The sequence below is a fragment of the Sminthopsis crassicaudata genome, chromosome 1 (assembly GCF_048593235.1).
Source record: "Sminthopsis crassicaudata isolate SCR6 chromosome 1, ASM4859323v1, whole genome shotgun sequence".
Lineage (NCBI taxonomy): Eukaryota > Metazoa > Chordata > Mammalia > Dasyuromorphia > Dasyuridae > Sminthopsis > Sminthopsis crassicaudata.
The window spans coordinates 487,567,166-488,054,752 of NC_133617.1; the positions used below are offsets into that span (position 1 = coordinate 487,567,166).

The 487,587-nt window shown below is 35.3% G+C and overlaps 3 protein-coding genes across 14 annotated transcripts; 2 read left to right on the plus strand and 1 right to left on the minus strand.

Moving 5' to 3' along the window:
* The first annotated feature begins 6,365 nt into the window (after nt 1-6,365).
* Nucleotides 6,366-20,576, plus strand: TMEM11 (transmembrane protein 11). 10 transcript variants are annotated; one of them, XM_074281284.1, is made up of 3 exons: nt 6,641-6,656; nt 9,344-9,504; nt 19,655-20,576. In XM_074281284.1, exons 2-3 carry the CDS (start codon nt 9,443-9,445, stop codon nt 20,169-20,171), a joined length of 579 nt encoding a protein of 192 aa, XP_074137385.1. In that variant the 5' UTR covers nt 6,641-6,656; nt 9,344-9,442; the 3' UTR covers nt 20,172-20,576. The 10 variants fall into 10 exon arrangements, with proteins under 10 accessions (XP_074137386.1, XP_074137385.1, XP_074137377.1 ...); XM_074281277.1 differs by lacking the exon at nt 6,641-6,656 and adding an exon at nt 6,860-6,969; XM_074281281.1 differs by lacking the exon at nt 6,641-6,656 and adding an exon at nt 7,375-7,393.
* Nucleotides 20,577-26,044: 5,468 nt separating this feature from the next.
* Nucleotides 26,045-103,293, minus strand: DHRS7B (dehydrogenase/reductase 7B). Its single transcript, XM_074281274.1, has 7 exons — nt 101,740-103,293; nt 64,486-64,664; nt 59,202-59,311; nt 47,542-47,752; nt 41,110-41,202; nt 39,260-39,412; nt 26,045-27,597 (listed from the first exon to the last, which is right to left on the minus strand). Exons 1-7 carry the CDS (start codon nt 101,757-101,759, stop codon nt 27,392-27,394), a joined length of 972 nt encoding a protein of 323 aa, XP_074137375.1. The 5' UTR covers nt 101,760-103,293; the 3' UTR covers nt 26,045-27,391.
* Nucleotides 103,294-239,946: 136,653 nt separating this feature from the next.
* On the plus strand, nt 239,947-486,189 carry USP22 (ubiquitin specific peptidase 22). Of its 3 annotated transcripts, XM_074281287.1 has the most exons (14): nt 239,947-240,152; nt 322,338-322,470; nt 378,755-378,868; nt 379,448-379,492; nt 384,564-384,665; nt 425,393-425,562; nt 448,342-448,489; nt 463,321-463,426; nt 471,858-472,016; nt 477,037-477,163; nt 478,091-478,182; nt 479,486-479,548; nt 480,580-480,729; nt 485,740-486,189. In XM_074281287.1, the coding sequence occupies exons 1-14, from the start codon at nt 240,033-240,035 to the stop codon at nt 485,780-485,782; spliced, it is 1,572 nt and encodes a 523-aa protein (XP_074137388.1). In that variant the 5' UTR covers nt 239,947-240,032; the 3' UTR covers nt 485,783-486,189. The 3 variants fall into 3 exon arrangements, with proteins under 3 accessions (XP_074137388.1, XP_074137389.1, XP_074137390.1); XM_074281288.1 differs by lacking the exon at nt 379,448-379,492 and having other exon boundaries at nt 239,948-240,152; XM_074281289.1 differs by lacking the exons at nt 239,947-240,152; nt 322,338-322,470 and adding an exon at nt 335,235-335,321.
* Nucleotides 486,190-487,587: the final 1,398 nt, after the last annotated feature.

The following is a 487,587-nucleotide window of genomic DNA, read 5'->3' on the forward strand; positions in this document are numbered from 1 at the left end:
ACCAGGTGAGTCAAAAGCATTGATGAAAAAGGTATATAGATAGAAATGGCAAGACTTGGAAATTAATTGGACATATGGGATAAGTAAGAAATCAAGGTTAACTCTTAAGATTGCAAATCTGGGAGATTAGAAGGATGATGATGCCCTTCCCAGACACAGAGAAATTGGGAGGGAAAAAATTCAGCAGGGGAGGAAAGATGAGTTCTATTTTGGATATGTTAACTTTATGAGAAAAATAGAAATGAAAAGATAGAGTTGGGAATCATCTGCATAAAAACGATAATTACTGATTTTTCTTTCACAGAATGACAAATATGAAAATGTGTTTGGAAGAATTGCACATGTTTAACCTATATTGGGTTGCTTGCCATCTTGGGGAAGGGACAATGGGAAGAAGGGAGAAAATTTGAAATGCAAGGTTTTGCAAAGGTGATGTTAAAAACTATTTTTTCATGCATTTGGAAAAATAAAATAAAATAAAAAATAATAAAGATGATATACCCATGGGAATCAATGGATTCATTAAGACAGTCTAGATATAAAAGGGGCTAGAAGAGAATCATGGGTACACATACTGTTTATTGTTGACCACATTAGGGGATTTTGTGGCAAAGGTAGTGGAGTGATTTGTCATTTAACTACTCCCATCACCTATTGTTAGGGATGAAGATACAACAAAGAAAATTCAAAGGTGTCAGAAAATGTAGGAGTCCAGCCATTCTGGAGAGCAATTTGGAACAATGCCCAAAAAGTTATCAAACTGTGCATACCCTTTGATCCAGCAGTGCTGCTATTGGGCTTATATCCCAAAGAAATACTAAAGATGGGAAAGGGACCTGTGTGTGCCAAAATGTTTGTGGCAGCCCTTTTCATAGTGGCTAGAAACTGGAAGATGAATGGATGTCCATCAATTGGAGAATGGTTGTATAAATTATGGTATATGAATGTTATGGAATATTATTGCTCTATAAGAAATGACCAGCAGGAGGAATACAGACAGGCTTGGAGAGACTTACATCAACTGATGCTGAGTGAAATGAATAGAACCAGGAGATCACTTCAACAACAATACTTTGTATGAAGATGTATTCTGATGGAAGTGGATATCTTCAACATAAAGAAGATCCCCTTAAAGTTCTATTATTCTGATAATCTGTCTATCAGCAATTATAAAGTCTTCTGTGCCTTAGGAAAGTCCTACAAACATTATTGACTGTCAGATAATCATGATCAGTGATTAAAAAGCTCCTGAAACAATAATGAATAGACCATCTCTCAAGCCTACCTGTAAGCCATAGAATTAGCAAATAAGTAGCATGAAGCTCTGGTCTCCAAATTTGATCTATAAATGTATCTTCCTGTTCTTTGCTAAATCCTTTTGGAACTTAGCCCACTTCAATTAGTGTTACAATTACAACAATTACAGTTACAACAACAAGAAACAAAACTTTTTTCATTCACTTGGAGATGGGTTCAAGCCTGCAGATTCTTTTGAGATACTGTGAAAGACTGGTCTGTGATCCCAACCTCTTGGGGTCTCCTTTTTGAACCTCAAAGTTTGGTGGTCCATATGGGAAGAGTCTGGCCTCCCCTGGCTTCATCCTCTCCTTATCAAGGTAAATCCCTTATTTTTTTTTTCTCAATCCTCTAGCTGGGGCACCCCAAGCAATTGGGAGAAGGCTTGTTTGGGTCTTTTTGAGTTCTTGAGCAGCAAATTTTCATTGAATGGGGATGCCCAGACTTGGAAATTCTTGCAATTTTCAGCAAGGTTCCTAGGGAACCTTTGCCATTTTTCCACTTTCTCTGGGAAGCCAGAGAACTTATTTAGAGGTTAGGGACTCTCATGAACTAAAATTAAGTCAATTTTAAAATATGTTATATCTCAACTTTTAAGAATTGTTTTGTTTTCTCTCTAGGGAAACATATTTAAGAGATTAGAAATCCTCCCTGAGAACTTCTAAAACTACAACAGTTTGGACACAGAACACACTGAACAATCAAAAGAAGGTAGAAAGTTTATTTTGCCTTGCTAATCCCATTTTATAATATTTTGTAAATATAATTTTAGGGAATTGGGTATTTTCACCTTTGCTAGAAATTACAGTTAGAACTATTTGACTATTAGAAAAATTCTAAAATTTTTAACTAGATTATTTGGAGTTATTGTCATCACATTAAACCTAAAATTAGTAATTACTGTATGTGAAATAAGAGAGACAAGGCAAAAGCTTTATCAGTTCACCTTTAAGTATGAAATGTGCAGCACCTTTTCCCCTCTTCACAGAGTTGGGGAAGGTATCAAATAAGATAGCCCATGAAAACACTAAGAATATTTATGAGCAACAGCAAGTTCAGCCTTTTCCCGAGGGTCTCTGTCAACTTTTCTTAATTTGTAAGCTTGCCAGTTTTCTTGAAACCATCAGGGTAAGCAAGGTCATTAGCCCTGAGAATTTTGACTGTTTAGGAAGTATAGTTTCTAAATTAAGTTTGCTTTAGGATTGATCCATAGCACCAGGATGAGTTTAAACATATAAATCATGTTAAACAAAATCTCCTATGTATGTGAATCCTGGTAAACTTTTTTACCCCTGGTAAACTTCTTATTTTATAATGTCCTATTAAAATGTCTTATTTTATTTATTATTTTTATAATGTATTTAGTCCTAGGCTATGATCAGTAGAATTAGCTGTTATAGTATAAAATATCCTAGATACAATAGATGTGTGCAGAACCCAACAGTTCTCTTGTTGCACAGGGAGAATTGGACTCAGAAGGCAAAAATAACCTGGGAAGAAAAACAAAATGCTCTCAGTTTACACTCATTTCCCAGTGTTCCTTTTCTGGATGTAGCTGCTTCTGTCCATCATTGATCAATGGAAACTGAATAAGATCTCTTTGTTGAAGATATCCACTTCCATCAGAATACATCCTCATACAGTATCATTGTTGAAGTGTATAATGATCTCCTGGTTCTGCTCATTTCACTCAGCAACAGTTCATGTAAGTCTCTCCAAGCCTTTCTGTATTCATCCTGATGGTCATTTCTTACAGAGCAATAATATTCCATAACATTCATATACCATAATTTACCCAACCATTCTCCAATTGATGGACATCCATTCATGTTCCAGCTTCTAGCCACTATGAAAAGGGCTGCTACAAACATTTTGGCACATACAGGTCCCTTTCCCTTCTTTAGTATTTCCTTGGGATATAAGCCCAGTATCTACTTTAGATCTTAAAGATGCTTTCTTTTGCATACTATTGCATAAAGACAATTGCTTTTTGCCTTTGAAGGAGCAAATCCAAGGGAATGTAGCCCCCACCAATTAACATGGACAGGGATGTTTACAACATGGAGGTAGCTTCCATGACAGCCCCCACATATTTGAATGAGCCCTGGCTATCCAGGATGTAGATGGTATCTTGATCTACAACCCAATCCAAGAGACTTCTCTGACTGCAGCCTTAAAAACCCTTAATTTTCTGATCTCCTGAGGTGGTTTCTTTGTCTAAAGGCCCACATTGCCTATCAATCTTTTAAGTATTTAACCATGAATTAATTCCCACCTCCTATTCACTCAAAGAGGAAGCAATCTGACCATTCCCAGCACCTTCCTCAAAGAAACAGCTGTATACTTTCCTGAGCATAGCTGGACTTTATACCTAATTTTGGTTATTGCCAAACCCCTCTTTGGTTCTATTCAAGGCCCTGACACAATTCCCCTGGAATGGATCCTTGATCAGGCCAAAGTTTTTAAGATCCTGAAAGCTAAATTAATCTCTTCTGCAGCCTTACCCCTACCTAAAGCCTTTTACACTATACATTGATGGAAGGCAGAGTCAGGTCATAGGGGTCTTGACTCAGTCCCTGGGACCCCTTGCTTACTTCACAAAGAAACTTGGTGTCTTTAGGGTGACCCTCTTGCCTTGGAACAGTGGGTTGCCATGGCTCTTCTACTGAGGAAGTCTCTAAGCTCATCCTAAGTCAACCCTTGCAGGTTCAAACTCCCCACTTGATTCAGAGTATTTTTGCCTTCACAGTTTTAGAATTGAGGAAAGGAACAAGAATGAACATCTATACTGACTCTAAATATGCCTTTCATGTTTTGCATGCTCATGGGGCTAAATGATAAGGAGAATTTTGACAGCAAAATAAATAAATTTCCTCAAGTATGCAGGGGAAATTCTACAATTATTGCAAGTTAGCCACAGATTTTAGTTTCTGTTAAGTTTTGTAAAAAACACTAGAAGGGGGATTCACTTAAGGCCAAGTGTTAAGGACCATGCCTAAATGTGAAGGGACAGGTCAATTCTCCAAAAGCTGTGAATCATAACACCCCTGAAGGAATTGCAAATCAGTTTTACTGACACAGATGTTGCTTGTGAATTAGGAATGAAATAAATCAGAGGCAAGAGGGAAGAGCAGAGAGGTCGGAGAATGCAAGTGTCTCTCAGTCACCTAGTATCCTTATCATCCTCTCCCATGAGGGGATTTGTTCTTCTGATCAGAAGTAGATCCCCAGCAGCCACTAGCAGGGGACTTGGGTAACAAAAAGGGAAAAAACTTTGCAGATTCAGCTGCCCTTGCTGCTGCCTTTTTGCCCTTGAACACGGCACCTTTGATTCCTCAGTTCCCTGACTCCTATGTTCTCTTACACAGCTTTCAGAACAAGTCCTTGCTAAAGAAAGGGGTACGCGAATTTCAAATACCTTCATAGCGATTTCTAATCCCAGAGGCCAGCCAGTGGAAACTTCTCTCTGGCCTAACCAAACTACTCACACGCTCTCCAATCCCTTGTGAAACCTATTTTCACTGGTCACAAGCAAGGGGAAACAGGTCTGTCAGGACTGCCCAGTTTGTGCCCACGTAAATCCGGAAAGAGCTGTTAAACTCCCCACCCTGAAGCCCATCCAGAGGAGGGGTACATACCAAGGGGAGGACTGGCAGATACACAATTTATCTTTCTCCTCATTCTTTACTAAATCCTTTTGGAACTTAGCCTTCTTCAATTGGTGTTACAATAACCTTTGCCCTTGACTGGAAGATGGGTTCAAGCCTGCAAATCCCTTTGAGATACCCTGCAACCCTCTTTTGGTCTCCTTTCTGGACCTCAACATTACTTTTTTGGCACGGTATATGAAGGTAGGGGGAGGTCCAAATTATGTACTTTCAGACAATCAGTTTAAAAGGCCTTGTGGGGTCTCCCTCAGGGTTTTAGTATTGAGAAAGGTCCTTGAACTAATTTATTACTTAGTGCTAGCCCACCTAATGCAGCTGTGTGCTTGTGTGACTCCTGGGCCAGCCGTTTAACTCCATTTTGTGTTTGCCTGCTTCTTTGGTAAAATGAGTTAGAGAAGGAGCCGGCTTTATTCCTTACATCAGGGTTTTGATTTATTTCAGGACTTGACACCACATACACTTCCTTCGGTCCAGTGACACCGGCCTCCTTATTCTCTTAGAAACAGAACACCGCTGGATATGGGTCTGGCTTTTTTCACTCAGCCTTTCCCAACCCTTAATTCTAGTCATCCCACTACCTTGTCTTTATTATTTCCCATGTTTGGATGAAAGGAGATGGATAAGTGTGTGGAGGGAAGATAAGTGTCTGGATGAATGAGTGACGGGAAGGGAAGATGAATGGACGGACAGTCGGTGAAGGAACAGTGTCACACTCGGCTGACTGGGACCTCGTCCCGACTACCAGACCTGACACTGACCAGACATCACCCTCGGCCTCTAGGGATGTGTGATCCTCATGCCAAACAATTCACCAAGTGCAAAGTAGAGGGGTCCCTGCAGCCGGGCCATGCCCTCTGCCTTAACCCCCTGCAGAAATCATGTTCCCTCCTAGTTCCCCATCGCTTGCGGTCTGGCGCCTCGAACTGCGACTCCCTTGCCCTCAGTACAGAACTCCTTTTTCCAGCCTGGCTCTTTTTTCTGAGTTCAGGCTGACAGGAGAGGTAGGAGAATGGGTGAATGAGTGCGGGGAGGGGAGATGGGAGGCTGAATGGGTGAATAAATGCCCAAGTGGAGTGAAGGGGAGACGGGCGAATAAATGAATGAGTGAATGGAGGGAAAGGAAAATGGGTGAATGAATGGGTGAGGGGAGGGAGGGGAGATGGGCGGCTGAATGGAGAGGTGGAGGAGGAGACAGCGTAAGGATGAACGGGCAGAGGGAGGGAAGGAAGGAGGGGCGGCCGGCTGCATGCAGCTTCCCTCCTCTCAATGACCTTAGCACGTAAAGACGCCCGTGAAGGACAGAGCCTTTCTCGGGCACAGCCTGTGTGACACGCCTCAGGAGGAGCGGGCGACTGGGAAGTCAAGCCTTTAATGAAGCCGCCGTCTGGAGGGAAGAAGCAGGAAGGGGCGGGGCGCTCGTTGGCCGGGTCCTTCGCTATTAGCGGCTGCTAGGCCTAGTCCGGAGAAGGCGCCTTGGCTGCAGCGTGGAAGCGAGAGAGGCGGGAGACCGAGGGGGGCGGGGAAGGAGGAACGCCTCCCCTACAGCATTCTGGGACTTATAGGCTCTTCCCGCGTGTCCCTTCAGATTCTCTTTCTCGGGACCAGTGGCGAGCTAGCGTTTGCTGAACCTTTACATATGAACTCTTCGGGAGTCTCGCATCGAGCAGGGATGAGTTTAACAAAAAGCACTAGGTGTGAAAGACGCTTTTACTCCTCTTGTGTCCCTCCTCTCTCAGGGTGGAGACTACATTTCCCACTCATTTTGCGAGCAAGCCTCTTGGAGAGGTGACGCGGTGCACTGTGGGTGTTGTAGTTCTCGCTTGATCCAGGCTTCCGCACCCCGGGCTATCCTGATGCCGAGGGCCGGACTACATTTCCCTTCAGTCCTCCCGATTCCCCTCGGCCGCCTTGGCGGAGACATTTGCGAACGGAGTGTCTCCAAGATGGCTGCTTGGGGAAGGAGGCGCCTTGGCCCGGGCAGCAGCGGCGGCAGTGCCCGAGAGAGGTGAGCCTAAGGGAGCCGCCGCTCCCACCGGGCCAGTGGCGGAGGGCGCGGGAAGCCGAAGGAAACCGAGCGGTGTTGCTGCGGCCGCGGCGCCGGCCTCTTCTCCCGCCCTTCCCTCAGTTCTTTGGGCTCCTCCTTTCCCCCCGCCCGCTCGGTCCCTTAGCCTGCCTTCTGAGGGGCGCCTGGAATTCGGGCTCGAGGAGAGAAGCCGGAGGAGAGCCAAGCTGCGAAGGCCGGCCTCGGGCACTTCCCGTGGAGTCCCGTGTGCGGCGCCTCGCAGGGTGGGGTGGGCGGCGCTGGAGGCGAGTGTGGCCCAAGTCCGGGCCGTGTATTGTCCGGACAGTACGGAGAGGATCCGGAGGCAGAGCGGGCTCCAGAATCCCATCTGGGCCCTAGGGTTTGAGCTAAGCACCCGCGTGTGGCGGTACGCTGCCCCCCCCTTCGCCCATCCCCCTCATGGTTGCGGAGGGGGCCCTCGGCGGGGGGCGTGCGTGTGTGAGTGCATTCGCGGGTGTATGAGTGCGCATGTGGGTCTGTTCGTCTGGGGGTGGGGAGGCCGGAGGAAAGGAGCCAGTGACAGAAGCAGGTCAGTCGCGGGAAGGTCAGTGCGAGTGTGCACGTTTACCGGGCCAGACCTTAACCCTTTCCAGATGTGGATCCCGCTTGAACAGAGGTGCCGCCACCCTCACCCACCCCCACTTCCCCAAGCAGGGCTGAGGTTTTTTAGAACCGGGCTAGGTCGCCCTTCCGAGTGACCTTTTCCTACCCTCCCGGACTGGAGTGGGCTGCAGAAAAGCGTTTCCTTTTATCTGCAGCCAAGTTGTCATACAAGGTCAGGGAAACTGAGTTTTGCGTCCAGAAATCTCTGTAGGAGCTGATCCGGAAGAACCTTTCCTATTGATGCTTGCTTTGTGGAACAGTTTTGGCTTTGGGAAAACTGAACTTTTTAGTCGTGTGTGTGTGTTTTTAAACAAAAGAAATGTGTCTCGTGCTTACTCCTAATTGGGGATAATGTAGTTGATATGGAAAGGGAAGATTTGCTTGAGTTGCTTTAAATTAATCAGCGAAGAAAACAAGCTGGAGAAGGAGGTACATTCTATTCTAAAGTCTCTTAAGGGGGTACGCTCTATTCTTAAGTCTGGTAATTTTTACTCATCACTGGAATGGCATGGGGAGGGGGCAGTGTTATGTTGCTGTTCTGATATTATTTATTAGTACTTATAAGAGAGCTGAAGTCAAAGAGCTTTTTTGATAGTTTGTATTAGAAATATTCAGATCCCCTGTGCTTTAGAAAACTGAAAAGAATCAATGAAAAAGAATAACACCCTCAGTAAATATATACAAATAATAGAAAATACTGTGTGAAGTTCCGTGTTCCATCTTCCTATGGCATTGTCAGGATTTTAAACTCTTGACTGATTTTTGTAGTTTTGCCAAAATGCAGTAGAGAATGATTTGTGCCTGTGAATAAATCAAGAATCTAGGGGGAAAAAATCCATTCAAAACCAATGACTTAATTGTAACAGTTGTAACAGAATAACGTATGGCTCCTAGAAGCAGGGTATTTTGATTTTCTGGTTTCATTTAGTGCTTTTTTCCTCCAAAATAATTTGTTTTGGCTGACATCACCTATTTAAAGTTTTCTTTGTAAACTTTTAATTAGGTTTTGTTTGGGTAGTAGCTCACCAGATCTCAGCTTCCCTAAAGATCTACCTCCCACTCAGAAGCAGGAGTGGAAACATAACACTGCCATCTAGATCTAGCTTCTCAGCTGCTTTCTGTGGCACACCTACAGATCTTGCTTGGCTGGTGGGAAGACTATTCTGGCACAGCAAGGTAGATTAATTGATCTCACACCACCATAAATTATAATGGCTGCATGTTATTGGGTCTTATGACTGAAGTAGACTATTTATGACTCTTAAATGACTTTGTTCCATGTCCGGTTTGCACTGATTAAAATTATAGCTCTAAATTCCTTGTTCACTTTTAAGACCACTTGTTGCATTTACCTTTCTGGCTTCTGGTTTGTGGTGGAATTCCTAAGAAACATTGTCTAGCGTGTGAGGCATAGAGACTGGGAAAACCTAATGTGATAATTAGTAGTTACAACTACTGAAGTTTTTCTTAGAATGGAAAGGCTGACTTTCCATATATGGTATCATTGTTAGAGGTTCTGTACATGCATCATGGTACACCTGAGAGAAGCTATTCAGGCCACATTTACAATGTCTGTAGATTCTGGATTTACTCTGATTAGAGAGTAATTGAGGGGTGGAAATAGTGAAATGACAGGTTTTATTTGCATGTTGCTTTGTTCTTCACTCTAGTTGGATTCTTAATAATTCCTTCTTACATATTCCATTAAATCTAGGGATTCAACCATGTTTATAATGAAGAACAGCAGACTCTGAGCTGTAACCTGAATTCTTGTCTAAAATTCAGCACACTGGCTGCAAGAGCACCAAACAGAATGCCACTTGTTCCGTCGGAGTCTTTGAAACAAACTTGCACACCTAGGACAGAACAGTGCAGGTATCTGTGTGTTCTGCAATACATGGGCCAACTTGGAACAGATCACAGCTCTACTTTCCCTATGTTTGCTGCTTAGACTTACGCAGGGGCCTTAAGAGTTTACTTCCATCAGTGATGGTTTGAATGTGAGTATAGTTATTTGTTTGGGGTTCCTTTTTTATAGTTGACTAAAAATGGATTTTCTTTGCCCTGTTTTTTTTGTTGTTTTTTTTTTTTGTTTGTTTGTTTTTTGTTTTTTGCTGCTATTGCAGCTGTTACTTATAATGAGCCTTCAAAAGCCTACAATGTTACAGCTTTTGTAGGTAGGTAAATGGTGCTCTAGGGTGTTTTCATTTTTTGTTTTTCCAGGGTTAAAGTCATTTCCTTACTAAGCTTGAGGTCTCTTTTAAAAAATAAACCTCCCAATATATTCTCCACTGCTTTAGGAGTCCATGTTATAGAAATAATATCCTTTAGGAGGCAAGGATTTTGTTGGAATTATTCTACTTTAAAGTCTTTCCGCAGATCACATTATTTAGCAGGGACTTCTTCCTTGTTGGAACTTGCAGACTGATTCAGAGCTCTTTGATTTGATTTGGATTTGAATGGTGAAATGGTAGTTTTAGGTTACTGTTCAAGTTGAATCTATTGGCCATTAAATTCAGGGATTATTATTTTTTTTTTTTTCCCTGAGGCTGGGGTTAAGTGACTTGCTCAGGGTTACACAGTTAGGAAGTATTAAGTGTCTGAGACCAGATTTGAACTTGAGTATTCTTGAATTCAGAGCTGGTGCTCTATCCACTGCTCCACTTAGCTGCCCCTAAATTCAGGGACTCTTAAAAACAAAAAAACTACATTGGGCCTGTCCTAGGAAAGTTGGCTCATGTTCTTTTGTTGGTGTATTTCTGTCTTGATAGTTATCTTTCACTTTAGAATTGTAGATTTTAAAGTTGGAAGGCACCTTTGAGATCTCTAGCTTGGCATCTCTTGAACTGTTATAACTGGCTTTGTGGTAGAACTTTTTCCATGATTGATTTGGAAAAGACATCAAGTATATTTTTTGCTCATGACTATGGAGGATTAAGTCCCAAGCCTTTAGATGTTTGAAAAGTTCCGTATTGTGTTCTACTTAGCAAGCCAAAGGATAGATTCATACTTTACTGAAATAGGAACTCTGTTATTCCTGGGGTTAGATATGTCATTTAGCTTGGGTTCGTTTTAGTTTGAGGTTAGAAGTTGAGGTGTCTCACCAATTTATGAGATGAAAAATTTATCTTAATATATTCTGAAAAACTGCTGCCTAATGTAAAACATACCTTTGTGAGTGCATTAACCATCCAGTATCTAACCCAAAAAAATCAAAGCTTTTTTATGTATAATCAGACATTTCTGAAATGGGAATGGTCAGCCAATTGCAGGTTTGGGGGTTCAGGAAGCTGGAAATTAAAGAAGTGAAGAATTTGGATATTAAAGGTCAAGCTTGACTTTGTTCTTCAATCAACAAACTAAAATAATTAAAACAAAAAGAAGAATGAGTAAAGGAAAAAGATGGGTAGAACCTCGCCCTTCAGGAGGTATTCTGGTGATTTTAAATAAATTCCCAATTGCCTTGTTGTGTGTCTCCTTCCCAGTTTCACTCATGGTCTATGGTGACATCGCCTTTAAAGTTATGGACAAAAGACATGGTCCCTAGTTCTTGGGAACTAATAGTCTCTTTTCCAGACCTACCAGAGAGCTGGAATAATACTAGCGTGCAGCACTTTTGACATTCCCTCCTCCCAATCCCCTTCATTTCCCAACTTCTGCTCATGTTTCAGTAGCATGTAAGTTGCCATGCATGTTTTGGTCACAGTAGTTGCCAGTGGAAAGAACAGGAAGATATTTTTCTGTACTCTTGTTCCTTTAAAGAGTGGAAGATTGAGATGTTTGGAGTAATGTAACAGTTGCTAGGAATGTTTGAATTGTTAATATTTTGGGCTTTATACCACATGACTTCCTGCCTTGCTGGGTTTTAATCTTGCAGTACATAAAATATGAATAGTTTGATCATTGGTTTGTTCAGTGCCCCTTAAGGACCAGATTTCTGTGTGAGTTAGTTTCAGTAATGTTCTATTTACTTGAGTGTTTTGGGTCTGTGGGAAGCTTAGAAAAATGGAAAAAAAAATACAGATTTTTACCCTGAAGCTAACAGTTAAGAGAATAGATAAATTGGACAACAAAGTCATGTATCATATACAGACACTTGTATGTAAAGAAACTATCTCTATCCACAGATATCGCTTTCTTACTTTTATCTAAAGTACATACATTGTAGGAGATTATCTGGGGGAAATTTTCATGTCTTTTTTCATTATTTATTTTATTACTATAATTTTTTTTACATAATATATGCACGGGTAATTTTTCAACACCCTTGCAAAACTTTCTATTGCAAATTTTCTCCTTCCCCCCACCCCTTCCTCTAGATGGCAGGTATTCCAATATATGTTAAAATATATGTTAAGTCCAATATATGTATACATATCCATACAGTTATCTTGCTGCACAAGAAAAATTGGATCTAGAAAGAAAAAAAAGACCTGAAAAGAAAAGCAAAAAATGCAAACAAACAGTAGAAAGAGTGAAAATGCTATGTTGTGTTCCACACTCTGTTCCCACAGTCTTCTCTCTGGGTGTAGATGGCTCTCTTCATTACTGAACAACTGGAACTAGTCTAAATCAATTCATTGTTGAAGAGAGCCACGTCCATCAGAATTGATTATCGGATAGTTTTGTTGCTGTGTACAAAATGATCTGGTTCTGCTAGTTTCACTTAGCGTCAATTCATGTAAGTCTCTCCAGGAGAAGTTTTTATTTCCAAGTTGGCATTGCCCTCAGACCAATTTTGCCATTATTTGAATTGGATTATATTTATTGTTCGGGAAGTGCAAACAATTCAGAATTAATTAGATCTTATTAAGAACTCTACAAAGAGTGTGAAAGTTGTATGTATTTGTGCATGTAAATTACCCCCATCCCTATTTCTACCATGAAAGGAAAAAAATTAAGAATTAACAAATACTGTGACAATAGTAGAAATGAATTGAACTGGTGTTCTACTTATGTTTTGGCCATAAAAACCATATCAAAGAAATAAATTTTTAAAAAAAGTCATTGAAGTGAAACAGAGAGGCTTCCAGGTGTGGGAAGGTCTACTAAAGATAAAAACCTTTAGGTACCCAAAATTCTGATTTTGGTTTAATTTAATTTTGGTTTGATTTTGATTTAAGTCAGGTAGTGAAGGCAGGGAGTTCTTAAAGATATTTGTGTTTCTAAAGCTTTTCTAAAGCTGTACATGTAGTAAATGTTTGTTGTAAAGCACTGAAAATCATGGGGTGATCCTTAATACACATTTTTTTATCTGTAGTGAAAATCATTTGAGAATATCTTTTTTTTTTTTTTGGTCAGAAGTCTAGATTTAAACTTTTTATTTGCCACTTTCCAGGAACAAGATATAGTTATTGCATGTTCCATGTTTTATTGCAAACTAGCTATTGGTTTAGGAGAAAGTTGGCTGGTGGCACGTGGAAAGTGTAAAGCAATATTTTAACTGCATCTTGATTTTGTCTGGCGATTTATTTAGACTATATGAGTTTTAAAAGAGTACTGTATATAGTTTTGGATGATGGCTAGAAATTAGAAATAGCTTCCTCAGTGGAGCAAGGGAGCTATTTCATTTCTTAGCTAAAGCAAGATGAAAAATCAGTATCAGCAGTTCAAAGCTGAATTTACAAACCATATGATCTTAGCTGCCTATGCAATCCTAATCAACCTTGTTAGTGGCAGAGAATTTTAAAAATGTGGGTTTAATGGGTGGTTACATGCTCTGTCTACTCTGATCTAAATAAATTCTGACAGATTATTTGGCTTTAATATGTTGACTTATCTTTACTTTATTGTCCCCTATAGAATTCTGGAAACCCAATTGATTCACCAAACAATGCCTACTATCAGGAAGGAGACTGGCACAAATACAAAAATCCAGCAGTCTGCTTCAAGGACTCCTGGGATGGGTGGAGAAGGGCAGGGAATAAAGCCTAATAGATCCTAGGAAGTAGATACAAAGTAGATATAAAGAAATGCAAAATGTCAAGAGACAGAAATTACTTAACAGCTAGTGGGGATCAGGAAAAGCTTCCAATAGCATGAGAGTGCGACTTGTAAGAACTCCAGGTGGCCTTTCAAGAAAGGCAAGAGATACGAAGCCCTTGTATCTTGTGGTCCAGTAAGCTACAGAATGAGTCACAGAACTTATGGGTATCTGGAAGGCTTTGCAAGCTGGTAATAAATTGTATTCCTCTTGTCTGCTCAAGGAGGAGGGGAGTAGTATATTCTGTAGGAGAAGCAGCATTAAAAAATCTGCTTACTAGTCAGGTCTAGGTGAATTCTCAACAGGTAGTTTTAGACAGCTCTTTTCAGGTGTGGTACTTCTATTGCCTTTCATGCCTCAAGCTCTGCTACTTGGGTCAAGTCCTCCTGGAGTATCATTCGTTATTTACATGTTTAGTCTCTGAGTTGCTGGAATCTGTTGTTAGGCTTTCTCTGCTAAGCTGAACCTTCCTTGATTTTAGAGGTTTTTTCCTTTTCAGGTAGAAACTGTCAAGTAGATGAATTCAAAGCAAGACAAATAGGAACTAGAGGAAGGAACTTGAGAGCATGGCATATTAGAATTGGTCGAAGAATTTAATGATGAATTTAATGAAGATTAATATCTTCAAAAAATCAGGGGGAAGGGAAGAGGGACTGAACTGTCTTTAAGTATTTGAAAGGCAGTTAGGTCAAAGAAAGATTAGACTTGATCTCTGGCAATAGCAGAAGTAGAAACAATGGGTAGAAATTTAAGAGGTAAATTTAGAACTGTTTGAAGAGGAGGAAAATGTCCTTAGATAGTAATAATCCAAAAATGGAATAGGCTGTCCTCAGGAGGTAATGATTTGCATTCTTTGTTGAGATGATTGTAGAGGATATCATTGTTCTGGTGTGGGCTGCATTTCAGTGGGTTTTGTGTCTTTCACCTTTGAGATTCTGTGACCTTTTTAAGTATAAATCAGATTAATTTTTAAAACTTCATTATTGACATTTACACATTTTATAAATCCTGTGTCTTGGTTCTATGCAAACAATGATCTATTATCTTCAGCAATGGATCCCATAGTGCTTTTGAGGGACTAAGAAAGAAAGCATGATGGCAGGATACAACTTCGATTCTATTTGCCTTGAAATGCTTTGAAACATTTATTTTTATATGTGTACATATATTGTCTTTTGTTCTCAAAAAAGACCATGACATGCAAGTGAATTGGATTTAAGTGGGGGAGGGCTAGGCAAGGTCACCTGCCTCACTTCTCCAGAGTCATCTGGGTCAGGATGACTGGGGATGGCCCAGGATTCTATGGGAGACCTGGGCCTTTTTAAACTATGTTCTTCAGTGAGTCTCAGTTTGACGGAGGCATTGCCCATTCAGTGTTCAAGTCTAGGTAGCAATACATATATACACACACACACACACACACACACACACACATATATACATATATGTGTGTGTGTGTGTGTGTGTGTGTGTTAAATAGAGTTTACTTTCTAGTAACTTTTATTTGTAATTAAAATACCAAGGATTACACAAATCTTATTTTCATGTATAGAATGTAGCTTTCCTATAGGGTGGTCTAGGACAGGTTAGTAATTATTATTAACCTAATAAAAAGAGGTATGCCTAATTACAAAGCTGTCATAAATTACTTGATAGTTGAGGGAAGCACAGATTATCCTGGGATGGAAAACTTTCCAGAGTCAGAGCAACTGATGCTTATAAAAAACATTAGCTTATTTGCTTCTTCCTGGGGAAATAATTCTGTCAATATCTTTTATATTACTTTTCTATATTAACTAAGACAGGAAAATAGTTGTTGCACATGAAGCATAGAGGTAGACTACTCACCAGGAATAGAAAAGAATGGCAGGGAATTTAGGGGAAAATGGGACTGGCCAGAGATGTTTAGTTTGCAAGAGAAATACATGATTTCAGGTACATGGTTTTGATTTGTAGTTTTAAAAAAAGTAAACAGTGTTTCTTATTCTATTCAGACTGACTGCTCTTGCTTTTGAAGAGCCATATCTTAAGGTAGAAGTTAATCTGTCATCCATGACCTTGTTTTGTTTTTTATTTTTAAAATTTTGGTGACTAAATAGAATTTAGTTTCTTCTGTAATCCAGTTTAAGAAATTTTATGCATTTTAGAATATTACCCTGAGGCCTTTAGGCTTCACTAGACTGCCAGAGTCTGTGTCACTGTCTCAGGGGAAGAAATATTTTTTTCATTTGGAGAAGTTGAGATATTGGTCAAAAAGTCTTAATAAACCTGTATTTGAGACATTTGTTTATTTTGACCGTACAGAGAGTTCTTGAAGAGGTTTTTTGGGGGATAGTGATTCTTGATTCTCAACCTTTAAATCATTGAGTGCTAGGATTTTGAATATTGTCTTGATTAATATTCTGGGTCACAGAACTAAATTTGAAGCAACTTCTCTTTTTGTTTTTCTTTACAAAGTACTTTTTATTTACTTTCTTAGCTCTCTTCTCGCTCCTCACTATGAATCATGGACCTTTTTCTTTTTTTAGCTGTTGAGTTTGGAAATCCAGAGGAAAATGTCCAGGTTTTGAGATTTCTTAATTTTCATACACTTCTCTTCTATTCAAGACTTCTATCTGCTTCTTAGAACTATTGATTTTAGCACTATGGACAAGCTGTTTTGGCAACACATAAATTGAAGCATTTTTACAGTCCTATCATATTTACGTATCCCAACTGCCTTCAGGGAACTAATTTGTCCTCAAAGCACAGCAGTTATTCTACCACCTGCTTAATTCCCATGATTGCCATCTTTAGAGTATACAAAATTGAATTATAGCACATAATTTAATTAGACTGGACTAGCCTATTTTAGCCAAAATTAATTATCAGTTTCATTCCCTGGGATAAAAGGGTTATTTCTAGGCTCTCACACTCAACCCAAACCCACTGCTTCTTATTGTAATAGGCCAGCTTTGTACCTTTTATTCTCCTACCCTGTCTAATGGAGTTTACATCCTGTGACAGCTTTGTCTGCTAGGACACTTTTAGGAGCAGTTATCAGTCCATTAATAACTACTTTTCATTCTGATGTTAGCATGTGGGAAAAGTTAATCAGTTATTTACCCTTATTAACTTGTATGTATCCTAAAACTAACTTTACCTTAGGCCAATTTCTGCCTTTAAAAAAGTTGATTTAACTGAGAGTAACATTTGAGATCTATTTCAGTAAATCACAAGTACCTGCCCTCTCTTTTTTGTACTTTGACATTCCTAGTTTACAAATCCTGTAGTATTAGACTATAATTGCTTTCTTATTGGTGATGGAGGGGAAAAGAATTGAACTGGCTTGGGGGAAACTAAATATCAGATCAGATTCTTTGTTATAAAGGATGGCTTTCTGGAATATATATATATATATATATATTTTTTTTTTTTTTAACTAAATAGCAAACTTAGAAAGTATGAAACATCTGTCTTCACACATATCTATTAGGAAAATGAGTAGCTTTTATTCTAGAACTTTTGGTATGGTTTAAGGATTATATTCCAGATGACCTTTTTATTGTTACTCAGGATGATACTTTTTTTTTTTTAAGCCAGTCTTTTACTTATTAGCATGTAGAAAATAGCATGAGTACATTAAAATCATGGCTGTCTATCTTTTCTTTGATGACCATTCTATAGATTGGTGTTATCAGGAAACAGTTATAAATAGTATGTCTCATTTCTGCAAGGTGTTTGACAAAGTCTAATGGTTATTCTTATGGACAAGATAGAGAAATGAGGGCAAGGCTACAATAGTAGTATAATTAAGCTCGATTATGAAATTGAGCAGCTGGGCCCAGAAACTGTTAGATTGAATGATGGGCTGGTACCAGTGTGTCTTAAATTACTTGTTCCTGTGTTGTTCTGTATCTAACATTTTTATTTTTAGGCTTATCAAAAATTGGAAAGATAATAGAGCTGAGAAGAAATAGTGACTATATTGGTTAGTAGAAACAATTTTTTAAAGTGTGAAAAAGTTGGTTAGTAGAAACTTTAAAAGTCATTTGGTCTGAAGTGATGAGTTGGAACAAATGAAATCATAGCATAAGCATGACTTACCTCCTAGAAAAGCTTAATTTAATCTTGCTCAATATTAACTCTAAACGTAGTTCCCAGAACAAAGAAGGTAATAGAAATCTCACTGTTCTATGTAGATCAGATCATGCCTTCAACACTATGTTCAGTTTTGAAATCATGTGATTTGGAGATGAAGTCTTTGAGGACAATTTAACCAGTAATAGAATTGGGTGGGGGAGGGTAACAGCATACATGATGAGTTTGGTTTAAGCCTGTCATGGAAAAGGGGAATCATTTAGTCTTTGTAGTTTGTGCCAGGACCAATGAGTGGAAATTAAAAGGAAGTTTGCTCACCAAGTAGGAGATCTAAAAATCAGAGTTGCCTAGCAGTGGAATGTCAAAGTGAGCTGCCCATCATGCAGTATTCTGTCAGTCTGGATGGGTCTGTTGTAGTGGAAACTTGAAGCCATGAAGAGAAATGAGTGATTTCAGCCTTCATTTCTGCATCCTTATAAAATGGGTTGGTAATAATAAGCATAAGCACCAATCTCAGGGTTGTTGTAGCTATCAGGTGAAATGACATTTGTAAAGTGCTTTGTAAATCTTAAAACACTTCTATAAATATCAGGATTAAATATATATATATATATCCTTAGTGAAGCTTTTCCTGATTTCACTACAAGACTTCAAAAAATAATAGGTGGTTGATTTGATATCTTTTTTCTCCATCAGATATCTTTCTTGCCCAGGGTCACACAGCTAGAAGTGTTAAGTATCAAATTTGGACTCAGGTCCTCCTGACTTCAGGGCTGGTATTCTAGCCACTGTGCCATCTAGCTGCCCCCAGATATCTTACCTTGAATTTCCCTTAGAAACTAACATGATGCTGTTTATTTGCTTGCTGTATAAAATTGAAGAGTAGAGAATTTCCTGCAGTGGACTCAAGTTTAATCAAAGGATGATCCTTTCCAGTGATGATTCTGAAATACCCTACAATAAGTGGTTGTTAGGACATAGTTATTAGGACATATTTGGGGGGGGTTCAAGTTCAATTATAGATAGTAATTGGCTAATTTCTTTTAACCCAAGTTTTGATAATACCGTCCCCTATATCTCCTCTCTCCCTTCCTCCCCCCCCCAAATCTGACTTACATAGACGTCAAAAAACCAGGACTTTCAAATTACTTGGTCTCCAGGAAGAAAATTTATAGTTCTCCAAATGAAGCAGCTTTCAAATGGAAACATAAAATGAAATTTGTGGTAATTATCACAGATATCCATAAGGTTCTGCTATTCTCACTGGTAACAAGCCTTTTTTTTAAAAGTCCTTGGAACTACTGAACAAATGTTTGGGCCTTGGTAGAAATGAGACTGTAGAGCTGTTGTTATAGGTAGCTTTTGAAGAGTTCTAGCCATTTGGTCTCCTGATTTCCTTGCTGGAGGCTGCTTTGTGCTCAATCACTAACTACTAAATTGTACTATTGTACCCTTTGTTCTTAGAGACAAAAATGACTTCCTTTGAGCACGAGAGGGCAGTTTTACATTACTTTTATCAGTGTTTATTGACTGTCTGCTGAGAACTCTGCTTTGGGGTAATGCTTTAAATAATAGTAAATTTAGTTTTGTGCACAATTTTTTAAAGTGTGAAAAAGTTCACCTTGAAGAGATACAATCTTTCTGTCCCCTTTCACAAGCATTTTAACTGAATCCCACTTTTTTTTTTTTTTTTTTTTTTTTTTAACCATAGCAGGGCAGAACTAGATTTGGTTTACAATGTCGAAGAAAGTATAACTAAAGTTTGGGGTCCATCTCTCCCCCCCTACACTGATACTAAATTGAGTTCTTTCTAGAGTATCCTTGGAAGCTTGTTGAAGGTGTTGGATCTTTTCACATTTAAACTAAACTTCATTCTCCCAACTCCTCACTGTGAATCTGGCATTGTTGAAATTAAACAAACCAGGTTCTTTGTTTAATTGTCTCATCTTTCCTCCTTAACAGGGTAACCTTGTCTGCCACAGAGTGTTACATCGTTCATGAAATCTACAATGGAGAAAATGCCCAAGACCAGTTTGAGTATGAATTGGAGCAGGCTCTGGAGGCACAGTACAAATACATAGTTATAGAGCCCACCCGGATTGGCGATGAGACTGCCCGATGGATCACAGTTGGGAACTGCCTGCACAAGACAGCCGTGCTGGCAGGCAGTGCCTGCCTCTTCACCCCGTTGGCACTTCCCTTAGATTATTCCCATTACATCTCCCTGCCTGCTGGCGTGCTGAGCATGGCCTGTTGCACCCTCTACGGAATCTCCTGGCAGTTTGACCCCTGCTGCAAGTATCAAGTGGAGTATGATGCCTATAAACTTTCCCGACTGCCTCTGCATACACTCACTTCCTCCACTCCTGTGGTGCTGGTGAGGAAGGATGACCTGCACAGAAAGAGACTGCATAATACAATAGCACTCGCTGCCCTGGTGTACTGTGTAAAGAAGATTTACGAGCTTTATGCTGTATGATTTCAGTAGAAAAGGGAGAGAGAAAGAAGAAGGGAAAAAAACAGCCACAAAAGACAACAGTGTATTAAGATTTCCACAGTAACATTTTTTTTCCTCTGAAATGCAGTGGAGACTGGGAAGGTGTTTGGTTTAATATATTATTTTTCAGAGTAAGACAAAAATCACTGCTACACCAAGGGATTTTCAGCTCATTACACTAAGATGTGGATCTGCAGTGATTCAAGACATGTTCTAAGCTGTGGAAGTCTGATTGAGCAGTGGAATGTTGATGGAAGCAAACGATATCAAAGGGGGGGTGTGAAATGCTTTTTTGGGGGAGGGGGGAACCTTTCAAGTATATTGTTTAACTGTACCATCCAGAGCCAGCCAGAAGCTATTGACCATTAAAATAATGAGCATTTCAAATGTTTTCTCTCTCCATGCTTTTATATGTACCTACTTTTAAGAATCAACTTTAGGATGGTGACTTATAGCTGAGGGTAAGAAGGTTGACCTGTGAGTGACAAGTTGTGTTTTTGTTTGCATTCATCACTCTGGAAATTGTTTATGAGAGATAGCTTCTGCACCTCAGTGAAATCATGTGAATGGAGTGAGCAGTCTCAACTCATGGTCCCTATCCATTAGATTACAATGCTTTACTTGTTCGATTTCAAGGTTCCACTTTGTTCTGTAGAGGAGTGAAGAAGGGGACACTATTCTGACATTATTCTCTGCTCTTGATATACTACTCTTATTTCCCAGGGATCCCAAGATTTCTAGGAAATGGGAAAGAAATCTTTTAAAAAAGATTAGAAATTCCTGCCATAACTAACAGCTTTTTAAAGATTTTTATCTACTCATTTCTCTTGTTTAGTTTGTTAGCTGCCAGATTCACTTGTGGTTTAGATTTTAAAATACCAAAAGTTCCTATGTCAAGAGCTCAGTGTTCAAAGCATTTATATTTCAATTACTGAGTTGGTCAGGATGGCAAAATGGTGTTGGATTTTTAGTTTTTGAGTTTTAAGTGAACTTTTGCAGATGATTGCCACTAGCCTATAGGAAAATAATCCCTCAAAAATCCTTACTTGATTCTGTAAAAGTAATTGAAATCCTGTTGTAATGGTGAATTGTAATGGTGATCTCAGGTATCTAGAAGCTTATTACCTACTTGGAAATCCTGTTTTGCTTGACTGACAAATGTTTGTGTAACATGCCCTGACTTGGAAAGGGAACCACTTGCTGGGTTTAGAAATGTTCTGCCCACAAATCAAATTTCAGGTAGCTTGAAGGAAATAGGCCTTCACTTGACCAGTGGAAGATCACTGTGAGGTGATGTTAGGGAGAAGGTCTTACCCTTGAAACAGAAGCTGTGTAAACAGGTGTACTTGTTTTTATTACCACTTTCTAAGTAGCACTTAATGAGGTATGTTTTGTTAAGAGAATAATCCAAATTCTGAAATACTATCTTATTTACGTTTTCTGTAGCCAAGCAAACTGAATTATCTCTTGGGGACCTTAAGACAGGAAGTTTTAGTCTTTGGCACCTATATACATAGTGGACTTTTATAAGGAAACTTGAAAATATCTTTTCTTGGCATCTGCTACATTAGACTACAGATTCTGCTCCCTAATATGAGGATTACCATTCTATCCCATTCTCATTGAAGTTTTTTTTTTTTTTTTTAAACTGGCAGTTCCTCATTTTTAGTGTTAATTCTTTTATTTCTATAGATGGGGCATGGAATAACAATGCCATATAAGACTAAAGTATTATCCCAATCCCACGCTAATTTTAAATGATGATGATAATGTAAATTATAAGTGTTACTTTTTGCATTGGGGGGGGATGGATCTTAGAACATATTCATGTTTGTATTTTGTTGCTTCAAAGCATTTTATATAATTTCATTTAAGCTTCAAAATGACCTTATTAAATTATGCAAATTATCCTTTTTACAGATAACTAAGGCACAAATTAAATGATTTTTGTTCAGAGTCACGTAGCAACTGAAGGTACCTACATGAGTTACTGATGTGGATTAATCTAGTTTTATTCTTTGGTGATTTGAGAAGAATTAAAAACCTTCCAGCTTTATGGATATAAATCATAGTTACCAAGAATCTGAATAGGAAGGAATTTTTAGAGTTCATCTAATCTAATATGAACCTTATTAGCCAGTAGACTTTTCTATATCTCTGAACAAGTAGAAGCTTCCAATGATGAGAAGGAAATTCATTATTTCTTGCACATGGCACTTATGTCTGTCCTAATTAAGAAAGTCCCCTTCCACATTTTCCCTTCTGGGGCATCCACCATGCATGCTTAATTCTTCTGGGGCCAAGCAAAACAAATCTAAGCCCTCTTTCACATGACAGCTCTTTAAACCCTTGAAGACAGCTATCATTGCACTATCCTTTTACTCCTCCCTCCAAGTGTTCTTTTCTTTCCAAGTTAATGTTAGTTCCTTTAGCCAAACCTGGTATGGCATGGTACCCAGTCTCTTCATCCTGGTCACCCGTCTCTGGATTTATTCCAGCTTGTAAATGTCTCTGGCAAACTTTCCAACTTTCACAGTTTGACTTCATATCTAGTCATTCATTCATTGAATAAACATTAACTGAATATGCTAAACATATTGTATAAGACGTTTACACTAGGGACAAAATTCCATTTCAAAATGTTCTGTAACATTACAGCAGGTTAAGAAAACTTGCTAGGAATCATTTATTGTACCTGATAGCTAATAAAACTTATGTATGATTTTTGGTGCTCTAGAAATCTAGTGCAACCAAATATATAGGAAGACTTCACTAATTTTGGGGTCAATGAAAGGATGACAAAGCTGCAGTAAATCTTTGAGATGTGAAGAAGAAAAGTAAATAGCAATCTAGGGCTTAGAAATAAAAACTTGGGAAATTTATTTGAACCTGATTAAATATCTATACTTTGTAAATTCTTATGCTCTTAAAAGTTTTTTTTTTTTTTTTTTTTTTTTTTTTGGGGTAGAAATTGGTAGAAGTTTTATGATTGGTAGAGTTTTATGATCCAAATGATGGTTTAATGACCAAATGAAAAAAGTCAGAACCATGTTTCTGTGCTACACAGAAGTAACCTCATATGATTGCCAACTCAAGGCATTCACTGTTGCCCTCAGAGAAATCTCCAGGCACTGTCTTTTACAGTGCTTAAACCAGTTTTACCAAGCTTACCTCTGTCTGAGGTCTTCAGAGATCTCTAGCCATCATTTCATAAGAACAATATTTTTAACATGATAGGGCACTTGAGAACAGCCATATGCAAGCTCAAGGCCTTTTAAAAATTCATGGATTCACATTCTGCCTAGCTGACCTGCTGACTCCCAATGAACACCAGGTCAAATTCCTCCCACAACTTAAATAGGGTCTATGAGGTCATATGAATAGCCAATCAGAGGAGGAGACCCATTAACTAGGCAATCTCCATGTGGCCAGAGTTCCCGCTCAAGATGTGGTTTGTGTTTATTCACAGAAACCACTTTGAAGGGGGGGGGGGGTCTCAAGCATTATTGCCTGTTTACTTCCTGTTGCACTGTACATGACCTGACCTTTCCATAACATCATCTTTTTCCATTGTTAAGTCAATGGTACTCAAGGAGTCAGGGGAAAAAAAATCAATCTTAGGAGCATATGAACTAATGAATTTTGTGGAACCTGAATGATGAGCCATAAATAATTCAGAAAATTCATTTAATGGGTAGTTGCCCATCTGAATTTACATCTTCTAAAGACAAGAGCAAAGGGCTGTATCTATCAGAAAAGTCTTGTTTTAATTATCTTCCTTTGATTTTACACCATGATAACCATAAGAGAGAACCTTTTAAATACTTATCCTAAAGCTGTTGGCCTTGAGTGGACCTGGACTCAGCTTTTCACCATTTATTTTCCAGCTTGAATAATCAACATTTAAATATTAAGTGTCTAACTTATGCTAAATGCATAAATGAGAATACTAAAAAAAAAATCTTTAGAGTAACTCAAGTCATGAGTTAGATAGCATATAAACATTAAGCAAAATATATGAAGAATAGGAAATAATTAAGAAAGGGATGGACCTGGAATTACGAGGAGTTTGGGAAGTCTTGCAGAAAATGAGATTTTGATTGATTGAGACTTAAAGGAAGTCAGCAGTCAGAGTTGAGGTGAGAGAGTGTTTTAGGTATGAGGGAGACAGTCTAAGAGAATATCCAGAGCTGAGAAATGGAGTGTTTTGTTTTTTTTTCTTTTTTCTTTTCCTAAGGCTGGGGTTAAGTGACTTGCCCAGGGTCACACAGGTAGGAAGGTATTAAGTGTCTGAGACCAGATTTGAACTCTGGTCCTCCTGAATTCAAGGCTGGTGCTTTATCCACCGCACCACCTAGCTGGCCCTGAGTGTTTTGTTTTTGAAATAGCCAGGATCAATCATCTCACACACTGGAGTAAAGTAGGAGGGGACTAGGTTATCACTAAAGGTTTTGAATGGAGATTTTAATTCTGGAGACTACAGGGAGTTGAATGAGATGGGAAGCAGCCACAATTTAAGGAAATTTAGTTGGAGGGGGGAGAGACTTGGGGCAGGCAGACCTGCCAGCGAATTATTCAAGCAATCCAGGCATGAGGTGATGAAGGCTTGCATTAGATTGGTGGCGATATTAGGAGAGATGGTGTATTTGAGATGATGCAAGGGTGAACTCAACAGACATTGGCAACAAATTAGAGATAAAAGTTGAGATGGTGAGGAGTCAAGTCGGTGAGCCTGAGGGCTTGGGTGGTTGGTGCTACCTTCTACAGAAATAGGGAAGGGAGCAGGAGGGGGGTGGGTTTTTGGGCATGATAATGACTTCAGTTTTGGACATGGTAAATTTTAGAGGGATATCCATTTTGAGATGTCTGAAAAGCAGTTGGAGATGAGAGGCTGGGACAAAAAAAGTAGACTTGAGAATCGTTAGCATAGAGGCTATAATTAAACCCATGGGAGTTAAATGTGATCATCAAGTCTAAGGGAAAAAGAGAAGAGGGACCAGGATAGAACTCTTGAGGAACACCTATGATTAGAAGACATGATCTGGAGGACAATTCAAAAAACAGGACCAAGGAATGGTCTCAGAGGTAGTAGAACCAGGAGACGGGTGTCTCAAAAAATCTAGAGGAAAAAAAGTATTGAGGAGAGATACTGCAGTTACATTGCAGTGTTATGGGTTGCAGAGAGGTCAGGAGATTGATGATTGAGAAAAGGCTATTGGATTTGTCAACTAGGATAATTAGAGTTTTGGTAAGTGATACAGTGGAAATGATGAAGGGAATATTAGAGGAGATAGGATTTGTGTAGAAAGTATGGTTAGGCTTGGTAAAGAATAAAATGAGTGCTTGCCTCTTCATGTGAGATGGGTGAAGGAAGCAAAAGTAGCAGAAGTGATGGATGAGAAAGAGGGAGGGAGCTTGGGATTTTAAATTACGACGAAAGAATTGTTACAAGGTGGACAGGTCAAGCTGCATCTAAACTTACCATAAATTAAACCAGAGTAGTGGATTGCAGTGTTATTCTGATACTTCCATCTATACTCTTAGCTTTTTCTCAAAGTTCATGGTTCCAATAAATATCTGTAGATATTTCTTTTTAGTCCTAGTCTGTTTTAAAATTCCCAAAGAACCACCTTTATCAATAAACTTACTTCACTGTTCCTTGATTAAAAAAAAAAATCATCCATATTCAAGTAGAACATGGAACTTTAAGCATTACTGAGAAAAAGCATCACCTACTACTAGTAAACATGTTCTTATTTAATAATGTATATAAACAAGTTCAAGGTACAGCTGTGCTTTTGATTTTTGATATTCTCTGAAAAAGGATACAGTAACAATATAGTCACATTCACCACTAGTGAGAAGAAAGAAAATTACAGGAAATTTTTATTTTGCTCAGAATTGGGGTCGGGAATTTAATTAGCGGTCAGCTCTCTTGGGTTACAGATTATTGTTTTGGCTTGTTTCATTTACCTGCCAGTCTCATCCCCTGCTAAGAAGAAAACTGAAAAAATTCTTCTTCATGATAAGAGCCTTTTGTGGACAGCAAATTCAAGTGCTTCCAAGTATTCTGGGGTAGGAAGAGAGCTATTTCCCATCTTATCTGCTTCCATAGCACAACCAAGGATCCCCTAGAATGTTCAGGATATCTTGGATCAGGGGAGCCAGGAAAACAAAACAACCTTGCCCCTCCATCTCAAATTCTCCTTCCCAGGAATTATAAGTAATAAGCCTTGGCCCCTCACATGGCATTTGGCTAATATTACTTCTCTGGTAATACTCAATTTATTGCTGTATCGCTATTTGACACTTTGTATTTTTTATAGTATGTTAGGTGAGGATGAAAGGCATTTATTTCTCTGCAAATCCAATTTCAATAAAATCTAGGATATGTCAAGCTCCTAAGTCCAGGATCAGTATATCATAGGGGTTAAATACAAAGATACTGCTAAAGCTTTGAATGAAAAGCAGTGTAATGTTGAGGACCTTTGCTGACCTTGATGTTAGAAGACCTAAGATCTAGTCCTGATTTTGATATATACTGACTATAACCATGGACAAGTTACTAAAACTTCTCAGTACTCAAGACAACTGTCAAAAATAAATTGCCTGATTAGTGGAAGCAATACTCTGAGATCCTCACATCCCAGAATTCACTGGTTAGGACCAAAAAACAGTTGAACAATTCTGTAGAATAGACAGAAGAAATAATTTTTCAAATGTATAGAGCCTTCTGGGGGAAAATTAAGGATGAGTTGTATGCTGAAAATTAACAGGCTAATTTTTTATAAGTCAAAGTTTGTCAAACTACTGGAACAGAAATCCTGATATTCTTTCTGACTCAAAGGATTGTACTGATTGACAGGAGAGAGCAGAATTGGCAACTTGGAAATGCCAGAAGTGGTTTCAACAGGTACGTATCTTGATCATTGGTCTCTGGCTAGTATCATTCATTTCTCTTGCAGTTTAAAGATCCATATTTCTGGAATTCATCTCTTTCCCTTATGAGCTCAGTATAATTCCTTTAGTTCCTTTCCCCTGCCACAAGAGGCTACCCATTGACCTGCAGCAAACAGCTCAACCACTTTCCCCACTGGTTAGACCCTTTAATGTTTCCATTAATGTTTCCAATTGTTGCACATACCAAACCAAGATCAGGCAGCAGTGTGCTTGGTCTTGAATGGAGCCTCTCTGAAGTATGACTAAGAGTCCTTTGCTTTTCTTTCCTTTTTGGCTCTCATTGCCATGATATAGAAGAAGAGCCGAGGAGACAGAGTTCTCAGGGAAACGGCCAAACAAGGCAACATATCTGCCACCATCACTTCTTTCTTCTTCTTCCCCACAGCTGTGAGGACCGTCTGAGCCACTTCTGCAGGACTTCGGCCACTGGCTGTGTTCTTGTCCATAACTAAAAAATAAAGTCAGAAATGCTAGTACATAAAGCTTTAAGTCAATGTGAAGAAAGAAAAATCAGCTGGTTAAATTTACCTACAAGAAGGCTATTTACTAGGTAGGTGGTGTTTGACACTGTTGTGTGGTTCTTTGGGCTGCATCCTATGATAAGAGAAACCAGCTGGTTGACATACCAATAGGAAAGAGTTTACTGATTATGCTTTTATTTATTATTATTTTATTTTTATTTGGAAAGGAAACCAATTAAAAAGCTATTGCAGTAATTCATCAGAGACATGATGAAAGCAATAAAATTTCAAAGTGCTTTGTATGTGGTTTTATGTGGTTTATGCTTTCAAAACTGGCTTCACTTACCTTTGTGACCTTGGATAAGACAAGATTCCTTCTAGAACAAATGTTATTATTTTTCCTTATTAAAAAAAAGGGGGGGGTGTTCAGATTATCCCATACTATTCAATAACTGAATAAAGTCCCTGACTTGCTGAAAATTTGTATCCTAAGCAGGTTGGCTATAATCTTTTTGATCAGTTAGTTTATTATTAATAATAAAAGTATCTAACATTTATGTAGAGCTGACTGTGTGTCAGGCACTGTTAGGATTACTAAGTGAGAACTGAGGTTGTCTGGATAGTGACAAGGTGAGAATTATTAGGTGAACAGTACAATTACCTTTGTGACATTTTACCCTTTGGTTCCAGACCAAACTCAGTTTCCAAAGATACAATTCATACCTATAATTTAATCCAAATAGCTTTAAAAAATGTTATTCTAAAGGAAGAGATGAAGGAGCAAAATGGGGAGGTGTCAACTAAACTAGGTGAAAAGGATGAATCAGATAACAATGAAGTTAAGTACAATTCTGAGCAACAGCAACAGGAGCACCTCCCATCTCCTCCCTCAATTAACCCTTCATGGGTGGAGCAAGGAGGAGGAGAGGAAGAGGCAGAAACACAAACAGAATTGCCTGTGAAGCAGCCTAAGCCTATGACAAGATTAGAGAAAGCATTGGTTAAAGCTAAGAGAGAAGGACAGGATATAAGTGATTTTATACATGCATATCCTGTGATTGAAAATATTGACTCTGTAGGTCAAAAAAGGAGAAGATATGCACCTTTAGATTTGAATAAAATTAAGGATTTGAAAAAAGGTTGTACCCTTTATGGGGCTACATCAGCTTATGTTAAAATGTTACTAGATAGTTTGTCCTATGAAGTCCTAACCCCGAATGATTGGAAATCCATAGCAAGGACATGTCTGGAACCTGGAGAAAATTTATTATGGCTTGCGGAATTTCATGAATTATGTAAAATTCAAGTCAGATGCAATTTGGAAATAGGAGTTAACACACAATTCACTTTTGAGCACTTAGCTGGTGAAGGTCAGTATGGAGAGAATTCGGAACAGATTAATTATACCATGACAATATATGAACAAATTGCTAAGGCTGCAATAAAGGCTTGGGGTGTCCTTCCTGGACAGAAAGATCGTGGAGAGGCTTTCACTAAAATACAGCAAGGTCCCAATGAACCTTTTGCAGATTTTGTGGGACGTTTGCAAACTGCTGTCAAAAGAACTATTGGAAAAAATTCAGCTACAGAAATAATGACCAGACATCTGGCTAAGGAAAATGCCAATGAGATTTGCAAAAGAATTATATGGAGATTAGACAAAGATGCTCCTTTAGAGGAGATCATAAGACGCTGTGCTACAGTGGGAACAAATGCTTTTTACACCCGGACAATGATGAATGTGGAAAGACAGGGTCCCTCCTGGCAAGGGCCAGGTGTTTTTTGATGGTTCCATTTTTGATGGAAATTCAAAGGCAGATAGCCTTCTAACCATGTTAGCCAGTAGTCCTTTATTTCAGGAAGCACAAGAATCTCATTCTAAATATCATCAGGCTGCTCGAGCTTTACGTTTACAATTTGGAATCACAAGAGAGGAAGCTAGGAGCATAGTAAAAAGCTGTACAGCTTGTCTTCCTTTCCATGCTCCTACACTCCCTCCAGGGAAGAATCCTTGTGGTTTGAGACCCAACGAAATCTGGCAAATGGATGTGACCCATTATAAATCTTTTGGTCGTCTATCTTTTATTCATGTCGTGGTAGACACCTTTTCAGGATTCACATTTGCAATGCCAGCAGCAAAAGAGACAGCCCGAGTGGTCACTGAATTCCTTATACAAGCTTTTGCAATTATGGGTGTGCCACAAGCAATAAAAACAGACAACCTCAGTTCTCACTTAGTAATCCTAACAAGGCACCGTGCTAAGTATTTTACAATTATCATTTGATTCTCAATATCTTCATAAGACAGGGCTTATTCTCATTTTACAAATAAGGAAATTGAGGCAAAGGTTAAGTGATTTGTACAGGGCTACACAGCTGGCAAATGTCTGACGTCACATAGGAATTCAGATCTGTGAGGCTCTAGCTCTAGACTCAGTACTCTTATCTACTGTCCCCCCAAATGGCTATTATTAAAGGACTACTTTGTTCTAGGTATTAGAATGGGATATATTCAGTCTCAAGAAAGATCTGTTGCTATTTAATGTTTTTCATCACTGGTATGAATGATGAAAGAAAAAGCATTATTTATTAGGGTTTGCAGCTAAAACCATATAGAAAGGTATGGCCAGCACCCTTCACGGCAAAAATAAAATTTCAAAGTGCTTTGTATGTGGTAACCGAAAGAAAAACAATTTATTCAAATTTGATAGGGAAGGCCAACTATATACAAATAACTAAAAATGACCCTTAGAAAGGTCACTGTGGAAAACAAGCTGACTACAATTGGTAATATAGAACTACCTTTGAAAATCAGTACAATATTGAGTGGGGGAAGCTCAATAAATAAGATAGACTCTCAATGAAAAATGAGTCTAACTATCACAATCTGATCTATTCACACTCAATAGTTATTACTACAGTATAAAGCTGGCAACACTTTTGTTTATACTTAAAATGGAGTATTTTGGAAATCTGAATTCATGTTAGTGATTCTTTGTAGTATGGTACAGTAGTAATAATAATCATCTTATACTCAGAACTTTACCATGATAAGTTTTTTTGTTCTCCATGTAGACAGCTGGATGTGGACAACAGAAAATTTAGAGCAAAAAAAGGGGGAAGAAAAGATAAGAGCTAGAAAATATGTTGAAGAGCTAAAGAAACTGAATTTAATCAAAGCCTAGATGAGAAAAGGTCATTTTAGTTAGTGGCCAGCTGTACTTCACCTCTAGTGAGGCTACAAAGTGCAGACAAGGTGTGCACAACAATAAGGAGACTGGTAACTCCAACTTACCACTTGGAGCCTGCTGACGTTTGTCAATCCAGCCCTAAAATTCTCCCAAACTCCAGTTACACATCAAAACTGCCTAGTGAACATCTCTCTCTCTCTATTGTCCAAATGAACCTAATATCTTACCACCTGAAAGTGTCGCTCTTTCTGCAGAGAACACTACCATCTTTCCAATATACCAGGTTTGAAACCTTGGAGTCACCCTCAGCTCTGGCTTTTTTCACACTTCACCCTTGTTGATATAGGTTCCATCACATCTCTGCTCTTCACATGGCCACCACTTCTGTTTCAAGTTTTCGTCATGTCTCTGATGAATTACTGCAATAGCTTTTTAATTGGTTTCCTTTCCAAATCATCCCCAATGGAGAAGTCAAAATAATGTTCTTAAGACATCTTACCATGTTATTCCCCTTGATCAGGAATTGTCAGTGGCTCCCTAATGTATCTGAGATAAAGTACAAGTTCCTCAGTGTGACATTTAAATCCCATCACAATATGGCCCCAGCATAGCTTTCTAGATATTCACATCACTTCCCTTTACGTACTCTATATCCCAGCCAGACCAACCTACTTGTTCCTTCAACTTGGCATTCCACTTCCCATCTCTAGAACTTTCCACAATCTGTCCCCCATATGTTGAGGGTATATCCTTCCTTAATTCCTAGAAACCCTAGTTCTCTTAAAGGCTCAGCTCATGTGCTGCCTCCTTCAGTAAGCTTTTTCTTATATACCTAGTTTTTAGTCCTCTCTTCCTCAAATTATCTGGCATTCACCTGTATATATGTGTATCTTCCGATCAATTCAGTGGCCCAAAGCTCCTCTTTAATAATATCCTTAGTTGAAATACGGGAATCCATTTCTCTTAAGATTTCTTGAACTATAAAACAATTACTCAATGGCAGATGCTTAATAAATGATTGGTGAATTAACTGATCAAGACACAATGTATATAGCAATGTTTAGCAAGTACTATATAAATGCTAGCTGTACCAATAGATCCTAGAGTTAGTTAGGAAGCAGTACTTGGAAATCTGAAAATGAAAATGGGCTAGGCAGTCATCCCTTTCACTTTCCTAAGACTTTGAGAAATCTCAGAAGCTTACAACACAGGCTCTGACCTAAGCCCTGATGGCAATAAAGGTAGAAACAAAATAGTCTTGGCCCATTGGAAGCTAATTTTCTGCCTGAGGGAAATGGGAAGTATTCTGGGAGAGCATATATAGTCTATGCAAAGTAATTTCTGGAGGTGGGGAGAGAAACTACAGGGGGAAGAGGGAGTAGGAAAGACCTCTGTTAACCTGTTTTTTGTTTTCCAGTAAATTTATATGGCCTCCGTTAATCTTTCTGTAGGCAGAAACAGAGACTTAGATGAACTCTCAAGGTCATTCCAAACTATAATTCTGTGAGTCAGTGATAATCCCAGTGTTTTATATGGAATGTCCTAACTTTGGAAAATGACTAATGGGATGGATTACCAAAGGCATTGAAATCTCCTTCTCTCTTATATGTGTAATCAACAAGCATTTATTAAGCAGCTATCGAGGTACAAAATGGGGTGGGGAGGGGAGGGAACTCCCAGTCTAGCTAGAGAGAACTGTGTGATAGGAATGGTGTTGGGATCTAGGATTGCTTCCCAGCTCTGATAATGAAGACCCTGATAATTAATGACAGTAGCCAAGTCACTTAACCTCACTAGGCCTCAGTTCCCATATCTGTAAAATAAGGAAGTTGGAAATAAAATAAAACATACAAGTTGTACTAGAGGACCTCAAAAATTACAATCCACAATCCTATGATTTTAATTAAATACTGTTGAGAGACATGGGACAAACCAAAAGACCTTCTGGATGCTCTCTCAAGCCTTATGACTTCACTTGTTCAACTAAGGGAAAGCATGGGGATCAGACACATGTTTTCTTGGTTATAGTGAATTTCAGGTAAGAAAACTCCCTCTACCAATACAAGTTAGCACTTTCTCTGCAACATAGTAGTTTTAGATAAGCTTACTATAATAGCATTCATATTTATATGGCACCTGCTTTGAAACCTTGTGATATAGGTAATTAGTATTCACATTTGAGAGAACCAAAGCTCAGAGAAGCTAATAGGGGGAAATTATTCCTTTGCAACAATCTAATTTTAATGGTGGCTAATATACTTTTGGCTAACCATTCTTTTTGTACAGTGCCTGATATTTGTGGAAATTATTAATAAATTAATAAATTCTTTCTAAACCTCTCGTCTCCAAAGCAATAACAGCAACAACAATAAATCCTTAGTCTTATGATTTGGGCCTTTTCTACTGTCTTCTGGCCAGTATATATTGGAGGCAGGTGTTCTTGCTCTTAGTGGCCATCTCTTCAGTCACTGCCATGCTGCATCTCTTCTAATTAATCAAAATATGCCTTAATGCCTATCTATGAGTCAATATCACAGACAAGTCCTGCTTCTCTAATCTTCTAGCTAGTAAATAAATGGTAATTCAATTAGTAATATTTTAAGAATTAGAGATTATAACTAAGGGCTGTCCTGTTATGAAATCATAAATTTAGAGATTGAAGGGACCTCAGAGATCATCATAGTCCAATCTCTTCTTTTCCCCAGAGTCACAAAACTAGTAAGTGTGCTGAGGCAGTATTTAAATTTAGGACCAAGAGAAGCCACAGAATAAAAACATTCTCAGGATCAATATTCTGTTGGTTTTCTAAGTGAAGCATGAACAACTGATATGAAATATAGACAGAACAACACCCAAAAGACCATGTGTAACTATTACTTGACAATTAGAACTCATTTTTTCACATCATATTTATGTTAATATAAATAAATGGTAGTATACTCATTGTTGTTAATTTGAAAATAAGCTTAGAAAGCCATCAAAATAATAGTTTTGTCAACTATCAAGCCTACTAGACCTCTGCCTCTGGAAGTCATTATTTATGCTGTAAGGGTTCTTCCAAGAAAGTTGTGGCTCTTGACTTAGGAACAAACTTACAAACTTAAATATGTATGTGTTTATAAATGTATATGTCTATATGTGTGTATATCTATATTCATATATATGAATGGATGGATCTTATCAAATATTTGAAGATGGACTTCTGTTATTGCTGAATTTATTGGAGTTTGTATATTAGGAAAAAAATCCATGCCTCACTAACTTCCCTGAATTCCAGTCTTACATTTCTAACTATTCTCATTCCCTCAATGTCTCTTGATGGACCTGAAACTCCAAATGTACAAATCTGAATTTTTCATTTTCCTTTTAAAGAAATCCTTTCTCCCATATTACCTGTTATTTTTATTGATGGAATGATCATTTTCCCAGTTACTGAAAGCTCAAAATTTCAGAAACATTTTTAATCCTTTTCTCTTCTGTAGCTATGATATGCAATTAGATCCCATATCTCTCATCTCATCCATCTTGTGCTGAGAGACATAATGGACCTGGAGTCAGGAAAACTTGAATTCAAACCCAGCTTCAAATATTTTTTAGCTGTGTGATCCTAGGTAAATCACTTAATCTTCTCCTGCCTCAATTTCCTCAACTGAAACATGGATCTATAACAAAATAGTCCATGCCTTACAGGGTTCTTCTGTGAATCCAATGAGATAGTATTGTGAAGCACTTAGCACAGTACTTGGCACATAGTAGATGCTTAACAAATGCTTTCTAATCATTACTTATAAATATCACTACTCCATTGTGGGTCCTCCCTGCTTTTCAATTATACTACATATTGTAACATTTTTCTCACTGCTGTTCCTGCTTCAAATCTCCACTTTCCAAGTCATTCTTTTTTATATTACTTCCAACATTATTTTTCTAAAACATGGGTTGGATTATGTAAACTCCTAACCTTGAGTGGTTTCTTACTGTTCATAAAAGAAAATACAAATTTTGCAACCTGGCATTTAACAAACTGGATCCAATCTATCTTCTAGTCTCATTTCATTTTACTTTTCTTAATGAGCTCTATTTTCCAGCCTCCTCCTATTACTGCTGCTATTCTCTATCTCATTTAAATTTCTCCTACCTCTGTAAATTTGCATAACTACCCACCAGATCTGACAGAGATAATCCCATATCTCTAGCCACTGAAATCTTTCTCTTCCTTCCAGGGTCAGTCCAAAAACCACCATGTCTTCTATGAAGCCTTGCCTAACTCCCCAGCTCAAAGTGATCTCTTTCTTTTCTGCCTGTTTCCCAGAGCATTTTGTCTAGAGACTTCCCCTTTGCCCTCATCAGCTTTGAGTCATATTTACTTGTGTCCATATCACATTCTTTTCCTGGGTCCTTGAGGCTAGAAACTGTGGTGTTTTTCAGCTTTACACACTCTCACTAAAACACTGAGCAGATTTATACCAACAAATACATGTTTGCTCAATTGTAGGAGAATTCAAGACAATATGTCAGGAGCTGCCAAAACTGGAAGTCAAACTAAGCAAAAGAAGTTTCTGAGATCTTGAAGACCTAGACAGACACACAAAAGAGAAGGTGGATACTACAGGCCTAGCAGATATATGTGGTTCAGAATCAGCAAAAGGCACAGCTGTACAAAATTTAAACTTTGACCCTGTGTCTACTCCCTGCTAAAGGTGAATAGGAGCTGAGGTGCTGCTCTTAACCAAAAAAGAAGAAGAAGAAGAAGGAAGGAGGAGGAGGAGGAGGAGGAGGAGGAGGAGGAGGAGGAGGAGGAGGAGGAGGGAGCCATTTGCTATGACAACATGGAAGTTCTCTTTTATTTCCCAAGCATAAAAGAAAAAACAAAGCTACCTTTAAGTGTAGCGAGCTGTCGTCTCTAGAAGCTGCCGGATCACTCTCTGGGAAGAGATCTGCTGTGTCTTCCAATCAAATCTCTCCGACAGATTCTTCTTCCTGTAACGAACCGTTGTCTCCAGGCAGTTGCTGTTAACTCTTGTCCAGAGAAGTGACTTCCCTTCCTGCAGGGAGCCCCGTCAAGCCTGATGCAATGCAGAGTCTTCTTCTATCTCTGGGAGTCCTCTCTTTTATTCTCCCAGAGAATGGGCGTGGGATAATGCAAGGGCTTCTGGGAAGAACCACCTCAGCCAATGAGCCTGCTCCTTCCATCAAGTCAACCTGAGTTCTCACCTTGTAATTGTCCAACCTGAATTCTCACCTTGTCACTATCCAGACAACCCGAGTTCTCACCTAGTAATCCCAACATCAAATTTAGAAGTTCCCTAGGGCTACCTGTGGCTGGAAAGGTTCGGCAAATATTCTTAATGTCAGGCCCCTGGGCAGGTCATGTGTAGGGAGTTGGGGAGGCCTCCTGCAGGTCTAGAGAGGGGCTTCGTTCGTAGTATATCCTAAGACACTCACAGTACAAAAGCTTTCTTTAAGAACAGAGAAGTTGAACACCTTAAATGACTTTCAAAAATTAATAGGAGATATCCAATGGATGCGTCCAGTGTTAGGCTTAACTACCAATCAACTACAACCTCTATATGACATTTTAAGGGGAGACAGTGCTTTAAATTCACCACGCCAGCTTACAAAAGAAGCACAAGAGGCTTTGAGAGAAGTTGAACTGGCTTTATCCAATGTGGTTGAAAGAGTCACTCAAAAACCCTTGGAAATATCAGTTTTTGCTACAAAAGAGGCACCCACAGCAGTCCTTCATCAAGGAGACAGAGTGATTGAGTGGGTGAACCTCCCAGCACAACCAGAACAAAGCCTTACACCTTACCCAGTGCTTGTGGCTAGGATTTTATTAAAGGCTATTAAGAGAGTAACACAATTATCTGGAATAAGTCCTGAAAAAATATACACATTCTATACTAACGCACAAATTAATGTATGCTGTGAGACCATCCCAGAATGGTAAATTTTATTGGCCACCGCTCCAAATTTTGCACATGGATCTCCATTAAAGATTACCCGGCTACTACATAATTGGTGATGGATTTTTGAAGAAAAGGTTTCTAAGGTTCCTCTTAAAGGACCAACAATCTTTACAGACGCCTCCAAAGAAAATATTTGTGCTATATACTCTCATGATTTAACCATAAAGAGAGTAATCAGGACTCCTTTTCAATCCACTCAACAGAATGAATTATTTGCTATCATGCTAGCTCTTAATTATTACCCAGGAGACGTAAATATAATTACTGATTCAGCCTATTCAGTAGGTGTAGTACAAAGAATTGCCATAGCCCAAATAAAATTTGCAGCCTCTAATATTTATCAGCTCTTTAAGGAACTTCAAGAGCAAGTGAGAAAACATCCAGGCAAGATTTATATCTTGCATGTCCACTCACATAGTGGACTTCCAGGTCCCATTTTTGATGGAAATTCAAAGGCAGATAGCCTTCTAACCATGTTAGCCAGTAGTCCTTTATTTCAGGAAGCCCAAGAATCTCATTCTAAATATCATCAGGCTGCTCGAGCTTTACGTTTTACAATTTGGAATCACAAGAGAGGAAGCTAGGAGCATAGTAAAAAGCTGTACAGCTTGTCTTCCTTTCCATGCTCCTACACTCCCTCCAGGGAAGAATCCTCGTGGTTTGAGACCCAATGAAATCTGGCAAATGGATGTGACCCATTATAAATCTTTTGGTCGTCTATCTTTTATTCATGTCGTGGTAGACACCTTTTCAGGATTCACATTTGCAATGCCAGCAGCAAAAGAGACAGCCCGAGTGGTCACTGAATTCCTTATACAAGCTTTTGCAATTATGGGTGTGCCACAAGCAATAAAAACAGACAATGGACCTGCATATACGTCCAAACATTTTACACACTTTTGTGCACAGTATAAGATTTTACATACCACGGGCATACCCTTTAATCCTCAAGGGCAGGCAATAGTAGAGAGAAGAAACAGAGATATTAAGACACTCCTCCAAAAACAAAAGAAAGGGGGAGCCACAGGTAGCCCTAGGGAACTTATAAATTTAGTTCTCTATACCATTAATTTTCTAATTTTTGACAAAGATGCACTGGCTCCGGCAGACAGGTTTTATAACCCACCAGAAGGGCAATGTCCAGTGCGAGCATCTCCACTGTCCTTAGATAATCGCCAGGTGATGTGGAGAGATCCAGAAAGTGGTGAATGGAAGGGACCAGATAGGTTAACTGCCTGGGGGAGAGGGTTTGCTTGTATTTCTTCAGCAGGAAAAGGAATCAGATGGGTGCCAACGAGTCGTATTCACCTTGTCTATCAGAGAGAGACAGAAAAAGAGAAAAACCTCAAAATAAAGGAGAAGATCTAAGAAACATCTGACACTGAAAGAGCATGGATAATAAGAAGACTGTTAAAGAACTTTAAAAACCAGCAGGAATCATTGGACTTCCTCACACAAGATGAGACTAATGGACAATGGACTTATGGACATTTATAAATTTTCAATTTATGATTATTTGATTATGTTATTTGTCATATACTTCTAGCATGTATTATGTTACTATGTTACTATGTGCTTATGTAATTTATGTAATTATGTGTAATACTTCCCATATTGATGGATTTATGTTTCAAGATCACGACTGTCCTATGTTCTAAATCAAAAGAAAGGGGGAGATGTTGGGATTACTAGGTGAGAACTTGGGTTGTCTGGATAGTGACAAGGTGAGAATTCAGGTTGGACAATTACAAGGTGAGAACTCAGGTTGACTTGATGGAAGGAGCAGGCTCATTGGCTGAGGTGGTTCTTCCCAGAAGCCCTTGCATTATCCCACGCCCATTCTCTGGGAGAATAAAAGAGAGGACTCCCAGAGATAGAAGAAGACTCTGCATTGCATCAGGCTTGACGGGGCTCCCTGCAGGAAGGGAAGTCACTTCTCTGGACAAGAGTTAACAGCAACTGCCTGGAGACAACGGTTCGTTACAGGAAGAAGAATCTGTCGGAGAGATTTGATTGGAAGACACAGCAGATCTCTTCCCAGAGAGTGATCCGGCAGCTTCTAGAGAGGACAGCTAGCTACACTTAAAGGTAGCTTTGTTTTTTCTTTTATGCTTGGTCATGACAATTTACAGATTAAGTAAACTTAATTAGTCTTAACTATTCTCTTGCCATATCTGAAGGAAGTTTAGAGACTTTTCATATCAGAGCTTAATTGTTTTCAAGGTCCTTAGGCATCAAAGGGGCCCTTATCTAGAGTTAGTATATCAGATATACTGCTTAAACCTGACTTGTCCAGAGTCACAAGCTCTTGCTGAAGAATTGGGGAAGTGATTCAAGATCTGTCAGAGTTAGTATCTAAGAATCCATCCTGGAATTTTTTTCATTTTGGCGAACTGAGAAAGAAGAATCCCATAGTCAAAGGAAGTAGCACTCTGTGATTTCACACACCTACAGCCATCCTTAACAGCACAGGAAAATTTGTTCCTCACCTCCATATTTGGATCCATCTGCAGTTAGAGCATTGAGGGAGAGATTGGTTTGGATATAGCCAGGACAGATTACAGTGACATCAATTTCATGCTGTTGCATCTCTGCCCGAAGACAGTCAAAGAATGCTTGGGTTGCATGCTTGGAGGCTGCATCTGCAAAACATGGTCACATAAGGAACACACAAAGAGAAGGAAAACATTGACTCTAAAACAGATAACGTAATTCCCCTCCCCCTCACCCCGAGGCAATTGGGGTTAAGTGATTTGCCCAGAGTCACACAGCCAGGAAGTGTTAAGTGTCTGAGGTTAGATTTGAACTCAGGTCCTCCTGACTGCAGGGTTGGTGCTCTATCCATACCACCAACTAGCTGCCCCAATAACTTTATTCTTTATGCAACTCATTTTGCAAGCTTTTTTCTCTGGTAAATTTTCATTTAGAAATGTTGCAGAAATTGCTCACCTGCTAAGAAATATGCCCATCCCAGTTTCTGGACTGAAGTGACTAGGGGGCACTGTTCCAAGGATACCGAGGAAGAATGTGGTATCCACTAAACTGAGTACAAATATCCCAAAATATAGTTTTTAAGAATATAAATAGGGGATTCTTAATTGAAATTCATAGTTCTCTAAAATATAGTATTCTGAGCCTTTAAGGAAAAAAAGTTATTTATCAGTCAGGAAAATAAGATTTAAAATGGCTACAAAACTAAGGAAAGTTCAGAGAAAGCCAAATGAAGGAAGTTAAACAGTTATTTCACTTGTTGTTCTCAGATCAGTCTTCAGAAGAAGACAACATGGTTAAACTTGGGCTGAATTTTAAAACTTATTCCCTTTCTGAGCTTGGGGCACATCTCTCTAGATCAGTTTACTTATCTATAAAATGAAGGAGCTGGGCTAGGAAACCTTTAAAATGCCCTCCAGAGCTACATCTGTACAGCTAAAAATGACATGATCTGGAATTTCCAAGGGGTATGAGCTGGATTGATGATAAGGGATTTGCTCCTATCTATAAAATTCTATAAAATTAGTCTAGTCCTAAGGGTTTTTGAGGGACTGGCTTACTTTAGAGGCTTCTTAAAGATCTGGATTATTTTTCAGCAAGCTCCTAGTGCCAAACCAAAATTAGACACCAAGGCTAACACTAAATGTAACCTGTATTCTGCCAACGGATTCCAGAACTAATTTGGGTTCCCTATCCTTGGACCTAGGATTTTTCTATAGTTCTTGGCCTGCAGAATCCTAGTAGATAGCATCCCCCCATGTCAATTCCAAACTAATCTCAAGAGATGGCAATCTATTATTCAATTCTGTATTAAATGAACATAAAACTAGGGGAATATGGTAAAAGTGAAAATTCATCAAAATTAAATGACCTACTTTTTTTTTTTTGTTTGTTTGTTTTCTGAGGCTGGGGTTAAGTGACTTGCCCAGGGTCACACAGCTAGGAAGTATTAAGTGTCTGAGACCAGATTTGAACTCCGGTCTTTCTGAATTCAAGGCTGGTACTCTATCCACTGCTCCACCTAGCTGCCCCTGACCTACATTTTAAGAGAGAACTTAGAAAGTAGCTTGGTACTTCCATGCCAATGAGGAATTATAACAGAATGGTGGATAAAAGGAGAAAGATGCTCATTTTTTATCACATTTCCAATTCAGACTTTTCTGGATATATCATGCTACTGAATTTCATATTTCTTCCATTAAATATTTATAACATTCATTTTAAATATTTCTTCAAGAATGTTCATTACTATTCTTTGCCTTTCCTTTAGTTGATAGGTTCACAGGTTGGAAGCCTGCAGGACTTTGAACAAGACTTGGATTTCAATAAAGGATTTGAAGTAACTTACATGCAGATCTGAAAGGAATACTGATTTTGCCCTGAATGCTGCTAATTACAACAATGTGACCTTGTTTTTTCGCTATCATGGAGGGTAGAATTGCTAAAAAAAAAAAAGAGAAAAAAGTTTAGGATAAGACATCATAGCAGTTAAAAAACAAAAGACTTCACAAAAATAAAGCCATTAATACTAAACAGATACAGCTCACCAGAGTATTTCTATAGTCTTAATTGGGCTCTTACTGTAGCAAGGCAATCTTTTTAGACCTCTCTAATCTATTCATGCTTTCATTCACTGAAGACCATTTGTTTCTTTTTTCCCTCCCAAGTATGCAATAACCTTTATTTCCTCCACCACAGAAAGTGTTTAAGATACAAAGGAATGCCACCCCACTTGAGACACCATGAACAAATACATAAGCATGAATCTTTCATATAAGGTACTAAAGACATTTAGGTACCTTTCTAAAGATAACCATTTGTGGTACTGCTAAACAAATACTTCACATCTATCTCAGATCAGCATCATCTGACTAACTCACAGAAATGTCATGGAAAGTTAGGCAGATCAGGATATATAGGATATATCTCATGGCACAGTTTTTTAAACCTTTCATCTGTGGTTTACTTCTTTCTGATATTACACATTATTGAGAAATTCTCTCTTTGAGAAGCCAGTGTCAGATTCTTTTTTTTTTTTAATCAATAAACAAGTATTTATTTTGTTGTTGTTCAATCATTTTCTTTTTCTTTTTTTTAAATTATAACTTTTTATTGACAGAACATATACCTGGGTAATTTTTTTACAACATTATCCCTTGCACTCACTTCTGTGCACTTCCCTCCCTCTACCCCCTCCCCTACCTAGATGGCAAGCAGCCTTATACATGTTAATTATGTTATAGTATATCCTAGATACAATATATGTGTGCAGAACCGAACAGTTCTCTTGTTGCACAGGGAGAATTGATTCAGAAGGTAAAAATAACGTGGGAAGAAAAACAAAAATGCAAACAATTTACACTCATTTCCCAGTGTTCCTTTTCTGGGTGTGGCTGATTCTGTACATCTTTGATCGATTGGAACTGAATTAGATCTTCTCTATGTCGAAGATATCCACTTCCATCAGAATACATCCTCATATAGTATCAATGTTGATGTATATAATGATCTACTGTTTCTGCTCATTTCACTCAGCATCAGTTGATGTAAGTCTCTCCAAACCTCTCTGTATTCATCCCACTGGTCATTTCTTACAGAACAATAATATTCCATAACATTCATATACCACAATTTACCCAACCATTCTCCAATTGATGGGCATCCATTCATTTTCCAGTTTCTAGCCACTACAAAAAGGGCTGCCACAAACATTTCTTACACATGTGGGTCCCTTTCCCTCTTTTAGGATCCCAGTAGGAACACTGCTGGATCAAAGGATATACACAGTTTGAAAGCCCTTTGGGCCTAGTTCCAAATCGCTCTCCAGAATGTTTGGATCAGTTCACAACTCCACCAACAATGCATCAGTGTCCCAGTTTTCCCACAGCCCCACCAACATTCATCATTATTTTTTCCTGTCATCTTAGCCAATTGGACAGGTGTGTAGTAGTATCTCAGAGTAGTCCTAATTTGCATTTCTCTGATCAGTAGTGATTTGGAACACTCTTTCATATGAGTAGAAATAGTTTCAATTTCATCATCTGAAAATTATCTGTTCATATCCTTTGACCACTTGTTAATTGGAGAATGGCTTGATTTCTTATAAATTAGAGTCAATTCTCTATATATTTTGGAAATGAGGCCTTTATCAGAACTTTTAACTGTAAAAATGTGTTTCCAGTTTGTTGCTTCCCTTCTAATTTTGTTTGTATTAGTTTTGTTTGTACAAAGGCTTTTTAATTTAATGTAATCAAATTTTTTTATTTTGTGATCAATAACAATCTCTAATTCTTCTTTGATCACAAATTCCTTCCTCCTCCACAAATCTGAGAGGTAAACTCTCTTATGTTCCTCTAATTTGTTTATGATCTCATTCTTTATGCCTAAATCATGGACCCATTTTGATCTTATCTTGGTATATGGTGTTAAATGTGAGTCCATGCCTAATTTCTGCCATACTCATTTCCAGTTTTCCCAGCAGTTTTTGTCAAATAGTGAATTTTTATCCCCAAAGTTAGGATCTCTGGGTTTGTCATACACTAGATTGGTATAGTTATTGACTATTTTGTCTTGTGAACCTAACTATTCCATTGATCAACTAATCTATTTCTTAGCCAATACCAAATGGTTTTGGTAACTGCTGCTTTATAATATAGTTTTCGATCAGGTACAGCTAGGCCACCTTCATTTGATTTTTTTTTTTTTCCATTAATTCCCTTGAAATTCTCGACCTTTTGTTCTTCCATATGAATTTTGTTGTTATTTTTTCTAGGTTATTAAAATAGTTTTTTGGGAGTCTGATTGGTATGGCACTAAATAAGTAGATTAGTTTTGGGAGTATTGTAATCTTTATTATATTCGCTCAGCTTATCTAAGAGCACTTAATATTTTTCCAATTATTTAAATCTAACTTTATTTGTGTGGAAAGTGTTTGGTAATTTTGCTCATATAATTCCTGACTTTCCTTTGGTAGGTAGATTCCCAAATATTTTATGCTATTGACAGTTATTTTGAATGAAAATTTCTCTTTGTATCTCTTGCTGTTGGATTTTGTTGGTGATGTAGTGTCAAATTCTTAAATTAAGGAACTCTAAAAACTGGAAACTCTTAAATTTATGGTTATCCATCAAGTTATTTCCACACCCTCTCCATTTTCATTCTCAGGATTACTAGTCTCTGACTAATGCTCATGTAATATGAATACTAAGGTTCTACTCTCTCAGGATTATATTTCCTCTCAGGTCTTCAGAATACACAGAAGGATTTGAGGGTGTCTTCTCCACTGATATTAGCTCAACTCCCCCACCACAGTCCCCTGATTTTAAGGGAAATGGCTTTCAATGACTAACACCCCTATTCCATTCAACCACTTAATACTGGGTAACTTCTAATAGTATATTTACTTCAAAGATACATACTCCATCCAATTCCTTATCTAGATGTGGACAGCATTTTCCATCATGGAACTGTCTTGGATCATTGTATTGGTGAGTATCCTTACCACTCTATCTTGATCAGTAGAGGGTGGTATGGGAAGAAAAATAAAGCTTGAAAGTTAGTTCAATTACTACATACAATTGGTCCTGCCAAATTCATGGTCAAAGTTGTAATCAGTGATGAATGAGCCCTTTTGCTAATATAAAGACAGCTCACTGGGCATCAGAGCAGCATTGGTTTGTAAATATGGACTAGATTCTGATTTCCAGACTGGGATGATTTGTTCACTTGTTCTTTGAAACCATCATGGTCAGAGACTCATGTGCCAAGCCCTTCTATTGTGTGAGATGGCAGTAGGAAGGCATTATATGGACTGCATACTATACTGATGTAAAACTTTCTACCTTGGTTGATGGCCATTTGTTGCAAACTCTTTTAAACCTCCTCAAGCCTCTGATAGTAATTTTTTTATTCCCCTCCCCTTCCCCCCTTAGTTGAGTATCTTGCCTCATACTTTATCAAAAGAAACTGAGGCTATTTAACATCTCTATCTGTCTCCTCATCTCATATCCCTAAAATCATCCTGCATTATCTTCTCTTTCCAATCTCTGATAGATAAAGTGTCTTTCCTACTTGCCAAGGCTAAACAAACCCTCTATACACAACATAAATTCCATCCCGAGCTCTCTAGCACATTGCCCTTTTCACTTTTGTACAACTAGTTCCTTTCTAGTTTTCCATGTTCCCCTTTCCTTTAAAAAAACAAAACAAAACAAAACCACCTTAATTTAATCTGACAATTTTTGCTACTTAAATGTAATTTTATATCTGCTCTCACCAATGCTTGGGAAAGCCATCACTTCTCTCATTCAATTCTATAATCTATAATCTAGTTTCCAACTTCATAATTTAACTAAAACTGCTCTCCAAACTTAATAGTTGACAAGTTTAATTAGCCTCGATACCCTTTCTTTATTTCTCTGTAGCCTTGGATACTGTTTATCAATTTCTTCTGGAAAATCTTTCCTCTTTAATTTGCAGTTGATTCCGAAATCCTAATCTAGACTTAATCTCTCTCCTGAGCTCCAGTCTCACATTATTAACTGCTTTGAGATCTTGAACTGGTCTAAAAATGTCCAAAAACTCATATTTCTTACCAAATTCCTCTTCCCAAATTCCCTATTACTATCAATCAGTCAACAAATATTTGTTAAAAACTTACTATGTGACAGGCACTGTATTAAGCACTGGAAATACAAAAAAAGAGGCAAAAGATAGTCCCAGCTCTCAAGGAGTCTCTTGGGAAGACACACACACACACACACACACACACACACACACACACACACAAGCTGTATATAGGCTGACAACTTTAGTATCATTCTTCACTTCTCACTCATATTCCACAAATTTAATCTGTTGCCAAGTCTTGTTTCTACCTTCACAACATCTCTTATGTCCCCTTCTTGCCATTAACACAAATGCCATCTTGGTAGATCACTGCAATAGCTTTCTGGTTTGTCTCCCCCCTTTCCAATTCATCTTCTACTCAGCTGCCAAAACAATCTTTCTATTAAGGGCATGTCTGACTATATTGATCCCATCCCCCTCAATTAACTCCAGTGGCTCCCCATTACCCCCAAGGTAATAAAGCCCTTCACAACCTTGCCTCTCCCTCTTCTTACACTTTGTTCACTGCCACATACTTTGCAATCCAGTGACACTGGCATTCCTGCTGTTTCTTGAACTGAACATTTCATTTTCCAACAGTGTTATTTCTTAGGCTGTGACCCAGGTCTGGAATCTTCTGCCTCTCAGCTTTGCTAGCTTCCTTTAAGACAACTTCCATCTTCTGCAGGTGGCTTTTCACTGATCACCCACTCCCTGCTTATTCCTTAAGGAAGTCGTAAGTTTATAGAACATATTTGTGGAAAAATACTGATAATATTTTTGAAGTTAGTACAGCTGTGTCTCCCAAATAATATGTTTTCTACCATAAGCCTGATTTTTGCCCTGATAACAAATTCCTAAAATAATATTTTGTTCTGACCTCTGATATGCAAAAAGGCCACCTCCAGGTGGCTGCCCAAATCAGAGTATAAGAACCCCCACTTTCAGAAGAGCATTTTAGAGCACACTTTCCCCTGTAATACCCTCTTCCTGCTGAATAGAGCCATGTTTCCATGTTCCTCACAAAGTACCGTCTTCATGTAAGCTATACTCTGTTAGTATATATGTGAGTTAAATGTTGGCTCTTACCTTTTCTTCTTTTCCCTTCTCCCTCTTGCCCATTGCTTGAAATAAAGCTTGCAATGAACTGATTTCTCCTGTTTTATGTGTTATTCTCAGCTTCTGAACTCTTTAGGGAGTTGTTTTCCCCAAAATATCTGGCTGACCCATGGATCTTTCCTTAGATGTAAAATGGATCACTTTTCAAGGAATTAATTTATTGACAACTTGCACTACAGGGGGAGTATGACACTGAACCAGTTATAGGAAACCGAATCAATAGAGGACTCCTTTATGCCAGAGGTCTCTCACAAATCAATTGCTGAAAATAACATGGAAAACAATGGGAATCAGTTCAATGCAAAGCTTTACAACAAGCAATGGGAAAGAGAAAGAAGGGGACAGAAGGAAAAAGAGAAAACTGCTAATAATGGTCTCAAGACCACCAAGCCTAATCTCATAACAATGGTTTTGATGTAAAGATTCTATGAGCTACAGGGTTCCACAAGAAGAGACTGTCATGGTAGTCTCAAGACCACAATAACCTCATTCTTAGCACAGTGCTTGGCAAGTTTGTACTGAAGGACTGCAAGAGCGAAGGTGACAATTATAGCTTCCTAAAGAGTGAAGATTGTCTTATTTATCAAATGTTATCTACCAATCTTTTGCTCATAAAAGGCCCAAAGAAAATAGATGTTCGATGAAGGAATGAATGACAACTTTAAATGGTAAATTCAATGCCCTTTGTCTCCTCCCCCAAAATGAAATTAATAGCAAGCACAACTCAAATGAAAAACTGTGCTTGCTAAGTTCTCTCATGAGAAGTAAGACCTGGGCAAGAAAACCCTAATTCCTGTCCCAAAGGAAATTTTGATAAAAAATTCACACTGAATAGGAAAACAGTAGCAATGGAACTAAAATCTGGGAATGTATCATGAGACGAAACTATAAACTAGATGTAGCAAAATTTGGATAAATGAAATAACCAGTAACCAAACTATTATGAAAATAAACAATGGGATGGGTAAGAAAGGAAGACAATAGAGGGTGACTGAATAAGGGGCCAAGTTAAGAAAACATTTCTCTATTTAAAAGAAACCCATTGTCATTGTACCTTTTGTTAAGGCAACAGGACCAAAGTAGTTTGTCTCCATCACTTTTTTGTCCACCTCCAGGGCAGTATCCATTATTGTACCTCGATAGCTGATCCCTGCATTATTGATTAATATGTCCACATGACCAGTGCATTGTAGGATTTCATTCGCGGCAGGGACTATAGTGTCAGAATCAGCAAGGTCAAAGACTACAATATGAGGCCTGTGTGTCTGAATTTGAAAAACAAAACAGTAACACAATTCAATTTCTGAGCAACAATCATTCAATCAACATATTCATGTTTTGCAGAGCTATGGGAAACCAGGAAGAATCAAACATTTTGACAACTCCAAATGTGGCCAATCTGATCTTTGACTGGAAAGTTACCTAGGATCCCAGAATTTTATGTCCTAGCATAAAATTACCAGGTTATCTTCATGCCTTTCAAAACATTTTCATGGAACACTTCAACCTGGTATGAGAAGCTTTCAGCTTGATTCAAATTATTGTCTTCCAAAGGCTGTAATATCAGGAATTTAACAGTGAACTCAAGATATATAATTACTAGTCTATCTTGCAAGTATACTGGCCATTCTGAAATAATCGAGATCTGTTAATCATAGTAGGAACAGTATTCAAACCCAGTTTGTCATTAAGAACTTAGTACCAAGCAGCTAGGTGGCGCAGTGGATACAGTACCAGCCCTGTTCAGGAGGACCTGAGTTCAAATTTGATCTCAGACACTTTAACACTTCCTAGCTATGTAACCCTAAGCAAGTCATTTAACCCCAACTGCCTCAGCAAAAAGAAAAAAAAATTATATATATATATATATATATATATATATATATATATATATATATATATATATATAGAGAGAGAGAGAGAGAGAGAGAGAGAGAGAGAGAGAGAGAGAGAGATACCTACAAATCTCTCCAAAGAGATTTCTTTTCATTCCTTAATCCTTTATGTTCATCATATTCTGAAACATATTAGGAGATGAAAAGCTAACTACTAATAATGTCAGCTTTTAATTAATCAGAGACTCAGGTTATGGGTTACCTAGGATCTTGGTTGTTATAACTATCCCTTTAGTATAGGTTGTCTGACTTTTGACCAGTCACCATTTCTTCCACTGAAAAATTGGCAGAAGGAAAAGAAAAAATGGAACTCATGTAACTGATTTTATTACGATAAGTAACTTATGAAAAACTGCTATAAGAAAAGCTTGAAACTTAAGGATGACAGGGATCTTTTCAAAAGATGTCTTCTGTTTCTTTGGCTATTTGAGAGCTGGATATAATATACTAGGGCTATAAGGATAGTATAACCTAGGCCAAGGTATGCTTTGCACTATATCTGTCTAAAAGGCAGAAACCAGATCTGTGTAACACCTTTTGCATAATGAGCAAACACTACACACTATAGGTGCTTAAAAGTTGTTGACAACAATGAAGATGATGATAAAAAGACCAACATTGGTTGTAACCATTGTATTTCTATATGTGGTGCATAATTCAAAAAAGTATAGAATATGAACAGGAGGGATGGGGGAAACATTATTTTGCTGAAGCATAGAATAGGTTAGGCATTAGCATGAAATTAGCCCACATCAGTAGGGTAGCAGATTATCAAGGGGTTTTATAACATCAGTCCAAGGAGTTTGCACTTTAAAGGATTGCATTGACCAATGATATGATCTGGTTTACACAGAAGAGTACTCTGGAACTAGTATAGGATAGTTTGGTAGAGAAAAGACAAGATATGAGGAAATGAAGTGGGAAGCTATTGTGATAAGTCTGTGTGTGGTAATGTGGGCCTGTAATGGGATAATGCCCACAGAAAGGTTCTGACTATTATTGAAAGATATTGTGTAAATAGAACTGACAAAACTTGGTAATTGATTAGATGTAAGAAGGGAAGGGAAGGGAAAGAGGTAATTAAAGAAAATGCTTAAGTTTCAAGCATATGTGACTACCTTCAGCAGAAACAGAAGTAAGAAATAAGAGTAGAACTGGGGAGAAAGATAAGTTCATACAATAATATTAATAACAATGTGGATTGTTTATGCAACAAGGTACGATGTGGGAGGAAGTCAAAACAAAAAAAAACTTTGCATTCATAAACTATTAAGATATTACACAAGGTGTAGGATATTGAAACAATGCATTTAACACAACATTTTTTGACTAAGCAAATTCAACAAATACATAATGAAGGTCTACTCTAAACAATGCAGTTTTAAGTATGAGGAGAGAGGCAAAGATGAATAAAAGGTTTTTGCTTTCAAGGTGGTACTCCTTCCTCTAAAACACTCCTTTCCAAGAGCTTCCCAGACTAAATACCCAAAACAGTAGAGAATGCCCAGTCATGCTTCAAACATGACTTGTCCTCTTTCCTTCAACTCCTCCTTCCCCTCCAGTTCTAGAACTATGGTTGAATCATGATCAAATCAACTCTGCCACAGTTCTTGGCTACTGTCAATCTACTGACAGATACTCCCCCATTACTCCTACATGCTTATTGTTTTCCCCATTAGAATATAAACTATTTGAGGGCCAGGACAGTCTTTGTATTCCCAGCAATCAACTACAGATTAGTACTTTGTATGTACTTAATGATTTTTCATTCATTCAAGAAGCTTACAAACTACAAAGTGCAATGATGTTTTCAAATAACTACAATACAAAATAGAATATGAAAGGTCTGTACATGGAAGGAAGGAAGGAAGAAAGGAAGGAAGGAAGGAAGGAAGGAAGGAAGGAAGGAAGGAAGGAAGGAAGGAAGGAAGGAAGGAAGGAAGGAAGGAAGGAAGGAAAGAAGGAAGGGAAGGAGGGAGGGAGGGAGGGAGGGAGGAAGGAAGGGAGGGAGGGAGGGAGGGAGGAAGGGAGGGAGGAAGGGAGAGAAGGAGCAAGAGAAAGAAGGGAGAAAGGAATGAAGGACGAGATGGAGGGAGAGAGAGAAGGAAGGAAGGAAGGAAAGAAACAAACTTTTATTAACTTTATGTCCTGTGTGCCAAGAACTGTATCAAGCATTTTACAAATATCTCATTTGATCCATTTAACAACTGTGGAAGACTGTTATTATTATCTATCCCTACGTTAATGGATGAAGAAAGAGGCAGACAAAGGTTAAGTGGCTTCCCAGGGTAACATAGCTAGTAATTAAGGCTGGATTTAAACTCAGATCTTCCTGACTTTAGGCCCAGATTTTTATCTTCTATTGCCATTCACAAGAAAATTCAAGCATAGTCTAGACACACAATCTATATTTTGGGAGAACAGGTTTCAAAGGGATCCATAAAAGGGATAAAAAAGCATCCCAGAGGTTAAAATTCCTTATGGAACTAAGGCCAGAAAAAAAGTGGAAATTTCTCAAGAATGAAATTTTGAAGAAACATCAGAAGTAATTGATAAGATAGAAAAAGAAATTTTCTTTTCTTTCTTTCTTTTTTTTTTTTTTTTTGTAAAAGCTTTTTATTTTCAAAACATATACATAGAGGCAGCTAGATGGCATAGTGTATAAAGAGCCCTGGCCCTGAAGTCAGGAACACCTGAATTCAAATCCAGCGTCAGACACATAACACTTCCAAGCTGTGTGACCCTGGGCAAGTCACTTAACCCCAATTGCTTCACAAAAAACCCATATGCATAATTTTCAACATTTACTCTTGCAAAACTTTGTGTTCCAAATTTTTTTCCTCCCTCGCTTCCCCCAGCCTCCTCCCCTAGATGATAAGCAATCCAACATATATTAAACATGTGAATTCTATATATATTTCCACAATTATCATATGCTACACAAGAAAAATCAGTTCAAAAGGAAAAAAAAATGAGAAAAAACAAAATGCAAATAACAACAAAAAAGTGAAAATACTATGTTGTGATCCATACTAAGTCCCCACAGTTCTGTATCTGGGTGCAGATTACTCTGTCCATCACAAGTCCTTTGGAACTGGCCTGAATTATCTCATTGCTGAAAAGAGCCATGTCCATCAGGATCAATCATCACATAATCTTGCTATTGCAGTGTACAATGTTCTCTTGCTTCTACTCATTTCACTTAGCATCAGTTCATGTAAGTCTCTCCAGATCTCTTTGAAATCATCCTGCTGGATGATTTCAATAATATTCTATAGCATTCATATACCATAATTTATTCAGTCATTCCCCAACTGAGAGGTAGCCACTCAGTTTCTAGTAAGGAGAGTTTTCTAATGAAACCAATGTGGAGACACAAAACTCATACCAATATAGATGAAAAAAAGAGAAAAAACATTAAGAAAAGGAATGGGGAGTTCTCAAAACAAAGAAATACAAGTTATAAATAACCATATGAAAAATTACTAAAATTAGAGAAATGAGAATTAAAACAAACCTGGGGTGCCAACTGACACTTAACAGATTAGGCAATGTGACAAAAAAAGAAAAAAAAATGATTACTGTTGGAAGATAGGCAAACTATTGGTAGAGTTAAAAATTGGTTCATTTATTCTATCTTGTCATATTGGATCTTTTCCCCTTGTTTTCCAATATTGATTCATAAATTTTTGAATTCATTTACTAAATCTAGAGACTATATATTTTTTTTTCAATTACAAATGTTTTCCCTGTTAATTTATCTACTTTTGTTCAAAGTCTTTGAATTTTCTTCTTTTTAAGATCTTTAATAATTTCAATTCCCCCCTCCCTGATTTCCTCCTGCTTTCCTCTTCACTTTCTGACTCTGTTCCCCTTGATAGTGATTTCCTTGGGGGCTGAATCTCAAAATCTCAGCCTCTCTATGTTGGGCAATTCAGTTTACCAGCTAAGACCCTCTGCCCCAAGTGAACTGACTCCAGATGGATGGTGTACACTTTCCTTTAAGCTCAGTGGAACATTGCAAACCTTCCACTTACACACAGTGTGCTGTCCTATAAACATATCCTGCTCCCTCTGTTCCTCAGTTCTCTGGCCACCATGCTCATGCTGTGGGTTGTCCATCCTGGCATTAGCAGAACCTCTGGGCTGGTGCTACACAGCTATCTGCTCCATACCAGCAGTTCAGAACTCTGCAGTGCTGATGCTATTGTTATAGCCTCCAATATATACTTTTGCTGCTCAAAGACTGCTGCCTAGCTGTTGCTGCCTGAGTAATTTTCACAGCTAAAACTGGGACTCCATGGCATTGGAAAGAGAGAGGGGGACTGGGAGAGGGGTGAAATTTGGACCCACTTGTTGGGTTTGCGGATTGGTAATAGGTGCTCAGAGAGGACAAGTACCTCTGGTATGAATCCTCCTTTGGTGTCCACCTGATTAATCCGACTCTCACCTATGACACCAAGAAACTATAAAATGCACATCTAGAAAACTGTCATGGCGTGGCAAGATAGGATAAACATCACTGAGGGATAACTGAGAAGCTCAGACCTGTCAGTGAGTGAGGGGATGTCTACCCAAAGTATATAGAACAGGCAGATTGCAACAATTTATTCCAAGTCATGTTGTCAAAGACACCAAGGTATCTGCATCCCTGATGATTACTTAATTTTTGTCCTGCCACTGGACTTTGTTGAATTAGGTAGAGAGAAAGGCTGATGGGCAATTTTGTGCAATTCTCTTAAGTCCAATTCACACACAAGACATTACCCTCTGGTGTCATTGATGTGTTTAAAAATGAAAGACAAACAACAATGCTGAAAGAGCTCAGGATCCATTAAGTCTCAGTTCATGGATTTTTTTGTTTGTTTTTTAAAATTCCTTTTGGATTCTAAGTATCCTAAAGCATGAGGATAGCTGAAGTTATTTTTTCTTTGGAACATCATTTCTGTTTTGGAGATGTTTGAGAGGTCATAGGGATCAGAGAAAATATGTAGTCCTCCATCTTGTTGCTCAAGTCATCTAGAAGCCCCTTGATCCAGCTATTCTAGACAGCAATTTGGAACTATACTCACATAAAGAATTACAAAATTGTATATATCTATTGATGCAGCATTATCACTACTATGGGTTTATATCCCAAAGAGATAAAAGAAAAAGGAAAAGAACTCATATGTAAAAATGTTTATAGTAGTTTTTTTGTTATAGCAAAAAAAATTAGAAACAAAGGGGAGATTCCCATTAATTAGGAATGACTAAACTAATTATGGTATTTGGATAAAACAGAGTTACAATTAGATCAAGATAGGTGTAAACAGTGAATCTCCTGAAGTGTTGCATCACTTGAATTTGTACTTTTTACTGCATATATCCATTGGGCAGAAACCAATGACCATGTTTTACAAAATTAATTTTGAATAGTGCAAATTCTAATACATACAACCACTTTGGGTGATTATTACTTGCACTAATCATGACCTAGCTGTTTTTTTGTGCCATAAGAAATAAGGTAAGGAATAATTTTAGGGAAACAGAGGAAAAACTTATATGAAGGGATGCATAGAGATGAATGAGAAGAATAATTTATACAACAATAGCAGCACTATAATGACAACTTCCATTGAAAAACTCCAGAAGAGCAATAATGAAGCATACCACTGACCTGACAGGTGTGAGATTTAATATGTAGAACGAAACACATGTTTTTGGAAACAGCAAAAATAAGGATTTGCAAATGTGAGCATTTGATTCTGCTTATTTGTTACAAAGATTATATTTTTCTTTTTATTTGGAAGAGGAGAGAGGACTAATGATGAGGAAGGAAAGAAAAGTGGGTTACAGAAACATTTTTTTAAAAGAAGAGAACAGTAGGGAGTACAAAACAAAATATGAATAAGCAGGTCAACTCTAAAAGTAACATGTTGAATTTATTAAATACTTTTTAAGAGAAGCAACCTATATACAATAGAGATTAATAGTTTGACATGTAATTCCTTTTTTCTACTATGAATATGAAAATGTTCATTTCTGATGTTTATTAAAAATTTAAAAAGAAATATCAATAAAACTTTAGTTATACTTTGGAAGGAAACAAAACATTAAATTGTGCCAATCTAAAAAAAATTTAAAAGACTTTTTAAAAGATGGAAGAGCAGATAATGAAGATAAATACAAAAGTATGGCAAAGTTCTGTTAATATCTCAGAATGAGAGGCTGGAAGAGAAATCTAAAGACAACAAAAATATTTTTTCTTTCTTTTAATTATATATAGGGAAAAAAAAAAAAAGGATGGATCCAGTTTAGGTGAACAATGAAAACTGATGATGAAGAAAAAAGAAAACGAATAAACTTTTTTTTCCAAGGAGAAAATTCTTAGGAGTAGGAAGGCTAAGATAAAATGGCTAATAGGGAATTGAAAACTGAGATAAGAAGAGGGAGAGTAAAAAAGCATCTATCTACTCTTAATAAATTGAAGTTATTAGTCACAGATGAGGTATCATCCTGGGAGTACTGAAAGAAATTGTAGCATTTCCTGCCAAGATGACTGCCTAAACGGAAAGCAGATTGCCTAGCTCACATAAATCTAATTCTATCAAAACCCTAAATATTCTCTAGACTGAACAACAATCAAGAAATTAAATGAGAAAGTATTAGTAACTTCTATCCTAGAACTGCACCAAAAAATGTCAACTAAATGCCCAATAGGAAAGGGAATTTTTTTTTCCCTGAGGCAATTGGGATTAAGTGACTTGCCCAAGGTCATACAGCTAGGAAGTATTAAGTGTCTGAAGTTAAATTTGAACTCGGGTCCTCCTGACTTCAGGGCTGGTGCTCTATCCACTGGGCCATCTAGTTGCCCCTGGGAATTTTTTTAAAGTTTGATTTTCCCCACTTGTACATAAAAAACATTTTTTTTGTTGTTGTTGTACATGTACATTTTTTAAAGAACATATTTCTTTATGAATCATGTTAGGAGAGAAAAATCAGAACCAAAGGGAAAAACCATGAGAGAAAAAAAAAAAAAAAACCCAGAAGAAAAAGAAAAAAAAAGTGAACATAGCATGTGTTGATTTACATTCAATCTCTGTAGTTGTCTCTCTGGGTGTGGATGGCATTTTCCATCCAAAGTTTAGGATTGTCTTGGATCACTGTACCACTGAAAAGAACCAAATCTGTCATAAATGATCATTATACAATCTTGCTATTATTGTATACAATGTTTGCCTGGTTCTGCTTATTTTGCCAAGCATTAGTTCATGTAAATCTTTCCAGGTCTTTTAAAAATCTGCTTGTTCACCATTTTTTATAGAACAAAAATAATACATTACTTTCATGTATCATAATATATTCAACCGTTCCCCAATTGATGGGCATCTACTCATTTTCCAATTCTTTGACATCACAAAAAAAGTTGCTACAAACATGCAGGTCTTTTTTCTTCTTTTATGATCTCTTTGGGATACAGACCCAATAGAGACATTGTTTGCAGAGTTTTATAGTCCTTTGGACATAGATCCAAATTATTCTTCATAATGGTTGCATCAACTGTTCACAGTTCCACCAACAATGTATTAGTGTCCCAGTTTTCCCACATCCCCTCTAACATTTATCATTATCTTTTCCTGTCACCTTAGCCAATCTGAGAGGTGTGAGGTAGTTCCTCAGAGTTGTTTTAATTTGCATTTCCCTAATCAATGTTGATTTAGAGCATTTTTTTTTCATATGTTTATAGGTGGTTTTAATTTCTTCATCTGAAAATTATCTGTTCATGTCCTTTGACCACTCATCAATGACTTGTATTCTTATAAATTTGATAAAGTTCTTTATATATTTAAGAAATAAAGGGGCAGCGAGGTGGTATAGTGGATTGAGCACCAGCCCTGAATTCAGAAGGACCTGAGTTCTAATCTGGTCTCAGACACTTAACACTTCTAACACTTCCTAGCTGTGTGACCCTGGGCAAGTCACTTAACCCCAGCCTCAGGGGGAGAAAAAAAAAAGAAAAGAAATAAAGCCTTTATCAGAAATACTGATGTAAATTTTTTTTTTCCAGCTTTCCATTTCCTTTCTAATCTTCGATGTGCTAGTTTTGTTTGTGCAAAAACTTTTTTATTTAATGTAATCAAACTTGTCTAGTTCTTCTTTGGCCATAAATTCCTCCCTTCTCCAAAGATCTGATAGATAAACTATCCCAGAAAGGGAATTTTTCAAGTAAAATGAATTCCAATGTAACTAGAGATAAAACATACATGGCCTTTAAGGCTCTGTGTCCAGCGCTACCAAGTATAGAGTGCTTTGTTGAAAAAGCCCCAAAAATGGGATCTTGGGAGTTCCTGGAGAACAGCAAGAGGCAACAACCAACACAGTGCTAACTAGTGTGGCACAGTGCTGATAGGAAAACTATCCAAGGCTTCTGAGGTCCCTAACAATGTGTCTGAGACTGACACATCAGTTTGAAAATCATTTTTAAAAAAAGGAAACTTGGACAAATTTCAAAATATCATAAATAAAAACTGTCCAGCTCTATTAAAATGAGATAGCAAAGATAAAAAGACCCCACCAATTAATTACCAAAGAAACCTTAAACTGAAAACATCTAAGAGTATCTGAGCCCAAATAAAAAGCTCTTTCAAATGCTTAAAACTTTTAGGTAACCTTTATTGCTTCTCCTAATGTAGTAGTCTAGCAATCCTATTACAAAATAGCCAGGTATGGTCTGTCCTTGAAACAGGTAATTTTTTTTTTTCCTTACTTCTTTTCTAGATGCTTATTAATCTTCAAATTATCAATAGATTCCAGAATTTTGCTAGGAATGAGTAAATCTAGTTAGCTTATAGTTTGAAATTTTTATTCTTTTTCCTTTTTTGGAGATTGAGACTTTTGTCTTCCAGTTCTGTCTGGTTTATCACAACATTTTACTGACAACAATTATTCCATAATTATATTTATCATTTAAAAAAACTTTTCATTTTCAATTTTAAATACAAAAAAGGGCATTTCATACATATAGCAGAACACAAAAATTAGGTTTGATAGATATTATGAATCTCCACTTTGAAACACTTGCTTTTAAAAATATGTATAATAAATTTTACATACTACTTTCAAAATTGTCCTGCTTATGTATACTTCCTATTTCATTCAAGGTTCTTTTTCCTCCCTGTTGGATTATACTCAGTTTTACTGAGTAAATTACTTACTATCTTTGCCATTTATTAAAATGTGATCATATTTGAGATCACATTGAGAACTTCAACTTCTTATGAACATAATAATAAACTTGTCCTGACACTACATGCATTACATAGTTATGAGAAAAGCATGATCAAGAAGAAATATTATGGCCAAAATTTAGATATAACTCTAATTAAAACTTAGGTGTTTATTGCAAGCAAAGCAAGGTTTAGATTAAAATGAAGGCTTTGAAGGGCAATAATTATTTACACATATAAGCTTTGGTTTGTATGTTTTAAAAATTTTGTTAATTTTTATTTTGTTATACTTCATAAGGGAGAAATATAATAACACGCAGTAAAAGCTTGAGGTGACAAGACAATTATTGTGAATTCTTCCCTCCTCCAACACCAATTTTCTTTTATACTTTCTTATATTTTATCTACAACCACCTTCTTTCCAGTTATAGAATGCATTCCTGGTCCTAGAATTAAGAGAACTGATTCTCAAAAGACCAAATGGTTTTTTCCTTCATTCAACAATTATTTATAAATTGCTTTTTATGTGCAAAATACTGTGATGGGCAATGATAAAGCCTCTATTTTATTAAATTTTAAAAAACAGCAAATTTTGACAAGAATCAAATTAGTTGGGGGAAGGAGGAGAATGTTAGAACTGGTAAAAAAAAAAATCTGGTAAGAAAGACTCATGAGACTGAATCTTTTCATCTTTAAAAAAAAAATGACCAGTACTATCAGGTGTTATGATTACAAGGTGCTAACTCAGGTAGTCTAAACAATTCTCTAGCTCAAAGTTCACACCTTTAATTCACACCTTTAAAAGGAGTTTTTACACATTTAGTCTTCTGAAAGGAGTTGACACCTTTAAAGGAGTTTACACCTTTGGAATACCCACAAACCCATTATCTGGGAGGATAAAAAGAGGCAACATTGAGTTTGGAGAGCAATCTGGATTAAGTCAAAGAGAAGACCTCCTGTGGATTAGCAAATTCAGCAATCCCACACTTTTGGAGGGGAAGGCTCCAGAAGCCTCCCAAGAAACCTGCTCACAGAGGAAAAGATTATACAGAAAAGAAACCTCCTCCCAGAGAAGGATTACAGTAGAGAGATCAACAGGACATTACATTTTGGCGCCCAACGTGGGGCAAAGACTTTTGCTTATCCTGACTAGGACTTATTTTGAGCCCTTCAGAGGAGCTAGCCTGGATCTTAACAATCAGGCATATCTGATGTTATTTGTTTACTTTTTTTTTGGCCTTTTAAAAATTATTTGTTGTAAGAGGAGATGGATAAGATATTTAGAAATGAAGATAAGAAAACTATACATGCATAGAGAGAGATGATACATATAAAAATATACATCTCTCTACATATAAAATTAATATATGTATATATGTGCATTGTTTTTAAATGACAAGCTGTTACTTGAAAATTGGGTGCTAAATCTATCTTCATGTAGTAAGCAATGAACAGCCATACGAGAAAACCAAAATTTCAGCAAAGTTCCCAGTAACTCCAAAGCTACATAATTTGCCATCTCTTCACTAAGAAAGCATCATGTGCTCCTCAGTAAGATTGAGAGCACAGTTCTTTAGTCTGTTTACCTCCCTTCATCATTCTGTTCTTACCTTTCGAGAGTGAGTAGCAGATAGCTCACTAACGAACTCTTCTAGCTTCTCTTTACTTCGTCCACAAAGAATTAACTTAGCGCCAGCCGCATGAAAAACTTTAGCACATTCTAAAGGAAAACACAAATTTTATAGCTGAAAAGATCTAAAATCATTCTTTACTAATGTAATTAAATGGATACTTACTGAAAATTCAGGAGATACAGATGACTGTCCAATGCATCTTTGCCAAAACTTCTCATCCCCACTATCACTGCTTCCTACCTCTGGGACTCATGTTCAAAAATCTGACTCTTATTTTCACAACAGAATCCCACAGCTTCAATTTCTAAACTTTCTAGAGTACTAAGGAAAAACCTGGGTTACATGTTAATGGCAGAGTATGGTCAGGCACTGTGAAAGTTCTCATTCTTACCAGTATGACATATCACAAATGTTAATTAGCAATGACTCTGCTAAATGTATTAAAAAGATTAGTAGTTCTTTGATATGCACAAATCTCTACAGTGATTTGTGTGATATGAAAAACGAGGCTTAAAACTATAACAGTTTTTTTAGTATCCAGGATGCAAAAGAAACCTTTATCTTCCAGGCATCCATTCCAGGCATTTTTTTAAAGGAGTTCCATGACTAGACCCTCTTTAACAATGAGATAAACCAAATCAACTCCAATAGAGCACTAATGAATTGAACCAGCTACACCCAGTGAAAGAATACTTTATCATATTTAACATGTATTGGTCAACCTGCCATCTGGTGGAAGGGGAGGGGGGAAGGAGGGGAAAAATTGGAACAAAAGGTTTGGCAATTGTCAATGCTGTAAAATTACCCATGCATATATCTTGTAAATGAAAAGCTATAATAAATTAGAAAAAAATAAAGGAGTTCCATGTTGGAAAATTAATTACTTTACTTCCAAGAAGAATGAGGAGGTAGATATTTTTATTAAAATATATTCTTTTATTCTTTTAGTCTAAATACTCTTTCCCCAGTATTGTTTCAAACTTTTTTGTACCTATCTCTTGATCTCTTGATCACAGCAGGATGAGATAGGAAATCACAAGACTATTCAGGACATAAAGGCTTTCCTCCTCAAAAAGAAAAGTTCATCATTAAACATTATCCCATTTCTATTGTTTTAAACCCTTCCATTTCTCACTAAAAGCCACTATAAATGGTCTTCATTCCTACTGTTCAATATCAGTGCCAAATTTCTCTCACCAATTTTATGCATTTATAAATATATACTATTTTTATATATAAAAAAATGCATCTTCACTGAATTATCTGGTGAAAAGATACTATATCCATTAAACAAGGACATTTTCAATTGTGCTTATACTTGTATGACTGTCTTTTAATAGAGTTAATAAATTCATTCAGTGGGCCAGGCATGTAACTGGCAATAGAACACAAATTTCTTCACGTCAGAGATTTTGTTTTATGTCTTTGTATCTCCACTACTGAACATAGTGTATGGCATATAACAGATGGCAAATAATTGCTAAATGCTTGTAGAATGAATGAGTGAGCCGGGATGAAAGCACAGAAGTTGCTTGAATACCAACTGTGGTCAAATTAAGAACAGAATCCATCATGCAGCCTTAGCAGGCAGTCTTCTAGGGTCAGTACACCATTGCAAGCTCAAGTCATCCCAGTATTTGCAATCCCTCTTAGCAATGAGCCAAGCTCCAGAAGAAACCGTTAGAAAGAGTTCTCTTAGATTCGGAAGGCAATGTTTTAAAGAGAAGGAATGTTCTCCGATGTTCTGTCATTCCTAAAGGAATGTAAAAACTTGCGATGAAGAAATATAACGAACTAAAATATGCCACCAAAGCATGGGGGAGGACACAGAACTATGAAGAATAAATCTTAGGAAGGTCAGTATATAAATAGCTTTTGAAAAATGATAGCCCTAGCTCTGAGAGAATAGCAAAGCCAAAATGGGAGGAAATGAACCCTGTACAGAGAGGAACTGAGATAGAACAACAGGCTGAAAAAGCATTCCACTTACAATCCTTAGGAAAGTTTCATAGAAGAAAAAATAAGAGAGCAAGGTGGGGAGTAGTGCGTGTCAGAGAAAAGCTGTTATCCCCAGAATTATCACTTATCTAGGCTATCATACAATTGTTTTCTGTTGCAAGTTGTCTAACATGGAGATATATATATATATACCTTGCCCGATTAATTGACAATATTATTGTTTACTCAAAGACAAACCTGACCAAAAAGATATTCATATGAAATAAATATCAAATAGTCCTAAGGAACATCATGGCTCCTAAAAGCTTGAAGACAGAAGAAAAGTTAGCAGATTCATTCAAGATTGGTAAGTTTTCTTCTCAAAAAAAGCTCCTATATGATTTGCTTGTCTTTGACTTTCCTCCATGAATGAAGACTGATTACCTTGAAAATTATACAAAGCAAAGAGACTAATGACTCTATGAGATGACAAGAAAATTATAATAAAGTCAAACATTGAAAAATATAAAAGCAACTGATCTGGATAACAGATCAAAGAGAGATAATTTAAGAATCATTATATAACTTAAAAAGCTACTGACAAAAAACAACAGCCTAGATACATCATATTTCATGAAATTATTAAAATAAAATAACAAACTTTCCTATCTCTTAGAACAAGAGGACAAAGTGAAAACTGAAAATCTAGTCACCTTCTGAAAGAAACCCCAAAATAAAAACTCTCAAGAACATAACAGACAAAACAGAGAGCTTCTAAGTAAATATATATATATATTTCAAGCCAACAGAAAAATGCAATCATTAAAGAGCCACACTCAAGATCACAGAAGATTTAGCATCTACTACTATAAAGAAGTGGAAAGCTTGTGCAATGCAATACTCCATAAGGCAAGACACAGATTTAAATCAAGAATTATTCACATAGCAAAACTGAGTTTAATCCTTTAGGAGGAGATGGACCTTTAATGAAACAGAGGATTTGTGAGTATTCCTAATGAAAGGAGCAGGGCTCCAAATTTAGGAATGAAGAGAAACATAAAAGGATAAATACAAATGAGTAATCATAATGGACTAAAACAAAGAGGAACTGTTTACATTCTAATATGGAGGGATGATACATGACCCCCAGAACCCTATTATCACTATTGTGAATCACAGATGTAGTTTAATAAGATAGAGAACCTATTCTGATATCTTAAAAAAAAAAAGGAAATAGAAGGGGAAAGGAAGAAAATGTATGGAGGAAATTCTTTCACATAATCTGAGTGAGCAAGAAGACTACAAATAAGAAGGAAAGGGTAGAAAAAATGGATGATACCTGAAACCTCACTTGAAAATCAGAACTGGTCAAAAGAAGGCACACACAAATGAGTGTAGAAATGCATTTCACTAAAGGAAAACAGGAGGCAAAAAGCAGGAAAGAGAAGGAGGATAAATTAAGGGAAGGATAAGTCCTAAAGAAAACAAACTCTAACCATGGAAGGTGGATTGGGAAGAGGAATTTAAAAGGAAAGGACAAGAGCTCTTGACAAAGGAAAGAGAAAAGGGTTACAGGAGATGAAGAAGCATATATTATCAAACTTAGCATCCTGTTGCTGTATAGACCTTTGATCTTTTAAAAGAACAGAAAACATCAATGACCAACCATAATTTCAGAAGACTCATGATGAAATGTGCTACACACCTAGATATATTCATATCTATCTATCTATCTATCTATCTATCTATCTATCTATCTATCTATCTATCTATCTATCAATATACTGAGAGTAATAGATCAGTGGATAGAGCAACAGCCCTTAAGTTGGGAGAACATGAGTTCAAATTTGGCCTCAGACACTTAACACTTCCTAGCTGTGAGACCCTAGACAAGTCACTTAACCCCAATTGCCTCAGCAAAAATAAATAGATAGATAGAGATACAGAGAAAGAGAAAGAGAGAGATACTCAAGGTCTAGATTGATGCACTTTTTTTGGCCAGTTGGGGGAATTTGTTATGCTTGCCTATGCAAATGTTACATATTTGTTGTTTTTCTTTCTTTCAAGGGTAGAAGAAGGGCAGGAGAGAGAAAAACAATTGAAAAAAATGAAATCAAGTTATAAAAAAAAAAAAGGGTCTAGGTTGAATGTAGATAAAATGAGAAGGAAAACTGGGATTAGAAAGAAAGTTAAATGGAAAAAAAATCTTCACAAGTTTTTCTAATAAAGGTCTTATATATCCAAGATATTTAAGGAACTAATTCAAGTTCATAAAAAAAAAAATAATAAGAGCCATTCTCCAAGTGATAAGTAATCAAAGAATATTAGCAGGCAGGTTTGTGGGGGTTATGGGTTTTTTGGGGGGAGAGGAGTGGGGAATGGTTTGGTAACAAATATGTACAGTCAAGAAATACAACTTGGTGAGGGTAACCCAGATTGGGATTTGATAAAATAGGAACAGTGGAACAGGGTTGAAATAGTAAACTAAAGGTTCTAGATTAAAAAAGGAAGAAAATAATGTGAGAGTAGTAGTCAGTAGTCTCACAGAGTATTAAGGGTAGAGGGATTAGAGGTAATAATGAGGATCAGAAACAACTTTAAAGGGAGTATAGCATAGAGAGAAAAAGGAATTATGGGTAGATATGACTGGATGAAGAAATTTCAAATTTATTGATTATGGAAATGGAAGAGTTATAAGTTATGTCAAAGTCAAAAGTATAATTAGCTCAAGTGGAACAGAAGAGTAGTTCATGGAAGATGTGTAAATTAAAGAACGAGAAGAATAGATTAGGGTGTTTGAGAGAACATGAACAGATATGTTGAAGTTCTCTAGGAACTGGGATAGAGAAGTTCTGAGATTATCAACTAGGTACTGAATTCCTACAGAAAGGAGAGAAAATTAGCTGAAAGCCAGTGGATTAACAGCCAGCAAGCTTTAGATTGGGTGATAAATTTAGATAGATGGAATTTCAGGGGAGAGGCTGCTGAATAAATGTAGAAGATGGAGAGTAGAAATGACAATGGGAAGAAAGGAATGGACTTTTCTTCTGGGCTATCTAAACAACTCTTCCCAGGAAATATGATTAAAACACAGTTGTACTACTACCTGTTCCATATCAAGTTTTGCCTAAGCCAAAGGAAGAGAATTATGTACCCCAAATCTCGAATGCTCTCCCTTATAAGCTTTACCTTTTAAATTGTTTAATGTCTTTCAAGGCAATACAAGCACTACCCTCCTGTACTCTTCTAGGCTTCCAGGTCATAGTATTTGGGCCTATTTTCCCTACTCTTTCAGTAGCCAACAACATACTAGAGAACGCACCTTTTCCCAGGCCAGAGGTTGCCCCTGTAATGACGACTACAGAATCCTGGATGTAGGCCTTCATTCGTACCCACTGCAGAAACTTGAAGAGACCGAAGATTCCCATGCAGCCAACAAGCAGGGGGACAATGGCCATAGAAGTGATATAATCCATCAGCTTCCCCTTTGGTACAATCCTCCTAGGAATGGCAGATGCAAAAAACAAGAATGTTTGTGGCATACTAAGAATTAACAACACCCCTCTCTTTATCAAACCTAAGTTTTGAGTCCCAGCAAATGTTGCCTCCTTCCCAAAACAGTATACTAGGTTTTTAGCTTCCAAAAAGCTCCTTTCCATTACTTTTGTGGATAATAACTTTTCTTCCCTGTGGTTTTGTTTCCTTTTATATATATAATGCTATCCCATGCAACAACTAACATTGATGTTATATTTATATTTACATTTCTACATTGTTGTATACACATTTGTGTTGCAGGAATGAACTTCATTTATATTTTCCAAAGCAATGTGAGGAACTCCAGTTATAGAAATTCTTTTCAGCAACTAGTTCTGCTAGGAAGAAACTGGGCTTCCAAGAAGTTGAGCATGGTCACATAACTCAAAGGCAGGTCTTAACTCCCAGAGTTGATTCTTTATCCATCATGCTATCCTGCCTCTCAGATTTTAATTTTAGTTTTTAGAGGCAATAAGATGATTTAGAGTAATTCTAAGAGAGGAAGTGGCTTGAAGGGCATGTTTTGGTCTGAAAGTTAGAAGACCTGAATTTTCTTCTTAGATCAATTTCTACTCATAGTGTAACAACAAACACAAATCCTTTGTATCCCAATGCCTTCTTTAACCCCAAAATTCAAGTGTGAGACCAGAAGATCTCTAACATCTCTTCTAGCTCTTAGGGTTTATACTACTATCATATTTGCCTTATAACTAAGCTTGCTGGATAAGTGATTGTCTTTATGTTATAAATAGCTAACTATATCAGGGCTCACCTGGTTTTCAATAAGAAACCTAGATTTTTGGAACTCAAATGAGATACTATTACTTATTTCAGTCCCATGGCATTTTAAGAATAGAAAATCTCAGAAATAAAATGACAACCATACAAACTATACAGGGTCTATTAAGCAGTTGAGAAGTAGAAAGAACAGGATACTTAAATCACCAGATCCAAGTTAAAATCATGGCTCTGCTATTGCTAGTCATGTGATTTCAGGCAACTCAATTAACCTATCTTGAGCTTAGATTTTCTCTAGTAAAAAGGCAAATAGTACTTATAATATCAAAGTTACAGGATATAAGAAAAGCACTTTGTAAACCTTAGTGCACTACATAAATATAAGCAATCATTACCACCATCCCACAAAGGATAAGAGACTAATTCTATACAAGTTTGGTGCATGATTCTGTCTTAATGATCACTAAAAATATTTTGTATAAATCAGAACAGTCAAAATAGTTCAAGGAGGGTTAACAACTAAAAAGAGGGATAACACAAAACTGTAGCATTTATCTAAGTTTCAGATGAGAGCACAAGTTGATGTTGTCCCAAAACTTTAGTATGCACTAAGATTTCTCTAATGGCCAAAAACCAAGGGAAGGCTAAGGCAGTAGTAGTCATCAATAAACAAGCATTTATTAAACACCTACTATATACTGAGCGCTGTGTTGCGTAAGGGGGATACAAAGTACAAAGAAACAATTCCTACTTTCAAGGATTACATTCCTAGAAAAGTGTAAGGATAACTCAATACTTTTATTTAGCCCACAGTGCTTTAATATCAATAGGATAGAACATACCTCCATGTTCTATGGTCAAGTTCTATGGACTGATCCAAAGATCAGTAATGTCATTTGTCAATTGAATCAAAGAATTCTTGAAATAAGACAACAATCTATCATCTACAATTTACCACATCCCTATGATTGAAAACGTAATATTGCCTCAATAATTCCTAAGAGAAAAGCAAGATTTTCTGCATGATCAGCATGTCAGTCAATTAACAAATAGTTTATTAAGTGCCTACTATGTATCAGGCTGTGTAAGGTGCTAAAAACACATCCTATCTTCAAAGAACTTACAGTCTAATGAGGAAGAAAAATATTCAAGGAACAATGTACATATGACATATAGGCAGTGTAAATAGGAGGTAATCTCAGACTGTGCCTTAGCAGTGTGAAGGAATGGGTCTAGGAAGTGGGATTTGAATTCAATCTTAAGGAAACCTATGGGGTGGAGGTGAAAAGAGACAACATTTCAGAAAAAAGGTCAAGAGACAGTGTTAGGCATGAAGAACCAGCAAGAAGTCTGGTGTAATTGTATCTTAAAAGTACATGGAGAAGAGAAAAGTTTAAGAATGCTGGAAAGGGAGGAAGAGACCAAGTTATAAAGGATTTAAAAAGTCAAATAGAGGATTTTATATTTGATTCTGGAGGTAACAGAGAGCCACTGGAGTTTAGTGAGTATATGTATATTTGGGGGGAAGGGAGCTGACAGGATGACATGGAGGACTGAACTTTAGGAGGATCACTTTTTGTGATTGCAATAGTCTAGTATATGGTAATAAGGACCTGCACCAGGATGGTAGCAGTATCAGAAAAGAGAAGAGATGATACAACAATGAAATAAACAGGCCTTAGCAATAGATTAGATAGTGGGGGGAAGGGAGTGCAAAGTGAGAAAAATTAAGGAATTATGAATGTCACTAAGGTTGCAAATTAGGGGAACTGGAAGAATGACGGTACCTTCAACAGTAATAAGGAAGTTCACAAGAAGGGAGAATTTTGGAGAAAAGTAATGAGTTCTGTTTTGGATACAGCAAGTTTGAGATTTATATAGAACATCCAGTTTGAGATGTTTAATAGTTGGTATTGATACTAGAGGTCAGGAGAGAAGTTAAGAGTTGGATAAATAGATCTGAGAATCACATACATAGAAATGATAAACGACTCCACAGGAGCTAATGAGATCACTAAACAATATAGTATATAAAGTGAGAAGAGGGCCTAGGACAGACCCCTTGGGTCATAGCTATGATTAATAGATGGTACTGGAGGAAGTTCCAGCAAAAGAAAGCATGGCAATTTAAAATATCAACCCTATAACATCTTGTAATGCTAATGTTTTATCCTGGTCTTTAAAATAAGAACCCAGATGATCTAGTAAATGAAAATTTTTTTTATTGTTGCTAAATTAAAATCAGAGCAAAGACAGAATCATATGCCAAAGGTCTGACACTGGGAGTACTTATATACTACCTCATTTACTTCTGAACTGTCCCTACATCCCAGTCCCATATTTTGTGCAGACTACTTCTACTTTGTTTCCTAACAACAAATAGATTTTTATCTCTGTAGTATCATTAAACTGGTTGGCTGACTTGGTCTCCTATAACCTATAGAGACTCTTTAATTCCTCAATTTTCATGTATTGTGGTTGATTATGCACAAGACATAATGAAAATAAGGCTATGTCTAGATATCAGGCCAAGTCTGCAATGCTGATAAAAAGAATCAGCACATTATTTTTAATCTATCAACTGCATTACTTCACTGATTATTTTAACTGTATGTATATATATATATATATATATATATATATATATATATATATATATATATATATAAATTTCTACCATGCCTAGTAACATATATTTAGCGATTTCACCATAATCAAAATAAATAATTTGTTAACGTTGTTCCGTTATTTCAATTGTGTCCAACTCTTCATGATTCCCATTTGGAATTTTCTTGGCAATATTTCTTGGCAAGATTTGCCATTCTTTCTCCAGCTCATTTTAGAGATGAACAAACAAAAGGCAAACAGGGTTAAGTGATCTGCCAAGGGTCACATAGCTAGTAAGTGTCTGAAGCTGGATTTAAACTCAAGATGATTTTTCCTGACTTCAGGTCCATGGCTCTACTTACTGTGTCACCTATTATCCATAGGTAATTATCTGAAAAATCATTCCCTTCCATCCTCTTTATTTCTTTTCTTTTTTTTTTTTGAATGATTTTTTAAAAATTATAGCTTTTTATTTATAATATATATGCATGGGTAATTTTACAGCATTGACAATTGCCAAACCTTTTGTTCCCATTTTTCCCCTCCTTCCCTCTACCCCCTCCCCCAGATGGCAGGTTGACCAATATATGTTAAATATGTTAAAGTATAAATTAAATACAATATATGTATACATGTCCAAACAGTTATTTTGCTGTATAAAAAAATCAGACTTTGAAATAATATACAATTGGCCTGTGAAGGAAATAAAAAATGCAGGCGGACAAAAATAGAAGGATTGGGATTTCTATGTAGTACCCTCTTTATTTCTTATAAACATCCACTTCCTGCTAAGTGAACATATTTTCCTCTCACCCTTCATCTTGCCAAACCTAGGCTTGGGTATGCAGAGAATGAAAGTGATTTCTAAAAAAAAACCAGAGTTCTTTACCCTGTGTACTGGTTTAGCTCTCCAGAGGCTAAGGCCAGATGACTATGGCCTATGGGCAGGGTATCCCCTGACCTATTTTCACAACTTCTAGAGATAATTCCTGAGTTCATCTGGCACTGATGGATCAATGGATCCATTCCTAAAAGTAGCAGGGTGGTGTGTGTGTGTGTGTGTGTGTGTGTGTGTGCACGCGTGCGCGCGCACAAGACAGAAACAGAAAAAAGTTGTCTGATTTCTGAGTTAGCTTCTTCAAGAGAGCTTCATTCAATGCCTATTAGTTTGATCATTCAAGAGAGCATAGTAAACTCTTAAATGACTATGACAGTATTCACTTTGACTTCTTTCACAAAATAACTTTGACAGATAATAGCATAGAGGTGGGAAGAGATAAAAACATAGTTCTTTTTGTGACCTACTCTTGTACTCCCTGATTGCATCAATTCCAGGCTTTTTGCTAGAGATGCAAATAGTGGCTAATAGATCTAGCAGTCCAGAGCAGCTCCAATAAGCTTGGTCTGTCCTAAGTCAACATCAGAATTACTCAAGATCCTGAATCTCACAGGCAATCCTAGAACCAAACTTAGTCTTTTTTGATTCCTATAGACAAGGAATACTTTGTTCTCTCTCCCAAGGTGTCCTATAGACCAGAGTTGTCTAGTTTTTTTTTTTTGTTTGTTTGTTTTTTTTTTTTTTTGTTTTTTTTTTTTTAAGTTTATACCTATAATCCTAGAGTTGAAGAAAGTAGAGAACATGATGTGGGGCAATTTGTCATTAATTTGATTTCTTTGTTCTCAATGCTGGCTACCTACTTCATGAGGATTGAAATTAAGAGAACACTTTAAAAATGCTCTGGAACAGAATTTGTTCTATAAACAGAAAAACTGGTAAGGAAGCCTATAAAAGACAAACTCTCAACTACTATTTCACACCTGTGAGAAAAATATTTTAAAATGAACCACCTCAGCATGTCTTCCTGCTGAAAGAAAAATCCTTTCACCTTTCATATATTAAGGATACTGAGAATTCAACTAAAGCCCAAAGAGCAAGATACAAAATGGATAAAAGAAAGAGAAACTACAAACCGTCTTATAAATTTCCGCACCCAAGGAGGAACCTTCCGGGATTCCATGAGCACCTGAAACAATACCTCAGTCCAATCTGGATCTCCTGGAACTGGAGGACATTTTACCTCAAGTAAACATGGTGCCAGGTTAACGTAATCCATTCGTCGTCCTATAGGCTATATTTCTATGGGGAGAGCAGATTCCTGCATTCAATCAAGCATGTTGTTAAGGACTCAGAATGCAAAATGAGTTTAAAATTAGTATTGGATCTATCCCAATTGCCCAAAGAACTAGTTTTGTTTGTTTGTTTGTTTGTTTTTGGGGGGGGCAGGAAGGAGAAATAAAACATACTTATCAGCCAAACAAAAGTGTACTATGTATTTGGGAGAAATAAGTTCAATCTCATATTAACTCTCCTGATGATTTGAAGCAGGGAGTCTTATAGTGATAATCACGGATGTTCCAAGGGGAGTCCTTTAGGGCTCTAAGACCTATCCTGTTTCCACTCACCCCTTACCTCCCCCTGGAAAATATAAGTAGCAGTGAGGGAATGCTATTTGATCTCTTCTATGTACTCAGCTATTAGGGGATATGAGACCAAAGCTGTAATTTCAGTGATGATGGGAATCTCCCTTTCACCCCCTAGACTGCCAAAACTTGGCCTACCAAAATAAGTCGGCACTTTCAATCTTAGAGAGTTGCTAAGACACTGATAGGACTAAGTGACCTGTGACTTGCTCAGGTTTTCACAATTACCATGTGTCATCCTAGCTCTGAAATTAGCTTTTTATCTACTATTCACTATCACTTCACATATTCCCTCCCATACTACTACTTTCTATTCTCAGTAGTGGAAATGAATTACTAAATAATTCTCTCGCTTGCTTCCTTGCTTTGGGGGAAGCACAATCCATCAAAAATAGAAGTAAAAAGAAAGGTCCTCAAATAACACAAAACAAGTGTGTCTTGACTGGCATAACCCTCAACCTAGTGGAAAAATGTACTGTGTAAAGCAGTAAAAGTAAAAAGAAAGATGTATTTTAGTTTTTATTTGGAAGAGAACAGCTATAAAGGGATTTCTTTACATAAATAATTACCCATTTTCTATAAATTTAATTTATAATTTTAAATTATAATTTTAAAAGTCCACAACTAATAACTTGTTAAGATTTCTCTTTTGGAAAGACTCAAATGAAGGGAAATGTGTTGCCCACATGACTTTCTATGTTTAAGGATCAGGAAGGAGGGAACATGTATCAGTATTTTTATGGGTCACAGTGGGAAGTGGGGTCATGAACAAAAAGAGCTGTTAGGAAAATAGGGAATGAATCATTCCTAAGCACCAAATAACAGACAACTACAACTATAAATAAATACATGGTGCATTACATATAACTCATTTGTATATGAATATAATTATTATACTATTTCATTTTAAAAAAAGGCATTAAAGCTTATTTCTGTAAGGCTGATAATTTTAAATACCAGAAAAAACTTAAAGGATATCATAGATGCATTAAGCCTGTTTGAATTTTATCAACTACAAAACAGTCAGAATCATAACTATAAAGTTTTACTGTTTAAAGTAAAGATAGAAAATCCTCTTCAGGTCAACAACTGGCACTTAACTCTTGATTCATCCTGAGAGGTCAGGAAATATTACTATGCATTTGTAATTCAACTATTCCAAATGTACAGAGTGACAATTTAAAAACAGTTCCTAGGACATCAAACAAAAAATGAGACACTGTCTTGTAGTTGAGATGACACAGCTTATCCAGGATACTGTCTATTACTCCTTTTAATCCTTTTCTTATTAGTAAGAACTTTCACAAGTAGAGATTTTTTCTTAGATTTCTTTTCTTTTTCTCAGCTTTTAAAAACCAAAAAACAGTAAAGAAAAAAAAAAAAAGACCCATTCCACAGCACAAATTTTCAATTTGTTGATGTTGGTTACTCTAGACTTGTTGATAGGACACAAATCATTAATATCCTCATCTGAGTATAAAACCATTATTTTATAAAAGAAAGTATATTAAAACCCTTTAGAAGTCATAAATGATTTCAGGACCATCAAAATATTTGGATTACACAGTAATTCACAGTATTATCTATAACAGAATCAGGTTAAAGGGCAAAGAAGAATTCCAACTGGAAGGAACACTGAAATCATGAGGCAAGGAGTGGCTTAATATCTTTAAAAGCAATAAGGATCCTTTTCCTGCAAATGCATACACACCACATTCTATTTTCACAATCAAGTACTGTACTAGTTATAATCCAGTCTATTAAGATTACAAATAGCAGATAAAAATCTATTTTCAGAAGGTAAAAGTGCTGGTTAAAAGTAAAGTTTCTCTTTTTGTGTTCTAGTATTTAGTCAGCAGCAGCATAGTGTCCTCAATTAGCTCCAGTCTTTGGATCTAAGAAAGTACAATATCCTACCTTTGATAACAGCTCCCTTGCCAGCACTGGTTCCCAATGCCAGTGTCTTTCCTGGGTCTTCTGACACAAGGGCAGACAGACAAATAGGGAAATGGCAAGGGACCAAACAAATACTCCACAGCCAACAGCCACTGTCAGGATTACTGAGAACAGTCTTCCTGAAAAGCAATATGCAAGTTTCCTTCTGTGCCCTTTAGAAGATAGTTTATTTCTTCCAATCCATCCTTAGCTTAAAAAATTACTGACATACTGGAAAAAGCAAAACTTAAAAGAAAGAATAATATTATTTCTGACTGGATGTCAAGTACCCAATATTAGAAAAAATGGACACTTCACAGAGAATGAATAACATTCTTTGGTAAAATGCCCGGGACAAGTAGAACAGCAATCATAGAATTAAAAGTGGAAGAGGCACAAAACACGAAAGAAGATCTACAATATACGCTACTATTCTGGTTGTTTAGATGATCATGACCTAAATTACTTATCAAAGAGGAAATTTTGGCTTGGCAGTTAAGTTCAGATACTGTTCTTTATACCAATTAAATTGGCATAAACTCTTACCTTAGACACTTACTAAAGATGTGACCCTGGGAAAGTCATGTGACCTCTGCTAATCTTAATTTCTTCATCTGTAAAATGGCAATGATAATAATAGCACTTACAGGGTTGTTATAAGGATTAAATGAGTTGATTTTTGTAAAGTCCTTTGAAAATCTCAAAGAGCTATAGAGCATAAATGCTAGTTATCATCATCATCATTATGAAATCCTGAATCAGAATCTGGCCCTGCATCAGAGTAATCATGAAGATGCAGATTCCTTCCCAAGAACCACAGGTCAATGAGGTCATGATGTGTGTAAAAGTCTCTAGAAGTATTTGCAGAGATTATAATTTTTTTTTTTTGGGGGGGGAGTCCCTGAAAGGAGAAGATAGACTGTGGTGTATGGTCACATCATGGGAACATAGGAGTTGACATTGGCGTCCTTATGTGCCCTATTTGCCCTGTTCTTTCAATCAGAGGATCCTACGAGCAGATAAGTGTTGGCACCTGGTAACAGGGTTTGGTGTGTAGTCAAGGATTCTATACTGAATGGCTTTGGTCTAGAAAGACTCCCCCTCAAAGACTCTGGTGCCACTGTGTTAACTGTCCCTTCTCTGGTATCTGGGAAGGATAAAGCCATTTTCTGTCCTAGTATTTTAGAAGTGTTTTAGTACTGGCTGCTGTATTTCTAATTGGCAATGTAGGCCTTTGCTTCCTTTTTTCCCCTCTCCCTTTTGAACTTCCTGTTCATCTCTTTTTTACTACTGGCTATCCCACTGTTAGACAAACTAATAATGATAATAATTAGCATTTATATAGCACTTTGAAGTTTCTAAAGTGCTCTGCAGAAATCTCATTTGATCTTCATAACAATCTTAGGAGGTAATTACTATTACTATCCCCATATTTACAGATGATGAAGTAACTTGCTCCTCATCACAGAGCTAATTCCCATCTTGAAGTCTAGTCATCCTGATTTCAAGGCCTACTCAAACTACTGTACCACCTTTTTGTTGTTATTTGGGTGGTAATAACAATAGCTAGTATGTATATAGCACTGGCATGTGCTAGACACTTTACAAATAATTCATCTGATTCTCACAATAATCCTGTGAGATAGGTGTTATTTTTATACTATATAGTTGAGGAAACTAAATCGAACAAAAGTTAAGTGATTAGCCTGTGGTAGTCACTAATGAATGCCTCAGGTCTTCCTTACTCCAGGTCTAGCTCTCTATCCACTGTTCCACCTACCTGCCCCCAAGAAGTAGAAACTAGGGAATAACAAAAACTATCTATATGATGTTGTAAACTCATGTAGCAATCACTATGGAGGAAGGTCCCTGAGAAAGCAGGTGAACAATGCAATCTCCATGGGAAATCACAAACTGAGTGATCCAGGTTTCTAAGCCAAGGTAAGGAGATAAGCAGAAAAAAATAAAAGCAAGAGAGATTCCAGAGTAAAAGCAAAATGGCACCACCACTCCCATAATCTACTATGGTTTTATGTCAAGAGACTGACATGACAGAGCAGGAGGTTCTCAATTTGGTTTCTTCTATCTCCTCCTATTATTGTATCATAAATAGGGAATTGTCCCTAATATTTGTATTCCATGTCATAGATAGTGCTTGTATTTAATTTTCCCCCCTCTTTTCTCCTATTGCTATCTCTTGTCTTGCAAAATAAAGTTTTATTTTTAAAGGTTATTTTATACTTGGGTTATACATAGGTTTTGCTGGTAATTTTGAATTTAAACTAATTCCTACAATAGGCCTTGTTTTCTTTTTTTGCCAAGCTGTCTAGAATTTTGCAATTTGTCTTTTTTTTTTTCCCCCTGAAATTTGTTGGATTTCTTGATATAAATGTAGCAGTGTTTCTTCCCAGTAGGGCAGTTTATAAAATCTGTTTGGGCTTTATTTCTTAGTTTCTTGAATTTTAATTTGTGCTTTTGCTTTTGCCTCAGAAAGGGAATTTGACCTTCCTACTCTGGAAATTATATTTCATCCTGCTCCTTTCCTCATGGTGGGTATATTACTATCATGTGGCTATTGAACATATTTTTCAGCTTTTTCAAATATATTTTTTGAAAGATAATTTTATCCCATTTCTTGGTTACATTTTAGAATTGTTTTATTAGTGCTTATTCCAGGAAAGTCTTGTTTAGTCCCTATTTTCTTTTCTTTTCTTTTTTTTTAGAAGATGTGATTCCTTCTGAAAGATAGCCTTCCAGACTAGATTGTCTTCCATATTTTATCCGCTGCTAACATCAAACACTTTGTAATTTTGAGAATATTTTGAATTCATATGGTTTGCAAAATGATTTGATATATATTAGTACAGGAAAAACATTATAGTTTTTTCATGATTCTAAGTTCATAATAACCTTTTGTTATGCAAATAATTTTGTTTGCTATAATAGTACACTTTTTTTTTTTTGGCTCTAAATAATATCATAGGTGTGTAGCTCAAGCAATCTCTTTAAAAAGATAGGTGTTGAAGCACCAAAAGTATTGTTTTATGTTGGATGTTAAAAATTATAGAGGTCTCCTAATATTAAGAATAGATCCGGATTTAAGGATAAAGAATTTTAGGAATATTACACAGGGATATCAAGTTAACATAGCATCATAATAGACTTAGCCCTAAAGGGATCTCAGAAGCCATTTAGTCCAATCACCTCATTTTATAGACACAGAAAGGTTAGGTAAATTTATCCAAAACCACACAAGTGTAAGCAGCAGAGTCAGGATTCAAATACAGATCTTCTGACTCTACATTCAGTGTTCTTTCCACTGTACTACCACATCACTAACAGAAAAACAAGGGGAGAGAAAGCAGGAAGATGGGCACAATGGTCTACTGGAAATAAAGCAATCAATGCTATTGTGAGTAAAAGGGCAAAAAAAATGGCTTTACCCTCCTTAGCCGCTATCTTTCACATTGAACAAAGATCCAAATGACATCACTAGTTGGGGTCAACGCACAGTGTGTCCAACTATGGCTGATCAGACTGATAAGAGGGTGAAAGGCTTTCTTTACCAGGTTAAGCCCAAATAGTCCATATGAATATTCAGATTGGAAATATCTCTAAATGTTCACATATTATGTTTTTTTTTGAGCCACTGTTAATTCTGCTTTGTTCATTCAGCACAGCTCCTTCTTTGATGCAGCCATCCATGCCAGGTAGGCTGTGCCAGTGATTTCTATATCTCATAAGAGGTACCAAAGTTCTTCAGAGAAACCCTAAGAATGTCCTTATATCTCTTCTTCTGACCACCATGTGAGCGTCTCTCTGGTATGAGTTCACCAGTCTTTTAGGAAAATGTTTGCTTAGTGTTGGAATAATGTGGCCAGCCCATTAGAGCTCTCTGCTGTAGAGGTTCAATGCTTAGTATGGAGAAAGAACCTCGATTTCCAATACCATATATTGCCAGGTGATCTTCAGAATATTTTTAAGTCAAATGAAAATGAATGACTGAATGAAAATTCAAATGAAAGAGGTTTAATTTTCTGGCATGGAGCTGGTAGACACTGTCCAGGTTTCACAGGCATACAACAATGAGGCCAGTATAATAGCTCCATATAATAGCTGGTAGGCAGCCTAATATCTCATTTCTCCGTTAATTTTTCTTCAGTTTCCCAAATACTGATTCAACTCTGACGATGCATCTGTCAATCTCTTCATGTATGTGTGTATCCTGGAAAGTATATTGGCCATGGCAATGGTAAGAGAATTTATCCATAGCTTTCAAAATTTTTCTATTTTGGTGTAACTAATGGTCCACATATGGATAGCATGGTGCTGGCTGGTGGAAAACCTGTTTTCTTGGTGTGAATTGTCAGGCCAAAATTAGCAAAAGAGACAGAGAAATCTATACTGTTACAACTCAGCCTCAGAGGCTGCACTGAACACACAGTCATCACACGTCAACTTTCCTTCCTTTTGATTAGTGCATAAATTGGACATATGTGAAGCACAGTTGCATGAAGTCATCAGCCTCACTCTCTCTTCTAGAGCCACCACTGTCCATACGCAGGACAAAATCAAGACAATGATGATTCAAGCAGCACCGGATCACTTTGGTGTCTTCACTGTCCAACCAAGCTCTAAGTGCTCCATAACATGGGCCTGCTTCATGGCCTTTGGAACAAATTATTCTCATCCCCCCATTGCACCAAGGAAAGTCTTTTACATGCTTGGGGTAGACCCCTTTAACTCACCACAGGATTGGAAAACCTTGCTTACCCTCAATATGGTTTAGTCTGTCTGCCAAAAGTTTACTGGGGTATGTTCACTGTGCATGCCAGAGCTGCTTGGAGTCACAAGTGAGAGTTATGTGGATCAGGTGGACACCAAAGGTAGAAAGCAGCCCTATAAAGGCTTCAGTAGCCCTCACCCCAGAGGAACTAGTCTTTCCTGAAAGGGCACCCTGTACTCTTTTCAAGTTAAATAATTTGCTATTCATGTAATATTTCATTTTGATGCTAATTTTATCCTTATTGAAGGCATCCAATAACATTATGGAAAACATGCTAACAAGCATGGGGAAAAAAAGCACACAGTTGTTTCACTACACTGATGACTGGAAAAGTGTGAAGGCATCATCATCCATTACCTAAAATCCATGCAATCGTGCCATCATGAAACTGGCATAAAATACTAATGAACTTCTTTGGGCAATCAAATTTTACTATGATCTTTCATAAGCCTTCACCACTAAAAGGATCTAATGTGTTGATTAAATCAATAAAACATCATATAGAGACTTCTGCTTTCCTCCTGGCATTTTTCTTGGGAGTTGTTGGCAGCAAATGTCATATCATCCATTGCTCAGCCCTTTCTGAAACCACATTGGCCCTTAGATACATGACTATCTTCCAGGTAAAGGATCCTCCTATTAAGAAGGATCCTGGCAAGAATCTTGCAAAAGAAAACTGGTTATTATAGAACAATATTCCTATATTCCTTTATAGAGATAGACAATGGAGACATCCTTGATCTCTAAAGTATAACCTTTTCTTGCTATACAACCAAGACGATTTCAGTCAATTTTTGTTTGAGCAGTGGATCCCTTGTCTTGTAAATCAGATACTTTGCCATACAAGAAAAGTCTACTGGCATTCAACATTTTTTTCAGTTAGAAATTTAGCTAGAGAGAAATTGACTCAACTTAAGGTACACAAGTCAATGGCTTCAGAATTAGTTAAGGACAAGTCTATGGAGAATCTCTCTCCAGGATCATGTTCTTATCACACAAGTTGATATCATACACTTGAAATGCACAAAAATTTCTGGTCCTTAGATAGCCTTCAGAGTATCATAAAAACACTTTGGATTGTTACAATAATCAGTATAAAACTGAATTCCACTTGCCTTCTTACTAAACCAGGAATCTTGCATCTCTCAAGTTTTGTTTGAACTGTATTCTCCCCTCCCCAGGCTGGGGTTAAGTGACTTGCCCAGGGTCACACAGCTAGGAAGTCTTAAGTGTCTGAGACCAGATTTGAACTGGGGTCCTCCTGAATTCAAGGCTGGTGCTCTATCCACTGCACCACCTACCTGCCCCTATCTTCATTAATTATAAAGGAAAAAGAAGTAGGTTGTCCTGTAATAACCACAGCAGTTTTCGTTTGGCAATATTCTTGCCAGGGTCTCTTCTTAATAGACAATATGATAGAAATATGCTAATGTTTGCCACAAGGCTGCATTCTTAGTTTTATTGCATTTAGGTAAGTAGAAGATGGTGTTGGTCATGAGAAACACAAGTTTTCAGTATTAAGTGACTTTTGGTGTATTATTTCTGACTCCATTTTTCTGAAGGACTCTGCCATGTCTGATTGTTGAAGCCTACTCTGGCATTAAAGTCACTCAGAACTACAAGCTTGTCCTCTTTTGGCACACTGATGATGACCACCTCTAAATCTTCACAAAATTATTCTCTGACTTCATCAGGGTTTGTTATGGTGGTAGCATAGTTACTGATGATGGTGGCATGGCACTTTCCTGTGAGTGGCAATCACAATGTCATAACACTGAATTAAGCTTGAAATCCTAGTGGGAGGGACAGTGCTTCTGAGACAATCTCACCAAACTTAAGTCTAGACAGCACACAGCAATGCTTCATCATTCCTACTCAGCAGCTCAGTCACACCATCTCCTGTAGTCACTATCAATTTGCAGTCTTCGAATGAATGGAAAAATGGGCTTCTTGGCTCCACCTCACCATTTGTCTTGAGATGAAAGACATGGCCACCATGGGACACCATGTTTTCTCCTCCAAGCATTTTTTTTTTTAATCATAATACTATGTGAATAATCCCAGATGACTTCACACACATGAAGATGTCGGGGATCAGTGAAATCTACCTCTATAGTTATGTAGGTGGCCAGATTCTAACAGACTCACACTTTCCATCTGTGTAACCTTGGGCAAGTCAATGAACCTTAGATTTCATGATCCTCATTGGTAAAATGAGGAAGTTGGACTAAATAATCTCAGGGGCCTCTTCCAGTTCCAGGTCTATAATCCTAAAACTCTTAATTTAATTATTACAGTAACTAAAATAATCACCATGATAATAAAGTATCTTGATAAATAGAAAAGCCTATATTTATTTATCATGAACTCTAGACTACAATACTCTGTAAATAAGTGAGAATCCATAAGATTATTTATCCTAAGTAATCTTTTTCAATTTAAAATTTCTTTATTATGAATTTAAATATTAAGATGATATTACAATATATAAAGAAAAAAGGTTATATATAAAATTATGAAGTTATGTTACATATGATTTTTAAAAGGGTTATTAAACTTAAAGGGAAAAATAACTGTCTGTTTGAATCTTCTTCTAACCTGTATATTTTTAATGCTTCATCAATGCTCTTTTCTTTTTTTCGGTTATCACTATCACTACCTAACAATTCTCTTCTGCCTACCATTCTACCTTTGCTCTAAATAAAAAACTCTCCTTTGTAACAAATATAGTCAAGCAAAACAAACTGACTTATTGGCAGGGTCTGAAAATGCAAACTTCATTTTGTGCACCTGGGTTCATCACTTCTGACAAGAGGTGGATAACATAATTTATTATCAATCTTCTGAAGTCATGCTTGGTCATTGTTGCATTGACCAACTGATTAAGTCTTTCAAAGCTGTTTTCCTTTTCATTGTTGTAATCATTGTATAATTTTTTTTCCCCTCCTGGTTCTACTGACTCTAGTTCATATAAATCTTAGCAAGTTTCTCTGAATTTGTCTTTTTCATCACTTCTTATGGTATAATATTTCACTTTCCAGTTGTTACAACAACAAAAATGGCTATAAATATTTTTGTATATTTGGTTTTTTTCCCACTGTCTTTGACTTGACTAACCTTTGACTTTTATTTCCCTGGGATATATGCCTACTAGGTCTGCAATTGGGTTAAAGAATATATACAATTTAAAAATGATCATACACTTTGTAATTTTAGCCTAGATTTGTATCTGGGGCAAACTTGGCAACACTTAATTAGAAGCCTCAACTTGGAGAAAGCCGAATTCTGGGGGGCATTGTCATGTCATAAAACATTTCACAAATTATGAGAGCAAATCCAGAGATATTTGAAATACTAAAAGGTAGAGAGAAGAAAATAGAAAAAATAAAGCACACAGAGTTTTGAAAGCAACACATGGAATTTATTAGCAGATGAAATATGACATTCACAGTTTCATAGAAAATCCTCATCTTGTGTTCTGCTACATATATGGAAATGTTCCTTATGCATAAATTTTAAATAAATAAAATTTAAACACTTAGAGCCATGGTTAAAATCAATTTTCTGTTTCTAATTTGTTTTTTGAACAGTAGATATGATATTCATAGACAATGTCACTTAAATCATAAGACAATTCTTTAATCACAGGGGAAAAAAGCTTGGCAAAACCTATAATCCTTTCAGTGCCCAGTTGATATGGTTTGTCTCTCACAATTCACTTTAGACTAATATCAGTAGGTAGAAACTGAACTGAACTATGTTTTTAATAGTTCCAAGGACACTGTGGTGCTTAATACTAAATAATAATAAAGATATGATGAAAAGGAAAACAATACTTTCTATCAGAAGCAACAGATGTTAATGAAGAGCTGCCCCTAAAGACAAGGAAGATCTGCCTCTGATTTTGGGCAAGTTATTGGACCTCCTTGTGATCCAGGCCAGGACTTAATTTTTCCATTCATGTTTCCTTTTCACCTGAGAAATTTTTACATGATCCTGGGTATGTAGCTGTGGGGAGGTTAAGTGGAGAAGGGCACATATACATACATACACTACACACACATATATGTATATGTGTATGTGTGTGTGTGTGTGTGTGTGTGTGTGTGTGTGTGTGTTTAGAGAGAGAGGAAGAGAGAGCGAATATATATATTTAAAAAAAAACAAACAAACAAACAAGAAAAAACACAATTCCAAAAGTTCTATGATGGTATATGCTATCCACATTCAGAGAAATGGTATGGAGCTTGAATACAGATCAAAACATAATGTTTTCACTTTTTTTCTTTTTTTCCCACTTTCTTGTGGATTTTCTCTTTTGTTTTGATTCTTTCTTTACAACATGGCTAATGTGGAATATGCTTAATATGATTGTACATATATAACCTAAGATGCTTGCCATCTTGGGAGGGGAGAAAATAGGGAATTCATAATATTATAAAAAGTTAAAAACTATCTTCACATGTAATTGGAAAAAATAAAGTATTTTAAAACATGTCTTTTACTATTATTTAGTTGATACAAGACACAGAATAACAAAGTATTCTTAGAATTTAAATCACGATAATGCCTATCTACTATTTTTCCATTTTGTGGAGAGGCCTAAGATGTGCCTTTTGTTCTCCTCATGGCTCTGTTCCTGACGTGCAGATTTCAAAATCATGTCCAACATCCATTCTTATTACAACATTGGAGATGTGTCCTGAACACAGGAATAAATAAGAGTTTTCCTTAAAGTAATCAGTAGCATCTATATAAAACCATCAGTAATATTATATGTAATGGGAATAAACCAGAAGTATTCCCAGTAAGACCAGGGGTGAAACAAGGTTGCCCACTATCATCATTACTATTAAATACTGTATTAGAAATATGAGCATTAACAATAAGAAAAAGAAATTAGAGTAGGTAATGAGGAAACAAAATTATCCCTCTTTGCAGATGATATGACAGTATAATTAAAGAATCCTATAAAAGAAACTAAAAAAACTACTAGAAATCTTTAGCAAAGTTGCAGCACACAAAATAAATACACATAACTCATCAGCATTTCTATATGTTACCAACAAAGTCTAGCAGCATGAGATACAAATTCTCTCAAAATAACTGTATATAATATAAACTATTTGGGAGTCTACCTGCCAAGACAGAGCGAGGAACTACATGAACACAATTGCAAAACACTTTCCACACAAATAAAATTAGTTTTAAACAATTAGAAGAATACCAAGGGCTTTATGGATAGGCTAAGTTAATAAAAATGACAATTCTACCTAAATTAATCTATTTATTTAGTGCTATACCAATCAAACTGCCAAGAAATTACTTTACAAAGCTAGAAGAAATATTAACAACATTCATCTGGAAGAACAAAAGGTCAAGATTTTCAAGGGAATTAATGAAACAAAATGGAAATGAAGGTATAGCCTAGCTGTACCAGACCTAAAACTATATTATAAAACAATAGTCATCAAAACCATTTGGTACTAAGTAAGAAATAGAGTAGTTGGTCAGTGGAATAGGTCAAGTTCACCCAATATAAATATAAAGACCCAATATAAACCCAAAGAATCCAGCTTCTGGGATAGAACTCATTGTTTGACAAAAATTGTTGGAAAAATTAGAAATTAGTATGGCATAACCTAGTCATTGACTAACACTTATCACACTATATCAAGATAAGGTCAAAATGCGTTCATAATTTAGATAGAGTGATACTACAAGCAAATTATAGAACAAAGGATAGTCTACCTTTCAGATTTATGGAGAAGGAATTTGTGGCCAAAGAAGAACTAAAGTATATTATGGAATGCAAAATGGATAATTTTGATTATATTAAATTAAAAAGGTTTTGTACAAATAAAACCAATGCAGACAAGATTAGAAGGGAAGCAGTAAATTGGGAAAAAAATTTATATCCAAGGGTTCTAATAAAGACTTCATTTCTAAAATTATATAGAGAACTGACTTAAGTTTATAAGAATACAGGCCATTCTCCAATTGACAAATGGTCAAAGTATATGAAGAGACAATTTTCAGATGAAGAAATTAAGACCATTTCTAGTCATATGAAAAAATGCTTTAAATAAACTATTGATCAGAGAAATGCAAATTAAGACAATTCTGTCTTAATTTTATGGAATATTGTTCTGTAAGAAATGAACAGCAGGATGATTTCAGAGATGCCTGGAGAGACTTATGCTAAGTGAAGTCAGTAGAACTAGGAGATTATACACATAAGATTATACAATGATGAATTCTGATGGACATGGCTCTCTTTTCAACAATGAGATAATTCAAACCAATTTTAATGGTCTTATGATGAAGAAAGTCATCTGCCACCAGAGAGAGGACTGTGGGGACTGAATGTGGATCACAACACAGTATGTTATTTGCTTGCATTTTGTTTTCTTTCTCATTTTTTCCCTTTTTGATCTGATTTTTCTTGTGCAGCAAGATGATTGTGGAAATATAAATAGAAGAATTGCACATGTTTAACACATATTGGATTACTTACCATCTAGGGGAAGGAGGGGAAAAGGAGGAGAAAAAAATTTTTGGAACACAAGATTTTGTAAGGGTGAATGTTAAAAACTATGCATATGTTTTGAAAATAAAGACTAGCTGGCACAGTGGATAGAGCACCAGCCCTAAAGTCAGGAGGACCTGAGTTCAAATATGACCTCAGACACTTTAACACTTCTTGGCTGTGTGACCCTGGGCAAGTCACTTAACTCCAATTGCTTTGGGGGGGGGATGCATTTGGAAGAACAAGAAGTATAGGATAATATCATTCTCATTTTACAGATGATGAAATGGAAGTATTGAGTGATTTGCCCAAAATCACACAGGGCTGGTAATCAATGGAGTCCATGTGATGACATCTAATGCAGCGATTCACTTCTGCCTTTTAAAAACATCACTATGAAACATGATAATTTTCTTTTGGAAAAAAGTTCTTGAAGCTTCTTGAAAAATTTAGAGACATGACTGATGATTACTTCATATCAGGATAAAAATCACTAAAAACAAATTTACAAATCAAAGAGTGTTCCTTCAGAGTAATGAATACAGAGGGAAGAGAAAAGAAGAAATAACTTGATAGGGCTTTTCCATTTCCAACTTCTATAATTACAACTAAAAATAACCTCAACATGTACCATATCACTTTCATTTACAATGTGTCTTGTGAAAATAGAGCTTATGGAACTTTTTGGCATTAGGTTTTAGAAGAGAGTTTCACTTTATTGCTGGGGTTTATCACTTCTATTTATAAGTCTTCAAAAACTGGTAAAAAAAAAAAAGCTTAATAAATTCAGGATCTGTATGAACAAACATATGATATTCTGCCCCTCATCTTACCTCACAGTGGACCAGACTACTCACTCTGTTTCAAATATTGCTCTTTACAAATGCATTCATTCTAGTTATTACTATTTGAGTATACAACATGGGCCATTTTGACCCACACTTATAACCAGAAAGTCAACATACACTGAAATATATGACCAGAATTATCTTCCATCTCACGAGGATTTTAATGAGTCTATCAGTGAACAAGCTGAACTTAGATTAGGGAAATCAAGATTTTAGATGTTTTCCTGAGAAAGAAAACTATAGACCAATCTCCTTAATGAATATTGATGCTAAAATCTTAAATAAGATATTAGCAAAAAGACTTCAGAAAATCATCTCCAAGATAATACACTATGATCAAGTAGGATTTATTCCAGGAATGCAGGGCTGGTTTAATATTAGGAAAACTATTAATATAATTGACCATATTAATAATCAAATTAATAAGAACCATATGATCATCTCAATAGATGCAGAAAAAGCATTTGACAAAATCCAACATCCATTCCTACTAAAAACTCTTGAGAGTATAGGAATAAATGGATTATTCCTTAGAATAATCAGGAGTATATATTTAAGACCGTCAGTAAGCATAATATGCAATAGAAATAAACTGCAACCTTTCCCAGTAAGATCAGGAGTGAAACAAGGTTGCCCACTATCACCATTACTATTCAATATAGTACTAGAAACGCTAGCCTCGGCAATAAGAGCCGAGAAAGAGATTCAAGGAATTAGAGTAGGAAATGAGGAAATTAAACTATCACTTTTTGCAGATGACATGATGGTATACTTAGAGAACCCCAAAGACTCTGCTAAAAAGCTACTAGAAATAATTCAAAATTTCAGCAAAGTGGCAGGATACAAAATAAATCCACATAAATCCTCGGCATTTTTATATATCACTAATAAAATGCAACAGCAAGAGATACAAAGAGAAATTCCATTCCAAACAAATGTTGAGAGTATAAAATATTTGGGAATCCATCTACCAAAGAAAAGTCAGGAATTATATGAGAAAAATTACAAAACACTTGCCACAAAAATAAAATCAGATTTAAATAATTGGAAAGACATTCAGTGCTCTTGGATAGGCCGAGCGAATATAATAAAGATGACAATACTCCCCAAACTAATCTATTTATTTAGTGCTATACCAATCAGACTCCCAAGAAACTATTTTAATGACCTAGAAAAAATAACAACAAAATTCATATGGAAGAATAAAAGGTCAAGAATTGCAAGGGAACTAATGAAAAAAAACTCAGAGGAAGGTGGTCTAAGTGTACCTGATCTAAAGCTATATTATATAGCAGCAGTCACCAAAACCATTTGGTATTGGCTACGAAATAGACCGGTAGATCAGTGGAACAGATTAGATACAAAGGACAAAAAAGGGTACATCTATAGCAATCTAATCTTTGACAAACCCAAAGATTCCAACATTAGGGATAAAAATTCATTATTCGGAAAAAACTGTTGGGAAAACTGGAAATTAGTATGGCAGAAATTAGATATGGATCCACACTTAACACCATATACCAAGATAAGATCAAAATGGGTCCATGATTTAGGCATAAAGAGGGAGATAATAAATAGATTAGAGGAACAGAGGATAATCTACCTCTCAGACTTGTGGAGGAGGAAGGAATTTATGACCAGAGGAGAACTAGAGATCATTATTGATCACAAAATAGAAGATTTTGATTACATCAAACTAAAAAGTTTCTGTACAAATAATACTAATGCAAACAAGATTAGAAGGGAAGTAACAAATTGGGAAAATATTTTTAAAAACAAAGGTTCTGACAAAGGTCTCATTTCCAAAATATATAGAGAACTGACCATAATTTATAAGAAACCGAACCATTCTCCAATTGATAAATGGTCAAAGGATATGAACAGACAACTCTCAGAGGAAGAAATTGAAACTATATCCACTCACATGAAAGAGTGTTCCAAATCACTACTGATCAGAGAAATGCAAATTAAGACCACTCTGAGATACCACTACACACCTGTCAGATTGGCTAAGATGACAGGAACAAATAATGACAAATGTTGGAGGGGATGTGGGGAAACTGGGACACTAATACATTGCTGGTGGAGTTGCGAAAGAATCCAGCCATTCTGGAGAGCAATCTGGAATTATGCCCAAAAAGTTATCAAACTGTGCATACCCTTTGACCCAGCAGCGCTACTACTGGGATTATATCCCAAAGAAATACTAAAGAGCGGAAAGAGACATATATGTGCCAAAATGTTTGTGGCAGCTCTTTTTGTTGTAGCTAGAAACTGGAAGATGAATGGATGTCCATCAGTTGGAGAATGGTTGGGTAAATTGTGGTATATGAAAGTTATGGAATATTATTGCTCGGTAAGAAATGACCAGCAGGAGGAATACAGAGAGGGTTGGAGAGACTTAAATCAACTGATGCTGAGTGAAATGAGAAGAACCAGAAGATCACTGTATACTTCAACAACAATACTGTATGAGGATGTATTCTGATGGAAGTGGAAATCTTCAACATAAAGAAGATCCAACTCACTTCCAGTTGATCAATGATGGACAGAGGTAGATACACCCAGAGAAGAAACACTGGGAGGGGAATGTAAATTGTTAGCACTAATATCTGTCTGCCCAGGTTGCATGTACCTTCGGATTCTAATGTTTATTGTGCAACAAGAAAATGATATTCACACACATGTATTGTACCTAGACTATATTGTAACACATGTAAAATGTATGGTATTGCCTGTCGTCGGGGGGAGGGAATAGAGGGAGGGGGGGTAATTTGGAAAAATGAATACAAGGGATAATATTATAAAATATATATATATATATATATATATATATATATAATAAAAAAAAATATATAAAAAAAAAGATTTTAGATGTTTTCTTCTCTTCCCCCTTTTCTTTAGTATGATTGCTTATTTGGGTTGATTTCTATGCCCACAGGCATATTTTTGGGCATCAGCAAAGCTGTATCCATTATATGCAACAGAAAATGCCAAGAAGACAAAGTGATTTTATTTTAAGAAGGATATTCAAGTCATCCCAGAATTTCAAGCCAAAATAGTTAATATTAATATAAAATCTCTCCCTATCAAACATTCTTCATTTAACAAAAAATTGGTCCTATCGTATTTTATCATTATATCCATCCAAATGTAACTATGCCTACTCCCCCAACTCCAGCAGAGAACATTGGATCTCACCTCAATTTAAATTTATATGGGAACAAGTTGTTCAACTTCAGAGTTAAACAATTTCTGCATGATATCTACAGAGGCAGGGTGGTATAATGGAAAGAACACTGGACTCTGGAGTTTTGAAAAAATCAGTTCTCTCATTCTATCATTAGTTAGCTGCTGGCAAATTACTTAATATTTAATCTCATAAAGTCTCATTATCCTTATTCGTAAAAATGATTGGAATCTGGTGATCAAGTACCCCCTAGCTCTAATATTCTACGATAATTATGGTTTGGAATGAGCCTTACTATACCAAGTAAAAAGTCAGTTTATTCAAAATCCTAGAAAACCCATTCTCTGAAATTCCAGACAGTAGAAAACTTGAGCATTTATTTAATTAAAAGGGAAACAGAAAAGGAAATGTAGTGGACATGGAACCAAATACGAATAGGGACCCAACATATTGGGAGAAATGGTAGTTGCCAGGAAAATATATCAAAGAATTTTAGAGGCTAGAGAAAGCTAAATCAAATATATTTTCATAAATGCTATTTATGATCATAGAGGAACTAGTCCAACTCCCTCAATTAACCAACAAAGAAACTCCTCCAGAGGTAAAACAACTTAAGCAGGTGGTTTTCAAAGATAGACAGAAGACACAGGACCAAAACCAGTGCCTCCTTCTCACATACCATTCTGTCTCCACATACTATCACTAAAAATGTTTGCTCATGGTACAAGGTTTTCTGTCTCGCATGAAACTCCAGTTCTTCCTTTTATAATATCCTAGTTATGAATTGTTGCATCTCAGTACAATCCTTTGTCATCATGAATACATTATTCCTGATGGTCAACAAGGATCAAGGCAGCAGGAAATCTACCAAGGCCTGGTGACAGGTCTGTCTTTGCACTAGTTTCAAAAAATTAGGCTTGCCATATTAGAGGCAACTTGAGTCACTGGTGCTACAAAGACCTCACTTTTTGTTATAATATGAACAGAAAGGCTTCTAGGTTACTAAGTAAGAACAATTATCACTGTGGCTATAGGAACAAAGGTCTCCTATGTAGGAGGGGGCTTGGTCTGCACCCTTATCATGTTCTAAGACACCTTATTTTCCTGACTTCCAAAGGATCCTGAGAAGGATAGTCAATTTCAGGCTGCAGCAGTAGGGCTATCGTAAGCATTGAATAACCAATCACTTAGGAGTTTTAGACCTCATGAAAAATGATCAATTAGCAAAATGATAAATAATGGAGTGACAGAGACTCTATTAATGCCTCTTTAAAGGGAAACTTCAAATTTAAAATTCTTTTTAAAAGTGATAAAGCAATCTCTGTTAAGATACCCCCAATTTTAGGTCTCCTTGAATGTCTTCTTTCCCACTATCAAAATGCTTAAGCCCTAATTCAATTCCTTCTTCTAAGAAGCATTTCTTGATTACCATGGTAAAAATGGTTTCTCATTCCTTAAAAACTATTTATATCAAGATTTATAATTAGAAAGGACCTCAGAAGTTATCTAGTCTTTTGAACTCTAGAAAGCCCTAGAAATCAACTCTCTTTTATAGATAAGGAAATTGAGGTCCAAAAGGATTAAGTGACTTGCCTAAAGTAAATCAGAGAGTAAAGGGCAGAGCCAGATTTGCAGTGGTCCTTTGGCATTAAATATATACTGTCTTTTTTTTTTTTTTTCCCCGAGGCTGAGGTTAAGTAACTTGCCCAGGATCACCCAGCTAGGAAGTGTTAAGTGTCTGAGACCACATTTGAACTCAGGTCCTCCTGAATTCAAGGCTGGTGCTCTATCCACTGCGCCACCTAGCTGCCCCCTATATACTGTCTTATACTGTAGTTATCATAAACACGTCAAGATTCTGGAGGGCCAGGATACTAATACTTCTGTGCTCTACATATACATAGTATGGAGTCGAGAAAATTTGTTTATGATGATGGAGCTAGTATCAATCTGAGAGGGATTAATTAATTTGGTGGCAATATGAATGCTAGGCTGGAGGGAAGAGATCAGAAAATAGTAACTGGAGACCTGCAACAAGGTGGTAGGAGGGGGACTAAAAAAATTTTTCCAAAGAATATTGGACAGGATTTGATTTGGTTAAAAGGAATTATGAAAGGAAGAGAAAAATCAAAGTTGAGGGATTTTGAGCCTTTATGGATAGGAAAATACTAAAAATTTGGAAGCAGGAGAGGAGTTTAATGAACAGAAGACATGCAAAATTATGTTGTAGATATGCTAAATTTTAAAGGATTTGAGATATGTAAGTGAAGATATTCTACATTTATTTGAAGTCCAAGCAAAGGGTCTATCAAGATAATAAACAAATTTTTTAAAATTGAGAATTTATATTGAAGCTGGTTTCTAAGAGAAACAATATATATAATAATGGCTTATATGTACATAGTGCTTTACAATTACACAATATTTGAATAACTTTTATGTAGTGCTTTAAGGTTTGTAAAGCATTTTACAAATATCTCATTAGATTCTCACAACTAATCTGGGAAATACAGCCTTCCATTCACTGTACCATTTATGATCATGACAACCATCCTGTTGGGGAAGTTACTGTCTACTTTTTTTATAGATGAAGAAACAAAGGCTCATATAATTTGAGTGAAATGTACAGTCACAGAGCTGATTAACATAGGTATTAACTAGAAGATGGCCAAAGTTTTTTTCATTATTAAAGCTTTTTATTTTCAAAACACATGCATAATTTTCAACATTCACCCTTGCAAAATCATGTGTTCCAAATTTTTCCCCTCCCTTCCTCCCAATCCTTCCCCTAGAAGCAAATAATCCAATATGTTTTAAACATGTGCAATTCTTTTATACATATTTCCATAATTATCATGCTGCAACAAGAAAAATCAGATCAGAAAGGGAAAAAATGAGAAACAAAACAAAATGCAAACAACAAAAAAAGTGAATATACTATGTTGTGATCCACACTCAGTTTCCACATTCCTCTTTTTGAGTGCAGATGACTCTCTTCATCACAAGATCATTGGACCTGGCCTGAATTTGAAGACAGCTACATCATCAGAATAGATTGTTGTATAATTTTTCTGTTGCCAAGTACAATGATGTCTTGTTTCTGCTCATTTCACGTAGCATCATTTCATGTAAATTTCTTCAGGTGTCTCTGAAGTCATCCTGATGATTCTTTCTTATCAATATTATTCCATAACATTTATATACCACAATTTATTCAGCCCCTCACCAACTGATGAGTATCCATTTAGTTTCCAGTTTCTTGCCACTATAAAAAGGGCTGCCACAAAATTTTTGCACATGTAAATCCCTTTCCTTCATTTATGATTTCTTTGGGATACACAGTAGAGACATTGCTGAATCAAAGGCTATACACAATTTGATTGCCAGTGGGCATAGTTCCATATTGTTCTCTAGAATGGTTGGATCAGTTCACAATTCCAACAACAATGTATCGGTGTCCCAGTTTTCCCACATCACCTCCAACATTCATCATTATCTTTTTCCTGTCATCTTAGCCAATCTGTAATGGTGCCTCAGAGTTGTCTTAATTTGTATTTCTCTGATCAATAGTTATTTAAAACACCTTTTCACATAACTAGAAATAGTCTCAATTTCTTCATCTGAAAATTATCTGTTCATATCTCCTTTGACCATTTATCAAGTGGATAATGGCTTGAATTCTTATAAAGTTGGGTCAATTCTTTATATATTTTAGAAATGAGGCCTTTATCATACCTTTAGATGTAAAAATGTTTTCCCAGTTTATTTCTTCCATTCTAATCTTGTCTGTATTAGTTTTGTTTGTACAAAAACTTTTCAACTTTATCAAAATTATCAATTTTGTATTACATAATGTACTTCAGTTCTTCTGATGGCCAAAGTTTCAAAGTTTCAACTATAACCTTTCAGTAGATGCTTCTCATATCCCCAGTTCTAACCCTGATCTCTCTCCCATGCTCTAGTCTGTACCATCATTTCCACTACTTGCAGATCACCAGATGGCAAAGTGAAAATAAAATCTAAGTTACCTCATTTAAAAAAAAAAAAAAAAAAAAAAAAAGACACCCATACACCCACAGAACCTCAAATGAAAACTTCCAGAATCATTATAGTCAAAATCCAGAGACTACAGATCAAAGAAAAAAAGAGCCAGGGATATAATCTTGCTGACTCCATGTCCGGTGTTTTAGCCAGAGAGCTACCTTAACCACCTAAGGAAAGGCATAATGGAGAAAATTAGGAAACCAAAATACTACAAAACATCCAAAAAGACAGAATTTAAATAGTAAGAAGTCAGTCAGAATCATAGATGACTTAGCAGCCACCAATACAAAGGGTGTAAACATTGGAATATATTTCAGAAAATTAAGGATATAAGCTTATAATCAAAAATAAGTTACACCCAAAACAATTGAGTATCACAAAGGGAAAAAAATGGATTTCTAATGAAATACTTTCAAGCATTCCTGATGAAAAAAACCCTATCTGTGTAGAAAATGAATGTTGAATGAGACATTTTTTTGGACATAGCCAATGTGGAAATTTTTTTTTCATGATTTGTATTCGTTTACATTTTATTCTCATTTGTGATGGTGGCATGGAATGTGATGGATTTTTCCTGATTGAAAAAAATATACATAATTTAAAATAAACTTCATTTGTCTTTAAAATATATTTGATGGGGGTTGAGGTCCTTTTAAGATTCCTTTCTAATTGCCCAACCCATGGCTGACCTTGATTCACAAATCTCGGTCAAAGGCACCCTTTGAATATCTGGGCCCAGCCCCACTATCAGCTCAGCTTCCCCCAACCCTCACCTGATCTGAGCTGACTGAAAAGCCCACCAAGAACCGCCTATCATCTTCTAGGTATAAAAGAAACAAGCCGGAGAGCTCTCTTGGCAGGAGCCCTCCCCCCCAACACATGGTATCCTTCCGACCATGTAGGGGTTCCTGCCCGCCCAGCGGCTACCTCTGGCTCTGGCGTCTTTTTAACTGAACTTTACTTCCAAATTTCTACAATAAACCTTTTATTTATCAATCAATCTATTTATAGGTTTTTGGGCCTATAAATTCATTCACAGGGGACACTGCGCCTCATGGGATTATCTTATTATCTATGCACCGAGAAATGGGGTTCCCCCTTTCCTTTCCCTCATTATATTCACCCATAACTCATACAATTATTATATAATAAAATTGTCATAATATTTAATAAGATCCTCAATATTTTTGTCTTTATAATTTGTCTCATACATAAAGCTTTAATACAGTAAAAATCATGCCATATGATCATAGATTTAGAGCTATAAAGGACCTCAGAGGCTATCTAGTACAAAGACCTCATTTTACAGATGAGGAAAAGTCCTAGTGAGCTTAAGCGACTTGGCCAAAAACCACAAAGGTAGTAAGCAACAGATGGGATTAAAACCAAATTCTCTGTGATTCAAGAGTCAACACTCTTTCCATAGCTTGCCTCTGTTTACCTGACTTCATACAGATCCTAATAGAAAAACACAGACCAATAAGTAATATTTAACAATTAAAAGCATAAACTCAGTAATATTAGAATTATGATTCAAATAACACAAGAGAAATGGTAATTTGGTCTATAAAACAAAATGCAACAAAATAGATGCCGTTCATCAGCAAAGTGTCTTTTAGGATAAACATTTTAAGCAGAAAAATGTTTGAAAAGTGGCAAAATTCATTTCAAGTCTAAATATGAAATAAAGGACACAGAGATAAGAGTTTTGAGAATCTTTTCTCCTCTCATTAGAATTTTTCTATCGTTTACAAAGTACCTTTGGCCCGATTTTAGTTGCTGCTATCGTTCAACCACACCCTCTTTCTACTGCAAAGCAGAAACAAAACTGATTTCTTAATAAGCTTCCCTGTGTTATTCATGAATTTTTAGTTTTCCTTTAAATATATGACAAGTCATATTGTTTTAACAAATTCTTGCTAGGTATTCTATTTTTCAATTCAGAGACAAAGAGTAACTGAAATACCATGACAACTTCAAACAATTTTCATTAATTTGCTTGTTGATAACCTCCAAGCTGAGAAAAGAGAAGGGAAAGAGGGGAGAAAAATGGATATATGAAACAATTTGATCATCTCATTTAAAAATATCCTTTTTCATATATATATATATATATATATATATATATATATATATAATAAAAAAAATTAAAAAAAAAAAACAGAAAAAAAAATATCCTTTTTCCAGTCAACTTTTCATAAGTGACTAAGATCTAATTCCTTTACCAATTATTTAATAACAAAATGCCTTCTCTTTAATGACCTTTTTCACTGATTGAGATGTTACTAAGGAATAAAAGGGCCATAAGTTTTTAAAAGGAGACTTAGGGGCATAAACTAAATAATTGAAAGTAACTACATCCCAAAGTAAACGTGTGTCTTACAGAATGTAAAGATACATTTCCTTTAAAACTGTATTAAGTCAGGGGCAGCTAGGTGGTGCAGTGGCTAGAGCACCAGCCCTGAAGTCACAAGGACCCAAGTTCAAATCCAATCTCAGACATTTGTAACACTTCCTAGCTGTGTAACCATGAGGACAAGTCACTCAACCCTAATTGCCTCAGCACAAAAACAAAAGCAACTATTTAAATCATTCTTCCAAAGAATAGTGAGTGTGTAATAGTGAATGTGTAAAGTATATTAGGTGTTATAATTCCTTTTTTCATACAGTATATTGAGCCAGTGATTCTCAAACTTTTTGGAGTCAGCGCATTTTACAGTTTTAAAAAATACAGAGGATCCTCCAAACAAAGTTTGTATATCTGAGTTACATCTACTTACCATATTAGAAATGAAAAGGTCTTAGTACTTTTATGAAAATAATTTTGACCTCATCGGCTGTTCTGAAAAGTCTTATAAAACCCTAGAAATTCTTGGACTATCTTTGAAAACCATACACTTGAGAAATTTCTAATGGAAGGAAAACAAGACAGAGGGAATTCTTTTTAAAAATCTATGAATCCTTAATTGTCACAAACACGAAGTCCCTAAATTATGTTTCTAAGCTTCAATTTTTAGCTAACAGTAACTGAATTTCTTAAAGTGAATTATAATTGTTAACAAGGAAATTGTTACAGATAAGTAACGTCATTTATCCCATTAATGGAAAATCTTCTAATCTATCTTCAACAGCAACATATTTATCTGCAGGCTTCAAACAGATCATCAGGATAATTAGGGTTTAGAGATATTCTAGAGCTGTTTAGTGGTGACAATAACTATTGGCTTCATAAATGGAGTGTGTTAATCTTTAATTCCCCAGGTTCTCACAATGCATCTGCTGGCTTTCTACATCAGTTGCAATGCTCCAAAGGAAAGCTCAAATTTCAAAGTTAAAGTCTTCTACTTGGTAGTAGAAACGCCCTTATAAAAACTATGTTTTTTTTTTTTAAATCTAATAGGACAAAAGTGTCAAGGAGCATTAAAATATATCGGAAATAGTTTTAACCAAATCTTCTTAAACTGTGGATTGTGACCCCATACAAGGTGGTGTGACAATGTTGGGAGAATGCCAAAAAAATTGGCAACAGTAAAAGGTTCTAAATGCAGTGACCAAAAATTAATTCAAAATCAAACTTGTAATGAATCCAAGGTTTTTTCCCCGGTAGTACTTGCTCCTATTGATGGGGGTGAACCCTGAAACTGTGTCCCCTTTAATCTGTAAAAGGAAGATTGGGGTCTCAGGCTCTCTCCTGGGAAAAGCATACCTTTCCAGACAAGCCCTTCCCAAGTTAAGTGGCTGCATTCAATTGGAGATCTTGGTCAAATCACCCTTTATTGAAACTGAGATCTTTTTGCAGATGGCCCCAATCCCCTTCAGGGATTCCCAGACTCTGGGAAAAGCCTCAGAACTCAGAAAGTGATTTTATTCAATTGGAGATCTCTGTCTGATGATCCTTTATTGATTAGGCCATACAGCTTCCAGCCCCAGGCCAACATTTGCCCATATAACCAGGGGTCTGTTAACACACCTTTGCCAAAATTCCCAATTAGGAATTTTTCCAGCTAAGAAAGCCTTTCTCAGTGAACAATAAAAATCCTTTTTTTTTTTTTTTTTGCCACTGGGGGTTTGCGAATTCTTTTGCATTGGACTTATGTCTCCCAGCAGAGGAGATCTCTCCTCCTATTCCCGCACCTCAATCCCACGACTTCACTGCAGCCTTGGTTCTGAATATACAACAGTACTGTGTATGCACAAATACTGCCAAAAATACCTCAAAGGTGGGATTGTCTAAAAATTTCTCGTGTGAAAAGGAATTGTGACTGAAAAAAGTTTAAGAAGCCCTGTTCTAGACCACTATATTATCATTTGTAAATTTTCAATTTTTGCTACTGAAGAAAATAACTGCTGCTCTGTAAACAGTCAATGACCAACAGAGTAAGAATAAGCTGAAACAATTTATACTCCCTTTACTACTTCCAGATGCCTTTTTTACACATTATAGAATGCTGAGTAGTATAAAGCCATAGTCATCTATTTGAAAATATGGCAAAAAATCATAAACACCAAGCAGTTAAATCAAAAGAATTATTCTGGAATAATCATATTCATCCTTTAGCTATTCAAATACCCATTTACTTACACATTGCTAGTTTAAAACAGTCATCCTCTGCTCAAATTGCCTTATTAGCATTTTTAAGCAACCTTTGAGATCTTAATGTTATCTTTAGATAAGTCTGGAATCTGGTCAGCCAGGTGGAATATACCTGGACACTCTCTGACCCTCCTTCTAAGCTGCCAAAGTCCTCCCTAGTTCCTCTCTTTACTACATAGATCCTACCTCCTCTCTCCTAAGACTTTAAAAGTTGTGAACCCTGAAATGCAAATTGCTCATGGATTTATGACTCTACATTGTAATTGCTTGAGCCTGTGAAGTTATTCATGGAAATAACTAGTATCCCTTCCCTTGCTAACTTTTTTACAAGGTGAAGGTGATCTTCCCTCTACTGGTTTCTTCCTACTAAATTTTGAGTTTCATTAGGAAATTTATCTTTCCCCTTGCTAATTCACATAACAGCAAAATTTTGTAATCTGTGATAGATGTCTTGTCTTGGTTACTTCACATCATGAATAGAATCTCTATTATGCAATTTTTATATAATAATATTTTTATAATTTATTGCTCCCTGATGAGGTCCTGAATGGTGTGGTGGTCAAAAAGAAACTGATAAAATTGTTCCTGGGACAAGAAGGAAGTAGGTTCTGATAAGAGAGCAGATTAGTTCTGCAGTCCCACTCTCTGTGGAGGTAATTCAGTCAGAAATCTAAGTTACCCATGTCATCGACACTGAACCTCCCTGGGTCAGTCTACCAGAACACTCTCTCTCTTGTGGGGGTGCCTTTTCCATCCTCCCTCCCCCATGCCACATAATGTCTCTCCTAACCCCACCTATTTCTTATGGTGTTCTCTCCTCTCCTGACTCCACTTCTCCTTATAACCAACTAACTCTTAGGGTGCTAAGTTCCTTTCAGGATTTAGCCTGACAGCTAAGGACAAGCTCCAACTTCATGGAGTGTTTCCTTTCTCCTGGTAAATTGTAAAGGATTGAAACTCTTAAAAGGTGTGCTTGAATCAGACAACCTAGCACTTAAGGCTAATTATCTATTGGACAAAGATTCTATTAGCATATGTTTGGGAAAATGGCCCTTCTCACAGTTTCGGTCTGGCTCCATGTTTGGTGCATACAGATAATTGTAGGTAAGGATTAAGGGGTAGGGTGAGAGAGGTGAGAGAATTTCACTTTGCAGCAGGACCAGGAGGAGAAAGATTGGTGGTGAACCTGTGGCAGTTTGTCTGGCTCCTTCACTTCTCCCCCTAAAGACCAAAGGGAACTTGTCCTTTGCATAAAATTGTTGTCTATACTCTCCCAACCCTATTTCACATTTACCATTCCTGGTGTCTATTGTACCTTTTCATTTTATCTGATAGCTGTTCTTCTAAATAAACCTACCTTTTGTCAAAGAAAATGGTCACTGTGAATTCTTCATATAACTAAACCCCAACATTTAGTGCTTCTCTAAAGCATATTATCTAGTACCACAGGACATCAGCCACATCATTGAAATCTATTTCTATTTACTACTTCTCATGCCTATTTTACCTCATCATTGCTATATATGCATACAGAGGGATGCATATCTATTTCTATGTACACATATATAATGTGTATTGCTATTTTTTTATATGACCATTAACTCTTTCTAATCATACTGTATCTTTATGCTAAACAAATAATGAGTAGAACATGAATGGCATGACTACATAAAAAAAGATTTAGAAAAACAGTATGTATGAAAGCAATTTTCAACTAGGTTGTATATATATCTATTGTGACAAAAAGGGAAAGCTGGTCTCTAAAATGTACTGATTAGATTTGCCTTGTTAAAAAGTTTTTTTTAACAGTCCTCAAAAGGCTTAGGGGATGAATATATTTTTAAATTTAGTTTTAATTGCTAAATTCCAAATGGAAGCCAAAACCCTGTTTGCTATACAGTAATGATACATGCTTGATTGCTTAACAGGATCTTAACGCAATTTCCTTGATTCACATTAGCAAGATTGTTTAGCAGAACTAGGTTATAATGCTATTTTAATTTAAAATTTTGAAACAATATATTTCATAACAATTTCTAGCATAACGAGTTTTTTTTTAAGCTTGTTTATGTAAATCTTGGAAATGTTTAATTCAAGAACCCATATTTAAAACTACTGGCTCTATGCTTAGTACTTATTATAATAATAATAATAATTTTAAAATGACCTGAACTTCAAACTCTACTGGTAAAGTAAAGTTTAAATCAATTTAGCTGCCACCAGCAGACTTGTCCCTTCACTAAGTAGTCTACTAGTCAAATTTCAGGGCTTAAGTTTAAGGGTTTAGGTAAATGGCAAGAAGAATGCTGCTAGAATCAAAAAAGAATTTATTAAAAATTTAAACTTGATAGGTAGCAAGAAATTTCTAGACTAAATTCAGTCTGACATATAATCTCAATCCTAATTTGTAAAGTTGTTATATAGTATATTCAAATTAAAAAAAAAAAAAAAACTTGCTATTGGAGTACACAGATTACCTGGCAGGTCATTTTTATCTGAAAAAATAACAATTAGTAAAAAATGTTCTCATTTTGTCATCCAGTAAAATTCAGTACGTAATCAAACAGTATAATACATGATGGCATCTTATATTTACATAGCACTTTACAGTTTAAAAAGTACCTTCGTGCACATTAACTCAGTTTTTCTTCATAGGAATCATTCGATGTAGGTAGAGTAATAGATATATTATCCCACTATTATAGATAAGCTCAAGAGAGGTTAAGCAATTTACTCAGTCACAAAACAAGTAAATGTCAGAGCTGGCCATAGTAATCTAGGTTTTCTAATATCACTTTCAACAGTTTTTCCACTATATCAAGACTATAAAGATAAGATCATGTTGCGGGCGTAGCCCCTTTAAGATTCCTTGTCTGATTTACCTTTGATACAAGATGTGGTCAAACTAGTTTGGGCTGTACCCAGCGCCCCCACCAGATCTGAGCTGGCTTGGATAAAGCCCTCCAAAAAATCTGGCCTTCAAGGAATTAACCTGAGCTCCGCCCCTATGGCTTCTTCAGGCAGATAAAAACAGCCAAGTTAGAATCATCTTTGGTCAGAGATTTGAAAGGTGCCAGCTAAGATGCTTGCATCAGAGATTCTCTGTCCTTGGTGCTTTCGGCATTTATCTTCCTCTATCTAATGCCTTCTACTAACCCCAGACCTTAACCTTGCTTCCAAACCTGGCAATAAACATCTTTTTACCCATGTAGGTTTTCGGCCTGTAAATTCATTTACAGGGGACTCTCGCTGCCACTAGACCTCATTTAACTTTGTATCCTTGCGCCGAATCCTAAAGGGTTGCAGGGGAGCTCCATGTGACTCCCTGTACCAAGTATCCTAGCCACTAGACTTCACTTAATCCTATTGAGGTATATACCTCATTATTAGGTATTTACATCATGTTACCTCCATCATTTTGAGGTTTCCTGTTGCCTCATCAATCAGGCCTTAAAAGGTTAAATTGCCAGGCACAAGTATAGTCTGAACATTATTAAATTCCTTTTTCTTTAAGGGGGAATACACACTCAAGGTAATTGGAGTTAAGTGACTTGCCAGGGTCACACAGCTATTAAATATTTTGAGCAACTTTTTTGGGTTTTAGTTTCTTCCTTTGTGAACTCACATTACTTCACCTTCTTGGATGAGGATGCGAGATTTTACATTGTTTTCTTGAAGTCAATAGAAAGTTATGCTCACCTGAGGGCATCAAATTAGCTTTAGCTTTATGGCTACTCTATCATCACTTTCCTGAAATCACTGTAGACCAATGAGTTAGAAGTATGTTCTTCTGTTCCTGCTAATGGGACTATATGACCAAGAATAATTCAGTCCATCTTAACCTTACTGTTTCCTCTTCTGTATAGCAATGGCCATTCTTTTTCCTCTAAGAGCTTTAAAGAATATTCAGATAAAGCTGATAAAATACTTGAGCTTTGAAATGGAAAATAGTCACTTCAGTTGCCTATGTAACTGGAGATGAGCAGAAGCACAAATAATGTAAAATGACCGTTTTTGTCTTTTACAAATAATCTTTTTGGACTTTTCCAGGCATTTATTCTTCTATCCCATGCTAACCCCACCTTGTAATCAGCAGAGGGTCATAGGTCAATGCCTTCTCTGACTTTAGGCCAGCCATTTAGCATTTGCCAGGTGTCTGACAATAAGAATTTAACACATGCTACTGACTATATAAATGAACAAGCGGGTCATCTAGGTGGATCCACAAAACTGACAAGCCTCTAGAGGGCTAATCGATTATATAGAATATTATTTACAAATGTTTGCAATGCACAAACTGAAAGTGGCTATAACCAATTACAAAAATGAATATAAAGTCAATATATACATTCAATATAAACGTATTACTTTTAAAACTTTGAATGTGGTCTCAGGAGATCTGGATAGTCATTCATCCAATTAAAATAAGTAAACCAAAATGCCACGAGAAGGGGAGTTATTGGCCATGCAAATGAAAACAAGATGTCGATATTCTTTACAAAGGCGCACTTCTAGTCACGAATCATGCTGCCATTGCGCTCCTTTGAGGCATTAGTGCACGAAAGGTCACAGGGATACCAATTTCTTCCTTCTTGGGTTTCACAAATGAAGAAATTAAAACCCAAAAGTATTAAGTGATTTGCCCCGGGTCATATAATTAGTGACCAAACCGAGGTAGGAAACAGTCCGATCGTCTATTCCGACACCCTAATTTTACAAAGCAGAAAGTCACTGCGGGAGAGCTTTGAAAACTAAGTCAGCCGAGGGCCCCTATTACTCCCCCCCCCTTTTACCCGGGCAGCTCGGAGTGGTAGAGCCTCCCACAAGTTCCGTGAGGGAGAAGCTTGTCTCACTCTGGGATGACTCCCGACCCCTCTCCTCCCCCTTCCCTTCTCTGCCCTCGCTCTTTGCCCGACCCACAGCAAGTGTTTAATAAAGGCTAGGAGACAGACGGGCTGCGCGCGGCCCCCACAAAGTAGCAGGACCGCACATCCAGCGGCGCACGGGACTCTGGGATGAAGAGCAGGAAAAGGCCTTAGAGACCAATTAATCCCGCCACTCCAAGGCAGAAAACTGAGGCCATTAAAAAAGTGACAGCCAGATCTTCTCCCTCTACGGATCACAGGCACTGTCTATACCGGTCTCTCTTCTATTCAACGAATTCGTTCAAAACCCCTCCCTGTCAGCCCCCCCACCAGCCCGGCGTAATAGGTTCCTCCTCCCCGGCCCTTTTCTTTCCTTCCTTCCCTCCAAAGTCGGAGCGATTCTTTCTCGTGGAACCCCCTACCTGGTTGCCAGAGAGACCATGATAAATCAACGTTCTCCGCCCCAACAGGAAGTTACGTAAGCTTTCATAACTTCCGCCTCCAAGGGGACGGAGCGTGCCGGAACTCGACCAAAGGTTATGGGAGAGTGAGGGGGGAGACCTGAGAGAACGAGGTTCGCGTGTGTACGTGCGTGATAGCGCGCGAACCAAGGAGGACGTCTTCCAGCCTCGAAACCCGACACCCAAATCCCGGAGCCAGCCTTCCCAGGTGACTTCGCGCGTCCCGGCGCCCCGCCTGTCTGTGACGTGCACGTGGTTTGAAACTAGAGACCCTTTTCTGCCCCTCTCCCTGGCCCCGCCTCCTCTTGGAAACCTTCAGGGAGAGGGTCCGCGTGGTTCGGGTTCTGCTCTAATTTGAGGTCGGTGAGGAGGCAGTGGTAAGGGTAAGGATCCCGGGAAGTGAAGGCTTTTGGTTGAGAACGGGAGCTGTAGTCTCTCGTCCCGACCCCCGCTTCCCTCCTGGGCCTTGCTCCTCGGCCTGGAGCTGGGCCGAGCCGAGGTGGGGAGAGGCCTGCAAGAAAGAGAAGAAGCTGGAGGGACGTTCGCGAACCTGGCCTCACTTTGAGACGAGTGGATGTATTTGTTAAATGTCTATTCCCTTAAAAAGAAGTGAAATGAAGTAAAATGAAAAAAAGCATAAAAATTACCTCTAGTTTCAGTGGTGACAAAGATACAAGAGTGCTAGTCCTCAAGAAACTTAAACACTATTGGTTTAAAACAGCACGTACTCAGCTATCACCTCACCTGTCAGATTGGCTAATGTGACAAAGAAAACTCTTGGATGTTGGAGGGGATACGGGAAAACTGGCACACGAATCCTCTGTTGCTAGAGTTGTGAACTGATCCAACCATTTAGCACCAAATTGTGCACATCCTTTTATCTCGCAATACTACTGTTGGGTCTACAACCCAAAGATAAATAAAAAAGGGAAAATAATATATTTGTACCATAAAAATGTGTAGCAGCTCTTTTGGGGAGGTGGCTAAGAATTGGAAATCAAAGGGATGCCCATTAACTGACTTGTGTGTCAGTTGAATTTAAATAATTCAGTTACATGAAGTCATCAGTTTCATTCTCTTTCCAGTCACCAAAGCAAAAGTGAAGACGGCTGTCAGTGGATCAGCATGATCTTGGCATCTTCAGTGTCTAAGTGCTCTGCAATGGCTGCTTCAATTGCCTTCACGGCTGTGGGAACAAATTGTTCATATCCACCCATTCCCTCTGGGAAAGTCTTCACAGGCTTGGGTAGACACTCCCTTAACAAACTGAGGAAAATAAGGTTTGTAGTTTACATCAATTTGGTTTATTAACTAACTTTGCTGAGGTGTTTTTACCACAGGGTGGAGGCTGAACATGCTACAGCTTGGTGGACACCAAAATTGAATGAGCAGGGGCAGCTAGGTGGCACAGTGGCATCAGCCTTGAATTCAGGAGGACCCGAGTTCAAATCTGGTCTCAGACACTTAAGACTTCCTAGCTGTGTGACCCTGGGCAAGTCACTTAACCCCAGCCTCAGGGGGGGGGGGGGGGGAAAGGCGAATGAGCAGCTCTGGAAAGGATTTGGCAAACGTAGAGAGGTGTTAGTCCTCTCAGAACACTCCATGTACCCTGTGAAGTTTCTGCATGGCATTGGTCTCACCAGGTTCACATTCAGATGCATAATGACTACCAGATGATCTTCCTCTTGGTTACCAACAGGCTGGAGCTTGACTGTCATTCTTCCACCCTGGAGCTTTTGTGTCCAGCAGGCTGCAAAATCTGGAATGGATTTTTAACTTATGAATTTCCCAGTTACCCAAATGCCTAAAAAGCTTTCTTGCTCTTCTGACCTTTTGAAAGGTCTGAGCCTCTAATTTCTCCTAAAATGAAAAAACATCAAGGCAAGCAGAGAGCCTAGACCTATATTCATGAGTCCACAATAGTCTCAGAAGGAGTAGAGCCCCTTCCCTGATTGAACTGTTTCTTACTGAATACTGGCTTCAAAAAACCTAACCAAAAGCAAAGATCCACCAAGAGAACAGCTCAAGTCAAGTCAATAAGTATTTATTTATTAAACACTTACTGTATGTCAGGGATTGTGCTAAATCCTGGGAGTCAAAGGAAGATAAAAATGGTAAATGGAACAGGTGATATACAAACAACCATGTACTTCATTTGGTTAAATTTAGGAAAGATTGCAAATAATCTCAGAGGGAAGATGCCACCATTAAGGGGGACCTGGAAAGGCTTCTTGTAAGGTAATATTTTAGCAGAGACTATAAGGCACTCAGGAGAAGATGTGAAGAAGAAGATTCTAGGTATATGGAACAGGCAGTGAAAATTGAGTCAAAAGATAAGAGTATCTTGTGTGTGGAAAAAAAAGCAAGGATAGTGTCATTGGATCGAAGATCCATGGGGGGGGGGGGGGGGAACTAAGAAGTAAGATGAAGAGAACAAATGGCTGAGGAGTCTCCATTTCCAAGACCACGACTGTAGTCAATCAAAGAGGCTCTGATCTACCACATAGTTATCACACTAGAATCGGTTACAGAATTTCTTTATATGCTTCATCGTCTCTCCAAGACAATTCTTTTACCTGTCATCATGCTTTCCTGGAAGTAGTCAGTAGTCAGTAAACATTTATTAAGCACCAGTATGGCAAGTTGTGCAGATAAGTGGTACAGTACACAGAGTGCCTGACTCACATCTGAGTTCAAATGTGGCCTCAGACACTTCCTAGCTGTGTCAACCTGATTAAGTCACTTAACCCTGTTTGCCTCAGTTTACTCAACTGCAATGGTGAGCATTTCTGCCAAGAAAACCCCAAATGTGTTCACGTAGAGGCAGAACTGAAACCAACTGAGCAACAATTAGAACAAAAATGTGCCAGGCATTGTGCTAAACAGTAGGGATACAGAGAAGAAAAAGAGACAGATCTTGCCCTCGAGGAGTTTATAATCTGATGAACTAGGTACCCCAGCTTTACTCAAACGTGGAGTAGCATTAGACACACTTTACTCATGTGCTCATTTCCATTACATTTTCAAAGCTAGAAGACTTAGAGGTATTTATTATCACTACCCCTATATGCCATAATGTTTTAATATTTGCAAAGTGCTAATTTACATATATTATCTCATTTGAACTTTATAATACTTCACAAATCTGTGAAGTTCACTCTTGTTCAGTCACACACCCTAGAACAGGAAACCATGGTTTCCTAGTAATGTTCAACTTGACCTTCTGTCTCAACTCTCAGTGTTCTTTCTATTATAGTACTGTCTCTGAAACATCTAGTAGTTAAAATTGGCCCAGTAATTGTATAATTGTAAATTAGAAGTAATTGCTATTGTTATTAAATTGTTATATATTTATTATATATGTTTTATATATATATATATATATATTTATATATAATTATATAATAAAATATAGAATTGTTATAAAAACTTGGTCAGTCATTTTTCAGTCACGTCCTACTCTTTGCAAACCTATTTGGGGTTTTCTTGGCTAAAATACTAGAATACTTCCTTTTCCAGCTCACTGTTCAGATAAGGAAACTGAGGCAAATAAGGTTAAGTGACAGGCCGAGAGTGTCACAGCTATTAAGTGACTGAGACCTGATTTGAACTCGGGAAGATGAGTCTTCTTGACTTCAGATCCAGCACTCTTATGTGCTTCACCACCAGCTGCCCCTAAATTCCTACATTATTCTGCCCCTAAAAAGATATCTCATAATTTATATTCATTAGTGTATTTCCTGTGCCTTGAGGTGGCCATCATTCTTTACAATTAATTACTTGTAATCACAGTTGATCATTCCATCCATCAAAGTTCTTAATTCTTTCAGAATTGTTTATTTTTCATAATATTTATGTTATAATTTAAATTGTTGTCCTGGTTCTGCTCACTTAACTCTACATACATGATTTACACAAGCTTTCCCAGGTTTACCTGAAACTGAAGGATTTATTTTCATCTTCTGGTTCCACTACTTATTCCCTGTGTGATGAATGTTAGATCACACTTAACAGTTTTGGACTTCAGTTTATTCATAAAGTAAAGGGATTTGAATAATTTGATCTTTAAAACTTCTGTACTACATCAAGGGAAAGAAAAAGATGAATTTAAGATAGGAACATTTCTTTGGGGGGAGAGGGGCGGGAATGGAATTCTGGAGAGTGGTAAAAAGTTCCATTTTCAGGAAAAGCCTGCCACAGAACCATTTGAATAGAGATGTTGAAGCCCAGAGCAGAAACTAGAAACAAAAAATTAATTCCCTCCATTGTCATAGTATTTCAGAATTCATTTAATCCAGCCTCTTTATTTTACAGCTCATAGGATCATAGGCCTGGAGCTGAAAGAAAACTCAGAGATAATCTAGTCCAGGCCCCTCATTTAACATTACCATAAGGAGGCTAATAAATTTCTTTCTAAGGTCCCCCATGAAGTAGGTAACAGAATCAGGATTTAAAACTGGTTCCTTTGTATTCAAGGTCAGATTGCTATCCTCTCCACAAAAAAAACTGCTGCTATTATACTTGAAAAATAAAGTACAAGGTACAGAGTTTTGAGGTAAAGGGAGGGGTGTGGGACTTCCCTAATAGTTTCCTGAGATATAAAAATTCCAAGAAAGACTAAGAAATTGAAAATAAATGGCTTTAAAGATCCTTGGGACCATCGAGGAAAGATTTTTTTTTTTTAAATGAAGCAACCAATTAATAGCCATTTAGGGACTCTTCAGTAAAGCAATTTTTATATGATGATAAGTTGCCCCTACTCACTCACTTAGACTATATAACAAAGGCATACACAAAATTCCTTTCGGCATGTCATAAAATGTAATAAAAATGCAGAGGCATTAAATACTATACCATGAAAATAAACAATTATGAAATAAAAGAGAAAAATAATGATAAAATATGTGCAAACATGTATAGTAAAGTTAACATAGATGTGCTGCAATATTTGTCCTTTCCCCACCCGCTGCACCCTTCTTTTATCATAGGTGGTTGCAATATTTTTTGCACTAGTTGTATACTTATAAGAATGCTTATAAAGTTTTTTTTATTGAAATGTGAAGTCATTGACAGAGAAAATGAGTTTATAGAGCCATAAAGAACCAGAAATACATACAAGAAAATTAGGTACATAGTACTTAAGGAAAAAAAAAAAACCTGTAAATTTGATACAGACATAATTTCCATTCCTTTGCATTAACTTCTATGTGATTAAAAATATTTAAAACTTAGTATTGTGAAATAAATCCTGTTTAGTCCACACTTCAAGTTATAATTTGCTTCACTGCCATGAGTTTTGTGAAGTTTTCAAGAGATGTTTACCAGCAATGCCTCCAGGGTCTGTATCCCAAAGAGATCATAAAAGAGGGAAAAGGATATTTAAACAGTAACTCTCTTTTTTTCCTCATGTATCTAATGATGACAAGCAATATTATCTTCAAGTAGTTTTTGAATTTTTAAAGATGTTGAAGTATTTAGATTCAGTTTTTCAATGCAAGAAAAAAAATCATTCAAAGGATGAAATGCTTTCCATCAGCTGTTTCATTTTGAACATTTTTGGTTCTACCTCAAGTTCCAAAGCTTTCCTTTTTTCTTTTGCAGTCAGCTCAATCAGATCCTCATTCAGAATTCTCATTCAGGTTTCTTTCTGAATTCTTTAGATAAAGTCAAATTTGCATCATGAAAATTTACATAAAGCTAGAACTTTCTGTGCCTAGTAGGTGCCAGATGCTGTCATGCAAAGATAAAAACAAGTAGTCCCTGTCCTCAGGGAATTTATGTTGTATGTTCATATAAAAGTATTTTTTAAACTACAAGATAATATTGGTGAAGGATGCACTGGCAGTTAGGAAAATCAGGAAAGCGATTATTTAGAAAGTAGTGTTTGAGCTGACTAGGAAGAAAAAGCATAGCACTTTGTCGGGGTTACATTTTGAAAGTATTGTATGAATTAACTTTCAATTAACATTATACCATGATAATAATTCAATTAGTTGAATTAATTAGATAATAAAACCAACCATTCATGTATTAATTCATTAATTTATCAAAAAACAGAATAGTAACAACTCATGAGTGCTCAAACTTTGAAAACTTACAAAGATAAAAGTTAATTTTTTCCTTCAGTGATTTTGTTGGAAGTCAAACTGTTACTAGAGTGTATGCCTAAAGACCTTTTTAATGAAAAGGGTAAAATTTACCAGAAAAGTAAGATGCAAAACCAGTTTAGAACATACTACTTCCTTTATGCCTCCAAAATAATTGCTTTATTTTGAAGTCTTACAGAATTTATGAGTTCTAAATATGTGAAAGGCATAACAGCATAATAATTTGGAGTCAAGACGGTAGCAGGGAGAAACATTGACATATCTTCTATTGCAATACTTACAGAAAAATAACAGGTGTGGCCTCAACTCCAAAAACCTGAACTTAACTCCCTCAGCATTAACGATGATGACAGTGATATCATAATTAAGTGGGAAGAGTCTAGAGTTATACAAAGAATAATGCAATTGGAGTCCAGGAATCTTAATTCTAATTCTAATTCTGCTATTTATCAGAATAGCACTGTGCTCTTGGCCAAGTCATCTCAGTTCTTCTGTAAAAGCTTGAACAAAGTGACCTTCCCTTAAAGTCCCCTTCAGCTCTTAATCTATGATCCCATGGTCCAACTCTTAAATGTCAGTGGGAGACTAAAAACCTTGATAGACTGAGTTATATATTAACTTCCTTGAATGAGGGGTCTCTGCTAAATCTCAAGGCAACTCCACACCATATATGATGTGGAAACTGAGTATAAATTTTTGGTGGATGGTGATGTCAGTGAAATTCTGTATCAACAGGCTGAGGAAGTTAAAAAACAGATTTTATTTTAATAATTGCTGCGATTTATATAAGTTGTTTTTTTATTATCTCATTGCATTGAGTGATAAAACACATATTAAGTGCTTACTGTGTTTCAGGAACTATGCTATGTGCTGGAGTTACAAATGCCACCGAGTAAGATAGTTCCTGCCCTTAAGGAGGTTACCACACATAAAAATGATCCAGGAGGCAGTGGGGAAGGGGAAGGGAGACAGGAAGAAGGCAAGTATATGTCCACTTGTTTAAGAAATAGCCAAGAAGTAACCCTAGAAGGAGACCTGGTTCTGGGCAAGGTCCTTTTCCTTATCAAAAGCTTACCTTTCAAATACCGTAGTGATCCCATAGTCAGAGTCCAAGGTTCTGGCATGAAAGGGGTGAGTCAGTGGACAGTGATATATAGACATAAGAGTTCAGAAATGGTTCGCAACAATTTTGTGAGGGAGGCCAAGCCAATGATCAGTGACTTTTTGGGTATGTGCGTGAGAATTTTCTCCAGCACAATCCCTCTATAATTTAGCTACATTTTAAGGAGGTCTTGGATGCTGAAGGAGTTAAGTGACTTGCTAAGGACCACCCTAATGAGTGTCAGAGGCAGGACCAGAACTTTGCTTTTCCTTATGCCAAATACAACATTCTCCCCACTAAGGAGGTTGCTTTTTCTGAGGTAGGAAATATGGGTATTATCACTTATAATAATAACCCCTAAATAAAATCTTACTCCAGCAAATGTGGAAGAGAAGAATATTGGTTCCTGAAGGTTATGCCAATGACTCTCAAACTGAAAAGGCTTTGAGTACACCATAAGCAGCATTCTTAAGGACTGGTCTAGCTAGATAGAGAGACTCTGTATCCTGGCTGGCTACTTAAGGAAGAATCTTTGATCTTGGCAACCCATGAAACAAGGAAAAATACCAATGATTAAACACAGATAGGTGGCGATCTACAACATTGGAGTATACATATCCAAGATACACAGGCCCATTTAAGTAATAGTAATTTACATTACAAATGAAGAAATTGATTCTGGAGAGATTAATTGACTTATTCAGGGTCATACAATTAGCAATTGTCCAGAGGAGGAATTTATATATCGGTGTTCCCAACTCCTTTTAAGGAACCCTTTTAAGGTCTCAGATTTGGCCAGAGCCTTTAAGTGATATTTCTTTATGATTCCCAGCACTTCTCTATCCCCACTGATAAGATATGGATTAATAGGGTGGATAAAGTAGCTGGCAGAATTTCAGTGAATTGTAAGGAAGCATTTGCTGCAAATGAGGGCTCAGGAATTGATGATTGTTAACTTTCCTTTACCAGGAGTCTTTGAAGATAATTTCCATTCATCTGGAATATCTTAGATATTATTTATTATTATTATTATTTATTATTTTATATTATACAATTTTAAAGTTAAAATAGTGTCTTTAAAAAAAACTCATGTATCTTGCTTTCTTGAACCTCTAACAATTTCAAATAATCTTTTGGTGTCACTTGAAATTTGGTATAAGAATCGCTGAAGTACTTGTTAGCTTTTTGAAAGAAAGGTGTGCTGGCTCTTGCTTGTTAACTTGCTAAATTCTCTGTGAACATTTATTTACCTTAGTTTTATTTTTAGATAGATTGATAAAACATTTATTAAATGCTTACTATATGTTGCATACTGTGCTAAGAACTCAAGATACAAATACAAGCAACTAAGAGGGTCCCTGCCCTCAAGGAACTTACATTCTTATAGGTGCAAAACACCAAATAAAGGGAGGCTCAGAGAGGAAACTCCTTGGAAATTTTAGTATTTCAATAAGGCTAAAGGATCATTTATCACTGAGGGAAAAAGGAAAGGTGAGTACAAATATTCTCTCTCTCTCTCTCTCTCTCTCTCTCTCTCTCTCTCTCTCTCTTTCTTTTTCTCTCCTTTTCTCTCTGTCTCTCTTTCTCTCTGTCTCTCTTTCTCTCTGTCTCTGTCCCTGAGCCTTTCTTTGAGTCAAGGGGCAAAAGCTGTATTGTGACGGGGTAAGGTGGACAAGTTCCTAATGAACTTGCCATGATGACACTTAGTAAAAGGTAAAATTCCAAAAGAACTCACAAGTACTAGAATACAAATGTTCTCAGAGGTAGAATAGAATAGTAAATTTCTTAAGCTCTCTTTAATTAAGGCTTAGGATCCATCATTACACAAGACTTCCTGCTATGGATGACTTTATGTAGAATGAGCGCCACCTACTGAAAGATCCACCCTACTGCCTAAAGCACCAACTTAGCTCCATTAGGGGTAGTTGTCAATAAAAACCCACTCCTCTCTCTGCATAGGAATATATACACGTTAGTGATGCAGAACCCTAGGGAAGATAATGAGAAAAGAGACAGTTATGAACTAGGATCATAGATTATTGCCAATGTAAGGACAAAGAGCAGATAGCCGAGGCAGGAATAAATTTTCTTGCCTTCTGTACATCATGAAAATAAACCAAGTTTCCCCTTGAGGAAGATGAATTATTGTTGTGTTCTGAAAAGTAATGAAAGCTATTGTGTGCCTGAGTTTCTACATAGGAAAGTGTAGTTTCCTTTTTCTGCATGTAATTAATGTAATTACAGATTTAATTCTACTGGAAGACTAGCTGAAATGACAATATTTAGAAATATCAAATCCATATTACTTCCTTGGAGGGAAAGAATTTTATAAAACTTCTTTTAGGATGTTATTGTTCAATTAACTATTATTGATCTGCACCATTTCTATAGTAAATAGTATATTGTCCCTAAAGCCAGGAAGACCTACTTTACTATTCTACCTCAGACTCCACTAGCAGAGTACTAAGTCACTCTGTACCATATTTTCCTCATTTGTAAAATAAAAGGTGTGGGCTTAATGTCTTCTGAGATTTGTCCCATTTCTAAAACTATGATGCAATGAATCTTCAAATCCCTAATATATTTCCATCCCTACCGTTCAACTGGAGCATATGAAAAGGGCAAGAAATGCTGAAGGGTATTACCATTATAATAATTTTGATTAGAAAAAAATAAGATTAAGTCAGTAGTGGGCTAAAATCAAAGTGCCTGAAAACTAATCTTTGAAAACAATCTGAATCACTTCTGTTATTGCCATTTAGAATTCTGATAGAGATTTGCTCTTAGTCAACTATCCTCTGGGATAATTTGTAATAAATAAAGCACTAGCATCTTGGGTATATTCTTGGGTATCACAAGAACCACAGGGAACTCTAGATCTAGAAGGAATCTCAAATGTTAGCTAGTCCAATCCCCTCATTTTGCAAAAAGGAAACTGAGGCCCAAGTAGGTTATATGGTTTACCTGAGGTCACACAGTTTATAAGTGATAAAATTAGACTCAATACAGGTCTTTTGATTCCAAGTCCCATATTCTTTATTATTATTATTATTATTAATTATAATTTGTATATTTTTTCTGAACATAGATACCAAAAAAATGAGTATTTGTATATACACAGTAAAACAGAGGAAAAGGATTGTATGTGAAATGGAAAGATTTTTGTCTGGTACTCTTTCACAAATCCTCATTGAATTAGATCAGTATTACCAGAGCTGAAGGATATTTACACTAGCTGTTTAGCCTCAGTGCCAATCTCAATGATCAGATCTAGCCTCTAGCCACCAAAAGAGACTTCTGTGAAGTAGGAAAAGATGGCATTTCCATTACTGAACCAAAAGGGTATATTCAGCATGAAAATTGGTAAAGTATACACATTTGAGATTTTAAAAAATTGTACATATACATTCATTTTTAAACATATTTTCATATGAATCAGGTTGGGAAAGAAAAATCAGAACAAAAGGGGAAAAGCTTTTCAACAAAAAAAGGTGAAAATATCATTCTTTCTGGACGAGGATGGTATTTTCCAAACAAAATTTATTAGAATTGGGGCAGTTAATGACACAGTAAATAGAACACCAGCCCTGAAGTCAGGAGTACCTAAGTTCAAATCTGACCTCAAACACTTGCTAGCTGTTTGAGCCTGGGCAAGTAATTTAACCCCAATTACCTTATAACCTACCTAACAAAACAACACAAAACAAAACAAACCTTATTAGAATTGCCTTGGACCACTAAATTGCTGAGAAGAGCTAAATCTATCAGAATTGATTATCATATTCTTACTGTTGCTGTATATAATGGTTTCCTGATTGTACTTAATTCACTCAGCATAAATTCTTGTAGCATAAAGTCTTCTCAGGCTTTTCTAAAATCAGCCAGTTTTTCATTTTTTATAGAACAGTAGTATTCCATTACATATGTATATATGTCATAATTTATTCAACCATTCCCCAATTATTGAGCATTCTCTCATTTTCCAACTCTTTGCCACCATAAAAAGAAGTGCTACAAATATTTTTGTACATGTGGGTCCTTTTCTTTTTTTATGACCTTTTTAGGATACAGACTTTTTTTTTGTACAACTACAACAACTGTTTAATCACTCTGCTTTTTAGTCTGGAATTCATAGCTCTTTAAAAACCTGCTTGAATGTGGTTCTAAACTGTGGTACTTGAAATACATTTCAGCAAGGACAAAAATAAATTCTTTGATTTGTTCTTGATATTGTTAATGTTAATTAATAATTAATGATTAATGTTATTATGACCTTTGAAAATGATGTCAATGTTTTGAATTATGGTTAATAATGAGCAACTGTAAACAATATGAAATGAAAGAATACTCCATTCTCAAGAGTTGCTAACGTTATACTTCATTCTAGCATTGTTTTTATTTTCTTACATTGTCTCCCTTTTTAAAAATGGCACTGTTGCATTAAAGGGTATGCACAAGAACCAGGAGATCATTGTACATGGCAACAACAAGATTATATGAAGATAAATTCTGCTGGACATGGCTGTTTTCAACAATGAGATGATTCAGGCCAGTTTCAGTCTTGTGATGGAGAGAGTCATCTGCCCTCAGAGAGAGGACTGGGAGGATTGAGTGTGAATCACAATATAGTATTTTCATTCTGTTGTTTGTTTTGCATTTGGTTTTCTTTCCCATTTTTTTCCTTTTTTTTGTAGAAGGTCAGGAGGTAAGACTCTATTCCAGGTTTTGAGTCTTAACAGTTAACTTGGCTCACCAAAACTCCCTTTTTGAAATAGCAGAGATGCTTGTCAATACAATAAATTAATAATCTAGTGACTGAAGCAAAATGCAAATGCTATTTTTTGGATTAAAAGTTAAACCTTTGAATTTAGGACAGGAAAGAATGTCCACAAGGAAACTTAAGGTATTTGGGAGAAAGATACATGAGATAATGGTATAATAAACTTTACTCTGATGCATGTCTCAACTATTTCCATCTCTATCTAAATAACTAAGATCCTGGACCAAGGAGTTTAATCATTTACATCATTGTAAAATTTTATTAGGCTATAGGAATTTTAAAAGAATGTACTTTGTATCAAACCTATGAGCATTTGAGGTATATATATTTGTGTCTCTGATCAATAAACTTTAAAGAACCCATAACCAGGAGTTCTCTGCCTGGCCCCGGTATGTCACATCCTTCATCACTACAGGAGCTGGACTCCAACACTTTTTGATCTGATTTTTCTTGTGTGGCATGATAATTGTGGAAATACATATAGAGGAATCCATATGTTTAACATGTATTGTATTACTTGCAATCTAGGGGAAGGGATAAGGGAAAGGAGGAAAAAATTTGGAACACAAAGTTTTGCAAGGGTAAATATTGAAAATTATTGATGCATTTGTTTTGAAAATAAACAACTTTAATAAGAAAAAAAGAAAAAAAAAATGCCCAGTTTTAAAGTCCTTTGGGGACTTTAAAGTCCCAATTGTTTTCCAGAATGGCTGGATTAATTCACAACACCAACAGTGCATTAGTGTTCCAATTTTTCCATATCCCCTCCAATATTTATCATAATCCTTTCCTGTCATCTTAGCCAATCTGATATGTGTGAGATGGTACCTCAGAGTTTTTGTTTGTTTGTTTGTTTTTTGTTTTTTTGTTTTTTTTGCTGAGGCAATTGGAGTTGCAAATAGACAACTATAGCTTACAGCTAGGAAGTGTTAAGTGTCTGAAACTCAGGTCCTCCTGAATTCAAAGCTGTTGCTCTATCCACTGCACCACCTGGCTGCCCCATGGTACCTCAGAGTTTTAATTTTAATTTTTTCATTTTCATAATCAATAGTGATTTAGAGCATCTTTTCATATGACTATAGATGGCTTTAATTTCTTCATCTGAAAATTGCCTATTCATATCCTTTGACCATTTATCATTTGGAGAATGACTTGTATTATAAATTTGACTCAGTTCTCCACATATTTTAGAAGTGAAGCCTTTATCAGAAACACTGGCTGCCAAAATTTTTCCCCAGTTTTCTGCTTCCCTTATAATCTTGGTTGCATTGGTGTTGTTTGTACAAAAACTTTTCAATTTAAGTAATCACAATTATTCATTTTGCATTTCTTAAAGTTCGCTATTTCTTATTTGGGTCATAAATTCCTCCTTTCTCCAAAGATCTGACAGATAAACTATCCCTTGCTCTCCTATTTTGCTTATAGTATCTAAATCATATACCTGTTTAGATCTTATCATGGTATAGGATGTGTGATGTTGTTCTGTGTCTAGTTTCTGCCATACTATTTTCCAGTTTTCCTGGCAATTTTTGTCAAATAGTGAATTTTTATACCAGAAGTTGTAGTCTTTGGATTTATCAAACAGATTATTCTAATCATTGACTATTCACATGTAAGTCTCTCCAAACCTCTCTGTATTCATCCTGCTGGTCATTTCTTACAGAGCAATAATATTCCATAACGTTCATATAACATAATTTGCCCAACCATTCTCCAATTGATGGACATCCATTCATTTTCCAGTTTCTAACCACTACAAAAAGGGCCGCCACAAACATTCCCACAAATAATTTTCTTTCATTCAACTAGCATTTATTAAGCCCTACCACATGCTAGACACTGATACCTATGCATATAAAACAAATAGAGAACAAAAGGACATATGTGTCATATGTAGAATATATATGTATATAGATCTATGCTACAAGATGATGATGATTGTCATTGATAACTTCCAATGAAGGAAAGCTCTTTACTAATGCATTTTGTAATCTTAGAGAGCTGCCTGGGAGACTGACATTTTCAGATACCAAGCCCAGGTTTGGGGCATCTAGATGGCCTGATAGTGTGCCAAGTACTGGGCATGGAGTCAGGTACTTATTTTCCTGAATTCAAATTTGGTCTTAGATACTTATTAACTGCATGACCGTGGCAAATCATTAATAATGTCACTTTCCTCAAGAACAATAGCAATATAGCCATTGTCCAAGCCAGGGATATCTCTTCCTGACTTGGGCTAGCTTTCTCTACTCACAACTACACTATGAAATTAAGTTCTAACTATGTGGATTGAGAATAGTAAGAAAGGCAGTTTGGCTTAATAGAGAGAGAATAAATCTTACGTTTCCAGGATTTCAAATTCCACTTCTGACTCACCCTGGCTGAGTGACCCAGGGTACTGGTGATCATTATTGGAAATGGGAGTTTTCACACTAGGAATTTTCTACCTGAGGTCAGGATCAAAAAGAAAAGAAATGTTAAAAGAAAAATCCTACTTAAAGCCTTGCCTTGTTGAATTAAAGTCAAACTCAGGAAATAAGGGGCAGTTAGGTGGGAGAGTGGACAGAGTCTAGGAAACCTAGGAAGGATAGAGTCAGGAAGACTCATCTTCTTGAGTTCAAATCTGGTCTCAAACATAATCCTGTTTGCCTCAGTTTCCTCATCTGTAAAATGTAAAAAAAATTTTTCAATGACTCATTCATTCTGGAGACAGTAATCAGATTTCTTTTGCAATGGAAGTAGGCTTTTTTTTTTTTTTTTTTTTGCTAAAATCTGGAGAAGGCAATGGTAAATCACTCCTGTATCTTTGCCAAGAAAATCCCAAAAGGGATCATGACTGAACAACAACAATGGGAAATAAACAAAAGGGGTTTATTGTCACCTCAAAATACCAGTTTAAAGTGGATAGTAGCAGAACAATTTACATATAAGGTTAAGACAATCATGATTGGTAATTTTATTTTATTTTATTTTTGCTGAGGCAATTGGGTTTAAGTGACTTTCCCAGGGTCACAAGCTAGGAAGTGTTAAGTGCCTGAGGCCAAATTTGAACTCAGGTCTTATTGACTTCAGAGCTGGTGCTCTATTCACCGAACCACCTAGCTACCCCATGATTGGTAATTTTAAGAGGAATTGAGATAAATATCATCTCAGTTCCTCCCCATTATTACTTCATTGGGGCACCTGCTCTCTTCTTCCAAATGGCTGAATATAGGATCCAAAGACTGAGCAAAATTGAAACATGGGAGTCACAGACTGTTTTGCCCAGTGGCCTATCTTTGCACAATAATAAGTGCTACAGAAAGAAGCTTAGAAAAGAAATCATTTAAGTTTGGCAGGATTCAGGAAGGAAATATTCCTGGAGAAATTTGCACAAAGGGATGATAAAGAATGTAAACTTCTTGAGGGCAGTGACTTTGAATTAATTCTCTTTGTGCTCTTAATACAATGTTGGGCACAAATGTGCTTAATAAATACTTATGGGGGGGCAACTAGGTGGCGCAGTGGATAGAGTACCAGCCCTGAATTCAGGAGGATCCGAGTTCAAATCTGGTCTCAGACACAACACTTCCTAGCTGTGTGACCCTGGACAAGTCACTTAACCCCAGCCTCAGGAGAAAAGAAAAAAATATACTTGTGGAATTTAATCTATGCTAGCTGGTTATTTTATGATGAAGGGAAAGCCTTTATGATGATCATTTTCTCACAAATGTTGAGAAAGAAAATTACCTCAGTCCAGCACAAAATTGCTGATTTTTCCTTATTGATGCAGGGAAGTGGTAAGAACAGTGATTTATTCCATTAGTGTGATGAATTCTTCCTAAGGTAACTCCATCCACCAATGCAAATCCAGAAATATCAGTCTGTTTTATCTTAAAGAGGTTTGCTTGGGGTACTGAAGGATTGAATGACTTCCCTATAATCACAAATAGAATAGTTGCAGACCAGACATCAAATATACCAAGGTCATTCACTGCATCCCAGGCCATCTTGACTTTTGTCCTGTCACTGAACTTCAATGACTCTAGAAGAGAGAAAGAGGCTGATCACTTTGTGCAACCTTGTCTTACTTAAATCCAATTCACTCACAATTCAAGACATCACCTTGTTACGTCATTGGTCCTTTTTGAAAATGAAGAAAATGATGTGCAAGAAAACTGAGGATTAAACCTAGCTGTTTCTGACTCCACATTTACTGTGTGTCACATTTACTGTGACACACCCTATCACAATGGAGCATGTCTCTTCTAAGTTTTAATGACCCACTCTTTCATTCTGGAAGCAGTAATCAGATTTCCTTTGCAAATGGAAATACCTTCCTTCCTTCCTTCCTTCCTTCTTTCCTTCCTTCCTTCCTTCCTTCCTTCCTTCTTTTCTTCCTTCCTTTCTTTCTTCCTTCCTTCCTTCCTTCCTTCCTTCCTTCCTTCCTTCCTTCCTTCCTTCCTTCCTTCCTTCCTTCCTTTCTTTCTTTCTTTCTTTCTTTCTTTCTTTCTTTCTTTCTTTCTTTCTTTCTTTCTTTCTTTCTTTCTTTCTTTCTTTCTTTCTTTCTTTCTTTCTTTCTTTCTTTCTTTCTTTTCTTTCTTTCTTTCTTTCTTTCGCTAAAGCAAAGTATTAATTTAAAAAACATGGATCTGTGTTAATTTCAAATTATGGATTTGCCATTTTGTCAGCAGAATAAGTGGTTTAGGGACAAAGCAAACGGACCAAGAAAAGGATTTGTCTTCAGTATTTAAGGCACTCAAGTGTCTATTAGTGTCTACTCCCTAGATCTCTAGTGAGCTAATTAGACCAGACTGCCTTTGATCTGAACACTGCCCAGCTTCAGTTGTCTGCCTAATTCAGAATCGAAGTAGTAATAGATCTCAGGGATCATAGACTTAGAATTGAAAGAGAACTTACAGGTAATAATAATTCAACTTTCATTTTACAGAGGAAAAGAAATGAAAAGTTAAGTGCCTTGTCCAAAGTCAAAGAGCTAATAAATGGCAAAATTAGGAACTAAACCCAGGTTTTCTGATTCCTAATTCATCACTTTTCCAATTGTACATCTCTCCCTGCATCAAAGACAGTGATCAAAGATTAGAGGGTGTATGTATGGGGAACAGGGGAACCCTAAAGATCTCTTGAGATATAAAGAATCATTTGAGAGAATTAGAAAATAATGAAATAAAGAGTTTGAAATTCAATTCGTTTATGTGAATTAAAATCAGTGCAAGTTCCATCAGACCAAAAATAAATATAGTTGGAGACCTTACCCCTTTCTATCCGTCCTCTTATATTTTTGTTCAGTCATTTATGACTCTTTATGACTGCATTTAGAATTTTCTTTTTTTTCTTTTATTATTATTATTTTTTTAATTTTATAATTATAAATTTTTTGACAGTACATATGCATGAGTAATTTTTTTATAACATTATCTCTTGTATTCATTTTTCCAAATTTTCCCCTCCCTCCCTCTAGTCCCTCCCCTAGATGACAGGCAATCCCATACATTTTACATGTGTTACAGTATAACCTAGATACAATATATGTGTGTAAATCCAATTTTCTTGTTGCACTTTAAGTATTAGATTCCGAAGGTATAAGTAACCTGGGTAGATAGACAGTAGTGCTAACAATTTACATTCACTTCCCAGTGTTCCTTCTCTGGGTATAGTTGTTTCTGTCCATCATTGATCAACTGGAAGTGAGTTGGATCTTCTTTATGTTGAAGATATCCACTTCCATCAGAATACATCTTCAGACAGCATTGTTGTTGAAGTGTATAGTGATCTTCTGATTCTGCTCATTTCACTCAGCATCAGTTCATTTAAGTCTCTCCAAACCTCTCTGTATTCGTCCTGCTGGTCATTTCTTACAGAGCAATAATATTCCATAACATTCATATATCATAATTTACCCAACCATTCTCCAATTGATGGACATCCATTCATTTTCCAGTTTCTGGCCACTACAAAAAGAGCTGCCACAAACATTTTGGCACATACAGGTCCCTTTCCCCTCTTTAGTATTTCTTTGGGATATAAGCCCAATAGCAACATGCATTTAGAATTTTCTTAGCAATTTCCTTCCTCAGTTCATTTTACAGATGGAAAAACTGAGGCCAACAGGGTAAAGTGACTTGCCCAGGGTCACATAACTAGTAAGTGTCAAAGGAAAAACTTGAATTTGGAAGATGAATCTAACTCCAGGCCTAGCTTTCTATGCACTATGGCATCACCTAGCTGCCCTTTCTTACACTTTATTCCTCCACATAATGTGGAGAATGTTCTTCCTCCTCTGCTGACTATTGACCTCTTTGGCTTTAAGTTTCAACTAAAATATTATCTAAAAGACAGGAAGCCTCCCCCAAACTCCTTCCCTTTGTTAATTATCTCCTATGCTTATAACTTGTTTTGTTAATATTTGTGTGTTGATGAGGATGGGAAGGATCTTCTGCTTCTTTTTGTATCTCCAAGTGCTTGGCAGGTGCTTAATAAATGTTTATTGATCATAATACATGTCCTAGTAATATCTGTGCTGAATCCATTGCCTCTTTACCTTTAATTATAACCTTCTCCCTCAACTCTATTTTCTTCCAAAAGCTTTCAAATTTAAGATCCCTTTAAAGTCTCTTAGAATTCCAGTCACTTTTATTCTATTCAGACTGTATTTGATAAAAACCAAGAAAACAGCAGTGATGGAGAGTCACCATAAGTGGGTCCAGCAATGTCTCATTACTTCCAAGCATCATTGAGCACTGAGATATAGCTTTTAAACCTGACTCTCTGAGGCTACAATTTTGTGCTCCACTTCCCTACCTTTTTTTCTTATCCTGTGTCTTTTACTAAGAAGCTAAGATATGACTGCACGCTGGAGGAAATCTTTGACATGCTGTCCAAAGTCCCTGCTAAGAACTATGGATTTCTGTAGAGAAAATGTCTAAAGATCTAATTCCAGTTATTGGTGTTTGAACCATGCTGATCTTGGAGCCAAACTCCAAAAAAAAGGAACCCTAAAGTAAATTATTATGAGTCAGTTATCACAGAGACTCAAGGAGATCTAAATTTCAAAAAGGCTAGCAGCGAAAAATTTTTTTTATTGATTTTTATATGTACAAAATCACCTTAAGTTTCACAATGGATAGAGCATTGGATTTGGAGTCAGGAAGACTAAAGTTCAAATCCAGCCTCAGATACTTATTAGCAACATGACTCTGCGCAAGTCACCTAATCTCTATCTCACAGTTGTGAAATGGGGGTAATAATAGCATCTATGCCTCAGGGTTCTTGTGAGGATCCAATGAAATCATAATTTTAAAGTACTTAGTACAATGTCTGAAACATGTTAGGTATTATGTAAGTGCTAATTATCATAATTATATTATATAAATAATAATAATATCTGTCCAGAAAGATAGAGACTAGTGACTTTGTACTTAAATCTGGAGGTCACATTGAAGCTGTAGAGAAGTGAGATTTTTAGAGATGTTATTCTACTCCAAATAAAATATATCATGCATAAAGATATCAAGAAAGTTGTGCTCAAATATATGAGAAAACTTACTGTCATTCTTCAGTTAAAGAGAATTGGGAAGAATAGTTACCTGTCTACCTCTTAGGACAATGGGTCTTGTTAGTACATCAAGAGTGGCACTGTGTAGCTGTTAATTAGTTTAAGATTATTCTTCTCAGTTCAAATCCTCCCTTAGACACGTAATAGTTGTGTGAACTTGGGCTAGTCACTTAACCCCTGTTTATTTCAGTTTCCTCAGCTGTAAAATGGGGTCATTAATAGTCCCCATTTCCCGGAGTTGTGATGATCAAATGAGATAATATTTATAAAGTTTCTGGCACATGATAAAATGCTTAATAAATGTTCCTTCTTTCCTATAGCAGTTTCTTGCCAAAAAAGAAAGATGATTAAGAAAATATTTTTAGAGAACATGATGTACAGGTTAGAAAAGCTACAGAAATACTTTTGAGACAAATCACTTCACCAAGCAGTAACAAAAGATGATAGTTAAGATACACCATTAGATTTTTCGAATGCAACTAAAACTCCAGATTTGGAGCCTGAGAAATGGCTAAGATCAAAAAATGGAATCAAAAGGCCTTCTTTGGATGACATCCACATAAACTTAGCAAACAGTAAGTCAACAAATGGCATAAATAGGAAGGCCAGATCATTGCCAGTGGAATTTACAGAATGGTTATCTTTCAGGAGCTCTAAGTGATCAATGTAGTTACTTTTGAGGCAGTTAGCAGGCATATCAGAGTGAAAGGCCTAGAGTCAGGAATATGAACCTTTCTGAGTACAAATCTAGCCTTAGACACTTACTGCTGTGTGACCTTGTGTGATACTGAATCCTGTTTGCCTCAGTTTCCTCATTTGTAAAAAGAGCTGGAGAAGGAAATGGCAAATCACTCTTTTGCATTTCCATTGTCTTTGCCAAGAAAACCCTAAAAGGGCTCACAAAGAGTTGGAAGTGACTGAAAAATAACTAAACAACAAAGAAACTGTGCACCTCATTACCTCAAAGTTGACATCTCTCAAAATAGTAAGACATGATTTGGTGGTTAGATTTATACATCAAAAGTTTACCCTTTTTCCTGGACAGACAGATAATAAATCACCATATTAACCAACACAAACCTGAAAATATCCTGGAACACTCAATTCAACAAATTATAGTGTATTTGGACTATTATCATAAAATAAACCACTGCCCACAATCATCCAGGTGTTATATTGATCCATAAAAACTTAAGAGCAATTTTTGTTATAGATATTACCATATAAATGTCACGATTTCCAAGCAACATGAAGTGAGAAACTTTCAAAATATAGAAACCTAGCAGAGGAGATCAAAATTATGTAGTGACAAAAAAAGATGAATATCATTCCTATTAACCTGTTTGATTCTGAATCTGTACCAGAGATGTTTCCAATTTAGCCAGGGAAGACAAGTGTATGTATATTTATATATATCACACAGACACACAAATACACACACATATGTATACAAATGCATATATATGTATATCTATATACATTTACATGTGTATGACATAGGTGCAGAATGATGGGGGGAACATCCAGGACATCTATTAGGAACTTTCAGGACAATCAAGAAAAGCTTCATGTGGAAGGGGTTACTAAACCTTATAGGAAACTAAGGATCTACTACATGTGTCCTGGCAACTTAAATTGTTATATGTTAGAATTTGGAACATCCCAGATCTTGAAACATGGAGGCCCTCTGTAAATCCTTCTCCTTGAGTGAGGGTAGCCTCCTTTGATTGGCTATATAACTGGAAAAATCACATCTTTAAAACAAATTAGACTGAGAGAGTCATTCTCTTTCATGAGTTCTCTTTCCTGCAGCATCCAAAGAGTGATGACTAAAGTTCACTCACAGGGAGAACTGTGCCATGAACTGAACTGAGACTAGAATGCCTTCCCCTACCCTTTTACCCTGGCTTCAAGAAATGTGTTGTTTGCCATCAGTTTCAGGTATTGGTGGTTAAGCGTACCAGACCTACCGTGAGTCCAAGCCATGGAAATGTCAAAGCCAGGATTCAAGGAAGAATGTCACAGCTTAACCAGTTTGGCAGGGAGGCCCTAAGAAACCAGGGTGGCTGGAATTTTAGTCTGATGAGGGTTTTGGATTTGGAAGTGGAACTCTGCTCTATAGGAAGTGAGCTAATTTATGAACCTAATCTCCCTCCCTTCCCCAAAACTGAGGTGGCTGGGGGGGGGGGGGTGTGGAGGTGGGGAATAGGGCTGATTATGCCTCCTTCATGTTGGGAAGAATTAAGTTTGTATATTTGTGATTATACTTGTTTTCTCCCTGAGGCAATTGGGATTAAGTGACTTGCCCAGGGTCACACAGCTAGGAAGTGTTAAGTATCTAAGACCAGATTTGAACTCAGGCCTCCTGACTTCAGGACTGGTTCTCCATCCACTGGGTCACCTAGCTGCTCCTTGATTATACATTTTCTTAAGAACAAATAAACAAACACATTTCCATATTAGTCATGTTGTGAAAGAAAAATCAGAACAAAAGGGAAAAATTAAGGGAAAGAAAAACAAACAAAAAAAAAAAAGTATGCTTTGATCTGCATTGACTAGATGTGGAGAACATTTTCCATCATGAATCTTTTGGAATTGTCTTGGATCATTGGATTGCTGAGAAGAGCTAACTCTATCCAACTTGATCACTAAACGGTATTGCTATTCCTGTGTATAATGTTCTCCTGATTCTGCTTACTTCACTCAGTTCATGTAAGTCTTTCCTTATTTTTCAGAATCTGCTCATCATTCTTAAACAGTACTGTATTTCATTACATTCATATACCACAACTTGTTCAGCCATTCTCCTACTGATGGGCATGTCCTCAATTTTCAGTTCTTTGCTATCGCAAAGAGAGATGCTACAAACATTTTTGTACATGTGGGTTCTTTTCCCTTTTTTATGATCTTTTTGGGACACAGATCTACTAGTGGTATTGTTGGATCAAAGGGTATGCACAGTTTATAAAACTGTTTATAAAGCCTTTTGGGCATAGTTCTAAATTGCTTTCCAGAATTATTGGATCAGTTGTGATTATATATTTTGAAGTAAATATTTCTTTGTAAAAGCTAATCCAATTGTCAGTGGCTAAATGAAACTGGGGTACAAAGGACCATTCTATCCAATTGAGAAAATATTCTCAGTGGGGGTTAGAAACATTGGCAGAAAGCTTATTCACATAACCTAAACCTGCGTAAGGGTACCAGAGAAGCCTAGGAGGATGAAATATAAAATACCTGGCCTTCAGGCAGTAGGAGCTACAATAATAGCTGTTATCATTAGATTGTAAACTGTTAAAGATCAGGGACCCAGTAATTAAGTACATTCTAAGGAATTCAGTGATTAATCTTCAGACATATACTTTTGCCTTTTGAGGAAGAAGACCAAATAGAAAACCCATATAATAGTGACAAATAGTGCAGATGTCTCAATAAACTTTTCTTTATATAAATTGTCTAATGGAGGATTTCTTAACCTGAACTTCATGAACCTCCAATTAATCCACAGTTAAATTTCATTAAGTTTATGAACTTGAATGGAAAAAAAAATCACATCTTTATTTTTACTACTTTCTAAATGAAATTTGGCATTTCCTTATATTGTGAATATAGGCCACAAATTACAGAAGTATTAGCAGCATTTATAACTTTATGAGCAACAGAAATCAAAGATGATTTCTATCATATAATTGTTACAGACATTCCAAAATATTTATATGGATCACTACTTCAAAAGCACTATGCTTATTAGAAGAGATGCTAAATATATTGTTACATCACAAATTTGTTTTATTAAACACTTGGGTGGTGCATTTCAATATAATTGGTTTCTTTTTAATCCTAAGTATTTTATTTTATGTATCTAAAAATATTATTTGCAGGAATCCAGTTTTTGCCAGATTGTTAAAGGGTTATATAACAAAAAATTGAGAACTCCTATTCTAATTTGCCTATTATATACCAGGCACTATGCTAGGAACTGGAAATTCAAAGACAAAAACATAATATCCCTGTTCTTTTATTTTTTTAATTTTAAAATAGGTATATATTTAAAATATCTGACAGTCAATGCATAAATTCTTGTTGACTGATTGATCATAGCCAAGGACAACAACAAACCAATCAAATTAAAGACCAAGAAATGCTACTATGATATGTAGGACTACCTTGAAAGCCCCAATACCATCCTTAATATTACTTTGTATAGTTTAATTTTTAAAATTAGTGAGCAGCTAAATTCTAATTTCTGTAACTAGCATATCCCTCTGCTTTTGAAATAACTTGGGAATTTGCTGGCATGTTTTTGAAATTCAATCACAAGATAGTAATTTTCCATGTTCTTTAAATTTGCAATTTTGTCTTAAATGCTTTCCTCCTCCTTTCTTGTTTCTATCAATGAAAAAGTGATGCTTGTCCCAGAAGTAGGAGAACTATTATATCCCTGTTCTTAAAGAGCTTGCATTCTATTGAATGAATCTGAAACAAGAAAATAAATTCATCTTCTTAAGAAAACAGATTTCTCCTAAATAGGAATTCCTACCTCTAATACAGGAAATTAAAACTCTATTCCTAGTTTCTTCTCTTTATCTCAGAATTATCTAGAAAAGTAGATGGTTGAAAACATTTTACTGAGTCTAAAAGGAAAAGATTCACCAAGGAATATATAACCTGTCTGTGAATTAATAATTTTAATAAGATTATTCATATTCTATGGAGTTAGCTTAGAAGTTAAGATGGAAGTTAATTTTCCAGGACCACACACAGCTAATATATGTCAGAAATATAACTTGAACCCAGGTCTTCAAACTGCCAGCGATGGATCTTAAGCTACCATTCTAGGCTACTTTTAGGATAAGATTTTTTTTTTTTGAAGGTGATTGATATAGGATGATTTTGTGAGATGTAGTATACATAATATAGTGGAGAATGGGTCAAGGCCTTCCTTAGGGTCAGAAAGACCTGGATTAAAGTACTGTCTCTAACATATTTAGCTATATTTAGCTATAGACAAGCAAGTTATAGATTAGTATGGAAGGAGATCCCTACTTGGGTGCTCAAAAATATTGAAAGATAACAAAAATTAGATATTACTTCCCAGCATGGCAAAGTATTTATAATAGGAAAGCCCACCTGAGCAATGTGCCAGGAGGAGGAGCACCATCCATTTAACTCTATTGTATATTATACATGTACATACATATGTATTCAGTACTCAATTGTGAAATACAAAAAAAATAAAAATAAAATAAAATTCTCTAAGATTCTGCCTTTAGAGGCAGTTAGGTGGCTCAATAGATAGAGCACCAGCCCCGAAGTCAGAAGGATCTGAGTTCAAATTTTCTCTCCAACATTTAACACTTTCTAGCTGTGTGACTCTGAGCAAGCCACTTAATTCCAATTGCCTCAACAAAAAAACCAAAAAACAAACAAAAAAAGATTCTGCCTTTAATAGGCAAGAAATGTGTTCCCTTTTATAGATATTTCATTCTATAATTTTATATATTTTTCATTCTATAAAATTATAAAGCGCTCCACGTGAAATATCATTGTTTGCTTTTTCATTATAATTTTTTATTTACAAGATACATGCATGGGTAATTTTTCAGCATTGACAGTTGCAAAACCTTTTGTTCCAATTTTTCCCTTCCTTTCCACCCCCCCCACCTCCAGATGGCAGGTTGACCAATACATGTTAAATATGTCAAAGTATAAGTTAAATACAATATATGCATACATGTCCATACAGTTATTTTGCTACACAAGAAAAATCGGATTTTGAAATAGTGTACAATTAGCCTGTGAAGGAAATAAAAAATTCAGGCAGATAAAAACAGAGGGATTGGGAATTCTATGTAGTAGTTCACACCCAGAATTCTTTCACTGGGTGTAGCTGGTTCTATTCATTATTGAACAAATGGAACTGGTTTGGTTCATCTCATTGTTGAAGAGAGCCATGTGCATCAGAATTGATCACCATATAGTATTGTTGTTGAAGTATATAATGATCTCCTGATCCTGCTCATTTCACTCAGCATCAGTTCATATAAGTCTCTCCAGGCCTTTCTGACATCATCCTGCTGATCATTTCTTACAGAACAATAATATTCCATAACATTTATATACCACAACTTATTCAGCCATTCTCCAATTGATGGGCATATACTAAGTTTCCAGTTTCTGGCCACTACAAAGAGGGCTGCCACAAACATTTGTGCACATATGGGTCCCTTTCTCTTCTTTAAAATCTCTTTGGGATATAAGCCCAGTCGTAACACTGTTGGATCAAAGGGTATGCACAGTTTGATAACTTTTTGAGCATAGTTCCAAATCACTCTCCAGAAGGGCTGGATGTATTCACAATTCCACCAACAATGTATCAGTGTCCCAGTTTTCCCACATCCCTTCCAACATTCAGCGTTATTTTTTCCTGTCAACCTAGCTAATCTAAGAGGTGTGTAGTGGTATCTCAGAGTTGTCTTAATTTGCATTTCTCTGATTAATAATGACTTGGAGCATCTTTTCATATGGCTAGAAATAATTTCAATTTCTTCATCAGAAAATTTTCTGTTCATATCCTTGGACCATTTATCAAATGGAGAATGACTTGATTTCTTTTCTTTTTCTTTTCTTTCTTTCTTTCTTTCTTTTTTTTTTCACAGTTTATAGCCTATGTATTTATTTATTTTATTAATTTTTTTAAATAGTTTTTATTTACCAGATATATACATGGGTAATTTTACAACATTGACAATGGTCAAACCTTTTCTTTTAATTTTTCTTCCCCCCCCATTTCAGGTTGACTAATACATGTTAAATATGTTAAAGTATAAATTAAATACATATATATACGTATCCAAACGTATATATGTATACGTATCCAAACAGTTGTTTTGATGTCCAAAAAGAATTTAACTTTGAAATAGTGTACAATTAGCCTATGAAGGAAATAAAAAATGCAGGCAGACAAAAATAGAGGGATTGGGAATTCTATGTAATGATTCATAGTCATCTCCCAGAGTTCTTTCTCTGGGTGTAGCTGATTTACTGCTCTATTGGAACTGATTTGGTTCATCTCATTGTTGAAGCAGGCCACGTCCATCAGCATTGATCATCATACAGTATTGTTGTTGAAGTATATAATGATCTCCTGGTCTTGCTCCTTTCACTCAGCATCAGTTCACATAAGTCTCTCCAGGCCTTTCTGAAATCATCCTGTTTGTCATTTTTTACAGAACAATAATATTCCATAATATTCATATACCACAATTTATTCAGCCATTCTCCAACTGATGGGCATCCACTTAGTTTCCAGTTTCTGGCTACCACAAAGAAGGCCTCCACAAACATTCTTGCACATACAGGTCCCTTTCCCTTCTTTAAGATCTATTTGGGATATAAGCCCAGTAGTAACACTTCTGGGTCAAAGGGTATGCACAGTTTGATAACTTTTTGAACATAGTTCCAAATTGCTCTCCAGAAGGGCTGGATGTATTCACAATTCCACCAACAATGTATCAGTGTCCCAATTTTCCCACATCCCCTCCAACATTAATGACTTGATTTCTTATAAATTAGAGTCAATTCTCTATATATTTTGGAAATGAGGACTTTATCAGAACCTTTGACTATAAAAATGTTTTCCCAGTTTGTTGTTTCCCTTCTAATCTTGTCTGCATTAGTTTTGTTTGTACAAAAGCTTTTCAATTTGATATAATCAAATTTTTCTATTTTGTGATCAATAATGATATCTAGTTCTTCTTTGATCATAAATTCCTTCCTCTTCCACAGGTCTGAGAGGTAAACTCTAATTTATTTATAATCTCATTCTTTATGCCTAGATCATGAACCCATTTTGACCTTATCTTGGTGTACGGTGTTAAGTGTGAATCAATGCCTAGTTTCTGCCATACTAATTTCCAATTTTCCCAGCAGTTTTTGTCAAAGAGTGAATTCTTATCCCAAAATCTAGGGTCTTTGGGTTTGTCGAACACTAGATTATTAAAGTTATTGACTATTTTGTCCTTTGAATCTAACCTATTCCACTGATCAACTGGTCTATTTCTTAGCCAATACCAAATGGTTTTGGTAACTGCTGCTTTATAATATAGTTTTAGATCTGGTATAGTTAGGCCACCTTTATTTGATTTTTTTTTTTTTTCACTAGTTCTCTTGAAAGTCTTGACTTTTTAAGTTCTTCCAGATTGAATTTTGTTGTTATTTTTTCTGGGTCATTAAAATAGTTTTCTGGGAGTCTGATTGGTATAGCATTAAATAAATAGATTAGTTTAGGTATTATTGTCATCTTTGTTATATTTGTTCACCCTATCCATGAGCATTTAATATTTTTCCAATTGTTTAGATCTGACTTTATGTGGAAAGTGTTTTGTAGTTTTGCTTATATAGTTTCTGATTTTCCCTTGGCAGATAGATTCCTAAATATTTTATACTATCAGCAGTTACTTTAAATGGAATTTCTCTTTGTAACTCTAACTGTTGGATTTTGTTAGTGATATATAAGAATGCTGATGATTTATGTGGGTTTATGCTGGAGCTACCTGAATATAAATGTATTGTCTGTATTATATTTTTGTCCACTAGATGTCAGTTTTAAACAAACATTTCAGTCACTGCAGGGATTTTCTGCAAAACATTTACTATTATTTTCTTCTTTTTTCTGTCTCCATTATTCCTTCATTTCTTCTATTTATCATGAGGGATACATAGATGCTGTTGAGTGACATGTGGCTGAAGAGAAGACCGTCCCTTTTCTTTGCCCATTAGTCAACCAGCCTATCTTTTAAGTGCTGTTTTTTAGAATCCTGTACAAATGGTGTTTGGCTGCATAGAAATGAATTCTTTCGATCCATTCTATTCCCATAAGGAAACAACTTCACAGAGTAATTTCATTCCCCTTGACCACGAATGAAGGACATTTGAGGAAGCGTTAGCTTAAATAAATAAAGAAAATAATTTAAGAAAGCTTCTCACTTAATAGTCCTTTGGATATCTCTATATTCCTTTAGCACAAAATTATAAAGGTTTCAAATACATCTTTGTATTCATAAGGTGATCACCTATCCAAGGTCAACAGCACTATACACCTCTTTCAGTAGCTCTGGGAAGCACTTGCCTCTGGGCTGAATGAATATTGATTCTCACAGGTATCTGCCCAGTAGTGGGGAATTTAAATGGTCATCACTTAAAATGCATCCAAATCTTTCAGGGGAAGATTTAGAGACTTTGTTCCAGAGAGAAAGCAGTTTCTCTTTTCACAAAGACATCATGATTCTAAAATAGTCTGGGTGAGAATCTATAAAGGCTTCCTTATACATTACCTAATACACATACCTATCAATCACAGCACAATAGCATGGATGAAAGCCTATGTAGCTAGATGCTATGTTTTGATCTGTAATGGGGAGGTACAAGTTTTCTTGTTGCCTACTTAGGAGAGTGGGAGATGTCAGAATGATGGAAGCAGAGAAGAGGTCTGAAATGTCAGCTCCTTGAGGTCAGGAACTTCATTGCCCTTTACTTAGTAGGTATTCTGAATGGTAAATAATATTAATGGTACTGTAGTAGATTTTTATCTATAGAGATAGACAAATCATTTTCTTTCTTCAGCCATAAGTAATTGCATCAATAAAAGTTCCTTATTGGAGGAAATATTTGACAAATATTTAGCTTAGAGAAGAGAACAGACATGGGATGGGAAGGGGGAAGGTTATAAATGTCACCCTTTGTATGCACAGCACTGTTTTTAACATATAGATTATGTAGAATTAAGTATGATGTAATTGCTAAGAGCTAATGAAGTAGAAGGGGTGGACTTGCATAAGCATTTTAACTGAGAATTAATGAGAGGGTTAAACTGAATGATCCCTAAGGTCTGTTCTAGAGATGGAGTTTCTGTGAGTCTAATTTAAGAGCACATGAAACAGAAGGGCCTGGTATAGTGTTCTGGTATAATGCTCCCTATTACTGGGAGATAGAAGTTGGCTGGCACTACTGTGATGAGTCACTTGAAGGGGGTGGGTAGAGTACCAGTTTGCCTAAAGAAGGTCCCATTTGGAAACAGTGCAAGTCAAAGCTCCCATGGAGAAGCATAGAGGGAATTAGTTAATGAGAGAAAGAATGAGAAACAGAGATAGAGAAACAGACAGAAAAGCAACAGAAAGACAAAGATAGAGAAACAGAGAAAGAAGAAAAAGAGACAGAAACAGATTATTTATCAGAAAGAAACAAAAAGATAGGAGAGAGAGAGAGAGACAGAAAGGAAAGAAACATAGAGAACAAGACACAGGGAGAAAGAAAGAAAATCCACACAAGGGAATTCAGAGAAGCGCAGACAAACCCATTTCAACTGGTAAATATGAAATAAGCAGATCCAGAAAAACAATATGAACAATAACTATAAGAATGTAAATGAAAAACACTGAAAGGCAAACTTTTAAGTTGATGCAAAAACATGCTTGATCCTTTGGGATGTCCTTAAATTTCAGTCCTTTTTGAATTGGTCCTAGAAAATAAATTATGAATCTTGTTTCCTGAGAGGTGAGTACAGAATATTGCCTACTTTGTCAAACACCTTTCTTGTATTGGTTGTTTTTATTTTGTTTTTATGTTATATGGTAAAATTCAGTGTGTGTGCATATATAGGTGGACAGGGGGAAATGCAGTAAGAAATGATTATGATATAAAGACAAAAGTTATCAATATAACTATTTTAAAATCCAATTTTATTTTATTTTCAAGTTTACCTTCTTTCCTTCCAACCTCTCCTAATCCCATCCATTGAAAAAGCAAGAAAACCAAAATTCATTGCAAGTATGCATTGCCAATTAAATTCAATTCCCTTATTAGCTATGTTAAAAAAAAATTGTCCCAAAATACCTTTAAAAAGAAAGAATACTGAATTTAGAATCTGTGGACCTTGTTTTAAATCTCAACTCTATTAACTATTACCTGTGTGATTCTGAGCGAATCAGTTGTTTTCTCTCAGTTCTATCTCCTCATTTATAAAATGGGAGGGGAGGTGTAGGGGAAAGGGTGAAATAGATGATTAGTAAAGTCTCCTTAATGACTCCTTCGTGGTCTATGGCTGGGTACTGGTCTTGATTATCTATAAGGGGCACTGTGCTATTGATAAAGAGGTATGATGCAACAAAGTTCAAACTAACTTGGGAAGAAGGAACCTAACCTGAAAACCGGGCCATCATTTACTAGCTATTTTTTTTAATATTTTATTTTTTCCAATTACATGAGAAAACAATTCTTAATATTTAAAAAAATTGAGTTTCAAATTCTCTCCCTCCTTCTCCCCTCTCCCCTTCCTGAGAAGGCAAGCAATTTGATGTAGGTTATACATGTTTAGTTATACAAACTATATTGCCAAATTAGTTGTTAACAAAAGAAAACAGATCAGCTCTTCTTCCTCAAATCAAGAAAAATAAAATTTTAAAAATATGCTTTGATTTGCATTCAGATTCTATTAGTTCTCTTTCTGTCATAAGTTTTGTCATAAGTTGTTCAGAATTGTATTGGATCATTGTATTGCTAAGAATAGGATTCACAGTTGATCATCATACAATATTGCTGATACAGTGTACAATGTTTTTGTGGTTCTGCTCATTTCTCTTTGTAGTTCAAATAAGTCTTTGCAGGTTTTTCTGAAATTCTTTTGCCTATCATTTTTAGTGCAATAGTATTAAACCATAATCATATATTACAACATGTTCAGTCATTCCTTAATTGAAGGGTATCCCCTCCATTTCCCCAATTTTTTTGCCACCACAAAGAGTTGCCATAAATATTTTTGCATATTTATGTCCTTTTCTTTTTTTATTTGATTTCTTTGAGTTACAGATTTCATAGTTGTTGAGCCAAAGGGTACATGCAGTTTCAGAGTTCTCTGGGCATAGTTCCAGATTGCTTTTCAGAATGGTAGAAGCAATTCACAACTTCACCAACAGCGCATTAGTATCTCTATTTTTCAACATCCTCTCCAACATTTATCATTTCCTTTTTCTGTCATATTTAACTAAGGGATTTTGAACAAATTTCTTACTCTTTCTATGCCTTAGCTTCCTTATATATAAAATTTTAAAAATTGGATAAGAAATAACTCCACTTAAATAATGAACAAAAGCATGGAGAAATGAGAGCACAATGCACACAAACTCTGGGAGCAGGTAGTAATAGAGTTTGGCTAAATAAACAAGAGTATCTGTGGGAAGAGTAATATAAGTTGGGTTTTGGGGATTTTTTTGAGGCAGTGAGGATTAAGTAACTTGTTCAGTATCACATAGCTAAGGGTCTGAGGCTGAATTTGAACTCAGGTCCTCCTGACTGGAGGGCCGGTATTCTATCTATTATGCCTAGCTGCCCAAGATAAATTTTTAAAATTTGATGGGATATTAAATTGTAGAGGGATTTATATATACAGAAGAATCCTAGTAGGCAATGGAAATTATGAAATAATAATAACTTACTGTTAGGTTCTTACTAAGTGCTAATGAGATAATGAGATATTAGGTTTTTACTAAGTGCTAAGTAGGTACTTAACAATTCTCTAGTTCCAGTCTTTACTGGGAGTTTTACTTGTGAACTCCTGGGGGAGGAGCTTGCATGCTTAGGAGGGGCAAGTTCATTGATTGAAGTAATTTTTCCCAGAAGCCCTTGCGTTATCCCACACCCATTCTCTGGGAGGATAAATTAGGGCGGCACTGGAGAGATAGAGAAGAGTCTCTCTGCTCTAGGTCAGAGTTGGAGCGGCTCTCTTGAGGAGAAAGAGTCTTGTCTGGGCCAGACCTGAGGCGGCTCTCTTGAGGAGAAAGAGTCTTGTCTGGGCCAGACCTGAGGCGGCTCTCTTGAGGAGAAAGAGTCTTGTCTGGGCCAGACCTGAGGCGGCTCTCTTGAGGAGAAAGAGTCTTGTCTGGGCCAGACCTGAGGGCGGCTCTCTGGAGGGAGAGAAAGAGTTCTCTACACGAGGTCAGAGTTGGCAGTTGACACACCAGATCTCCTCCCAGAGAGTGATGGGCAGTTCCTGGAGACAACAGCACATTATAATTTACCTTTAGATAAGTATATATAGAAGGGGATCAATTGGTTCCCCACCAACTCTGCTGATGAATTTGATGGTCTATTCTCAGTCCTCATCCTTCTTTCCTTCTCTGCTGCATTTGACAATGCTGACCACCCTCTTAGATCCTCCCACCTCTCCAGGTTTTTATGATCTTGTTCCCTTATGGTCTTCTTCCTATTTATCCAACTTCTCCTTCTCAGTCCCCTTTTTTGGCTCCTTATCCATATCACATCACTTAGCTGTGAGTATTCCTCAAAGTTCTATTTTGAATCCTTTTCTCTTCTCTCTTTATACTTTCAGTGGACTCATAAACTTCCGTGAGTTTAATTATCATCTCTTTCTATCACTCATAGGCATCATCTCTTTCTCTCCTGCACTTCTGCTGTACATCACCAATTGCCTGTTGGACATTCCAAAATGAATGTGTCAGAGATATCGCCAACTCAGCATATCCAAAACTCATTATATTTTCCTCCAAACCCAACTTCTTCCGTATTTCCCTATTCCTGCCAAAGATACCACCATTTTTCCAGCCTCCCATTTTCATAAACTTGGCTTTATCCTTGATTTCTCATTTTTCCTCATACTACATAGGCAAATTGCCAAATCTTTTCAGTTCAATTCATACAACATCTCTCATCTGGCCCTTTCTCTCTATTCATCCAAGCCCAGCATAGACTCTCATAATCTGAGACTATTGCAATGGTCTCCCAATTGGTCTATCTATTTTATTTCTTTCCACTCAAATCCATCACCCACATGACTGCTAAACTGATTGTGATGGATTTGACCTTGTCACTCCTTTTAAATAAACTCTAGTGTTCCCTCTTGATTTCAGGATAAAATATAAAGTTGTTTGGATTTTAAAGTCAGAAAGAAACAGAGAGAGTTCTGAAGATTTGAGAAAATGAAATCCTTCTCTGGGTCAAAGGTATTGATATATGAAGTATATCGTTTCTTAGTTAATTAAAAAAAGGACTGTTTTTAAGATTTTGGAGTTTATTGCTAGGAAATGTATCAAAGAAATGTTTGGGGATGGTGGAACTATTTTATATTAACTATATGGGTCATTTCATATGGTATATAAATGTACATGTTGGAGTTTCTCAACCTAAATTGGAAATGGGTTACTATTCATGAGAAGACCCTGATTTATGGCATTGGAGCCAGAGATCAGAGGCCAGATAAAGAGTCAGTAACCAAAGAAGCTAAGTACAGCAGAGAATTCAAAGAAGCCTATGAGAGAAACTTCTTATCAAAGCTCAGACATCCAAAGCCATTGTAACTGTGAGGCTGACACAAGTTGAGATTAGGTGACTAGAAGCTCTGCTGTTGATGCAGGGAGTTGATTTGAATGGAGGAAAGCTCTACTGTTTGAAAGAATTCTCTGGAGGAAAGGAAATCCCCTGCTGTGGGAGAATTGGTTGGGGGAAAGATCATCTTACTCTTTAGCACCATAGCACTCTAAAGAGGGGAACCCCTCAAAGACTTGCCTATGTTGCCTTTTACTTTCTCAATTAATCAATAAACATTTATTAAGTGCCTACTATGTACCTATGCTAACCTCAAGAGGGGAAACCCTTAAATTCTATAAAGGAGGAGATCCACAAAACTTTAGACAACCCAGGAGATTGTCTAATAGAAAACAAAAGTAGAAATAATAAAAGGAGATTGCTTTTCACCGAAAAAATGTCTACCTTAGCACCTAACCAAGAAAACTAAAATGGGAAAATCTGCAGACCCCAGTCTTAAACTAACTAGCTAACAGAATTTAACACCACAGCATCAGTAGCTCAAGAGTAATCCTACCCCCCAAATGGCTTTATCCAGCAGGATGTCTTTGAAGGAAGCCTTTGAAGAAGAACAAATGACTCATGGTACAGACCGTTCCCTAAGGAGACATAGACATCCAGGCCTGGAGTCCAGGGGTAAAAGTTGCATACACATGGCTTCCCTATTCATATGCTTCACTGCTAGTTTTCTCTCAGTATAGTCTAATTCTTCTCCTACCTATGTGAATTGGTAGGAGAGCATGATCAAGATTTGTAGGTAAACATGTTTTTATTATTTCTACTTTTGTTTTCTATTAGATAAATGTTATAGTATTATTTTTGCTTTTACTTTCTTGATTAGTTTACTTTTGTGTTTAGTATATAATTGTGTTGGAGGGAAAAGGGGGAGAGGAGGGGAAAAAAAAAGGAAGGAAAGAAAAAAAATTAAAGTCACTGATGTTATTATGACTGATCTATATAATTGGAAAGCGTAATGGGGGCTCAGGAGCCAGAATAATGAGTAAATTCATTCCACACTAGTTTTATTCATTGGACCTGGAGAATATATAGGACCTTGTAGCTATATGATTTCCTATGGGTTACCCTACCCTCTGTGAAAATCTTCTAGGCTTGCTATCTATGTTCAGATTTTGGCAATGGGTCAGACCAGAGAGAAAGAAATGGGGACTCATGTGAACATGCCTTTTATAGCTGGTAATTCCATCACCCCCTTATGACTGGTGGAATTTTTCAATCAAACTTGATAGAATTAGAAGAGTCTAGCCACTGGCTACCCAAAGGAATTCCCACTTGTAATAAATCTTTAAAAAGCAAGATATACTTTCTGGCAAGTGAGTTAAGGTATAAAAAAGCTCTAAGAAGGATAATTTCTTCGCAGTTGAGAGAAAAACTTGCTCTCTCTCTTTGAGAGAACCTTTTTCTTCCATATTCCTCCAAACAACTATGACATTTTGCAAGGAAGTTGCTTGACCAGTAAAATATATTACTTCCAACAGTGAGCAGACTTAGTGAATCAAGGTGTGTGACTGAGTTTTATTAGTTAAGAAAGAATCAGCCCTAACCATTAGGAGTTGGATTGTAGAGAGGAATAAACCAGTGATCCTTGGTGAGTGACCCTATCAGTAGAGGTAAACCCCCCCCAGTAGATTTAATAACAAAATTCTGGTAATATAGTATAGCATTTTGATAGATGCACAAAGACATGTTATATAATCCAAAGCCCAGAGGCCTTCAAGGGCCAATCTCACTCAGACCATATCTGATATTGGGTGCTGACCAAAAAGGGTAATAATTTTTATCTTCAGCTCATTATTGCCCTCACCTAGAATTCACTTGGAGAAATCTCTAAAATATAGCTTGTTTAGAGCTCATGACTATGTCCCCAGATCCTATACAAACATTAAAGGAAACAAATATATATCTTATTATTTTATCCCATAAAAAATGTTGAAGATTCAAAAGATTCTCAGGAGCTGTAATAATACAGAAATCTTACTTGTAAGTAATAGTCCAGCAATATTCAGTACAATTCTCTTCTCCTGTGGTGGGTCTTACTTTTTTTTTACAAGGTTCTCAAAGTTCCTTTGATACAGAGCCATCACATGGTTTGGATTCTTCTTGGAAGGAAATCTGAGAGTTGCCAATGTGCAATATTACATTCCAGAATATCTTACAGGGTCTTACAGTGTCTTTTTCGCCCTTAGGACCACCCTGGTATTTGTTGTTGTTTGCCCCTAGTTTTTTTTTTTAAAGCAATAGTTTTATTGTTTATTTTCTTTTTATTTCATAGTTATTTCCCCTTAACCCTGACTCCAGTTGAAGTCTTCCTTGTGAAAACAAAATGAAACATACTTGAGCCAAGTGGACCAATACAGAAACTCTATTTGATTGAATATATCACATTTCACATCTGTGGTCTGCACCTTTTTCTTTTTTTCTCGATAATATTTTATTTTTCCAAATACACCTAAAAGTAGTTTCCAATATTTCTTTTTGTAAGATGTTGTGTTTCAAATATTTCTCCCTCTCTTCTCTATTCCCTCAAGAGAGCAAGCAATCTGATATAGATTAAACATGTACAATCCTTTTAAACATATTTCCATATTTGTCATGTTGTACAAGAAAAATAAGACTGAAAGGAAAAAAACATGAGAAAGAAAAAGCAAGCAAGCAAACAAACAAACAAAAAGGTGAAAATATTGTGCTTCAATTTACAGTCTCCATCGTTCTCTCTCTGTATGTGTTTTCCATCCCAAGTCTATTAAAATTGTCTTGAACCTCTTTGTTGCTGAAAAAAGCCAAATCCATCATAGCTGATCATCACATAATCTTCTTGTTACTGTGTATAATGTTCTCTTAGTTCTGCCCATTTCATTTAGCATTAATTCATGTAAGTCTTTCTAGGCTTTTCTGAAATAATTTCTTTCTGTCTTTCTTTTTTTAAATTTTTATTAAAGCTTTTTATGTACAAAATATATGCATGGGTAATTTTCAACATTGATTCTTGCAAAGCCTTCTGTTCCAAATTATCCCCTCCTTCCCCCTTAGATGGCAGAAAGTCCAATATGTGTTTAATATGTTAAAATATAAGTTAAATCCAATATATGTATACATATTATACAGTTATCTTGCTGCATAAGAAAAATTGGATCAAGAAGAAAAAAAGCTGAGAAAGAAAACAAAATGCAAGCAAACAACAACAAAAAGAGTGAGAATGATATGTTGTGGTCCACACTTAGTTACCCACGATTCTCTCTTGCTCCTCATTTCTTATAGAACAATAATATTCTACTACATTCATATTCTATAACTTATCCAGCCATTCCCCAGATGATGAGCATCCACTCAATTTCCGGTCTACTTGTCACTACAAAACCGGCTGCTACAAACATTTTTGCACATGTAGGTCCTTTTCTCTCTTTTATGATTTCTGGGATATAGTCCCAGTAATGACATTGCAGAATCAAAGTGTATGCACAGTTTTATAACCCTTTGAGCATAGTTCCAGATTGCTCTCTAGAATGGTTGGATTATTTCACAACTCCATCAACAATGCATTAGTGTCCCAGTTTTCCCACATCCCCTCCAAAATTTATCTTTATTTTTTCCTGTCATTTTAGCCATTTGGAAAGATGTGAAATGGTACCTCAGAGTTGACTTAATTTGCATTTCTGTAATCATTAGTGATTTAGAGCATTTTTCATATGCGTATAAATTTGCCCTTCATTTTTTTTATATTTTTTTTATTCATTTTTCCAAATTATCCCCTCCCTCCCTCCACTCCCTCCCCCCGATGGCAGGTAATCCCATACATTTTACATGTGTTACAATATAACCTAGATACAATATATGTGTGTAAATACCTTTTTCTTGTTGCACATTAATTATTAGCTTCCAAAGGTATAAGTAACCTGGGTAGATAGACAGTAGTGCTAACAATTTACATTTGCTTCCCAGTATTCCTTCTCTGGGTATAGTTATTTCTGTCCATCATTGATCAACTGGAAGTGAGTTGGATCTTCTTTATGTTGAAGATTTCCACTTCCATCAGAATACATCTTCATACAGCATTGAAGTGTACAGCAATCTTCTGGTTCTGCTCATTTCACTCAGCAACAGTTGATTTAAGTCTCTCCAAGCCTCTCTGTATTCCTCCTGCTGGTCATTTCTTACAGAGCAATAATATTCCATAATCTTCATATACCACAATTTACCCAACCATTCTCCAATTGATGGACATCCATTCAACTTCCAGTTTCTAGCTACAACAAATAGAGCTGCCACAAACATTTTGGCACATGCAGGTCCCTTTCCACTCTTTAGTATTTCTTTGGGATATAATCCCAATAACAGCAATGCTGGGTCAAAGGGTATGCACAGTTTGACAACTTTTTGGGCATAGTTCCAAATTGCTCTCCAGAATGGCTGGATTCTTTTACAACTCCACCAACAATGTATTAGTGTCCCAGTTTTCCCACATCCCCTCCAACATTCATCATTATTTGTTCCTGTCATTTTAGCCAATCTGACAGGTGTGTAGTGATATCTCAGAGTTGTCTTAATTTGCATTTCTCTGATCGGTAGTGATTTGGAACACTTTTTCATATGAGTGGAAATAGTTTCAATTTCATCATCTGAGAATTGTCTGTTCATATCCCTTGACCATTTATCAATTGGAGAATGGTTTGGTTTCCTATAAATAAGGGTCAGTTCTCTATATATTTTGGAAATGAGACCTTTGTCAGAACCTTTACTTTTAAAAATATTTTCCCAATTTGTTACTTCCCTTCTAATCTTGTTTGCATTAGTATTGTTTGTACAGAAACTTTTTAGTTTGATGTAATCAAACTCTTCTATTTTGTGATCAATAATGATCTCTAGTTCTCCTCTGGTCATAAATTCCTTCCTCCTCCACAGGTCTGAGAGGTAGACTATAGTCTGTTCCTCTAATCTATTTATGATCTCATTCTTTATGCCTAAATCATGGACCCATTTTGATCTTAACTTGGTATATGGTGTTAAGTGTGGGTCCATGCCCTTCATTTTTGATGAAGACTGAGTGATGTCTTGATTTGTGTATAAATTGGATTTAAGTGAGTCAGAATTGCAGTCATCAGTTTTGCTCTCTTTTTTTGAAGTCCAGTGGCAAGAAAAAAGTCAAATTGACTGGTGATGGCCCAGGATGAAGTATATGGCGTTGGTGTCTTTGATTTTTTTTTAATTATTAAAACTTTTTTTTTCAAAACATATGTACAGATAATTTTTTACATTCACTCTTATAAAAATTTTGTGTTCCAAATTTTTCCCTCCCTTCCTCTACCTTCTCTCCTAAATAACAAGTAATCCACTATATGTTAAATATGTGTAATTTTTATACTTATTTCCACAATTGTCTTGCTGCACAAGAAAAATCAGATCAAAAAGAAAAAGAGAAATAAAACAAAAAGCAAGCAAACAACAACAGAAGGAGTAAAAATGCTACATTGTGAACCACACTCTGTTCCCATGGTCCTCTCTCTGATGTAGATGGCTTTCTTCATCACTGAACAAGTGGAACTGGTTTGAATCTTGAAAGAGAGCCACTTCCATCAGAATTGATCGTCGTATTCTTGTTGCTGTGTATGATTTCTTCGTTCTGCTCACTTCACTGAGCATCAGTTCATGTAAGTCTCTCCAAGCCTTTCTGTATTCATCCTGCTGGTCATTTCTTATAGAACAATAACATTCCATAACATTCATATACCACAACTTATCCAGTCATGGTGTCTTAGACTTTTTACCAAGTCTTTAGCATCTCCTAGTACCTGCTTCAGCCACCTTCATGGCTGTTGGAACATCCACCCATTCTGCCTCCGGGGGAGGGGAGGGGAGGGTAGAAGTCTTCACATACTTGGGGTACACACCCCCTTCAACTCACTGATGGCTTTGAGGTCCATCAATTACCATCAGCCTAGTTTAGCCTATTTTATTGGGGTGTGGCTGCTGCCTATGCTCCAATTTCTGGAAGCCACAGGTGAGGGATAAAGGCCAGGTAGACACTAAAGGTAGATGAGCAACTCTGAGAGGGGCTTGGCAAGCCCTCACATTAGAGGGCTTGTTCTCCCTGAACACCCCTTTGGGTTTAGATTCCTTTTGGAAGATAAGTATACTTTGGTGTTGCTGGACAAGAAACTTCCTTCCCGAGGGATTTGGATTACCCAAAAAATTTGTGGCAACAGCGGTGTGTAGCAAGATCTTGATCATTTGCTCCCCTGTATTATGACTGATTCTCCAGGTGTAGGAGATAAGATAAGACACAAATGATCCTTTTCTCTTTTAAAAGGCATGCTACTAAACAACATTTTTTCTTCTTCTTTAGAAGACCAGGTTGAACCATCCAACTTGGAGCTATTTACAGAGTAGCACTCCAGGCTAGTAGTTCCAGGGTTCTAGCATCATACTAAGATAACTCTTCTCACTAAGAAGCAAGAGTTTAGGAATGACACTGTTCATGAACTCTTCTTGGCTGTATGGACAGGAATATACAACTCTAATGAGGTATAAAAAGTCATGAAGGTGGGAACTCATCTGGAAAAAATTCACAGGCTCAAACTATTTCCAGGCCAGGGAGCAAAGTTTCATTGTGACGATTAGCAAGGGGGCAAAGTTCCTAATGAACTAACAACTAACAAGGGAAAGATTGGACCTTTTATGAGAAAGGACCTAGAACAAGTTTGCTAACTATGCTAATTGTATAAGTCAGTAAATAAATTGGTGGTCATGGTCATCCTATTTATACCAGAGACCCTGAGAGTTGACATCTATAAGTTAATCTCCAGATTGTATACATTTAACAATGGGTTCAATACAGGATAGCTCTGTCTGGTAAGATAATTCTGTCAGTGCAGAACTGCCTGGGTGTCATAGAATCAGAAGGTAAAATAACCATTGAAAGAATTCACCAAACACCTCCTGAAAGAGACCTCAAAAACCCTAAGGGATATTGTGGCTAAATTTCAGAACTATCGAACAAAAAAAATATATATATATTACAAGAAGCCAGAAAGAAACAATTCAGATATTGAGGAGCCACAATAAAGATTACTCAAAACCTAACAGCTTCCACTTTAAAGGAAGGAAAGGGCCCAGAATCTGTTATTCCAAAAGGTGAAAGAACTTGGAATGCAGCCAAAAATAAATTACCCTGCTAAACTGAGGATTTTCTTTCAGGGAAGAAGATGGACATTCAATGAAACAGGAGAATTCAATTTATTTCTGAAAAGACCAGAGCTAAACAAAAAAATTAACCTCCAAATATAAAACTCAAGAGAAGCATAAAAAGGTAAAAAGAAAAAGCACTCTTGAGAACTGTATTTCTGTTATGGGTATAGAAAGTGCATTATAAAGAGTAAGTGATGGGTATACAGAATGCATGTATAATCTGATTTTACTGTTGTAATATAAAAAAGAAACTGGAGGTAGAAAGGGGATTTTTCTGGAAAAAAGGGGAAAGGGAAGGTAAAATGAGGGAAATTACATCTCAGGAAGAGACAAAGAAAATCTATTATAATTGGGGGAAAGAAGGAAGGGTGACAAACATTATGTGAATTTTACTCTCATCAGATTTGGCTCAAAGAAAAAGTATTAGACATATTTTGTTTCACTTAGAAACTTCTCTCACCTTATAGAAAAGTGAGAGGGGAAAAGGTAAAAGGGAAGGAGTAGGCTAAATATAAGAGAAAACAGAAATAGTAGGGGAAAGGTATAAGAAAGGGGGAGGGTCTCTCTAAAGGGGGAAGACTGCTTGAGGCAAGTAGTGTTCATAAGTAAAATACTGGGGAGGAGGGAAAGGGGAAAAGAAAAGAGAAAAGTATAATTTGGGGTTAATAAAATGGCAGGAAATACAGAATTAGTAGTTTTAAATGTAAATGTGAATGAGGTGAACTCTCCCATAAAACCTAAGCAGGTAGCAGACTGGATTAAAAGCCAGAATCCTACAATATGTGGTTTAGAAGAAACACATTTAAAGCAGAGCAATACATCACAGAGTAAAGGTAAAAGGCTGGAGGAGAATCTGTTATACTTCAGGTGAAGTAAAAAAAGCAGGGGTAGACATCCTGATTTCAGATCAAGCAAAAGCAAAAATTGATCTAATTAAGAGAGATAAAGAAGGAAATAATATCTTGCTAAAGGGTACCATAGATAATGAAAGCAATATCAATATTAAACATATATGCACCAAGTAGTATAGCATCTAAATTCCTAAAAGAGAAATTAAGAGAGTTGCAAGAAGAAATAGACAACAAAACTATAATAGTGGGAGATCTTAACTTTGCTTTCTCAGAACTAGATAAATCAAACCACAAAATAAATAAGAAAGAAGTTAAAGAGGTAAATAGTACACTAGAAAAGTTAGGTATGATAGATCTTTGGAGAAAATTGAATGGAGACAGAAGGAATACACTTTCTTCTCAGCAGATCATGGAGGCTATATAAAAACTGACCATATATTAGGACATAAAGATCTCAAAATTAAGTGCAGAAAGGCAGAAATAGTAAATGCAATTTTTTTCAGATCACAATGCATTACAAATTACATTCAACAAAAGGTCAGGGGAAAATAGACTAAAAAGTAATTGAAAACGAAATAATCTCATCCTAAAGAATGACTTGGTAAAACAGCAAACCATAGACACAATCAATAATTTCATCCATTCTGGGATGTAGCCAAAGCAGTAATAAAGGGAAATTTTATATTTCTAGATGCTTAGTTGCCTAAAATAGGGAAAGAGAAGATCAATGAATTGGACTTGTAACTAAAAAAGCTAAAAATAGACCAAAATTTAAAACTCCAATCAAATACCAAACTTGAAATTCTAAAAATAAAAGGAGAGATTAATAAAATTGAAAGTAAAAAAAAAACAAACAAAAAGCTATTGAATTAATAAATAAAACTAAGAGTTGGATTTACGAAAAAAACCAACAAAGTACATAAACCTTTAGTAAATTTGATTAGAAAAAGGGAAGAGGAAAATAAAATTGTTAGTCTTAAAAATGAAAAGGGAGAACTTGCCAGTAATGAAGAGGAAATTAGAGCACTAATTAGGAGTTACAATGTCCAACTTTATGCCAATAAATTCGATAAATTACATGAAATGGAAGAATACCTTCAAAAATATAGCTTGCCCAGATTAACAGAGGAAGAAATAAATTGGTTAAGCAGTTCCATTTTAGAAAAAGAAATAGAACAAGCTATTAATCAACTCCCTGAGAAAAAATCCCCAGGACCAGATGGATTTATATGTGAATTCTACCAAACATTTAAAGAACAATTAACTCCAATGTTATATAAACTATTTGAAAAAATAGGGAAGGAAGGACTCTTACCAAATTCCTTTTATTACACAGACATGGTACTGATAACTAAACCAGGTAGGATGAAACAGAAAAAGAAAATTATAGACCAATTCCCTAATGAATATTGATGCAAAAATCTTAATTAAAATATTAGCAAAGAGATTACAGAAAACCATCCCCAGGATAATACACCATTTATAGGTAGGTATAGGTATAGGTAATAGGTAGGTATAGGTATAGGTAATACACCATTTAGAGGTAGGATTTATACCAAGAATGCAGGGCTGGTTCACTATTAGGAAAACTATTAGCATAATTGATTATATCATAACCAAATTAACAAAAACCATATGATTATCTCAATAGATGCAGAAAAAGGCATTTGATAAAATCCAACACCCATTCCTATTAAAAACACTAGAGAGTATAAGAATAAATGGACTTGTCCTTAAAACAGTCAGTAGCATCTATTTAAAATCATCAGCAAGCATAATATGTAATGAGGATAAACTGGAACCATTCCCAACAAAATCAGGAGTGAAATAAGGTTGCCCAAAATAAGGTTGCCCACTATCACCATTATTATTTAATATTGTATTAGAAATGCTAGCTTTGGCAATAAGAGAAGAAAAAGAGATTAAAGGAATTGGAGTAAGTAATGAGGAAACCAAATTATCACTCTTTGCAGATGATATGATGGTATACTTAGAGAATCCCAGAGAATCAATTGAAAAACTTAGAAGTAATCTACAACTTTAGCCAAAGTTGCAGATACAAAATAAATTCACATAAATCATCAGCATTTTTATATATCATTAATAAAATCCAACAGCAAGAGATACAAAGAGAAATTCCATTTAAAATAATTGTGGATTGGATAAAATATTTGGGAATCTATCTGCCAAGGGAGGGTCAGGAACTATATGAGCAAAACTATAAAACACTTTCCACACAAATAAAGTCAAATCTAAGCAATTGGAAAAATATGAAATGCTCTTGGATAGGTCAAGTGAAAATAATGAAGATGACAATACTATCTAAAATAATCCATTTATTAATGCTATACCAATCAAACTCCCAAGAAACTATTTTATTGACCTAGAAAAAAAATAACAATAAAATTCATCTGGAAGAATAAAAGGTCAAGAATTACAAGGGAATTAATGAAAAAAAAAATCAAATAAAGGTGGCCTAGCTGTACCAGATCTAAAACTATATTATAAAGCAGCAGTCATCAAACCCATTTGGTACTGGCTAAGAAATAGAGCAGGTGATTGATCAGTGAAATAGGTTAGATTCACAGAACAATATAGTCATTGACTATAACAATCTAGTATTTGACAAAAACTAGACCCCAGCTTTTGGGATAAGAATTCACTATTTGACAAAAACTGTTGGGAAAATCGGAAACTAGTATGGCAGAAACTAGACTTTGACCCACACCTAACACCGTATACCAAGATAAGGTCAAAATGGGTTCATAATCTAGACGTAAAGAATGAGATTATAAACAAATTAGAAGAACATAGGATAGTTTACCTCTCAGATCTGTGGAGGAGGAAGGAATTTGTGACTAAAAAAGAACTAGAGATAATTATTGATGACAAAATAGATAATTTTGATTATATTAAGTTAAAAAGGTTTTGTACAAACAAAACTAATGCAGACAAGAAGGAAAGCAATAAACTGGGAAAATTTTTTACATTCAAAGGTTCTGATAGAGGCCTCATTTCTAAAATATATAGAGAATCAACTCAAATTTATAATAGTCAAGCCATTCTCCAATTGATAAATGATCAAAGGATATGAACAGATAATTTTCAGATGAAGAAATTGAAACTATTTGTAGTCATATAAAAAGGTGCTCCAAATCACTATTGTTCAGAGAAATGCAAATTAAGACAACTCTTGAGATACCACTACACACCTGTCAGATTGACTAAGATGGATGACAGGAAAAGATAATGATGAATGTTGGAGGAGGGGATGTGAGAAAACTGGGACACTACATTGTTGATGTAACTGTGACTGGATCCAAGCATTCTGGAGAGCAAATTGGAACTATGCTCAAAAAGTTATCAAAATGGTTTTTAGCAGTGTTTCTACTGGGCTTATATCCCAAAGAGATCCAGGGACCCACACATGCAAAAATGTTTGTGGCAGCCCTTTTTGTAGTGGCAAGAAACTGGAAACTGAGTGGGTGCCTATCAATTGGAGAATGGCTGAATAAATTGTGGTATATGAATGTTATGGAATATTATTGTTCTGTAAGAAATGACCAGCAGGATGATTTCAGAGAATCCTGGAGAGACTTACATGAACTGATGCTAAGTTAAAATGAGAAGAACCAGGAGATCATTATATACTTCAACAACAAGACTATATGTTGATGAATTCTGATGGATGTGGCCCTCTTCAACAATGAGATGATTCAAACCAGTGCCACTTGTTCAGTGATGAAGAGAGCCATCCACACCCAGAGAGAGGACTGTGGGACCTGAGTGTGGACCATAACACAGCTTTTCTACTCTTTCTGTTATTTGCTTACATTTTGTTTTCCTTCCCAGTTTTTTTTTCTTCCTTCTTGATCTGAATTTTCTTGTGCAGCAAGATAACTATAAATATGTATACATGTATTGGATTTAACATATATTTTAACATATTTAACATGTATTGGACTACCTGCCAGCTAGGGGAGGGGGTGGGGGGAAGGAGGGAAAAATTTGGAACAAATTTTTGCAAGTGTCAATGTTGAAAAATTACTCATGCATATGTCTTGTAAATAAAATCTTTAATTAAAAAAAAAGATTGATCACTATTATTAGCAAATCAGGTACATTAAGAGAAAAGTAGAATAGAAAGTGATAGGCATCTGGGTAATATAGTAGTTAGAGCTCTGGGCCTGGAGTCAAACCCAGCATCAGACACATGCTAGCTGTGTGGCTCTGGACAAATCACTGTCTGCTTCAGTTTCTCTGAGTGTAAAATTAGGATAATGATAGCATCTATCTCCCATGGTTATTGTGAGGAGATAATAATTGAGATAATAGTTGTAAATAATTTAGCACAGTGCCTGGTACATAGAAAGCACTATAGAAATGTTTGTTATTATTAATAGTACTACTACTAGTAATAGTATAAAAGGAGGAGGAGAAGGAAGAGGGAGGGGAGGAAGAAAATGAGGGGAAGGAGGAGGAGGAGGAAGAGAAGTGTAATAATTGTAAGTGTAAGAAGTATAATAATTTGGGAACCAATCTCAAAATCTGAATTCAAGTGAGATCTGCTGACTACATGACATTAGACAAGTAATTTGTTTTCTCAGTTCTGGGCAGTACTCTAATAATATAATTTTCAGAAAAGTTGCAGAAGTGCCAACCTTCAATGGAGTTTCCTCACCTGAGAGTTTCCAATAGCAATATATAGTTTCCATCTATTGGTTAAGAAGTCACCTAATAAACTACTACAAAATAAATAATTAGGGGACTTACACATGTGATGAGACTGTTCATTAATCTTATACTTGTTCACAAATTAAAAGGCCAAAAAGAAGGCTTCCTGTATCTTGGGTCATTTCTCTATGGAGGATTTGTGGGAGAACATGGGTGAGGATTGAACAATGAGAAGAAATAGGTGGGTCAGGCAGGCATTTGGAGGGAGGATGCATTTTGATGAACTCATGGATAGATCCTTTGAAGTATAGTCATGGGGATTTCTCAGATCTACCTTTCTTAATACTGCTGGCTCCTCGGAAAGAGACATATATGTGCCAAAATGTTTGTAGCAGCTCTTTTTGTTGTAGCTAGAAACTGGAAGATGAATGGATGTCCATCAATTGGAGAATGGTTGGGTAAATTGTGGTATATGAAGGTTATGGAATATTATTGCTCTGTAAGAAATGACCAGCAGGAGGAATACAGAGAGGCCTGGAGAGACTTAGGTCAACTGATGCTGAGTGAAATGAGCAGAACCAGAAGATCACTGTATACTTCAACAACAATACTATATGAGGATGATGGAAGTGGAAATCTTCAACATAAAGAAGATCCAACTCACTTCCAGTTGATCAATGATGGACAGAAATAACTATACCCAGAGAAGGAACACTGGGAAGCGAATGTAAATTGTTAGCACTAATATATGTCTGCCCAGGTTGCATGTACCTTCGGATTCTAATGTTTATTGTGCAACAAGAAAATGATATTCACACACATGTATTGTACCTAGACTATATTGTAACACATGTAAAATGTATGGTATTGCCTGTCGTCGGGGGGAGGGAATAGAGGGAGGGGGGGCAATTTGGAAAAATGAATACAAGGGATAATATTATAAAATATATATATAATAATAAAAAAAAAAAAAAAAGAAAAAAAAATACTGCTGGCTCCTTCACTTCATCAGCCAGAAATGATTAGGTTTAAAGTTATAGAATTTTAGAGCTGAAAGAGACCCTAGAGATCATTTAATCTGACCTTATTAGATAAATGAGGAAATTTAAGACCCAGAAAGTTCAAGGGGCTTGCCTAAAGTCACAAGGTTATGTGTTTGGAGTTAAAAACCAAACCTGATTTTGGAGGACTCCCAAATTCATCATTGTTTTTCCTTTCATGTCACACTCCTTTTTTCCCTCTTCTATGGACACCTGGTATTTTAGTACCTCTTCTATGGTACTTGTCACTTTTTATTTTTATTACATTATTTATCTATTTATCTAAAGAGTCATCCTAGTGGAGTAGATGACAACTGGGTTGGATCTCACTTTCAGAGCTGTACAAGCTTTGTGACTGCAGGCAAATAAGTCATTCAACCTCCCTGAAAGACTACTCTCTAAGTGATATCATGAATTTGGGGTAGGTATAGAAAATCCTCACTTCAATAAAACTACAAGTCCTTGGTGTATTGAAGTATATGTGCATTTATCCTACCACTACTAGACTATAACTTATTGATTTTTATGTTTTCCATACCAGCTAGCATATGGCACATAGCAGGCACTCACTAAGAATTAGTTAAATAAATAGAGTTAGGCCTTTTTTTCCCCCCCCTGAGGCTGGGGTTAAGTGACTTGCCCAGGGTCACACAGCTAGACAGTGTTAAGTGTCTGAGACCACATTGGAACTCGGGTCCTCCTGAATTCAGGCTGGTGCTCCATCCACTGCGCCACCTAGCTGCCCCTGAATTAGGCTTTTAAAAATTATAATATACAAATTTCCATCTACATATGTTTACTTTCAACTTATTTTTTAGATAGGGGTCAGAGAGGCACTGGGGATGCATAAAGGCCCATATTTCACTTATATAAATCATGATATGTGTTAACAAGACAAGTGTCTGAGTTTTTTTGATGATGATAAATAATAAATGAAAATAAAGTTTTTTTTAAAAAATTTCATTTCTGTTTTATGTAGATAGCAGAGACATTGTCCTGGGAATGATAGATCAAGAGTCAAATGTTACATTTTGAACATGGTAAATTGTTTGCTCTTCAAAAAATTGAAAGACAGGAGGGGTCCACTCTGACCTCATAGAGAGATTGTTCATAGTGTCATAGATTTAGAGTAAAAAGAGCATTGGCTTTCTGGTAAATGTTTAACATTGATCTCATTTGAAAAAGAAAAAAAAGTATCCATAACATATTCATAAATTTCATTTGCATTATTAACATTTTCTCCATCAAGTCTAGACAATCAATAAATCAAGCCCTGATTGGAGCTTTTGCTGATGGAGGTATAAATATTCCCATGAAAATTTAACAATTGACTTGCTTGAACCAAGGTTCAAATGACTCCAATAAGCCTCTGAAAAAGGACTTTAAATTCAACACCTCATTGTACAGCTAGGATAATTAAGGCTAGGAAAGTTTAAGTAATTTTCTCCAGATCATACAACCAGTAATTGGCAGACCTAAGATTCAAATTCATCTCAGATACTCTAGAATTAAGTTTGAGTCTTAAGTGAAATCTCTAAGGCCATTGTGTATTTGACAAATGGGAACTGAGATTCAGGAAGACTGTAACCTCCCTATGTAAGTGAAAGTTGGGATCTGGGTCTGGTTCTTCCTCTTCCAAACACAGTATTCTCCTGACCAGCACCATGCTACCTCCGTCAACTCTGACGTCTGTTTAGATGGACAACTATGCTTAGTGGTTTTGGGTAGCATGATCTGAGATTTTTTGCAGAAAAGACAGTGTGGATCAGATGTAAGAGTATCGAGTCTGCAGATGGAGTCTAGCTTCAGAAATCACAAGCTATTTTACATCATTGGGCCTCTGTTTCCTCATTTGTAAAAGAAAAGGTGATTGGGCTAGAAAAATGAACTTTGAGATCCTTTCTAGTTTTAATCTATGATCACATGACCTGAGAACTATTATTATTTCTCTTTTTCATTTTTGTTTTTTAATGGTATTTTATTTTTCCAAATACATGCAAAGATAGTTTTCAACATTCATCTTTGCAAAATTTTGCATTCCAGATTTTTCTCCCTCTCTTCCCTTCTCCCCCTTTCCAAGACAGCAAGAAATTCGATATAGGTTAAATGCATGCAATTTTTCTAAACATATTTCCATATGCGCCATGCTGCACAAGAAAAATCAGATCAAAAGAAGGAAAAATAAAAGAAAGAAAAAAAACCAAGTAAACAAATAACAAAGATAAAAATATTATGCTTTGATCCACATGGAGTCTGCATAGTTCTCTCTCTGGATGCAGATGGCACTTTCCATCACAAGTCCATTGGAATTGCCTTTAATCACCTCACTGTTGCTAGGATATTTATAGAACCTACTACGTGCTAGTCCCTGTGCTAAGTGCTTTACAAATATCTCATTGGATTCTCACAATAACCCTCTGAGGTAGGGACTAATATGATCCCCATTTACAGTTGAGAAAATAGAGGTAGACAAAGGTTACCCAAAGTCACACAGCCAGTTAAGCATCTAAGGCTGGATTTGAATTCAGGTTTTCCTGTCTCAAAGTCAGCACTCTATCCACAGTATCACAGAATAAGAGGGTTGGAATTAGATGATCTTTAAATTCCCTTCTAGCATTCTGTGTTTGCCATTTCTCCAACTTGAAGAAAACCCTGATGGTTTCTGGAAACTGCTGTAGCTATTGCTCATTGGGACTTAAAAAGATTGAGAAAAAATTCTTTGTTCATACTCAAGTCTGTTTAGATATAGACCATTTATTTTAAACCAAGCCCTAATTTCACACTGTTTCCTGATTAGATCTCATCACCTATGCATTGCCAATATAGTCTTCCTTTTAAACTCAGGTTTCTTTTTTTCTTATTTCATGCTTCCTCTTCTAGTTCATCAACTCTTCTGTTATATAGACATTAGTGTGGTACAGGGGAAAATATACCTGCTCTAGACTCAGGTGACTAAGTTCATGCCCCACTAATAATTACTGTTCATCTTGGACAAATCACAACGTATCTGTTAAGGTTGAATGTCATAACCTTTGAGATTCCTCTTCCTCCAGCTCCTGATCTTACACAATCCACCTCTTCTTTCTGGTTCCCCATAGGCCATCCATTTCAGACTTCTCCTGCCCTTAGAACCACACTAGAGATTGTTAGGTTCTTACTAAGTGCTAATGAGATAATGAGATATTAGGTTCTTACTAAGTGCTAAGTTGATACTTAACAATTCTCTAGTTCCGGCCTTTAGGGGAGTTTTACTCCTGTGATTTCCTGGGGGAGGAGTTTGCATGCTTAGGAGGAGCAAGTTCATTGGTTGAAGTAATTTTTCCCAGAAGCCCTTGCATTATCCCACGCCCATTCTCTGGGAGGTTAAAAGAGGGCAGCACTGGAGAGATTGAGAGTCTTGTCTGGGCCAGACCTGAGGCGGCTCTTTGGAGGAAAAAGAGTCTCTATGCGCAGTCAGAGTTGGCGGCTGTTGAGACAGCAGATCTCCTCCCAGAGAGCTATCGGCAGTTTCTGGAGACAACAGCACATTACAAAAGATTTCTCATTAGATTTCAGTCTAGAATTCATCATGTTCCAGAAACTTCTTTATCTTCATCCCTTTAGCCCTGGAATTCATATCTCAGAAAAACCCTTTCCTCCTATGGACTTTCCTTTTAAATGGATGATTCCTCCCAGGACCTCTTTTTTTTTTTTTTTTTTTTTTTTAATTTTTAAAATTAATTTTATAATGATAACATTTTTTGACAGTACATATGCATAGGTAATTTTTTTACATATTATCCCTTGTACTCCCTTCTGTTCCAATTTTTCCCTTCCCTCCCTTCACCCCCTCCCCTAGATGCAGGCATTCTCATACATATTAAATATGTTATAGTATAACCTATATATATGTACAGAACCGAATTTTGTTGTTGTTGTTGTTGTTGCAAAGGAAGAATTGGATTTGGAAGGTAAAAATAATCTGGGGAGAAAAACAAAAAATGCTCACAGTTTACACTCATTTCCCAGTGTTCCTTCTCTGGGTGTAGCTGATTCTGTCCATCATTGATCAATTGGAACTGGATTAGCTCCCCTCTATGTTGAAGATATCCACTTCCATTAGAATACATCCTCGTACAGTATCATTGGTGAAGTGTATAATGATCCCCTAGTTCTGCTCGTTTCACTCAGCATCAGTTGATGTAAGTCTCTCCAAACCTCTCTGTATTCCTCCTGCTGGTCATTTCTTACAGAACAATAATATTCCATAACATTCATATACCATAATTTACCCAACCAGTCTCCAATTGATGGACATCCATTCATTTTCCAGTTTCTAGCCACTACAAAAAGGGCTGCCACAAACATTCTTACACATACAGGTCCAGGCCTCTTTTTAAAAATTTTCAATCCTATTTTATTTTTCTACATTTGTACAAAGATAGTTTTCAACATTCACCTTTGCAAAACCTAGTGTTACAAATTTTTCTCCTTCTTCCCCTCTCCCTTCTCAATTCATCAAACAATCTAATATAGGTTAAACATGTGCAGTTCTTTTAAATATATTTCCATATTTGCTAGAGCCCTTTTTAAGGAAGGTGCCTGGATCAACCATTTTTCCATTTCTTGCCAGGGTATACTTTGGACTTATCTAATATGGCCCCTTTTCTTTTTCCCTCTTTTCACTTTTCTTTTATGTGTTGTTTTTCCCATTTAGAATGTGTTTCTTGAGGGCAGGGACTGTTTTATTGCTTCTCTTTGTATTCCCAGTGCTAGTAAAGTGCCTGGAACATAGTAAATCCTTAATAAATGCTTGTTGAGTAACTGATCTATGAGAAGGAGGATTCCTGGCTATATACTCTGTTGATACTGCCCTGGCTCCAATTACAGGGTCTCCTATCTACTATGTGAATACTTCCCCCAAAGTATAAAGTCTCATACAAATATCAGAGATATGAGAGGCAATATAATGTAGTGGAAGATTCCTGGATTTGGATTTGGCCATTGTTAGCCTGTTTAACTTTGGCCATTATGCTCTTTTTACTTCATTTATCTTTGGCTTCCATATATGTAAAATGAGGCTGAACCGAATGACCTTTAGGTCCCTTCCCTTATTAAATATATGATGCCATCTTGGAACACTGAAAATGCCCAAGAAAATGGGGCTCAGAAGTAATTTTTTTTCTTTCTTTTTATTTTCAGAAGAAGTGAGTTTTATTGTCATATTATCTTTATCACCAATTTTCCTCATCTGTACAATTCAAACTGGGTGACCACTAAGGTACCCAGAAATCATTTTCAAAGAGTGGCTGTTTCTGTCTCTGTGACACAAATTTGTCACATTTTTTGGTGTTCTCTCTATCAAAGATTTTGGACATCTCATAATTGAACACAGGGGAACACAGAAAGACAGAAGGAAATCTGCCAGAGACCCCCTCATGCTGGACTTGTTGCAAGCTTTTTCTAGATGTAACTGCATTTATACTGAAAAGTCCTGTTTGACTATTTCTATTTCTTTCCAGAATAATCAGGCCAGCAGCTGAAGTATAATGAATGCTAGCCCAGAGGTTCTGGGCTTTTCTTGATTTTTATCTGTTGCCTCCAGGCAGTTTCAGAATGGGAGAAGTGCTACTGAACTCCTCTGGATTATTATTAAATTACTGTTTTCTACCTTCTTAGTTCCCAGTTCTGGCTTCCTCAGTATAATAACTTAATTAATCCTACATACTTGCATATGTTTACTATTGTCGGTATTCTACCAATAACACCAGGAATCAGTCATATCAGCTGAAAGTGACTCAGTCTCCATGATTTAGATCACAAGAGGTTAAGTCTCAAAGTAGTAGGGTCTGACAGGCCAGGTTGGTCACTGGGAAGCTAGGTAGCAGAGTAAAGGTAAAGACACATAATCCTTGTTTGAGATGACCAAGGCGCCATCGGGAAAATCTATAAGATAATTTAAGAATCTGGAGCTAAATAAAGTGTAATTACATCTGAACTCTGGGCTGGAAGGGGTCCATTGTTCTCACAGGTACTCCAAAACTCCTGGTGTATTTTAAGCAGGAATAATCTTTTCTTGTTCTTTGTCCTACCATTTGTGGGAGCCATTGTGGAATTAAAAGGTCATCATCAGTCTCTGATGAGGTATTCTCATTGTCCATTTTTGCTGGAAGGGATACTTTTGGAGGGCAATCTTAATGAAGAGTTCAGTCCTTCAACCTTTTTATTCTTGTGCTCCTATTTGGTGTCAGGTTCCAAGGTGAGAGAGACCAGGACAATTGGATAGTATACTAGGTCAAAACCATAGATTCAAATCCCAGTGGTGTCCATTATAAGCTTTCTTTTTGTCCTGTGGTTATTTTTGTCCTGGTTTTTGGCCTACCACAGCCTTCATAGTCAGAAGAAAAGCTGGTGAGAGTACGTTTGGATCACATCAAGTCCATTCTTGTTACTAGAGAACAACTTGGAATGCATGTCATGGTGGGTTGGTAGTATTTTTCTTGGTGTAACATGGGAATATCTCAAGATGTTTTGCTAAAATTTGAACTTGTAAATTCTTAACTTTCTTCAAAGATCAGTTCAGATGCCACCTCCTCTGTGAAATCTTCTCTGATTCTCCCCATCAATCAGTATTTAGTGTTCTCTCTCCCCTTACTTTTTCTTGTACTTGCTTATCAGTAATATGTATCATATCCTTCCAGTAAATCTATCTCCTTGAAGGCAAGGATTGTTTTATTTTTATCTTTGTATGCTGAAGACCTGGCAGAGTCCCTGCCACATAGTATGAATGACAAGTGTTTACTGGATTTAATGGAATTATATAATAGACATAATGTTTTGTCTTTTAGTGATCCCCAAAGACCATTTTCTTTAATACCATTATTCATTCAAGGATTTTATGTGATTGAATGTTGGAGCATCAGGATGTATCACTCAGTCAAGGCATTTTTATTATATATCTGCTATAATAGGACTATATACTATCGATAAAATGTATATATAGTATATATACTATATATATATAGTGTAGTATATATAGTCAGTTCTCATATTCATGTTTTTAACTTTCACAACTTCAAGAATTTGTGTAATTTTATTAGTAATCTCATTTTCACTTTTGTATTCCCCCGATATGTGAAGCTGACTAAAAATGAGAGGCACAATGCATTCAAGTTTGTGGAGCTGCTGGTACCCTCTAGGTGTTTCACTGATCTTGTTCACCCTACCACTGTAAAAAGCTCCCTGTGCATTTGTTGCATATTTTCATTGTTTGCTTTTATAAGTCAAGTTTTGTGTTGCAATCATACCTCCAAAGCACGAGTCCTTTGGGCTGTAAGACCGAATGTGCAAAGTAAGTGTTGTGGTGTAGTGAGAAAATAAATATGTTAGGTAAACTTTGAGTCAGAATGTCTGCAGCTTCTTCTATTGGTATAGAATTTAGTATTAACCAATCTATGAAATCTGCAAAAAGGAGGAAAGTATTTCAAGATCTCTCAAACCATCAGCTGTGATATATACACATCTATGAATATTGGAGGTTATTTCAAGACACCCTGCCTCTAATAGCCATGATTAAAGTACTAGCAATCTCACCCTGGACTTTCAGGGGGAGATCCAGATAGAAAGGTTTACAGTAGTATGGTAAATAATACAATATCCTCATACCATCTGGTGATGTGACATGGTGAAAGCTAAGATTTAGGTTAAGATTTTGTTTTAATAGTTTTATTTGATGTAAATAATTATGGTGGCAGCTAGATGGCACAATGGATGGAGTACCAGGAAGATTTGTCTTCCTGAGTTCAAATCCAGTCTCAGACAGTTGCTGTGTGATCCTAGGCAAGTCACATAACCCTATTTGCTTCAGTTTCCTCATGTATAAAATGAGTTAGAGAAGGAAATGACTAACCACTTCAGTATCTTTGCCAAATGAACCCCAAATGGGGTCATGGAGAATGACACATGACTAAAAAAATGACTCAACGACAAATTTATGGTATTTTAGATTTCATGTGTTATGAAAAGTGATTATTATTTGAAATCAGTGTTATTATTGTTGTTTTAATTGAGATGTTAGCACAGAATTACTATCTAGAAAAAATGTTTTTCATGTTACCAATTTTATTTTGTGAACTCCATTTTGTGGATTATTTCATGGTTATTGATGTAGGAAAAGTGTGTATTATCAGAATTAATGTTTTGTTATAAAGAATTGTATACAGAAAGTATATTTTCAATAATCTCTAGTAAAAGATTACATCTCTAGTGAAATATTACAGTTTTTGGTGGTAACAGAACTTAATCCTTTATTTATTTCCCATGGATTATATATATATATATATATATATATATATATATATATATATATATATATATATATATATATATATATATATATATATATTTGCATTTGGGGCCTTCATGCCAATTTCTAAGAATTAGCCCCTGTGAAAATTGAAGATTGATTATATTCGTTAGCATAGCAGATCACTAAGATATAATCTGGCAAAGACTCATATATGTGAGTCAGAAAGACCTAGATAAGTCCACCATCTAGACAAGTCCATCCAAGATATGCTGCTGTGAAATCCTGAACTGGTGCTTTCAAGCACTGAACAATGCTTTCAAGATAATTCTCTAAGACTATATACAAAAGTCTTAGAGTAAGTGGCAGAGCAAGAGTTCTGTTGTTAGAAGGAATTCCTTGGAAATTCCTAACCAATGAAATTATAGATCTTGGACAAAAAAAAAAAAAAAAAAAAAAAAAAAGCAAAATAAAACTTTACATAGGGATTGTACTGGGTAGAGATACAAGCATAAAATGAGACAATGTCCTCCTTCAGAGAGCTTTTATTCTATTGAGAAATCATGCCCATAGATAAGTAAATACAAAATAAATACATAGGATTGAGGATGTAGAGGGGGCACTAATGGCTGGGAGATCAGGAAAGATCTCTTGAAGAAGATGGTATTTGAACTTGGTCTTGAAGAAAGCTGGAAGTTCCAAGAGCTGGAAATGAGGAGCAAGAACATTTCATTATGAAATGACTGATTGCACAAAGAAACAAAGGCCAGTGAAAGAATGTCAGGTACAGGGGACAAGTGTATTAGTTTGGTTAGTATGTAGATAGAGAGTGTGAGGGAGAATAATGTTCAATCAGCTTAGAAATATAGACTGGGGCTTGTTTGCAAAGGGTATCAGAAGAATTAAAATGGCAGATAATCCAAAAGACAATGGGATGGAGACATGGGTTGGACATAAAGAGGCTCTCATATGCCAACAACATTTTGCAAGAGATAGAATGAAGGACATTATTGGATATACATATGATTGGAAAGGGAAATGGGCCCATCATATACTGAGAAAGAAAGAGCTTATGCTCACAAGAGCAAGGCTTTTAGATTCTTAGATATGGAGAATTTGTGGAAAAATGTAAATAACAATTATGTAGGATGAAAAGACAGGTTGTTACATTGATGTGCATCAATAAAGAGAGTGAATACCCCCTCATGTCTATGAAATTATTGCTCCTTCAAAGTATCAAGGGATGCATAGTTTTTCCATTTGAGATAGAAATGACCTAGACCAATAACCCTTTATCAAGTCAGTAAACTTCCATACCAAGCCTTGGACTCATTCTCAAGTGCTTACAATCCAATGCAGGCCAAGAAGATTTTACAGTTTTGTGTGATATACTGATTTATTTTCCTGAGATCCAATTCAGCCTCAGATACTTACTAGTTATAGGACCCTGAGCAAGTAAGTCACTTAACTCTGTTTGCTGCAGTTTTCTCATCTATAAAAGGAGTTAGAGAAGGAAGTGGCAAACCACTCCAATATCTTTGACAAGAAAATTCCAAATGGGGTCACAAAAAGTCAAAAGTGTTTGAAAAGTGACCAAACAACAGAACAGTGACCATTCATTTTAAATGAACCAGAATGATTATATAGTATAATGATAACCTTAATAATAAGTAGCATTTATATAGTGCTTTAAGGATTGCCAAGCCCTTTACAAATACCCTATTTGATCCTCACAATAACCTTGGGAAGTAGGTGCTATCATTACTCCCATTTTACATGTGAGGAAATTGATGCAAACAGGTAAGTAACTTGGTCGGGATCACAAAACTAGTGTCTAAAGCAAGTTTTGAATTCAGGTTTTCTAGATTCTGCCCATTGAACCATTTAGCTGCTTCTCTCATTTCAAAACTAGTCATTAAGTATAGTAAAACCTCAACTGTTTTTAACTCTTGGTAATTAAAATTTCATTTTTATTCAATCTGGGCTTAGCTGAAATTTGCTTTTGTCTTATTGATCATTTTTACGGATTTAGCCCTCAGTGTTACTAATTACAAAAGTCTCATCTATAAGTTAAAAGGATCTTTAGTAGAACTATTTTGTTAGCATTTTGTTTGAGTTATATTATGTTCCAGAAAGCAATAAAGGAAAATTCTGTTTTTCCAAACTTATATGAACTTTGATTAGTCTTTCCCCAATTTAGGTAGTTTTGTTTACATTATATTTTAGGATCTTTTGAACACATGCAGGCGAAAGTAAACCAAATAAACAACTACTATCAAAAAAAATACCTCCCCAAATTTCCATGTATGTCTATCAGTTGTCAATGAGGGCCTAAAATTATAACTTTATTAGGACTTGACTCTGCCTCTACAAGTCTGTACATACAGTCTGTCTTGCCAAAAGAGGCCTTTTTGGTTAATGAAAAAAAGAGCATGGCAGGATGGAACTTGCCATAACTGGAATATTAACCAAAATATTTTCCTTCTGATGATCTCAAAGTATTTTGACCTATGATAACACGGGGATCTTAATTTCAGCAATTAATAAATTCTAAAATCAATAGCTAGTTAAATTATTAGCATTTTTCAAGGGAAAAGGCAAAATCTTCAAAGACCTGATGTGTCTCAAGTCATGTAACAAAGTCAAGTGAAATCCTGGTAAGATCCTGGCCTACTTCCTAAATTGAATCTTTTTGGTTCTACTCCTAGTACTCTTACCACCAAGCTTTACTTTTGTTTCTAAAGGACATGAGGATACTGGAAATAAATGGGGACAAGCCAAAGAGAATGTTTTCCCAAGATATAAAGGGCATGAATGGCATATGAATGTAATAGAATATTGTTGCCCAAGTGAAAAACAATAAATTTGAGGAATTGGAGAAACATGGTGAGACATGATTTGATGTAAAGTGAAGTAAGCAGAACTAAGAAGACAATGACTATGATAATATAAACATAAACCAAAACAACTCTAATTGACCACTATTTTAATTATCATTGGTCACCGAAATGACCATCCATTCCTGATGAATGTACACTTCCCTCTTTTTGGCAGAGAAGAGGGAAATTAAGAATGCAGAACATTGCATAAGCTATCAGGCTCAGTTGGGTTTGCTTAATTGCTTTTCTTTCTTACAAGGAAGAGTTCAATATGGTGAGGGCATATTGGGAAATGATTGTGGTAAGAAAACAAAAGACATCAATAAAACTTTAAAAAAAAAAAAAGGGCAGGGAAACCTTTACAAAATGAAAATTAAATAAAATGAGAAAAATCACAGGGAATCTCCAGAGACTCATTTTCCCCCCTTTGAATTTTTCATTTAAAATTAAAAGCAAAGAGACACATTACCTCATCTAATGTCCATCCTCCATTAAGAAATAATTTTCAGAAAACAATTGCAGTCCATTGAGGAGAAAAATTAAGCCAGCATCTGTGATGTTTCTTAAGGGATCCCTTAGGCACCTCTCCCTGCTTTGCCATTCTTTTATATTGTTCCTAATAATGAATTATAATGAAAAATATTTGGCTGTTACTTCAATAAGCAATTAATCTACATCAAATATAATTTTGAAATCAGCTTTTTCTCTTTCCTAAAAAATATCAAAAGTCATCTTTTAACTCTTTTTGAAATATTACTTTTCCCTCCCTTTCCTTTTCTTTTTGGTGTATGCTAACTTTGGGCATTTAGGTGGCCCAATGGATAAAGTGTTGGGCCTAGAATCAAGAAGACTTGATTTCAGATCCAAGCTTAGATACTAGTTGTGCAATCCTGGCCCTTAGTTTCCTCATCTGCAAAATGAAGTAGAGAAAGAAATAGCAAACAATTTTAGTATCTTTGCCAATAAAATCTCAAATGAGAAGTTGGATATAACTCAACAGCAACTAACATCCTTTTAGAAGTTGGAAAGAAAAGTTCTATGGCTTCATTTTTGCAAGAAATTTCCAATATGGGAAATCTATAACTTCTCCGTTATCTATAGTTTTAGAAAGTTACCTGGGGCACTGATAGAATACAAAGTATTCTTGATTCCAAGGCCAACTTTCTACCCATTAGGCTAAGTCTCCTTTCTCTTCTAATACTCCTTGCAGAGTACCTGACCCAGGGAATGGAGAGAGTGATAAGGATTAGATCGGTGATTTCATTGGAAACTTCCATGTGAGGAAACAAAATAGGTCAGCACTTTCTCTGAGATTTATAGTCTTAAGAAAGTTGCCTAGAATAGTGAGAAGAGTAATTTGCCCAGGATCACACAGCCATAATGTGTCAGAAACAGTACTTGAATCCAATTCTTCCTGGTTCTGAGGCTGGCTCTCTATATGACTATTTCATCTTGCTTTTGCAAAGCAGGAACTTAATAAAAGGTTGTTGATTGATTTTTTTCTGATAGAACATATGCATTCTCAAGCCAAGGACAGTCTCATTTTGGTCTTTTTTATCTCGACCCCCTAGCAGATAGTAGGTACTTAATAAATGCTAATTGGTTGATAGATTTCAGCACCATATTTATTCCTTCATTTTGTACAATTTCATTCTCTCTTCTTTGCAATTTCCAGTGTAGAGCTCTGACTATTTAGGCTTCACTTAAAATCATGTAATCATAGAATTTTAATGCTGGTGGGGACCTTAGAGAGCTCTCTGCTGGCCATTTAAGATTACTATTGCCAACAGAGGAGTGGGGTATGACTAGTATTAAGAAAAGATTCTAACAACTGATGCAGAGATCACTGAGGAGATTCCCATGGTGCCTTAATTGGGTCAAACTAAAGTACAAAGATTTTAGCATAGGAAAAATGAGGCAAAATTTTTCAGCAATGGGTAGACCTAATTTGATAAAATCATTTTCCCATATGGATTAAAGTTGCAAATTTTTTTTCAGTTCTTTTGAATCCAACCAAGATTCTAACTGCCATTCCAGACAAAATGTGGTCATGAGTGCTAGTTAAAAGGCTCTATTAAAGAAAAAAAAAAAAACAATAACAACAAATGAAAGCACTTTTTAGATTTCCTCAATAACTGCATTGTACATTAAAGGTTTCTAAATTATTTATACGCTTTGACTCAGAGATCCCACTACTAAATTTGTACGTCAGGGAAGTCAGTGATCCATATGTGCAAATATCTTCATAGTTGTACTCTTTGTTATAGAAAAAAGCCAGAGTTGTAATGTCTGGAATGATCAGGGATTGATGAACAAATTATGATATTTGAATATAATGGAACATCATTGCACAATAAAGGTACTAAGGATAGGAATATTTCAGAAAAACTTGAGAAAATTTGTATAAAGAGATAAAAGTCAGTTAGTCAACTATATGCAGGGTACTGTGTTAAGAAATGTTAAAAACAGTTTCACTGGTCCTTCTCTCCTCTCAACTCCCATTTCCTAATTTCTAGTCTTATATTTAATTTATAATAGATTATCTTACATATGCATAATTATTTGTATGTTGTCTCCTGTATTAGACTATAAATTCCTTGAGAGCAAAAATCATGTTATTGTCTTTGTGATTCCAGTGTTTTGCACAATGTCACACTTGGCACATACTAAATGCTTAATAAATGTTAGTTCACTCTCTGATTGATGGACGATCTCTGCTAGCAAAGAGCTCACATTCTAATTTTTACATTAAAAATAGCTTAAGTAACATCAACATTTTGTGAAGATCAGTTTCAACTCCATATTGGAGATTGTATAAATTTGCTCTCCCTCCCCACTGTCACTCCACAGCAATATCCTTCCACCCCTTACCTAATTGTCTCCTATCTTCTGTAGCAACAAGAAATCAGATAGCTTAATCCATTCATCCTTCTTATAACTCTCTCCAAATTGTATAGGGTCTCTTGTGCTACTGAGAGCATGGGACCTGATTTGTTTTGTTTTGCAAACATATGTCCTGCAGAATAAATCTGTTGTCTGGATAAAACTCAGTTTCATTTTTTTCATTGTAACAAATGAGGGAAACAACAAGAAAATAACTAGGTACATGAAAGATAGTTATAGAGTAAATGTGAGGTAATCTTAAAGGGAAAGATGTGAAGAATGAGGGTTAGAGGGAGTGGACCAGAGACTGGAAAGTCTTACTGCAGAAGGTGGGATTTGGAGGAAGCCTGGGAAATGAAGAGGTAGAGCTTGGGAGGGAAAGAATTCCATGTCTTGAGAACAGTAATAGAAAGATAGTTAGAGGGGAGGTGGTCTCTTATGTGTTAACTGGGTTGAAAGATAGCAAACTGCTCCAGTATCTTTGTTAAGAAAACCCCAAATGGGCCAATGAAGAGTTGTACAAGACTAAAAATCACTCTTTTGGGGGGCATATTTTCAGGGTTTTTTCATGAGTTTGGGGCAGGGTTAATTAGGGAAGAGGGGAATGGTGTATTTGTTGGTATAACCCTGCTGTATCAAAACAAAATGTTTCAATTAAAAAAAAAAGATTTAATCTCATTTCAATATTAAACTATTCTCCCTACCGAAAAGTTGTAATGTTTCTTTATAGCGATTCTCAATTTTTTTAGGTGCCAGTTTAAGATTGTGTCTTATTATATGTCCCCAGGGTAATTAGAGGACAGCTATTCACCGGCCTACAAATAATAATTCTTTATTTCCCAAAGACCATTATTTATTTTTTTTTTTTAATTCATTTTTCCAAATTATCCCCTCCCTCCCTCCACTCCCTCCCCCCCCCCATGGCAGGTAATCCCATACATTTTACATGTGTTACAATATAACCTAGATACAATATATGTGTGTAAATACCATTTTCTTGTTGCACATTAAGTATTAGCTTCCGAAGGTATAAGTAACCTGGGTAGATAGACAGTAGTGCTAACAATTTACATTCGCTTCCCAGTGTTCCTTCTCTGGGTATAGTTATTTCTGTCCATCATTGATCAACTGGAAGTGAGTTGGCTCTTCTTTATGTTGAAGATTTCCACTTCCATCAGAATACATCCTCATACAGTATTGTTGTTGAAGTGTACAGTGATCTTCTGGTTCTGCTCATTTCACTCAGCAACAGTTGATGTAAGTCTCTCCAGGCCTCTCTGTATTCATCCTGTTGGTCATTTCTTACAGAGCAATAATATTCCATAACCTTCATATACCATAATTTACCCAACCATTCTCCAATTGATGGACATCCATTCATTTTTCAGTTTCTAGCCACTACAAAAAGAGCTGCCACAAACATTTTGGCACATACAGGAAAGACCATTATTTTTGACCTGCTTATTTACCTCTCTCCCAATGAACCAAAAAGTAGAACAACAAAGGCTGCAACCAGAAGAATGTCTTCTTCTTTTAAAAAAAATAATTTATTCAGAACTTAATAAACAATAAATAAAATGAGCATTTCCAAATACATAGTGAAACCGAGAACCTAATAATGTAACTATGAATCTCTATTATGCATGTTTGTTTTTCTTTAAAAATCATAATAAATTCAAGGTGTAACTTTCAAAGCACCTCTGTTTGCCTCTTATTCTTCTTCCTGTAGAGAACCGTTGTCTCCAGACAGTTGCGGTTAACTCTCGTCCAGAGAAGTGACTTCCCTTCCTGCAGTGAGCTGCATCAAGCCTGGTCTAGAGCAGAGACCCTCTATCTCTGGAGTGCTGCCCTCTTTATCCTCCCAGAGAATGGGCGTGGAATAATGCAAGGGCTTCTGGGAAGAATTACTTCAACCAATGAGCTTGCTCCTCCTAAGAACGCAAGCTCTTCCCCAGGAAAGGCCCGAACTAGAGAATTGTCAAGTACCGACTTAGCACTTAGTAAGAACCTAATATCTCATTATCTCATTAGCACTTAATAAGAACCTAACATTTCTGCACCTTTCACTTTGCATCAATTCATCTAAATTTCCCCAGATTTTCTGAAATTTTCTCTTTTGTCATTTCTTACAGCACAATAGTATTCCATTACATTCATATACCACAATTATTTAGCCATTTCCCAACTGATAAGTAGGCCCTGAATCTCTAGTTTATTATTATACAAACGAGATACTATAAATATTTTTGTAAATCTGTATTTTCTTCTTCCTTTGATCTCTTGGAGATATGCAACAAGGTTTGCATAGTTTAGTAACTTCTGGTGCTGGGTTTCTAAATTACTTTCCAAAAATGGCTGGATCACTTTACAACTCAGCCAACAGTGTGTTGGTTTTCCTGTTTTCCCAGAGCCCCTTCAAAAATTATCATTTTCCTTTTTTTTAATCAGTTTTGCCAATCTGATGGTTTGTCTTTTTTATTATTTCCCCAGTTACATGTAAAACATTTTTTTAATATTTATTTTTGAAAACTTTGAATTCCAGATTCTCTCCCTTCCTCCCTCTCCATCTGTCCCCCCCATTGAGAAGGCACATGTGAAGTTATGCAAAACATTTTCATAAAAGTCATTCTGTGAAAGAAAACATAGATTCCCCACATCCCCCCCAAAAAAAAAACCTCAATAAAAATAAAAGGTTTTTCTTTAAAGTATGCTTCAAACTGTGTTCAGACACAATCATTTTTTTCTCTGGGTATGGATAGCATTTTTCATCCTAAGTCCTTTAGAATGGTCTTGGATCCTTGTATTACTGAGAATAACAAAGTCATTCATAGCTAATCATCTTACAATATTGCTATCACTTTGTACACAGTACATGAGTACTTTGCATGAGTGCATAGGAGTTTTTCAAGATTTTTGTAAGAATATCCTGCTCATCATTTCTTATAGCACAATATTATTCATTGCAATCACATACCACAATATATTCGGCCATTTTCCAATTGATGGGCATCCCTTCAGTTTCTGATTCTTTGCCCTGATAAAAGAGCTGCTATATTTTTATACATATAGACTCTTTTCCTTTTTTTTTTAAATCTTTTTTTTTAGGATATATGCCTAGGAGTAGTATTGTTAAGGCAAAGGTTATACATAGTTTTATAGCCCTTTGGGCATAGTTCTGATGGTCTTTCAAAAGAAGCTTAGAATTGGTTTTATTTTCATTTTTCTAATTAGTGACTTGGAACATTTTTCCACATGATTTTTGACAACTTAAATTTTTTTCATTTGAAAACTGCCTGATCTACCTTCTGAATCCAATTCTTCCTGTGCAACAAAAAATTCGGTTCTACACACATATATTGTCTCTAAATTATACTGTAATATATTTAACATTTATAAGACTGCTTGCCATCTGGGGGAGGGGGTTGGGGGAGGAAGGGAAAAAATCTGAATAGAAGTAAGTGCAAGGGATAATGTTGTAAAAAATTACCCATGCATATGTACTGTCAAAAATGTTATAATTATAAAATAAAATAAAAAATTAAAAAAAAAAAAAAAAAAAAAAAAAAAAGAAAACTGCCTGATCATAATCTTTAATCATATATTTACTGAGAAATGGCTGTTGTTCTATCAAATTTGAATATATATATATATATATATATATATATATATACATATATATATATATATATATATATATATATGTTACATGTATATTATGTAAATAGTATACATATGCATTGTGTGTGTGTTGGATTGAAATCTTTATTAAAGTAACATGCTGCTTTCCACTCTTTCTGTTATTGTTTGCTTGTATTTTTATTTTCCTTCTCGGTTTTTTTTAACCTTCTTTCTAGATCCAATTTTTCTTGTGCAGCAAGATAACTGTATAAATATGTATACACATATTGTATTTAATATATACTTTAACATATTTAATATGTATTGGACTACTTATCCTCTAGGGGAAGGGGAAGGGGAAGAAGGGAAAAAATTGAAACAGAAGGTTTTTCAAGGATCAATGCTGAAAAATTATCCATGCATATGTTTTGTAAATAAAAATCTATAATAATAATAAAAATAAAGTAACATGCTGCAAATATTTTCCCCTAGTTATCTATTTTCCTTTCAATTTTAATTGAATTGGTTTTTTTGTGCAAAAACTCTTAAATATTTTATAATCAAAATTGTCCAATTCATCTTATGTGATCCTTTCTATATTCCTTGTTTGCTCATGAACTCTTCTCCTATGCCTAGGTAACAGGGATTTGGAGTATGGCCAAACAATCTAAAATAGTGACACCCATATAGGAGATGCCAGGAACCTGTGACTATGAGACCAGAGAACTGGCACGTGGTGAACATTCCACAGCATCCTATCACATGTATGGGAACAGCTTAGTCAGAACTGTTTTCATCTTTAAATTTATCTGACCGAGGTATTCTTACTCTCTCTTTCTGTAGCATCCAAGGATGAAAGACTCATTCATTCACAGCAAGTCCTCCATGGATACTGTATGATAAGAGGAAAGGGACCTTCTCCTTAGATTCTGTGGCCTTGAGAAATAGGCTTAGGGTTTTGGCTTGTTTTCTTCTGTCTTTTTCAATTCTGAGTGCAAGGAGTGGAGTCTTCAACCTGGGAGCTAGCATTAGAGGGGCCTTGGAGGCCAGGATTCCTGGCCAAATATTGTAACCAGAATAGCTGGGCAGCATTGAAAAATCAAAGTCCCAGAACAAAATGAGGAGGGGAGCTAAACTGGGACTCTAATCCCTCTCCTTTCCTCAGAGACTTTGGCCATCTCTGTAGGAAGAATTATTTCTCAGAGGAGTGTGTGTGTTTGTGTGTGTGTGTGTGTGTAAATATTTATACATTTGTCCTGGTTATATCTCTGAAGTAAATATTTCTTTGTAAAACTCAATCTGACTGTTAAGTGGTTAAATAGAACTGGGGTGCTTAGACCCATAAAAATAAAGGAATCCAATTAGTGGTGGTTTGACCCTAGAGCAGGGATGGGAGATTTCTTTCTGCTATCCCAATTCCCTGAGAATAAAAGAGAGAAGCTTGGGAGAAAAGTGAAAAGTATATATTTGGCTTTTAGGTAGTGGAAATAACCACTGTTATACAATATCAAAAGATATTTCCTTCCTTGTTCCTCTAACTTGTTATATAAAACATTTTATATCTAATATTTATCAATTTGGAGCTTATTTTGGTGTATTGTGTAAGATGATGGTCTCTACCTTTTTTTTTTTTTTAACCAGTCTGTTTTCTAATTTTTCTAGTAGATTTTGTTGAATAGTGAGTCCTTATCATAATAGCTATGATCTTTAAATTTACTGAACACTATGCTACTATGTTCACTTTTTTGTATGTAAATTATATACTTGATTGTTCTACTGAACAATCTCTGTTTCTTAACCAGAGGACATGATTACTGCTGATGAATAGCTTAGATGATTGCTATTTTCTAATATGCTTTGAGAACTGGAACAGTGTCTTTTTAATTCTTTCCTAATTTAGTGTTCTGCTTGTTCTACTCAAGTGTAAACTGAAATGTCCATTTTTGGGAATGTGTAGGTATATGTAATGAAGGGCTCTTCCTCCTACTTCAGAACGTGCACAGGTATTCTGTCTCTATGACCTGCGTTCTTACTATATAATGATGAAAAACATTTCAACTGGCCACAGAATTGGAGTGAAGCTGCAACCAAGAATGAATTTAAGTTCATTCTAGCTATAGATTTACACAAATTCCATAAAATAGTGGCCTCCATTTTTTCCTTTTGGTAAATCATGGTAATGATCCTTCTTCCTCTTTCTTTCTCCTCCCTTAGATAGCAGTAAAATTTTATAATAATAAGGCCTAAACTGGAAATAAATCAGATTGTCCCAGGCCATTCAGTCTTTCTTTGTTCCTATTGTTTACCTTTCCTGGAACCAAAGATGGCCATGGATGATCTCTTTCCAAAACTGGTGACAAGTTGCAAATTCCTGATAAGAAGAAATGCTTTATGTTGATAGTGTTGATGCTGCTTATGTTTCAGGAAGACCTTTTATTCTGGCTATCTTTTCCCTTCTAAAGAGTCTCTTTTCCACCTGCACTGATTATTTTTTGGCTTAGGGGTTGGGATGGCAAATCTTTGAATGAAGATCCTTCACAATCCTGCTGTGATAGTTGATATCTGTGTGTGTTCTGAGTATGCAAACTCAGGTTTAATCTATGGAGCTTCTCAGTAATTATATAGTCTTTAGCTTGTGTCCCCACCCAACATTTTCATTCAGAATATCAAAATTCAACTCATGGCCTCCAATAACAACAACAAAAAAGGTATCTCACTTCCATTGTTAGCACTTGGAATGCCAATAAATTGAAGAGAATATTTTTTGTTTAAACCAACTAAAAATAAATCTGTAAAAAACTTGAATCTAAACCCTTAAAAGTCACTAAAATTATTTCCCCCTCTTTATTGAACTTCTATTCTCCCCAAGGAATAATATATTCCTCCAGATTTATAGTACTGTCTTGGTTTGGCCTCTCTCTCTTTATTTCTTTTTTTCTTTTAAATTATTTTTATTTATGAAAGCAATCAGGATTAAGAGACTTGACCAGGATCACACAGTAGTAAGTATCTAAGGTCAAATTTGAATTCAGGCCTTTCTGACTCCAGGACTGGTGTTCTGTACACTGTGTGACCTAGATGTCCTGGGCTCCCTTTCAAGAAGAAACACTTAGGAGTTACTAGAGAATCAAGCAAGCCTCCTATTATCCTGGTTGTAATTTTCCTGAAAGGGGAAAGAACTTAAGTAAAGTTTAAATAGAGTTGGTCCTTTACTTACTGACTTGCGCAGTCCAGATCAGTCACAGTATCAATAATGGGCAAAGTCTAGTGTCACTACCAGTAAAGGATAGGTTGTATGTCTAAGTGTCTTTAATTCCTGGATACCAACTTTGGTGGTTTCTGGCTGGACCTGGGTCCAGACACTCCTTTCTTTGTTTCAGGAAATCCTACATTGCTCCAGCTGCTGCCCTTCTTCTGCTAGTTCACATTCTTACTCACACTAGCTTGACCCTATTCCATCCTATCAAATCTGTCAGTAACTCTAACATGGGTCACAAAGAGAAATTAGGAGCCAATAATTCAAGACACCGTGGTAATTCAGTGCTTATGTCATACTTAGGCTTTTGCATTGAAAGTATAATAGAGGACTGACTAATAGAAGCCCAGTCTTTGGAGTATGACTAATGAGCTTTGCCAGTTGGCAACCCATGTGGATGCCTGGAATGACTGCTTCTGGAAACCTAATGGAGGATGATGCTTCCTTCCACTTCAGAGCTTGCATCGGCATTCTGTCTCTGTTTCTTGTGTGTATGCTATGTAATGATGAAAAAAAGTCTTTTAACTGGCCACAGGATGGAACCAAGTGTGTAGATGAAAGACTCTAATGGAAGAACCTGAGTTCTCTTTTCCTTTGTGGCTTTTGAATGAGGAAGAATTGCTGTAAAGCCTCCAGGTATGGGGATAAGCAGCAGCATCAACTGCCTTATGTTCTCACCTAGCCTGTTAGATATATGCTTTGAGCATATGATGCCCTTTCTTTTATATTTCTTCTATTTATTCTTTCCTGATCTTAGGTATATGAGTATCTAGAGGTAGAATAGACCATGCTACAATCTTGGAAGCTTTGCAAAGTCAGAATCACTATAAGCAATCCAGCAATGGGAGTCCATCTCAAAGACTGCCCTTGCCACAGCAGCTAAGGAGGGCAAACACAGCTGCTGGGGTGACCTGAAAACTATGTGACCCAACCAGTAGTGAATCATCTGGTCAGCCAGGCAAAAAAGGGAGTGCCTATCAGCTGTGCCACATTTGGAAATGAACTTAGAAGGAGAAATCTTTCTTAAAGCCATTTACAATTTGAGCCCACTCCTCCCATGGACCTACAGGTAGAGTGGAGAATATTCTTGCTACTTTTTCTTGGAAAATCCCTTTCTTTAAATAGTATTTTATTTATATATCTATATCTATATCTATATCTATATATGTATATAGATATAGATATAGATAGATAGATAGATAGTTTTCAACATTGATTTTTATAAAACTTTGTTTTAAATTTTTCTTGTTCCCTCTTTACTTCCCTCCTCCCCAAGAAAGCAAACAATCTGATATAGATTAAGTATGTGCAAATTTTTAAAACATATTTCCATATTTGTCACATTTGTATAAGAAAAATCAAGTAAAAAATCATGAAAAAGAAAAAAAAGCAAACAAACAACAACAAACAGGTGAAAACGCTATGCTTCAATCTACATTCATTCTCCATAGTTCTCTCTCAAATGTGATGTGAATGTGGATGGCATTTTCCATCCCAAGTCTATTGGAATTACCTTGAATCACTCCATTGTTGAAAAGAGCCCAATCCATCAGAGTTGATCATCACATGACCTTGTTGTAACTGTACTATGTTCTCTTGGTTTTGCTCACTTCACTCAGCATCATTCATGTAAATCTTTTCAGGCTTTCCTGAAATCAGCCTGCTCATCATTTCTTATACAATAATAATATTGCCTTACATTTATATATCATATTATTCAGCTATTCCTCAACTGATGGGTATCCACTCAGTTTCCAGTTCCTTGCCACTACAAAAACAGCTGGGGCAAACATTTTTGTACATGCAGGTCCTTTTCCCTCTTTTATGATCTCCTTGGGATACAGACCCAGTAGAGACATTGCTGAATCCAAGGGTATGCACAGTTTTATAGCGCCTTGGACCTAGTTCCAAAATGCTCTCCAGAATGGTAGGATCAGGAAATATCCCTTACTAAAAGTTAAGTGATGTTAACTAGTTAATTATACTGATGAGATATCACTAGTTCGATAAACATTTACCAGGTGATGGATATTGTGAAAAACAAAATGGGTGGGAACTCAGAACAATAGTAGAAGAATCTCAATTCCTCAGGGTTATCCATAGAAGTCTTAGGGGAACAGCCTTCTGCTTACCTGAATTGAGAGTTTGAGTGGAAGTGGGATAAGGATCACCACTGTTGAGGCTCAACCTTATCAACTGGAACTACCCATGCTTCAAAAGCACGAACCAAATGAAACTATCGATTTTTGTTGTTGTTTAGTCATTTTAGTCATGTCTAAATCTTTGTGACCTCTTTGGGGGGGGGGGGGTTCTTGGCAAAGATACTAGGGCCATCTACAGTTGTCCTGATCTGTATCTGGCCATTGGACCCAGAAGGCTCTGGAGGGGAAAGTGAGGCAGGTGACCTTACCCAGCCCTCCCTCACTTAAATCTAGTTCACTTGCATGTCCTGGCTTCACCTCTCAGATGTTATGGTCTTCTTCAAAGGACAAATAAAAACAGCAACAACCAGCGCAGTTTACCATTTCCTTCTCTAGATCATTTTTCAGATGAGGAAATTGAAGCACACAGGGTAAAGTGACTTGCCCAGAGTCCGTATCCAAGACCAGACTTGATTTATCCCAAAACTCTATCCACTGTACCACCTCGCTGCTCTCTTTTTAGGCAAATGTAATCAAGTAAGTCTTTGAGCTGGGATTCCTCAATTACCCCCTAGACTTCTGCTCCAGAGGGATTAGCTTCTAGGAGAAAGAGCAAAAGAGCCTCATGGGACGTTCTTCACAGCAGAGCTTCACGGAGCATGGTTCCAGGGAATCTGGTGTTTCTGGGCAGATTTCCCTGTTTCCCCATTTTTGTGTTTCCTTATGAGGGGTGAATTTCTGGGAAAAACTTGTCCATTGGACTGTGCTATGTAAGTTACCCAAGTTCTTGGACACATAGAGAATAGCAAAGAACTATATTAATTATTACTGACTTATGTGATAGCTGGCTCTGTAGGGTAGAAAAAGACAAAAGATAAAAACTGCAAATCCACAATACAGGAAATAATACCTGGAAACAGTTTTGTAGGAACTATCTTGCTCCCCTCAGCCTGTAGGAGGGCAATGAGCTATCTGTCCAGCAGCTTAGAGAGATTGTTTTATTTTTTTGCCTTTTCCAATAGATTGAGAAGTTGATTCAGTGTTGCTCATTGGAGGCACTGCCCAATGACCCAGCAACATTAAGATTTGCCCACCATGTTTCATGACTTTATTTTGCCCTGTGTAGAATCTGAGAGGACTACTGGGTAACCCAGTGAATAGAGCATTGGTTTTGGAATTATGAATCAGAAAGAATTCTCTTTAAGTCCAAACCAGATTTTAGATCTAGATTAGATATATGACCCTGGGTAAGTCACTTTACCTTATTTGTCTCAGTTTCCTCATCTGGAAAATGAGTAGAAAAAGGAAATGGTAACACATTTCAGTATCTTTGCCAAGAAATGGGGTCATGAAGAGGCATATACAATTGAAACAACTTAACAAAAGAAAAAGAATTTGAACTGACCTAATCAAGAGATATAGAATGTTTCAGAAAGTATCTACTTCTTTGGGAGCAAGAGATTTGGGGGAAAAAAATTTCATTTAATCCGCTCAAAATCCTCCACAAGGTGGCCTCAAACCACCTCTTCAGCCATTTCTCTCAGGATTTTCCTTTCTGTACCCTTTATTACACTCTTATTCCTCATTTTTACTCAGTAGTTTCCTAGAGTGGAGTATTTGCAGAAATTTTGTCATTTACCCAGAATGCCCTTTCTTTCTAGATCGGTCTCTATAAATCCTATCAATTTTTCAAGGTCCAATTAAAATACCATTCCTTCCTAAAGACCTTTTCTCATTCTTTCCCTCATATAGTAATCTCTTCCTTCTCAGGGAACAGAAAATATTTTGTATCTTTCTAATTGTACTTTGATATTACATTTCTGATGATAACAATTGAGTGTTAAACTTTCTCTTTTTAGACTGTAAATACCATGAGGACAGGGACTTTGCCAAATTTTTCTGACTTTCTCTTAATGCCTAACATTAGGCAATCATTCTCAACAACAATGATTTCTTACATTTATGTATTACCGTAAGATTCCCCAAATTCATTAATAAAATTTAATGCTCATGAAAACCTTGTGAGGTTAAAAAGTAAAGGTACTATGAGTTGCCCAGAAGCACCTAGCTGTTAGATTGTAAAGTGAAATTTGAGATCCAGGCTTCCTTGTTTGAATACTATCATTTTATCCATTAAGCCAGATTGAAAACAAATAAACATTTAAGAAAATGGAACTTATAGCATTTAATCCCACTCAGGTTGATTTTGTATATGAGGGACACAGACAGCCTCCCGATTTCTCAGGAAATAGTTTTGTTTGACTTTTTCCAGTCTTGTTTAGTTAGCATCAATAATTCTTCTTTTGGTTTCAGAGAGAAATAAGATTTGGTTACTGAAAATCTATCAGGGCAATGGGAAAAAGATGGTAGAACATTGTTTGGTAAAACAGGAACTAGCCAGAAAGTGAATTTACCTTTCTGCTTTTAGTTCAAAGTACAGGAAGATATTTTGGGTAATTTCTATCTAATTAGGAAGAAGGACAACGTTGGGACTAAAAAAATTTCAACTTGTTTCACAGCACCTGGAATTAGACATTTCAGATGGATCATGGAGAAGGAATAGACCAGGAAATCTGGGAATGAAGAATTTTATTTAAGAAAGTTGCTGGAAATGGAATGAGAGCTGGGAGAGACCTTTTGGAAGGACAAACTAGAAATGAGAAATCATAGCTGAACCAGAAATTGATAAAACAGAGAATAGGAAGAAACTGCAGTGGCAGAGAGGGGGACTTCTAAAGAAAAGGGACATAAGAGGTGGAAAAGGGACAAGAGGAAGAGGAATAAATAAGATGCACTAATGACAAAAGTCCATTTACATTTTTTTTTTCTGTCCCTTGAACTTTGTCTTGGCAGGAGCACTAAGTTATATCAAGGGTGGTTGGTACCTGTGCCAAAATCCTGGGGAAGATTATACAACAATATTCTCTAGAGCAAAAGTCTTTAAGCTTTTTTCTTAAAAAAAAAAAAATCTCTTATAAGTGGGGGAGGGGAATGTGCATACACTTCCAAATATGTATCTATTTATTTATCTATAAATTACATATGTGTATTGTGAGGCAACTAGGTATATGGTAGATAGAGTCAGGGAGAACCCAGGTTTAAATCTTGATTCACACACTTATTAGCTGTGTGACTCTAGGCAAGTGACAACCTCTGTCTGCTTCAATTTTCTCATTTGTATAATGAGGATAATAGCAGTACCTACTTTTCTGGGTTTTTGTGAGGATCAAATAAAATATTTGTAAAATGCTTTGCTAGCCTTAAAGCATTGAAAAAATGCTGTTATTTATTAAGTACTATTATATTAATAATTATGTATATTATAAAACACACAAAAATGGAAACCAAAAAAGTGATGAAATAAAGATGAACTAATACATGATCCTAAGGCCCACATGGAACCATTTGAGCTTCCTGAATTGGAAAGTGACAAAGTCAGACTTGCACTTTGGGAAAATCACTTTGGCAGTTGAGTAGAGAATGGATTGGATAAGGAAAAGGCTTGAGGCAGAAAGACTATTGTACTAATAAAGGTGAGAGAGTGGAAGCAACTAGGTGGTGCATGTATAGAGTGCTGGGCCTGGACTGAGGAAGACCTGAATTAAAATCCAGCCTCAGACACTAGACATGTGATTCTGGGCAAAATCACTTAAACCTCTGTTTGCCTTGTTGTGCTGGAGAAGGAAATGGCAAACCTCAAATTGTGGTGCTAAAAATGACTTTTGAGAATCCCTTGAAGAGCAAGGAGATCAAATTAATCAATAATTAAAGGAATTGATTCAAGTTATCACTGGAAGGTCAGATACTGAGGCTGAAGTTTAAATACTTTGGCCATATGATGAGAAGACAGGACTCACTGGAAAAGATCTTAATGCTGGAAAAATTGAAGGTAAAAGGAAAAGGGGACAATGGATAAACAGTGTCATGAATGAACATGAACTTGGACAGACTTTGAGAGACAGTGGAAGATAGAGGGGCCTATTGAACTCTGGTCCATGAAGTCATTGAAGAATCAGACAAGAAAGAACAACCATAGAGTAAAAGGCAATGAAGCCTAAGATGTTAACTATATTAGTAGCAGATGTGAGAAATACAGTGCAGATAGAAAGGACTAGATATGCTGGATATGATTTTTGAAAGTCCCTTGGACAGCAAGGAGATAAAATCAATCAATAATTAAATTAATACTCACTGAATAGTCACCTGCTAATGCTGTAGTTTAAATACTTGGCCACAAGATTAGGAAATAGGATTCATTGGAAAAGACCCTTATGTTGGGAAAAAGCTAGAAAAATATAGAACAAACTCATAAATTTAGAACTTGTATAGTATATGAATGTAATAATATTATTGTTCTATAAGAAGTAATAAGCAGGCTGATTTCAGAAAAGCCTAGAAAGATTTACTTGAACTGATGCTGAGTGAAGTGATCAGAACCAAGAGAACATTGTACAGAGCAACAACAAGATTATGTGATGATCAACTGTGATAGACTTGGATCTTTTCAACAATGAGGTGATTCAAGGCAATTCCAAAGACTTGGGATGGAAAGTACCATCCACATCCAGATAGTGAGAACTATGGAAGCTGAATGTGGATCAAAGAAGAGTATTTTCACTTTTTTGTTTGCTTATTTGTTTTTTTTCTTTCTCTTTTCCCCTTTGGTCTGATTTTTCTGGAGCAGCATGACAAATATGGAAATATGTTTAAAAGAATTACATGTTTAAACTATGTCTTGTGTGGAGGGGCAGACAAAAATTTGGACAAGATTTTATAAAGGTGAATGTTGAAAACTGTCTTTGCATGTATTTTAAAAAATAAAATGTTATATTAAAATTAATAATAATAGCAAAGTTGCAGCAAAAATAAAAGTTGCATAAATTTTAAAAAGTAAATAAATAAATTCAGAACTTGATGTGATACTAGAGATCAAGTGAATCCAACTTTCTTCTCCCTATTTTGCAGATGAGGAAATAAGTATAGAGAGGATGTAATTTTTATACACTATACCACATAGACATAGAAGTATTACAGTGTATTATTCTCATTTTACAAATGAGATAGACAGAAGTTAAATGATTTGCTGAGAGTCACACAACTCAAAGTCCATCATTCTATCCACTGAGACATCTAGCTACTTCATTGATAGAGAGCATTGGTAATTATGGGAGAGTAGTTTCAATTGAGTAAGAGATCAAGAATAAAGAGGGAAGTTGAGAAACTAGGTGATTAGAAGGATATCAAGCAATGTCTTCCACAGACACAAGGAAATTTGGAAGAGAGCGAGGTGAAGGAGAAGAAATAATATAGTCACAACACATCCATGAATATTCATCTTATTTATTGTGGGGACAGAGGAGAGAGAGTCTCCTCTATTATAAGAAGTAGCTAGCCTGGTAGCAGACTCATATATCACACTCTGTGCTGATTCAACCTGCCTCAGCTTAGCTATTTGACTGCACATCTGAGCTTATACTCCAAGTGAATACCATGCCATAGCTTCTTACTTACCCACATATACATGCCATGTATTGGAAATTTAGTAATAAGGTCTTACAGACCCTTATTTACAAATCTTTGGCCTTCTGTATGTGAGGAAAGTGTTTAAACTTCAGCTTCAATATTTAATCTTCCAGTGAGTGAGTAGCCCAAATTAATTTCTTTAAGCATTGGCTAATTCGATCTCTTTTCTGTCTCAAAAGTCTTTGCCAGCACCACAATTTGAGATTTGCCATTTTCTTCTCTAATGGATTAAGGCAGTAGTTTACTGGTTCCATGTTTGTCCTTATTGAAGGCATTTGACAACATGGCTAAAAACATTATGTTAAAAAGCATGGGAGCAAGCATACAGCTTTGTTTCGCTCCATTGGTGACTGGGAAAGCTCAAGAGCATTGCCTAGAATCCAGGCAATCATGCCCATCATGAAAGTAACATACTATACTGATGAACTTCTCTGAGCAACTGAATTTTGACCTAATTTTCCATAAGCCTTCGGGTCCGACAGTTTCAAAGGCCTTGTTTGTACAAATGCTGTGTGCAGACCTCTGTTCTGCTCCTGGAGTTTTTCCTGGAGTTGTTGGGCAGTTCCTCAGCCCCCTCTAAAGCCACACTAGCTCTCAGGATGAGGACCTTTTTCCTATTAAAGAGGATTCTGGCAAGAATCTTGCCATCAGTGATTGCTTTCTATGCTTATATTAGGAAGCCCCTTGTGTGGTAGGCACTTACTTCAGCTACTGTTATGTTCATAGTAGGGAAGTAAAACTCAGGAAGGTTAAGGGATTGGATGTCTTCTTGGTTCTGAGTCCAACTTTTGTACTACTCCACTTTGCCTCTATATTCAATGAAGGAGAGGGGTAAATGCTTTCCAAAATATCTTCTAACTCTGACATTCTGTGATTCTCTCCCTAAGCACAAAATGTATCCAACACTAACATTTTAGCTCTAAGTCCAGGCAAAGGCTGCACATTTTTGTGAGTGTTACATTATTTCTTTCCTTTGCAGAGGGCCCTTGTAAAATTTTCCTTTGGTTAACAAACATTGATAAATCAGCATAATACCAACCAACCCCTTTACTCCTTTTGAGTCGTCAAACTCTCTCCGTGCTTGTATAACCCAAACAGGTCCTGGAATGTAACCACAAAGCCCTGGGTAGGCAGAGATTGGCCCCTTCTGTCTCCCTCAGAGTTGCCCTCTTTGAATTTATGCTCTCCCTGGAGCCCGAAAAGCTTGGTGCTCAGTGGGAGGCAATGAACTCACCGCATTAGCTGCTCCTTAATAGGCTCACCCTGTGGAACCCAACATCCTTCATTAATCCAGAAAATGAGGGTTGTTTTCAGAGGTTTGGAAAGCTAATTATTTCAATGATGGGAATTAAGACTCATCTGGTACCAGACACAGATTTTGTTTGGGCTCCCTGGGGAGGATGAGAACCTGGGCCTTGCCCAGGTGTGCAACACAACACCAGCCACTGTTCTTTTTACGGAGGGAAGCAGCTGTTACTCCTAGCAACCAGGGATAACCTTTCTCTGTTGCCTAATGTGTATTGTCTCCCTTCTTGACTTCCCAAGGGTAGAAATGTAATATTTGAATTCTCTATTTAGAATGGCCTTCTTGCCTTTTCCATGTTTATAGGAATGCAGCTCTAGAACTAGAAAGAAACCCAGAGCTTCTGTAGTTCCACTCCTTCCTTTTACAAAGGAGGTCCAAGACCCAGTATCATGTAGGTAATAAATGTAAGAGATAGGGCTTGAATTCAGGCCCTCTGACTCTGTAATCCTTACAATGTAACACATAATAATTTACTTTAAACATCCACAGCAATCTGTACAAGAAAACTCTCCCTTCCCCTCACTGTAGGTTTTAAAACTGATCATACAGTAAATAAATGGCAGGATACCTACCTACATGCATTTGTGTATGTATATATGACATACAGAAACAGATATAATACCTATAATGAAATGAGTAGAATTAAGAGAATGTTTACAGTAACAGCAATATTATTTTAAAATTGACTTAGAGACTCTGATGGAAAATGCCTTCTACATCCAGAGAAAAAACTATAGGATCTTAATGTAGATTGAAGCATACTGTTTTCTTGTGTTTTTTTCTTTTTGTTCTGATTCTTTTTTCACAATAGGACTAATGTCAAAATATGTTTAATACGATTGTGCATATATAACCTGTATTAGATTGCTTGCTATATTGGGGAGGGAAGAGGAAAGGGAGGGAGAAAAAATGGGAATCAAAATCTTATAAAAGCAAGTGTCAAAAATTAATAAATAAAATTTTAAAAATGAAAAGTTATTGTGAATAAGATTTTTTGGTTTTTTTTAAATAATAGCTTTTCATTTTTCAAAATGCATGCAAGGATAGTTTTCAACATTCACCTTTTGCATAATGTTGTGTTCCAAATTTTCCTCCTTCCTTTCCTCCCCTAGACAGCAAATAACACAATATAAGTTAAACATGTGCAAGTCTTCTAAATTTATTTTCACATTTATCATGCTGCACCAGAAAAATCAGATCAAAAAGGGGGGAAAAAAAGCAAGCATACAACAATAAAACAAAGGTGAAAACACTATATTGTGATACACATTCAATCCCCATAGTCCTCTCTCTGGAGGTGAATGGCTCTCTCCATCACAAGTCAATTGGGATTGGCCTGAATCACCTACCTTGCTGTTGAAGAGAACCAAGTCCATCACAGTTGATCATCACATAATCTTCCTGTTGCTGGAAAAAGCTATTTTGTATTTTGAATAGTTTGAATTTTTGAATATTATAAATTTTGAATTTTACTTTGAATATTATAAATATACAAATTAGGTATAAAGGATACGTGAAAATAGTTGCTATCTGCATCCAGAGAAAAAACTGAAAATTGAAGTATATATAGAATAATTTTACATATATACATATTTCTGTCTAATGGTAGCTATCTTGGGGGAAGAAAAAAGGGAAAAATTTTACATGATAATTTTGTGGTATGTTTGAAGGGAATAGCAAATTGTGTAGTTTCATGTGCAATCAACTTTTTAAAAATTGTACTGCCTGTTTTATCCATGGGTTAAAAATAAAATAAAATTTTAAGAATAAACATAAGGAAGTCTCATCAAGGCATTTTCTACTAATGTAGCTAAAGGAGGCATGAATCAGGATGGAAGATACTTCTGGCTAGTTTCAGTCTCTGGGTGGCTTTAGCTTCCCAAAACAAACATTTTGTGTGAGGTGAATCAGACCTTCTTTTATCAGTTTCTGATCCAGGGAATGCAGTTTATCTTTTTTCTGTGTGTCCTGAATGCTGGCTCTTGGAATGCTGTCAGCCTATTTTAAGACCCTGATAAGGTTCTCCCCATACCATTTCTCTGTTAACTACAGGCACAAACTAAAGATGTTGTCTGAGATTTCCTGGGCCATTTAAGTAGCCAAAATGAGAAGAAGTTTGAAACCTGAGCTCTGAGGAATTAAAATGACCAAGCTTGGCCTCAGAATCGCAGACAACCTTTGCAGAGGTGGGATACAGTGGATATAGCATTTTGCTTTCTTTCAGATTTGGCTCATGGATTGCTTACATTTTTCCTCCTCTTTTCGTTGTTTAGCTATTCATTAGTGTCCAACTCTTCATGACCCTCTGGACCATATTATCTTGGCAAAGATATTGGAGTATTTTGCTTTCCTTCTTAAGGAAGAGATTAAATGACTTGGCTAGGATCACCCAGTTGTTACATATCTGAAACCATCTTTTGAACTCAAGTTTTCCTAACTCTAGGTGCCATTTTCTAGTCACAGAGCCCTTCAGCTACCTCTTCTTTCTCTTTTACTTTTTTATTATAAGAGATGGATTTCTGGTGAAAGGAAGAGTAATATGTCCAGAAATAAAGATGATATAAATTTTTTTGTTTTTAATTACTAAATCACTAATCAATCAATTAATAGTTATACTTACTATATATTATAGCATACTATAAACCAGGTACAAAGTAATAGGGAAAATGATTTTGAAAGTGTACTGGCATATGAAAGGTGGCTCCTCTGCTTAGACTGAGCTGCATTCTTTCATGGGCCCCTCCTCCAGCTTCAAGAAAATTGCAGTGTTTAAGTCACTGGTCTGGATTAAACCTCAGTCATTACAGGTAGATGAGGTTTCCCTTTGTGTTGTTTCCAAGCCACGTGCAAACCCTTTCTGTGGTGGTAAACCCATCCCTGGTGGTCATCAGATGTTTCCCCTAATAGACCTCAGGGCAAACAACAATAAAAAATTAATTAAGAGAAGAGGTTGCAGCTGGGATTAGAAGTGGAGGCTCATTTAACTCAATGGCAGGTGAGAATTGTGGTGAGCAGCTGTACTAACTCAGGGCAGCCATGGTTGTTATAGATAGGGCCCTGATTCTAACTCTGGAGGAAAAAATGAAAATCCAAACCTCAGTGGGCTCCTATACACAACTTTCACAGAAGCAACATCCCCCAAAACAAAAGCAAAAACAAACCAAAAAATCCACAATTGGAAATTGCGGTGCCCAGTTGGGTAATGGATGAATAAATTAACAATAGAATGGAATATTATTATGCTGTAAGAAACAGTGACTATGAAGAAGCCTGATGCAGCACCCCTTTATCCAAGTTAGCTTGGACGCTTTCAGGACAGGACAGAATCCCCAGTGTTGCCCAGTCAGAGTACTGTAGGATCTGTAACTGAGACTGAAAATGCAATCTTTCTTCTGTCACTCTAAAAGCTAGGTTAAAGTCTTGTGAGAAGTGGGCAAATGCTCTGAGGAGGTGGAGGGGAATATGAGGATCTCCTCAATAAGACCAAACTAGGAGGAAAGGCCAATTTTGATGGGAGGCTATCTTCAGCTTCTACTGTTGCTGCTCCCTTACTAGCACCTAAATATCAAGAAAAAAATCATAACTGAACTATATGGAAGAATCAAAACAGTTATAGAAAGTCTATAGTTGTTGTTTAGAGAATGAAAATGGTGACTTTAATTTCCTGTTTCTTTTTCTTACATCACTCTGGTTCTCATTATGAGCCTATATTTCTAATTTTCATTTCTTTTAAGTTTGTTCTGCAAGGAATCCCAATAGACTTTGGACAGAAAAAAACAAGGAGATTGTAAATCAACACATGCTAATTAATGTTCACTTCTTTTTTCTGTTTTTTTCCTCTGTCCTATAGTTTTCCTTTTGTTCTGATTTTTCTCTCCCAACATGATTCATAAAGCAATGTTTTAAAAATTAATTAATTTTTAAAAAGAGTTTGTTTACATTTTATATTTTCTATGTGTTTTCAAAAGAAAATGGTTTCTTTAAGACATTGTTAATTGTTAGTGTTGCAAGGTTTTTAAACATAGATAAGGAGACCAGGTTAGAAGGAGGAAGAGAAAGTTAGGTTCTTGAGTTGAAGAAAAGGGATTTCATTGATACATATTACTGTGGCTTCCCTAAAAGAGAGAAAAAGTTCAAACCTAGTTCTGAATACAGAAGATTTCTAGTGGGAGGAAGTTTGGTAAGAGAGTACGAATCAGTCCTATCTGAGACAGTGGTCACAGGCAACTTCTTTTCTATGTTTAAATTAATCTACTCTCCCGTGAGGGACAAAGTGAGTATATACTAGGAACCAGAAAGTCAGGGACATAGGGGATAGGGGCAGGGGTGATTGGGAGAGTGGCTCCATGCACCTGAGGGTAGGAGTCAGAGACAGGGAGAGTAGCTAGTTTTTCTCAGCTGAACTTCATCCACCTTATTCACTGCTAGACAGAGAAACATGGGAAGACATGTAGGAACTAATGTAAAGAGAAGAAAACAGAACCAGGAAAATAACATGCGCAATCATTATAATAATGTATATGAAAAGAACACATGAGCATCTCATGGGGTTCTCTCCTAGGCCCTCTTCTTTTCTCTTTTTATACTATTTCAATTGGTAATTTCATCATCTCCTGTGGATTCAATTATCTCTCTACACTGATGATTCCCAAATCTTTTTATCCAGTCCTAACCTCTGCTGACCTCCAGTCTTGCATCTCTGTCTTTTGGACATTTCAAAATGAGATGTCCCATAGACATATTTTTTGGGGCTGGGGAATTTTATTTTATTTATTTTCATTTGGGATATGTAAATCAGTCTTAATTTTTCTTTTTTTTAATGCTCTAGCCTTTTCTTTTTTATATTAATAGCTTTTTATTTTTCAAAATACATGTAAAGATAGTTTTCAACATTCACCCTCACAAAAAACCTTATTCCAAATTTTTCTCTCTCCCTCCTCTTCTAGATAACAAGTAATCCAATATAGGTTAAATATGTGTAATTCTTCTAAACATATTTCCACATTTTTCATGCTATCCCATAGACATCTTAAATTCAACATGTTCAAAGCTGAATTTATTATTTTTTCTATTAAACTCTTTTCTCCTCCTAGTTTTTCTATTACTATTGAAAGTACCTATTCTCCTAGTCACTCAGACATGTAAACTAAGTGTCATCTTTTGCTCTTTACTCTCCACCCCCACTTCGTTCTGTCAACTGCCACCATATCCAGTTTGTTGTTATGATTTTACCTTCATGATATCTCTCCCATAAATCTCCCTCTCTTCTCTGTGCAAACCCTCATCACCTTATATTGGACTATTGAAATAGCCTGCCTTCCAGGAGCGTCTCCCTACTTTTGTTTATTTTCCACTCAAAGTAATCTTCCTGAAGTGCATGTTTTACCACGTCACCTTCTATTTAATAAAATCCAGTGACTCCCAATCACCTCCAGGATCAAATATTTGATTGGCATTTAAAACCCTTCATCAAAACCTGTCCCACCCTTAACAGACTTCTTCCATTTTTAAACTGTATCCATGTTCTCTGCAAACCAAGAACACTGGCCTCCTTGTTGTGTCTCTTATGAGACAATATCTCTCAGATCTCAGTATTTTCTCTGGTTGTCCCTAGTCCCATACTCAGAATGTTCTTCCTTCTCATCTTTATCTCCTGACTTTTAAGTCTCACATAAAATCCCACTGTTAACAGGAAAATTTTCCCAATACCCCTTAATTCTAGTGCCTTCCCTTTGTTGATTATTTTGCATTTAAAGTGTTTTTAGATTGTTTACATATATTTTTATGTTATCTCCCCAATTAGGTTGTGAGGTATTTGAGGAAAAAAGACTGTGTTTTGCATTTATTTGTATCACAAGATCTTAGCACATCAATTTTAGACCATGGGCATGTAATAAATGTCTATTGATTGATTGGCAAAGGCTTGTATAATTAATTGTAATAGTCAATCTTATTAGTGGAAGAAAAAAAGAAATACTTAGCAGGGAACTTCCTATACCATAAGATGGAGATCTTATGTAAGTTGTTTTTTTAAAATTGTTTTTCTTTATTTTTATAATTCTATTATTATTATTTTCTTTATTATGTTATTCTTATTATTATGTGTTGGGTGAAGTAAGGTGAGGGCCCTAAGCAGGAAGTATATACAAAAAAGACTTTGACCCAGCAATACGACTGCTAGGTCTATTTCCAAAGTATGATTAGGGAAAAAGGAAAAAAAATAATAATAGTTCTAAAATGTTTATATCAGCTCTCTCTGTGGTGGCAAATAACTGGAAATTGCAGTGATGCCCATTAATTGGGAAGTAGTTAAACAAATTGTGGTATATGATTGTGGAATACTACTGTGCTATAAGAAATAATGAGCCTGAAAATCCTAGAAAAACATGGATAGACTTGCATGAAATAATGAAGTGCAAAATGAGGAGAACTAAGAGAATATTGTATGCAGTAATAGCAATATTGTTTTAAGAATAATTTTGAGTGACTAAGACATTTTGACTATTGTAGATATTCAAAGTAACTATAAAGGACATATGAAGCAAAACACTTTATATCCAAAGAAAGAACTGATAAAATAGAAGTATTTATAGAATGATTTTATACACAAACATACATAATAGGGGAATGTGGAGAGAAGAAAAAAGTAATTTATATGATAACTTTATTATGTATTTAAAAGGAATAACAAATTATATATAACAGATTTGAAGTTTCATGTGCAATCATTTTTTAAAGTTAAACAATTGGGGCAACAAGGTGGCACAGTAGATGGAGCACCAGCCCTGAACTCAGGAGGATGTGAGTTCAAATCTGGCCTCAGACACTTAACATGTCCTAGATGTGTGACCTTGGGCAAGTCACTTAACCCCAATTGCCTCAGCAAAAAGAAAAGAAAAAGGAAGAAAAAAAGCTAAACTATGTTTATTTCACAAATTAAAATAAAATAATTAAAAAAAAAACTATGATGTAGAAACACAAGACACCAATAAAGCTTTTTTAAGAAAACCATGCTGCATCCATGGTCTGATACATAAGTATCACAGTCATCATCTCTGAATGAGTCATCTTTGGATTTTTCTAAAGATAAAGCCTTAAAGTTTAAGATGAAAATTCCCCTATAGTCAAAATTATCTTTGAAAGTCCCTTAAATTGCCTCCAAAATACAGTAAACGTCCTGAAATAGCTGATACCCTAAAGATACTAAGGTCTATTTAAAAGGAGACAGTATGTATCAGAGAGCAAATAGATCTGATATGATTGTTGTGGAAAAAAATGAATATAAATTTTATTTTCCCAATACCTAGCTAAGCTGTTACTGGGAGAGACAGGAGGGACCCTTGATTTCTGCTTAAATAGAAGAAAATCAAAGTCAATAAAGACTTGACTGATGAGAAACCTGGTGAATGGGGGAAGAGAAGAAGAAGAAATGCTCTTGAAAAGGCTTCATATGTGTGTAACAGTGATGTCAGGGAGTGATTGTGCCGCCATATAGTTGTTTCTTTGTCATGTTTCACCATAGGGCCAGAGAAGATATGAGGAAGTGACTGAGAACACAACAGAGAGGCCTTCTAGTTGACTGGGAAAGTTAAGAAGATCAACTAATACTATTCCTCTTAACAGCTCTACTAGGCTAACCAGAATGAGTGGAGTGGACCTTGAGCATGAAGAGATTCTGATATGTTCAAATAGGGGGATTATAACGGAACAAGAGGCCAGAAGAACTGAGACTAAGGGAATAGCAGATTTACCTATTTCTTAACCTATTCATTGAGGTGAATGGCTAGAAGAATTTTTGGAGGGAATGGGAGTGTAGAGTTGTGTATGTAAAGTTGAAATTGGATTAGTGAGAATGCCCACATGCAGTAATTTCTCTACATGCCCTCTTTTGGACCTATAATCTGCCAATACTCCAACTGCATTGATCAGAGACCCAAAGTCAGTCTTGAATTTTTTTATTTGTCATGGTCATAAAGCATTTTGGTTCTGCTAACATATTTTGCTAAATTTCATATGATGGTATATGAAAGTAATGGAATGTTATTGTTCTATAAAAAATGATGAAAAGGATGATTTTAGAAAGACTTGGAGAGATTTATATGAATTGATGCTGAATGAAACAGCAGAATGAGGAATACATTGTACACAATTACAGCAAGTTTGTGCTATGATCAACTATGACAGACTTGATTCTTCTCAGCAATTTGATGATCCAAGGTAATCCCAATAAACTTTCAATAGAAAAATGCCGTCCCCATGCAGAGAGTGTGCTATGGAGATTGAATGTAAATCAACACATGCTATGTTCACTTTTTTTTTTTCTTCTGTTTCTTTTTTCCTCTCCATTTTTCCTTTTGTTCTGATTTTTCTCTCCCAAAATGATTCATAAAAAATGAATATATAACCCTTACCCCCCCCCCAAAGTTGTTTTTACATGTAACTGGGGAAAATAAAAAATTTTGAATAAATAAATTTTAAAAAGAAAAAAAAAAAAAAACCAAAGATCTCAGCTTTGGGGATAAAAGCTCACTATCTGACCAAAATTGCTGGGAAAATTAGAAACTAGTATGGCAGAAACTAGGCACTGACCCATATCTAACACCATATACCAAGATAAGGTCTAAATGGGTTCATGATTTAGATATAAAGAGTGATATTATAAGCAAAATAGAAGAATAAAGAGTAGTTTATTTCTCAGATGTGTGGAGAGGGAAGAAATTTGTGGCCAAAGAAGAACTGGAGTTCTTTGTTTTGTTTTGTTTGTTTGTTTGTTTGTTTGTTTTTGCTTTGGCAATTGGAGTTAAGTGACTTGCCCAGGTCATAGAGCTAGGAAGTGTTAAGAGATTTGAACTCAGGTTCATTGTTAAACACAAAATAGATAAATTTAAAAAGTTTTTATACAAATAAAACTAATGAAGACAAGATTAGAAGAGAAGCAATAAACTAGGAAAACATTTTTGCATTCAAAAGTTCTGATAAAGGCCTCATTTTAAAAACAGAGAATTGACTCAAATTTATAGGCATTCAAGCCTTTCTCCAATTGATAGTCAAAGGATATGAATAAACAATTTTCAGATGAAGAAACTAAAACCATTTATAGTGATATGAAAAAATGCTCTAAATCACTATGGGTCGGAGAAATGCAAAATAAGACAACTCTGAAGAACCACTACATATCTCTCAGATTGATTAAGATGACAGGGAAAGATAATGACTAATGTTGGAGGGGATGTGGGAAAACTGGAACACTAATACATTGTTGGTGGAACTGTGAATGATCCAACCATTCTTGTTATGGGCCAGAACTCCATACTTGAAACACGGATTCTTACAAGGTGCTCAGTGGAATTGATGAGATAATGGTTATCTAGTTTAACATGGTGATTAATAGTTCTCTAGTTCAGTATGATTGATTTAATCTTACCACAAATAATGGTTCCCTAGTGATATAATGATTGGTTTATACTCAGTATACTGTAAATGATCTAATTATAATACAGCATGTAATCTGGGACAACCTCAGCCAGGGTCAGACTCAGAGAAGACAGAGGACTGGAGGTGAGAGTTCAAGCTCTTGGAGCCAAGGACAGGGAGTCACTCCAACCCACCGTGGTGGCTGGCTTGTCCTCCTTCATTTCCTTCACTGAGACCAAGCTAGCCCGAGCCCCAGGCAAGGAGACAATAAAGGATTTGGACTTTATCCTTGGCTATTCTTGTAGTGATTAATCTGCTGAAAGGAAGGCTGCTTTAGAGACCTCCAGAAAACCAACCAGAACACTATACATGCTGGAGAGCAATTTGGAACTATGCTCAAAAAGTTATCAAACTGTGCATACCCTTTGATCCAGCAGTGTTAGTACTGGGCTTATAACCCAAAGAGATCTTAAAGAAAGGAAAGGGACCCACATGTGCAAAAATGTTTGTGGCAGCCCTCTTTGTAGTGGCCAGAAACTGTAAATTGGGTGGATGATCATCAATTGGAGAATGGCTGAATAAATTGTGGTATATGAATGTTATAGAATATTATTGTTCTGTAAGAAATGACCAACAGGATGATTTCAGAGAGGCCTGGAGAGACTTACATGAACTGATGCTGAGGGAATGATGCAGCAGATCATTATGCATGGCAACATTATACAATGATCACTTCTGATGGACATGGCTCTCTTTGACAATGAGATGATTCAGACCATTGGTCTTGTGATGAAGAGAGTCATCTACACCCAGAGAGAACTGAGGGAACTGAGTATGGATCACAACATAGCATTTTCACTCTTTTTGTTGTTTGCTGGCATTTTGTTTCCTTTCTCATTTTTTTCCTTTTAGATTTGATTTTTCTTGTACAGCAAGATATAAATCTGTATGCATATATTTGACTTAACATATATTTTTACCATGTTTAACATATATTGGATTACTTGCTATCAAGGTGGGGTGGGGAGAAGGAGGGGAAATTGGAACACAGGGCTTTGCAAAAATTATCCATGCAGATCTTTTGAAAATTAAAAAAATTTAATAAAAAATAGTTTATATGAGTCTTCCTGCACCCTTCCCCTGCCTCACCTCTTCGAATTTTTCTAGAATTTTGTTGAAGCTTCTCCTCTGTATTTATCTTTTTTTTTACTTTAATTTTTATTTTATTTTATAATTATAACTTTTTTTTTGACAGTACATATGCATGGATAATTTTTTTACAACATTATCCCTTGCACTTACTTCTATTCAGATTTTTTTCCCTTCCTCCCCCAACCCCCTCCCCCAGATGGCAAGCAGTCTTATACATGTTAAATATATTACAGTATATTCTAGATACAATATATGTGTGTAGAACCGAATTTCTTGTTGCACAGGAAGAATTGAATTCAGAAGGTAAAAATAACAGTTTACACTCATTTCCCAGTGTTCCTTTTCTGGATGTAGCTGATTCTGTCCATCATTAATCAATTGGAATTGGATTAGCTCTTCTCTATGTTGAAGATATCCACTTCCATCAGAATACATCCTCATACAGTATCATTGTTGAAGTGTATAATGATCTTCTGGTTCTGCTCGTTTCACTTAGCATCAGTTGATGTAAGTCTCTCCAAGCCTCTCTGTATTTCTCCTGTTGGTCATTTCTTACAGAACAATAATATTCCATAACATTCATATACCATAGTTTACCCAACCATTCTCCAATTGATGGACATCCATTCATCTTCCAGCTTCTAGCCACTATGAAAAGGGCTGCCACAAACATTTTGGCACATACAGGTCCCTTTCCCTTCTTTAGTAGTTCCTTGGGGTATAAGCCCAGTAGTAGTATGGCTGGGTCAAAGGGTATGCACATTTTGATAACTTTTTGGGCATAATTCCAGATTGCTCTCCAGAATGGTTGGATTCTTTCACAATTCCACCAACAATGCATCAGTGTCCCAGTTTTCCCACAGCCCCTCCAACATTCATCGTTATTTGTTCCTGTCATCTTAGCCAATCTGACAGGTGTGTAATGATATCTAAGAGTTGTCTTAATTTGCATTTCTCTGATCAATAGTGATTTGGAACACTTTCATATGAGTGAAAATAGTTTTAATTTCATCATCTGAAAATTGTCTGTTCATATCCTTTGACCATTCATCAATTGGAGAATGGCGTGATTTCTTATAAATTAAAGTCAATTCTCTGTATATTTTGGAGATGAGGCCTTTATCAGACCCTTTAACTGTAAAAATGTTTTCCCAATTTGTTACTTCCCTTCTAATCTTGTTTGCATTAGTTTTGTTTGTGCAGAAACTTTTTAATTTGGTGTAATCAAAATGTTCTATTTTGTGATCAATAATGCTCTCTAGTTCTCCCTTGGACACAAACTCCTTCCTCCTCCACAAGTCTGAGAGGTAAACCATCCCATGTTCCTCCAATTTATTTATGATTTCATTCTTTATGCCTAAATCTTGGACCCATTTTGATCTAATCTTAGTATGTAGTGTTAAATGTGGGTCCATGCCTAGTTTCTGCCATACTAATTTCCAGTTTTCCCAGCAGTTTTTATCAAATAATGAATTCTTATCCCAAAATTTGGGATCTTTGGGTTTGTCAAACACTAGATTGCTATTTTTATTCACTATCTTGCCCTGTGAACCTAACCTATGCCACTGATCAACTAGTCTATTTCTTAGCCAATACCAAATGGTTTTGGTGACTGTTGCTTTATAATATAGCTTTAAATCAGGTACACTTAGACCACCTTCCTCTGACTTTTTTTTCATTAGTTCCCTTGCAATTCTCAACCTTTTATTCTTCCATATGAATTTTGTTGTTATTTTTTCTAGGTCATTAAAATAGTTTCTTGGGAGTCTGATTGGTATAGCACTAAATAAATAGATTAGTTTAGGGAGTATTGTCATCTTAATTATATTCTCTCGGCCTATCCAAGAGCACTGAATGTCTTTCTAATTATTTAAATCTGACTTTATTTTTGTGGCAAGTGTTTTGTAATTTTGCTCATATAATTCCTGACTCTCCTTTGGTAGATATATTCCCAAATATTTTATACTATCGACCGTAATTTTGAATGGAATTTCTCTTTGTATCTCTTGCTGTTGGATTGTGTTGGTAATGTATAAAAATGCTGAGGATTTATGTGGATTTATTTTGTATCCTGCAACTTTGCTAAAATTCAGAATTATTTCTAATAGCTTTTTAGCAGAGTCTTTGGGGTTCTCTAAGTATACCATCATGTCATCTGCAAAAAGTGATAATTTGATTTCCTCATTTCCTACTCTAATTCCTTGAATCTCTTTCTCGGCTCTTATTGCCGAGGCTAGAGTTTCTAATACTATATTGAAAAGTAATGGTGATAGTGGGCAACCTTGTTTCACTCCTGATCTTATAGGGAAAGGTTCTAGTTTATCGCCATTACATATGATGTTTACTGAAGGTTTTAAATATATGCTCCTTATTATTTTAAGGAATAGTCCATTTATTCCTATACTCTCAAGCGTTTTTAGTAGGAATGGATGTTGGATTTTATCAAATGCTTTTTCTGCATCTATTGAGATGATCATATGGTTTTTATTAATTTGATTATTAATATGGTCAATTATACTAATAGTTTTCCTAATATTAAACCAGCCCTGCATTCCTGGTATAAATCCCACTTGGTCATAGTGTATTATCCTGGGGATGATTTTCTGAAGTCTATTTGCTAATATCTTATTTAAGATTTTAGCATCAATATTCATTAAGGAAATTGGTCTATAGTTTTCTTTCTCAGTTTTCGATCTACCTGGTTTAGGTATCAGTACCATGTCTGTGTCATAAAAGGAATTTGGTAGGACTCCTTCAATCCCTATTTTTTCAAATATCTGAATTCCTTTTTTCTAGCAGCTTTCAATATCTTTTCCTTTGTCTGATGGTTCTTGAACTTGGCCACTATGTTTCTTGGCGTTTTGATTTTAGGGTCCCTTTCAGTAGGTGATAGATGAATTTTTTCAATGTCTATTTTGCCCTCTGTTTCCAGAACGTCTGGGCAGTTCTCTTTGATAATTTCCTCGAAAATGGTGTCCAAGCTCTTTTTTTCCTCACATTTTTCAGGGAGTCCGATTATTCTCAAATTGTCTCTCCTGGATCTGTTTTCCAGGTCTGTTGTCTTTCTAGTAAGGTACTTGACGTCTTTTCAATTGTTTCATTTCTCTGGTTTTGCTTTACTACCTCTTGGTTTCTCCTTGAATCATTCATTTCTACTTGTTCCAGTCTAATTTTCAATGATGTATTTTCTTCACTCACTTTTTTTATATCTCTTTGTAATTGTCCAATTGAGTTTTTATCTTCTATGGAATTTTTTTCCATTTTATCCATTTTACTTTTTAGAGAGCTGTTTTCTTTTTCCAGCTCACTAATCCTGTTTTCCTTGGAGTTGTTTACCTTTTCCAGCTCACTAATCTTGTTTCTCAATGATTTGATTTCTTTATCCACTCTGTCTTTGAATGCATGGGATGACTTCTCCAGGCTCTCTTGCCAAGCTTTCCTTTCCTTTTCCCATTTCTCTTCCAGCTCTCTTGTGAGAGCCTTTTTGATTTCCTCTAGGAGATTCTTTTGTATTGAGGAGCAGCTCATATCCCTCTTAGGGGATTCATCTGGGGACAGTCTGTTTTTAGTCTCCTCAGTGTTTGAAGTCTGCTCTCTCTCCATACAAAAGCTGTCAATGGTTAGAGCCCTTTTGAATTTTTTGTTCATTTTGTCAGAGTAGGAATCGAAGAAAACAAACTGACAAGAGAAACAATTGGTCTGTTTTGCGGGGGATGGGGCTGGATGGTATTAATGGGCTTCCTCTACAGACTGGGGGTAGGGCAGCAGAGAGCCACTAACAGAACAGCAATGACTGTACTGAGTCTGTGCTCTGAGGCTCTGAGAACGCACTGAATCAGTCCAGGTGGGGGTTGGGGGTGGCCGGGTTCTGAGAGACGCTGACTTTCCGGGGGTTTTAATCTTCACCTCCGGTGTGTACACCCTCTCCACTGATCCTAGCTTGCTGCCAAGACGGAGTATCCACACTGGGGAAAAAGTCTTTTCACAGAAATGGCAGAGATCGTACCCCTCCCCCTCTGGTCTGAGCTGTATGAGCTGCCTGTCTCGCTCTGGCTTGCCTGCCCTCAGTCAGTGCCCAGTCTGATTGATCCTCCCCCGAGCAAACACAGACCTTTTCTGGCAACTTTCAAGGATGTCTTCTCTTGGTGATTATTTGTGGATTTCTTTCTGGGTCAAGCATTAAGTCTGAGGCTTGTCATGAAGTAAGTTCTGAGAGAAAACGAGGAGCTCAAGCAGCTGTCTGCCTCCACACCGCCATCTTGGCCCTCTCCTCTGTATTTATCACACTTTTTCTATCACTGTAGCTTGGGCCTATGCTTATATACACCTTGCTGCATATATAATGAACTTCTTAAGAAGACAGTCTGTGGTGTATTGATCTTTCTATCCCGCCACTGAGAACAATGTCTTGCATGAGTGGGTGATGGATATATTTCTATTGACTTGAAATAATGAAATATCATATAAGCTTCTGTGGGGATTTTTTTAACAATATTGGGAGAAATTATAGTATGTTATAGTGAAAAGAAAACTGATTTGGGAGTTTGGGAATTTTAATCTTGACTCAGCTACTTTTATCATTCTGAAAAAGTTATTCTTTTTCTCAGTGATACAGATTCCTCATTAAAAGAGTTGGGCTAGATTGATGATTATTCACTGATTGGGTTCAGGGCTCCTCAACACTTTAAAAAATTATATTTTTATTTATTTCATTAAATATTTCCCAGTTGTGTTTTTAAAATTATAACAAAATTATAATAAAAATATAAATATATAATTTAAAATTATATTTTTAATCCTCTTTAAAATGATGGAAGACTCCAAAGAGCTTTTATTTATAAGGGTTAGTCTGTTGATACTTTTATTGTATTAGAAATTAAAGTGGATACATTTTAAAGATTCCATTGTTTGTTTGTTTATTCATTTATTTATTTTGCTGAGGCAATTAGGATTAAGTGACTTGCCTAGGGTCACACGGCTAGGAAGTGTTAAGTGTCCGAGTTCACATTTGAATTCAGATCCTCCTGACTTCAGAGCTAGTGCTCTATCCACTGCACCATCTATTTATTTATTTATTAATCCATTTTTAAAGATAATAACACATCAATATATTAGGATAGAATGATACTTTAAAACAACAGTACTGATTACATATTAAGATAAAAAACTTTAATGAAAAACAACTATATTTTCTGATGCACAAAAAATTTATTGAGAAGAGTAACATTGTTTTCTGCAAATGTCTGGCTTAATAGAAGACAAAATCTTATATCTACTTCTGCATTCAATTTGTTGTGATTTGTTGTTTTGCTTGAAGTATATGAAGAAAATCTGGCCTCTCACAGACATGTAGCTGAAAGAGGAGGAAGATTTTGATAGGTAAAATTTTTTTAATATTATTTTTTAAAAAGAGTTTTGACTTCATAGATCCTTTGAAAGGACTTTGGGGAAGCTTAGGGGTCCCTAACAACACTTTGAGAACCACTGGTTGGTAATTACTAAGATATCTCCCAGCTCTAACATTTGTGATTCTGTAAAAGAATTGACTATTTTCCCTACTAATTCAATCAATTAGTTAAGTATCTGATGGAAGACACACATATCTGTGAAAATTTTAAAAATAAATACATGTTATGGGTATTGATTTTAAAATTCATTCATCAGGCTGGATTATGATATGATGATTAAAATCTTGTTGAAGAATAAAATTTTTATAGCATTTTCATTCTATTGCATTTTGTTTTCTTTCTCAGTTTTTTTTCCTTATTGATTTGATTTTTCTTGTGCAGCAAGATAATTGTATAAATATGTATACACATATTGGATTTAACATATATTTTAATATATTTAGCATGTATTGGACTATCTGCCATCTAGGGGAAGGGATGGGGGGGAAAGAGGGGAAAATTTGGAACAGAAGGTTTTGCAAGGATCAGTGTTGAAAAATTACTCATGCATATATTTTGTAAATAAAAGGTTTAATAAAAAAGAAAAATAATTAATTAAAATTAAAAATAAAATTTTTAAAAAAGAACAATATGTTTAGTAATTTGATACCAGCATAAAATGACATTAAAGAAATGTTCCTATTTCTCTCTGTTTTTCTCTGTTTCTATTGGGAGCACCTTCATCTTTCCAGCCACTCACATCTTAGTAATTACCAAACCAGTGGTTCTAAAAGTGTTGTGTAGGGACCCCTTATACCCTTCTTTCTACTCACTTAACCAAAACCCTTATCACTTTTCCCCATTGCTTCCTAATTTTTTCTTTCCGCTCTGTCTTTTTTCTTTTTTTCCATCTATCCTCCACTCAGCTACCCTTTCACTCTTTAAGTTCCCTTAGAGCTTGAGAACTTTTCACCTTACATATTCTTCCACCATACCAGGCTCCTTCTCCCACTGATGAGTTCTTTCTAAGCCCTCCATTTAGAGGAGATGGCCCAGGCTGGCCATGCTTTATTCCACTCCCAGATGTACTACTAACTCTATAGACTTTGACACCAAATCTCCCTTCTCCCCATTCCCCATCCTAGCTTCCTTTTAGAGTCTTATTTTTTTAATTTTATTTTTTATTATAGCTTTTTATATATAAAACATATGCATGGGTAATTTTTTCAACAATGATCTTTACAAAAACTTCTGTTCCAACTTTTCCTCTCGTTCTCCCCATCCCCTTCCCTAGATAGCAGGTTGTCCCATACATGTTAAATATGCTAAAATATATGCTAAATACAATATATGTATACATATTTATACAGTTATCTTGTTGCACAGGAAAGATCAGATTTAGAAAGAAGGTAAAAATAACCTGAGGAGAAAAAAACAAAAATGCAAGCAAACAGTAACAGGAAGAGTGGAAATATTATGTTGTGGTCCATGTAGAGAATGTAAGGTCTCTGAAGGTAGGAGCCAGTAGATAATTCTTTCCCTTATTCTTTCCTTTCTTACCTTCTTCCCTCTCTCCTTTTTTTCCCCCTCCTTCTTCCTTTTCTCCTTTGCTCCCTCCTTCGTTTCTTCAATCCAAACAATGACATTATTTTCTTAACCTCAGATCTCTAGCTGCTGGTTATATTTTGTGTTTCTTTCCTTAAGTATGGGTGACTGAACAGCTATTGTGAGATGGATCTTTCTATTCTTGGTATCTATCTACCTTACAAGTTTGAGAGGACCACAGTCATGCAGAGGTCTGAATGGTGGCAAGAGATTCAGGATCTCTTCTTTATTTATTTTTTAGTTAGTTAGTTTTATAATTATAATTTTTTTTGACAGTATATATATATGAGTAATTTTTAAAATAACATTATTCCTTGTATTCATTTTTCCAAAGTTTCCCCTCCCTCTCTCTACTCCCTCCCCTAGATGACAGGCAATCCCATACATTTTACATGTGTTACAGTATAACCTAGATATAATATATGTGTGTAAATCCAATTTTCTTGTTGCACTTTAAGTATTAGATTCCGAAGGTATAAGTAACCTGGGTAGATAGACAGTAATGCTAACAAGTTACATTCATTTCCCAGTGTTCCTTCTCTGGGTGTAGTTGTTTCTGTCCATCATTGATCAACTGGAAGTGGGTTGGACAGATCTCTTCTTGGAGGAGAAAAGAACTTCTGCCAGGAGAGTAAGCCCCAATACTGGGAATATTGATCTTCAGTAGCAATGAACCACTCTAACTAAAGTGAGTTTCTACTCTGTGTACACCAAGATTAAAATGAAATATCTGTTCATAAGTCCAATAAAGTATTTTATGTTTTAAGTATCAACTTCTTGAGAGAGTATAATGGAGAAAACAAGCTTCTATGAATCCTTCGAGTGCTCCATAGGATCTGTATATATATATATATATATATATATATATATATATATATATATATATATACATATACATATATACATATATATATTTATGGGCTCCTTTGTTATCATTCTTTATCCCCATTCCTTAGTTGCTAGTGCTTTGCCTCCCATATCAGACTGTATATATAAGGGAACACATGTCTTCTTGCTGGACTATAAAAAGGAAGGAGGAAACAATTTTATTTTTTATCTTTGAATTTTCTACCTTCTATGATGTCAGTTACAAAATAGGCACTTAATAAATGCTTCTTGATTGATAGTTATTGTTAGTCACTCTGTAACAATTTAAGCATTTGTTAAGGTGCACTTTTTAGTCTTTTTGAGTTTTAAGCATTTCTCTATGGTGGAGAAAATAAATAGCAGACCTTTATTTGCTTTCTGCTGTTTTATACATTGAGTAACTTTCTTTCTTTTTTTTTTTTATGGTAACTTTATTTTTAAAAATAGCCTTTTATTTTCAAAATATGTGAAAAGATAGTTTTCAACATTCTCCTTTGAAAAACCTTGTGTTTCAAATTTTTCTCCCTCCCTTCCCCCTACTCCTCCCCATAAACAAGTAATCCTATATGTTAAATGTATAGTTCTATATATTGTTCACAATTATCATGCTCCACAAGAAAAATCACATAAAAAGGGAAAAATAATGAGAGAAAAAACAAAACGCAAGCAAACAACAACCAAAAAAAGGTGAAAAAACTATTTTGTGATCCATTCAGTCCCCGTAGTCCTCTGACTGGATTCTTTATGACACTCTTTATTGCAAGTCTATTGGAGTTGGCCTGAAATTGAGTAACTTTCTAAAAGGGCCCTGATTAATTTCCTTTGGGGGAAATTCTAGACGCAAGTCATTCATAAGCTTTCTTTTAGAGATTTTTCTTGGAGTTATATAGGCTCTGTTCGGGGAATGGGGTATAATGAGCCAGACAGTTCAAGAAAGATCAGACTTCCCTCTCTTTGAAGTTGCTTTGGAGAGTGTGCCTCCCTCTGGGTTGCTGGAATCTGATCTTGTCATTCCCTAGCTTAAGAAGTTTCCTCATTACCTTTAAGATAAAATACAAACTTCTCTTTTTGGCATTTAAAGCCCTTAACAATCTGGCTCTACCTAATTACATTTTATTTCCTCTCATGTGTTCTTTGGTGGAGTCAAACTGTTCTGTACACAATATTCCATCATTTGCCTCCTTGTTCAGAAGCTTCTCCCCCTGAGCTGCTGCCTCTTGGGACCCCAACCATCCTGGAATTAAGTGTCCCTCTTTTTGCATGTCCCAATCACTTTGTATTTAATTTTTCTATAATAGGAGGAGGGCAGCAAGATGGCATAGTGGACAGACCCAGGAGGAGCCTCTATGTCCTTCGGACACCATGGACTCAGAAAGACTCATATTCATGACTTCATATCTGGCTTTAGACACTAACTAGCTGTGTGATCCTAGGTAAGTCACTTAATCCAGTTTGCCTCAGTTTCCTCATCTGTAAAAAGATCTGGAGAAGGAAATGGCAAACGATTCCATTATCTCTGCCAAAAAAAAAAAAAAAAAACTGGAAATGGGGAAATAAAGAATAGGACATGACTAAAATTATTGAAGAACCACAATAGGAGGGGGCATTGATCAGGGCACCCCTGAATTCTTCTTAGCCCACTTGGTGACTGACTTTAAGGAGCAAATAACAGACAACATGGAGTTAAGGTCTTAAGAAAGTAAAAGAAACATTTATACCTTGTTGATCCTTCTGGAGGTATGGAAGCACTCCTCCCTCAATTTAATAAAATTAGAGGGAAACTAGCCTTTGATTGGCTGAAGGATTAGTCACATTCTTGGTGGCCCTTAAAAATCCAGCCTATTACTTGTTTGCTTGTTTTTTTTTGTTTGTTTGTTTGTTTTTTCATTTTCACTTTTGAGCTGATTTTTCTTGCTCAGCAAGATGAATATGGAAATATCTTTAGAACTGCACATATTTAACTTATATCATTGCCTGCTGTCTTGGGGAAAGGTGGGGAGAGAGGGAGAAAAATACAAAGTTTTGCAAAGGTGATTGTTAAAAACTATCTTTCATGTAGTTAGAAAAATAAAATACTATGATAAGCTGAACTGACACCCTTCCCCCCAAGTGCAGCCTATTCTGTTTATTCTTATCAACTACCTAATTACTAAAAGTAAACACACCAATTGGAACTTGTGAATTATAGTTTTTAGAAGTATAGAGTCTACAGAATACCTTGAACCTGGGATAGTCTCCCCTTGGTAGACCAAATCCACAAAGGAAAGTTTTGGGGAGGGGGGACGTAGGAAGTGGAGATAGCCCAGAAGGAGCCTCTATGTCCTTTATATATTCTGTTTGCTTATCAATGAACACGTTGTATTCCTCTTGATTGGACATCTTGAGACTAGAGTACCAAACTCCTCCCAATGCCTTCCTTTCCAGAGGACAGTAAATGGACTTTTTGGTAAGCAACTTGAGGGCAGGAATTTTCCTTTTTATTAATTGTATCCCCAATGCTTAGTCTAGTGCCTGGCCCACATTAGGCACTTAATAAATTGATTGAAGGAAAGTTTCTTGAAGGCCAGGACCATCTCATTTTGTTTGTATTCCTAGGGTTTAACATGGTAGCTTAATAAAAGCTTATTGATTGATTTGACTCTCAAGGTCATAGATTTAGAGTTAGAGGGAACCTTAAGAATCACATGGCCATTCTCTTTTTTCCCCATTTTTGCAGAGGAGGAAATGAAGACACAAAGAGCTTAAACAATGTGTCCAGGATTTAATAAGTAGTTATCAGAGCTGGGATTTGAACTTGGATTCACTGATTCCAAAGCCTTCATTCTTTCTGTGTAGTACATTATTTGGGATGAAAGAGAAATTTATCCCAAACTGAATACATTTTCCAAATTACACAGAAAAATATTAAACTAGAATGTCTATGATGCTTTTTAACTATGCCCAAACTTCAATTAGAAGTTTTATCTTACTTAATTAAAGCCTAAGTATAACATGATTTATGATGAACTTAAGCACTGAAGGAAGAGAGAATGACAGCAGAGATAACCCGGAGCATGGATAATGCAACAGTCATTGGAATCTAGCTTCAGAGGGCACCATGACTTTTTTTTTTTTTTTTTTTTTTTTGTAATTGTGCCCTCTTGATTATTAAAAAGGAATTAACATTCTTTGAACCTGCAGACTTTGGATGGTTAAGGGAGGTTTCCTGTAAATGTAAGTGGAGAAGAAAGGAGGGAAAAACAGCCTGAGGTTTTAAGATTACTTGTCAGTAATGGTGAATCCTTAAAGATTCAGAGAATGTGAGAAGTGGCAGACATTGACAATGTCCTCATTTTACTTGGTTAGATTTTAAATAACTTAAATATATATACATATATATATATATATATATATATATATATATATACATATATATTTACCAATTCCTTGTTATTTTGATATTACAGTTATTTCTGGAAATCCCCTTTCTGCTTCTCCTCACACACCCCTCCTCAATGAACTCTCTCTTGTTTTGTTATACTTTATTCCCAAATACACACTCTTTGATCTGTGAAACTAGCCTCCTGGCTGTTTCATAAACAAGATACTTCATGCCTTAGTTCCAGGTATTTTCTCTTGCTGTCCCCAGATCTGGAACATTCTCCCTTATTATTATTATTTTTTTTTTTTTTTGACTACTACATGCTTTAAGTCCTAACTAAAATTCCACCTTCTATAGGCAGAGGCAGCTAGAGTGTCACAATGAATAGAACTCCAGCTATGGAGTTCAAATTTAGCCTCAGCTGCTTACTAGTTATGTGACACTGGGCAAGTTTACTTCAGTTTCCTCATCTGTAAAATGAGATGGAGAAGGAAATGGCAAGCCATTTCAGTATTTTTGTTAAGAAAATCCCCAATGAGGTCATGAAGAGTCAGACATGACTGAACAACAAGATGAAGACTTCCTCAGCATTTCTTAATTCTAGTGTCTTTTCTCTTTTATTTCCTATTTATCTAGTATATAGTTTCCCTTATTAGATTGTAAACCCTTTGGACGGTAGGGACTGCTTTTTGCCTCTCTTTGTATCTCTAGTGCTTGGCACAGTATCTGTCACATTAAATAAGAATAAATTTGATTTATAAAATAAAATAAAAATTGTTTGCAGATGATATGATGGTATACTTAAAGAATCCTAGAGAATCAACTAAAATACTACTAGAGACAATTTACGACTTTAACCAAGTTGCAGGATACAAAATAAATCCACATAACACATCAGCATTTTTATATATTAACAAAGTTCAGCAGCAAAAGATACAAAGAGAAATTCCATTTCAAATAACTATAGATAATGTAAAAATATTTGGGAGTCTACCTGCCAAGGCAAAGTCAAGAACTATATGAACACAATTACAAAATATTTTCCACAGAAATAAAGTCAGATCTAATATCTTGGGAAAATATCAAGTGCTCATGGGTAGGCTGAGCTAATATAATAAAAATGATAATACTATCTAAATTAATCTACTTATTCAGTGTCAAACTCTCAGGAAATTACTTCATCGATCTAGAAAAAATAATAACAAAATTCATATGGAAGAACAAAAGGTCAAGAATTTCAAGGGAATTAATGAAGCAAAATACAAATCAGACCTGAAACTATATTATAAAGCAGTGATCATCAAAACCATTTAGTACTGGATAAGAAATAGAATAGTTGATCAGTGGAATAGGTTAGGTTCACAGGACAAAATAGTCAATGACTATAGTAATACAGTGTTTGACAAACCCAAAAACCTCAGCTTTTGGGATAAGAACTCACTATGTGACAAAAAACTTCTGGGAAAATTGGAAATTAGTTTGGCAGAAACTACGTATTGACCCACTCCTAACACTCTATACCAAGAGAAGGTAGAAATGGGTTTATGATTTAGACATAAAGAGTGATATTATAAGCAAATTAGAAGAACAAAGGATAGTTTACCTTTTAGATCTGTGAAGAAGAAAGGAATTTGTGGCCAAAGAAGAACTTGAGTACATTATTGAATGCAAAATAGATAATTTTGATTATATTAAGTTAAAAGATTTTTGTACAAACAAAACCAATGCAGACAAAATTATAAGGGAAGCAATAAACTGGGAAAAAATTGTTACATTCAAAGGTTCTGCTAAAGATCTAATTTCTAAAGTATATGGAGAATTGACTCAAATTTATAAGAATTCAAACCATTCTCCAATTGATAAACGGTCAAAAGATATGAACAGGCAATTTTCAGATGAAGTTAAAATAATTTATAGTCATATGAAAAGCTGCTCTAAATCATTATTAATCAGAGATATGCAAATTAAGACAACTCTAAGATACCACTACACACCTCTCAAATTGGTTAAAATGAGAGGAAAAGATAATGATGAATGTTGGAGGGGATGTGAGAAAACTGGAACACTAATGCATTGTTGGTGGAGTTGTGAATTGATTCAACCATTCTAAGGGGCAATTTGGAATTATACCCAGAGGGCTACCAAAATGTGCATACTCTTTAATCCAGCAGTGTGTCTACTGGGCTAATATCCCAAAGAGATCTTAAAGGAAGGAAAGAGCTCACATGTACAAAAATGTTTGTGGTAGCCCTCTTTGTAGTGGCAAGAAACTGGAAACTGAGTGGATGCCCATCAATTGGAGAATGTCTGAATAAATTATGGTATATGAATGTTTTGGAATATTATTGTTCTGTAAGAAATGATTAGCAGGATGATTGCAGAGAGGCCTGGAGAGACTTACTTGAACTGATGCTAGTGAAATGAGTAGAATCAAGAGAACATCGTACATGGCAACCGCAAAATTATACAATGATCAATTCTGATGGATGTGGCTCCTTTCAACAATGATGTGATTCAGGCCATTTCCAATGTCTTGGGATGAGGAAAGCCATCTGCACCCAAAGAAAGGATAGTGGGAACTGAATGTGGACCACAACATAGTATTTTCACTCTTTTTGTTGTTGTTTGCTTGCATTTTGTCTTCTTTCTCATTTTTTTCCTTTTTGATCTGATTTTTCTTGTGTAGCATGATATTGTGGAAATATGTAAAGAAGAATTGCACGTGTTTTACATATATTGGATCATTTGCTGACCTGGGTAGGGGAAAAATTAGAACAAAAGATTTTGTAGGGATGAATGTCGAAAATTATCCATGTATATGTTTTGAAAGTAAAAAGTTATAATTTTTTAAAAAAATAAGTAAATATTTTTAAAAAGGGGGGGCAAGAAAAATAAAGTAAGATAAAAAATATGCTTTAATCTGCACTTGGGGTTTATCAATTCTGTCTCTGGAAGTGAATAGTATTTTTCATCATGATTCTTTTGGAATTATCTTGGATCATTGTATTGCTAAGAGTATCTAGATGATTCACAATTGATCATCATACAGTATTGTTGTTATTGTGTACAATGGTCTCCTACTCACTTTACTTTTTATCAATTCATGTAAGAATTTCCAGGTTTTTCTGAAATCCTCTTCCCTATCATTTCTTACAGCACACTAGTATTCTATCAAATTCACATACCACAACTTGCTCAGCCATTCCCCAATTTATGGACATCATCTCAATTTCCAATTCTTTGCCACCACAAAAAAAAAGGTGCTATATATTTTTTTCAAATATATCATTTTCATTCTTCTTTGATCTCTTTGGGATACAAGCTTAATATGGTATAGCTTAGTCTAAGGAATAAATACAGTTTTATAGTCCTTTAGGTATAGCTCCAAATTATTTTCCAGAATGGTGGGTATAGTTCCATGTAGCATGATTCTTAAATAATCTGGAAATAAAGGTAAGGACACAAACCTTCAATAGGTGGTAGCCCTCAATATTACACCTTTTTCCCCCAAATTCATTTGTTTAAGCAAACATCATTTTATAAAATTTTTATTTGCAAAGGCCATTCTCAACTTAAAAATAATAAAGAATAGGGAAAGATAATCAACTATCTCCCCTAGAGGGAACATTTCATCCTTGCAGAACTCTGAGAACAAGGGAAACTCTCCATACAGGTATTAGGAGTCAATTAAACATCATACTCTTATTTTCAAGTGAGAAACTATACTTCTTTAACTTAGTATATGCATAACACCACTATTTCTTGGGTAAAGGGATGGAGGAGCTTTTTCCTTCCTATCTTTTTCTCACTAAAGAGCCTCTGTCCTGTAAGGTCAATTGGATACCTAGTTTTCTATACCAAAATGGTGCCATCTTGAATGAGGGGAAGATTACTCTTCTCTTCCCCTTCCACCAAGCAGTACCACCTCACACCTCTTAAATTGGCTAAGGTGACAAGAAAAGATAATGATAAATTTTGGAGTGGATATGGGAAAACTGGGATATTAATATGCTTTGTTGGTGGAGTTGTGAAATGATCCAACCATTCTGGAGAATAATCTGGAACTATGCTCCAAAGGCCATAAAACTGTGCATATCCTTTGATACACACAATATCTCTACTGAGTCAGTATCCAAAAGAGATCATAAAAAAGGGGAAAAGATTGATGTGCAAAAATGTTTGTAGCAGCTCTTTTTGTAGTGGCAAGGAAGTGGAAATTGAATGGATGCCCATCAGATGAGGATGGCTGAATAAGTTATGGTATGAATATAATGGAATATTATTGTTCTATAAGAAATGATAAGCAGAAAACTTTGGAAAGACTTACATGAGCTGATGCTGAATGAAGTGAGCAGAGCCAAGATTATGTGATGATCAACTGTGATGGACCTGGCTCTTTTCAATAATGAGGTGATTCAGGGAAATTTCTGTAGATTTGGATGGATCCACATCTAGAGAGAGAACTATGGAGACTGAATGTGAATCAAAGCATAGTATTTTCACCTTTTTAAATTATTGTTTGTTTTTCCCTTTTGATGTGATTTTTTTCACAATATGACAAATGTGGAAAGATGTACAAAAGAATTACATACATTTAACCTATATCAGATTGTTTGCTACCATAAGGGAAGGAGACAATTTGGAATACAAAAGTTTTACAAAAATGAATGTGGAAAACAATAAAATAAAATATGCTTTAAAAAATCCACAAGATTTCACCAGGAAGTCAGGAAACAATGACTTTAAGAAGAGATCCAAATTCATACAATCACGAGGATAAATAGTCTAATGAAAAAAGATAGATGTAAAAAAGCTCCAAGGAAGTATGGGGTCTTTCCAAAATAAAGTATTTTGGTTTTAAGATTTCTAGGCCAGTAGGCAAAACTTATCCCATACACTATATTTAGGGACTTTAGATAATCTATTTCCTGGCAGAATGGATAGAACATGGGGCTTGATAAAAGGGAGATCTGAATTCAAATCTTACCTCAAATATACCTCAAATATAATTTACTATATAATCCTCAACAATTCAATTACTTGCTCTGTCTCAGCTTTCTCATTTACAAAATGAGGATAATAATTCTACCTACATTATAGGGTTATTGCAAGGATCACATAAGTTAACATGTATAAAGCAGCTAGATAAAGGGTAATCATTATTACATCACAATAAAGCAAACATACAAGATATAATTAATCGTGGAGAAAAAAATCCATGGATGAGTACCTATAGTGTTCTCCTGAAGAATTGTTAGGCACCAGTATTCAAGGCATGAAAAATCTACTCTTATTATATTAGCTCCCATTCATATCCTGCCCAAGGCATTTCCTAGCTGTGAGATCCTGGGCAAGTAATGAAATCTCTTTCTTAGCATCTGTTTTCTAGACATTAAAAATGAAAATAATAATAATAGCATCTATCTCACAGTGTTGTTGTGAGGATCAAATGAGACAATATATGAAACACACTTTGTAAGCCTTAAGATGCTATTTTAATGATATTATTAATTATTGTTATGAATAAAGTAATATTAAGATATTAATAAATAAATATCCAACTATGCAGAAGTTATCTCCAAAAAACTGATCTGAATTATAGAGTAAATGCACTGGAAAACTTACTGTCCAATTACAATATAAAACAAAAGAAATAATGCTAATTTTTCTCTAGTGGAATCCTACAGAAGTAGGGCATCCAAAATGGATAGTTCTGCATAGAGAATCTCTCTAGTAAGTTCCTTCAATTGAGTAGAGGATCTATACAAGTTTCAGGAAAAGTTCCATTGACGGTTTTTCAATCTGGGTCCCTGGATAGGGGACAACTTCAAGGTTCTCATCTTTTATAACAGAATTATATTCCATAAAATTCATGCACACAATTTATTTAGCTAATCCCAATTCATGGTCAGTGTCATTGAATGTTAGAGCTAGAGGGAGCTTCAAACATCACATTACTCTAATCTCATTATGTTATAAATGTGGAAACTGAACCCTAGAGAGGTAAGTGATTTTTTTGCCTAACATACAACAATTAAAGGCAGAGACAGACCTACTTAGGTTTCTTGATGATCAGTCCCAATGGTCTGTCTATTGCATGGTGATCTTCCTTTCATTTAAAAGGATTAACATTTGAGGTTTATGTGAAGGGTATGCTGGAGCCAGCTCAAACCAACTCCAATAGTCTATTGTTAAATTTTCACTGATGAACTGATATTGAATGAAGCAAGCAGAACCAGGGAAACATTGTACACAGAACAAGATTGTGTGATAATCAATTATGGTAGACTTAGTTCTTCTTAGCAATTCAACAATCCAAGGCAATTCCAATAAAATTTGAATAGAAAATGCCATTTGCATTCATAGAGAGAACTATGGAGACTGAAAGTGGATCAATGAATACTATTTTTACCCCTTTTTCTGTTATTTTCTTTTCATGGTTTTTTCCTTTTGTTCTTATTTTTCTCTCTCAACATGACTCATTATGGAAATATTTTTTAAAAGAATCTACATGCATAATCTTAAAAAATAAATAAATTTTTTTAAAAAGGAAAAAATTTGCAATGTGAGCATTTATCCCTTGGAAATCAACAAATACTATAAATCAGAGCTTGATTTACTGTTTATTTGACTGTCTAGACTTAAGAAAGGGATAGAGAAAATGTTAGTAATGTATATTAAATTTAAAAGTATGCTCTGCAGAAAAGGGTTTTTCCTGGAGAGTTGGTTGTTAAACATTTACCAGAAAACTTCTGGCTGTGGTTGACTAAATGACTACTTGGTTGTTTATGACTTTAACTCTTTATGTAAATAAATGTATAAAAACTTTAATAAGAAGATGAAAAAGTCCCTGCTACTTTTATTGGAGTGATAAGTAGGAAATGGATCTTATTTCATCTTTCTATTATTTGCATCTAATATTTTGCCTTGCAAACAGTGGCATTTAGTTAGGCCAAGATTTTTTTTTTTTTTAAGAGAGGGGAGAAGTTGGTCAAGGACACTTACGTGATTTTTGGCTTCTGGAGTCACTTCCTAGAAAATGGCAAATATGGAGATTTCCTGGGATGTAGAAGTTTCTAGGTCAGGGCTTCTTAAACTTTTTCTACTCATAACCCCTTTTCACCTAATAAATCTGTACACTGTCTGAGATGTATAGGTAAATAAAATAGATATACAAATCAAACATTTACTGATAATAAATCATAATTTCACAACTTCCACATTCCACATTCAGTTATGTGATCCCATATGGGGTCACAACTCAGTTCAAGAAGTTTTGTTCTAGGAAGATTCTACAAAAGAGAGGAAAGAGCCAGGCAAGAAAGGAATTATGGAACCATAAATAGAGGTGAAAGATTCCTAAGAGGCCATGTATTCCAATTCCTGATTTTATAATCAAGGAAACAGGTCATACAGGCAGACAAATAAATGTCAGGGTTGGGATTTGAACCCAGGATGTTCCTGCCTCCAGTTCCAGCACTCTACGATCCCCCTCAAAAAAAACCAGGCCCCTTCCAAACCAGATCACCACAACTAGCTGTTCTGTAAACTCTAGTTCTGTCATGAAAAGCCTAGAGTTCAAGTTACAAGAGTGACAGTAGAAATGGAAAGGAAAACATCTTTCACTTCCATGTTTCAGCAGATGTGCTAGCATCCATTGAGAGGGCTTCCTCCTTGTGTTATGAAAAAGTACTAGAAACCACAAGTGAAAACAGGAACTATGACCTTTCTTTCTTTCTTTCTTTCTTTCTTTCTTTCTTTCTTTCTTTCTTTCTTTCTTTCTTTCTTTCTTTCTTTCTTTCTTTCTTTCTTTCTTTCTTTCTTTCTTTCTTTCTTTCTTTCTTTCTTTCTTTCTTTCTTTCTTTCTTTCTTTCTTTCTTTCTTTCTTTCTTTCTTTCTTTCTTTCTTTCTTTCTTTCTTTCTTTCTTTCTTTCTTTCTTTCTTTCTTTCTTTCTTTCCTTCCTTCTTTCTTTCTTTCCTTCCTTCTTTCTTTCTTTTTTCCTCTTTCCCTCCCCTCTTTCTTTTTTATGGTTTTAATTATTCATATTTGTTAATTTATTATTTAAAATTAAGTTGAAAGCTAGACCCAAAAGATTATAAGTTAATAATGAGTTCAGACTTTCTTGTAGCACTCTATTTGCATCTCTCCCATGTCCTTATCACTCATTTTTTTTTTTTTAAGTTATCTGGTGATGATTGTATCAGTTGTTCAATTATTTTCAGTTGTATACAACTCTTTGTTATCTATTAGGGATTTTCTTGGCAAAGATACTGGAATGGTTTGCCATTCCTTTCTCCAGCATATTTCACAGATGAGGAAACTGAGGCAAACAGAGTGAAGTGACTTGCCCAGAGTCACACAGCTAATAAGTGTCTGAGACTGAATTTGGACTCAAAAAGATGTCTTTCTGAATCTTCCTGACTTAGGTTAGGTACCCTATTCACTGTACCAACTACCTGTTTCTCTATCAGTCTACTGGACTCTTAAGTTTCTAGAAGGTAGAGATTGTGATTTATCTAGCTTTGCCCTTCCCTCATAATCCTGCCTTTGAGTCTCACTACCTCTAGCTATAAGTGAACCTTATGTCTGTTGAGTTGAACAGAAATGAAGATAACATTCAGAATCTCACAGACTATCTTCCATGACCAGAAGGAAAAAACTGAACAAGGGGGAATGGATAAAGCACCCCTTGACTATATACTTCTCCCTTTGTTTCTCCTTCCTTCTGCAAACATTGTCAGTGTAAAATATATTTAACAAAAACCATCAACCTCATTTTTGGGGTCACTGCTATTAAACCTTACCTACTTTATGCATTTTTATGGAACATAATTCTTTGGCCACTCCCCCCCCCAACATTATCCTGGCCAGTACCTACTTTGTTTCATTTTTACAAATGAAACTTCTAGATGTGTCACAAAATAATCAGCCATGAAGATAACACTTTAGAGGCAGATTTTGCCTTGCATTTAAATTTCAATCCTAATTGTAAAATGTTCTGATAGAATGTAAACTCCTTGAAGGCAGAGATTAATTTTTGTTTATTTTGTTTTGTTTTTTTATCCCCAGTGCCTTGCACAGACTAGACATTTAAAAAATTTTGTCAAATCTAATTGACTTGAATCAGCTCCTTTCTAGAATGTTTACATTTTCTCCTCTTCACTTCTTTATTTGTATGTGTGTGTATGTGAAGCAATTGAGTTAACTAATTTGCCCACACAGTGTTAAATGTCTGAGGTCCTCCTGATCTGAGCCATCAAGCTGCCCCTCACTAGTCCTGCTTTTCTAAACCTGCTTCAGCTGCTACTTCCTCTGTAAGAGTTTCTATGACCACTCACCCCAGGCCTAGCACAGTACACAGTACATAACAGGAATTGAATCAATATTTGTTGATTGATTGATAGCTAAATCCTAGAAAATTGCCTGGAGAACTTAGCAATTCAGTGATTTGCCAGCTTAAGAAGTAGAAAGCTTTTTGATTCATTTCTGCCTGCTGCCTCCTATCGATTCATAATATGTAGATTTTAAAAAACTTTTTATTTTCAAAATACATGCATAGACAGTTTTCAACATTCATCCTTGCAAAACCTAGTGTCCCAAAATATTTTCCTTCCTTCCTTCCCTCACCTCCTTCCTTAGATAGCAAGTAATCCAATGTATGTTAAACATGTGTGATTCTTCTATACATATTTCCACAATTATCATGCTGCAGAAGAAAAATAAGGTCAAAAAGGGGAAAAAATTTGAAAGAAGGCAAAAGGCAAGCAAATAACAAAAAAGGTGAAAATACTATGTTGTGATCCACACTCAGTCCCCATAGTCCTCCTGGATGCAGATGGCTCTTTCCAACACAGGTCCATTGGAACTGGCCTGAATCATAGACTTTGAGATGCTAAAAGATATGTAACTATCTTCCCAAGAGACTATAGTGTTCCCAAAAATTTTTCTTTCCCTCCATTTTGTGCTATGGAGGGTCTAATATAATAGGAGCCTAACTCATTGACAGACACTTTCTGTCTGGAGCATTCCCTTTTGGGAGACAGAAGAGTAGATGTATTCCCATTCTCACGTTAAGACTGAGCTTTTCCAGACAGCTTTGCCAAAGCTTTTGTTCTCTGTCATGTAGATGAAGGCTTTGAACATTCAAAGCCTTTTAATCTGTTGGAACACTGTTTGAATGGAAGAAAATAGGCTTAAATTTTCAATTGTGAAAAAAAGGAAAACAAAACCTTCATTTATTTATTTATTTATTTTAAATCTCAGTTGGGAGTAAAAAAAGTGAAAACTGTGAACTGAAAAACACATTGACTGGACTGAAATGAGATCTGATCATGCCAGTTTCAGATTAGATAATCAGTTGAGCTGGGAATTCTGGTCCATTTGGGGCCACAGGTCTTTCCCTTGTTTTGGAGGGATTCAGCTACTTCCCAGCTGCCTTCTTAGCTGAGTTAACCAGGTGGCTCTCTGGGGGCCAATCTCATTGCATATGTTTGCAGTGTGTTCAGCTATTATCAGCACTTACACCAGAGTAATTCAGAGGACAGAACCAATTTACATCAATTTTAGGACTTTAACATTTACTATTACTATACAGAAGAGAATAGGATTGTTGTATTTCCATATTCCCATTGTCCTTTGTTTTACCTTTTCAAAATTTAAACCATAGATTTATTAGAGCTGGGAGAAAATCTCAGAGATTGTCTAGTTCAAATCTTTCATTTTTCAAAAATGAAACAAAGGCCCAAAGAAGTTAAATGATTTTTGTGTGTGATCACATGGCTAAGTAAATGGAGGAGTTGGCCCTAAAATACAGGCCTTCTGACTTAAAATCCAATGATTTCTCCATCATCCCAGGTAGGTTGTAAAATGAGCAGACTTAAGGGTTCAAATACTGCCTTTGATGAGACTACCTCTAAGATGTTGGACAATTTCTTTCCACTTCATGCGCCTTGATTGCCTTCTCTATAAAATAAATTTTAATTAGATGCCTCCTGAGGGCCAGTTCTAGTGCTATGATTCTAGAATTTCCAGCTTCCTGGGGATCCTTAAAACAGCTCTCATTTTTATTTTAAAAAAATGTAGATTTATGGCCTAAATTTTTCCCTTCTTTGTTTCTGTTGAGTTTCAATGTTGTGGCATATCGAAAAAAACAACATTGAAGTAAAAACACCCCAGCTTCCAAGGGTAGGCAATAATAAAGCAGAACAAAGGCTAGCTAATTCCTATAACCTGAGACTATTTAGAACAATTCTTTTATTTGAGTTCAGATCATAGGATCATACCTTTCAAGCCAAAAGGGATCTTGGAGATTATTAAAATGAGTTTCTTTATTTTATAAGTCAGGAAACTGAGGCTCAGAGGTATTAAATGATTTGCCCAAAATCATAATTCCTTGATGGCCAACCATTTGTGTAGAAAATCATCAATGCTTCATCCAAAAATTATAAGGGGGCAATTTGTTCTTTACTTAGAGAAATTTTCAGTAGTCCTAGAATAGTGACTAGAGTGCTGAACTTCAAGATGGAGATGTGGGTTCAAATCCTGCCTGTGATACTTACTAGCTGTGTCACCCTGAATAAGTTATTTAACCTTTCTGGGCCTTAGACAGCAAACTCTCTAGGATTTATTTATTGGAAAGGAAATATTGAAACTATCCCATGCCATTTTAGCTTTCATACCATAACTAGATAAAAATATTTAGAACCTTTCATATTGGAACAGATGTGGACAAAACAGGTTTGAACAGGAAATCTGGCCATAACCAAGGCCATAAATGATCAAGCCAAAGATGACAGGAAAGAATAATGATGAATGTTGGAGGGGATTTGGGACAATTGGGAAACTAATACATTGTTGGTGGAGTTGTAAATTGATCCAGCTATTTTGGAGAACAATTTTGAACTATACCCAAAGGGCTATAAAACTATAAAACTATGATCCAGCAGTGTCACTTCTGGGTCTGTATCCCAAAGAGATCATAAAAAAGGGAAAAAAAGGATCAAAAATATTTGTAGCAGTCTTTTTTTTTTTTTGGTAGTGGCAAGGAACTGGAAATTAAGTGCATGTTCATCGGTTAGGAAATAGCTGAATAAATTATGGTAAATGAATGTAATGGAATGATGAGAGACTTAAATGCCTGTTCTGACTACAGTCCTTTTCTCTGAAAGTTTGCCTCCATGACATCTCACAAACTTCAACACCTGCTATAGTGCTGTTTGCACTCCCTAGCATGCAGACTCAGATACCTTAGCATGTGGGCTTAGATAATAGCCAATGCATAAACTTACTGACCATGCTGTGGGGGGAAAATAATCACACTTACATAAAACAAAAAAACAGGGAATTATTAAGGACCATGCCTGGATGAAGGAGTAGGTCAATTATCTGAGAGCCTCCATAGCTGTGAAGCAAAAACTTGAAGGAGTTGCAAAGCAGCTTTCGAAGATGTTCCTTGTGGATTGGGAATGAGAAAAATTGGAGGCAGGAGGGAAGGGGAGAGAGGAGAGAGGAGAGAGGAGAGAGGAGAGAGAACAAAACTGCCTCTCAATCTCCTTGTATCATCATCATCATCATCATCATCTGCTCACATGACAGGTCTGAGTTAGACCTCCAGCAACCACTGGCAGGTGGCTCCCATATCACAACAATGGAATACTATTGTTCTATAAGAAACGACCAGCAGGATGATTTCAGAAAAGCCTGGAAAGGCTTATATGAACTGATGCTGAGTGAAGTGAGTAGAAGCAGGAGATCATTGTACACAACAACAATCAAATTACATGATGATCAACTGTGATGGACTTGGCTTTTTTCAATAATGAGGTGATTCAAAGCAATTCCAATAGATTTGGGAAGGAAGGAGCCATCCTTAGCCAGAGACAGAACTATGGAGACTGAATGTATATCAAAGCATAGTATTTTCACGGTTGCTTTTGGTGTTGTTTGTTTAGTTTTTTTTTTCTTTTTTATGTTTTTTTTTTCCCTTTTGATTTGAATTTTTTTTTTTTTTTTGCTCAGCATAATGAATATGGAAATATGTTTAGAAGAATTACACACATTTAACCCATATCAGATTGCTTGCTGTCTTGGGATGAGTGAGGGAGAAGAAGAGAGAAAAAAACTCTGAAATACAAGGTTTTGCAAAGGTTAATGTTGGAAAAATGCATGTACTTGGGAAAAAAACACATTAAAATGGGAGTAAAAGTTGTAAAAAAAAAAAAAAACAGTAGATTTATCTACAGAAATAGGAAAGAACATTGCATTTCTAGTTGAACCCTGCCAAGAATGAATTGCCCAGAGAGGAAAAAAGAGGCCTTGGCTTTTCTGTGGCCAGGTCTCTTTCTTCTTCCTCTCTTCAATCAGAAAAGAATCAATCAATGAGTTTCAAAGGGTCTGGAAGATTTTGAATTTTCTATCTTCCAATTGGTTTCTATCTGGGTTCCCAGACCTGCTAGTAACATTGTCTGTATTTGAGGCCAAAGACAAAAGGGCAGATTCACCATGTTCAAGGGGAACTTTATGAGCAATTTACAAATGGAGAGAAAAAGGCTTTCAGCAACCAGGAGCCCCAAGTCACCTCTGTGTCACATGTTCTTTCTAAGCTGGAGCTCACTTTCTCCTGAGCTCTGTATATATCTTGGGAAAGGATATTTCACAGGCTTTGGGGAGGATGTTGTATCAACTTCTCTTACTAGTAATTACCTCTTTCTAAAAGCTACTTTAGATTGATTTACTTAATTAATTCACAACTGAAAATAGATGGAGAAGAACATTGGTGGGGGCTCAAGCTGATGACATTAGAGAATTATTCTGACCTCTGAGAGGGAGATGTAGCACAGCTCTGGGGAGAAGGAATTGGGATAAGGCTCCTCAGAATTTAAATGAGCTATACGGATAAATCATAGACAGGTTGGTGAAAGAAATTTCCACATTTGTAGTTCTCTAATTTGAGAAAATCATTGGTCCCCTGGGGATTCCAATAAAGAAATGTGTCACTTTTTGACTGAGTGCGGCATCAAGCTATTATAAAATATCATTAAAATAAGGAAGACTATCTTAACAGAGTTCCGGATTAATGTGCATAGAAAACAGAATATAGATTAGAAGGACTGATGAGATTATTAGAAATTGTCTTAGTATAAAACTCCTTTTTCACATAGGGAGAAACTGAGACTTATGTGACTCATCTCCATGCTGTCAGTTGGTAGCAGCCATGGGATGAGAAAACTTGTGTCCTGTGTCCTAATGCAGTGTTCTTTTCCATTACATAGGTTTTCAGTGACCCAATTGTCTATATTTAGTCTTGTTTAGACTCAAGCAATGTGACTTCCCATTCAGCCCAGAAAACTCCCAGCAGGGGAAGCCACCTGGGTTTCAGGAAAAGCAAGGTGGGAAAGTTTGTTTCCTTAGCATCTCCTTCTTTCAGTATCTCCTCTTTGTTCTAGGTGGGAAGCTAGGTTCACAGGTTTAGAACTAAATTTTAGAAGGCTATTGACTTTAATACTTCATTTTATAGATGAGGAAACCGAGGCCTAAGAAGTTAAGTGTCTTAAAAGTCATAAAATCATACAGGGAGTAGGTGACAGAGTCAATATTCAAACTGTCAGTGTATCTTACATGGCTAGGGTCTTCATCTTTCCAAAGATCAAGGCTCTGTTCATTGATCCATCTTAAGGCATTAGTATCTTCATGTGATTTTCATTTTGAAAAGGGGACAATATTTTTTACCCAGAGAAATGTACATAGTTAAATATTACTGTGTCAAATCTCTAAGTTATCAGTATTCACATCATTAAAAAAATAATAATAATATCACTCTTACTATTAACTCACATTTCCATGGAATTTTAACATTTATAAAGTCCTTTCCTTATAACAAATCTTCAAACTAAGTGATTCAAGTGTTATTAAAACCATATTTTATGAAAGAAACTGAGACTCAGATCTCTTTTATTCTAGCTGGTTAAGTGGGAATGGGAAGCATAATGGTATAGTACAAAATGTAGTCAGAAAGACCTGAGTTCAATTGTCTTACCTCTAAAAGATGGGGATAATAACAAGGATAGCATTTATAGTATCTCACAGGCTTGTTGTGAAGAGTAAATCAATTGATGTATGTAAAACCCTATGTAGCTGTCATTATTGGTTTTTAACTTGGTGCTTTTCTCCACCTCCCTTCCTCTCTCTCCCTTCCTCCCTGCCTTCTTCCCTTTCTTTTTCCCTTCTCCCCACCCCCACCTCTTTCTCTCTTATTTTTTTTAGTTGTGTCAAACTCTTCTTTGGAGGGGGGCGGTTTCTTGACAGAGATACAGGATCAGTTGGCCATTTCCTTCTCCAACTCATTTTACAGATGAGGAAACTGAGGCAAACAGTGAAGTGACCTACCTAGAGTCACAAAGCTAAGTGTCTGAGACTGAATTTGAATTCAGGTTTTTCTGGCTCTTGGCTTTGCATTTTATCCACTGTGCTACCTAGACTCCTTTTCCCATCATACCTTCCTCCAAAAAAATACCAAAACTTAGGTATGATACTGCCAGACAGAAAAATCATGCCTGCATATATTTAAATGTAAAATTTTGTTGTTATATCACCTTCATTTGTAGGGATGAATATATATATCCTTTCCTTCTCTCTGATCGGTAGATCCATTCCTTATACATAAACCAAATAAAGGGAATGGATAAAAACAATCCAATAAAACTAACACATCAACTGAATGAAAATAAATATGATGGTGGGGCAGCTAAATGGCAGTGAATAGAGCACCAGCCTTGAAGTCAGGAGAACCTGGGATCAAATCTGCTCTCAGACACTTAACACTTCCTAGCTGTGTGACCCTGGGCAAGTCCACTTAACCCCAGCCTCAGAAAGAAAAAAAAAGAAAAGAAAAGAAAAGAAATATGGAGGATTCTCAATTGGGTGTTGCACTGAACCCGAAAGATTTCTCTGGATAGATTTCAAGAATTCATGAACTTGAAATGGGGGGAAAAAACTGCATCCTTATTTTCACCAACCTTTAAATTAAAATTTAGCATTTCCTTTAATGCTTTAAAAAAGGCCCCATTGCCTTCACTAGATTTCCAAAAGGTTTTGTAACAGAAAGGGTTTAAAAAACCATGGGATGTACATTGTTTCAGAGTCATAGTCCGATGAAGTTGGGGACAAAAATATAGTTTCTTCTTTTAAATGTATTTTTAAAAATTTAATTCATTTTATTTTCCCCTAATTATAGATTAAAACATTAAAAAAAATTTTTTTGAGTTCCAGATTTTTAAAGTTTTAAATTTTCAGAGTAACAATTTGGGTTTCAGATTTTTAGAGTTCCAAATTCTGTCTCCCCTTCGCTGATATAGTAAGCAATCAGATATGGTTATGCATGTGCAATCATGTAAAACATTGAAATGTATTAATAAATTAGGATCACAGATTTAGAATTGGAATGGATTATAGAAGTAATCTAGGTAGACCTCTTCATTTAAAAAAATGTATTACCCTTAACAAGACAGGCACAAAATCACCTAGTTTCCATCCCCTTCTGAATTTCTTTTTATTTTCTTTTGGATATTTTAAAATGTTTTATTGATGCTTACTTTTTTACGTAACTTTATCCCTCCCTATTCATTTTTCCTTCTTTCTGTCCCTTTTCTCGTCCAGCCTTTTCTTATAACAAATACAAGAATACCCAGCATTTTGATGGTCGGAAGAGCTAGTCTCACTCTGCAGAGGAGCCGCAGACTTTGCTGCTCTCTTCTGGGGGAACGCGCTTCCCCGGACATACACACGGCCCTCCCTCTGCCCGCAGGGAGAAAAGCGGGCTTGTTTCCTAGTGGTGTGGCCCGCTCTCCAGGTGCCTGCCGTGCACTGCGCTCTTTTCCAGACGGGGATCTCAGAATGGTAGGGCTGGTTAGTCCAGCGCGGGTCCCACGCGGCGCGCATTCAGACTTCAGAGCTGTGGACCCTGTGCTCCGGTCTAGCACTCCCGGGGCCACAGTGCTGGCACAGCCCCAGAGGGGACGCAGAGACGCCGTGGCCTGGGGGAGAGAGGGCGGCCGTCTATTCCTAGCATGAGATGGTTTGGTTCCCAGAGCTTCCAGGGCTGCAGAATACATCTTCCTTCTCCAGTCCTTGCATTCTTCCATTTCGGATGCTTCTGACCTAAATGTGCTGACTTGCATTTACTTCTCCGGCCATCGCCTGGAGGGGCTGCGGGAGCTGAGGGACTTAGTCACCAGCAGCTGGAAGCGGCAGGAAACTTTGGCCCCCGTTTTCAAAGCCCCGCGGTGAGTCGGGAGGCACTAGTTTGTGGTAGAAGAAAGCTCCTCTCCTAGAGATGTGGGGGAATACAGCGAGGCAATGTTGCATGTACTCTCAGTGGAGACTTGGCGCCTTTTGGACTGGCTAACTTTATGTGTCTATGTGTATGAGAGCGACTGACCAATTAGGGCCCGGTTCTTAGAGTGTATGCAAATATCTTCCATGTCGAGGCAGGTGACCTTGCACACCCCTCCTTCACGTCTATTCGCTTGTATGCTATGGCATTCCCCCTCCCCCTTCCCCCATACCACGGTCCTCTTCCAGAACAAAGTACAAACAAGACCTGTGTGTGGACATATATAATGCAGGCGCCCTTCCCCATTCAGAACAAAGCTCTGTCTCCTGTCCCCTTAATGCATGGCGGTGAAAAGCCTTTTAATCGGCTCCTAAGTAGGAGCTGAGGCGGATGGGAAAGGTGCGGGCCCATCACGGCTTCCGAGGAGAAATAACTGCTTTAAATCACGCCCCCTTGAGTGGTGAGAGGGACAGCAGCTTTGGCTGCCTTATCTTCCGCGGTGGCTACCACATGTACAGGAGCACTTGGCTCCCATCATGTTGTATTCTTCCTTCCCGATCTTAGATGAACGAGTCTCTCGAGATGTGAGTATCTAAGCAACTGGCGAGATGGAGGGAGCCATCAGCCAATCCAACGTTCCCTGAAGTTAACCCAAACTAGTGGAGGCAGCCGTGGCTGTGCCTGGCGAGGAAAGCGGGCGGCGATCATTTGCTTGACATTTCTCAGCGAGTGTCTAGACTAGTTGAGCACAAAAGTGATGTCACCACGGACTATGCTCCGCACAAACATCAGGCAATAAGCATTTGTTGCCGTTCAGCTTTGCATCCGGATCTGACTTTCGGTGACCCCATTGGGGGTTTCTTGTCAAAGATACTGAAGAGATTCACCGCTTCCTTCTCCGACTCTTTTGCAAATGAGGAAAACAGTGTTTAAGTGACATGCTCGGGATCAGCCAGTAAATGTCCGAAGTCAGACTCGAACTCGTTACCTAGCTGCCCAGAAAAAGTAGAGAGGGCCCGATTCCAAAAGGCATCGAACGCTGGGCAGAGAATCTGATATTTGAGACCGGAACTAATAGGGAGTTAATATTGAGTGGGATGGGGTGGTGGGACCAGTCAGACTCGTTCTTTTTTTCTTGTTCTTTTTCTGAGGCTGGGTTTAAGTGACTTGCCCAGGGTCACACAGCTAGGAAGTGTTAAGTGTCTGAGACCAGATTTGAACTGGGGTCCTCCTGAATTCAAGGCTGGTGCTCTGCCCACTGCTCCACCTAGCTGCCCGCCGGACACGCTCTTTAGGAAAATAATTTGACAACTAATGAAAGATGGACTGAAATGGGGAGAGGCCTGAAGTAAGGAGACCAATCAGCAGGCTGTTGCAATAGTCCCGGTGTAAGATGATAAGAGCCCGCACCAGGGTAGGCCAGTGTCAGAACCCATGCCTTAGTAATAGGGTCCAGGTTTAAAGGAAGCCAAAATCCTCTACTTAAATTAAAGACAATGAAAATACATATCATAGATTTAGAACTAGAAGAAACTTCAAGTCCAGCCCTCTCATTTTGTAGATATGAAGATTAAGGCTTAGGCTTGCTTAGTAGCAGAGCTGAGATTTGGACCAATGTCTTCTGAGTTCAGATTACCCAACGCCAATAGCGATTCTCAGGATATAAATTGATTTTTAATAAGATATACATAAAAATATTAATCTGTTCAGCAGCTTTTACAACAGGGAGCATTCAATGATCATACATAACAAAGCATGGTTTAGTAGAAAGAATAGAATTCCAACCTGCCCCGGGTTCTAGGCTTTGTTCTAGTCTAGTTTGTGGATCTGACATTAACTAATCATGCCAGCTCTATTAAGTCAGTAAATCAGACAAGCAAAACCAAAAAAATGAAAAAAGTAGAAAAAAAAAAACCTACTTGGGAAAACAACTGATGTGGAAAATAGATTCAGGAGAGAAAATCTAAGGATTATTGAACACCCTGAAAACCATGATGAAAAAAGAGCCTAGACACTATTTTTCAGGAAATCATCAAAGAGAACTGCTCTCATGTCATAGAATCAGAAGGTAAAATACCCATTAAAAGAATTCATCAAACACCTCCCAAAATTAAAACTCCAAGGAATATCATAGCTAAATTTCAGAACTATCACACCAAGGAAAAAATATTACAAGCAGTCAGAAAATAACAATTCAAATACCTGGAGGAGCCACAATAAGGATCACCTAGGATCTAGCAGCTTTTACCGTAAAGGATTGAAGGACCTGGAATATGATATTCTGAAAAGCAAAGGAACTTGGAATGCAGCCAAGAATAAACTACCCTGTTAAACTGAGCATTTTTCTTCCAAGGAAGAAAATAGACATTCAATGAAACAAGAACATTCCATTTATTTTGTGACAAAAAGAGCAGAGATAAACAAAAAGTTTGACCTCCAAATATGGGACTCAAGAGAAGCATAGAAAGGTAAAAAGAACTCTTGAGAATTGTATTTCTGTTATGGGTATACATAGAGAGTATATTTATAATTTGATTTTACTGTTATAATATATAAAAGGAACTAGAGGTAGAAAGGAGTTGTATCAGAAAAAGGGAAAACTGGAGGTAAAATAAGGGAAATTACATCTCATGAAGAGGCAAAGGAATCCTATTACATTTGAGGAAAAGAAGGGAGGGGGATGAATACTGTGTGAATTTTACTCTCATCAAATTTGGCTCAAAGATAAAATATTAGATGCATTTGGTTTACAAAGAAGCTTATCTCACCTTATTAAAAAGTAGGAGGGGAAAGGCAAAAAGGGAAGGTATAGGCTAAATAGAAGGGAAAACAGAAATAGTAGGGGAAAAGTATAAGAAAGGGGGAGGGATTCTAAAGGGGGAGGGCTACTGGAGGCAAGTGACGCTCATAAATTAAATATTGGGGAGGAGGGAAAGAAAAAAATATAATCTGGGGATAATAAGATGGCAGGAAATACAGAATTAGTAGTTTTAACCATAAATGTGAATGGGTGAACTCTCCCATAAAATATAAATGATAGCAGACTGGATTAAAAGCCAGAATTCTACAATATGTTGTTATAAGAAACACAGTTAAAGCAGAATGATACATACAGAGTAAAGGTAAAAGTCTGGAGAAGCTTCAGGTAAAGTTTTTTTAAAAAGGCAGGGGTAGCCACCCTGATCTCAGATCAAGCAAAAGCAAAAAATTTATCTAATTCAAAGAGATAAGGAAGGAAACAATATCTTGCTAAAGGGTACCATAGATAATGAAGCAATATCAATACTAATATATATGCACCAAGTGGTATAGCATGGAAATTCCTAAAGGAGAAGTTAAGAGAGCTGCAAGAAGAAATAGACAGCAAAACTATAATAGTGGGAGATCTCAACCTTGCTCTCTCAGAACTAGATAAATCAAACCATATAATAAATAAGAAAGAAGTTAAAAAGGTAAATAGAATATTAGAAAAGTTAGGTATGATAGATCTTTGGAGAAAATTGAATGGAGACAGAAAGGAGTACACTTTCTTTTCGGCAGTTCATGGAACCTATACAAAAATTGATTATATATTAGGACATAAAAACCTCAAAATCAAATGCAGAAAGGCAGAAATAGTAAATGCATTTTTTTCAGATCATGATGCAATAAAAATTACATTCAATAAAAGGCCAGGGGAAAATAGACCAAAAAAAAATTGAAAACTAAATAATCTCATCTTAAAGAATGGATGGGTGAAACAGCAAATCTTAGACACAATTAATAATTTTATCCAAGAGAATGACAATAATGAGACAACATACCAAAATTTGTGGGATGAAGGCAAAGTGGTAATATGGGAAAATTTTATATCTCTAGATGCTTAGTTGCATAAAATAGAGAAAGAGAAGATCAATGAATTGAGCTTGCAACTAAAAAAGCTAGAAAAGAGGAGATTAGAAACCCCCTATCAAATACCAAACTTGAAATTCTAAAAATAAAAGGAGAGATTAATAAAATTGAAAGTAAAAAAAAAAACACGAATTAATAAATAAAACTAAGAGTTGGATTTATGAACAAACAACAAAATACATAAGCTTTTAGTAAATTTGATTAGAAAAAGGGAAGAGGAAAATCAAATTGTTAGTTGTAAAAATGAAAAGAGAGAACTCGCCACTATTGAAGAGGAAATTAGAGCAATAATTAGGAATTACTTTGCCCAACTTTATGTCAATAAATTTGATAACATAAGTGAATTAGGGGAATACTTACAAAAAATATAGATTGCCCAGATTAACAGAGGAGGAAGAGTCCTATTTTCAGAAAAAGAAATAGAACAAGCTATTAATCAACTCCCTAAGAAAAAAATCCCCAGGACTAGATGGATTTACATGTGAATTCTACCAAACATTAAAAGAAAAATAAATTCCAATATTATTTAAACTATTTAAAAATAGGGAATAAAGGACTCCTACCAAATTCTTTTTATGACACAGACATGGTACTGATACTTAAACCAGGTAGGACAAAAACAGAGAAAGAAAATTATAAACCAATCTCCCTGATGAATATTGACGCAAAAATCTTAAATAAAATATTATCAAAGAGATTACAGAAAACCATCCCCAGAATAATACACCACGACTAAGAAGGATTTATACCAGGAATGCAGGGCTGGTTCAATATTAGAAAGACTTTTAGCATAATTGATTATATCAATAACCAAATTAACAAAAATCATATGATTATCTCAATAGATGCAGAAAAAACATTTGATAAAATCCAACACCCATTCCTATTAAAAGCATTTGAGAGTGTATAGGAATAAATGGACTTTTCCTTAAAAAAGTCAATAGCATCTATATAAAACCATCAGCAAGCATCATATGTAATAGGGACAAACTGGAACCATTCCCAGTAAAATCGGGAGTGAAACAAGGTTGCTCACTATCACCATTACTATTTAATATTGTATTAGAAATGCTAAGCTTTGGCAATAAGAGAAGAAAAAGAGATTAAAGGAATTGGAGTAGGTAATGAGAAAATGAAATTATCACTCTTTGCAGATGATATGATGGTATACTTAGAGAATCCCAGAGAATCAACTAAAAAGCTATTAGAAATAATTCACAACTTGAGCAAAGTTGCAGGATACAAAATAAATCCACATAAATCACAAGCATTTTCATATATCACTAACAAAATCCAACAGCAAGAGATACAAAGAGAAATTCCATTTAAAATAACTGTTTATAATATGAAATATTTGGAAATTTATCTGCCAAGGGAAAGTCAGGCTTTATATGAGCAAAACTATAAAACACTTTCCATACAAATAAAGTCAGATCTAAGCAATTGGAAAAACATCAAATGACAATATTATCTAAACTAATCTATTTATTTAGCGATATGCTAACTATTTTATTAACCTAGAAAAAATAACAACAAAATTCATCTGGAAGAACAAAATGTCAAGTATTTCAAGGAAACTAATGAAAAAAAAAATCAAATGAAGATGGCCTAGCTGTACCAGAGCTAAAACTATATTATAAAGCAGCTGTTACCAAAACCATTTGGTATTGGCTAAGAAATAGTTAATCAGTGGAATAGGTTAAGTTCACAGGACAAAATAGTCAATAACTATAGCAATCTAGTATTTGACAAACCCAAAGACCCCAGCTTTTGCAATAAGAATTCACTATTTGACTTAAACTGCTAGGAAAATTGGAAACTAGTATGATAGAAATTAGGCATTGATCCACACTTACCACTGTATACCATGATAAGGTCAAAATGGCTTCATGATCTAAACATAAAAAACAATATTATAAATAAACTAGAAGAACATAGGATAATTTACCTCTCAGACCTGTGGAGGAGGAAGGAATTTGTGACCAAAAAAAGAACTAGAGCTCATTATTGATCACAAAATAGAAAATTTTGATTACATCAAATTAAAAAGTTTCTGCACAAACAAATCTAATGCAAACAAGATTAGAAGGGAAGTAACAAATTGGGAAAACATTTTTATAGTTAAAGGTTCTGATAAAGGCTTCATTTCCAAAATATACAGAGAATTGACTTTAATTTATAAGAAATCAAGCCATTCTCAAATTGATAAATGGTCAAAGGATATGAACAGACAATTTTCAGATGATGAAATTAAAACTATTTCCACTCATATGAAAGAGTGTTCCAAATCACTATTGATCAAAGAAATGGAAATTAAGACAACTCTGAGATACCACTATACACCTCGCAGATTGGCTAAGATAACAAGAAAAGATAATGACTGATGTTGGAGGGGATGTGAGAAAACAGGGACACTAATACATTGTTGGTGGAGTTGTGAATGGATCCAACCATTCTGGACAGCAATTTGGAACTATGCTCAAAAAGTTATCAAACTGTGCATACCCTTGGACCCAGCAGTGTTTCAATTGGGATTATATCCCAAAGAGATCTTAAAGGAGGGAAAGGGACCCACATGTGCAAAAATCTTTATGGCGTTCTTTTTGTAGAAACTAGAAACTGGAAATTGAATGGATGCCCATCAATTGGAGAATAGCTGAATAAATTATGGTATATGAATGTTATAGAATATTATTGTTATGTAAGAAAGATGATTTCAGAGAGGCCAGGAGAGTCTTACATGAACTGATGCTAGTGAAGTGAGTAGAACCAAGAGAACATTGTACATGGCAACAGCAAAATTATACAATGATCAATTTTGATGGACTTGGCTCTCTTCAACAATGAGATGATTGTATTTTCTGGAAAAAACAAACAAACAAACAAACAAACAATGAGATGATTCAAACCAGTTCCAATTGCCCAGTAATGAAGAGAGCCATCTATATACTCAGAGAGAGGATTATGGGAACTAAGTGTGGATCACAACAAAGCATTTTCACTCTTTCTGTTATTGTTTGCTTGCATATTTGTTTTCCTTCTCAGGTTTTTTTTTCTTTCTAGATCTGTTTTGTGTGTGTGTGTGTGTGTGTGTGTGTGTTTGCAGCAAGATAATCGTATAGATATGTATACATATATTGGATTTAACATATAATTTAACATATTTAATATGTATTAGACTACCTGCCATGTACGGGAGGAGGTGGGGGGAGTAGAGGGGAAAATTTAGAACAGAAGGTTTTCCAAGGGTCAATGTTGAAAACATTACCCATGCATATGTTTTGTAAATAAAAAGATATAATAATAAAAATATTTTTTAAAAAAGTAAAAATTGCCTGTTCATATCTTTTGACCATTTATCAATTAGGGAATGACTCATAGTCTTATAAATTTGAGTCATTTCTCTACATATTTGGGAAATGAGACCTTTCCCAGAGAAATATGTTATAAAAAATTTTTTTTTTCCATTTCTAGCTTCCCTTCTAATCTTTCCACATTGTTGTATTTATGCAATTTTTTTCTTCATTTAATGTAATCAAATCATCCATTTTGCCTCATGTAATGCTCTCTATCTTTGGCTTGGTTATAAATCTTCTATCCATAAATCTAACAAGTAAAATATTTCACATTCTCTAATTTGCTTATAATATGTATAAATTATCTACTCATTTTAAGCTTCTGTTTGTATACAGTGTAAGATGTTGTTATATACCTAGTTTCTGCCAAATTGCTTTTCAGTTTTCCAGCGATTTTTGTCAGATTATTAGTTCTTGTCCCAAAATCTTGGTTTGTCAATCACTAGATTGTTATAGTCATTGACTAATGTGTCTTGTGTACTTAATATATTTCACTGATCCACCACTCTATTTAGCCAGTAACAGATTGTTCTGATGATTACCAGTTTGTAATTCAGTTTGAGGTCTGTGGCTTCTAGGCCATCTTCCTTCACATTTTTTAAAAATTGCCTCTCTTGTTAGTCTTGATCTTATTTATTCTAGTTCTCTAATATATATATGTGATTGTATGTATATATTTTAAATGGTATTTCTATTTTTATTTCTTTATGCTAGATTTTGTTGGTGGGATGCAGAAACACTGATGATTTGTATAAGTTTATTATATGTCCTGACTGCTGAAATTGCTACTCATTTTAACTGTTTTTTTAGTTGATTATCTAGAATTCTCTAACTATATCATCATATCATCTGCAAAGTTTTGTTTCCTTATTGCCTATTCTAATTCCTTCAAATTCTTTTTCTTCTCCCATTGCTATATTTTGCATTTCTAGAATAATATTGAACAATGCTAGTGATAAGTATCTTTGCTTTACCATGTTTCCCTTGTTAATTGCTTTAGGTAGATATTATTTATTATTTTAAGAAAAGCTTCATTTATTCCTATGATTTCTAATGTTTTTAATAGGAATGGATGTTGTGTTTTGTCAAAAACTCTGCGTTTGTTGAAATAAAATATGATTTTTGTTGATTTTGTAATTGACATATTCAGTTATGCTTATGCTTTCCCTAATATTGAACCAGCATAAATTTATCTAGTCATAGTGCATGAGCTTTGTCACATATTTGTAGAACTTCCTTTCTAGTATTTTATTTTAAAATTTTGGATCCATATGTTCATATAGTATTGGTATCCATATTGGATCCATAGTTCATATAATTATTAATTGTTCTTTTAGATGTTTAGTAGAATTAACTTGTGAATCCATCAAGTCCTTGGAGTTTTTTCTTAGAGAAGTCATTCCTAGTTGTTCAATTTATTTTTCTAAGTTTATTTCCTCTTCTATTAACTTAGCCAATTTATATTTTTGTAAATATTCATCGACTTCCTCTAATTTCTTTTTTATTTGTTTTATGGTCAAATGCATATAGTTCTGAGAGAGGAAAATTGAGGTGCCCCAGTAATATAGTTTTACTGTCTATTTCCTCTTATTCATTTAACTTTTCCTTGGAGAATTTGGATCCTAGGCTATTTGGTGTACTTCTTAACAAAATGTAATTTCTCTATCTTTTTTAATTAGGTCTATTTTTGCTTTTGCTTTGTCTGAGATCAAGATTGCTTCCTTTATTTATTTATTTTTTTTCACCTCAGCTGAAGAATAATAGTTTCTGGTGTATGTTTCTCTGTTTCTTATACAAGTCAAGTTGTTGAGTTCTGGTTTTTAATCCATTCTTCTCTCTGCTTCCAGTTTATGGGTGAATATTCCATTCACATTCACAGTTATGATTTTTAATTGTGTATTTTCCTCTGTATTTTATTCCCTCCTACCCCCTGGTTTATTCTTCTCTCTTTCCATTTGTTCTATCTCCCCCCCTCAAAAGTCTGTTTTGCTTTTGACCACTGTTCCCTTAATCCACTCTCCCTTCTATCAGCCCCCTTACCTTTCTCTTATCTCTTTCCTATATTTCCCTGTAGGATAAGATAGGTTTCTATACCCAATGTTATTCCTTTTTGAGTCAATTCTCATAAAAGTAAGATTGAATCATTGTTTACCTCCACATCTTCCTCACCATAGTAAATTCTTTTCCTTTCAAATTTCTTTTAAAGAAAATAATTTCTCATTCTTCCTCTCCCTTCTACCTTTCACACTTTAATTTAAATTTTTTGGGAAATCATTCCATTATACTCATCTTACATCGATGATCTCTATGTATATTCCTTCTAATTGCCTTCATAATGATAAAATTATTAGGAGTTAGAATTATCATCTTCTTAGCTAGGATTAGAAGCATTTTAACCTTATTGATTTCCTTATCACTTCTCTTTCATGGTTACCTTTCTTTGCTTCTTTTGAGTCTTTTATTTGAGGGTCAAGTTTTCTATTTGGCTCTAGTCTTTTTATTAGGAATACTTGAAAGTCATCTATTTCATCCATTTTTTCCTCTGAAGGATTATATTCAGTTTTCTTAGATAAATTATTCTTGGTTGTAATCCTAGTTCCTTTGCTTTCTCGCATATCATATTATAAGCTCTTTAGTCTTTTAATGTGGAAGATGCTAAATCTTGTGTGATACTGACCATACTCCATACTATTTGAGTTATTTCTATTTGGCTACTTGCAATCTTTTCTCCTTGATCTAAGAGCTCTAGAATTTGACTATAACATTTTTGGGAGATATGAATTTTAGGATCTCTTTCAGGAAGTGATCTATGAATTCTTTCACTTTCTATTTTATCCTCTGGTTCTAGGATATCAGGACAGTTTTCCTTGATAATTTCTTGGTAATGTCTTGATAATATCTAGGTAATATCCTTCATAATATTTAGCCTCTTTCTTTGATCATGGCTTTCATGTAATCCACTAAGTCTTAAATTGCCTTTCCTTAATCTCCTTTCCAGATCAGTTTTTTCTGAGATATTGTTTTATATTTCTTGGTATGTCATAGATTCATTAGAATCTTACACTGACACTTACACAATTTACTCTTTAAGATATTATTTTCCTCAGGGTGAAGCTGTTCCTCTTTTCCATTTGACCAATTCTTCTAAGACATTCTTCTCTTCAGTTGATTTTTACTAAACTATTGACTCTCTTTTCATAAATTTCTGGCATTTTTTATTTTTCCCAATTTTTTCCTACCTCTATTATTTGGTTTTAAAAATATGTTTTTGAACTTTTCATGAATTCTTGTTTTTTTAATTCAATTCACATTTTTAAAATTTAGGCTTTGTTTATTTTTAAAATTAAATTAAACAATTACAAAATTGTTTGTTTGACAATATTATCTTCTTCCAAGTTTGTGTTTTGATGTTCCCTGTCACCATAGTAGTTTGTTATGGACAGGTTCTTTTGTTGTTGTATTTTGCTTATTTTTGCAGTCTTTTTGCATGACTTTCAATCTCACTTTACCATTGGACTCTGATCACAAAAAAGGGAAAAGTTCCCACATGTGCAAAAATGTTTGTAGGTGCCTTTTTTGTAGTGGCTAGGAACTGTAAACTGAATGGATACTCATCAGCTGGGGAATGGTTGAATGAGTTTGAGTTATGGTATATGAATATTCTAGAATATTATTGTTCTGTAAGAAACGACCAACAGGATGATTTCAGAGAGGCCAGGAGAGACTTACATGAACTGATGCTAAGTGAAGTTAATAGAACCAAGAAGAACATTGTAAGATTATATAATAATCAACTCTGATGGACTTGGCTCTTTTCAATAGTGCGGTGATTGGACAATTCCAACAGACTTGTGATGGGAAGAGCCATCTGCATCCAGACTGAGGAGTGTGGGGCCTGAATGTATTTCACAACATAGTATTTTCACCTTTTTTGCTGTTATTTGCTTGTTTTTCTTTCTCATTTTTTTTCCTTTTTGAGCTAATTTTTTTCTTGTTTAGCATAATAAATTTGGAAATATATATGGAAGAATTGCACATGCTTAAGATATATTAGATTACTTGCTCTCTAGGAGAGGGTGTGGAGGAAAGAGAGGGAGAAAAATTTGGAATACAAAGTTTTGCAAGGCTGGATGTTAAAAACTATCTTTGCATGTATTTTGAAAATAAAAAGCTATTGTTTTTTCAAAATTAACTGATTAAAAATATAAAGTTGGACTCTGCTTCTAATGTAGAAGGGGCATGATCCCAAGATCCAGGCTTCTTTTGTTTTTGTCTTCAGAACTAGTTGTGAGAATCTGCACTTTTAGTGTGATATTTAAAAAGTCCAAGAGATATAATTTCTGGGTAATTAATCATTTTATTAATAATATTATTACTTTATTTGCAAAAGGAATGATTATTTGACTATTTTGGTCAAATTCCTCTCTCAGACCAAAAAACAATTACTGTGGTGGGCTCATGACTTATTTGTTCTTGAAAAAGTGGGTATTCCATAGGGTGTCAATCAACTCTGAGTACCTAACAATTAATGATGGGTAGATCTATTCTAATGAAAGGGTAAGAGAGTTACATCCTGCCACTCTTGGATAAAAAGAATATCTCTACACCCAGATGACTCCCAACCTTGGGCAATCTATATAGAGGATCTACCCCTGCTCAAATTAGCTTGAGTGAAACATAATGGACAGGAATTAATTTTTAGATTAGACATGTGATCTAGTTGTATGAAGTATGAATACCCATAAAAAGAAAAGTGTTAATCCTATCTTCCATCAGCCCTGTCCTTGAGAAAGTAGCTTTCAGACAAGGAAATAGAACAAGTTAAAAATCTTGTGTCTCCCCAATTTTAATAATTGAGTATTCATATAAGAAAGAAATAATCATTTTTCTCATAAAGTGGTATAATCTAAGAAAGAGTGTGGTCATTGTTCTCCTTGTCTGTGTCTGGTTTTTACCCAGGAAAGGACTTTGCCAGCACTCTTCTTGGATCTGCTACTGTTATTAGGTCCTCTCATTCCCTCTCCTGCAGCCACAACTGCTATTCCTCCCCTTGAAATTGAGAACATCATTTCTGCTTCCTTGTGAGTGACCATAAATAAGCCACACAACAATTCCAAGAAGGTACAGATGGGGAAACTGAGGGTCAGAAAGTTTAAATGACTATGGCTAAGTGACAAGAAAGAGTAAAAGACAGGATTCAAACACAAGTCTTCCTGGTTTAAAATCCAGCATTTTATCCACTATAACATAATCTTTTCCTGAAGAGTCTACTCTAGGATTGCTTTTGAAATAGTTGTGATGTTGAAACTGCAATCAAACTTTTAGAAGTCTTTGTTATTTAGGGCATTTAAATTTAAAATATGGAAGAGCATTCACTTTGATCATTTATAGCCTTGATTAAACAGATGGCATCTGAGCATCAACACCAATTTACTTAAATGATCTTTGGAGATCATAAAATAACTGGTTTCTTGGTCAATTAATAAACTCATTTATGAGATCTTTATTTTCTGGCAGGCGTTTTTTTTTTTGATTGCCAGAAATCTGGCAAATTGAAAGAACAAATTCAGAAGAAAATAGTTTTTATAGCTTATGATAGTTCTTAGATAAATGTTATAAACAAGTGTGCTCAGGACCTGCTATTTATGAAGGTTGCTATGGACATACTGTGGATATATTATAGCTTCAGGGGCTGCTTGTTCAAGTATCAAGGATGAAATAGTAAATTCATGGGAGTTCTATTCGTAGTTTCTATGGTGATAGATAATCAAATATTAAGAACTTATGAAATGTATATTGAATGAAGATGGAAGAATGAATGAATGTTATAGTCTAAGAAAGATTCTCTGCTTTGATGACATCAGTGTATAAAAGTATTGACTGACAAGAATATTAGCTAAACATAGGTTCCTATTAGAATGTACAAAGTGTGTGAAATTCAGGTATTTTTGTAGAATTCCAACATGTATTATTATTAATAATTGGAATGAAGTTAGAAGATTCCAAATGGCTATACTTACTAACAGAGGTAAAAACAGAGCTCTGAATTTAGTTTTTCTCTTTCAGAAATCTTTCTTTTTAAAATTTAGTTCTTTTTAGATTATACATGTATATACAAAACAGAATGCTTCGATCCACATTCAGTCTCCATAGTTCTCTCTCTGGATAAAGATGGCATTTTTCATCCAAAGTTTATTGGAACTTCCTTGGATCACTGAATTGAGAAGAGCTAAATCAATCATAGTTGATTATCACATAATCTTGTTGTTGCTATGTACAGTTTTTTCCTGGTTCAGACAGAGTAAAGTCATACAGTCTGTATCTCTTCTCAGAAGTTTTCAAGTGACTAAAATAAAATGTATAAAATTACAAAGGGTACTAATTACGTATTAGAATATAGTTATTGAAACATTTAAAGTATGCATTTGTGATGTGTCACTGTATTAATGGGACTATTCTAATAGCCTGCTGTTTGATATTCCAGCCTACCTTGGGACTCTTTCTACTCCAAGTCATCCTTCACTCAGCTGTCAAATTAGTCTTCCTAAAGTCCAGGTCTGACCATGTCATGTCCCTAGCCAATAAACTACAATGGCTCCATATTACTTCCAGGATCAAAAAATATTTATATATTTGGCCTTTAAAGGTGTCCATAATGTGAGCCCTCTCTACCTTTCCAGTTTTCTTAAACTTTCAGGGACAGTATTCTGTAATATGATGACACAAACCTCCTTGCTTTTCCTCTCACAAGATATTCTATCTCCTACCTGGTGCATTTTTCCTCCTTCTACTTAGACTTATCTCCCTCTTCATCCATTCTTTTCAGCATCCTTTGCTTTCTTAAACTCTCAACTAAAGTCATATCTTCCCCGAAAAATCTTTCCCAGACTTCCTTTATATTAAGGCTTTCCCCATTTTATTCTATATATGTCTTGTCTGTTCATAATCATTTGCATGTTGTATTTACCAATAAACTACTTGAGAACAGAGTCTGTTTTTTGTTGTTCTTTGCATCCCCAAGAAAACAGTGCTTATTATGGAGTAAGAGCTTAATAAATACTATTTAGCTAACAACAGTAAATTCAAAGTAATCATGAACATAAATGATATTTTGATATATCTACAACATGTAATGTAACATGAAAATATCCATTATTTCTAATGGTGACAATGTCACAGGTATTGCTAATATATATTATGGTTTGTTACTTATATTTACAATTGAAGGAGATGATGCTAAGTTACATTTGTTGTTATGATTGAATCATTTCCAACGATTTGGTTTTAAACTCGTGTCCAACTCTTCACGTGGAGTTTTCTTAGCAGAAATACTGAATGATTTGCCATTTCATTTTCCAGCTTATTTTACAGATGAGGAAATGAAGTAAACAGGGTTAAATGACTTGCCCAGGATCACTTAGCTACTAAGTGTCTGAGGCTGGATTTGAACTCAGAAAGTTACAGTTAAAGATAAGTTAAAATAAAGTTGTAATTTTTTTTTTCCTATCCAAGTTTGAAGATCACTGAAATATATCCCAGAACCTCCTTGGGAGCCCTTGTGGGCCTCAGGTTAGGAACTTTTGTTTTAATAGGAAATGGTTAAGAAGTTGTCTTAAATTTTCTGAGCTTATATTTAGTGATGAGAAAAACATGGTGATTTTGCAATTTTAAAAAATGTCTTTCCTTCTTTATTGTTCCATTTGGTAACCTTTTATATCTTCTTTATAGGTAAAGAAGATAAAAACTTGGTCTAGTTTGCACCTGGGTACAAAGGAGCAGTTCTGATGCCTTTTCATGGCATACAGGTGACCTTGCTTTCCTACAGACTGTGCTAATAAAATGAAAGCTCTGGTGGGTCCAACCAAGCTGGTGATGAACTCCACATTTTCATGAGTTGGGGGAAGGGTATATCACCAGTCACCTTGACCTATGTTTTAGCACTACATTCTGATGACTCTGGAGGAGAAAATGAAGCTGATAACTGCACTGCTCTGCCTCAATTAAATTCAATTCTTTTGCAGATCAAGATGTCATTGGTTCCCTTCAAGAAGGAAAAATGAACTACTATCTATCATTAGTAGTAGCTGCCCCTGGGGATCCAGCCAGTAAGTTCCCAGCTGGGCAATGCTGCTATCTACCTTCTCCCCCTCTTCATCCTCTGTCTATATGAAGAGTCATCCCTTATATGTGGATGCTCTGTCCAAAGGAATATAAATTTTGATTGCGTATATTTTTCAAGGGATCTTGGGACTTGGGGACTAGATTTTTTTGTTTTGTATTTATTTATCTTTTTTTTTTTAAACTGGGATAATTAAGAGACAATTAACCCCTTTGTCCCATGTAGTTTTCCATTTATGATTTCTTGAAATATAGCTCTGAAAAATCAGGCTTTAATGAAGTCCATTATGATTTAAATGGAGCTACTTAATTATGCCTTTAAACCCACATCACTTGGACTTTCACTGATTGGACAATAATAGGTTCCAATCAAAACCTTACTTGTTCATTCCTTAGGTTTTGATGGCTTAGAGTGAGTATAGATAGCAATTGTTTTTTCTGGATACTGGAAGGGTCTTCCTTGTCTCAGACTGATTTTTTTGTGAAGGCAAACTAGGTTATCTTTTACCTCAATTCTTACCTAGCCTTTAATTACTAAATAAGCATTGCTTCAGACAAGTAGATCTGAGAAAGGCCTTGATTTTAAGAGGCCAGAGTTTGTAGCTGCATTAAGGAATATCACCAGTCATCTTGTCCTAAGTCTTGCCACTAGACTCTGATGACCCTGAAGGACAGTGAGGATGATGACTCTGTGCATGTCTGTCTCACTTAAATCCGGTTCATCCCCAAGTCAAAATATCATCCTGTAGATGTCATTGATCCTCACTGAAAATGAAGGATGAACAACAAAAATTTGAGTATTGAGTAGGTAAATTCCAAGAGGCTCATAACCATGTTGATTGCAGGTTGATTAATTTCTTAGCCCAAGCAGCTTCTGAAGACTACTTACTATATTATAGAGAAACTGTAATATGCATTGATTGGTTGAGGGAGTAACCAAATCAATGAAATTTCTTATTCTTGAAGAAATGGAGTATTAGAAATTGTTGATAGATAAAAAATCATTGGCACATTTTGTGCATCTTGACTTTCTGAATCTCTTTCTGAAGATTAATTTGGGGAAAAAAGTTTAGAAGTTTTAAAATTTTCTCCTTTTTAAAAATTATTATTATTATTTTTATTATTTGCTAAGGCAATTGGGGTTAACTAACTTGCCTAGGGTCACACAGCTCCTTCCTTTTTTTTTTTTTTTTCCTTAGAGTTAATGTGTTGTTAATTGTGCATCAATGGAAAAAAAAGAGAATAAACATCACATTTTGATGTTTATATATCTTGAAGGTTTCTTGTCTTAAAATGAATACTGGCAATACTCTGAGTTGGCTCATGTATATTAGGATGGTAGAGCTGGAAGGCACCTTTGAGGTCATCTAGTCTGTGCTGAGGTAAGTGGGCCCAGAGAGGTTCAATAATTTGCCCAAAATTGGTAGTATGAATCAGAGGTAGGATTTCAATCCTGGCTTCTTGAACCCAATTTTAGCACTTTTTCCTAATGAAGAGGTACTTTGGAAAAGAAAATTGAGATTTGTTTTGATCACTTCATTGGATAGGATCATAGGTAGTCGGTTAGAAAGGATGTTGTTACAGGTCAGCTAATCTCCTCCCTTTCACCCATTTTACAAATTAAATAACTTTCAGCAAGTCAAATGATTTATCCAAAGTCATACAGATAATGAGACAGAAATGGGATTTGAACCTATATACTCTTTTTTGAATGCTATAAATGGTTTTGGTTTTTTTTTTTTTTTTTTTTTTTTGGTTTAGATCTGTTTTTAGTTTTTTTTACTTTTATGCAAATTTTTGTGTTCTTCATTCTTTATTTTCCTTTTTAAATAGCTTTTCATTTTTCCAAATACATGTAAAAATATTTTTCAACATTCACCCTGTTTTTATTTTATTTTTATTTTTTTAAACATTTACTTTTATAAGATCTCAATTTCCCCTTTTTCTCCCTCTTCTCCTCCCAATCTGATATAGGTCATACATGTACAATTATATTAAGTATATATTCTACATTAGTCATATTGTGAAAGGAGAATCAGAAGAAAAGAGAAAAGCCATGGGAAAGAAAAAAATAACAAAAGTGAAACTAGCATGCTTTGATCTGTATTCAGATTCCATACTTCTTTCTCTGGATGTGGATAACATTTTCCATCATAAATCTTTTGGAATTGTTTTAGATCATTGTAGTGCTGAGGAGAGCTAAATCTATCAAAGTTGATAATCATACATTGTTGCTATTATAGTGTACAATGTTCTCCTGGTTCTGTTCACTTCACTCAGTATCAATTCATGTAAGTTTTTCCAGAACCTTTATACTCTTGATGCCAAACCTAAAACAATTTCTACCACACCATGTTGCCCATTCTTCTGATTTTTTTTTTTAACTAACTCAGGCATATTTACTTTCAATATCAAGTTCATAGCACCATATATACATTGCTGTAGCTTGACTTAAGCCATTCATTCATGTGTATTTCTTGACCATTCAGTTAAATTTTATGATTAAAATTTTCATTTTTTATTCAGCCAGTAAATTTGTAGAGATTGCATGTTATTTGCAAGGTGTTTATAGAAAATATAATAAAATAGTTTCTTTTTGTGAAAAGGATGGTGACCGATTTAAAGAAAAAAATGCTCTGGTGCTTTAGGTTGCCCAGTCCTTTTCATTTCTATCATCATCTTAATTTGGCATGATACTATGGAGACATAGCAGAGATTCAACACTAACCTTCCAAATCCAAGCTTACCTTACTGATACTATATTTTGCTTCTAAATTTTTCCTTGTATTTTATTATTTCAAGGTTCCTTAGGAGTTTAGAAGTCTGATAAATTATGCTAAGGGGATAATCAGGGAGGATTAGAATGTCTCTTAAGTAACTTTTCTGAAAGCTTTTTTTGGTCATGTCATGAGCCAAGGTAACATAATAGATCTCTTTGGATTTTTAACTCTAATGAATAGTCACAGAGTCACAGAATCCCTGAATCGATCTCAGAGACCATTTAGTTCAACCCTAATCTGAATAAAAGTCCTTTCTGATAATTCAATATTGTTTTCATTCACTTAAAATATATCAGTTGCATACTATGGGTAGGATATTATCAATTATTGACTGATTTTGTGGGGATTTTAGGTCATGAAAAGTTAATGTGAGAGAGCTGTTGGGGCAAGGTGTTCTTATTTGTGTCCTATAAAGCCACTGACATTTTTTTTTAACCACTCTAAGCCTCAGGTTTCACAGTTTTGAAATAGTTTTAATATTATTTAGTACTTATCTAGTAGAGTTTGTTCTAAAGAAAATTCTTTATAAACTTTTAAGCACTATATAAATTGTGAGACATTCCTACCTTGTAATCATGACAAATTATATTACACATCTTGTAACAAGAACTGACATTTTTCATAATGGAATAATGACTAACATTCACAATTTTTTAAGATTTGCAAAATGCTTTACATATATAATCTCATTTGAAATGTAGAAATAGGAAATATCATTATTTTAACTAGAGGTGACCTTTACAATTGAGGAAATGATAGACCATGTAGAGAGAAAGTGACTTGATCATGATGAGACATTTCACAAGTGCTAGAGTCAGGATTTGAATCCAGTTCTTCCTGGTTAAAAAGGCACTATGTGCTTCACTGTACCACAAATGAATCATTTAGAAATACAGTATTATGTTAGAGGATAAGACTGCTAAATTCTAAATGAATAAATTTTAACCCATTGGAAACCAAATCAGATACTTTTCATTAACAATAGATGTTTTCCACTCATTGTATATGAGGCATGTAATAATACCTTACACTTTAAATGAAACTCCCAAGTTTAATTTTATTTTTCTTCTTAGCAAAATGATTTTCATGTCAATTAACTGAGTTTAAATTTTGTAAACTCGGAGAGAACAATTGTTTGTACTAGCAGGAATTATCATGTTGAAATAATGAAGCTCAGAATTAGAGTTTTGTCTTACAGAATATTTAATCTAACTACCTCAAATTACAATTGAAGAAAACATTGACCCAAGAAAGTTGTGACTTGTCCAAGGTCATGCAGCTAATAAGTTCCAGAAGTGAAATCTGAACAAAGATCCTCAAAGAAACCCTTCGAAGTCTCCGGTTTTGACTTTGTTTTAACCCATAAATTTTTTAGGCCTGAGTCTTTTAAATAAAGAATTCAGACCATCAATTCATGCAATTTCATATCCCATGAGGTTTCTTTTAAATTAAATTTTCTATTTTATGTTGTGAAGACAGGTCCAAACTGAATACTAAATAAGTTCCAATCAATGTGCCAGCAGTCTAATCTTCAAGGCACTGAAATTAACTTTTCACTGGATGCCTGATCAAGCACTCAGCCAACGTGGTGTTACTGGCCCTAGCCAATATCTCCAAGAGATTTAGAAAACTAAAATCCCCTGGGAATGAGTGTGCACATTTCTCTAGTACAAATGCTACGACGAAGGTTGGGGACAAAATACTACGGTAACGAGAGCAAGACCACTGGAGTCAAAACAATTGAAGGGGAAGTGAGGGACACTATTGAGAGCGTGATTCTTATTTTAGGTGTAGCCTGGACTTCGGGAGGGACGGCCCAGTAAACACAGATCCACGTTCCCATGTCTGTGTTTTTAAGACAGGTCAAAGGGCTGGGGAAAAATCCAGAAAGGTAGACTATCGCTAGCACACGTACATGCATTTATTTTTGCCTGCCACATGGTGTTCATTCAGGAAATCTAAGGGACTGGGCTACTACGAGACAGTTGTGTGGTTCCAGGTAGACTGGACTCCACCAAAGAGGGTTCTACTGAGAGTAGCCGTAGTTTTCTAGCTGAGAGACGGCAGTGATTTTCGCCTGGGACAAGCAGCACCTCCTCTGGCCCGAGCTTCCCGCAGCCCGTCCCTCCCTTGCAGGAAATCACTGGGGTAACTGAGAGAAGCTGAAGGCAGAAGCGGATATGACAGCAGCGCTGCTCCTACAACCCAGCCTGCAGCGGGCGGGCTCAGCTCCCAGATGGAAAGTCACTGCCAGCCAATCCCCAGCTCGCACACGCCTCCAGCGGTGGGCGGGTGGGAGAGAAAGACTGGCGACTGCGCCCTGAGTTTGAAATGAAAAGAGGGAGGGGCCGACGCAGATGGACGGTGGTCCTCACCAATGGGTAGAGAGAGAGTTGCCCCCGGTGGGAGTGACGGGGGAAGCAGGCCCGTAGCAGCGTCACGGGGGCGGGACGCAGGGTGCTCCTTTTCCCTCCTTCTCTCCCTTCCCTCCCTCCCTCCCCCCTCGGGCGTCTGGCGAGCTAGGTTGGTCGGGCTTGAGGAGCGGGGAGAAGGAGGAGGAGAAGAAGAGAAGGGGGGTGGGGAGTGGGGGGTGGTTGGGGGGGCGGCGGCGGCAGCGATCGGGAGCGGAGAGCGCGGCGGAGCGATTTAAAGAGACAGCGCGGGCGGGGGGGAGGACAAATAAACACCGGCCGCCCCCGACCCTCCCCATCCCCCTCCCCTTCCCTCCCCTCCCCCAGCCTCCCCTCCCGCCGGCCTCAATGAATTAGAGGAAGCGGGACCCGGGTGGCAGCAGCGGCAGTAGAAGCAGCAGCAGCAGAGCAGCAGGCGCCGCCGCCTCAGCCTCAGCCAGCCTCAGCCTCGGTGACCGTCGCACCGCCCCGCGCCGGGGCAGCGAGTGAGGGAGCGAGCGGCCAGAGGAATCCCGGGGGCGTCGCCGCCGCCGCCGCCGCTTCGCCTGCTCCTCGGTTAAAGCCCCATCTTTGTCTGCCCCCCTCCTCCTCCTCCACCACCTCCTCCTCCACCTCCTCCTCCTCCGCAGCCGCGGCCGCCGCGCTTTGTTCCGAGCCGCTTTCGCCTCAGGCCGGGAGGGAGCGGGGGACCCTCCCCCGGGTCTATGTGCCCCCCGCGCCGCCCCGCGCAGCAGCAGCCTGAGCCCCGGGAGGAGGCGCCGCCGGACCAGGAGGCGGCGGCGGCGGCGTTGGAGGCAGGCTCTGGGCCGCGGAGCTGAGTCGGAGCCTGAGGAGGAGGACCCGGCTCGGAGGAGCGGCGGCGGCGGCGGCGGCGGCGTCCCACCCCCCGGCCCCGGCCCGAGCCGCCGGAGCTGTGCCCCCCCTGCTGCTGCCGCCGCCGCCGCCCCTGGCCCCGGCCCCGGCCCCGGAGCGGCCCCGGCGGCGGGTGCCTGGATGTGGAGTTTGTCATGAGTCCGGCCGGCTGCTCGCATGTGAACAGCTTTAAGGTGGAGAACTGGCGGCAGAACCTGCGGGTCATCTACCAGTGCTTCGTGTGGAGCGGGACCCCCGAGACCAGAAAGCGCAAGGTGGGACCCCCGGGCTGCAGGGGAGCTGCTTTCCCACTCCGGGGTGGGGGGCGACGGCTGCATGGACTTGCATCCCCTTCCTGGGCGGGGAAGGGGAAGAGGGTGTGGGGCGGTGGGGTGGGACGGGCTGACGGACGGACGGAGGGAGGGCGGGAGGGGAGAGGAGGAAAGCACCTCAATCTACTGCCCCCCCCATCCCAGGCTGGGATGGCTCTGAATTGGGTGGGGGGCAGAGAGATGAAATAGATGGGGAGAGGGTTGGGTGGAAAGGAGGAGGGGGGTAGTAGCTCCCCGCAATCCCACCCCCTCCACACCCCGGTCCTCCCTAGCTGCTTGGAGCTGGGAGTAGGAGGCCTGTGCGGGGGTAAAGGAGGAGTGTATGAGAGTGTGTTTCAGTGGGCGTATCTGATCTGGGGAAAGGAACCGTATTCTTATTTTGGAGGAGGGTCCCCCCACTTCTCATGATTTGTGGTTCACTTGGAAGCAGAGTAGGAGGGATCACCCCCTAGGCTGAGCTCTGGATTGCTGCTGGAAGGATTCTGGGTTTCCCAGCATAAGACAACTGCAAGAAAGCGTAGGGGGGAGGAGGAAGAGGAAGGGGGGGGTGGGGTATTTAAAAAAGAAAAAAAAAAAGAGAAAGAGGAAGGAGATTCTAGGATCCTTCTGGTTAGGGGTCTGCAATAGATCCGGCCCGGGGAGCCGGCCACCTTCCTGACTCAATAGGCAGCCCATCAAGGTCCAGTGTCATTAGTGATGGACTATGGGGAGGTCACCTGGGACAAGGAAACTGAAAGAGAGAACTGGATCTGTAATTCACTGTCAACGACTGGTGAATTATTAAGATGTAGTTACAACTGAGGTACTTAAGCAAACCGTTCCCTACTCCAGGGTTTTGGATAGGTCCAAATGCTGGGAGACCAAGTCTACCCTTCCTATCCTACTTTTCCTCCTACCCCACCCCCCACTTCAATTATAAAATCGGATGCTGAGTGTAAAGGGTGGGGTGTATGCTAGAACAGTAGCAAATCATGCCTAAATAAAAAGTGTCTTAGAAAGGGCAGGAAGACACTGTGATCAGAAATAGCTTAATATATGCTTGATAAAGAGAAATAACATTTAATATCGTCTTAGCAAGAAAGTAGTCAAGATTTTTTTAGCCAATTTATAAATTCTTATTCTCAGATTAGATTCTTGTAAACACATCCCATTTGTTAATTGGAATCTTATTAACTGTTTTGCAGCAAAATCAGAAAATGTTTGTCGTTACCTGCCTCTGAATAAACTGTTCTTTTTTTTTTTATTTTACTCTAAGTGATTTTGCAGATTTCAGTCTGACGTTGGTGACTGAGGTGAAGGATGCATCAGCAGTGCAGGTAGCAACATTGACTACTCAGGACAATAGGGATGAAATATAGTATTTTACTAATTGTGGAATTCACATCCAGTCACTTATCAGTGTGACTTTTCAAATTTATTCAAAATGGTGGCTTTTATTATGTGAAATGGAATATATTTCATTGTTGCTTAAATATATTCTGAATATAACTTTTAAGTAGGTTTTATCGTTAAGTAAATTTGTTTAAATAACCCTAAGAGCAGATGGGACATACAAAGGAAACCAGGAACTTTTTTTTACCCCAGGCCTCCAAGTGAAGTCAATACAAATATTAAATGTAAATTGACACGTTTAACTTTAAAAAAAAGATTAATAAGTTTTCAGAGGCTAAAGGTTGGGAAAATGATTTATTTTGTGTTTGTATAAAAACATTATAGGCTAAGTTACTTAAAAAACTATGAGTAGCTTGAATGGTCAGGCAATATTTGCCACCAAAATTCATTATTAAAAATAATATTCTAGGTTAGGTAAAGAGGGGAAAAGCTTTAACATTTTGTTACCAGTTCTTTGCAACAGTTATCTGCCTTGATGGGCTGGGCTTGGGAAAAGGGTGGGGGTGGGGAGCAGGAACAATAGCACACAAACCTGAATGTAAGGGAATATTGTATTGGGACAGCACTTAAATGTTTATAGTAAAACAGGAAAATAAAGATGCTTTAAAGCAGTTTTCTTTGTGGGATTGACTGAGGTAAAATAAACTTTGTGGGGTGGGCACGGTGGTGTGTGTGTAATTTCAGGAGACTGTTTAAAAATGACTCTTTAATGGATTGTATGTGTGCTTTTCTTAAAACATGTTTCACTATGTGAAATGAGGCATGATGGGGACTGGTTTTCTTTAACCAGCTGAAAACTGACTGACCCTTTTAATTTGTCTTGTCTGCAAATGTTTCTCCATGTAATTGTTTGCCTGATTAGAGGTCTAAAGACTTATTCCCTATGTTGTAGGATACCATATTTTTCCTTTCTGTTTGAATCACCAGGGATTCTCTTCTTTTTCTGATCTCTATTGTGAGTTTTTGTCAAAGTGAAAGAAATTAAGATGAAATTACTTGTTAACTTCTAAATTTCTAAAGGAACATATCAGTGTCATTGATTTTTTTAAAAAATGAGACTGTTTCAGTGTTTTTGATTCTAGTTGATCAGTTAATTGATATGTTAGGTATCTTGTGAATTTAACTTACCAATAAGGTTTTGCTTATATTTGTGAAAAGAGAGTAGGTAATAAATGTATCTTTTGGAAATATGGTGCTCAACTCTTAAGTTATTAACCGATGCTTAACGTCCTTTTGTCATTCTTATTTTGGAATTTTGGATTTTCTTATCCATTTCCCTTCACTTTTGAGTGTTGATTTCATTTATGGAATTGTATAGTAGTTCTATGAAAGACTTGATTTTTGAAAATATTTCTAGTAGCAATTGAAAAGAAGACTTTTAATGTTTTACTGGCTATGACGCCCATTGTTCCCATAAGTTTTGTATGTTTTTGAAACTAAAGATGTGAAGTTGCCCATCAAAATACATTTAACTAAAATTATAGTCTTTGTAAACAGTGAAAGAACACAGTACTTTTGTGGTTGCTGACATCTCATGCTATGGAAGCATGATTTTACTACAGAAATTGCATGAGTTCTGGTTGTTGTTTTTTTTTGGGGGGGGGAATCTTATGTAGAGGTGGATAAAGATAAATTAGTCTTTATTATTTATTTTGAGGATGTTATTGGTAGGCTATGAGAATACCATGTAGTTCCATAACTTTTTGCCATCTTGAGGAATTTCCAAATATCAAATAATTGATGTGTATATTTGGGGAGGGTTTGTGAAAAGGATAGATACTCTAATAATTTGAATAGATTTTTCAATATGATAAGCTGATCACAACAGACTTGTTCACATTTCTCACACATAGATAATCTGTTAGAGTTTTTTTAGGATTTATATTTAAAAGTAATTTGAAAGATGATTTCAATATTGGATATGTGTGTGTGTTGTTTTTTGATATTTTTAATTACTTATTCCTTGTCTCTTTGTGTTGTATCTGTGGTTTTCAAGTCGTACTCTACTTCAACCTGCTAGGATTATAGCAGTTCTGTGTAGAAGTACCAGACACAGAGTGCTTTCACAAATATTTGAATACTTTTAAATAATTACACTTTCTCAGAAGTGAACATGACTCATAAAGCATACAAATATTCTGGTTTAATTCATGGGGTAATTTAGAGAATAAGAAACTTTGCTCTGCTCTGAAGCATTTTAAAATAGCTGTATTTTTAAGCTCCAACAGTCCATTTGGTTAGAAAGTAGCTAAGAGAAGAGGATATCTTTGGAAACAATTGATTTGGGTACAAAGAGATTTAATTTAAGACCCAGGCTTTATTAACAGCTGTCTAATCTTTGTCATCTCCATTCACATGGTCATAATGTCTCTTCTCTTTAAGCAGATATAGAGGGGACACCTTGTTGGAAGAAAGTGGGATGATTCCATCTTTATTCAGACTTCTACCTCTGAGGAGAGAATGGCAGCCTTGAAAAACTGGGTGTGGAGGTTTGCATTAACAAGTAATGATAAGGTTTTGCAAATTTGTCTTGTGTGAGGCCTCACAGATCATCTGCATCCTTTTCAGGAAATTGTAAATGAAAATGTCATATATAGTCAGCAAATAGTGCTAGGTTCTAGCTAGGGTGAGGATAAATAGTTTTCTTCAGGTTTAGAACCAGCATCTAGATGGGTAAAGTTGGTTAGCTAACTCTATTTTATACTTTGATAATAGATGTGTTGCTGTGAAGGATTTTTTTTAATTTGAGGGACCCTTGTTTTAGTTTAGAAACAAGAGGATAGAACCCCCAGAATTGAAAACATTTAAAGTGACTTTTCTCTTGTCTGTTTACTTGGAGAAGATTTTTACTTTTTCATCATCATAAGCTGTAATGATTATGCTCTTATTTTAAAAAAATAATAGAAAGCTACAAACTAACCAATGAAGATTATATCTGGATATAATTAACTTATAGCTGAGATGACTGTTTACCACTAGGCTGTGCAAAAGGGTTATTCATTAATGTTAAAACTATTTAAAAAAAATTGTTTTCATATCCAAATACAGAAAACAAAACTGATCCCCCAAAAAATGAGACAAAAGAATCTCTCATTCTCCAAAGTGAGGGCAGTGCCTTCAATTTATAAGTATATAAAAATGAAAGTTTACTTTTATAAGTTGGCTTACAGATTATGAGGATTGAATGGTGACTGTTAGATAAATATACAAAATGATTATTTGCATATTTTAGTGATTTTTACCTTAGTTTTAGACCATTTAGCTTTACTGAGAGAAGTAAGGATATTGAAGTGAAAGCCTGCCTGTTGAGTTGATGTTGAGTCTCAAGTATTCCTGGCGGAGAAAATAGTTGATGCTAGATTTCATACCTGTGATTGCAATGGGAAAATAATACGAACATAGTCAAAATTGTTTCTGGAACTTGATTGATACTGTCCACTTTCAGAGAGTTGATTACTATATTTCTCTAACATACTCAGATTTTTCAGAAGATTGACTAGTTTGGAATATGTAAATCTTTTATCTAGTAGGAGCAGTAAGTCTGTAGTGATAGTGACATGCTGATGTGAATGAAATGCCCTGAGAAACTTGAACACCAGAGAATCTGGTGAATGGAATGCCATGTTGAGAATCAAAAGGTCTGAGATTGACCACCATGGGTTGAGTAGGGAAACAGAATATGGAGAACACAGCTTGTCTTTTTGTTAAGCATATCATCCAAGTAAGAATTCAGACAAACATATGTAACAGTCAAGAAGTAGGGAAGCATAAGAAAATTCTTTAGTTCTTAAGGACTGATTATCTTATTGTATCGCATTTCTTTCTTCCCCTTCCTTTTGATCATTTTGTTCAATTTCTATGCCAGGTAGTGATGGAAGACAGGCATTAAAGAAGACTTTGAAGTCAATCAATTTTATTCATAAGCTATTCTGGTAAAAAGTCTTGATGGGAGACAAGATCAAATTGTAAATTAAATTAAGGTTTCTAGGTTATCTAGTTGTTCTGTTACCATGTTAACATGAGAAGGGTGTGTGATGAGTCTAGCAACCTAGATGAGCTAGGGAATGTTTCCTTGAGTTCAGTGATTTAGTTTACCATTTGTTGCCTTGGTGTTTCCATATAGAAAATGGAATGTTACTTGCTCTCTCCTTATTTTCATCGGACTTGGTTGAGCTCTAATACCAATGAATCAAGCAGTTATTAAGTTCCTACTATGTTAAGCATTCAACATAATAGTACATACAAATTGTTCTAAGTCCTTGGAAGAAATGTATGCATATGATAGTTTATAAGTATTTTGAATCATACCTTTTTATAGCCATTTAAACATGTCCATGTTGCACATTTTGTAAATATTAAAGTTTTAATAGATAGAAGTCTATTAAATTCTGAAGACTGATGTGCTTCATACTATGTAAAAGATATATTAGCTAACGAGAAGGTAAAGTCAGTTCAAATGTTTATCAGATGCTTATTTACAGTTTTAGGCCCTACAGATGAAGCAGGCCCTGTCCTCAATTCTGGATCTTAAGTTTATAGTATGAACATCACATTCATTTGTAGTTCTATTAGCCCTTAAAATGGCTGGACTGATGTTGCTCCAGTTTTTTTGTTTGGTTGAATACCAAAGGGTGTGGCCTATTTTCTAGGGGGAGAGGACATTAGGACACAAAAGGAGAAAATGTTTTTAGACTGAAAGCAAATAAAATCATTGGATGATTATGAAATTATTTTTGATAGCTAACTAAAGTTCAGTGTACTGTGTATTACATAGTATTTATTGTTTCTTCTCATTTGACTGTCTGAATCTTTTATCACTAATTGTGTATGCGGAACCTAGTTTACTTTAGAAATATAGCTTTCAATTCTTATTATGCAAAATTTCAGAGAAAATAGTGCTAGAAATTAATTTTTAGAAGGGTAGTTTCACACCTGTTCTTTTTGTAAGTATTTGAATTTTTTTTTTTTTTTTTCCTGTAAGATTCCTAGAGCCTCACAGTGTTAGGTGTTTTATTTCATTTTTGTAAGACATGTTAGTTGATAATCTTCTATTACCCAAGTTGAATGTCATTTGAGGAGTGGCTATTGTATAATTTTTTGGTGAACTTTTATATTGATCTGTCTGCCTGTTTAAATTCAGCAAATATTAATTAAATACTATTATAAGCAAGGCTCTGTTAATTACTGGAAAATGAAAAATGGTCTCTGCCTTCAAGGATCTTATATTTTATATTCCATTAAAAAAAATCTAATGTTAAAAATGTTTTAGTTTTGTTACATAAAGTTAATTGGAGCTTCTAGGTTTTTTAGAATCTTTTAGGTAAATTAATATTCTATGAATATATAAACTTACAAGGCAATTTTGGGAGAATCATGTGGTGTAGACAAAGAATGCTAGACTTTCAATTGAAAGATCTGGTTTCAAGACTCAACTCTTTTGTTAACTAGCTGTTTAACCTCTTGGTCTCATCTGTAAAATACTTATGGAAACTGTCTTATAGAGTTGTGAAGAAAACTTATAGAACTATTGCATTCTATTCAGATTTTTGATATTACTTATGAACTGAAAAAGTTTTTGAAATTTAGTGATTTATTCTCCTTAGAATTTATTCATTTCTTTAGAAGACTGGGTCTCTGTTTACTCAAGCTAAACACAGGCCTGATCCCACTATTAAAAGCCACAGGAACTTTGACTTATCAGCACTTAAGCTGATTTGCCCCTTCAGCTACCTGTCCTGCTTTTGGGGGTTCACCATCTTAATGCTGAATTTTCTTTGGCTAACAAAATTGGCATAGCTCACTGCAGCTCAGAACTCTCATGCTCAAGAGATCTGTCAGTTTCTGCCTCCTTGGTAACTGGGATTACAGGCATATACTATCATGTCTGACTCCCTTTAGAATTTAGAAATGAATATCTACCATGAAAAAGGCTAAGTGAGTGTGTACTGAATTTAGAGCACCTCCTAGTAAAGGAAGAATCCTGTTCCTCGACACAGTTTTGTCCTGTACACAATCATTTGGTGGCATAGATTATTTTAATGGACACATCACTCTAGTCTGAGCCTCCACCATCTGTTCAACCCTCTCTAATTACAAATTCAAAGAGAACATAATTCACGATTGCATCATAAAAAAATAAGATAAGTGATTTAAATGTGTGTATATGTGTATATACTCTCTTATTTGATGCAATGTGCTCATCTGTGAGGTTTCCTTATGTTTCATTCCCAAATTGAAAATGGTAAACTGACTTCTCCTGACATAATCAATTCACTGGAAGGAATAGTTCATGTTAGAAATGTATGATTCATAGACAGTAATGCCTCAAGACATTAGGATTTATTTCAGAAAAGTTACCAAGTCAGATTTTGACATTCTGAGTCTTTCACTAATGTTGTAAGGAAGATCTAATATGGTTAGCAATAGAAGGCTGTCATTGAGTATGCAGCCCTTTTGCTTCGGTAGAATCTTGAGATTTATGGGAAACAGTGGGGGAAAGCAAGGGCATGTATTTTTAAATCAAGGGACATTGATTCTGTGACACTTTATTACAACTTTTCCTGTGATTGATGAAGATTGTCTGAATTTTAGCGCAGTTGAGATGATGGTTCACTTTGCCACTGACCTGTGTTCTGAGAGACTTATTTTATACATTTATTATATGCTTCAAATAACAGTTCATCTGTTCCCATAATTTTTAATAGTGTATTAAAAAAAATAAACTGGTTTCTGAATGTTTAGTCATCTTATCAGGGACTGATTTATCATTGAATAATTTTTTTCTGAATTGGTTTGTTGCTACCTAATTTAATGGAAAAATAAAGATAGAAATAATAATAAAAGGTTACTCGGTATGTTTTATTAATTTTTTTCCCCTTTTAATCTTTATTTGCCTTTATATTTTAAAGTAAACTTCTTTACCTATATATTTTCACCTTTTTTTAGGGATGATTGCAGGAGTAGGAAGAGAAAGATAATCTTTTCTTTTCCCTCCTTTTGACTATTAAGAATTTCTTATTCCCTATGTAACACTTAATGTAGCCTGAAATTATTGTACAATGATTTATATTTACCTTTATTGTCATATTTTTGGTGGTCACGGATATCTTTTAAAAGTTGCTCTTTTTTATGTTTCTAAACCATTTGTATATTGCTGGACATTTCACCTGTGCCTATATAGGGACTACTTGTGGATTATTTTGTGGCCCAGAATTTTCCTGTAATGCAAGTATGCCATTTTTTGGAATCTTCAAGACCTATTTATTTTTATTTTTCCCTTTTTTCTCCAAATTCTAATCATTTAACTAGTCAGCAAAAATGCAAATTGTACTTAGCAGTGGGCTCACCTTATCTCAATCGAATTTAGAAATTTGACACTGTTGGCTCTGAATTTAAGAATTTGGGGAGACCTTACTGATACATAAAAAAGATAGTAAAATGCTATAGAAAGTCACTGGAAATTCTTTGAGAGTGCCACTCTCATTATGATACTTTGATATAAGGGGGTAATAAAAAAGACCCGAGTAAGGAAATACAGTAAGGAAAAGGGACTGAGTCTTGAAGGATGAGTAACATTTGGTTAGAGGGAAGAGATAATGGGAGGAGACATTTCTGGTTGAGAGAAATAGATTGAGTAAAAGCACAAAATTGAAAATAAGTGATACATGCCAGGGATAGGCAAGACACCATTCTTACTAGAATGAAATGTGCATATTGGGAAGTAGTAAGTAGGAGGCAAGTGAAGGAATGCTTTAGAAACTAAGTAAAGGGGATTAGAGTTGTTGCAGTAGGAAAAAGATACAATAAAAATTTTCCAGTTGGAGTACTAATTTAAAAGAGGAGTTAAAGACAAATGATTCATATATTATACAAGATGGATTGGAAAATGAAGACTGAAGTTAGGGAAGCCATACTTGGAAAATGATCACAGTAATTTTTGTATGAAATGATCAGGATCTAGACTAGTCTGATTGGAGGAAGAAGTGGGAGAGAGGTAAAAAAAAATTTTTTTTAAAATTTTTGTTGTTGTTGTTGTTGTTTTGTTTTGTTTTATTTTGTGGCTATCTAGAGGTTGTTGTTTTTTTCTTAAAAGGTTTGTGTTTATGAATGAACAAGTAAGTCCTTTTGATATTATGAAATAGGTAATTGATGGTCAAAGATTGTCCTCCTTAGTTAGAGGTAGAAAAATGCATAGTTTGCTTTGATTTTAAGACACTTAACAAAGAACATGCTAAAGTCATTACTTTACCTAATACCACAGCTAGGTGGTATAATAGAGCACAAGATTAAAGTTTAAAAAAAAAAAAGAGTTCAAATTCTGTGTCATATTAGCTTCATGACCCTCTGCAATTTCTTCATCTGTATAATGAAAATTCGATGCTGATTTCTTTTTTTCCAGTTCTCTATCTCTGATCCTATGACTTTTAATCTATTTGAAATTATATAAGGAGTAGATAAGTATTTCAGGGCTGAAGTACCTCCTTTTTATAGTTTCATTTCTTTTCTACTAGTTAACTTTTTTTGTTTCCAGTTAATTTCCTTGAGACATGGAACCTCTTTTGATTTGGCCAGCTTAGATATACTTGATAGATTATTTTAAAAATTGTATAAGGAGAGTCTTAACATTAAAGAGATGGCTGTAAGAAGGCTGTCCCATTTCCAGGGAACCTTTTCCTGTTGCCAGCAGCTAGGAAAACTCTTGATAGACCAGAAATACTTGTTTTATTACAAACTCTTATTTTACTGGTACACATAAATTCATTTATCTAGAAAACTTAAAAGCTTTTGAATTTTTTTGGGGGGGGTAGGTAGAGAGAGAATTGGTATGGGATTTATGTGGAAGTATTTTTTTTTTCAAGCTCTTAGTACTGTATACCACCAAATATATTTTATGATGCTTTTGGAGATCATTAGCATTTCTTTATGCTTTAAAAACCCAAATTTCCTTGGGAGTCCTACTGTTTCTTCAATTAACAATTAACAAGTTAGAATTCTGAAGGGACAAATGGTCATATGGCATCTTTTTTTGACTCTGCATCCTTTCTAATGTTCAGTTTGCTAGTTTGTAGAACTGAACAGTGAAAGTGGGATTGCGGGTATGGAGAAGAGAGTGATGAAAAGCTTATTTTACAGGATATTTTGAAAATGGGTCTTGGATTTTGGAGGCATTCACAGCACTTAGTATGGAGAAGCACTTTTGTAAATATGAAAAGTTTCTCTCTCTAACTAAGCAGGATATGCTTTCATAAAACTAGGAGATTTCTGGCCTTTTTGGATTTAATGAGAAATATTTACAGTGAACATCTTATTTGTAGCCTTTTAATAAATAAATTATGTAAAGTTAGACCTTGTCCTAGGATAGTAGGTCTCTAACATTTTGTGACAAAGGAGCTACTTATTTTTCTGAGGCTTTGATGCTGATACTGTCAGTAAATAGCAAAATAAGTTAGTGTTGAGCTATTTTCAAAGTGTGTGGGTGGTGGGGCAACATCTTCTTCAGTTTCTGTACCTTACATGAGTTAAAATCTGTGATTTTGGTTGTCTTTGACCAAAAATCCACATGTACAGTTGATATAGATGGAAAATAAAATTACTAAGCCAAAACAATAAATATCTGGGCAGTTGATGAGTTGATCTTTCTTGTTATTAATAGCCTTTCTGTTCTTTTTTAAAAAATGTTTTATTTTTAAGTATTTTATTATAGCTTTTTATTTACAAGACATATCCATGGGTAATTTTTTAGCATTGACCCTTGCAAAACCTTCTGTTCCAACTTTTCCCCTCTTTTCCCCCACCCCCTCCCCTAGATGGCAGGTAGTACAATACATGTTAAATATGTTAAATTCAATATATGTATAAATATATTTATACAGTTATCTCCAGCCTCCCTATTCTGTATGCTCTTTCTTTTGCCCCTATCTACTTTTCAATTATTTCATCTCATAACAACAAACTTAAACGTGTTCATATACAAAAAGTTGATATGTGGGTGTGTGTGCATGCACATGTGTACATCGCACAATAGATGGGGAGGTAATGTTGGCATCTAGCCTCCAAACATAACCTGAATGTTCTTGTTCTTTCTAGAGCTTTATGTTGACAGAGTTTTTAAATAGGCCCTTTCTAAAGAGGTCTTTGGAGAAGATGTATTTTTTTCTAGGAGACAATTCTGTGGCATCTTTTAGGTGAGGTCCAAATACATGTAGTTGCATTGTGGATTATCAATTTCTAGCAGTGAGTCTTTATCCTAATAGTATTTTTTATTTTTATAAGTGATATTGATGAGAATGATAAGGTGAGGTTGGGGTGGCATAGAGAGTGAGATGGAGAAAAATTGAGTTTTCAAGTTACTGTGAGGCTAGCACTTTGATTCTTATCTGTAACTATAAAAATTGTCCTTTGTGTTTTCCCTGCTTATGGTTTTGCGCTTTCCTGTGTGAAACGGTACTCTTTTTGGGTAGCAATAAGGACCCTGCCAGCAGTTCTCTTGGACTTCTTGTCTGTCACCATAGATTTTAGCTTGTAAAAAGTGAGTTCTTGGAAGACAGAGTCTCATTTGTGCCTTGCATATCATAAATGCTTAATAAACATTTGTTGAACTTAGTGTAAGTTAGGGTTTAGAGTCTTTGAAAGAGCTCTGGCAGAAATAAGTATAGAATGGGGCAGGAAAAGGATTGCTCAGAAAACCATCCTCTCACCTTGTGTATATATAACCCAGAAGGAAGCTAGATCAAATGTGCCTGGTTCTCTCAGTGTCTCTTATTTGGATCTTAGTAGATCAAATGGTTGGAGGGGATCTTAAGAGATTACCTATTTAGGTACCTTATTTTACAAATGAAGAAACTTACACTGAAAGAATAGATGACTTGACCAGGAGCAAAATCAAAGACAGAACTAGTTTATATTTCCTGTGTATTGTCTTTTACTTCACTTCTTCTGCATAGATCACAATATGTTGCAAGTCTATTTATGTTCTCCATCTATTTCTCCATTACCCTTTAAATCACTGCAATTTTGATTCTTCAGTAATAGTGATATCCTATGATTCACAGCCATTTTTTTGGTCAGCAAGCAGTTTGAGATTATTGAAAGAACATAGCAGTTTCCTAAGAGTAGTGTGTAAGATCTTTGAACCAGGTATCCATGAACTTGTTGTGAGGTATTGATGAACTAATTCAATGGGATGATCATGTAGCTCTTTTATGTTGTTGCTACAGTGGTATCAAATTCTGATAGAAATGTGGGCTACTAAAATATACATAAAGATCCTTGCAGGCCTCATAATTGACTTAGAAAATAACTTATTAATATTATTTATGTTGCATAGTATTTTTGTTTATTTTGTTAAATATTTTCCAATTACATTTTAATCTGGTTCAGTGACACTTTAGAGTGTTGGCTAACCATACATGTATTTTACAGTCCTGGTGCAGTGGATAGATTCCTGGGCATGGGGAGAGAGCGTTGCTCAAATGCCATCTCAGACACTTAGTGTGTAATTATGGGTATGCCACTTGCCCATTTTACTGATGAGGAAAATGGTGATTATTCTTTTACTGCCTATGGAAATATACTGTAAGTGCTATATGTAAGTTATTATTTACCCATTTGGTTTTTCATGTGTAGCTTGTTAGCTCTATATCTTTTGAATTAGATGTAATCACCATCGTACCTTCCATTAAAAAAAAACATCTTGAGGACTTTATTAATGATAGGGAATTTGAATTGTTCAATGCAGCATGTTCTCAATAGTGATGGTAAAATGTTTCTTTCCTGTAAAGCTAAGCAATTTGACTGGCTCCCATATTTTTAAACTAGCTTTTAGATGGAAAAAATTTATCTAGTTGTTATCCAATCTACCATCTTCATTTTACAGTAGAGAAAGCTGAATTTGCCTGATGGGGAATATTTAAATTTACCAATTCATATAAAGGGGTTTCCACCAGGGAGTTAAGGCCTATCCATCATGGGACAGAGAAAAGAACACTGAGTTTGGAGTCAGAAGATCTGGGTTTTAATTTTAATGTTGCCACTTATTACTTCTGTGGCCTTGGACAAGTCACCTACCCTCTGGTTTTTGCTTTACTCATCTATAAATACCTTGTAACTTTAAATCTGTGATTCTATTATTATTATGGGACAACTTTATAGGAAAAGAATTATTGGATCCACATGCTTGAAAGACAACCTATTGAGAAGGTATTCAAAAGATATGTTACAAAAATTACTTAAGTGAAGATGATGATTATTGATAGGAAAATTCCTGAGTTCTAGGAATTAGATTTTTTTTCCCCTTCATATAGAAAATGCTAGTCATGTGCAAAGATAAAAAGGTAGATAGGGATTAACATAAAGACAAATAGAATATATTAATTTTATTTTAAAAGAAATGTCCTTAGGAAATGTTCATTGTTTCTATTCTCTTATTCTAATACTTACTCTCCTCATACCACCCCAATAATGCTAGTTTAAAGTTCAAATATTTGATAGCAGTAAAGTTGCAATAACTGGAATTGTGATTATTTTTTTCCAGATACTAATCTTATAATCCTAAATCTTATTCTCAACTTCTAGGAAGTCAAGAGGGCACTGTTATTATATGTATCAGTCGGGGGGGGGGGGAGGGGGGGCCGGGATTAGGTTTCTGATAGATGAAAAAGATATTATAGATTCTTAGAAATTCTATGGACTTAGAGCTTATTTAGTTCATAGTATATGTTAGAACTGGAAGATATCTTAATTTCCTCTTAAATGGAGAGGGTAACTGAGTCCCAGAAAGGCTAGGGTGTGCTGATTTTAAGATCACCATAGCAAATTAGTGATAGAAATCAGTTCATTAATGTACTAACTTTATAGACTCATAGAAAAATGTTTCAAAACAGTCTGATATTGGTAGAATTGGTAGAAATAATTTGGAATGTGACTTCTTCCGTGGTTTAATTTTTATTATTAGCTATGCTAAGACAAATTGTCATCATTTTTAGTAACCTAGTAAAGTATGACAGCCTTTGATTGATTAGTTTCTAAAGCAAGTAATGTGATTAAATTGTCACTGAGAGATTTGTTAGGAAGAAAAAGCTATAAAAGTACTATTGTTTCAGTTTTTTTAAAAAAGGTGATATGGAATAATAGAGAATACTTGTTGGATTTTTTTTTTTTTTATTAAAACATAACTTCTTTTTCCCTTAAAGCAATTAAGACATTTCTGTTATTTAAAAAAATGTCAAATTATCATGGAGATTTACTCCTTGTATTAAAATATACATCATACCTTTGGGAGCAAAATAAAACTTAGGTAGAAACAATGACTAGACACTCAGCAATTCTGATTGAAAAGGGGGAAGCAATGACATTTAAAAATTTTTTTTTTTTTTTTTAAAGAAGTGATTTTCTTAAAAAGCTGTGTAGTGCCAGTTTTCCTCCCTGTCAAAGCAGTCAGGTTCTATATTATAAATATGGAAATGGAATTATGTTCTAGAGAAATTTCTCTTATCTGTATTCTTTTAATCATAGCTTCAAAAGTTTTTTTTCCTAAGGTTTCAGGATGGCATTAGAAGAGACCTCAAAGAGAAGTCATCTTTTTTTCTTGAACTTTCATAAGTACTGACAAAGTATGATTTGTCTTTATAGCCTTAAAATATGCTGTGTAAGGTACATGGTGAATCAGAAAAGCAAATATTTATAAATTCAACAGTAGCATCTTTAAGTTTTAAAACTTAAAGAATTGTGTTCTAGTGGTACATTCAAGGATTGAGTTCCTAAACCATCAATAACTATTTCATATTATATAAGGAACACTGAATACCATACTAATGCTTATTCTGCATCTGGTTACTTTGAAGACCATCATTTTGGACTGCTTGATTTTGTGAAAATCTTTATATCTTATTTGAATATAATTTTTAAAAATGCAAAATCGATCTGGAAGACAATGAAGATTGTTCCAGTTGGGTGACAGTGACAAAGATTAATTTCTGGACTGCTTTAGATCTTGCTTTCTGCCATTCTGATTTTTAGCTACCTTTTCTTTACCTAGTTCTCCTATTGTCCTTATCTACTTAATATTTACTTCAAAAGAATCTGTGTGATACAGATTTCCTTGGGCAGCTGTGTAGTATGGGAAAAAAGTGTTGTTTCACCATCTATCTCAGTAGTCATTAAACATTTTTAAAGTGCCAGACATTGTGCTAATAAGCATTTGGTCTCACAAATCTAAAAAAAAAAAAAAAAAAAAAAAAGACAGGTCCTTCCCTCAGGGAGTTTATAATCTAATGGAAAGGACAAAACACAGAAAGAAGCAGAAAATTGGAGAATAGAGGGGAGAAGTGAAGTGCCTATGGTGAAGAAGTCAGAGAAGTCACCATGCAGTGGAGCCAGATGAGAAATGAGCTCTCTGAGATGAGTGCCCGCTTCTGAGTTCGTGGCCCCACCCTCCACTCAGAGGCAGATGGTAGAGAAGAAGTAGAGGCCTAAGGTTTATGACATCTTGCCAGGATGATGAGGTTATCCTAGTAATGAGTTTCCTGGGATATGTCAGAAAAGTCCCAAAGTTGTGTAGCCAGGTGAGGGATGAGAAGTCCTGTAGCCTTTCTGACCTTAACTAGTCTATTTCTAGTTATATTTCAAATGGTTTATAGCTGATTTAGCACAAAGATGGCTTTTATTATCTATTTTTGAATATGGAGAGACCATAATAAAGATTATTAAACACATTTATAAATATCTGGCCAAATTGAAGTTTAAAGCTTCTCAGCTGGTTTCCCTTTCTTACTACTCATCTCCTTCTCATTGCTCCTATAGCCTGTAATCTTAATATAGGCTTTTTTGAAAACTGAGGTAACCTTTAATTAATTTTATTCAGGTGTTTTTTTTTTTGTTTTTTTTTTTTTTTTGGGTGAAGGCAAAGAAAAAATAATAGGAGAATTTGGTAGGAAAACATCTTTGGAAAAGAGAAAGGAATTTCTTCTCAACTTAGAAAAATAAAAAAATCTTTAGAGTTTAAGAAAAATAAAACCAAGGAAAATCACCTAAAATTCAATAATAGGTAGAATTTGACCTTGGTACACTAAGGAATTACTGATTACTTCTGGATAGTCTTTTCTGGGATGTAGCGGGGATGAGAAATAGATCTGAAATTTAGACACACCATAGGATTTGAAAAGGCAGGGAGAACATATGAATTTCTTAAGTGAAGTGCTTTATTGTCCTTTTTAGGACTACAATCTACTGCCAATTAGAGTTACAAAAAATATGAAAAAATAACTCTGAATTTTTCTTTCTGTGTATGGTGGAGGTGGTGATGGTGTTGGCTTTTACATATCTATATCTATAAAATATGCTGATTTTTTTAGAATGACCTGATTTATGCATAATGTTCTTATCTAGTGCTAGCAAAACAATTCTGAATTATGTAAAGGCTGCTAGAAAAGACTTTTATTTCATTTTTCATTAAGATTTCTGCCTCATCTTACTTCCATCTCCCGAAGAAAAGCCACCCTAAACTTTGTTTTTTTAACCTTTGGCATCATCATTTTTGGATATTTTATATCTTCAGATCTAACAGATCATCTCCCCATTGTAAGCTTTTCTTTTCATTTCTTTTGTGAATAGTTCTTCTATGGCAAATTATTGTTGTCAGAACCTTATAGAATGTTTTACAAGCTGTGAATGATAAGCTAGAGGGCACTGAGTATAATATGACAGACTGATTTTTTAAAAATTTCTTTTTGCATTGAATTTGAAATAGCCATTAGGAAGTTTTGGATTTAGTATTTATTCTCTCAGTTTTCCTTAGGTAAGAGATGCATTTGGCTTAGAGGTTGAATTTACCATGAATCTTTTTTTTCCCCTGAGGCAATTTGGGTTAAGTGACTTGCCCAGGGTCACACACCTAGGAATTAGTAAGTGTTTGAGAGCATATTTAAACTCGGGCCCTTCTGTCTTCTGGGCTGGTGCTCTATCCACTGCACCAAGTAATTGCTCCTTCCTTGAATCTTTTAATGGTAAACTCTTATACTGGGTGTAACTGTAAAATTCGACTTTTCTGTATGTGTGTGAAATTAGACTCATTACTTTTTAGTTTGTATCTCATATGTGAGTGCTTCTAATTCTTTTGGCTATAGAATAAGAAAAACAAGGCAAAAAAGAAGCCTTGTATCCCTTCCTGCCAGGAACAGGAAAACATTAGGATGATGCAAACTACTTGAAAGCAAACTGTTCTGAATTTTGTATGATACTTGATGTCTTGGTGGGTTACTGCTTGGATAATTTTTGCAAACTTTTGCAAAACCTCCAAAAATTGTTCCAATCCCCCCCCCTTCTCTCCATCCCGTCCCCTAGATAGCAAATAATTCAATGTATATTAAACATGGTAAAAACATATGTCCAATATGCGCATACGTATTTATACAGTTGTCTTGCTGCAAAAGAAAAATCAAAAAGGGAAAAAAGAAAGAGAAAATAAAATGCAAGCAAACAGCAACAAAAAGAGTGAAAAATGCTATGTTGTGATACACACTCAGTTCCCATAGTCCTCTCTCTGAGTGTAGATGGCTCTCTTCATCACAAAGTCATTGAAACTGGTCTGAATCATCTCATTGTTGAAAAGAGTCACTCACATCCATCAGAATTGATCATTGTATAATCTTGCTTTTACCATATATAATGATCTCTTGGTTCTGCTCATTTCACTTAGCATCAGTTCATATAAGTCTTTCTAGGTCTCTTTGAAATTATCCTGCTGATCCTTTCTTATAGAACAATAATATTCCGTAACATTCATATATCATAACTTATTCAACCATTCTCCAGTTGATGGGCATCCACTAGGTTTCCAGTTCCTTGCGACTATAAAAAGGGCTGCAACAAAAATTTTTGCACATGTGGATCCCCTTTCCTTTTTTAAGATCTCTTTGGGATACAGGCCCAGAAGAGACACTGCTGTATCAAAGGATTTGCACAGTTTGATAGCTCTTTGGGCATAGTTCCAAATTGCTTTCCAGAATGGTAGGATCAGTTCACAACTCCATCAACAATGTATTATTGTCCCAGTTTTCCCACATTCCCTCCAACATTCATCATTGTCCTTTCCTCTCATCTTAGCCAATCTGAGATATGGGGTAGTAGTACCTCAGAGTTGTCTTAATTTGCATTTCTCTGATCAATAGTGATTTAGAGCACCTTTTTCATATAGTCATATGAAAATGATCTTTAATTAAATAAAATGAAATTAAAATGGTTTTAATTTCTTCATCTGAAAATTGTTTATATCCTCTGACCATTTACTAATGGGAGAGTGGCTTGAATTATTATAAATTTGAGTTCTCTATATATTTTAGAAATGAGGCCTTTATCAGAATGTAAAAGTGTTTTCCCAATTTATTGTTTCCCTTCTAGTCTTGTTATCATTAGTTTTGTTTGTACAAAAACTTTTTAACTTAATGTAATCAAAATTATCTCTTTTTTTGGTTCAACGATGATTTCCAGTACTTTGGCCACAAATTAATTCCTTCTCCACAGATTTGAGAGGTAAACTATATTTTGTAGAACTAAATTCTTAATTATACAAATTCACAGAATCACAGATTATCTGAATAGAAAGGGACCCTACAATTCCAACCCCTTCATTTTATAGTAATAATTGGTGGTGCCAGTGACTTTAAAAAATTGTGAAAAGAGAGCTTGTGGTATTGCCCAGAATGGGATGATGAATTAAATTTTGGAATGCCAGGTAGAGACTTAAAGGAACTTGTGACTTTCCCACAGCTAATTAGTGGCTTGTTTGGGATTAGCACCTGGGCCTCCCAGGTTCCTAGTTCCTTCTCCTTCCGTCCTTTCCCCTCCCCCCCAAATACAAATCTTCTCTTTTGAAATATTGAATCAACTGATGGAAACTTGTGTCTAGGATATAAGATAGGAAGTTATTTATGGTGGTACCTCAGTCACAGCAGAATTAGCAATGAGATTGAGTAGATAAATTGGTAGACTACTGACTTTGGGCACTTTACAGTATCTGAAATGTACCTGGTGATTAAATAACCATATCTTCGGTGGTTAGGCAGGAAACTAAGATCATTGCATGTGGGAAAATTAATGTGGGGAAATCCCCAGTGACTTTTGTGGTTGACATTCAAGAAGAGCTGGGGAATTGGAAGGTAGAAGTAAAGATCTCCAAGTCCCTTCTAGTTCTAAATCCTGCAGTCATATGAAAGAGTAGAATGGTATATATTTGCATGGATTGTAAACCTAATTAATTTAGGATTCATTAATTTAGAGTTTGTGATAAGTGAACAGTTTTAACTGACCTTTGTGTTAACCTAGGAAGCAGAAGTTTACTTATCAAATTGATGTAGTAAACAGATGTAAGTTTTTTTTTGAGAATAAATGCCTTTCATGAATTTTTATTGTGGTCTTTGGCTTTTGTGCTGATTCCAAATGATTAAGGGGATGGAGTGCATGAAAGTAGTTCTAAACTTGGAGTCAGAAAACCCACAGTCATGTTACAACCCTGACATTTGGTAGTTGGACAATCATTGACAAATCATATCTCTGGACTTCTCTATTTACAGAGGTTCTTAACCATTTTTTTTTTTTAAATTATGGACTCCTTTGACAGTTTGGAATCCTCAGAATAGTATTTTTTTTAATGTATAAAATATATGTAGGATTACCAAAGAAATTCTATTAAAATAAAATTATCAAAATATTGAAAATAATTGGAAAACCTAAGTCATGGACCTCTTGAAATCTGTCCACAGACCTCTTCTGTTGCCATCTATAAAATGGGGACAATGATAGTTGGTGTTTGTGAGAGAAGCATCTTCTGAAATATAAAGTATGATTCAAATATGAATTATATTTATGAAAAAGCACAGGAGAACCTGGCATATTTTTATAAGTAGGTATAAAATAGCAAAAATATTTTCAATATCATGACCAATTTTTATCACCACTCATTTTTGTCTAACACTTTAAATTCAATATGAGAATGATCAGCAAATATTTAATCTTTATCAGAGTTGGTTGAACATTAAGATGACAACTAAGATTCCAAGTTGGCTTTTGCATCCAATCAAATGCTGCTTTCCCCCCCCCCCCCCCCCGTCAGATGAAATCATAAAAGGGAAGGGAAACAACTTTTAAAAAGGGACTTTCTGTTGAGGAAAATCATACTTAGTTACAAGAAACAATTTTAAACTTAGAAATTAAGTACAGAATTCCGTGATTAGGGTCGTTTATTTATGAGTTAGTTTAGAGTCAGTCAGTAAGCATTTAACTATATGGCAGGCAATGTGCTAAGTGCTTGGAAATGCAAAGAGCCACTCTTCTCAAGGTGCTCACATTTGAATGGGCAGTCAATGTGTAAGTAGGTATATATATAGATAAATCTGTAGTAGTGGGAAAGTAATCATAGAGCATCAAGCAGCAGTAGCAATGGGAAGAATTAGGAAAAACCTCTTGTAGAAGGTAGAATTTGAGCTGAGTCTTGAAGGAAGCCAGAGAAGTTGTCAGCTGGAGGTGAGAGAGAGAGAATTCTAGCTGAGCTGGATTGGAGGTGGAGGGTTTTGTTGGATAAATGCCAAGAAGGCGGAGTGGCTGGAATGTAGAATGGATGGAAGGAGCAATGTGTAAGAAGATTGGAAGATAGGAAAGAATTAGGTTATAAAGAGCTTCCCATGTAAAACAAAGGATTTTATATTAGATCTGGGAGTTAACAGAGAGTCACCAAAGGTTATTGAGTTAAAAGAATAATATGGTTAGAACTGGGCTTTAGGGAAATCACTTTTCCAGCTGAGTGGAGAATGTATTTGAGAGGGCAAAGACTTTAAAACAGAGGTGATGAAGGATTAAATTAGGTGGTTGGTGATGAATGATTAGGGTATGCTGTGAAAATTAGGAGAGAAGAGATTTGGTATGGAGGGTGAAGGAGAATGAATAGCAAAGAATAACACAGGTTGTAGACTTGTTGGTCAAGGTAGACTTGTTGGTAGTGTGCTTGATGTAAGTAGAGAAGTTTAGAAAGTGGGGAGAGCACTCTAGGAAAGACTTCATGGAGGAGGCAGGAAAGTCTTTTGTTGGGACTTGGTTTTATACAAACAAGTTAGGACAAAGTTTAGTTTCAAAGTTTTTGAAGGATAGATTTTATGTGGTAGACAATAGGGATTAAGTTTTTTTTAGCAGTTTTTTAGCAGGAGGGAATAGCATGAAAATTCTTCAGAAGAAAAATCAAATTGACAGAATAAAAATCAAGTCAGGGAAGCCAGTTAGGAGACCCTTAACATAATTTCTATTGGAAGTGACAAAGGTTTACACTAGGATGAGGGTTGAATGATGAAAGAAATAACAAATTTGAGCTATATTGTGTAGGAAGAGTTGTAAGATTCTGGTGATTAACTAGATGAGGGGGAACAACAAAAAGATGATTCCAAAAATTCTAGCCAGAGAAGAGAAGGGATTATGAAAGAAGGCAAAATCGGGTTAGTGAAAGAGATTGACTTCAGTTTGGAATATATTGAAATGGAGATAATAGCAATATCTCTGAGTAGAGCTATCTTACAATAGGCAGTTGGAATTATGTAATTAGGTCTGCATTGGAAATCATTGGCATAACCATGATATTTGAAATATTTGAGTTGGTGACTTTTTTGGGGGGGAATAGTGTGTGTAATTTTTCATTGATCCTTGCAAAACCTTGTCTTCCAATTTCCCTCCCCCTTCCTCTCACTCCCTCTCCCCTACAAACATGGTAAAAATATGTAAATCCAATATAGTCATATGTATTTATCTTGCTGCACAAGAAAAATCAGATCAAAAAGAAAAAAAAAAAAGAGAATAAAATTCAAGCAAACAACAAAAGTAGTAGATACTATGTTGTGATTCACATTCAATTCCCATAGTTCTCTCTTTGGGTGTAGAACTGGCCTGAATCATCTCATTGAGAAAAACACATTCTGATGACTTTCTTTAAGGAATAAAAAGGAGCAGATCACTGAATACTAAACTTTGACTTTATACTCATGATACTTTAATGAGTGTCCTTAATACTTTAAGTCCTTATATCTCAAGGACACATCAATAATGCATTATTCCTATAATTGGATTTCTGGAACTTAATCTATTCTTTGAATTTAAAGTTTTTAATTTTCCAAACTAGTTCTAGTAGGTAGAACATATGGACAAATACAAAAATCTCTTAGGAAATTATCTGTATCCCCAGTACCTAGAAAAGTGTCTGGCATTTAGTAGAGTTAATAAGAGTTAGCTTAGAATATAATCAGCTAAGCTCTACCATCTTCCAATGTTCTTTGTTAATAGTATTTTTCCCCTGGACAACTTAGACTTTTAATAATGTTATTTTGAACAAAACTCTTAATTTCCCAATATGTAATCACATTGTTTTTCAAATACATGGTTTATTAAACTTAAGCAGCATTAAATACATAAAATGTCTGCTAATGGTTATGGAATATTTTACTTTTGTGATATGTCATAACCAGTGGAAAATCCCAAATGTGAAAATTGCTTCTGCCATAAGGTAGTCTCAATTTCAGTCCTGTGAATCTTTTGGTCCCATTCATCAGAGATGATTACAGGTTCAAACAGTACTAGTTCATATGACTGGTTTGTTTGACTTTTTGAAAAGTTATTTTTACTTTTGACTTGAAAATTTTAAGTGAGGCTTTTAGTATTCACAGTTTAGAAGTTTGGTTTTAAGTTTTAACATGCAAAAATATGACTTTTTAAAAGATGGTTTACATAACAGTTTAGAAAAGATATTGTAGAATTAAAAAAAAATAGGGGGGGTAGATTGAGACTTATAATAATATCAAATAAGTCTTGACAGTAAAATAAAAATACATGGTCTCATGTTTTCTCCAGTTTAAGGATATTGAGCATACTTGTTTCTGCCAAAGAAGAGAGATGGGAGAAATTTAATTGCCTAGACAGAATGTTAATTGCATTGATTCATTACACATTTCTTCTTCTTCTTCTTCTTCTTTTTTTTTTTTTTTAGCTCATATACTATTCCACATTTAGCTCTACAACTATCTTGAGAGTGGACAGCTGAAATGGAAAACTGTACCTTAAGGCAATATTATATTGTATGCTTCCAGGTTCTCCATTTGTAGGTAAAATGTACTTTTAAAAATATTTTCTAAGATATTTTCAAATAAATTTCATTTGTTGACTTTTCTTTTTCTTTCTTTTTTTCTTTTTTTTGAGACTGGCAGGTTTTTTCATGCCCTAGTGAAGTTAAGGGAAAAAAAGTCTGAAGTATAGTGCTGGAAAGACTAGTATTTGTTAATAGTTTTGTAGGATTTGTTAATAGTTTTGTTGGAGAAAGATTAAAAAGTATTTTCTTGTCTGATATATGTGGAATTTTGCTGTATCTATGTAGGGGAAAGATAGATAATTTGGAATTTGTGTTTTAGAACTCCATTTTGATGCTTTGGGATAAATAATTTTGTTTTGGAGGTTGGGGAGTTAATTAAAATCAGTTAGCACCTGGAGATTGAAGAGATCTCTTGACACATTTTCATATTCTTCTTAAAAGACTTTTCTATTCTGGTTAGTTGACAAATTAAGTAAAAAAACACTGTATATGAACAATATCTAGTTGGCTTAGTTTCAGTTCTTAACAAGTCTTTGGAAATAACATTCCTGTAGGCAGGAGGGAAGTATTTGCTTGCTATGTGTAATATAATGCTAGGTATTGTAGGAGATACAGAGAAATATAAAGTCTCTTAGGGATTGAAGATGTGTATGATGCATAATTAAAATCCTGCAGACAAGTCTCCAAATTTGATTGATGCAAATTTACTACTCCATTATTTCCTTTCAAACTTATTGTTTAATTGTTTAAAACAAAACAACCTAGAAAAAAAAAATCCCAAATCCTTACATAAAGTCTTTTGATTGCTGATTTACCATGAATTACTATTGGCTTCACACATAAGATTACATTAATTTAGTAAACACAGCAGAATTAATTTAATATGATTTGCCCGGAAAATCACAGAGATCCCTCCTTGGTTATATTTGAATTGTTTTTCAAAACTGGATTCTTAATCTGAATAACAAGAAGTGCCTCTTGATCAGAAAGCTTTCTATTCTTGAAAACAAAAATCTGGTCATTGTCATTACACAGATTATTTTTATACATATGCACATGAATACTCATTTATTTTTATAAGCATGTCTTCCCCACCATGAAAAATTAAAAAAAAAAAAAAAATCCAACCCTGATAGTAAATGTTAGGTCTAGCAAAATAAATTCCCACATTGTCTGTGTTCCAAAATGTCTCATTGTGCATTTTAAATTTATCACTTTCCTTGGCTCAACTCTCATTGATATCAACTTTGTATCAACTCTCATTGATAATTTCTAGACACAGCTACAACTGGGTTGGTACAGTGTTCAGTATGATTTATCCTATTAATTTTTCTAGTAGGAGAAAATAAAAGACTTGACAACATCAAATGGATCAATACTAGTGAGATTTACCAAAAAAAAAAAAAAAAAATTCTGATCAAATACAGTGTCCAATTCATTCACAAAATTAGCTGCCTATGAAATGCCATGTCCAGTTCAGATTTGAGGCCTTTGTTTTTAAGACCTAGACTGTGAAGAGGCAAAGAAATTGAACAACACATTGAATCTCTGTCTTCTCATTTTTCATATAGGGGGTTGGAACTGATGATTTCAAAGTCTGTTTCTTTCTCTAAAACGTATGATCCTAAATTCCTGTCTATGTTTAATCTTTTTTATACTCAGGAAGACTTTCTGAATTTGTTGAGTCTATATATCAGACAGTTTTGGAGAACAGGAGCAAAAATGTTGGTTTTGTATTTATAACACTCCTATACCTCAGGAAGAAGTGGGTTAATCAATTGATTGCCAGTATTATGATTATCATTGATTAGTCATTAATACTCATTTATACATGTACATAAATGCACATCTATACATTCATACATATGTATATGTATAATATGAGTAAATATATGTATGTGTATATATGCACACACACATAATACATATTAATTAATGCTTGTTGAATTGGATTGAAAATGCCTGTGCTTAGTTCTAATGTTAATCTTGAGGTTTATGCTTTGGAAATTTATCACAGATGAGCCAGACTAATTATAATCAATCAATCTGAGTTGGTAGGGACCTTAGAGGGCATCAATTTTGGTCCCTTCCTTAACAAGCAGTCTCTATTACAGGTCTTTCCACCTATGTTGAAAGATTGTCAGTGATGGGCAAAATTACTGAGGCAGCCTCTTCCGCTTCTGGATAACTCTCATTAGGAAAGTCCAAGTTTTACCTCTGCAACATCTAGCTATAGATCCTCGTTTTTTCCCTCTGACCAGAAAATGGCTTAATTTCTCTAGGCCTCAGTTCTCTCAATTATAAAATAAAGTTGTTGGACTTAATGATCTAATCACTTCCAGGTCTATATTTAAGGAACCTATAGTCCCATCTGTCTGTTAAAGGAAGAGTATAGGATGACAGTTTGAGGAGATCGTGGGGTCAGTTTAAGCTTTTTTAAAAGGTGGGAGGTCCTTAGAAGAAGCCAGTAGAAAGGGAAAAAGACTGGTGAAGGAGAGAAAGGCATTGATTATGGATGTAGGTGGGTAAAGGGAAGAGTACAAGGAGGGAAGGAAGAACCTTTGAATTGGGAGAGATTCAGAGCTAGAGGCAAAAGCTTGTAGAAACTTGCAGAAACAAAGGACTGGCAGCAGGAGCTCAAGCTCTTGGAACCAAGGAGAGAGATCAGACTCTAAGAAAGGAATGCAGGGCCCCAGGAATGGAGACAAGACTTTGAAAGAGACAATAAAGAACTGTAGTCCCTGGCTGCACTTGTGATTACTAAACTGAAATGAAGGCTGCCTCCAGAGACCCCAAGAAAACCTCAACAGAGAACATTACATTTTAAAGAGAACATAACACAGTGGGATGAATAAATTGATGTAATGCTAACAGATTTTAGAAAATATTTTAAAAAGCAAGTGAATAGCATGTTGAAATTTTATCCTAATATCCTGTACTCTTTCCTACTATCTTTTCCAGAAAACTGGGATTTTCATATCACATCTGTAGAGGCATCTAAGTAGATATGATTATCCATCCTCACAAGTGTGAAATCCTAATGTTGGATAATAATACAGTTAATAATGCCTTGTTTGCTATTTAAATCTGAGCTTTCATTTAGTTAATGATTTCTCAATTTTTAAAACTATTTTAAAAAGGAAAGGGAAAAAAAAAAACTCTTCTTCATTCTCTAGTCTTTAATAAAATTTTTAAGTATACAGATTTCCTGTATGCTTAAAACACCAAAACACCATTCTATTTCTTTGGTGTATTAATTATTCTTTTGTGAATTACTTTGTCTTATCCTCTTAAGTGGTCAGTCCTTAAAGGAATACCTAACTTTAATGATTGTTTTTCCTGAAAAACAGTGTAGAGTAATGCATAATTACTTCAAGCTACTTTGTCTAATTATAATCATTTGTTTTTTTAAAAATTACTTTTTGCTTTATGATGATCATCAGTAGCTTTGCAGTGAATTTGCCCATAGTTATTGAGTATCTAATGTGAAATGATACTGTATTTGGTGGGTACCAAAAGGAATAAGATCTGGTTGTTTCTTGTATTCCAGGAGTTAGTAGGCAGAATGATATAAGATAATTATGACATGGATTATATAAACAAAGTGCTACATGAGATGAGAAGGAAGTGATTCTTCATGTTGGAATATAGCACCATAGATGGAGTGCTGAACTGGGGATTAGTTCACTTATACTGGCAGTTTACTGATATGGAAAATCACTTAATCTCTCTGAGCCTCAGTTCCCCATATCTGTAAAATGAAGGTAATAATGTTTAGTAGCATAACAATTTTATTGTGAGAATCAAATGAGATCATTTATATATTGTGCTGAGCTTGTTTTTTTTTATAGACTTTTTTTTTTTTAATATTCATTTTTTTTTTTTTTTTTTTTTTTTTCTGAGGCTGGGGTTAAGTGACTTGCTAGGTCACACAGCTAGGAAGTGTTAAGTGTCTGAGACCAGATTTGAACTCTGGTTCTCCTGAATTCAAGGCTGGTGCTCTATCCACTGTGCCACCTAGCTGCCCCCCAATATTCATTATTCAATATTTGGAACATAATATATTGTGTTCCAAATTTTTTTTCTCTCCTTTCACCCCCATCCCCTCTCCTAGATGGCAAATAATTCAGTATATGTTAAACATGTACAATTCTTCTGAATATATTTTCACAATTGTCATGCTGCCCAAGAAAAATCAGATCAAAAAGGAAATAACTAAGAAAGAAAACATAATGCAAGCAAACAACAAAAAAATGAAAATATGATGTTGTGATCTACACTCACTCCCCATGGTCTTCTTCCGTGATGAAGAAAACCATCTACACCCAAAGATCATTGGAACTGGTCTGAATCATCTGGCTGCTGAAAAGAGCCATGTCCATCATAATTGATCATTGCATAATCTTCTTGTTGTGTATAGTGTTCTAGTTCTATTCAGCATTAAGTTTTTGTTTCTGGGTGCCCCCTGTTAAAATTCATATATTTAAAAAAAGTAAGTTTTTGTTAAAAGTCTCAAAATGCATCACCTTCAAGTTAGTTTGTAAGAACAATTGATTGATTTTTTTTTTACCCTTACTTGCTCTCATTAAAATATTAATCATAAATTATTTTAAATGTTTCATCTTTGCCTCATATTTTTAATGTGTTTTATGATGTATATAATATACTAGTATAGAAATACTTGTAAATACATATATTGGTCCTGACTGCCCAGAAATTTTTACTGATAGGGCCTTGTGTTGAAAAAAAAATTTGGCAACTATGGCTATAGCACCATTGAAATCATAAATTGGGATAAACATTTTTTTCTGTATTGCATTTAAGGTAGAATGTGACAATTTCTTATTAGTATTGTTTCTGGTTTTTACTTTAATTTTAGAATGATTGACTATTATTGGTGATTATCTAAGAGCCGTTGCTGCAAACAGTATTCTTCAGATGATCAGTTTTCTCTAAGAAATCAGTTTGAGCTCCTCAAATTTTGGTGGAATTTCAATGATGACTGCAATTTTAGGTTTCAACAGTTGTATATATACTTTTTAGGTTTATCGACCTAAATATGCTACTTCTTTGTTATGTCTTTGTAGAAAAATGTATTTTCTTCTTTGTTACTTTCAATCCTGCGTCATCATTATTAATTGTGTGGGGAAGGGGAAGGGGGTATAGTGTTTCTTCCCACCCCACAATGCCTGATCATATTTTTTTTTTATTCCAAGTAAGTATTGTAGTTTTGGTAATCAAGATGATAATTCATGCTGTAAAACTCTCAACATATGGTATAAACTGCCTCTCATCAGACTTGTTGGCTATATAACAGTGGAGAAAATTATTTCATGAATGTTGTTCCATAGCCAAATGTCTAAACTATAAAACTAGTGACATGAAAATTATTTTGTGTAGACAATAGGAAGAGTTTGCATCTTAGAAAGAATTGGAAACAGGCAGAAAGACTTGTCTATATTGTGAAAAAGATCATTTTTGATTCATAGTTTTAAATCAAAAAGGATTTTCTGAACTTTGATGTTCTGTTTTCCTCCCCAGTAGTACAATTATATCTCCTATTATATAAGAAAGATATATTCCAATTTGATGATGAAAATTATTATATAATTACTGCTTGATATCTAAATGAAAAAATTATAATGCTGTCTTGTTTGATCTTTGGGTAACATTCAGGAAATCTGATTTTGATTCTTTTTAATTTAACCGGTTTGTTTTTTTTTTCTAGCACCTTGATGGAGTAATAGGAGACCTTGCTCTAGACAGAAGAGTTTAACTGCTCTTTGTTTCAGTGTCCCTTTTTGTAGAATAGTATTAAGCTGTTTATGTAAACATGAGAGCAAGCCTTCAACTTTAGTGGTAATTCCTATTTATTTTTCACTTAAGGATCCTGAGAGAACAAATAAAAATGACATTGTATGTTTGAATTCCTTGGAAAGAAAGGATCCTTATATATTGTTTTTTGTTTTCTGTATTAGCATATCTATCATTGGTGATTATGAGATTGGCTTTTGACAGTGCTGGTCATATCCTAAAGGATTTATAGTTTTATTGGTAGATGCACTTCTATCAACATAGTTCATAATTCTTTTAAATGATCTTTATAAGTTTCAGTTACTGAAAAAACATCATTACCTAGAGCAGGAGTTCTCAAACTACGGCCCGCTGAGGACGTTTATGCTGCCTGCTGGTTATGGCAAATGGGCTGAGAGGCGGAGATAGAGTGTGAGCTTTTGTTTTTACTGTTGTCCAGCCCTCCAACAGTCTGAGGGACAGTGAACTGGCCCCCTATTTAAAAAGTTTGAGGACCACTGACTAGAGGCTAACTTTCTGAGAATGAGCCTTTTCAAACTCATCTAGACTCTTCTTCCAAAGACAGGTATTTATCCTATTACCAGGACTCTGCTTGAAGCATTTCTAACTTGTTAGGATCTGTCGGGTCTATCTTCACTGATAAAGCCTTTTGAAAATCAGTTTCTTCCATACCATAGTTAAGCATGGAAGTGTTAAATGGAGGTATTTATTTCTCAGTTAAATTTTGCTGGTGCATCCAAAGACAATATTAAGGCATTGGCTTTTAAAAAATAATTTTTATTGATAGCTTTTGTTTTTATGAGAGCCATCCCTTCTAACATAAAGACTATATCATCTGTCTCTTTGAGGTTTCAGGGTTTGTTTTTTATTTTATTTTTTTTTTTGGAGGGTGGTTGTTTTTAATTATATTGCTGAGTGCATTGTTTTACTGATTTTGCTTTCTTTTGCATCAGTTTGCATTTTCCTGTGCTTCTTGGTATTCATCATGTTCTTAATTTCTTACAATGTAATAATATTATATTACATTTATGTACTACAACTTGTTTAGTCATTTTTTAATTTATGGGCTGTCTACTTTGTTTCCCTTTTTTTGCTGCTATAAAAATACCATTATGAAATATGATCATTCATCTCCTTGGGGTATATGCCTAACATTGTAATCCTGAGTCAAAGGGTTAAAGTCACTTCCTTTGCTTAATTCCAGATTGCTTTTGGGAATAGTTGGATCAATTCATAGCTCCGCCAATAGTGTACCCATCTTTTGCCAATTTTGCCAGTTTGCTGGATATGTGGTAAAATCTCAGTATTGTTTTGATTTGCATTTATTAGTGATTTAGAACATTATTACATTGCTAATAATTGGTTATTCTTTTGAGTATTGCTAATATTGAGTTGGACCATATTATATAATCTGAACATATGTTTGTGTGTACATATGCATACATATAAATGTTTGACCCTATAATGTTAGTTTTAGGTTTTTACCTAGCCTGTTATGTTAAATTAAATTTCTCTGTAGAAAGGATGATTATGACTTAAGTACTAAATACTATAGACTCATTGCGCAACTGAAAATTCCAGATCTCAGAAGAGGAAATTATTCTCTTGAGCACAGATTGATGAAACTGTATATATTTTGCTTTGTTTTGATTCATTGTGGTACTAATAACTTCAGTAATTTTGGTGTGATAAGAAATAGCAATTAGAGATTATGATTTGACAGTTTCAGTAAAAAAAAAAAAAAAAATCCCTTGGTCCAATACATGATTTCTGGAATAATAGCTACTTTTATCAATCTTCTCATAAGAAAAATTTGTTAGGTCCTGAGTTCTTAAACTAACTGTGCAGTAAGAGACTATATAGCCTTGGTTAAGTTACTTAATCAAACCTAGGATTTAAAATGAGGAGGTGATAGTTCCAAGTCTATTTAGTGATCTCTTGTGCCATCTCCAGCTGCATAGGTAAGTAAATTTCTTATGGATTAGCATTTTTTGAAAATTTTGCCTCTTGTAGTTTTTTAAAATGTGTGATGATCTTAATAGTTTTTTGATTTATGACTCTGGAAATAAATCAATTTAAAAACTTGCCAATAGATTCCAAAAATCTATAAGCCTTTCATGTTTAAACAGTGTTGTGTGCCTATTCTATACTAATAATATGTTTTGTTGGTAAAAGTTTGTCCATGGACTTTACTTGTATCAGTAGTAATTTGAGTTTTCTAGGAGTAATAATTACCCAAGCAGTTTCAGTGTGATTCCAGGAAACAATGGGGAAGTTTTTTCTGAGGGCTTTAGATTAGAGGGAAATGGCACCTTTGACCATCTTTTTGAAACACCCAAGATTTTAGAGTTTTACCACTAGTGGTAGACTTAAGAGGAAAAAGCACACAAGTTTTATTGCTGTAAAATCTTCAGATACAGCATCTATAAGAAGGATAACTCTCAAAGTAAAGGGTTTGGAGACTGTATAATGCAAGAATCTATTGCAGGAAGGGGAAAAATTTTGTCTGGAGAGGAAAAATCTTAACATGTGACATAATAGCTAGCTAGAAATACTTAAGGAATTGTCATGTGGAGAGGCATTAAATGTATCTAAAGTCTGGATGCTAAAGAGGTTCAATAGGTGAAAGTTACAGGGTAGCAGCTAAGGATTCATGTAAGGAAAAACTTTAAACAATTGAATTCAAGGAATGTTCAAGTTCTTTATTTTGGCAAGAAACTACACTTTACAAAATTAAATGAGATACTTCCCTCAAGAAACTTTCTGGACTGATATCCAGGTTAGTTGCAAATTCCTTACTACAGTTGGAAAAGAAAAAAAACCATGATTGAAAACATTCACTTAAATGTTTTCGTTCTCATTCATCTGGATTGTAGTAGTTGAACTTTGACATTATAAATCCAAGTGAGTGGATAGTGAATTCCCTCTGATACATCTAGAAGGAAATGGGGCTAAATATTAAAAGTGGCAGAGGGTCCTTCCCTCCTCTCCCCCCAACCCCAGAGCTGTTCCATAATAAATAAATGATCTTTTAATTTAAACTAGATGAAAATGTCTCTAAGTATTTTATCCTGGTATTTCTTTTATAATATTGTTGTCCATTTGTTTCAATCGTGTCTAACTCTTGGTGACCCATTTGGAGTTTTTTGGTTTGTCATTTCCTCAGACTGAGACAAACATAGTTAAATGACCCCAATTTTATACAAGTAGTAAGCATCTGAGGCAGGATTTGAATTCAGGCCTTTCTAACTTCAGGTCTAGTACTGTATTTAGTATACCATCTATCTGCCCTTAGTATTATAGTATATTAATATTATAAAAATGTATTAAATGTGCTAAAATTAAGAACTAGAAATTTCAGGTACTGATTGATTCATAGTATACTTGTTAAATAAAGCAAGATCTTCTAAAAAGTTCTTTCTTGTTAGGATTACAAGATTTTCTTTTGTCATTATTCGAAAGCTGTGACAAAGTATAAGAAAACCTTATGTTATCATTACCTGTTTAAAACCTGTGCAGTCAACATACTGTGTTTATTGAGGAAAGGGTGGGGAGAACCTTTCTTAGAAATTGCTTAGTCATAAATACGGCGATGTGTAAGGTTTTTGTTTTAAAATAGATTCTGGAAAATATTTGAACCAATATAAATGTTCCTATTCACTTGAAAATTGAGAAATTACTATTTTACTTTAACAAATGTCAGCTAATAAAATGATTAGGTATTTCACACATTTGATATAATAATGAAGTAATTAGAACAGCTGTACAATCTCAGGAAAATTAAGCTATCGGCTTTAGCCTAATGTGCAATTAGGAAGTATTGTGTCATGTTGATATTCCCAGATTACTTTTTTGGTCAACTTATATCTAGGTCCTCAAAAAATTCAGGGGACCAGTTTGACAGGGCATTATAGTGACTAGTATTTCAGTATAGATTTTCACCAAAAGACAAAAGGACACTTAATATTTTGTGCTCCTGGTTGTGTCTGTGATGTCATGACCAATGTTCCTCAGCCTGAGCAGTACTGGCAACCTACTTTTGAGGACTCTTGAATTTCTTGACATTGATTATAACTCAGGCTTAATCTCAGTTCTCTGACTTTATGGGACAAGACAAAATGGGATTTAGAGAATTTGGGAAGAAGGATAATTGGCCATCAGCACATCATATTTGTAGCTTGAGGAGCCCAAGTCAGATATGCTATGCTCAGCTCTACTTTTGAGTTTTTCTGTATATCTTTTTCTTTGCTTTTTTAAAAAAAAATCTTTGATCAAATTAGCCATAACCTTTGGATTTGGTAAAAAAAAATAGGATTGTGAGAATGGATGTTATAGAGCAGATTCCTGAGTTTTTTGAATTTGGGAACTAATGCCTTGTTGTAACAGTGTGGTTTCTTTGCTCTTCCCCACCTGTCCCCTTATCTCCTTTTTTTCCCTAAACAACTAAAAATTTTATCTCAGTCTTAAATTTAGGTGCTGGATTCTAGATCTAGAGCAGATTTTTTGCACTTCAGTATAATAGTTTAATTTTGGTGTCTTAGTAACTAAGCATTTCAAGCTTATAATGAAGTAATAGAGCCACCCCCACCAATTCTCCTTGGCTCAAGAGTTTGTTTGCTTTGTGGAAAGAAGGGGGAATAGCAGTAGAGTAGTTTGTATGGATGTTCAATTGTCACCTAAGACTTTATACTTTTCTCTTCCTTTTTAATTTCCTTAAAGGAAGATGGAGCTGATTAATTGTACAGACCACGTCATCCTTGCCGTGCTATTTTTTGAGGCTTGGAAATATTTTATACTAGGACCAGGTGAAGGAGTTTGGAATTTTTAACCCTGAGACAGGAAAACTTCAAGGGAGTCATTCAAGGATATGAGAGGACTGTCCTTGGGAAGAGGTATTAAACTTATTTGGCATGGTCTCATGCCAATTTTTTGAGACCAAAAAAGAGAGAAGTGGTAGAGAAGCAGATTTTGACTTGATTAAAAAGGAAAAATAGTTAACCAAAAATGGAATGAATTGCCTTTTTCAGAAGTGAGTTCTTTTTACTGGAGTCTTCAAGCATAAATCATATGCAATGTAGGAGAAATTCCTTCTTCTGTCAGGATCTTCATGACTCCTGAGGTCCTTTCAAACTGATATAGATATAAGTTATCCTTTCCATTCCCAAATATTTCAGGACTCTAAGGAAGATAAATACTCAAGTAAGAGTTGTTCAGTTGTTTCAGATTATTCATGATCCCATTTGGGGGTTTTCTTGGCAAAGATACTAGAGTGGTTGGCTATTTCCTTCTCTAGCTCATAGTACAGATGGGGAGCTAAGGCAAAGAGAATTAAGTGACTTGCCCAATATCATATAGCTAGTAAGTGTCTGAAGTCAGTTTTGACCTTGGATGTTGTCTTCCTGAGTACAGGCCTGGCATTTTGTTCTCTGCAGCACCTAGCTGCCATTTCAGATAAGTTTATCTTAGCCTTATAAGGTAAGATAAGCTACCTATCTTCTGGTAAAAGGAAGATACTTAAAGTGAGTGTATTGTTCCAGGCATTTTGTGGAATAGGTATACTGATCTAAAATATAAGCCATGAGAACTGATAAAATGAAGTAGACAAATTACATTTATTAGAGGAAAGAAAATTGATGCTACATAGGAAATAACTGCAAAAGAGACAACAGTTTTAATAAATTCTGTTTGCACTTTTTGTTTCCTCCAGATAGTTTGCATTAGATTGTTTCAATTAATCATATCCAAGTGATAACCTAGTTAATTATATTATAATAATATATGTATTATTATATATAATTAGTATATTATTATAAACTATTAACATAATTTATTGTAGTTAGTATTATTATATGGGATACAATTGACATGACTTCATTTTCTCTTTTAAAGCTTCTTAGTTCTCATGAATATGTGTTCCACACTGAAAATTTCAATTAAGAGACGTTCTAGACATGATACATGAATAAACATTTCAGAAAGTATAATATAGTGGACAGAAGGAAGTAGTAGCTTTGATTCCTGAATCAATAGTTTTGTGGGCCTTTTTGAGCCTCCTCAGGTATCACATGTGTAAAATTGCGATAGTAATGCTTGGCTTTGTATTGCATTTTCACAGGATCATTGTGAGAGAGCCTGATTAGCTTTAAACTTAAAAAAAAAAATGGGAATATAAATAGTTGTTTATGATAATAGAAAAGGGTTTTAGTAAATTAATTTTGATATAAGATGTCCAGAATTGAAAGCTATTCTGTTTTATTTAAACACTACAATTATGGAGCATCCTCCTTTGGTATTCACTGAAATTCTTTAAGTTAAGAAGGAAATAAGTTCTTTCTTACTTTATTTTTTAATATTGTAACTACTGCCATCTAGTCAGATATTTCATTTGGTTTTCTGTACTACTTAATAGCTTGAAATATTTATTGCCTTTTTTTGAGCAACTTTTTACTTCTTTCAAATATGCTAATTAAATAATGACAATAATTCTTCTGCTTTTCTTTGCTTTCCACTTAGATTAAGTTTATGAAGTTTAAGAGAAAAAGGACTTAAACTCTTAAACTTCATAAACTTAACCTAACTCCCCATTGCATTTTAAAAAAGAAAATTTAAATTTAGGGGCGATAGAATTTTAAAATTGAATGGTTAGAAAAAAACCAAAACTTCTTTGGAGAACATGTGGTTCAACATAACATCTTTTCACAGACTAGAAAACTGCCTTAGACAATGTAAAAGACTTGACTGAGCTCATGGCTAATTAGAGTTAGAGGGAGAACTATGAACCACTTCTGTTTACTAATTATTAAGTCCTCTGTCTTCTGTAGCACTTACTTGTTTTCTAAACTTTACCTACTGACCTCTTCCCCTCAAAAATGTCACCAAGATCCCTACTTAATTTGAAAATTTATTGTGTTTTATGATCTTAAAATGTAATTGGACTTATTTTTCACTGGAGAATTTCTTAAACTATAAAATAATTGATATTGCTATTCATCTTTTTGGAGATTTTGTCTTTATGATAGCAGAAAAACCCATTTCATACAAATAAAATAAGTGGTTTGTAAAATTTGAATTACTTTGATAAAACTGAGAGCTCTTTTCACCTTTATTCACCTTCTTGACAAAACTATAAGGTTTTCAGGTTCAGATACTTGTTTCAGTGTAGTATCCCAACACAACTCTATTAGTTCTTGTCCAAATAATGTGAAATTAATTATTACATCTATCCATATGTGGCCAATGGTTTCCTTATCTTTTACATATTTAATATGAGAATTGTTTCTTTAGATCAGTTAAATGATTAATAAGCAGGTCTTTCGTATTTTTTTTTCTATTTATTACCCGCAGGACATAATTTTTTTCCCTACTTGGACTTTATTATTTTTTCAATTACATGTAAAGATCGTTTCCAACATTCATTTTTCTAAGACTTTGAGTTCCAAATTTTTCTCCCTGTCTTTCCTCCTCAAGACAGCAAGCAATCTGATATTTTCTACATATACAATAATGTTAAACGTTTAAATATTTTCACATTAGTCATCTTGTAAAAGAAGACTCAAAACAAAAGAGGAAAACCATAAAAAAGGGAAAACAAAAAGTGAAAATAGTATGCTTTGATCTTTGATTCAAACTCCATAGTTCTTTCTCTGTATATGATCATCATTTTCCATCACAAGTGCCTTGGAATTGTCTTGGATCATTTCAATGCTGAGAAGAGTTAGGTTTTTAAAAGTTGATCTTTGTACAGTGTTGTTTCTGTGTACAGTGTTCATATGTTTCTGCTTATTTCATTCAACATCAGTTCATGCAAGACTTTCCAGGTTTTTCTCAAATCAGCTTGCTCATCATTTATTGTAGAACAATAATAATCCATTACATTCACAACTTGTTCAGACATTTCCCAGTTGATGGGTATCCCCTCAATTTCCAGTTCTTTGCCATTTCAAAAAGAGCAGCTATGAATATTTTTGTCCTTTTTCCCTTTGGGATACAGACTTAGTAGTTGTATTGCTGCATCACAGGTTATGCACAGTTTTATAGCCCTTTGGGTATGGTTCCAGATTGTTCTCCCAAATGATTGGATCTGTTTATCAGTGGCCCAATTTTTCCATATTTTGAGGGCATAATTTTTTTATTATTATTAAAGCTTTTTATTTACAAAGCATATACATGGGTAATTTTTCCAGTGTTGACCCTTGCATAACCTTTTGTTCCAAATTTTTCTCTCCTTCCCCCCACCTCCTCCCCTAGCTGGCAGATAGTCTAATACATGTTACATTTGTTGAAATGCATGTTAGATCCAATGTATGTATACATATTTATACAGTTATCTTGTTGCACAAGAAAAATCAGATCAAAAAGGAAGAAAAAACTGAGGAAAAAAAAATAAAATGCAAGCAAATAACAACAGAGAGAGTGAGAAAGCTATGTTGTTCCACACTCTGTTCCCATAGTTCTCTCTATGGGTGTAGATACCTCTGTTCATCACTGAACAAGTGCAACTGGTCCAAATCATTTCAGCAGTGTTGAAGAGAGCCACATCCTTCAGAATTTAGATCGTTGCATAGTCCTGTTGTTGTCATGTTTAATGATCTCCTGGTTCTGCTCATTTCTCTTAGCATCAGTTCATATAGGTTTCTTCAGGCGTCTCTGGAATCAATAGTATTCCAAAGCATTCATATACCATAATTTATTCAGCCAGTCTCCAATTGATGGGCATCCACTCAGTTTCCAGTTTCTTGGTACTACAAAGAGGACTGCCACAAACATTTTTGCACATGTGGGTCCCTTTCCCTTCTTTAAAATCTCTTTGTGATATAAGCCAAGTAGTAACACTGCTGGATCAAAGGGAATATATACAATTTGATAACTTTTTGAACATAGTTCTAAACTCTCCAGAATGGTTGAATCCATTCACAGTTACACCAACAATGTATCAGTGTCCTAGTATTCCCACATCCTCTCCAGTATTCATTATCTTTTCTTGTCTTCTTAGACAATCTAAGAGGTGTGTAGTGGTATCTCAGAGTTGTCTTAATTTGCATTTCTTTGATCAGTAGTGATTTTGACCACCTTTTCATGTGGCTACAAATAGTTTCAATTTCTTCATCTGAAACTTGTCTATTCATATCATTTGACCATTTATCAATTGGAGAATGGCTTGAACTATTATAAATTTGAGTCAATTCTTTATATATTTTAGAAATGGGATCTTTATCTGATCCTTTGGATATAAAAATGTTTTCCCAGTTTATTGCTTCCCTTCTAATCTTGTCTACATTAGTTTTGTTTGTACAAAAACTTAATATAATCAAAATTATCTATTTTATGATCAGTAATGATCTCTTGTTCTTCTTTGATCTCAAATTTCTTCTCCACAAATCTGAGAGGTAAACTATCCTATGATATTATAAAATTAAAAGAACATTCTTTATGTCTAGATCATGAACTCATTTTGACTTTATCTTGGTATATGGTTTTAGGTGTGGGTGAAAGCCTAATTTCTGCCATACTAGTTTCCAATTTTCCCAGCAGCTTTTGTCAAACACCACATTGCTATAGTCATTGACTATTTTGTTCTGTGAACCTATAGTTTTTATCTATCAGATATATGCATGGATAATTTTACAACATTGACATTTGCCAAATCTTTTGTTCTAATTTTTCCTCTCCTTCCCTCCCCTCCCCCCAGATAGCAGGTTGACCTATACATGTTAAATATGTTAAAGTATAAATTAAATACAATATATGTATACATGTCCAAACAGTAGTTTTGCTGTACAAAAAGAATCGGACTTTGAAATAGGGTACAATTAGCCTGTGAAGGAAATAAAAAATGCAGGCAGACAAAAATAGAGGGATTGGGAATTCTATGTTGTGGTTCATAATCATCTCCCAGAGTTCTTTTGCTGGGTGTAGCTGATTCAGTTCATTACTGCTCTTTTGGAACTGATTTGGTTCATCTCATTGTTGAAAATGGCCACATCCATTAGAATTGATCATCATATAGTATTGTTGTTGAAGTACACAACGATCTCCTGGTCCTACTCATTTCATTCAGCATCAGTTTATGTAAGTCTCTCCAGGCCTTTCTGAAATCATCTTGCTGGTCATTTCTTACAGAACAATAATATTCACATACCACAATTTATTCAGCCTTTCTCCAGTTGATGGGCGCCCACTCTGTTTCCAGTTTCTGGCCACTACAAACATTCTTGCACATATAGGTCCCTTTCCCTTATTTAAGATCTCTTTGGGATATAAGCCCAGTAGTAACACTGCTGGGTCAAAAGTATGCACAGTTTGATAACTTTTTGAGCATAGTTCCAAATTGCTCTCCTATGAACGTTGTTTTAGATGGAGTTTCTCTTTGTATCTCTTGCTATTGGATTTTGTTAGTGATGTATAAGAATGCTGATGACTTATGTGGATTTATTTTGTATTCTGCAATTTTGCAAAAATTGTGGATTATTTCTAATAGCTTTTTAGTTTATTCTCTGGGGTTCTCTAAGTATACCATCATATCATCTGCAAAGAATGATAATTTGGTTTCCTCATTATCTACTCTAATTCCTTTAATCTCTTTTTATTCTCTTATTGCTAGCTTTGGCAATATTGAATATTGAATAGCAATGGTGATAGTGGGCAACCTTGTTTCACCCCTGATGTTATTGGAAACGGTCCAGTTTATTCCCATTACATAATGATCCTTGCTGCTGGTTTTAAATAGGAATGGGTGTTGGATTTTTATCAAATACTTTTTCTGCATCTATTGAGATAATCATATGGTTTTTGTTAATTTGGTTATTGATATAGGCAATTATGCTAATAGTTTTCCTAATATTGAACCACCCTTGCATTCTTGGTATAAATCCTACTTGGTCATGATGTATTATCCTGGGAATGATAATCTTATTTTTTTAAAGATTTTTGCATCAATATTCATCAGGGAGATTGGTCTATTATTTTCTTTCTCTGTATTTGTCCTACCAGGTTTAGATATCAGTACCATGTCTGTGTCATAAAAGGAATTTGGTAGGAGTCCTCATTCTCTATTTTTTTCAAATAGTTTATATAATATTTGAGTTAATTGTTATTTAAATGTTTGGTAGAATTCACATATGAATCCATTTGGTTCTGCAAATTTTTTCTTAGGGAGTTAATTAATAGCTTGTTCTATTTCTTTTTCTGAAATGGGACTATTTAAGTAATTTATTTCCTCTTCTGTTAATTTGGGCAACCTATATTTTTGTATGTATTCCTTCATTTCACTTAGGTTGTCAAATTTATTTGCATAAAGTTGGGCAAAGTAACTCCTGATAATTGCTCTAGTTTCCTCTTCATTGGTGGATAGTTCTCCCTTTTCATTTTTGAGACGTAACAATTTGGTTTTCCTCTTTACTTTTTCTAATCAACTTAACTAAAGATTTATCTTTTTGTTGGTTTTTTCATAAAACCACCTCTTAGCGGTAGCTAGGTGGTACAGTAAATAGAGCACCAGCCCTGAAGTGAGGAGGACCTGAGTTCAAATTTTGTCTCAGATACTTCCTAGCTGTGTGACCCTGGGCAAGTCACTTAATTCCAATCGCCTCAGCAAAAAAAAAAAAAAAAGAAAAATACCAATTCTTAGTTTTATTTATTAATTCAATAGTTTTTCTTACTTTCAATTTTATTGATCTCTCCCTTTATTTTTAGAATTTCAAGTTTAGTATTTGATTGGGGACTTTTAATTTGTTCTTTTTCTAGCTTTTTTTTTTTTTTGCAAGCCCAATTTATCAATCTTCTATTTCTCTATTTTATGCAAATAAGCATCTAGAGATATAAAATTTCCCCTTATTACCGCTTTGGCTACATCCCACAAATTTTGGTATGCTGTCTTGTTATTGTCATTCTCTTAGATGATATTATTGATTGTGCCTATGATTTGCTGTTTCACCCATTCATTCTTTAAGATGAGATTTTTTTAGTTTTCAATTTCTTTTTGGTCTATTTTCCTCTGGCCCTTTATTGAATGCAATTTTTATTGCATCCTGATCTGAAAAAATATATTTACTATTTTTGCCTTTCTGCAGTTTGATTTTAAGGTCTTTATGTCCTAATATATGGTCTTTTTGTATAGGTTCCATGAACTGCCTAGAAGAAAGTGTATTCTTTTCTGTCTCCATTAATTTTTTCCCAAAGATCTATCATATCTAGTTTTTCTAGTATTCTATTTCTCTCTTTAACTTTTTTCTTATTTATTTTGTAGTTTGATTTATCTAGTCCTGAGAGAGCAAGGTTGAGATCTCTCACTATTATAATTTTTCTGTCTATTTCTTCTTGCAACTCTTAATTTCTTTAGGAATTTAGATGCTACACCACTTGGTGCGTATATGTTTAATGTTCATATTGCTTCATTATCTGTGGTACCACATCAAAGAGTAGGTGTGAGTAAGTCTGGCTTAAGTTTATCTTTCACACATTTTCTCTTTACTATGTTTCTTCCGCCTTGCATTATTATTACATAGTCTCTCTTTTACCTTCTCTATTACTGTAGAGAGTTATCATTATTCCAGTCTCTCGGGCTCATATTCTTGGAGTCATCCTGGGATCTTTATTATCTCTCCCCTTTTCTACTCTGTACTTTCTACTAGTATAGACCCTTATCATTCATCCCTATGGTAATAGCTTTTTGGTAAGTCTGCCTGCCTCAAGACTCTTCCCTACTCGGATCTATCTTCCTTTCAGCCACCACAGTAATTTTCTTAAAGCACAGGAGTGTTCATGTCATCTCCCTATTCAGTAAACTCTAGTGGGCTCACCTATCTCTTTCAGGATAAATTCAAAATCTTACATGATGTTCAAAGCCCTTCATAATTTAGCCCCTCTCTATCTTTCTAAACTGCTCACATCTTATTCCCTGCCATGTCTTCTTTGATCCAGTAACATTGGCCCCTTGTGTCCATAAACTAGCCATTTTATCTCTTTCTTGGCTTTAGGCATTTTCTTAAGCTCTTCTAGATGCCTGGAATGTTCTTTCTCCTCATCTTTGCTTCCTGGTTTCTCTGGCTTCAATTGAAATCCCATTTTCTTCTCGAAGCCTTTCCCAACCTTCCTTAATTCTTGCACCTTTTCTCTGTCAGTTATTTCCTATATAATATCTTCATTAGATTGCGAGTTTCTTGAAACCAGAGGTTGTCTTTAGCCTCTTTTTGTATCCTTAGCACTTAGCACAGCCCCTGGCATGTAGTAGGCATTTAATAAATGTTATAGATTGATTTGATAGCCTGACAGTTGTGATTATTAAAGCACAGTTAGTTTCTTTGGAAAGGCTTTTTATTTATTTATTTATCTATCTATCTATCTATCTATCTATCTATCTATCTATTTATTTATTTGTTTATTTTTAATGAGATCGGAAGGGGGCTAGACACTTGGATAGTCTAAGGTTATTAGCAGTTTTCCTTTCTGGTCTTTTGGATGCCTTCTCCACTGTTTAACAATATACTTGTTATGTTCTTTAAAATAAAACCTTCATTAGATCTTATCTGTTTTCTCCGGGTATCATACTTTACATCTTTTTGGGAGGTTTTTGGTCAAGCTCTAAGTGGAAGCTGTTTACTCTTATTTTCTCCTTTTTCTTTTCCTCTTTCTCAGTTGTTAGTATTCTAACGTCCGAATCTCATAAGTTGATTCAAACTTCTTTCTCAAATTGCATTACTTTTTTAATCAACAAAACTAATCCTCCTCTCTTTACCTTTATACTGCATTTGAGATTCTCTTCTTGCAATTTTGTCTCTCATTCTTGATTCTCTTTCTGCTTGTTTGTCTCCTATTTCAAATCTCCATTGATGGATCATCATTCATATCATATTCTCCCCTAACTATTACTAAGCCTTCTTTCTACTCAGATTTAATTCTCTCTTAGCCTATAACTCCTAGATGTATATATCTAGCTATAGACCCTGTCCTGAGTTTCTATTCTGCATATCGAAGTGCTTAATAAAAATTTAGAACTAAATGTCCAATGTATTATGTAAATAATAGGGGAAATTACTGAGCATTACTGAGACTTAATATCTATCAGGAAGGACCTAAAAGAAAGTCCATCTTAGAGACAGATTAGCTGTTCTTACTTAGGCAATTATTATCATTATTTGTAATAATAGCTTTTCATTTTTCAAAATACATGTAAAGATAATTTTCAACATTCACCTCTGCAAAACATTGTATTCCAAATTTTATTCCCTCCTCACCTCTCCTGTGTCCTAGACATCAAATAATCCAATATAGGTTAAACATGTGCGGTTCTTCTAAACATTTTCCTATTTTTTTTGCTATACTAGATTGGAATGGTTTAGGAGTCTTTTCTCTTAGAAATGAAATTTACTCACCTTGTTTTTTCTTTTATGTTGCCTCCTTTTTGCTCAATCTTGATCTTATAAAAATCTCTCCTTTACCCTTAAAGATTCTATTACTTCAGTAAATGAAATCAGCTGACCAAGAGCTTCAAAATCTCTTATTTCCCAAGAAGAGATGAGAAAAGGGCAAAGATTTGTGATGTTAAGGAAAAGAATTAGTCACAGTGCTAGATAACTCCACTATTTCCAAAGCCACTTCTTGTGTTTTGTTGTAGAGAGGAAATCAAGATTGCATTGAAGATACTACAGAGGGGGCTAATTAAAGCAGTAAGGATTGGTTTAGTACCCAGGATTTCTGCCTGAATGGGATTCCTTAATGATGCCATAGCTGTGTAGGGACTACGATGTAAATTAACTTCTTAATCTTCTCTGAGGAAAGCAGAACCAAAATTTAGATGTAGCTTGCATCTTCTTCAGTTTGTTCCACTTATTAAAAGTATAATAAATAGAAGAAAGTCATTTAAACTAGAAATGTCTTAGTAACATGTTACATAACATTTTACACATCCATCCTTTTGTTTGCTCGTCTATAGTTTTTCTCTCAGATCAGTGGTTTCCACTGTTTTTTGTACTGAATTCCATTTTTTCCCCTCTTCCTTCTTCCCTTCCTCCTTTCTCCTTTCTTTCCTCCTTCCTGTCCTCCCTCCCTCTCTCCTTTTCTTTCTTTCTTGCAATTGGGGTTGTGGCTTGCCCAAGATCATACAGCTAATGTCTGGTGCTGGACCTGAATCCACTGCGCCACTCAGCTTTCCCCACACCTTCATTCTTTTCATGAAAATTAACTGTGATCACACCAGGGAATTTCATTTACTACTGATAATTTTTATTTAGATTGATTCATTAAATGCTTATAATAATTACAATGATGACCTTTTACCACTAGAAATTCCAAATTAAAGTTTATATTATATAGTTGTAATTATAAATATAAAATTTTATTCTATTATTATGAAAATTCTAAGCATAAAATTATAAGGCTCTAATTATAAAATAATTAGGTATTTTATATAAATAAATAGAGCAAATCACATAAAACTTCAAAAACTTATTCCTATTATCTCTATATCTAATAAAGTTTATTTTACAACTTTACTGATAAAATAAGATTTTTAATGAAACAAATTACAACTTGGAAGATGTTTAACATAATATAATAATCATTTAACATGATTTTGATTTTGGACTTCTATTTGGACCTAGCTTTTGCAATATCAACTCAACATTGGATTTAATCTGGTTCTTCATTAGGTTTATTTAAAAAAATATTTACTTAAAACAATAAAATGAAAATACACAAATAAGTTGTAGAAAATGGTAGAATTTTTTAAAGTCTTGCTGAGAGATGGAAGTTCCTTTGTTTTTTTTAAATCAGTATTTCTATGTCAGTTAACTTTTGTATGCAAAGCATCTCTTCAGACCTTATTTTCTTCCCTTCTCCCACTGGCCATACTCATACAGATACAAATACAAATAATCTGTTGAGTGATTTTTGAGTTTGTTGAGTCATCTAGTTTCACTTTTTTCCCATATTTCTATATTTTGGAATTTAGTGGCCTATAGGCAACCATGCCTATTAGACCTGTGTCATAGGCAAGCTAACTTAGCTGAAGCAGCAAATTACTCTGAGGGAGAGACAAGAAAAGCCATATGCCAGGCAAGTCAAACTAGTGGTACCATGTTGATGATTACCTCGCTTAAAACCTGATACCCACAAGCATAGGAGGTTTAGTAGCAGCAGAGCTCCCAAGACTACTTAGACTGTGCACTCTAGCTTGGGCTCTGTAGCCATGTCATCATAGGGATGCAGTCACTAGTAGGAAGGGCATCACCAGTAACCACTGCTGACCACCTCCAACCCCAGTCAGATGACCCCAAAGAACCTGGGGCTGGTCTGGATTCTTCAGATGCATTAGTTCCTGTTTCCTCACCAGCCACAGTTATTAAAAAGTCACCCAAATGACTATCAACTGGCTCAACATTCTACTTTATATGATTTTGTTAGTGCAGAGTAGAGGAAAGAAAGTCCATTGCCACCTGCTTTGCCTTTCTACCTGTAGACCATGGGAGTTTTCCTTTTGACAAACCACTAAAGCCTATATCTATTGCTTCTCCATTAGAAAGTAACAACAGTGTCTTGTTTTTCCATTTTTATCCAGTGTTTTATACATAGTACACACTTAATAAATGCTTTTACATTCATTCATTCATTTATAATGTGTGCTGAGATCTGCCACCCTATAACTTCTAATACCCATTGATCCCAGTGGTTATGCTCCATATGGTAGCTTTTCAAATGTTTAAAGACTGCTGTCATATCCTTTTCAACCTTTCCTTATATGATAAGGTTTCTAGACCTTTTGTCATGCTGGATACCTTCTCTGGGTGCGCTCTTTTGTCAGTGTCCCTTTTAAAATGTCTTCATCAGAACTTGAATACAATATTCCACATGTTGTTTAGCTCTCTGGAAATATTTTCATGATCTGGATACTAGCCTTATATTAATGTAACCTTGATGAGAGTTAGGGAAGGGGTTCCCCCTTTTGGGTCGGCGCAAAGATAGTCACGTGACAGTGCAAAGTCCCCTGTAAAAGGAATTTACAGGCCCAAAAACCTAGATTGATAAAAAAAAAAAAAAAAGTTTATTTTAGGGATTTGGAAGTAAAGTTAAAGGTAGAAAGATGCCAGGGCCAGAGATGGTCGCTGGGCAGGCAGGAACCCTTACATGGCCGGAAGGATATCATGTTTGGGGGGAAAGGTTCCTGCAAAGAGAGAGCTCCAGTTTGGCTCTTTTATATTTGAAGGGGTTTGTGATTGGTGTCCCAAGTTGGCTCAGATCCGGTAGGGGATGGGACAGGCTCTATGACCAGGATTTGTAAATCAAAGGTCAGCCATGGAAGGGGTTTCTTAAAGGGACCTCAACCCCCATCAACCTGTTACCTTTTTTTAAATTTACTGCATCATACCATTAGTATTTGAAAAAAAGTAAAAGGAGCTTGACAATTTTTTTTCTAAAAATCATTGGAATATTTATAATGTACATGCTTAGTTAGATTTGTCTTTAAATGCTAAGATGATATAGACATGTCACTTTGATCAGAGCAGTATGCTAGATGTCCTTCTACCCAGGAGGGGAGGCTTTCTTGTGGGCTTCATTCATTTATTATTAAGTTCTATTGTTGCCTTTTGTTTTTAAATGACATTCATTTGAATGTCTCCTTCCTCATCCTCCCAGCAAACTTTTTCAAATATCTGTTACCTTCCATATCAAATAGTCTGAGACCAAATTTGAACTCGAGTCCTCCTGAATTCAAGGCTGGTGCTCTATCCACTGCGCCACCTAACTGCCCCCATGTCAAATAGTAATACCAACAGACCCATACCATTTTCTCATACTTCTTTCTTGGTTTTAATTCTGTAAATTTGGATTTTTTTTCCCCCTAGATATAGAATAATCTTAATTTAGTCTTTTCTATATCCAAATATTTACTTTTATCACCTGGGAGCCTCAATAATAATAGCTAACATTTATATGGGAATTTAAGGTTTAAAAGGCATTGTACAAATTTATCTCATGTGATTCTCTACTCTGTGAGGTAAGTACTATAGATAATTACAACCCTGTACTATGTACATTCTGTTACAACAACCTTAGAAATGAATTTTTGGAATGTAACCTTTTAAATCTGGAGACTTATTAAACTTGGTTGATATGAAGTGGGTTTTTAAACAAGCCCTGTTTTAAATAGCTAACCTCTAATGGTTTTTGATGTTTTCTTTTTTCCTGAGCTATTTTGAGTTGAAGTATTTTCTTTAAGTGTTTAGGTAGATTGTTGAAAACTAAAGTATAAATTCTTATTTGTGATTAGGAATGCTTATCTTTTATACTAGGACTACAAATAAGACTTCGATTACTGAATTTCCTAATACATCATAACGTCATTTGGGAAGTTCTGTTCCTTATTTATATTCATTGTTCAGCTCCTAGTTATGCACTCTAGACTATTCATAGTTCATTTGAAAATCCCAGAATAGTTTTTCTTTTGCTTAGCTTTATATGTTTCTAAATTCTTGTTTTACATATTATGTTAGAATGGGTCAGAGATTGTGAGCTGATTTTAATATTAATCAAAGGAAAAGAAAGAAGGTAAATCCGCATATCTGCTACTGACCTCTCTCCAAATATCCTCCATACCATAGTATATTATAGAGCCATGATTAGAAATTATCTTGAAGTATTTTTGTGACCTTTTTTATTTGACCTTATTTAGAATATCTTTTCTCATTTAACATGGCCAATTGAGTTTGTTCACATAAATGAAGCATTTTTAAAAATCCATTTATAAATATAATTTAGGAAATTTGAAGCCTGGTTTACATAATTTTTTCACATTGGAATAGATTTTTTCCCCTGTCTTTGTGGCTAGCCAGTGATGTTTTTCCTTCGATTCTCAACATTTAGATTTCTGTTTGTGTTAGTGTATTCTTTTTTTTTTTTTTTTTTTTTTTTTTAATTTTTTGTTTGTTTGTTTTTTGAGCCAGTTGGAATTAAGTAGCTTGCCCAAGGTCAAATCTGATCTGAGATAGATTTGAACATAGGTCCTCCTAACTACATGGTTGATGCTTTATCCACTGTACTAGCTGTCTGCTCCCAGTATATTTCTTCACTTGTTCTTAAAATAGTGTAGAACATTGGGGATGCATGTTGATTTAAGATACATGCTTTCTAATTTGATTCTATTCTAATTTTACAGAATGATTCCAAATTATTTTCCTCATGTGCTTTTTATTTCAGCCTAATTGTTGTGCTTGTTACATATACAAGATTCTTTTCTCTGTGATATGTATAGAATGCTTATCCTCCTCATTTCATCTCATGGATTCCTCTTTTTGCTCTTTAAGGCTCTGTTCAAAAGCCACATTCTTTAGTAGACCATTATTGATTCAAATGGTTGTTAGTGTGATTTCCCCTACCTGCACCCAGCACTTTGTATTTATCTTATATGTAAACCATTCTGTGAATATGCTGAATTCAGTTAAATGAACTGAGTGATTTATTGTTTTGTGAGCATGCTATGTGTTACATCATTAGTTTTGTGAGGATAAGCACTGGCATACTTTTTAAAAATTTCTATTTCCTGGTTTATAGTAGGTACACAGTAATAAATATATAATAATAAATGTATGTTGATTGATTGAAGACATCCAGACTTACAAAATAAACTTTTCAAGCAGATGTAACATTTACAGTCCTAAATTTCAAATTAAATTTTACTTTTTCAATTTCAAATTCTTCCCTTCTCAGTCACTGAAAAAGCAAGAAAAATACTAAACCTATTCTTCATATGAAATCACCTGAAACAATTTTTTTTTTCAGGGCGTGGGGGGTAATGGACAGCTTTTGTAACTTTATTTTTTTTTTTAATTTATTTTTTGTTATAGCTTTTTATATACAAAACTTATGCATGGGTAATTTTTCAACATTGACCCTTGCAAAACCATCTGTTTCAACTTTTCCCCTCCTTTCCTCTACCTCTTCCCCTAGATGGCAGGTAGTCCCAAACATGTTAAAATTTAAAGTATATGTTAAATACAATATATGTATACATATTTATATAGTTATCTTAATTGCACAGGAAAGATCAGATTTAGAAAGAAGGTAAAAATAACTTGAGAAGAAAAAAAAAAACCAAAAACATAAGCAAACGTTAACAGAGAGTGGAGATGTTATGTTGTGGTCCATACTCATTTCCCAGTGATCTTTCTCTGGGTGTAGCTGGTTCTGTTCATTACAGATCAATTGGAACTGATTTGGATCCTCTCATTGTTGAAGAAAGCTATGTCCATCAGAATTGATCCTCATATAGTATTGTTGAAGTATATAACACTCTCCTGGTTCATCATTCATGTAGGTCTCTCCAAGCCTCTCTGTATTCATCCTGCTAGTCATTTCTTACAGAACAATAATATTCCATAAAGTTCATATATCACAATTTATTCAGCTATTCTCCAATTGATGGGCATCCATTCAATTTCTAGTTTCTAGCTACTACAAAGAGGGCTGCCAAATATTTTTGCACATACGTGTCCCTTTCCCTTTTTAAATATATCTTTGGGATATAAGCCCAGTAATAACACTGCTGGATCAAAGGGTATGCACAGTTTGATAATTTTTTGAGTATAGTTCCAAATTGCTCTCCAGAATGGTTGGATCGTTCACAATTCCACCAGCAATGCAACAGTGTCCCAGTTTTCCCACATCCCCTCCAACATTCTGCATTATCTTTCCCTGTCATTCTAGCCAATCTGGCAGGTGTGTAGTGGTTTCTCAGAATTGTCTTAATTTGCATTTGTCTGATCAATAGTGATTTGGAGCACCTTTTAATATGACTAGAAATAGTTTCAATTTCTTCATCTGAAAATTGTCTATTCATATCATTTGACCATTTATCAATTGGAGAATGGCTTCTTATTTCTTATAAATTAGAGTCAATTCTCTATATATTTTGGAGGTAAGGCCTTTATCAGAACCTTTAGCTGTAAAAATTTTTTCCCAGTCTGAAACAAATTTTCACATCAACCTTGAAATCATAGAATTTCAAATGGAAATCTTATACAGTCTCTTCCCTTTAAAGGGCAGAAAACTGAGGTATAGAGAGAGTTGGAGTGACCTTGATAGAGATATTGCACACAGTAAGGATAGGGACAGAACTGGATCCAGAACTGTTACTTCAAAATTGAGTGATTTTCCCCCCCCACACCCCCTTCTAACTGAAAGGTATTGAATATGCAGTACTTGGTGCCTCAGGAAATGAAAGAAACTTTTACAATTTATGCTGTAGGTACTTGTAGAATCATTTTTTAAAATAGCTTTTTATTTACAAGATATATGCGTGGGTAATTTTTAACATTGACAATTGAAAAACCTTTTGTTCCAATTTTTCCTCCTCTTCTCCCCCACCCTCTCTCCCAGATGGCAGGTTGACCAATACGTATTAAATATGTTAAAATATAGAATCATTTTGTTTTGCTGAAATGTGTGCTTTTCAGATTACAGAAATTTTGTGTTCATTGGTAAACTCTGAATAACATTTTCTTTTTTTTTTTTCCCTGAGGCTGACTTGCCCAGGGTCACACAGCTAGGAAGCTTTAAGTGTCTGAGATCAGATTTGAACTCGGGTGCTCCTGAATTCAAGGCTGGTGCTCTATCCACTGCGCCACTTAGATGCCCCCTGAATAACATTTTCATGCCTCTTTGATTCAGATATCATATTTGTAAGAATATGGTATTTGGAAAGTTTACATTGTATTGAACCTTTGAAACAATTGATTAAACAAAATTTTTTTAAAGTTTTGAATTCCAAATTCTATACTTTCCCGCCTAGATGGTAAGCAACCAGATCGAAGTTGCTTATCAGGAATTCTTTAAAACATTTCCCTTACAATTGATTTTTAAAGTAAACTTATTAGTTAATTTTTTCTATGAAATCACAGATGTTTTAGTGACAGATTTTAATGAGGTTTTAAAAATCCCTTGTGTTCCTGTTTGGCTTAAATTTGATCTGTTGTACAAAGATTTAAAATCTTTCCCTTTGCAGAGATTTGTTTAATTTGCTTAATTTGTTCCTGCTTTTTACACCTTCTTTTTGGGTTGCTAAAACTGAGCATATTTAGGTGGGAGGTGGCCATGGGGGTTGGATTTTAGGACTCTATAGCACTTAGGCTGAGCTGCTAGAATTCTTAAGCTAGGCATTAAGCACCATCAGCATCATGTGAAATCTAATTATCCTGTTCAGGCCCAAAGTGATCTGGACGCACATAGCTTAGCAGTGTGAATAATAACAGTGCTTTTAAATTCAATGCAAATAATGCTGCTTTTATTTTTACTTCTTTACTGTTCAGAGATGAAAGTGTTTTAAATTTAATTTTAAGCAAGTGGAAACAAAATCAGAAAATGTAAAATCTTGTTATTACTAAGCTGTGAGAAAACTGAAGTCCATTGTTGCTCTCTTTCCTAGGGGGTGACCCATTTCCTGGACACTAATCTGTTTTATTATCCCAGTTTTATTGAGAAGTTCTGCTAAAGTTCTTTTGTTCATTGATTGGCCAAAAAAATATCCGAGCCTGTTGCAGAAGTTGCTTGTTTTTGTTTGTACTAATTTTATATCCTCATTTTTAAATTGAGTGACACTTGGCATTAAATGGCAATCTCAGCTCAGTGACCAAGAATGAGACCAAACACTGTCATCTTCTAATTTTTGTTTTCAGTGTGGTTTTGCACAACTAGGCAGCACAGAATAAAAGAGGTGAAATGTGGATTCTGTAGTAGGCACAGTCTGCAGTAAAGAACTAAGGCTTTATTTGATTTGCTCATTTTAACTTCTATATCCTTATATATGGAAGATTATTGGAAAAGTAATTGTTCAAATTTGTTCAAAATTGTTCAAAGTTAAAATCTTGAGTTTCTTGAAGATGTGATTTTACTATTACTTTTGCTCTGAATTTGGTACATTATTTTTAATTTGTTGATTTGGGGGAGATTTTTCCTTGGCTATTATGGTTGCTTTGTTTAAATATTTCATATGAAGATATTCAATCTCAGTTACTTTTTGGGAGACAGCTAGTGGGCTCCTGGGGTCAGGAGGACCTCAATTCAAATTTGGCCTCAGATACCACTTACTACAAATGACTTAACTCCAAATGTCTCACAAAAAAATAAAAAGAATGAAAGAAAAGATTTACCTTGTTCTTTGTATCAAATAAAGAACTTGCTATTAGGATCTAAGTCACTGGCCTCAGGATATTTAGTAGTTAGATTCATATTAAGAATTTGAACTTGAATTCATAATAGTTTTCTGCATAATTATATACAGTTTGCTTTTCTTTTTAGTATACAGTGAATTCAACTTATAACTTTGTCTTGGTCCGAATATTTAGTCATATATATATGTACGAGGAGAGTAGGTCTTCTCTCATGATTGTTTGTTGCATTGATAAGAGTTCCTTAAAAGTCTTTCAAATTTTTTTTTAATATTTAAAATATTTTAATATTTCTGTTTTTGTTGTTCATTATTTCTTTGGTGGCATGGTCCATGTAAGTAGGTTCCAGATTAAAATGTCATAACATATATAAAGATGTGTTACTTTTGATTTTGCACATCTTTAGTCTGGATGACTTGACAACTTTCAGGGGAAGGAAATTAAGACATTAGTGTTTATTTTTATAGAAATTTAAGCTGTGCTTAAAACATTTTCTGGTTTCCCTATATCTTAACAAGTAGGAATTAGAGAAATTGGCAATTAAGGTCATGTAAAATATTTGCTATATATATTTATTTGGGGGGCACAAACAGTAGCTGTTCTATGAGAAGTCATTTGATGGCATAGTCAAGGTTTGAAATATACAGTTTAAAATAATCAATTTGGTAATTGTTACTCAGTAGAAGTATCGGTATCTTTTCATGGGTTAAATATGTATGAGAATATCATGTGGTTGTTGATAAAAATTTATTTATTTTTTCTTAGTTAACATAAATGATTGAATTCCATTGACTGGGCCTTTATTTCCCTCTTGACTTGGGTTTTATTTATAAGAAATCTTGCATCGCTGTGTTTATAACCAACCACAGAAGGAGTAAGTATAGTTTTACATAAATGTCAGTGGACATATTTGGGGCCTGAATGCCAGGTTGCATGTACATCTATGTGGTTTGATCATAGAGCATCCTGTGTCATAAAATTGCTACTTCAAGGGTGGCCTAAAGCCTTTTTAGCACATTTCTGTTGGCCTGAAAATGCGTATTTTAAAGCACTTAAGAGTACCTTGGAAAGGGGAGGACGGGAGCCTAAGTATTATTCTTCTGTAAGGTAGCCCCATACTCGGGTTTGTTAGGTGTTTTTTTTTTTTTTTTTTTAAATAATGAATGCCATAGGTGGAGTTTATGAAAAACCAGTAATGTCTCAGGATGGAGAGCTAGACACATCCCTGCAAGTATTCTGGGCAAGCAGGTTTTTCAACCTCATTCCCCTTTTGGAAAAATAATAAAGGGCAGCAGGCAGCCTATTTTGATGTTAATGAAAGGAAGAAATAAGTAATTGGGTATAGTGGTTCTGAATGGGTATAATCTGACTAATTGGGAATAGAAAATCAATTGGGTTTTTTGCTCAAGTCTCTGCATTTATACTGGTGTATGAAATAAAGTTTGTATTGCATATTTATTTGAAGATAGAAGTGGTTGATATGAGAAATGAGAGTATTTTATCTAAATAATATACTCCCCACTCTCTTTCAATTTTTTTTTTTTTTTTTTTTTTTTTTTTTTGTGGGCGTGGGCTGAATTACCCCTTGATTTTTAGGAGATCTCCTTTCAAATGTTAGTTTGATTCTGGGTTTAAATTACTTTTAAGTGAGACATTCTCTTTTATGGGATAGTCAACATAGTTTTTGATATTTCCATGTTTTGTCATCATTATCTCTGCTGTCATTGTCACGATGACCTAAGGATTGAGTGAATTGATTTTTCCTTGGTTGGTATGATGTAAGAATGCTAGCATAATTAAAAAACATTAATAAACCTAGTCATTTGGGAGTTTGAACTCCTTAAGAACAAGAGTCATGATAAAGGTATAAAGGATAAATGTTTTAGAGTCAGTAAACATGGGTAATTGAGTTGCAGGCATCACTATTGCAGTATTGTAATTTTTTTCAAAGGAATTTTTATCTTCTTAATTTACCTATGTTTTGGCATGGGAAATAAAATAGGGATGGGGCATTGAATTAGGAGTCAAAAGACTTGTATTCTAAACTTGATTCTTTTGCTAACCTTACTGTATATCTTTTGGTAAGTCAGTACTTCTCTCAAAGCCTCATTTTCTTCTGATGTGAAATGAGGGGGGGCTAGATCAAATAATTTTTAAGGTCCTTTTCAGTGCTGACAGTTTACTATTTAAAAATATGGTTCATTGTTTCCTTGGATGAAGTATTGTTTTAGAAAGGGAGAACTTGCTTTCCTGTCATATTCCTATATCTCAAGAAAACATGTTTTAATTCAGTATGTGGGTGTGGGTGTATGTATACATATACATACATATGTGTTTGTATGTATACATATACACATATGTATATGTATACATATATAACTTCTGAGACCTTTTACTTTTAAATCTCTATATCAGGGGTTCTCACACTACGGCTCACGGGCCAGATGTGACCCGCTGATGACTTTTATGGGGCCCGCCTGGTTATGGCAAATGGGCTGAGGGGTGGAGACAGAGTGAGTTTTTGTTTTTACTATAGTCTGGCCCTCCAACAATCTGAGGGACAGTGAACTGGCCTTCTGTTTAAAAAGTTTGAGGACCATTGCTCTATATAATTATCTCTAGGTGTCTTCCTGCAGTCCTAAATTCATACTTTCCATGGTCAACTTCAAATACTAACAGAAAATGGATAAGAAATATCTATATTTGTCTGATTGGGCCTAGGATTGGATTTACTAATGCTTTGATGTGAATATCCTTAAGTTCTCATCTATAAATTGATATTATCTGGAATATTTACATGAAAGTGTGGAAGAAGCCTGGAAAGCAAATATGTTTATGCAAAGAATCAAATTCTTTGTTGTATATAAGATATCCTTGCAATATGGAGGGACAGTGAACACTAAATTCTGCATAGTGACAGGTAAATATCTCTTCTTAGCCTTCTTTACTTCTCAAGTGATGTATCTAAAGATTAAATCAATACATTACCTAATAGGACATTAAAAACATTTTCACAATTTGCTGACACAAGAAAATGAGGATGTAAAATGATAGATTTTATGCTAGATCTTATAAAGGACACTGCTGCAATATTGGCAGTCATCTTGTTCTTACGTGAAATTGACCACTGCAGTGGTGCATTGCAGGATATAGATAAAATGAACACACATATGTGTGACAATATATGATAGTATATATGACAAAAATATAATACATATTATATATATACAAACACATATGTATATGTTTTGTATATGTGTAGTGTATACATATTTATATAGGTGTTATCTATTTTTTATAGCCTGGTTCCATAAGGAAAAAACTTGCTATAATCAACATATTTTCTGTCTCATTTTGTTTAGGATCTTAGATTTCTTTTTTTTTTTTTTTTTTCTCTTGTTATATAAATAGTTCCTTTCAAGAGGTGACTATTATATCAATCCCTATTTACAAACTACTTCAGAATGTTAGCTTATCATCCTGTATCATGTAGCTCGTTACTGTGGTTCATGAATAATAGGCATGGTAATATAGGTCCCTGGTGAGCTTGCCATCGTGTCTGCTGATGGAGTCTTAATTATGAAATGGGATATGATTCTGTTGGACTGAAACTTCTCATTATGATCATGGACTTTAGATGAAGATTAAAGATTCATTTGCATCATTGTGATGAATTTTTTTTAGAGATTTCCTTCATTGTGCTGGAAGATTTTATGTCATCTATAGTATATAATAAGTTGTGTTCTGTTGTCCAGATGGTTCTTGTAGTGCAAATGTATTTTTTAAAAGTCTTTTGTTTTAAAGTTGGGCTTCTTTTATGGGTTCCTTAGTTTTAAAAAAAATTTTTGCTGAGGCAATTGGGGTTAAGTGCCCCATGATCACAAATGTAGGAAGTATTAAGTGTCTGAGGTCAAATTTGAACTCAGATCCTCCTGATTTCAGGGCAAGTGCTTTATCCACTGCACCACCTAGCTGCCCCATAGGTTCTTTAAGCAAAGAGCTGGGGCAGCACATTTTACATATAAATTTCAGAGGCTATTTTGACTTTATTTTCAATGCCTTTAGTCATATAAGAAGTAGTAGCTGAGTTAAAGATAGATTCTTATTCTGATGAAAGTCATCATACACTTAAAATTTTTAGGGTGAGATTTATATGAACTTTAATGTTTGAATTCACTTTTTATTTTTTTTAATAACCATAATAGCCTTTTCTTTTTCTTTTTTTTTAATTTAAAAATTTTTAATAAAGCTTTTAATTTTCAAAACACATGGATAATTTTTAACATTCCCCCAATTTTTTTCCACCTTCCCTTTCTCCCACTCCCTTCCCTAGACAATAAATAATCCAATATCTGTTAAATATGTGCATTGTATTCACTTTTTAAATGCAGGTGTGAATTTGATTCTCTTGCAAGTAAGCTTGAGTGAAGTAGAGTGGGGGGGGGGAGGATTAATTTTAGTTTGGAAGGTGTAGAAGTGTCTAAGGAAGATTCTGCCTATGCAATGGACAGACTAAAGAAACAACAGAGAGCTGCAGCAGTCCAGGAGAAGACTAGGAGATTGTGGAGCCAGTGGTCCAGGGAGAGGGATTGGCCTTACTGAAGAGTTGAGTTTTATCTCTGACTCTGTGACTGGATGAAAAGAATAAGAGTGTTGAAGCTGAGAAAATTAAGGAGATTGGATGGAACAGTTGGGGATTGCAGATAAAAATTTGAGTTATTGAACTAATTCACATTGATAGATGAATAAAACTTTCTTCTTAAGACTTTTAGCATAGGATTATACTGAGGAAATGTGACTTTGAAATGAGAAAGGGTTACCTTTAATTGTCATGGTCATCTGGTCTAAATAAAGGAGATCGTCTAATGCTGAAGAAACTGAGGCAAGATAGAGATTAGAGAGTTTTAATATTTTATTTATTGGAGAGTTTGGATTAATTGGCTGAATTGGACTCATGTCTCAAAGTATCCAGCTTCAAATGTGAGATTCCAGGGATTCTTATAGGGCTGTAGTGATAAGGGAAACAAAGGCAGAAGAGGAAGAGCACTGGTGACCAGGAACTTTCAGTAACGGACCATAAGTTTGGTTCTGATAGATTGGGTATGTACAGAAGGAATATAAATTCTGATAACTTGGGAGGCTAGGAGCCAGGATGTCAGGTTCAGAGGGTCCCATCTAGGTATCTGAGATAAGCCATCTATATTTTATGGCTCTATGCCATAGCTAAGAAATGTCTGCCAGATTTGAAATCAAGAAGAGCATTTCCAACTCCAGGCCTAGCTAAGCACTGCCAACACACTTAAGTATTTTCAAGAGACAAGTGGCCAAAGGATATGAACAATGGTCCTTAGAAGAACTGGAAGTTGTTAATAGCCATATGAAGGAATGCTCTAAATTATTAAGAAAATCAAAACAATCCTGAGGTTTTTTACAACATACTCAGCACATTAGCAAAGAAGATGGGAATAGTTATTGAGGAAAGAATTGTGGGGAAAGAAGTCGCATTAATGCCATGGTTGGTAGAGCTACAAATTCTTTAAAAAACAAACAAAACACAACCTGGAAAATAGAATTAGGATTATGAAAATAAAATTACTAAAAATGTTCATACCCTTTAACCCAGAGATTCCAGTGCTAGGAATCTACCTCAAGGCTCAATGCAAAAGACCTCAAATACACCAAAATACTTATAGCAGAATGTTTTGTGTTAGTAAAAAAACTGGAAGTTAGTAAATATCCATTGATATCACTAAGTAAACTCTAGTCTTTTAGCATAATAGAATATTACTGTATTGTAAAAGATGTTCATAGTATATGTAGAATAACATGGAATGACTACAGTTTGGAAGTAATTTGAAGTAAGCAGAACTCAGAAAATAATGACCACAGTGACTCCAACAATACCAACAGAAAGATTAATGAATGACCAAGTGATTGTTAGTGAATAACAATGACCAGGCTAGAAGTAGGAGTCCATGGAGGTACAGCATTGCAAGGTTATGTACCCACTGGTTTTGCTGAACTCTCCTCTCCCCCCATTCCTTTTCTTTTTTTCCTTCTTTTTTTTTTTTTTTTTTTTTTTTTTTTAAACCAACCCTTGTTGTAAAAGGATGTCTCTAGAGAAGGAGAGGAATGATATAGCGGGAAATGTAGTTGGTAGAAAAACAATATCAGTTAAGAATTGTTAAACATAACATGAAAATAATATACACAAAGTGGTTTGTAGGTATAAAACACTATATCAACTTAAATGCTGCTGTTCTTCCTCAACAGGTGTTTGCATTTCTAACCCTTTATGTACAAGCATTTAATAATTAGGAGTTGAATTGAAAACGTGGAAAGATTATTATAGAACTATAATGATGCATTCTTGTGGTTCTGGTTACTGTATCCTAAGAATGTAGGAAAGGAAAAGTTGTCAAGACGTGTAACTAATGTGATATAAAGGGTTGTAATAGTTTCTTTGTTGAGTCTACACTTAAGCTCAATCTTTAAGCTTAGAAAGTGAGCATATTTAGCTTGAAGTGCTAGAATTAGGGGTCCCTTTTCAACCTATTTTTATTTTTGTTCTATAAAATCTTTTAGAGTAGCAAGTTTGTCAAAATTTATTTTTTTACGATATAAGGTAGCGGTAGCATTTAATTTTATTTTTCTTGCAAATTCTACCTTCAGATTTTGAGGTTAGTCTAGATAACATGAACTAGATTCATAGTGGGTCATTAAAAATAACTTTTGGGAGGTAGATGAAATGGAATGAGATACACCTTCCTCTCCTCTTCTTCCCCATCTCCCCCCATTTATGTTCCAGATGATCATTCTAAAGTTTCTCATTAAGTTTACTCAATCTAACTAGATAGTTTTAGTAGAGATCAAGGAAGAAGATTAAACAGAATTAAAGGACATCTAACAGGAAGATTTTATTTTATTTTTTCAATTAACAAGCATTTAACTCAACTCAATTTTTGAAAAGGAAAACAAAGCCCTTGTACTAAATATGAATAACGAAACATAACAAAATCCTACACCTAGCCATGGCCAAAAATTTATGCTTCATCAATCATTGATTCTCTAGAGTTGTGGTTGGTCATTCTGCATCATTTCAAACTGGTTTTCTTTGGTTTCTCTGATGCTTCCTCTTTCATCTTTACTTCTGGCACAATCATTCCATCATACGCCTTAATTCAGCAAACGCATTTTTACAATAAATATTTTTTCTTTTGTTTGGGAGTGGGGAGTGCAGAAAATCAGTCTTAGGTAGATGAGAAAGTTATATTTAGAATATTTCAGAATTCAAATTGTTTCATGAGGACTTAATTATTAATATGTACTATTCTTTTGTATTACCTATAGGACCAGTTATCTATCTTAGGAAATACTAATTTTTTTCTTTAGGTCAGATTTGCATTTGAGGTTCATATAAGGTACTAGATGGACTAAAATATTTTTTTCTAAGTTTATGTTCCTATGGTAGTCCCTTTTTTCCTTCTCTTTCTTCAAATATCCCACTCTCCAGATATTTGGTTGAAGAGATTTTTACTTTTAGGTTTTAGTCATTTAGAATTGATTTTTAATTTTTTAGGTATGTTTTTAATAATATTTCTGCAAATTCTTTTCAGATTCTATTTAATAGCTCTTTTCAGCTCCCTTAATAGCATTACATGGGCTTATTTATGAGTATGACACTGTCCATAATTGGTAATGTTCAGTTTTTCTTTTTCTGTTTGTGAAAATAGCATTAGTTTAGATGGCTGTATCTCAATTAAAAACAAATATTCCATATTAGATTAAGTATGAATATATATTCCCAGTAACAGTATTTTTAAAACTAATTGACATTTTAAAATAATATTTTTGGCTACATTTATCTAGAAGCTTCTATTATATTTAGACCAACAAGGAATAAACAGGTTTTGTATCAATTATTGGTTTCATGATTTTTTTCTTAATTATATATCATGTACAACAGAAATGACATAAAAGTATTCAAATTGTTTCCCTTTTACTCCTAAAAACTGAATGGAAGGCTTCCAGTCAACTTTTAAAATAAAGTGATTAATAAAATGGTTTCCCAATATTGTTTCCTTTTCTCTAATGACTAATACAAATTCTTATTTTTATATTCATTACTAATAAAGTTTCTCTTAGTGAAATAAAGGAAATTCAGATTATCTAGGATAAATACTTATTTTCATCTAAATTATCCAGATTATTTAGCCCCAAAAGTTCTGTATTTTAAAATTTATTATCCAGGTATTTGCCATTTTGGCAAAATAATGTAGATGTGTTCTAAAAGCTAAGAAACAGATCTTAAAAAGAAAAAAGGCAAACATGTTCTTAAAATATTTAATTAAAAATTTTAGCATAAAATCAGAATGATCTGAGAAAAAATTTATTTATCTTTTCTTCTTCCTGCCCCCTAACCTTTCGATTTCAGTTCATTTTAGAATGTTCTTAGAGATTAAGATACTTTAAGAGTTGGTATGGTATCACAAAAAGATCTTGGTCTTAACTGAAGTTTACTAGCTTTATGATCTTGGGTAAGTCACAATTGAACCTTTTTAATTTATCCATTTATAAGGTAATGATAATAATACTTATACTGCTTCATAACATTCTTGTAATGAAAGCAATTTGGAGCCATTATTATAATATATATATATATATATATATATATATATATATATATATATATATATGTGAGTTATGGTAGGAAAATGAGGATATAACAAATATTAAACACTTGTACTGTAGAAATACTTACTGTACTTCCCATTTTGGTGTATGATGTGGTTGTTTTGCCTAATTTAGTACAAGCTACCTGCCCCCTTTTCCTGTATTTGCTCTAAAGGAAAACTGTATTGCCTTGATCATTAGAGCAAGAGAAGCATGTTCTAGATTTTCTTCCTCCTCCCCTTTTCAGGAGGTCTAATTCCTTCCAAGCATTGTTTTGGTTTCCTAAATTATGAGTCATTATTCCTATGAAGAAAGTTCTTTTCCTTGGATTGGAGATTATCCGCATCAGTGGTAGTGCAGAATAAAAGAAAAGAATTTTGAAATGTTGGCTTATTGTTGGTGATTTAAATAATTGCATATTTAGCAAGAGGAGAAAATCCAGGAATTCTAGTCCTGATTTTTTGAATTCATTTTAAGTAATTTTCCATTATGCATGAAGCATGACTTTAAAGTACTATGGTGATGTGATAGTTTTCATTACTTAATGGCTTGATTAGATATCACTTGGCCTCCACAAGTATTATTGTAAATTTTGACAATTCTATAAGATGATATGAACTATTTCTGACTGAGTATTGACTGGAGGAAATTTATTGATATTTTTTCTGTTGACCTAAGGATCAAAACATTAGATTTGGGTATAAATTATGCTGTATTTGATTTTCTAGTTACCCCATCTTAATTTATTTCCCATTAAATTATGCAGTCAGCATTTAAGATGAGTGTCTTTAGACAATTTCAGGTATTTTCCTAGTCTATAAATTTTACTAGACTGTATATTGGAAAAACTACATTTTGTGGTAATTCAGGGAAGGTTCCATCACTGGAAACCTTGCTAAGCAGTTTGGATTTCATGTGATTATTTTAGGTATGAAAACCATCTGAATTCCATGCTAGATACTTGGTTTTCACTTAGAAAAGGCTTTTTATGTTGGAGGGTCATTGTATATTCTGTTGACTAAATAGTTTTTATGAGTAAGACATAAATGTGGTTTTTTAAAAGAGAGACTATTTTATATGTGGATTTGAAATCATCCTTTTTTTTTTTTTTTTTTTTTAATTCCATGATTACAGACATTGTTTAGTTTCAAATCCAGGCACTAGGCAGGAAATTATTCTTAATGTTTTTCGTAAGACCAATTTAGAATTTATTGATATGATCCTTACAGTAAATTAGGAAAAAGTTCATATATAATACCTATTAAGATATGATTCAAACTTTCTTGTTAGAGGTATTTGTCCTTTAGTAATTGTACTACTACGTGTGATTACTAATAAAAAAAAGTTGCATGCATCATCTCCTTGTAATGAAGTTAACTATCTAGTAGGAACCTAAAAACACAATTATGTTTATTTAGAATTGTGTACTTTAGAGTTCTGCCATAAGTTGTCTTTCTCCTTCCCTGTCTTCCCCCATGCTCTCTCTGATTTCAGCAGTATTCAGTAGGTTCAGGTACCTCCAAGAAGATGATTTCTAGATATGATATGAATATCTAGCTCTAATCTTTCTTCTGAGCTCTGGATATTCTGTAGTCATCTCAAACTGACATATTCAAAACACAGCTCATTATATTCTCCTCTCCTCTTAACTTGTTATTGAGGCTGTCATGATCTTCTCAGTTACCTAAACCTATAACTTGATTGTTATCCTTGATTCTTCACTCTCACCCCACCTATCTAATATGATGCCTCATTTTGTTTCTGCCTTCACAAGGTCTGTCATAATTGTTCTTTTCTATCTATCTTCGTTGCCTAACCTAGTATAAATCTTCCTCTCTTCTAATTATAATTGTCTTCTATCTTGTTTCCCTGTCCAAAGTTTCACTTTTCTCCAGTTCATTCATTCAATACACCTACTCAGCTGCCAACGTGAATGTTCTAAAACTTAGGTATGACCACATACTCCATCCCTTACAGTGACGTCCAATGTCATCTTATCTCCAGTTCTTTCTGTTTGGTATTAAAGTTTTCCACACTTTGACCCCCTATCGTTTTAATTTTTAACTATGAAGTCTATATTGGCCGACTTGTTATTTTTCATACATTTCACTCTATCTTCCACCTTGGTGCCTTTGAGAACTGTATTAAGTATAATATTTATGAATCTTTATATATTTGTGTAGTGGATAGAGCACCAGTCCTGAAGTCAGGAGGACCAGAGTTCAAATCTGGTCTCAGACACTTAATACTTACTGGCTGTGTGACCCAGGCTAAGTCACTTAACCCCAATTGCCTCAGCAAAAATGTGTGTGCGTGCACACATGTTTGCGTGCTGGCTATTCCCCAAACCTGATATGGTTTCCCTGCTCACCTCCAGGTTTTAGCTTCTCTAGTTTCCTTCAAGACTCAGCTCAAATCCCAGGATGTGCATATCTTGTCAGATTATCTTCTGTTTATATTGTAACACTCATATGTTCCTACATTTTTGCATAGAGTCTCACCCATTACATTGTGAGTTGTGTGTGAGGCAGGACTTGTTGCCTTTCTTTGCATCCCCTGTCTTTAGCACAATGCGGGGCACATAGGCAGGAAGCACTTTGTTATTCACAACCTGGTTTCTTCCTATCTTTCTGTTCTTAGTACATGTTAGCAGGTTCCCTTTATATCATGATCCAGCCATACCTTTCTTTTTTGCTGTATCTTTCACATGGTGCATTACATGCCTACACTCCTTAGATACTCTAACCCTGCTGCAGCTTAGAACTCCTGAATGCCTGAACTCCAGGGACCACCCAGGAGCTGGGAGGGATTCAGAGAGGGATCATCATGGCTGTGCTCTGCCACCACTCCCAGCTGTACTGTACCTTCTTGTACTTACTTCTTTCTGATTTTCTGTATAGATTGATTTGGGCATATGCTATCTTAACTGTTAGAATGTTAACTAGTATTTTATGCTTTTATTTTTGTATCTGCTGTGTGCAATATATTGTCTGCAAATACTTCCTGATTGATTCTAGCTAAAATTTTCTTCCCTGCAGGTTTTCTTTCATTCATTTCTTTCATTCCATTAACCTCTGAAAGGATGACACCCTTGTGCCATGTCTTTCTTGTTAAGGTATTCTGATAATTTTGGTACCAAGGATCAAGCTGCTTTCCATTGCTCTGATTTCTATTTTATTTCCATTTCTAAAATTCTACGAATATATTTATATGTAGTTAATTGTGATTTGTATGTCTGCTTTATTTGTTTTTAAAATATAAGTTCCTGGGAAGCAAGAACTGCTTTTATTATTATATAGAATAGTAGTATGTTTGAGAAGGTGCTTATTAGCTTAATAGGATTACATACAGAAAGTATGAGAAAATGTTTGCACAGAATTTACCTAGAAAATCTAGTATATAATCAGTTGATGCTATGAGATTCATTTTAACCAAAGCTATGGGGCAAATTAGCTTTTCTTTTATATAATAAGAAGTTGCAACTCCTAAATACGATATAGAAAGGAATAGAAATATTAGGAACATGTTATGGTGCTATTTTTTTTTTTTTTTTTTGCCATTGTAAATAATTGTGCACATTTTTCACAGTAGATACAGACCAATGTCCAAAGTATAGAAGAATAGTTTTTTTTAATCTATACTTTTGTTAATTGTTGGGATTACTAGGTGAGAACTGAGGTTGTCTGGATGGTGACAAGGTGAGAATTTAGGTTTTCTGGACAATTACAAGGTGAGAACTCAGGTTGACTTGATAGAGGGGGCAAGCTCATTGGCTGGGGTGGTTCTTCCCAGAAGCCCTTGCATTATCCCACGCCCATTCTCTGGGAGGATAAAAAGAGACAGCACTGGGCGCAGAGATCAGATCGGCCTGAAGAAGGATAAGAGTTGGAGGAGATTCAGAGCCAGGATTCAAGAGAAAGACTCTGAATTGCATCAGGCTTGACGGGGCTCTCTGCAGGAAGGGAAGTCACTTCTAAGGACAAGAGTTAACAGCAACTGCCTGGAGACAACGGTTCGTTACAGGAAGAAGAATCTGTCTGAGAGATTTGAGTAGACACAGCAGATCTCTTCCCAGAGAGCGATCCAGCAGCTTCTGGAGACGACAGCTCGCTACAGTTAATAAATCAAACATTTTGCATGCTAATGCCAAGTTAGGGCATATTTACATATATAGATGAAAAGAGAATTTTGTAAAAGTTGTTTTATATAATGCTGCAGTCATTTTTACCTCTTCCCCTTTGTGGAAACTTTTAGTAATGGGTGCCCTAAAAATTAGTTAGGTGGATTTAAAAAAAATTTATATCTTAAACAAATAGTGAAAATATAATATAAAATATAATATAAATTTATAATGTACAATGTAAATATAAAATTACATAAATTATAATAGTTTCCCATTCTGCTCCCTATTTAGTCATTCAACAAATCTTTATTGAATACCTTCCATGAACAGGGCACAATATTAAAAATGTGCTCAGTCATCTCAGGGAAAAAAGACCATCTTAATGCAGAGATATGTTCTATTTAGGTTCATGCCTAGGGCAAGTTTAACAAAGATTCCAAATACATCAAAAAAAAAAAGTTCATCCCTTCAGAAGAGTTGATAACATTTATAAATCTTTAAAAACTAGACCGTTTTCATAACATAAAACATGGAAAACTGTAGGATAATGGAAAGACAACTTATTTACATGATGTAGAGAAGAATTTTCACAAACTCATGATGTAAGGACTTGTAATAATTGTAAGTGGAATTTCATAGCTAGGATTTATCCCACAGAAAAATAAATAGTTTGCATTTCTTAAGTACTTTGCTTGATTCTGTTGGAGGAAAAAAAAATGAAACCTGTGTTGAGTAACAGAAAGTAACAACTTTTTCCTAGAGGGAATATACTTATTTATCTTGAGATGTAAGTATAATGAAAAGAAACCAATTTGAGAGCCCCCTCTGAAGTGAATGCAAGAAAACCGTGACTCAGAACATTTTATTTGATCCTTTTTCTTAGCATGCTAAGCACCATTTTCAATTTCCGTATTTCAGTTTTTACTATAAGCAGAATCATCAGGTCATTGACCCCAGAAATTGGACTTTGCCCCAAAGCAGATGAAATTGAACTCAACAGAACAGGCCATGCTGTAAAGGTGATTTTACCAGTAGATTTTCATTACATACTTAAACTAAAGTATTATATGATTTAACAAGGCAGATTGAAGGGGAAAAAATTTAATTATAAATTTAACTGAGCAATTTTGTCTTTTAGTTTTTGTTAAATGTAACTGGTGCCAGATGAATAATTTTGAAGGTATCTGCATCCTTCTTCTTCTTCTTCTTCTTTTTTTTTTTTTTTTCTCTTCTCACCCTTATTTCTCCAGCATTTCTTCTAGTTTCTCTCTTTACTTGTTTTGGAGAGAAATATTGCAGAGTTGTTAAAAATGGGATTATCATCATATTAAAAGACATTCTATCATAGAGATCGAGAGTAGATCTTTTTGTTTATAAAATAGGAAGAAAGGAGATAGAATTTTATCTGTGCAGTATAACAAATATTGGCACATAAACTTTTTTTTTTTAAGGTAGGGAAAAAAACTTAGCAAAAATGTTTTTTGTGTGATTTCATGGTGAATAAAGGAAAAAATACATTGATTTAGATATAATAGAATATGGTTAAGAGTGGGTTTTTTAATGATAAAAGTAAAATCAGAAAATAAAAAATTATTTCAGATGAGTATTGGAAAGAACATAGAATTCTGTTCACCATTTAAAATTTCCTTTGTCTCATAAGTTCTGAAAAATTTTTTTTGTTGTTAATTGTAAAACTAAGGTGCTCTAGTCTTTATTCCTTTAGACAATTTGAAATGCATTTCAGCAAAGTCATCTACATATAAGCTTGTTCTTGACTCCATCTCTCAAGAAGCCTGAAATATTGAGGTATTTTATTATTCAGGACCCTTCAAAAGAAGGAAGCACATCTAATTTCTTAAATTATCCCCGTCTTAGAATTTCTGGCACCAAATATGGAATTCACTGACACAGAGTTTTCCCTATGCTGAATCTCATAAAACATCTAGAAAAACACTCTTAGTTCTTTCTCTGATAACTCCCAAGCAAGCTCTTGTGCTAAAAATCAGCCTTGGAAATCAAAACATGATTTCTCTAGCACATCAGGTAAGGCACAGCAGCCCCTAATGGGAATATGTGAGATTATCTGTGCAGCCGTCTTTATAAAAGTGCTTTCAAAGGAATGGCATGTGCAGAAACATCCTGAAAAATGTAAGGCATATGTCAAGAAAAGTTAATACCTTCATGCTATACTATTTCCACCAGAGACCCTGGTAATCCCAAAAGGAGAAACCGATTTCAAATTGTTAAATTTTATAGTTAGAAGTTAGTTCATTCAAATAGAACTTTAGAACTTTTTTCTTCATGAAGTTTCAGAAATTACTTAATTGTAAATTGCATTAGAAAATTATGATATCTTCTGTTGCCCATATATATTTTCTTAAGAAATAATGGTATTAGACTATTTAACTTTTATTATTCTCTAAGAATAATGTATTTTTAGATATTTTGGTCTGATGGATGTTGACACATACCTCTTGTAGAATTTTTGTGTTTTGTTGGTTCATATTAAGAAAAATTAAATTTAAAAAATATATGTATGTGATGAATCAGAGTAGAAAGAAGTAATGGTGGACCCGTTCCTTATCCTTTTCCTCAACTTTAGGGCAAAGTAACTTTTACTAAATTAAATGCTACATGAACTGCTTCTGTGTTATATTTAACTTACTGATATCTGTGTCAAGTGAAGTAGTATAGAGAAACAGAATAACAGTGGAAAACATAAAAGCAGTGGAATACAGACCTGTCTGGAGTCTGACAAGTTTCATTTCAGAATCACTTCTGTCACTCTCTGGTTGACCTTGGGCAAGTTTCTTTGTTTCCCTGGATCTTATTTTCCTCCTCTTTTAAAAATGAGGGGATTGGATTAGATGCAGATCCCCATTGCTGGTCTTGTGGTCTATTTGGTGATTTGAACCTTTTTCTTGAAGATGTCATAATTAGTAGTTTATCTAAAAGAAATTATATATTATAAGTTATTATAGTGACTAATTGTTCAAGGCAAGTAACAAAATAAATATGATACAAGTTGCACATCTATGATATAGTGTTTTTAAACTATGAAACCTGTCCAATATATTGAGAATTTTTTTTAACCTTTAAATAAAATATTTTAGACACTTCCCCTTTTTATAATTAATATAATAGGGTGACAAGTTATCAATCTATTTCCATTAAAAATAAACAACATTGGAGGGGCAGCTAGGTGGTACAGTGGATTGAGTACTAGCCCTGAAGTCAGGAGGATTGAGTTCAAATGTGGCCTTAAAAACTTAACACTAGTTCTGTGACCCTGGGCAAGTCACTTAACCCCAATTGCCTCAGCCAAAAAAAAAAAAAAAAATACACACACACACATACACATTGGCTACTTTTCCCTTTAAATTTTCTTTTATAATTCTTAGATTATCCGAATACAATTCTTCCTTTGCAACAACAACAACAAAATTCGGTTCTGCACATATATATTGTACCTAGGATATACTATAAGATATTTAATACGTATGGGAATGCCTGCCATCTAGGGGAGGGGGTGGAGGGAAGGAGGGGAAAAATTCGGAACAGAAGGGAGTACAAAGGATAATGTTGTAAAAAAAAAAAAAAAAAAAAAAAAATTACCTATGCATGAGAAAGCCTACTGTTTATTCCCTTTTAATAATCCTCACTAGAGAAGTCCTTGAAGCGTATGAAGATCCTTTTACTAAAAATGTTATATGAAGTGGAAAGTAGGCATATATATTATACATTATTGATGTTCTTTTGGTTGGTTTTTCAGGTGATAATAAAAATATCAAGATTTTCTCTTGTGTTTGGTATCTTTTCCTACTGAAGGCAATTGAGACTTGGGAATTAGTTCCTCAGTGGTCTCAAAATTAGTGTGACCTCTTTGTACCTTTCTCCAACCATCCATCCATCCACTTTATGTTAGCTATTTTTGACACTTTTCTTATGTGCTGTTTCCACTTCCTCAAGAGGTACTTTTAACACTAATTTTTTATTCCAAATATGGTTGCTCTTCTGATTTCCCTGGTGAGAAATTTCTTAAAGTCTTAGTACTTTACCCAAATTTCGCCCATCTGTTATCAGTTTGATACACTTAAAAGCCTATCATATATAACCTAGTTAAGTATGCTTTGCTTTAGTTTACTTTCTTTCCAAGTTATCTTTAACTTGTTTTATTTATTTTTAGTCTAGTACTTCTCACTGTTTCATGAAGATATACAGCTCATAATTGTCCACCATACTAATATGAAAAATTTTGCAAATGAAGTTGCCCTTCGCTATTATCTTTCTTCTTAGCAAGTAGGTCAAATGTTTGCTGACTGACAATTTTAGGCTTTTAAAAAATCTCCTTTTTATGGAAATTGATTTACACTGGTGTTGCTATCCTTTTCTCCATTCATTTTCCATTCTTAAATTTTAATTATTTGTTTAAATGGGTCAGCTTGGAGTTGTTTTAATTGCACTCCATATATTTTTATTATTTTAACTTTGAATTTTTTATCTGTTGATTCAGATGACAGTTGATTCAGGAATGACTCCTACATCAATACTTGTTATATATGGCACCTCTGAATATTTTCTCAAAGAAAATATTCCCTCTCTTCTTCAAAAATGCCTTTGAAGCATTATTTTATTTGTGAAGCTTCTCTTTTCTGCAACTACTAGGTATTTCCTCCCAAACTACTTTACATATAACTCCTTATTAACTTAATAGTTATGTTGTATGTATGTACATATTTGTTCCTTTCTCCCATTAAAATGTAAATTTCCTTGGGGTAGGATTTATTTTATTCTTATACCCCAGGGCTTAATATAGTATATGGCATGTAGGAAGTACCTAATTTATAATTGGTGATTGATTAGTCATGTAACCTATAACTCTGTAGTCTCCCATTCCTTAGCCCTGAATCATATTTTCCAAATCTTTTTTTTTTTTTTTTTTTTTTTTTGGTCATCTTCTTACTCCTATCTTTGAATTGACATCACCATGTTTAAAAACACATGCTGATTTAATTTGGCAAATCTTGCCGAGTTCTTTGCAGAATTTCTCGTCTACTTTTCTGCAGTACGTGCTAGCTCATTAGTTGTTATTTTTAAGTTGTCTTTTACATACATTTTTTCATAAGCACTGCAATATGAAACAATCCAAGTAAGCCCCAAGAAATGATGTTACTTGTTCTTGGATGAATGATATAACTAGCTTCCTTTATTTATCTCTTTTAAAAGGTGCAATCCTGTGCAACCAAGTTGCTATAATTTAACTTCAATTTCTTATTATTTGTTGTCATGTATGTAGAATTAGAACTTTGAAAGGAACTTTAGTGACACAGTATAGTATACTGGAAAGAGTCCTGGGCTAAAAATCAGAAAAATCTGAATTTTGTTATGATTTTTACTACTAACTAGTCAAGTCACTTCGCTGTCTTGGTTTCTTCATTTCTAAGTTGGATAATAATGCCCGCTTCTGCTTACCTTATCAAATTGTTTTGAGGTACAAATGATTATCAAGACTTATGAAGAACTTTAAAATAATTAAGATGGTAATCTTATCTGGTCAAAAATTTGCCAGATTAATTTAGCCTATACATCATTTTGAGGCTTGAAATAATGATTAAAATTAAAAAATGAAAAGTGTTGATCTTACCAGCATGGCATATTCTCCAGACAAAATGAGGTCAAGAAAATTTTGTAAATAAGAGGAAATTTACTCCATTTTCATACCCTAAAAATGTTTTATATAGTAAGATTTTTTAAAAATAAATATTTATTAGATGCCATTTATGTGGAAACTATTTGCTAGATGCTGAGGATGCAAAACCAAATACAGCATAGATGCTGCTCTTAAGTTGTTTACAGTCAGATGGGGGAAATACATATAGACAAATATTGAAGGATAAATTGGAGGGAAAGTATATTTGGAAGGTGTGGAAAATTAGGAACAGAGAGGTAAGAATGAGAATTAGGGAATGGTCAATTAATCAGCTTGTTTAGAACATTAGGGTTCATGAAAAGAACTTTTTAAGAATTAAAACTGAAAAGGTAATTGAGCCAGATTGTGAAAGTGTTCATGTTCAGTATCATTTTCATTGAGGTGAATGAGGAGAGAAATGATTATAAGAATGAAAAATTAGAATAATTCTTTTGCTAACTAGATGAAGAATTGTTGGAAACATTGGTGAATACAGTCTAAAGTTCACAGGCTATTAAATAGTCAAAGGCCAAAAAGATGAAAAATGAAACCAGGATGATTGTGGTGAAAGTCAAGAAGGAGATAATGGTTGTATATAGATGATGATGCATGATGGAAGGAATGGAAGAATTTTTACAATTGATTAGAGCAGGGATGGAGGGGGAAATCAAAGAAGAATTTTAAGTAACTTTAAATAACAAAAAAGATCATAGTGCTAGCTATAGAAAAAGAAAAGTTGGCTTACATGGAATACAGTTTGGACATTGATGTGGTCCATATTTTATATTTAAGATTTCATGGGCCTAGAAATAGGAAGTGACTTGCTGAAGGTTATATAATTGTTACCTTGGCAAAATCAAGAAATACAAGCCTTTTAACCTAGAGTTCTGTGTTAGTTTGGCCTGAATGCCATACAAATACAGTGAACCATTTCATAGTGAATAGCCTGGCAAAAATGTGCACCTGGCCTTATTTAATTTCCACATCATTATTTAATAGTGGTTGACAAGAATAAAATTGCAGTACATAGCTATATACTGCAGTCTTAATCTGTCATCGGCAGGCAGTAATAGTTGAAAGGTTGTAATTGTAAGGGTTAAAAAGCCTCTAGAAGCAAGGAATGCAGTTCAAGGCATGTGGGAGGACCTGAGGGATAAGAGGTTCTGAGGCTCAGGCGAGTCCTACGTGGAGATGGGGCACAGCCCCATGAGGTGGTGTCTGATTCCAGGTACCACGCCTCCCTCCTTAGTGCTCTCAAAGCCTAGCACGCCTCTCTCCTTCTTCTTGGGCCAATCCCATTATGCCAGGTTCCTAGAGGACTTCCCCTTTCCCCCATATCATCAGTGGGGTATAAATATATGCTATATCAGAATAAAATTCTCTTTCGCTTCACCCCTACCTCTTGGTGGTCTGTCTCTGTGGGATCCGGATTGGTGCCCGAAGACAGGTGGCCTAGTCGTGCTGTCGACGGATGGGCATTAAGAGTAGCTCTAAGGGGAGCTACCAGGTTAGAGTAGTCCATAGGGGCGTAACAGATGTGCTTATTAAAAGACAAAACTAGCCCCCACACCCCCCAATGTATACTTCTCCCTTCCAAAAAAAAATTATTTTATAATTTGATTCACTGATGAATGAAAAAGAGTATTCCTTATTTCCTTTCTGTTTCTTAAAAATTAAAAAATAACAAGAGGAACAAAACTCCAGAAGTTTAAAAATGACTATAATCTTATGCCATATTTTGAGAACTAAATTGTTTTTATCTCTTTAAATAACCCTATATAAAAAAATCCTGATTTGCTAGTTTTATACATTGTCCACTTGAGGTTATTGGTGGCAACTGGGCAAGGTCAAGCAGAAAGAGTCCAGAGATTGATAATATTGCTAAAGGTAAGAGATAATAGTTTACTAATGTAGTCTTATTACTATGCTCAAGGCACAAAAGGCTTTTGTGCACAGTAACTGCAATCCTGGCATCTGAAAGCCTGAAAGACCCTGACTAAGCATGACTGTCTACAGTGACCCACTCCTCTTTCCTTCTTCCTTCCTCTCTAACCTACTTTAAGCCTTCCAGGACTACTAGATGCTCATGGGAAATAGTCTATTCCTATTGTGTTTTCTTCCATCTCAACTCCCCCATTACAGCAATCATTCAATGACCTAGTAGTTAAAGGCCAGGCCACCACCTCGTGTTCCAGATTCCTTCTTTAATTCTTCCAATTCTCAGGATTATTCTGGGCAACAACATGAATGTGATTTTCAAGGACCCCAATAAGTAGGAAATAACTGTAGTGGTAGTTCATGGTGATAGTGATTGAATGGTAAGGAAAGTATACATGAGATTGAGGAAAAAACTGTTAATCATAGATACAAGAAGAACTAATTATGAGAAGAGAAAAAGAAATCTGGTTATATAATACTCAACATAGCCATTTATGCTTAATAATCATTTAACACAGTGATGATTTCCATTTTCTTATAAGTTTTATTTAATTACATCTATAAAAATAGATATGTAAGCTTATTGGTTTCATTTGAAGTATAACCTCATATATTCTTGATCTCAAAGTAGAGTTCTCTACTTTATGTTTTAAGTTCTCTCTTATTTTAGGTCACCCTTTTGACAGTTTGGTAAAGTCTATGGACTCGAGCATAGTGTTTTAAGCTAAAATATAAATGATTACAATGGAAACCAATTCTGTTGAAATATAGTTATCCCTTTCACATCAGTTTTGCTGTATTGTGATTTGGCATAAGAACTTATGAGAATTTGGGGGGAGTTTTGCAGAAGTTGCAGATGAATTAATGAAGGCTAGCAGATGCTAGAGAAAAGTTTAGAAACTCAGAAATGCATAAAATATGTGTAGTATTATATAATATCATTATGTTTTATCTTTTAATACCATAATAATTCAGATTTTTGATCTGGTATGAAGAGAGGTTCAACACATTTTATATGTATTTTCCAGATCTCAGGGATGTACTGCTCCTTAATCCCTGTGATGTAGAAGGGATAATTGGACAATTCTCAAGATGTTTAGCCAAAAACAAAACCAAACCCAAACTATCAGACCCATTCACAGAGTCTAGATTAAGAAACCCAGCAATTTAAGTGAATAAAAACTGGTAGACAAATGTTACAATTGGTAGACGGAGATCTTGAACTTGATTGTAACACAAGCAGATTTCTAGGCTATCTAGGGAATTTTGTCAAGGGGGCTATATAAGATTACATCTTTGTGCTATACATGAATAATATTTTTCATTTCAAATTATTTTTGTCATAGGAGGAATTTTAGCCAACAGATTTAGCAATTGTGTAGTATCCTCACAACATGAATAGCAGTACTGAACTGGACAAATATGTTAAAAATCATCCTTTTGTAGATGGTGAAATGGGACAGAATGATTAAGTGATGTATCTTATGTCAGATTAGACTTTAGATCTAATTCGCTGCTTTTGATATCAAGCTTTTACTTTTGATGTTGCTTTTTTTCCTCAAAATATTTTCCCTAAAATATCAGTTATGTGGAGAGTAAGTAACTTTATACAGCACAGTTGCTTGGATCATTGGTTCTGAAACAGTAATTTTTATACTAGATTTTCCTTAATGAGCATTATGAGGAGAAGGATGTCAAAATGAGGCTTCATTTAGGACTCAATATAAATCTTTATCTGCTAAAATTGACCTAATAAGTCATTTGGTTAATGCCTTATTTATAGATACCCTAAACAAAGTCTTACTTGAATTGTTAGACTTCAGTACTATTAAAAACTTGATTTGCTTTCTATTACATGAGTTACATACTGCTTTATAATATAAAGATAAGGCATTTTATGCCTTCTATATTTTGTTTGAAAGTAGATTGCTTTAGATTAGTTATAATCTGCTACTAGTAGGAAGGCTTCATTTTGTGGCTTTTGGGCATGGATTGGGACATCTTTTGGTATGAACTATAATGGCCTTATTAAAAACTGAATTCAGTCAAATTCAATAAACATTTATTAAGCTCTTACTACTTCTGTACAAGGCATTAAACTATGTGTTTTTATAAAAAGTTTAAAGAAATTGATGATCAGTCTTGTCCATGAAAAACTTCGATTATCCAAGGGGTGAAATGGGATGTGCAACATGGAATGGCTCAGCATATGGTAGGTACACAGATAACAGGAATACAAGCTAGAGATTGATAGGGTCAGAGGCAGTGGCAGATTCAGACAAATCTTCTTAGAAAATTTGGGAGAAAAAAAGTACATTTTAGCTGGTTTGATTAATGTGAACTTTATAGAGGACACGTCTCTGGCACCTTCAATGAGCTTTGAAGGAAGGGAAGAGTTCTGAAAGATAGCTTGAGAGACAGTACATCCCAGGGATAGGAAATAGACTGTGTGTGAGTTTATAAGGTAGGAGATTCTATGTCATGGCTAAGGAACAGTTGATAGTCCAGTTTTTCTAGAACATACAGTTCATGAAGGAGTATTAATAATAACAATACTAAATGTGTGCAAGTATGTGGACAGGCACTATTTATAAGAAACACTTGACAATTTTTATCTCTTTGAATCTTCACAACAATCTTGGGAGACAGGGGCTCTTTTTCCCCATTGGAGACTGGAAGAGATGGAAATAGTAAAAATTGAAATGGATATTTAAGTTCCTGGATAATTGGTGTTAAATTGAGTATGAAAGAAGGAAGGTGGCAGGAATGGTGAGGTTAATAGTGTTTCTAGATCATGAACTTAGTGTTGCCAATGCTGAATCAAGTAATAATAGAATGTCAGTGTGGAGATGTCTGTTACACAGTTGTAGACGCAGATCTAGAATTCCAGGGAGAGATGACCACCTCTACATACCTAAACAACTTCATGCAATTTTCATAGTAAAACAGAAACATAATCTGATCTCTTGTGATGGGGGAGGGATATGGACAATACCACCATATTCTTATACCTTTTTTTTGGTTTATTTCTATGGTCTTCTACATCTTGTCTTCTGAACTTTCAGTTATAATGCTCTAAATTGTAAGAACCTAATCTATGCTAAATTTTATGGATGTATGAAAGAAAAAAGGTGCTATATTAACATTGTCCTTTTATAATTTTCCTCATAACCTTTAGTAAGAATACTGGAATTTAATTTTCTACTAGTACCTATTAATGCATTTTTTTTCTTCTTAATTTCTTCCTGTTTCATGTTTTGCTTCTTGTTTTTAAATAATGGAAGATAGTTTTTGGACATTCTTCCGTGTATATTCAAAGGAGTTTGAATATTCCTGATTCTGATGTATTTGTATTAATCTCTTTAATAATTCTTTTGCATCTTTTAAATCATCTACCCAAATGGATGTAAATTTCAAAATATAAATATACCTTATGAAAATGATCAATTCTTACCTGTGACTCAAACTGCCTTTTAGATTTCCTTTTATATTATTAGAAGTTCAAGTAACTTTATTTTGAAATAGTACACCTCCAAAGCATGTTGACATTTCATTTGATGTTGACTGATCTTTAATCTCATTGTCCTTTTGGGGCAGGGCTCGTATGATGATTTGCAACAGCTAGCAAATGCTCTCTTTTCAAATCTCCTGTGTGGAAGAAAAAGTCTTCATATAGGTACCAGAAAGCTAGTGAGGAAATCTTGGATGGTCTTGGATACTCTGGTGGTTTCAATCATAGGTAGAGTAAGATATAATATAGTTTCTCTCTTGAAATTGGGGATAAGATAGCATCGTTGTAGTTCTCACTTAAATATTATAGATTAGATTGAAATATCTTTGAACATATCTTTATGGGCCTTCTCACTTGCATCTCCCCATTCCTTTCCTTCAGAGGACTGAGTGTTCCAGATTGTTCTGGAACCAGTAGCATTTGAGTAGTTTGATACATTGGTAACTTCTGTAACTAAATTTAAGTGTTGAAAATTGCCTAGTTCATTCTTTGCTTTATATAATAGTCTTCTCATTATAATGATATGACATCATCAATATTGTCTTCCATATTGGTCTGTAACTGTCTCCAGAAATGGTATAGGAGGCTAATGAACCCCCCCCCCCCAAAAAAAAAAAAAAAAGAACCTTTTGAACTAAACCCATTAAGCCCTGCTAGAGTTGTGATCTTCTTTGTTTCATGGATCCCTTTGAGAGTAGGGTGAAAACTTAAGGACACTTCCTCAGAATGATACTTTTAAGTTTATAAAATCTATATATTAAATACACAGTAGAATTATAAAGGAAGCTAATTAGTGAAATGCAGTTGTAGATTTTTTTTTTTGCTGACACAATTGGGGTTAAGTGAGTTGCCCAGGGTCACACAGCTAGAAAGTGTTAAGTGTCTGAGGGCAGATTTGAACTGAGGTCCTCCTGACTTCAGGGCTGGTGTTGTATCCACTGTGCCACCTAGCTGGCCCAGTTGTAGAAATATTAAACAGATCCATAATGCTTGGATAGGAACCCATACACTAGTGGAAATATTGTTGAAGTAAGTTTTAGAAAGGAAGGCAAATGAAAGCTCCTGGAGTCCTAATCAAGTCGCTGTTTATAGACAGCAGGTGAAATAGCTGGAACTAGACTGACTCTCAAAAAAGACTTTTTTGATACTAGAGAAAGTGACTCATACATATATAATTCATTTCTCAAAAGGTTAAGGAGTAAACAGGAGTTATAATATATTTGTGATAAGAAGACCTATGTTCAAATCTTGAACTGCCACTTTTTCCAACTTTATGTCTTGTTCAAGTCATTGACATATTGGGATCTCCATTTCTTCTTCTTCTGTGAAAATGAGGAGTTTGAACTTAAATGATCAATTAATGTTTCTTTTTATCTCTAAAATGCTTTGACTTGGGGCTTCAGTGCTACATGTCTGGACTTTTACTTATAGACCATGTATGCTATGATTAAGTATCTGAGCAGAGAGGCCAGAGATGAAGCTTTATTTTTTTCCCCATGGAGGAAATCATAAAAGAATCTCTATATAGAATTTCAGGGGTTTTTTTTGTTTGTTTGTTTGTTTGTTTTTTTGTGTGTGTGAATTCAGGGGAAGAAGAATGACCCTAACTTAATAATTTACCACTGGGTAACTATACATATAGCATTAACTTTGAGCTTGTAATCATCGTTAAATTAGTTGTGCCAAGTAACTACATTTGCAAGAAAGATTAATGGAAATTATGAAATAATATCAAAAACACGCTAAAATCCTCCATCTTAGAAGATGAATTGATGTAGCTCTTATAGTAAACAGAGAATATGGGAAAGATTATTTATAGGTTCTCTTCATTGATGAGTCACTGAAAGGTCATCATGTTGCTTTTGGACTCTGGTGTATTCTTGAATGAAATGACTCAGCATTGGTTTATATTTTAATAGATTTATTGAGTTTAGAAACTGAATGATTCAGAGGATAGTTCACTTTACCTGCAGTTTTCAACTGGGTCTGTACTAATAGCAATCAGAAATATCTGGCATTTGATATGTTTGGTTTTAAAACATGAATTAATATTTGGATTATATCTTTATATATTTTGTAAACCTCTACTTTACTAGTAGAAAACTACTGGACCAGTGGATTAACTCAGGTAGCTAATCATAGTTTTATCTTTAGAATATGTAACTTTTGTAACTTTCCAAGGACATAATCTTTGAGAAGATTATTGGAGTCATAAAGTAATAGTTTCTGAAAGGCCCTGACTTAGTCTAAGGGATTAATTTATCTATTAGTTGGATCTCTCCTGGTATATTGTAAAAGATTCTCATGTCTCTAGAGGAATAGCAGAATGACTGTGTTGAAATATATAACAGCATATTGATCATTTAGATTTTGGATCATGCATCATGAAATTATGTGAGACATAAGAAGTCATGTCCAACTTACTTCTTTTATAGATTAAGGAAACTGAGGTTTAACTGGTTAAACAAGTTAAAGTCACAGCCAACAAGTAGAGTCCAAGTATTCTAAATGTATCACTATTCTCTTACTGTATCCATCTTTATTATTCACAAGGTTTCTTGTTATTTTTGTCATTTGGTCATTATGGGGTCTTTTGAGGATATTCAATTAGCTGTTCAGCTTCGGATCTGTGAAATCTATGAGTGATCTCAACAATATGACTACTTCCTTCAAGTGATCACTTCATCCCTTATCCTGGTTTTCCATAAATTTTCTATAGAAGATATATACCTCTTGTGCTGGAGACTTTTTCTGGTTCAGTTAATATTTTACAGAGAACCTTGGGCCATTTGGGCTTTCCTGTCTCTTATCCGTTACTTTCTTGATATGTCTGAGCTGCCTTTTTATATCACTTCTGCCCTTGAGGATTTCTTTTTATCCCATTTCTTCCATTTTCTCCCTTTTGAATACTGATATTAATAATCCCAAAGATTAGCATTGGGTAAAAAGCCTTTCTCATATCTCAGGTGCTCTGTGTGTGTGTGTGTGTGTGTGTGTACATACTATAATGACTTTGAGTAGCTGTTATTTCTATAGCAATTTAAATTTCACAGATGTTCTCATTTGACCCTCACAGGTACAAGATGTAGTTTTAAACCATATTTAACTCAATTTTGATATTCACAAATACTGTTAAATGCCTTTTGTAATTGGGAGGTTTATATTATGTTTGTTCTGAGGATTTTGTGTAATAATAACAATGAAATTTCTGAGAATAAAACTTAATTTTTTATTATGAACTTTAATAACAGCAAAGCTAAGTCATGTATAAAACCATTTAATCAGTAAATGAACTAACAAAATTCGATTGGTCTTTTCAGTTCTGATGAAGCTCTTCTATTGTTGATTGTTTTTTTTAAATTACATGAGATAGTGTTGCCTTGCACATGCAGTAACTATTTTCCCATTAAACTGAAACATAACAAGTAGGTGGCAGAACAGAAAGAGGACTAGGCCTGGAGTCAGGAAGACTTGAATTCAAATCCAGCCCCAGATACTTGTGAAGTGTGTATGTAAAAAAGGCAGACCCAGGATATTGTCAGTGAAGGTCTTTTTAGAGTCAAAGTCTCTCCTTTCATATCCTTGGTGATGACCTTTCCTCTTGGAGAAATCATTTCTGACCTATTTTCCTGCCCTTCCGCCAGTCCATCAAAACTAAATCCTGTTGCTGACAGCTTCTGGCTTGTTATATTTTATCAGGATTGAATCTTTTGACTAGCATTGACATTTTAGCATTATTTTTTTTTTTAACACAACAAAAATATGTAATTGGGATTTGTAATTAAGGTAAATTTTATATATAGAAAAAAGTGACTTCTTGAAACTTAATTAAAGGTGAAGAAATTATAAATACTTTCTATGGTCTTTATAAAATCATGTATTTTAGTCTAAGTTGTAGGTATAATATCATTATCATATAAATAGTATCCAAATAAAAATAAATTTGCTAAGGGTTGGGAAAATTTATTACACAGTTGTCCAGGTGTTTCAAATTTTGTAACAATTTAAGATAATTGGCTTGTGTTAAGGATGCTTGAAATCTATTTCCACTATGAGAAAGTTGTTTGCCCTTTAAATATTATTTATTATTTCTGTCACAGATAAATACAACTTAAGTTTTACTGTTTACAAGTATAAAATCTGCACAAAGTTGTTATAACAAGAGGAACGTGAATATATGTGTTTGTGCACAGATACACACTAAAGAGGTTGAGTGAGTGTTACAATAAGGAACAGTGAATGATTTTAAATGATACAAGGCATGGAATTTGGCAAAATAAAGGAAGGATGGTGTTTTCTGCTTAGATTATTAGCAGATGTTTTTAATATTTTAATCTTCTATGAAACCATTTCTACTTGCCAACCTGGAAAGTTTTGCTTTTGTTGTTGTTGTTGTTGTTGTTTTATTCAAGCTTATCAAAACAACTTATGAATAGAACTATGAGTCTTTAACTTGGACATTTTTTAGACATATTCAGACCTATTCATCCAGAAGCAAATATGAAAGAATTTTTGTTCAAGAATATATCTTGGAAATGAAAAAAGTTTAGTAGAGATATGTTAATGCATCTGTTAAACAAAAGATAGCATAAAACATATTCCTAGTTGTATTCCTGGTGGCTGTTGGGGAAGGATAGTGTAACTTCCAAATGAAAACCATGATGCATCCTGTAGCTCTTCTTATCAAAGTGAACCACTTAGATTGTTCTCTTCCCAATAGTCACATACAAATTGGGAAGCAGTGTTTTTGAAAGTAATTGTCTGAACAGAATGAAAACATTAACATTTGAAATGAGATACCTCATTTATCTGGGATCAAAATTTAGGGAGTAAGCTTATCATTAATACAATCGAATTTTCTGGATGATCTAACTTGAGTGTATATATGATCTCATCCATGTGTGTACTACAGTAATGCATTTTGCAACTAAAGCCAACCTCTTTAAAATGTGTCAAAAATTTGATTAAAAATCAAAACATGCATCCTGACTTTCTAAACAAAGGATATTGAACATAGTTTAGGTCATAATTATTAAAATCCATTGTTTTATTGCGCTTATGGTCTTCTGAAATTATAAGGTTGCCCCCTCATAAGATGGCTCCGTGCTCTGTTGTTTTAAGTCTTTGTGTGTAGAGGCAGAGCATGGAGCATTAGAAAGAACTTTGTGTAGGACTCAGGGCAAGCCACTTTGAATCTCAGTTTCTAATCTGTTAAATGAGAAAATAATACTTGAATTGTTTATCACACCAAATTGTGAGGAAGATATTGTATTAACCTGGAAAGCACTAAATAAATATGAAATATGTTTTAGCCTTTTATGAAAAGTTTGTTACTTTGCTCTTGGTTGTCACTTTATGTTAAATAAGATCAAAGTAAAAGACTTAGAGCTTGTCTAAAATAAATAAATGAAATTCATTGTCTGTAGTGTGATGTAAGGCAAGTATCAAGATAAACATAATAAGGTTAGATTATAGAATAAATGTGATTAGTGTGTGACTATTTTTGAGGAATTGAAAAGCATTTTAGAGATCATAATTTAATTTTAATATAATTTTCCTTTTGTTCATTGTCCTTTTTGAGATTGAGTCACAATTAATAAATAAAGGTTTTCCAAGACTCTCCTACCAGATCTGTTGGCCCATATGTTTTGACCAATCATTTATATTTGGATTTTTCTTGGCTCTTGATTGATTTTGATTTTTTTTTTCTTTTCTGTTTTCTAGGCAAAGTCGTGCATCTGTCATATGTGTGGCGCCCACTTAAATAGACTCCATTCTTGCCTCTACTGTGTCTTCTTTGGCTGTTTTACAAAGAAACATATTCATGAGCACGCAAAGACAAAGCGACATAACTTGGGTAAGTTACCCTCTTAAAATCTCTAAATAGAGACGTCTATTTTTGTCTCTAAGTCTCCCTTTTCTTTGGTAGTAGGAAGTTGACAGTTTTCTATTCAATTCTGTCATTCCTCATACATCTTCTTTCCCAAAAATAAGTTCTACAGTGGGTCATCATTTTTCTTTAATTCATAATACATTGTGTCCTCCATATGGGAATTTTATGAATATATACTGAAATAAAAGAACAAGAGTTCAGAAATGGAGAAAATTTTTTTTAACATCTTCAGCGTATTTTTTTTAATAAATGAAATGTCAAAACTTGATGTTTGCTTTTGGGGTTCATAGATGGAAAGGAAAGCTAATGTAGGCAAAATCAGTAAAAGCAATTTTTAAAACTTGGCACCTTAAACTATCAGTGGCCATTTTGAGTTGTATGTATTTAGAGGATTTTTATTACTTTTAGTTATACTAATAATCATAATGCCTTCATAATGGATCAAGAAAAACAGTAAATTTCACATTCTGCATACCTCTTTGTAGTATTAATATATTTTTCCAGAGTCTTACACCTTCATTTTCAGCTTCTGTGAGATGTTAAAATATAGAAACTTGGGAAAAAATCTTTGTCTTTAGTTTGGAGATTTATATTGACATGGCATAAAATGCCAATGTGCAAGTCTTGAATTTATTCTCTGTGACTGTTGCTATTTAAAATTCTCTCTCTTCCTTCTTAGGAACTTATTTGATTACTTAACATTGGCAGAAGAGACTTATTAAGAGTCTAATTTGATAGATTTAATTTATTTTTTAACTTGACATGATAGAAAGAAAAGAAACTTATCGAAACAGATTGCTGAGGATGTAGTCTTAGCTAGTATAATTCAGTGTTTATAGTCTTCTTTAGTGAACATTGTGATCTAATACTTTTCTGTTGAATAGTTAGCATTAGAACGAACAAAATATGGTCTAAAATTATTACATAGATTTATAGAATCATAAATCAAAACATGTGCATGGAAAAAGTCTTACTACACAGAATAAAAATCCAACATATGAGTAGTGAGTCTTTAAATGAGATTTTATGAAACCAAGTGACTGGTGATTTTGTTTCTGAAAGAAATTTAAAGAATTTAAGGCAAATAAATCATCTGCCTTGTTTACATGACTTGTATCCATAAGGTAATTAGTTTAAGTCTTTTTTTCTGGATACTGAGTATTTGCAGTTAGTATCAGATAGTATTTGGATATCTGTAAATTGACACTGTATTTCTTAAAGGTAGAGTAATCATAGTTGTAACAAATTTTTTTACTTTGGTGAACTTTATGCTTAATAATTGAGATTTTTTTTAAAAGGTGAATATATATGTACATGTCTATAGCTCTCTATATAGATGTATCTATGTTTTATGGCCTTTGTGAGTTTCTCTTGCTGAAAAATTATCATTTTGTCAGAATTGAACCTCTCTGATTTGTATAGTTGATTTTCAAGCCAATATTATGCGGTATTTCCAGCTTGGTAAATGATTCGTTAATGCTTATTGTTCTGCCAAGTGTAGCCTTTAAAAACTTAGGTCCACTTCCAAATCACACTATAAAGAACTTTTGAAGAATTTATGAGTTTTCTTTTTTCCCCCTGTTTTAAATTTTATTTATTTAATATTGTCACCATTTACATATAAAATATTTTTTAATAATTTAATTTTCAGTTATTGTTTTTTGCTGAGGCAATTGGGGTTAAGTGACTTGCTCAGGGTCACACAGCTAGGAAATGTTAAGTGGCTGAGGTCAAATTTGAACACAGGTCATCCTGACTTTAGGGCTAGTACTCTATCCACTGAGCCACCTAGCTTCCCCCCTACATTTGTTTAAATCCTAGATTTTCTCCCTTATTTCCACCCCCAGCCATCATTAAAAAAATCATATGTGAAGTTTTGCAAAACATTTCCATAAAAGTCATGTTGTGAAAGAAAACATAAATGTAACACCCCCTCTGTCCTTTCCTCCCCTCCCCCATCCAAAAAAAAAAACCAAAAACCAAAAAACAGAGACACAGACAATCAGTTTCTTCTTTGAGTATTGATAGGATTTTTCACCATAAGTTGTGGATCATTGTATTGCTGAAAATAGCAGAATCATCCCAGAATATTGAATACAGTACATTTCACTTTGAGTTCATGGAGGAATTTCCAGGTTTTTTTCTGAGCATATCTTGCTCATCATTTCCCATAGAAATGATGTAACATTAATGTAATAAGATATTGATATAATAATGATGTAATATAATAGTAATATCCTATGATAGTGACAGCACAATTTATTTAGCCAATCCCCATTTGATGAACTCCTCATAATTTCCAATTTTTTCCTTGAGAAGAGAGCTGCTACAAATATTTTTCTACATATAGGTCATTGTACTTTAAAAAAAAAAATCTCATGTCTAGTAGTAGTAGTATTGTTAAGTCAAAAGATATATATGAATTTATAGTCCTTTGGGCATAAATCATATCTTTTGATCATTTATCAATTAGGATGTGATTCTGTTTTTGTTTTAAATATAACTCAGTTCCCTCTAAATTTGAGAAGATCTTAAAAGGGAAACTTGATTCAAAATTCTTTTTGCAATTCCTATTGCTAACTATATTTCCTCCTCCTCCCTTCTCCCCCCCCCCTTTTAGCCTATTCTCTCTTTTCTTTCACCTTGTCTGCCCTCAAGTGTTTTGTTACTGACCACTGCCTCCTCTAGTATGCCCTCTCTTTTATCATTGTCCCCCCCTTCCTGTAGCCCATTCCCCTTTTATTTTCCTGCAGGTTAAGGTAAATTTTTATATTCATATTGAGTGTTATTTCATCTTTGGGCAAATTCTTATGAGAGTATGGTTCACTCACTCTCTCCTCTTCCTTTTCTCCTCCAGCATAAAAGCTTTTTCTTGCCCGCCCCCCCTTTTTTTTTAATGGCAGATGATTTACACAATTCTACTTTTTCCTTTCCCTTTCTCCCAGTACCTTCTTTTTTATCTCTTAATATTATTTTTTTTTTAGATATTTAAGTCCTTTATGATTTCCTTGTCTTGATTACCTCCTTATGCTTCTCCTAAGTTCTTTATTTGAAATCAAGTTTTCTATTCAACTCTGATCTTTTTATCACAAATGCTTGAAAATCCTCTATTTTATTGAATGTCCACCTTTCCCTCTGAAAGATTATATTCAATTTCTTGATTGTAATCCTAACTCCATTGCTCTCTGGAATATCACATTCTAAACCCTCTGATCTTTTAATGTAGAAGCTGTTAAATCTTGTGTTACCCTGATTGTGGTGCCACTGTACTTGATTTTTTTCTTTTTGAATGCTTACAATATTTTCCCCTTGACCTGGGAATTTCAGAATTTCGCTATAATATACCTGGGAGTTGTTTGTTTGTTTTTTTTTTCCCCCCACATTTTGTTTTATTGTATCTTTGATTTCTCCTAAAGTCATTAGCTTCCATTTGGTCAATTCTAATTTTTAAGGAATTATTTTCCTCAGTAAATTTTTGTACCTCCCTTTCCCATTTGGCCAGTTTTGCCTTTTAAGGCATTCTTCTCTTCATTAGCCTTTTGCATTTCCTTTTGCACCATTCTCAATTATTTTCTTAATTTTTCCTCTATCTCTCTTGCTTGATTTTTACATTCCTTTTTGAGTTCTTCCATAGCCTGAGATGAATTTTTTTTTTTTTTTGAGACTATAAATGTAAGAGCTTTGACTTTATGTTCTTCTGAGTGTGTGTTTTAATATTCCTTATCACCAGAGTAATTTTCTGTGGTCAGAAAGGTTTTTTTTGTTGTTGTTTTTCTCATTTTGCTAGACTATTATTCGGCTTTTAACATTTTATTTAAAGTAGGGCTCTTTTTGCAGGGTGGAGGGTGCACTGTCCCAAGCTTCAGGGATTTTGTGTAGCTGTTTTCAGAGATCCTTCTCAGAATCTGACCTCAAGCACTCTTTTCTACCCTGGAATTGTTAGAGCTATCCCAATCACACTATATGATGCTGGAGCCAGGATTTCATTGTCATAACCTGTGTAGATTGCACACTAGGTTCCCACTCTGTTCCACAGCTCTTTCCTGCTGACCTTCCAAGTTTTCCTTGATGTTTCTGGGCTGAGAGGTCTAGAAACCACCAGGACTGCTCCTGATTGAGAGGTGTCTATACTTGTTGCTGCTTTACTGGGGTGGGTCCAGGGCTGCTGCTGGACTCCTACCCTAGTGTCACGGATCTCATCTGACCCTCTAAGTTGTTCTCAGCCAGAAAATGTTCTCCTCTTGTCTTTTTGGGTGTCATGATGCTCTAAAATTGTTTAGAGTTGTCACTTAAAGGAATTTTGAGCAGATTGCAGTAGAAATTGGTCAGGTCTTTTCTCCATCATCTTGGCTGTACCTCATGATGGGTTTTCTTGGAGTATTTATTACACAGTTTATTTATTTTGTTTGTTTTTTTTTTATTATGGATTTTTATTTACAAGATATATGCATGGGTAATTTTTCAGTATTGACAACTGCAAAACCTTTTGTTCCAATTTTTCCCTTCCTTCTCCTCACCCCCTCCCCCAAATGGCAGGTTGACCAATATATGTTGAATACAATATGTATATATGTCCATATTGTTATTTTTCTGTACAAAAAGAATCAGACTTTGAAATAGTGTACAATTAATCTGTGAAGGAAATCAAAAATGCAGGCAGACAAAAATAGAGACAAAAAACAGAATGGTTCATACTCATTTCCCAGAATTATTTCACTGGTTGTAGCTGGTTCAATTTATTACTGCTCTATTGGAACTGATTTGGTTCATCTCATTGTTGAAGAGGGCCATGTCCATCAGAATTGATCATTATACAGTATTGTTGTTGAAGTATGTAATGATCTCCTGGTCCTGGTCATTTCTTATAGAACAATAATATTCCATAATATTCATATACCACAATTTATTCAGCCATTCTCCAATTCCAGTTTCTGGCCACTACAAAGAGGGCTGCCATAAACATTCTTGCACATACAGGTCCCTTTCCCTTCTTTAAGATCTCTTTGGGATATAAGCCCATTAGTAACACTGCTGGATCAAAGGGTATGCACAGTCTGATAACTTTTGAGCATAGTTCCAAAACGCTCTCCAGAATGGCCTTTTGGACTACCTTTTGGTAGTGAGTCATGCAGGACGATACTCAGACATAAGACACAGACAGCATCTGAGCTTACATAAAATAAGACTTTAATGGAGGTATCAAACTTAATTTGTTATTATTATAATGGAAGGAGTCAGATTTTTAGTAGTAATACTGTAGAAAACTAATTTATGTCCTTTACTAGTAGTAATAACAAAAGCTAAATAATTTTTTGTACTGCAAGATGAATATTATAATTTAGTTGTCCAATGTTCATAGATTCATAGAATTTAAGAGTTGGAAGGACTTTAAGCAGTTATCTAATTTATCTCTTTATAAAACACACTTCATTTGGCTTTCTAACCTTCCAAGATCTCCAAAAATTGGGAACCTGTCTCTGCCCATTCCACTGGAAGATGGTTTGTCTAAAAAACATGTCAAAAGAATTCCAGTAGTAGTTTTTATGTGTTTACTTTCTACCAGTGCATGAACAGAAAACCATCTGTGTCCTCAAGAATCTAATTGGGAAGGAAAGTGTGTGTGTGTGTGTGTAACATATAATGAGACATGTTTGCAATATGAAGTGATATAAGTAGTTTTTGAAAGAGAAACACTAACAGGGGGGATTATTACAAGACAGATAGATGTAGGTGATGACACCTAAGTTCGACTTTGAAAAAAATCAACAATTTTAAGAGGTGGGGATTAAGAACGTATACTTTGTGCTTGGGGAGACAGCTGTACAAAGGCAAGGAAGTGGGGTTTCCATATTTGTTTAAGACCAGACTTCTTAAATTTTTTTCTACTTGAAACCCCTTTTTTCCCTGAGAAATGTTTATGCCACTCTGGGTAGATGGATATATAAGATAGGTATACAAATCAAACATTTACTGATAATAAATCATAATTTTTGACCTCCACATTCAGTTACTTAGGGGTGACCCATAATTCAAGAAGTTTTGGTTTAAGGAACAGTAAGAAAGCCAGTATGGTTGGATCACAGAATGAAATGACGGGGATAATAATATCCTGCAGCTGGGTTGTTAGAGACTTCAAATACCAAACAAATGAGTCTCTTTCTGATCTTAAAAGAAGTCTACAAGAACAGGAGAATGACAGGGGCCAAACCTATTTATCAGGAAGATCACTTGGACAGTTTCAAGGACTGGAAAAAGAAGTGAATTGAGGCTAGGAGATCAGTGTGGACGCTGTTGATGAGACCATTGAAAACCTGAGACTTAACAACTGATTAAATGTGTGGATGGAGTAAGGCAGTCAGAATGAGTCTGAGGTTTGCAAACTTGCCTTTTTAAATTCAAGGAGTATTTTCTATTTGTCAGGAACTAAGCTAACTACTGGGTAAAATTGAATAAATAAAACATTCTATTTGCAAAGAGTTTCTTTTCTTTTCTTTCTTTTTTTTTTCTTTTTCTTTTTTTTTTTTTTCTTTTTTCCCTGAGGCTGGGGTTAAGTGACTTGCCCAGGGTCACAGAGCTAGGAAGTGTTAAGTGTCTGAGACCTGATTTGAACTCGGGTCCTCCTGAATTCAAGACTGGTGCTCTATCCACTGTGCCACCTAGCTGCCCCCAAGAGTTTATTTTCTAATGGAGGAAACAATAAGAATATAAGTATATTGAAGAAATACAAATAAATATAAGCTATTGATAAGAGATTGTTAGAAGTTGTGGAGAGCAGGGAATAAGAATCATAGAAAGTGGTATTTGAACTGCGTCTTGAAGGAAGAAGGAGATTTCATGAGGTAAAGGAGAAAAAAGATGGAATGGTAAGTGTGACAAATCTGGGAGTCTCCTACATAAAGGTAATGATTGAACATATGAGAACTATTAATGTCAATTTGAATATGTAGAGAGAAGGCGACTCAGGATAGTCTCCTTGTGGGAAACCTACAGTTAGGGATAGAATATAAATCACAGTCTAGCAGAAGAGACACAAGTAGCAACAGGTAGGAAAGAAAACAGGGAGACTAGCTAAGAGGAGAATATGGTTTAAAAAAAATACTACATAAAAGTTAAATATCATTGGGGGGGGAGAATTGGATTTGGCAATTAAGAGATCGTTAAATTTGGATTAAAAAGTTTTGTTATATGACAAGATTTTAAGGGTATCCCCTTTACAAGAAGTAAATGAAAGGAGAAGAAATGGAGACAATGAATATAGATGGATTTTCTGTTTTTAATTCTGAAAGAAAGTTGTAGGATGATAATTTAAGTAGGGGTGGGCCACTTGCAGATTATAGGGTTATGCTGTCCCTCATCTGAACTACTGCAGTGTAGAGAAAGCTTTGGGGCACTTAGGATTCAGATAGTACACACTGATTTGAGTGCATGCTTTTGTTTTCTATATACACTGCTATAAGAGCTGGATGGATAATAGATATTTATAAAAATATACTATTTCAGTCAATAAGTATCAGTTAATTCAGACCTCATCCTTCGGGTCTTTGTAACCAGAAAAAAAAAAAATAATAATAAGGTCTTTCAAAAGTACAGATTGTGTGTGTGTGGGGGGCTTATTTAAAGGCATAATGGCACATGGGATTTAGCTGTACTAGGTTGTCCTGATATATGGTATCAATACCCTTTATTTGAATGCATATGCTGTGTGTTTATTTTTGTTTTGTTAAGCCTATGGGTATCATAATAGATTTAAAATATTCAGGTAATATAGTTAAAGATCTTAAAACAGTTCACTCATCTGCCTACCTAGATGATTGAAATAAGAAATGTTGAATATAAATTTAGAAAATTTTTAATGGATTTCTTTTTTCATTCATTGATTTTTATAAAGGGGATAAGTGATTTCTAATGTTTATTTCTGAAATCTAAAATTCTTCCCTTCTAAATCAGATTGCTTATGGTGCTCTCCACTTTTCTATTCTTTGCACATTCATTATTTTGGCATACATAGTGGGAGAGTGAGGAAAGTTCCCATCATCAATAGCAAAATAGATCGATGGATTTGGCCTTTGAATATAAGATGTTTAATTGGGATGAGGAAAAAGAAGATGTCTTGGAATCAGAATAGGAATCTCTGAATTATAGGTAAAGGTAAACACAGCTTACTCTTGGACGGAACTGCAGTTTGTCCAGAAGCACATTTTGAGAAGGGCTTTATGAATAAAAAGCTGCTTCCATTTGCATTCTCACAGCTAAATTATGCCTCCTATAAAAGATAGCTTAGTTTGTCCTGATGTATCTGTTTGTTTTTCAAATAGGAATTAAAACTTTGACACTCCCAAGCCCAGTGATCTTTATTCAGCAGCCCTGCCCACACACATATTTCATATCTGGCTTCTAGCCACACTGCAGAGTCTGCAGAGACTCTTTGGGGAAGAACAGTTTTATGAATTCCTATCTGTTTTTTAGGCCTTGTTTTTTAATATTTGTTGTCTCGAGATTCAATTTCTGACTAGTATGGAAAGAGAAGTTGCTTCAATAGGGGAAGTCATTTTCCCACAGAATCCAGGGCCATCTCCAGTCGTCCTGATCTCTATCTTGCCCTGGACCCAAATGGCCCTGGAGGGGAAAGGGAGACAAGTGATCTTGCACATCCCTCCCTCACTTAGATCCAATTCCCTTTGCATGTCTTGTCATCACCTCCATGAAGTAATGCTCCTCTTTGAAAATGAAGAACAAACCACAACAACAAAGTACAAAAGTCTAGGACAGCAATGGAATTTAACAACTTCATACTTAAAACCATTAAGTCATTTCATCAGGTTTTATTGATATTTAATGTAAAATGTAAAGGCTTGATTTTAATTTAGAAATATTGAATGAAGGAACTTTTCAACAAAGAACCCTGTGACTTGATTAAAAAAAAATTAACAATCAACTATAACTGAAATCCTATAAGCAGCTCAATTCTAGTCTGTTATCTCTGCTGCTGATGTTTCTACAAGAAAGCACCATATAGTTCTTTGAAAAATCACTGTATGTTTTTATATTGTGACTTTTAAAAAAAATCAGCTACTTGCTGTTGGCCTAATGTTAGTTGCCATGGAAACTACAGCAGAATATGTACTCTGAAGCTGGCTTTTAAGAATTCTTCTATATTTCAGCTGCAACTAGCATCCAAGTACTGAAGATAGTGTTTTTTCAAACACCTACTAGCTTGAGAAGTACTCGAATTTCTTATTCTTTTTCTCTGTTTCTTCAGTATTTAGGTGGTGTTTTTTTTTTCCCCCCTTTCAAAGTTGCTCATCCAATAGGACCCAAAATTACTTTTTTTTTTTTTTGCTTGGACTTTTTTTTTTTTTTAGCTTTAAAATTGTATGATCTTTTTTGTCCAAAAGGTATGCCAAGTTAATCTGTTCATTCATTTATTATTTGCAATGTTATATAAGCTAAGTACTTTGAATTATAGTACATAATCCCTCTAAATCAAAATTAAGCTCATGAAGTGATATAAAATAACTACTTTAGAAATCAGCTGTCATTGATAAGAATCCTGTAAGTATTTTCAGTTAAAGCTGAACCTGATAGATCAAAGTAAATGTAGAAATTAAAACTTAGCAGTGAAATAAAAATGTCACATGGCACATTCTTTTACTCTACATACTCACATGATTAGTAAATACTTTTCCACTAGAGGGCATATTTCTCATGTGATATGACAATTATAGTTCAATTTACCTTTAAGCTATTTTTAAAAGGATGGGTCCTCTTTATTTTATTCTCAACTTAGCAGCAAAAGAATTCAGATAAACAAAGTAAACACTAAGGAATACCTAATGAATGATCATTCGTAAAATTCTAAACTTCAGATTCCATGCACTTTATTTTTGCAATATGTAAATTTTGTTCAATAATGACAAAAAATGATCCTGATTGTTTCTTTGTTACCTCTTATTCTTCTTTGTATCTTATCATGACATCTTTTTATGCATTTGCTATTACTTTAAAAATATGAAGTTATTGTGTATACTGATATCCTTTTCCTTGCATTACTTCATACATGTCTTTCCAGAATTCTATTTTTCATATATATTTGTCATTTTTAAAGAACAATAATTTTTCATTATGTTCCAATACAATTTTTCGGTCATAGTTATTTACCCATGGTTGACAAACAGTTTTTAAGTTTTATTATAAATGAAGTTCCTGTGAAGACTTTTGTGTGCATAGGTTTTTTCCTATACATTTCTTTGTTTTTTCCACGTTCTTAGGATATAATGCTATGACTATACAGTTAAGAATTTTTTCTTCAAGGTTCTAAATCTTAAATTGATTCTCTAAAAGTTCCGTGTTTCCATTTTATAAAAGAGATAAAGCTATTAACTTTCTTTAACTATAAATAGTAGCATTTTTCAGTGTGTTTTTTTCGAGGTCTTTAAGGATAGTCACAGAAATGTCTTTTTTGAGAACATCAAAGATGAATCCTAAGAAGAATAGCTTGAAAATAGTTTTGAAAAAATTTAAAGGGCCATCTACTAATTGGTAATTATCTGTTGCTAATGAAACTATGTGGCTTTTTTTTTTCTCCCTCAGTATTGAATGTTGATAGTTTAATAAGAAGTTTAGCAAATTTTTAGAGATCTTTAGTCCTTTTACAGTGTCATAGCATTGGGGAGGGAGATCTTAGATTTTCTTTCTTAATAACTGTTGTTAAATTATGAGGCAGTGGGGTCAGAGATGATACAGATAATTGAAATCTGCTTTTAAGCCCTATTTTAGCGACTAATTTTATTTAGCCATACACCTAGAGCTGGGATGATGATGGTTGAAATCCAGCCTCAGATTTATATGGCCATGAGGAAATCACTTACCTTGGTAATTGTTATTTGATATCCTTTTTGTTCAAATTTGGCTACTATTTAAAATGGCAGATTTGCATTTCATCTTTCTGTTCTGTTCCCTGAGTTTTTTAAAAAGAGATGTACACAAGCAGTTCAATTATGACTATAAAGTGTGCAGAGGAATTAATATGTAGATAATGAAAAATCTAATTACTTATTAGTAATGCCATGAAAAATGATAAGTTCATAGTTAGAAAGTTAATGATTTTTAGTCAATAAATGCAACAAAATATCTTCTATTTTGTGACAGATTGGATATGTGTGGCAAGAGTGAATGAGATATCTAGGCTAGGCAGATGTGTAATACTTGCTGAATGACTATTTATCATCCACACCACTTTCAATTTGCTATTGCTAAAACAGCTCTACCTTTGTTACTCCTGTAACTCAGAGCTTTTCAGTGGCTCTCTGTTATTGCCTCTTGGATTTAAAAAACCCCCAACAACTTATTACCCTGAGATGTATAAAGCACTACATTAGGCTCCCATTTACTTTTCCAGTCTTCATTTTGGTTGTTTCCTGTACTTCAGGGTTCATCTTCTTTCTTAATGCCATTGTGAAGAAAGTACCCTATGTCTAGAATGCACTCCTTCAGGTACTCACCTCTTCATGGACTCCTTAGCTTCCCTTAAAATATACCTGAGGTGCTACCTCCTCAAATGAGGCCTTTTTAATTCCTTCAGTTGGTAATCTTTCTTGTGTGAAATTATTTTGTATAATATTTTTGTTTTTGATTATCAGTGAACACATTACATTCTTCCTCTTGAATATAAGCTTCTTTGGTGTGGGGAATACTTTTTTTTTCTTCCTGACATGGTAGTAGCTTTATGTTCTAAGAGTGCCTAATAAATATTCATTATGTTGATTTGAATTGTAAACAGTAATACATACAAGCCAGTGATAAAATTGTTAATGATATAAAATTAATGTAAAGTGACTAGAATTTTGGAAGATAGGATGAGTAAAAAAAATTTTGACATTGTTGGTGTATTCACATCAGTGGTATTAAAGGCACATAAATCTTAATTTCCCCCCCACTGTTAACTACAAAATGAAGAGACTATTGAAGCTAAATTCATTTCATAGAATCAAAAAATTTGAATCCACATTTTACACACATCTGAACCAGAATCCTGAAAAAGTATTGATGACATAGTAAATTAGGACAAGTGCTAAAACTAGAATACAGATCTTTAACTCTGAGTGCAATATTCTTTATTTACACCATTAATACCGTATTGTCAAGAAATTTTTTTTAATATACTCTTTTTCTGAGTTTGTTAGGTGATTTTCCTAAAGATAATTCTATATTACTTTATTTTTTCAATATAATACCCTGATGTTCCGAACATTGAAAATATGTGAAAATTTTGCATTTAAGTATTATCCTTTCACATAATATAGGAATCCATAAGAGAAATTTCATGTTGTTGATATTTTCCCATCAGAATGTCAAATATCAAGTTATCTATCATCATCATTAATAAACATTTATGTTGTGAGAGAGAGGAGAGAGAAGAGAGAGGCTAGGGGAGAGAGGGGAAAGAAAGAGAGTATAAAAATACTTGGAAAGGTCCAAAGCATAAAGAATTTAAAAACCAAACAGGATTTTGTATTTGATCCTGTAGGGAGCAATGAGCCACTGACTTAATGAATAAGGGAAGTGACATATTTTAGATGATTGCTTTGGCAACCAAGGGAAGGGTTGGGCTGGAGATTTGAGGCAGGGAAACCCACCACCATCAGGCTATTGCAATAATACATTTGTGAGGTAATAAAGGCATGTCCTAGAACAGTGACGATGTGAGTGGAGGAGATCAATATATAGATGTAGTATATGAAAAATGTTGTAAAGGTAGAAACAGCAGAATTTTGTGACAGATTGGATACATGTGGCAAGAGTGAATGAGATCTAAGGTAATGTTAAGGTTGCAAAGCTTGCATACCTGGCAGAATGATGGTGACCCTAAAGTAGTGGGGAACTTGGGAAGAGACATATTGAGAGTCAAGTTCAAAATGCCCAATAGGTACTTGGTTTTATAAATATTTCAGAGAAAGCTAGGTGGTTTATTACATACAATACTGGCCCTGGAATCAGAAAGATCTGAATTCAGCCCAAGACACTCACTAGCTATGTGACTCTGGGCAAGTTCCTTCTCTGTACGTCTTAATCTACTGGAGAAGGAAATGGTAAGCAACTCTAGTATCTTTGCCAAGAAAACTCTATTTGGGGTCATGTGGAATTGGGCATAACTGAATGAATGAATATGATAAATACTTGTATAGCTATTTTCCAATGTGAAAACAGACTAAATGTAATCCATTTTGTTCCCAGACTTTACTAACTTCTCTTTCCCATTACAATGGTGTTTTCCTTCTTTTTCTTTTATCAGAATGAGATTTGTGAGTTCTATTCATATTTCAAATCTCTAGATGTTAATCCATAAAATATGTGCTTTGTTTTTTTCAAGACTGGGTCTTCCTACCTCAACTAGGCTCTAAAGTGCATGGACCACTCACAAACCCAATCCCAAAATAGATTGACTTTGAAAGGTTTCACCAACTCTGTTTTTCTGATGATCCTGTCTTCCATGGGGACTCACTGTATTTTTGTCAGATTTACTGTGGATGTAGATGGTCAACTTTAGCCATGTTGCACCTCAGAATTTTTTAATTTATCTATCCAAGCCACAACTGTTCTGCTCATTCATCCCCACTAACAAGAATTAGGGACATGGTGGGAAAATGTTCTTCCCCACTTATGAAATTGACTTCACCAGAGGAACCAGGGAAAATCCTCATCTTCATTCTCATGTATCATAATATCATAGAATTAAAAACTGAAAAGGGTTGGTAGGGAGACTATTAAATTCGTCAAAAGCTCTTGAAATTGTATAATCCTGTTGTTGTAGTTGAGGTAGATCTAGGAAATTATTGAATAAATCAATTTAAAATCAGTTTACAAGAAGTATATACTATAATCTTGTGAGGGTACACTGTTGTGGTTTATTTGGTACTTAAATATAGGAGACAGTCTGTTATGATAATAGGCCATAGGTTTGTTTGGTTTTTTTCCTAAGTTCCCTATCTTTGAGAATGACATTATAGTAAATTAGGAATTACTAAAACTTCTTTTTCTACCTGAAAAGGGAAGGAAAAAATTTGCTGGGAAGATATCATTAGGAGACATTTTAAGGGAACCTTTTTTTTTTTTTTTTTAATAGTGTTTTATTTCTCCAAATACATGAAAGATAGTTTTCAGCACTCAACTTTGTAAAATTTTGTGTTCCAAATTTTTCTCCCTCTCCCCTTCATTCCCTGAAAAAACATCTGGCAATCTGATATAGGTTAAACATGTGCAAGTCTTGTAAACATATTTTCATATTTGCCATGCTGCCCAAGAAAAATCAAATCAGAAGGAAACAAAAAACCCAAGAGAAAGGGAAAAATCCAAGCAAACAACAAAAAGGTGGAAATACTATGCTTCAGTCTGCATTCAATCCCCATAATTCTCTCTCAGGATGCCTTGGAATTGCCTTGAAACATCTCACTGTTGAAAAGAGCCAAGTCCATCAGAATTTATTATTGCATAATCTTATTGTTGCTCTGTGTACATTGTTCTCTTGGTTCTGCTCCTTTCACTCAGCATCAGTTCTTGTAAGTCTTTCTAGGTTTTTCTATAATCAGCTTATTGATTATTTCTTACACAACAATAATTTTACATTTATATACAATAACTTATTCAGCCATTCACCAGCTAAAGGGTTATCCACTCAGTGTCTAGTTCCTTGTTGCTATAAACATTTTTGCACATGTGGGACTTTTTCCTTCTTTATGATATCTTTGAGATACAGACTCAGAGAACACTGCTGGATCAGAGTATGGACAGTTTAATTGCCCTTTCACCATAAGTTTTGGAGTGTTTTTGAGAATGGTTGAATCATTTCACAATTCACTATCAACAAAGCATTAGTATCTGTTTTCCCACAATCCCTCCAACGTTTGTCATCTTTTCCTGACATCTTAGCTAATTTGGGAGGTATGAAGTGGTACTTTAATGTTGTCTTACTTTGCATTTCTCTAATTCATAGTGATTCAAAGCATTTTTTCATCTGACTACAAATGGCTTTAATTTTTTGTCTGAAAATAGTTTGTAAGGAAGCCTATTCCTGTAAGAAAATTAAAAACCTCCAAAAAAAGATATCAAATAGAAGAGGCCTAATATAATAATAAAAGTTTTATGCCATGAAAGAAGCAAAAGGAAAAATACCTAAAGAAAATATGCTGAATATCAGAAGTAGTATTTGAAAAAAACAAGAAAATCTGAAAATTAAGTGGATTTATCTAAGTTAATAAAGAAGAATTGAAATTGCCTAAGAAATAAAAATTATAAGAGAAATTAAAAGAAACATTGCATGAAGTTCACAAATCTGGGAAGAGTATAAAATTCAGTAGACTTGATATAACCTAGATAATTATGATGTAGCATTGTAATTTAAAATGGAAAGGGCTTGAGATAATCTTTAGTCCAGATTCTATTTTACTATTGAAACTCAATAGCCAGGGTTGACTGAGATTATATGTATTATAATGTATTTGTATGTTGTATGTGTGTTTATAAGATAAACAGGGTATCCCAATAGTCTTAGGGTACTTGGAGAACAACCTAAGCTTCTTGGCATGTGTATTTTGTTCCTAATACAATAGATAAAACTGGGTCTCTGTAATGGTAAGTGATTTGTTCATTCAAAAATAAGGTTTAAAACCCTTGTCTTCTTCACTCAAATCCAGCATTCTCTCTACTTTATCACAGTCTGCCCCTATAGTCTTTCAACTCTCCACCTTGTGAAGGGGCCTATATTTCATTATCTGTTCTCCAGGATCATGATGGGTCATTACCATTTCCAGCTTCACTTTTGGTGTTGTTTGTTTGTTTATTCTGCTTATTTATTTCATTCCAAAGAAGTTCATGCTTGTCTCCCCATATTTCTTTAAATATCTTCAAATATGCCAATTTTTTATATAATACTGATCCATTATATTTATGTTCTTAAGTATTTTGACATGTATTTTGTTTCTAGGTATTTGCTACCAAGAAGGCTGTTAAACAGAAAGTCTCTATTATGTATTATAGTAGTCTATCTCCTTAGGGTATATGCCTAATGAGACCATGAGTCACAATATTATGACAAGCTTAGTGCAGGGGGTTAACCTTTTTTTGTGTCATGGATCTCTTGGGAAGTACAGTGAAGCCTGTAGCCCCCTTTTCAGAATAACATTTCTAAAGTGTGAAATAAACTATATAGGATTTATAAAAGAAAGCAGTAAATACCTAGATTGTAGTAATATTCCCCCCCCAAAAAAAAAAATTTTTTTTTAAAGAAAATACAAGATGACAGAAAGCCTGCCCTGGTTTTTTAAGAAATGCTATTGCACTTGTATTTTATAAATTTTAACAGCATTGACATACATTTGATAAAGAGTAATGTATGCAGAAAATTTATTTTTGTCTACGTACATTTGTATATTTATTATTATTCATTTAAACACAAACAGCTGTTTGTGTTTTTTAAAACTTTCAGAGACTGGATATTTATTAAAGGGATGAATGTTTTGGTTTAGAACTGTTTTCCAATCTAAATTGTTTGGGCATTTAAATCTCAGTGTAGCAAGTAAGGATGGCTTCAAAGTCTTCTTTAATAATTCCTTGGGAATCTATAGTACAAGACATTACACTATGCTGTTTTTCAGTATTGACAAAAGATTCCTTTTTAGGCAAAAATGTAGAGAACAAATGAGCCAGGTCATTGGAAATGAAAGGAAGATGGCAAAAGCCAAACTTTTATATAAATTTCTGAGGTTATAAAAGGAGAATGTTTCCATTGTAACCAAATTAAAGCAGTTTATGCAAAGACACTTCTGTTTTAAATTGTTCCTGGGTGGTTGATGAGTATATATTTCAGCTTATGGTGTACTAGCCCTCATGTTATTGAGTTCTTTAAGTTTTTTTTTTTTGTTGTTGGTTTGTTTTGTTTTTTCTGTTATAATAGCTTTTTATTCTTTAAGGCCTTTATGAAGTTTAATTCTTGTTTCTTTTGGAGGCTGTACTTCAAAGTGTCTAATGGTGTTGTTTAATGGCATTCTTTGAAGTATTTTGAGAGCATGAGCTGTATGATTATTTGTATACGTTAAAACTGACCTTTAAAGTAATAAAATTGCCACTGTATCCGTAGCTTAAACTAGTTTTAGTTAGTTGTCTAGATAAGTCAGTGGCTTAAATTGATCAAGTCTCAGAAAATCAAAAGACTCCATTTAAAATTCATTTAAATACATGGTTGAAAGAGCTCCTTTCTTCCTTGCCCTAATTTTTAGGGATATTTTATCACTTTATGTAAGGTTGCTTTTTTTTTTTTTTTTTTTTTTCCCCCCTTCCCAATTTAGTTTTTCTAGCATGTAAAAAGAAAGTGGGGTTTAGGCCTTTTTTTTTTTTTTTGAAATTTCTGGCTTCTCAATACTGGTACTGAAATGTATTGTCATGAGTTGACCTTATGATAGCTCAAGTTCTGCCTCTGCAAAATCAAAATACAGTAATTTAATTTGTGGATATGTATTAAAACCTGTTTAATCATTTTCTTTTTTAAATTAATATTTTCTTACAATTGTCAGGACAGTATGAGTGTACTATTGAGTTTTAGACAATGTTTTTAGTTAACTGTGACATATACATACACACACAGAGAAAATAAAATCCATTAGCTCTTATTGCCTCCAGTCTCAAATATAAAATCTTATGCATGACTTTTAAAGCCCTTCATAACGTAGTCATTTCCTACCTATCTTTTTAGTTGTTTTAATACTTTATTTTTTACTATATAGTCTACTGTGTCATGACACTGTCCTTTTCTCTGTTTTTCACATAAGAAATTTCTGAAATTATCTCTAATTTAACCTGTATATATGTTGTTTGTGTCATAGTTATTTGTATGGCATCTTATCCAGCCCTATTGAAAGAGGTCCTAGGAGGCTTTCCTGGTTAGATAAATATATCTATGAACATTTATTAATAAAGAAAATGGGAAGTGAGTTTTGTTCAAACATTGCCAGTTGTCATGTGATAAAGGAGTATTCCATGAAGATTTTTTAAAATCATAACCTGGTAATTTCGGAGAATATACTGACCAGGTTGACAATTTATAACTTTGTAGTACTATTCTTTCTAAAGTCAGCAGAGGCTCCTCCTTGCAAAAGGGTTCTCATGTCATGAATTAAGATTTTAATAAAATAGTAACCATAGCAGAAGGTAAATTGTCACTCGCTGATAGGCTATTGAGTAGTACTATAAACGATCAGTAGAGATAATTCAAGTACCAACAAAAAGGTTCAAAAATAGAACTGAATTTTATTGGTAAATACAAGCAATTAAAATAATCCTTCAAAACAGAATCAAAAACCTTGCTAAGAGATTTCTAAGCTAATTGATTCTATCCTAGATTTTGTGATTTCTAGCTGACAGGAGAATATTACTAGTAATGTTTTCCCCCTCATCTTCCTTCTTTCCCTCCTATTCCCCCTCAACATTTTCAAGTTTTTAGTAAGGTACAGGTCTCATTCAGAAATGATCCAAGGGTCCATGTGATATAAGTAAAGTACAGTGAAAAATTAAAAGCACAAAATTTATAAGTAGGTCTTATACAGAAGACTGTATGACTTCTGAGGTCTTTAAAGGTTCAGTTCTAAGAACTCAGGGTCACTGTCTTTGTTATATACACAGCTTTTATAAATATCCCAAATGGCTTTACACGTTAATGTTAATTCACAGGGGTGAGCTATGATTAACATGTTTGGAGATGGATAATGACAAGAACAGTAAAGTTTTGGAAGAAGCTAATGTAGAAACTCCCAAAAGTAGACTTCCCTTGTTTTAATTTAATGAATTGTTCATTCTTGATGGAAGATAGAAGATGAAAGAGATCTTAGTTTATATATATATTTTTTTTTATTTATTTTTTTTTTTTTGCAGTGGTAGAAATGTGGAAAGAAGCCAAAGTTGAATAAAAATAAATAAGCCACAGCAGATTTTCTTTGCTTTAACTGACAAATTCATGAGGCACAAAAATAGTTTCTTAATATAGCTAAGTGACTTTCTAAATTGAGAGACCTGTCTTTTAGATACTATTCCCAGCTTCACCTTTTCTTAGATGAAAATTGATCCTTAAATGAGAGTGCATTAGATTTCCTTAGTTTTGTAAGATTTCTTTTTGTGATATGTTTCCAATTGATTTTAGTTTGGGTCCCCCAAAAGTTAGGGAACCAAGCCTAATTATGTCCTCTTTCCCATATCAGTCTGTCTAATCATACCCCAAATAAAACATCGATTAGTGCAAAACCATCTAAAAATGATTGTTGTTTGTACTGTAGTCTTGTCAGCTTTTCTCAAAATGAAGAGATAAATCCTCTTATGGTTGAATTCTTTTGTAATAGTCTAGAGCTGTTGCAGGACTTCTCCAGAAATCTGCAGCATTGCATCAGACATAAAGGGGGGGGAGGGCGAAAATAGCTGAACTTTGTGTTCTACCCATTCATTTTATTTTTTACCCCTCTCTTGTCTCTTCCCATCTTTTTCTACTTCCTTAAAATAAGTTAAAGAAAATAATTAAGGAAGATGATGTTGATATATTTATTTCAGAATTTGCTCTAAAATCTGCAATGTGATTAATGTGCTTGAATCTTCTGTCATACATGTGGAAAATTTCTAGAGATTAGAACAAATATATCCTTTATTAGATTTGGCTTGTAGCAAATCAATAATATGTATATGAGAACCTTTCTTGACAGAGAGGTACAAAAGGTTTTCAGAATATTATTCCTACTAAAATATGTTTTATTTGCCTTATTTTTCCAGTTAACATTTCTTTCCTTTGAATATTTAATTGAGTATTTATTTTTCCTTTGAGAAATCTTAGTAAATGAAATGTCTTTTCTAAAAGTTTAGTATATTACAATGGGAATGAAAGTTGCGAACCCCTGCTGGAGGAAAACTTTGGCACTGGCCTTTGTTTCCCTTTAGGTTGCCTACAGAAATCAAAATCTTAGAATATGACTTCAAATCTTTATTCCCAGAGAAACTATAGAATAATTAAAGCCTTCTAGAAATTATCAGAACTATTGTCTCTTCAGACAGTGCCAGATTAGACAAATACAACCTTAGGCCAGATATGGAATCAGAACTGAGAGATACACAGCTTTCTTGAACTAATAATTACTGTGTTGGATATTGAGCTGTTTGCAGGCCATTTATCAAATGTTGGAGCTAGAAACACCAATGTAGCATACGCTAACTTTATATAGATATTCCAAATACACCCATTATATGTATGGAATATAGATTTTAAAAAAATTTTATTATTATTTTTTAAATTAAAGATCTTTGATGAAAATATATAATAAGCCAAGAGAGCTTCAATAAACATTCTGCTATGGGGAATAGGATTCTATTTCTCATGTTGAATTTGATAATTATAGCTTTTAAAAATTAAGTTGAAGCCTTACATGGAATTGCTCTCTTTTGGCCGTTTTTCAAGGAGGGAAAGGAGAAAAAACACTTAAAACTTGCTGGAAAAAGTTAATGAGAAAAATGTGGATTGCTACCCTATTATACCCAGCATAATTGGCAGCTTGGATTTTATTGAATTATCTAGTCTTTTAATGTGGATTCAAAGCTATGACTTAGTTTAAACTACATCATTTAAATGCACTTGGGATTTGAGTATTCTTTTAATATATGCTAGCCAAGTCCTTTCATGTTACAAAGGAAAGTCCATCAGATTTGAATACTTTTTCTAGTTCTTTTCCTTTTATTTGTGACAAAAATAGAATCAAGGTTTTCCAGCAACCTCAGGATTGGTTGGCTAACTTTATGTAAAAATATATAGGTTGTTTCTACATGTGGGTTTTTTGTTACGTGATTTGTGATTAATTTATATAACTCATTTCTTTTTGAGAGAAAAAACAAAAATTCAATTCTCCCCCTCATCCCCATTCAGAGCATTTAATACTAATATTGTCTTCCTTTAAATTCTCTTCATCTGTTGATTTGAAACTTGTAATTTATTTAGTCCTTATTCTTATCTCTTTGGCTGATTTATAGCCTACTTAGCTCCTAAGTTGTGATTGTTTTCCAAAGTCTGATTCTTAGACTCCTTTTTCCCTATCTACCTTCCTATCTGTCTTTCTGTCTATCTAATTTATCTACCCTTTTCCTTAGAGAAAACATAAAAGAGCTTTAGTTATGACCCACATTTCTAATTCCAGCCCCTCTCATTTCTTGATCTCTGCCACTTTGTCACTTCTTAAATGAAATCACCTACTAAATTCTGGTGACTCATCCATGATAATTCTTGAATTTATCTCATTCTTTCTATTCTCACTATTTCTACTCTAGTCCAAGATAATACTTATTTTATTGCAATATTTTTCTAACTAGACAATAATTTCTTCCCCCGCCCCTCCTTGTAGTTATTAATAATGCTATGAGATTAATTTTTATGAAATACTAAATCTCTGAGCCAGACCTTTCACTTCTGTTATATTTTCCATAATACCTTGTCTAGTGCTAAATCTATAGCATCATTCCAGCTCTCTCTGTATTTTAATTCTGAAACAGAATTTGTAATAGAATCAGTATGGTTATACTCTCCATTGATGTAGCTTATATTTTTGTCATAATTACAGTAATCAATATTATCTATTTATATAATGCTTTAAATTTGATAAAATGTTTTCTGTATTTATTTGTTTTGTATCTATTTAGATCATCACAATAACTCTTTCCCATTTTAATATTGCCATTTTACAGATGAGGAAAGACTCAGAGCTAAGTTAATAGTCTCACAAGATTTAAGGAGCCCCTATGGTTGAACAAATGTATATCACTTGGCAATCATTCTTTTGGGAATTAACATTTCTGAACCTAAAAAGCTATTCAGCAACCTACTATTCTATTATACTTGCCTGTGCTCCAAATCTTCCAAATGATGAAGCTTGTGTTGTGTTGATTGAGTCTTCCAAAGTCTCAAGGTGAAATTCTACACCATTAAATTATCAGAGTAGGTCTTTAAAGGAGTGTTCAATAAATAAATATTAAATTAATATAGCAGAGAATAATGCCATTTTCAAAAAATTAGATTCTCTTACCAATATTATTTTTGAATGTCTGACTTTTTAGGTCATTTAACTGTTAATTATATAACTTTATTGTAAAGCTTCAAATAGTTCAGTACTCTAATATGTATTTGACATAACTGTTCAGTGGGGTGATTAAATGCACCTTCAAGATACAAATTATTTAGAAAGCTAACATATTAGTACCTAGTATCATCTTGTAGTGTGGGGATGAGTTGGGGGAATGGATTAGAATAGTGGACAGATATTTTAGCCTGGGAATATGTGAAAATTACTTTAGAAATTTACGCAGTTTATCTGGCATAAGATCAACCAGCTTAATGAAATAGTCCTCTCCTCCTTTTGGCATAAGTTCTTTTATAGTGTTTTTTTTTGTTTTTAAAAATTATTAATTTTCATTATATATTACAGCACAAAGGTCCAACTGTTTGAATGCTGTAACTGGGCAGTTTACAATTTGGCAAAGTCAACCTGAGAACACACACATTTATTGAAGGTTACATGTTTATGCTCCAATAAAGCAAGAAATGAAGTAGTTTTTCAGCCGTGACAAAATATGGAATTGGAGTGAGGGTGCACTCAGTTCTGCATTTTTTTCAAAATAGGCCTTATTGAAATCTTATGTTTGAAATGAATCATAGATTTCCCCTAATAAATCTGTAAGTATAATCCTATTTTTTCCATTGATTTCTACTCTAAAACCAGGAACAAATAGTCACACAACAAGATTGCATAGAGACTGTATCCTAAGTAAGTGTAAAACAGTTTTAGAATTTTGCAGCACTTGTCTACCTCCATTATTTCTCTTTTTCTGTCACAACCCAATCCTTCCCCAGATTACAAAAAGTTTACCACTACACTCCCCAAAATTTAGCTTATTTTAGTGTCTTGCCACAGCTAGCCTTCTATGATCTGTCATCGAGACTGGTCTCAGAATTATTTAAAGCTAACTTAGACTTATCTAAGGACTTTATTGAAACCACTTAGCTGCAACTACAAGATGTGGGAATGGGGTTTGTTGTGCATTCATAAATTAATTCTCCTTTAATATCTGATTGTAAGATGTTATATTTGTTAAAGTCACATTTTACTCTGCATAGATCTCCATGTTGCTTGCAGGTTTCCTTCCTCCCAGATTGTCCTTCAATTATCTCTCTTATATAGTCTGACAGAGTTTTTTACCCCTATTTTGATTAGCTTTGCACATGCCAAATCTGAATGCAAACCCTTGTCTTAATGTACTACATTTAGTATACCTGTTAATTATTGTTGCTTCATTTGTTCTTAGTTCATATTGAATTCATCTTATGTTGGACTCACTGAATGAATGAGTTCTAAAATATATTATTTTTGTGTCCTCTAACTCCCCCTTGCAAAGTCCATTTTTCTATAAAGAAATGCAGAAATCCTTAGGGGATAGAGATATTTTTTCCTTTAACTTCTCCACACACTCCTACCTCCTTCTTCATAGCTTTTAAAAAACATACATTCTTTTTTCATAGGTCATCAGAAATATACCAGCACTTGAGCAATAGTACTGTTCATTAGAAACTACACAGTTATACCTGACACACACAAGTGAGCTATTTTATGGCAATGTCATGTATAAGAGGTTCTGAATATCCATAAAAATGTCTAAAATATTCTCCAAGAAGCTGACTTGAAAATGGAGACTTTAATAAAGTGTTGGGAGAAAGATTAGTCTAAATCTTAACATTGTATTCTAACGCCTAATGGTAAGTTTAAGTAGCTCTTATTAAATAAATATGGTTTCTTTTTCTTCCCTGGTAATTTTTGTTAATGATCTTTAACATGCTGCATAGTTTTTTTTTAATTATAATTTTAATTTTTTTTTTTTTTAGCAGCAGCTTAAAAGCTAGTATTGAGCTTTCAAATTGGAAAATAATTCAAAGGCAGAGCTCAGTTGTTAAGTTTTTAATTTCTTTAGATTGTGTAGAATCTTGTTTCCCACCCTCTATTGATAATTGTGCTAGTTTTTTCATCCCATTTTTATTCTTCACCTGAAGATATAAGAATACTGACCTCTAGAAGGATTTCTAAACTAAGTAGATAGTTATCAACAATCTAGGACTTCTTGCTGTTGTTCCTGTATGTTAATGTTTAGCTTTAAATTTAACAATGAGTGATTTCATAGTGATTACCATTTGACATCAAAATTTCATATCTCAAAATGAGAAACAAACCTTTGTGTGATGGTTCTTAAGCACCAGTTTTGAAACAGTCTGTGTTAAAAACTTAAAATGACCTTGAGAGTTATATCATACCTAGAAACGGAGAGTATGTAGAACTCATAAAAGAAATGTGAATCTACAGAACAGGAATGCCTTATTTTAAATTATTGTCATTATCTAAATGTAGTGTTATTTTTGACTATGATAAGGTCCTACTAAAGTGTTTTTGGTAAGAAAATAGTATCAATATTTCATTAAGTTTAGCATTTTCAATACCAATATGCTAATGGACTAGTAAGATTTAGTCATTCTATAAAAATATCATAGATAGTCTCAGTGTTAGGCCTCACATGGCTCTAATCGAACCCCTATCTGAAAGCTGAATTTTCCCTCTATATCACCTGTAGCAGTTGGTCTTACAGTTTGTTTAAAGACTTTCCAGTAACTATGCCCAAAAAGTTAATCAAACTGTGCATACCCTTTGATCCAGCATTGCTGCTATTGGGCTTATATCCCAAAGAAATACTGAGGAGGGGAAAGGGACCTGAGTGTGCCAAAATGTTTGTGGCAGCTCTTTTCATAGTGGCTAGAAATTGGAAGATGAATGGATGTCCATCAATTGGAGAATGGTTGGGTAAATTATGGTATATGAAGGTTATGGAATATTGTTGCTCTGTAAGAAATGACCAGGAGGAATACAGAGAGGCTTGGAGAGACTTACATCAACTGATGCTGAGTGAAATGAATAGAACCAGAAGATCGCTGTACACTTCAATATTGTATGAAGATGTATTCTGATGGAAGTGGATATCTTCAACATAAAGAAGATCCAACTCACTTCCAGCTGATCAATGATGGACAGAAACAACAGAGAAGGAACACTGGGAAGTGAATGTAAATTGTTAGCATTACTGTCTATCTACCCAGGTTACTTATACCTTCGGAATCTAATACTTAATGTGCAACAAGAAAATGGTATTTACACACATTGTATCTAGGTTATATATGTAAAATATATAGGATTGCCTGTCATCAACGGGAGGGAGTAGAGGGAGGGAGGGGATAATGTGGAAAAATGAATACAAGGGATAATGTTATTTAAAAAAAAAAATAAAGACTTTCCAGTTACAGAAAATTCACTATCCACATGTAGGCTGTCCAACACATTTACACATTTCTTTTTTCTTTTAAAATAAATTTATATTGATATAATATGGTTTTATATCATCAAAAATTTTCCCAGTGGAAATTTTTTTTCCTTTCAGTGGTTCATCCAATACATAAAAAGTATGAACTAATCAATGCAGTGAAAAAAGATGAAAATATATGGAATGTCCCATAATCTGTAGTTCTCCCACCTCTGCAATTGGGTTGTCTTCTCTTACCTCTTTTTTAGGGCCGTACTTGGTATTTTTTATTGTTTTGTGCCTCTCAATTTATGAGATTTTTTTCCATGCTTCTTTGTATTCATCACATTTGCCATCTCATATAGCACAATAGCATTTTATTATATTCCTGTGCATAATTTGTTTAATCATTTCCCAACTTTATTTCTTATCTCTAGTTCTTTGATACTACAAAAAGTGCTGCTATAAATATTTTGGTGTATATTAGAGCTTTCTCCTTATTTATGAAATCCTTAGGATATTTGTCTAGTAATGAAACATTTAAGTCAAAGAGTATGGAAATTTTGCCCACTTTATTTGCAAAATTCCACATAGCTTCCTAATATTTATTCACAGGAAGGAAAAATGAAATATTTATTAAATGACTGTTATATGCCAGTAAATGTACTTAAATACTTTATAAATATTATTTCATTTGATCCTCACAACAACTGACTTCTTATCCCTAGGTTACATTGGGGGAAACAGAGACTGATGTTAAATCATCTCGTAACTCTGTGTGGCTGAATTTGAGCTCAGGTCTTTTCATGCCTCTAGACCCAAGTACTATATCCAGTGAGCATACAGTTTCGTCAGCAATGCCCTATTATGCCTCTCTTCACATAACTCCTCCAACACTATTTTTGTTTTTGTCATCTTTATCACTTTCCTGGTGTGAGGCAAAACTTTGGAATTTTGCTTTCCATTTCTCTTAATTTTAGCAATTTGGAGCATAGCATTGTTATATAAACATACTGTTTATACATCTTGCATACCAAGCTCTTTAATACATTTTTAATGACTTTGTTAAGAAGCTCCTCATCTATTTGAAGTTGAAATCTGTCTTCCTGCTGTTGTCAACCTGTAGCTAAACAGAATAAATTGATTTTTATATATCTTGAAGACAGTGATCATGTCTCTCTTATCCTATCCCTGTCTCTTCTTCAGGCTAAGCATCCCTGTTTCCTTCTAGTGAACCCCTCCATTCTTCATTTCAAAATATTTCAGCATATTAATATTTCTAAAATGTAATGGAACACAATTGGACATACTTATGGTTAACTCAGATCAGAAATCTGCCTTTTCCCCTCATGATGAAAAATTTTATTCATGTGCAGAATAATGCAGCCAGAAGTATACTATTTTCACTTTTTTTTTTCTTGTTTCAACCATCCATAATCTGCCCTCTCCCCCCACTCCATCCCTATCTCTCACTTGAAAAAACAAGAAAAAAATTTTTTTTTAAACAAACATGTCTTATTGATCAAAACAACTTTCCACACTGGCTGTGTCCCCTTGAAAAATAGCAATTTGTACCATTCTGCACTTTGAGTCCTTCACCTCTCTATTAGGAAGTGTGGAGCATGTTATGTCATTAGGCATTGTGCTTGGTCGTTACACTGTGATAGCATTCAGTTCAACACAATAGTACTCCATCACATTTATGTGCCATAACTATGGTATATAAATCCATCAAGACACATCAGAATTACTCCCACATCTTGTCTAACGACCTTTATGAACCTTGGGTTCATAGGGGTGATAGGGTTCAGAGGGAAAGCATGTATCATCCCCATATTTTGAATGTAAGCTGTTTATTTGTTAGCCAAATACCTTAGATTTCTTTTTTTCAGTCTTTTAATTTGTTTCTAATATTTTTCATAGTCAGAGAAGCTAGGTGGCATAGTAACTAGAGTACTAGCCTTGGAATTGGGAGGACCTGAGGTCAAATTTGGCCTCATTCTTACTACTTATGTGACCCTGGGCAAGTCATAACCCCTACTGCCCCAAAAAGAAAAAAAAAATTCTTATGGTCTCATATAGTCTCTCATTGCCCTTTATTTAGTCTGTTCTTATTTTCTGGGAGTCTGTTGCTTGGTCAAAAGTTTTGTAGTCTGCTGAAACTCAAAGATGACAAGCCCCACAGCTTTGACAAAACTGCAGAACCCAAACAAGGGCACAGTGATCAGATTTTGCCCTGAACCAGACCACTTTGGGTGCTAAAAATTTGCAAGTTCCTAGTTTATTCCTGAGATCCTAAAATAATATAATATTTGACATCTCTCAAAAAACAAACAAGAGGATCGCTTTTATAATTTTTTCAAGCTATATTTTCTTCCATAGCTTTCATTTTTTCCCCTATTTTCCCCTGAAGCGTTCTTATTCTATTAAAAAAAAAAAAAAACCCAAAAAAAACACCATATTTTAACTCTTAATTTTAAACTCTTGCAACCTTTGTTCCAAGAAATTTAATCGTGTTTGTAGCCACATTGTATTTTTCTTCGATGTAATACTTGTAAAGGTTTTAGAGTTATTCTTTTCTTGGTTTATATCTTGACCTTAACAGTTCTTCATGACAAGATCATTTATTTATTTATTTATTTTTGCTTGCTTTTTCACTTTCAAACTCAAAATAGGACTGAATTCTGTAACACTTCTGGAGGGAAAATCTAAGCTGGTTCTGTTATTATTTTCTTAAGAGTTTTGGATGTTGTGTTATTCTAGGATCTCAAGTTCAGTCTGGGGACCTGAAAATTTTCAAACTTCAACAATGGTCTGGGCAGATAAAGTCTAATTATCATCCTTCTGGTCTGATTTCTACAACTTGTAGGTTGCTGCTGTGTACTTAACCCCCTATCGGTCAGCTGGAAAGCTCTGTTGATTCAGAATAACAAAATTGTAGTATCTCCTTATGTTATTTCTGCCAGTGTTATTAAACTGTGCTGTTTGTTGCAAATAAGATCCTGCTCTGAGTGTAGAATCTGCTGCAGACTTCTGAACTTAATCCTTTTCTTTGTGCAAGCCCAGGGCTTCCGTATCTGAGAATCCCACCTCCAAAGTATGTCTTTTTCTCAGTCTACTTTGGTTCTGTGACATAGAACTAAATAGTGGGCGAGAAAGAAAACTTCCAGTTCACTTCTGTCTTCATATCTGTTCTTCAGTATAGGTTTGCTGGGTAGTGATGGGGGTCTGGGACCGGTCTCTTGCCCTCTACATACTGAGAGTTCCCAAGCAGTGTGCTCCTCGTCTTCACTCTCCTTGTTTTCATAGACTATATCTCTCTCTCCTCTCTTCCCTTTCCCTCTTCCCTCTCCCCTCTGCTCTCTCCTCTCTCCTCTCTCTCTCCCAAACTGAGCTAGATATGTGGCTCACTGTGACCTTTTCTGAATTTTCCCATCAGAATTTCATTTTCCCCATATCTGTTTGAAAGGGAACTTGCTTCATTGCTTCTTGTCTCTGTTATCTTGGCTCTTTTTCTTGTATTTATAACCATAATGCCTGGCATATATTAAGCACTTAATAAATGCTTTATATAATTTTTTCAGGGGAACTTATAATCTATGATGCTTAAAGTGAATAATCTTTATTAGCAAAGCAGGAGTGAGGTTCTCCGCTAAGAAAAAAATAATAGGGAAAGTTGCAGAGTAAGAGAGTAAGCATTAAATAGAATGTAATTAAACAAGGAAGAATAAAATGATCTTACTATTTCATAGCTTACATTGGGTTTTAATTCTTTGTTTTGATCTGAAGGTTGTTGTTCTTAATTGAGAAAATCACAAAAGGAATTGAATCTTCCTACTTTTCTGTGTTGGCAGTTACCACCCAAAGTAGTAGACCTTTTTTGTTGTTCTTACTCTCAGTATAGCTTAAGAAACCTTTCAAGTTATCATTTTGACCCCTTTAAAAAAAAAAATTAATCAGCAAAAATCTACCCTCTTTCCCTTCCCCTTCCAATTGAGAAAGAAAAAACAAAACTTAGATAATTATAAATTTAAGCAAAAGAAATTTCCATGTTGTCCTTACATTTTTTTAAAAATCACATTTGCTTTCTTGAATCTTTTATATCTTTATCAGGAGGTAGGTAGCATGTTTTTTAGTTTCTATTTGTTCCATACTAATTTTCAGAGTTTGATGCTTGGACTAAGCTGTTAATTCACTTTTCTGATTCTTTCTTCCATCATTCTCATTTCTTTTCAAGTTTTTTTTTCCCTCTCCTCTAGCACTCTCTTTTCATCTAAAAGACATTGTTTATTTCATTAAAATAAAAAAGGGGGGGGCAGCTAGGTGGCGCAGTGGATAGAGCATCAGCCCTGAATTCAGGAGGACCCAAGTTCAAATATGGTCTCAGACACTTAACACTTCCTAGCTGTAACACTTCCTAGCTGTGTGACCCTGGGCAAGTCACTTAACCCCAGCCTCAGAAAAAGGAAAAAATAAACTTCATATCATGCACAAATTCTTGTTGAGTTTGTGCCTAAGCTCTGTTTTTTATAAGACTTTGCTAACAAATAACTTTGAAGTTATTCTCTTTTGGATTTGTGTCTTGAACTTATTTGCCATCACAATAGTTTTTTATGGTGAAGTTGGTTCATTTTTGAGCCTTCTTCCTGACTTGGGATTTGAAGTTAGGGTTATACTCTGCAGTACTTCTGGAGGGAAAAACTGATCTTTTTGTTTTGTTTTTTGAGATGTTGAATGTTGTATTATTTTAGGATCTTAGGGATAAACTGGAAATCTGCAAACTTTGAACTCCCAAAGTAGTCTGGTCTAGGGCAAAGTCTGATCACTATCCCCTTGTTTGATCTCTGCAAAGTTTTGTCAAAGCTGTGGGGCTTGTCATCTGTGAGTTTCAGTAGACTAGAGCTGTTTTCAGCTACTATCACAGCCCCTTCGCTTCAGACTGACAGGAATGTAAATCTGGGATTGCTGCCCTGCTTATTCCTCAACAGGCTTCAGACTAGGTTACAAGTTGAAATTGTGACCCTGTTCAGCCCTTGGGGTCTACACCATACAGCTGCTGCTTGATTCTGAACTTGTCTGTTACACAATATACTACTTGGGCTTTTAAACTCTTATATCCCAGAGTGTCAGTCAGCCCTAGATTTGCCATTCAGAACTGGATAGTGAATGACAAAGTTACTAGTTGGCCCTTGTTCCACACTGTGTATGAAATTTGGTGGTTCTTCCTATGGATCTGGGACCATGAGCTTCATCTTTTGCCAGTGTGCAGCTTTTGTGCTCTTTCAAGCCTTGGTGCTGTTAATGTTCTGGGATGCTCTGAGCTCCTGGCCAAATCTCTCTTTGAGCATCCAGAGACCTCTCTGTCTTACTTTGTTGACTTGGGCCACAAAATGATCCACTTGATTTTTTTTAGATTTCTGGATCAGGATTCAATCAGGTGCATCGTCTGTTTTGGTTTACTATGTAAATTTGTTACTAGGGTTTTGTTTTCCTTTTCAAGTTGAGGGAAGAAGTTAGAAGGGAAAGAAAATATACTTGTTAATGGATATTTATTCTTTTAAAACAAACAGAAAACTCATAAGCAAATTTTCCTGCAGGTGAAGTTTACCCTGGAAGAACTTAGGGAGTTATTTAGTCTGATTTGTACAATTTTTCTGATTCCTCTTTTATTAATTGTTATTAAATATTTCTGTCAGTGTACCTGGTTTTAAGAATAACTTATGGTTTTCAGATTCTCATTTTTTGTGAGCTAAGGAAACCAGATAATGAATCTCAGAAATTGTAGATAAATGAAGAATATATGTCACATTTGATATTTTATAGAGGACTTTCTCATGTGCCTGCTCCCTCCCCCTCCCATCCCCAGCAACTCATAGATATTGAGGGAAATGGTCAAAGTTTTCATCTGATTTTATATAAGAAGATGGATCGTTGGGGGTTTGGGGTCCGAACTAAATGTAGTAAATGTCAGATCCAGGATTTAAACTCAGTTTTCCTGGTTTCAATTTAAGTCTATTTCTTTTCCATTTTGCCATATTACTCAAAAGATCTTCCCAATTAGTAAAGCACATGAATTTTATTGTATAGATTTTGACATCTTTTTTGAGCTTAAAGATCTCTTTTGCTTTCTTTATAATTCTAACTTTATTCTATATAACCATGGTACATGATAAATGGATGAATGGATGATTTCAGGTTCTGAGTATGACTTTTTTCAGGAAAGGGAAAGCATAATTTTTTCTTAGATAAATTTAGGCTAAATTAAGACAAAGGGGAGGGGGGGGGGGGATATTTGCTAGAAGTTTTTGGCCAGCTAAAATAGTAATCAATCCTTAAAGCTTGTCTACCAGAAAATACTCCTTTCCTCTGGGGGGAAAAATCATCCATTGTTAATGATTATAGACTTTAAGTTATTCGATTGCATTTTAATCACAAACACATGATAATCATATGCTTCACCATTGGCCTTCATAGTTATTAAAATATAGAATTTCTAAATATATGTCAATGTTGGTATTCAGAGCAGTTAAAAGTTGAAGATGAAAGTAGTTCACATTTGTCCTGCAGGCAATTACTAATTCTCCAAAATTTAACATTAATTCTCTTGCAAATATATAACCCATTCTTTTTTTCTTTTTTTTTTTTTAATTCATTTTTCCCAATTATCCCCTCCCTCCCTCCACTCCCTCCCCCCCATGACAGGTAATCCCATACATTTTACATGTGGTACAATATAACCTAGATATGTGTGTAAATACCATTTTCTTGTTGCACATTAATTTTTAGCTTCCGAAGGTATAAGTAACCTACCTGGGTAGATAGACAGTAGTGCTAACAATTTACATTCACTTCCCAGTGTTCCTTCTCTGGGTGTAGTTATTTCTGTCCATCATTGATCAACTGGAAGTGAGTTGGATCTTCTTTATGTTGAAGATTTCCACTTCCATCAGAATACATCCTCATACAGTATTGTTGTTGAAGTGTATAGTGATCTTCTGGTTCTGCTCATTTCACTCAGCAACAGTTGATGTAAGTCTCTCCAAGCCTCTCTGTATTCCTCCTGCTGGTCATTTCTTACAGAGCAATAATATTCCATAACCTTCATATACCATAATTTACCCAACCATTCTCCAATTGATGGACATCCATTCAACTTCCAGTTTCTAGCTACAACAAAAAGAGCTGCCACAAACATTTTGGCACATACAGGTCCCTTTCTGCTCTTTAGTATTTCTTTGGGATATAATCCTAATAACAGCATATATAACCCATTCTTATAACATAGTCTTTCTTATCTCTTGCTTTTCATATTACTACAGATTCAAAGTTACCAAGTCCTTTTTTTCCCCCCTAACTCCATAATGTTTCTTGTATGTCTCCTTATTATCTTCAATATTAATACTATTTTTTAGGTCTTCCTTTTCCTTTGTCTGTTACATATAGCAAAATAGAGATTCCATCATGTTGTGATACTCTTTAGAATCTATGCCCTACTTTATCATATAATAGAACATAAATTTGAGAGTAGAGACTGTCATTTTTTAATCCTGGCATCCTGTTTATGTATAATACCTTATATATAGTAAGTGTTTTGGAATTAAGTGGCTTCCTAATTGCCTGTTAAATAGCAACCAAACTGCTTAGCACTTAAAGGTTATTCAAGGACCTCCATAATCTGACTTCAGCTTCTTTTATACTATTTTATATTAGTGTGAGGATTTTCAAAATTGTCTAACCTAAAAGAAAATAATACTGAGGCAGAGGTCTGAATCAATGATATTTTAATACAAGGTCCATGCTTCCTTCTAATAAGGTAGGCCTCAGATCTTTCTCACAATCTTTCTCCAGAGCCTTAAATAGTGCTTGAAACCTGGACAGTACAAGTGAAACAAACCAAAAGTACAGAATTTTATTGGTTGATAAACCTTGCCCTTGGCTCTCTAGGAAGGTCTACACAAAATATAGAATACTATTAGTTGACACAAATGAGTAAGCAGACCTTTACAGACCTATCTTGATCTTTTAAGAGGCCCTACCAAACATATGAGCAGACTTAATTGGGTTAGGCTTAGAAGCAGGTATCAGAAACATCTTACATGGGCTGACAGGCCACAGTCTTGCCACCTGGGTCACTCATTGTCCAGGTACACTCACCTGACTACATCTCCCCATGTTGGGCAACAGAGAAATGACAAGGGACAGAGAAACAACAAAAATAGCTGGGGGGCTTTCCATATTCTTGAATCATCTCCACCATTCTATGGCTGGTTACCATAACAAGGAATATTAGGGTAGAGGTCTTCCAGTTAGCATTTTATGATTAAGCAAATGAATTGCAATCTGTAATTCACACCTTTCTGACCTATTATCAGAACTGAAAAATTACCATCTCTCTGGAATCCTACAAAACTTATTAGTAGTGATTAGAATAAAATGGGGATCAAGTTAAATCGTCATTCACAATAAAGACAAAATAACATCCTCCTAAAATGAATATATTTAAGAATATATCATAGAAAACAATAAATATTTTAAAGAACTTAATAACATTGAAACAATAGAATGTATAGATATAGCTCCCCCAAAAAAACAAAACAAAACAAAAACAACTGATCTAATTTAAGGATGAAATTGAGATGAGATACATCCAAAAGAAGGAAAGACATTTTCAAACATTTTTGTGATAGATTCTTTTACACCATCAGAAACACATTATAAAATGTTATAAAATCAGATTCTCAAATATGGGGAAAGGATCTGGATAAGATCAATTTTGTATATAGAGAAGCAAGTATAAGTGTTGAAAGACAGTTCACTTTGTGTCTAAAAGAGAATAAAATGATAGGCATTTCAAAAACTGGTGAAAAAGAAAGCATAAGCTATTGACATATATGTGTGTGTGTGTATGCCATTTAGGAGTAGCAAGTAGACTTTTTAATTTTTGATTTTACTGACACTGATTACTAATTTACTATTTTAAGATTTTTAATTCCACAGTAGACGTCTTTACCATTATTTTTTAAAAATGACAGAAAAATGTAGAACATATGTTAAAATTATGTAAGATTTTATGTTCAGTGATCTACTGCCTTGGAAATGTTGTTAGTGATGATAGAGCAAGCTGTACTTGGTTTCATTCGGCTGAGCAGTCTTAGTCATAGAGAAGAAATGGTGAAACATACTTTCCCATTCTTATAGGAGAGGTTAGAATCTATAAGTGCAGAATATGACATATGTTTTCAGACATAGATGCTTGACTGGATTTTGCATATCTGTGCTTCTTTGTTATAAGAGAGAATGAGGTGAGGGATAGAAAAGCAATATTGAGAAATGGCTTGTCAGCTGCTCCTGAATTGAAGAAGACTGCATTCAAACCAACTTTTTTGGTTTGAATGAATTTGTCCCTTTTCAGGGATAGAAAGAAGAGAGAAAAAGCTAAAGAGAATGCAAAAAAGTCATTTCTTCCAGATTCATTCCTTAGAGCAGCATTATAATTAGTCATTATTTCTGTTGGCTTTTTAAAAAATGAGAACTTTGAAAAATTTTAGAAATGTACTTTAAGCTAGAAACTTAGCTTTCTCTTAAGAAACACCTAGCTCTGAGTAGATCCTTGGTTTCCAGTAGATTCTGGGTTTCAAGTACTCTTCAGTGACTAGCAGATCTGAACAAGATCATTTAAAAAAAAAAAAAAAAAGATGTTTGCTGTTTCTGATTCTTTGCTGGTGAACACTAACACGAGAGGCCTAAATTGAGGTTTGCCTGATGATTATGGAATTACACTGTGAAAACATGTGAATGTGTTTATAAATAGTACTTAATTAGCTACTGGAGTATTTATGGAGGCCATACTAGGAACTTGAACAGCATTGTATGAGGTGTAGGAATGGTTTGATGATGATAATTGAACTTTTGCTCCTTGAGGTCTAGCCAGACTACTATTTTTATCTAATTCAAATTGGAATTCTATATCTCCCAAGCAACTTTGAACTTACATTTTAATATTAACTGAAAATTTATGGCAGTTAAATGCTTGTTAACTGACAGACCGAAACAAAAGATGAAATTCCACTGAAAAGCAAAGATAGTTTGTTTATTTTTTTTTTATGTATGAAATAAAAGAAAAATAATGCTCATATTAATGTGTTATTGAAACTAATCCCTTTAACCAATCATTTCATTCCAGGATTCCTTTTTCAATCTGGCCAAAGGTGAACAATTATATACTTTTCTTAGTTGGAGTAGATAAGACATTCCTTTTGATAAATTTCTTATTGCAATTAGATAGGATAGAACCCATTTAATAGGCCTATTATTATATTGGCTTAAAAACCACTATGGACATTTTATGTTTAAAGAACATCGATTATTTGGAGGTTTTTTTTTTTTTTTTTTTTTTACCTTAAGTATGTATATCTTAGTTTATAACAATTGCCACGTTTATTGCCCTAGATCAATCAAGCACTTAATAAATGCTTGGTGACATCTCTGTTTGAAGAGGTTATTACTTATTATTATTTAAAGAAAATAAAGGTAATTATTAGAACATTTATCCAATTTTAAGTTCTTTCAAGTTAAACTGTAATTTCACCTATTATAGAATAGAACTTAGTAGAACATAGTTACCCCACTTCAACACTCCTCTCCCCAAAAAGAGACTCATTTCACTGTTAAAACACCTTCCCCTTCCCCTCCAATCAAGTAGCTGGTCTGTTTTAGAATTTGATCCTATTTTATCCTATTAGTCTGTAATAATCAAATCTTTCTACTTAATTTAGTTATTTTAGTTTTCAAATGCTTTGTCCCACAGAACTGATCTGTGATAAGAGTATGGCATAATGTTGGAATTTGTGTAAAAACTCTGAAAAAGACCTTTTCTTTGAGGGCTTTTAATCAAATGTTAGAACAATTAAATGAAATCCATTCTTTTTTATTTTTTGTTTTGTTTTGTTTTGTTTTGCTTGAGGCAATTGGAATTAAGTGACTTGCCCAGACTCACACAGCTCAGAAGTATTAAGTGTCTGAGTCCAAATTTGAACTCAGATACTTGAGGGGTGATGCTGTATCCACTGCCACTTATCTACCCTAATGAAATCCATTCAAATTAGGATACCTACTGCCTGAATATTTTTTACTCCATTGAATTCTTTTTTATTCTGTTCTGAATAAGCTGGTCACCTTTATAAGAATTTTCTGCTTGTAAGGGATTCTATTTGACTTTTGTATCTTAATGTCCAGCTGCAAGGAACCCTTTGTTAATATATAATACTAATGGAAAATTGTCATTTCCATTCAAGTAAGAAGACACCATCTGGTGCTTTAGAAAACTGTTTGATTCATATCATTAGAAACTTCTAATAATTCCATCTGAAGAAAGTCAAGGTTCTTCATCAACAAAGCATGTATGTAGTGAGCTGTCGTCTCTAGAAGCTGCTGGATCGCTCTCTGGGAATAGATCTGCTGTGTCTACTCAAATCTTTCAGACAGATTCTTCTTCCTGTAGTGAACCGTTGTCTCCATGTAGTTGCTGTTAACTCTTGTCCAGAGAAGTGACTTCCCTTCCTGCAGAGAGCCCCGTCAGGCCTGATGTAATGCAGAGAGTCTTCTTCTTGTCTCTGGGAGTCCTCTCTTTTATTCTCCCAGAGAATGGGCGTGGGATAATGCAAGGGCTTCTGGGAAGAACCACCCCAGCCAATGAGCTTGCCCCCTCTATCAAGTCAACCTGAGTTCTCACCTTGTAATTGTCCAGAAAACCTCAGTTCTCACTTAGTAATCCTAACATCTCCCCCTTTCTTTTGATTTAGAACATAGGACAGTCATGACCTTGAAACATAAATCCATCAATATGGGAAGTATTACAGATAATTACATAAATTACATAAGCACATAGTAACATAGTAACGTAACACATGCTAGAAGTATATAACATAATCATAAATTGAAAATTTATAAATGTCCATAAGTCCATTGTCCATTAGTCTCATCTTGTGTGAGGAAGTCCAATGATTCCTACTGGTTTTTAAAGTTCTTTAACAGTCTTTTTATTATCCATGCTCTTTCAGTGTCAGATGTTTCTTAGATCTTCTCCTTTATTTTGAGGTTTTTCTCTTTTTCTGTCTCTCTCTGATGGACAAGGCGAATATGACTCGTTGGCACCCATCTGATTCCTTCTCCTGCTGAGGAAATACAAGCAAACCCTCTCTCCCAGGCATTTAACCTATCTAATTACCTTCTATTTACCACTTTCTAAATCTCTTCTCATCATCTGGCAATTACATTGGAATTGTTTGCACTGGACACAGCCCTGTTGGTTTAAAAGGCCTGTATTCTCCCCAAGTGTAATCCATTTTTGCAATCTGATTGCCTTTGGACTCACTTATCAGGTAATCCCTTTCTGCCATGTGATTGCTTCTCTGCTGATTGATTAAATCAGAGTCCTGGCCTTCTAAAGGTTCTTTGGGTGTAACATCAGCTGCCATCATGCCCCAAGTCTTTTTTGCCTGGGGCCCTGGACCTGGGCCCCTCATCCCATTTCCCTGAATTATTCTACACTCTGATGCCCAATGGAGTCCTCTGTTGCATTTTGGACATGGGGTTTTAGGTCTTCTTTCACCCTGTCTTCTCACTGTATCTCCATACCTACACTGAGCTCTTAGATGCCCAATTTTTCCACATTGAAAACATCGCCGAGTTTCTCTAGAAGGCCCTTGCCATGAGGGACCCTGTCTTTCCACATTCATCATTGTCCGGGTGTAAAAAGCATTTGTTCCCACTGTAGCACAGCGTCTTATGATCTCCTCTAAAGGAGCATCTTTGTCTAATCCCCATATAATTCTTTTGCAAATCTCGTTGGCATTTTCCTTAGCCAGATGTCTGGTCATTATTTCTGTAGCTGAATTTTCTCCAATAGTTCTTTTGACAGCAGTTTGCAAACGTCCCACAAAATCTGCAAAAGGTTCATTGGGACCTTGCTGTATTTTAGTGAAAGCCTCTCCACGATCTTTCTGTCCAGGGAGGACACCCCAAGCTTTTATTGCAGCCTTAGCAATTTGTTCATATATTGTCATGGTATAATTAATCTGTTCCGAATTCTCTCCATATTGACCTTCACCAGCTAAGTGCTCAAAAGTGAATTGTGTGTTAACTCCTATTTCCAAATTGCATCTGACTTGAATTTTACATAATTCATGAAATTCCGCAAGCCATAATAAATTTTCTCCAGGTTCCAGACATGTCCTTGCTATGGATTTCCAATCATTTGGGGTTAGGACTTCATAAGACAAACCATCTAGTAACATTTTGACATAAGCTGATGTAGCCCCATAAAGGGTACAACCTTTTTTCAAATCCTTAATTTTATTCAAATCTAAAGGTGCATATCTTCTCCTTTTTTTACCTACAGAGTCAGTATTTTCAATCACAGGATATGCATGTATAAAATCACTTATATCCTGTCCTTCTTTCTTAGCTTTAACCAATGCTTTTTCTAATCTTGTCATAGGCTTAGACTGCTTCACAGACAATTCTGTTTGTGTTTCTGCCTCTTCCTCTCCTCCTTCTTGCTCCACCCTTGAAGGGTTAATTGAGGGAGGAGATGGGAGGTGCTCCTGTTGCTGTTGCTCAGAATTGTACTTAACTTCATTGTTATCTGATTCATCCTTTTCACCTAGTTTAGTTGACACCTCCCCATTTTGCTCCTTCATCTCTTCCTTTAGAATAACATTTTTTAAAGCCATTTGGATTAAATTGTAGGTATGAATTGTATCTTTGGAAACTGAGTTTGGTCTGGAACCAAAGGGTAAAATGTCACAAAGGTAATTGTACTGTTCACCTAATTGCTCTCCTACTAATTTCCACTCATCTGGATCCAATTCTTCTTCCAGAGAAAAAGAAGGACATATGACCTTCACAGTTCTTAAAAGTTCAGTAATCTCCTCTAAAATTATAATCAATCCTTGGCTTTTCATAACCTTGATGATGCTCTCTAAACATTTTCCTTGAACAGAAGGTGTTTGCCCCATTTCACTATAAGAGATTCCTGGTTTAGCCCTTAACAAGTTAAGTTCCTTATTTATCTATTAGCACGCTCACTTAATCTTTAACAAAGTTTCCTCGTTACTCACGGTTCTGGGTCAGAGAGACTGAGATCTAGATCGGAAGCTTTTCCACTGGAATCAGGACCGTGTCTGTCCCTGTTCGGGCGCCAAATTGCGAAGGTCTGGTCTAGCTCTTCTTGTCAGGATAAGCAAAAGTCCTTGCCCCACGTGTGGACGCCAATTGTAGCGAGCTATCGTCTCTAGAAGCTGCTGGATCGCTCTCTGGGAATAGATCTGCTGTGTCTACTCAAATCTTTCAGACAGATTCTTCTTCCTGTAGTGAACCGTTGTCTCCATGTAGTTGCTGTTAACTCTTGTCCAGAGAAGTGACTTCCCTTCCTGCAGAGAGCCCCGTCAGGCCTGATGTAATGCAGAGAGTCTTCTTCTTGTCTCTGGGAGTCCTCTCTTTTATTCTCCCAGAGAATGGGCGTGGGATAATGCAAGGGCTTCTGGGAAGAACCACCCCAGCCAATGAGCTTGCCCCCTCTATCAAGTCAACCTGAGTTCTCACCTTGTAATTGTCCAGAAAACCTCAGTTCTCACTTAGTAATCCTAACACATGTACATTCAATCACTGCCCCAAATGCTGGGGATACAAAGGAAGCGCCCCCCCCCCCAAAAGAAGCTCTTCTTCAAGGAGCTCACAAACTTAGCGGAAAACAACTCCAAAAAAGAGATGAAATGATAACTGATACGGGGACCTTTGATTCTCAGGGGACACATAACTTGTGTTTGCTATGTGTAGTTTCAATTCAGTGTGGTTATGGTCAGAAACTAAATTGTAAAGTTTTGTTGTTTGTTTGTTTTTTAATAGTATTTTATTTTTCCAAATATGTACAAAGATCGTTTTCAACATTCACTTTTGCAAAACTTTGTGTTCCAAATTTTTCTCCCTCACCTTTCCCTCCACAAGATAGTAAGCAATCTGATATAAGATAAACATGTGTGTTTCTTCTAAATATTTCCATATTCTAGACTGTAAAGATAAGAAGACTGTGAGAAGAAAGTAAATGGAAGAGATCTAAGACATAATAGGGATAAATGAACCAAGTGAGGGTTTTTGAGAATGGGCAAGGTATGATCATGTTTGTAGATGGTAGAGAAATATTCAATAGACAGAAAAAGATTGGAGATTAGTGAGAGTGAAGTGAACATCCTTAGTTAGAATTTATTTTGCTTAGATATAATTCTTCCCCTCATCTTCCAAATCTTGTCTCCCTTTCTCCTCACATTTCCCTTTTGAATGAAATGTATTTTTGTCCCAGAGAGAGAGAGAGATTGAAGTGTCCTTGTCTGCCACTTTTTCCTTCTTTGGGTAGATATCTATTTGTATACCCCGATTATGTGAGATAATTTTCCTAATGTTCCTTTTTTTCCCTCTTTTTTTCATTCTTTAAGACTTAACAAACTCATTTCTCTACCATGTCTGTTTGACTTCCCCTATAACCCATGAACGATGACCATAAGGTTCTTAGGGGACACATTTATCATCTCTCCATATTTGAATGTAAACAATTTATCCAAACTAAAGTCTTTTTACTTTTTTGTTGTTTGTTTTTTTCTCTTTACTCCTTTGAACTTCAGTTTCTCTGCAATTCTTATCTTTTCATTAAGAATGTTCGGAAGTCCTGTGTTTCATTAAAAATCCATTTTTTCCCTTATAGTATTACATTATTTTGCTGATTAAGTTATTCTTTCTTGACTGTATGGCCTTTGCCTTCTGGAATATTTTAAATTGCCTGCTCCTTTTTAAAGGCTAAATCATGTGTGATCCTGCTTTTGGCTCCTTGGTATTTGAATTGTTTCTTTCTGGCTGCTTAAGGCGTATTTTCTTTGAGTGATGTTCCTAGGAGTTTTTATTTTGAGATTATTTTCAGGAGCTAATGAGATTTTTTTCTACTTGTACTGTCTTCTGGCTCAAGCAATTTTCTTTTAAGGATTTTTGGAAATAGGATGCTGAAGCTTGTTTTTGTTCATGGTGTTCAGATATCTCAATGATTCTTTTTTGTCCTTGGTCTTTTTTTTTTTTTTTTTGGATGAGTTTTTTGTTGTTAGATACTTCTTCTCTCCCCCCCCCCCTTTTTGCCCCCCATTCTTTTCACTTTGTTTTACTATTTCTTATTTCATGGAATCGTTAGCTTCAAATTTCCGGTTCTTCCTTTGTTCTCATTTCTTTTCCAATTTTCTCTCTATTTCATTTATACATTTTTTAATACTTGAAAAAAATTTCCTCCTTCCAGTTATTCCCATAATTATAGTTGATTTTGTATCTAAGCTGCATTTTTCTGTGAGGCTTTGCTTATAAATGTTTTAAAGTCACTTTTTTCTGGGTTTATAGTCTGAGCTTTCCTGCAACTCTAGGGATTTTTTTGTTTGTTTACTCATCATCAGCATGCCATTATTTCATTACCTACATACAGTGTTATTTATTCTTCTATTCTACCTTCATACTTTAGTTTTTTCCCCCACTACAAGAAGAGCTCCTACAAATGTTTTTGTATACTTAGCTCCCTTTGCCCTTTTTAAAATCTCTTTTGCTGAATCAAATGACAGACACAGTTTCATTTAGGACAAATTGCTTTCCAGAGTGGCTGACATAGACCTTTCACAGCTCTTCTCACAGTGCATTAATGTGTCAGTTTTCCCAGTGCTCTCCAGCATTCATCATTTATTTTCCTTTTTGTCAACTTTGCCAATCCTGGCAAAGGTTATCAATCCTGATAGATGTGAATTGCTTTAAATTGAATTTCTATTTATTAGTAACTTGGAATATTTTTAAATGGCTTTTGATAGCTTGGATTTCTTACTGCTAGTTCATCTCTTAACATTTATCAGTTAGCAATTTGTATTATTTTGTACAATAATTATTTGTGTCACCTCCTGCTAGAAGATAAACCCTTTGAAGGTAGAGTAACTGGATGAGATAGTGGATAGAATATTGCACGTGGAGTTAAAAAATATCTTGGTGGGAATTGTGCTGCAGTCACTTAATAGCTGTGGAAAAAAATATGAAGCCTTCATAGTTTGGAATAAGTCTTAAAAATGTATATTATAAAAGACTCAATCATATTACTGTATGTATAAGTCACATAACAGCATCTACTTCGTGGAATTGTTGTAAGGTTCAAATAAGATAATATTTTTTAAATAATTTAACAACTTTTAAGCACTATTGATGCGGTTTGAGTGGTCTCAATTCCTGGTGGTCAAGAGTTGTTAAGAATCTCCTTTAAATAAGAATTCACTCATTCCCAAATTATTAGTTGCAAAATGAAACTTTATTATTGGATAGAAATCAGTTTACTAAGAGACTGACTTCTATAGTGATAGATCTATTGGTAAATGGAGTTTTGGCACTGAGAATACTTTCTCAGTGGGCAGAATGGTCCTGGCAAATTGCTTAGTCCATCTGCAAAGATCTTGGTTGAGGGAATCTGTTATATTAGGTATATTGGTGGGGGCTGGGACAGCTGGAGCTGATCAGACCCGGTTGGGGATAGATCAGATCAGAATTCCTCAATTGAATGAGAATTTCGAATTTCTATGGGAGTTGATTCCCTCATCTGGGCTCTGTCTGGACTCCTTGGAGCCTATCTCTAAAAGTGATAATCTTAAAGGGACCGGTTCCCCTCCCCCTTCACTATTATTAGAATCCTCATCTAAAGAGTATCTAGTTTTGTGTATATTTGTGTGTCTCTAGATAGCTAGCATAGTGTTCTGCACTTTAAAAAATGTTGGCAATTTAGGGACAAGAGTTCTTTTCCTCATGGGAAAGCATTTTTCACCTTCAAAACTGATGCATTATAGATTACAAAGTTGAATGCCTATTTTAGCTGGGTTTTTTTTTTTTTTCCTTGAAGGATTTTGTTAGTTTGTGGAAATAACAAATCATTACTGTTTCCCCTAGAATCTGTTTTGCATCACTATTATTTATCCCCATTTTGCAGATGAAACAGTCAGCAATTAAATGACTTGCTCAGGTTTACACAGTTAGTTAAGTAGTAGAGGATAAATTTTGTTAGAAATAAACTCTTGACACTGAAAATAAAATAGGAGAAAAATTGATTAAAGGAGAATCTTAAGGAATCATCTTACCATGGCCAGAAATGGGCTTCCTCTTCTTCGTAGAGAGGGAGCACTGATCACAGAAGTGGGAGAACCTTTATACTTGTTAGTTTGGCGCAATTCCGCAATTCCTTCCTTCAGAGACTGGATTTTGGTCCATTCCCTTTCTGGGTTACAAACTTTCTGATATGCCCATTATATGTTCCCCTACATATGTGTAAACATGTTCCCTCTCCCTCATCATACATCCCATGTTCAGAATTCCTCCTATGGGATATGTTATTTAATATTCAGTTAGCCTATTAAGCAGGCTGCAATAGTGATTTGGTTAAGTCAGGCCATTGAGCCCAACTAGTTTGGGATGAATGGACTATTATCTTAAATTTAAGATTTTCTCAAACCCACAAGACTCCTGATTGGCTGAGTCCACCTGTGTCTTCCTAGCTCTCTCCAGTTCCTCCTTTGCTCTAGGCTTCTATCCATCACTTAATTATTCTGTGGAATCTTAACCTTTCTTCACCTCTCACATTCTGAAAACCTCTTGGTCAGTGGTACCCACTATCCCACAGGAAGCTTGGGACACTGCAGAAATCCAAATTTTCAGTGTTTCTCACAATTTAAACTCAGTTCTTCCTGACACCTCTCTCCGTGTACTTTGTTTTGTTACTTGCTGGAGCTTCCATTCAACCTCTAGTTTTGCACTGAAAGAAAAGTCTTAGTAGTAGTATAGCTGATCTCTGAAGAATAAGAATTGTAAGCAGCCCAAAGGTTAATGGTAAAATTCATGATAGGTGCTTTTTATTATATTGGGTTACTAACAATAAATAATTTATAATCTAGGAATGGTATAAACATTATTATCAAAAAATGTATTTGATTGAAAGAGGAACAAAGGTACCCAAGATAAAACCAAAAGGAATGTCTCAAAGTTTTAGAGATCTTTATCAAATTTTCGTGAGAAATAGGAAATCTTCATAGTTGGGATTAAGTATTCACACAGAAGTCATTCACAGTCAAAGTTTTGGACACAAAGTAGGATAACTAAAAAGGAAAAAAAAAAAACATCTGAGTTAAGTGAACCTGCTACCTTTACCCAAATTAAAATCAGAGATACTCAAGGTGTAAAAAGCAAAAAAGGATTTACTACAATGGGAGAGAAGAGGCAACTTCCAATAGACAAAATTTCAAGTAAAGGAGTGCAAAGTGCAAACTTCAAAATACAAGATTAAAGAGGTCCCATGCCCAAGGGGCGGGGATGAGACGGGTACTGACCTTTTCTCTCATTGGCTGGGGAGTTCTAATTTACTCAGAGTCCAGAAATAAAGAATACTAGTCCATAACCTACTATATTAGGTACTTAAATGCTAATGAAAAGTTGGTAGGCAGGCCAGAGGAAAATGTTTGTTTAAGATAATTGAACACCTGTTATTGTAAAGTCTCAAGTCACCATTAGGATATAGATTGAGGTCACATGTAATCTCCCACCCAGATGCTACCATTACTAATCACCTAATTCCCATTCCTTCAGAAGATCTCTGGCCATTGCCTGGCACAGTGGTTCTTTACCAATCTTACCCCATTCTAAGGTTTTCAGAGATCTCTGGCTACCACCTCACATAACGGTGGTTCTCAGGTCCAATAGAGCACCCAAGGACAGATGCATGCAAGCTCAAGATCTTTGTTCTATGTGTTCACATCCTGCCCTTTCCTGCACTCTTACTGACCTCCTGCTGACTCCTAGTAAACTCTACCTACTTCCTGATGCCCGTTGCTTATATAAGGTCTATGAGGTCACATGCACAGCCAATTAGAGAAGGAGACACCTCCCGTTGATGATGGGATCTCAAGCTTCAAGGCCTTTGCACTTCCTTATTGCATTGTTTCTTCTCCAGACCTTTATAGCCACATTCTTATGAGAGGTTGTCACTCAGTTTATCCCATTTAGTGAGAACATCAGACTCATTATAAAGGACTGTCATGTTATTGTAATATAAGAAAGTTGTACTATAAAGAATTTAATAACCCTCTTAAGATTACTCTAATGAGATTTAACTAATATAAGCAAAATAGCTTTTGAGAAATATGGAAGGTAGGAGGAAACACAAAAAAAAACAGATAGAAGAGTATCTTGAATATCACTGAGACATTGGGTAGTTTTGTGTCTCTTATTAATGAACTCCTTTATTTGAGGAACTATTAAGAGGAGAAGGACCAGTTATTCTCAGTTACTTGGTATTCTGTGGCACTTTAAAAATCATCTAGATTTCAGATTTTGTCCTTCTATCCCTGTGACCCAGCACAGTGCCCAATATATATAAAATGCTTAGTTAATGTTTAATTCTTTTTCATGTATACTAAATAGAGAGGTTAATACCATTACAAAATTAACAGCAACACCTTCTAGTGATTAGGAAGTTTATCTGTAGTTTTTCCTCAAACTAACAAAAAAATCAAAGGACAAAATGAATTATTTTTGCTATGTATGCCAGAAAGAATGCCTAACTAAAACTGTAACTTGTGAATTCTGCTCATTGCAAGAAAGCCCATCCAAAATTGCCAGAATTATTCAGTATGATCTGAAAATAGTCTCTTATACCATACTGTGAGCAATATTGGGTTAGGAGTTGAGCACTCAATTCTCATAGGGCACTAGCAAAATATTGAGTTTCTGTACAATCTGACTTCTTTTATTTTGTAAAAGATTATTGCTACCTCTCTTAATCACAACTTCTGAGTGTGCCTCTGTAAGTAAAGTTTTCTGTATGGTTGTAGATATTATACTTAAATTCAATCAATTAAAGCTTTGTTGAGGGCAAAATGCAGCAAATATTCTAGTAGATAATTTGAGTTTAAAAACTCAATCTGCATTTTGACTCTATTAGTTCTTTCTCTGGAGAAAGAACTTGTTTATCTTTAAATCCTTTTGAATTGTCATATTGTATTGCAGAAAAATAAGTAAATTATCCACATTTGATCATTATACAATATTGTTATTACTATGGTGCCATTAAGTCTTTAGGAGAAGGGAGTGGCGGAAAAAAAGTCAGTTGGACTTGCCCAGAGACACCCAACTAGTAAGTGTCAAGTATCTGAGTTCACATTTGAACTCATGTCCTACTGACTCCAGGACTCATGCTCCATCCACTGTGCCATGTACTCTTAATCATAGCATTTACTCAGTAGAAATAAAAATGGGAATAAATCAAAGTTTCACAGTAGTGTACTTACAAACTTAGGGCATGCTCTCTTATATAGTGTCTATGGATAAGAGTAAGAGAGTAGATGTACTAGCAGCGGAGGAGGACCACAGGAAAATGCATGTGTTTGGGACAACACATGTCTGGATTAAAAGCCTAGAAGTCACTGGTTTCTTTTGGGAAATAAATTGAGCCATGCATCACCCCTTTTCTGAGTTTTTCCTCTTTTCCTCCTAGACAAAACTACTTACTTGATATTATTCTCCTGTGAAGAGAATTGTTAAGCTCTTTGAGTAGAGAGCAGCATTACCTTCTTTCTTTGGAACAGATTTAGGCCAAGACTATATGGATTTCCCAGCTTGTCCCCCTTGGCTAGTTGCAGAAGTACTTACTTTCCTTAAACTGAGAAACCACAAAGTTAGTCAGATTTGCTTTTCTCACTCTGAAGAACTTACTCCTCCTTAAGCCACTAAGGGCAATGCAGTTGAAACTTTCAAAGGTTTCCTGACTTCAGGGCTATAGATGACAATAAAGAGAAATACAAATAGGCTTAGCAGCTCTTCACACAAGTGGATTCTCCTTTTTCCAGTCATCTCTTAGCAGCTATGTAACCCTCCCCCAATCCAAAACTGTACCAGATAAATTTTAGGGATTACCAACCCTCAGCCTTCAAATTGTGGCTCCTTAAACTGCAATATAGAGAAGCCCAGATAGCTTTTTTTCCACAGCAGGGTTCTCATTGTACCAATGAGCTTCCTACAGTTGCAGCTTCTACTATTAAAACCATAGCCCTAACCTTCCAAAAAAACTGGATTTGGAAAACTGGGTTTGAGAACTTAAAATGACCCAGCAATCCCAAACCCCCTTTTGCACACCTAAAAAGATCTTTCTCTCCTTCTGTCATAACCCTCCTAACCATAAGAATAGCACTTGCATGAGATGACTGTCTCCCTAGCTTTGTCTTTGATGTACCAAACAGTTGAAAAAATGTCAGATAAGGAAATAGGCTGACCTGTTTTCTGGTCTCTGTCTATCATATAAAAAGCCCTATGCCCTTTTGTTCACCACCACATGCTTTGGATGCTAATCCCGTGTGGTCAAGTCAATGTAAATAAATTCTCCAATTAAAAATTAGTACTTCTCAACTCTATATTTTGGCACAACTCTACCTTACTTCAATCAGCACTTGTAACTGATTCATTCTAAGGCAGCTGTTTTTACATTTTATTTTTATTTTATTTTATAATTATAACATTTTTGACAGTACATATGCATGGGTAATTTTTTACAACATTATCCCTTATACTTACTTCTATTCAGATTTTTTCCCTTCCTCCCCCAACCCCCTCCCCCAGATGGCAAGCAGTCTTATATATGTTAAATATATTACAGTATATTCTAGATACAATATATGTGTGTAGAACCGAATTTTTTGTTGCACAGGAAGAATTGGATTCAGAAGGTAAAAATAACAGTTTACATTCATTTCCCAGTGTTCCTTTTCTGGATGTAGCTGGTTCTGTCCATCATTAATCAATTGGAATTGGATTAGCTCTTCTCTATGTTGAAGAAATCCACTTCCATCAGCATACATCCTCATACAGTATCATTGTTGAAGTGTATAATGATCTTCTGGTTCTGCTCGTTTCACTCAGCATCAGTTGATGTAAGTCTCTCCAACCCTCTCTGTATTTCTCCTGTTGGTCATTTCTTATAGAACAATAATATTCCATAACATTCATATACCATAGTTTACCCAACCATTCTCCAATTGATGGACATCCATTCATCTTCTAGCTTCTAGCCACTATGAAAAGGGCTGCCACAAACATTTTGGCACATACAGGTCCCTTTCCCTTCTTTAGTAGTTCCTTGGGGTATAACTCCAGTAGTAGTATGGCTGGGTTCAAAGGGTATGCACAATTTGATAACTTTTTGGGCATAGTTCCAAATTGCTCTCCAGAATGGTTGTATTCTTTCACAACTCCACCAACAATGCATCAGTGTCCCAGTTTTCCCACAGCCCCTCCAACATTCATCGTTATTAGTTCCTGTCATCTTAGCCAATCTGACAGGTGTGTAATGATACCTCAGAGTTGTCTTAATTTGCATTTCTCTGATCAATAGTGATTTGGAACACTCTTTCATATGAGTGAAAATAGTTTTAATTTCATCATCTGAAAATTGTCTGTTCATATCCTTTGACCATTTATCAATTGGAGAATGGCTTGATTTCTTATAAATTAAAGTCAATTCTCTGTATATTTTGGAGATGAGGCCTTTAGCAGAACCTTTAACTGTAAAAATGTTTTCCCAATTTGTTACTTCCCTTCTAATCTTGTTTGCATTAGTTTTGTTTGTGCAGAAACTTTTTAATTTGGTGTAATCAAAATGTTCTATTTTGTGATCAATAATGTTCTCTAGTTCTCCCTTGGACACAAACTCCTTCCTCCTCCACAAGTCTGAGAGGTAAACCATTCCATGTTCCTCCAATTTATTTATGATTTCGTTCTTTATGCCTAAATCTTGGACCCATTTTGATCTAATCTTAGTATGTGGTGTTAAATGTGGGTCCATGACTAGTTTCTGCCATACTAATTTCCAGTTTTCCCAGCAGTTTTTGTCAAATAATGAATTCTTATCCCAAAATTTGGGATCTTTGGGTTTGTCAAAGATTAGATTGCTATTTTTATTCACTATCTTGCCCTGTGAACCTAACCTATGCCACTGATCAACTAGTCTATTTCTTAGCCAATACCAAATGGTTTTGGGTGACTGTTGCTTTATAATATAGCTTTAAATCAGGTACACTTAGACCACCTTCCTCTGACTTTTTTTTCATTAGTTCCCTTGCAATTCTCGACCTTTTATTCTTCCATATGAATTTTGTTGTTATTTTTTCTAGGTCATTAAAATAGTTTCTTGGGAGTCTGATTGGTATAGTACTAAATGAATAGATTAGTTTGGGAAGTATTGTCATCTTTATTATATTCGCTCGGCCTATCCAAGAACACTGAATGTCTTTCCAATTATTTAAATCTGACTTTATTTTTGTGGCAAGTGTTTTGTAATTTTGCTCATATAATTCCTGACTCTCCTTTGGTAGATATATTCCCAAATATTTTATACTATCGACCGTTATTTTGAATGGAATTTCTCTTTGTAGCTCTTGCTGTTGGATTGTGTTGGTAATGAATAAAAATCCTAAGGATTTATGTGGATTTTATTTTGTATCCTGCGACTTTGCTAAAATCCTGAATTATTTCTAATAGCTTTTTAGCAGAGTCTTTGGGGTTCTCTAAGTATACCATCATGTCATCTGCGAAAAGTGACAATTTGATTTCTTCATTTCCTACTCTAATTCCTTGAATCTCTTTCTCAGCTCTTATTGCCGAGGCTAGAGTTTCTAGTACTATATTCAAAAGTAATGGTGATAGTGGGCAACCTTGTTTTACTCCTGATCTTACAGGGAAAGGTTCTAGTTTATCACCATTACATATGATGTTTACTGAAGGTTTTAAATATATGCTCCTTATTATTTTAAGGAATAGTCCATTTATTCCTATACTCTCAAGCGTTTTTAGTAGGAATGGATGTTGGATTTTATCAAATGCCTTTTCTGCATCTATTGAGATGATCATATGGTTTTTATTAATTTGATTATTAATATGGTCAATTATACTAATAGTTTTCCTAATATTAAACCAGCCCTGCATTCCTGGTATAAATCCCACTTGGTCATAGTGTATTATCCTGGGGATGATTTTCTGAAGTCTATTTGCTAATATCTTATTTAAGATTTTAGCATCAATATTCATTAAGGAAATTGGTCTATAGTTTTCTTTCTCAGTTTTCGATCTACCTGGTTTAGGTATCAGTACCATGTCTGTGTCATAAAAGGAATTTGGTAGGACTCCTTCAATCCCTATTTTTTCAAATAGTTTACATAGCATTGGAGTTAGTTGTTCTTTAAATGTTTGGTAGAATTCACATGTAAATCCATCTGGTCCTGGGGACTTTTTCTTAGGAAGTTGGTTAATAGCTTGGTCTATCTCTTTTTCTGAGATGGGACTATTTAGACTACTTACTTCTTCCTCTCTTAATCTGGGCAAGCTATATTTTTCAAGGTATTCTTCCATTTCATTTAGGTTATCGAATTTATCGGCATAAAGTTGAGCAAAGTAGCTCCTAACTATTGTTCTAATTTCTTCTTCATTAGTGGTGAGTTCACCCTTTTCATTTTCAAGACTATCAATTTGCTTTTTCTCTGTCCTTTTTTTAATCAGGTTTACTAATGGTTTGTCTATTTTGTTGGTTTTTTCATAAAACCAACTCTTAGTTTTATTAATTAATTCAATAGTTTTTTTACTTTCAATTTTATTAATCTCACCTTTTATTTTTTGAATTTCAAGTTTTGTGTTTGTCTGGGGGTTTTTAATTTGTTCCTTTTCTAGCAATTTTAGTTGTAAGCCCAATTCGTTGGCCCTCTCTTTCTCTATTTTATGCAAGTAGGCCTGTAGAGATATAAAACTTCCCCTTATTACTGCTTTGGCTGTATCCCACACATTTTGGTATGATGTCTCATTATTGTCATTTTCTTGGGTGAAGTTATTAATTATATCTATGATTTGCCGTTTTACCCAATCATTCTTTAGTATAAGATTATTTAGTTTCCAATTATTTTTTGGTCTATTTTCCCCTGGCTTTTTATTAAATGTTATTTTGATTGCATTATGGTCTGAAAAGGATGCATTTACTATTTCTGCCTTACTGCATTTGATTTTGAGGTTTTTATGCCCTAGTATATGATCAGTTTTTGTATAGGTTCCATGAACTGCTGAGAAGAAAGGATATTCCTTTCTGTCTCCATTTAGCTTTCGCCAAAGATCTATCATATCAAACTTTTCTAGTATTCTATTTACCTCTTTGACTTCTTTCTTATTTATTTTGTGGTTTGATTTATCTAATTCTGAGAGTGCAAGGTTGAGATCTCCCGCTATTATAGTTTTGCTATCTAATTCCTCTTGCAGCTCTTTTAATTTCTCTTTTAAGAATTTAGATGCTGCACCACTTGGTGCATATATGTTTAATATTGATACTGCTTCATTATTGATGCTGCCCTTTAGCAGGATATAATGCCCTTCCTTATCTCTTTTAATTAGATCAATTTTTGTTTTTGCTTGATCTGAGATGAGGATGGCTACTCCTGCTTTTTTGGTTTTGCCTGAGGCATAATAGATTCTGCTCCACCCTTTTACTTTTAGTTTGAATGTCTCACCCTGTTTCAGGTGTGTTTCCTGTAAACAACATATAGTAGGATTCTGACTTTTAATCCAGTCTGCTAACTGCTTCCTCTTTATGAGGCAGTTTGCCCCATTCACATTTATGGTTAGAAGGACTAATTCTACATTGCTTGCCATCCTATTAACCCCTGCTTATGCTTTTCCCCTTTCCTTCCCTTTTACCCTCCTATCCAGTATTAAACTGGTGAACACCACTTGCTTTTCACAGCCCTCCCTTTTTAGGATCACTCCCCCACCTTAAAGATCCTCCCCTTATTTTACCCCTTTTCCTCGAAATTACTGTATTCCCTTCCCCTTAGCTTACTCCTTCCCTTTCACTTTTCAATGAAGTGGAAGAAGTTTCACCATAAATCGAATATGTCTATTGATACACGCTATGTTCATCTCCCTCCTTTCTTTCTCTCAGATATAATAGGTTACCATTGCCTCTTCATGAGATGTAGTACAAATTGTACATATGTTCTTTACATATTTTTTTGACAGAAGTATAGTTCTCAAGATTTCTTTTTACCTTTTTAGAAATCTCTTGAGTTCTGTATTTGAAGATCAAACCTTTTATGTAGGTCTGGTTTTTTCATCAAAAATAGATGGAATTCATTTATTTCATTAAATGTCCATCTTCTTCCCTGGAAAACGATGCTCATTCTTGCTGGGTAAGTTATTCTTGGCTGCATACCAAGTTCCTTAGCCTTTCGGAATATCATGTTCCAGGCCCTGCGTTCTTTTAATGTGGACGCTGCTAGATCCTGGGTTATCCTTATTGTGGATCCTCCATATCTGAATTGCTTTTTTCTAGCAGCTTCCAATATCTTTTCCTTTGTCTGATGGTTCTTGAACTTGGCCACTATATTTCTTGGCGTTTTGATTTTAGGGTCCCTTTCAGTAGGTGATCGATGAAATTTTTCAATGTCTATTTTATCCTCTGTTTTCAGAACGTCTGGGCAGTTCTCTTTGATAATTTGATAATTTCCTCGAAAATGGTGTCCAAGCTCTTTTTTTCCTCCCATTTTTCAGGGAGTCCGATTATTCTCAAATTGTCTCTCCTGGATCTGTTTTCCAGGTCTGTTGTCTTTCTGGTAAGGTACTTGACATTCTTTTCAATTGTTTCATTTCTCTGCTTTCTGTTTTTACATTTTGATTCTCCTCTGTTCTGCTTTGGTCTTCTTCATTTGGGTGTTCTATCTTCTCACTCTTCTTATGTCATACTGATGGGGGTAGTGGCCCCTTTAAGATTCCTTTTCTGATCTCCAACTTCCTTTAGGACTGATCTTTGATTTATAAGATCTGGTCAAAACCACCCTTTTGTATTCCAAGGGGAGAGATCCCTATCTGAGCTAATTTGGGCTGTACCCAGCCCCCGACAGATCTGAGCTGGTTTGGGTTTTCAGCCCCCACAAATCTGCTCAGATTTCCCCAATCCCCACCTGATGGGTTCTGGCCCTCGAGGAATCAACCTGGAACTCCACCCTAGGCCCCTTCTAGCAAATTAAAGAGCCAAACTGGAATCATATCTTGGCAGAGAGTTGAAACGTGCAAGCATCATGCTTTGCTTCACAGACTCTCTGTCCACTGCTTCTGGTGTATTTCTTCCTCTATCTAATACCTTTTACTAACCAGACTTTAACCTTACTTCCAAACCCTACACTAAACTTCTTTTTATCAATCTGGATTTTCGGGCCTGTAAATTCATTTACAGGGGACTCTCACTGCCGCTAGACCTCATTTAACTTTATATCCTTGCGCTGAATCCAAAGGGGTTGCAGGGGAGCTCCATTTGACTCCCTGTACCCCAACCCTGCCACTAGACCTCAATTAATCATAATTTTATTTAGATATCCTTTAGCTAGACCTCAACATTTGGTTATATTTCATCAATATCATCTTCCTCAAATTTGGCCCTCCTCCTGAATAGTGCTTATCTCCAGTTTAGATTTAGGAATTTTAGATACACAGTCTGTATCTGATACATATAGATGATATGTAATCATTATCCCCATCTCTCTGCCACTGTACTTTGACCTCTGCTCCTAGGACATTGAGTTCTATTAGGTGAGCTTTCACCTTAATTTACCTGGAGCCTTAAATCCACACTATTCTGTGGGTCAACCTGAAATCATTCTATACTCTTTCCTTTTCTTATCTATGTACAATTTTCTCAACGTCTCCAAACAATCCTTTGATTTAAGGTTTATCAGCTATAACTTTTAAAATCCTGAAAACATTAATATGTAAATAAACTGATGGACAATAATGCAATTCAGCCATCCCCATAGTTTATTAATACTTTTGCCTCTGAGCTCCTTTAAAACAGGTTTTCCCAGTATCTTTATCTGAGGGACTTTTTCCTTTCAATTCTTCAGAATTATCTCAAGTTGCTTTTCTCAGTGTCATTTTTAGCTCCTTTCAATATGAACATGTCCCTATATGAATGTGGCAGCATTTTACTATGAAGCAAGAATAGGTGGAAAAAAGTTTTATTACAGATAGATTATTAGTGTAATTTTGCTTCAAACTATATACACCTTTCTTTGTTTCTGAGCAACAAATTCATTGTTATCTCTGTGACAAGGTGACAAATATACAAAATCTTTAGTTAAGCATAATCCTTGGGGTTTTTTTTATCCATATGCTTCATGAGATGGAAAATTTTTTTTTTTTTTTAATCAGCAGAAATTTAAGAAACACTCCAGAACTTTCAGAAGCAAAATGATTGCATTAAGTGGTGTACTCTTATTGGAAGCCTTCAGTTAGAGGCAAAATTTGGTAATATCATAGGAAACACATTTCTTTGCAAGTCTGGATTGAAAGATAATTTCAGGAGTTCCTTTCTATCGCTAAGATTATTGTTTTTGATACAAAAATATTGGGGAGCAGGGGAGTGTCTTTTTCTTGAAGAAGCAGATAGTATAGTTGGTTAGACAATGTCTGCCAATGGGAAACAATTAGAGAACAATACAAGATATTGTACAATTAAGCACAAAATTATGTAGTGCTGTAGGAATTCAATGCAGTGGAGAGAGACCGTTTTATTTTTATAACAATAATACCAATTTAGGGAAATAATGTTTGCCTTTATCTAAAATATAGTCTTTTGGCTCAATTCTAACATTGTTTTTCTAAATATTTTTGGTTTTATTTTAGACGATGTGTTTTTTTATGAGAATATTCCTGGCTAATTGCTTAAACCTTTATTATTGCTATTTTTTGGTTGATTCTGTGATTTCATGAACACTAGAAACCCCAGTTATTCTATAGTTTACATCTTATGAAATTACTTTGGGCATTTGAGAGTTGGGGCTTACCAAGATCATGCTACTAGCATATGTCAAAAGTGGGAATGGACTCCACATGACTCTGAGAGTCTTCTATCTACTCTCTATTTCTATTTGAAATTTAACATAGCCTAATTGTAAGAAGTTTTTGTCTTGAAAATAAAATTTTAATTATCTGAAAGTGCTGTGATTGTTGTCATTGTAAAGAAAGTCTATTTAAACTAAATTTAGTATGCATGAAGTAATGTATAAAGAATCTCAAAGGTCAATTCACTAATGTTTTGCCACTAACATTATTTTGAGCTCAGAATATGTCGTTTATCTTCCTGGTAAAATAAATTATCCATTCTTTAGGAAGTTAAGATAAAGATGTCTCAGGATTGACCCCAATGGTCATCTGGTCAGTAATAAAGCCATACTAGAAACCAAATAAGATTTTTCAAAACAGGCTAGGTATCTTCAATTTAAATTTTTTTTTTCTTGGAGTCAGAGTTTATGCAAATAGATGTTATCATCTTAACCTATTGAGAAACCTAAGAAAATGTTATTGGATTTAACATGTCCGTCATTATTGTATGCTTTAAATGTCATTTTCATGTTAAAATAAAAAGCACAAAGTTATTCTCGAGAATTGGTATTTGTAAGATTGGCTTTCCTCTGTCATACCAGAATTGGCAAGAAGCCAGAAAATGACAGAAATAACTCCTGTATATGGAGGTAATTTAATTTATCTGTATTGAATGGAATAAAAATACTTTAGTAGGAGGTTTCTATGAATTGAGGTTTAGTCAAGAGTAAAAAAGAAATGTCAAATATAAACCTTCAGGCCATGAAAAACTAAAGAGCATGTTATCTTTTAATTCCTAATTAAATTTTGTGTCTTTTTCCTCCCCCTCCCTTTCCCTCTCTTCTCATTGCAGCCATAGACCTTTTGTATGGGGGTATTTACTGCTTTATGTGTCAGGATTACATATACGACAAAGACATGGAACAAATTGCCAAAGAAGAACAACGGAAAGCTTGGAAATTACAAGGTTTGGTTTTCCTTAAGTATCTGCCTAATATATTGATTTATTTTAGTCCCTCAAATTTGTCATTGGCAAAAACCAGTAAGGAAGGGGAAGAGAGACATCTCCAGCGATAGTGGTGAAAGTTGGGGGATGAGTAGCATTGCTTTCTAGGAAGTTAGATTTTTTTGCTTAACATATGGGGTACTCAGAATTATAGCAAAATTGCTTTTAAAAAAATTAGATAAGTATCTTGATATAAAGCTAAAATTATGTCACCAACATAAAATTTTTTTTATCAAGTAGAGAATGTAATGATCTATCTAGTAGCTATTTTAGAACTAAGCCTTAGTAATGAGTCTGTTCCCCTCACATGTCCCCCTTATGTGTCTGATTTTTATCTATTGTGCCTGCACACACACACACACACACACACACACACACACACACACACACACACACTACTCATTTGCTGTCACTTTCCTTTCCTTTATACACAAACCATATCTATATTATGTATTTGTAGAGTTATATTTACACACAAAAATATCTATGCACACATTTGTTTTATTATTCAGTTTGCTTTCCCTAATTTTTCTTTTTTAGCCTTCACCCCAACAGTGGTTTCTCACTACCAGTGTACAATGACAGGTAAGAGTCACGGGCTGATGACACACTTAACTAATGAGCATCCCTTTGGGAAATATCCTACCATTTTTAGGCAAAAGTGACGGTTCAGAAATCAACTTTAGAGTAGTGGTTCAGTGTCATTTTGCAAAAAGAGAGTTTAGGAGTACATACGTAAATAATCATATGACAAATCCTTGTCATGATTGAGCTGCTTCCTCTGAAATAGTACTTTTTAGGGAATATAAGATTAAAAGCAGGTGCTATCACTGATGTTAAAGTATATTTGTTTGGGATTTTTGTTGGTGTGGTTTTTTGGTTTGTTCTACAAAACTTGTGAGATTACAGTGACTGATTTTTTTTTTTCCTCCTTAAAATATTTGAATCACCAGGTTTTGATCCATAGTCAGTGCTTTCAGTAGAATAGATATTTTCAGAAAATTTACAAAATAGAAAATCTAATTTTGGATTGGTGAATTACCATTTTGTCCTGTTCTTTAGTAAAGTTGAATTGGTTATTGTTTTATGTAATTAAATGAAAATTGGTAATAGCAGTGCTATTGCTGATTGTGAAAACACTGGTCAATGATGACCAAGACTGATCAGTTTAAAAACAGATAGCTGTATTTTCTGTCTTTCCTATATGTTAGACATTTTAGGAAGGGGAGGAATAGACGTCCCTAATAGGATCTTTTTCTGTGACTTCTCTTTTTTTAATATATAACTTCAAAATAGAATTGGTAACCCCAAAGATGTACAATTCTTATCATTCCATTTAGATTTCCAAATTTAAGATGGTAGCAAAATATCTTCACTTTAAGAGCTCTTGTTCTTAAGAACTAGAATCAGTTTTTTTACTGTCTTCCTGAGATCTGTCTGAGGTATTGAGAGCCACTTTTTACAGCTAGTATAAATTCTTTGACGCCAAGAGTTGTCTCAGCAAGCCAGGAAATGGAAGAAAGGAGACCTTAGGTCAGTCATCTGTCCTCCAAGCTGTGCTGCTTCCCCTTCTGCTGAATACCAGTGACAGTGAGCACATTTATGTAGTACTTGTTTTCTTTCAAAGTAATAGGTTGTTTGATATTTTTTAAGTAATTAGAAAAGGCCATTTTCTATTTTTGCCCTTGCACTGTCCAATGTCAGTTTTCATTTTCTTATATCATAAGCACAGGAGTACCCACCAAATACTCATAGTGGGTTGAGGAAATCTAAGTTAAGCTGAATTTGATATCATCTTCGAGCTAAGTCCCCAAAATAAATCTGTTCACTTTTATATTCTTTTTGATAGATTTTAGAGCATTTGAATCTATAGCTGGGTAAAATACCACATTTTTGAACATGGAACTATTAAGATAAGGTTTTTTTCTTGTTTAGAATATTTTCTTGCATTTGCCTAGGACAAACCTCATGCCTTGCATTTAATCTCTGCTCATTTTCCTGTTTTAACAGTTTCCTCGTGTTCCTGTTTTAACAGTTATGGGCCTAGGAGTTAAACACACTAGAAAAAAAAAATTGTTCAGAATTAATCAGTGTCATAGACTTGACTTTCATGTCCATTTTACCAAGGAAGATTTTGTGGTGGCAATTTTAGGGAAAATAAACCTCAAGCATTTAATGAATCTGAAGTCTATGCTAGTTAATTATCCAACTGTAATTCTTAGCAAACTTGGACTAAATTTGAGCTAAGACTGGTACAGAAGGCATTTTAATAATTTGTTTTCATGGACAAGACAGAAATCAGTAAACATTTCAAAGGAACTGCTGTGTTGAACAAGCTCTTTCAGTTCAGATTAATGATTGTCTAATATATAATCATCTGAGAATTAGACTGCCTATCTTGACATGTACTTTGCTATCAATCACAGACTAAAGAAAGAACTACAGCCGCATCTTTTCTTCAGAATAGGCCTTCTCAGCTTGGCTCCGTGAACTTGTGTTTCAATATAAAACATAAACTGTTTTTCAATAAAATTGGTTTCCTTTGTAACTTTTATTATTAAGTTCTAAAAAGACCATGAATAAATTTCTTATGTTCATTTCCATATGGTCTTGTATCACTGCTTATCTGTGTAACAAATAGGAATGTAACTATTAAAATTTGACTAACATTAAGCCAGAGTCAATAAAATTACAAGTTAGATTCCATTATATGCTCTTAAATTTAAAATGTCAGATTAAAAGAATTAAAAAGCTATTAAATGGTTGTCACCTTTTGAGAAGGCATCAAGGAAGATTAGTCAAACAAATAATATTTTTACTTTTCACATAAATTAGAAAACTAACCAGCCTATCAGTCTCATTGTTAAACACTTAATACATCAGATTCATAGGGTAGAACAGTTGTAAATTTACAAGATAACACCTGTATTTGTATTCCAAATGAAGTGTAAATTACATTTAAGTGTGCAGGTGTGCTCCCTCATGAAGCTGGACAAAGGAAACTTTGCTCTTATCCCACTTAAAATTGCTCAATTCTCAAAATGTATAGTTGGATATGCTTGCATGAATACACACACACACACACACACACACACATATGTGTGTGTGTGTGTATGTATATATATATCTGAGGCAATTGAGGTTAAGTGACTTGCCCAGGGTTACACAGCCAGGAAGTGTTAAGTGTATGAGTCCAAATTTGAACTCAAGTTTTCCTGACTTCAGGGCTACTGCTCTATCTACTGTACCGGCTGGCTGCCCCCTCATGAATATTTTTAAAGCAAGTTTATTAACTTTTAATTTAAAAGGTCACTTTGCTAAGTGCTAGTCTGTTTTTGTGAGAGGTTGTTAGAGAAATTATTTTAGTTCTTATTTTATTTCTGGGTCCATTTTTTCATCACATTTGCTATTTTTAATCTTAGAGAAAACGTTCGATGTGACTGTTGCTGCAAACATGAGTAATCATGTTCTTTTTATGATGAGAGTAGAAAAGCAAATTCTTTTGTCTTAGAACCATGAAAGAATTCAGTGATTTTTTTTTTTTTTTTTCCCTTTGAATATACAGGTTTTCCCCCCAAGGAGCTTCACTACAGATTGATTTTAAAAATTGATTGCTTTAAGTGTAGAAAAAGAACCTTGAAGAACAAAAATTGTGTCTGTTGCTTTGGAGTGTTTATCTTGTTCTTTGTTTATTAATGGCGTTCATATCATGAATTTTTAATTACTTATGAAATCAAATTCCTGTTTTACTTCATTATGTATAAAGCAGTTGTGTGTTTTATTCTAGCTTATATTTTACGAGAGGTCAGTTATTTACAATCTATAATAATAGGGTTCTTTTGGTTATCCTTGTAAAACATAGCAGTATATCTAGTTTTGAGATAATATTTTTGCTTTTTACTGAATAACCTTAGTTAAGTGTTGTGGTTTAACCTGAAAAAGAAAAAAGAAACTTAAAGACATTGTTATATAAACTTAAGTTTAGTAACTAATTTTTGGCTCATCTCTCTAACATGGAGTTAGCCAAGCAACTTGTTGGGAAAACATAGTGACTTTGCATTGCTTTCTGGGGGCTCTGACTCTTCCTCCTCAGAAATATTTTTTTCATGTTGCTTTATGCATATATGCATAAATGAATCTGTGAGGATAAAGAAAAATTAGGATAGATAATGAATTTTCATTATCTCTCATGCTTGGTATCAAAATTCACTCAATGGATAAAGTAAAATGAAGCTAAAAGAGAGGCATATCTTTGCAAGTATATACCTTGGCAAATTGTGAATATGAATAAATATCATGCTTCTATACAGAACCATTTGAGGGAATGGTGACAAAGTTGAGGACAAGCAAGGTGGGCATGACTCAGATTTTGGTTGAATTACCTTATCAGTCATGTTCAGTCATTTCTGAATTTGAAGATCAAAGACTTCTCCAAAATTAGCTTGTACCATGCAGAATGTATATAAGCCTTCAGCAATATTTTTTGCACCTTTTCTTTTATTCTTGTGTGATTTATAATTTATTTCCTGCACCATAGTTTCAGTGATATGCATTCTGCATAAAATATACTGAATTTTAATTTACTTTAATCCTTATTTTTGAAATAAATTGCCTATCTCTTAATGCCAATATGCTTTTGTGACTTCACTATCACTGGTGTTGCATAGCAATTTCTTTTCTTTTTTTTTTTCCCTTAAAATACTACAGCAGCACTTTAGTTGGTCAGCTATCAGGTCTTTATTCTTGCTATCATTTTTCTGTTTCAAATTATGGTGGAAGCACAAATTTTGTACCCATTAACCTGTCACATTTGCTATTTGCCCTCTTGGTTCTCTCTGACTTCAACTTCCTATTCTTCTATTTCTCAGAAAAATGTCTATAACATAATTGCAACAAAATCAGAATATATATTGCTTTTTGAAAAATTAAAGAAATTTAAGTGATTCTACAAACTCATCCTCAGAAAACAAAGTTTTTATTATATTATAATTTATCTACTGATGCTAATTCTATCGTTGGATCATGTTGAAATCTTAGGCAGTTTTCTACATGTAGTCAGTCACATTTCTGAATAAGATTTATATTGTGAATTTAATGTTGTTTGCTTTGTAATTAGTATAAGTTTTATCATGCATTTTTATAGGATTCAGCTGTAAATTGGATCCATTTAAGTTTTTTCAAAAATATACCTTTTATCTGTCAGTTTTAATCCTTTTGTGAAGAAGTATTAATTAAACTTATATTTCTGCCATCTATGAATGATCTTTGTGAGTAATCTTACTATGTTGGTGCCATGATGTTTCTGAAACCTCCAAAAGTCTTGGTGATTTTTGACAAAGAAACAAGATTAGATAACATTGATACTGGAATAGATTTAATTTAGAATGTTTTCACTTTTCAAGAAGTATTAGAAATTTTTTTTAAAAAAACCTTCATTATTCCTTTTAGTTAATGTCAGTCTATTGTTACCTTTCCTGAATATTTGTTATTTAAAATGTGAGAATTATATGAGACAAAAGACAGAGAGAATAGAAATTATAGGGCTATTTATGTTAAATTCAACTTACTGGACACTGTATCATATCCTTTATTTGAAAGCATCTTTGTTGATGTTGAAACTTAATTAATGGCCCCTGAAATTCTTTTATCTTTTCAGGCATTGGAGAGAAGTATTCAACTTGGGAGCCAACCAAACGGGAGCTAGAATTGCTTCGACATAATCCGAAGCGGAGAAAAATAACCACAAATTGTACTATAGGTAAGTGAAGGAAAAGGACTTAAATTATTTTTTTTGTTGTTAAAATAACATCAGCAACAACATTAATAATCGTAACTGCCATAAATATAAAGCACCACACAAATATTCTCAATTTGTCCTCAAAATGATCCTGTAAAGTATATGTTTTTATCCCCATTTTACAGATGAGGAAACGTAAGTAATTTCCCTGATATCTTATAATTCGCAAGTGTTTGGGAGTAGAGTTGAACTCAGATCTTCTTTGCTCCATACCCAATATGCTGTCCTTCTTCACCACCTGGATACAAAGTTAAAATGAATGTCTTTCATTTTCAAGTTATGTTTGCCAGTTTTCACTCAGTTACTGTAAACTATTGGAGCTTCATTCTGTTGTTTTAACCTGATCTGCCAAAGAGGGAAAAAATCTTCATTGACTCAAATCTAGAGACAAAAGAGTTTTTAACTACAGATTTGTTAGCAATGTTATGCTTTGAAAATGAGACAGTTTTCATTTATGAATCCTTCCAATAATACTTAAGGAAGCATCATCTACATTAACAGCTGAGTTCATAGCTAGTACACTAAAATATAAATATATAAATATAAATAATACAAAAAGTTTTATATAGAAAATTTAAGGTTAGAAACCTAGTTAGTAGTATTAATTAAAGAGGAAACATGAAATAATGCACATTAAAAATGTTTTCTAATAGTTACAGAGAAAGTTGGCTAACATGTTGAAAACACAAAAACACGTTTATTGGAATGGTCTTCCTACCATTGTTTAAGAAGTTATGTTTTATATAAATAGAGAGAGAGAGAAGAATTGCACATGTTTAACATATATTGGATTACTTGCCATCTAGGGAACTGCATTGAGGGTGAAAGAGGGAAAAACTTGGAATACAAAGTTTTTCAAGGATCAGTGTTGAAAAATTACCAGTGCATATGTTTTGAAAATTAAAAGCTTTAATAATTTTTAAAATTTTAAAGTTATTTTATGCACACAAATTTTTTTCATTATTTTGATTATTTAGTGAATCTAATGTTTCATCAATGAAGGTATTACCCACACTGCTACAGATTTTAACCTCTTCTTATCCATACCTTTCCATATATCATGCATAAAACATTCAACCAGTGCCCTAAGAATCTTTCTTTTATTCTTTTAGAATTGGGGGAGCAGAGTGTGTCAGTATGCCAGTAAAATCTTCCATATATTTCATTATTGACATGCAATACCTCCCCTTTCTTTTCAAAATTATCTTTATTAATACTTTAATAGGATTTTTTGAGTTGTCATTATTGATCTTTTACAGTCTACTTAAATCCCTGCATGTTGATTTCCATTGCTTCTTAGGTTATTTGTAATTTCTGGTTTTTTGTGGGTTGTTTTTTTTTTCCCCCTGAAATTATGGGTATTCCATGACATCTGATGACATAGCAGCTCTGGAGAATATTGGTTTTAAAAATTTGTCTTCTATGATGATTTGGAACTTTTCCAACTGTAACAAGCCAAATTCAACTCCAACAGCACAGAGTTTAATTTTGGAGTTAATGCATAATTATTCACCAAAAGCAAAAGCAGGAATATCATTGCACCAAAGTTCAGAAACAGATATTTAATATTCTGTTTCTGAATAAGAAGGTTTTTATTTCATTGTTCTTCTCTTTTACCTTTACCACATTAAGGAATAATGATTAGATTCTTTTGAGGTTTTTTTTTTCTTTCTTTTTAATTCAGACTGTTTAAAAGAGAGAGGTCAAATTTATGAAACTTTATTATACATCACAAAAGAAGAAAAATACTCATTCAAGACAAGAAATAAGGAAAGTGGCTGATCTATTTTTATGGACAGATACTTTAATAATTTCTCCTATTGAGCCCTTCAGCTGTCTATATGCCTAACTTTAAAAGGAGATTGGAAAAAATCAAAGCACATAAAAGATTTAAAATACTTTCAGCTATAGTTAAAAGAAAAAGATTTGCTTTCTTATGTACACATTCACTGGATATGCACGTGTTAAGACCAAGGAAGAAACACTTTTGTCCTTGAAATCTTTTCTTTCACCCTGAGATACTGCTAAATGTGTACCTACTTCAGATTCTTCTTATAACAAACCTAATAGCAATTTATCTGCTTTGATTTTTTTTTTAATCTGCAAACAAAATATATGCTGAATAAACATCAGACTGCATTTTAATACTAGTCTAAAAAATGAAAGCCTTTTAACTGACCAATAATAAACTGTGCAGTCGCAGATCTGTTCACTCATATTAGAAGATAAATTATTCAGAGAACTATTGTAGTCATAATTTCTATTGGGTTTAATTGAATATTCCTGAGCCTAAAATTTCTGCCAATAATTATGACTTAAATCTGAGCAGCAGACTGCTTATTTCTCTTAAAGTCTGATAAATCTGGTTGTTTTTTTTTTTAAGGCTAAGAAAGATTATCTGTAATAATTCTTCTCTTTCTTCCCCCTCCCCCCTTTTTGTAGAACTAAGATAAGCTTTCTTTATGAGCCTTCTTTCTTATTCTATTTCTTTTCCTTGAGGAAAGGTATATGAATTACTAGAGGGCTAATCCTTGGTTTCAGATTGGTGCTGTTATGGTGCTGCTAACAGCTAGGTGGATCAGGAACCCTCTCCCTTAGGGAGCTGTACTTTAGCTCAACCTCGAATGCAGCTAGGAAATCTAAAAGAAGAGCCAAAACATTCCATTCGTGGGGACAACCTGTGCAGAGTGCGCTGAAGGAAGAAATGGAAACATCCTATATAGATCACTGACAATAAACATATCTGGCTAGAATCTGGATTCAGTCTATATTTTTAACTTTCTCATAGAGTCCCTTTTTTCCTTCAAGGCTCAGCTTAAATACCATTTTCTATATGAAACTTTGTTCTCCCCAGCTGTTAGTGCTCTTCTCCCCCAGACTACCCTGTATTTCTTTTACATATATTTTCTATATCCCTTTATATGTACATATGATTAATTTCCCCTGATAGATTGTAGACTTTTGGGGACAGGAAATATTACACTTTTATCTCTTGCATCTAGCATAGTCCCTAGCACACAGTAGTGATGGTTGATATACTATTAGAGGAATTGAATTAAATAAATTGTGAAGTTCTTTCTGTACAAAAGTACAAAAGAAAATTGCTTCTAAATGGAAGGATAGATACCTCCATAGTTTTTATTAAAGTTATATAAAAGAGTTGGTCCCCAGATTAAAGCAACATATTTTAATACTTAGTCATTTTAATATAAATGTAGGTCTAATAGGGGATAATAAATATATTTTTGAAAGACCTGAATAGAAATTTAGAAAAGTTAGATACATGATAGCTGTTTAGGGATTACTAAATGAGAAAAGAAAAAAATATTCATGTTTACTACAATATTGTATTTTTTGGGGGGGGGGCAGTGTTCTGTTTTGGTTTTAGGCTAGTCAGTTGGGCTTAAGTGACTTGCCCAGGATCACACAACTAGTAATAGTTAATTTTCTGAGGTTGGATTTAAACTCAGGTCTTCCTGACTTCATGGCTGGTGCTCTATCCACTGTGCCTTCTAGCTACCTCTATTGTATATTACTTTTATAAAAATTGATCTTATATTATGGACATTGAAACATCACAGACAACTGAACAGAAATTTTAAACATTTTTTTACTGTCCAATAAAAATTATATTCACAAAAAAGCTATTTGAAGAAAGAATTAAAAATTATTTAGAGACAACCGATTTAAAAAAAAATTGGGTCAAAGGATAAATCATAGAAAAGATAATTTTATGAAAGATAATGAAAGCAATGTAAAACCGTACCAAAATTTGAGGGATGCAGCCAAAATATTCTTTATAGGAAAATTTTGAGTTCTAAACATTTTCATCAACAAAAGGGAGAAAGAATAGATTAGTAAATTGAGCATGTAATAAATATCCTAGAAAATCCACAAATATAAAAATCCAGTAAGTGCCAACAGAGAAATTCTGAAAATCAAAAAAGAAATTAATAAAATTGAAAGTAAAAATTTTAGCCTATTAAATTAATAAATAAAATAAAGAGATGGGTTTTTGAAAACAATACATTGCTTAATTAAAATAAAAATGAAGAAAACAACTAGCAAAAATGAAAAGGAATTTACAACAAATAAAAAAATTAAGATAATTATTAGAAACTTTTGTCCAACTGTTTGCTAATAAAACCATTGCCTTAAATCTCGAAAGAAGCTGGACTAGACATAAATGAACTTCCAAAGGAAAAAACCCTAGAATCAGTTGTGTGTGTTAGCTGATTCTTTGAAACTTTGAAATATTAACTGTTCACAAAAATAGGAAAAGATAGGATTCTACCATAGGGCTTTTCTACCTTAATTGGGGAGAGTCAGAAACAACGGAAAAGAAAAGATCAATATTCCTAAATGAATATGCAAGGATAATTTTAAAATACAATATTACCAAAGAAGCAATAACAACATATACAAAAAGATTTTTCCTTATGACTAGGTTGGCTTTATTTTCTAGGGGTAATAGGTTGACACAGTACAAAACATATAAGAAAAAAGAATTTCAGTAAAATAACAGTTAAAATCATATGATTATCTCAAAAGATGCAGGAAAGGCTTTGACAAAATACAATACCCATTTCTATTATAAAAATACTAGAAAATGTACTCATAAATGTATCTCTGCTTAGGGTAAATGCATTTATCTAAAACTAAGACCAAGCATTATATGACGTATGGTAACCAAGAGACCTTTTTCTTAAATAAACATAATCATTAACTCCACTAGTTTTAGACATAGTACTCGATACCTATGATAAGAAAGGAAAAAGAAATTGAGGGAATAAGCATAAACAGAAAACAAAATTAATGTCTTTTGCAGATGATATTTACTTAGCTAACTCAATAAATTCAACTAAAAAATTAATGAAACAATTAAAATTTCCAGAAAAGTTGCAGGATACATAATGAACCCATATAAATCATTAACATTTCTTTTTATTACTAGTAAAATCCAACAAGAAAATATAGATAAATTCCATTCAAAATAACTACAGAATATGGAAAATATTCGCAATGACACTACAAGTAAAATCACATATAGGAACTATATGAATATGACTGCAAAACAGGTTTTAACAGAAATAAAGGCAAATATAAATGATTTGAGAAATATTAGTTGCCTATGAATAGGCCAAGCTAATATTTAAAAAATTATAGCACCATATAAATTAATATATTTGATCAGTGCGATATCAATCAGATTATCAAAGGACAACTTTATAGTAATAGAGGACATAAAAAGACCAAAAATGTTAAGAAAAATAATGAAAAGAAAGGGGAACTTTAATAGCCTCAGATTTGTATAATAAAGAGAGATTTTCATCTAAACAAATTGATCCTAGTTTTAAACAAAGACATGTAAATCATAGGGACAGATTAGTTATATAATATACCCAAGGAAATTAACCTAGGGGCACAGCATTCAATAAAAACCATAATTACTGGAATGAAGCCTCATTAGTCTACAAAAATACTGGGAAATTAGAAGCAATCTGGTCAAAATTAAGTTGAGACCAGGTGAGCACAAATCAATTATATTCAAAACCTTATAATAAAGTAAACAAATTAGAGGAGCAAAGAAGAAATTACCTTTCCCATTTGTGACAAAAGAAAAGAATTCATGCCCAAATACAGGATAGACAATCACAGAAAATAAAGTGACCAATTTTAACTCCCTCAAACGTAAGTTTTTATACAAACAAAATCAAAGTAGCTAAAATTATAAGGGAAAGAATTAACTGCGGGCGGGGAGGAGATCTTTGCATCAAGTTTTTTCTCTGATAAAGGTTTCATTTCTAAGATATAAGGAAATTATTAGATTTAAAAGAATAAGAGCTACTCCCCATTTGATAAATGATTGAAGAAAAAAAAAAAGACAATTCTCAAAAAAAATTTCCACTCTCAATAGCTGAATGAAAAATAAAAGTGCCGAGTTACTTGGCACATTAGAAATAGAAATTAGAAATAGAAAAGTGCAAATTAAATAACTCAGAGGTTTCATCTCACACCCATCAAATGGGCAAAGTTTCTAAAAAGGGAAAACAACAAATATTGGAGGGTTTGTAGGAGAATGGGTACAAATATTAATGTTTTGTTAATGGAACTAAAGAATTTCAAGTCATTTTGGAAATCACTTTGGAACTCTGACCAAAAGACACTAAATGTACATTAGGAGTGATATTGATGAGGAGTAAATGATGAGGAGTAAACTCTGGTCTAAACAGAGATGGGTCAGTTCCTTTTCTCTCTCTCCTTCCTTCCCCAAAGTAACCAAGGGTGGGTTCTGCAGCAAAGCAATTTGCTACTTAATGCTGTATGGAAACATAGTCTTTATTGATTAGAATGGAAACACCAGAGAGCTGGTAGGCAAAATGGCTGCATGGTACAAGGCCAATTTTGCAAAGAGAAGATTTTTGAGTTCTATCTTTTATACAAGAACACAATCATTCAGATGCAGTGATATAAGGAGGTTCCTGAGAGTGATGTAAATAAGATAAGGATTCTCTTCTTATCTTTTGGGGATAGACAGAAGTCTCTTCCCAAAAAGGAATTTCCTGCTGGCATTTGGTCTATCTGAGTAGATTAGAATGGGGGCTGTAAAACCCCAGTCAGCTCAGATAGCCCAAACTAGTTTGACCACATCTTGTATCAAAGGTCCAAGTCCCAAAGGAAGTTGGAGATCAAACAAGGAATACCAAGGGGCTACCGCCCTCAACAATATGACCTAGCAATGCTGTTACTAAGTCTGTGCTCCCAAAAAAAAAAAAAAAAAAAAAAAAAAAACAAAAAAAACTAGAAACCAAGGACATTATTGTTCTCTAGGTATAGAATAGCTGAACAAATAATGGTATGTGAGTGTAAATGGAGTGCTATTGTGCTATAAAAAATGACCAAAAGGGATGGTTTACAAGAAACCTGGAAAGACACAAGTTGATAGGGAGAGAAGTAAGACCAGGAGAAAAATTTACATGAGAGCAGCAACATTGTAAAGATAACAAAGAAACCTAGAAAGAGATTATTAACTGGTGTTGAGTGAAATGAGCAGGATACAGAGAAAAATTTACATGCTAGCAGTGATTGTGACAGAACCCTGCTGTGACCAATCAGAATTCCAGAGGATTGATGATGGCATATTCTGGTCATCTTCGGAGAGTAAAGTGTAGAAAGAATAAGCCATACATTTTTATCCAATATTGGGATTTGTTTTACTTAGCTTGCATGCTTATTATATAATGGTTTTGTTTTTATTAGGGATATAAAATAATTTTTTCATAGTTGAAAAAATTATATTAAAATGTTAAAAATAAAACATAAAAGAATAGTTTTTTATCCTATCCAGAAGTTGCCACCAATACTTCTCTAAGGATAGAATGGGGATGTTCTAGATAAAACAAACACCAAGTTACTTTGCAAAAAAAATTAAATTGGTCATCTTTTTACAGATGAGAAATTATTATTTTATTCAGTGGGAATCATTTTTGAACCTGCCATCAATGAATAATCAGCTTTATGATCTTTTTTTTTTTTTCTTTTTTCTCTTTTGCGCCTTGAAAAAAACCTGAACCCTCACAGATTAATGTGGCTTTGTTTTTCTGGCCTATGATCTGAGAATATGGAGTTCTGCCTCTTGTGGAAAAGATACTACTCAGCCTGTTGAACTGTTAGTTATGGTTCATTATATAAAGAAAGGAAAATGTGGCTCCCCCTCCAAAAAAAAAAAAAAGACAAGGATTTGTGAATGTGAGTCTGTGGTCTTTTGTAATCTGTTTTCTTAGCCTTGCTACTTGTGGTAAAACTATGTATACTTCCTAGAAGATCTTTGTCATCCTCCAACTCTTAACAGGAGCTAAGTAGGCAGATTAATCTGTCTCTAATTAGCATGAAGTGACTTTTGTGCCCAAACATTCCTCTTAATTCTTCCTGTTTACCTGGTTTGCATAATAGAAAGAATTATATTCAAAAACATTGAGATAATTAGGTAGAACCTCCCAGGTTCTCTATAGTAAGTACTTATGAACAGGCTACTGAACCTATAACAGGCTACTGAACCTATTTTCCAAACAATGGCAAGTAGGTTTCTAGTTTGTATAATACCAAATTGTAAAAGAATTAAAAAGAGAAGTATGAGGAGAAAAAAAACAGTAAGACTCCCACATAAAAGTAGCAAGGGAGGGATGAAACAAGGACATTAATGTTATTAGAAACTTTGCCCTTTTTTTGCTCTTCATATTGTTTGTGCATTAGAGGTGATTGGACATTGTAAATCCAAACAGTAATATTTAATAGGCTTTGATGGTTACAGATTTGTTATTATTTTCTTAGATTTTTACATTGCTGGCTGAAAATTACTAGTTAAAATTGTGAATTTAAAGATTACTGATCAAAGCACTAACATTTATTGCAAGGATTACTAAGCTGGAAGACAGAAACTTGTTTTTAAAATATTTTAATAAAATTTAGAAGATCCAGGTAAACTACAAATTATTAAGATATTATATAGTAAAGAAAATATGCATAGAACTTCTAAGTTAACAGAAATACTCAAAATGTTCTAATTGGTTTAAAATAACTTAATGATAGGGAATGGAAAACCTTAATAGTTTGCTGTTACATTTCTTTAGTTTGGCCAGCTTGACATTTGGAAAGAATGAACATTTTAAAAAAATTTTTCATGAAATTACCTATTAGTTAAATTACTTTAAATTACTTAAATCTCATCTTTTTTGTTTTTGGGGGCCTACCCTAAATATTTCTGTAGCCTTTTAAAATAAATGCTAATTGTTTGACTCATTGGGAATGATTTAAATTGATTGGGGGGAGGGGAGTATTGATTTGAGACTTCTATTATATATTGTTTTGTGACAGGTAGGCACTCTGATAAGTGCTGAGGGTATATATATAAAAATAAAAATTTAAAAAATGTGTGAGGTAAGAAATGGAGGAAAGAAATACAGATATAGACTGCTTTGTCTAAGAGTTCTAAACAATGGAATAAAAGAGAGGGTCTTGGAAAGTTTTTTTGTTTTGTAATTTTTAAAATTGTGCCAGGGATGCTTTTAGGAAACAAAAGATAGGGTCTTGGAAAGTTTTTTTGTTTTGTAATTTTTAAAATTGTGCCAGGGATGCTTTTAGGAAACGAGCCATTGAATGAGGAAAATGAAAATTATAGAATAAGAGAAGTAAGTTCAAAAATAGAGATAGAAGGAATTGATGGGGGATCCCCATACTGTATCTCTTTGACTTGGAGGAGGGGGGACCATCAGGTAGAAACTCCTTGAAGGAGAGATTTTCCTTGAATCCTTCCCTGTACAAAAGACCTGCCCCAAGGAATCAGGATAAGTAGTTTCATTCTGTTATCCTGGAGGAGATCTGCATATCCCCCCCCCCCCCATTGATAACACTCACTACTCATTACACCCTTTATTAAGTTGGAGATTAATGTAGGGATCTCTCTCTGATTTCAACTCAAACTGCCCCCAGCCTCTAACCAAAGTTTCAATTATTAAAAGGGGCAACTGGACTCAACTCCTTACAGAGAGGAGAAAGCAAGGAATCATGCCAGGCCAAGGGACCTTCCTTGGCATAGCTGCCTGTGAGGACCCTCTGCCCACTGAGAAGGTATTCTCTTCTCAGTGCCAGCCCCTCTTTACCTCTCTGTCCGGATTCCTCTCCTAGACCTTTTCTGTCAGGACCTTGCCACTAAGGAAGTCAGCCTCCTAGCATATGTTGACTTCCCGCTGTCAGTAAACTTCTTTTTGCCAGTCTAACTTTTCAAGTTCGTAAATTCATTTACAAAGGACCTGTGGCAACCAGAAGGTTGTTCCCACTGTAATGCCTAAGTAACTGAACAAGATAAAGATTAGAGAGTGTTTAATAATTTATTTAATGGAGAGAGATACTGGAATCAAATGGATGCATGTTTGGTCCCAGGACTGAATGAGACTAGAGACTATCCTCTCTGAAAATCCAGCAGCGTTCTCAGTGACTTATATACACGTGGCTCAGCCACTGACTGAGGCAGGGGTGGAGTTAGGGTGCTGAGAGTGGGAATGGGACTCTGACAGGGTGGGAGATGAGATGACATAATCTGGGGGAGGCACCCCACATATGGGGTGAGACATCTTGATAAGATGGTATCTGACATTCTAATTGCTTGGGATGGGGAGAGGCATTCTAATATGCTAAAACATAAGATTTTATCCTTATCAAGTATTCTGATAAAGAGAGAAAGGAGGTTTTGCAGAACTGAGAAGCAGGGAAACCTGAGGCAGGATTGAGTCAGGATACTTAGGGAAACCGAATCAGGACAATAAAAGAGAACTGTGGCATAATACCACAACTCTCTGCCATGCACCAAACCTCAAGGTGATACGGTGCAAAAATAGATCTCTAACAGCAATGGGATCCCCTTGGCCAGTGGCAGGCTTTGTGAAAGAATTCACAAAACCCAAAGAATACAGGCACGAGATTTGTGCCAAAAGATGGGTTTAATTACACTAAGAAGCCAGCTTGGTAAGAAGACAGACTTATTAGTGGGCAAGGAATATAACAAAGGTAGGTTACACTGAGAAGAAAATATCTTTAGCAATAGGTATGATCCTGATGGACTTCTGTGAAGATTCAGTTCAGAGCTGTCTTATATTAGCTTTCTATGAGGCTTGGGGCTTCAATTAAATTCAAAATTGAATGAGATTACTTAACTGGGAGCTTGAGTCACTCCATGTTGACTATGCCCCCAGAGCCTAGATTTCTAATTGAAAAGAGTTTAATTTATCTTGAGAGTTTCTCTTATGGACAGAAGGGTGTGGTCCTTCCCAAGAGGCTAAGAGAATTTGAAACTCAGAGATTCCTCCCCCCCAAGGGGATGAAGTTTCAGGGGCCACCAAAAGGTTAAAGAGGATACAATTTTCATCGGAAGGATTGGTGTTTGCAAGAAGGGTATACTGCTTTATCTGAGACTAGAACAAAGAAGAACATGGAAAATTATTTTAAGATGATTTCCATGGACAGTTGGGTAGAAAAGAGATATTTTGATCTTTAATCTCAATTTCCTCCGTAAAATATTTGGGAAAGCACTCTGGTAACAATGAGTTGAGAAGGGATACCATATGTAGGTGATTTAAGGAGAAAAGTTTGGAACAGAAATTGAGGGAAGAAGGATAGAATAGATTAACACAATTGTAATAAACTGTAGTTCCTTTGTAGACAAAGGATTTTTGTGCATTATTAAAGATAACAGCATAGTAGCATTTATTTCATTTGGAGTCTCCTAATTTAGAATTTGAGGTAATCCCATGGGGACTGGGCTGAAGATTATTTATGGTATAGTTAAAAGAAGATTGTACTTAAGAGTCGGAAATTTCAAATATTATCTAATGTATTTATTGGTTTTGTGACCACTACAAGTCATTTAGCATATATTTCTTTATATAATGGGAAAAATAGTCCTTATACTGAGAATAGCCCAGGCAATAAAATTCAGGACATCCAAGGTGTTTGTAATTTAGAGTGTTTATTTACCAGCCGGGACAGACTCTCAGTAGAGCACCATCCTAAACAGAAATAGAGATAGGCTTATAAGCATCCTTGTTCAGCCTTATGATTACAGTGACTCGACTTTCAGCTTATAAGGGGAAAATTAGGGGGCTTACAGGATGTCTGACATTGTTATGCAAGTATTCTGTCTGAACATAGTTGAGCTAGCACTTTGTAAAACACTTCCCTTAATTTTCCTATAAGCCTGAGGCCCCTTGACCCAGAGAAGAGGTGGCCAGTCTTTTGATCATTTCAATACTACCTACTTCACAAGAGTTGTTGTAAGGAAAGTGCTTTGCAAACTTTAAAAGGCTGTATTATTTAAATGTGGGTGACTTCCTCTAATTACCTGTTATAGTGATGAGGTTTAGATTTAGGGAACCAAAATGAAATTAGGTTTTCTGGTGGTCAGGGAGTTAAATGATTAGGTGGCAGGATCGGGGTTCAGAGAACCATATGGAGAGGTTTGGCTCCTCTGCAACCCCTTGGGATTCGACTCAGGGTTAGGGAGTTCTAGGGACTTCCTTCTGGTGGCACAGAGGTTCTCTATAAAGGAATTTACAGACCCGAAAACCTAGATTGATTAAAAAGGTTTATTATGGGGATTGGGAGCACAATGTCTGCTTAAGGAAATAGGTAAGGATAAAGAGAGGATGGCATTGGAAAATAATATTATTCCAGCGGGCAGATCTATGGAAAATGGAGTTTTGCACTGAAAATGCAGTTCTCAGTGGGCAGAAAGTCCTGGTAGCTGAGTAAGCCATCAAGGTCCATCTGCAAGTTGATGGTAGCTCATTATATTGCTTGTCTTGGTGGGGTTTGGGGAACTGGAGCAGATCATCAGAATGGGGGCTGGGACAACCAGAGCAGATCAGAACCCCTGGGGGCTGGGAAAGCCCAAGTTGGCTAGGTGGGGGCTGGAACTAGCCAGGATCTCCTATTGGAATTGACTAGGATTTGTGAATCAAAGGCCCTGGCATCCTGGACTGAAATGCTTTGAAATGCTTTAGCTAGGAGGGGCTGGGAATCTGAAAGGAATCACAAATCATTAGGAAATACAGTTTCTTAAAGGGATCACAATCTGCTTCAGTAGGACTGATTTTTTTTCAATCTTGAGTTACTGATTTAAATTGAGAGAATCCTGAATTTCTATTTTTAAATTCCAAATATCTTTTAAAATATCAAATTGAGTTTCATTTTAGGCAGTTATTATAGTTTAATTTATATGTAAAAGAGACAGAAACTCAGAGAGCTTAAGCAACTTAAGGTTACAGAGCTACTAGTCAGAAAGTAAATCAGAACGCATCAAATATTACAGGAAATGTAGGATAAAATGGTTAAAGAACTTATCCTACTGAAGAAGACAATATGTAAACAACTATGACATATGTAAGATGTATAGGGTAAACTAGAAGAAATCACAAATGGAAGATACTCTTATTGAGGAGGACTAGGAAAGGCTTCTTGCAAGGATGAGGTTTGAACACAATCTTTAAAACTGGGGAGTAGAGAGGAGGGAAAGGATTCCTAGCATAAGTACCTAAGTAAAAGTCATGGAGTTGAATGGTCGTATTTTCTGAGTTCCATGAAAGCTGTATTTGCTGGATTATAGAGTCTTTGGAGGAGGAAAGAATGGAAAAGCAAGAAGTAAAATTACAATAGGTTTAAAAAACTAAATAGATGGTTTTATATTTGATTTTTGGAGACTATAGGATGCTAATGGAGTTGATTTAATCAAAAAAATCAAATTTTTTAGACAATCAATTTGATAGCTTAGTGGAGCAGGGGCTAGAATGGTAAGAGATTTGCGGCAAAGAGACTAATGAAGTAGACTGATATAATAAATCCATTGTGAGATGATGAGTAACTGTATCAGATATAGCTGTGCCATTGGTGAAAAGATAGTATCTATAAGAGACAGAATCCAAACAGATTATAGAACTGGAGTTCAAGAAGAGATTAGATCTGGATAAATCTGAATATCATTAGCATAGAGATGATAACAGGAGTTGATGAGTACATCAAGTAAGGTCATAGGAGAAGAGAATCCCAGACAAACTCTTGGGATACTCACAGTCACTGAGCATGATCTAAATGAAACTTAAGTGAAGAAAGATGCAGAAGAGGTCAACTGGTAGGAGAAGAACTGAGAGAGAGAATGCTGTTACACTCAGAAAGGATAAAATATCCAAGAGAAAAGAGATGTCAAGAGCATCTTAGACAAAAGAGGTCCAGAAGGATCTGGATTGGAGGAGGAGAAAGAAGGCTAGTAGACTTGTAATTAAAAAATCATTGATAACTTAAGAGAGAGTTAAATGGTAAGGTTTGGAACCAGACTGTATAGAGTTGAGGAAGTAGAGACATCTATTTTATGTGGCTTTAGATTCAAAAAGGAGAAGAGATAAGAGAATTATCCTTTGCATGTTTAATTCTGTGTCCAGTTAATCATTGTTCATTCAGTGTCAGTCCAGTATCAGTGAACTGATGGAAAAATTCAGTAAATCTTCTCTCTCCAAATGCATATCCTAGGCTGAATAATAGACTTTCTTTTCCATTTAGTTTTCTTATGTAAATATTTAGATCGAGGTGATATGAGTTAAGATTCCTTTCTAATTCCCAGCCCCCTTGAGTTTCAATGGGAGATATCTGGGGCAGTCCCCACCACCATTCTAAGGATCTGCTCAGGTTTCCCCACTCCCACCCCCAACACAAACAGTTCCTTATCTAAAAACCCATAGAATTCTATTCAAATTCTAACCCTGGCTGAAACCAGCCTGTAACCAACCTGGGACTCCACCCACGCCCCCTTTCAAGATTACCAAAAGCCCCCCATTATAAAAGAGGAAAACTGGAGTCCACTCTTTGCAGGAACCTCAAACATGCATTCTTACACTGGCCATGTTAAGGGTTCCTGTCCGCCCGGGGCCAACCCTGGCCCTGGCATCTTTCTACCTTTATTTAACCTTACTTCCAAACCCCAAAATAAACTTCTCTTATTAATCTAGGTTTTCGGGTCTGTAAATTCCTTTACAGAGAACTCTTGTGCCACTACTGGACCTCATTTAACTCTGTGTCCTTGCGCCGAATCCAAAGGGGTTGCAGGAGACTTCTATTTAATTCCCTGTAACCTGAACCTGTCACTAGACCTCAGTTAACCCTAATTTCATTCTAGACCCTATCAAAGGTCTCCTCTGATTTTGGTAGCTTTTAAAACCCTACAATGCCATCTTTATTTGAACAGGAGAATCTGGCTGATTTCTCCATCTATTGGAAATTCCTTCTTGACTTAAACTCCAGACTGGTTCTCCTCCACAGCAGTGTCACAACCTTTGTCAGATATATACCTCCCTGTTTTATTTCCAATTATAAATAACAGGGTGTTGGACAAGGCTATGTCTTTACATTTTTCAAGGAAATTTGTAAAATTTAAACATATATAGGAGAAACAACATTATTGGAGCAGAGTCTTAAAGACAAAGTTTTGCTCTAAAAATAAAATGCTTTTTTAATAAATAAATAAAGAGATGTGTTCTTTACATCTTTCGGTCAGTGATAATGCTAGTACAGATGTTATGACTTGTTATGTAATATTTCTTGGGAAAACCTCATTTTTTCATCATTAATCATTATTTTCATTAATGACTTTTCTTAGATGTTGAAACAAAAGACTGCAATGTATCTACCTCATCAGCTACCTCCAGTGTCTAGCTAGTCACTGAGCCAGTGAAGAAATTTGAAATACTTTTTTTTTTTAATTTTATAATTATAACATTTTTGACAGTACATATGCATAGGTAATTTTTTTACAACATTATCCCTTGTACTCACTTCTGTTCTGAATTTTCCCCTCCTTCCCTCCACCCCTCCCCTAGATGGCAGGCAGTCCCATACATGTTAATGTGTTATAGTATATCCTAGATACATTATATATGTGCAGAACCAAATTTTGTTGTTGTTGTTGCAAAGGAAGAATTGGATTCGGAAAGTAAAAATAACCGGGAAGAAAAACAAAAATGCAAACCGTTTACACTCATTTCCCAGTGTTCCTTCTTTGGGTGTAGCTGATTGTCTATCAATTGGAACTGAGTTAGATCTTCTCTTTGTTGAAGATATCCACTTCCATCAGAATACATCCTAGTACAGTATCATTGTTGAAGTGTATAATGATCTTCTGGTTCTGCATCAGTTGATGTAAGTCTCTCCAAGCCTCTCTGTATTCATCCTGCTGGTCATTTCTTACAGAACAATAATATTCCATAACATTCATATACTATAATTTACCCAACCATTTTCCAGTTTCTAGCCACTACAAAAAGGGCTGTGTATGGTACGGAAATGGTGAGGGGTCACCATTTAATAAAAAAGCTGGAGAGAGCTCTAGAGAAAATCAAAGTTTATTTTACATTCTCATGAGAAGGGCATCCCACTCCTCAAGCAGACAATCTAAGAGAGGAAGCGCCTCCTGTGGGCAGGACAGCACCTTTAATCCCTAACGCAAAACACCCCCTCCCACCATTGACTCTCATCCTCATTGGCTGAAAGTCTTACATTCTAAATGCAAGATCTACCCATAAAATTTAATTTGACCAATAAGTACAAAGTTGCCCATATTTGGCTGAAATAGGGAGATACCATGAGAGGGGAACACTATGCCCTTGAATCCATGTTCAGAGTCTTTCAGGCCTACTCAAACATTGAAGTAGATGAAGCCTTACTCGATTTTCACAACTGTCTTGAAAGATCTCACCTCATCTCATTCAGCTGCCACAAACATTTTGGCACATATAGGTCCCTTTTCCTTCTTTAGTATTTCCTTGGGATATAAGCACAGTAGTAGCACTGCTGGGTCAAAGGGTATGCACATTTTGATAACTTTTTGGGCATAATTCCAGATTGCTCTCCAGAGTGGTTGGATTCTTTCACAACTCCACCAACATTGCATCAGTGTCCCAGTTTTCCCACATCCCCTCCAACATTCATCATTACTTGTTCCTGTCATCTTAGCCAATCTGACAGGTGTGTAGTGGTATCTCAGAGTTGTCTTAATTTGCATTTCTCTTATCAATAGTGATTTGGAGCACCCTTTCATATGAGTGGAAATAAGAAACTTAAAATACTATAAATCTGAAACAGGACATCAAAATTTTAAGAGGAGAATAACTAATTACAGAAATTTTACTGTAGAAAAAATGTATTCTAGAAATTATACTTTGAACAGAATGTGTTGCATATAGTTTTTATTTTCATGGTCCACTTTTTGGTAGCTTTTAATCAAGTCAGCAAACATTTATTAAGTGCTTACTGTGTTTATATTTATGTGGTAGAGATGCAAAGAAAGGCAAAACCACTCCCTACCCTTGAGGAGCTCACTTTGTCCTCCCTGCCCCTCTTCTTCCACCAATAGCATGTTTTAAAAAAAAAAAAAAAAGACACAATTTTTAACATAACAAGTATTATTTTTTTCAACTTTTGAATTCCAAATTCTATTCCTCCTTCCTTTCCCATCTTCCTTCCTGCGACATTAAGCAATCTAAGGTTATATATACAAAATATTTCCATGTTAATTATTTTGTACAAAGAGACTTGAAAGGAAAGAAGGACACTTCAGTCTGTTTTCAGACATCAGTTTTTTCTCTGGATAGCATTTTTTCATCTCCCCTTTAGGACTGTTTCAGACTGTTATATTACTGAGAATAGCTAAGTCATTCACAGTTCTTCTATCCTGCATTATTGTTGTTACTATGTACAATTTTCTCCTGGTTCTGTTCACTTTACTTTGAATCTGTTCAAATAGACCTTTCCAAGTTTTTCTGAAATCATTCTGCAGTTCTAAGAGCTCATATTCTGATTTGAGAGACAATATGCAAACAACTATGTGCATTTTGTATGTGTATATGCATACATGTATACATATATAATAAATGTGTGTGTATATATATTAACTATATATGTATGTATATAAACTATCATTAAAGGAGACTGGGAAAGGCTTATTATAGAAGGGAGAGTAAGGAAATAAAGCCTTTCAGGCATGGAAGACACCACTGAAGATGAATGGAGTTAGCAAGATGGAGTACATTGGGTGAGGAATAGTAAGTAGTGAAATATAAGAAAATTTGTAAGGGCCTTATTTTGAAGGTCTTAGAAGTCAGAAGGTTTCATATTTGATCCTGGAGGTAAGGAGCCAATGAATTTATTGAGTTAGGGCAGTGATATATTCACACCTGCACTGGAGGATAGGTTAAAGTATGGGGAAATGAAGTAAGAAACCCAAGCAAAAGACTTGACATAATCTAGTCATGAGATGATAGTTATGTCATAGGAGAAAAGGGAATTTATGTGACAGATTTTACAAAGGTAGAATGGATTTAGCAACAGATTGAATATGAAGGGTGAAAGAGAAGAGAGTGAGGATTCAAGAATAACATTTAGATTGTGAATTTGTGTGACAGGATGATGGTAGCTTTAAATAGTAGTAGTGAAATTTGGAAGAGGGGAAAGATAATGAGATCATTTTTGAATCTAGATGCCTCCTGAACATTCACTTCACAGTATCTAAAAGGCAGTTGGATATGTGAAACTAAATGAGTTTATGGCTGAATAAATAGATCTGAGAATTGCGTGTATACAGATGATAATAAAATGATAGTAGCTGTTGAGATCATCAAAGAGGGAGTATAGAATTAGGGTTAGAGTTTTCTTTTTAAATACTGAATTGGATCACATATGGATAATATACTGTGAATCTACTTATACATTGACTTGTTATGTGACTGTAAAGCCTCTTATATAAATGATCCTGAGGTACAAAGTAATGTAATGTACTTTAGTTTTACCTTCCTTAGAATTTAACTGTGATCATCTTTCTTCTCTTACCTTTGGATAGCAACATTGCCTTGCTATTCTGGTTTCAGTGTTCTAGGAAATGAAAAGGCTGGACTTATGAAATTGACTTGTTCTTAATAGTATTTTTAAAAAACAGCAAATTTTTTAATATTATAGTTACAGTTTCAAATAGAATGTATTTCTTCAAAAAGAAAGTAAATGTAAGTTCATTGCCACAGAATCTAGCAGGTTGTTTGATTTCTAAATACATTAAGTCTTTGAATTAGTTTAGGCTTATTGTGGTCTTTTAAATAAGAAACTCATCATTTTTTAAAGAAGAGTTTGGGGAGGGGAGGGAAACTTCACTTATCTTCTATTGGTTGAATTAAAATAAATGGGATTGATTTCTTCTATTTTTAATCTTAATGATCAGCTCATTTAAAAGTAACTTCCAAAGGAACTCTTTTTCTTATTTTAATTACTAATCTGTTATAATCTGGATAAAAGTTTTTATGGTTTCAACTATTCATATTGGTAGATCATCATCTTCCTTTGTGAATAAATACGCTAGGATATAAAATATTGTTTCCTTTATTTATTTATTAATTTTATAATAACTTTTTTTTTTGACAGTACATATGCATAGGTAATTTTTTTTTTTTATATAACATTATCCCTTGTACTCCCTTCTGTTCCGAATTTTCCCCCTCCTTCATTCCACCCCCTTCCCTAGATGGCAGGCATTCCCATACATATTAACTATCTTATAGTATATGCTTGGTACAATATATATGTGCAGAACTGAATTTTGTTGTTGTTGTTGCAAAGGAAGATTTGGATTCGGAAGGTAAAAATAATCTGGGAAGAAAAACAAAACAAAATAAAAATATCACATTTTACACCCATTTCCCAGTGTTCCTTTTCTGGATGTAGCTGATTCTGTCCATCATTGATCAATTGGAATTGGATTAGCTCTTCTCTATGTTGAAGATATCCACTTCCATCAGAATACATCCTCATACATTATCATTGTTGAAGTGTATAATGATCTCCTAGTTCTGCTCGTTTCACTCAGCATCAGTTGATGTAAGTCTCTTCAAGCCTCTCTGTATTCCTCCTGTTGGTCATTTCTTACAGAACAATAATATTCCATAACATTCATATACCGTAATTTACCCAACCATTCTCCAATTGATGGACATCTGTTCATTTTCCAGTTTCTAGCCACTACAAAAAAAGTGCTGTCACAAACATTCTTGCACATACAGGTCTCTTTCCCTTCTTTAGTATTTCCTTGGGATATAAGCCCAGTAGAAACACTGCTGGGTCAAAGGGTATGCACATTTTGATAACTTTTTGGGCATAATTCCAGATTGCTCTCCAGAATGGTTGGATTCTTTCACAACTCCACCAACAATGCATCAGTGTCCCAGTTTTCCCACATCCCCTCCAACATTCATCATTATTTGTTCCTGTCATCTTAGCCAATCTGACAGGTGTGTAGTGGTATCTCAGAGTTGTCTTAATTTGCATTTCTCTGATCAATAGTGATTTGGAACACTCTTTCATATGAGTGGAAATAGTTTTAATTTCATCATCTGAAAATCGTCTGTTCATATCCTTTGACCATTTATCAATTGGAGAATGGCTTGATTAAAGTCAATTCTCTGTATATTTTGGAGATGAGGCCTTTAGCAGAACCTTTAACTGTAAAAATGTTTTCCCAATTTGTTACTTCCCTTCTAATCTTGTTTGCATTAGATTTGTTTGCGCAGAAACTTTTTAATTTGATGTAATCAAAATTTTCTATTTTGTGATCAACAATGATCTCTAGTTCTCCTTTTGACACAAATTCCTTCCTTCTCCACAAGTCTGAGAGGTAAACTATCCTATGTTCCTCTATTTTATTTATGATTTTGTTCTTTATGCCTAAATCTTGGACCCATTTTGATCTTAGTATGTATGTGGTGTTAAATATGGGTCCATGTCTAGTTTCTGCCATTGTTTCCTTTAGCAAAGACTTCGTTTTCACTTTCTTGCCTATGAGTAGTTTTATAATGGAGAAATTTTTCCCACAAGCTTGAGAAAAAAAGAAAATATCCTTATAAAAATACAAATCCTAAGAAATGTTCAACAAAAAGAAGCAGATTTAATCAAGATCATATCTATTTCAATTTCACTTCTTGCCCCTTATTGTGGTGAATGATAGCAGTAATAATAATTGGGTTAAGCAAATGATGAGTTTTGTGGACCTTTGTTTAAAAAAAAAAAAAACAGTAATTGAAGGATTTTTTTTTTTAATTTAGAAATCAGGAATACAGAGAAAGTTCTTTCTCTTTTTCCTTGAGGTTTTGATATCACATTTAAAAGTATCAACTAAGAGTTGTGAAAATTTGGCAGTTAAATAGAAGAAGCAAGGGAATTTGCATTTCAGTAAAAATTGAACTACCCAGTGGTTTTTTTATTTGTTTTTGTTTTGAGGCTGGGATTAAGTGACTTGCCCAGGGTCACACAGCTAGGAAATGTTAAGTGTCTGAGATCAAATTTGAACTCGGGACCTCCTGAATTCAAGACTGGTGCTCTATTCACTGCGCCACCTAGCTGCCCCCATCGTTTTTTTGTTTTTTTTGTTTTTTTTTTGGTGTTTTTTTTTTTTTTTTTTTTAATAGCTTTTTATTTACAAGATATATGCATAGGAAATTTTTCATCATTGACAATTGCAAAACCTTTTGTTCCAACTTTTCCACTCCTTTCCCCCACTCCTTCACCCAGATGGCAGGTTGACATGTTAAATATGTTAAAGTATAAGTTAAATACAATACATATATACATGTCCAAACAGTTATTTTGCTATACCAAAAGATTCGGACTTTGAAATTAGCCTGTGAAGGAAATAAAAAATGCAGGCAGACAAAAATAGAGGAATTGGGAATGCTATGTAGTGATTCATAGTCATCTCCCAGAGTTCTTTCACTGGGTATAGCTGGTTTAATTCATTACTGCTCTATTGGAACTGATTTGGTTCATCTCATTGTTGGAGAGCCACGTCCATCAGTATTAATCATCATATAGTATTGTTGTTGAAGTATACAACGAACTCCTGGTCTTGCTCATCTCACTTAGCATCAGTTCATGTAAGTCTCTCCAGGCCTTTCTGAAATCATCCTGCTGGTCATTTCTTACAGAGCAATAACATTCATATACCATAATTTATTCAGCCATTCTCCAATTGATGGGCATCCACTCTGTTTCCAGTTTCTGGCCACTACAAAGAGGGCTGCCATAAACATTCTTGCACATACAGGTCCCTTTCCCTTCTTTAAAATCTCTTTGGGATATAAGCCCAATAGTAACACTGCTGATCAAAGGGTATACACAGTTTGATAACTTTTTGAGCGTAGTTCTAAATTGCTCTCCAGAATGGCTGGATGTATTCACAATTCAACCAACAATGTATCAGTGTCCCAGTTTTTCCACATCCCCTCCAACATTTCGCATTATCTTTCCCTGTCATTCTAGCCAATCTGATAGATACACACACATATCTTAATTATTTATCAGTGTAGATAGAGGCCTTCAAGGAAGGACTATTGTTACTTAAATAATAATAAAGGTCACCCATGGGGAGGATTGCCTAATTTTTTCTTGCACTTAAAAAGTTTTGCTATCAGTTCCAAATCGTCCTACCTGAGAAATCATTTGTAATGGGGACCCCAATTGGCCATTTATGTATAAGATCATTGTATCTTAGGATTAAAGATCTTAGAAGCCACTGAGCTTCCTGCCCCTCCTCCTTCATTTGAAAAATTAAGAAAGTGAGACACAGAGAGTTTAAATGACTTGCCCAGAATCTCATCAGTAGGCTAAAGTGTAATACTTCTTACTGGATATTTTAATAAATATTGAGGTGAAACTTAGGAATAAAGAATCCCATTAATTGTTTTTGTTTTGTTTTGTTTTTACTGAGGCAGTTGGTTTTAAGTGACTTGCCCAGGGTCACACAGCTAGGAAGTTTTAAGTGTCTTGGGTCAAATTTGAATTAAGGTCCTCCTGACTTCAGGGCTGATGCTCTATCTACTGTGCCATCTAGCTGCCCCAGAACCTCACTAATTGTTACGTGATCTCTCTTCTTCTTTTGAAAACATTTCCTGACATTTTTATAGAAATCTCTTGTAGGTTTGAACTCCATCCTTGGCCTGACAACAAGGTGATTGAGCTTTGGAGCTTTTAGGCTTCTGGTTTACCATCTACAGTGGTAAAGAGTGCTTACCTTGAAAATTTTGTTGTAGTCTGAGCTCTGTTATGATCTTTAGATACACAAGTCATTGTTGCCATCAGTCATTTTAGGAAGAAAGGGGATGATGTCATGGACAAGTTGAGACATTGTTTCTGTCACCTACCTAATCAACTAACTTGTGGATTTAGAAAATGATTTTTGTGAAAAGATCAAGAACTGTATTTGCTTTTCTTTGTATTCTCAGAGTTTAGCATAGTGTAGGACAAAACAGACTTTTAATAAATGCTTAGTGATTTGACTGAGTTCCTTTAGAGGAAAATAAGAAAATATGTTTCAGCAAAAAGCTTTATTTTCTCTTTGGGGACAGCACCATTTCATTAGAAATGCTTTTTTCATTTTGGGGATCCTAAACATTAATAACTGGATTATCCTTTAATCTAGTTAATATTGATGTGTGTGAACTAGAACTATTTCTCTAAGAGGCTCAGGAAGAATTGTTCTCTAAGCACTAAATATGATTGTATCACACTTCCCTTAGTTCTCTGCTAGTTCCAGGTCAATTCCTCTAGCTTATGCTACTAATCAAAAATTAAAAGTATGTGGGATCACTTGGCATCACTTGGCATGGAATCTGAAGACCTGAGTTCAAATCTGGTCTTCCATACTTAGATCTTGACCCTGGGCTGGTCACTAACCACTATTTGCCTTAATCCTTTAGAAAAGGAAATGACAAACCACTCCAGTGCCTTTGCCAAGAAAATTCTGTGAACACTACTAGCATGCATATGGTCCATGGGGTCACAAACATTAGAACACAAATACATTATAGCAACAACATAGTGGGATCAAGGATCAGTGAAAAAAAATCCTGCAAGATCTTCTCTGATATTATCTTAGAAAGTATAGAATTTTTATTTTGTTTTGATGTAAAGTCAGTTAAGAAGAAAATCATTGACCTACAAAAAGAGTGAGTATATGGCTTGGTGTGTCTATGAGGATTTTGATTAAACATTGGTTGCAGTAACTTCTAGGGACTTGGACTGATTGCATCTTGACTGAGTTCTGAATTTGCTCTTGGCTGTTCTCCATATTACCTCCTGCAGTCTTTTTTTTTTTCCCCTTGGCTTTTCCTTGCTTTTTCCATTTTCTATTTGTTAATGTCATGTTTATAGTTCTTTAAAGTTTTGGGCTCTTCAGAGGAAAGAATCTATGTAAATTAAAAAAAAAACTTTTCTGATTTATAGTATTCTGAAAATTCAGCTGATTCACTGAATTTGAAGAGAATCAAATTTTGTCCAACTGCATGATTCTGCATAGTTAGCTTCCTAAGTTTGAAGGGTGACAGCAAAAGAACTCTGTGAGATGACTATGAACCACTACATAGAATTCCCAATACCCCTATTTTTGTCCACCTGCATTTTTTATTTCCTTCACAGGCTAATTATGCACTTTCAAAGTCCCAATTCTTTTTGTACAGCAAAATAACTGTTTGGACATGTATACATATATTGTATTTAATTTATACTTTAACATATATAACATGTATTAGTCAACTTGCCATCTTGGGGAGGCAATGGGGGGAAACGAGAAAAGTTGGAACAAAAGATTTGGCAGTTGTCAATGCTGTAAAAAAAAAAGTTTGGAGGGTGAGCACTTCCACAGTACCTGAAAATGTAAGGCCAAATCTTGGGCAAACAGGGAACCACCTTATCTTTTCTGCTTCTCAGGAATAGCCCCACTCCCAATTTTTAGAAACCTCACCAATTCATTATGAATGGCACAAATATTTTAAAGTTGTTTCCTAATAGTAGGGATGTGTCTTCCCTTTGATTACCTACTTGTTTTTCTTAAATTTTTTCCTGGTAGTCAGCAGCCATATTTGCAAATCGAGTCATCCAAATGAAGGAAAAGCATTCAGTAAGCATTAACTATGTACCTGATCACCTGATCCTGCCTCAGACACATGTAGCAGTATAATGCTTGACAAATCATTTTACTTCTTAACTCCAGTTTCCTCATCTATAAAATCTACCTCACTGACCCTTTGGGGGGATCAAAGGAAATAATAAATATAAAGTATTTTCCTAGCCTCATTTATGTGCCAATTACTATGGATACCCCCGCCCAAAAAAAAAAAAATTGTCTAAGAATTACATTCTGATAAGGGTAAACAACATATATATGTCCTAAAAGAGGATTTTGCTATGGAAACTCATAACTTGTGACTGGAGTCTTTGGGTAACTTTTATTTGGATGTAGTCTTACCAGAAGCAATGATATAATTGATCTGATTATAGTTCTTAGAGCATTAAAGGCAGAAAGTAAGGGAGAATGGCAAGAAATTGGCCTCACTAGCTGGGTTTTTATGCAAGATATAAGAATTTGACCTGCAGCCTTGACTTCAGTAGTATTATGTTTTAATTAACATAATAGCCCCTTTCTGAATAGTAGTAGTATCTATTTGTTAAATTTATGTTGAGGGAAAAAGACCAAAAGCTATGTTGCCAGTAAAGCACTGTGATCCACTGGTTTGGGTGTGGAAAATTTAGAAGTGATTTTAAAATTCAAGTTACCAGTTTATTTCCATAGGTTTAGTGTAGAATTAGAGCAAGACAGTTTTAGTTGAGTATTTAAAAGAAATTGCAACCACAATAATAACTAACTTATGTAGTGCTTTAAGTTTTGCAAAACATTTTATAAGTATTATCTCATTTGATCCACACAACTCTAGACAGTAGGTGCTATTTATCTCCATTTTACAGATAAAAAAATATGAGGCAGACATTGGTTAAATGACTTGCCCTAAAACTCCTTGAGAATTACTAATGTTTAATTTTGTTAATCTTTGGGAAAAGACAAAAGGACATAGGATCAGGACCATAGCCTGAGGGGTTGGCCTTGACAAGAAGGGCTACCTCATTTTCAAAAACTGGAGAAAATAGGATGATATCAAAGGTTGTGAGGTAAAGGCATGGACCTCACTTTCCTTGAGAAAAATAAGGGGGTTGATGAAGGCCTGGGAGTCTTGGGGAAGGGGGAAAAGATTTTGATATGAAATAAGCCCCAGTTTAAAAAATATATATACTTACTATTTTAAAATCAGTAAGCATTTAGACACTTTTCTAGCTTACACATGAATCTGATATCATAGTATGGGGTGTTTTTCTTCCCGCTTTGAGGCATTTATCTCATTATCAACACTATACTTAATTTAAAGATCCAACTAGTTGTGAACTGTGGTGTATTTCAAATTCATTTTCATTGAATTCATTTTGTGCCTAACTTTAGATTTCAGGTCATAACATTATATATTTATTATGTTTATGACTCAATTTTAAAGCAAATTTCTTTTTGGATTATCTAGATCAAAAATGTTGCCCAGCATTTTTTTGTAGATGATTTTCTAATTATTTTTCTAATGAAGTAAAGTCAATCATCTATTTCCCCTAAATTACCCATGGAAAGAATGATTTTTGTCCAATTACATTCCATGGCTTTAGGTGCAATGTCTGCAGAGCTACAGTAGACAGTGTATATATCAATCAGGCAGTACCCTCTTCTTTCCATTTCTCCTGTTTTTTAAAAAAACTATGAGACAAAAGTGTTAAGATTTTTGTTTTTAGTTTTCAGTCAATGAAACAAATTCCAAATGTCATCATCATTTGCTGTTTTATTTTTGTCTTTTTAAAGTCAGTGCCTGGTATATCATGTTCAGCATATTATAGGTGTTTAATAATGCTTGTAAGTAGATTTTCAGTTTGTTTTACTGGAAAACTATGAGTGAAAATATAGCTTTAGATACTTTGAAACCAACAGGTTGCATCTTATTTTGGGGGTGTCATAGAATTATTAGATTTCAAGCTTTTTTTTTTTTTTTTTTTTAAACCACTCATGACATTCCAAAAAGCCCTTCCTTTTCAAAATCTTTCATTTGGTAACTTATAAACATGTTCATAATAATACAATAATACAAATAGGTTTATAATAATAAACAAATTAGAGAGCTATTTGGGATATCCTTTACCCCTTTTTTTAGGTACTGACAAATATTTAGATGTTCATTCAGTTAGAATAGATTTGTTGAACCTTGCTTGACTCTGGTTGTATTGTGTATGTGTATTGTGAGTGATTGGCAACTTGGTGGTAGATGGTTTATAATAAAAGGTCATTCTTACAAAGAATTTATTTTCCAATTAGACAACTATAATGGGTACTATTAAACTTCTTAACATTGATTTCACTTGAAGTCATTGTTTAATGCAAGTTCCTAGCAGAGTTCTATCAATATTAATTTACAGTATGAATGGGGTTTAAATATGTTCTATAGGTTGATATATTTCATTCAAAGATCCAAATCAGGCAAGGTAGCTGGTTTGAATACAGTAAGGTAGACTATATCCTCGACTTTTCCCAGAATCATTCCCTGGTCTATTTGATATGACTAAAAGTAGATATGTTCAGCCAAGATAAAAAAATTTTGTATTCTTTTGTATCTGGACTTGAAAATGGCCTCAAAGAATGGCATAACTTTAAAATGTAACTCTTAACTCTTTGAAGTATCACTCTTTGGAACCCACAGACTGCCTTTAGTTCGCAACTAAAATTTCATCTTTAATTGGAACCTATGTTAATTCAAGTACCTTCCTTTAGTAATTATTTTATATATATATATATATATATATATATATATATATATATATATATATATATATATATTTGTTTACAATCTGTAAGCCCTTTGAGGGCTTACACTGTCTTTTGTGTTTTGTTTTGTTTTGTTTTGTTTTTTTTTTTTTTTGTATGTCAGGGGTTTATCATAATTCTTGATACATAGTAGGTGTAATAAATACTTATTGATTGGTTGGTTGAGCTTAGCACTTACTGTTTCTATTCCTTTAGCAATGATTTTTCCCTGCTCTATTATGAGTACATTTCTTCAAGAATATGTTTTTGTTTGTTTGATTATTTTCACCATCAGTGGAAATTGTAAATTCTTCTCTAGGAGGTCTGGAAGACAGTGTTCAAGACATGTTATTATTATAGGAAATTCCTCAATTTGTGGTCAACTTGTGGATTTTCAGGTTAATTAGCTGGAGCTATCTAAACTCATCCAATTCTCATGTTCTGCTCACATGATGTTTTAGGACCCAGGGTCACCCCGTTATTCAGCACAGAAGGGATGCTAACTATGACTTTCTTTACCCTCCTGAGAAGTTCTCTTCAGCATTTGCTGTGCTAATTCATCAGCCTAAATAGGAACCTATTGTCAGTCCCAGAGAGAAGACCTTCCATATGTGATCAAGAGGGCTCTGGACATACAGTGTTCTAATCACACACTGTCGTCCTCTGTATAAGTGAGGACTTTTACTTTGTCTTAACACAAAGTTATGCAACAGGAAACAGTAATATTTAGTTTCTCTGCATGTGGCTCCCCTCATCATCAAGATAAAGTGATACACAGTCTGAGGTATTCACTTAATCTGAGAGATTTTAATTCCAAGTAGCTGGAACCTTTTATAGCCCCATAGAAGGGAGCTGCATTAGAGAAGCTAGGGCAGATCTGGTTGTATGGAGGCAGGAAGCTATGTTGGAGTCAGAGAAATAGCCTTATGAAACTGCTGGTTGTAGCTGTGTGTACCATAAGGAGGAATTGGAAGAGGATTTTCCTGGAGACAGAATCACTTTGATCTCAGATGTTTTGGAAATGTGGATTGTGTAGATAGTAACGCTGTTTCAGCATCTCATCTCTTGTGACTCTGGACCATATCATGCCCAATATGCTCTTTTTTTTTTAACATTGTTATACTATTTTGTGTTTTATACATTTTTTTGCATTTTCTTCCCTTTTTCCCCCCCTCCGGATATCTTCTTTGCCAAGATTTTCTGTGCTGTTTGTGGTCCTTCAATCTTTCTTCAGCTTTTTTTGTTTAGGCCCATTTCTTCTCTTTTCTTAGCTCCTAGTTTTATTTCAGAATTATTTTTTACCTCTACAACATTTCTTCTCTATATTAGAATTTTTCCGTTGTTTGCTGAGTAGTTACTCAGATTCTCTACTGAATTTTCCCCCTGTAGTTAAAGAGTGGAGAATTATGGTTGAATAATTGTTGCTTAATGTCTTGTAAAGGCTTTCAGTTTTTGTCCATTCCATCTGCTGCTCCAGCCTTCTTTGAGCCCTTTTATGAATCCTTGGACCAGAAAAAATGAAGTCTATAAGTGCACAGATTGTATTTTCTTCACTTTTACTTATTGAAGGCAAAGGAAAGGGGGAAAAATCCATTTGGAAAATGAACAGCTATCTGAAAATAGAATTTGGATTCCTGATTCATAGCTTGGGCCATGGGGTTGACAGGTTTTTGTCCAAAGATCATATATGTCTAACAAAGGCTGGTAAGAATGTATTCTCTATATGTCTTGCAAATCTAATTTTAAAATCTTTAAACTAAAAAAGATGGAGGAAGAGACTGCATATACATGTATTATGAATTCCACTAAGAAGGATACTTTAGAGCAAGAATTCTTAACTTGGAGTCCATGAATTTTTGGTTTTGTTTTAAATATTTTGATACTTATTTTTTTTTTTTTTATGTGATTGATTTGTTTTGTAATGTTGTTTTGTTTTGTGTGTTTAAAAACATTCTTCTAGTTTGATAAACCCAAAGATACCAACATTAGGGATAAAAATTCATTATTTGAAAAAAACTGTTGGGAAAACTGGAAATTAGTATGCCAGAAATTAGATATGGACCCACACTTAACACCATATATATACCAAGATAAGATCAAAATGGGTCCATGATTTAGGCATAAAGAATGAGATCATAAATAGATTAGAAGAACAGAGGATAGTCTACCTCTCAGACCTGTGGAGGAGGAAGGAATTTATGACCAGAGGAGAACTAGAGATCATTATCGATCATAAAATAGAAGATTTTGATTACATCAAACTAAAAAATTTCTGTACAAACAATACTAATTCAAACAAGACTAGAAGGGAAGTAACAAAGTCTCATTTCCAAAATATATAGGGAATTGATCCTAATTTATAAGAAATCAAACCATTCTCCAATTGATAAATGGTCAAAGGATATGAACAGACAATTCTCAGATAATGAAATTAAAACTATTTCCACTCATATGAAAGAGTGTTCCAAATCACTACTGATCAGAGCATTGCAAATTAAGACAACTCTGAGATACCACTACACACCTGTCAGATTGGCTAAGATGACAGGAACAAATAATGATGAATGTTGGAGGGGATGTGGGAAAACTGGGACACTAATACATTGTTGGTGGAGTTGTGAAAGAATCCGGCCATTCTGGAGAGCAATCTGGAACTGTGCCCAAAAAGTTATCAAACTGTGCATACCCTTTGATCCAGCATTGCTGCTATTGGGCTTATATCCCAAAGAAATACTAAAGAGCGGAAAGGGACCTGTATGTGCCAAAATGTTTATAGCAGCTATTTTCGTAGTGGCTAGAAACTGGAAGATGAATGGATGTCCATCAATCGGAAAACGGTTGGATAAATTATGGTATATGAAGGCTATGAAATATTATTGCTCTAAGAAATGACCAGCAGGATGAATTCAGAAAGGCTTGGAGAGACTTGCATGAACTGATGCTGAGTGAAATGAGCAGAACCAGAAGATCACTATACACTTCAACAACAATACTGTATGAAGGTCCAACTCACTTCCAGCTGATCAATGATGGACAGAAACAACTACACCCAAAGAAGGAACACTGGGAATTGAATGTAAAATATTAGCACTACGTCTATCTACCCAGGTTACTTATACCTTCGGAATCCAATACTTAATGTGCAACAAGAAAATTGGATTTACACACATATATTATATCTAGGTTATACTGTAACACATGTAAAATGTATGAGATTGCCTGTCATCTAGGGGAGGGAGTAGAGGGAGGGAGGGGAAAATCTGGAAAAATGAATACAAGGGATAATGTTATAAAAAAAAAATTACTCATGCATATATACTGTCAAAAATGTATAATTATAAAATTAATTTAAAAAAATTCTTCTAAGGAATCTTTAGATTTAACCATCCAGTAAAAGGAGGTCCATGACACCAAAAAAGTTTACCGCTATGGAACATAGCCACAAGGAAGAAAAATAGCATTGAAAAATACTCATAAATTCATAGGAGACAGAATCTAAGAAAAATATGTGTGGGATGGCAAACCCCAATTCAAAATATTCAGAGATATCTCAAAGTGAAGAACAGAAGCTTTTTATTAGGCTCTCCTGAGAAACGGGTAGTCCTCTCACTGGAGTCCCAAAAGGAGGGGGAGGGTCAGTTTCACAAAGGTTGTGAGATAATTTAAATGATCAAAGAAAAAAAAATTTACAGAAACTATTCGTCCACCCACTCCTGTTAAGTGTCTTAAAATCATTGGCAAACTCAACTTTTATTCCTTTTTTTGTCTCTAGAATTTACATAGGCTTTTGTGGCACTAGGATCTTGATCATGCCATACTTGTTCCCAAAGAGTCTGTCCTGCTTCTAAGGTTAATAATCAATTAAAATAGTTTAAAGAGACTTGGTTTTACCTCAGGCTTTTCTCAGTCAACAAATAGAGATTAGCCAGTTTGTAGACTTTTCAGGCCATTAAATAGTCAGATTCTTCTCTAAGCAAGTATCTCTTAAATGTCTTCTCTTGGAAGGTCTTTGTTCTTCTCAGAGCCTAATGATTATCCTGCCCTTAGTGCTAAATCTGGAATTATGGAGTGATTATTCTGAGAAGTCCTCATTTTTCCAATACAACATTGACCTATGTCTACAGAAGTTACTGAAAGATTAGACAACATGCAAAAATTTGAGGGGGTGGGGCACATTTGACTTCATAGGTATCACTGAGGTTGGTGAGATGAGACTCAAGAGCAGATTATATTTTAAGATATATATACATAATTTTTTAAAAAATGTCATTAAACATCTATTAAGTACCTACTGTTTGCTGAGTGCTAAAAATACAAAGAAAGCTCTTAAGGAGCTCAGAATCTAATAAGGGAGACAGCATGGAAACAACAATATAGAGACAAGTTAAACAGAATAAATTGGAAATAGTAGAAGGAAGATGCTAGAATTGAGAAGAATCAATTAAGGCTTCCCTGTAGAAGGTAGGATTTTTTTTTTAAATTTAAGTTTTTATTTGCTTGTTATTTACAATATATATGCATGGATAATTTTTCAGCATCGACAGTTGCAAAACTTTTGTTCCAATTTTTCCCCTCCTTACCCCAGATGGCAGGTTGACCAATACATGTTAAATATGTTAAAGTATAAGTTAAATACAATATATGTATACATGTACATAGTTATTTTGCTGTACAAAAAGAGTTGGACTTTGAAATAGTGTACAATTAGCCTGTGACGGAAATCAAAAATTCAGGCGTACAAAAATAGAGGGATTGGGAATTCTATGAAGTTGTTCATACTCATTTCCCAGAGTTCTTTTGCTGATTGTAGCTGGTTCAATTCATTACTGCTTTATTGGAATTGATTTGGTTCATCTCATTGTTGAAGAGGACCACGTCCATCAGAATTGATCATCATATAATATTGTTGTTGAAGTATATAATGATCTCCTGGTCCTGCTCATTTCACTCAGCATCAGTTTATGTGAGTCTCTCCAGGCCTTTCTGAAATCATCCTGTTGGTCATTTCTTACGGAACAATAATATTCCATAATATTTATATACCACAGTTTATTCAGCCATTCTCCAATTATGGGCATCCACTCTTTTTCCAGTTTCTGGCCTCTACAAAGAGGTCTGCCACAAACATTCTTGCATATACAGGTCCCTTTCCAGAAGGTAGGAGTTGAGATTTGAAGGAAGCCAGGAGGTGTTAGTGAAGAGCATTCCAGGCCAAAGAATAGACCCTGAAAATGCCTAAAGTCAGGAAATGGAAAGTCTTTGTTATGGAAGGAATAAAGATGGGGATTAGGGTGAGTAGGAAACACTAGGATTAAGATTGTATTTTAACTAAGTTTACTCACATGAGGAAATCCTAGATCCAGAGGAGAAATGCAGGACCTAGAGTTTGTGGGTGGAGGTCAAAAGAGGAATAGAAGATTTTACAGACTTCCTCACTAGTTGATAGAGATATTTATTAAGAAACTATTATTATGTGCCAGAAGATGCAAAGAAAGGTATAAGACAGGGATTTCTCAAACTAAGGCCCCTTGGGACATTTATGCACCTCCTGGGTTTCGGCAAATGGGCTGAGGGGTGGAGACAGAGAATGAATTTTTGTTTTTACTATAGTCCGGCCCTCCTACAGTCTGAGGGACAGTGAACTGGCCCCCTATTTAAAAAGTTTGAGGACCACTGGTATAAGATAATTATTGCCCTCAAGGCAATAAAAGGGGGAACAAGGATGATAGGTTGGGGGAGGATAATAAAGGTTGTAAAAATTACAGGAGGTGTGGGTTTTAGAACTGATTTCACATTGAGGTGAATTCCCTGCATGCCCTCCTTAAAGAATTGAGAGAAGTTCTTGAGAGAAACTCTGACACCAAAGAAATGGGGGTGACCCTAGGAGCAGGGGGTCTTTAACTTACTGATATTAAAACAGACATTGTCACTTAGGTGGAATACAGACCACTGCCAAATACTTCCCCTCACTTTAAAAAGCTAAGGAATGGGTTTTATATAAAGAACTTAATAAAATATGCTATGTTATAATATCTCACATTTTCACAACTTTAAGATTCACAATGTTTTTACTTTACAATAACTTTAAGAGAAATGTAGTAAAAATATTATTCTCATTTTTTACAAATATGGAAACTGATGTTCAGAAATGTTTGCTTTTGGTCACCCAGCTAGTATAAGAGCTAAGATTTGAATCCTGCTTTTCTGAGTACAGCATGATCATTCCATTACATCTTGCATGTGGATCTCACCCAGGCTTGTGGATCATGTAGATATTTTAAAAAAAATTTTTTTTAAAGAATCTACTTCCTGGTCACAATGGTCAACAAAATTCATTATCTAGTGCCTAACCTGCTGAAATGGAGCCTCTTTATACTTAGCTAAGCTAATCCCTTGGGCAACCAGCCCAGTCTGAAGCTATTATACTGAGAGCTTTTCTAGCTAGGCAATTTTTGTTAGTGAAAATCAGATCCAGAATAATTTTTCTATATTGGTTTCACCATCTTTTGAAGGATGAAATTATCACCAAGGTGAATCAAGAAGTTATTAGCTACTCTAGTTTGACAGGGAGGGAGAATTTTAACATTTAAATCCTTGCTAGGTGCCAGGCCCTGTGTAAAGCTTTTACAAATATTTTCTCATTTGAGCTTTCCAAAAATAGGCCCCTATAATCCTGAGAGATAGATGATATTATTATCCCCATTTTACTCCATTTAGGGGTTTCTTGACAAAGATAATGGAGTGGTTTGTTGTTCCCTTTTCCAAATCATTTTACAAATGAGAAAATTGAAACAAACAAGGTGGTAACTGCCTGGGACTGGATATGATCTTAGGAAGATGAGTCTTCCTGATTGTTAGTGCAGTGCTTTATCCACTGTGCTACCTCGCAGTCCCCATTTCAAGTTCACTATATAATTAGGTAAAGAACTTCCCCAGATATAATATTTTAAGCATTCAACATTTTTTCCAAGAGTTTGTTGGGAAGCCTCTGGTTCTATTTCTATTGTTAAAACCTTATGATCATTGTCAGATGTATTTTCAAATTGTGTTAGTAGATAGCATCTTATGGAATCTCTTCTTACCATGGTGGGGAACTGAGAGATTGTTAATTCTGTTGGGGAAAAGTATGAAAAAGTTGCAATCCACCAAATCTTAAATATAAAGTAAGAAAAGCATTTTATAGTATTTAAGTTAGATGAAGAAAGCACATGGCTAAAGACACACTATAAGTTTTGGATTTAGTAACTATTTTGTAGTAAGATATAACAATGAGTGAAAACAGGGCTTGACAAATAGAAAATCTACTTTTTATATTGTAATGAAGATAGCTTTGTGAAAAAAGAAACATTAGAGACATTTGAAAAAAGGAGTTGGTAATTTGTAAAAAGAGACAGAGTGTCCTAATCAGTAGAATTGGCCTGTACAGAGACTGAAATGAAATAGGATTGTAATACAAGACCACCATTAAATGGATTTATGTGGAAGAGGAAAAGGATATGGGCTAGGCATTAGGAAGCAAATGAAATGGTTTACAGATATTATATGTACAGAAGTCTTCTTGTTTGTTATTTGAACCTGTGATTTTATTAGTTTGGTGAACTCCAGGTTCGAAACATCTTACATCAAGGCAAATGAGAATCTACTCAGGAATTTATTTATACTCTAAAATAACTGCCTGGTCAATAAGAGATTAAGTGACTTGTTCATAGTCATACTTAATAGCAAGAGTAAGACTTGAATCTAAAGTGGGCCTAATATCCATTACATTACATTGCATTTTAGAAGCCTTTATTTCTTACTCTGATACTTCAGTGGATCTCTCATCTTATTTTATTCCCTCTAAAAACCTAGACCACAGCTCATCTGTGTTGTCTCAAGTCCACTTCTTCCCCAGGGTTCGCCATCTCCATGTCCCTACAACATATTAAAGGACTTTCTTGTATCTCTTTAATATTGTGTAGGTACCAGGAACACACAGGCTTGCTCTTAAAGGCCCGACTCTCTCATTTTACAGATGAGCAAACTAGAACACAGAGAAGTAAATAGACTCTCTAATGTCATATAAGAAATCAGATAAGTTTCAGAGCTAGGATTTGTTCTCTGATCCTACGACTCTCTATCAGCAGGTCTTAGTCCTAAAGAAATCATGGCAAAATATGAGTTTCCCCTCTTTCTGGGGAGTTTTGGAGTAATTCCAAGGTACCATAATTCTCTGGTCTAAAATATTTCCTCTTTCACTAATTTTCTCAACATCTCAGGTCTCCCTGCTATGTAAACCCCAGCTAAAAAGCATTCATCATGAAGCTTTCAATTTCTTGGGTCTGCAAACCAAAGATCTATTTTCCCCAAGTCTTAATGAATGTATCATTTCCTAACTTCATCTGTCACTTCAATGACAGATTTTGTCATATGCTCCTATCATTTGCTCTCCCCCTAATTTTCCCTATTACAGACCCCCATCCTTCATGTATGAATACAAGTCTCTTCTCTACCTCAAATTCCTTCTCTTTTAAATGAAGCCTTTCCTAATACTAATATTAGTGACCTCATCCCTCTATCTACCTTGTTTTCTCTGGCTTATTTTTATTCTGTTCATACTTATATGTGTACCTTGCCATTTCCTCCTGTAGTATTTAAGTTTCTTGACAATAGGAACTTGGTCTTTCTTTGTATTTGCATCCTCAGCTTCTAGCACAGTGCCTGACTCAATCCATATTTGTTGATTGAGAGCTCAAAAGAGTTGAAGAGATCTGGGTTAGTTTCTAGATGTATACTAATTATGTTAGGTATAATTTGAGGCTGATATTATAGGGGCAGCTGCTGAACTCTTGTATACCCCTGGGGAGAGAAAGCCCTCGCATCAGCCATTGAATTGGACATGTCTTGTGTTTGCCTTCCACGGTATAGAGTGATTACAGGAAGTGATAGCGGTGAAGGCTAAAGTCATGGTGCCTATTCAGAAGATTGTTATATATGTCTGCAGCTGCCATCAAGTATGCTGAGCAGCAAGAGTGACAAATTGGTTGTAACAATTTGTTAATGCTGGACAGTATTAAATATTGATTATGGGAAGTTGGTATTACAAGTGACATTAAGCCAAATAAAATAAAGAGAAATACCCGATTGCTGGGTTCTTCTCTTCTGTTATCTTTAGCCTCCTTTACAAAAAAAAAAAAAAAGAGAGAATTGGGGTAGAGGAGGTAAGTAGCTAGCTATCATGTTAAAAAGGGCTCCTGAATTAATTCCCAAGAATTCTATGTTCCTTATGTGCCTTTGAGATAGAGTATTTTTGTCAGAGTGTGATAAATTTTGGCACAGACAGTGAAAAAAAAGAAAAACCTCCCTGGATCCCTTCTTCCATTGTGGGGGGAGGATGATAGTCAGTAGCTGCGTTTTCATTTCTTTCTATTTTTCCTATGAGAACAATGTGGGTTATTTTCCATTTATGAAACCTAGGTTTTGAGCATATTAAGACTAGCTTTATAGTCAGCTTAGACAAGGAGGTGTTAATTTGTCAGAGCATATGAATTTTGAAGCTATTTTTAGTGATTTTTGACCTTTTTCTGTTTGGGGAAACAATTACCATCCTGCTGTTATTTACCTGCCACCTGCAGAACATTTTTTTTAACAATGTTATGGTCTACAAATTGTCTGCAAATGTGAAAACAGGCATCTTTAGCTATTGAATGTGTAGATCCTTTATTTTGAAGATTGTATAAATAGCTTTTAATGGATATATTTACCATAATGAAATTGGTTCCTTTAGCATCATCTTATAATGGTTTCTTCAAAATATAAATGATCAAATATGAAAAGTGAGGAGGGGGGGGGGATTCTATTCTCTTTTTCCCTCCCGGATTAGCAAAATAAAAATAAGCCTGGAAATGTTTAAAGGCTTGTTTGTTCGTTTTAAAGAAGTGATGTGACAAATAAGCTGGCTGGCATAAGTTAGGAAACTTGTTCCTAAAATCTTCATATAAGAGCATTGCTAAAAGACTTTCTCTCAAAATTTGTTATTTATCTTAAGCATTCCTTTTTTTAGAGTTCCAAATTTTCTTTCTCCCTTCCACCTCTCCATTACCCATTGAGAAGGTTAGTCATGTGATATTACACATAAAATCATGGAAAGCATTTCCATATTAGCCATGTTGAGGAAGAAAGTGAAAACATAATGTCTAAATTTGCATGCACAGGCACATATACATGCCACATTACCCCACCAATGCCAAAGTGATATATGAATAGCTTTCAAGGGATTGATGAAGTTGAATGGAATAAAAATTGTGTCTTTATGTTCACTCACCTCTCAATGAAATATAATCTTTCCCTTAGTTATTTAAAAATGTTATTCTGAGAAGGGTTCATGTAAAAAGGTTGAACTCCTACTTTAGGAAAATATGGCATTGTATATAATCTAAGGACTGAGGTTTTGGAAGCCTAAGGAAAAGTATGAGCCACATTCAAAGCAGCCTTGAATTCCTTCCTTTTCAGTTTCAGTCTATGTCAGTTTTTGTGTCTCCGTATTTCCCTCTTTTTCTTTCCTATAACCTGTCAGTAATTTCTTGTGCCTTTTACCTTCTATAATAGGTAGCTAAGTTAACATGAAGAATTAAATTGATCAGCTTGAAGTATTTAGAAATGAAAGTTATATAAACATTAGCAGAATCCTGAAGCATTTACACTTAAAAGTAACCAAAACTTGAGCCTTTTTAATTTAGGAGTAAGTAGAACCTCTGAAAAAAGTAGCCTAACAAGTTATAGATAGATTCAGAGGAATTTTAAGAAGCAAGAGACGTGATGAGAGAGAATTCTTTAGCTCAGACTTTCTCTACCCACAAGAATGCTTCCTAAGAGTTAAAGTAGGCCAGGAGAAATGTACAGAACTTCTATTTTTCAATCTTATAAAAAGCAATGCTGCTGGCCCCAGGAGGAACCAAGCCCAGGTTTTGGTTGGAGATCATGATTGTGGCTGTCCTGGGATATGTTATATGTCCTGGACAGAATTTAGAATAAACACCATGGGAGGATCTAGTTTTAGGCTAGTGTACTTCTTTCTCCCCTCTTCTTATCTTTGATAGCTTTATATACAATTTAACTCTTGTTCGTAATATTGCTAAGCTATATTGGTGATCTGTTGTTGAGTTTTAAAAATAAAATTCCAACTTGTAACTCTTAAAAACACCAGTGGATTAGAATCCCCTCATTAAAGAAATTAAAGAGAATGTGTATGTGTATGTTTGTTATATCATCAGACAGATAGTATAATATAATGGACAGATAGATAGCTAGACTATTCATTAGCTAGTTAGAAAGACCCGAGTTTTAACCCCAAGCAAATCACATAATCTTTCAGTGCATTCTAAGATGCAAATAAATTGTAGATGACACCAGAAGTTCCATGTCCTAATGAAATCACAGGTCTAGTCCAAACAAAAATCCACTTCTCTTTTCTTCCTACTTTTCTCCACCACCATATCATCTTTTTTTTCTGCCTCCTGGTTAACCTCCCAAAAAACCATCCAAATGGGACCAAGAGCACATTCAGAGTTTTCAGGCTTGGTTATTGAATAAAAATGATTGTTTATATATTTTTCTTCATATTTCTAAGGAATCTGCTTTCATTGTTATTGATACTTCTTCCACTGATAGAGATCTCAGCCACTATATATTTCATAGTTTGGCTTTTGCAACCTATCATACTTGTACTGTCTTTTTTAATAAAGTTATTATGAGCAAAGTTCTTGGTTTGTCTACCTACAAGAATGGCTCCTAATAGTTAGACTGTGTAAGGAGAAATGTATGGAACTTCTGTTTTTCAATCCCATAAAAAGCAGTGCTACTAGTCCCAGGAGGAGCTCAGCCCTCCAGAGCAATGTTTTTTGTTGATCTGAGTTTGTAATCTAGCTTGAAAAGCTCAGTGGTCGTTCCCTGCTGATGTAGATTTTTAGAATCCTCTTCAGCCAACTAGGTATCAGAGTAAGACTTCAGTTGGTGTTGATGTCATGGATTGGTATTAAGGACACTATTTTAAGAGCTGCCATTAATCATCATAGGTTTTGGCAGCACCTTATCTGGAAAAAAATACCATTTTGCACCTTTAGCCACAATTTGTTTTCATTTAAGTAACTGAGATTTGGTTAAATTGTTCTCTTTTGGGATAGCTAGGTGGTGCAGTGGATAAAGCACTTCTTAACTATAACACTTCTTAGCTGTGTGATCTAGGCAAGTCATAACCCCAATTGCCTCAGGGGGAAAAATTGTTCTCCTTTATGAATACATATATGGATACTTTTATGTAGAATGGAAAGCATATTGACCATAGATCCTGTGGTCAGGCTGTGCATGGTGAGTAATAAAAGCACTGATTTGGTGTCAGAAGGCTAGAGTTTGAGTTATCATTCTGACACAGTAGCCATGTGACTTTGGACAAGTCAGGTCAATTGTCTGGAGCTTAGTTTCCCTAACTATAAAATGAAGAGATCATTTTGTGTTTCTTCACCATTTAAAACTGAGCAATTGATGCTCTGTTCCCATAAGCACATCTCAATACGTACCAGGTAAAAGTCTCTAAATTTCAGTTTGATTCCTCCTCCCACCAGGGCACCCAGTGTCAATGATCTGGTTGCCTGAAACATCTTTATGGTATCTGATATGGACCTGTTCACCCCAAACCCGGCCCTGCATGCTTTAGATTTCCCCTGTCTCTTCCTTTATGAAAGTTTATTTGACCTATTCACAGTATACTTTAGATTTAGAGGTGGAAGAGGCCTTAGAAGTATCTAAACTAATCCTTTCATTTTACAAATGCACAAACTGATGCTTAGATAGGTTTAATGACTTGCCTAAAGTTGCTAGGTAATAATTATAATAGACATATTTTAAAACCAGGATCCTCTTGAGTCCAAAGCCAACATTCATTCCACTATATAATGAGACTCAAAGTTGGTCTTTTGCTAATAATGACTTAGGACAAATCTGATAAATTAATCCTTGCTCTAAAGGGGCCTTCTGGGAGGAATTTTTAGTACATTAAAAGGAGATAGGTTGGGATTTGCATTTGATACACTCAAGATGATGACTCAAGAGTTTGACAGTCAAGTCCTGTTTCTACCTAAAAGTAAGAATTTTTATACTAAATTGGGTGTTTTTTGACTTAATTCTTTCATAGGCACTTCCCTCTCATCCATTAAGGTCCCATAATTTTTTTTTTGCAGAGAAATAGCTCCTTTAAAAAACATAAGAATAGCTATATTGTATGCTTTCTACACTTGTGGATTAACTATTCAAAAATATTATTGTTCTCTAATGTGATATAAAAACTGTAGATTTGAAACACAATGACTAAAACTTATTATGTATTAATTTTACTAATTTTCCTCTATGATTTTGTTGTTTCTAGGTCTACGAGGGCTAATCAATCTTGGGAACACATGTTTTATGAACTGTATTGTCCAAGCACTTACCCACACTCCACTACTGCGAGATTTCTTCCTTTCTGACAGGCACAAATGTGAAATGCAAAGTCCCAGCTCATGTCTGGTTTGTGAAATGTCTACGCTTTTTCAGGAGGTGAGTGCAGTTTTACCTTCAGCAGTATTGTAGCATAATGCTATCTTTTTATAAAGATAATAGCCTCAGGAGGCAGCTAGGTGACACAGTGGATAGAGCACCAGCCCTGAATTCAGGAGGACCTGAATTCAAATCTGGTCTCAGACACTTAACACCTCCTAGCTATGTAGCCCCAGCCTCAGGGGAAAAAAAAAAAAAAAGATAATAGCCTCAGAAGAAAGGGATACCTGGATGAGAAATGTCATTAATGATTTCTTCTCAGTTCCTTAAAACTTGCATAATAGCGGAATAGTACATAAAGGCATCCATTATAGATGATGTATCCTTTTATTAAGAATGAATTTTTAAATTTATAGACTTTTTGTGTATAACTCAGGTTACATATGAGTAATTTGTCACAGACTTTAATAGTGGGAATATGAACTTGAGAGCTTACTGGAAAAGATTGATTTTGTTACTTTAGTTTCTGTAACTACTACAAGGAATTCATTATTCCATTCATTGTTATCCTTATTCATAGCAAAAGCATCCTAATAGGGGAAAAATAGGGTAGAGTAGAGCAGTGTACTGATTGTGCACATACTATAGCTTTGCACTTGGCTCCATTTTAGTGAAAGCAGATCTTGCCTCTACAGTATTTTCCAACCCCTTTTCAATATAGAAACCAAAAGCTACTTCTTTTGTGATCCAACTCATTGAAAGAACACATTGTATTGAAAGAACAGCTTTAGAGCTGTCTAGATCCTAGTCACCTGTTCAGATTATGGGCAGCTTCTATTTTAGACTGATAGACATTTATGTTCTTTATCCAATTCTGGCAAACATCCTCCTTTGTTTTGTGTCAGTGGAACTATCTACAGAGCAAGAAAGATCACTTCTCACTTATGTGTATATCATTAGTTTAAATGCATAATTTATGTTTTTGTAGAACATCTATATGCTGCTTTTCAGCCTCTTTTTGGTAGTCATACTTTGTTTTTCAGGCTATTGATAGGACTTGGGAGAATACTTAACAGCTTTGCGTTTACATACTGTTCTTTATTGCTACATGAAAGAAATTCTAGTCTATAAACAGTATTTGTTCACTTCTTATTGTTTTTGAGATAATCTCCAAAGTTTCTCTTGGAGAATTAGAAAGGGGGACAGGTCAATCCATCAGGTAAACAGTACAGAATTTTTTTTGCTGAGTTCACTGCTCCTAAATCAAACAAGTTTACTAGCATTGAAAAAGATGTGCTCTTGGCCATTAGGAATGGAGCCCAAAATGACCAAGATGGAAGTCAGAATTTCTCATCATGCTAGCCAGAGCCCTCCTCCCTGTTGGAAAGGAAGGAAAAAAATCTGTTTTCTTTACTATCAGATTATATCATATATTATATGAAATTGTAAGTCTAGTACAGAGAATGCTTTATAAACATAAGTGTTTATAAAGCATTCTCTGTACTAGACTTATAATTTCATTCATTGTACTGAAACTTAGTACCAGTGCAGATTACTTCCTTTTCTGCAGAGGATTTTGCACTGAGTGTACCAAGAAGCCCTCCAAGCCCAGCTCTGCCTCCTGGGATTTGCTGCCTCTCTTAGAACTACAGCGCTGTGTTCACAATAACCCTGTGAGAAAATCATTCTCCCCATTTTATAGACGATGAAATCATGGCTTGGGTTAAATGATTTGCCTAAGATCACCCACACATCATGACCCTTACTAGGAAAACAGTTCAAGCCTTCCAGGTATTTATTCAGGAACATCTTATATATGTCTTCTTTAGATCATAGAATTAAAGGCTCAACCAAGAGAGACTGAGAATCCCCTGTAAATGACACTGAAAGCCCTCCAGTGAAGGTACATGCCTTGCCAAAGCAACTTTTGCCAAAGCAATCTCGCTTTTGGGATGGCTTGGTTAATGGAAAGCTTTTTCCTTATATCAGCTACTCCCTCTAGGAGCTCCCATTCATCTTTCTTAATTCAGATCCTTGGTTCCAAGAAGAACAAGCCTTATCCATTTTCAGCCTGAGAAGCCTTCAAAATCTCTTCAGACTAAATGTCCCACTGCCTCCAATTGGTCTTTGGACCTCATGTCATATTCTTTATTCCTCTCACCACCCCAGTTTTTCTTTTCTGTACACATTTCAGCTTGGCGCTGTGGCCTTTTAAAAATGTTATACCCATAACTACATAATGTAATTCAGAAGTGATGTGGCCAAAGTGAAGTATAATGGATTTCCTCCATGATTTGAACTCTTCTTCTCATAATACAGTGAAAGGATATAGGTACCTGCAAAGATTTGTGATCACTAGAAATAATTTCCATTGTGGTGACTCACTTGCCCAATTTGGACCACTCTACTTAGCTAAAGTAGGAAATTGTCTAAACATACAGAGGTGAAGTAATTTGGCTAGGGTCACCCAACTTGTCTAGTGGATTGGAATCCAGATCCTCCTGATTCCAAACCTTAGTCCCACCATCTCCTACATTGTGTTGCTTCAGACAGCATTAGCTGTTTTTGGTTTTTATTCCTTACTACTTCCTGGAAGTTAGAAGTGTAACTAGTAACTGAGCCATTTCTTGTGATGTAGTTTCTGTAACAACTCAGTGCCTCTCTTCTGTTCTTGCAGAGAGTGGCCTTTCTTTATGAATATTCCATGAGAAATTCTATCCCTTTTTTTTTTTTTTTTTTTTTTTTTTTTTTTTTTTTTTACTTAAAATATTTTTACATGTCACACATGATTAAGGACAATAGGGTAATAATTTAAAATAATTTATGATAAGCCTTTGAGTTTTATCTTACCTCTTAATTGTTTTTATTTAAACTTTTTAAGTAGTGAACAGAACCATAGATTATAGGGTCCATGTTAGTTTCTTTAATTTGTAGCCTCTAAATCTGTATGCTTAGTCAGAGATACAGTGGGAAGAATTACATTTATGTTGTATGAACTGTCTTTCTCAGCCTGAAACAGTTCCAAGCCAAGCCAGGATAATGTGCTATGCTGTGTTGAATCATAATACCCTTTGAAGTTCTAGATTTAGCTCCCTTTGTGTGTTTTTGGCCTTAAAGTGCTCAAGGGGCCACATAAGCTTTCCTGAACCAGTAGATAATTGTATGTGTTTGCTTAGAATGTGGAAAAATCTGCTGGAAGCTGTTTCTCCCCTCTTCCCTCCCCCCCACACACATACACACACTTTCAGACCCTAACTTAGATCCTATCTTGAAAAGACTGTTTGATGTGAAATTTAAAGGCAGTAGCTTGATGTGACCCCATTCCAACTTTTTATTTGGGAGTTGCCAACAATTGAACTCTCTTATTCACAAAAGGAGAAAGAAAGTCTGTAATATGACCCCCACATTACAAGATTGTAGTAAGGTCTGAAGCAATTCTTGGTTTTATCTGTTTCATGATTCAGAATTAGAATTTTAGTATTCAAAGAGACATTAGGGTTTCTTTGGTCCAACCTGTGCCTAAGTAGATCTCCCCCTGAAGAACTCTAGTAATGAAGAATTTATTTCCTTTCTAGGAATCTGTTTCTTTCTTGAATGTTCTAATTGTTAAGAAATGTTTCCTTATATGATGCTAAATTTTTTCTCTGCAACTTTCATCTCTTATTCCTAGTTCTGCCAAATCAGGCCAGCAGAACAAATTTGGTCTCTTTCATGTGCAGAAAAGTATTTTGTCTTTTCCAAGTATATTTGTTTTGATCACATTTCTCCAACCACCAATCCATACACAATCACCACTTATGTCCCTATTACTGCTCTTCTTTTTGCCATGCTTCTTCTTTAAAGAATTTGGCATAGTCCCCCAAAATATCCTTTTTAAAATGTTTGGCTCTATGCATACAATATATGACCTCATGAAGATATGCTTAAAAAGGATGAAACTGAATTGTGACTCCAGAATTCATTCCATTCTTTCTAAAACATTTCAGGGTAATTTTGCCCCTGAGCATTTTTTTTCTTCAATGCCATTTAGATTTCATGACATGGCAGAACTCTCGGTCTTGAAGTCTAGTCATTTTTTCAGTCAAAAAATTGTAACCAGAAACTGACTCTAAAGTTAAGCATTGCCAGCTATCTCCTGCTGAATAGAAATCCAGTGTATCTAGCTTTCCAAAGTCATTCAGCAATACTTTATACAATGACTTACAGTATAGTAGGGAAAAATACTGAATGACTTGAACAGCTATGATCTGTAAAATCAACCATTACTCCAGATGATCAACGAAGAGATGAGCATGCGTCTCGTAACAAGAGGCTGAGGCAGAGCTCTGAGCCAATGGCACTTTATTAAAGGAACCCTTTAATGAAGTGGACCTGCGATCCTCACAACCTAAGATACCTCCTTCTTTCAGAGCCTTGTATTTATAGGATTTGATAGCTAAATATGCAAAAGAAGCATGGTAAAATACAATCTCATTGGTTGACATACAACTCGTATGCTAAAATAAGCAAAAATGACATGTCACCAGAGTCACAAGTTGGTGGAGCAAGAGCATCTCTACTAACTAGATGGTCATAAGATGGAAGGGCTCCTCCTCCATAGCTTAGGCAGGAGGAGATGGTACAAACTATGTATGTATTCCAAGAACATATCAAGGGTGGGAGAGGAACAACACTTTGTGTACCATACCACTACCCATGCTTGACTTGGTTATAAAATTTGAACAAAACAGGGGGAATTTAGTTCTGAGTTCCATTCATTTTCCATTTGCAGTACCTCTTCAGAATGTGTCTTAAGTTTGATGCACTGTCTATCCAACTTCATTTCTAATTCTAGGCAATAGACATTCATCATCCATATGTTTCTTCTTAAGGATAGTTAGGCCAAATCCTTTTATATGACTATGAATCTCACTTAGGCATCTCTACAATGATCTAGAACTTCATAAAATCAGCATGATGACCTTCACAAATAGGATCATCTGGAGAATTATTTGTAAGAATTTGTGTTTGAACTTTGTGCAGAACATCCTCCATGATGGTGACAAAGTCATGTTTTATGTCTCACTTGACTTCAGAGGATTATCAAATAGTTATCTCTAGTACATAGATATATACCTGGGACATAGTAGAATTCAGCAAATGTTTTGATTGAGTAATTAATTGGCAATTGTTGCCTCTTTCAAAAAATCGTATATAATTCTGCTAAGGAGAGCACAAGGATGTCACTATATTCTATTTAATCAAATGTTCTTTTATGGTCAACAATTAGAAAGGAATTTGGAATCCTGTACTCTATACTTTTTAGTACCTTGTATAACTATAAAGATATGCTGTAAAATGTTATTTGTTGAAGCCAGGATGGTCACCTTGTCAACATTTGTTAAAGACTGATAAGGGATGTTTTGAACTTGTCTTTTTTAATTGCTGTACTTTCGAGAAATGCTGGGCTTAGACTACGTAAGAGGTCTTGAAAGTGTTAAGGACAAAGCCCCTTCCTGAGCAGACAAAATTTCTTGTTTGTACTCCAAGCTGAACTCTCTGTGTGTCCTTGGAAGTCAAGACAGGCACCAGTCAGTCTGCACTAAACAGTACTAGAGACTAGAAAAAAGGCATTGTGTAGTTAGAACCCTTGTAGATAAGCAGACCACCTCTTTTCATAGTCTACTAGTTCCCAAAGGAAAGAAAATGATGATTTTGCCATTACCTTGTTCCAGATTGAATATAAATACCAGTCATCTCTGCTTTGGCCAGAAATTTTGAGAGTCTTCTCCTCCATTTATTTATTTATTTAGATTTTGGGGGGCTAAGCAAAAGAGGAGATTCTTTGCCTAACCTTAATCAAACTGAGACCTGGGAAAAAGACTTCAGCTTAAAAAGGCCAAGTTCTTTCACAGCATTCAGGGTCATCTCCTGTCGACTTGATCAGTATCTGGCCACTGGACCCAGATGACTGGAGGGAAAAGTGAGGCAGGTGACCTTGCCCAGCCCTCCCTTACTTCAATCCAAATCACTTGAATGTCATGGTATCCCCTCCCTGATATATTGGTCCTCTTTGAGAACCAAGGACAAACAATAGCCCTATAGGAGGGGTTTTCTTTTCCACCTTTATTGCGCCTACCCTCCTCCATGCCCCTTTTGGACAGGGCTTTTGTTTGCTTCTCCATCCTTTGTTGTACTGTCACAGATATGTGAATTTCTTTTGTTTTTGTTTTTGTTTTTGCTTAGGCAATTGGGGTTAAGTGACTTGCCCAGGGTCACACAGCTAGAAAGTGTTAAGTGTCTGAGATCAGATTTGAACTCTGGTCCTCCTGACTTCAGGGCTGGTGCTCTATCTACTGCGCCACCTAGCTGCCCAATATGTGAATTTCTATGTGCTTCACATATGTGTTTATTTCTTGTCATCTAGTTATAACACAATGTCTCATAGACTTGTGATACTGCTTTTGGTTAGTACCTTCATAAAGATTTGGGGGAAAGTTATTAATAAGGCATGACTGTTCTTTTCTTTTTTTTTTTAATATTTGTAGTTTTCAATATTCACCCTTGTAAAACCTTGTGTTACAAATTCTTCCTCTCTTCCTCCCCCCCACCCCTAGAAAGCAAGTAATCCAATATATATTAAACATAATAAACATTAAACATATGTTAAACATACAGTTCTTCTATACATATTAAGATATTTATCATGCTGCATAAAAATGAGAAAGAAAACAAAAAGCAAGCAAACAACAACAAAAAAAGTTAAAATATTATATTGTAATCCACATTCAGCCCTTTCTGGATGCAGATAACTCTCTCCATCACAAGTCCATTGGAATTGGCCTGTATCATTTCATGATACAGAAAAGAATCCACCAGAATTGATCATCACATAATTTACTTGTTGCTGTGTACAGTATTATCTTGGTTCTACTCACTTCATTTAGCATCAGTTTATGTAAGTCTCTGCAGGACTTTCTGAAATCATCTTGCTGATTGTTTAGCTAGATAAAATAAAAATATTCCATAACATTCATATTCATAACTTATTCAGCCATTCCCCAACTGATGGGCATATGATTATTTTTCTTTTTGATAAGAGTAAGATCAGATTATTTTTCCCCGAGCCTTTGTTATCCCCTCTCTTTTCATATATATTGAGAATTAATCTTTCCAATATCCTTGAAATTTTGTCCCCAACAATAGTATGGATTTTTTTGTTATGTATTTGGTCTTGTGCCAATGGTTGTTATTGTTTTGTTTTCTTTAGACTTGTTTCTCCTTCATGGGAGCATTGATTTAGAGCTATGATATTGAATGTCTAACTCTGGCAACTCTTCTTCATTGATGGAGAAAAGTATTATAAAAATCTTTGCATGCATTCTTTAAAAAAAAAAAAAACCTATTCACTGTTATTTTATTTTCATCTTAAATGCTTTCAAGTTGAACTAGCTAAATTGGGTCTCACACCAAATGTTGTCAGTCTCTTTCTGCTTCTGTTTCTCTTATAAGATAATGCTCTCCAAAATTTTCTATGTCTTCCTATGTAAGAGTTTACAAACCAACTTACACATTAAATTAGTATTACCCTTGGCTCCTGTATCTTTCATATTGACAGAGAGGTTACACATTAAATTAGTATTACCCTTGGCTCATGTATCTTTCATATTGACAGAGAATATATCAGGATTGATATTTAATTCTTGCTGTGTCCTCCAGTATCCAGCTAGTCTCTGGGGCTTTTTGGTCTGCCTATTATGACAATTGATTTATATCAATTAAACTTTTTTAGGAAATTGTGAATAGTCCATGTTGATAAATGATTTGTTTCCCATATATCATTGTCAACAGCCATTTTAAGATCCGGGATGGAAATACTTCAATTACATGCCAGATCTTTTCATTTTTATTATTCTAATTTGTTATTGATTTTTATCTTTGTTCTAATGTCAAGTGCTCCCATTATATAGTTAATTCAGGAAAAACTTCCCATATTGGCATGCAGTCATTTGCTCTCTGTTAGAATATATTTCCTTCCTGTAATGTTAAAGCTGCTGTTTCTTCTTTATGCTGATTTTCTATTCTCAGAGAGTACTTTCATGATAAATTGATATAAATCTATAAGCTTGTGATTTCTGCTTCTTTTGAGTCATTTTCCAACATTATTTTTATTTAACTTAATTCTAATTGATAGAATTTCTCTATGACCTCATGCTTTGCTGTGGATAATAGTACATGAGCTGCTGTTTTTATGCTAGTATTTTTTGCAGATATTTATAATGAGTACTACAGTACAAATTGACAAATGTCCCATGAAAGAATTGTTTTGTTTCCTTTAAATGCACAGTAAATCCAATTCCTTTATTTATTTTCCAATGATGACTTTGGAATCATCCTTCCATTTAGCTTTTATAGAGAGAATATATCAGGATTGATATTTAATTCTTGCTGTGTCCTCCAGTATCCAGTTTCTTGAATTAACCAAGGATTTTATATTTATACATTTAGAGTACCAAAAGTTAATTAATGTTTATGGATGATCCATAAAATATTTAATTTCTAATACTCTCTGCCCCCTTTTCCACTGCTCTGAAGAAAATAAAGAAGGTCACTCCATACTAAATTCTTTATTTCTTGATTTGTTGTGGCCTGCTTAATGGTGCTGAGCTACATGCTTCAGAAAGCTTCTGCAAAAAATGGTCTTATAGTCTGTTTCCAGAATTATACACAAATTCTTTCCTACAAGATGGAAACCACCCCATGCTTTTCCTTCTGTTGACATGTAACTTTCAGTAGTGTCACTTCTTCTCTGTGATATCATAAGATCATAAGACTTTGTTATTCATTAGGTTACAGTTATATAATTTGTTGGGAGTTTTCTTTGCAAACTTGTGTGAAGTCCATAGGAGAGGTCTTTAGGAATCTGCCCTTGCCTGTGCTTTCGTGAACATTTTTACCAGTGACCCTGTCACTGGCTTTTACCTGGTACAGGACCTCATCACCTCACACAAAGATTATTGCAGTAGCCTGCTGATGATAGTTCTGCCTGTGGTCAGGGTTCTACCTAATCCAGTGTGTCCCCTATTCAGCTTTCAAAGAGAATGTTAGGAGTGAGGTATAAGTAGACTGGAAAGATAGAAGGGAGCTAGGATATTAGGGTTTTGAATGCCAAACAGAGCATTTTATTTTTGATCCTAAAGCAATAGAAAGCTGTTAGATTTTGTTGAATAGAAGTGGCATGGTTGGGAGTCAGCATTTTAAGATCATCACTTTGGTGACTGAAATTGTCAGCCTTTGGCAGCAGCTTGGATTTGGGGTGTAGATGGTACAAGGAATTGAGTGTGAGAGATAATGAAGCATTGAGGATAACTACTCTCAAGTTTTATGACTAAGAAATGTATAAATGAGGGTGGTATTGCCTGTTGCCATGTAAAATATTAGAAAGCAGGAGGCAGGAAGAGTTTGGGGGAAGGATAATGAGTTCTATTTCAGCCATGTTGATTTTAAATTGTCTATTAGCTATCTGGTTTGAGATATCTGAAAGATGTGGAGATGGGAGTTTGGAGGTCAGCAGAGAAGTTATGGCAGAAAAGATTGACTTGAGAATAATCATAGAGTTGAAGAGAGCTTAAGACAGAACCCTGAGGGACACCCGTGGTGAAAAGGCATTTCTATTCTATTCTTCTAGGAAGAAAATGAGCAGTCAGTCTACAGGCATTTACTAAGCACTTTTTATGTATTAGAACTGGGCTAAATCTTTGGATTATAAAGATAGACTAGGGTATATTCAGAAAAGGGCAAGAAAACTAGAAAGTCTCCTATGAAAGTCAACTCAAGTGTTTCTGAAGAGAGAACCCCAAAACTCTGAAAAATCCTTAAAGGAGAAAACCTTCTTCGATTTTGTCTCAGGGGAGTCCATCCCAAGCACAAACAGTTTCGTCTTTGTTGTCTGGGTGGGGACAGCTCAGTACCGAAACCCATGGAATTCAATTCAAATTCTAACCCTGGCTGAAACCCAGTGAGGAGGCAACCTGGGACTCCACCCACGAGCCCCCTTCAGCTTATAGCCAAAACCCCCTATTATAAAAGAGCCAGACTGGAGCCCTCTCTTTGTAGAGGTTCCAAACATGCCAGCTATGCCATGCTTGGCATCCCAAGGAGCCTCTGTCCACTAGAATACTGTTTCCAGTGCCCCTTCTCTTTACTCTCACTTATTTCCTTAACTAGACTAGACTTTAACCTTACTTCCAGTCCCCATAATAAACCTTTTTTATCAATCTAGGTTTTTGGATCTCTAAATTCCTTTACAGGGGACTCCTGCACCTCCAGAAGGGAATCCCAGAACTCCCTTCCCTTGTGCCGCCACTAGACCTCATTTAGACCTTATATAGCTCCCTGACCACCAGAAATCCTAATTTCATTTAGGTACCCCAAATCTAAACCTCATCATTTACTCCTGCACAAGAACTTTCTTGATTCTCCTAATTGTTAATGTTCCCCCCTACTCCCCATGAATTTATTTTGCATTTATTTATGTAGGTCTTCCTCTTCCTCCAAAATGTAAGGTTCTTAAAGACAAACACTAGTTTGTTTCTTTTTATTCCCAGAGTTCAGCCCATTCTTGGTTTTCAAACAAACCCAATTTAAAGCAGTATATGGGGGAAATATTGGCTGGATTGGGGTGAGGAGATGGGTAGAGTGAAGGAGCAGGCCATTTCACAGCTCTGGGTATCAGTTTCCTCATCTTTTAAATGCAGAGTTTGTATTTGGTCATCTCTAGGTTCCCATTACAGCTCAAACTAGCTATTCTCCCATGTCAACTTGAACTCACCCACTGCATATTGGTATAGGCTATCTTCATGGTAAGTTTAGACTTTTCCTTCTTTTGAGGCCCACTTTAGAGTCTAGCTTTTGAATGAAACTTATGATTTCTTCCCCTTCTCTTTCCCTGCTCTTATCTCACCCTGGCTAAATAAATGTTTTAAAGTATCTATGTTCACTAAGGGAGAAAGTAGAAAATTAGAGTGTATATTTATCTCGCTTTGTATCAGGCACCTGTGTTGTGATGTCATTTTGTCACATTGATTTCTTCCAATTTTTGACATTTTGAACTGATATTTCAAACATGAAATATTAATGATAAAAGTCCCTCTACTCAGTTGGTTGTTGACAACATTCATTATTATTCCTCAAATGATAATCCTTTTCCCCAACAAAATACAGTTATTATTTTGGAAGAGGGAAAAGTATTAATAATGCTTAGGCTGCAAGAACTTTGAATCAGAAAAATGGGTAGATCTGTGCAATCAATTTATAGTAAATGTAAAATAAAAATGAATATAGCTGAATACAATATGAGATAGGCATTATGAGTCCAAATATAGTTTCATTTATATTGTTTTGATAATACCTAACATATATAAGCATAAGCTGTGAACCAGACACTATGCCTAGCTCTTTCCAAGTATCTTATTTAATCCTCACAACAACCCTGAGAGATAGATACAATTATTTTTGTTCTGTGCTTAGGAAACAGAGATTAAGGGACTTGGGCAGAGTCACACACTAGTAAATATCTTAAATCCAGATTTGAACTAAGGTTTTCCTGACTCTAGGCCCAGCACTTTATCCACTGTATCTCCTATCTGCTTCAGTACATAAAAGAAGGAGCTCGTATCCAGAAATGCTGTTTTAGCATTGTGTATGTGTATTGTAGTGATATAACATGTAGCAGAAGTTATTTTGTGGAAAGTTGCTGTTAGCAAGAAAAAGTATTTAGTGGTATTAGTTGAAGGCATTCTCTTTGAGGGCAGGAAGTTTTTAAATTTTGAATTCCCAAGGCCTAGCTCCTAGTAAATGCTTATTGATTGGTTATTGAGTTAAATACTTTGTACATGTTTTAAATGCTTTGAATGTGACTAGTTCTGATAAGTTGAATATCTGACTTAAGTTTTGCCAGCAGAAGGTTCAGTTGATTGTGCATTTGTATCTCCCTCTTCCTGCTTTATTATTTTGAAAACTAGTCATCATCTGCAGCTTGCAGAAGCCCTTTTTTCCTGAACCTGTAAAGTAGAGCTAATGGCATATAGAAAGTGACTAGAAAAGTTTTGATTTTATTTGAATTACCCCTCTTTGGCCTCCAGCAAGAGCTTATACTCTCTCTCGTCCTCAATTTCCTTACATATGAACTGATATAATTGAACTAAATTATCTCTGATGAAATAGAGGTTCAATTCTATCTCTAGCACTAAAATGAAATCACCTTAAATTTCTGTTTTTTAAAAATGGGTTATTGATATCTTTTGTCTTTACATTATGGTCTTTTCACACACCCCCTCCAGATTGAGCCCTCCCTAATGACAAAGAAACACAAGCAAAACATCTGATGTAATAACTGCATTTGACAATGTATAAATATTTTGTACCTAGTAGTCCTCTGATTCTCAGCTGTGATCAGGAGGTATGTTTCATAATCTGTCCCCCCCACCCCAGAATCTTCATTGTTTTTTTTTTTTTTTTTGTTTTGTTTTGTTTTGTTTTGTTTTGTTTTGTTTTGTTTTTAGTTACTCAAAAATTCACTTTTCTTCTGGTGATCATTGTATTAACATTATTCTCTTGATTCTGCTTTTGTTCATATAAATCTTCCCATGTTTTACTAAATTCCTTTCTTGTGATTTTTTTATTGCACATTAATACTCCATTCCATTCATGTGCAAAAGTTTTTTCAGCTGTTCCCCAGATGATGGGCACCAACTTTGTTTCCAATTCTTCACTACCATAAACACTGTGTGTCTATAAATGTTTTAATACATATTTAACCTTTGGAATTAGTATATATACAGAAGTAGGACTGTTGGGTCCAAGGTTATGAATGATGTAGTCTCTTTTTTCTTTCCTAACTTCAAATTAACATCTAGAATGATTGGACCACTTCACAGCTATATTAGTATCAGTGTGCTTCTCATCTCAATAGACTCTCCCACTTTGCAAGCATTTATTATGTATCTTCATAGAAGATGTATCTTCTATGTAACAGGCAACATATTAAGCCCTAGAGATACAAAAACAATCCATATCTTCAAAGAACTTCTTTGAATAAGAAAGACAACACAAAAAAGGAAGTTTAAAAGCCAGGGTTGGGGAAGAGGAGAAAGTAGCAAATTGGGGCAGATAAGACAGGTCGGTTGGAGAAGTTCCACAGATGTGCAACCAAGTAAGAAATAAGGAGATAGCTGAACTGGGCTATCTCCCTAACTGTAGATTTGAAGTTCATGTCTCCTCCCCAGTCTGAACAAAGTGAGGAAAGATTATCCCAATAATAAAATTTCCTGGGACATTATAAAGAAGTCCCTCAGTTACCTTGGCCAGTTGACATAGGGTAAGGAAAAAGTGGCTGAAAGTTGATGCAATTCTTATTTTTCTTGCTCTTAGTAATTTAGGGCATGTTTTATGTGGTGATTTATAGTTTGCCATTAGAGTTGAGATGAGAGCATACTCTTCTAAACTTGTGCCTCCTTTAAGAAGCAACGTTGATGAACTGAAGCCCAGAAATATAATTGGCCCCGTTCCATTTGTGCTTGGTTCTAGAACTTAGCATCATGGGGCGTAGCTCTTAGAATGAAGAATCTGACCCTATGAAAGTTAAGAGCTGTCCAATCTTACCTACCACACTATCCACATGTTAAGGGACAGGTCGATTCTCTAAGAGCCTCCACAGTTGTGAATCATAACATCTGAAGGAGTTGCAGGGCAGCCTTTGCTGACACAGGTGTTACAGACTGGGAATGAGATAAACTAGAGGCAGAGGGAAGAGGAGAGAGGTTAGACAATGCAACAGCCTCTCAGAGAGGTTAGAGAACAGCAACTGCCTCTCAGTCTCCTTGTATCATCCTCTTACAAAAGGAGATCCATTCTAGGATCTAGCCACTGCCAGGTGGCTCCCCTCCCGTATGTTCCAATACTCACACATCATCTTTTTTTTTTTTTTTTTTTTTTTTCTTTGATGCTTATTGAGAACTATATGCTGATCCTTCACAAAAAGAGATTTCATGTCAGCAACATCCATACACTCATCTCTAGAACCATTGTGGCAAATAAAGTGAAGGGATTTGTTCCATATAATGTTGTGACCAGCCTTTATTTTTCAGTGAGTCATGGGGTAGGAATGAGGAAGGTATAGAGTTTGCGACAGCCCTGATTTCAAACAATTTCCCTGCAGTTCCCTCCATCACACATACTCGAAATATTGTAAGCAAGCCACTTACCTCTCTGAACCTCACAGTCCTTATCTGTTAAATGAAAAAGGTAGTGTATTTATCTCCAAGGGTTTTTTGAGGCTTAAATGTGATAACACTTTTGTAAAAAATGTTATAGTAATGTCACTTGTGATTGTTGCATATTGCTCAGCAAATATAAAATATCTATCTTCAGCAATCTCTACAATATTGACCATCTTTTGTTTTATGTGTGATAATTTCCAGTACCTCAGAGCATACTTTTAAAATGCCTTCAAGTATATTTTGGGACTGCAGTTTAACAATTCAAATTTAAGTAAATTGTTCTGGGGTCAAAGTGGGAAAAGTGAAAGGTAAGAAATGTAAATTAGCAAGCAGTCAGGATTTTAAGCTAATAATAGTGTCAAATGTAGCAGGGCAGCTTCTTAGGTATAGAAATTCTTAAAGAGAAAATTCTAGCACAGAGAACCCCTCTACCTCTCCCCATTCCCAATGAAATTTCATTAGGTAAAGCTAGGCGATTTTTTTCCCCCCCAAGTACCACATGTGCTTTTAGAAAAAGTAATTGCAACAATTAACATTTTAACTTCTGCTGCTTTAACAGTTCTCTCTCATTTGAAATATAATGGAGCAAAGACTTGCACACTTCCAGTAGAGAGCAAATAGAAGAAAGATCACAACTCCCCTTAAATTGCAGAAATATAATATGCTGGTTTAGTGAGCTCTAGATTTGTGGGATTTATTGCTCTTGCTTTTTTTGCTACCACTGACTTGTAACCTAAATTGAAATATGAATATGATTAAATCTATTCAATGATGGAGATTTCAGAGGGCACATCAATATACTGTGTTTCCTCCTGCCACTAACACTTTTCTACAACTTAACCGGATTGGGAAGGCTATCTTCTGTTCCCTTCCCAAAAAAGTAGAGTGAGAGGAAGTTGAAAATATATATGAAGTGAAATTAACACTAACCTGCACTTTATCTTTTGACTGATTTCCTTCAACTAAAATATCAAGCTCTTACACTAAACTAAATCCCAGGATTTAGTCACGGAGGGGTTTTTTTTCCTTTATTTTTGAACCATATACTAGAAGTCAGGCAAAGTGAATATTAGCATTGGTACAGGAAACTATTCTGTATAAATGAGATCAAACTAAGAGAAATTGCCCCCCTAAACTACTCCTGTCCTCCACAAAAATGGAACCAAAGGTGTTCAATAACATGTTTCCCTATAGATGCTGACACCATTTGCAATTTTTTTTTTTTTTTTTTAGGAAAAATCAGGTCTAGATCAATATCTTATTTTTTTTTTAAATATTGCTCCCCATCCTTTTTTGAAAGGCAAAATAATATAGTAAATAGTCTGGACTAGATATTAGAAAGACTAGGGATTAAATCCTCTATCTTACACTTACTGTGTGATCACAAAGAAGTCACTTAACCTCCTTCAGTCTCAGTTTTTTTTTCCCCCCATATATAAAATAAGACTAGTTAGACAGGTAGAGCCTACCTCACAAGGTTATGATGAGACTCAAATATGATAATATAGACAAAGTTCTTTACATAACTTAAACTCACATTCTCAAATTAATCCATGATTTTTTTTTTTTTAATTTCAGTATTTCTTCCAATAATACAGATCCTAACCTAGTCATGCCTACCTGGGTGACTCTTGTCTTTGTCCTTCCATAAACTTATTATAGAATAGATCACCAAATATACTTGCAACTTTGCTTGGTGTCTCCTGAGAAGACCATCCATCTATTGACTGTCTTTTACTCTCATGATATGACTAATCTTCTTTTTTGGTCACACAATTCTTGATTTAGATTTAGATTAGATTACTGATTTTTGCCCTGTTCATACTTGGACTTCTTCATTTGTCCCCTCTGAGAAATACTCAATCATAGTGCCATAGAGATGGCAGCATGTTTATCAATCACAGGCAAAGAACACTAGAAGAATAGTATTGTAACAATGATGAGCCTTTGTTTTAAGGAGAAATTTGAGATCTGTAAAAGACTTTGTAATTTTCCTAAAGTGACCCAGCCTTCTTTCTCTTTATCCTAGGCCCAGAATATAATAAAATCCTGAATGGTGTATCAGTGTCTAGAGAGGTACAGTAGGAATTCAGAGGAGAAGGGAATTCAGAGAATGTGAGAATAGTTGTGGAAGATTTTCACTAGTTGAGACTGAGTTTAAATAAGGTCTTTTTTTTTTTTTTTTAATTTAGTATAAAAAAATTTAATATACATTGCTTCATAAATCATGTTGGGAGAGAAAAATCAGAGCAAAAGGGAAAAACCATGTGAAAGGGAAAACAAAAACAAACCCCCCCCAAAAAAAAAAAAAAACAACCCAGAAAAATGAAGTGAATATGGCATGTGTTGATTTACCTTCAGTCTCCTTAGTTCATTTTCTGGCCAAAGTCTTTTGGGATTTCTTTGAACAGTAGGGTCTTTATTATAACAACTGTTATTTTTGTCATAACTTAAAGTTTGCAGAATACTTTCCTACAATAGCTCTCTAAAGCAGTAGATAGTATTCCCACTTTCCAGATGGGGAAATTGAAACTCACAGTCTTCATATGACTTGTCCTTTGTCACAAAGCTACAAGTGCCCCTGAACTACAGTCTTCTAAATCCAAAATCCAAAATTCTTTCTACTGGACTGGGAACCTTGAAAAATGGGGGGGAGGGGGGAATGTGTGTGTGTGTGTGTGTGTGTGTGTGTGTGTGTGTGTGTGTGTGTGTGTGTGTGTGTGTGTGTGTGAAGAAACCATGAGCAAAAACCCAGAATTGGAAAAAGACGTGGCATATAAGACATTCCTGAACTTTCACCTTTTAAAAAATTGAGCTTTTGGGCAATTATTAGTAAAGTCTATTTAATAAATAGTCTACTTACATTGTTTCCTAGGTTTATTAAAATTATTTGCTTTTTCATTTTTTGGCCTCTAGTTAGATTACTTGGTATTTGTGGTCAATAGACCTTAATAAAACTACTGAAGAAATGTATAACAGAGATCTAGAGATTCTAAGTAAAACTCCTATTCATGATGGTTTTTTAAAAATATTTGAAAGTTAAATTGAATAGTAATGATTATCATTGAGAAATAAGAAGAAGAAATAACAATTTCTAATGCTTTGATATTTACAATGGATTTTCCTCACAAAAGCCTATGAGATGGGTACTAAAAGTGGTGTTATGCCCATTCATAGGAAAGCTGAGGTTTAGAAAAAAGCTCCTTGAGAAAGGGGCCCTGGATTCTCTAAACTTCCATCTTACCTGGGGCCTGGCCTTATGCACTTTGACTTCTGACCTCATCACTTAATTGTTACCATTCTCTCCAGAGTTACCAATGGTTTCTTAATTGCCAGATTTGACACCATTTTCTCTGTCTTGAATCCTTTTTGACCTATCTGTGTCATTTGTTACCATTAATACTTTCTCTGAGTTTTTGTGAAACCTCTCTTTTGCTTCTCTTTCTACTGCCTTCCTCCTTTGCTGAATCATCCTGAACGTCTCACCCCTGATTATGTCTATGCCTTAGTGTTCTCCTGTGTATGAGGCTCTTTCTCCCTCTGCTCTTTTCACTTGGTTTTACCAGCTCTCTGAGCTTCAGTTTTCATTTCTGCAGGTGGCTTGAACTCTTTTCTTTCCCTACTGCCACTGCAGACTAGATGTCCTGTTGACATCTCAAAGTCATGTTCAAAACTGAACTCATTTTCCCCTCAAACTCAGGCTCCTTCCTTTTGTTCTTCCAGGCACCTAGGTTCACAACCTTGGTCTTATCAGTCATTGCTTGCTGTCTTCACCAACTGTCCCAGAGCTATGAGTTACCAAATCTTGTTTTATTTTCCACAATGCCGTTCGTATCTGTTCTTTCTCTATGGCTACCACTCCAGTTCAGCAACGAAATCTCTTGCTTGGACTATTGCAATAGCTTTCTAATTATATTTTCAGCTTTATAGCTTTCCCTTCTCTGTGCCATTTGCCACATAGCTGCCAGACTGGTTTTCCTAAAGCAAAAGTATGTCTATCTTTTCTTCCTCTCTGTCTCTCTCCTTCACAGTTTGGCCCTTGCCTTCTTTTCTAACCTTCTAACTCATATTATTCTTCTTTCATATTCTTCTATCTACCTGGCTGCTATGGCTTCCTTCCACCTGTACTCCCCCTTCCATTGCTGTGCCTTTGCATAGACATTTCCCATGTCTGGAAAATACCCTCATCACCCTCCCCCCCCAAAAAAAAAAAAAAAATTCCAACCAAAGCAAAAAAAATTGCTTATGTAATATCTTCTACTCAAAGCTTTTCCTGATCACTACCAAGCCTGTGCCCTCCATTTACATCTTCAAAATTTAGCTTTTCCATATTTATATGGCATAGGAACTTCCCCTTTCATTTCATTGGTAGAGGGAAGTCCTGAGTAAAGACTTTTTTATCCAGCTCAAATCAGCATTTTCTTTGCAACTAAGAATTTTTAATAGCTGCCCAGAATACTGAGAAAGACACTGGGCAAGTGACTTGCCCAAGGTCACACAACAAGTATCCATCAGAGATGGGTCTTAAAGCCCTGTCTTATTATCTTTAAGGCCAGTCCTGTGTTCCCATGCCAATGTCATAAACTCAGGTAGAAAGAGGACCTCACTGGTCCATAAGTATCCCTGTGGGCTGCATAGTGACTTGGAAAAACCATGTATTAACATTATCTATATTTTATTGTATTGTAAATTATTTTGTTAAATATTTCCCAATTATATTTTAATCTGATTCAAGCTGAAATTTAGAGACCCATGGGCCATGTGTTTAACATCTGTACTGTTCCATCGCACACACACACACACATATATATATATATATATATATATACATATACATACACATATACATACACATGATATATATGTTCTCTTACTTTGTAGAATGTTAGCTCTGAGGGCTGGAATCCCTTTGTTTGGTTTTATATACTTAGCTACTAGCACAGGATATGACCCATACTAGGCTTGTTGGTTGGTTTGAAAATATTGATGGTGTTGATACAACAAATTGATTTTTCTTGATAGCTAAAGGACTTTATCTTCACCAGTCATAGTTTTTATCATTTGACATTTTAAAGCCTGAAGTTCCAAATATTACATTTCTTTGTATTTTAAGCTTGGGATTTCTCTTTGATAATGGTTTTTTAATTTTATCAATATATACTTAACCCTGAGCTTTCAGTACTTCTGGGTGATTTTCACATTATTTCCTACATTGTGATTTTCAAGTTTTTTAGGTCTTCATTATTTTCCTGATAACTTAGGAATCATAGGGCCTATCTCTGCTTGACCTGTCTTTACAGTCAGTCACTTAGACTTAATTGTCTGTGCTCTCATTTATCCTATTGAGTTTCATCTTTGAGAGCACTTAATGTCTACTTTAGTTTCATTTCTGATTTTGATTTTTATGGCTTTGTATTTTTTATTTACTATTTGAACCATTCTGTGGTTTCTTTTTGTTTCATTGTTTTTGTGGTTCTGTATAATTCATCTGCTTTCTTTTTCATTTGGAGTTTGGGAGCTTGCCCTTCTTTACTGGATAATTTTTCTTTTTTCATTCCATTTTGTCTTTTTCTAGATTATCTATTCACTTTCCCCCTAGTTTATCTGCTGCAAGTTTCTTTTACAACCTTCTATCCCCTTGATTTAGATTAGTTAGTGCATGACTGACTTCTGCGCTTTGTTTCCTCCATTGCATCACTGTCCAGGCCCCTGAGGCTTACCAACTTTATGGCCTGCTTGGTTTATGGAGTCAGTCCCTATAGTCCTATGTACAGACTCCATGGGGAAAGAACCACAACTGGGTCAGTACCTCCCTGTTCTACACTGAAGAAATTCTATACCATTAAACTAGCTCTACCCTTCAGGATCTTTCCTCCATTTCATAAATATTCAGCCTTTCTTTTGTTGGACTGGATGATTTCAGTCCTCCCTTCCTGTTATTATGAGAGATGTGGTATGGTTCAGATCTGATTACTGCCAAGGATAGAAGTTTTGAAAAGCTTGAAATGTAAGCCTATTGAATTGTTCAATGCAGGTAGTTAAGATGAATGAGAAAAATGCTGCAGTTCATAGTAGTGGGAATTGGGAATGTTGATAGAGGTGATATTTTCTGAAATTTGAAAGAGACATCATGTTTTTCAGGTCCAAAAGAATAGCATCACTAATATGGACAATATAATTAATACACTGATATATCAAGCCTATCATTTATTAGTTGTAAATTACTTAGTTTCCCTGGGCCACATTTTCCTCAACTGTAAGGCTCTTTCTACCTTTAATATTCCACAAAAAAGGCTAAGTTGTCAATCATTCTCTCTGGCTAAGAGTATAAGATATCTGGATTATAAGAAATAGTTGAAAACTTATGATGAGACACAGAGAATTCTTTAGGTCAGAGCTGTAACCATCACTGTAAGCTTTCTGAACTTGTTATAAAATAGCATTACATTTTGAAGTCAGATGCTGAGCATGCTTACTTACATTTAGATATTATTCCCAATAGTATTTTAAACTGAATTTATGTTCTGAATCTTTACAGAATTCTTTTCATCTTAAGTAGACAGCCACAGTTCACATTTAAAAATAAGTTACACTTAAATGAATGCAAACCTAAACCTGTTTAAGGGTTTCCAATTTTCTATTTCCTTCCATTCTGCCTCCTATAGGTTAAGACTTATTAATGAGATGCTGGTACTTTGAGCTTCTGAGCACTTATAATAAAAATAATAAAATATATTTAATGATTGCTAATAATGCTGCTTTACTCATGTTCTATTTCTGTGTTTATTATTCTTCAAGCAAATTTTCTTCTTTAAAAAAAGAGAGAGCTAAGTGTTTAAAAGGCCAGCATTTCCTTTCCCTTTTAAATGAAGATACATCTGTAATATTAGTATAGTCTGAGCAGACTGCTTACCTTTTAATAGTATTCTGATTGGATGGGTTTTCTCTTTCCATAACTGAACAGCCAATTATTTGACAGAGTGCTTAATAGATTTCTTTCATCATAATGAAGCCTCATCTCTGGAAAGTAAAATCCATTGCTAGGTCTGATGTCTGCAGTGGAGTCCTTAGAGAGTGCTATTGGTTAAAATGACCAGTGTGCTCTGAGACTAATTGCACAGAGCTATGCTATAGACAAGTTTTATTGCTGCAGTTTCTTGAATTATGTTGAATAGCAGCCGCATCAGCAGATTTCAGTTTCCACTCAAATGCTCTAGCACCACTGTCATTCTTGCTGGCAGCTTTTCTCTATTGATCTTTTTTATAAAGAGAAAGCTTTTTTTTTTTTTTTTTTGCATTGTCTGGATATAGAAATGCTATTTCCCATTGAACAAAGAGTAGTGCATTGGAAGAAATTTCTGGAAGAAGCAAGTGAGGTACAGTAGTCAGGGGTCATCATAAAAATGGTGAATTTTTCTTGTTTCTGATTTTCTTCTTACTGTGTACCTTTAGAGGAAAATGTTTTTCTTTCATTATTTCTCTTTGAATAATAAATAAAAATAGATAAGGTGGGGGCAACTAGGTGGTGCAGTGGATAGAGCACCAGCGCTGAAGTTAGGAGGACCTGAGTTCAAATCTAGTCTCAGACACTTAATACTTCTAGCTGTGCCTGACAAATCATTTAACCCCAGTTGCCTCAGTTTAAAAAAAAAAAAAGGAGAGAGAGAGGAGGAAATATTTTGTTGCTGTTGTTAAGGTCTGGCCAGAATCTAAAATAATTGTCTTCTCTACCCACACTCAGAGCATAGGCTTTTGGAGAGGTGTCTATTTTATTTCATATCATGGAAAGTATTTCATTAAATTGTAGCACACAAACTTGGTAGTGATAGTAGTCATGTAGGTTTTTCTCCTTAGTCAAAGAGTTTTGCATAAACTTGGGAGGACAATTCATTTTTGAAATGTTCCAAATAAAAAAAACATCATTTGAATGTGTGGCATTGCCCATATTTAAATAGATTTTTGCCACCCTCATCCCCAATGACAAGAAGCAAATATTAAACCATATTAATTGTTTTAAATTAATCTTGAAGCTAACATTCCCTTTGAAGTATAACTACATAATTTTTGTTTATGGAATGTTTGTTTCGGTGCATTTATTTCCAGCTTTTCTTTACTTGGGGCCTGAGGTCTTTAAACAACAGACATTTTACAATAAGTGAGTAATGCTGTAGAGATTCTTTTCTACTTTAGATACCTGTGGGTCCATTTGGCTAATTATTATATTATTATGTTGTTAGCAAGTAAATGTTGGGGAAGAGTTGACAGTTTCACTTGTACTTAGTCTGCTATCACTTTGTCACAATTCATCACCCAGGCTTATCTGCTTCAAAAACAGGAAATCAGAGGTGGGAGGGAAAAGCTGTATAAATCATGCTTAAAATGTTCCGTATTTTCCATTCTTGCGAGCTGTGTCTTCATTTTGATTTAATATTTAAAGGAAATTGAACCATTTTCATCAACAAACTAACTGCCTTAAAAACTAAGGAGTGGAGTGTTTTTGTTTTTGTTTTTTCCTTTTTGGTGTGTTTTGATTGCAAAGTGTAACATTTATTCACAATAAGTTTTTCTTTTTTTTGAGCAGTTTTACTCTGGGCACCGATCTCCTCACATTCCATATAGGTTATTGCACCTGGTATGGACGCATGCACGACATTTAGCAGGGTACGAGCAACAGGATGCACACGAGTTCCTCATTGCTGCATTAGATGTGCTACACAGACACTGCAAAGGTAAGGACCTGGCTGGCAACTCATTCCATCTCATTAATTGCTTTTGCTAGCATTTCAAAGAAGGGGATTTTCCTGACTGGAAGAAAGGAGAAAGAAAGCTTGGGTGAAATATGTGACTGATAAGGAGTTTGTATGTAAAGGATATTTCCTTCCTTTACTTTTACAAACCATGGAATTGATATTATACTTATACCTTATAACCAAGGGAAATATCTAACTAGCTAGAGAAGGATTTCTCCTTACCAGACAAAAAACAAAAGAGAGAGAAACCTATAAAAGTCTCAGCTAAATGGAATATAAACTCTCTGGACTTGATATTTTGAATTTCCTATTTAAATATGACTGATTTTTCTCTTTTTGAAAATAGTCACACAGCACCTTACTGCTGCTCCCTACTGTACGTACGCATATAAAACTAGATCATTGGTTTCACAATGCCAATTTGCTCTTTCCACTTTGGTCCTAAATTGGTTTGATTCAAAGTTAGATTATCTATACTTTTTAAGTTTTAAATGTTGCTTTTATTCACATGCCAGTGTCATAGTACATAACTCAAAGTAGAGAATCCAAGGTTTCTGCTCTTTTTTAGAGCATCTTTGTCTAGGTGTCATGACTTGATATTCTGGGTTTCTTCCTGACTCAACTCTGGTTCACAATTAGCTTAATATTTTTATGGAGCTTATAGTTTAGACATGATTTATTCAACCATCTTTCTGGGGTTTTGTTCAATAGGGATAAGACTCTTTTTTTAGAGAAATTAATGTACTATGAACTTATTCAACCATTCTTTAGGGCAATTTGGATCTATGCCTAAAAGGCTATAAAATCATGAATATCCTTTGACCTAGCAATACCACTTCTAGGTCTGTTTCCAGATTTAAAAAAAAAAAAAAGACACTATATGTACAAAAAATATTTAGAGCAGCTCTTTTCTGGTGGAAAAGAATTAAAATCGAGAATACAGTGATCCAAGACAGCTTATGAAAAATGCTGTCTATCCCCAGAAAAAGAACTGATGGTATCTGAATACAGATTGAAGTGTAAAACTTAATTTAAAAGAAAAACAAAATACAAACTGTGAAATGCTTTCTTTGTTCCACTAAGAGACTTCCAACCCATCAATCTTTCAGAATAACAGGATCAGTTAATCATCAAGCACTTAGTAAACATATACTACTTAGCAGCTATTGTGCTAGAGGATACGCCTACTAAGACTGAAGCAATTTAAGAAAAACAAAAACAGTTCCCAGAAAGATGAAAGAAATGAGGATCATTTCTTTTTTTCCTGCAAATATAGAAGTTTAGGGTTCTTGGCTCTTCCTCTTGCTTTACTAGATGTGCATCAGAGAAATGTCAAGACTAAAGCTGCCAGCATGGTTTTGGTGTCTGTGATGCCATCAGCTACAAAGGTAGCAGCCAGGATCATGAACTTTGCCAGTAAAAAGCTTTTTAGTTCACTTTCACACCAATGCAAAAATATATTTAGTGTTAATTTAGAAAATTCTGATTTACAGGGTCAAAAGATGGAAATTGCTGGTAGTTCTGATACATAGTGTAATACTGTAAAATCCAGAGAGGATAATTGTGTGAAGGACAGAACTCATTGACGACAGGAGTTACATGAATGCTTGCTACTCAAGGATAGTTATTTCTCTTCTGTGGGAAATTATTAAATGTGGCTGCTATGCATAACTGCAATAAGAATAAAGGCATTCTAGTGACTGTGTCATTTTTCTTATGAAGACAAAGACATGAAGTGCTTAAAATTTCTCCATTCTGCAGTCTAATCAAGTTGAAGAGGCAGGCCGCATAGTGTATGAGGCTTACAATGGTCAAGTCTCAAGCCAAATACCATCCTTTTTATTCATGAATCTCTGTTGCTGGGCAACATTATATTTCTATTGCCCATTAAAGTTAAAGAACCTTAGATCATAATTTAATCTCTTGGTTTTTCATAAAGAATTTCAAAAAATCTCTTGCATAAAACCTGCATAGCTTCATATGATACAAGTTAGAAACCTTCCATTCTCTTCTGCAGCAAGGTGTATATCATTTCTTTGTCTCTCTGGAATAGCAAAAACTACATAGAAGCATAGAGATGGACCAGTTGACCTTTGGGAATATTTTTTTTAAGCTTATGTTTCTCATTGTATAATTATTTCAGAATACTGAACCAAAAACAACCAACAAAGATGCTTAATAAACCATTTTAAAACGTAAGACATAAGTAATTATCCTTTAGGAATAAAGTCTTTATGCCAAGTGCTTCATTCAAGAGTTAACAGCTAAAAGGGAAAAACCTGTATCTAAATTAAAATTGCTGTGAGAACAACAAAGTATGCTGTCCTCCAAATGTGAACATTAGCTCCTAAGTAGAATGTATACAAAAATTAACTCTTTGAAGGAGATGCTACAGATACATGAAACATTTCTGAAAGCATATACAAATATAAGGCATAATTAATGATTACTACTGAGAGGAGAATTCTTAAGAAAGGTATTCCTGTGGAAATGTTGGCTACAAAAGTGCTTTTGTTTGGGGGCAAGTATAATCCAGACAGAGTCCTGTATTTGGAGTCAGAAGATCTGAATTCAGATTCTAGTTCTGCTGCTTAATTTCCGTATAACCTCACACATATATATTTATAGTTGAAAAGGATTTTTGAGGCCATCTAACCTAACTCCTTAGTTTAAAGATATAGGAACTGGTACATAAGTGTCATGACCCAAGTATCATCTGAGGCAGTACCTGCTCATCCTCCCATCTCCTGCCTAGCATACCTATACCCTGTGACACTAGTGAGTTAAAAGAAGGAAGTCACAGAGACCACGTGGTGTAATAGAGATGATTTTGAAGTTAGAAGAAGTGTATTCAAATGCCAGCTCCCTTGCTGGGTATGCTGCTGACTCACTGTGTATAATTTAATCTTTCTGCAAAATTGAAATAATAGGAACAATAGCTGTTGTTCATATAGGACTTTAACATTCACAAAGTGTTTCATATTATCTCATTTAATGATTTTTGAACTGTCTTCTTTGCAAAGTTGTATGTAACTGAAAAATGAATTTAAAGACACAGAAAATATTCATGAAACGATTGGAAATAGGACTTTGCTGAAAGGTGGGGGAGGTGGGATTTGAGGTAGTAAAAAGGAATTGTCAGAACATTAGAAAAGTGAGGAATGTCACACAGAAGAGGAAAGGAAGAAAAAGTATGAATGAACATTTGGACCTAAAAATTAAATTTGTAGTTCTTCCTAAAGGTGGATAAACTAAGGAGTAACAACTGCTTATTCTACAAGAAATGGTAAAATAAAAGCCCAGAATTACACCTAAATAACACAGACAAATAAAAATCTGTCTTAGGTGAAGGATCATCCAGTAAGGATCAGAGAGTGAAGAGAAGAGTGGTGATTGTTAACTGCATACTCAGCAGTATCAAGCCAGCTACTGACCCAGTGGGACAATAGAGAGGCCTATTGTATTCTCAAGATGTATATTCAAAACCTACCAAAATTTTTTGGTGACTACTGCTCTCTTTAGATAGGCCCAAATGGTATTGCCAAAAGGAGCTTTAAAAGTATTGCTAAACACTTGGGCAAGAGCCTCAGTTATGTTTTCTTCACTGCTCATCCATTGATGACCAGAGATGCAGAAGAGAAAATTTGATTTGGGAAGGAAATAACTGCCTAAGAAGATACGGTTCTCATAATAGATTCATGACTTTAAATATAGAGGCAATAAGCTTCTATATTTTATAACCAGAGGTGGAATATAGCTAACTAGTTCCTTGCTATTTTAATCAAGTGATCCTATCTGGAATATTGTGTTTAATTTGAGTCATTCTAATTTAGAAAGGATATTGGTAAGCATTGATAAAGCAAGGGCCACCAAAATGAGCCTTGGGTCCATTTCACATAAGAAGTTATTGAAGGAACTGAGTTTGTTTTGTAATGCCGGAGAAACTGAGGCAAGATAGAGATTAGAGAGTTTTCTTTAATATTTTATTAATTGGAGAGTTTAATTGACTGGACAGGACTCTCGTCTCAAAGTATCCAGTAATGAATGGGGGAACCATGAACACTTTTATAGCTCTTCAGACAAAGGGAAGGAAAAAGCGGGAAAATCAGGATTGGGGGGAAGTTATAAACTTTTACTAAAAACCAGAGTCAGGATGTTTGAATAACAGAAGTCAAGATGTCAGTGAAGTATCCGTGATAGGTCTTATCTTTTGCAATATCTTAGAGGGGCAGTGTCATAAATTCTTGGGGGCAGAAGGAGCTAGGAGTAAGGAAGTCTGATCTGCTCCTCATCTCCCATTGACAAGTTATAACCTTTGAGCAAATGGTCCTCAGTCTTAATGAACCAGGGGGGGTTTATGACTTAGGGGACTGAGGCAGAACAGTTAAGGAAACTGAGATAGAACAATTCATGGAAACTCAGTCAGGACAATGAGGGAAACTAGTGCAGGGAAACTGAGGTAGAACAGCTCAAGGAGATTGTGGCACAACAGTTTATGCTTGAGAAGTTTCTAAAACACATGAAAAGGCCCTCATGTGAAAGAGGGATTCCATTGTTTCAGTCTGACCCCAAGAGGCAAAAATAAGAGCAATAGTGGAAGTTACAAAGAAGCCAATTTTAGGTTTGGTGTCCTGGAAAACTTCCTAAAAACTGGAGCCCTACAAAAAATGCATTGGTTTGCTCTCTGGAGATTATGGTGTCACTCTCATTAGAGATCCTGAATAAGAGATTAGATGACCATTTATAGGTTAGGTATGGTCATCTTGGTTATCCTATCTGGTTGTAAATTACACTTGATGGCTCCCAATATCTCCTTCAACTCCAAAATATAGTAATATATGTCAGGTACTTTATAAACTATAAAGAAATGTATAAATGTCAAACATTCTTTTTATTTTTTACAAACTATGTATTTCAAAATTATTGGATCCTATAGAGGAGCAATATCTTAGAAAAAGACCACACTGAATTTGCCTTAGGGCAAGAGTCTTGCAATTTGGAATTAGAAAAAATCATAAAGATTATAGGCTAATAAAGAATCTATTGAAGAAAATAAGTGAATATTGTGAAGAAAAAACTCAGATCTGAGGGGTAAGAAAAACTACAGATAGTTAAAAGAAAGAAAAGCATATTGCTTTTTTTGGAAATGTTACAAGTGTGTGTGTGTGTGTGTGTGTGTGTGTGTGTGTGTGTGTGTGTGTGTGTGACTGACTCTAGGAGAATAGAGGAAGCAGAAATATATATCTGATTAATCAACTGTAATGAAGATTCAGATATTAAAGATGAGTGAGAATGTAAGCATGATCTGTCAAACCAAGAAGCCAGTTGATTGTTTTTTATCTGATATACAGAAGTACCAACAAATTTGTATAGGGAGTAGAGCTAGGTGAGATCATCAGAAAAGGTTCTCCAAAGGATAAAAATCTTTAACTTTAAAGAAGGCAACAAATATGAACTGAGCTGATAATAAGAGTGCCTAAGAGTCTAGCTCATTAAAACCAACTGATCTAGTAAATTTGGTAGCCTCATGCAAAATAAGGAATGAATTCCAGAAAAAAAATTAACAATGCATTTGCTTTAATGAAATAACTATTCAAATGATGCAAATTTCAGTAAAATAAAATGACAATATCAATATGAGCTGATAAGATCTGTGCTTCAGGCCTAAAGTTAAATGTATTTTAAGTACCGTTTCCTAATTTTTAAAATTCCTAAATTTTTTCTTCCACTTAGTGTTGCAATCAAAATGTGCTGGCACCTTCACCGACCAGCCTGTAATTCTAGGTTTGTGATCACAGAAAACTAGAGAATATAAAATTCACTTTGTCAGTCTGTATGATAATTCCATAGATGATGTAGGAACATTTCTGAGACATATTTGAAATGACAGAAATCTGAGCATAGCCACTACATTTCCCTTGGTGTTCTCAGTTTCCTCATCTATAAAATGAAGGGAGTAAGATTAGATGACCTCTATATTCCCTTTCGGAACTAAATCTGTGATCCCATGATACTTATAAATTGCCTGCTTTCGAAGGAAAGAAAATAGAATTTTGAACTCTATCTGTTGTTTTAAAATATTTATTAAATTGAATTGCCAAACTGACTGAATCTTGGTAAAGTTTATATTTTACATTGATGATTTTTGCAGTGAATAATTAGTATTCTGCAGATTATATTGGCCATAATAATTAAAGTATTCTGATAATACATATTTAAGGTATGAATTTGTGAAAATATGTGTAACTTTATAATATTGGGGTTTTTGTTGTATACTAACAGGTGGGAATTGATGGTAGAATGCTTTTTATTCGGCTTCTTCTTTCCTACCAGATGTTTGGGGTGGGGAGGAGGGTAAAGTGGGCAGGGAATGCCCTTTTGTTTAACTGTGAACAAACTTGTAACATATTCTTTTGAGTCACACCCCCCCCCCCCATCACTGAGCCTAATTGACTTGTGTAATTGAAAGAGGAGTGATTTTATTACCATGTGAAATAAATGGCACTCTATTAAAGGAATCTGGCAGGATCTTACCTGAAGGTACACCAAATTTGCAGAAACATTTTTCTCTGTGTTTGTCATTCTGCAAAAATAAGTGTGGTGAATGAGACTGAGTGCAGGGGATAAAGAGTGGAAATCGGTATCAAGTATAGAAATGTTTGTGATTTGTCTGTTGGCTATGCTTTTATCAAAGATCAACCATTATAATTTTAGAATCCTTTTGAAATCATATTGCTTCTCTCACAAGTCATTTTAAAGAAGGTGTGATTTGGTGGCAAGGTCAAAGATCATCTCAGGGATAGTACATCATATTCTTTTTGCCAGATTGTGAAAGAAATGTGAACATCTTAGATCCCGTTGTAGAGTAGAACTGAAGCCTTTCCAAGTTAGGAGCCCATCTACTTCTGGCAAAACAATGTCTTCACTCAAGGGGGAGAAAATTATTTGAAAATGGGAAGTCAGACTAAAATTTTTTAACATCCCTTTTTAAAAAGTCAATATTTTGATTATATATAAAACTAGGAAGCTGTTTCCTTCAGTTTCTTAATTTAAAAAAAAAAAAAAAGAAAGAAAAGAATGCCCAAAAGAATTGTCTTGTTTTTGTTCTTACATCCCTAGTTTTACAGTCAAAGGTTCAGATAAAGGCCTCATTTCCAAAATATAGAGAGAATTGACTCTAATATATAAGAAATCAAGCCAATCTCCAATTGATAAATGGTCAAGGGATATACAATTCTCAGATAAAGAAATTGAAACTATTTCTATTCATATGAAAAGGTGCTCCAAATCATTATTAATCAGAGAAATGCAAATTAAGACTGAAATACCACTACACACCTGTCAGATTGGCTAGAATGGCAGGGAAAGGTAATGCAGAATGATGGAGCGGATATGGGAAAACAGGGACACTGATACATTGTTGGTGGAACTGTGGATATATCCAGCCATTCTGGTGAGCAATTTAGAACTACGCTCAAAAAGTTATCAAACTGTGCATACCCTTTGACCCAGCAGTGTTGCTACTGGGTTTGTATCCCAAAGAGATCTTAAAGAAGGGAAAGGGACCTGTATGTGCAAGAACGTTTGTGGCAGCCTTCTTTGTGGTGGCCAGAAACTGGAAACTACATGGATGCCCATCAATTGGAGATTGGCTGAATAAACTGTGGTGTATGAATATTATGGAATATTATTAAGGAATGACCAACAGGACGATTTCAGAAAGGCCTGGAGAGACTTACATGAACTGATGCTGAGTGAGATGAGCAAGACCAGGAGATCATTGTATACTTCAACAACAGTACTATATGATGATCAATTCTGATGGATGAGACCATTTTCAACAATGAGATGAACCAAATCAGTTCCAATAGAGCAGTAATGAACTGAACCAACTACACCCAGCAAAAGAACTCTAGGAGATGATTATGAACCACTAAATAGAATTTCCAGTTCCTCTAATTTTGTCTGCCTGCATTTTGGATTTCCTTCGCAGGCTAATTGTACACTATTTCAAAGTCTGATTCTTTTTGTACAGCAAAACAACTGTTTGGTCATGTATACATATAGTGTATTTAATGTATACTCTAGCATATTTGACATGTATTGGTCAACCTGCCATCTGGAGGGGGGAGAGAGGGGGGAAAATTGGAACAAAGGGTTTGACAATTGTCAATATTGTAAAATTACCCGTGCATATATTGGGTAAATAAAAATTATTAATTAAAAAAAAAGAATAAGAGAAATAAAAAGTACAATGCCAAGTACATAGTAGGTACTTAAATAGTTGTTGATTGATTTGAGGAAAATACTTGCTAAATATCATTTTTTTTGTAACATTTCTAGTAGTATCAAGTTTATCTACTGCTAGTTAGTTTTTTACCTGGAATAGTTCTTTAATCTTAATATTTTTCAAATATTCTAAGGAATTTCTTATCTATTTTAGTTGTTATAGGCATTGGCTCTAATGAGAAATTCTTAGTTTTTATCTGGAATAGTTCTTTAATCTTAATATTTTTTTGAATATTCTAAGGAATTTCTTATCTATTTTAGTTGTTATAGGCATTGGCTCTAATGAGAAATCCCTTAGTTAGGTTAGTTATTATACACGTTTAAAAATGTGGACTAATTTTTCCCCAAAAAACTTTTTTTTATTCTTTAAGAGTTTTATCTTTTACAAAAGTTAGTAAATTATGTATATACTTTGATCCAAGTATACTTTTTTTTTTTTTTCTCTGAGACAATTGGGGTTAAGTGACTTGCCCCAGGGTCACAAAGCTAGGAAATGTTAAGCATCTGAGATCCAATTTGAATTCAAGTCCTCCTGACTTCAGGACTGGGGTTCTATCCAGCACCGCCTAGCTGCCCCTAACTATACCTTTCTTATCTTAGGACTTGTACCTTGATGGTATTTAAGAATGAGAGACTATGACTTATATGCCCACAAATATTTATAGCAGCTCTTTAAAATGAATTGTGGAAAGACAGTTTGGGATCTGATGCAGAATGAAACTTTGAAAGTCTTTAAAGTTCTGATTTATAGAGATAAACCAGGAAGTATCAGAAATTAAGGAATCTCTACCCAACTTCTATTAAAGAGATGATGCTGTTATCTTCCCCTTCTAGAATGGAAGCTCCTTGGAGTTAGTAGAGACTAGCTATGTAAGGGGAGGAGATTTCATTTTATACAACTAATGTAACATTCAATTAATGAGAATTAGGGGAGGGACTTGTGCTTCAGGCTAGGAAATAAAATACTGTCTTTGGAGTTTCAAAACCCAGTCTTGCAAGAATGTAAAATAAATCTTTCCTGCATTCAAAAAGAAAGAGAGAGATGATATATTTTAAATCCAGAAATAGACAAGCATATTTGGATCTGGCCTATGTAAAAAATTTGTTTTGATGGACTACACATACCTTTTGTAAGGATTTTTGTTTTTTGTTTTGGGTGGAAAGGAGAGGTGATAAATGTTTGTAAATAATAATACTTTTTTAAAGTTTTTTTTTTAATTTAAATTTTAAATTAAATTTAAATTTTAAAAATTGAATTAAATTTTAAATTTTCAAAAAAAAATTTGTGAGGGGAAATGACCTTATGTATAACCTTAAGTTTGAATAGTTTGGGCCATTATATGCTAATTACAAGGTACTTCATTCCTTTGCCTTGTAGCATTAATTGTCAAATACAGTTTCCTTAAATGAAGCCATCTTCTGCTTCTTTGTAACTTCATTTAAGCCTTTACCCCCTTTTCCAAATGACAGTCGTTCAGACATTTGAAGCTAATTACAATATATTTTGTATTAGTCCTTTTTTCTCCAGGCAGAACATAAAAATCTGAATCTTCAGAGAGCTGGGAGAGACCCTAAAGATCTAGTTCAAATCCATTCATTTCACAGATGAGTAAAGTGAAAAGCAACTTGTTTGACTAGCATAGCCAGGAGTTAGAACCCAAGTTTTTGATTCCCAATGTAATGGTTTTTTCTACTATTATGCTGCCTACTCCTTTCCTTATTAGAATTTTACATTCCTCTTATCATCTTTTTTTTTCCAGTTCTTCTAGAAGTGCTCCACTTTGCCAGGTTTATCTTAAAACTTGGCTCCCACAATTAAACCCTTTGTTTCAAATGAAGTCTGGTATATAACAAGGCAGGCCAGCCAGATAGTACAGTAGATAAGGTGCCAGACCTGGAGTCAGGAAGATTCATGTCCAACCTCACAGCCACTCCTAAGCTGGTCACTTAAACCCTGTTTGCCTCAGTTTCTTTATCTGTAAAATGAGCTGGAGAAATAGATTCATGAAGAGTCAGACAAATTGTAATAGTGATTCGGGCGTAGCCCCCTTTAAGATTCTTTGTACCTTTGATTTACAAGATCTGGTCAAAACCCCAAGAAGAGAGATCAGTATCTGAGCCAGTTTGGGCTTGTACCCAACTCCCCTCACCGGATCTGAACTGGCTTGGATCTGCTCAGATAACCCAACCCCTAACTATCTGCTCAGGTTTCCCCAAAACAATTTCTTCCTTATTTGAAAAGCCCGCCAAAAATCTGGCCTTACAGGAATCAACCTGAGCTCCACCCTATGTTTCTTCAAGCAGATAAAGGCAGCAAAGGGGGAGTCGTCTTTGGTCAGAGAGTTGAAAGATGCCAGACAAGATGCTTTGCATCAGAGACTCTCTGTCCCTGCCGCTGCTGTCGGTGTATATCTTCCTCTATCTAATGCCTTAAACTAACCAGATTTTAACCTTGCTTCCAAACCTTGCAATAAACATCTTTTTATCCATCTAGGTTTTCGAGCCTATAAATTCATTTACAGGGGACTCTCGCCGCCACTAGACCTGATTTAACTTCGTATCCTTTCGCCGAATCCTAAGGGGTTGCAGGGGAGCTCCATGTGACTCCCTGTACCCCAATCCTGCCATTAGACCTCAGTTAATCCTATTGAGGTATATACCTCACCATTACCCTCATCATGCTACCTCATCAATAGAACTGTCACTTTTGTTGTATAGACACTATATAATAAGAATGTGTTAGAGGTTTGTGGGGGTTTTTTGTTGAGACAATTGGGATTAAGTGACTTGGCCAGGGTTACACAGCTAGGAAGTGTTAAGTGTCTGAGGTCAGATTTAAATTCAGGTCCTCCTGACTTCAGGGCTGGTGCTATGTTAGGTTTTTTTAAATAGTTGTAGTGCGGCTCTATTAATACTTAAATCTAGCTGAAATTTATTTTAGACATGGAAAGTATGTATGAATGCTCATTAAAAATATTTCACTTTACTAAATCAACATATTCAGTTATTCTCTTACCTGATCGGATATATGTCAAGCTTTATTCAAGTATATACTTTTCTCTATTACACAGGTTAATTCTGAGTATTGTTTATATGGTTTTCCCCACCATCACCTAGGAAGTAAGTCACAGTGACTGAAAAATTTGACTGTTACTCGTTTTCTTTTGGTTTTTTCCTTAATACTTTTAATTTTTTTTTGTCAAGTGAAAGAAGCAAAAGGTAAAATAGCTTGATAAATACTTTTTAGAGAATGGGGGTGGGGGGGACCTTTAGGGCCCAATTTTCTTAACCAATCTCATCAGATTTTGAAATTTAAGTATGACTACATTCTGAGAACCAAGCCAGTAGATTTGATAACTGATGATCATTAAAATGGCAAATCAATCAATAATTTATTAAGTGCCTGCTGAATGTTGTATGCTATGCTAGAGCTATAAGGAAAAAAATGAAATTACCCCCTGCCTTCAAGGAGTTTACCTTCTTTCTAGGGATATCATCATAATAAATCATCTAATGGAATTCTACAGACTTGCTTTGCTTTAGCAGTCTATAATACATTTTACACTATAATCTGGTCTATAAGAATTAGTATCCTGTGATCTATCTGGAAGTTTGTGAATTATGAAAGACTTTTAACACATTTGAATGTGGCAAATGTACCCACAACCCAACTTGGCTATTGCGGTAGGTGGTTGCTTTCTTGAGGTTGCCAGAAAAGCCAGTAATGGAGAACTGCATATACTTTAAGAACCTTCATTATAAAACAATATTTGGAATAAAGCAATTGTGGACTTCATTCAGGGAAATAGTTATGGAGGGACCCAGAATATTAGGTTACTACACCTATAAAGTGGTTCTAAAATCATAACTTGAGAGAATAGTTGTATCCTGAATCACCTAGGTACTTAAAGTAGTCTAATCATATAAGCTTGAATAGTTGTACATTTTAGCTTAATTTAGAAATTTAAGGAAAACATTCAAACCTCAATTATTGTGAATATGTTTTGATTTTATTTTTCTCTTGTGTGGTGATGGGTCTAATGAGGTTTCTCAAGGTCTTTGTAAGTATATTAAACTGCCGGGAATAAGCTATTTTTATTGCCAGCCTCTCCATTAATTCATTCGCTATGAAAATAGTTATTTTTGAAGTGCTATGTCATATTCCAAGTCAGTCTTTTTATGGCTGAGTTACTTGTTTTTAAGATAGATAGACAGACTATATATAGATATAATATAGATCTTTATAAGCATAGATCTTTGGACTAACATAACAGATACTCCTCCTACATGTAATTAATAATGACTTAAGCCATCCAGATTGAATATTAGATTGCATCAGTCATAAACTCTTGAGTGAGAGGGGGGGCTAATTTATGTACTTAAAAAGGACATTTCTGTTATGAAAGCATTACATTTTCCTTTAAACATCTGTGCCAGAAATTGAACTAAAAGGAAATAATAACTTATTGCAGTGTTTGATTTCTTATTATGAACATAAAATACATTTGGAGGTGGATAAAGTCATCACTTTGTGAATATATGTCAGTTTGTAAAGTACTTTGGGGTCCTTTTAAATGGAAAAGTTATTATTTTTTTAATTACTATTTCCAGCACTTAATGAGAATGGTAGTAAAAATGTAACCATCGTATTATCACCTATAACCATCAGAAATGTATTCTAAAAATCAATTTCTCAAAAATGCATTTCTAAGAAAATAGAAGTATTACAAGAAATGAGGAAACCATTGTTAGCACAGCCTTGAGTTAGTTGTAGAAATAAATGTGATATTACTTCATTTAGTAATGTAATTACTACATTTAGAAAATAGTCATCCATATCCTATTTCACATCCTAAAAGATAATAGAGTAAAAATCTGGCAATATAACACCATGGTCACTTTGCTAGCCCCAAAGAATTATTTAGGCATGTAATATTTTTGTTTGGTATAGGTGGAAATATTTTCCCAATGCTCTTATGTCTCTTTTTCATTAAATTTCTTCTTGTGAAGCATCTTATCTCTCCATTTCACTTAAATGTATATTATACAGTCACTTCTATTATAATTCAATATACTTTGTTCACATTATGAAAAACACAAGAGCTTATGAGGAAAATGGCATGGTTAAAGACGCAATACTCAAAAACTTCATCGGTAACATGTTTAAGAAAAAGATAGGAACCTAATAAAAACAGCCTAGTTTGATGCATATTAAATGGTTCACAAATACATAATTATAATAAGTAGTTACCTCCAGAGACCATAGCAAGGCGAGAGGGGGGTATCACACTTTGGCAGAACCCTCAAGTTTACATAAGGACATGAGCCTTGGAATGGTTGCATTTTATTAATTATCATAAAGTGAAGCCATTTTCCACATTCTTACTGATTTCCCAAAGAAGAAATTGCACAGAAGAAAACTTGAAGTTTGCATTTTGCTCAAAATGGAACAAATTTGTGTTTTTTGAAGGATGTATTGTAGAAGAGCTTATTGTATTATAAAAACTTGTTAGAATTTTACTCTGATGTTAGAAATCAATAGACAGGTGCTATCTATGGTCCCAAATGATTAGCAAACATTGTTAAGCTATTGTTATATTCCAGGCACTGTAAATTTTGGTGTCTGTCTGTCACTCTCAAACTTGTGCTGTGTAGAGAAACCTAAAGGGTATATTTGATTTTGTTCTGGTTAGGCTGTGTGGAGAGTGGGGGGCGGGAAGGAGGCATGATATACCACTGTGAAATAATGGATAGACAGCTGACCTTGGAGCCAAGAAGATCTGAGTTCCAAGTCCCACTTTTCTCATATACTGTATATACTGGCTGTGTAACCCTAGGCAGGTCATTTAATTTCTCAGTACTTTAAGCAACTCCCTTAAGACTATAAAGAGCAGACCTGCATTGCATTGGTAGAGGAAATTTCCTTATATGAGAGTTCCCTGTGCCAATGAAATCACAAGTCTTATTGATCTTAGAATTGTTAACTGTTTTGAGATACCTACTTTAGTTGGTTAAAACCTGTCCTGAAATAATTAAGACTATTATTATTGTATCATATAAATTCCCAATTTTAGCTAAAATGTCCCTGGCTAGGTAAGATAATTCTTCCCTGGCAAATAACACTTAGCCCTTCTATTCTTGAAAAAGGACTTCCCAACAAAATGGCTACATCTTCTAAATTTCTTAGCATTTGTGTTAAGGAGAAGGAGATCGCAGAGATATAAGAAGAAGCATACTAAAAACTTTATGCTTCCTCATGACATAAAAATAAACCATTTTAATTTACTTTTTCTCCTTATTAAAATAGAAAATATTTTGTAAATGTCTTTCTAAAAAGGTTTATGCTGCCAATTATATTTCCTGTTGTGTCTGTATTTAAATTTGTAGCACTTTGCTATAGAATGCATTTATATATTTATTTTTGCTTTTGGAAAAAAATGGCATATAGATTCCCCAAACAAGAACTGTTGTTTCTTTAGTCCCTTTGAACTCAAAAACTCATTTGTTTTACTTCTGTTTAGGTGACGATAATGGGAAGAAAGCCAACAACCCCAATCACTGTAACTGCATCATCGACCAAATCTTCACAGGCGGACTGCAGTCAGACGTCACCTGTCAAGTCTGCCAGTAAGTACAGTGCTCTTAGTTTCTCACTGAGATTGAAGGCAGCTCATCTTCCTAGTGATCCTAAAGTATCAAAATAAACCATTCCAATCAGAATCGGACTAGAGCAAAAGTATTTACTTCTTTGTCATTCAAATGAGAATGATTTCAAGGTCACTATTGTTTATTGAATAATCTTGTATTTTCCTATCATAAAAGCACAGCACATTGAAAGTCTCTTAAAAAGATGACTATTAGAGATTGAAGCTTAAAGGCACTACCTAAATTTTGCTTATCTTAGTCATTTATAAAACTGAAGGCTAATGGCTCTGAACAAGAAACATTTGTAGCAACTACCAGATTGGAAACAGTAGAAGCTTTATTTAAGTAGCCATGTGTTTGAGATTTAAAACAAAAACTTTTTTTGTTGTAATTAATATTGACAAATTCACAGTGCATATCTTTAGCAGTTAATAATTATGCACTTCCACTTTTGTTAAACATCCCTAATTCATTTTTATATGCAAATTTAACTTACAAACAATAAGTTAATTACATATTTATTCCTAAGAATAGAACACATTTGAAGCATGAATAGGATATGGAGTATATTTAGAGAAGTAGATTTTGTCTAAAAGAAGTTAAGTGCTTTGCTTAAAGTAATTCTGTCAAGTAGATAGAGTTGGGATTGAACCCACAATTCTACTAAACACAAATACATCCTACTGAAGACTCAAAGAGTATTTTATTGAGTAGAATAATAGTCTTCTGGGGAAAAAAGCTTATCTATATCTATGACTTCTTCCCTATTACCCAACAGGAATACTTTCTTATCATACATCAAGTACAGTATACAGAGCAAATCGGGTCTCTGTCCTACTGGAACTATAATCTTGGACAGGTTCAGGGGTAGAACTTGACTTGAAATTTTATGAACAATAATAATGATCATTGGGATTTCATCCTCTTCCCCTTTTAGAGCAGGAGAAAACTGGGGTTACAGAGCCACAAAAAGGAGCAAGTGAGGGAAACTATTTATGAAGACTTTGTAACATGAAATGGGTTCCAGCATCATAATCTAGAAAAATCCCTACCTCACAGATTGAGAAAAGAACATATTGTTGTAGGTAGAAGAGAAGAGTTGTCAGTGTATAAATATCTCCATTTGGAATACTTGAAAGCAGAAATGCATTCCCTGTAGAGAAATGATCATTTTCTTTCTTACTCACTGGCTCCTTATATACACTGACTGTCCATTTTTTACAATAGCCCACATACCAGATGTGAATATTTGAGCCCCCTCAAAATGATGCTAACTTCATATCAGTAGAGTTTGACAGATATATCTTCCATGTGTGATTATCCTCAGCTCCTCAGACATGAGGAGATATAGACAGGCGCTTTCAGGATCCCGGGACACATCCATCTTGCAATTATTCGGTGTTTCCCAAATCCCAGTGATCAGGGTCATACTTGAGTGACAGAAGCCTTTGGGTGATTTATATCAGTGATGCACTGCTCTCCAACTACCTTTAGAAGCTGTAGGTCTGGTGCTGGCAATTTTGTTCGGTGTTTATGATCTCCTCCTATAAGCGTCAGTCTTCAGATTTTCTCTTTCTTCCTCGTCTATCTGAAGATGTAGCTGCTCCTCTTTTAGGAGTTTGTATAATTTTCTAATTTGAGCTGTAATACTCTCCAAGTTTGTCCCTGTTCATTCCATATCTTCAAATTATTTCTCTCTTCAGCCAACATGTTCTGAATTGTCCCTGCTTTTTTCTTTAAAAGTGCCACATTTTCTTCATCTTGTCCCTAGAATTTTTTGCAGCCATTTCTGTGAGGACTCTCTGGGTTTGGACACAAGACACACAGGAGAAAGGCTAGTCTTCTTTATAGAAGATCTTCTTTTACTTTTGGGGCTTCTCACATGTCATGGTTTCCTCCTTAAGCTTCAATAAATAGAATCCGAAGTTTCTAGCTATACTGATCAACTTTTCTAGACCAAAGCTTCTTTTGATTTTAACTATAAACTTTTTAAAAATTTTTCAGTAGCATTTTATTTTCCAAATACATATAAAGATAGTTTTCAACATTCGTTTTTTAAGTGCTTTGACTTCCAGATTTTTATCCCATCCTCTATTATCTTCCCTCTCCCCAAGACAACAAGCAATCTAATATAGGCTAAATATGTGTAATTCTTTTTAGAATATTTTCATATTTCTCATGTTATGCAAGAAAAGGGGGAAAAAATACAAAGATGAAAATACTATGCTTCAATCCACATTCAGTCTCCATAGCTCTCTCTGGTTGCAAATAGAATTTTCCTTCCTGATTGATCAAAGCTTCTTAAACTAGGAGTTGCGACTCTATGTGGGGTCATGTAACTGAATGTATCGCAAAATTATGATTTATTATCACTAATCTTTGATTTGCATACTTATTTTATATACCTATATGCCAGGTATCACATAAAAATTTATCAGGTGAAAAGGGGTTGTGAGTTTAAGAAGCCCTATTCTAGACAATGCTTGGACTCTAAGCCTCTCTAAGGCTCTTTTGCACTCCAGGCTAACCAACTTCTCACCAACTCCTGGCGAGATGCAGGTGACAAAAATTGTGGCCACAGCCTAAGATTGTTGGTTGACTGAAGCAGTCTGTGCATACCTTGACTGTAGACAGCACAACTCTGATGGGCTGGCCACCAAAGACAAGCACTCATGTGCTCAGAAAAAAGCATCCTACAGACATCCTCAAGGTTTCAGCTTTGGAATTGATTGCATGCCATGGGAGGCCCTGGCACAAGACCACGCAGCATGGCTTTGGTGGCCAGCCATCTGAATCTAACAATAATAGCTAGCATTTATAGAAGACTCTTAAGAGTTTGCAAAGCCTTTTATAAATATTAACTCATATGTTCCTTACACCAACTCAGGGAGGTAGGTGTATATTAGTATTATCCCTATTTTACAGATGAGACAGTTGAGACACAGAGTTTAGTGCACAGGGTTAGTGCATGTCTAAGGCTGGATTTAAACTCAAGTCTTCCTTATTCCAACTGTTGCGCTCTGTCCACTATACCACCCAGCTGTAATGTAACTATAAGTAAAGACAGGGAAAGATTCTTACTCCGTTAAGGAAAAGATGTAATATTGTTGTTTGAATCTCTTTAAGTTTCACATTGTAGATATTAAGCTCTGATATTCCCCTTACTGGTCCATGGATTCTTCTCTCAGATTACCCGCCTGAGGGAAACCTCAATTTTAGAGTTAAAATCTGCCCTCAGATACTCACTCACAATTGGCAAGTCACTTAACTGCTCTGTCTCAGTTTTCTCATGTATAAAATGGGGATAATAATGACATCTACCTCCATCTCTCCCCTCCCCCCAAATTTGTTGTGGTAAGATAATTATACTATATTTAGCACAATGCCTGGCACATAGTAACCACTGTATAAATGTTAGCTATTATTATCATTACCATCTGTATCCATTGTGATCATAATTCCTCGATCCAATTAAATTAGTTTCATGAGCCACATTCCCTTCGTTTTAAGATGTTTCTTTGAAAATCTAAACTTTGATTTTCAGCATCCAGTTGAAGAATTATAGTCAGTTTACTTGGGATTTGATCTTTCCTTCTGGCTCTTTGTTTATTTTCCCATTAATCCCAAATTTTTAGGGATGAGCACTCCTTTTCCTTGTCCTTCTGCTTGCTTTGCTTTAGGAAATGTCCATCTCTTAGAACTTTATAAACCAAATAAGAGACTAGCTTCATTTTATTCCCTGCTTTCTCATCCTTTCCCCCAGCATCTCTTCTCCCCAAAATGGAATCTCATTCCCACCAGTATTTCATTTTAATGGACCAATAAGGGTCTTTGGCGTCACTTTGAGAGATATTTCTTGTTGTCATGGCTTTATTTGGTAATTCCTATATTTAGCTCTGTTCTTTCAGGAGCTAAATTTTAATACTTTTCCATTTTCCTCTTTTTTTTTTTTTTTTGGTGATACTAGAGCATGACTACCTAAGTAAAATAAGCAAGACCAAAAGACATCCCTTGAGAGACTGGGCCATAAGAAAACTTGACAAGATGATGGGTTTTCAGAGTAAAATACAGATAGAATTTATTTGTATTTGGAAAATGAGGAGACCCAGAATGTGGTCATCTTGGTTTGATTGCTTTATGCCATATTCTAATGGAATCTCTAGTGATAGAAGGCTGAGATTAGGAAAACTTTAGGATCTAATTTCTCTGAATAAGATACTTAGCTTTAAACTCTGGGAGATGACTATGAACTACTACATAGAATTCCTAATCCCTCTATCTTTGTCCGCCATTTTATTTTATTTTATTTTTCCTTTTTTTATTTCCTTTACAGGTTAATTGTACACTTTCAAAGTTCAATTCTTTTTGTACAGTAAAATAACTGTATGGACATGCATACATATATTGTATTTAACTTATACTTTAACATATTTAACATGTATTGGTCAACCTGCCAATTGGGAGAGGTGATGGGGGGAAGGAGGAGAAAAACTGGAACAAAAGGTTTTGCTATTGTCAATGCTGAAAAATTACCCATGCATATATCTTGTAAATGAAAAGCTATAATAATAATAATTTTTTAAATGCTTAACTTTGGAATATCTTATATAGTGAGGAAAATATATTGTTGATTTTATATGTGTGTTGATTTTTAGAAAATTATTTTGATCTTTTGAGATGAAATAGAATCTACCAAGTCTTTAAAAATTATCTTGCTGTGGTATTGAAGGATTTTTTAAGTTTTCAGAGACAAATGTGGAGAGAATTTTAGCACATCTCCACTCTCCCCATTTTTTTTACCCAAGATTCCTCTATTTAGTTTACTTCTTCTTAACCCTTTGGTCTGTGTGTCTAAATTCTGTGTAATATATTACATTACAATACATATACAGGAAAATATTTTGTCAATTTTAAAAATACAAAACAAAAAACTCATGATGCTTCACATGGACCTGTATATTTAGTAAGCATTCATTATTTGCTTGCTAATGATAAAATTCCTGTGGGCTTGAATATTTGAAACATACTCAATGTTTGGGTTAGATTTTGATTACAAGTAGAAATTGTTAGAGCAATTTATGATTTGACCTGGAATCCCTTCACTCTCTTTAACCCAAACATGAATATGGAATGTTACTAAATGCATAAGATGTAGGCATTCCCTCAGTAAGAAGCAGGCATCCCTTCCAAGTCCATTCTATCTAAATTTAAAAGATAAAGAATTCTTTAAAGTTTGGCACCTAAAGTAACTGCTGAGTATTTGAAAAACATTGGGGCATTCATTAATATTCTTCTTGATAAAGGTGATGTTGATTTGATTTCTGAGATGTTTCCCAGTCCTGTCAGAAGTGTATAACCAAAGCAGTAAGACAGGAAAGGTCATAGATGTCAGTAGTCAAGAACGCCAGGAATAATTTGTACAAAAGGGATATAGTCTTTCTTTTTTTCTTTTTCATTTTATTTCATTTATTTATTTATTTATTTATTTATTCTTATTAAAGTTTTTATTTTTGAAAACATATGTGTGGACAATTCTTCAACATTGGCTCTTGCAAAACTCTGTGTTCCAATTCCGCGCCCCCCCCCTCCCTACGCCCTCCCTAGATGGCAAGTAGTCCAATATATGTTAAACATGGTAGAAATATATTTTAAATCCAATATATGCATAAAATTTATACAATTATGCTGTACAAGAAAAAAAGAAAAGCAAAATAAAATGCAAGCAAACAACAACAGAAAGAGTGACAATGCTGTGTTGTGAACTACACTCAGTTCTCACAGTCCTCTCTTTGGGTGCAGATGGCTCTCTTTGTCACTGAACAATTAGGACTGTTTTGAATTATCTCTTTGCTGAAGAGAGCCATGTCCATCAGAATTGATCATCATATAGTATTGTTATTGATGTATGTAATGATCTCCTGATTCTGCTCATTTCACTCAGCATCAGCTCACGTAAGTCTTTTATAGAACAATAATATTCCATAACATTCATATACCACAGTTTATTCAGCCATTCTCCAACTGATGGGCATCCACTCAGTTTCCAGTTTCTTGCCGCTACAAAAAGGGCTGCCACAAACATTTTAGCACATGTGAGAGTCCCTTTCCCTCCTTTAAGATCTCTTTGGGATATAAGCCTAGTAGAAACACTGCTGGGTCAAAGGGTATGCACAGTTTGATAACTTTTTGAGCATAGTTCCAAATTGCTCTCCAAAATGGTTGGATCCATTCACAGTTTCCACCAACAATGTATTAGTGTCCCAATTTTCCCACATCCCTTCAAACATTCATCATTATCTTTTCCTGTCAGCTTAGCCAATCTGAGAGGTGTATAGTAATACCTCAGAGATGTATTAATTTGCATTTCTCTGATCCATATTGATTTAGAGTACCTTTTCATATGATTAGAAATAATTTCAATTTCTTCATCTGAAAATTGTCTGTTTGGATATAGTCTGTTTCAAGAGAGATTTCAGTTCAGATCAGAAAGTAGAAAGAGAGCCCATTCTGCAGTCTTACTAGACTGTAATAAATTATAGGTTAACTAATTTTAGTTAGACTCATAGAGTCAGAATTGGAAAATAGTCTCAAAGTCCATCCAGCCAAAATCCCACCAGAACAGAACACTGTTCTTCAGCACATGATGGATTGTCCAGTCTCTACTTGAACATTCCATCATTGAGAAAACTCATCACCTTCAGATAGCAATTCACTTCTTTTCTAAACAACCTAAATTGTTAAATATTTTGTTTTTCCTCATTACACTCAAAACTGCCTTTATTCAATTTCATATTGCATCTAAGTCTGCCATTACTGGAAAAGCTCCATCTAATCTCTCCCATTGAGCATTAAAAGTAAGGTATCCTGAGGTTATCCTTGGGACCATCTAATCCAGCCTCCTTATTTTAAATTCAAGGACATTGAGGCTTAGAGAGGTTCATTTATTTGCTCATGGTCACAAAGATAGTGACAGAAGTGATATTCTAACCCAGATCCTCAACTCTAAATTCATATCTTTTATGTTTTAACTTTGTCGCAAGACATCGTGAGTATGACAAACATCAAGGTTCTTTGGACCATTAATTTTGGCCATTAGTCATCCTAAAATCTGGGAGCAAAAAAATAATTAGGAAACTACACCAATGTAGCAAAAGCTCCTAATTCGGCATAATTGGTGGGTTCCTTTTAGGGACAGAGGCCCACAGGCATGATAAAAAAGAACCAAAGTATTAGGCTCCTGGATCTCTTATTTAAAGTCTCAGTCTGGACAAGGAGACTCTCCTTATTGCTCCCTTAGCATAGAGCATTAAACTTTCATGTGTTTTGTCATTTTTTATGCTCCACTTTTAGTGGCATGAGCATGTGATCATGTACCTTCTAATTAAAGATCTCAAAATCCATCTTAAGGGGAGATACTAGTAAAAAAATTAATGTACTTTTAACATTCCATTAAATTCTCTATTGCCAAGTCTATTGATGACTTTATATATAAATTGTTTTTAGAACAACAGAAGCATATAGTGGATAGAATGCCCAGCTTGAAATTAGAAAGCAGGCCCCAGTTGCAATCCTGATAAACTGATAGTTACTATGTGACTGTGAACAAATTACTTGAACTCTCAGCCTTGCTTTCATTTGTAAACTGAATAAATTATCCATAATGACTGCCTCATGAAGTTATTGTGAGACTCAAATAATAAGGGCTTTGAAGCATCATATAAATGTAAAATTACGAATCTTTATCATGTCTGTGAAGAATATTGCACTAGAATTCAGTAAACTTGGGTTCTAATCCCAATTGTCTCACTAATGACCTATACAACCTAGAAACTCATTTAATGAGTTTGGGCCTTGGATTCTACTTCTTAGGTTCTGAGGTATTTAGCAAAAAATAGCATTTTCTTTAACTGCTAAAAATTCAATTTTCTGTTCAATAGAAATGCCTTATTCCCGGTGACTTTAATGTCTTGCTAAAGGGGCAAAGGGTCATTGTTTTACCAGTTACCTGTGTAGACATGTAATTATATGAACTGGTGTCTACCTACGTCAGCCTCAACCACAACCAGAGCCCACGTTTCAGAACAACTCCCCAGTTGCTCCTAAACCATTGAATTCCATTACCAATAGACTGTACCAGATTTACATCCTATGTTCAATGCCTGCAATAAATTTCTCCAAATCTCTGGCTTTCCTTTTTATGAATTTTAAAATAAACTTCTAGTGGAAATTGGCTACATAGAGTATTCAGCCCAGCTGTCTAATCCTAGTTGCTTTGTATAATAAGGGCCCCCTCTAGAGGTGAAGCATAACTACAGTCTTCCCAAATCATAAGCTTATTGACTTTCCTTAAGTTCTAGAATAAAATATTAAATTTCTTTGTGTTTTGTCATCTTCTCTTGTGTTCTTCTTGTAGTGGTGTTTCTACAACGATAGACCCTTTCTGGGACATCAGTTTAGACTTGCCTGGTTCTTCAACTCCATTCTGGCCACTTAGTCCAGGGAGTGATGGCAGCGTGGTAAATGGGGAAAGCCATGTATCCGGAACCACCACACTCACAGACTGCTTGCGAAGGTATGCTTTACAAACACCCTATTAAAACAGGTTTTCTTTTTCTCTGTCTCTTGTGATGACCAAACTAAGACTTGTTTGTGGTGTTCTCTTTCCCTGCCCAGTACTGGCCCAACAGGAAAGAGGTGATGGAACATTTGCTTGTGGGAATTGAACTTCATTGTCAATATCTGTTTGGCAGACTTGGGGGCTATGAATTCCAAAGGAAGGGGACAATGTTCTCTCTCTATCCCAGAAGTATGGCGTTGCTTTACCACATAATTCAATGCCCTCTTTGACCGCTGACCTCTTTTGCCACTTCTAAAGACAACTAGAGACTAAGTCAGACTACAAAAATCATATAATTCATTCAACTTAGACCCAATAAAGGAGGCTACACTACTACCCACCCTCCACCTTAGTATTATTCAACCTTTTGCAGATAAGTAGAAAATGTCCAGTTGATGGTTTCACCGTGAGATTCACTTTAAAATGTAGAATTAGCAATGAGACAAATGGACAAATTGGAAATTATAATAAGGGTTTGAAAGATTTATTCCATCAACTAATTATATGGTATACTAACTGCTACATCTCAACAAGCATTGTACTATGTATCATATCATCTATAAGTCAAGTTAAGCATTTATCAAGTACTTACTATATGCCGGGCATTATACTGAGCTCTATGACTAGAAAGAAAAAAAAAAAAAAAAAAAAAACATTCCCTGCTCTCAAGGAGCTCGAAGTGTAATGGAGACTAGCTAGGGAGAAAACACTAGCTTTAATAGAGATCAAGCCAGGTTTTTTGCAGGTGATATTTTAGCTGGTATCTGAAGGAAGCCAAGAGAGGGAAATGAGGAAGAAGAGAATTCTAGGCATTGGATCCTAGCATCATATGTGGGAACAAGATAGGTAAAAAAAAAAAAAAGACTAGAAAACTAGGAATGGTCCAGATTATGAAAGGCTTTAAAAGCCAAACAGAAGATTTTTACATTTGAATCCTGAAAGTTATAGGGAGCCACAGGAGTTTATTATGTAAGAACTTAGCATGGTCACCCTTGCACTATGACATCACTACAATGAGGAAGGACCCAAAAAAACTGTCCACATTTCCCTTTTAGTTGACTCAGATTAAATTATTAATAGAAATATTTCTCTCTGTTTATAGACATATGGTAGCTTTCCATCCCATTATATGCATTAGTATAATAAAGCCTTGAATCTTGCTTCATTGTCAGCATAGCCAGTAATTTAATTTTGAAACAAAAATACATTACCCTCAAATTGTTAAAACTACATATAAAATATGTATAAAAGACATATGTATTTATAGAGAAAATCTAGGTTTTTTTGTTCAGGATCATGGATTTTTCTGGATTATGAAAAATATGTATTAATTTAAGTAATCAAAAGACTTCATTATCTTTAACAAGTATTATCCAATTGTACATAAATCTTGTCCTAAGTACTATGCAAAGAAAGTTAAAATACACCTGATTTAAGGTAGACATTCATTATATATTTAGGGTGCTAAGCAAACTCCATGCAGTTATGGTTTATGTTTTGGAAGTAGGGAAGGAGGGGATGGATTGAGAGAGCTTTGAGGGGACCATAAAGCATGTCCATAAAAATGAGATCACATGAATGAGATACTATTTCTCAAGTGAAAATCAGTAGAAAGGGTTTTGTTGATTTAGTGAGGAATAGTTTGAATATATATATTTAGATTCCAGGGAATCAAGTAATATACTACTACATATGAGATGATTTTTAAAAGTAAGAGGGAGCTTTTCAAGTCACTTTAGAACTATCAAAGAAACAGATAATATTAAGAAAGTTGGGGGGAGGGCAGCTAGGTAGCTCAATGGAAAAAGCACCAGCCCTGAAGTCAGGAGGACTTGAGTTCAAATCTAGCCTCAGACATTTAATATTTCCTAGCTGTGTGACTCTGGACAAGTTACTTAACCCCAATTGCTTCAGCAAAAAAAAAAAAGAAAGAAAGAAAGAAAATTCTGTGTGACAGTATAATAACCATAGTGAACCTGCTTGGGTTTGAGGTAATTGTGATGAATGTTAGACCAACAGGGCTTGACAGGATTTTATACGTTTTCCCAACATAGACTTACCACACCCAGTAGAGCAATCCCTGTGCCTGTGCTATACTTCACAATTGCCATGCCCTTTTCCTCTGTCATATTTTTGCATATGTTGATTCTCTCTCCACTAAAACTCCATGTCCACATTTTTCAGGAAGCAGTTGGAATGAAAAGTGAACCATGAAAAATGATCTCTACCCATCTTAAATAGCTACATCACTTGTGTCTATGACACAATTTGGCCATTCATTATATGGAGTTTACCATATAATCTTATAACATTGTTTTAATTTTTTTTTTCGTGCCTGTAAATCTTATCTTCCTAAATTAATTTTGTTCCCCTAGGCAGAAACCTCTGTCTAACACTGAATCTTCCCATGGGACCTATCATTGGTGGGTAGTAGGCCCAATAAATATTTGTTAAATTAAATTGATAAGGGATAAGAATTAAAATAGAAAGTATTCAAAAGAGGTTATAATCAGGTTCAGTTTTTATTCTATGGTGCTCTCATCCATTTTGAAGCTTGAGAAATTAGGCAGCTTTTGTTAGAGTTACAGCAAAGTCACATTAATATATCATTGATAGAATTGTAAAATGGTCCAACCCATTCTGTAAAATAATTTGGAATTTTGTGAGAAAAGTCATTAAATTGTTCATGTACTTTGACCAGTGAACCCATTGCTGGACACATAACCCTGAAGGAATTCAAGACAAAAAAGGAATGAGGAATGACTGAAATTAGTTATGACATTGAGTGAAATAGAATATCTTTGTTTTGTAAGACACAAATCCAGAAAAGCCTGAGATGATTTGTATGTACTATTGTGAAGTAAGCAGAATCAGGAACACAATAAAGAATTACTACAACTATAAAAATTAAATTGTAGAGTAGTTGAACTGATTAATTGTATTGGTGTAGAAATCTCAGAAGAAGTGATTAAACCCATCTACCAACTCTCCAGAAAGAGGTGATGGACTAGAGATGGAATATAGTAAGTAATATCAGACATGGCCCATATCTGAGTCTGTTGATTTTGCTTAAATATTCGTCTTTATTACAAAGAAGTGGGATCAGAGGAGTAAGGGAAGTAATTGGTTATAGCAGAAGGCAGTGAAATTTTTTAATCTCCCATAGTGGATTTGGGTTCCTGGTAGTTTATGGTATGATGCTTTTAGGTAAAGCCCTCTAAGCAAAGAGGGCAAAATGAGTACTCAGAAACAAGGCATTGGTTTATAATGAACTTAAAGTAGATAGGAAGGAAATTGGTATGAGAAACTGCTAAGATTAAAGTCTCCATATTTAAAAACTTTTGATCCCTAATTTGTGCTATATAATATAAATTACCCAATAATAATTGTATGGAATCCTGAAGTTAAATGACTGGATCAATGAAGATGGCTAGTAGAGTTAGGTATGTAATGAGAATGTGGCAAGTGCATCTAAGTTAGAGGTTAATTCCAAACCCATTCTCTCAGCCTGACTTGTTCAGTCACTATTGTTTTCAGAAATCTAGAACTTATATGTAGAAGAATTACTAATCTTTGAAAGCTTCTTCATAACTTGGATTTTTTTTTTTCTTTGTGGTTCAGGAAACAGGAAAATAATAATCCATGAAATAGCTATTCAATTTATAGTGCACTTATTTCAAGGGTTACCTCTTTCTTTATGATCTGTCCTTTATTAAACTTTCAGAAATCCTTTTTTGAGAAATATCTACTTGATACAAGATGAAGGTTTACTACACTTTGGACTCCAAGTTTTATTTATATATATATATATATATATATATATATTTTTTTTTTTTTTTTTTTTTTTTCTTTGAGGGGCAATTAAGGTTAAATGACTTGCCCAGGGTCATATAGCTAGAAAGTGTTGAATAATGTGGGCTAAACAACAGTAGTGGCAGTCTCAGGAGTTAGGTAGAACGTTCATTGTTCAAATGAATTGGAGTAGCCAATAACCTACTGGCAAATGCCTAAGATGCAGGAAAATCATATTTCTAGTTTTAAACTGAGATGATAGAACGGGATTTATAATACTCCCCCCCCAAAGAACCTATACAAAATGATATCCTTATTCCTAATTTGGCTCTTTTATTATTACTAATAAATATTTTGACTTATTTTTAAAAACACAATATGTTTTATCATTTTCTCAGATGCAATCCATTTTTAAGATGTATTGATGCCACATATACACTGCCCTATTGAACTCTCCCTTGTAACAGAAAAACATTTAAGCAAAACCAATGGACAAAATGATTGCCTTAGTGTTTGCAACATTCTGCACCCAAAGCTCCCCACCATTGTACCTTGAGGAAGTGAAATATGTTTCATCATCTGTTCTCTGAGCCCCTGGTAGTTTATGGAAAAGGGATGGAGGACAATGAAAGAAGAAAACAAATTCATCTTCCTTTCTTATATACTATACTGATTCAGTTCAGTAAACATTCATGGAGTGCCTGCTCTGTATAAGGCATTATACTGGATATTATAAGGTATAAAAATAAACAAGACAATTTCAAGCCCTCAAAAAGCTTTAAATCTAATAGGAGAAATGAAACAGGTATGCAGATAACTATATTGACATATGTCCTTAATTGCTTGCCATTATGTTGCATAAAAACACAATGTTAAGTTAAATATTGGATAATTTAATTATTCAGATATTGAATGGTGGTATAAATCAAGTTCTGTTAGAATGTGTTAACAATGTAAATACAAAATGATATTATGTAGCCTTATGGGGGGGGACTGAGTATGCTTCTAATATAAGGTAGAATAGATGGGTGTTTTAGGAGATTACCAATAAAATGCAGAGAAAATGACTATTATTTTCAGCTAAGGGCATCAAGGAAACCTTCATGAGGAAGGTAAAATTTGAGTTATTCCTTGAAAAGTAGGAACAAATAACTTGCTTTGTCTCCACCCCTAATCCTTCCAGGTTTACAAGGCCAGAGCACTTAGGAAGCAGTGCCAAAATCAAATGTAGTGGTTGCCATAGCTACCAGGAATCCACCAAACAACTCACTATGAAGAAATTACCCATTGTGGCCTGTTTTCATCTCAAAGTAAGTTTGCCAAACAAATGTTGACCAGAACCATTTTAGCCGTGGGCTGGATTTTCTCCTTTCTCCTAGGATCTATTACTGAGGGTATATTTTAATAATGAATGAACATGTGAGGTTAGGGTTGCTATAGAAACCAAAGATGATAACTTATATTCATTACTTTTCATGTCTTTTGCTAAGAGAATTTTTATGACAGTGCAAACAAAGAATAATTAACTAGGCATGTGACTAGGACATAAACTTTGTGAGTTACTCTTTAAATAACAGTTCCATTTCAGAGAACATTTGTCTTCAGCTTATTTTTGATTTGGATGATTTTCATTTGTTAGGATATAAGCTGTGTCTCCAGTTCTCCATTTATATATCCATAATTCATTTGTAAAATCTTTTTTTCCTCCTTTTGTCTATAAAATCAAATCAGAGGAATTTCCTGCCATGGTTGAACCTATGTGGTTCTCAAAAGAAATAACATGGCCATTTCTCATTGCCAGATTTATAAATTTTGACTTTTCATCTCTTGCATATTTTAAATTTTCCAGTTTTGTTGTTAGGCTGTGCCTGCCTATTCAACTGGGTTTCTATTGCTTTGAAACTATCATCCTAAGTCATAGGTATCACCGTAGGTGTTTTAGTAGTAAATAAGCAGTATTTCCTAATTTGACCAATAAGCAATTACCAAAAAAAAAAAAAAAAAAAAAAAAGGCCTCCTAAAATGAGTAAATATTTACATTCTAGTTTCTGGTATACTTTCCTCATCAAAACCTTACTGGATAAATAAGTAATTTTAGGCACCTTTTATAGATTGGGAAATTAAGGCTCACTGAGTTTAAGTGACTAATCCACAATGCTGTCATCCTAATAATCCTTATGGAGTTTATTTGTAGGCTGTTTGAAAAAGTCTTTGTCTCTCCCCCTTTATTCCTATAGCGGTTTGAACACTCAGCTAAACTGAGGCGAAAGATCACTACGTATGTCTCCTTCCCTTTGGAGCTGGACATGACACCATTTATGGCCTCCAGGTATGATTCCTTAGAAGTTCTAGCCTGCTTAGTCAACAACAAGTTATCTAATGTAAGTCTAATTAAGAGGGATCATAACTTTTTTGAGTGACAGCTATGACAGAAAATGAGAATCACTTTGATAATAGTGATGATAGGATTTGTCTTTATTTTGAAAGAGGTAAAAATGTGTTTTTATATTGTTTTCAATATACTTAGTATTTACTTCTCTGTGTGGCCCTTAATTTGACACTTTTAAAAACTTATTTCATCGATTGGAGGTGTGAGTGGGAGTTGCTTTCTCCACCAGTGTAGATCACAGCTGATTTAACATACAAAGGCTCTTTTCTGGCCTTACTGAACTTGCAGCTTAGGGTCTGATCTATCAGTTCTCATGCTATCATGACCTTTAACAAACATAGAGGTATCACTGTGCCTTAGACCTTTGCGTAGAGCTTGGGTGGCAGGAATAGAACTTATCTATGTGTAAAAAGACTCGTGTAAATTTTAGGGTTTTCTGCCACTCCTATTTCTCAAGTAATGTTCTCTATTGTGAAGTCCCTTCAAAACAATCCTTGTTAAGTGAAGAATAAATATTTGAGTACTGTTCTTACTTAGATCATTATCCCTGGATTTTGGGAAGGTCTCACATCTAAATTGTGTATTTAGATAATAGAATTAGCCCAGTTAGAAGACTCTGAAAGTACAAAACATAGTTTATATTACAGCTTCAGTTTTCCTTTTTTCCACATCATTTACCATATATCAATTGAGATTTATTCTCTAGAAGTTGCTAACCATTAACATATCTCCTATTAGTTATTGAATATTGGTATATGACTTCTTGGAGCTCTCAGCACCAGAGAGTCCATTGTGTCTAGTTACTGAATCAAGAGACCTTCCATGAAATAATCAGCAGTGTCTTACTACTTCAAAGAAGAAGAATCCATGACTAGAAAAGTGGATCAATTGAATCATTAATTCATTTTTCTAGGAAGACTTTAGTTATCATTATCAAGTATCTTAATTTTGTTAGCACTTCACAGCAGCAGACTCTACCCATTCAGGCTTTAAAGCCCAAATTATCTGACTGTCATCCAGAGGAGGTACATTGGTGGTAAAATAAATAAGGTTGACATTCTGTTACTCAGCATGAATCTTTGCTCTCTTTGGAGGAATGGCTCCTATGCAAGACTTAATTGTTAATACCATTTGAATTTGACAGTTGTTCTTGTTCAAGGAGATTCTATTTGTTGGGGAGGAAACATGATAGCTACATGATCTATTACATAGAAAAACTGATCTTCTATATATTGTATTACAGTAAAGAGAGCAGAATGAATGGACAGTATCAACAGCCAACGGATAGTCTAAACAATGATAATAAGTAAGTGATGGAATCCACAGTTTTTATTGGATCAGGGATGGAGAATGTCTTGAACTGTGGGCCATAAGTCTAGCAAACTCATTTGCTAAGGCAACCACCAGGCAGTGATCCACTGAAAGCTAGGTACAACCTCCCACTGCTTGAATTCTCTTAAGTTAATAATTTTGTATGGCCCACAAATGGTGTTATAAATATCCAAATGGGCCTTGGCAGAAAAAAAGATTCCCCTGTATTAGGAGAGGAGGGTGGTGGTCTGGGTGCATTCAGCTTTGGTGAAGTAAATTCCTGGTCATATTGTAGTACTATGAGTTCTTCTCTGAGCTTCTCTTAACTATGGCTTTGCTTTTGGCCACTTAACTTGCTAATGACCATGAACACTTACTGTTTGAAACCATTAGTACAGGTGAGACTTCCCCCTTGGCTATTCTTTAAATGGCACTCCTACCTCTAAAACTTAGTATTCAAAGTCTCTCTCCTTGATTGCTTAAAAGCATCTCCTTTTGAATGAAGGCAAAAGACAAGAGCAAGTGAATGAGAAATACAAATTCCCTTTTCAGCTTTGTCATTGGAGCTTTAAAAAAAAAATTTTAACCTGACTGGAATGCTGATTCTTTTAAGGTTTCACTGTTTGCTTCTCTTTGTCATGTTATTATGAAAAATGAATGAGAAAGCATTTTAAATTCCTTAGGGGAAAAAAGAGGTTATATATTATTACTATTCATTTTTATTTCACACAAGGCAGGTAAAGCCACTTGTTTTAATGTGAATGCAAAAAAATACAGTTAAATGGCTGACCTTAGGCAGTGAGTAAGTGGCACCAAATATGGGTTTATTTTTCTTTGCTGCTTCACCATGGCTTTCTGTCTATCACTTGTAATTCATGTGGTTTTAAATATTTATAGGACCATACAATAGCCTGTTTTTTGTGCTGGTTTCTTTATAAACACAGGTCTATAATTGCCCTCCAAATGGTAGGGTTTCTATTGATACCAGAGCTGAGTTAATTACATTTTTTGTTTCCCCCCCACCAGGTATTCCTTGTTTGCAGTAGTTAATCACCAAGGAACCTTGGAGAGCGGGCACTATACCAGCTTCATTCGGCAACACAAGGACCAGTGGTTCAAATGTGATGATGCCATCATCACTAAGGCTAGCATTAAGGATGTTCTAGACAGTGAAGGGTATGTCTAAGACAGGGGTTGGGGGAAGTGGCTGGAACTGCTTTTTTCCCTTTTGTATCCTTCTGGATCTAAAGCAACTTCACGCTTTATCCAAATCATAGAATGTTTTCCTGTTGGCTCCTTAAAGTAATTAAGGCCAGTCTGGGGAGAATGCCTTTTGAGATAACTCTGCTGACATCTTCCATGCCATACCACTGGAAAATGAATGAAATACCAGACACAAACCTTTAAACGGATTGCCTAAGTCATGGTAGCGTATTCCGTGAGGATCAGAAGTCACTATCCAGCTATACTTTAAGCAGTTTTTCTCAGAGAGATCTGGCTGAAATAAAATAGAATAAACTGAGAAATACTGCAGGCAGCATCTGGTTTTTTTTTTTCTTCTTTCAAATGAAATGTTTAATCTGTTATCTGATTCACCTTTGGGGAGGTAGTAGGGCCTTGGCAAATCATCTAACCTTCCTGGGTCTGACTTCCCTCAGATCTAAATGCATGGCAGCAGACAGGAGGGACCCTTAATGTCTTTTCAAGTTCTATGCAAGGGATCCTGAATTTTTCATCTGCAGCAAACCAGTTGGAAAGCAAAACTGAATAAAATCAGAAGATTCCCTTGCAAACCCCCTTCCCTGTCATACTGGCCTTGTGATTAGTGATCCAGAATCTGAAGCTTACTCCTAAAACTCAGTAAAAGTGCTCAAATAATCGTCTTCCTCCTCTAATTTGATGATGCTCTGAATTCAGATGATTATCTTGTGCTTATTGTTAGTGTCATACTAGATGTTGGTTTCATGCTTTAATTACTGCTTGGAGCAAATATTCATACTCAGTTTCCTTTGTGCTACATCTAGCAGGTTTCTACAAGATTTGCTACATTAGTCCAAAAATCCTTTTATTTTCCCTCTTGAAGGTAGTGAGGATATTTTAAACACAAGACCCAGGCAGGAGAACCCTGAGCTAGTGCAGCAGGTTTTGTTTCTTCACATTTATCATGATTTTTCTTTTTTTTTGTTTCCTTTCTTTCCTTTCTTTCCTTTCCTTTCCTTTTTTTTTTTTTTTTTTTTTTTTTAGGCACTTTGAGGCAAGTTAAGTGACTTCCCCAGGGTCTCATAGCTAGGAAGTGTGAAGTGTCTGAAGTCACATTTGAACTCAGATTCTCCTGATGTCAGGGCTAGTGCTCTATCTACTGGGCCACCTAGCTGCCCCTATCATGATTTTTCAGGTTAAAGTTCTTAACATGAAAAAACTGATCATGTCCTTTAAATTTAAGGCCAAAAATGTTTTTGGGTTTTTTTAAGTCTCAAAAGTCTCTGTTCAAAAACCTTCCCTTTATTTTATGGAACACAGATGCACTTTAGAGAAAAAAGGAATATGAGCAAATCAGTCACCATCTATTAGCTACTTACTATGTGCTAAAAGTATTCTATGAGAATCCTAGAGTATCCAAGCTTGGACTGTCTCTTAAAGGTCATCTAGTCAAACCCAGTAAATTCCTCTACCATGTTCATGACAAATTGTCATCCAGCTTTTGCTCAGAATACCTAACTTCATCAATCCCTAGTGATGGCTGCCTTGCTGCCTCTTGACAGAAGCTATTCCAGTTGTGAATAATTGTTATTGTCCATTCCTTACATTAAAGCCCAAGTCTTCATACCTCCTCCCTTTGATAGCCTGTCAGAGTTGAGGATAGCAGTCATGCTGTTCCTCTTCCCACACCCCCCTAGCTTTTCTTCTTTAGACCAGGTCCTTCACCTGGCCCTCATGTGTCTTGGGTTTGAGGTGTACTCCTCCTTATTACATATTCTTCCTAAAATGTGGCTCGGAAATGATGCTAGCATGTAGCATCTTATTCTGGATATGGTACTTCTTCTTTTGCCTCCCAAGTGCTCCTCATCCAGCATGCTAGGGTTTTGTTTGTTTACTGAGAGTCACAGTGTTAACTGAGCCTAGAAGATAACAAAACCCCCATGTCTTTCTCCTATGAACTGCTGTGTAGCTTGCACCCTGTGTTTCTAGGGTTGGTTTGGGTTTTTTTATGTAAGTATAGGAATTTACATTTATCTCCTTTTATATTTCATTTTATCAGATGAAATTAGGTATTCTGGAGATTGAGAAGAGAGATCAAAAAAGAAAAAAGAAGTAAAGTCTTGTTTATAAAAGCCAGTCAAAGATAAATAACATATATATATATAGGGGGGGGGGGGAATGAAAACAGATTAAAGCTTAGGGATAAGGAATAGGTTGGTTATTTCATTTAGAATTGGGTACTTAGGGGCAGCTAGGTGGTGCAGTGGATAGAGCACCAGGCCTGAATTCAGGAGGACCGAGTTCAAATCTGGTCTCAGACACTTAATACTTCCTAGCTGTGTGACCCTGGGCAAGTCACTTAACCCCAGCCTGGGGGGCGGGGGGGGGAATAGAATTGGGTACTTATAGAATGGATGGGGTTACATCTGGCCTAAGAGCCATATGAGGCCGGAGAAATTAGGCAACTACAGGTGATGATAAGCTGAAAGCTACTTACAACCATCTCCCACTGCTTGAGTTCTATAAGGTGATTATTTTGTATGGCCCACAAATGATATTATAAATATCCAAATGACCCTTGGCAAAAAAAAAAAAAAAAAAAAAGGGAGAGAGTATGGGGGGAGAGTTTCCCCCACTCTAGATGAAAATATTCCTTCTACCAGTACAGAATAGCACCATCTCTATGACTTAATCTTAGAGAGTTCCTAAGGACACTAACAGGCTGAGTTATTTGGGTTCCTCAATCAGTGGGGTGGCAGCAAGATTTGAACCCATATCTTCCTGGCTTTGAGTGGCTGTGCATCTACTGCACTGTGCTTCTCTCTACCAGGTATTTTATGCTGCCTCCTATAGAGTCCAGGAACATAATTCCTGAGTATATCTGTATTAAAAGGACACTTGATAACATAAGAACATGAGAAAGAACAGATTAGTGGAAAGAATCAGTGAGCAGGGTTTCCAAGTGAGATGAATGACCAAATCATGAAAATTGATCCTTAAGCAGATTTTCTGGATGGAATAGAGGTAAGCAAAGATACGTATTGAATTCATTGTAGATTCTGGAGTCAGAGGAGAGATGTGATACAATAATTGAGGATTTTGAAGATTTGACTGAAGGATAAAGGAGATAGAAATGATTGTTGTCATTTAGAGTTGGAATAACATGGTCCTTGAATAGAGTAGCATCAAAGGAGATAAGAAGAGAAAAGACCCTGTGCAGCCAGATTGTTGAGGAAGAATAAAAGATGGTAATGGAATTGGAGAGGCAAAGAGAAATACATAATAGGAGAGAAGCAGGTAAGAATCTGGTGCCACTCTTTGAAAGGAATGGGAAAATTAGGAAGAAGTTAGGATATTTGGGTTTTGGCATGTTTTAGGTTTTGGCTGTATATAGAAAGGAAAAAGGGAGACAGAGACATCCTAAATTCATCTAAAGATAATGGAAGTCTGAATGATTAAGCAGTCTAGGTAGAGATGTTGCAAGTTCTGGAAGTTAGAGATATGCAACTGATGGGAGGGTAAGGGGTGTAACACTGGGGAAAAACTTTTATACTGGCAGTAATTGGAACTACATGAACAGAGGAGTTGCCCAAGAAAGTATCCCCAAAAAAGAAAGGGCAGAAGATTTAAGACTATACTTTATGCAATAGTGAGCAATGCAAAACTCCTTGGGTTTGGATATTTCTCACCATTATTGCCTTGAAGGAATTTTGGCATTAGGATACCATCTGCATTTTAATGTTTGATTATAGATTGAAGAGATAATTCAAGAAATGTATTTTATTCACTGTGACATTGTAAGTCAGAAAACACCAGTTTTCCAGCAGGCATCTGGGGGGGTAGAGAAACTGTTTTGTCCTAACTCTTAAGACAGTTAGCCCTTTACCATGCCTCCTGGTGACCTATCTACCTGATCTTCCTTTAATTGTGTCTTTAATCTCAATGGTAAGCTTCTCAGTATAGTAGAACAGATAAAGTACTGAATGTGGAGTCCAGCAGACCTCAATTCAAATTTTGCTTCATTTATTTTGTGATCCTAGGTATATTCATCACATATTTGTGGAAATGATAGGAAACTTAAGGATCAAACACATTTTTCAATGTTTTTTTTAAACATGATTTCAAAAATATCATTAACTTTTTCCCCTCAAGATCTATAAACTAGCTCTAATCTGAATCTTTTTCTGATGAATGATGGGGAAATTAATTGCTTTTTAGCGTGAAATAATCAGCTGAAAATTGGTGCATTTGCATGCATAAAAGTACTTAGTCTATTAATGATTTTTTTCCATTTTCTCTTAGTATGAGTTTAAAGAAAATTATGAGTTTCTCCCTCCCAATTCTTTATTATAATTAACACTCCAAGTAGATTCTGTATATGAGTAAAAACTATAGCATCATTACATCTTTTCTTCTTCCATCCACGAAACTGGTTAGCTAATATTTATAGATACATAAGAATTGACTTAAGGTATACAGCTGCTGGACTGGACATTTAAGACTAAATCTCTGATATTATTTTGCTTGCCTTCTCAGTGGATGGGGAAAGGAGAAAATTTGGAACTCAAAAAAAAAATTAATGAAAAAAATTGTTTTAAAAACTGAATCTAGGGGCAGCTAGGTGGCGCAGTGGATAAAGCACCAGCCTTGAATTCAGGAGGACCAGAGTTCAAATTTGGTCTCAGGCACTTAACACTTCCTAGCTGTGTGACCCTGGGCAAGTCACTTAACCCCAGCCTCAAAAAAAAAAAAAAAAAAAAAGACTGAATCTGGGACAAAAGAAGCATGACTAAAACTCAAGCAGAGTATCTACAGGATATCTACAGTATCTAAAATCAATGGCATTTTTGTACCAGATTTATCTTGGGGTCTCTAGAATTGGGGCTCTTTCTGAGAAAGAACAGTCTGGGGATTTTTAGAGTAATTGTTTTATTGTTAATTTTTAAAAGAACTAGTAGTTAAATTGACTCTTTTGTCCTTCCCCAGGTACTTACTGTTCTATCACAAACAGTTCCTGGAATATGAGTAGCCTTATCCAAAAGTTCTCCAGAAAAGTGAAGGGAATTCAGCAAGCCTTCGGCAATGACACGCAGACCTACCTGAAATGAAAAAAATTAAGCCCATACAACAACAACAACAACAACAACAACAAGCACTGAGCTGTGTACTAGGACCTACTTGATTACCGCTCATGGGCCTGTCGGAGAAAAAAAATGAACAATATCCGACATCCACATGGTCTTGAATGAACAGAAAGGGGGGGAGGGGGAAGAGGCTAAAGTCAAGTCTCATAAAGAGGAAAACAAAATAAAAGGAATGTTCTGGGTGGGGGAAATGGGAGCAGAGGAGTTCTGACACTGGTACATCTCCAATGTTCCTTTAAAAAAATAAAAATAAAAAGGTGGGAAGGCGGGGATATACCCTCATCTCCATAAAGCATCTTCTCCATTGGTGCTTCAGCTCCAACTGACCAATCATATAACAGTTATAAGTTTTAAAAAAAGGTTTAAAAAATCCAAACCTTTCTTTTTTTTTTTTTTTTTTTTTAATGCATATGGGTCTGAAAGCAGTAAAGTGGAGGAGACAGGGATGACACAACAAAAAAAAGGACTTTGCAAGTATCTTTTTATTTGTGAATTTTAGTTATTAAATAAATACAGTATGAAACTATTAGGCTCTGTTTTTTCAACAATCATAAAGGAAAACCCGGCTTGAGGAACGGAAGCCTCAGTACTGACACAAGTTTCCAAGCATGTCTGCTCCCCAGGTAACCTGGCCCTGGACTGTTGGCCAGAGCATCAGCACAGAGCCTACTATGAGCCCTCTTTTTAGTTTTGTTTTCTAAAAATTGGTGTTTTATTATTTTCCTTTTATTCTTTTTTTTTTTTTTTTTTTTCATGGTGATGAATTTCACAAATGCCGTTTTCAGCAAGGTGAAAGAATTGACATGTTTGTGCTTGTAAAAGTGGTCTTGGTAACTTTTCCTTTTTAAACTTATGACCAAGTCTTGATTTTTAAGAGTTGCTCCTTTTGTTGCTTCTCTTCTTCCACTCCCTCTTTCCTTTCCTCTCCCTCCCCCAAGATGTGCAGTATTTTAGAAAACCGGGCTTGGAAGGTATGCCATCTGTCTGGTGCCTGGTGGCCAAGTGCAGTCGATTAGCCCTTGCCTCTGTTGAACTTCCCACGTTACACCAGGCTGTTAAGGAAACCCAGCTCTTTCCTTGTTTGTGCTGTGTTTTATTTATTGCCTCTTCCCTCCCGCTCTGCTCGAGCTCCGTCCTGTCACTGCTTAGCAGCTGGTGATCCCGTCCCCTTGTTTTCTCACAAACGCAGTTCTTGTTATGGCCCTCTGTCCTCTCAGACACTGGCTGCAACTCTCCATGCTTGTTTCCCAAGAGTCGGTGCCATAGACCTAATTGCAGTCCCAGAGGCACAGAGATATTCTTCACCTTGTGCCTCTTGAGAGTTCTGAGCAAAGAACCCGTTTTTGGCTTTGCCCTTCTCCCACTGAGTATTTACCAATCTCTTCCGTCCTGTCCTGTCAGCCAGAGTGTAGATCTGGACTGCACCTAATAGGTTATGTGCCTCTATGTACATGGTTTCCCTATGCTGGAAAACCATGACTTTCAGGGAGATCGGAAGATGGTGAAGGAGATGGTTGCGCAGTAAAAGCTGAACAAGGAAAAAGAGAGCTTTCCTGTGATCCGGGTAGCTTGCATGTACCTACCTGTTCAAGCCCAGGCCTGGAATGTGTTTGTCTCTTTTTGTGAAACTCCTACGTTTACATCCTAGTGATTGGGGGAGGGGGAAATTGTCTTAAATGTTCAGTTTATT

Excerpts from the sequence above, each read along its gene's own strand:
- USP22 (XM_074281287.1), top strand. The coding sequence starts at position 240,033 with ATGAGTCCGGCCGGCTGCTCGCATGTGAACAGCTTTAAGGTGGAGAAC. Across the intron at positions 384,666-425,392 it reads AACCACAAATTGTACTATAG|GTCTACGAGGGCTAATCAAT; the intron begins GTAAGTGAAGGA and ends TGTTGTTTCTAG. Across the intron at positions 478,183-479,485 it reads ACACCATTTATGGCCTCCAG|TAAAGAGAGCAGAATGAATG; the intron begins GTATGATTCCTT and ends ATTGTATTACAG.
- DHRS7B (XM_074281274.1), bottom strand. The coding sequence starts at position 101,759 with ATGGTCTCTCTGGCAACCAG. Across the intron at positions 41,203-47,541 it reads TCCTGTTGCCTTAACAAAAG|CAATTCTACCCTCCATGATA; the intron begins GTACAATGACAA and ends TTTTTTTTTTAG. Across the intron at positions 39,413-41,109 it reads TATTCCTTTCAGATCTGCAT|ATGCAGCCTCCAAGCATGCA; the intron begins GTAAGTTACTTC and ends CATGTTTTGCAG.
- TMEM11 (XM_074281275.1), top strand. The coding sequence starts at position 7,485 with ATGAGTGCGCATGTGGGTCTGTTCGTCTGGGGGTGGGGAGGCCGGAGG. Across the intron at positions 7,643-19,654 it reads TGGATCCCGCTTGAACAGAG|GGTAACCTTGTCTGCCACAG; the intron begins GTGCCGCCACCC and ends CCTCCTTAACAG.